The 496,831-nt window shown below is 38.9% G+C and overlaps 2 protein-coding genes and 1 pseudogene across 9 annotated transcripts; 2 read left to right on the forward strand and 1 right to left on the reverse strand.

Annotated features, from left to right (window-relative positions):
- Positions 1-9,855: 9,855 nt before the first annotated feature.
- Positions 9,856-178,436, forward strand: LOC136875948 (uncharacterized). Its single transcript, XM_067149567.2, has 8 exons — positions 9,856-10,020; positions 15,195-15,300; positions 31,697-31,767; positions 55,073-55,154; positions 55,243-55,343; positions 85,125-85,236; positions 124,297-124,373; positions 175,144-178,436. Exons 1-8 carry the CDS (start codon positions 9,856-9,858, stop codon positions 176,509-176,511), a joined length of 2,082 nt encoding a protein of 693 aa, XP_067005668.2. The 3' UTR covers positions 176,512-178,436.
- Positions 178,437-236,434: 57,998 nt separating this feature from the next.
- LOC136875949 (microtubule-associated protein RP/EB family member 1 pseudogene) lies at positions 236,435-237,313 on the reverse strand (annotated as a pseudogene).
- Positions 237,314-242,849: 5,536 nt separating this feature from the next.
- On the forward strand, positions 242,850-482,429 carry LOC136876377 (transmembrane protein 98). 8 transcript variants are annotated; one of them, XM_067150274.2, is made up of 6 exons: positions 242,850-242,874; positions 243,133-243,203; positions 243,487-243,636; positions 278,522-278,753; positions 327,915-328,127; positions 388,726-390,980. In XM_067150274.2, the coding sequence occupies exons 2-6, from the start codon at positions 243,178-243,180 to the stop codon at positions 388,804-388,806; spliced, it is 702 nt and encodes a 233-aa protein (XP_067006375.2). In that variant the 5' UTR covers positions 242,850-242,874; positions 243,133-243,177; the 3' UTR covers positions 388,807-390,980. The 8 variants fall into 8 exon arrangements, with proteins under 8 accessions (XP_067006375.2, XP_068084514.1, XP_068084515.1 ...); XM_068228413.1 differs by lacking the exons at positions 242,850-242,874; positions 388,726-390,980 and adding exons at positions 242,928-243,053; positions 480,909-482,429 and having other exon boundaries at positions 243,445-243,636; XM_068228414.1 differs by lacking the exons at positions 242,850-242,874; positions 388,726-390,980 and adding exons at positions 242,928-243,053; positions 401,570-402,113 and having other exon boundaries at positions 243,445-243,636.
- Positions 482,430-496,831: the final 14,402 nt, after the last annotated feature.

Below are 496,831 nucleotides of genomic sequence, written 5' to 3' on the forward strand. Positions count from 1 at the left end.
CTGGGCTGTTGTATGATTGTTATAGATGAAGCATCTTTCACATCTGATTGACTGTGAAGGTGGACCACGAGAAGGTTCGACTTTGTGATGGTGGCGATGTATCGATACACCGCTGGTGTTGGCAGAAGAATCCGCACCATGAATGTTGGACCCGCCGCATTCCAAATACAAAAGGCCTTCCGAGCTGGCACTCCCTCCGCATTGAGCTCGGCAAGAATCGTCTCTTCTGAGAGTGAAGGATCCACACCACAGATGATGCAACTTAGTAGATTATAACATGGTGGTGGAGGTGGTGGTGAGAAGGGTTGAAGAGGGATAGCTGATCCGAACGGATTTGCTCTGATTGTGGTGGCAAGTTGATTTGCTGCTGTTTCCCCGTTGATTTGAATGATGATTCCTTCTGAAGTCTCCCTGATATCAGTGGTGTCTTCTCGGTGCATGTTGCAGCGAAGAAGAATGGAGAAGATTGCCTGAGGTGTCTGAAATTCTGGGGAAGGGTTAAGGAGGAGAGATGCATGTGTGCCGGAGGGGGTTTGCTGGAGAAATCAGATATGGTTTATGGGGCATCTAGTGCCAGAAGTGGAGGAATATTCAAGCAGAGAGAGATGGTGGTGGTGGTGGTGGTGGTGGTGGTGGTAGATGGGGAAATTTGCTGTACGGTGGTGTCCATTAGAAGAGATGTTGCAGCTGCTGTGGGTGTCTGCGGTGGTGGTGCCGCGTCCACTGCCAGGCAATGCGGATCACATGCCTCCTCGAGGGCCGATTGATGCGTCATCCTCTGGTACTGAGTTATCGGGTTGTCCGGATGCGAAGCTGGATTTGCTGGCAGAAAGCATGCTTCATAATTCAGGGCAACATAGCTGGACGTGAGAAACATGTGGAAGGCTACGGCGCCGGTGTCTACGGCGAATTGTGCGAAGCTGGATGTGGTGGTGCAGGTGGTAGCTGTAGTAGTAACAGGAGAATGTGGCGTGTAGGGGTACATGATTGTCATTTACTTCAGACCCCGGAGTAATGTAAGTAAGAAAGAAAGATTTGGTAGAAACGGATCAAGGCTAAGCTGTTGACTAATCCCCTGTAGTGCAGTGCTGCCAATGGGCACATCCTGAGGTGAGACCTCACCGGTTTGTGTTCGTCCTCCTGGCTAGTCCACAATTTTCAAGAGGCAATAAACCTCCGTGGCTGCTTTCAGTGTTGCAAACAGTCAGATGGCAAAGGATGAACTTGAACTCTTTTTCCTTTCTTTATCTAATATCATGTTCATTCTTCTATTGCGAGAACTTAATTTCAGTCATTTAAAATTTATTTCTATGGAAGTTATAGTGCAAAGACATGTGGACAAGGACTTGTTTTCTATATTGTTACACCAAATCCTAAACATTGAACTGTGTTCCATTGCTTCTTTTTGCTTTAGTTTAATAAATACTGATGCAGGATTCGACCTCCCTCCCCTCCGCTTGCACTTTCCCTGTTCTCTACTTGTTGTTTTTAGGTAATTCTTCTTTGTGTGAATCCTTGCTGGTGGGAAATGCATTAATTAACACGCCTGCATTTTATTCAGTTGTAATTCTCTGTGGCCGATTTGATCAATTGTGTAACCTCATTTATGAGCATCCAGTTCTCTCTTTGATACATATTGTTCTTTTGATTTCAGTGCTATTGTTTTTGTTACTGCCTGTTGTCTTTTAAATACATGTTATATAATCTCAGATGATCTTCTGAAGTTAACTTTACTTCTTAAATTCCACCGTACGTAATAGTGGGTAAGAAATTTAACAGAACTGAATGTCATATTGGTGATACGAAGCTGGAACAAGTAGATAATTTCAAGTATTTAAGATGTATGTTCTCTCAAGATGGTAACATTGTAAGTGAGATTAAATCAAGGTGCAGTAAAGTTATTGCAGTGAGCTCGCATTTGCTATCAGCAGTATTCTGTAAGAAGGAAGTCAGCTCCCAGAAAAAACTCTCTTTACATTGGTCTGTTTTCAGACCAACTTTGCTTTAGAGAGCGAAAGCTGGGTGGACTCCGGATACCTTATTCATAAGTTAGAAGTAACAGACATGAAAGTAACGAGAATGATTGCTGGTACAAACAGGTGGAAACAATGACAGAAGGGTATTTGGAATGAGAAGATGAAGGCTAAGTTAGGAATAAACTCAATGGATGAAGCTGTACGCATAAACGGGCTTCGGTGGTGGGCCATGTGAGGCGAATGGAGGAGGACAGCTTACCTAGGAGAATAATGAACTCTGTTACGGAGGGTAAGAGAAGTGGAGGAAGACCAAAACGACGATGGTTAGACTCAGTTTCTAATAATTTAAAGATTAGAGGTATAGAACTAAATGAGGCCACAGCACTAGTTTCAAATAGAGGATTTTGGTGACATTTAGTAAATTCACAGAGGCTTCCAGACTGAACACTGAAAGGCATAACGGTCTATAATGATGATGTATGTATGTATTTTTGTAGCCAATTAAAATTGGGGGTGTGTACAGTCATTCTGCCTAGAGAGTGCTGGAACTTTCTCCTGTGCTGTATAAGCCTGGGCGCTTTTGGGCCATTTTGTCTTCTTCATCGCTCCAGTCTTAGAGTGCATACAGTGTAAGTGGAGGCAGGGATAATGGCAGACATCTTTTCAAAACGTGATAGCTCCAGAAAGTGAATTTGAGCAGAAGGTTTCAAAATTATTTCTTATGTAAATTTCTAAAGTTTAAAATCACCTTTTAAATGTAAATTTTCAGGCAATTCTAAGGACTCTATTCAAATTTCTGCTGGAAATATGTAACTTATGGAATAAAGAGTGTTCACCCCCTTTTAATTCCCATTCAACTTCATATGGTGGTGACTATGATTTTCTAAAACTCTAAATTCTTCAAAACAATTTTGGAACTTAATATTTTTGCCATCTAATCACCCTCTGTAGTATAGGCTTAGCCTCTGTGACTTCGTACCATAAGCCCATATAGGATTTTAGGTGTTTTTCAAAGTGTATGTCAGAAGGAGTGCAAGTGTTTCGCCTCCTAGTATTTTGTTCATGGCCGATTTCTTAAACCTCTTCTTTTGTACACTAACACCATTTAGAATGGGCACTTATTGCCTCTGTTGAAGGTGTCATTATTTATAGATAAGACTGCCTTCGAGTGTTGAGAAGAAATGACAGTAAACACTGTTTGGAAAGTTATGTATTATAAAATTTGGATAAGAAACTTGTGCCTTTGAGGGGCCGGATTGTAGTCAATTTTGAAGCTAATCTCCTGAAGTGTAATTGAGTTTAGCAATTATGCTCTTTGATATATGATTAGGACTTACAGTGCTACCTTGTTATATGAGCTGACAAGCTCCTGAACTGTTATTGTTGTTACTTATTAGATTAGCTATCAATTTTTGAAGTCAGAAAAAATAAAGGAAAGAAATAAAATTTCAGAATTTAGGCTTTAAATTATGCCCTCATCTTTTCTCTGGCCACCCATTCATGCCAGCACCATCTTACACCTCTGCAAACCATCAAAACATGCTAATAATAATAATAATAATAATAATAATAATAATAATAATAATAATAATAATAATAATAATAATAATAAATACACTTTAAGTTTATACCTGTAGCATAACACTCCTCCCCATCCTTGGATTAAATTCCAAAATTTAAATCGAGCCTGGTCAAGATACAGTTAGTTCTCTTGGTTCATGGAATGGGTTCTTTTTCTGCCCCAAACATTGCTGCTATTCACACACCATAGATTTTCAACACTACCCACCACCATAACAACACGCAATAGCCCATTAACGGCAAATGCTGCCCACTGTAGTCGGGGGATGCTGTCTTATTTGGACTGCACCAGACTTGTAATAGCTGTACAAAATTATAACTACAGAAATGTGACCTTTTGTTTCAAAAACTCAAGTGCATTTTTCAGGATTCGAATCACAGTTACCTTAGCATCAATTCATTGACAATATCACTCAGCCATCATGCCTCTAAATGTGATAATATGTATAATGTCATAACATTCTGTGCAGTAATAAATGAAAATGAAAATCCACAGCCTGTTTCCAGTCATTTAACCGGGTCAGCAGCAAGGTTAGGAATTGTGCCGACTGCCGAAGCCTGCCGCACCCCTCTGGGACAATGATTAATGAAATGAAATGATACTGGAGAGTGTTGCTGGAATGAAAAATGACAGGGAAAACCAGAGTATCTGGAGAAAAACCTGTCCCACCTCTGGTTTGCCCAGCACAAATCTTACATGGAGTGACCAGGATTTGTACCACGGAACCCAGTGGTGAGAGGCCGGCGCACTACTGTCCAGCAATAAGTAAAATTTAAAATTATATATATGGTATATTTAAAAAAATATTGTTTATTTACATGCCTCCCCTCTGAACCATGTGGGCTTGCGATGGTGGAGAAGGTTGTGCACCCCAATGAAGCAGTAGCTAATCCTTAGGTGCAACCAGATCAGATGGATATCCATCGAGAGACCAGATTAATTAATGTTTCATGGGGTAGCAGCAACCTTCTAGAAGTTGCAAGGGCTGGAGTCAGGATGATTGACTGATGTGGCCTTGTAATGGATTATGTATGTTGATACTGCTACTCAGCTGAAAGCAACGGGAAACTACAGCTCTAACTAACTCACCTGAATGAATTAATGATGTAATGATGATGACTTCCCCTGGGTAAAATATTCCAGAGGTAAAATAGTCCCCCATTCGGATCTCCGGGTGGGGACTACACGAGAGGGGGCAATAATCAGGAAAATGAATACTGACATTCTGTGAGTCAGAGCATGGATTGTTAGAAGTTTGAATCATTAGAGAACCTGAAAAGGGAAATGGATAGATTAAACTTAGATGTATGTGATGTAAATGAAGTATGTTGGCAGGAAGAACACGATTTTTGGTCAGGCGACTACAGAATTCATCATCATCATCTTCCTAAACCATCTCCAGTTTCCCGGGTGTGGTATATGAGCCTCCTCCATCTCATCCTGTCCTCGTATCATTTTTCTTCTACCAAATTGTCCCAATCATGACCTCTCAGCAGTACATCGTTCTTAACTAAATCTATCCATTACCTTTGTGGTCTTCCCATGGGTTGTCTTCTTTCTACTTTTCTGTCAAATTGCTTCCTTGCAGTTCTGTTTACTGGCATCCTCTTCATGCAACCAAACCACTTCATTCTTGATATCTGAATCTTATTGAGGAGAGAATCATCTATTCCTACTTCTTCTCTAAATTTCTCATTCCTAATCTTGTCTCTCCTGGTTTGCTGGATCATAGTGTGTAGGAATTTCATTTCAGCTGCCTGAAGTTTCGAATTATCTCTATTGGTCAGTGTTGTGGTTTCGAGACTGTGGCTTGGCAGAGTGATATGTAATAGCAACTTCTGGCTCGGTGAGGAAAGCAACGGGAAACTACCTCACTCCTCATTTCCCTAGTACGCCTCTTCAGTGATCGCCTTGGCCATCTATGACAGCTGATGGCAGAGCTGTTGAGGATCCAACCAGCATTAGGGCTGAAGACTGAACATACACATGTAAGAATTGGTGTATAATAGGACTTGTACAACGTCATTTTTGTTTTCATGAGTATTTGCTCATCCCACAGCAGGTGTCTTACCTTGTGGTAAAATTGCGTTGCCTTATTGATTCGATTGTTCACCTCATGTTTTGCTAGGTTGTCATTTGATAGAATGCTACCCAAGAATTTGAAAACTGGAATGCTGTCGAGTTGGGCTTCATTTAACATGACTATTGTTCTACTCTTTCCCAGTACATTTTCATCATCACCGTCTTGGTCTTGCTGATGTTTAAACCATATTTCTTAAACTCCTCATTCCAGCTTTGCATTCTCTCTCCCAGTTCCTCTTCTGAGTCACTCCAGATCGCAATATAATCTGCAAATGTGAAGGCTTTGATATCTCGATGTTCTTTCCTTTTAATAGATTTCATTACTATATCCATCACAATAATAAATAAAAGTGGTGACAATGAGCTGCCCTGCTGCACTCCTCTCTTTGTTTCAAACCAGTCCGACAAACCACATCCCACTTGAATATAACTTCTACTCCCACTATACAATATTTTCACTTTGTCTATGAAGCTGTCTGACACTTGAAGTTCTTTCATGCATTGCCAAATTCTTTCCCTTGGTACACTGTTGTATGCTTTCTCAGTATCCAAAAATATTAGAAATAAAGGCTTGTTCTTCTCCCAGTATTTTTCCATTAGCATGCTAATTCCAAATATAAGGTCTGTAGTTGACCTTCCTGGTCTGAAACCATACTGCTCTTCTTCCAAAATTGGTTCAACAGTATCTCTGATTCTGGTCTCTATTATTTTTTTCATTATTTTCAGGACATGAGACAGTAGTGTGATACCACAATAATTAGTATATTTTCGTCAGCTTCCTTTCTTGAACAGGGGTACAATGATGCCCATCTTCCAGTCCTCAGGAATAATATTTTCCTCCCATATCTTGTTAAGCAGTTCGTAGCAGTGGCGTATACTGAGGGCTACCAAGGCTATCAATGAAGCCCAAACCTCAAATGGGAATGATAGAAATCTAAAGCACATTATAATGTAAGCATCTGACACACTGTATCATTTACAAACCTTGAAAGCAATGAGAAAAAAAACGTCGCACGTATTTCTGAGAACAAGGCTTCGGAGACTGATATGGCAACCCAGACTCTCGTCCCTCACCGCTTGACTCACCTCAGGCTGCTCGCTGCTGTATTCCTGACAGGCGCGGGGACCGGGGAGGATAGGTGTGCTAGGCTTCGGACCGTCAGATCGCCACTACTAACTGTCAACCATGCGTTACTCATCGTATATACTTCCTCACCTCATCCTTCTAACTTAATTATATAGATAACAGAGCACTGGTATTTCGCTCCCATTTACTTCTACATCCTTGTAGCATACTGTGCTTGTAGAAAGATACTGCAATGCTGTGTTATAGGAGCAATATAGTTTCATTTTTATAGGTAGATCTGCTAAAATAAAATGCAAATTTTCAGGTTTAGTGTTCTGTTTTATTGGTTGGAATCAAATCCGTGATCATGGGTGAGACACCACCACTGATCCCCTGAGGAAGCTAATTAACCAGTGAACAATGCGTATGACCGCTGTAAAATTCAATATTTGTAATTAATAATAATAATAATAATAATAATAATAATAATAATAATAATAATAATAATAATAATGCATGGCATCTGTATAAGCTTGGTGGTGACCTAGTGAGGATAAAATGAATTGGCGAAGACGTCGTAAACCCCAGTCCCCAAGCCAGAGGAATTAACAGTATGAGGTGGTTGATTCTGAAAATTGAACCCGGGCCCTCAGACCAAAGGCAAGCATTTTATCCATTTAGCCACAAAGCTGGCCTTCAATTTTGCTAAACCTATCTTGACTGATCAGGTGTTGAGTATTGGCAGTGGCAGAGACCAGGGCAGTAGCTTGTGAAGCAGCCTTGACAGCACAGCAGGCTTCTCCGTTGGCTATTGGCTGCAGATAAAAACGCTTAAGGCTTGACTTTCACTAAACCAACTATCGAACGGAGGTAACCTAAGTCCAGTGGTAGCCGACGTCTTGTTCCCAGCATATGCCACTGGTCTGTAGACTTATTGAATTCCTGGAATTCCCACTGCTTTCAGCATATCTGCACTTAGTTCATCTATGCCCACTGCCTTTCTTTTCTTCATGCTCTTGAGTGCATTTTCAACCTCAAGCCATGTAATTGGTGGTTAAGTTGTCGTTCCTCAACTTAGGTCTCCTCTATCCATTGTAATGTTTTCTGTATCTCCATTCAGCAGCTTTTCAAAATGGATCTTGAGTTCTTGTTTAATTTCTTCCTCTTCTTGTGCCAGAGTTCCATCTTCACGTTCTATTGCTTTTATGGTCTCTTGATCCCTTCGCTTCTTTTTCGCTACTCTGGATAGCAATTACAGGTAGCAGGTAGAGACCCTCCTTGGAGGCAGCTCTACCCAGGGAGTGGCGCCCCTGCCTATGTGAGTCCCAGAGCACACTGACCCATGTGTAGTATTTGGTAAGGGTCCCGGCTCAGGGTTACAAGTGAAGACCTCAGCGACATCAATGGCGTAGAAGGTGACCTTCGGTACGGCGGAGATGTTGGAAGAGGCCCTGTACTTAGGGATTAATACGAGTACAACACACAAAGGGCACGATGGTTCCACATGTTAGTGGTGGTACCCCGACAGCGTCTGTTCCCCATGTTAGGGGCGGCTGAATCACAATTCACCAACACGTCTGGCAAGCGTGGTGTTTTATTGCCGAACATCTTCCGTAAACTCCTATGACTTCGAATTTTCAAACGAAATTACCCCAGGTAAGTAGAGTGAGAGACTCAGAATCTCACACTGACAATACGTCAGTCTGCCTCAAGGATTCTGGGGGAGGCAAAAATTCGAAAAAATGACTAGAAAAGTAAGAATGGCCACATACAACATAAGAACTATGAGACTAGCTGAAGACCTGGAAACACTAGAACAAGAACTGCATGACATAAAATGGGATATTCTGGGTATTTTTGAGACTCTCCTTCAAGGAGAAAAAGCTGAGACCCTTCCATCAGGTCATGTCATCTTACGTAATAATGGGGATGCTTCTACACATTGGGTTGCTATTCTTGTCAATGAAAATATCAAATAATTCATACACAAGATGATTTGTCTCTCTCTCAGAGTGATATATATCATCCTCAAATTGAATAGTAAATTCTCCATACAAGTCATACACATTTATGCTCTAACCAGTACTTCTGACGAAGAGGAAGTGGAACAGCTGTATGAAGATATCACCAAAGCGAAAAATTCAGAAAAGACACAACTCTGTATCATCATTGGAGACTTCAATGCAAAAGTGGGTCAAAAGGAAATCGGAGACCCAGAGAACATTGGTACATATGGACTAGGTGATCGAAACGAAAGAGGGGAAAGATTGCTAGAATATCTCACAGCCAAAAATCTCTATTGCATGAATACTTTCTTTAAAAAGCCCATTCAATGAAAATGGACATGGAAGAGCCCCGATGGACAAACCAAGAATGAGATAGATTTTATCCTGACCAACAAGAAGAAATATTGTACAGATGTTACTGTTCTCAATAGATTTGGTACAGGAAGCGACCATAGGCTAGTTCGAGCAACCTTCATATTTGATTTCAAACTTGAACGGTCCAAAATGACAAGGGGGTACACTTTTCCAAGAGTAGAGGACTTAGAAAAACATCAATCATCATTTCAACAAGCTCTTACCAAAAAACTTAACCCAACAGAAGATTTGAAATACTTGGACATGAACGAACTTAATGAGAAAATTACAGTCAGTATTCAAAATGCAGCAAAGGAGATCCAATTGAAGAAAACTAATAAGAGGAGTCGACTTTCACTTAATACCATACAGCTCATTAAGGACAGGAAGACAATGGACAGGAATACAGCAGAATACAAAAATCTTAACAAGACCATTCACAAGGAAATAAGAAAAGATCTAAGGAAATTTAATAATAACATGATCATGCAGACAATTGAAGAAAATAAAGACATGAAGATTTTAAAGAACAACATGTCTACAGGAAGACCAAAAACTGCAAAACTTAAGAACCAAAATGGAAAAATAGTCACAGATAGGCAAAACATTACTGAAGTTGTTAGAAATTTCTACTACAAGCTGTATACATCAACCCTTAATAAACCACCCAGTGATGAACAACTAGCCCAGAATTATACACATGAAGTAACACGGGAAGTAACCACTGCTGAGATTGAAAATGCACTTAAACAACTAAGGAATAAAAAATCCCCTGGGGAGGATAAAATAATGAATGAAATGCTGAAATTAGGTGGAAAAGATCTGCTAGAAGCCGTGAGAATACTCGTCAACAAGTGTATTAATTCTGGAAGAATACCAGAATATTGGAACAATGCTGAAGTGAGACTTCTCTTCAAGAAAGGTGATAAGGAAAATTTAGAGAACTATCATCCTGTGAGTTTGTTATCACATGTTTACAAGCTCCTGACTAAAATTGTAACCAACCGCCTCATAAGACAACTGGATTTTTATCAATCTGCCGAGCAAGCGGGATTTCGTAAAGATTTCTTAACTGTTGAACACATCCAGACTATTCGTCTTCTTCTTGAGAAAACCACTGAGTACAACATCAAGATTCATCTGGCCTTCATTGATTATAAAAAGGCTTTTGACTCAATGGAGATTTGGGCTATCATGAAGGCACTTCAAAATGCCATAATAAACTCAAGATATATAAAGCTCCTGGAAAACATTTATGATCAAGCAACAATGGTGGACGAAGACCTCATCACCAATAAAATCCCAGTTGGCAAAGGAGTTCGACAAGGTGACACAGTCTCTCCAAAGCTGTTTACCCCTTGCCTTGGAAGATGTATTCAAAACCCTTCATTAGGATAATGAAGAAATAAAAATCAACGGGTTATATTTGAACTACCTGCATTTTGCCGATGACATTGTGCTCATAAGTAAAAATCTAGATGAGCTAGAAAGCATGATCCAAGAATTAAAAACTGCATCTGCTAAGATTGGTTTGGAAATGAATATTAATAAAACAAAAATACTAAGTCCTGACAGTCAACCACTTAAAATGGGAAACCAATATATAGAAGCTGTCGATGAGTACATCTATCTTGGACACAAGATAAAACTTGGAATAGATAATCAATGTGCAGAAATTCCTCGCAGAATAGGTATGAGTTGGACAGCATTCCAAAAACTTTCATCCTCACCAACAAGGATGTTCCAATTAACCTGAAGACCAAGGTTTATAATACGTGCGTGCTGCCAGTTGCTACTTACGGTCTGGAAACGATGACTCTGACGAAGGAAAGTGCTCGCAAGCTTCAGTGAACACAACGAGCCATGGAGCGACAGATGCTAGGGATCAGCCTTAGGGATAAGATCCATTCAGAGGACATCAGGAGAAGAACTAATTTAACAGACATCCTAGAGAGAGTAGCAAGACTAAAATGGCAATGGGTAGGACACATAGCTCGACAAGACTGCAACAGGTGGACCTCTAGGATTGTTTACTGGAGACCATGGGACCATAAGAGAGGCATTGGAAGATCCCAGAAGAGATGGCTTGACGACATAAAGCTGTTGGCTGGAACACGCTGGTTCCAAGTGGCTGAAGACCGAAGACGATGGAAGCATATGGAAGAGGCCTGTATCCAGCAGTGGATTGAAATAGGCTAGAAAAGGTAAAGAAGAAAGTATAGCAATTTCATATTTCCTCTGCTGTCCTCTTCCAGCTTGTCTGCAAACTCATTCCATTTCTTCTCTTTTTCTTCCCTTACAATGTTCTTTACAGCAAGTTTCTTGTTCCTCTATACTCCTTGAAGTCTTTGTATTTCTTGTCCCTGTTTTTGTTTTTCCTTGTCCAATGCTTTCTTTATTTGGTTTCTTTCTTTCACCACTGTTTTCGCTCTATCATTCCACCATGGTGTCTCCTTTTTTCTTTTGATAGAACTTGTAACTCCACATAGGTTTTTGGCTTCTCCCACAAAAGTGTCTTTTAAGGCCTTCCACTCTTCATTAACGTTGGTTACTTCACCCTTCGGCAAACTCTGTTGAATCCTTAGTTTGTATTCTTCCTTTATTTGGACTTCTTGCAACTTCCAAGATTTTACCCTTGGTTTTTTCATAATAATTTTCTGCGTTTCATTGGTCTTATGTTTCAAGTCTACTACCAACAATCTGTGGTCACTGTCCATGCTTTCATTAGGGATGACCTTTACATCTGTAATGTATCTGCCACCATCTTTATTCGTGATTACAGCGTTCTATACTGGCCATCCCAACTGTACCTTGTTACTCTGTGACTGTCTCTTTTTTTGAAGAATATATTTATTATAAGATCATTTCTTCTGCACAGATCTAATAGTTGTTCTCCTTCTGGGTTCCTTTGTCCAAATCCATGTGAATCAATGATGTTCTCGTACCCAAGTCTGTCTACCCCAACTTGCGCATTTAGATCTTCAGTAATAATATTTTCCTCATTAGATGTATCTTCCAGGTCTTGCCGAAATTTCTCTTTGTCTTCCTCACTGCAGCCTGTCTGTGGGGCATACACTTGTATGACGATGTACTTAGTGTTCTCTGGTTTCATGAACATTTTAATGATTCTATCACTTTTGCAGATAACTTCAGCTGTAGCATCAGTCCCTTCATTAATTAAGAATCCAACACCATTTTTCGCTACATTCTCCTGTCCACTCCAGTATAATTTATATCTTACACGAAGTGTCTTACTTCCAATCTCTTTCCATTTGGTCTCACTTAATCCCAGTATTGATATTTTTCTTCTATCCATCATGTCTAGGAGTTCTTCTACCTTTCCAGTTAATGACAGAATGTTCATAGTTCCAATTCGGTATTTGGATTTCTTTTTTATTTTGAGTTTCCTTTCAGAATATTTTATATCATCAGCCTTATGGTCATCGTACTTTACAATTGTCTGAGAGGACGTGTCAGTCCGGTCTATAATCTTCTTTCCGAGGCTCTTTTTCTTATTGAAAGCAACTGTACTCAATACTCTCCTGCTGACTTGCTAGGCCTAATGCATAAGAGGATTTTCTTTCAGGGCTTACTCCCTTAGCCTTTGAGGATGCCTTCCTTGTCCTACAAGGCAGTAGGTTCCATCTGTACACCCCAGAAGGATGGGTTGCCTCTTCCGCCATCTCCGCCGTACCAAAGTCCATCTTCTCTGCCGTAGATGCTGTTGAGGCCTTCACCCTTGATGCAGGGCAAGGGCCCTCCATATTTATGACCCCTGGAGAGAGGGGTCCCAGTATTTTAAAACCCCCAGGAATTGGGCTACCTGTTGGTCCGCAGGTTGTATTCGTTATTTCAACCAGCCCTACATACTGTAGGGGCCCCCTATCCGTCACCTGGGGACACGCTCTGTAGGGGGTCAGGTTCCTCTGGTTACTTATTGGAAGGAGTGAGGTTATTTGCAGAATTCTCAACCCAAAATCAAACAGCAGAAATGCAGGAGTTGGTTTAATAACGAATAATTTCGACTGGCATCTGGAAGTGATGTCAGTACTTGCACCATTTGTTGAGAGGTGTTTGAACTTGCAAACTGTTGCACATAAACCAAGGATCACTAAACTGAACACTCACTGCCAATTACAGTAGTGCAAAATATACTTACATCACCTGTAGAACAATGGAAGAGCATTATGTTGAGTAATGAATCTTACTACATGTAATGGAAGTCCAATGGACAAATGTCAGGTGAATATTACTTACAAGAATGGATTGTAAAATTTGTTACCCACCCTGTGACAACATTTTAGAGCAGGCCTTTTTCATTTTCAACATGACAATGCAGCTGTTCATAAAGCGAAGGCTATAACTAAGTAGTCTGTCAAAATGGGAGTAAATGAAATTGAATATCTGGTTCCAAGGAATGATCTAAACCCAATTGTGTGCCTCTGGTAAGAGTTACAGCACCAATTGACAGTTAGATCAGACCGCCTCAAAACAGCTACAGAATGGTTCACCATATGGCAAGGGGAATGGAAGAAAGTACCTAGAGACATCTACCAAAATTTTTGCGGGGAAAACTTCATAGAGGCTGTGACTGCAGCAAAGGGTGGGCCTGCATCATACTCATTCCATAGCAGTGCGAGTTGTCAGTACGTTAGGGTGTCCAATCATTAATGGCAATTAGTGTACTGTATATCAAAAGACAAGAACATAAAAAGGAATACATAGGAGGATGAACACATTGATGGGTCAGTATGGGAATAGAGGCCAAAAGAAAGAGGAGACAAGAACAGTCATGTAAACACAAAAAAAAAAAGGACAGTCTGCACTTCTTTATATACTGTTGTCTTCAGATAGATGGCATCTCTTCTTTTCAGTCCCAGTTCTTCTACATTCATTTCATCTCAGCCTCCTATGAGCTCATTTCTGCTTCCCAACTGTGCATCAGCACTCACTGGGGCCACCTTGACAGACGTTCCGTCTTGATGTGGGAAGAGATACAAGACAAAGAAGATGAATGCTGGTGATAAAAGACTAAGAACACAGGAAAAAATGGATCCCTACAGGTTAATATAACTTCCATCCTTGTCAACAAGTTCTCCTTGCTGTTCCTGTGAGATTCACAAACTTCATATTAACATAAACATGGCTTTCACAGTGCGAGCAACATCACGGCATCCATCTACATTAATATGCTTCCCCATTAAGTTGATTGAGCAAGTTGGCTACACAGTTTTGGTCACATAGCTGTAAGCTTGCGTTTGGGAGATAACGGGTTCAAACCCTACTGTTGGCAGCCTTGAAAAATGAAATGGCGTATGGCTTTTAGTGCCGGGAGTGTCCAAGGACATGTTTGGCTCGCCAGGTGCAGGTCTTTTGATTTGACTCCCGTAAGCGACCTGCGCGTCAGGATGAGGACGAAATGATGATGAAGACGACACATACACACAGCCCCCGTATCAGTGAAATTAACCAATGATGGTTAAAAATCCTGACCCTGCCAGGAATCGAACCCAGGACCCCTGTAACCAAAGGCCAGCATGCTAACCATTTAGCCATGGAGCCACATGGCAGCCTTGAAAATGGTTTTCTGTAGTTTACCATTTTCACACCAGGCAAATTCTTGTGTTGTGTATTAGTTAAGGCCACAGTCTCTTCCTTCCCAATCCTAAAGTGAAGGCCATAGTCGAGTGGTTTGTTGAAATGGGAGTGAATAAAATTGAATGGCCTGCTTAACGCCATAATTTAAACCCAATTGTGCATCTGTGGTATGAGTTACAGCATACAGCATGAGTTATAGTCCTATCCCATGTAACGTAACACAGATAGTAAACCATTAACTTGTTCAGTCAGAAATTATGTATACTCAGTTTCTTCATGCTACCAACAAAGAATTTTTTTGAATTTCTCATGATATAAATAATTTTACTTTTGTTTGATTCTGGCATGAGAGTGCAGTGATTTCTAGTTTCATCTAATCAAAGAACACAAAGTAAAATACAACACTGATTAGAATTGTATTACATGTCTTTAAAGAAATATTGATCTGCTGTGTGTAATTTTGCTAGTAAATACCTCAGTCCAAATACAACAAGGTATTTTATAAACTGGTATTTTTCTCTGTTTTTCAGTTTAGATCAATGGAAGAAACTACTAAGGCTATGTCATTAGATGGTATTTCTTTCAATAACCAAATGTTACACATCAAACGACCCAGCAATTATAAACCTCCTCAAGGTATGTACTTTTGATTAATTGAAACCTTTGTGTTCAGCATGGAGATATGAAGGTATATGATAATATTATCTTCATAAACTAATTCCCATATGAAAGTGAGTTGCCTCGGAGATCAGTGGTAGAGTGTCCGACTCATGATCCGAAGTTTGCAAGCTTGGTTGTGGATGAGGCAGTCGAGTTTTGAAAGGCTGTCAAAATGTTTGGCATGTTAATGATCTCTGGTGGCACACTCAGCATAAAAAAACCAAACCAAACCCCATGATGCAACAGCCCTGAAGGACCTTGGCCTACCAAGCGACCTTTGCTCAGCCCAAAGGCCTACAGATTGAGGTGTCATGTGGTCAGCACAACAAATCCTCTCAGCCGTTATTCTTGGTTTTCTAGACTGAAGCCGCCATCTCACAATCAGAGGGCTCCTCAATTGTAATCACATAGGCTGAGTGGACCTCAGATCCAGGTAAAAATCCCTGATCTGCCCGGGAATCGAACCTGGGGCCTCCAGGCATGCTACCCCTACACCACGGGGCTGGCCACACTCAGCATCACTCAACAAAATTAAATTTACTGGACCATAGTATCTGTCCAAAAGAATTCTATTTTTGTTGGTACATAGGAATACAATCAGATATCAAATTAGTTGGCAGGCCACCTAGATAGCACCATCACAGAACAACTAAGTAGCTAAAGCCGTAAGATTATTATTACAACCTGTGACAATAAAGTTCAGTGAATGAAGTCAGAATGGTCGATCTGGCAACACTGGCAACACACAAAGCTGCACCTGCGTAGCAGCAGGTTTTGATCACCTGCTCCCAACATTGTTGAGTTGAGCATTGTGTGTGTGCCGTGTAAGACCTGTTTGACACAGTGCATGTTTAATGCGTTGGTTCTGAAATGCGAACAGGAACATACACGACCAAAAGATCAATGTACAGTTTTGTTTTAAGCTTGGCAAGACACCAGAAGAAATGCATGCAATGCTGGTACGTGTTTATGAAGATCAAGCACTGTCCTTGAAGTGTGTAAATGAGTGGTGCACCCGTTTTCAAGGAGGCCGGAAAAGTGTTTCTGACAACCCCTGTAGTGGAAGACCGACGACCGCTGTCTGTGATGAAAACACTGAGAAGGTGAGGACATTAATCACAAATGATCAGCAATTATCTGTGCACATGATAGCGGATGAACTGCAGATTAACCATGAATCCGTGTGACAAATTGTTACCCAGAAGTTAGGGAAGAAGAAAACGTGTTCTCGTCTTGTGCCACATCACTTGACTGACGATCAGAAGCAGGCACGTTTAGAGGCTTCACAGGATTTTGTTGAAACGGCGGATGCGACACCAAATTTCTTGAACTGTATTGTCGCTGAGGATGAAACCTGGTGTCTCAGGTACAATCCTGAAACGAAACGGCAAAGCATGGAATGGTGTTCTCCAGGATCCCCTCGTCGGTAAAAGGTCAGAGCCTATTCCCACGACTCAAACTCGCTTTGAAAGAAAAGAGATTTGACAATATTCCTGACATCCAACGAGACGTGACGAGGCTTTTGAACACCATCCCAAAGGAAACCTTCTTGCAAAGATTCCAGGACATGTATCGCCGATCTCAGCAGTGCATAGTTATGGGAGGGGACTATTTCGAAAGACAGTAAGGTCACTGTCATGCATTGTTCATCTACGTTGTTAGTACAGGACTATTCACCGAACTTTATTGTCACAAGTTGTATTATTATTATTATTATTATTATTATTATTATTATTATTATTATTATTATTATTATTATTATTATTATTGTTATTGTTATTATTATTCCTATGTGAGAATTGGTATGTACAGTAAAATTATTTTAAAATTTTTTTGAAATGCTAGTACAGTATGTGCATAGGAAGTTTTATGTAAACTTCCATTTTTCCTACATATTCTGGGGTAGCTTCTGGCCAGATGCCCTTCCTGACACAATGTGATTGTGATCAAGTGTAAAATCAAACCCAGGATCAATGGGGAATGAAGCCTCCCTTGGCCTTCTGGGTAGCAAGCCCACCCAACACAGAAAGTTCTATATTCTGATAAATATTGATTCCTTCCCTGAAAACCATGTGACAGTGTCAAGGCGGGGAAATTCGCATGTTCCACGGAAAGTAGATTGCTGATAATGAGAAATACACCCATATCACCCGAAGCTATACAGCTCTCTTTGTATGATTTTATTTGATATACTGATGATGGTTTCCTACACCACCAGAAGTGTGAAAACCACCCAATTGCTTTATGACCAGTTGGGATCAAATTGATAGTTTGTGTTATGAGTTGGATATGGCTATCAGCGGTTGTCTTCAGTGGTACCACCTTGGCTAGTTCCATGACTGGATATATGGCTAGATGTGTCCGGACAGACGGTTCTAAAATTGGAGAGAATGTTGAATGCGCTCATTCACTCTGATATCAGCATTAGGGTCTCATTTCATAGTGTCTGCAGCATATACACTGCGGAGCTCCTCACCCTCTTGATGCAAGTGTAATGGACTAGTATAACTTGGAAACAATTCTCTAACCCATGGGTAAATAATGAAAATATTGAGCTCGATTATTATTATTGTGGTTATTATTATTTACGTAGTTATGTACAGACTTTATTTGGTATAGATTGTGGTCTTATTATTTGTGTGTTGTATGTGATGTCATGTTATGAGATGTCTGATATATGTATGTTAATAACAGTTTATTTAACGTAAGAATACGTAATTAATAGTAATTTATTTACCTGTATATATGATGTATAAATCCAATGCAATGTTGTGCAATACATGGTAATAGCCCAGAACAACGTGGAACTAGAGAGTTACAGAAAATTCCATTCATTGTAAATATGTTATTGGAGACTCAAAATTACGTGAAAACATGTTTTGTCACATTCTTCTAGAAGCCTGGCCAGGCAATGTATATAAATAGGCAGTCTTGAGGGTTGAATGGAGTGGTTTAACAAGACTTGTATGGAAGTCGTGTTAGCCGAGTGTTTGAAGTTAAGTATGTGAACTCTGTTGGGTTGGTACTTGGATGACATGCAAGTATTGCAGTCTTCTCCTTATCCTTCATAGTAGTGTTTTGTTCAAGAGGACAGTTATTAGTGTGTGTGTATATAATTAGTAAATAAAAATAAAACTGTACACAATTTACAGCATTTCGTGTGTGCATCTTTGTAGCTACAACATTGGCGACCGTGACAAGGACATGAGAATAATATTCGGTAGTGAATACAAGTGTTAGTGGGAATCAGAACAAAATGCAAGTGATACTGGAAGATATGTCTGTACAACAGCTTAAAGACAAACTTGCAAAGAGAAATCTTCTGACGAATGGCAAGAAGAAATCATTGAAGGCACGATTATGGGAAAATCTCATTGAAAACTGTGAAGTTTTTTATTGAGGTGGACAAACATCCAGACTCGTCATCGGAAGAGGAGGTAAATATAACTACATTGTGTTCCAACTTAATGACCATGATGCAGGCACTCAATGACAAAATATCAGATGTTGATTCATGAGTTAATTCCACCTTAATGAAACATAATGACAAACTTTGAGACGAAATTTATCAAGCTAATTCAGTTTTAACCGGACAAATATCACAAGTGTACACGCAGGTTTACAAAGTAGAACAGTGCCCAGAATCAAAAATTTCAACCATAGATGATAAAATTTCGCAGATGTACTCCCAGATTAGTGACGTCACCAATCAATTAACACAGCAGATATTGGACATCAGGTCAAAACTGGGACAGGTGGAACAGATTGATGGTAGGGTAAACCAGCTGGAAGGGAACATCTCAAACCTCAAGGAGGAGGTGGAAACCCAGGTTTCCGGCATAAAACAACAGGTTGTAGGGAGAATTTTGACCATCAAGGGAGATGTGTCGAATACGAGAGAAAGCATCCTTCACGCAGAAGAAGATAGATTAACTCGAACAGGACCTATTGCCATGCCTCCAACCCTTCAAACCTAACTGGCAATACAGGACACCTAGACCCGAAGGTGGTTATAGAGAGCATTCTGGAATTCCACAGATGACTGGAAGAGAACCCGACTAGCTTCATCGAGGGATCGGGTCAGTCTACTTGGAAGGAGTAATCTACCGTAGGACATCTTCGTTCAACTCATCACACCGCAGCTAAAGGGGCAAGCCACTACTTGGTGGAATAACTCGAAGGGCTTAAATTTATACTGGGTGGACTTCAAGAGAGAATTCCATGCTAGGTTCAATTCTGAAGGGGTGAAGTGTTGTGTGAAAAGGAAGCTACTGACTGAAACACAACCCACCGGCATGAGAGCTAGCATGTTCGTCCTCCAGAAGTACCAGCTCTTCAAGCAGCTGCACCCAGAAGGAAGCAAGAACGAGATCATACCAGACATTGTCGAGCTACTCCACGAAATGATTAGACCCCTAGTGAAGAGCACCGGTAGTCGACTCGTCCCGAGGGAATTCAAGATATGCTATAAGAACATCCAGGTTGACGCAGGACTCTTACTGTACAGATCACACCTCTCCGACATGCCTGTAGCAGTGGTGATCCCTAGACGGCACACAATGGACATCCTCGAAAAGTTCCACGGCAGCACTGAAGCTGGACATCCAGGAGGTGAAGAGACATATCAGTCTATCCGATGAAGATTCTTCTGGGTCAACATGCGGAAAGAAATCCTTGATTGTGTAAAGGGTGCTACATCTGTGCCTGGACCAAGGCGAGCAACAGGAAGGCACATTCCAGTCAGCGAGGAAGACGGCCACAACGCCCTTGGGAGGTCATAGCCTTGGACTTGGTGGGTCCTTACCCTGGGGTAAAACGGAACTACTAGTAATCACCAACCTATTCACAAGATGGATTGAGGCCTTTCTGACACCAGAAGCCACGACGGGACGCATCACCAGTCTTCTACAAGATGAGGTATAAATTGTAGTCTTATTATTTGTGTGTTGTATGTGAGATTATGTTATATGTCTGCTGTATGTATATTAATAAGAGTTTATTTAATGTAACAATAAATAATGAATAGTATATAATTTATTTACCTGTATATTTGATGTACAAATCCAATGCAGTGTTGTGCAACACACGGTAATAGTCCAGAACAACGTATCTTAGGAACTAGAGAGTTACAAAAAATTCCATTCGTTGTAAATAGGTTATTGGAGACTCTCAAAAGGACGAGGAAACATGTTGTGTCATATTCTTCTAGAAGCCTGGCCAGGCAATGTATATAAAAAGGCAGTCTTGAGGGTGGAGTGGAGTTGTTAACAAGACTTGTGTGGAAGTCGTGTTAGCAGAGTATTTGAAGTCAAGTATGTGAACTTTGTTGGGTTGGAAGTTGCTTGACATGCAAAGCAGGACAGGCATTCTCTACCACAGAGTAACATAATGCCATTTTTTGGATTGTCACTGTCTTCCAGTTTAACCTCTGACCGTACTATCTTTAACCTATGAGTGGCTTCTCTGTTTCTCAAATTGAAAGCACACACTTGTGTCTTTGATGGATTTGGTTAAGCTGGTTTGTGTTGTAGTATCATGACAGAACATCAAGTGCATTTGTTAGAATGTTCTCAACTGTTTCAAAGTCTATATTATGAGTGGCGAGAGCGAGATCATCAGCACACAAAAAACTCCTGCTGTTGGGGGTGATAGGTTGATCATTGGGAGAGGCCATTCTTCTGTAATCCTTGGAAGTCAACAAAGAACCTGCAGTTCTGCAGGAGACTGGCTATAAACGTAGTAAGGTTAAAATTCTTGGTCAAGTTGTAGATCTTAACTGACAGTATTCGGGAGATAGTAGGTTCGAACCCCACTGTCGGCAGCCCTGAAAATGGTTTTCCATGGTTTCCCATTTTCACACCAGGCAAATGCGGGGGCTGTACCTTAATTAAGGCCACAGCCGCTTCCTTCCCACTCCTAGCCCTTTCCTGTCCCATCGTCGCCGTACGACCTATCTGTGTCGGTACGACATAAAACAATTAGCAAAAAAAAATATATATCTTAACTGAAAGCTGATGATTGATGATGTCGTACACTGCTTTAAATTAACAAATACCACTTCTGTCATCTTACAAGCTTCAAAACCATCTTCTATAAACTGGGTAAGAAGCAGTTGTCCATTACATCTTTTACCAGGATGAAATCCAACATGCTGAGGGATAAGCAGGGGATCAATTATAGGCAATAAATGTTTAAGATCATTCCTTCCAGCAATTTATAAATCCGACACAACAGTGCAACTGGTCTGAAAATTTTTGGATTGTTTCCTTTTAATAGAGCAATCACTTGGTTCTTCCACCTTACCTTTGGAATTTGACAACTGTTCATGCAGTTGTTGAAGAGCTGGAGAAGTCATTCCTTTATTGTTAAGCCGAAGTGGTTAATTTGCTCAATTCATAAATCGTTGACGCTGGCTGATTCCAATTTTACTCTGTTTGATAGCCTTCTCTAATTCTTCCATGCTGAATAAAGATGCAAGGTGGTTATTTTCCTCTTGCTCACTTCTTTGGAGTTTTGGTGTTTTGGATTTGTGAGTTGCCTCCCTGTGCAGTAACTAATGTGCTATTTGATTGACAGTGATGTTATGATATAAAGTGGTATTTTAATTTTTTTCAGATCACATATTTTCTATTTCAATCCATTGATCCCTTTTTGTCTCTCTTACACAGTAGCAGAGATGAGTTTGTTTCCTGCTTCTAAAGTTGTTGCACTGAAAGGATTTTCTGCAAATAAGTTGTTGTATTCTGTGATAAAAGTGACTTGATCAGAAATGAGCCCAGGGATATGAGATGATAGACAGCCATGAGGAATAGATAATTGGAACATCCCTTTGCAGCAATGGTGAAGGCATCATAGTATTCTGATACTGATTCTATAGATGACACCTCGGCCAGTTTGCTTTTCTAAAATTAAATCTCCTCTGAAAAGGTACCTTCTGAGATGTAACAGCAACAAATATTTGACAGGTTATTGATCTGTGCTGAGAATTTGGTATTGGAGAACAGACAGATTTTACACATTGTTTGCTGATATTACTGGAACTGAATATGAGGTCAGGATTGTAGCCCCATCTCTACCTGCCACTGTTAAATGATGCAGGTAGTTTTGCATCATCTACTGTATTAGAGTAAGTTGATTCTTTTCTGTCCATTGTTGAACCACTGCCCCTTTTTCATCTTCATGATCATAACCCCAAACATTACTGTGGCTCTGAAGTTGCCAATCACAATCTGCACATATTTATTTGGGAAATTGGATGGTTTAGGTGCAATTAGCTGCTTTTATAGTGAGAATTTACATGAACCCACTACGCTGAGATCCCAGGTGGCAGATAGGAAGGTCCTAACCAGTTTGCCAGCTGACTTCTGCAAAATAAAATAGCTCTCGTGGACCAAACTACAATCTCCTGTGGGTGGGGAACGCAGGCGAAGAATACACCCATGGTATCCCCTGCCTGTTGTAAGAATCGACTAAAAGGAGCGACTAAGGGATGATTGAATTAGAGACATGAGACTACTTGTAATTAGTAATACCATCACGTGAGGAACACCATGAGTCGCCTTTACTTGCGAGTAGCACCACTATGTTAGGTATACAATAGGTTTGTTATTAGTAGCAACAGAGGGCGAATCAGCATGGGTTTTACAGTACCCATGATTAGTACCACGGTATGTGGAACTCCACGGGCTTAAGTTGCCTGGGATTAGTAACATTGTGAGAAACATCACAGGTCTGGGCGTTGCCTGTGATTAGTACTGCTGTATGAGCAACACTATGAGTTTGTTGCCTGTGGTTAGTACCCAATATGTGAGAAACACCATGGGTTTGTGTTGCCTATGAGTGGCACCGTAACTTGAGAAACACCATAGGTCTGCGTTAATTGTACATATTACATTACCTGTGAGTAGTAACACAATGTAAGTCTACGTTACTCATGATTAGTACCGCTACATGAGAAATACCCTGTATCTTACTTTCCTAGTGATAAATACCATTATGAGGGACCGTTGACCTGGATTTTGGACCCCTTTAGACAACAAGCATCATCGATTCAGGATTGTGCTTTTGAAGCAGCCCCTTGGTCGGTATATACTATTGTTATAAGATAGTTTCTGGCAAGGTGGGACATTGTGGTTTGAATCCACTGATTGCTTTAAGTTCATAATCATTGTTCATCATCTCGTTGTTTTTTAAATTCTAGTAATTGGAATAATCTTGGTATTATTTTTAACTTTCAATATTATGAGTTGGATCCGCTGATTATTTTAAATACATATTCATCCATTTATTTTATTCTTCATTCACATTTTGAATTCTGGTCAGTGGATGAGTTTTGGACTTTTAAATTGTCATTACATTTCATCTCATTTCGTACCACTAAGGGCCGATGACCTAGATGTTAGGCCCCTTTAAACAACAAGCATCATCATCATCTATAATGAGAATTTCAATGTTCCTTTCCTCTCCAAGTGCTGTAGGGAGAATCTGTACATCTGGATGAAAGAAGATTCAATTTTTCGATGGTAAGACACCTTCCATTTATTTTGGGTCTATGCATGTTACATCTCCTGTGTCTCTCCTGTATGCACAATATATGGCACTGATGCTGACTACATAGTTCTTATAGTATTGTTTATTTGACTGATGTTATGCCTTCTTTGTTGACAGATATAATAGTTAACTGCAGCCCTGGATAGGGCTCATATGTAAATGTTTCTGGAGTAAAATGATCAGCCGTCAGATTATTCCGAGTCATTCTCTGACGTTGGCCAGAACTCGCTCGATTGATTCTCTTATTCTGAGTACTAATCATTGTAATCTTCAGGGAGGCTCCTTTCGCGTACTCCACATTATTTATGAAAAAAATTGAGAGAGACCCACCTAGTACTATACCTAGGTCAGACATGCCGCACTTGAAACTTTCGCCAGTACAACATTAAATTTTGAAGTTGATATCCACATTGAAGACATCAACAATGATTTAATATATATAGAGTTTTGTTTTCTGTAAGAGGAACTCTGACTAGTTAACTGCAGTGATGCAAGAGGTGAAAACAGAACATATAAATTGACACACAAGTCACTCAGCTATGTAATGAAATGTATATTAAAAAATTAGGAAATCAAAGGTTTTATATCTCATGAAAAAGCAATGATTAATTTATAATCCTCAGAACTCAGTGGAGACTGTGCTGCCATATCCTAAAAATAGGAAATATAGTAAGAGAGAGACTAAACATGGTATGAACACTATGGCTTTGTACAAATTATTTGATAAAAGCATGTAATATATAGATAATAGCTGAACTATTTGCATTACTTGTGAATTGTAATGGTCATGAAAATGTTTACACATAAGCCTTGGTAAGTGTGTCAGACTACTGCCCTGGTGGTCTTGGGACTGATTCCCAGTACTACCGTAGCAATTTCCTGTCATTCGAGTCTGGATTGAGGTCCATTCCCCCTTATGACATGAAAGATTAACATACCTCTGAAACAGACACTGAAAATGGTGGGATCCGACTTATAATTGTTCCCATAAGAAGACTGCTGGTAATTCTAGAGAATTATAATGTTCTGAGTAGAGACGAGAATTATAGGCACTAAAAATAGTTAAAATAGACAGGTATATAGGCTCTTAAATTAGCCAAAATAGGCAGTTAAATAGGCACTAACGTGTAAAATAGGCATGAAAAATTTCTTATAATTTAATAACACACTCAGTTACTATAAAAGGAAAGGAAAAACAATCTTGTTCTCCTCTCATGCATAATGTTTTTGTACTGAGAGAAATCTCTCAACATCACATGAAGTGATTGGACAAAACTTCAGTGAAGTCACTTCATCTGGTTTTATTTCGCTAACAGCGGCTGCCTTCCCAGAGGTTCGGTCAAAACTTCCCCTAACTTCTTCTGAAATTATAAATGACTCCACCAGCGGCATGCCACTCTTCTCCAACTTGATGATTGCTCTCGGCAGCTTGTTGAAATTTGAAGATGCTCCGGTTTATGCAAGGGCATATTAGCTCCCAACATTGCAGTGCATAGGTCTGAAGAAAATGGTTGTTGGTCGCTGCCCAAGGTGGACTGGTAGAAAGGCTGCGCTGATACAGATTTCTGTACTTGTATCAGATACATCGCAGTATTTCTCAGTTGATTTATGTGGTATTTTTCTCACATTTGTTCTGAAAAATAATAAAATTGACATAAATTGCATTGTCCCTACATCTTAAATTTCTACAGTCGGGCTAATTGACAATAATCTATATATATAAAATAAGAGTTTTGTCTGTACATTGCTCCAAATTTGAAAATAATGGTATTTCTGTATCGGTCATATCCATAGTAACAAGAAAATGCACTGTTTACTTTTCCATAATTTCTGTCTGTCTGTCTGTCTGTATGTATGTATGTACAAGCATCACGAGAAAATGGTTGAAGAGAATTTAATGAAAATCGGTATGTGAAGTCGGGGGATGAGCCTCTACAATCTAGGCTATAAATTATTTTACTCACGCTGAGAGAAATGGTAGTTTAGGGGAAGGCCTAAAATTGAATTCTCAACTATTTATATTATTAGTGGTCTAATGAAAATCGGTATGTGAAGTCGGGGGATGAGCCGCTACAATCTAGGCTATAAATCATTTTACTCACGCTGAGTGAAATGGTAGTTTAGGGGAAGGCCTAAAATTGAATTCTCAACTATTTATGTTATTAGTGGTCGTATTTTAAAGAACATGGGTATGCAAAGTTGGGGAATAAGTTGCTAGAATCTAGGCTATCAATAATTGTATTCACGCTGAGAAAAATGGTAGTTTAGGGGAAGGCCTAAAATATATTTCTCAAATATTGTTGTTATTAGTAGTCCTATCTTGATGAAAATCGGTATGCAAAGTCAGGAAATAAGTCACTATAGTCTAGGCTGTAAAATATTTTATTCACGCTGAGTGAAATGGTAGTTTAGGGGAAGGCCTAAAATGTAATTCTCAAATATTTCTTATTAGAGGTGTAATCAATGAATGCTACATAACTAGGGTTATATAGTATTAAATTTCCTATTATTCATGTCTTATACATTGTTACCGTACTGGCTATGATCACAAAGATACTCATGATTTTGGATTTTTGTTACTAAGTCCATATCAGCGCCGAGTAACCAGAAAATGGGTAAACAGTATTTAATGAAAATCGATATGTAAAGTCGGAGAATAAGTTTATGGTATAAAATATTTTACAAATCACAGAGTCGAAAGAAAACTAAATGTGTAGGCCTACAATATAGAAAGATCATAACATTGATCAACGATAACATTACATTGACCATTGTTTGTCGTGATGTGCTTTGTGCCTTCTGTTGCCCCTCATCTCCGGTAGATAGGATTACTGCTGCGTACAGAGTATTTATTATTTTATTTCCGTCGCACCGACATAGATAGGTTTTTGGCGACGATGGGATAGGAAAGGGCTAGGAGTGCCTTAGGCCTTAATTAAGGTACAGGCCCAGCATTTGACTGGTGTGAAAGTGGGAAACCACGGAATACCATCTTCAGCGCTGCCGACAATGGAGTTTGAATCCACTATCTCTCGGATGCAAGCTCACAGCTGCGCACCACTAACCACACGGTCAACTCGCCTAGTCGGACAGAGTGTAACAGCCTGCCTGAATAATGATGGGAAGTAGCTGGGGAGTTAGATAACTTTCTTCTTTAGCATGCCATTCCCCTGGTTTATAAATTTTCTGATACTACTGGTACGTAACACACTGGATCATCATAGCATTGGGGCTATTCAGTCCCTACTCTGAGGCACTGATTCGAATGAACAGTGTGCATATTTAGCGGAATAATGACAGATGAGTATTCATGGCAATCTGCGGCCTGGTCATCCCAGCTCTGGAACTTTGGACTATTAGATTGTCACCGCAATCTAACCGCAGCACTGTTCATTAAAAGTGATAAGACGTGCGGCTTTCCATTTCATCGAGTATTTTATATGATAGCATTTCTTTCAATCGCTATATTCATACTTACGTTTTTGTAATGACCTATGTTGATTTCAGTTAGGAAAACCACAAAGTCAGTCTTTCTGAGAATCCCGTAGCGAAGCACGGGTACATCAGCTAGTGCTTAGTATATATCATGCATTTGTTTCATAAAAAAAGAAGACTATTAGAGATGATGTTTCTAGAAGAACAAAACTTTAAAGTAGGAACAAGGGAATTAGTAATTTATATGGAAATATATCCTCAAGGATATTCAGTTATTATTTGGCAACATCTTGTCGAGTTCACCGGGTGAAAAATATAATAAAACGGCGTGAAACGATATCAGAGTAGCGTAGAGGAGAGATTCGTTCTTTATGCTTGCCAAGGACCCACCAAGCTGGCCCTAGCACTATTCTTACTTGTATATAAGAATGAAAACGGAGGCACTATAAATCTCAGATTTGTGAACATTTTATTTGTTTCTATTCGCCGGCTTTGGTCAGCCGGGTCAGCTGTCATGAAGACTACTTTCTGTTGCCTGCAATAGATCCTGCTATTGTGTGCCCAAAAGGCCACCACACTCGTTGAAAATTAAAATCCACGTAATTTGAAATTGTCGTGACATGCGCCCATAACCTTATTTTACCTGGCGAGTTGGCCATGTGGTTAGGGGCGCACAGCTGTGAGCTTGCATCCAGGAGATAGTGGGTTGGAATCCCACTGTCGGCAGGCCTGAAGATGGTTTTCCGTGGTTTCCCATTTTCGCACCAGACAAATGCTGAGGCTGTACCGTAATTAAGGCCACGGCTGCTTCCTTCCCACTCCTAGCCCTTTCCTATCCTATCGTCGCCATAAGACCTATCTGTGTCCGTGCGACGTAAAGCCACTAGCAGAAAACATTATTTTTGTCACAATTTAGCTAGACTCTATAGGGGATGTTAGAGGCTTGTTAACCTAGGATACTTACGCCCCTCAGACCCCCCAAGCACAACGGTTAATAACCGGACCTCACCAATATGACCAACGGTCTTTTTGCTGGCCTTTTCTTGTAAAGATAGTCTTGGCAACCTTGTAAAACACGCTGTGGCATCGTCGTAGCTGGGCTACATTGGATCTGCAACCTGTGTTTCGTGAAGGCTTAGCGGAAGTGTAATAAAATTCCTGATTTTTTAAAGGGAGTTTCAAAAATTGCATTTCAATTGTAAATCTCTATTTATACAGGAAATGAATCACAGTTCAAAATACCGATTTAATTTTCATCCATTCTGTGACAATAGACCACCCGCGTTCTAACTCCTCGTTCAGTAATTTAATGATTATTTGCATTTTAGCAATATAAATTATTGAAAGTTCACGACTAATACAGCATTGCAACAAAACAACTTGCCACAATACATAAATGAATAGGCCTATATATGCCACAATGAAATGCAATCATAGTTCTCAATCACAAAAAAGATAAAACAAAGAAACAAACTTACCTCCTTACATGAAGCTTGACAGACTACCCTTCCATCCGTAGTGAAATTGGGATCACCTGTAATCGACTGGTTCAGCTAGTAGGACCTCGACGATTTTTCTTTGGGCATTGCCGCAAACACACTTTCTTTTTTTTTTTTTTCCTCTTCCACTTCCCAATAAATCACAACACGTTCTGAACGTAAAGTGTACGCGTACAATAGTTCGCATCGAAATGAAGGTACAGGGCATATGGGTTGTGCAACATAGTTCGAAGTTGACTGGTTCTTGCATATCTCTTAGGAGGTTGGAGGGGTTGAAGGCTTCGAGGTCAAATTGTTCCTTGTTTTTCCTGCTGGAAATTTCCCTAGAACTATTTCTGGTGACTTCTGAGAATTCCCATTTTTTGTTCATGGAGTAAACAGATATTGAGAAAAGAGAAGATAATTCTGTCGAGCACACTAGGTGCAATATAATGCACTGGAAGAAAAATGACTTTTTTTAAATACAGTCAAAAGGCATCAAATAGGCAATTATACTCCAAATAGGCACAAACCCCTGAAATAGGCATTTATAGGCACAATAAAACCAACGAAAAATAGCTAAAAAGACCCTAAAACGGATTTATATCACAAAAGCCTACGTTTCTGAACACAGGAATAAAATAGGCAAATTCCCGTCTCTAGTTATGAGACTAGTTTATACATCTCCTCTTCATATAAGTTTGGAGCATAACTTTTAGTTTCTGTGAACCATGTTTACTCAGTGGATAAGATGTTATCTATACCAGTGGGTATACCAAAGTTCAATCACTAGTAATGGCAGAGATTTAGAACCAACCCTCAATCTTCCAAGTAACTCCGAGACAACTGGTTACACTGCCTTCATTCTATCACTGTCAATTAAGTCGCATTTTCCTTATACCAAAAGGGGCTTTTTACCTTAACCATGTTTATTAATTCAATATTTTAGTACAGAAATTTACTGTAATGATGTCTTTCACAGAGTTAAAAATGTTGACTTATCATTCCTTTTAAATCGTTCATTTTAAGGGGTGAGACATCATGACCAACAACCCATGCACTTGTTGGTTATATGTATTTCTATTAGTAAGGCTAGACTTGGAAAGGAAGTAGTTGTGGGGATCATAATAGCTGACTGACTTCTTACCTAGGCGGGCCACGAGTTGAATTCCAACCAATGCTTGCGGCATTTTGGAAATGAAAAGTCGCATCTCTTTGGTTTGGATTCCAGATAACACTGGAAGTCCCATGTAGTGATAACGAGTCAAATATTTCAACTCATTTAACTTGAGTTGAATATAGATAAGTCAACTTAAGTGCTGAAGCATGAGATCAGAGATAGGAAATGGCCTGAATAGCCCCAGGTGTGGCTGAATGCTTTCTATTGACTGATTGATTCTTAACCTAAACAAGAAACCAGTTATTAAATTTATTTTTGATGATGATGATTGTTGTTTAAAGGGGCCTAACAGCTAGGTCATTGGCCCCAACTTTTATTTTTAACAAATTACTGAAACTTTTTTCCTCAGTTTGTTGTAAAATTAATTTTCTTTAGAAAGAATTGAGACTATTATTTGGTTTACATTTGAGAATAATTCAGAATGTTTGTTTTCTTCTTTATTAAATGTTTTTTTCTTTTAACTGACAGCAAGTGTTAATCTAACATATAAATGATTTCTGAAAGAAAAGAAAAAAAACCATTACACTAAACTCTCGCTAATCCAACCTTTCATTGTACATGGGGGGTGCCCAAATAGAGAGAGTATCAGGTTATTGAGAGTGTCTTGGAAATTTTGAATGCCTTCTTTGTTAAATCCAATATTATGAGTATAGCTTTCATACATTTAAGAAAAATCTAACAGAAAAATGAAACCCTTGAGTCTTCTACACAAAGTATCACTCGCCATGAAATTTTTAAGAATCAAAGAATTATTTAGCCACCTAATCAATACCTTTATTTGACTTTGGCAATTTTATAAAATCATTAATAGTACATGTTTTGACTGCTTTGCAGTCATCATCAGCTACATTCACTTAGGTATAAAAAAGGTGAAAGTATGCACAATATATGTTCTCATGTTAGCCTTGATATCTTCTTGTAGGAAACTTAAAACTTTGTCTATTGAAAAGGATGAGAGTGGCGAGGGGGGGTGGGGTAGGGGTTTGCAGGGGTGGGGAAAAATGCTTAAAAAGTTATTAAAAACTTCTCCTTAACTAAAATATTGTTAATTTTTTCCAATTGAGAAGATAAAAACATCTTTTAAATCTCCTTTTTTAGCTTCTACGCAGAACCGTATTATTGAAAAAACACTAATTAACTTTTTTTAAACTAATTACTTGTGATGTAATTAAAGTATAATTAAAACTTATTCTTAATTAAAATACTAATAAAAATATATGTCAGCTTCCAGTTCAGGAGATAAAATCTTCTTTTTTAAGTCCCATTCATGCTTGGTGGAAAAAGCTGGTTAACTTGTTATTCTATTGCTAAGGGTGGATTCTTCTAATGTTCTTGCAGCTCAATGTTGGGACATGCTTAGATGTTATTTGTCCATGAACTTGATAATTGGGCAACTTGTAACACAATCCCTGTCTGTGGATTTCCATCTTTACTTCCCGCTATCCTGGGTGTGGGTCTGTGCCAGTGTTCTCCGTCCTCGATCTGATCAGACACCAGATTATGTTGATAAGGTTTCTAAATACCAGTTACTCAAGCTGATGACATATTTGACTTGTAACATCACTAGTCCATGATTTTGGTCACGATATCAACAGTCCCCTAAAACTACAAGCTTGTTTGCTTGAAGTAGCTGTAACTTAATGTTAGGTAACATTGTTGTATTTGAATGGAGTTTAAAAATCTATTATGTACTGTATTGGGTTATAATAGTTATTTGGCTCACTTCCAGGTACTAAAGAAGTTGTCTCCTCAAGGTCTGACTGCCCACTACGCATCCCTTGTAACAGCTATGATAATGAGGTAAAAATATTTTTAAAGATAGTACTCTTTGATCTCAGCAAGCTAATGCATGTTATGTAGGACAGTATGGAACACTGACCTAGAGCTAACTAGAAGGTAACGTCTTCTCTCTGGCCAGAAGATTCAGCAGGTTTGGAGATTTGAAAGAGTTAGGAAGTGGGTAGGCAGGTTCATATTGGTGAAGGAGCTGGGTTGGAGTTTCGGCCTCTTGGCTAAGTGCTTTATTGATTTTTCAAATTGTACAATTTGTTATTACATGGTTTGACAATTTTCAGTTAGATTTGCTCTTTAGCATTTTCTAGGTCACAATTTTCCAGTTTATGATTTGCTTTTCCATTTGTTTTACAATATAGTTACAATTGTAGTTTTACAATTTTGCTCAGTTACAATCTATGGTTACATTTTCCAATTTACATTTTTCCATATGTTACAATATGAGGATATAGCTTTACAATTTTTATTTTACAATTTACTCTGTTTCCATTTGTTAAGATTTGATGTGGGTTAGAGGATTTTTTTTATTATTTTTAATTCAGGAAACTGGATGTTAAGGTTATATTTACAGCAAAAAATTACATGAATAATGATGTTTTATGGATTACATGAAATATTTACAATATTGATTATGTTTTACAGATTATATGGAATATTTACAATGTGTACAATGGTTTCTGAATTGAATTTTTACCAATTCTTATGATTACAGAAGATATTTACAGTGCATATTATGGGTAGCGTATGGATAGTATTTGTACATGGATATTTATGATGGGTTATTACTTATTTATTTATGAATCAGGTTGGATATATTTACAAGTTTGTTGCAGTAAATACCTTCAGGGTAGTATGTATTGAGCTGGTGTTTGCTGGCTGTCTGAAACAGAGTGAACTATTTTATTATTTTATTCTCAATATGACACTTGGTTTGATTAGAGGGGAGGGAGGAGGTCGACGAGAGCTTGCTTAGTTTTTATGTTTTATAATTGATTGCCTTGCTGTGGGGGGGGGGGGGGATTTTGGGGGTTATCAGGGAATTATGGGAGTTGGAGTGGTGGGTTTAGTGTCACAATTTTCTTGTGTTATGAAACACTGAACTGGCAGGTCAACATGATTTTGCAGTAAAATAAAAAATATGACTTTTTAAAATGGAAATCGATGCCCTGAGTCCGAAAATGATCATTTTTTTCATATCACATCTAGTTTTGATGCATTTCTGTTTTGTAGTATCTGCTTTCATAAGATATAACAATGAGAGATGTTCTCACACCACTCACTTTGGATTAATAGTACATTATGCAGCGAGGGAGAGAAACACATGATTATTCCCATGTATGAAGATGGTAGATCAAGACATAAGCAAGGGCTGAAGTTCTTAGCTCTGTTTTCTAGAAATACACAATATTAATAGTGTGAGGGAAGTTGGTCCACAGATAAGACATAGTATTAATATTCGTGTTATTTATTTATCACAATTCTGTTCAGAAATATGGAAGGTCTAGAGAAAAAGAGTGAGCCCCCATGTACTTATAAAATATTCCCTAGACCTATCCTAAGTTGAGATATCATTTACATAGTTTACAAAATTCGTAAATGGTACTGTGCAAGATATACTGTGTATATATAATTTCCTACTGCTCATTCATTCTGTCTATCGATAGTTAGCTAATCATTTATTCAATCATTCCTGTGCTCGCATACTTCCTTTCACTCTGCCAATCATTCAGTCATTCACCCACACACTCACAGACATATAAAATTGTTCCATTAAATTACATTTTTCTTTATGTACATTTGAAATTTTGGAAGAGGCAAGTTCTTGACATCCTCTGACAGAGCCTTTCATAGCTTTGTGGAATGCTAATAGAAACCACCCTTCTGAAAGGCAGAGGTTCATGCAAAAGGCGGAAAAAGGGTAGCTCCTTCGCCTCTCTGAGCTGAGCAATAAACAAGTGATAGATGTTGGAAGGGATCAATTTCTATAGAGGTAGAGAGGGATTTCTAGGGAAAGATCATGTCAGTTTGTTTGGCTATTGTCTCATTGGAAGACAGCCTTATTCGATGGAAGGGGGAATGACAGTTAATTGGCCTTTCGGTGCAGCATTGTACTCCCTGCAGCTTTCTCATACCTCCATTGTTGTGGGATGCCAAGCAGGTAGACCACACATAAGTATGGGCCGAACCATGCAAATGTAAGCTGATCTTATTGCTCATAGACTGAACCCTCTTAAATTCCTATTGCACCGTTCCTGCGTCCAGGTGAGGATACATGAGATCCAGACTAGCTCTTAAATGATTCTATCTGATTAATGTTGCTCGGTTGTGGGTTCCGTTTGAGAAAGTATGCCGATGGCCTATGGTAAATCTCAACCTACGCAGAAGGACGTCTCCAACACGCTATCAGTCGGATACCATACTCGCATGTCGCCGAAATTAATCGCAAATTTCAGGTTAATACGATATTTCAACTGATTCGCATGTGTCGCCAACAAAATCGCAATCAAAAAATGAGTTATTACAGTCTTACATCTAGTTCTTATACTAAGTAGGCATTAAAAGAATTATGGAGTTTTACTACTCAACTTTTATTGACTATTCAGTCCAAATATTAAGGAAATGTTACCTAAGATATCGTTAAAAATGCCTCATACAACGTAGATAGCTTCGTAATACTATAAATATCTCCATCAGTTACAATTAAGTTGAAATAAAGAAAAATAGGTTTGGAAAAACTCGAAATAAGTAGTTGAAATCTAGGCCCTAACTATCGATTCATTAACCCTGGCCTGTTGAAAATCTAAGTCAGATATAAATAATGTTCGAAGAATCAATTGAAAAATTAAAATATATTAATCAAATAAAACATACTAAATAGAGTTGTAAGAATTAGATGCATTCAATTGTTTAAAAGTGAAAAGAAAATTACACTCATTTCTATATACATCATTTCAGATTATAGTTTTAAAACAGAATGTAGAACACAGTGAAAATAGCCAAATAAATAATTCATTAAGACTTGGAATCTCTTTTCTCTGAGCTGAATTGCTCCTCAAAGTCACTTAAAGTTCTGTCATTTAACCTTTAACTCAAATATGACTAGTGAAACGAATGTCATTTTGTACTAAACCTAATATCTGTGTCCATACACAGTAGAAAATCATATGGGAAAGCAATGTCTGTTTTCTGAGGACTTCAGTTAACTAATATGCTTGAAAGTTCACTTTGTTTTTCATGTTTCATAAGATCTGATCTCCATATAAGCAAATTCGGTCCGCTCTAAGTCGTGATTGATTTCAAATTAATACTATCATATGGCTTATGTGGTTAATTCACATAATTATTATCTTAATCCATGGTTAAAATTCAATTTAAGTGCGTGTCTGGCTGAATGTAGCATTGCCAAGTGTATTTAATTAACTTTCTAACAAATTATACCACAAGTGGAGAAACTGGCATGTTAGAAGACTCTACCTTCATCTAAAAATCCGTACATGAATGACTAAGTCACCAGTGATGTGTCAACGTACTCACATAAAAATCAGGAATTAGGTTACCATGTGTGAGAGTACTTGAAAATGGTCATAAATAACTCAGTGAAGGCCTAAATATTATCGTTATTAGCCTCTTGGCTCATCTGATGATCCTACATACTCAAACAACACTGTATTGATGGCATTGAGATCGTATCCTAACCTACTTTGTGTATCTGGGAATAAAAACAGCAATTGAAAGCAGTACGTTTCAATATATATCTTAGAATGCATAATTTGCACGTACTATCATCTCACAGAAGACTACTATGACCAACCTCTCAAATAAAAATAAATATCACCATCACAACTTAACATCCGCTTATATTATTATTTCATTCACCATTTACCATTCCAAATATCACATAATATCCATATCAATGCATTTCAAGCACCCATCTCATTAAATACGATGCATATGTGCCATAACCTTCACATATAAAAACATTATCCTTACCGTCATAGTGTCAAAGAAACGTGTATCATAATACTAAGCTTACTACTATATTTCGTCATAAACATTCCCTAAATACGATCTCTTAGCTTGCTATTCCGATAAAGCCATCACACATGTATATTGACACTCATATTACACTTTAACACTTCACTGTTAATGATTAAAAATATCTATTACTTTCTCTCACACCACATTGATAAATTTGCGAACGGCTTTCACTGGTATTTTACGCCTACATATGGGATTGACAGTAACATCAGATGAATACCTACATCCGTGTAATTACACTTCAATATTATATACGCACGCACAATGTCACAAAATATATCAACACATAGCCAAAAATAAAGGTTTCTACTTACGAAAAAACGACTCATAGGGGACTTAACTTTGCTTATTGGGCCCTGTTTGCCATCTCGCTGTTGGTCATTGGGAATGGTAGGCCTCGCTCCATGGTTCTGCTTTAGGTAATCGGGTCCATCTCGTCTTCTCAGCTGACTTTCAATCCTCCTGGGTCATCAACCTCGTAAAGCGCCACCATAGTCGGAGTAGTCTCTGCCTTGGTCTTTTACAACATCATAGTGGTCTCTGGTACGTTAGGAACAGAATAATACAATGTATTAGTTAATATTGTCATCCTGCAATTTATCTTCATTTCATAATGCCTATGATATCAGAATAAAATATGCTCTGGGACGATTAGTTTCGATATAGTAGTTCTAACTGTGCTACTATTTGTAAAAACTCTTTCGCTTGCCGAGCGAATGCGATTTCTCCGTGCTTATTAGAAATGCACTTGACAGCTAGTTGGACTCTGCTGTTTACGATGTGCAGTATCAGACAAATATAAAACTCTAAGTCCAGCCATGACGTATTTGTTGTACCAGACTTGCTAACTCCTTTTTGCTGGTCTTTAAATTTCGCGCAGTTATTCAATCTATGAAGTTGACGTTGAGCGGGCTGCCACGGATTTTTATTCTCCGTCAATATCTGATCTTAAAATCTGATAAGCTGGCTTCTTTCTTTGCTCGACTCCGTCTTACTTGCCGTAGTGCTAAATTGTGTAGAATGTTCTAATGGAAGTCTCTTTTTCCTTAATAATTGGTTTAAATAATCCGCTTCTGTCATTCTTTTCTCACAGCCTTCTAAGTATGGTTCTTTCGGTGACTACCGGTTGAAAGGATTATCATTTCGGTTTGTACCGATGTTAGTTGCTTTCACATTGACCTTTTAATGGCTTGAACACCATTTTTGTTCCTACTGATGCAAATATAGAACGGTGGAATGGCACACTATATAGGAACCCCAGGATTTTTGTTGGCTTGCACCTTGCCTCTTCACACTGTAAATTCCACTTTAAATTGACACAGACAGTTATTCCAAGTAGTTTCAAAGCAATGCACTGTGGAATGATATGTTTCCCTAGTTTATAACTATTCGCGATGGGATTTCTTGACCTACTCATTCTTATATATGTACACTTATTTACATTTATATTCAGGCTATTTACACTGCACAACATTGACAGATTCTCCATATCATATTGTAGAGCAAGGGCATCTTTCTTATTTCTTATACACCTGCACAGCACAGTCTCGTTGGCATATTGGGTTATTGAAGATAAGACACAACCTGGGAGTTCGAAAACAAAGACAGTAAAGAGGAGAGCCCTGATCACAGAATCTTGTATTATTTCCAGATGTTACTGGAACAGCCGGTGATCAAGCACCTCCGTACACCACACACTGGGTCCTATTCCCCAGGAAGGATCTTATCCATGCCAATATATTGCCTCCTATGCTGAGCTGTTGTAGTTTCCAATCAATCAATCAATCAATCAATCAATCAATCAATCAATCAATCAATCAATCAATCAATCAATCAATCAATCAATCACTACTTATCTGCATTTAGGGCAGTCGCCCAGGTGGTAGATTTCCTATCTGTTGTTTTCCTAGCCTTTTCAACAGAAGCTGCTGATGTGTCATTTAGTTGAAGGCTTTGGACCAATCTAGTGTGATACAGTCAATTTGTATCACATCAGGTTGATCCAAGTTAAACTGCCAGTCATCAGCGACCTTTGTCAATAACGTTGTGCAGGAATGCCCTGGGAGAAAACCATGCTGATTAGAGTTAAGCAAGTTATTCTCCCTTAAGAATTCCAGCATGCTGTTTACTATCAACCACTCCATGCATTTACAGGCAATAGATATTAAGAACACTGGCCCGTGATTTTTAAAAACTTTCCTTATCACTCTTTTTGTATACAGTCACCACATTAGCACTTTTCCACTCACATGGCATGGCTCCTTTAATGATAGAGTAGTTGAATAGTGCGCACAGGGAGGGAGGTACAGCTTCCACACACTGCAGTAAAATCTGCCAGGTATGTTGTTCAGGCCTGTCGCAGTATGGGGTCATATTTTCCATAAGCTGGTGGTCATTAGGGTATGGAGAAGAACAAGTTGCAGAGGGGGAGCGGTGGAGGTGATGACCTGGCTACATGCAAGTTAACGGCTGTATTTGGCTTAACATAGTTCTCTCTAAAACTGTCATTGACAGCCTCACAGATGTCTTGTGGGTTATTTACAACTTTACCATTAGCATAGAAAGAGCTATGTGATGAGTTGCCATGTCTCCTTATTATTTCTGCTTATTTTAAGGATGTAATTGTTGTAAGATTCATGAATGAGCTGCTTCATGTCATTTATCACTCTCTTGTACCTCTCCCATGTAAGGTCAGTGGTGCAACTTCTCCACTTTTTATACAATGAATTTATTTTTCTGATCATTTTAAGAATATTTCTAGTGATCCATGGAGAATATCTCTTACTCGAAATGGTTACTTTCAGTATAGCCTGGTCTATACATCAAAAGAAGGTGTCACACCATTCGTTCAACGCTAAGTCCATGTCCCTGGTGTTCAGTGAGCTTGGAGTGGAAGGTATTGAAGGAACAATGATGATAACAAGTTCCAGTCAGACTTCTTGTAATTGTAGACTGCCCTCATCGTGCTTTTTGAGTTACAGTGTGGCTATATTAGCTGAGTGACCACTGAAACCTGGGATAACTTTGGTTTTATGCACTGAAGATGACTGATTGGTGAGGAATAGGTGTATTGTAGAGCATGAGGTTAGTCTGATATGGGTAGGTTCTTTGGTCAGTTAATAAAGAAATAGGTCATAGAATACAGTAAGGAAGTTGCTCACGAGATGATTTTTTTGGAATAGGGATTGAACTATATCTTAATTGAAGTCACCTATTACATGAATAGCTTTGTATTTATACTGGATGGGTAGCACAATACTGAGTGACTGTAACAGTTGATCTCTGATATGCTGTACTGATTTCGGAGCTCGATGAACTGATCCTATGAGAAACTTTGCACCATTGCTTGTAAATTCCACCCACGCAGCCTCGGCATCAGTCTCAAGATGCTTCAAGCAAACAGGATACAGTTCCGGTTTCATGGCAATGAGCACTCCACCCCCTGATGTCCAGATCCTTCCAGAACAGGATATACGAGTCCAGGAACACTTCTCCATCATGAATAGATGGTTCCAGCCATGTTTCTCCAACACACACTATAGCTGGATTTAGTGCCCTGAGACTCGACCTCAGGAACTGCTGTCTGGAAGCTTTCTTTAAACTGCACGCTTTGAAAGATAGTATGGTGAACATGTCATTTTCCTCGGTAGTTACATAACTATTTACACTATATACACTCTGTGATGATGTGTTAAAAAAACAATTCGGAGAACTGCAGTAATGAGCAATTCCAACAGTGCCAAAATTCTTAACCTGAGGGAATTTTCTTTAGTTTTGAGAGACTTAACTTTCCACTATGTGCGCGTTTAGTGTGTCTTTTACATTCATTTGTATCCATGCGTGTGTGCATTAATTATGTGTTTGATTCCAAAGGTTGTCAAAAGAACTCATTTGAGAAGCAACTTTACTTTTCTTACTTCCAATTGAAAGTTGGAGATTAAGACAAATCTTTTGCGCCTCATATTGCATGCAATACCTGTGTCAAGGGATTTCATTACTGGTATGAGGGCAAACAAAATGCAATGCCGATTGCCATACCCATCCAAAACGATCATTATGACGACTGTTATTTTTGTATGACAACATTGTTGGTTACAATAAGAAAAACAAAAACAAAATTAAATATCCAAATCTTTTGTCAGGTATTTGGCCTGTTCCTCTTGGGCCTGACTCACCTGTACTGGTACCTACTCCACCTGGTAACTTGAGTGATGAAACTGATAGCAGTTCCTTGCAATCAGATGTTGAAGAAATGGATTTCGAGCCCCCATCAGTATGACACACCAAGAAACAAATTTACACAATCCAAATTGAATGATTTGACAAGAGATTTAGAGTTAACCAAAGAAAAGAGTGAATTACTTGGCTCAAAACTGTGTGAAAAGAATATGCTGGCATTCACAATTACATTTTCCTGGTATGGAAATCTTGAAAAAGAAATTCAAAAATATTATACACAAGAAGATCAACTTGTATTTTGTATCTATGTTCAAAATCTTCTGCATCAATTGGGAGGGAAAGAATGTGATCCTAGCAAATGGCATTTTTTTTTTCTCCAAAAGAAGTCTTAAAGCTGTTTTGCTTCATAACAGCAATGTTATGGCTTCAATATCACTTGCACATTCCACAAAGCTGTCCAAAACATAGGCGAGATTAAAGTTGGTGCTTGAAAGAATTAGATATCATGAGCATGAGAGACAAATTTGCAGTGATTTGAAGGTCATTGGATTGCTGCTGGGACAACAGAACTGCTACACAAAATTTACCTGTTTCCTATGTGAATGGGATAGCAGGGCACAGAATAAAAACTAGGATACTGTACATTGCCCTGAAAGGGAGCAACTTCAATCTGGTTCCAAAAATGTCTTGAATGTAAGTTTGTTGACTGTGAAAACATTTTACTTCCATCCTTGCACATCAGTTTGGGAATGATGAAACTGTATGTTAAGGCATTAGACAAAATTTGTCCATGCTTCAAATATTTATGCACAAAAGTTTCCACATTATCAGATGCAAAAATCAAAGATGAAGTATTTAATGGACCATAAATTTGTAAGCTGATGATGGACAAAAATTTCACAGAAATGAGCACCAAAATTGAGGAAGATGCATCGAACACATTCGAAGAAGTAGTGACAAAGTTCCTTGGCAACATCAGGGAACCTCTATACAAAGAATTTGTAAGGAACATGTTGTACAAATTTAACCAACTCAGTTGTAATATGAGCCTAAAGCTTTATTTCTTAGCATCACATCTGGACTACTTCCATCCAAATTTAGGAGCTGTAAGTGAAGATCAAAATGAAAGGTTCCACCAGGATCTCAAAGATGCAGAACAGCTCAACCAGGGATGTTGGACTGTAAATATGTTAGTTGATTACTATTGGTTGATTGCATGTTATGACCCTTCCCGAGAGCACTCACGAACTTCAAAAACATGCAAATTCTACAGGAAACAGAAAGCTTTAAATCCTGGATCCAGGAACTGCTAAGATCGGTCAAAAACAAGTGCCATCCTCTCTCTCCACAGAAGGGTGTCTACAAGATCCTGTGCAACTGTGGCCAAGTATACATAGGAAGTACAAAACACAGAACTGAACATGTGCTGCTAGCAGGCCATGACATACAGTACAGTCACACCAAAGTACTGTCATCTACTGTGTCTTGTCACACCCCGCTACAAAGGAAAGCCATTGAAATTCTGAAGCATACTATCAGCTTCAACTGTAAGAAGGAATCTGAACAGGTCACCAAAGCCTGATTTCCAGTCCTGAAAGCTTTAAATCCTGGAAGACACGATGGTAGCGGCAGACCAGGAAAAGCAAAGGGTGATCAGTTGCCTGTCTCCGCCAAGGTAGGTTGACCTACGTCGGGCTCCTTAATGCTTCAATCATTGGCCAAAGAGCAGCCAATCAGTGACTGCCCCACCAGCATGGCAGAGCAATAGGTGAGCAGCACACTGTAGCCTGCACTATACAATAAGGTGGAATTAAAACACCTTTCCATTCCAGTGTGAGCTTCGCAGCCATCGAAGTCAGTGGGAACCCGTGAAAATGCTGCATGCAGTCTTCGGTGAAACATCGGGACCATCATATGCTCCTGGCCCAGGGCCTACAAGCCTTGAAAGCCTCAACTGCTATATTGCCAATCATTTCTCTCTTACAGAGAACAGACAAAATATACAAAAACGGAATAAGAACACATTAAAAAATATGTTAAAAGACACTGGTTCTAATGAGCGTTCTGTCCAATGCTGATTAAAAACATTAACCGTTGTCAAATTGCTATGCAAGTTTTTGTAATATATCCTTGTTCTATTTTTGTATATTTTGTCTGTTAACTATGGTGAAAATGTCCCCATGGGGAAAAAATATGTCCCATTTTATTATTATTGGTATTCTGAAAAGAATGAAAGGAATTTTATTGTAAAGGTGGAACACTATAGTACTATAACACTGGTGTATTGTATGTATAGCAGAAGCCATCCCTTCTGAATAAAGCCATGCTAGCCCATCAGCTGATAGCTAGCAAATGTTACAAGTTGTACATCTGAAAGTAATGCATAGTGACTGGAAGCATTCTTTGGATAACTGCAACCGTTGAAAGCCAGGCCTGTATTTTTAAGTATATTTCATGCTTGTCTCATACTACATGTGCCGCGGTGAAAGGCTCTGAAATCATAATGTGTGGGCCTCCTCCCTCCAAGTTGAGGTCCACCTTAAAGTCATGCTTGTGGCATTTTCTCCTGCTACTCCTACAAAGTCCAACGGTGATGGGATAAGGACGATTGAAGCAGATTTAGAGTGAAATCGGAAGCTTCTAGTCTGGACCTGCAAGTTGGCGGCAGATGTGTGATGGTCACCTTTCCTAAGACTTAGTGGCTACTCAGAGATTCAGTCCTGCATCTGTGTCTGGATAGGCCTATTTAGGATCACCACTGCCCATTACAAACCACCACTCTCATTTTTGTTCCGTATTGAAAACAGGGATCTCACTTAGTTTACAAAAGGAGTATATATAGTACCCCACCTATTCAATACAATTAGTACCACGTTATGTTGTTAATTAAACATAGAAAATCTAAATATTATGGGGACATGTTTCACCCTTCTTATATTGGGCATCATCAGCAATATTAATTTAATCTTAAAACAAACATTGTTTTGAGGACAATGGCATATATAATTTGTAAAAATTGAACTGTGATTTCTTATGATATTAATATTACAGAATAATAGTTATAAAATATGATGTTGGAACTTGACATATGCAATACATGTTAAAATCATTGTAAACAAATATAAAATTTTGTCTAAAAGAAAGTTTGTGCCATTTAAAATCGGCACAGTCTGGTAAGAAAATTCAGCATATACTTGCTGGGGCAGTTGTCAACATAAGTTTTCAATAGACTAGAATGGTTGAAAACTTGAGGTGAATTTTGTTTATATTTTGCATTCCGGCGCTAAAATTGGCCAAGAGAAAAGGCGCATGTTATAAAATTAATCTTCATTTAGTTGATTGATCTAAAATATTATCTTGATATAACCAATGCAAACAGACGTGATGTGTTGTTGGAAGCTGCTTTTGAGACGAGTATTTCCAAGTATTTGGCAGGTAATGTTCGATAATCACGTGGAAATGTAGTCCTTTTAGAAGATGTGAAACACCGGGGAAAAGAATGTGGTTATATCATTTTCCGTATTTATGTCTATCTTACTGTATTAGCAGCATTGGTCCAAACAGGAAGTATTTATATCAAGTTTGGTTGACAGCTATGCTGGAACATCCACCCATACATACAACAATACATCCATACATACATAATCTTGGTTACTTAGGACGTTTTCTTTTTCAACTCTTCTTACCCCCTACATGGCTATGGTGGCTGAACTTGGGACTTCAATGTCATCCTGACCCCAAAAACTATGGTTCGACACTATATTCGATTATTTTTTATATCTCACTCCCCACATCTCAGCAACCCCGAAAAGTATGGATTCGACTCCATTTTCAATTATTTTTAAATCTCATTCCCCCATCGCCCTCCTGCGCTTTCTCCACCCCAAAGGTGGCTGAACTTGGACTTCAAAAAAATCCAGATCGTCAACATTCAACTTTGTGACCCCAAAAGCTCTGGATTTGACACTATTTTTGATTATTCTTATATCTCACTCCCTGCTTGCCCCTAACTCCTCCTGGCACCCCACCCCAAAGAGGGCTGACCTTGGACTTAAAAAAGAACACTCTTTTTGTTTATTTTTATATCTCATTCTCCCCTCACCCCCACCCCAAAGGGGGCTGAACTTGGACTTTTAAAAAACTCCAGAGTGTCACTATTCATCTCAGTGACCCCGAAAAGTATGGATTCGACACTATTTTCGATTATTTTTATATCTCAGCCCCCTCGCCCCCTGCCTCTAAGGGTGTTTGGTGTGTCTTAGCCCCACACAGTTTGTCAGTGTACCAAATTTGGTTGAAATTGCTTCTGTGGATTAGAAGGAGATATAATACATACACACACATATACAATGACATTTATATATAGATAGATTATTTCAGTTTTTGTAGGGATCTCTAATTGTTTTGAAAATAAAATAAGCACATGTTACTCACTGGTAATGTAGCTTTCTATAGGAAAGAATTTTTAAAATCGGTTCAGTAGTTTTTGAGTTTATCCATTACAAACAAATATACAAACATGCAAATCTTGTTCTCTTTATAATATTTATCCATGGCAAAATCCATCAATGGAAAACCCACGAACTGTGACTTGGTCGAAGATCAATGCAATGTCCCTCTGGACATCCAACTACAGCATACATGAAATGCCCTGACTTCTAACCAAATTTATGTTATGATGACGTCAATTAATTCAATAAACTTGTGATGTGGTCCTACTTAATCATTGAAATGAAATGGCGTATGGCTTTTAGTGCCAGGAGTGCCCAAGGACAAGTTCGGCTCGCCAGATGCAGGTCTTTTGATTTGGCGCCCGTAGGCGACCCACGCATCATGATGAGGATGAAATGTTGATGAAGACGGCACATACACCCAGCCCCAGTGCCAGCGGAATTAACCAATTATGGTTAAAATTCCCAACCCTGCCGGGAATCAAACCCGAGACTCCTGTGGCCAAAGGCCAGCACGCTAACCATTTAGCCATGGAGCCGGACACTTAATCATTCAAAACCATTTATGAAATTTATGTATTTAATATTCTTCAATGACTCTATTTCAATGTGGAAGTAATCTCTGTCAGACACGGTCATGAGAGAGCAAAACTTCTCGAGAGTAACATATATCTTTTAACACTCATTCGTCACTTAAACATATTGGGCTGCTCATTCTGGCTAGCTCCATAACACAGCAAGTACATATTTTTTCTTTCTTCAAACTAATTATGCCTATGTTGGGCACTCTGTATAATTCCACTGGTTCCATATCTCACCTGGATTAACAATGTATTCATCACATAACCATAATCTGGAATATGCCATTTCTTGTCTCTATTATATGTACCCTATACTGTCTTATCTCTTATCTCTCCTTATTCATTCTGCCCTTCACTACCATTCTGAGGTTTAAAGAATCACAATCCTACCTTACACGTCCCTAAATAAATTCAGAATGAAAAGTCACAACTTATAAATTTATTCACAGCACAGCTATTAATTCACATTATGAAGACTCTAAATATAAGCTGTAATCGTTACTGTTGGTCATGAGTTCAGGTCTGTATCACTGCACTCCATATGGGTTTTCTTGAAGACAATTTTCACATGTAACATGCTACTAATCTAACATGCCCCATGCAAACTACTGTGAATGTATTTAATGCCATCTATGTTCAATGTTACCCACTACAATAAAACACACGCTGCACTTCAAAAGTACCGCAGACTATATTTAACACACAGTGCTAAAAAATATTAAGATAAACTAACATCATATATTCAGAAACTATATACACAAGTTAACACCCCCATAGGCATTAGTAAAGCAAAACTAATCCTAACCCTAACTGGTCCTTGCTACTCAAAATGACTTAAATAAAATTCAAACATTACATGCATTAATTTACTATTTACAAATTTACGAGACAACTAGCTATCACATGTTTACAGATTTTAAAAAAAATCAAGGGGTTCTCATCCTGCTCCTGACCACTTCATGATTCTGCATGCCGCTTTGGCTATCGGGTGAGCCCAAACGATTTGATGTTCACACCATCACACCCATGGCATTCACACTGGTAAAGCTATTCTCCTTGAAGTAAATAAAACTACAGCTATTTTTATGCACTGAACTACTAAACCTGTATTGTACTAACTTATGCTATCTATACCTGTAAACTACAGCATAATTCACACGTTCAACCAGTACCTGCAATCCACAATTTCATCAGTATCTTAACTTAACTCTGTGTCCGTCTTCCTTAATTCTACTAACTCAGCTCTGCAAATATTTCCAGTTTAAATTTTAACTTTGTCGCTTATTTAATAGCACTTAATTCAAACAGCAAATCACTTCCTCTATCAGACACATATTTCATCACCAAACTCGACAAAAATCAATAACTATTTTCCTATTTCCATTTAAGGATAATCCCAGTGGATTAAGTCCATAGTCCAATTCAATATAGTTCTTATAGATTCATGTACAGAAATGCTGAGCACTTTAAAGTCCACATCTTACGGACGATCGCTAGAACACGACCTTCTAATCATCTTCTACCATCTGAGTGTACTCCTAGCTTGGTGTGGTGTGCCTTCTGCCTCTCACGTCAGGATTTCCCCCTAGACATTGCGCCACACTTCTGAATCTCTTACTATCTCACATATTTAAATAGGCCAAGTATCCATTAAATTTTCATTTATTATTTACATCATTATGAGTGGTTCAAGTACATTATATAAGCCTTTCTTCTGGAATTTAACCATCTTTTACCATGTTACAAATTTGTTACAACTACTATTTTCCCTGTTTGATATATTCATGCTGGGCTGTGATTCACTCGTTCAAAACTTCCACCAGTATCTCACTCTAGCTCTGTCTTTGTGTGTTCCCAGGTTTCACTTTCTTTGGTTTGGAACTTTCCGATGATCCATATTGTGCAATATCCGATGATTAGCTACATGAAATGTAGATGAAGATGAAATGTTCCTTTACCATATATTAAATCTGTAACTTTTATTACTTTTTCAATGACAGTGAATCCAATTGGGTTCACTATATTGGCCTCAGTTACGAGATATTAAATGATCACTTTGTTTATGACCTCGCCTGTCATATTAATAGCAACAACTGTGAATATTTCTTAATGAAAATAAACTTGTGTCCTCATTCCGAGATGGTGCAGCTCTTTATAGGCACGCCCCCAATGGAGGTGAGTTGCTTGTACCATTTTACCGCGTATCAACATTCTGTCATTTTTAAATCTCTGACATTACTGGGAATTGAACTTGGGCCCCCAAGAACGGCAGCTAATTGTGCTAACTGTTATGCTGGTAGACATTCTTAACTACAAAATATAAGACATATTGCATGACTGATCCATGCTTGCAGTGCATGGATCGGTCATACGAAACTGTTTGGAAGCAATTGCACAAATTTCAGTTTCAGTTTTTTTTTTAAAGCTTGATTACTTTACTCAACAAATGACCTTAGGTCCTTGTAATGATGTGTTAGCGTAAGGCATTACAATTTTATTAAACTGATCCTCAAAGTTCGTCACTTCAAACCACCCACTTACGTTTTAATTGTAACTATTTCCGGTGATCCGTCTGTCTTTCCGTGCCCCCTCTAGGGACACCATGACCTTGACATCGGTGTGGGAGCTTGTGTGCTTGTTGATCCCGAGGGCTGTGCCAGCTTAGGGTTACCCATGCTGGATTGGCCTTAGTGTAGGGCCAGACTAATAAGGTGTCCCCCGAGTTGCTTGAGAGGTGTCTGTGCTTTTTATTCTTCATCACTATTTCTACCCTTCTATTCTCACCTTCTTAAATTTCATTCTTCTTCCTGTCTGGCCACCCTCTCTGCCTCGGGTAGATTAGGTTAGTACGGAGGTTTTATCCTCCCCCAATCACAAGTTTCGGGTCATGGCGAGGTGATGCATGACTACTGTGAGAGTAGTTCCAAGCGACCCCCTCCAGATACCGGGCGCCCTCTGGAGTAAATAGCCTTACCTTCGGTACATCTCCTTGACTCTGCCGAAGGTCGAACTCATATTTCCGGAGTACTCGTGGGACCAAAAATGGAAACTCTCTCTTCTAATTCTTCTGTTCAAAAGGGTGGCACCCTTCAAAAAACAGCGTCTAAGATTGCTAAGAAACGAAAGTGGTATACTCCAGTTTCAGTGGATTATGTAAGTGATGAACGTCTTCCTCGATTCCTGGTTGCTTCCAGGGTCGATGGTAAGACTTTTCTTGATGAATGTCCTTTCATGATTAGCAATTCCATCGAAGAAATTGTTGCTGGTGAAGTCGACGAGATGCGCAAGCTCCGCGATGGATCCGTACTTATCAAGACATCTACGGCTGAACAGTCCAGACGGCTACTTAAAGCCAAGTTATTCGGAAAGGTAGAGGTGAAAATCGAGAAGCACCAAACCCTTAACTCCTGCAAGGGAGTTATATTCCACAGGGATTTGGTTAAGTCTTCCGATGATACGATGATCCGGTACCTAGCGCGTCGGGGTGTAACCGACGTGAAGAGGTTGAAGAGGTGTGTGGGTGATAAGCTACTCGATACAGGTGCTTTCATCCTTACCTTCGACGCCGAGACCGTTTCTGAATGGATAAAAGTGGCAATGTATCGTCTGACTGTTCGTCCATATATTCCGGCACCAATGAGGTGCTATAACTGTCAAAAGTTTGACCACACCTCATTGTGATGTACAGGTTCGACACCCTGCAAAATGTATGGGAAGTGCGAGCATGTTGGGGTTGAATGCACACCACCACCTGTGTGCGTCAACTGCCCGGGTACACTTGCTCCAATCTCCAAGCAGTGCCCCACATTCAAGAGGGAGAAGAAGATCCAGGAGAAAAAAACGCTGGATAAGCTATCTTATCCAGATGCCCGAAGGAAGTTCAAGTTCATGGCTGCTCCAGAGTTCTCCATCTCCTTCGCTGAAAAAGTTGCAAACGTGCGGATCACTCCACAGAGTTTTGTGTAGAACACCAGTACTGAAAATGCATCGAAAAGTCAAAGCCAGCAATAAAATTCAATAATTAATGAAACTGGAGATTCAAATCATGAAGCACCGAAAAGAGCGTTACTGTCGACGTTGCCTGGGAAGGGCCCTACCCAGGAATGTTCGACTGGGAAGTCCTCCCCAACAGGGTGGGGGGAAAGACTTCCCCAAATAGGGCTGGAAAGTCCAGCCCTCCTTCCAACGCCCAGATCATAAAGGAGGAGAAGGTGAAACCACAGAGCTCCCTTAAGAAATTGGAGAAGAAGCCTTCTCCAGCTCAGTCGGGGTCCACTGGATCTCCGAAGAAATCCGGCAAGCCATCTGCCAGCTCTCCTCCAAAAAAGAAAGAAAGAAACAGTGGGCAAGAGCGAGAGGCCCCGACGCCCTCTTGTTCGATCACTTTCTGAAGAAACTAGTTCTCCCAGGAAGAAGGCCCGCTGTTCCCGAACAATGAGATCGCTGCCCGCGGAGGGTCCAGACACCGTGCCTCCTTCTTCTGAGGAGACAATGGAGACTGAACCACTCATTGTCGTGGATGGTGATTGTGACAATAACGATACCGACAAAGACGGCGGAACCTGGCAGATAATGGACCGAACGAAGGGCAAGAAATTGCTCTGAATTCGAGGCTTTACCTATCCACACAATGGCACTATTGCAGTGGAACTGCAGTAGTTATCACTGTCGCCTAGTTGAGTTACGTCAATTGATATCCGTCTATGCGGCCTCCATAGTTTCTCTACAGGAATCTTGTTTGAGACCTGGACACGACACGACTATGAGAGGATATCGTCTTTATTCCAAAGACAGATTAGCCGTGGATGGCGCGGCAACTGGGAGTGTTTGTACCCTAGTTCGCTCCGATATCTTCAGCGAAGAAGTACCACTCCGTACTCAGCTAGATGCAGTTGCAGTTTGCATTCCCTTGCCAGTAATGACAACAGTTTGCAATGTGTACATTCCACCGGATTACAACCTTGAAATTCGTGCACTACAAGATTTGATCACTCAGTTGCCGCCCCCTTTCCTCATGCTGGGAGATGTGAACGCTCGTTACATACTACGGGGTTCTCCATCTTCCTGTGCTAGGGGGAGGATGCTCGAGCGAATGATAAACCTGTTTGATCTTTGCGTGCTTAATACAGGGGAACCGACACATTTCAGCAGCGCACATGGCACATTCTCACACCTAGATGTCGCTTTGTGCAGGCGTGCCCTAGTTCCCCTGCTACGATGGCAAGTACACGACGACCTCTGTGATAGTGACCACTTCCCGATAATTATTTCTCTCTTGACTCAAAGACAGTCCGAAGTACCCAAGCGCTGGTTACTTCGGCGGGCAAATTGGCCAGAATTTTCGAAATGCGCAGTGATGGCTGATGATATGCTGGAGTCTGTTGACGACCATGTTTCTTCCATTACTACTGGGATTTTGGCTGCTGCGGAGGAAACAATTCCTTCCTCATCCGGTATTTGTCACCGGAAACAGGTCCCATAGTGGACGGACAAAATTGCAGTGGCCATACGTGATTGCCGGCGGGCTTTTAAGCATTATCGTCAGAATCCTACAGTGGCCAATCATATCACTTTTAAGCGTCTATGTGCGAAGGCCCGTTTTTTGATTTGAGAAAGTAAGAAAGCTACGTGGGAAAAGTATGTGTCATCCATCATGGCATCGCTCTCCAGTCTGACCAGATGATCAGTGGCAGACTGATGAGAGTGAAAGCCACACTGGTAGTTAGACAAGAGACCCTCTTTTTCCATGGCCCACACAAGACGCCGGTTAACTATGCTTTCAAATAGCTTACAGAAGCCATTTGTAAGGCATATTGGCCTATAACTATCCAGAAGTTTTGGATCTTTACCTGGCTTGGGAATTGGTATCACAATTCCCTCACGCCATTGAGATGGAAGCACTCCCTCACTCCATATTCTGTTGAATAGCGACATTCAGGAGGCCTTTCTCCGGAAGGAACACCTTGTCGCCGTGTTTTTGACCTGGAGAAAGCTTATGACACTACCTGGCGATATGGGATTGTCTCCACACTACACCAGAGGGGATTTCGGGGAAATTTGCCAACGTTTATTGAGAATTTCATGTCCCTCCATCTCTTTCGAGTCCGAGTAGGGAATGCATTTCCTCAATGTTACGTTCAGGAAAATGGAGTACCTCAGGAATCGGTAATGAGTGTCACGCTGTTCGCAATCGCCATCAACGGCCGCTGCTGGGCCCGCAGTCGTGCCTTCACTGTATGTAGACGACTTAGCTGTACATTACAGCTCCGGAAGGGTGGCGTTTGCTGAGAGACAGCTACAGCAAGCTATTAACCGAGTCGACAGATGGGCCCTGCAACACGGTTTTCGATTTTCAGCAGCGAAAACCTCTGTTGTACACTTCTGTCGACGTCGGCCTGTGCATTCCGAACCAGAGCTCCGCTTGCGAAACAGTGTCTTACCAGTGGTTGACACCTGCAGATTCCTGGGTCTCCATTTTGATAAAAGACTTACATGGCAGCCCCACATCTGTCAGTTGAAGGTTGCCTGCATGAAGAGACTTAACATGCTTAAGTTTCTCAGCGGCACTTGGTGGGGGGATGACCGGCGGTACTGCTACGATTTTACACGGCTACGGTCCTCTCCTGGATTGACTATGGAAGTGCAGCTTATGGCTCAGCATCAAAATCTACGCTGAGGCTTTTAGACAGTATTCACCATAGTGGAGTAAGGTGGCAACGGGTGCTTTCCGTACTAGCCCCATTCCCAGCCTACTCGCTGAAGCGGGAATTCCACCTTTACGGATAAGGAGGCAGCAGTTACTCCTCACGTACACTGCCAAAATTCATGAAATGCTGCTATATCCAAGCTATCAATGCATCTATCGTACCCAATACCACCAGCGGTGCCAAGACCGGCCGAATGCCACACGGCCGGTTGGGTTTCGGATTGATAGCTTGTCATGATTTGAATATTGATATCGGTGGTTGTCTTGAACAAACTCTTAGCGAGGTACCTCCATGGTTGGTTCTGCGACCAGATATACGTCTAGATCTGCTGCGTGGACCCAAGGTGAACACGGATTCCTCCGTTTATCGGAGACTTTTCCAGGACTTCGTTCACCAATATCCGGCTGCAAGACTTATCTTCACGGATGGTTCTAAAATCGGAAATAATGTTGGTTGCTCTTTCGTCATTGATGATATGAGTACGAAGATCTCGCTCCCTAAACTATGTAGCGTGTACACTGCAGAGCTTTACGCCATCTTAGAGGCTCTGCAGTTTGCTCTGCGTGACGAAAGAAGCCACTTTCTTATGTGTACCGATTCGTTAAGCTCTCTGCAGTATATTGAAACCTGTTTCTCACAACACCCACTTGTGCAGCAGATACATGACCTTCTAGCCAGGTTAAGGGATGCTAGCACCAGAATCACTTTCGCGTGGCTTCCAAGCCACGTTGGGATTGCAGGAAACGAACTTGCGGATGAAGCTGCAAAGGAAGCTGTACATTTACCTCCAAGACCAGTCAATGTACCTGCTAAGGATATTTGTTCTCAGCTACGTCAAACCATCTTGGTGTCTCCTGGGAATCGGAGTGGCTAGATATCCGAACTCCCAACAAGCTGAGAGCAATTAAGAAGACAACTACCATGTGGCAGTCCTCTTTCTGACCTTCACGGAGAGAGGCCATAGTACTGTGCAGGCTGAGGATAGGTCGTTTACGATCCACGCACTCTTATCTCCTAAAGAGGGAAGACCCCCCAGTGTGTTCTTGTGGTGCCGACTTCACCGTGGCCCACATCCTCACAGAGTACGCCGATCTCTCTGGCCTAAGACGGAGCCTCGGCCTGCAGGAAACACTCGAACGCATACTAGCTGATGACGCGACTACTGCTAATCTCGTTATCTGCTTTATGTGCGACAGTGGACTTATCAAGGGTATATAAATTACAAGTGTACTGTTACTCAGGGAACGTACGTTCCCTTTTGATACGTTAGTAATCTTTTCGGCCTAATTCTATAATTGTTTTTTGTTTTATTTTGTACTGCATTTCCAAATTCCTTTGTTGAATAAATATTTTTGTTTTATATTTTAAATTTCTTTTCCACTTATTTGTTCAGAGAGGATGATTACCTCGTTGTACTTCCTCTTAAAACAAAAATTACCACCACCACCACCACCACCACCACCACCACTGTCTTTCCGTGCCTTCCCATTTTCAAACCAGGCAAATGCTGAAGCTGTACCTTAAATAAGGCCATGACCGCTTCCTTCCCACTCCTAGGCCTTTCCTGACCCATCGTCGCCATAAGACCTATCTGTGTTGGTGCAACGCAAAGCAAATTGTAAAAAAGAAATAATTAAAAAGAGGTCCCTCTGTGTGCACAAATAACATACAGGTGTTTGCTTTCATAGTCAGTGAATGACAGTAACACTGCTCTATTTGCTGCTGCTATCATTAAAACTCTGATGCTTGTTTTTGATAAGCCTAAAACCCAATCAGAATAAGTAACATTTCGTCCACTACAACGTTCACTAGGTTTGGTAATCATAGAAGTTTGTTTTATTGTAGTTGGTAATATTTCACATAGGAATTCCTGACAAGGTTTTCTGTTGGTTCTAAAAATATTCAAGCGGGCGAGTTGGCCATGCGGTTAGGGGCACGCAGCTGTGAGCTAGCATCCAGGAGATAATGGATTCGAACCCCACTGTCGGCAGCCCTGAAGATGGTTTTCTGTGGTTTCCCATTTTCACACAAGGCAAATGCTGAGGCTGTACCTTAATTAAGGCCACGGCCACTTCCTTCCCATTTCTAGGCCTTTCCTATCCCATTGTCGCCAGAAGACCTATCTGTGTTGATGCGGTGAAAGAAAATAGCAAAAAAAATATCCATCAGGATATGCAAAGTAACAATTGCCCTGACTGTCATAGTTTTCTCCCTCAATTCTCACTCTGAGAAGTGTGATACCCAAAGAAAGCACTGTCACTTGCTCCCGACCAGGTCAGCCGTGGTTTAAATCCCAGCCAATGCATGTGGAATTTTTTAATAAAAAGTCATGTTTCTGTAGTTTGGATTCAACAAAAATCGGAAGTCCCATTGTTATCAACAATCGCCAAAAATGCAAGCTTTGTTTCTTCACATGATAATGTGATTTCTCCCCAAAAAACCACAAATCCATTCTAATCTAGGGTGGTTATGGTTAAATCTATTCTCAACCTTCCTAGCATGGTTTAGGTAACCTCTCATTGGAAAAGTTCACATGGCACATGTTTTTTCCTCCCTAGTTAGTGATGTCGGCACACACGCATGCACTCACCTCCATGTTGATATAAATTTTCTAATTTGTCATTAAAGACTGTATAGGACTGCCTACTTTCCAGATGTCTTCCAGATGCTCATTTTCCCCTATCAGAGAGATTGTACCATATTTTCTATAACAAAACAACTTTGTTTATAAAGAGTTGTGTCATTAAAAACTGTACAACACAAACAATATGTCATATCTGATGAAGAAATGGCAGCCAGGTCAGCCAGAATGAAGAGGTTTTGGGAAAGGAAGAAGATGATGCAAGCTAAATCTTCAGTTAATTCTTTGTTAACGTAAATGTATTTGGGTTTGATTTAAGTGCTCCAATGTGGGCGTAAACTATGTAAATAAATAAATAATAAAGAGTTGTAACTTAGGTATAGTATATATGGTACCACATACAAGGGCGAACATCCACTTACCATATATGTGTAGGCCTACTCTGTAGTGTTCTATAACGAACAATTCTTCATTATCAACAATTTCTTAAATTCCTCACTTTGATACTACCTCGCCTGATGAATTATAGACAACAACTCCATCTTAGTGTTCAGGTTACTAGTCTAGCCTTTGTTTATATGCCATGAAACTGCTTACATTATTGTCACAGATTCACAGGAGCGCTCAGTTTCCTCAAAGAATATGGATGTTCAATACTATCCTACTATTTCTATATTGTTTCATGTTAAAGTAATTATTGAAATATACAGTATGTATGGATAAAGCAGGAGAATGAATAAGACTCATAATAACCTACTTTATTCCTGGTTTCAGTTTCAATCTAAAGAAGAAGCTACAAGTGCTTTGTTCCTTGGTGGAATGAACCACGGCCATCATTCTCCGAACTACACTATATGTATGTATCTTGATCAACTCTTTTTAGTTATAGGTGACCTTATCAATAAATTGTGCTTGAAGTGATGCAATATGTTCTTTATCTGCAGCTGATTTTTCCTCTGGAGCAGTGAGAGAATTATCCAATGGGTCAGCAGGAAGGTCAGATTGCAAGCTGAGTGTCGGGAATTTACCATATGGAATCGCAGAGGTTTGTATGCAAGATTGCTGCTCTACAGCATTCGTTATATATAGGTCAGATAACATACATTGATATGAAATTGCTCCAGGTGCTGCCCAGGCATTTCTTTACATTGTTTACTTTTAGGATTTGTATTGCCTGTTAATTATGTGTGAAGTGATTTGTTTTTGTTTTTTGTAGATTTCTTTATTCTGACGTTGACTGATTTACAAACTTATTTTTTTTTACAATTTGTTTTGCGTCGTACTGACACAGGTAGGTCTTATGTCGATGATGGGATAGAAAACGGTTAGGAGTGGGAAGGAACAGACAGTGGTCTCAAGGTACTATATTATTATTTATAAATTTCATTTTCCATATTGACAGATTCAAAGTATAGATAACAAAAAAGCAAAGAATCTACACAGAAGATAGAAGAATGGAACCTATGTAACATGAACTAAAAATTTTTAACAAGTGTCTACCTATACCAAATTTTAATGTGTTAAAACTTTTTAAGTGTTTTATATTATGACCCATATGTTTTAATATGTCCTACATACTCATGTTCTAAGTTATTGTAACTTTTTACCGTGACTACTGATATTTTAATTACATGCTACTGTATACATTTCCATCCCCCATTAGACATCCGGATATCTAATACAATAACAACTTGTGAATTATCTAATGGCTCGAAACAATTCATGTACTAGCTGATGATGGCCGTTAAAGAGCTGAAACCGGTACTAGTTTAATCTATTTAAAATAAATTGTGTATTGATTGGTGGAAAAACACTTTTCTTATCTATACTTCAAGGTACTATACGCGAACCTTTTCTTGATACATGAGCTCCGTAGTGCTGAATCAGTAGACCTCGGTTATCTTCGAGATGCGTACCGTCAACCTTTGAAACACAAACTATGAATCACTTACACATTGCCGTGAGACATCTGGCGTACACTTTGCGTACTAGTATTGTTGTTGTTTACAGAGCAAAGCCAAACTATAGAATTCATGCTAGGAACAAGATTTGCATCGAGAATGTGTATGCGACACAGTTGTCTGCTTAAGATGATAAAAGTTTAGAAAATTCATATTGATCGATCATATTATTGATTCAATTCAGATTCCATTTCCATTCAGTTGGCAGTGTAACCGGAACCGGGAAAGCTCCCTCCTTACTCCTCACCCCCATAAAACTTGGTATCAAGAAAAAGTTCACGTATAATACAGCCCCAGCATTTGCGTGGTATGAAAATAGGAATCTACGGAAAACCACATTCAGAGCTGCCGACAGTGTGGTTCGAACCCACTATCTCCCAAATGCAAGTTGACCCCTACCTGATCCAAACTGCGCAGCCACTCACTCGGTTTTTATGAACTATTTTGTAGCATTAGAGTTATTATTGTGTGTTTAATTTAAAGTTTTAATTTTAGATTATTTTGTTTTGTGTGGAACTTTGTCCTTGTGGCTGCCCAGAATGTCTGGAAGTAATTGATCCTTTCAAATAATAATAAGAAGTGCTAACGGTGTATTTACACATTGGGGCTGTCACCAATCAGCCTAGAGAACCCCAAAACTGTGAATTCAGTCATTTTGGACATTTTCTTTCTCATCCCTTATAAGCTGTATGCCAATGGAGGCTGAAGTTGGACTTAAACAGCAGTGTTACAGTTTATCTCAATGAACCTGGGAAGTATGCATTCGACACTAATATCGGTCGTTTACATGTTATTCCCGTCCAGCCCCCAACCATAGGGGGTGGTAGGGGTATCTTGCCCCCCACAGTATTTTGCTCCAAACAGTAAGTATTTGTATCAAGTTTGGTTGACAGCTGTGCTGGAACATTCACCCATACATACAACAGTACATACATACATAATCTTGATCATTTAGGACATTTCCATTTTCACCTCTTCTTACCCCTTACATGCCTATGGTGGCTGAACTTAGACTTCAGTGTCATCCTGAGTGTGACTATTCATCTCAGCGACAACGAAGACTATGAATTCAACACTAATATACAAAAGTCATTCAAATACAAACAGGATTTTTGTTCCTGAATATCAACAGTTGGTAGAACTGGCCCTGCACTTCTGCTATGCTTAGATGGGACCGTTAGGAGTGGAGAGAGCATGCTGTTAGATATTTCCCGCCATTTTGTCAGTAATGCTCACGATGTCAGAGCAACAGGTGCACCCCTCCACTACGGAACGCATAATTATAAAATTTCTTGCTCATGAAGGAGTTACAGTGGTGGAACTTTGCCAGAGAATGACTACACAGTTAGGTGATCAAACGTTGTCAAGGACGCGTGTGTATGAGGAGTATTATAAATTTATCATTTCTGACAAATATTTCAGGTTTCCTATGGGAATCAAGATCTATATCATGTATGAGGAGTGGCGGTCGAAACGGGATGCAGCACCAGTGAAAGCTAAGACTCGACTGTCAACTGGCAAGGTTCTTGCAACCATTTTTTTCGATCGGCAAGGCATTTTGCTGATTGATTTTTTGCATGAGCAACGCACAGTCAATGCTACTTACTACTGTGAACTGTTGAACAAGGCAAGGGTTGTTTATCGCCACAAAAGACAAAACCAACCAATTGACGATGCACGGCCCCTTACTGCAGTTCTAACTGTCTCCAAGCAACAGGAAATGCACTGTACTACATTTGATCATTCTCCTTACAGCCTGGACTTATCGCCCTGCGATTTCCATTTGTTCGGACCGCTAAAAGAAGCTCTAGGAGGGCAATGATTTGAAAATAACAAGAGTGTGGAAGACTTTGTGCGCAACTGGTTGGTGACACGACTCTGTTCTTTTTATGATGAGGGCATAAAAAGCTGCCCATATGCTGGGACAAATGCATTTACAAAGCAGGAAACTATGTGGAAAAATAAATTGTAATTGCCTTGTGTGTTTTAATAAATGAATTTAAATAAAGAATAAAATCCCGTTTATATTTGATACCTCCTCGTAGGTCATTTTTTATTATTTTTACATGTTACTCCCTCCCCACTCCACCCCTACAGGTGGTAGATGTGTCTTCCTCCCATGGTAAAATAGTATTAAGTCAAATGTGTACCAAGTTTAGTTGAAATTGCAGGTTTGCCCATAGTTTTAATCGTTTAGATTTGCAAATAACTCTACGTTAAAGTATTACTCTTTAACTGTGTGCAACCCACTAAGTACAGAATGTATTGCTGGCTAGGGTAAGCCTTTTCCTGCAATTACTGGAGTGATAATTTAATGATTTTATTGTAGGATTACTCAAAGTTGACTGGATTTAGAGAACTATCAATGCCTGATGATTCATTGGCATATAATTCTGGAGGGAATAGAACATTTGGCACTATGTTTCCTGCCATTTTTTATAAGTAGAGAATCTGGACACTCGAAAACTATTAATATCTGACTTATTCAATCTTTTCATAAGTCTCTGCATTGGACTATGGAAGGCATAATTGGTTCTATGCCAGTTAGTTTCTAAAGACTCATCGAGTCTTGTACATTTAAGAGAAACAATGTTGACTTTCTCCAGTACTTCAGAGCATTTTCTTTGTGAGAAAATAGTTTATGAATTAAGCTACCATCGAAGTTTGCATGTCACTCTTGAAAAAGCATTCTAATTCCATATAATCTATGCAGTCCTATGGAATAACAATTCTGTAAGAATTTCTAAATAAAAATTAATGTTGGACAGACTGTACCTTAAAAATGGAAACACTATAGTTAGGATTCCATAAATAAGTACAATATTCCAGTAATGGACATACATGTGTTTATAGGTGAGCAAATTGGTAAAATCTCTGGAATACCTTGTTATGAAATCAAGTCTCAGCAAGGATTTTTTTTTAACTTGTTATATGATCACTGAAGTTCAAGGTGCTTGTAATTAATACACCTGTCATTTATGTATTCCACAGTATGTATACGAATTTAGGAATTTAATTTATCTCTCTTATTGTTCCCACAATTCTGGAGACTATTGTTCAGTTTTCTCCACCTCTTGCAGTCCTTGACTAGATGTGCAGCATCAGAGATGCAACCCAGTTACATTCTTGTTAATGTTTTACCATTGAGTGGGAACTTGTCTGTGATCTCTCATTCCCATGTTACACAGTGTGTCTGAAGAATTGTGGAAATCTTTATTTACATATTGATGATAATCAAATTCTGAGGTTGAGCTGGTTAACAATGGAGTTGTTGGTGCAAAATGCTGAAATTCATTTAATAATTGAAGATAATTTTAAATTTCCATTTAGAAAAATGGATCAACTTGCAATTTTCCTAATTGAGTTGTAAGCATTTATTAGGGAAAGAAAACAGTGAGTTTATCTAAGTATTCTTGCAATCTGAAACAGTCACTAGATACATCAGTTCATGTAAGAATTTCATAAGTTGCAAACATTAGAAATTTTGAATTTGCAAAATAATATCTTTGTATCATTAATTCATTCACCGTTGCCCATTTAAATCTCCCGGTGGCCCTAGCACATTGCCCAATAGGCATTGCGGTTTCACTCTGTGCGTTTAATTGGAAAACAATTTGTATCTTCTGTCATTTTAAAGATTTTCTTATGAAACTAAAACTACATTGTTCGTAAATCTTTCCTCTATGTACTCAGAAAGTTACAGGCTTATTACATTAATATTTGAGGTATTCTGTTATAGTTTTATATTAGAAGTATATATTTTTAGGTTAGTTACAAGAAAATGCCAACAGAAGTTAAAAAGTTGTGTTTGGACTGTACAATCTCTGCAGCCAGGCACTTCCACTTCCTTGACGAAAGAAACCTACATACGTAGAGTTTAATGTCAGCAATATCATTTCCTCATTCTGAATTAGACATGCTGGCTAGCTTTTGCTACAAATTACAACTGCAGACAGATGCTCTCTGACACATTTGCTTATCTTGTAATATAGCACATGAGATTACAAGAAATAAACATACATACTTACAAATAGCTCTTGATATTATATAAATAATATGCTTTGAATGTGTAGGTCGGATCACTATCACTCTTAACTATGGTTTCAACAAGTCAAGACGAGTCAAGTAATTCACAACATTTAGTTAGTGTTAGAATCTTAATGCAGCAGGGAAGGTGGTTTCGTAACTTGGACTGTGCAGAGACAGGAGTATAAAATGCGGGGATGCCAAGTTGTCCCCTCACAACAGCACACACAGCAAAAGCATAAGTATGAAGTGTAAGCATTTCTTCATCCACTCATATCTATATTATGAAAGTGATGACCTGTACTTTTCAGGGGCTGAAAGTTGAAATTATATTTGACATCAATCTCCGAAAAAGTGTTGAGGGAAATTCTTGAGTTGTTAAGGAGGATAGATGGAAGGCAAAGTGCAGCGATGTATAAAGATGCATTACTGAGGCACTTCCAAGCACCCTAGAAATTAAAATCTTGGTACCAGAGAAGCTAATATGCTCACAATCTCTAGAACAATCAAAAATTTCAAAATATCCCCAAGGAGGCCGAATTGGTGTTCAAATTTTGGGCTCGGAAGCAAAATATCGTAAGTACGCAAGCCATGTAAAACTTAATGAATGTCTGTCATATTCAAATGACAATCCTGATTTTATAAAATGACCAAAAAGAAACAAACGCCTAGCACAGAATGAAAACATAAACAGTAAATAATAAAACAACAAAATTAAAAATATAACAAATTAAATAGATAATTAGAAAATTACCTGAACATTAATTATGATCAGAGAATCCATCGTCTGAATACTGCATTATCCATATTTCCATACTTGTTATTCTCTGTGCTGTTTGCAGACCGATACTACATGCACGTGCTGTCTTGTAACATCGCGTTCATCACCCACCATACCTCTCATTGCTTGCTGCTGCATGCTTGCAAAGTGGAAATACACTCTAGATAGTATTTCCCTCACTTGTTTATGCAATACTTTTCGTTATTCTCTTCCTGAATCCATCTTTCTGTAGCATACACACGAAAATAATTGCCTAAATTCCTGATTGTAATATTTATAAGTAAAACTCTCAAAACATCCATTTGTGTCCCCACACAAACAAGTACCTTTAACTGATAGAATTCTATTGGCTCAGTGGAAGACACTTCATTCTACAAAACATGTGAATATTAATGCGCAACACTCTCCGAACTGCCTTCCCGAATACGTATCGCTCTAGTGGCGAGGAAATACAACATATTTTGTTGAAGATGTACTGTACTAGACAATGACAATGATATTGATATCAGCTTAAGTGATAGGCTAAAAGAGATACAGTTCATCTCCAAGATTTCATCCACAGACAAGAAAAATATGCTAGTTGGCAATTTGTGTTGTGTAAGAAAATAGGTTGTTAAGAAAGATGTAAGTACAATGTACGCTGCCTGTGGAAATGTGCCCTTGTGCTTCAATCCCTGTCTTGAGTCATACTCAACATGTAAAGGTAAGATACAAATACGCTTTGTTAGTATTTCAAGAAAAGTAGTTTCTCCAAAATATTCAGTAAAATACAATGAACATTTGGTCAAAATAATTTGTGACAAATCTACGTCCATAACATGTGGCGGGCATTTTCTGCTCAACAACAATTTATCATCCATAATGGTGAATGGGTTAATATCTAGCAGAAACATCATTGCGGTGAGGTGATTGCCTTGTGAGACCCCACTTGCTTCATTACAAAGCCTAGAAAGGTGATAGTGGGTCTAAACTCTATGTGTACAATCATGGAGATATGATCAAAACCCAAATAGGAGTTTTTTAAAATAACTATTAGGTTCTTTAGTCTACCACAACTAATTTGGAGTAATGAATTTATAAACTGGCTGAAAAGGAAAACATATAGTAACAGTATTATACTTGAAAAAGAAACAAATTAACTAATATAGAATGACACATTTCATTCTTGAAAGAAAACATCAGATTCTATCAAATCACACTCGAATATTTAGAAATGTATGAACATTTATGTTTATTTCTGTTTAAATACTTAGGAAATGAAAATCTGGAACTTATCTTAATTAAGTCCTCTTTTCTCTCCATTCAAGCATAGAATGTGATGTGTTGAAAAACTGTAGCTCTGTTATTGACGCAAGTCCAGCTGGCTAGCCAATTTGTTAACCTTTTGTTACGCCACATCCCCCGCCTGGCTAAGTCAATGGCATGCTGTATTTTTACTTTTAAGTGTTTCATTTTTAGTGCTCCCCCTATTATTATTATTATTTTTATTGTTATTATCATTATTATTATTATTATTATTATTATTACTATCGTTATCATCATCTTTCTATTACAGTTCTTTTGTAGACTATGCAAGGGTTCTTAGACATGTAATGGGCTGCCTATTATACTGGTAATTTTCATTATGTCATTTCTCCTTACTTCAACTCTTTTGGAAGAGTATTTGCAGTTTATTATTCTCCTTTTTTAAAACTTTTAAAAAATAATTTGGCTAGAAAATTTAGTTTTGCTTGGCCTATATATGTGGCATTGCAATTTGTTACTTGACATTTGAGTTCATTCAAATTAAGCTACCATTTCCATTGTTATTATTGTTATGTTATTAACATAATTTGGGTTTAGCCGAGCTGATTGGCTCAGATGGTTGAGGTGCTGGCCTTCTGACCCCAACTTGGCAGGTTCGATCCTGGCTCTGTCCGGTGGTATTTGAAGGGGCTCAAATACGTCATATGTCAGCCTAGTGTCAGTAGATATACTGACACATATAAGACTAAATTCCAGCACCTCGGCGTCTCCGAAAACCATCAAAGTAGTTAGTGGGATGTAAAGCAAATAACATTTTAGAAAATCTATTTAGTTGTTGTCTAATGAGCTTTGAATGGGCTTGCAAGTTTTCATTTAATTTTCCATTATGTAATTTGCATACATGTGAATTAGTGTTGGCTACTGAATGTATGATTCGAAGCAGTGTATCGATTCATTCAAGTGTCCGAGTGAATTGATTCACAGGAACGGCAAGCTCACGGCACACAATTCAGCTTACTCCCAGCGGACAGTGCTGAGTGGCGCACTCACTGGACGTTGACGGGGAGCCGAGCTTCCGCTGCAGCGAGACATACAGTGAATCATGGCACATCGAAAGAATCGTGAACGAGCGCGGCTCAGTGAGACACATGATACACACGGCTCCTTATCGGCTCACTGGACACGCGGAGAGCCGAGCTTCCGCTGCAGCGAGACATACAGCGAGCCATGGCACATCGAAAGAATCGTGAACGAGCGCGGCTCAGTGAGACACAAGATACACACGGCTCCTTATCGGCTCACTGCAGCGAAACATACAGTGAGCCATGCTACACTGAAAGAATCGCATGCTATAATGGACTCTCGAGCTCAGCTCATTTGAAAATAATACCCATTTGCACTCACTGTCCTCTTCTTACAGGGAAGTTTAAATAATAGATGGATTTACTTGCAGTGTTATAAAGGTAGTCACAACATAATTCTGAAGTAGCTAGTAAGTAGGTAGGCTATTAGGTTATACTATTTATTAGTTTAATGAATCTTAGTATTATAACTTAGTTGACATTTGACAATTATACTCGACTCTAGCCTGCCCTATGACTGAGTCATGCTCATGACCACTCAAAAGTATCTGTTTTATATTGGGAAGAACGGCTCAGTATTCTCTCAGTTCATATGTCACATCGTTGCACAAGACTTCAATCATATGTGGACAGACGCAATAACAGTATGTTGAATCAGAAAACCAGCAGGCTACTGTACATCTCGGGTAGCCTATACAAAATATGACTATTAAAAAATCCTCAGCTGATAGAAAAATATTGCAGTTAATATCGTGTGGCTATGCGCTTGCATTCGGGGTATGGTGGGTTCGAATCCCACCGTCGGCAGCTGTTAAGATGGTTTTTCCGTAGTTTCCCCATTTTCACACCAGGAAATGCTGGGACTGTATCTTAATTCAGGTCATGGCTGCTACCTTCCTAATCCTAACCTTTCCCACCCTGCATCACCGGACACCTTCGATGTATTAGAGTAACTAGCATTTTTTCTAAGAAAGGAGTTCATAGTATGAAGACCAGATGGCAGCTGCGAGCACTGAATGCTGTTGCTGCTGTCTTACCAGCACATACTACACAGATGCAGTAGGAGCGGTGACCAATGAGCCGTGAATCGGATCACTGTATCGATTCAGTAACGTGAACGGAATCAAATGAATCGATTCAGTAAAATGAATCGAATGTCCCATCACTAATGTGAATGGCTTTCATGGAACAGTATTCATATTATTATTATTATTATTTTGTTGTTATTATTAATGTTGTTGTTGTGTACTGGGGATTAAATTTATGTTAATGATTTGATTGAGCAATGTATGAATTGAATTAAAATGTACCTTGTAAGATTCATTCATTTATTTAGCTTCCATAGACTGTACACTTACATATTTTGAAATATGCCAACAGTATTTGAGTTGTCAAGTGATTTTCTAATGCTAAAAATAATATATACACAATAATGAACATTTTAAAAAAGAAGAAAAAGAAAAAACAGAAACACTAAATACCACAATGTTAGGACAACACATCTTAATTTTTTACATAGTAAATAATATTAATAACCAATATTTACAAGACAAAATAAAAATCTATTGGTGTGGTGTTAATAATATGTACATAATCAATATGACATTAACATATTTTTAAGGCTATATACTAGATATAAAGTACGTTTACAAGTTAATAAGTAATAGCATCATTACCAGCTCTTCATCATGTATTCCTCTGTACTTTTATTGATAAATGATAACCTACTAATTATTGATGTTGTTGTTGTTGTTGTTGTTGTTGTTGTTGTTGTTGTTGTTGTTGTTGTTGTTGTTGTTGTTGTTGTTGTTGTTGTTGTTGTTGTTGTTGTTGTTGTTGTTGTTGTTGTTGTTGTTGTTGTTGTTGTTGTTGTTGTTGTTGTTGTTGTTGTTGTTGTTGTTGTTGTTGTTGTTGTTGTTGTTGTTGTTGTTGTTGTTGTTGTTGTTGTTGTTGTTGTTGTTGTTGTTGTTGTTGTTGTTGTTGTTGTTGTGTATTTGGAATGAAATTTTTGTTAATAATTTGACTGAGCAATGTATGAATTGAATTAAAGTGTATCTTGTAAGATATTATTTTTATTGATAAATTATAACCTACTAAAACGTCTGGATTAGCCAAGATGCTGTGTAAATTCAGAGAATTTGCTACACCAGGTACAAAGAATACAAAAATGTGGTTGGATACAACAGACACTCAGCATTTAAAAGCAAAGTCACCTCCGTACAGGCCATGAAGGCCCTTGGAGGAGTGAAAGGTTAAGGCTTCCACCATTGTTAACCTCGGCACGTGATGGGGTAGTGTGGTTAGCTCTACGCCCGGCCGCCTTTGCTCCCAGGAATTTACCTGGTACTCATTTTTGGTGTAGGCTGAGTGAACCTCAGGGCCATATGCACCTCCGGAAGTGGAAATCTTGTTTCTTAAATTTTATGACTTCCTGACGGGGATTCAAACCCACGTCCTTCCAGGCAAACCGAGCATGCCTTTACCGCCTCGGCCAGGCAGCCCCTACACTCAACATTTGGCAAACTTATATATGACAACTCACCATTTCACAGTTATCAACACAGATCAAAAAATTTCACACATCGAATACTAATCAATCAATCAATACTGATTTGCATTTAGGGCAGTCGCCCAGGTGGCAGATTTCCTATCTGTTATTTTCCTAGCCTTTTCTTAAATGATTTCAAAGAAATCAGAAAATTTTTGAACATCTCCCTTGGCAAGTTATTCCAATCCCTAACTCCCCTTCCTATAAATGAATATTTGTCCCAATTTGTCCTCTTGAATTCCAACTTTACCTTCATATTGTGATCTTTCCTACTTTTAAAGACGCCACTCAGACTTATTCGTCTACTAATGTCATTCCACGCCATCTGTCCGCTGACAGCTCGGAACATACCATTCATAATTTGCATACAAATTTGTATTTTTTTAAATTTTTCTATTCCATCTTTTCAATACAGTTGATTTTGTGTTGTGAAATTCATATTGCTACAACACTACATTAAAAGGGACGTGTTTCGCTCGGTTTCGAGCATCCTCAGCCTTTGGAATTTATCTCAAGGTTAAGACCTGTTGTTGTTAATCTGCTTATAACTAATTTGTACTTAATTATGATTCCAAAAACTAAGTGGTAAAATATGTGAACATAGGCATTTGAAAATACAATGGACAGTTTAAAAATTCAAAATGACAGGGCTAAAATTGGGATATACAGTACGTTAATTCTAATAACATTGACATCCAAAACACAGTAATATCTTCACAATAATGAGATTTGGCTAATACTAAAGCAGAACAAAGAAAAGTACATCAAGAATCTGTCAAACCTGGACATGAATAACTGGGAAGAAATGAAAGTATCCTTGATCAAAGCATCTGAAGGTTTGGGGAACCCTCCATGAAAATGTAAGCACAGGTGGTGGACTGAAAAATGTGATGAAGCACTTGAAAAAATATTAAAATCCTGGAAGAGGTGGAATTCCAACAAGACAGAGGAAAAGTGGGAAGAGTTCAGGAATCAAAGGAAGGAATCAGCCAAAATCATACGAGGTGAAAAGAGAAAATATGACAGAGATAGGGTGAAAAGACAGAAGAAGAATTTAGAAAAAACAACACCAGAAATATTTACAGAATATTCAAAGAGGAACTACAAGGTTATCAACCACCAAGTCTCTGCTTCCAGCGAACAGGTGGCAGCATTGCTACCAATAACAAAGAAAACTCCCAACTCCTAGCAGACTATTTCAAAGAGCTGCTAAACTGTGAAGAACCTCTGGACAGACTAGAGACCCAGCAACCAATCCATGAGAACCCAGATTCTAAACCTCCAAATCTAGATGAAATCAAACAGGTAATCAAAGAGCTTAAGGATAACAAAGCACCAGGTGAAGATGGCATAGTGGCAGAAATGTGGAAGATTGGAGGAGAAATCACAGCAGAAGCAATTCATCGCTGTATAGAAGATATATGGAAAACTGGGAAGATCCCTGCAGACTGGAAATGTGCGCTTATACATCCGCTTCACAAGAAAGGTAACCGAACAGACCCGAACAACTACAGAGGGATCTCTTTACTGTCAATTGCTTATAAGATATTCTCTAAAGTTCTACTAAACAGAGTTCAGGAACAGACTGACCACCTCAATGGAGAATACCAAGCTGGTTTCCGGAAAGGAAGGTCGTGCGCAGAACAAATTTTCAACCTCAAAAGTATACTGCGAACAAGAGCAATAAGGAGTCAGAACACCGTAGTCATCTTTATTGATTTCACAAAAGCATATGACTCAATAGACAGACAAACATTATTTAAAGTCCTAGAGGAGTTTGGAATAGCCAAGAAAACTAGAGAACTCATTAAACAAACCCTGACGGATACCATCTCGAAAGTCAAGTTCCTCGGTGAAATATCTGACCCGTTCGAAATCAAGACAGGGGTCAGACAAGGACATGGACTGTCACTGATCCTCTTCAATCTAGTTTTGGAGAAAATAATGAAAACTTGGGAAGAAGCTCTGAAATCGGAAGGGATAAGAGGAATACACCTTGGAAGAGAAGGCCAGAACTTGGAAATTAAATGCCTAGCTTTTGCCGATGACCTCGCCGTCTTAGCTAAAAATCGAGAAGACGCTATAAAGATGATAGAGAAACTGCAAGAAATAGCCGGAAAAGCAGGTGTTAAAGTTTCTTACAGAAAGATGGAGTATATGGAGTATAAGCACCGAAATGAGAAGTACATGGAGATAAAGTATGGGAAGATTAAAAGGGCAGAGAAGTTCAGATACTTGGGAGAATGGATCAAACCCAATGGGCTAGACAAAGAGGCTATCAAAGGAAGAATCAGAAAATTAGAATTGGACTACAAACTAACCCAGAGTATGTACAACAAACGGGCAAGATCCTACATGGCCAAAATCTGACACTATCATTCAGTAATCAAACCAGAAGGATTGTATGCCTCAGAATGTCTTATTTTGAATAAAAAAGGGAAGCTACAAGAACTCGAAAAGAAAGAAAGGAAGATCCTAAGGAAGATTCTGGGACCCCAGAAAACTACTGATGGAACCTGGGAAAAAAGGAAAAACAAGAATCTTTATAAACATACGGAAAAGATCTCAGACACAATGAGGAAGTGAAGGTTGAACTTCTACGGACATCTAGTAAGAATGGATGAAAGTAGACTGACCAAAAAGATCTTTAAGTACATTGTAGGATTGAAGGCCACCACTAAGTGGGTAGAAGAGGTCAAAAGAGATGCAGAAGAAGTTGGAATTACACTAGAGGTGATCAATAAAAGGAAAGAGTTTAGAAACATAATCAACAAAATCAAATTTTTTGAGGACAAACCACCTAAAAAGAAGCCCAACCGGATAATCTCTGAGGAGGAGAAAAATATACGAAGCGAGAGAATGAAAAGGTTCTGGGAAGAGAAGAGAAGAAAGGCCAACAAGCCTTAAGTTCTATGCGGTCCACAGTTAGCCAAATTCGGAAGAAGAAGGAGAAGAAGAAGAAGAGATTGGGCTAAAATTCTCAAGTTCTTTGTTTTTTTAAAAACAATTATTGGTTGACGTATTGTATTAAAATTTGAGTTGTAAATTTTGCTAAAACTCAATAGTGTCTAAAGCTTAAAGTCTTAAATACATTGGAAATATTCTGCATCATGTATTGGTTTGAGGCATGCTTCTGTAATTTTTTAGTTGTAACTAGTAAAATGCAACTTATTGGTAGTTTCCTCGAACTGGTCTTAATTTGACTAACAGGTTTACATTGGAAGTAATTCATGTTTATAAGAGCTTAGTCAAAAGGGGCGCCATACCGAGAATCTTGAGGTGTTGGTAAGTTTCTTTTTTCCACAACATTTAGATGAGGGTGCGTCCCTTTGACTGCTGCTACAATGCCTCACTGTACCTGTTACATTACGGTGACTGCTTGCTTTCGTGTTTCTACTTCTTGTGTTATACGAATGAAGAAGCTCAAAACCGAGTGAAACATGTCCCTTTTTAATGTAGTGTTGTAGCAATATGAATTTCTAACAACACAAAATCAATTGCATTGAAAAGGTTGAATAGAAAAATTAAAAAAATACAAATTTGTATGCAAAACATAGCAAATTTCAATACGGGTCTAACATGAGAATCGTTACATGTAACATACCACTTAGTCGAGCAGCTCGTCTTCTTTCTCTCAGTTCTTCCCAGCCCAAACTTTGCAACATTTTTGTAACATTACTCTTTTGTCGGAAATCACCCAGAACATATGAAGCTGCTTTTCTTTGGATTTCTTCCCGTTCTTGAATCAGGTAATCCTGGTGAGGGTCCCATACACTGGAACCATACTCTAGTTGGGGTCTTACCAGAGACTTATGTGCCCTCTCCTTTACATCCTTACTACAACCCCTAAACACCCTCATAACCATGTGCACAGATCTGTACCCTTTATTTACAATCCCATTGATATGATTACCCCAATGAAGATCTTTCCTTATATTAATACCTAGATACTTATAATGATCCCCAAAAGGAACTTTCACCCCATCAACGCAGTAATAAAAACTGAGAGGACTTTTCCTATTTGTAAAACTCACAACCTGACTTTTAACCCTGTTTATCAACATACCATTGCCTGCTGTCCATCTAACAACATTATCGAGGTCACGTTGCAGTTGCTCACAATCTTGAAACTTATTTATTACTCTGTACAGAATAACATCATCTGCAAAATCCTTACCTCTGATTCCACTTGTTTACTCATATCATTTCTTTTATATAAGAAAACATAAAGGTCCAATAATACTGCCTTGAGGAATTCCCCTCTTAATTATTACAGGGTCTGATTAAGCTTCGCCTACTTTAATTCTCTGAGATCTATTTTCTAGAAATATAGCAACCCATTCAGTCACTCTTTCGTCTAGTCCAGTTGCACACATTTTTGCTAGTAGTCTCCCATGATCCACCTTATCAAATGCTTTACACAGGTTATCGTGATACAGTCCATTTGACCTCCTAAATCCAAGATATCTCCTATATCTTGCTGGAATCCTACAAGTTGAGCTTCAGTGGAATAACCTTTCCTAAAACCGAACTGCCTTCTATCGAACCTGTACCTGTACCTCTACACCGCACATTTGAATTTTCCGCCTTAAAGTACTCCTCTACAGGAGAAACTCTGAACTTTAACAACTGTATCAACTCATAAGTTTGCTCAGAAGATGTCACTACCATAAATTTTGTGATTACAAAGTTGTCAGTACTGTGTGGAGTTCAACTTGTTTTGTCTTCTATTGATCAAGAAGTGTGGACATTCTCTGATAGATGTCTCTACAAAAACTATGACCGTGCACCCTGGTGCGAAGTGGAAGAACTTTATTTGAAGAAATTTTGTATTCATAAGTTTGTTCTTTACTAAATTTCGTTTTTTCATTTGTGGGTTGGCAATATAAATCTTTTCTTTCTGCCAGTTTTGAACTTAGCCAATCCAGAATTTCTGTAATTAATTTTTGACCAATCGTGTCTTTCTTCTTCAGTTTGGATGTGTAACTGTAAGCTACCCAATAAACGCCTGTGGGTGTGTCTTAATTATTCATGAAAGGTCTTGAATCTTCCCTGAGAGTATAAAAACTGCTGATTTTCCTGTCTCTGGGCCACTCGAACAACGTCTAGCCTAGTGTATGGAAGTGTAGCAGGGGGCGGGTAGCGCCTCTTCCTTCGGGCAGCAGCGCTTCACAAAGGTAATGGCCGTTTAACATCTTTATTTTCTTGCTAGCTCAGCAGTTTAACCCTCGGAGAAGGTCCGAAACCTTTTTATTATGTAACCTATCTCTTAAACATGTAAAATTTTGTAAATCTTCATATAACTTTAACTGAAAATCGGGGATAGAGAGTGCTTTACCCTCTCCAGCTCCCCTTCATTTTGAATTCGAGGTGACCTTCGTTTTCTTAACTGTTCTTCTACTATTCCGTAATGTATTAAATTTATTCTGTATACGAGTCACCTCCATAGTTTGGGAATAGCCTCTGCTTCATCGGCCTAGTGCCTCTTAGGTTTTAAGAAGTTTCATGTAGGAGTGCAAATTTATGCCTCCATTCAGTTTTGCATTTTGGGCCAATTACTTAACCTATTCTTTTTCGATGAAGGCCCAACAGATTGGGTACAAGATACCCCTGTTTTATTGTAAGTTGTGCCTTGATGGCAATCATGTGTAAAAGTCTGGTATTACCTTTATAAGCCTGAAAAATTGAGAGCGGGTTAGCTCTTTTATTTGTGGTAAAAGTGCCTCAGAGAGGCTTGATATTCAAAGGTGGGAGCAAGTGCTCCATGTTATTAGGGGTTTTCTGCCCTTTGGTAAATATGTGTTTGGGAGCTGAGAGCTCAGAAAATGTAAAGTGAAGGCTTGAAGCCTAAGTTCTGTTATACCACCAAATCTTGTTGTTCCTAGACTTAAATTTTGTTACTGGTACCTTATTACTTGTTGTTATTGGTTAAAGTTGGAAATTCTATATCAAAACTGTTAAGTTTGGCTGTTTTGAAAATATAACCTTTAATGAAATTTTAATTCATTTCTTGGCTTTGTAGTTAGACCCATTCCAGCCTGCACCTTCTTTCACCTCTGCATTCCACGGGTAACCCCGTAACAGAACCAATTATTAATTTTGCAAACATGACTAATATAAGCAGAAAGAATGCCTTTCCAAAGCTTACATGCAACGCATGTCGAACTTACTGGCCTGTAATTTTCAGCTTTATGTTTATCACCCTTTCCTTTATGCACAGGGGCAACTGTAGCAACTCTCCATTCATTTGGTATAGCTCCTTCAACCAAACAATAATCAAATAAGTACTTTAGGTATGGTACTATATCCCAACCCATTATCTTTAGTATATCCCTAGAAATATAAATTCCAGCCGCTTTTCTAGTTTTCAACTTTTGTATCTTATTGTAAATGTCATTGTTATCGAATGTAAATTTTAATACTTCTTTAGCATTAGTCTCCTCCCCTGTCTGGACATTATCCTTGTAACCAACAATCTTTACATACTGCTGACTGAATACTTCTGCCTTTTGAATATCCTCACATACACACTCCCCTTGTTTATTAATTATTCCTGGAATGTCCTTCCTGGAACCTGTTTCTGCCTTAAAATACCTATACATACCCTTCTATTTTTCACTAATATTTGTATGACTGCCAATTATGCTTGCCATCATGTTATCCTTAGCTGACTTCTTTGCTAGATTCAATTTCGTAGTAAGTTCCTTCAATTTCTCCTTACTTCCACAGCCATTTCTAACTCTATTTCTTTCCAAAATGCACCTCCTTCTTAGTCTCTTTGTTTCTCTATTATAATAAGGTGGGTCTTTACCATTCCTTACCACCTTTAAAGGTACAAACCTGTTTCCACATTCCTCAACAATCGCTTTATACCCATCCCAGAGTCTGTTTACATTTTTATTTAACGTTTTCCACCGATCATAGTTACGTTTTAGAAATTGCCTCATGCCTGCTTTATCAGCCATATGGTACTGCCTAATAGTCCTACTTTTAAGACCTTCCTTTCTATCACATTTATTTTTAACTACGACCAAAACAGCTTCATGATCATTAATGCCATCTATTACTTCGGTTTCTCTATAGAGCTCATCTGGTTTTACCAGCACCACTTGCAGGATATTTGTCCTTCTAGTTGGTTCCATCATTTTCTGAATCAGCTGTCCTTCCCATATTCATTTATTTGCCATTTGTTGGTCATGCTACCTGTCGTTCGCGTTTCCTTCCCAATTGATATTTGGTAAGTTCAGATCTCCTGCTACAATCTCGTTTCTTTCCATGTCGTTTCCCACATAGCTGATTATCTTATCAAATAATTCTGAATTCACGTCAGCGCTACTCTTTCCCACTCTGTACACTCCACAGACATCAGGTTGCCTATTCTCTTTAGAAATGAGCCTTACACCTAGAATTTCATGTTTCTCATCTTTAACTTTTTCGTAGCATACAAATTCTTCTTTCACCAGAATTAATATTCTCTCTCTCACCATTCATATCCTATCTCTACGATACACTCTCCAGTAAAAAAAATAAAACCACACCAGATGTAAGGCTTTTCAGGCGTTTGCTCTATTAACCAGCGTTTTGTCTTAGGTCTGACACTAGACTCATCAGAGTGGTATGTATCCGACCCTACCCACTGATGCTGCGGCGTATGCAGGTGAACTTATCAGAAGCCCTATATAAGAGGCACAGTCTGATAACTGCATACAGGAGGTAAAACTCCACAATGGAATTATTGCCCGCCTAGCAATTCCGAATGGAATTCAAGGTCATGCGCTGCGGTCGAACGCCAAAGTAGAGTGGAGAATGTTTTGAAGGTCCAGAAATTGTCACAGTTGCGGAAGTACTTCCTTGAATGTGCCGCGCTGATCACCAGGAGCTGGCAGCTTTCTACTACAAATCTATTCGTCTGCGACTTCAAGTTATTTTTGATCTTCGTATATTAGTTGATAGTGTTGTGACTTTGTGCATGACAGAATGTGGTGTCGTGTCTTTGTGCCTATCAGAGTGTGAAACTGACCTCCAATATTCATAAACATTGTACATGTTTTTACGGCTGATGATGACCTGGACTAAGGTCGAAACCGGTCCCATTTAAATAAGAATGTGATTACTGCATTTCTTTCTTTTAAGTATTGAATAGGTTGAACCTCCTTTTCAATTATTTAATTTTTAACATCAATAATTTCAATACGGAACAATGAAATTTTTATCTTTAAATAGATAAATGGTGTTGTCAAAGGTAAAATAATTATTGTTGAGAACCAATTTTATGATTGACATGAAGTCTTGAATTTCTAGTTTACTCAGATTACTGAATTTGTTTAAGTTGTTGTTTATTATGGGGAATAATTTGGAAATTGGAATACTAGGGTACATGTTTATGATGTCAAAAGAATGGAGAGGAAAGTTTGGTTGGATGTCAAAGTTCTTTAATTTGTCAATTAATTCAGAAGTGCTTTTGATAGATTTGTTGGATAAAAATCGAAAGTTTTTTAGTAAAAATGTTTGGATGAATTTAGAAGTATTGTATAAGGGACTGGGTCTGTAATTGATTATTGGACGGATGGGAATGTTGGTTTTATGAATTTTTGGGAGGGCTTTGGCAGTGGGTAGGCCTGGGTTCATGTTAATTAATTTAGTTTTTTCTTGATCAGTGAGGAGAAAGGAAGTGTTTTTAAGGTTTGTTTCAGTAGGCATTGGATTTTATTGGTTGGGTCTTTTTTTCTATAGAAAAAGAAGTCATTGAAGAAATTTTTAGTTTTAGCTATGTAGTCAGTTTTTTCCATTATGACGGTGGTGTTGCCTTTATCATATTTGGTAATAATGAGGTTATTGTCATTGATTTTCTTTTTAAGATCTAAAATGAGTTTATTGTCATTAATTAATTTATTAAAATTATTATTATTATTAATATTATAATTTTTAGGAGAAGTGTTTTTGTTATTATTGATGAAGATTTTTTCAAGTTTTCTTTTTACTTCATGGATGGACAGAGGGAGAGAGGGAGGGAGGGACGGACGGACGGTCTTCCTGCTTCTTTAATCAATGTTTGCTCCTTCATTGTGCTGATATGAGACTCACATGAAGGCTGACAGAAGGAAAGTGGTTGTTACATGCCAGAATGTATTTAGGATTCGTCAGCACAATCATTCTTGGACCAGTTGGGTTCAATATGGTTATTTTGTATTATGTTAGCCATTAGAAAGTTATGTTCAAATTGATTCCGTAATTCAGACGTCGTATGTTACTAATTAACAAATAATATTTCTCTCTGTCAAAAATAGTTACTTAATGAAAAGTAGGTTCTCTGAAGTGTAATTTTGCCACTTGCTCTCTTAGTTTGTGGTCACCTCAAGCTGTACATACTGCATACCAATATTTGGATGTAGTTATGCATTCGTAGACCAAGTGACAATTTGCTCATTTCAGGCTTTTCCTGCATTCTGGTGGCCAAGACTTCAAACTTCAATATAAAAATAAGAAATGCCAACTTTCTTCAGTAAATTTTCCCGTAAAATAGAAAAACCTAAGCGACACACGATCTAAGTCCATTACTGTGTTTTGCATATGAAGACCAAGTATCATCTTAAAAGGCAATAGTAGACCAACCTACTAAACATTCTGCAATTATAGACTAAAGCTGTCACTTGGTCTATAAATGCATTGGTTCTTGATGTTGATGCTTAATTCTGGCGGGCTTTTGATTTAAGAATGAAGATTCTTTTACTTAATATTGTATTCGGCATCGGAATTGTTTAGCAGCTGCAGTATATTTGGGCGGGTTTGTGTGTCTAAGAATGAGTATTTCCTTCTTTATAATCAAACTTCTGTATGGTTTAACAACTGCTGCAGTATTTACAAATCTCCTAGTAAGCTCTAAACATGCATCCTTCAAGATGAAAGATGATGATAGAAGCATTAGAAATAACTGTTATGAAAACGGTGAGTTAGATGTTTCATATTCCTATTAAAACGGATGGAGTACAATGGTTTATAATCGGATATTTAATGCTTTTCAATATCTGTTTTAGGCATCTCTACAAGATGCACCTTCTGACAAAGAGTATGCTAATCACGCACAACAATTTCAAACCAATTTTCTTATACCTACTGAACACGGCGGAGGTGGTTCTGATTTACACGATCAATTTGATCGACCTAAAATGGACATGATTCACTGTGAAAGTAATACATTTAATACATTTTCACCTTCAGTCAACCAGGACCTTCTTCCTCGTTATATTTCACTTCCAGTTGGAAAACAATGCACAAATTGTTCGACTGAAGTCGTCACATTTGATGATTTAATGTCACATTTGAGTGCCGGTAATAGTTCCGACAGAACAGCTCAGGAATCTGTTGAAATCAAAGTGTCCACCCTTGAGTTGCGTGAATTAATAGAAACAAAATTAGGGAATATTGGGGAAATAAGCCACTATGGGGAAGATGTATGTGTTAAAAGAAATGAAATACTTCCTGGCACATCAGGAAATATGTAATGCCAAAATTGTGTCGAAATGCTGGAAACCGGCACCTGCAATAATTTTGCCTCACAAGGAGGCACTGGGACATCAGATGTGGAGATGGAATTGGACACTAGCGGTGCTATTTCTGATGGCCGACCAAGAAAAGGAAGAAACCCCTGACCCGTCCGGGAATCGAACCCGGGACCGCCGGGTGACAACAAATATAGTCTTTTATAAATGCCAACCTTGGTTGTATAATTGCGGTATTCATGATTCTAAGGACAAAGGATTTTGTTATGTGTGGGTGAAAGGAGATGCTGGAAGAGGAGCCCAAGAAATTGGATCTTGTTTAAGAAAACACATACTGGCTCATGTATCTCCAGACACAACACATTTGATTCTCTGGTCAGATTCATTTGGGGGCCAGAATCGAAATATAAAAATTGCTTTTTTTCTGGAAACTATTCTAGAACATCCTAGCCTACTGACTATCACTCGACGCTTTCTCCTTCCTGGGCACAGTTTTCTGAAAAATCACTCGGACTTTGGTGATACTGAGTCTGCATTAAAGTTCCAGCAACGTCTCTATGTGCCAGAAGATTACATTAAAATAATTAACTCTTGCAGAAAGAGAAATCCTTTACAAGTCCCCCAAATGGTAAAGGAAGATTTTGTAGGTACATCGGCAATAGAAGGCGCGATCACCAACAGGAAGAAAAGCATTGAGGGTGAAAAGGTAAACTGGTTACTGTTCAAGGAAATCCAGCACAGGAAATCAGAGCCTCTGTCAGTTTTTGTGAAAAGTGATCTAAGACAGGAAACCTACACGGAAATAAACATTGGAAAAAGGACTGATTGAAAATCTGTTGGTGACAGCCTACATTTCTCTAGAAAACTGCTTAAACTGTGGCCTGAAAGAAAACCAATAAGCTCAGAAAAATTACATGTTCGGATGTCCACGTTTAACTTGATCCCTAAAGATTGTTTGGAGTTTTATCAAAAGTTAGTTCATTCTTCTGCCATTATCGAAGGCGTTTTTAGGAAAGCCTGATTTCAAAATAACTTGTGAAGTCGTTTGAGAAGGTGAAATTGACTCCTTTCCTTACGTTTATTTTAATTTTTTAATTTGCATCATTTAGTTGTGAAGTTCATACACTATAATGAATATGGCAATGGATGTTTATAAAATATTATTATTAACTATACAATGTAAAATATTAACAATTTTGTACTGTGATATTGTGCTTGATAGTTTTTTCATGTAGAAATGTCGTTCTAGTTCTGTATTAATCTGTTTCATATTTGTGGACTGAATGCCACCTGGCGCTTGGACTCTGATTGTATTATAGAAATTCTCAAATCACCTGCAGACTATAAGACGCATTTTTGTCAAAATAAAATACCCAAATCAGGTATTTGCTCATAGTATTTTGGAAAAATAAAATATGGTGCTATGTGAATATAATAAGATTTGATTCATAGAAAAATGCACGAGGTAGATAATTTTTCTTTAAGCATTCGCAAAAACGCCGTTTTCTCAAAATATTAATTTTGTCACTTGGTCTATCATTGCATAACACTGTCCACTTAATGCATGGACACATTATCGTTTGTGTGTATTATATGAGGTCATTAAGTCTTTGCGCCACAAGACGGGAACGTTTTTCGCTGGTTACATTTCCCGAGCAGCTGAAGACTCTCTCGCTGGAGGCACTCGTAGCAGGTATGTTAAACACATTTTCTGCTACACAGGCAAGTCGGGGCAGCCTGTGTGAATTATTTTTCCACCACCGGGCTACCACCATACAGGATCATACGCCATGGTGATCGATGGTATGGGACCTTTACAGTCTAGAGTCAAATGCCACCTCATCTGGAAAGTGAAGGAAAAGTAAAATCCAAACTGATGGGTGAACAAAAGCTCTTCTGACCATGCAAGAATCAACTGTACTCCCTCCATTCCAAAATACACAATCCGGCTTCCTAGGGCCACAGAGCGTTCATGGCATTATATGAAAAATACAACACTAAACTAACTTAAAGGCATAAGTGAAGAGAGGAAAACTAGGATACATTTAACTATGGCAAATGATAAGCAGACAAACTTTAAAACCCCATTTAATATACCTTGATAAAATATAAAAATAAATTCAATGTAACCCTGAATAGCACTACAGTCAATAAAACTGTACAATGTTAAGTGGACTAAATACATAGATTCAGAGATATGACTCCGTTCATTGAAAAATAAACTTAAATCAAATTGAACGTTCTTTTCTTTTTACGACATGACGACGAATACACCTAGATCATTAAACACACACTAATTCGAAATATTCTTAGGTACAGGAATATCCTTGTAAATGCGACAGTACTCATCAAAGACTTTCTTCACTGTTAGAAGAAACTCACCATCTATGCAAAAATCGGAGACAACTTTAAGTGGTTGCCTAACTAATTAACTACACTCCTAATTAGTAAACAAAAATAATAAGTTAGCACTGGTAGACAATATTGAAACCAACAACAAAATTAAACAGATGTCGGGTCCGGAATCGAACCCACATTGCAGTGAACCCGATGACCAAATCACGAGGCAGAACCCGTTCTCGAATTCAGACATCAAACCTGAAATAAATCTCAAAGAACACATTCAAAAATTATGTATACACATTACAAACAGAAGTGTAAACAATAAACACATACGACTGGCTGTATTTCATGGAACAAAAAAGAAAACTTTGTGTGTGACGGAAAATCCAGGGTTTGCCTTGGACTTCGAACCAGCGGTCTCCAGGATGCCACTGACAAATGGGTCTCAGAAAATCCCTGTCTAAATTATTCAAAAGGTCAACAAACAATACTATTCTGGCATTCCCATTGCTCAATTTCTTTATAGAAATAATCATGAAAGAATGAAAAGGAAATCTTCTAAATGCGATCGTATTTTTGCGAACCCCTAAGTTTCTCCATAATGGTGCACAGGCTTGAACAATACTCTTGGCAGAATTCTTTCTTACGAGAGCGGCCAGGTTTACCCTCTCAACAGATCATAAATCATAACATCGCAGAGCCGTGCTTGTAAATGCTGGCTGAAGACCCTTCATTTTAAACATTCTCAAAGCGAGGCAGTCAGTCTCCCTGAGAAAACATCATGGTAAATATATATAATTTCACCCAATATCCTCTTATCACATTCAAAAGCTTCATTCGCTTATTCATTCTCTGCCCATTTACTACTCTTAACTCATATCAAGCCACTGTTAATCTTATCACTGTTACATCCACATACATGGAATACCCAGTTTCACAACTAGTTGATCGCACAGAAAAATCAGCCTATGGTTTTCCTACAAATCTGAATGCAAATAAAAAATCTCACATGGATCTGAACGTAGCCATAACGTTATTCTAATTTAAAAGAAAAGTATATATTTCTTGACATAGAAGGAAAACCCTATCTAAAATGGAAGGACGTCCGTTCGAGTCCCGGGTTGTCACATATCACACAAATTGATACAGCCATCTCTATCTTCTATTCATGCAAATTTAGTTTAAAATCAGAGTGCATTGCTACCCCCATGATTATCATACCAATACTGGCATTTTGAAGACACTACCGTCATGCGTTACCAATATAGATTGAATATTCCATATAAAGAAAGGTACTAATTTTACAGTTTGAAATCTTCAATAAAACAAGTCTGTATTTTACCCTGTGTTAGTACATATATCACACCCTCGCACTCTATGTAGAAGTGAGAGATATTATGTCAGTATTTGATTTATTATTATTATTATTATTATTATTATTATTATTATTATTATTATTATTATTATTGTCAGTTATTGTCAGTATTCCATTTGTATATTTTGTCATTAATATTTGTAAGCTTGGAGGTCTCCATATGTGGTATGAGTAATTTGTTTGTACAATGGCTGGGAAAACATTGCTATAATGAACTTGGAAAATTTGGATGAGTCATGTGTATATCCCTGTGTTTGATGAGATGGACTTCTTGTTGTGGTCGGAAATCTCCGATGAGTCATGTGAGACACCCTAGAGTTTGTTGATCTTGTGATTGCCTTATGACACTGGAAGAGATTCAGGGCATGGTCTTGACATGTGGATCTACTCATGATTGGATGGCCAGGATGAATCCAGATGGAATATGTGCGAGGAAGGGGAATGCTGATGTCTGTTTAGCATGTGATCAAACGGCGGGAAGGACACACTGTACGGGAATGAAGTAGGGAAGACATGGATACGTGAGTGAAACTGGATATACGGTACTGGAGTGACACGGCTACAATATACTGGACTGGACTTCAAAAGTTTGTAGAACGTAGTCTTATTATGTTTGTGGAACGTGAATGACCTACAACTGTGGAGTGCGTACACACTTGGTATTGTATCACTTGTGATGGTCTGGTATTACATGTTTCTGAAAGCTGGGAGGTGCTATATCTCAGAATTCCCATAATTTATGTGTTGGAATGATAAGCGTGTGTTGCTCAAATGTATATATCTTTACAACAAGTGTTAAAGTCAGTGAACACAGTATTACGAGGTACAGTATCTGTGTGATATTATAAGTGCCGATTATGAAAATCGGCAAGTCGTGTTGATAGAGACAGTGAAGAGTTCTTATCTACTGTACCGGAAACGCCGCTATGTAAAAGAAGTTCAAAGTATGTGTGTTGAACTTCGCGCGAGGTGGAAGATAGGAAGCCCGCCGAACTCGCTGATGTACTCAGCCGTGACGTAGCCGCTTTGAATGAGCTCCACACAGCCAAGCATGACCATATACGGTAATGTCCTGGCCCATGTGCAAAAGTCTATTTAGCGTTAAAATGTTGTTTTGACAGCGCCAACTTGGAGGCCATCATAATAGATGCACTCTGTCAAATTCTCGAAGATCCTCCGTATACTTTGGGAGTTATATAGGTGGATAATACCCGCGTTCTAGGCGCTTCGTCACAATATCTGGTATAAAAGGAGGGCGATCCGGACTACAGATTCAGTGTGTGTTACTCCACCGTCTCTGAGACACTGGTGACGGGTGGAGCTCTACAAGTGCGGACCGAACCTATGGTCGGACGAGTCTTTGCAATTTGAGTGTCCGGTTCCAGCGGAGTTGGAACTTTAATTTTCTTCAAGTGCCATGTTAGGACTTCTGTTTCAGTGACTAACTGAAGGTACTTAGAATTTCTCCCGTGAGTGCCGTAACTTTTCCAAGTGCTACATTTGAACTTTTATTTCGTAGACAGACTTTGGGGACATAGAAATTTTCCGAGTGTGTCATGTGAACTTGTGTTTTGCGACAAGCTGTGGAACATAAAACTTGTCTTATAAGTGTTGTAATTTTCCAAGTACCACATTGAACTTGTGTTTCGTGACGAACTGTGGAAACTTAGAGTATTTCAGAGTATTATGTTCAAACTTATGTTTCATAACAAATTGTGGGAACATGAAATATTTTTCGAGTGCCGCATCTGGACTTGTGTTTAAACTCATGTCGACGTAATAGACTGTGGAAACATAGAGTACCCATGCCATATCCGAGTTTGTGTTTTACTCTCGTGAAGTTCCGAGGGAACATAGAACTTTTCAGTGTCATAATTGAACTTATAATTTATACTTTTTTCATGGACGGTGTTAGACCCTTTCCAAGTGCAATTTTACTTCAATGATCACTTAATGAAATTGCTTAACAGTTTTCAGGTGCACGTAATTTTGTTTATCGATAGAATAAGACATTTCCGAGTACCATTTAAGTTGCTTAATTTATTACGAATGTACTGATGTGTCCTGAACTTGCATAAACTGTGCATCTTGTGCTTAATATTGTGTTCTAATCATAAACTGACACGATCAGTGAGTTAGGAACTGTGATGACAATGATTAGTGACCCAGTAGAACATTCTAGTCTGCCATGCTAATGTTAACAAACTCATGTCATGAACTTGACATTATAAATTACACATTATTTCCTCAAGTATTAATTCGGCTGACATCTAACACATGGTCAGATATTCAGTTCAATCGATTTACTTTCAAGTGATAATTTATGAACATTTGTGATTCAGTGAGGTGTTTGAATCAAGATTCTAGTGTCAATTTCATTAACATTTGACATACTCCATTTGCAATGAGTGAACCCAATATTTAAAGGTTAATTTATTTAACAGTGCTATAAGTAAGTTGAATGCCATACGAGGGACTTGTGTGTGAATCACACTTCACCTTTCATCAACATTGTCGTGTGAGATCGAACCCCGCAACGTGTGCACCTATGGATTCAAGAACTCCCAGATCCTCGAGAACTTCGAGAAATTCCAGAACGCCGAGAACTTCACATCCAGGACGGCCGTGATTCCTGTCCAGGCCATGCCCAGCAACCATCCCAGAGTCCGGAGATTCCAGCCTGCTACAACGCTTCAACTCAACTTGTACAAAAGGTGATATGAATTTGTTTTCAATGAACAATAAAATCAGATTCCCAAAAAAATCTAAGTTCAATGAACTAATACCCCTCTCTGTACCAACTCCAATGTTTTCATGCCACACCTTAAGAAATAGTCCATGCTCTTCAAGCTAGTGTCAGCACCACAAAGACAGACATTTTTTCCCGGTACACTACATATACAGTATGTACATTGTTCAACGGACTAATCACAAATGGTGGCTTATTTCGCTTCTGTTTTCCCACCGTTTTCTTTATTGTTGTTGTAAATATGGAGTCTTCCAGTAATATTTTGTTTGTGTATTATTAAGTGTATTTTGGTGTGTTGATGAGGTGCTCATACATGGATTTTATTGAGAATATAGTTATTTTAGAATCAGTGGAGTTATTTATGAACCTAGGTGCAGTCCCTACCTATTTAGTCATTTTCAGAAGGTTAGGTAAGGCCTGAAGCAGATGTACCAGTGCGCATCTTTTATGTACCCGCCCTGGGAGATAAAGAATTATCATGCTCTGTGTAAATTTGAGGGATCCATTCTGGTGAACTCTGGCACCCATACTACTAAGTGTTTGAGTAATTTTATTTATTCAGATATTTTTATTTATTTTATTATTAACAGTAAAGTTACAAATTGTACCCAAGCATGGAGCAATGATTATAGATGATGATTATTACTATTATTTATTGGTATTCACAAACTATTTCAACCCTCTCAATCTAAAGCACTCTCAACCTTTTGGATATTTCATCTATAAATCCATGCACATGCTTTACTTTAAATTAACATTTTATAGGCTCGAAAATTTATCCCATATTCCGGAATTTCCGTTCCCATCTAGATAAACATTATTTAATACAATATGAAGGCCACTCACAAGCCTCTCCCTAATTCAAAAACACATGCATTTCACATTTACTATCCTATCTTACGTGATCTACATATTTACGTAAAATAACCCCACATTTACAAGGCTAGTATTTCATATTTAATGTACTTATCGTCATGTCGAGAAATCCATGGCTCAGGCCTTGGGAATGCCCCTGGCAACACTTAACCCATCATGGTGCTGGCATGGATCACTGGTTCTAATCCTCTTCTGGTCCTCTTGAGCACCTTTATAATCTAGGGATCATCTTCACTGGAACAAGTCTAATGTTAATGACGTTCAGTTAAATTGCGTCTTTCACCAACACAGTTTATGAAACTCTAATACAGTTCCTGCAGTCGCCTTTACACCAATACAATCGTCCTGTTCACCAATACAATCGTCCTGTTAGTCAAATTTTCACAAACTTTCAATAATTTAATTTTATCTGTAACTTGAACATAGTCCTCCATACAGCGTGTCGACAAAATGTACAGTAGCACTCCCGAATACAGGCAAGGCTAGGGCACACAGCAGACTGGGTGTCTGCCTTCAATATTTCATGTCAAGTCATCCCTTCTGCATCAGTGCAGGCTCTTTTATAATTTTACCACAACACGAACAAGAGATGACGAACGGCTCCAACCAAATTTTGCATATCATCCGTTCTACGAGTTTTGTGACACTGGCGATGCGGTCAAACGTGTAACTCAGAATTCTAAGTAATTTGGTTAAGTGCAGAAAACAAATCGATCGGCGGTTTATCTGATATTTACCATCAAATACAATGCCTTTTCGGGGATCCTCCATCCGGAGTCTACATTCTCAGCTAGCGTGGGTATGCTACTGGTACTTATATAATATTCTGGTGGCGTAATCTTCAACATATTGAAATTTTACAAACAATTATAATTTTGGCAGAGGTGTACTATACAAACAAATGACATGCCGAGGTTTCCTTTACTAATGAATGCACTTATCTCGAAATCTTACAATACAAATCAAGCTTGCATGTTGGCATTACCGTGTTTCGACCATTTTTAGTGGACGAAGTTATTGCTATGTGTTTTCCTTCATTGGCATTTTCATAGCTCGCTCTCTTTCTGGGGATCTCTCCAGCTATGATGGACTTATGTTTGCACCACTAAGTCGGAAGTGTTGTGCAATCTGATGCAACTTGACTTTGTCATGGACAAAGGAGCTTGACAAAAGTTTCCACTGCCTAAACCAATTTTCAATTAATTATATGTCTGACCAATACGGTTACAATATATATAAAACATATGATTAATGAAAATATGAGTAAACAGTGATAGTATTAGTTTTATTTTACTACATCATTGTGCTATATTAATCAAATCTGGTCAATTGTTTTTTTAGTTCCGATCTCCCAGTGAAGCAACGAAAGCATTAATTTTGGATGACATAAACTTTAGAGGAGAGAAAATGAAAATAAAACGCCCTTTTGACTCTCAGAGTTTGGATGCTGATGGTGAGTACTGTCATTTATGGTAATGTAGCAGGTAAAGGTGGACTGTATCAATACTCGATAGCCAAAGAAAAACTTTCTTTTCCTGCTGTATTCTTTGTAAAATGATTTGTCCATGTTTAAGTGAGATGTTCCTACATTTGACCCTTGTGAGTGGGGACAGTAGAATACAAGTCCGACCTGTAATAAGAGGCGCCTGGTAAGGGACCCCAAAGTCTCTCGACTTTGGAGTGTGGATTGTTGATCACAGAGCCATAGCTGAGTCTGGTATTGTTTCCACTTACTTGTGCCATGTTCCTCACTTTGTTCTTTCTGTCTGACCTCCATTGATCAACTCTTGTTTATTTACAACCCCGACGGTATTAATTTGGCAAGGGCTAGGATCTCTTTTATTGTAACGCTCTCCATGGCCCTTACCTTTCTTTTGCCGATACCTTCATTCTACAAAGTGTTAGGCCTCTTCTTTTTTCCCTTCTCTGGTGAGCATTAATAGAAGATGGTAGCCCAGGTGTACTTCCTTTTAAACAATGATCACTACCACCACCATTTTCATTATAGTGTATTATATGTCCTTGAGCATTTGAGTTAACACTGTGGCCCCTCTTACATTTCTTACTCTGACTAACAAGAGATGGATGAAGACTGTCACCTGCTCCCCCCCCCCCCCCCTTTAGCAGGTAAAATTAATTTAAAGAACACATTAAATCAAAGTAATAAACTGGAAGGATCATATGTCAACCAATAAGACACCAATTGTAATATCACAAGTTTCAAAAACACACACATGGCGAGAAGAAAAGGTAAGCAGAATTACCAACATGACAACTAGAGAAAGGATGTGGGAAGAGCGGGCTGGGATCCCTAAGAGGATGTAATCTTACATGACGTTGTAGGGAAAAAGACGTGGAAGCAGTTACCCTTCAGTCTGCATTTACTAACACGATAAGGAAAGCTTAACATAATTGAACAACAGCAATCTATATATATATATATAATAAGAGTTTTGTCTGTACATTGCTCAGAATTTGAAAAGAATTGTATTTCTGTATCGGTCATGTCCACAGTAACAAGGAAATGTATTTTTTACTTTTCTGTAATGTCTGTCTGTCTGTAAGTATGTACGTATGTATGTATGTATGTATGAAAACAGCTGAAGAGAATTTAATGAAAATTGGAATGTAAAGTCGGGTGATGAACCACTACAATCTAGGCTATAAATTATTGTATTCACGCTGAGTGAAATGGTAGTTTAGGGGAAGGTCTCAAATTTAATTCTCAAATATTTATGTTATTAGTGGTCGTCTTAATGAAAATTGGTATGCAAAGTTGGGGTAATAAGTCGATATAATCTAGGCCATAAATAATTGTATTCACGCTGAGTGAAATGGCAGTTTAGGGGAATGCCTAAAATTTAATTTTAGAATATTTATGTTATAAGTGGTCGTATCTTAATAGAAATCGGTAGACAAAGATGGGAAATAAGTCGCTACAATATAGGCTATACATAATTGTATTCACGCTGAGAAAAATAGTAGTTTAGGGGAGGCCTAAAATATAATTCTGAAATATTTATTATATTAGTGGTCATATCTTCATAAAAATTGGTATGCAAAGTTGTGGAATAAGTCGCTATAATCTAGGCCATCAATAATTTTATTCACTCTGAGTGAAATGGTAGTTTAGGGGGAGGCCTGATATGTTATCTATATATATAAAATAAGAGTTTTGTCTGTACATTGCTCAGAATTTGAAAAGAATGGTATTTCTGTATTGGTCATGTCCACAGTAACAAGAAGATGCATTTTTTACTTTTCCGTAATTTCTGTCTGTCTGTCTGTCTGTCTGTATGTATACCTATCACGAGAAAACGGTTGAAGAGAATTTAATGAAAATCGGTATGTGAAGTCAGGGGATGAGCCTCTACAATCTAGGCTATAAATCATGTTACGCTGAGTGAAATGGTAGTTTAGGGGAAGGCCTAAAATTGAATTCTCAACTATTTATGTTATTAGTGGTCTAATGAAAATCGGGGGATGAGCCTCTACAATCTAGGCTATAAATCATTTTACTCACGCTGAGTGAAATGGTAGTTTAGGGGAAGGCCTAAAATTGAATTCTCAACTATTTATGTTATTAGTGGTCGTATTTTAAAGAACATGGGTATGCAAAGTTGGGGAATAACTTGCTACAATCTAGGCTATCAATAATTGTATTCACGCTGAGAAAAATGGTAGTTTAGGGGAAGGCCTAAAATATATTTCTCAAATATTGTTGTTATTAGTAGTCCTATCTTGATGAAAATCGGTATGCAAAGTCAGGAAATAAGTCGCTATAGTCTAGGCTGTAAATTATTTTATTCACGCTGAGTGAAATGGTAGTTCAGGGGAAGGCCTAAAATGTAATTCTGAAATATTTCTTATTAGAGGTGTAATCGATGAATGCTACATAACTAGGGTTATATAGTATTAAATTTCCTATTATTCATGTCTTATACATTGTTACCGTACTGGCTATGATCACAAAGATATTCATGATTTTGGATTTTTGTTACTAAGTCCATATCAGCGCCGAGTAACCAGAAAATGGGTAAACAGTATTTAATGAAAATCGATATGTAAAGTCGGAGAATAAGTTTATGGTATAAAATATTTTACAAATCACAGAGTCGAAAGAAAACTAAATGTGAAGGCCTACAATATAGAAAGCTCATAACATTGATCAACAATAACATTACATTGACCATTGTTTGTTGTGATGTGCTTTGTATCATCTGTTGCCCCTCATCTCCGGTAGATAGGATTACTGCTGCGTACAGAGTATTTTTTATTTGATTTACGTCGCACCGACATAGATAGGTTTTATGGCGGCGATGGGATAGGAAAGGGCTAGGAGTGCCTTAGGCCTTAATTAAGGTACAGGCCCAGCATTTGACTGGTGTGAAAGTGGGAAACCACGGAATACCATCTTCAGCGCTGCCGACAATGGAGTTTGAATCCACTATCTCTCAGATGCAAGCTCACAGCTGCGCACCACTAACCACACGCTCAACTCGCCCAGTCGTACAGAGTGTAACAGCCTGCCTGAATATTGATGGGAAGTAGCTGGGGAGTTAGATAACTTTCTTCTTTAGCATGCCATTCCCCTGGTTTATAAATTTTCTGATACTACTGGTACGTAACACACTGGATCATCATAGCATTCGGGCTATTCAATCCCTACTCTGAGGCGCTGATTGGAGTGAACAGTGCGCATATTTAGCGGAATAATGGCAGATGAGTGTTCATGGCAATCTGCGGCCTGGTCATCCCAGCTCTGGAACTTTGGACTATTAGATTGGCACCGCAATCTAACCGCAGCACTGTTCGTTAAAAGTGATAAAACGTGCGTTAGACACGTGGGGAAAGTGTGTGGAGGAAAGGGAACCAGGGTAGAATGTTATCCAGGAATTAGGTTGAGGCAGATGTTGAGGAAAGTAGAAGAGAGGGTGGAGGGGAAGGAGAAGGTGGTAGTGTTTCACGTTGGTACCAACAACGTAAGGCAAGCTGATATAAGTACCAACATAGTTGGAGATGTGTGGGATCTGGTAAATGCAGCACGGGTGAAGTTTAAGAAAGCGGAGATTGTTATTAGTGGAATACTGTGTAGGAGGGATTGATTGGGGATTTAAATGAGACTATGGAGTGGGTATGTGGGAAACTGGGAGTGAAATTTCTAGATCCTAATGGGTGGGTAGGAGAAAGGGATCTGCGCTCGGATGGCCTTCATTTAAACCGCAGTGGTACGTATAAGTTAGGAAATTTGTTTGGAAGGGTAATAGGGAGGTACATTCAGGGAAACGGGATGGCCTAGGGAGCAGTGATAAGGGAACAGGGAACTGGAAATCAAGTAGGGATGACATAAAATTGTTAGTGTTGAACTGTAGAAGTATTGTAAAGAAAGGAATAGAATTAAGTAATTTAATAGATATATATTTACCAGATATTGTAATAGGAGTTGAATCATGGCTGAGAAATGATATAATGGATGCAGAAATTTTCTCACGGCACTGGAGTGTGTATCGTAGAGATAGGATAGGAAAGGTGGGAGGGGGAGTTTTCATTCTGGTGAAAGAAGAATTTGTAAGCTACGAAAAAGTTAAAGATGAGACACATGAAATTCTAGGTGTAAGGCTCATTTCTAAAGATAATAGGCAACTTGATATATTTGGAGTGTACAGATCGGGAAAGGGTAGCACTGATGCGGATTCGGAATTATTTGATAGGATAGTCAGCTATGTGGGAAACGACATGGAAAGAAATGTGATTGTAGCGGGAGATCTGAATTTGCCAGATGTCAATTGGGAAGGAAATGCGAACGACAGGAAGCATGACCAACAAATGGCAAATAAGTTAATATGGGAAGGACAGCTGATTCAGAAAGTGATGGAACCAACCAGAGGGAAAAATATTTTGGATGTGGTGCTGATAAAACCAGATGAGCTCTGTAGGGAAACTGAAGTAATAGATGGTATTAGTGATCATGAAGCTGTTTTTGTGGTAGTTAAAAATAAATGTGATAGAAAGGAAGGTCTTAAACGTAGGACTGTTAGGCAGTACCATATGGCTGATAAAGCAGGTATGAGGCAGTTTCTAAAAAGTAACTATGATCGGTGGAAAACGGTAAATACAAATGTAAACAGACTCTGGGATGGGTTTAAAGAAATTGTTGAGGAATGCGAAAATAGGTTTGTACCTTTAAGGGTGGTAAGGAATGGTAAAGACCCACCTTATTATAATAGAGAAATAAAGAGACTAAGAAGGAGGTGCAGGTTCGGAAGAAATAGAGTTAGAAATGGCTGTGGAAGTAAGGAGAAATTGAAGGAACTTACTAGAAAATTGAATCTAGCAAAGAAGGCAGCTAAGGATAACATGATGGCAAGCATAATTGGCAGTCATACAAAATTTAGTGAAAAATGGAAGGGTATGTACAGGTATTTTAAGGCAGAAACAGGTTCCAAGAAGGACATTCCAGGAATAATTAATGAACAAGGGGAGTGTGTATGTGAGGATCTTCAAAAGGCAGAAGTATTCAGTCAGCAGTATGTAAAGATTGTTGGTTACAAGGATAATGTCGAGATAGAGGAAGAGACTAAGGCCAAAGAAGTAATAAAATTTGCGTATGATAACAATGACATTTACAATAAGATACAAAAGTTGAAAATTAGAAAAGCGGCTGGAATTGATCAGATTTCTGGGGATATACTAAAGACAATGGGTTGGGATATAGTACCATATCTGAAGTACTTATTTGATTATTGTTTGGCCGAAGGAGCTATACCAGATGAATGGAGAGTTGCTATAGTAGCCCCTGTGTATAAAGGAAAGGGTGATAGACATAAAGCTGAAAATTACAGGCCAGTAAGTTTGACATGCATTGTATGTAAGCTTTGGGAAGGCATTCTTTCTGATTATATTAGACATGTTTGTGAAATTAATAACTGGTTCGATAGAAGGCAATTCGGTTTTAGGAAAGGTTATTCCACTGAAGCTCAACTTGTAGGATTCCAGCAAGATATAGCAGATATCTTGGATTCTGGAGATCAAATGGACTGTATCGCGATTGACATGTCTAAAGCATTTGATAGGGTGGATCATGGGAGACTACTGGCAAAAATGAGTGCAATTGGACTAGACAAAAGAGTGACAGAATGGGTTGCTATATTTCTAGAAAATAGATCTCAGAGAGTTAGAGTAGGTGAAGTTTTGTCTGACCCTGTAATAGTTGAGAGGGGAGTTCCTCAGGGCAGTGTTATCGGACCTTTATGTTTTCTTATATATATAAATGATATGAGTAAAGGAGTGGAATCGGAGGTAAGGCTTTTTGCGGATGATGTTATTCTCCATAGAGTGATAAATAAGTTACAAGATTGTGAGCAACTGCAACGTGACCTCAAAAATATTGTGAGATGGACAGCAGGCAATGGTATGTTGATAAACGGGGCTAAAAGTCAGGTTGCGAGTTTTACAAATAGGAAAAGTCCTCTCAGTTTTAATTACTGCGTTGATGGGGTGAAAGTTCCTTTTGGGGATCATTGTAAGTATCTAGGTGTTAATATAAGGAAAGATCTTCACTGGGGTAATCACATAAATGGGATTGTAAATAAAGGGTACCGATCTCTGCACATGGTTATGAGGGTGTTTAGGGGTTGTAGTAAGGATGTAAAGGAGAGTGCATATAAGTCTCTGGTAAGACCCCAACTAGAGTATGGTTCCAGTGTATGGGACCCTCACCAGGATTACCTGATTCAAGAACTGGAAAAAATCCAAAGAAAAGCAGCTCGATTTGTTCTGGGTGATTTCCAACAAAAGAGTAGCGTTACAAAAATATTGCAATGTTTGGGTTGGGAAGAATTGAGAGAAAGAAGAAGAGCTGCTCGACTAAGTGGTATGTTCCGAGCTGTCAGCGGAGAGATGGCGTGGAATGACATTAGTAGACGAATAGGTTTGAATGGCGTCTATAAAAGTAGGAAAGATCACAATATGAAGATAAAGTTGGAATTCAAGAGGACAAACTGGGGCAAATATTCATTTATAGGAAGGGGAGTTAGGGATTGGAATAACTTACCAAGGGAGATGTTCAATAAATTTCCAATTTCTTTGAAATCATTTCGGAAAAGGCTAGGAAAGCAACAGATAGGGAATCTGCCACCTGGGCGACTGCCCTAAATGCAGATCAGTATTGATTGATTGATTGATTTGATCGAGTATTTTATGATAGCATTGCTGTTAATCGCTACATTCATACTTACGTTTTTGTAATGACCTATGTTGATTTCAGGTTAAGAAAACCACAAAGTCAGTCTTTCTGAGAATCCCGTATCGAAGCACGGGTACATCAGCTAGTCTATATATATAAAATAAGAGTTACGTCTGTACATTGCTCAGAATTTGGAGAGAATGGTACTTCTGTATCGGTCATGTCCAAAGTAACAACGAAATATATTTTTTTACTTTTCTATAATGTCTGTCTGTCTGTCTGTCTGTCTGTGTCTGTCTGTCTGTCTGTCTGTCTGAACACGCATCATGAGAAAACGGCTGAAGAGAATTTAATGAAAATCGGAATGTAAAGTCGGGTGATGAACCACTACAATCTAGGCTATAAATTATTTTATTCACGCTGAGTAAAATGGTAGTTTAGGGGAAGGCCTCAAATTTAATTCTCAAATTTTTAAGTTACTAGTGGTCGTGTCTTAATGAAAATCATTATGCAAAGATGGGGTAATAAGTCGATATAATCTAGGCCATAAATAATTGTATTCACACTGAGTGAAATGGCAGTTTAGGGGAATGCCTAAAATTTAATTTTCAAATATTCATGTTATTAGTGGTCATATCTTAATAGAAATCGGTAGACAAAGACGGGAAATAAGTCGCTACAATATAGGCTATACATAATTGTATTCACGCTGAGAGAAGTAGTAGTTTAGGGGAAGGCCTAAAATTTAATTCTCAAATATTTATTATATTAGTGGTTGTATCTTCACGAAAATTGGTATGCAAATTGCTAAAATCTAGGCTATCAATAATTTTATTCACACTGAGTGAAATGGTAGTTTAGGGGAAGGCCTGAAATGTAATCTATATATATAAAATAAGAGTTTTGTCTGTACATTGCTCAGAATTTGAAAATAATGGTATTTCTGTATCGGTCATGTCCAAAATGCATTTTTTACTTTTCCATAATTTCTGTATGTATGTATGTATGTATGTATGTACACGCATCACGAGAAAACGGCTGAAGAGAATTTAATGAAAATCGGTATGTACAGTCGGGTGATGAACCACTACAATCTAGGCTATAAATTATTTTATTCACACTGAGTGAAATGACGGTTTAGGGGAAGACCTGAAATGTAATTTTCAAAGAAGTTATTTATGTTATTAGTGGTCGTATCGATAAATACTACATAACTAACATAACTTTAGTTATGTCGTAAGTTAGTAATAGTTATGTAAGAAGTTATTAAATTTCCGATCACTTATGTCTTGTACATTGTTACCATACCGCATATAATCACAGAGATATTCATGAATTTGGATTTTTGTTACTAAGTCCATATCAGCGCCGAGTCACGAGAAAATGGGTAAACAGAATTTAGTGAAAATCGGTATGTAAAGTCTGAGAATAAGGAACTACAGTCTATGATATAAATAATTTTGTAAGACGCCCTAATATCACAGAGTCGAAAGAAAACTAATGTGAAGGCCTGCAATACAGAAAGCTCATAAACTTTATCAACAATAACATTACATTGACCATTGTTTGTTGTGATGTGCTTTTTGTCTTCTGTTTCCACTCATCCCCGATAGATAGGATTACTGCAGCATACCAAGGTTTTTTATAATTTGCTTTACGTCGCACCGACACAGGTAGGTCTTATGGCGACGATGGGATAGGAAAGGAATAGGGGTGTGAAGGAAGCGGCCTTGGCTTTAATTAAGGTACAGCCTGGTGTGACTGGTGTGAAAATGGGAAACCAAGGAATACCATCTTTAGGGATGCTGGCAGTGGGGTTCAAATCCACTATCTCCTGGATGCAAGCTCACAGCTACGCGCCCCTAACCACACTGCCAACTCGCCTGGTCGTACCGAGTGTAACAACCTGCCTGTATATCGGCGGGAAGTAGCTGGTGAGTTAGATAAATTTCTTCTTTAGCATGCTATTCCTCTGGTTAATATATTTTCTGATATTACTGGTACGTTACACACTGGTTCATCATAGCATTCGAGCTATTCAATCCCTATTCTGAGGCACTGATTGGAATGAGTAGTGTGCATATTCAAGAGAATAATGACAGAGGAGTGTTCACGGCAGTCTGGGACCTGGTTATTCCAGCTCTGGAACTTTGGACTGTTACATCAGCACCGTAGTACTGTTCGCTGAAAGTAAGAAAGTGTGCGGTCTTTCATTTGATCGAGTATTTTATATGATAACATTGCTTTCAATCGCTACATTCCTGCTGACGTTTTTGTAATGACCTATGTTGAATTCAGTTAGGAAAACCACCAAGTCAGTCTTTCTGAGAATCCCATAGCGAAGCATAGGTACATCAGCTAGTTTAAAATAAAGTAACATGATCAATAAAGAATAACATAGGAAAAATGAACCACAAGGTTCCTATTTATGGGTTCTTCAGAAAACCAAAATCTTATATTACAAGTTCATCTTTACAAGAATCTGTCCAGCGACAAATGATAAAATATTAAGGTTACATTTAAGAAAATAAGATTAACTTCTGCAATTAAAATTTACAAGAAAAATTTAACTGGTATTATAAAATCTGTTACAACCATTTTACAAGGAAAATAGAAAAGGAGATTTAAAATCTATTACATTTAATTTACAAGGAAAATTGACAAAGGAATTTAAAATCTAATGCAGTGGCCTTTAGAGTTTCTGCCTTCCTAATACGCATCAGTAAGAGATGCATAGCTCCAAACAGTGTATATTAAATCGAAGCAGGCAGCCCCGGATGGGAAATTAATTTTTACATGACACAATCAAAAATGTTAATGAACGAGAATTGTCTCCAAAATGAAAAGGGTATGCCTGCTGACGAGTTAAGGCATTACAAATCAAAATGGCAAAAACCAGGGTCTAAGGTAAACTCCAAAGCAAAGAAATTGACATGTTAATTTAAAGTTTGAGAAAAGGAAACGTGCTTACCCTGAGGTGGCTGGATCCCGTGATGGGACCACACCCAAAGTGCGTCCAACTGTGTGAACGTGCGAAAACCAAAGACGCAGACAAGGGCCCTGTTCCTACCGAGGAGCCAAAGGCCAGAAATTGAGAAACACGCAAACAGCCAATCAGGGAAGCTTATTACAATTTGACGCAAAATTTTCGCCAATGAAGAAGGTCGTTATTCCAACCAATTAAAACAGATTACCATATATAGACACATTCTACAGGATTCGATTATGAAACGCAGTAATTTCGTTATCGAAATGTCCACGTGGTAAATACAGGATTTTGAACAGATTGCAAGTTACAGCAAGCACAACTACAGGAAATTTAAAATACCAAAATAATAATTCTTTCTGCCAACAGTCATAACGATTAAATAAATATAACTTAATTTGTGAGTACTGAAAACCTTATTAACATTTTTACATAAATTCACAAAACAAAAATGTTTCATTGACTTCTTCGAAAGTGTCTTTGAATGTTCCTTTGTTTTTGCAATGGCAATTTTCAAAATTTTAGAATAATGACAAGACAAGAATTAAATGATCACATCTTGATAAATTGGCACGTTCCACGTTATTAATGTTTCACCACCGGCGACAAAGACATAAATAGGAAGATATCAACTTGAATAGGAACATACATTAGGATAAACACAGTGACAGGTCAGCATGGTAAGAGTCTGTCTGGCAAGTCATCAGCCCCAATTGAGTCCTCAAATACCACCACTGAAGGTTATGAACTTATAAGGAATCCACAAAAACTGATAGCAGTGCCATAATATGGCATACTATGCAAGATGAGGGATGGGGTTGGTTGCCATTGCTTTCCTCATTGAGCTATACTTGACTAACTCTACGTGCAGCACCATTCACAACATCAAGATGCAGTAGTCATGTTCTGAATGTCATTACTCAGCACCACCCATACTTCAGCAGCTTCAGGACTATCACAGCCAAAAATGAGACAGATTTCAGTGAAAGCCACATTTTGCTCTGTCTTATGCCTAGAGACATATGCAAAAATACTGCAGACCAGTGGCGGTGGGCTCTCAGGAGCACATGAACACCCAGTTTTAGTACATCTTTACGCATTCATGGATAATTTAAAACTTTCCTTTCTTCCACAAGATTTTGATAATCGATCGAAAGCATTCGACTTATATCGAAGCTCCGTTACACCAGCAGTTGTCCGATTTGACTGACAGTGCAGCGAGCACACTGGATAATGCGCTATTGTGCTGAAGACTATACGCATGCGCAAAGCAGATGACATGTTTTATGCACTGATATTCCCATTAGCGAGGAGCACTGTAAGGTTCGTGCCTTGCTGTTAGTATTACAGTTGACCACAAGGGTTCGCCACCTCCCCTATTATGGTTAGCCACAGCCTCCTAGGAACTACTATTGCATTACATTACCGGCAGATTTCGGTAGTAATTCTGAATAGGCATTTTCTAGCTCATTGTGAACAGGTGTTCGTAATCACGAGAAGAAGTTTGCTGTACCTTGTGATTGGAAAATCTTTTCAATTGAAATTTATTTGAGTGTTGTGTTTTGCTTCTCTGTTTGTATGGTTTGTAACCATGGTATTCTTTGTGTAAGAGGAAATGAATTCAGTTCACGTAATTTGAACCAGCGAAATATTAACCTATCAGGATAACTTAGGAATTACAAGGCTTTTACCGGACAGACCAGATTTGATTATTTAAAGAGTTACAAAAATTGACAAACATGAGTATAGGTGTAAGTTTAAGAGAGAAGTGTACGAAACATGCAAGTAGCTCTGTGGGTGTAGATCTAGGAAAGCGCTTTTTCTGTTTGCCCTGTTTATTGTTCAACAAAGAAAGAAATGTATGGAATTCAGCTGGGTGCACAGACCTTGCTCATTTGAGTGCAAAAATAAATAAACATGAAAATTCTCATGCACACAAAAACGCGAGTATTGAATTCCCTATGCTTGTGTTGTCTATAATTTCCAAGATGAGAATAATTAACATATGATACAGTAGAACCCTGATTAACTGAGATATGTGGAGACTATTGGGGTCAATTTGGAAACAGTTATTTAAAAAATTGACCGGTAAATATGGTACACATTATTTCTATGCTTCTTGTCATACCCAGGTGAAATTTGTGCTATTTAAAAACCAAGAATAGCATCCTTTAATATTTGCAGTGCAGTAAAGTTATTATTAGGGCTCTGATGTTTAGGAAAAGTTATATTTTTTTCTATGTGTCTATTTTCTTGTCTGACTGGATTTTGGTGCAAATCATGTGATTATTGTCACAATTAAGTAATTTTCATTTGTCATATAAATGCATATTTTGGCTATTTTTGTCATAAGGTCATATTTTGGGCTATTTTTGTAGAAACGTCATATTTCGGTCATATTTCGGCAGTTTGATGACAGCTGTAGGTGTGCAAAATCATCTTCAACTTAACCGAATACGAAGTAGTGTTCACACAACTGCTTCTTGGTATCACGCTGTTGATACAAGTGGAATAACCTTTGTATACAATGAAAGTCATAGACCTCACCCCAACCAACCCACTGTACTCTGCAACCCGGTCTCCCAGGTAGAGATAGAAATAATCTGGAAAATCCTGTCTCAGCAGTGAGCTAATTACTTCTGGTAATAGCTCACTTGTCTTTGTTCAGATATTAGAACCTCAACCTCCTTTCACTTACACAAGCGTCAGTTTGCAGTAAATCGTATCCCAGCACACATTCCAGTATACCTAAGGAAAAGTCTTCTACTAGTGTTAAGTTACGAAGCTTTGTTAAGTAATCTGGAGACGAATATTTGTGTACAGATGTTTTAGTTCTATTTTTCAAGTTGTGTGAAGTGAAAATCATGGCTGAAAAAAAAAGGTTTTAATGTGCAACAACATTGTAAAATGGAAAAACACAGCAGCAATTTCAAACGACAACATGTCGATAAGAAGAGGCAGCAATTGATATTTGAAAAGGCTGTTACATCTTCAGCGATGGACAGATGTTTGGATATTTCAAAGGAACTTTGTGAGATTATGGTGTCTGCAAACATTCCTCTAAACAAGGTGAACAATCCCCATTTCAAGAATTTCCTGGAGAAATACACTAAAAAATCTGTCCCTACAGAATCAACACTGCGAAAAACCTATTTATCGCGTTGCTATGAAGATACTCTAAATCGAATACGACAAAGTGTAGCAGACAATAAGATTTGGATATCTATTGATGAGACGACAGACACTGCAGGTAGATATATATGGAATGTAATTATTGGAACACTCCGTGCTGATCGCCCTGAGGATATTTTTCTACTAACCTCAGAAGTTTTAGAGGGAGCAAATCATTCAATGATTGTAATTCTTTTTGATAATGCACTGAAAATGTTGTGGAAGGATGAAATTAAGCGCAAAAACATTCTTCTCTTTGTTACTGATGCTGCTCCTTACATGGTGAAAACTGCTGAAGGCCTCAAGCTGTTTTATCCAAGAATGATTCACATCACTTGCCTTGCGCATCCTCTGCATAGGATGGCAGAAGAAATTAGTGGAGATTTTCCTGAAGTCAATAAATTAATATCTAACGTCAAAAATATTTTTTTGAAAGCACCACTGCGGGTTGCAACTTTCAAGGAATTAGCTCCTTCGACACCACTCCCTCCACAGCCAGTTCTTACTAGGTGGGGGACTGGGGGACGTGGCTCGATGTGGCCATGTCTTATTATGAAAACTACTTTATTATCAAAAACATTGTTAACGGCTTGTCATTGATGCTTTTATGGCCCGTACTTATAGGCCTGATAAAGGTTTTTGGGCTTATGCCGTGTCAAGAAAATAAGGTGAAATTATTTATGTTTTGCAGAGAATTTCGCTCTGCATCATCAGAAGAAAATCTAGACTGCCCACGGGAAAGGCTTCTTAAACAATGAGCTTTGAATTTAGACGTTAAGAAGCCTTTCCCATGGATAGTCGAGATTTTCTTCTGATGACTCAGAACGAAATTCTTTGCAAAACATAAAGAATTTCACCTTACTTTCATGACACAGCATAAGCCCAAAAGCCTGTATCATGTCTGTTGTTAACGGGTTTCAACAAAGATGATGCCTCTTCTGTCAAGATTGCATAGGAATTGTTTTTCAACAGTTTGTGAGAAAGCCTGGCATATATTAAGTCAAACTTTGGAATTATATCGAGTGCAATTACTTGTTTAGAATCAGCTGGCTTAGAAATTCATGAAACTATTGACATTGTGACAAATGTTGAACTTTCAGTACACCAATCACATGGAATAAATAGTTGGTGACAGTATAAAACAGAAACTTCATAATGTGCTTAATCGAAATGATGGTTTTTCACAGTGTGTGCAAGATAAATTATGTTCTTAGAAGAGAAGGTACCAGTACACTTCAAGATGACTGCATACTCGACAGCAGTGATTTAACATTATTTAAATATGCACCAATAACGTCTTGTGACATAGAAAGCAGTTCTCTTCTTACAAGAATGTGTTAAGTGATAATCGGATGTCTTTTGCGCCTGATGCTTTGAAGATGAATCTTGTCATACATTTCAAATCCACCCGTGGAGAAGAAAGGAAAAGGTATGGGAGTTTACACTATAGGGTCTGACGCCCTACCATAATGTATTGAAAGACACCTACTTAATTCGTTTCTTGGTGCTCAATTTAAACCTTAACGCATTTGAATAATGTTAATGAAATCTGGGCTTAAACGTTCCAAAATATATTTTTTAAATAGATTGATTTCTCGTTTTTTTTGTATTTCAAACCACCAATACAGGGTGTAAACATGTCTTGACTTTTAAAATGTTGTGTGATTTCTCGTATTTCAAACTATCAATACAGGGTGCAAACATGTTTTGACTTTTAAAATGTTGTGTGATCTGATAATCTTAGCGAACTTAGTACTCTATAGGACTAGGTATGTATTCACAAAAGTTTGATAAGTTAATCAAGGATAATAGACTGTAAATAACTGCTGCACATGTATATTCAGAAAACTAATATTCAAGTAAGAATAAAGAATTTAGTTAACAAATATGTATCAGAGGAATTGCCATTTTGATTTATAACTTATTTTAAAATGGCCATACTTTGATTAATCATTTTCGGGTCATATTTTGTAAATTTTACGTCATATTTCGTCACTTTTGAGGTCATATTTAATCATTTTTGAGGTCATATTGGCTTGCTTATTTGGGCTATTTTTAGGTCTTAAACATCCGAGTCCTAGTTATTATGAATTTTACTTTTGTTCTACACTAACACAGACGGCTCCGGGTTCGATTCCCGGCCAGGTCAGGGATTTTTACCTGGATTTGAGGGCTGGTTCGAGGTCCACTCAGCCTACGTGATTACAATTCAGAAACTATCTGACTGTGAGATGGCGGCCCCGATCCAGAAAGCCAAGAATAACAGCCGAAAGAATTTTTCGCGCTGACCACACGACACCTCATAATCTGCAGGCCACCGAGCTGACCAGTGGTCGCTTGGTAGACCATGGGGTTTGGTTTTGTTCTACACTAACACCCAGGTGAACTTCGGGCTATTTAAAAACCAAGAATAGTGCTCGAATACTTCAATATTCACAGTGTAGTAAAGTTATTATGAATTTTACTTTTATTCTACACTAACATATTAGTCTAGTCCGGCTCCATAGCTAAGTGTCCTGGCCTTTGGTCACAGGGGTCCCAGGTTCGATTCCCGGCAGGGTCGGAAATTTTAACCTTAATTGGTTAATTTCACTAACACGGGGGCTGGGTGTATGTGTAGTCTTCATCATCATCTCATCCTCATCACGACGCACAGGTCACCTACGGGCGTCAAATCAAAAGACCTGCATCTGGTGAGCCAAACTTGTCTTTGGACGCTCCCTGCACTAAAAGCCATACGCCATTTCATCTTAGTCTAGTATAAAATTTATCCTCGGTTACAGGGCTTCTACCATATTTGTGAAAAAGGAACTGTACAAGGAACTTTTAGTTAAGTGATATATACCTCTGTTACTTTTTTGCTGATTTGAGACATGAATGAAAATGTTGTTGTGAGCCCCCTAAAATTTTTGTCATGAGCCACCACTGCTGCAAACATCAAGAAATAGCAATGGAGCCACAAGAGATCACAGCAAACATAATAACACAAAAGGATGACTTCATACACTGCTAGCTTCACATTAATCATCTCTCTCTTCATCAATCTACATCCATTTACTCTTAGCCCCCAACAAGCTCAATTCTGCTTTCCAGCTTCTTCAGGAGGGCAGGTATTAATACACACTAAGGGGACTTGACACGTGATACAACCATTTCTTATTGCCTACTGCATGTTTGAAATTATCAACCAAACAGATTTATTGCTGCCATTTACCCTAAATATGTCTGGAAAAAAATGTTAAACTTAAGAGGCACAAGAAGATCAAATTGACAGACTGACATTAATTAAAACACTATGCTCCACACAAACCTCTTCAAGAACAAGTTATATGCAAATTTATGTTTTAGATGAATAAATCTCCCTTCCTCAGAAAGTATTTCCTTTCATAGACGGGGCATGATAAACCAAGTGATTTCATAACTGATTTCTCTCCAAGGTGACTTAAGTTCAAATCCCAGTCTCTGCAAGTGGAATTTTTGAAAAGTCATTTTTCTGTTGTTTGAATTCCACACAAGAAAGGTCTGGTGTCCATGTTCACAATATGAATAGTTGTGTAAAACTACAGGCTTGCTTGTGTTTCTTCGATAGTTTAAATTTTAAGTCTTTCTTGGTTCTTCCATATGTACATACATACAAAATCCTGCCATAAGTTCTGTCCCTAGTTTTTGGAGGTCACCAGTACGTGTTAGATTGACACACCTGCAGTTTGGTGCAGAACAGAGTAACATTATACTCCCAGCTCCTGCATACCTGCAGTTGAAGGTCACCTGCTATTTATTAAACATGGAATGGGGAGTCAACGAGAACTGCATCATAATGATTGTGTTACACAAGTGTAATAAGACTCCAGTGGAGATTTTTTACTTGTTGCGGCTACTGCAGATAAAAAGGAAATTTGTGTATCGAACTATTAAACGATACACAGAGACTTCCTCTGTCAATGATAGAGCTAAATTATAGAAGTGATTTGCTACGCAAGAAAAAGACACCAACAGCTATCAAATATATCGCAAAAAAAATTTGAAGAAATTCACTCTGCAAGAAAAGAATAATGGCACAGGAAATGAAAATCTCTCCACGAATGATGCTGTACATCATTAAACATGACCTTAGGTTTGGAACATATCAAAGAAGCATGGGACAGCGATTAACAGTGATTAAGGCAAATAAGAGCCTTAAGAGCCAAGAGACTACTGGAGAAACATGTGAATGACAGTCACCACCAAAGGGGAAGTATCATTTGAAGGCGTCACATTACTGCATTTCTGCAAAAGGTGAGTTGGGTGGAGACATGCAAACAACTACCAAACCAACATTCTGGAAAACCGAGCTCGATAGCTGCAGTCGCTTAAGTGCGGCCAGTATCCAGTATTCGGGAGATCGTGGGTTTGAACCCCACTGTCGGCAGCCCTGAAAATGGTTTTCCGTGGTTTCCCATTTTCACACCAGGCAAATGCTGGGGCTGTACCTTAATTAAGGCCATGGCCGGTTCCTTCCCACTCCTAATCCTTTCCTGTCCCATCGTCGCCATAAGACCTATCTGTGTCGGTGCGACGTAAAGCAACTAGCAAAAAAAACATTCTGGAAAAGGCTGTGAAGCCCTTGAACACCACATTGTTTGTGGGTAAGCACTGGATATTATAGGATGACTCAGCACCCTCCCTAAAGGCAAAATCCACACAACATTGATGGAGAGCATTGTGCCTGAGCTTATCATTGCTGTTGAATGGCATTCAGGAAGACCTGAGCCTAACCCACTGGACTATCACTTGTGGGACATTTTGAAAGAGAGGGTCTGCTCTGAACCCTCTTCACAGTGTCAAGTCCAAAAAGGCAGATTTGGTGAAGGAAGCAGTCCCAATACCCCTAGGTGTAGTACATGCAGCAATAGATGAGTGGCTGGAGCCTTTGAAAAGGTGAGTTACAGCAAAGGGTGGAATACGCATGATCACGAAAGTCGTATTTTTCCAGAATAGACAGAACACACTTTCTAGAACTCATACCAACAAAGTAACACACCCTGTACAAAAGTTATGTAACTTTCTAGATCTTTCCAGGAACTATAGACAGAATTCTACTATTTACAAATGCCTATGTTACAACATTATACAGTACAGGTTAGGTCAATAAAAATAAAACATCATATTGTATTTTACAAACAAAGACTTCAAAAAAAAAAAAAACATTCCACTCGCATTACATATTTCACTTGTAACAAAAAGAAAACACATTTCAACAATTTCTGAACACATATCATCCATATACAGCTTTTCCTCTGAACCTAGTGTCTCCACCAACTTTAAAAACTTGCTGAACTGAAGTGAGTTTTCTAGATAATGCAATTCAACAATTCAAAAACATTAGAATCACTAAGAGCAAACCATTTACATAGATACTTAACATCAACCTCATAGACATGTTTAAAATCATGGCTGGCATCTTGGTGAATATAGACATTATTTTTTGGGCTTGTAAGCCGTGGTTGAATTGGGTTAGTAGCTCCCAGCATTTCATATTTGGTCAAGGAGTTAAGTTATTCCTAGCCTCAGCAGTGATGATCATTGTGCAAGTGTATATGTTTCTGTTCCAGTGTGATGACTGCATGTTATGTATTAAGTGGTGGTGGTGGTGGTGGTGTAAGGAGAGGGTGAAACCCAGTGTTAGCATATAGCCTACTCCTGTTGAATAACACCTCGGGGTCTGCTCAAGGCTTGAACACCTCCATCTGACGGATGAAATCACCATCAGCAGTGTCATATACCATCACTTCTTATGAACAGTGTAGAGAGGATTGGAACTGAACCAAGGCTTTTGACATGGAATCTAGTGATTAGGAATTGTACACCACTACTTCTCTTACCTTGTCAGCCACATTCTGATGGTGAAAAAGTTTTCTGTCAACAGAACTCATGCTGTCAGTACTTAAAGACTTGACGCCTTAACAATCCTGGCCATCACGTGGGCTAATATAATTTAATTTTGTAATATGATCCATTCCATTGCTAATATGCCTTTATTGTTGAGTTAATTGTGATTTGCCCATGTGTACTGCTACTACTATCCTGATGGGAGAAATTTTAGTTTTGTTTAAGATGCTATTAAAGTCTTGATTGAAATTCTAAAATAATGAATAAATTATCAAATTCACCATTGTTTTAACAGAATACAGCAAATACCAGTAATAGTAAATATTTTTCTTTGCTACCTTTTCTTGCCTATTTCAGTTGTTTTCCATGCCTTTAAGGTTGCCTCCTTTAAGATTTTATAATGCCTTTGGGTACCTTATAATGTCTATTAGAGCATCCTTAATGGTAGTATAACTACACTCTAGAAGTAAGAATAATAATCATTCTATTGTCTCAGCTATAAGGTTGCTGGCCTTCTGAAGGGATGCCATTTAGGCAGAGTGCTTATCAGTTTCGGCGATCAATTTGATGCCTTCTTGTTGTGAACCAGATCTCTACTGGATAGTTCTTAAGGCTGCGGAAATTTTATTGTATGGTCACAGAAAATATATCTTTAACGTAACAATTATGACATGGAGAGTCTAGATACTTGTCCACTTTTCAAAAATTCTGTTATCTCGGTTGGGTTTATATGTACAATCTTGGAATTCTGAATCAAACCTTTACATCTGATCCATCAAGGCAGCTACTTAAACTCTTTCACTGCAGAATTTTCTGATACACAGTGTGCCCTGGCTGTGTAATTAAATTTGATTTTTTTTTTATAAACCATCATTTTTCACATTGCGTAATATGTGAGAGAAAACTTACAAAATTGATTCCTTGCACTGGCAAACTATTCTGTAGTCCCTAACAGTATCATATTTCTATGATATTTTGAAAAATTTTGAAGGGAATCCTGGCGTTAGTTATAAAATGCCTTTGGGTATGGCGAGGCCATCATTCTAATAGCCTATAAAATTATTGAGAGTGAGTCAAGGCCTCAGAAATGGTTAGGGCATCCCTCAAAAGTGGTGCACAGTTCATGGTGTCCTCATCCTGGAGGAACTGTGAAAAGTGGGCAATCAGCAACAAAGATTGCAACCATAAATATCTTAACCCTTAACGGCAAGACAGAAGAACTAATAGAATGAATGAAAAAGGAGAAGATTGCATTGTTGGGATTGAATGAAAGCAAGTGGAAAGAAAGGGACAGATGAGATTGAGGAATGGGCTCCTTTTGTTTTGGAGTGAAGGCGCAAGCTGCAATAATGGAGTAGGTTTTATTGCTAAGGAAGTCCTTGTAACGTGTAGGTCATTACTAGAGACGAGAATTATAGGCACTAAAAAGAGTTAAAATAGGCAGGCATATAGGCTCTTAAATTAGCCAAAATAGGCATTTAAATAGGCACTATTGTGTAAAATAGGCAACAAAATAGGCATGAAAAAATTACTTATAATTGAATAACACACTCAATTACTAGAAAAGGAATTTACAAGCAATGTTTCAATGTTTTCCGGTAACAATCTTGTTCTCCTCACATGTATAATGTTTTTGTACTGAGAGAAAGATCTCTCAATATCACATGAACTGATTGTACAAAACTCCAATGAAGTCACTTCGTCTGGTTTTATTTCTCTGACAATGGCTGCCTTCGCAGAGGTTTGGTCAAAACTTCCCCTGACTTCTTCCACAATCCTAAATGACTCCACCGGATGCATGGCACTCTCCTTCAACTTGGTGATTGCTCCCGGCAGCTTGTTGAAATTTGAAGATGCTCCGGTTTATGCAGGGGCATATTAGCTCCCAACATTGCAGTGCATAGGTCTGAAGAAAATGGTTGTTGGTCACTGCCCAAAGTTTGGTAGAAAGGCTGCATTGATACAGATTTCTGTACTCGTATCAGATGGATCGCAGTATTTCTAAGTTGATCTCTGTGGTATTTTTCTCACTTTTGATCTGAAAAATAAAAAAATTGACACAAATTACATTGTCCCTATATCTTAAATTTCTACAGTTGGGCTAATTAGCAATAATGCTTAGTATATATCATGCATTTGTTTCATAAATAATTTACATGGAAATACGGTATGTCCTCAATGATTTTCAGTTATAATTTGGCAGTATCGTGTCGAGTTCACCGGGTGAAAAGTATTAAAAAAAATTATGTGTGAAACGATACCAGAGTAGCATAGAGGAGAGATCCGTCACGTTTGCTCACCAAGGACCCACCAACCTGGCCCTAGCAGTATTCATACTTATAGAAGAATGAAAACTGAGGCACTATAAATATCAGATTTGTGAACATTTTGTTTCTATTCATCGGCTTTGGTCAGCCGGGTCAGCTGTCATGAAGACTATTTTCTGTTGCCTGCAATAGATCCTGCATCATGTGTGCCCACTAGGCCACCTCCCTCGCTGAAAATTAAAAACCGCGTTGTTTGAAATTGTTGTGACATGCGCCCATAACTTTATTCTTGTCACAATTTAGCAAGAGGGGATGCTAGGGGCTTGATAAACTGGGAGCTTACGCCCCTCAGACTCTCCTTGCTTCTCTCTCTCCCCCCACCCAAGCACAACGGTTACTAACCGGACCTCACCAATCCAGACCAACGGTCTTTTCACTGGCCTGGTCGTGTAAAGATAGTCTTGGCAACTTTGTAAAACATGCTGTGGCATCATCCTAGCCGGGCTACATTGGATCTGCAGCCTGTGTTTCGCGAAGGCTTAGCGGAAGTGTAATAGAATTCACGATTTTTAAAGGGAGTTTTAAAAATTGCATTTCAGTTGTAAATCTCTATTTTCATAGGAAATGAATCACAGTTCAAAATACCGATTTAATTTTCATCCATTCTGTGATAAGAGACCACTGGCGTTCTAACTCCTCGTTCAGTAATTTAATGATTATTTACATTTTAGCAATATAAATTATTGAAAGTTCACGACTAATACAGCATTCAACAAAACAACTTGCCACAATACATAAATTAATATGCCTACATATGCTACGATGAAACGCAGTCATAGTTCTAAATCACAAAGAAGATAAAAGGAACAAACGAACGTACCTCCTTACAGCAAGCTTGACAGATCCATAGTGAAACTGGAATCCCCTATGATCCACTGCTTTAGCCAGTAGGACTTCGATGATTTTTCTTTGGGCATTGCTGCAAACACACTTCTTCTTCTTCCCCCACTTCACAATAAATCACAACACGTTCTGAACATAAAGCGTATGCATACAACAGTTCGCATCATCGAAAAGGAGTTAGAGGGCACTATGGGTTGTGCAACGTAGTTTGCCGTTGACTAATTCTCGCATATGTCATACGAGGTTGGAGGGGTTCAAGGCTTCGAGGTCAAATTGTTCCTTGTTTCTCCTGATGGAAATTTCCCTAGAATTATTTCTGGTGACTTCTGAGAATTCCAATTTTTGTTCGTGGGGTAAACAGATATTGAAAAAAGAGATCATTCTGTCGAGCACACTAGCTACAATATATTGCACTGGAAGAAAATCGGCTGTTTTAAAGTACAGTAAAAAGACATCAAATAGGTAATTATACCGCAAATAGGTACAAACCCCTGAAATAGGCATTCATAGGCACAATAAAATCAACAAAATATAGATAAAAAGACCCTAAAATGGATTTATATCTCAAAAGCCTACATTTCTGAACACAGGAATAAAATAGGCAAATAGGCAAATTCCCATCTCTAGTCATTACAGACAACTCAACTATAGTACCAAGTGTAATTAATTGAATTTGTCTATATTCTCGCTATTTTATATCATTTACGGGTATGTATTTATATATTTACAGGGTTTTTTCTTTCATATAGGTTTTTCATAATCATTCCATTATATCTTATTACGGTAGATGATAACAAGAGCTGAATGATCCTTCGTAAAAGGTAGAATCTTGCGACACAAAGTCTATATTTGACTTGCAGCTATTTCCTCAAATGGTTATTTCATCAGGCTGAAGGATACAGGCGAGAACAAGGAAAAATTCTCTGAAATCTATGTCAGGTGACCCTGTACCTCAACGGCAATTTCTAAATTTTATTTATTAATAAGAAGTCATATCCATCAATGTGGGCCTTAGAATTAAGTTTATTGCTTATAAAATTTCTAAATTCAAGCTTGGGTATTTGAATATGTCACCTCCCATCTACTGTAATAAGCATCATAATGCACCTGTGCGGTGGGAGATGTCATCCTATCAGAAGGCTGATCTCTGAAACTTTTCCATGAGGCAAAGAAGAAAGAAGAAGAGGGCACAGATCTACAATGTGATTGGAACATGTGACAGACTACCAAGTGGGAGTGATTTTGACTTGTATATATGATGTACACATTCTATGAAGCCTCACTTTGCAATTATACTCATTACTTCTCAGTTATTCTCAACATTTTGCTCTTGTCAATTCTCAGTCACTTAGCACTTATCATGCTGATTAACTTTCTGCGACTGTTTGAGTCAGTATTTCTAGTCTGGAATGGACCAACCTTTAAATCAAGACTTGTTAAGTCTTGTTCCACGTATAGTTAGACTTTGATATGCATTTGTATGATTTCCATAACTTAGAAGAATTCCTATCAGATATTCTCTTCATAAAACTGAACCCATGGTGGTTTACATGATATCAGGGCTTATATTCTAGCTATGAATATTGGCATAACAGGAAGTGATAAGATTAGCCAAGACATCATTCAATTATTTATTGATGGACGCATGAGGCAGGTTTGGTACCAAACTGGCATGATGACACACTCTACTACAGATGACCATGAGGAATCCAGGATCACGGAAGGAGCCCAGATTAGAGAATCTACAATTGGTGAGTGTTTGAGTAAATTGATGCAAGTCTCCACGTGATTTAATTTCTTAATAATATTTCATCTTCAATCTGTAGTTAAAGTTGAATTTCAGTTCTTGGTACTACTTAATCATTCCATTTTTAATTTCAGTAAACTGTTGTTTCTTCTTCTCTTAAAAAATTAAATCAGATCACATTAATTCTCTTTCTTTCCTCTCAAGAAATTACCTAATGATTAGTGTCCCATCACTCCACCCCTGGGAAATTCAATATTCTGTCTTTCTTTTTATAAATTTTGTCTCTGAGCCTTCTGCTCTGGACTGGTGCCAGTTCTGTCTAGAAAGATGAGTTCATGCAAAATCAGACTGGGAAACTACAGATATTGCATTAATTAAAACCTATTTTATTATCCATCACAATTGGCGTCCAAGTGAGTGGCGAGTCTTTTGGGCATGTCACAGTCTGGTACAATACATAGAGAAGGTCTATCAGGTAAATGACAGAATCATGAAAATCAGAAATTTGGGCCTGTTTTTTGTTTAGATGAAGAGACACAGGCTGGTGATTCACCTGAACCATGAAAAGAAAGTAGATCATTGTGCAAGGAGTGCAAGGTTGGACTGTGCATAGCCCAATGTTTTCAGGGCTACTATTCAGTACCAAAACAAACCATTCCTAAATAGATAAACTGTGTTTTTTAAATGTGTTCATTTGTGGCTTAAGTAGCCACATTAAATGATTCATTTTTATTGTTTGAGCAGGCTTATTGGCATTACTTGATGGTAAAGTAGTTTACCATATTTTAAAAAAGAATGTTTTTCACAAGACTAGCATAATTAAATTACTTTAGATATGGACTTCTTGATTAACATCTTCAATTTGGATGGCTGATACCTTCATATGGTACAAAAATCAGGTATGTACTATGTTTTGCTCTTGTGTAATAATGTATTAAAATTCAAGGAAAAGACTCAGTTCACTGCCAGGTTCCATGTTAAAATATGGTAGTGTTGAAAGTGTTAATACCAAATTCAAAGAAGAGAAAGAAAAGGGACATGAAGAATAAATATTGGAAGGAAACCAAAATGAAAATATAACCATGTTGGAAATAAAAGGAGCTATAAAGATGAAAAGTGGTGAAGTATCAGGTGAGAAGGAGGTGCCTACAGAGATGATAAAGACAGGAGGACCAGTATGGTTACATTGGATATATAGATTATTTTGAGTGATACAGAAGAATAAAAAGTACCAGAAGATTGGAGGAAGGGTCTGATAATCCCACTGTTCAAGAAAGATAAGAAAGAACGTAGCAACTATAGAGGAATCACCCTGATTTCACATGTAGCAAAGATCTTTGAGAGGATATTAGAGGGAAGACTGAGGATGAAAGTAGAAAAGGAATTGTAGGAAGAGCAATATGGATTTAGAAGAGATGGATCAACTTTTGATCTAATTTTTGCATTAAGGAACAAAGAACAGATGATAGTTCAGGAAGGATTTAGTGATGACATTTATAGATATTGAGAAGGTACATGGCATTGTACCGCGGCAACTGGTCTGGTATGCATAGATAAAAGAGAAGGAAGGCAGAGTAGAAGTACAAATGATAAAGCCATGTATGAAAAGTGTGTAAGTAGTGTGAAGACTGAGATAGGAAAAACAAACTGGTTTAATGAAGAAACAGGGCTTTGACAAGGAAGTGTATTATCCCCTCTACTCTTCATTACAGTCATGGACATTATTTGCAGATGATACAGTAATAGGGGAAGAAGATGAAATGGAAGAACAAGAACAAGTTACTGGATGGAATTGGGAGATAGAGGAATATGGAATGAAAATTAATGTCTTGAATAGTAAGACAGTAGTGATGACGAGAAGTAATAGAGAAGGAAGAGGGAATATTGAAATACATGGAAGACCATTAGAAGTTGTGAAAAGCTTCAAATATTTGGGGAGTATACTTGAAGAAGATGGGAAAATAAACAAAGAAATTGCAAAGAGAATCCAACAAGCCAATGTGTAAGAGGTATAGTTTGGAACTAGGACATGCCAGAGAAATACAAGATAATTCTGTACTCAATGTATTATACATCAATTTTAACATACGCGGAAGGCACATGGACAGCAACAAAATATGATAAAGCAGAATCCAAGCAGCTGGGATAAAATTCCTTAGACGAATAATTGGGAAGACATGAAGGGATAAAATAAATAAACATAGAGAGAGAATTGGATTCCCTAAACTGCAAAACAAGATAGAGACCAGCAAGCTCAAATGGTATAGACACATGATGAGAACGGAAGAGGATAGACTTACAGAGTGAATATATACAGATAATATAATAGGAGCCAGACAATGGGGAAGGCCCAAAAAGAATTGGATGGATACAGGAAAGGAGAGTATAGAAAAGAGAGGAGTAAAATTAGGAGAAATATTGGAGGGAGTCGCGTGGAGAAATAGAAAACTGTGGAGGTCATTGATTCACAACCCAACCCAGAAGACTGGAAACAGGAAATGAGGAAGAAGAAGAATTTTTCAAAATTATTTTGCATAATGTGTTAGAGAAGACTTACAAAAGTCATTCATAGCACTGGCAAACACCATTGTTTAGTGCCTGGTGGTATGATATTTTGAAGAAGAAAAAACTTCCTTTATATATTTTTTAGTGGCTTTACATATCAGATGTAAGGCTTTTCAGGTGTTTGCTCCATAAACCAGCGTTTCGTCTTAGGTCTGACACTAGACTCATCAGGGTGGGATGTGTCAGACCCTACCTACTAACGCTGGGGTGGCTTTACATCGCACCGACACAGATAGGTCTTATGGCGATGATGGGATAGGAAAGGCCTAGGAGTTGGAAGGAGGTGACCATGGCCTTAATTAAGGTACAGCCCCAGCATTTGCCTGGTGTGAAAATGGAAAACCATGGAAAACCATCTTCAGGACTGCCGACAGTGGGATTCGAACCCACTATCTCCCAGGTGCAAGCTCACAGCCGCGCACCCCTAACTGCACGGCCAACTCGCCCGGTGATGATAATCTTACACAATTACTAGTTCGAATAGTTTCAAATACTATCAGGAAATGTCAGAAGGCTACTAGAAGCGATGTACTGCAGAAAAGTGACACCACAGCGAGTGGAAGTATGAACTTGCAATAATGCAAGTTCTGCAAAGCAGGTACCTGGCATGCTGTGCATAAATCCGACCACAGAAGCAAAAGAGTTAAAGGTCATATTGCTGTCATCTGATCAGTACTTAAACCATAATCCTGGTGTGCTATGCCTTGTACATATAGAATCCTAATGACTGCAGCCATCATGTTTGCCCAAGTGGAAGTGTGTTTCAGTAGAAAACACAAATTGGGCATTCCTCCTTCCAGTTACATCCCCAAATGCAGTGTTGAAGCCTGTGGGTTGTATAATGGTTGTTTTGTTTGTTGTTAACTGGGATGAAAAACACTGGACTAAATTGAATAAACTTTATTCTGTCTTGCTTGTAAATTGGCTTGCATAATTCTGAGTGATGAACTTGAAATGTCTAAGATAAAATTCTAAAAGAATTTAATTTTATAAAGTCCACCTGTTCAATACACGTTTGCCATTTGATAAGTAGTTCTGTCTAAAAAGCTACATAGGACGTGTTTCAAAATAGCCTAGTGGTCATCATCATCTAAAATAACACAAAGTTGAAAGACATATACAAAAACATTGATACATAAAAAACTTGAGATAAAATACAGTCAACAAATACCTACAATGAAAATCTATATTTAAAATGTACACAGCTTCAGTCTTGGACAAATTTAGTTGTAACAGGTGTGGGTTCAATTGTAATTCAATACAACTATTGGTTGGCTGGAGGAAATATGGTACTTAAAATTGTGAAGACTATTAAATGTTGTTCTATTTGTCATGCTTCTGGAAATGGAGTGAAGTTTTAAAAATCCATTACATTTCTTCATGGAGAGAATGAGTATATCACTGGGAACTTGAAATGTAACGTGCACAATAATCATCATGAATACAGAACTATTGACTAATGAGAAATTGATTCTGTAACCTCCAACTTCAAATATTGAAATAAGTTTACAAAGAAGTCTCCTTAATAACATTTTTCCCCCTCAAAAGGAATTCTTTTAACTAACTAATGTAATCTTCTACCCAAAAGCTTAAATGCATTAATACAAAGCTCTCTAGATCTGTACTGAGTATAAAATAAAGTCCTCGATCCTGCCTGCCTGCCTGCCTGCCTGTCTGTCTGTCTGTGAGAACTAATTTCAAGAACCACTGGATTGATTTTGATGCGGTTTTCACCATTCTATAGCATTTCTCGAGAAAGATTTATGTATAGAAATATTCATCTATGACCAAAAGAAGCCCTGCAGTAATGATTTCAGTGAAGCAAGTCAAATAAAAAACAGCCATTTATGCACCTTTTTAGCTTACGCTGACTAAACCATTAAAGATACATCTAATCTATGAGTTTAAGAATTATTCAGCATGAAAAGTTCTACAAAAAAGTCCATGACAGCATATATCTACCTTTAACACATAGCCTACTATGTGTTTTTGTTACAGTAATGATTAACGATTTAAATGAAGCAAGTTGAAGAAAAAGCAGTTGTCTGAGCACCTTTTTAGCTTATGCTGGCTAAACCATTAAAGATACGTCTATACTACGAGGGTAAGAATTGTTCAGCATAATAAGTTCTATAAAAACTTCCACTACAGCATGTATCTATCATTAACATGTAACATAACTATTTTTATTTTACAGTTAGCAGTAAAAATAAGTTTTTGAATAATTAGTCAACACTTATCAAAATAAATTGTTTATTCCCATCAAGTAACTAATGTAGAATAAACTGTAATTTACAGAATGTTATTTTCATTTATACTTTTGTAAATATCACAGTTTTCTTTTTTTGTTCAATCTCCATTCTGAAATATGGAAATGTAAATGAGCAGCTTCAGAGCAACCGAGTATGCAGGCCAGCACATGAGTTATTAACAACTTCGGCCATCATTCGTTCAACATGCTATGATTCAATAATTAATAGTTATCCAGGAATTTTTGGTTGTATACATAAAATCTATGATAACCCATCCTGCCGAGATGGTAAGTGAATATAGGTCATAGTACAATGCATTTGAAAATGTGCATTATCATGTAACAATGAACCTGACCAATGAAGGAATTCTCAAATGTCACAGAACAGAGAAAGAATGATTTCACAAAGACAAAGGGAGTCATCTTTCTTCAAATTCACTGCCCAGGTTCAAGTATATCACTCAGTATACACAGCAGTCAATAGCGAAGAAGCTGTTCATTACCCTACAGAATTTCTAAATTCTTTACATCCTTCCAGCTTGTCACCACACAAGCTACTAATTTAACTAGCTGTAGCACAGGAAAAGCGGTCTTAATATAGACAATCCCTATAATTTTTTCAGATTTGCCTTTTGATTTCAAACAAGTCGTGTTCCCAGTCGGACACTAAGCGTGGCATGTTCATTACTGGAGGAAAAATTAAGAATGTTGTATACAAGGAAAGGTTATAAGTCTTCAGTTAAAAGTAACCTATCACCTTAAATTCACAACTGCTCCTGTACGAAGCTGGGGGGGGGGGGTGCTAGTATGTAGATAATTCATGATTTTTTTTTTTAAATACTGAATTTATATCTTTGGTGACAAATATAACAAAATTAAAGAAATCACAGGTCGTCTTTAATTTAGGTCTCCTTGTCATTATCCTTTTCAATGGGAAGAGCCTTGATGCTTCGGATGAAAGTTCCACTAGCTATCCAAACGGTGACAAACCTCACCTCATCATCTATCCTACATCTAGGCCACTCTAGAGATGGGATGTTATCACTCGATCAATAGCACCAAAGTCCGACTCGTTGGCTGAACGGTCAGCGTACTGGCCTTCGGTTCAGAGGGTCCCGGGTTCGATTCCTGGCCGGGTTGGGGATTTTAACCTTAATTGGTTAATTCCAATGGCACAGGGGCTGGGTGTATGTGTTGTCTTCATCATCATTTCATCCTCATCACAACGCGCAGGTCGCCTACGGCGTCAAATAGAAAGACCTGCACCTGGCGAGCCGAACCCGTCCTAGGATATCCCGGCACTAAAAGCCATACGACATTTCATTTTCAATAGCACCAAAGAAATGACATCAATATGTTACTTGAAGTGTTTTTGCCATCTCTGCCACAACTGCTGCCAGATTTTCTGCATATGTTGCCAATGTTACAAGTGGTTATCTGATTCTCTCAACACATCCCTCTGCACAGGTTGCATGAGCAAGTTGCTCAAAAGGAAATGTGCAGGTGTTGGGACTTCTAAATCATTTGGATAGTATGGGAAGGGAGTGAGGGGGCATGAATTTAGTTACAGTCTCAATATCACAAAGAATAGTGTTTATTTCTTCAAAGGTTAGCATGCATCCTTGTGTTTCAGTTAACATCAACATGAATCCTAGTCTTCCCACTCCTAAAGCCTTTCCCAAGATTCATAAAAAAGATATACCTATCAGACCAGTCATCAACTTCAGAAAAAGCCCAACTTATACATTTTCTCAGTTTACTCATAAATTTATAATGAAACATTACAAGTTTTCCAACAGAATATCAGTGAAAAAAATCCCATAGAATTTTGCAATAATACCAAAAAAATCTTTTACAAAACACATACCTCACAATGCATTCATATGACATAACCAATATGCAGTCCGGCTCCATGGCTAAATGGTTAGCGTGCTGGGCTTTGGTCACAGGGGTCCTGGGTTTGATTCCCGGCAGGATCTGGAATTTTAACCATAATTGGTTAATTTCACTGGCGCGGGGGCTGGGTGTATGTGTCATCTTCATCATCATTTCATCCTCAACACAACACGCAGGTCCCCTACAGGCATCAAATCACAAGACCTGCATCTAGCGAGCCGAACATGTTTTCAGACACTCCTGGCACTAAAAGCCATATGCCATTTCATTTCATTTACCAATATGCACTCTAGCATTCCAGTAATAGAAATGATAAACCTATAAAAAATTTAATTTCAGCAAACAGAATGATTTAAGTATTTATGAAACAGATTTGTTAAGAAGAAAGCCATACTTTTCAGTGTCAACTTAGTCAGATGATGAATTTAACTATAATACTTTACAAAGGTGAAAAAATGAGTGTTATCTCCTAATTCAGTACTTCATATATTATATCAATAGAGTAATGATTTTTTTCACCTTTGTAAAGTGAAAGCCATCAATATGGAATGATTCTAATATCTTATAATTAACCATAATAGGTATTTTATTTGATCCTGTATTGACTTGTCTAAATCTATTACAGAAACTATTTAAAATAGTTTAAGTTGTGTCCACCTTGTCAATACACTTTTAATGATTGATAATTATTTATTCTATCATACATGTTTCAGGAACAATATGCATTCCCTTCATCAGTGAAGTCAAATCAAGGAATAAAAAATAATATAATACTGTCGTTTGTTTAGCCCAGAATTTAAAGAAGTATTGTATCCTAATTCACCATATCAATGAATAGACAAACTACTAAAATATACTATGTGATCAAAACTATCCGGACACCTGGCTGAACATGACGTACAAGTTCGTGGCACCCTCCATCGGTAATACTGGAATTCAAAATATGGTGTTGGCCCACCCTTGGCCTTGATGACAACTTCCACTCTCACAGGCATACGTTCAGTCAGGTGCTAGAAGGTTGCTTGAGGAATGGCAGCCCATTCTTCACGGAGTGCTGCACTTAGGAGAGGTAGCGATGTCGTTTGGTGAGGTCTGGCACGAAGTCAGTGTTCCAAAACATCCCAAAGGTGTTCTATAGGATTCAGGTCAGGACTGTGCAGGCCAGTCCGTTACAGGGATGTTATTGTAGTGTAACCACTCTGCCACAGGCCGTGCATGATGAACAGATGCTCAATCGTGTTGAAAGATGCAATCGCCATCCCCGAAGTGCTCTTCAACAGCGGGAAGCAAGAAGGTGCTTAAAACATCAATGTAGGCCTGTGCTGTGATACTGCCACGCAAAACAACAAGGGTTGCACGAGCACACCATAACACCACCGCCTCCGAATTTTACTTTTGGCACTATACACGCTGGCAGATGACGTTCACCAGCATTCGCCATACCCACACCTTGCCATCGGATCGCCACATTGTGTACCGTGATTTGTCACTGCACACAACGTTTTTCCACTGTTCAATCGTCCAATGTTTACGCTCCTTACAGAAAGCGAGGCATCGTTTGGCATTGACCTGCATGATGTGTGGCTTATGGGCAGCCGCTCGACCATGAAATCCAAGTTTTCTCACCTCCCGCCGAACTGTCATAGTACTTGGAGTGGATCCTGATGCAGTTTGTAATTCCTGTGTGATGGTCTGGATAGATGCCTGCCTATTGCACTTGATGACCCTCTTCAACTGTCAGCGGTCTCTGTCAGTCAGCGGACGAGATCGGCCTGTACGCTTTCGTGCTGTACATGTCCCTTCATATTTCCACTTCACTACCACATCAGAAACAATGGACCTAGGGATGTTTAGGAGTATGGAAATCTCGCATACAGACTTCTGACACAAGTGACACCCAATCACCTGACCACATTTGAAGTCCGTGAGTTCCACGGAGTGCCCCATTCTGCTGTCTCACGATGTCTAATGACTACTGTGGTTGCTGCTATGGAGTACCTGGCAGTAGGTGGCAGCACAATGCACCTAAGATAAAAAACGCATGTTTTGGGGGGTGTCCGGATACTTTTGATCTCATAGTGCATTTTAAAAGTTATCTTTACATATAATTTAATATTTTGATGAATTAAAAGAGAATACCTAAATAAATTGAAGATCTTCAAGTTATCTTCTTTTTCTTCTTTAAATGATCAAGTGCTAGTTTATACAATGGGTTCTCTTCTGTACTTCATTTAAACTTGATTCAAAGTCATTTTTTAAACAAGATAAATTTCTAAACTTTCTAAAACATTTTTAAGAAACAGAATTTCAAAATTGCTTTTAAAACCAACAATACTAATTCTAAAATATTTTATTTATAACACCCACATTTTCAATAATAAGAGCAAACATACCGATCGAGTTGGCTACATGGTTAGGGGCGTGCAGTTGTGAGCTTGCATTTGGGAGATAATGGGTTCAAACCCCACTGTTGGCAGCCCTTAAGTTGGTTTTCCTTAGATTCCCATTTTCATACCAGGCAAATGCTGGGGTTGTACTTTAACTAACTCCATGGATGCTTCCTTGCTACTCCCAGCCTTTTCCTCTCCCATCATTGCCATAAGACCTATCTATGTTGGTGCGACATAAAGCCAATTGTCCAGCTCCATGGCTAATTCGTTAGCGTGCTGGCCTTTGGTCACAGAGGTCCCTGGTTTGATTCCCGGCAGGGTCTGGAGTTTTAACCATCATTGATTAATTTCACTGGCACGGAGGCTGGGTGTATGTGTCATCTTAATCATAATTTCATCCTCATCACTATGCGCAGGTGGCCTACGGGCGTCAAATCATAAGACCTGCACCTGGTGAGCCGAACATATCCTCAGACACTCCCGGTGCTAAAATCCATACGCCATTTCATTTCAAAAAGCCAATTGTGTGTAAAATAGGAAATACATGCAATCTGGCGGCTATAAATTAAAATATGCCCAACGTGAAGCCTCTTGCATGAGACAAACCAGAGGAAATTTTAATATACGTTTATAAAAAAAACATACCTATAAATGCTGGTAGACACAAAAGATTTTCAGCAATGGTTGAGTTGGCCATGTGGTTAGGGGCGCGCAGCTGTGAGCTTGCATTCAGGAGATAATGGGTTCAAACCCCACTGTCGGCAGACCTCAAGTTGGTTCTCTGTAGTTTCTCATTTTCATACCAGGCAAATGCTGGGGCTGTACTTAAATTAACGCCACAGCTGCTTCCTTCCTACTCATAGCCCTTTCCTCTCCCATCATTACCATAAGACCTACCTATGTCAGTACGATAAGTTTTCCACTATTAGTCAAGACATGCAAATTATCCAAACAGCTAATAAGGGTAAATACCTCAACATCCTTGAAAGTTTACACATACATCTAGATCAGAGACACTACCCTAATCACAACCTCAATGAAATAACTGGAAGAAACAACGTATTATTTATTGAAATAATAAAAATCAACACCCGTTTACAAACAAATAAACAGTGTTGCCAACTTATATTTTCAAGTTCCGCTAAATACTACTGAAAATCCGCTAAAATTCCGCCAAAAAATCTGATCTCAAATAATGAGCAATAAAATGAGCAGTAATAATAATAATAATAATAATAATAATAATAATAATAATAATAATAATAATAATAATAAATGTCTGCACTCACCTTATCTGTGAGTTTCACTGTGATTAACCCCCTGCCTGCAAGCTGGCGAGGTAAAACGTATATGCGTTTTAGTTCCGGGTGCAAACTAGGTGAATTCCCTACCCCAAGGGCCACACACAGAACAGGCCAGTTCATTAAACGGTCTTCCTTAACAGCATGAATATAAATGCTGCTCTCTCACAGTTTCATTATCTGTCATTCGTCAACTAAGATATAAGTAACCTTTCCCCATCCATTACAGATTTATGATACTATGATCTCATAACTTCAGATCCAAATAACATGTTTTCTTCATGTGACTGCTAGCTCCTGACAAGAAATACGGAATAGCTGGGAGACAGACTGGAGTACACATTAAAAAGAAAGTAAAATGGGTAAAACACCAAATTCCGCTATAATAAATATAGAATTCCGCCCAAAAATCCGCTGTCCACTAAATGATATATTTCTCCGCCGACTGTCTTCTAATTCCGCCAGATTTAGCAGAAAATCCGCTAAGCTGGCAACACTGCAGATAAATTCTCAACAACACGATCTATACAAGCTACTTCAGTTCCTCTTGCCACTTCCCCCTCCCACCTTCCCCTTCGTTGCCGCTTCACTTTATCAACAATAGATTAAAGCACACATGAGGTCTCACTCAATCAGTCAGTCAGAGTCAGACGATCACTTCACTTTGCAGTGTTAACATCCGGGACTGGTTGATGGAACATGAGACTGTTTTTATTTATTCACTCAATTCAGTTTACTTATTTTGATCTTTCATCTTCCGTTTTCTTTCTTAGAACAAACTTTTTTCCACAAGAGCTAATATATTCAATTCCTACATTTCAAACATCAGGTTCCATACTGACATCAGAGATAAATGCTTCACATTTTATAAGAAAGTAAGACAGTAGAGATCACATCTTCAACTGCCAGTCACCCTAGAATTTGTTTATTACAAGTGCTCATCTCTTCAACAAAATTTTTGATGGAGTTCATGCATCCAAAAGTTTTTCTGAACAAGTAAAAAACAACTACACCTTTCTTATGGATAAAGGCACCTGTTTTTTGCAAAGTGTGAAATAGCAACATTTTTGTGAATTTTACAAATTTGGCTCAAAATGTGAAACTTAAAGCAAAATCACAAAATAATTGATGAAATTATGTGGGATCACTCTTTGATCTTAGAGGCATAATGATAGGTGAATTAGAAAATGATGAAGTCTTTTATCCGATAAAGCAAATTCCCATCCTACGAGAACTTCCAACAGTTTTCAATTGGTGTAGTGTAGGTAAAGATATTGATGTGATTGCCATTCTTCTTTCCCTGAAATTAGAACATGGGCATTTTGTGGAAGCTGCAATGAAGACTTTATGGATCCCAGTTAGTAATGTTGATAGTGAGAGGTTCAACATATTGTAATACAGAGTGGGCAAAAGAAAACTGGTCCAGAAAATATTTATAAGGCTGGCACTGAATTGACCTTCGTTAATGAACAGGAGAACTGCCTATCACAGGAAATGCTGGAAACCATTATTTTGATGCACCAATTGGTGGTTGTCACATGTCTGCATGTGCGTATCTCCTGCATCCCCTTTCCCAAGTACATACTTGTGTAATTACACTTGTGAATGAATGAAAGAAACAGATACGTTTAGTGACCTGTTGAATGCAACACAAAATGGTGCTCACGATAAAACAGCGCATGTTCATTGTTGAATATTATGTGAAGCATGATTCATGGAATACCTGTGTGGAACTCTTTGCGCAAGAGTTTAAGGCTGGAAGTGTTTTGGCAAAACCTCCAGCAAAGTCGGCAATGCAAAGCTTAGTGGCTAAACAGGCTCTGTAGCGAATAAAAGCTGTAACTGTCCAAAACGAGTTTGACCACCAGAAAACATTGCTTAAGTGAAGGAAAGCCTAGAACAAAATCTGACAAAATCTCAATGCTGTTTATCTGTGCAAGTGGGAATTACGAAATTGTTGTGTCAAAACATTATCAAAAATGACCTGCACCTGTATCCTTACAAATTTACTGTTGTGCATGCTTTAAAGCATCCAGATGAACCTTTGCATGTTGAGTTCCACTGGTGGTTTCTGAGTGAAGTGGAGTTAGGAATTTTGGATCCTCAGTTTTTCATTTCTTCAGATGAGTCCATTTCCAGCATTTTCTGTGATGTTCATTAACAAGAGTCATTCCTGCATCAGTCATATTGGAAATATTTTCCAGGCCAGTTTTATTTTGCCCACCCAGTATAATGTCTGACAAGAGAACATCTCTGACTCCCAGAAATATGGAACTTGTGGTAACTCTGCCTTTTTCAGATTGATGTGTCTATTGTGGACATAGGCTAGGTCTTACCTGTTAAAGTGGCAGGATACAATTCTTTCAAACATCCTTGTTTTGATATACAGTGTAATATGTGTTTTCAACAGAAGCATAACACTTTTGTTTCTTGTATATATATATATATATATAAAACGTGTTATTTTACTGCAAATATGCTGTCAACTACCTTCTGGTTTAGCTTTTATTGCTGTAAAGTGGAAATAAAATTTAGCAAAATTATTCTCTCTCTTTCCTGGTGTTTATCTCAAAGTGTGGGGTCCGCTATTTTGCTACATCTCCTATCTCCTCCATTTCATCCTATTGCTGACATCTTCAGGTTTTAAACTAACGTTGTGCATATCGGCTTTGATATTGTCCAGTCCACCACTTTAAAGGCCTTCCACATGGTCGTATTCCTCCCAGATCAACTTGGAGAGCTGTTTCAGCAACTGAGCCGTCCTGCCTTCTCATAACGTGACCGTACCAGCGGAGACATGCTTCCCTCACTTTCTCCATGATTGGAGCGATGCCAAGCCTTTGTTGAACATCTTCATTTCTTACGTGGTCACATCGAGTCAGTCCAAGAGTCCATCGAAGCATCTTCATTTCCATTGTATGAAGAGTCTGCTCTTTCTTTTTGTCATTGGGTGACATTCTGTCCTGTAAATACCTGCTGGGTGTACCACGGTCTTGTAAATTTTTGCTTTTAGATGGTGAGGCTTTTTTTTTTTTTTTTTAAATCGCAGAGGACTCCGATGACTTGTCTCCACTTGGGGCAAACTGCATTTACCCATGCTCAGGTATCAAAAGTGGCATCACAGTTCGAAGTGACAACTGACCCTATGTATTTAAATTGCATGGTTTTCTGCAAGTCTTGATTATTGATCCTTATGGTCCCACTAGTTTGGGGGCCACATTCCAGATATTTGGTTTTCTGGGTGTTGAGGCGCAGACCATTCTCAGCTAATTTGTCGTTCCAAGTTTGTGTCTGGCATCGGAGTCCAAGGCGTGTTTGTTGGGCAAATACCACATCATCTGCATAAAAAAGGGTCCAGGGATGCATTGTCTGTATGTCAGCCATTGCTGTATCCAAGCAGAGAATAAATAATAATGGTGATAGAGCTGAGCCCTGATGTACACCCACGGTGATATCAAAAGGCGGGGAGATTCCAGCTGGGCTCCGGACCACACTAGTTGTATTGTGATATATAAGTTGTACCCAGCGTACATAGGCTTCCGGGACTTCATGACTACAAAGAGCTCGCCAGATGAGGTCATGTGAGACTTGGTCAAATGTTTTTTCTAGGTCCAGAAATGCCATGTGTACACTCCCTATGTTTACACCTCCCTATGTCTACACTTCCCTATGTTTTTCCATCAATAGATGTGTGGCATGGATTGCATCGATGGTGCTGCAGCCCTTAACAAATCCACACTGGTTGGATGTTACTGTGACAATGTTTCTGAGCCTGTTGTCCAGCACTTATTTGAATATCTTCAGTGTATGGCAGAGGAGTCGAATAGGGTGGTATGTTGAGCAGTTGCTCATGTCTCCTTTACCCCTCCAGATTGGGACTGTTGTGCTAGTTGTCCATGCATGGGGAAGTTTGTTCTCAATGATGATCTGGTTGAAGAGTGTGGTGGGCCGATGACCTTAGATGTTAGGCCCCTTAAAAACAACAAGCATCATCAAGCATCATTGAAGAGTGTGATAAGGAATTCTGCAGCAGGCTTGCCAGTCAGCTTTCTGCTGGTACGTCATCTGGGCCAAGTTGCCTTTCCATTCTTCATCTTCTTTATGGCAATCATTACTTCCTCTGCCATAATCAAAGACATGGGCCCATAGACGGGATCAGAGCTTGCAATCGGTGAATGATTGAATTATTTGTTGCTGATATCTGAAAAATAGTCTGACCATCATTGAAGGATAGCTTGTTCGTCTCATAATATTTTGTTGTCGGCTCCCTTGATATGCATAACATACCAAAAAATACACCAAAATAACTTTATAAAAATGACGAAAGTAGGCAAAATGTTTCACCACAAACAGGAGCCTCTACTTATGGAACAATGAGCCATTGTATTTTAATTTATTTAAAAAATGTTTAATATGTATATCCTGAGAACCTAGAATATATGCATTATATGTGTTAATCAAATGATTATCGACTAAGTTTTAATCATCCAAGAACTTTTTAAGTAAGCAAGCAACAATCACACATTTTTATAGTATAATGAGCCTAATTATTTTAATTTGTGCAATTTTTTAATTATATATCATGTTTTTAACATGTCACTGTATTTGATTAAAATATTTAATAGAATCTAGTTGAGGATGGCCATAAGAAGGCCTCTAGTTTTAGGTGTGAGTTTTTAGTTGTAAAAGGTTGATTTTGAATATTGAATAGGTGAAACCTTTATAATAAATTATTTTTAAGAATTAATTTATACATATTGTTAATGTCAATACAGAATCAACTTTGAAATTCTAAGTTATAATTTGGAAATTAAGTTGACCAAGACATGAAAAGAAGATAGATAATTGTTTTGTCCAATTCTTTTAATTTACATTCTGCTATTTGCTATCATGTTCTGTAAACACTTCTTTGAAATATTTATTTTCATGTTTGTGTGTATATTTCCCCTTTCATTGATTTACAATGTAATCTGTGTGTTTCAGTTAGATTTCAGAATGTTAGAATTCAGGACGATTCTTCATCTGTAAGTGGTATACACCGACTTACAAACAGAAATGAGGTAAGCTCCATATATTTTATTTCCCAGTGTTTAGTACTCCAAGGAAAAAGCTGAAGATAGCTAGGATATGCAACACAAATTGAACAGGATCACAGTGAGATGTAAATAACAATAATAAAATAATATTCTTGCTTTTACGTCCCACTAACTACTATTGACGGAGATGCCAAGGTGCCAGAATGTTGTCCCACGTGAGTTCTTTAACGTGCCAGTAAATCTACAGTACCTACACAAGGCTGACGTATTTGAGCACCTTCAAATATCACTGGATTGAGCCAGGATCGAACCTGCCAAGTTGGAGTCAGAAGGCCAGCGCCAACCGTCTGAGCCACTCAACCCGGCACTTCGAGATGTATACATCTCACCATCATATTAAAACCTCAAATGAGACGAATTGCTGAGGATTTGGCCAATTAGAGAATTGGACTGTTGAATATGAAGAACATTTTCTTCAGGGGTGCCTAAATCATGACTTGTGTTTAAGAACTGCCTCCTCACTATAGCAGAATTTGAATAGTGGTGGCCATTCTCACAGGGTGTTTGATTAGAGAAAAAACACAGGTAGACCTCATTATAGACGATAGTTACATTCTGCGGGATTGCCGTGCATACCAAATTCACGTAAATCACGAATCATTGTATACGTAAAATATAGGGTTAGGTTTCCGTTTACTCACATATTAAGTTTCTTAGTATTTTTACAAAAAATAACCGTTATCATGTTTCTGAAATGCATTTTAAGGCATACTTTATACACTTAAAAATTTAACACTGAAACACACGATAATAAACAAAACTCTGTGTACAAGCTCTTGGCTTTAGCTTGAAGAACAGCTCCAGAGAGAGGCATGTGTTGTTGGTTGTGATGCTCAATCCAGTCCATTCTTTACATCGCTTCCGAGCGAAATTTTGTCATACTAGGCACACTTAAGTTAGTAGAAGTTTGAGCAGTTTATCAAATTGATTCCGCTTTGTCACAAATAGCTCTCACAGTGTATTCACTAAGTCCTAAAACAAGCTGAATGTCAACAATATGCTCACCTTTCTCATAGTGATCCAAAACTTCTTTGTTTCTAATGAATACGACTTTGGTACATGCTTCTTTCCTTCAACAGGCACACTTTCTCTCCTTTTATATACAAAAGCCTTTGGGTGTGGCAAACACATTGTAATAATAAGCTATAGTTATGATGATACAATGAAACCAACCTCAGAAAACATTAGGGCATACCCTACAATCAATGCGAAGCTCTTAGGATGCTGAAGGAACTGTGAAAAGTGGGCGACCAGTAATTAACACCATGAAGGTGGGAATTATGGAATTATGAATGTGGTGACCGTGATAGGGAAAGCTGAATACTTCATTGATTTTATGGAGAAAGATGATTTAGTAATGATGGGACTGAGTAAAGTGGGAGGGGTAAAGAAGAAAGAAAATGAAGGAATACATGTATTGCAGCAGTGTACAAGAGACAAGAAATGGAGTGGAGATGATAAATAAGAGAACCCTTGAAAATTGTGTGGAAACAGTAGATTGCATAAGCAATAGGATAATAAGGGTTTGAATGAAAATGAAAAAAATGGACTGATGGACTTCAGTGAAGTGTATACACGCCAGACTGGAAACAAAGAAGAGGATAATAAGGAATTCCTTGAAAAACTGGAAAAAGAAATTATTGATAGCAATGGCTGAATTAACCCTCATGGATTCGCTCACTCATTTGCAATGTTAGGAGTTAAATATAATTATTAAATGAATGTAGTAACGGTCCACCTTTCGATACTATAATATGCAACGTTCTAAATTTAATTAGGGATTAGTTTCAGCCGGGGCTGGCCATCTTCGGCCTTAATGTAAAACATCTAATAAATAAACAAATGTACATGCACTCAATTGACATAAAACAAATGAAACAAATATATACAAATTGACATTAAAAACTAGGATGAAATTATGAGTAAATTTGAAAATAACTCTTGAGTATGCTCATCATCGAGACTCTTTCATGTATTAATATACACAAAACTGTTGGTTCTAATACTGCTAATCATTAATAATTCAATTGTAAACGGGAACTGGTAAATGTTGATCCCGTAGTTCATCACCATTTGGTGATTTGGATGGCCGGGTAACTGTAAGTCCATTCTAATTACTGTACCGACTGATAGGCCTACTACTGAGTCTACTGGACGAATGAAGTACAGTCTACTCACCCTGGCCATACAAATGAAGAATACGATAGGACCTGTGCATTGTTCGACGATGGCTGTTCCTTTATTTAAACACAAATTCCATTCTTCTATGCCGTAAATCCAAACTTAGAAATGACTTTATCGTTAAAGTAAGGCATATCGTAAATGAGGTCTTTCAAAATAGGAATCATTGCTAGAGCAGTCATTCTTCAGTCATTGTATTGCATAGAAATGTCTTAACACGAGCCAGTATTGAGAAACAGTGCTCTGCTTCGGCTATGGACATGGGTATTGTCACAATTATTCTGAGGAGCTTTAGCATTCCTTTGAACGTTGATTTGATATTATTTTCTAAAATAAAAGCGAGGAATGGTAAAGCTCCTTCGACTTGCCAGAAATCTGTCCATTTATAAATCACTTCTAATTCCATCTTTAATACCGTATTTCACGGCATAATCGTCGCCACCGCGTAATCGTCGCATCCTTGATTTTCAATACAAAAATCGGACTTTAAACCTTTAATTACATAATCGTCGCACGTCCAAATTTTGTTCACTAATCTGGTTAAAAGGTAAATGGAACTGCAACGTAAGTTGCACATGAATGCGCAATTTAAATACGTGTATGGTTTATGGGCAATTTGACAACACAGTCACGTTTGCGACATGTTGCACAACGTATAAATAAATAATACCGGTATATGTACGACGCATGGCTTACCGGTAGACTATCGGCAGTTTGACAACGTGGTCGCGAGACAGTGTACTATTTATTCACCACCTACATATTATGCTTACCGGTAGGCTATCGGCAGTTTGACAACGTGGTCGCGAGACAGTGTACTATTTATTCACCACCTACATATTATGAGTTCCCATTTGAAATACGTAAGGCTGTAAGTTATCGCTTATCGGCAACGTCGCCAGGAAATACCGGCTAGGTAGGTTGAATGGACCTCGAACCAGCCCTCAGATACAGGTAAAATTCCCTGACCCGGCCGTGAATTGAACCCGATGCCTCCGTGTAAGAGGCAAGCACGCTACCCCTACACCATGGGGCCGGCTCCTGTGTTATTGCGCACGAAGTGAAATCCAAGACGATAACGCAGATTTCCACGGAATTATTCAGCCGAATTATTTACGATGTCTCAGTTGTCATCGCTAGACTCTTATCTTACTACTACGTCATAAGTGTCCGGGCATGGGATGAAAACTTTTATCCAAGCAGTCAAGATAATTATTATCCAATGCTATTAAAGTTTTATTTTATAAACTCGTCAGTAATGTAATGTAAAATCATCAATAACTGGGACGAAATATTAACCTAATTACCGTATGTTTAAAAGAAATTGAAAAAAATGAATGTTCGTTACTGACGTCTCGGAATACAGTCAACTATACAGTAGATCTACACCGTGCTAGCTAGAGCTCCGGTTTGCGAGCTTTGCGCAAGCGCAGTAGTGTGTCGCAACCAACGAGCTAAACTGATAAATTGTTGCATGCTTCCTTGCTGCCTAACAGTATTGGCTGCTCTGGAATGGACAGATCACAGATGCATTTATTTGTTTTAGATTTACGTGATTACTGTAGACATGTGTGCGTGAGAATTTAAGTTTTTTATTTGTGTTTTGGGTGTTTGCAGAAATAATTTATTTTAATAGTGAACAATTACGGAAAGTCATTTATATCGCAAAACATTAACGTGTGAAGCATTTATAAGCGATTATGGGTAAATATAGAAACTATTCTGCGGGCTTCAAGCTAAGTGTAATTGCCTTCACTGAACAGCACGGGAACAGAGCTGCAGAAAGAAAATTTTCTGTGAGTGAAAATTTGGTGCGTGACTGGCGGAAAGTAAAAAACAAGCTAAAAAGCACAAACCCTTCTAGACGCACGTTTAGAGGTCCTAAAACAGGGAAGTTTCCTATAATTGACGAAGAAGTGTTTAGGTACGTCAGTGAAATACGTAACAATGGCTGCAGTGTATCATATGAAATGTTACAAATTAAGGGACAGGAGGTAGCGCGCAAACACAACATACCGGTAACTCAGTTTAAGGCGATTCGTGGGTGGATTAAGGGGTTCATGCGACGACACAATCTGTCAGTGCGAAGGAGAACAACACTAAGCCAAAAGTTGCCTGCTGATTACACGGACAAGATTGTAAATTTTCACCGATTTGTCATACGTTTGCGCAAGGAAACTTCGTACTTGCTTTCTCAAATCGGTAATGCCGATCAGACTCCAATCTTTTTTGATATGCCTCCCAACAGCACTATTGTGCTAAAAGGATCACGGAGTGTATTAATGAAAACCAGCGGTAGTGAGAAGTTGCGATGCACGGCAATGCTAGCCATTACAGCTGACGGGAGAAAGTTGCCGACTTACATCATTTTCAAGAGGAAAACGATGCCTAAGAATATACAGTTTCCCCGTGGAATTCATGTACGAGTGCAACCAAAGGGTTGGATGGACGTAGAACTCATGCTGGACTGGATTAAAACTGTGTGGAATAGAAGACCTGGTGCACTACTAAAACAACCAGCTCTGCTTGTTTTAGATAGTTTCCGAGGTCACCTCGTGAACGAAGTGAAGCAAATTCTCACTACAAATAAGACACGACAGATAGTCATTCCTGGTGGCCTAACATCTGCTTTGCAGCCACTAGACGTATGTGTTAATAAACCCTTTAAAGACCACTTACGTCGATTTTACAACGAGTGGATGATGAGCGGCGATCAGCAATTGACGCCCGCCGGAAATATCAGACGTCCACCCTTGGACTTGTTATGCTCGTGGGTGAAGAAGAGTTGGGATCTTATACCACCTGAACTAGTCTCCAAGAGCTTCAAAAGGACTGGGATTTCGAATGCACTAGACGGTTCCGAAGATGACGCAGTGTGGCAGGGAGACGAAGAATCTGATACTGGTATTAACAGAGGCGAGGACGGCGCATCAGATAGCGAAACCTGCGATAGCAACACCGAAGATTTGGAATAAATTGCGTACCGGTAAGTCCGCATTTCACAACAAAGCGATAATTTTTTACAAGTGTAATATTTTAACTTTAATACTCAAATTAATGACAAATTAACTTAATACGTTCATTTTTATTTTCAGGTTGGAAAAACGTTCGCCGAATTGTTGCGAAAAATTATGAATTTTGTTTTAGACTATTTTAATTATTTTGATGTATAAACGCGAGTATTACGTGCATCTTAAATTTGTATCAAATACAATTTAGTTATAAATACATTTTTTGAGTAATGCAAATACTGGTATTAAATATTCATCATATAATGGTCGCACCCTACAATTTTTTTCGAAAATTTTGGTATAAAAAGTGCGACAATTATGCCGTGAAATACGGTATTTTTTCTGGAAAGTTTGTAGAGAATTTTTCAAATGAATCGGAGTACAGTAGTGTTGCAGTTTCAGTATAACCAGTAAATACAAAGCTATCATGCACCTGCATCATTACAACGTCACAGACTTCTTTCGCTGCAATGGTCCTTGTGTCACTTACTCTACGTCCTTTATCAGAATGATTGTAGTCTGTGGCATTACATGCAATTGTATCTATTTTTTCACGTCGTTGTGTTACATACTTTGCAAAGTCAGAAATAGCCTTTTTTATTTGGACTGAATCTGTATCATGTTTTTATATTTATTTTTAACAAATATATTACAAATGAAGACCCCACGGGAAAAACGGGGTAAGTCACATTTTGTAAATTTTTCAGGAGAGCAAATTTAAACTTTCAACATTAAAAAGAAATACTTACAACACCCCAATTAAGTTTAAGCAATATAGTTATTTTGACAAATTTATTTCTTATAATGGAAGTACATTTAAAAAAAATAACTACCAAAGTTAAATTATGAAAAAAAGTAAAAATTCAAAGGAAGTACACCTCTGCCACTGAAAGAACGTGATAAGTCCATCAATGTCCGACTATTAATGTATCTTAATACAATAAGCCTTGAGCGATGAGTACTAAAAATAAGGTATTCACAACAAATCAGGATTACAAATAATAATAATAATAATAATAATAATAATAATGTATTAAATCAACTTTTGAACATAAACGTTCAATATGTTCACATTGTTTTGTTCAGGGTATTCCACTTTTTGGTAGGTTTTCTTTTCTGTCTTCATGCTTTTTCGTTTTTGTAATTTGGTTTGGTTGGTTTTGGGTTCCTTATGAGGTAGATTGGAATAGAAATCCTTTGCTTCCTTGCCACAAAACTGTTGAAGTACTTGAAGGTCTGCATATTTCTCATAAGATATTGGCAGGAGCTCTGAAAATATACCACTAGACTTAGTTATTTGCCTAACATTAATTTTGGTTTGCCCTTTAAAATTTGGTCTCATATTAGAGAATACTTACCATTATATGCTCGCTGAGGCCATAAGAATTCTTCAGGTCCATGTGGTTGATACTCAGGTTCCATGTCCACTTGTAAATCACCAGAACGTTCCAAATCTACATATTCAAAGGCTCCGTTGAAAGTAGTCCTGTATTTGAAGAAATTATCTTCCTTCTCAACCAGAGTTTCTCTGAGTGGTCGTGTCTTGAAAGACACTTTGGTTTGTAATGGCATTTCAAAAAGGTCGTCCAATCGCATATAATCTCCTGTTCAACAGGAATTACTTTAAAAGGCCTTGGATTGACTCTTGCTGTTTGGAATGTATTAACCCAGTCATCTGGTACCTCTGCAACAGTCTTCTTTTTTATCAAACCGAAGTTCTTATCGCATTCCATATACGAGTGTCCTCTTATTGGAAATACAATTTTGACACTATCTGATCTCTTAATGGTTTGAAGATATAAAAACATTGCGTAGTTCTTATTCTGTCCCGAGCAGGAATCACAGAATATTACAAGAACCCTGACTTTTGGATCAAGGACCTCAGGCATATAATTATGCAGAAAACTATTAACTTCATTCGCTCCTTTATTCCCTACATCTTCAGTATAAGTATAAAACACTGCATCACGGTCGGACAGTCGATGAATGTTGAAACTGTAGAAAGACAGTTGACGCTTGTAATAGACATCATTAGTTCTGATGTTAGGCAGGGGTAAGTTCTTTTGATAGTCCATGCAAACTGCTTCTATTCCAGCTGTCTTTTTACTTTGTTTCCTTGCTATTCGCTTTCTCGTATAAAACGTAATAGCTCTTAACTGGTGAACCTGATTTTCCGTAGTAAGTAATTTAATTGTATCTGTAATCTCTTTTTTTTCTTGTTCAGGGACATTTTGTGAAAGTTTTGCATTCAAAGTCTTCAATTCTGCTTGAAATTTATCACATGTTGAACAGGTATTGGTACATGGGTACCCAAATGACAAGTTAAATTTGCTGTTAAATACCTTTCTGTAGGTCTCATATGAAACTAAAAGTTCAGGGTATGCTTCTTTATATAATTCATAGCATTTTTTAATTGATAGTTCTTCTGGAAGGTAAATTTTTTCTGTCTTTCCCTTGCCATAGTGGCTCTTCCTTCCCTTAAATGAACCTATGTGGTTTATAACAGCTTCCTCCTTTTCTTTGGATATTTTCCATGGCCGATTACCATGTGTGCCTCTTTTATCCTTAGGAGATTTTCCTGTTTCCTTCATACTCGACTGTATTGTCGCCAATCTGCGCTTTGTTATTCCGTGCAAAACAATGAAGGCCTTTTGACAAACAGGAATTTCCTTCATATAGCCATTTCGTTTCATTCTTACTATGTAACGGAAAGAGCAATCTCTTGCATTGGAATCATCATGCCTAGGCCTTCTACGAGCAGTTAATGCCATAGAAAATAAGCTGGTTAAGTAAGACGATTGATCGTTCCAGTTACATAGCAAATTAAAGTTCCTGATAAGTTCTGCTCTTTCTGTGGGGTTCGATTATTTTAAAACACTCAAACAAATAACATTTGCAGTCACTGCCTAACACATGAGACATTACCCTCAGGTCCCTACAAACTGTACTCATTCTACCATAACTTTTTCTCTTTTTAGCTGCTTGCTGAACAGATGGCTTCTCATCATCTTCCAAAGATCTACTCATTTTAGAGATCCCACACAAACCGCACTATTCTCAAATTTAACAGTAAACACTATCATAAGAAAGAAGAACACAGAATAACTTTAACCACAACTTATCACGTGCGCGCTCACAACTCAACTGACCAAACTGCTGTAAGCAGCTGTGGAACAAAATGCGCTTGGACTTGCCCCGTTCTTTCCGTGAGGAGGAGGACTTGGGATGTTCTTCCCGTTTCCACTAAAATTATAAACCTCTGTATCTCGGAGACTTGCCGCGTTATTTGAAATTAATTTCAACAGATCTGTAGTCATGATGGCTGGCCACCAGAATGCGCCATAAACTCATTTTCGAGAAAAATGGACTTACCCCGTTCTTTCCGTGTGGTCTTCAAATGGGAAATATCCTGGTAGCAATGGTCACTTACAGTAGTGTAATAATAAAGTAAAGTTAACATAATTACCCAACAACAAACAAACAAAACAACAACAGTACAACAAGCAATTTCATGGAAAGAAAATATTACAAGAAATACTACTAGTTTAACATTCTAAATCCAGCATCATCACATACAAGATTGAGTTTGCTACTGCTTAACATTACAATGATAATGAAGTAAAGTTAAAAACATAATTACTCTACAAGAACAGCAACAATACAAGCAGCAAATCCCTGGAAAGAAAATATTACAATAAATACTACTAGTTTAAGTTTAAAATTCTAAATCCCTCATCATCATATACAAATTCACACAAAACTTAAGAATTTCTCAGTGCTTAACACTACAGCTTACAATACTAAAGGTTGAACTTACTACTAGCTTAACATTTCAAGTGATAATAAAGTAAAGTTGAAAACATTGGTAATTACCCAGCAGCAACAACAACTAGAACAACATGAGCACAACAACCAATTCCCTGGAAAGGGAATACCACAAGAAAAACTACCAATTTCACAATCTAAACCAAGCAGAAAATCACAAATTCAATGTCCATAATTTACAATTTTTACTTTTCACTTTACACTAATGGTCTTCTTAAATGACTTGATACCAGAAGGAAATCTTAAAGACTGCTGCAGGTAATTTATTCCAATCTCTTATGGTCCTGTTTATGAAGGAAAACTTGCCCACGTCCGTATGCTGGTTTCTGGTCCTAATTTTATGCTTATCATTTTAATTTGGTTTAATCAAAGTTCAATATGGACCCATAAAATGAAATTCATTTCTCTATATGATTATTTCTCCAACATATTTCTAATACTACTCCAAGCAGCCCTTCCCGTATAGCTCTTATAAAGACCACACAGGTGAGCTCTAGTTCTTCTAGATTCAAGACTTTCCCAATTAATAGTATTCCTCCTATTCCCAGTTACGAAACGCATCGCTCTTCTTTGAACTTTTTCTAGGTAATTTATTAAACCCACCCTGTATGGATCCCAGCACGCAGATCCATATTCGAGATTCAATCTTACCAAGCATTTATAAGCTTTACTTTTGGCACCAGAATTAGCTTTCTTGAGAATCTGCATAATAAAATGTAACGATCCCCAGGATTTCTTACCTACATTTTCCATTTGCTCTGACCAGTTTAAGTCTTTTCTAATAGTAACACCTAACTAAGTACTTACAACCATCAACTTCGACAACACTTTCTCCTCTAATTTCATAATTCCCTCTTTCCTGTCATTTTCTTTTTACTGAAACACAATTTTTTGCCTTTTCCGTTGTGGATTTTCATTTGATTTTCACATGCCCATTTTTCAATCATATCTAAATCCTGCTGAAGCAATAGTTTGTCCTCCTATGTCTCTATCTCCTGGTATATGATGCAATCATCGGCAAAGAGGCGCACTTTCGATTTTATCGAATCAGGCGTATCATTCATTGAAAGTATGAAAAGAATTGGCCTAATAACACTACCCTGAGCCACACTAGATGTAACGCTTATTGGAGAAGATAGCGTTTCTCCCACGCGCACCCTCTGAGTTCTTCCAATGAGGAGTTCTCGTATCCATTTCACTACTCTGATGTCAAAGCCCATATGCGCTAACTTTTTAAGGAGGATGTCATGTGGCACAAGATCGAATGACTTAGCAAAATCAATTCTATTGCATCAATCCTTGACCTACTGTCGAGCTTACCCGATATATCTTCACGTACGGAACAGAGCTGACTTTCGCAGGAGAAGCCTTCCCTAAAACCATGCTGCCCCTTAAATATCATTCCAGAAGAGTCCCATTTTAACCTCAAATAATTTACTATTAATTGCTCTATTTGTTTGCATATGATTGACGTCAAACTTACAGGTGTGTGGTTATTCGAGTTGCTCTTATCACCACCCCCTTTGTGAATAGGAACTACAATGGCCAGATTCCAATCTCCTGGAACATTTGTGTTGTTCAGTGATATATTAAAGATTCTTATTAAATATGGTAGGATCGGCTTCACCCCCGAGTTTAAGTGCCTCTCCAGAAATAGAATCTGGCCCACAAGATTTACTTCTTCTGAGTTTAGAAAAACTTTTATGCAATAATGAAGCTTTAATTTGAAAATCATTATTTGTTTTTGGAAAATTGTCCATGAATAACTGTGCCGCCGGGTTGAAAACCTTTCTGTAGTGCTTATTTAATGCTTCCGCTTTATCTATATCTGTTGTCACAATAAATCCCCTCCTATACAAAGAGAAGGAACCGACTTGTTTTCTCCCTTCAGTCTTCATATATATTTTAAAAAAGGGTTTCAGGAATTTTGATTTTTATTCAGGATATTGTCAAGATATTCCTCATCAGAGACTTTATTTTCTGCTAGCAAAAGCTTCACCAAACTTCTATACTTTATTTAAAATTAAAAACTTCATAATTGTTCTGTATCAAACTGAGAATCACATTTAATTCCTGTTGCTGTTCGTCAAATTTTGCTTTGTCACTAGTTGCATTCCCATTCATGAAACACTTGCTATATATCATCCTTTCCTTATCACTGTGGGGCCGATAACCTTAGATGTTAGGCCCCTTTAACCCATTCCAGTCTGGGTGTTAATATCCCTTACAAACGTTCTGGACTGGGCATTTTTAAGGATATTTAAAACATTATTTCTCTGTACCTGTAAGAGATTTTTGCATGATTCTTTTGTCTTTGTGCTTGTTTGAGCATCTAGTTTTGAAAAACACTGTTTGTATCATGTGAAGTATCACATGAGATTTTGAAATTGTTTATATATTATACCATGTTAGGCGAATGGAGAAAAGGTCTGACTAATAATAATATTATTAAGGTCTGACTGATAACTAAGCAAGAACAGTTTTCTGAAATATATTTATCCTATTTTGCTAATATAAAATGTGCATTGCAATTATAAAACAACAGCAATAATGAGTACGATATAAAAATAATAATTTTTCAACAATAATAGTAATAATTACAATAACAAAAAATGGGAGCTCTTATGAAGTTTTATTTTAATTGATAAATTTTGTCAAAAGTTACTCAAATGTAAAATTATTGTTCCATTTACCACAAAAAACTTCTGAGGAAAGAGAAAATACAGTCTTCTAAACAGACAACTTTACTAATACATAGACAATCTTACGTATTCACGCAAATATGAAATACGCGGGAACATGCGCTAGGCCGTAAAACGAACTCCAGTCATAATGACATGTAAGAAGTTTTTTCGAATTCATATGTCAGTAATATGTTCATTTGCACATAAACTTATAATATATCATAAAATATCGAAAATATCACTTTCGTCAAGCACATGTTTACCGTGAGAAGCCATGTCTTAGAGCCACTGAGTGACAACATCTACTGATGCATGTTGATTGAAAATATCGTAAATTCTCTGACTTAGACATATAACACTGCCATATGCTTAAATACTCTCTTAACTAATACATGAAGAAACATGATGTAACCACCAGAATGTGTGCATAGCTCATTCTCGATTTTTAGTGAATTGTCAAACCTTACTACGGGCTATGCACGCAGCGCGGCCTGAACGTAATTTCGGCCGCTGCGAGCTATGCTTGCAGTTAGACCGGAAAGAGTTAAACAACAAGCATCATCAACTTTATCACTGTCCAGGACCAGTAGCTTACCACACTTGAAATGAAACCACATTCCACACATATCACACTTAGCACCAGATCTTAAGTTACTCTTACACCCCATACACTTCACGTTCACAAACACTATCTCTTCTGAAGCTGGTTGAACAGGGCGCAGGTTTAACTCAAAGCCTCCTATAACGTATAATGTGGTAATGAGTGCCAAGGATACAACATTTCCCAGGCAACTGCCTGCTGCAGGTCCGCATTCCAGCACACACTCTGCAGCCCCTGCCTGCTTGCCCATGTCCCGATTGCTGCTCGCCAAGCTGATTAGGAAATACCCATCACTGCACAAACACATCTGCTCCCTTCAACAATCAACCAGCAACTGTAGTTGATTGTACAGTATGTCTACATGCGGCATTAATTTTGTGAAAAGCAGACAACCAGAATATGAATATAGTATCCTCGAGAGCACGGTACAGTCCACTGGCTTCATTTCCGCTAATAGACATTTTACCTTCCTCTTCTAATCTACAAAGGGCCGATGACCTTATATGTTAGGCCCCTTTAAACAACAAACAAGCATCTATTCTACAAAAGCACTCAATCAGTTTCTCTCTATTCTCGTAAAGTACATTCACCATATGAATGTTGTATTTCCAGCGAGTAGTGATTGTACGAGGGAGTCTAGTCTTCATTATTTCATTCAAGAGGTCACTTCTGTGAGGCGAGTTGGAAATAAAAGTTGGGACTGCGGACAGGTTACAGAAAAATAATTTGACTTGGGGATTTTACGAACAAGCATTCTGCAGTGTCAAATTTAGTTGGTGTCCATAGCAATGAATATAATGTACATTAGGACACTGTACTTTCAGTTTTGCCTGCACACCTCCTGTCCTTCTGCTTATCAGGCTGGCTCAGTCATAACTCTGACAAGTAAGTTCATGTGGTATGTCCCATAATAGGGATTAATTTTCTGTAACAGACATTACTCAATCCATCTGCTGTCTTGTCATTTGGACTGATGAACCCCCAAAACCTTTCATGGACATGGTCCCCTAATGCATATCGAAAAACAAGTACCAGTTGACATTTGTTTGAAACTTCCATTGTTTCACCTGCTTCTATTGCAACGAACTGAGATTCCCCAATTTCTGAATCATTTATTTCCTACACACATTCAGCACACAGACGAGAAGCTCGTTCTGAATGGTCTTTGATGTACCTTTAAATACAGAAGCTTTGGCCAGGTCCTCTTTCGTAGCTACATCTATTTCAGCTGTAAAATTAATGAGACCTTTGAAAATTTCACGATTTAAAGAATTTTCTCTCTGATGATGACCACGTAGTGCTGCTTCAAATACACCACATAATCTTATGCACTGAATAATTCTGCATAATATGTGCCTATTTTTCCTAACCTGATCATTGTGTTCGTTAACGGATTGGGGATATGCAGAATCCAGTTGACTCACTACCTAGATATATTAACTTTCCCTAGCACATCTAATTTCATGCATGAATTGCTATGTTGGGAGGAACTTTTGTGCTTTTTAATTTTTCTTTCAATTGTTTGAGATCTGTTACTCCTGTTTTCGTCCAAGTCATGTCATGTCCCAATAACATGCATGGAAAACAGAAAAATGCATTCCTTGAATCACAGCCACACAACCACTCATTCTCTGAATACACTCCTGACTGGAATCTTTGTCGATATTCGCGCCTTTTATTTTCTGCAAATTCTTCTAGTTGTCAACGAGGTGTTGGGCGACCGAGTGTCTTTTTCTCGATATATTCAGTTAGCGACAGTTGCAAAAAAAGGTTTACTTAAAATATTACTCACAGAATTCACAGGTTAATTATACCTATGTGATATACCATACGCGACTCTTCATAGGAATTCTATATATCAGCACATAACACATAACAGCTGCATTTTTAACAACACCACACTAAATATTACAAAATAGGATACTGACCAATTTCATTAGCCACTACAGCACGTTTATCAGGCTGCAGACAACAGACTTGAACACGAATTTGAAATGGATGTTTTGCTCAGTGCGATAAGCCTTCGTGTATTTTCAGAATTGTAGCGGGCTGGCTTCAGTAATGACCCAATTCTCTCATTCTGTGCATGTTAGAAAATAGTTTGTTCTAAACAGACGCGAATGAAATTTACCTAAGAAAGGGTCAACAGCAAAGGGCAACAAAGAGCCCACCAGAGGAAGCAAAGTACGTGTCTGATGAAAACTGACACACTAGCTGCATGCGGCACCTGATATCAAAACTGAATGCATCATCATTTAAATTGTCAGTACTTATAAAACCATGCCTTAACAGTTATGTACTTAGCTGGAGGGGCATGTGCCCCTCTGCCCTTTAGAGCGAGACACTACTGAAGGAGACACGCTGTTGGAATGAGAAGATAAAGGAAGTAGTGGAAAAAAGGAAGAAAGCATGGCAAGCATGGAACAGAGACAAAAAAGAAAGAAGAAGGCAAAAGGAAATGTCAGGAAAAATAAAAGGAGATGTAGAAAAGCAGCAATCATCATCATCATCATCATCATCATCATCATTTCTTCACCCCAGCAAGCTGGGTGCAGTTGTGTATCAGCCTCCTCCAGTTTTTCTTATCCATCCACAGATAATGCTAATATATGTGACGCCAGTTCACATCTCTAATTTCAAGATCCTTCAATATCTGTTTTTCCCAATATTACGATCGCCGTATCTACAGCACATTTCCATACCTTACATACTGCTGTTCGCCTCGAGCTCGTCCTCGCCGCATCAAGCCCTCCGCTCACCTGTGCTCTACCAGTGTGATTACGTCATCCTCGCTGCACTTCGCCGTTGTCTGTGCGCTGTGTGTACACGTGACCTCATGTTTCTCGAACTCAATGGCTTGTAGCCTTCTCTACTTATCTGGAATATTCTATTCCACTATATATTGCCCGCTCCGCTTCTCCACATTTGAGTCGGGTTTCATAGCGGAGTGGTGGAGTGCCAAACTACTGTGCCTCTTGTAATCATGTCTATTCCATCTGGACTCTGTCTTCAAGCTATTTGGTGAGCAAGACTTATTGTAATTTATCTTCATTTGGACTTTAATTTTCTTCTGGTCTCTTGCCAGTTCAAATTTTCTTCCGTCGAGTTGGTATGCTACATTTTAAAGCTCATAGACTGCATCACTATACGAACATGCGCTACGGACAATTATGAATTATTTATAATCATTTCAGATGTCTTCTTGGACTTATGAAAAAATTGGTAAATCTTGGAATAACCCGGTAAAGAAAATCCTTTCTTCGCCCAAATCCTTATGTCACTTCCCTTCCCCCTTTCTTTTGTCCTTCTTTTCTCTCTGATCTTTACTCCTGCTGTCCTATTTAGTTGTTATATTTATTGTACGTTGGTAAATTATTTATTAGTCTTTGCCCTTATGCATTTTTGGATATTCAATTTGTAAATGTGGCACACTTTTCGGATTTTTCTCTACTCTGGTATATTCATCTTTCACCATTTGTTATAAATTTATCTTCGATTGTATTTATCTTGTTATGTTTTATTGTTAAATATATATTCTATTCACATCATTATCTGTTTGGTCTTTCTATTGGCCTAGCTCCTTCTCACTGTGCGTTTCCTTGGTTTAAATCATTCATTATTATTATTATTATTATTATTATTATTATTATTATTATTATTATTATTATTATTATTATTATTATTATTGTACCGGGCGGTACACCTCCAAGCCGTTAATTTAAAAGTTGCGCCTGTTGAAACTCCTCTGCTGGAGGAAGTCTGAACTTTATTGACGGTATTAATTTTCAAGTTTCTCAGAAGATGTCACTACCTGTAAATTTTGGAGTTTTAGAACTGTGTCATTTTGATGTGTTTTTGTTTTGCTTGAAGTAAGAAGTGTGAACTTTCTCTTCTAGAGGACACTTCTGAAGAACTACAATAGTGCACCCTAGTGCGAAGAAAAAGAACTGTTCTTTGGAGAAAATTTTATTTCAAAAGTTTGTTCTTTGTTAAATTTCTTTCAGTCATTGGTTAAGTTGGCAATATTACCCCTTTCTTTCCCCTTGTTTTAAATCTAGCCAATCCCGAATTTCTGAAATTAATTTTCCACCAATAATGTGTTTCTTCTTCATCTTGTGTAGGGGTTTCTCTTTTTTCTCCAATAAAGTGATTGTGGGCGGGTGTTCTCATTCCCCTAACGCCTAGAACCTTCCGCGAGAGTATATAAACTGCTGATTTTAGGGTCTCTGCGCCACTTCTGTTCCATCTTTCAGTGTGTATAGTACATAGCAGGGGGCGGGAAGCGCCTCATTCTCCGGCAGCGGTCAACAACCAGGTAATGGCCAATTAATAACTTCTTTCTTTGCTAGCTCAGCAGTTTAACTCTCGGGGCGGGTCCGAAGTTTTTCCGTTATGTAACCTTCCTTAAAAATGTAAAGAAACTGGTATCTATTCTATCTTTTAAACTACGTATTGGGATAGAGAGTGCTTTACCCTCTCGAGCTCCCACTCATATTGTTTTGAGGTGAACTTATTTTCTCAACCTATTCTTCCTTAACATTATGTAAATTTGTTTCTTTTCTTAAGTCACCTCCGTAGTATGGGATTAGCCCTTGCATCAGTGGCCTAGAGCCAAATTAGGTTTTAAAAACAAAGTGTATTAGGAGAGCAGATCGCCTCCTCTCAAATTGTTATTTTGGAGGTCATGTAATTACCCCTTTTCATTTAATAGACCTCAGTAGGTTGGGTATTTTACCCCTGTGTCTATGTCCAGTGAGGACAACTTGAAGGTGGAGTTTGGTGTGGCCTTTGAGAGGCTTAGAGTTGAGAGCGAGTGGCTCTCTTTTTTTTGAAAATTGAGTGTTGTATGCCTCGTGGAGGCTTTTCAGTGTAATTTGGAGCAAATGTTCCTGAACATGAATGGGGTTTTCTGCCCCTCTGGTAAAACTTATTTTGAAGTAAGGTTGGGCTGATTGCCCACGAATGGTGAAGCAAGGGCGCTGAGCCCAAATTCTGTAAATATTGTAACTACCCTTTTGACTTGCTACTCTGTACCTGCCATGTTTGTTATTTCTTTATTTTAAAAAGAAAATATAACCTTGTTAAATTTTACATTTAACTTTAATTCCATAGTTGGAGACCTATTCACACCCGCACCTTCTTTCACCTCTACCTACCACGGAAAGCTCCGTAACAATTATTATTATTATTATTATTATTATTATTATTATTATTATTATTATTATTATTATTATTATTAGTATTATTATTATTATTATTATTATTATTATTATTATTATTATTATTATTATTATTATTATTATTATTATTCACATTATCTATTTCACTACTATACTTTGGTACACTGAGCTTTCTACGGTACTGCTAATATCTTATTATACTCCGCTCTACGAATTTCAGATTACCTATCACTATTGTATAATAGTACATCACCCACTATAGTATGATAGCAGTACCCACCCACTACACCAAACATCACGAGGTCTTCCTCTTGGTCTCTTCCCAGGAACATTGTGGTCAGAGTATGTTCAAGGAGTCCTGTGAGGGTCCATTCTTTTCATGTGACCATACCATTGCAATCTCTTCACTTCTAGAGTCACCAGCAAGCTTCTTTCCAATCCAAGCTGTTGCAATATCCACATTCCTAATTTATCCATTTTTGTTTTTTGTAGACAAGAACGGAAGAACTTTATTGCTGTTGCCTGAAGATGACTCTGTGTTGGTCCAGTAAGTGTTGCTGCTTCTAGGCCATACGTCAATATAGGTACTAGATATGAAATATTTTGTACAAACTGATCTTGGAAACTAACAAAAAATGTTTCATCCCAAAGTATTTGAACACAGCGTAATAGAATTTGGAAGCTTTCTGTATTCTGTTGCTAATCTCTTGATGTATGGTATTGTCTGATGACAGAACACTACCTAAATACTGGAAGTTGTCTACAATATCCATCTCCTCATCTCCAATTCTTACATGAACAGTTGGAGAGTTTCTACTCATCACCAAGCCAACAAGCAGTACGGTAGCTGAAGAAAAGTTGGGAAGGACTCTCACGAGAGGTGGAAAGTAAATGGATGCTGTATGGACTTATAAGAAGTAAGAGGAAAGAAAAAGTATACATCAAGTTGGTGAAAGAGGAGGGTGGAAAGTTATTAACACAGCGAGAAAAGGCACGAAAAAATTGTAAAGAATATTTTTATAAACTATTAAATTTGGAAATGGAGCAGAAAAGATGCTGGAAGTACAGGGTGTGGACTTAAGAAGAACAAAGAGACATTACAATGCTAGAGGTGGAACTAGCAGTTGGGAGAATGAAAATTGAAAAAGCGTTGATGGGGTGAATGTTCCTTATGGGGATCACTGTAAGTACTTAGGTGATAATATAAGGAAAAATCTTCATTGGGGTAATCACATAAATGGGATTCTAAATAAAGGGAAGGGTGTATAGGAGAGAGCATATAAGTCCCTGGTAAGACCCAAACTAGAGTATGGTTCCATTGTATCGGACCCTCACCAGGATTACTTGATTACTGAGATCAGTAGCTGCAGTCGCTTAAGTGCAGCCAGTATCCAGTATTCCGAAGGTAGTGGGTTCGAACCCCACTGTCGGCAGCCCTGAAGATGGTTTTCTATGGTTTCCCATTTTCACACAAGGCAAAGGTTGGGGCTGTACCTCAATTAAGGCCACGGCTGCTTCCTTCCCACTCCTAGCCTTCTTCTGTCCCATCATCACCATAAGACCTGTCTGTAGCACCTTAGGAGCACATATACCAATAATAATAATAAAATGCACAATGTTGCTGCGCTCGGTTGCGTACACATAAATAATAATAATAAACACAGAAAATAATATTATGAATGAAATACGAATTAAAAAAATAATAATAGTATGAGTTAGAATAAGAAAACATGAATTAGGCCATGAGCATGAACACAACAATAATAATAATAATAATAATTAGGGAAAATAGAAAAATATCAATGTAGCAGGGGTTTCACATCTAAGCTTGGAAACATAACAGTTAACTTATAAACATAACTTACAGGTCTAATAAACGACATCTAAGGAAGGATTGTGGAACGTGTTGGAGCTCTATTGAGGTCCGCGGGAAGGTATGACATTATGGGGAAGAAAAGGTTCACAATCATCCACCTCGAACTCATAATATTGACAGATTAAAAGATACAATTACAAATAAAAGGAACAACTAGATGGCAGAGTAGTTAACAATTAATTTTTAAAATAAATGCAATACACTTTCATCATAGATTCACAGAGGGAATGGAGGCATCTTGAAAGAATCAAAATTAATACAATATGTTATTCAAGAGAGAATGTTACATTTACCTGTAATAACAAAATATTAAGCCAGAAAAAGGTTTGCCTTCGAAGACAACATGTAATGGATTACCCTAACAGCTAAGTCCTACTAAAACTCAGTTATGGTGAATATGGTAATCTAGAGGAAACTCCGGCACACAAAATAAAAATTTTACATTATCACGGAAAGTTATATTAAAGGTGACAAAGGCTGAAACATAAGAATGAATTTAAATTAAAGAAAATACAAATGAATTAGAAAAATAGTGCTTACCGTGAGAGGCTGTAGCCCCGACAGAGCTAGACCTCGAACACACCTGCTCGCGAGGACGGTCAAATGGTAAAGACGCCAATAACAAGCATCACACATGCAAAGCCGGCAGAAGGCCAGAAATGGACAAATCACAATTAACCAATAGGACACCGAATTTCTCTAGATTCCCATTTTTTGCCAATTGGAAAGATTATTAGGACCAATCCAATTGCATGACCATATATGGTCATTTCCTAACCTGCTGATGGAAGAGGAATTGCATCACATATCTCTCCCCGTGCAGTATCTACGGATCCGAAAGTTATGTACCGCACGCGTTTCACCAATGCACAATATTACAGTTTTTTTCCAATTACATTAAAAATCTACAATCTTTAAATGTTTTTCTCTTGAGTCTTCTTGAAATCAATTTAACTGATACACAACACAATTAAATGAAATTTAAATACAAGGTCACTTAATAGCTCTTGCAATGTTCATTTACAGTTCCAGATATATAAATAATTTCTTGATCTGTCCAGAAAAATATTAAAAAGCTCATAAGTCCCAAATTCTTTTCTTGAGGTTTCCCTAAATTGCATAAAAGAAATATTACAATAATATTCAAAACACATTCAAATTAACATTTTCTTCTGGTGATCCTAAAAAATTCCTGCAGAGTTCAGAGTCCATATTTCTTCATTTTCCACAATAAGAAAAATATACTAATTTTTTAAAGACCAAAATGAAATTCTGCTGTCCTTTCTTGATGAAACCCAGGTCACACCCCCCCCCCCCCCCATTAACCTCGAGCTAGGCTCGAGGAAAAAAAAAAAACGTTTATTTTACTGTGGGGGTTGTGACTACACCATCTACCGTAACACTTTATAGCACATAAATCTTGATGTCGTTTCACGACAGGAATGTCTATACAAATCTATGACTCACAAATTGATGACCAGTATCACTGTCTAATGTAGGCACTGGCCCCGGCTGCACCAAGGACCTCCATGTGTATTGCAGTCCAACATTTACCATCCTGCAGCCACATCACAGCCCACACACAGTGAACTGGCTTATTAAAAGTGGAGCAGGGTGCAGTACTGCCAACTGCCACTCCAGCATCGGATAGTAGTGGCCCTATATACTTTGTACCCTCCAAATAGGTACCACATTTTGGAGATCCACCAGTGCAGCCACTGGAACATAAATACACACCCAGCAGAAGCAGAAGAAATAAGGCCACTGGCCTGAACTGTCGCAGAACTAAAAGTTTATAGGTGAGTTTCAAGGGTGTTTTTTTATTATTTTTGTGTAACAAATAACAAATTTAGAGGCACCAAACTAGTGGCTTCACAAAGCTCCTCAGAGAGGTCCCTTCCCATAGACCTGGCATACCCCAGCCCCCCACTGGCAAGTGCTATTTCAAAATTTTTAAAGGAAAACTTTGAAAGACTAAAAGAAAATCTGCCGGAGTTTACCCTAATACCAGAAAATTTACAGAAAATCATTAGTTATGCACATTAGTGAAAATCAAAATCTTGCTCCAAAATACATTATATTAAAGTATACCTAGCATGGTCACAAACGACCATTCTTATTACAACTAAAATAACTCCTAATTAAACTATAAAATCCAGGAGACAACCGGCCAGCCTTTTACCCAAAAGAAGGTTTTCTTACAACTAAAATTCCTAATGACTACCCCAGTTCAAATAAAGAAAATTCACTAGGAAAATAAATTTTAAAATACATGTTACTGAGGATACAGCAGGACATATTACCATTCATTCAATTTCATCTCACTTCAAGTACTACAGATACGACAGGTCAGCATAAAAGAGAAAGCATCCTCCAAGCAATAAATCACCAAAACTAGACCTTCATAGACTGAAGTACTACATACCTAAAATCTTACCCTTTAGGCACATCATGCACTACCATATCTTCTTTAAAATTATCCACTAAATTAAATTACTGTGTGCATTCTTAATTGCCCAACCTTTAAAGAAAATAAAAGAAAATAATTAGAAGGAAACATTTAGGATGTTGCAAGGGAACTCAAAACAGGGAAATAACTACTTAATTACTTTACCTTTCAACTTTACTACAATATTCAATTATATGAGCAGGGGTCGCAAAATACCGGGCGCCCAGTCGCCATGGCGCCTGAAAATTTTAACCTGGTGCCTAAATTTTTAAATTCGGTTTTGAAAATTATTTTTTGAAATCCGGAGTTCCCTTACATGTACTTTTCCATTACTTTACAAAGTAACAAGTCGTGTGGTGTTTTACGTTTTTTTTTTTCTGTAGCTCACATTTATTCTAATATGTGCAATAAACATTTTCTGTGCTTTTGGCAGAGTCTTGAATTCTGTAATTGCTCTTCGTACCTTGGAACTGGACGTTTCAGTTCTGCGCGGGAGCTGCCTAGCGGTCATGGGAGATATCATTGTAACCCGCCAAACAAGTATCCTTTCATGTGGACCAATGAGCTAGAATAACATAAAGGGGCTGTAAACCTGACATCAGCGCTCCCTGCTTGAAGCAAGTTGATAAGGGGCAGCCATGTTAACGGTTGTCAAAACAAAGCGAATTGGCGCGAGATCATATGTTGAGGTGACAGGGAGATCGTACATGCCAATTTAATTCCCTAAGTTTTAAGAAGTGAAAACATAGATTCTCGCTTTCAAGAATGCCAGCCGTAAGCTCAGCGTATAGTTGTACTAATTGGAGTAATAAAACCAAGGATATATCGTACTTTAAGTAAGTATTACTGAATTATAGCCGAGATTCCTTTTTGTAATTTCTGTTTGTAATTAAATCCATTTTATTGTTTTTTAGCGAAAGTACGGATAGCAACGGTAATTATTTGTCGAATTTTGTTTCAGATTTCGTTTAAAGAACAAGGAATTAACAGAACAATGCGTTGTGAGGGCGAAAAGAGATAAATGGTATCCCACTCAATTCAGTTGCTTATGCTCTGTACATTTCCAGCCCTATTTAATTTTCATTCACATTTACAAATAAAAGAAATGGAGTGCCCACCACCAAGAAAACGTAACCACAAACAAACACTTATTTCGTTCAAACGTACACCAACTATGATAAATACAGCATTTTACTGGTATTTTTGAAATGTATACAGCCTTTATTGTAGATGTCTGTTGGCTTGGTTTTTAAAACTATGCCACACTTCATAATGGACAACTTTCAAGCTTACCTTTCAGCTAGTAATCCCAGTATGATATGGTAATGGGAGAAACATGATATCCCCCCTACATTATAATAAATAATTACACTAAATCATTATTGTGGTAAAGTGTTCATGGGCCGCCTCTGTGGTGCACTGGTTAGCGTGAGCAGCTGCCACCCCTGGAAGCCCGGGTTCGATTCCCAGCTCCGCCACGAAATTTGAAAAGGGGCACGAGGGCTGTAACGGGATTCTATCAGCCTGGGGAGGTCAACTGAGTAGAAGTGGGTTCGACTCCCACCTCAGCCATCCTCGAAGTATTTTCCGTGGTTTTCCACTTCTCCTCCAGGCAAATGCCGGGATGGTACCTAACTTAAGGCCACGGCCGCATCCTTCTCCCCCCCACAAGGCCCCTGTTTAGCATAGCAGGTGCAGCCCTCCCTCACAGTTGTATCCCCCGACCCAATGTCTCACGCTCCAGAACACTGTCCTTGAGGTGGTAGAGGTGGGATCCGTCACTGAGTCCGTGGGAAAAACCAACCCGGGAGGGTAAACAGATTAAGAAAGGAACACAGTACTCATGAGGATGCAATAATTTTAAAAATATGAACAGAATGAGGTTGTAACCTATTGTAGGTCCCTATGATTTTAAGGTTTCCTATCATAAATATTTATGTCCATCGTTTTTATTCTAATTTACGCTTAACCACAACAGCCAAGCAGGGTAACGCTCTTGTTCCGATTTCGAGGCCTATTCGTATGTCACTGCGATGATTTCGAACTACCCTACAATCAACTGATCGTGATGTTGGCCTCGTGCCGCAATATGATGAAGTGGCGGTATTCGCTTTCATGCTTCAAACTTTCGGCAACGGTCTTTAATTCTCCCCCAGCGATTCTAAAAGGCGCATTTTCTACACTTTTCGTCATTTAAAGGCCATGCCCCCTTGCTTGTGTGACCACAGGAAACATGGCGGACGTTCGTTCTATTAGGTTCACCCAGGCAGCGCTTCCGCTTCTCTATGTTATTCTAGCTCGTTGATGTGGACATATCGTAACACGAGTTCTATTACAAATGATCAGCTATCGGTAGCCGAGTACAAAGATCAGACCAGAGTTGTGGAGAAATGCAGAGAACTACTACGTTAAATAATTCCACAAACACTACATTACCGCCATCCATCCCGTGACTAACCGCAAATCACTGCCTGCTCGATCTGCATCCGATGGCTGCTTGTACTGCCTGCTCATTACAACATTTTAACATGGCACAAAATGAAACACTCTGTTTACAACTACCTACAGCAGGTAGCAGCACCAACCGGCTCCTGAACTGTCGGAATGAAATAGCGGGAAATAGGGTAGTACTGTACTTATTTTAAGTGAAAATGGTGTACTGCTGCATGCCTTTCTGCAAATCAAAGAAAGGGAAACCAGAATGCCGTGGTATTTCATTCCATGACACGGGCCTTTTCAGGAGATCCAGCTGAAGCCATGTTTAGTTTTATAAGAATGGGAGGAGGGTGCAATGACATGACTGACTCCCGGGCTGCTCAGAATTCCATAAAGAGAATTCTGAAATCCGGTATTTTAATGTCCACCGATGGTGCTAACGTTATCCACAAGCAAAATTCAAAATTTTCTGCCTCAGTATCCTCTCCCGGACTTGACGAAACAGAACCAGTGATGCCTGCTGAGTACCGGTATGTACTTTTTTTTGCTATTGCTTTACGTCGCTTCGACACAGATAGGTCTTATGGCGACGATGGGGCAGGAAGGGCCTAGGAGTGAGAAGGAAGCAACCGTGGCACTGATTATGATACAGCCCCAGCATTTGCCTGGTGTGAAAATGGAAAACCACGGAAAACCATCTTCAGGCCTGCCGACAGTGGGACTCGAACCCACTATCTCCCGAATACTGGATACTGGCCGCACTTAATCGACTGCAGCTATCGAGCTCGGTGAGTATATACTTGATTTACTGGAAGATGTTCGTGAGCCCCCTGAGTCAGTGTGTGTCACTTTGAAAACTGCTTCCTAGGCATTAGTGTGTGGTTATTTAGTGTGTGTAATCGAAAAAAAACAGAATGCAGCACGTGCTTGAATAACGTTTCCACCTCAATTATGAACTTAATTATGAACTTAATCAGACAGTCTGATAGAGGAGACGTTTGCTATCCCCAGCAACGATTTATTGGCCTAATTATGGGGCTACAGAAATTTGTTGAGGTGGTTCTACCGTACTGCAAGAAATCTGCAAGTCTACTCCAGAATATAAAAAGCTATGTTCTACCTTCTCTGTACCAATGTAAGATATTAACATGTTTTAGTAACAATAAGCACCAGGAACTTGTGTCAGAAACTGTGGTGGTGAAACCTCTACTTAGTAATGTAGGGAAGTACCATACAGACAAATTTTCCAGGTTTCTTTGTTCGTCGAAACCTCTTTTTCGAAAAGTCCTCAAGCTATTACTCTCTAGAGCACCACTTTATGCGTACAATTCTTTAATTTTTCTGTTACTTTCAGATTTTAAATTTCGCTTGTATGCTTATCTAGCTGTATTTACGCGATAACTGGGTACGTCTGGTGCTGCCATCTAGCGGCAGATTGTTTGTAATTCATATTACACGTTTGAATATGGAATGAGCAGGCAGTATAAGCAGCCATTGGATGCAGATCGAGCAGGCAGTGCCGCAAATACAGTAGTTGCTAACCGTTCCTCAACCATTGCTGCCAAAGCAGTGCTGATAAATTCCCGTGGAATTCATTCTTTGCATTTAGAACATACGGAATGACGTGTTTATCAATTCTTGCATTTTCACCGAACAATATTTATACTTTTAATTTAGTTACAGCATTTTGGTATTGAGCAGTTCGCACTTTATAAATACGGTTGTTTTTATTCCTGCGCGTTTATGGAAAATTGGCAACGTAGCATCAGACATCGAAGCCCGCGAAATCGGAAGCCATTTTACGTTTCTGTGCTATACTTGAGAAAACCGGCAAAATGAAACGTACAACAATTGACTGATGCGAGTAACAGTGTACTCTTTCAGATTTCTTCGTAAGTAGGGCCCGTAAATGTAACACAAAGTGATACAGAAGGGACTGAATGTGAGAAAACACTTGATGGAAGTGCCGACTGTAGAGTTCAGGATGACGAAGACCAGCTTGAAATCAAAAATACGTGGAAATTTCAATTTTCAGGCAAACGGAAATTTCAGCGAAGTGCGTAAAGAAAATTAATGCTAATGTCACAGCATATGAATGCATTGTACATGGCAACTTATCATATTGCAAAAAATAACAGACCCTAGACTGATTTTGAAGGTTTGGTTACATTGTTACGCAAGCTGAATGTTACTGATTCAGAGAAGTATGAGAATGATACACAATGCAGAGAATCGTAGCTTGAATTACAGCCGTGGCTGTGCTATGAAGAAGGAATTGCGAAGTGTAAATTATGCAGTAACTTTCGTAGTATTGCCGATAAACATTCTAAAGGTGTATCCGAATTTTCAGGACCATTTAAATTGGAAAAGTTTAAAACATACGAAAAATCCTATCCTGACTCGAAGTGTCAGGAGGCTGAAAAATGGTGTAACAGCTCCAAAGGGCCTTGGCCTACCAAGCGATCGCTGCTCAGCCCGGAGGCCTGCAGATTTTGAGGTGTCTTGCGGTCAGCACGGCGAATCCTCTCGGCCGTTATCCTTGGCTTTCTTGGCGGAGGCCGCCATCTCACCGTCAGATAGCTCCTCAATTGTAATCATGTAGGCTGAGTGGACCTCAAACCAGCCCTCAGATCCACGTCAACATCCGTAACCTGGCCGGGAATCGAATCCGGGGCTTCCGGGTAAGAGGCAGGCACGCTACCACTATACCGCTGGGCCGGCAGGAGGCTGAAAGTTTCATGAAAAATCCCGAATGTGTACTTTAAGCGAGGTGCGTCAAGAAAATGAATGCTAATATGTTACAGCATAAGAATGCATTGTTCATGTCATCTTATCATATTGCAAAAAAAAAAAAAAAAAAAAAAAAAAAAAAAAAAAAAAAAAACCGAACCCTATACCGATTTCGAAGGTTTGTTTGCATTGTAAAGCAAGTTGAATGTTACTGGTGGGAGATCAAACAGGCACATGTAGTGTAATTTTAAAAGACACTGACCTTGAAGGTGACCGGTGATTTTTTGGGTTAGTATCTCTTAAAATATAAATTTCCATTCTTATATGAACTGAGGCTATATTACTTAAGGCCACATTTCAAAAATAATACGTAGCTTGATCCTAGTCTAACCTGTGGTGTTCATAATGTATATTTGCAAAAAATGTGCTGGCTCCTGATAAAAAGGGGCTGGCTACTGAATTATTTCTATTTTCTTCTACCCCTGTATGAGGTTAGTAAGTCACTATTCATTTACCATGTCATGTAACCATTATTAAAATTTTAATACAAATAAAACTCACATTATGTATCATGTGTCACAACAGTCAAATTAAAATGGAATTCAGCCAGGAAAACAAAAACAAAATCACATTACCTTACCGATGAACAGAAAATTCCAATAAAGCAATAAAAGTAATTCAAAAGTGTACATGCAGAAATCCAACTCACTGGTATAAGAAGTAAAAAGGCACAAATGTAACCTTCTAACCAGGGAATATCACATTGCAGCATGACACACAAAAATCACCGAGCCTATCTGTCATCCGACACATGACACTGCCAAAACACACACAATACACAAGTGCGATGACCTCTGAATCAGCAGTGCCAACCAATGGCAAAAGGCACAAACAATCTCAATACAGATTGCATCACACATCATCACAAGAAAAACACACACACACGTGCGATGACCCATACATCTAGTAGTACCCACAAAACTAAAAGGACCGAACATGACCTCAAGTACCCTTGAATCCATCATGCAACAATGAGACTCTTAGGACCTGAAGCCCTAGGTCTCAGTACACACACCAGTGCCTTCCCAAGGCACCCAAGACAAACACAAATGACATTTATAATATTTACAAAAGTGGAAGGACAGATGCAGCAGGCTACAAAATTTTGAAAACTTACTCAGTTCATAGGATCCCATACTCAAGCAAACTGGGTAAATATATTTAGAAGACAAGAAATCAGAAATGGATGAAAATTTAACTCTGAGAATATTGAACAAAACAAATATAATGGACAATTAATTGGCGGAGCTTTGTTGAATCGTAACACCTTCAAAATTTCACTAGTAACAAATTTAAAATAACAGAACATGAAAATCTTGGTGACCTGCAGGGCAACCATGAATTTAACCAAAATTAATGGCTCAGCATAATGACACCGAAATGAACATTGGAAGAAAATCTTCCTAGTAATAATTTACAAAACAAAGGACATCATTTTCCATCCAAAGCCACCCTATACTAAGAAAAATATTATGAGGACTCTCATATCAGATACACCATGCCATGAGCACGAGTGCAGATCCGTAACCTGTCAAAATTTGCCAAAATGACCTCAGCAGACGCTGGTCTATTAATATGGTGAGCACGTTTCACCCTACAAGATCATCCCAGTCCTCGTAGAACCCTCCCTAAAATTATAGGAATACACGGGTAAATAAAAATAACGTGACAAGGAAACAAGACACTTTACATGATGGAAATGCTCAATAAGAAACTAGGAAGTTTTCACTCAGATTACGAGATCCCACACTCTCTAATCTGATTGGCAAATTTAGTAACTGGCTGGGAACCATCCCAAATAGTCCCATACCTACTCGGAAACGAACACAGATACAGCAGAAGACCGAAAACAAGAACACATGTCCAGAAATTTAGATATTCACAGAGCCAAAACACGATGTAAAAGATAATTTGAAAAAATCACACACGAAAAATAATGCCAAATAGAACACAACAGGCAACAAGAAACAAAATTTTGAAAATACTTTGCTGACACCAAAATTTACGAACAGAAAAACACTCAACATTTTGACGAAAAATTACGAACTTTAACCTCAAAATTTTTGCAGAAAATTAACAAAAACAGAAATTTCAGAAAAATTAATGAGACTCCATGCTAAAATTAACCATAACACAATGATTAGTACAACAATCAACACTAAATTTTTGTCATCTGAAAGAAGCACAAGAAGATTATGACACAAGTAACTTTTAAAAATGTGCGCACATAAACACAGGGTAGTTCTAGTAATCAGCTGTCTCCAACAGATAAGCACACCAGCCGTTCAAAGATAACATTAAGTCAGAAAAGAAAGGGCAGTACTTGGCATAATTTCATGGCATGCCGGAAGTTCAAAGCAACAGGTGATCACCGAGATATTATGATCGGAACACGGCTCGAAGAAAGGAAGTTAATGAACACGTGTTGAAATTTATAACCGAAGACTTAAATTGGCACACGCAATGTGATGATATCACTTTACCCAAAAACATGTGGTCAGCAGAAGGCTTGCCACCAAAGAAAATTTAATGAAAATTAACCATGAAACAGAAAAAATTTGTTACAAATAGTGTCTTACCATTTCCTCCAGCCGTTAATTACAAGGTGAAATATAGCAGTACAAACTGCACATCGCGGAATGAAAAACACTTCCGACTGCCTCATCCGGAAATAATAGGCAGCTCCCTCGTGATGTACAGAACTCGAGCAAGAATCATGAAAAGCAAATAAACAGGAATTAAGAATGCACACGTAACAGTTACAATCTATAAAAGAAACATGAGGAACATATTCAAAATTAAGATTTAAAGATAATTTTACAAAGGTTAGCCGAGAATGATTATCGTCGACCTCCCCTTCTTCCATAACACACACTTCAGCTACCAATGTAGCCGCATTCAGAGAGCTTGTCTACCAAATAATTATAATAATAATAAAAATGAACTCAGAAAATAATACGATGAATCAAATATGAATTAGAAAAATAATAATAGTATGAATTAGAATAAGAAAACATGAATTATGCCATGAGCATGAACACAACAATAATAATAATAATAATAATTAGGGAAAATAGAAAAATATCAATGTAGCAGGGGTTTCACATCTAAGCTTGGAAACATAACAGTTAACTTATAAACATAACTTACAGGTCTAATAAACGACAATGAAGGAAGAATTGTGGAACATGTTGGAGCCCTATTGAAGTCTGCGGGAAGGTATGACATTATGGGGAAGAAAAGGTTTACGATCATCCACCTCGAACTCATAATATTGACAAATTAAAAGATACAATTACAAATAAAAGGAACAACTAGATGGGAGAGTAGTTGACAATGTTTAAAATAAATGCAATACACTTTCATCATAGATTCACAGAGGGAATGGAGGCATCCTCGATAGAATCAAAATTAATACAATATGTTATTCAGGAGAGAATGTTACATTTACCTGTAATAACAAAATATTAAGCCAGAAAACGGTTTGCCTCCGAAGACAACATGTAACAGATTAACCTAACAGCTAAGTCCTACTAAAACTCAATTATGGTGAATATGGTAATCTAGAGGAAACTTCGGCACACAAAATAAAATTTTACATTATCACAGAAAGTTACGTTGAAGATGACAAAGGCCGAAACAATGAGTGAATTTAAATTATTCAAAAGAATTAGAAAAATAGCGCTTACGTGAGAGGCTGTAGGCCCCGACGGAGCTAGACCTCGAGCACATCTGCTCGCGAGGACAGTCAAATGGTAAAGACACCGACAACACACATCACACACGCAAAGCCGGCAGAAGGCCGGAAATGGACAAATCACAATTAACCAATAGGACACCGAATTTATCTAGATTCCCATTTTTTCACCAGTTGGAAAGATCGTTATTAGGACCAATCCAATTGCATGACCATATATGGTGATTTCCTAACCTGCTGATAGAAGAGGAATTGCATCACCTATCTCTCCACATGCAGTACCTATGGATCAACACCACCTAGATATCTAGGTGGTGTTGCTATGGATCCAAAAGTTATGTACCGCATGCATTTCGCCAAAGCACAATATTACAATTTTTTCCAATTACATTAAAAATCTACAATCTTTAAATGTTTTTCTCTTGAGTCGTCTTGAAATCAATTTAAGTGATACACAACACAACTAAATGAAATTTAAATACAAGGTCACTTAATAGCTCTTGAAACGTTCATTTACAATTCCAAATATATAAATAATTATTTTCCACAATAAGAAAAATACACTAATTTTTTAAAGACCAAAATGAAGTTCTGCTGTCCTTTCTTGATGACACCCAGGTCACACTATCTTTGTTAGTGCAACATAAAGCAACTTGCAAAAAAAGATTATTTGATTTGAGAACTGGGAAAAATCCAAATAAAAGTAGCTCAGTTTATTCTGGGTGATTTCCAACAAAAGATTAGCAATACAAAAATGTTGCAAAATTTGGGCTGGGAAGACTAGGGAGAAAGGAGACATGCCACTCGACTAAGTAGTATGTTAGGAAAAACTTAAAACGGTCCACCTTTTCAATACAAAAAGTTATATTTTATTTATAACATGTATTTGTACTTGGAACTAGTTTCGACGCTGTGTTTTGCGTCATCATCAGCCAAAATGGGAAACAGGCAAGCATGTAGGCATTTATGTTACACAAGGCGTTACATTAAACAATACACATCTTAATTAATACACATCTTACGAGGAGATAAAAACAGGGACGAATGTGGAAACACATGCATCGTTGAGAAAGCAAAGTTATACATATTAAAAATAAGCTTAACCACACAACTTGCAGTGCGAAAATATTTGCCTTGAATGATTCCTGAATACAAAACGCACGCGCACACACTTCTAAAGAGCCAGCAGGCAGGAAAAAGTAAGGTGAAACCTTGAGAGTTCTTCTGAGAAGAGTTCATCATTCTTTCTATGATCTGACTAACTAATGAAGTCTCCCTTGAGTTCCTGATAAACATACACAACAGGAAAATTAAACAATACACATCTTACAAGGAGATAAAAAACAGGGAAAGTTATACATATTAAAAATAACCTTAACCACATATCTTGTAGTGCGAAAATATTCGTCTTGAATGATTCCTGAATACAAAACACACGCACATACATTTCTGAAGAGCCAGGAGGCAGGAAAAAGTAAAGTGAAACCTTAAGAGTTCTTCTGAGAAGAGTTCATCATTTTTTCTATGTTCCGACTAACTAATGAAGTCTCCCTTGAGTTCCTGATAAACATACACAACAGGAAATTCTTCTTCACTCTCAACAATAGCTATAAAGATCAACGGTAAATTTCATTTTAAATATTGTGTAGAGACGTGAAAGCATGATCTTGAATATAATATAACTCCTTCATTTAACCCAATTTTTTACACAAGGTGTTATATTAAACAATACACATCTTACGAGGAGATAAAAACAGGGACGAATGTAGAAACAAATGCATTTTTGAGAAAGCAAAAATTATACATATTAAAAATAAGCTTAACCACACAACTTGCAGTGCGAAAATATTTGCCTTGAATGAATCCTGAATACAAGATGCACACACACACTTTCTAAAGAGCCAGCAGGCAGGAAAAGGTAAGATGAAACCTTAAGAGTTCTTCTGAGAAGAGTTCATCATTCTTTCTATGTTCCAACTAACTAAAGAAGTCTCCCTTGAGTTCCTGATAAACATACACAACAGGAAATTCTCTTTAACTCTCAACAATAGCTATAAAAGAGCAACGGTAAATTGTATTTTAAATACTGTGCAGAGATGTGGAAGCATGATCTTGAACATGATATAACTTCTTCATTTAACCACCTTTGAAAGTTTCTCTCTATATTACATAGCTTCATTAACAACCATTCTGTAGATGCACAAATTAATATTGTAATCTTCATAGGTCCGGTATTCAGCTTGACAAGAATATAAAATAGGTATTAAGGAATACATTGTTGAGAGTTTGGAGGTTGACTGTGCCAGTATTGGTGGTGTATTGTTGCAGCGTTACGTGTAGGGTGGGGGCAGGTTTCTATGATGTTTATTGCGGGACATAAGGCGGTAAAGCTATGGCGCGAGATGAAGAGGAACAGAGCGTGTTGGATAGTTTAGGTCTGGGCAGCGGCCGTTGTTGGATTAGGAGGGGAGAGGGGAGGAGCGGTAGGGGAGGAGGGGTGGAAGGGGGGGAAGTATGGAGGGTGATGTGGTGAAAGTGTGTGGCGTGACAAAGTATTATGCATGATTTGAAAGACAGATCTGTTTTTCGGGATATTCATGTTTTTGAAAAATTCAATGAGAAAGTCGAATAGGATCTTTGGTTTCTCTGAGATATCATTTAAGTTTAGGTTGGGATTGAAATATTGGTCTAAATGAATATAGAGGTTTTCAGTGACGTCTAGGAAAGAACCTTTGTTTAGAATATCTAATACTTCAAGATCTTGATTTATTTCAGTAAAGTTGTGCTTAAATTCTTTTATATGTAGGCCGACCGTGGAAAAACGGTTGTGTTTTATGGCATTGACATGTTCTGCATATCTGATTTTAAAGCTGCGTCCTGTTTGCCCTAGGTAAGAACTTTTGCAGTCTTGGCAAGAAAACCTATATACACCTGATTTAGAAAAAGGACTACTTTTATTTATTGATGAAGAGTTGTGTAGGATCTCTGTGCTTCTATTGTTAGTACGAAAGGCTATTTTAACGTTGTGTTTTTTAAAAACGTTAGTGACGTTGTAAATTTCTTTATTGAAGGTAAATGTGGAAAGCGTGGCAGTGCTAGTATTGTCTTTTATTAGGGTGGTTTTTGGGCGGTGTCTGAATTTATTGATTATTCTTTCAATAAAGGATTCATTATATCCATTGAATTTTGCTATAGAGCGAATGGTGTTCAATTCTTTATTTAAGTTTTTTCTTGACATTGGAATTTTGAATGCTCGGTCTACTAAGCTATTATATGTAGCCGCTTTGTGTGTTTGGGGGTGTAGTGAGTCATTTCTTATAGTAGTGGCCGTTTGAGTGGGCTTTCTATAGATACTATATGTGAACGAAGAGGGGTGCCTGTTGATTGTTAGGTCTAGGAAGTTGATGGAGTTGTTTGTCTCTGATTCTAAGGTAAATTTAATGTCATGATCAATATTATTAAGGTTTTTGAGGGTGGAAGGCGCGTCTATGGAGCGTTCATCTAGGATTATAAATGTGTCATCGACGTACCTAGCCCAAAATTGGATATTAGCAAATTTGATGTTATTGTCGATGGCGGTGTGCTCTAGGAAATCAAGGTAGATCTCTGCTAAAATTCCTGAGGCTGGTGAACCCATAGCCAAACCATCTTGTTTGTAAATGATCTTATCGAATGTGAAGTAGTTATTGTTAATTAGTAATCTTAATATGGTCATAAAGTCTTGAACTTCTAGTTTACTTAGTTGATTGTTAGCAAGTAAGTTCTTTTCGATGATCGGGAATAGTGAGTTGGTGTTTATACTGGGATACATGTTGACTATATCAAAGGAGTGCATTGAATGATATGGTTGAAGCTTGAAACTGTTTAGTTTGTTCACTAATTCTACAGTGTTCCTGATGGATTTATTTGATGAGAATTTATAATGTTTATTAAGAAATTGTTGGATAAATTGAGATAATTTATACAAGGGGCTTGGTCTGTAGTTTATTATGGGTCGAATAGGGACACCGGTTTTGTGGATTTTGGGTAGTGCTTTAGCTGTTGGTAGGCCTGGGTTCATAGTAATTAACTTTTGTTTTTCTTGTTCAGTGAGGAGAAAAGATGTGCTCCTCCCCTCTCCCCTCCTAATCCAACAACGGCCGCTGCCCAGACCTAAACTATCCAACACGCTCTGTTCCTCTTCATCTCGCGCCATAGCTTTACCGCCTTATGTCCCGCAATAAACATCATAGAAACCTGCCCCCACCCTACACGTAACGCTGCAACAATACACCACCAATACTGGCACAGTCAACCTCCAAACTCTCAACAATGTATTCCTTAATACCTATTTTATATTCTTGTCAAGCTGAATACCGGACCTATGAAGATTACAATATTAATTTGTGCATCTACAGAATGGTTGTTAATGAAGCTATGTAATATAGAGAGAAACTTTCAAAGGTGGTTAAATGAAGAAGTTATATCATGTTCAAGATCATGCTTCCACATCTCTGCACAGTATTTAAAATACAATTTACCGTTGCTCTTTTATAGCTATTGTTGAGAGTTAAAGAGAATTTCCTGTTGTGTATGTTTATCAGGAACTCAAGGGAGACTTCTTTAGTTAGTTGGAACATAGAAAGAATGATGAACTCTTCTCAGAAGAACTCTTAAGGTTTCATCTTACCTTTTCCTGCCTGCTGGCTCTTTAGAAAGTGTGTGTGTGCATCTTGTATTCAGGATTCATTCAAGGCAAATATTTTCGCACTGCAAGTTGTGTGGTTAAGCTTATTTTTAATATGTATAATTTTTGCTTTCTCAAAAATGCATTTGTTTCTACATTCGTCCCTGTTTTTATCTCCTCGTAAGATGTGTATTGTTTAATATAACACCTTGTGTAAAAAATTGGGTTAAATGAAGGAGTTATATTATATTCAAGATCATGCTTTCACGTCTCTACACAATATTTAAAATGAAATTTACCGTTGATCTTTATAGCTATTGTTGAGAGTGAAGAAGAATTTCCTGTTGTGTATGTTTATCAGGAACTCAAGGGAGACTTCATTAGTTAGTCGGAACATAGAAAAAATGATGAACTCTTCTCAGAAGAACTCTTAAGGTTTCACTTTACTTTTTCCTGCCTCCTGGCTCTTCAGAAATGTATGTGCGTATGTTTTGTATTCAGGAATCATTCAAGACGAATATTTTCGCACTACAAGATATGTGGTTAAGGTTATTTTTAATATGTATAACTTTCCCTGTTTTTTATCTCCTTGTAAGATGTGTATTGTTTAATTTTCCTGTTGTGTATGTTTATCAGGAACTCAAGGGAGACTTCATTAGTTAGTCAGATCATAGAAAGAATGATGAACTCTTCTCAGAAGAACTCTCAAGGTTTCACCTTACTTTTTCCTGCCTGCTGGCTCTTTAGAAGTGTGTGCGCGTGCGTTTTGTATTCAGGAATCATTCAAGGCAAATATTTTCGCACTGCAAGTTGTGTGGTTAAGCTTATTTTTAATATGTATAACTTTGCTTTCTCAACGATGCATGTGTTTCCACATTCGTCCCTGTTTTTATCTCCTCGTAAGATGTGTATTAATTAAGATGTGTATTGTTTAATGTAACGCCTTGTGTAACATAAATGCCTACATGCTTGCCTGTTTCCCATTTTGGCTGATGATGACGCAAAACACAGCGTCGAAACTAGTTCCAAGTACAAATACATGTTATAAATAAAATATAACTTTTTGTATTGAAAAGGTGGACCGTTTTAAGTTTTTCCTATCATCCTTCTCAGTTCAATACGGACAAAAAATGAAATTCTTAGGTTTAAATAAGTAGTATGTTGCACAAGACTATTTTCATATTTTTGCCCTATTGAACTTACTAATAACTGTTACAATTTTTGTTTTATTTTCCAACTAATTCAATACATAAAAATGTTTATTGTCTCTAGAAGGACATTTCATTACAATACAACACTAACAGGGACATGTTTCGCACGTTATCTTCAGCCTCATTTGAACAAATATCTCAAGGTTAAATCTGTGTAACACATACAGATTTAGGATTTGGTTTTCAGACATACTGAAAACCGACACACACCCCAATTACAATTACAATAAAATATTATTCCCTTCATCCGAAATCCCATAAAGAGACATTATTTTTCAGCCTGGTCTATAAGCCTTCAAAATACCTTTATTACCTGTTAACATAAGGAAAGAACTTAGAATTATAAAAGCACTAACTCAATGGTTACAAAACAGAGACGATAAATTGTATCATGGACAAAGTAAAACTTAAGTTGGCCAATAATCTTATTCCAGAAAAAACTAAAAAAATCAAAATACACAACTTTCACCTACACCAATCCTGCGATTCACCAAATGACAAATTCCTTGAAAAAGAAACATTTACAAGTAGCCTTCAAGACATGTAACACTAATAAAATAATTTTCTTACACCATAATACAGTTCATTTAAATAACGAATATCAGGGATCAGGAATATATAGGTTGACATGCACACAGTCTAATTTCTCATGTGTTGTTGTTTGAGTCATCAGTTCATAGACTGGTTTGATTGCGCCCTCCATGCCACCCTATCCTGTGCTAAACTTTTCATTTCTATATAACTACAGCATCCTACATCTGCTCTAATCTGCTTGTCAAATTCATACCTTGGTCTACCCCTACCGTACTTACCACCTACACTTCCTTTAAAAACCAACTGAACAAGTCCTGGGTGTCTTAAGATTTGTCCTATCATTCTATCTCTTCTTCTCGTCAAATTTAGCCAAATTGATCTCCTATCACCGATTCAGTATCTCTTCATTTGTAATTCAATTTATCCATCTCACCCTCAGCATTCTTCTGTATTACCACATTTCAAAAGCTTCTATTCTCTTTCTTTCTGAGCTACTTATTGTCCATGTTTCACTCCCATACAATGCCACGCTCCACACAAAAGTTTTCAAAAACATTTTTCTACTTCCTATATCAATGTTTGAAGTGAGCAAATTTCTTTTCTTAAGAAACCTCTTCCTTGCCTGTGCTAATCTGCATTTTATGTCCTCCTTACTCCTGCCATTTTTAATTATTTTACCACCCAAGTAACAATATTCATCCACTTCCTTTAAAACTTCATTTCCTAATCTAATATTTCCTGCATCACCTGCCTTCATTCAACTGCACTCATTACTTCTGTTTTGGACTTATTTATTTTCATCTTGTACTCCTTACCCAAGACTTCGGCCATACCATTCAGCAGCTTCTCGAGATCTTCTGCAGTCTCAGATAAAATAACAATATCATCGGCAAATTTCAAGGTTTTGATTTCCTCTCCATGGATTGTGATTCCCTTTCCAAATTTCTCTTTGATTTCCTTTTTCTGCCTGTTCTGTGTAAACAGTGAAGAGGAGGGAGGAGACAAACTGCAACCTTGCCTCACTCCTTTTTGGATTGTTGCTTCTGTTTCAAAGCCCTCGATTCTTATCACTGCAGACTGATTTTTATATAGATTGTAGATAATTCTTCGTTCTGGGTATCTGATCCCAATCTCCTTCAGAATCCTAAATAGCTTGGTCCAGTCAACATTATCGAACGCCTTTTCTAGATCTATGAATGCCATGTACGAAGACTTGTCTTTCTTGATTCGATCCTCTAAGATCAGATGTAAAGTCAGGATTGCTTCACGTGTTCCTACATTTTTTCTGAAGCCAAACTGATCTTCTCCCAACTTAGCTTCAACTTGTTTTTCCATACTTCTGTAAACAATACATGTCATAATTTTGCAGGCATGAGGTACTAAACCAATGGTGCGATAGTTTTCACACCTGTCAGCACCGGCTTTCTTGGGAATAAGTATAACAACATTCTGCCGAAAATCGGATAGGACTTCTCCAGTCTCATACATCTTACACACTAAATGGAATAACCTTGCCATGCTGGTTTCTCCTAAGGCAGTCAGTAATTCAGAGGGAATGTCATCAATTCCAGGTGCCTTGTTCCTATGTAGGTCGCTCACAGCTCGCTCTCTAATTGATATCCAACTTCGCCAGCCTATGCGTATTGTATCCGGCACACTGTACTCAACTCCAGTGCAATGGTTACCTGTCCTTTGCAATTTCTTTCCTCCTCGTATAAGGAGACAACAAGCACTTACTAGCTTATGGTACAGAATAGTGAAGAATGAGGCCCTTCCTATGCATCAAGATATAAAGCAGCACACTACAACTATGCTGAAATCAAGAAAACCAGCATGGAAGACAGCTTTGGACCTGCCATGTCCTCAGTTCAATCCCAGGAATGCTTGGAGAGAAGAGTGGAGGATGTCGTCTCCCAGTGACTTATGTGATATCTCCGACCCCGGCATGAAACTGGCTGGCTTCACTTTGCCCCGTGCTGCTTGGTCAACCCTGAACAGGATCTGATGTTGTGTTGGGAGGACTGGCACAGCCGTACGTCTATGGGGATGGGTAGATTCTCACTGCTATGACTGTAGTGCTGAAGCACAGTCTATCAAGCACATTGTTCAAGAGTGCCCTCTACGTGCATTTCCTGGTTCTCTGGAGGAATTTTTTGAAATAAACCAGAAGTGATTTACATGGATTAAAAATTTGGATATCAAAATATGAAAGTGAAGTCCTGATGCTGTCATCAACCTGTATATTTGTATATTTTATATTATGTTTGTATATTTTGATTGTCATGTACACATCATACGCTAATAATAATAACATCTCTGTCAAACTCTCACCCCAAAATTGGGTCTCCCATTTCATCAGCATCAACAGCCTCTTCTTGTTCCAGAACCAAATTATCTATATCTTCACCTTGATACAACTGTTGAATATGTACCTGCCATCTTTCTGCTTTGTCTTCTTTCCCTAGAAGTGGCTTTCCATCTGAGTTCTTAATATTCATACACCTATATTTCCTTTCTCCAAAGGTTTCCTTGATTTCCTGTATGAAGCATCTATCTTTCCTAGGACCATACAACCTCCGACATTCATGCACTACTCCTTCAGCCATTCTTCCTTAACTACCTTGCACTTTCTATCCACTTCATTCTTTAATCACCTGTGTTCTTTTCTGTCCTCTTAATTTCTAGCATTCTTGTATTTTCGTCGTTCATCAATCAGGTCTAGTATCTCCTGAGTTATCCACTGATTCTTAGTTGATCGTTTCTTCCTTCCTAACATTTCTTCAGCAGCCCTACTGACTTCATTTTTCATGACTATCCAGTCTTCTTCTATTGTGTTTCCTTCAGCCTTTTCATTTAGTTCTTCTGCAACATGTTCTTTGAAACAATCCCTCACACTCTTTTCTTTCAACTTGTCTAGATCCCATCTTTTTTCATTCTTTCCTTTCTTCATTTTATTCAGCATCATATGGCATTTCATGACCAACAAGTTGTGGTCAGAGTCCACGTCTGCTCGTGGAAAGTATTGCAATCCAACACTTGCTTTCTGAATCTCTGCCTAATCATAATGAAGTCTATTTGATACCTTACAATGTCTCCAGGTCTCTATCACGTATAACGCTGTCGTTTGTGGTGTTTGAACCAAGTATTGGCAAGGACTAAACTATGATCGGTGCAGAATTCAACCAGCCGACTTCCTCTTTTGTTCCTTTGTCCCAATCCCAATTCTCCTACTGTATTACCTTCTCTTCCTTGGCCTACCACTGCATTCCAGTCACCCATACAATTAGGTTCTCGTCACCTTTTACATATTGTATTAAATCTTCTATCTCTTCATATGTTCTTTCGATTTCCTCCTCATCTGCTGAGCTAGTAGGCATATAGACCTGCACTGTTGTGGTGGGCATTGGTTTGGTGTCTATCTTGACAACAATAATTCTTTCACTATGCTGGTCATAGTAGCTTACCCGCTGTTCTATTTTCTTATTCATTATTAAAACAACTCCTACATTTCCTCTGTTTGATTTTGTGTTTATAATTCGGTAGTCGCCTGACCAAAAATCCTGTTCTTCCTGCCAACTACATCTAACTTTAGCCTATCCATCTCCCTTTTTAAATTCTCTAATCTACCACAACGATTCAAACATCTAACATCCCACGCTCCGACTCTGCAGAATGTCAGTATCCATCTTCCTGATTATTGCCCCCTCTCGTGTAGTCCCCACCCAGAGATCCGAATGGAGACTAGTTTACCTCCGGAATATTTTACCCGGGAGGAAGCCATCATGAGTGCATCATTCATACAGAGAGAGCTGCATGTCCTTGGGAGTTAGTTACGGCTGTAGATTCCCGTTGCTTTCAGCCGTGTAGCAGTATCAACACAGCTAAGCCATGTTGAGTATTATTACAAGGCCATATCAGTCAGTCATCTAGACTGCCACCCTTGCAACTTCCGAAAGGCTGCTACCCCCCTTTCGATGAACCATTCCTTAGTCTGGTCTCTCAACAGATATCCATCCGATATGGTTGCGCTTGTGGCTCGGCTATCTGCTTCACTGGGACACCCAAGCCTCCCCACTGCGGCAAGGTCATATGGTTTGCAGGGGAGGAATTTCTCAAATGTTGGCTAAACTGGGCGCAGCTTTATTATAAGGTACATGGAACACGATAACGCATTAACCCTCTTGGAGCCAAGAGCCGATCTGGTCGGCCACTCTCCATCAGCTGGAAGAGGCCAGAGCTCCACCTCCACTCTACTACTGTAAAGTGCCAGGCCGTTTTCAGTGGAAATACATGTATTTTAAAATTCGCGTATATCTACCGATGTATAGCAAATACCGGCATGAAACTTTCTACATATCGACTACGTAGAATAAGTAACTGGTTTGGAGTGATATAAAGAGTCAAAGACGTTTTATTGTTGATTTATAGTTGTCGATAACGTTTACAGATAGGAAGAGAAAAATATTTTCGCATTTTCTCTCTCAATATCTACTTTGAAAAAATAATTTACGATACAAAAGAATATACGTAATTATGTATAATGTATTTCTAAATACAATTCTATAGAATAACTAATTTGAACGAGAAAAATAAAAACGTAAAAAATAAAAATTCAAACATATGTCACTAGTAAAAACAAGACAATTTTACTCACCGATAAAATTCGCGCGTATGTATCGATGTTTAGCAAATACTGACAAGATTCTACGTGCGGACAACACAGTATTAAAATAATTCTGAATTATTAAATAAGTAAAAATAGTAGTTGATATTATAGTTTTTGTTTTCAGAAAAAGTTTCTCGTGTTCGGTTGTAGTATATATTAGAATAATTTTACAATACAACAGAATTTACGAAATTAAGAAATGTATGGGACTAAAGCCGTGATTTGCTTTGATCTACTAAGCGACTGCTGCTCAGTTCGGTACCTGCAGTTTACGAGGTGAATCATGGTCAGTGATACGGATCCTCTCAGTAATTATTCTTGGTTTTCCAGAGCAGGGTCGCCCTCTCACCTTCATCCCCAATTGCAATAACTTAGGGTCACTTAGATTGAGTGAACCTCGAACCAACCCTCAGGACCAGGCGAAAATTCTTGACCTGGGCGGGAATCGAACCCATGACCTCCGGGTGAGAGGCAGGCACGCTACACTTGGCCCGCGGAGACCGGCATTAAGGTAATGATAGGGGACTATATGTGACGACTATAAGGTTTAGCAGAGAGTAAGTGAAAAGTAAACTGAAGTATGATATGGGCGGAGAATCACACGGTAGGGCATGTTTAGGTCCAAGAACTTCCTTGAGGGAGACAGGAGGTTGAGGAATGTTGTCGGGTTCATTGGGACAAATTTCCACAAAATGTTCTTCACAGACATCATCATCATATTCGTTATCACTAGTCTCATCTACCACCATATTCAGAGTAGCTTTAGTGCTGTTAGACACAATTAAACGTCTCTTCTTTTGCTACGGTGATTCCGCGGACGTGTCCGGTATAATTTCGTCGCTACTCTCTGAACTAAATTCCCTATCACAATCCGATAAATTATCCATGTTAACTTCGCACCGTTCCAAACACTGCATTAATTTATTGTCATCAATACCTGCTGAAAAATATCACGTGAACAACATGTCATTTTCCTGTAACAAATCCACTCACTGCAAGTAGCAATCTCTTACTGACCGGTTAGCGGTATTTGTAAACACAGGAAACGACTCTTGTGAAAAGTATAACACCCTCTTAGAACTGCCAAAGCAAGGCCAGGCACACAATAACGTGTACCCCCTTTACTACAGGTTGTAACAAAAGTATGCACGTCACTATAGGTTGCCTCAAAATTATGTATATCACAGAACTTTAAGCCGGCCGATGTAATCAGCTCTGGCAACTTCCGACTGGATAGTTAAAGGCCGACCAGATCGGCTCTGGCATTTTAAAGGGAGGGTGCTCGCACTACCGCCTGGCACCAAGAGAGTTAAAACATAACAAATATATAAGAAATAACAAAGGTGTTTTTAATGTTCCACTTTTTCAATACAACACACTGTTCTGTGGTTACATTTATAAAATAGCTATATACATAGATTAACGGTACATATTTTGCCCTTACTAGAGAACATCCTCAGCCTTTTGTCAAACCTAAAATGCTAAACTTGAATATACAATAAAAAGTGAGAAAAGACAATTAACATTGTAAGGCTCAAATTAGAATACAAAGTCATTTGTCATGTGGACAATATTAAATTAAAACATGTGATAATAAAATGGATTAAAAATCCATGTCAGTCTAAAACTGTGCTTCTGAGGATAAAACACAATCTTTATCTTTCCATGACATGTGGTACTTGCATATTTTCGAGCGTGTAGTTCCAATAGTCACCAAAGAATCTTGCCCATAGTTAAAATTTGTGTCCAAATTGAATAAAAATGAGCATCTGTACAAAATATAATTTTGTGAGAGTCGCGAAATCCGTATTTGTAGTGTCGTAAATAATAACGGTTGAGAATTCAAAAATTTAATAGCTCTGATGCATAAAGCTCCACCTACCTCCTCTTCCCCCCTGCATTCCCTCACCCCTCCCCCTACAAGTTTCACACCGCCACTGCCACATAGATATAACACTAGAAGCAGGACCAACAGACAAGCTAGCACAGCTATAACTGGAGGACATATATAACATCTACAAATAGATGTAAGTAATTGTTCTAATCTGGTTAAAATGGAGGATTGTTCAACTTTTCCAGGAGTTTAAAATTTCTTTCCATTTCATTTCATTCCAGAGAAACGACGTCCCATTCAACTAACAAATATTCTCTACGAAGGGCCTTACGTCCAATGCATCTATGTTGTCATCTACATTTCACCTTTTAGATAATTTTTAACAACAACTTCAGCTAATGTCTTATTCTATATATATCTCTAATGACAAACTTTGAATAAATAATAGATCACTTTTATAGCAAATTGCAGCTTGGGTATTCTAGGTGTGCCACCCTTCAAGTAAACTTTTGCATGTATATGCCATTGGCGATCATGTACACATGGGGTAAATTAAACAAAGTGACTTAATCTAATGAAACAAAAAAATCTACATTACAGATTAACTGAACACAAAGGAAAGCCTGGAATTCCCTGCACAAAATTTAAAATAATTAGTTTAATATGCTTATGCTTAAGTCCACACAGACTCCACCCATCCAAGTGTAACTGTAATCGATATAATTATGCCTACACATACTAATAATAATAATAATAATAATAATAATAATCATAATCATAATAATAATAACGCAAAAATAATAATCATTAAAAACAGAAAAATATTGACATAAAAGGTAAATAAAGAAGTAGTAAAATGACACAGAAGCAGTGAATTCACATCAGAGCATGGAAACGTGATGGATAACTATCAATACGCAATATTAGCTCATACTCTAGGGCACTTACAGGCCTAAAAATGACAACTAAGAAAGGATATGGAAGCTGCAGGAACCCTATGAGGTCCATGGGAAGGTATGGCGTTATGGGAGAGAAAAGACTTTCAGTCGTCACCTCGAAAATCATCATATTACGATAATCAAAACAAATATTACAAGAAACAAGTCATGACATAGCAACGGATACTTAATTCACAAATCAAGGGTGTTTCAAAGACTTCAACAAATACAGTTCCACAGCACAGAATCAAGACATACCGGTACTTAAGTAACTTAGAGAAAAACTCGATTTAACCTGGAAAGGTGATGCTACATTACAATGTATAGTTTAAAATGAAAGTAAGTGAAAGAACTGAAATAACGGCAACGGGAACTTAGGGCAAACTCGGACACGTTAAATTTAAAACTTTGAAAATGACATTAAGCAATGAAATACTGAAATACCGAAGTATTTAAATTAAATCAAACGAAACCAGAAAACATTGAGGATAACATTGAAATAACACTTACCAATGAAGTTCCTGAGGGAAGCCCTCGAGCGCGAGCGCTCACTAGGGCGGTCGGATGTAAATGGCGCTGATCACACGCATCATTTTTCTGAAGCCGGCAGAAGACTGGAAATGGCTCGATCACAATTAACCACTAAGATCAAATTTTCGCTAGATTCCTGTTTGCCAATACAATTGCATGACCATACACAGTCATTTCCTGGCCTACTGACACAAAAGGAATTACACCACCTGTTTCAATATCGGTAACCATGCATGTGGTATAGCATGCTTCAAAATCAAGCACCTTACAAAATTTTACATCAGATTATAATTTTGACGTACAGAATTGCATAAAACTTGCCTACAAAAAAATCACTGTTTGCATCTTGCTATGTTCATACTGTTCAATATCTTGCCTATTCTCTAAAAAAAAATTGTTACACACATATTTAAATTCCAGCAGAGTCCAGAGTTCGTATTTCTTCATCTTTCACAATACAAAAATATTACTGACAAAAAATGAAATCCTGCTGTCTTTTCTTGATGACCAAATTGCAATTCTGCTGTTCTTTCTTGATAATACACCTGCCACACCAAGTACTGAAGCCAGGAGAAGTTGCATTATGCACGAACTTGCTAATGCAAGGTGGAAAAGCTTTGAATTAACAGCTTCGGATGAAGGCCAGTCAACATGCAGAGATAGAATCCAGGTGCCCTTTCTCTCCCAGTCAGATTTAAATACATTCTTCTGTTGGTGGTCTAAGTTCTGGTTTGATCAGAGAAGATCAGCTTCCTCGCTAACATACAATGAAGATTCACACAAAGGAACAGTGGTGTCCCAAAAGTTATTATCCAATTGCACAATATTGTGCAACACTCAGACAACGCAGTACAATGACCATATATGGTCATATTTCCTTTCTTCACAAGATATATTTAAAATCAGTTACACTTCATGCAAAATTCACATGTGACAAGTACAGTCTGACCCACAATTTTGTATGCTATTACACAACATTACTTATCTTTTTTCCACCTGTAACAGAACTGTGATATTGTGCAGCACACTGCAATGGTCTTATCTGTCGTGCATATCAGCAAGTTCTACCTATTTGTTTTTTGGCCCATTTGCCATTTTGTCTCCTTGACTTATTATATCAATCTACATTCATTCTTCCTCTGTTGCTTCATTTCTTGTGCCTTACTTTATATGCTTTTTGTCATCTGCATATCGCAATTCTGTGACCCGGGTGGAATAGATTAATCTTCTGGCCTGGTTGAAACCCCCCCGTCATACCAGTATTTATTTTCCACACCTGTGTTGGTTGCAGGCATTGTCTCATGAAGTATAGCTGCCAGGTTCAGGGCAAAAAGTGTAGGCGTAAGTACCCATCGTTGCTTGAGTTCATTTGTGATCAAAATTTTTTTTGCGATATCATTCTGATACTGTATCTGACCAACCATACCATCGTGGACAGCTTGGAACAGGCCAACAAAATGGTTGGGACACCCATAGCGCCTCAAATCCATCCACATACCGTTTTGAGAAACCATATCAAAGGCCTTTACAAGTCCTGGAACACTAAAAACAGAGGTGTCATTTGTTCTCTGCACTTCTCCTGGAGTTGTCTTGCACAGAAAATCATGTCAATTGTTACCACGAGAGGCAAGAAACCCACACTGAGATTCAGGTAGTAACCTCTCAGGAACAACCTGAAGTCAATTCAGTACGATTATAGGAAATATTTTTCCAGCTGTGGAGAGCAGGGATATACCGTGGCAGTTTCCACAGATACTACGATCACCTTTCTTGAAGATTGTAACTATTCTATTAAAGTATATCATTTTTAAAAGAAAAGTGATGCCAAAAGGAAAAATCCTGTTGGAGTACACATAGGAGTCCAGCAAAAGTGCTGAAGGGACTTAGTTCTTATCCAGTCCAACATTAATTCTATTCGGAATAGGAGACTAGGATCACTGCTGAGAAAACCACCAATACTTGTTATGGTCAGTTCGTAAGACTACATCATGAGCAAAGTGAAAGAACTTCTGCAATATTGTAATAATCAGCAAGCTGTCATTCCTGGAGGTCTAACATCAGTTTTGCAACCACTTGATGTTTCCATAATGAAACCACTTGAGAGTAATTCACAGTTTGTACAATGATTAAATGAGGAAAGGTGATCCTAAACTTGAGTTCTGGAGGGGAAGTTAACTGTCTGTCACTGGAACTGATTTGTTCATGGGTGCTTCAGACTTCATATATCTTACTAGAGAATCATTAAGAGTTTCAAGAAGACAGGAATTTCCAATGCATCAGACGGTACCATGGATGATGAACTGCGGAATGGCAAGAATGCTGATACAAGTGGAGGTGAGGTGGAGATCACATCAGACATGGCAGCAGTGAAAGCAGCTGAGAATCATCCGACGCAGATGAATAGAACAGTTTTTCTGTAAGTTATTTCATAATATGCATGTAATTTTCACAGAGGGGCATGCATTTTACAATGAGTTACACTTCTGAGGTGTTTAAAATTTTTTTTTTAGGCCTAGACCAGTCATCTTTTTGCAGACCGGTTCAGTAGTCTGATATTATTGACTCCAGTGTATCAGCTGTACTCATACACGTAATTCAACAATACTGTGAATATTTTCAGCCAGTATAGTGTTCTAACTCAATAACATCACAGTGAGACATTTTCCATACTACCCATATGAACGGCCACAGCTATTGGCTTAAATATAGCATCATTCCCAGGATTCATAAGTAATAAACTTTGTTAAAAATTCCTCTACCTGTTTGCAATTCTTAGCATAGTATCAATTGCAATATTCCTTGCACAGCACATATAGATGTCATTATTAACTATCACATAATAAACAATCCTGAGCAAAAGAACTCTAACCTTTTGCAAATAAAGGAAATGAAACACACACAACTGTCCACTCACAATATATATTGTTTCATAAACAGTAGCATTGTGTGACCAACTGAATAAGGTGTTAGCAAGAACAGAGTATCCTCCTCTGTAACATGCCACTGCAATGCTCTTCAGCAGGGTAGATTGGGGGACCTATTCTGCACTTGTACCTTAATTTAATCTTCACATAATGGTTGCATAATATATTTTCATTTTAAAATAATGTTGATGATTATACAATGAAATATGGTAATATTGAAGGTAGGTTTTACAATTCAAAAGATGTATTCTGGTGATAAACTGTTAATTGTGTATTTATGCAATTCCTGTTATAACAGCGTGTGTTTTCAGAAGCCTGTTTTAATCAACACTTGAACAGAAGAGAGTCAACAGGAAATTAGGTTCACAGACTAATTGTAGAGATGTACTGCTCAGAGAAACTCTTGTTTTGTCCCTTTCTTATCACTTATATTGACCTGTTGGGTTCCTTTGTCCTGTGTTACTAATTGTTTATGAACTGAATTCGTTATCTTTTTGTCTTATTCCTTTTCTTGTATTTATCTTGCTTTCTTATTCTACACTTCTGAAGATCTGTCAAGATGGCCCCTTAGTTAGTGCTGAAGTCTCCCCTACCCCTTCTGCTGCTGATGAAGCCGATAATCAGAAATGAGCTCGTTGGGTGCCAAAGAGAAACAGATAAAAAGGAAGAGAGGTTGATGAGCCTAGCTACTGAAAGACGGTAGTGTATGAAGATTTTGAAATTTTCCTTGTCCTTTCGTGTTATTATGTAAAGTATGGCTTCCTTCTTAGCAAGGGCCGATGACCTCGATGTTAGGCCCCTTTAAACAACAAGCATCATCATCAGCAAGCCTTCTTAGCAAAGATCTGTCAAGATGGTCCCTCAATTGATGTTGATGACTGGCCTCCTGATGATGCATGGAAACTAACTCAAGCTCATTGGGGTTAAGCAGAAATGGACATAGAAGCGTGATTGATACGAGATAGCCAGTCTGTTTGAAGACAACAGTATATGATAAAGTAGAGATAGTCCTCATTTCCTCTTTCCGTTGCTCCTTCTTCCCTCACTGACTGGTCAGATGTGTATCCTGTTATATGTTCCTGTGAATTGATTTGTGTCAGTTGTTTGTCTCCATTTTTTCATTTACTTTTTTCTTCCATGTTTCTAGTCTTTTGTTATTTGTATTCATCCTTTTCTTTTTCTTGTCTTTATCCGACTTATCCTGTACTTCCCACATCAAGACTGTCAAAATGGCCCCTCAGCAACTACGGAAGCGTGCCCTCCTGATGAAGCTGGGAAGCAGAAATAAGCTCATTGCGGGCTGAGAAGAATTGGAATGGATGAGGAGGGAGCTCACCTACCTATAGACAGCCCTTTAGTATTTTCATGTTTGGCCTGGCCTCCTCTTTCTGTTGCTCCCTCCTCCCGCACTGACCTGTCTTGTTATCCTATTCATGTTTGTATCTTTCTATATATGGATTGATTTGTTATGTATTTGTTCTTCACCATTACTTATATTGACCCAATTGGATAATTTTGTCCTTCTGTGCCTTTCCTGTGTTCATAGTATTTTGCCACCTATATTCATCTATATTTATTTGCTCCTTTTCCTGTCTTTATCTTTCTTTCTTCTCCTACACTGCCCACATCAAGGCAAGATCTGTCAAAATGTGCCCTCAATTGATGTTGATGACTGCCCTCCTGACGGAGCTTGGAAGCTAACTCAAGCTAATTGGGGTTAAGAAGAAATGGACATAGAAGTGTTTAACATTGCAGTGTTTCAGTGACATCCAAGCGTTCACTAATTAAATGACAAGAATTGATAGGAGATAGCTTATCGATTTGAAGATAACAGTGTATGATAAAGTGGAGATAGTCCTTATCCTTTTGTTTTTTCATATTTGTTCTTAACTCCTGTTTCTGTTGCTCCCTCTTCTCACACTTTCTCACACTGGTCTGTTCAGTGTTTATCCTATTTAAGTGTTCATATTCATATTCCTTCACCAGTTGGTGTTTGAAGGAGAATGGTTGTTGGACGTCTTGAAGGGCCACAAAATGTTGATAAAAGACTCTGCTTGATAACAAGGATATCTTCTTCTTGGCTGTTAACCATATTACAGGTGCTAGAAGTTACAAAAGCTACATATATATTGTCCTAAGACTGGATGTTCTATGAAGTAAGGTAAAGTAAAATACTTGTTATCTGACCTAGTTACAACAGTAGGTGTGTATATTAGCTCTACATTTTTTGGACCTCTGTTTTTGTAGGTGGTCATCACTGGGCTTTGACTGTCTTATTTCAAGATAGAATTTTCCAAAATTCCTCCAGTATTCATTTGACAGCTGGTTGAATTGATGAGGAATTTGAGGGGAGACAAGGGAAAAAAAAAACCTTTGTTACTCTCAAGTCATTCAATATTAACATTCAAAATGTCCATAAATGTTAATAGATCCATTGATTGAAGTTACCCAAATCAAATGATAAATTATATTGAAAATATAGTTTGATTAAAAAACATAGGAATTACAAGTATCTCCTCCCAGACCTTGTGTTTGTTGGAGTCCAGTTACAAGACTTGTGTTTACTATTGCTTCTGGCATGTTCTTTCCAGTAAAATTTGATATCATATGAGCTGATTACTATAAAATATTTTATCTGTGGGTTTCTATAACATGGTTACATACTACCTCTTCCATGGCTTGTTCTCTTATTGCTTTCAGATGTTACCTGTAAATGACAATGGATTATATCCAGCACAACAGAAAACCAAGGCTGTGGGATTCACTCCTGGGAATTCCGAAATTTCAGACCCTATTCCTGCCATTGATTCTATAATAAGTCGCAGTGAAGTTACAACTAGCCAGGTTCTCAAACATGTGGCTGACTTCCAACAAAGGGGATATTTTGGAGGTACTGAATTTACTGCTGTTGCAAACTTGCTGTCTGTGAACATCTCTGTATGCTGCGCTAATGGTACCAAAATGACATACCATCCTAATGCTGGTCCTGCCTCTGCCACAGTGGAGATCCAGAGCCCCAAAATGTCTTCCCCTCCCATTGTCCATGGTACGAATCAACACAATGGCCTTCAGGGACTTGCAACATCTGCTTCGTGGGACATTTCCTACCCCTCTGTAGATGTTCAAATACAGGGCCACCAAGCCGACAACCTGAAACAGTCGTCATCTTACCCCAGCTTGGGTTCGAATAGCCCTTCTCATTGCTGGGAAAGCTCATGCAGTTCATTGCTAACTACGGGAGTACCTTTGAAAGCTCTAGAAACTATCAGGGGAACACCCACACATGGTGAAACCAATTGGCTAATTGCAACATGGAATGTTAGAGGAGCTAATTCCGTGGAGAAGCAATGTGCTATTGATGAAATTATGTACTCTAAAGCAGTAGCAGTAGCAGCTTTGCAGGAATCTTATTTACCTTCCTCATGTTTTGATACTTCTCACTATAAATGGCTTCTAAGTGCTAATAGCAGACAGTCTTCACAAAGTGGGGTTGGATTCCTAGTCAGAAGAGATCTTGCCTCCATGATCAACCGCTGGACTTCCATATCTGACTATCTGGCATGTCTTCATCTCCGAATTAATGGTCAAAGTATTGCTGTAGTGACGGTGTGCATTCCCTCTGATGACACTATTGCAGCTGCCACTCTGAAGAATTTGCTGTCAATAGTTTCAGTTCTCCCTTCTACCAGTCATATATTTGTTGTTGGTGATTTCAATGCCCAGATTGGTTCAGATGATTTGAAGGAAATTTCAAAAACATATATAGGGCATTGCCTGGGGCATTTGCACTCAAACAAGAATGGTGTTTGCCTGGTAAACATCCTACGTGAATGCCGCCTTTACCTCCTTTCATCTCTCTTTGGTAATAGTAGTACCATAGTCACATGGTCCAAAGGTTCAATGTCTGCTCAGGTTGACCACATTCTTGGCAATTGTCCTTCCTCAGTGAGTCAAGTTGGAGCTTGCTTTGTCCCCATGGTAGATACTGATCATAAGTTGATATGGGCTATTACATCAGTATTATCTTGCTCAGAGCATTCCATTACTGTAAGGGACTTTTCAAAATGACCAGGGGATTGTTGCTGTCTACCTGTCTGTAGAGACTGAATCAAGCTATCTTTGTTGTGCCATCCTTTGGCTTCTATTTAGAAACAGTAATGTTTTGCTTTTATGTTTCTCGAAATCCTGTTTGTGTAGTGCTGTATCTTTATCCACAGCATGAAATTATACAACTCACAAGATTACATAATTCATCTGCAAGTTTTTGGCATGTAATAATTGCTCATGAGTTTGATACAACAGTAGTTTTGTAAGTTTTTTATTGTAAGCTACTTTAGTGTTCAGTCCAAGTTATTTCTTCATTTATGTTGTTACTTTACATAAATGTATGCATAAAATAAATATAATTCAGTGTATTCTGTCTTTCATTACTTATTTATTACTCAGTGAAGGATCTTAATGTGCTCAAACCTTTCAAAATGAACAAGTAGATTTCTGATAGTATTTTGTTTAAGCAGTGACACTTAGAGTTGTAATTTTAAGTTATTTTTTTAAAATCCAGGCACCATTTGCCTTATCCACAGAACATTTTTAACATTTTTCTTTATAATTTAGGAACTAGTATTAGTCTGTTATCAATGGGCCATTATGAAATATTTTTAAATTGTAGTGAAAAATGCTAAGCTTTCTTGCAAGTTGAACCAAAGCCCCTTTAATTAATGAACCGATATGCTTGTCAGAACAGGTACGAAATAGCATTAGTCAGTTGCATAATGTCATTGGTTAGACATTTGCCTCCTAAGCTCAAAATTGTAGGATTTGCAGTTAAGAGTGCTTAAATATGAAACAACATTGTGAAAGCACATTTACTAGTACATTAATGAACTCCTTTTCCAAGCATAATTTCAAGCACTCCCTTTAAACATATACACTACCTGTACACACATCTGTAAATGTAAACTAATGCCTAGATATCTCTATGACTGCTGTTGGTGCTACAAAAGGTGGCTGAGAGCTCGAGGTTATTCAGTGTTACAAGATATCTGCAAAATCGGTGGAGGACTTAGAGCATGGAATGGTATTGTTTGCCACAGCAGTGAGCAACCAGTCTGGGCCACTCCCACCCGTCTCAAGTTACCCAAGCCTACTATCAGGGATGTGATTGTGAAGTGGAAAGGGGAATACATAACAAAACCATGGCCAGGTCGGCCACAGACCATTGAGCATTGTTTGGGGAAAATCGTGTAATACCATCATCATGGTTCTGCAGTGACATTAACTCTACTGTGCACCATTGGCGAAGCTATTATTTAATTAATGGGTAGGCAGGAAATATCACCTTAAAGTTTCTTGTAGAGTACTTCCAAACATCGAGTTTTCTTGGTTCCAAATGGTCAGTCACACGGTCCTTCAATACTTGATCGCTCATCAATTCCTTCACAAGCATTTTCTCGATAGAAATGGTACTAAGACTGCCGAGTCTTTCATTGTTCATTGAATTATGCAAGTATGTTTTTATCCTCTTCAGAGTGCTCATACTCCTTTCAGAGGAAGCTGTGGTCACAGGAAATGTTAATATTAAACGTGTCACCGGTTGGTGGGACGGAGAACTGAAACTACAGTGTGTTTGGAAATGTAAATTTTAATTTTTTTTTATTTGTCTGAAGGATTTAATTTTTTTTGCAACTCTGGACTCTACTGGAATTTCATGTAACCGCAAGAAATATTGAACTGTATGAACATTTCAACATGCAAAAGTGTTTTGAAGTGATTTTTTTAAATGTAGTTTTTATGTAATCTGATGTAAAATTTGTAAGGTGATTTATTTTGGAGCATCCTGTACCTGTACCACACGTGTGGTTTCCTATGATGAAATTTTGGTGTTGTAATCGTAATGTTCCAGAACTTGTGCAATTGCTAAAGTACTTAAGTATGTCTTGTTTCCGTGTCGTGGAACTGTATTTTGTAAAAATTTCTTGTCATTTTTAATATAGTTGAGCTAGAGGGTGTTTCTTGTAAGTCTTTTCTCCCCCATAACGTCATACGTTCCATGTACCTCGATAAGGGTTTCCCGCACGTTCCACTATCCTGTCTTAGTTGTCATTTTTAGGCCTGTAAGTGTTCCCTGTATTTGGTTTATATGAATTCTCCGCCACTGTGTCATATTTCTACCTCCTTATTCATATTATTAAGTATTATCTTATTTACTACAAGTATTATTATATTATTTACTATGGGTATAATTTTCCTATCTCATTATTATTTATTACTGGTTATTTCTATATTAGTGTTATTATTATTATTATGGTAACCGTAAATTGTCCCAAAATAGCGGTTACAAAACGCATCAATTTTGACACTTCCACATACACTGGCTCGAGGTCGTTGAGGATGTCGTGTGTCCTTCACGCTCCTTGCTCTGCGCCGCCTGCTCCGCGCACGCAACAGCCTGGATTGTTCTCGACTCTACGAGATGTCTGCACTGCGCTTGCCTGTTACATCAGCCAGCTATATAAAGGCGCTGCCTTCCAGCCACAGGCGAGGACTTGCCAATGCCCAGCACCAGATTACGCCGAATGTCGAACACGGAGGCTATCCCTCTTAAAAAGGTGTCTCGAATAGGTGGACTGATTCTGAGTGTTTGAGGTTTCACCTCGGGTTACTGCCTCCGCTCCCGTTTCCCGCAGCCCCGTCGAGCCCGATGACAGTATTCCCTCAGTCCCACCTGGTTCAAACACATCAATTAGTATTCTATTAATTATGCATTTTAATGTCAGTTCCTGACAAGTTACAGAAACAACTAATATTCTATTAGTGCAAGCTTTCGCTACTGATTACACTTGTGACGATATAGAGCAGATAGTTTTCAACTATCAAGAACTCTAGCTTTTCAATGGACTTTCGCATCAAGATAGATTCATGTATATATGTATATAAAGTGTACATTCTTTTGAACTTCAGTCTACAAGCAACGTTAACTGTTTATAATTTTCATACTGCTTCGAGGAAAGTTTTATTTGAATGTATGTATATATGTTGTTAAGACTATCTGAAGCAATAAAATATAGTTGTGTTCCTGTATACCTGTTCTTGTATACAACAGAGGACAATATAATGTCAAAGTTTTCGAGGGGACAAATCTTTTTCTATATCGGAATAAATGTTAATCAATTCATTGTCCAATCTTTCCATATTAAAAAGGGGTAAATGTTCAAAGACTGTTCAGTTTAATAGCAGGGAAGCTCTCTTTGTAAACTATGAACTGAGTTGGATCCAACAACTCAACAAACTGTATGCTTTCAAAATTGCCAAACCGTATTTCCATATGCATAATTAAGGTGCCAGAACTTCATATATTAACATTTTGAGCATTTGGAATATCCTGTCATCTACATTTATCTCGTTATTTGTTTTGCGACATTTTACAACGCAAGAGGATACTATATTTTCTGATTGCATGTCCTCGAGGATACCTGTGGTTTTTCTCATTTCAGTATTGCACAGAATTACATCAGATGTGCTTTTATGTTGCAGTAGAGCAAACAGATGGTCTGCATAAGTAAAAAATTTCTTTATAGAGACAGAGCAAATAAATGAATTGGGCCTTCTTGAGTATGGCAACCAACCCAAGAGCTGAATTGTATGATTCACCGTCCCAACCCTCATCATTCTCTGCAGTGTCTTCAAAAACCTGTCCTAGATCATCTGTGTGAAAATATTGTGTGGATTGCTCTGGAATGAAAGCTCCAATGGGCAGTGCATGCTTGTGGAAGTCTGAATCCTTTGGATTCCAGAAAATGAGCTCTTTTTGAGGATCTACTAAAAATGAATGAAACGCTGTCAGATTGAGAATGAAGAGCCTGACTGATTTTATTGTTTTGGAGCAGTGGAGAAGAACAAGGTTTAACTTGTGGGCATAACAGTGTAGAAACATTGCCCTTGTGCAAACTTGCTTAGCGTAATGCTGAACACCTCCATGTCTTCCTGCCATTGTGGAGCACCAGTCATATGTTCGACATACGACTTTATCAATCACTCCCCTCTTTCGCAGAATATCGTCAGTTAATTCTGATAAGCCTGATGCAGTGTTATCAATTGAAACATCATAAAAGCCTATGAATCTTTCTGTGGGACACTGTTTTGAGCAGAACCAGAATATTACACTAACTTGAGATCTGTTTGATACATCTAAGTTCTCATCTGCCTGAATACCAATGAAATCACAAGAATCTAACTCTGCTTCAATTGTCTCTTGAATTATTGTAGTTACAGACTCAATCAATTCATTGTGTATTTTGCCTGATGTGCCTTTAAATCCCGATGTTGACTGGAGATGTTCTTGAATGTACTGTTCCTGTTTTGAAAGAAGATCTAGCAACTCTAGGTATTTGCCCTTGTTGATCTAGTCTTCCCCTTCAAAATGACCTCAAAATCCAAGCTCCTGTTTCCCAAGAAAGGACACAATGTCAACAAGTCTCTCAACAACAAGCCTATTCTGTTTCATGGCTTCATTATGTTTAACAGTTTGAAATCTTGCACCTTCAGATAAAGAATGTTCTATCCTCCCATGCTTCAGTAAATGGAATCTCTCATTATTCTGAATATGTTTATTTGAACTTTGATGCTTCTCTGCTTTTCTAAGAAAGTTTTTTTTATAATAATTACCCCATTTAAAGTCCATTCCTTTTCACCACCAAACAAAACACACATATAACCAAAAAAAAACTTCTTGCCTTTGGAACAGGCTGTTAACCACGAATATCGTGTATGGTATGCCAAGAAAATTTAAATTTTCTCGCTACTTTACAGTCAAAATACTTTATATCCAAATTAGGCATACATCTTTTGTTTTTGGCTTCACACTTCTCTTCGTAAGTCCAGGATGAGAATGGCCTACATTTTAAAGAGTTCAGAAGACTCGTCGTGTTCCCGAACGGGTCTACTTCACACATTATTTCAACGCGATTTTCAACCGGATGATATCAGTCTCGGTTTACACAACTAACAGTCCATGTCTGAATTGTCACAAATAAAGCCAGTAATGCATGGATTGCCTACTAATTCAAAAGAAAAATATACACTTAAAAATAGGGTACCAGTACTCCATTGTCACCTTCACTCTGGGAGTTATTATGCTCTCAAATAGCACAGGCGGCTTGCCTCTCTGGAGTCTAGACCTTGCGGAGAGAGGAGTGCGGGCAGTAAACCTATCTTTCCTCCACCAACCCGCGCCAGTCACCAAGCTGACTGAAGGGAAACAAAACAAAAAGTCCTGGATGAGACAAGTTACAGACTGCCTCCCTGTCAGAACAAGTAGTCTGCTGTCGCCATCTAGCGGGGCAATCAGCGAAGCACATCATCTGCTGTCATCATGTAGCACATATCAAAAAGAGATTATTGTTGATTTAACACAACAACAACAGCAGATAAATTTGTTATGATATTTATGTTTAACCGTATTTCTTAGGGTAGGCATTGCCTCAAATGACTCCAAGTAGTTTCACCACTGCTGCACATCAGGCAGATTTGATGGTGAATATTAAATGCCATGTTCAGTGCCGCCATTATTCCGTGGACAACTTGAGACACATGATTTGAATTGAAAAATTATGCTTTTCCATGTAGTAATCAGATGAGAGTGTTTGATGGCCGGTTCCTAGAATGACAGTTATCTGTAGATGTGTGGTTATCAGTGACTTACCATGGTGATATGTTTAAAATAAGTTTCCAAAACAACAGTTATAGACTTCTTCACAGTTATCTTCCCAATGATTGGTAACTGCAGCTAGTGCTATAGTTACTTCTATGTTAGATAGATTCCAACAAACACCAATATGTGGTGCCATTTCATTACTGTTTCGTACAAGGTCTTATAGTAGTTTCATAGACATTAGTAAGTAATAATGAATTGACTATAATATAACTATAGTAATTCATTGTAGTTTTAACATACTTGTATGTGCTGGAGTAGACAATATTTCGTTCAGTGCGTTTACTGCCATGTTATCACTGTCTTCAGTCACTGATTCCATTAGTATGATGGCATGTGTCCCAGCTGTTTCAGTTACAATCTCCTCAGAGCATGGTGCGTCTACTGTAGGTATATCTTCCAATACAGGAACTGAATCATCAAATAAAATAGAACTCAAATCAAACAAATTTTCATCGGGCTCAAATTGATCTTTCAGTGCAGCTATAACATTAAGATTTCATCAGATTTTGAATCATGAGTCCCACCACCAGTTAGTGAATACCCAATCAGAAATGATGGAATATTTACCATTAATATTTACATTTTTACTAAATAATACCTCCCCTGCAAACCATGTGACCTTGCCGTGGTGGGGAGGTATGCATGTCCCAGTGAAGCAGATAGCCGAGCCACAAGCGCAACCATATCGGATGGATATATGCTGAGAAACCAGACTAAGGAATGGTTCATCGAAAGGGGGGTAGCAGCCTTTCGGAAGTTGCAAGGGTGGCAGTCTAGATGATTGACTGATATGGCCTTGTAATAATACTCAATATGGCTTAGCTGTGTTGATACTGCTACACAGCTGAAAGCAATGGGAAACTACAGCCGTAACTAACTCCCGAGGACATGCAGCTCTCTCTATATGAATGATGTACTGATGATGACTTTCTCCTGGGTAAAATATTCCAGAGGTAAAATAGTTCCCCATTCGGCTCTGCAGGTTGGGACTACATGAGAGGGGGTGATCATCAGGAAGATGGATACTGACATTCTGCGAGTTGGAGCGTGGAATGTTAGAAGTTGAATCATTGTGGTAGGTTAGAGAATCTGAAAAGCGGGATGGATAGACTAAAGTTAGATTTAGTTGGTATAAGTGAAGTACATTGGCAGGAAGAACAGGATTTTTGGTCAGGCAACAACCAAATTATCAACATAAAATCAAACAGTGGAAATGCAGGAGTTAGTTTAATAATGAATAAGAAAATAGGGCAGCAGATAAGCTACTGTGACCAGCATAGTGAAAGAATTATTGTTGTCAAGATAGACACCAAACCAATGCCCACCACAGTAGTGCAGGTCTATATGCCTACTAGTTCAGCAGGTGATGAGAAAATCAAAAAAATATATGAAGATATAGAAGAGTTAATACAATATGTAAAAGGTGACAAGAATCTAATTGTGATGTGAGACTGGAATGCAGTGGTAGGCCAAGGAAGAGAAGGTAATACAGTAGGAGAATTTGGATTGGGACAGAGGAATGAAAGAGTAAGTCGTCTAGTTGAATTCTGCACTGATCATAATTTAGTCCTTGCCAATACTTGGTTCAAACATCACAAACGACGGTGTTATACGTGGACGAGATCTGGAGACACCAGAAGGTATCGAATAGACTTCATTATATTAGGCAGAGATTCAGAAACCAGGTGTTGGATTGCAAAACTTTCCCAGGAGCAGGCGTGGACTCTGACCACAACTTGTTGGTCATAAAATGCCGTCTGAAGTTGAAGAAATTGAAGAAAGGAAGGAATGGAAATTCTAAGTTCCCATGGAGGGAATTAGATTCTTTTTCACCAATAGAGCATATCAAAAATTAGATGGATGGCTTTTCCGGCGTTTGCTCTATTAACCAGCGTTTCGTCTTAGGTCTGACACTAGACTCTTCAGAGTGGGATGTGTCAGACCCTACCCACTGACGCTGGGGTGTATGCAGGTGAACTTATCAGAAGCTTATTTATGAAGCACAGTCTGATAACTGCATACGGGAGATAAAACTCCACAATGGAATTAATGCCCGCCTAGCAATTCCAAATGGAAATTCTAAGTTCCCATGGAGGGAATTAGATTCTGTTCCACCAATAGAGCATATCAAAAATTAGATGGATGGCTTTTCCGGCGTTTGCTCTATTAACCAGCGTTTCGTCTTAGGTCTGACACTAGACTCTTCAGAGTGGGATGTGTCAGACCCTACCCACTGACGCTGGGGTGTATGCAGGTGAACTTATCAGAAGCTTATTTATGAAGCACAGTCTGATAACTGCATACGGGAGATAAAACTCCACAATGGAATTAATGCCCGCCTAGCAATTCCAAATGGAAATTCTAAGTTCCCATGGAGGGAATTAGATTCTTTTCCACCAATAGAGCATATCAAAAATCAGATCAAAAATTAGATGGATGGCTTTTCCGGCGTTTGCTCTATTAACCAGCGTTCCGTCTTAGGTCTGACACTAGACTCTATAGAGTGGGATGTGTCAGACCCTACCCACTGACGCTAATTCCCTCCATGGGAACTTAGAATTTCCATTTGGAATTGCTAGGCGGGCATTAATTCCATTGTGGAGTTTTATCTCCCGTATGCAGTTATCAGACTGTGCTTCATAAATAAGCTTCTGATAAGTTCACCTGCATACACCCCAGCGTCAGTGGGTAGGGTCTGACACATCCCACTCTGAAGAGTCTAGTGTCAGACCTAAGACGGAACGCTGGTTAATAGAGCAAACGCCGGAAAAGCCATCCATCTAATTTTTGATCTGATTTTTGATATGCTCTATTGGTGGAAAAGAATCTAATTCCCTCCATGGGAACTTAGAATTTCCATTTGGAATTGCTAGGCGGGCATTAATTCCATTGTGGAGTTTTATCTCCCGTATGCACTTATCAGACTGTGCTTCATAAATAAGCTTCTGATAAGTTCACCTGCATACTCCAGCACTACGCATGTCCACATATTTTTTCGGCTGGGTGGCGCTCTTTCTTGCTGTGGCTCAGTCGGCCCAAGAATAATCACATGGGCAGACGCCTCGTTGGCTGTCGCCTTCCCTCACCATGCTGTCTAACTCCTGTCTAGTTAAAAATGTGGACACTCATTATACTCCGGCTCAACTTCGCCAATGGCTGTGTGATAACAATACTCCCACTTCTGTGGTCTTGCGCCTTCAAGATGCCTCTTCGGGACAACCTTCACCGGACATCGTGGTGTTCTTCAGTTCATCCGCCTGTGCGCATAGCGCTCTCCGCTCCGGCTATTTATACCTCCTCTATTCTGATCATACCGTTCTTCCTACTCCGGCCCATATTCTTGAGCAACTCGCCTCCGATCCTGATTTCTTAACTAAGTTTCCCTCCCTAGCGCAGCCTCCCACAACCACCGTTTGTTCTCCCGTGTCCACCACTCCTCCCGTCACTACTGTCGTCACTACCACCATAACTTCCGTTTCTTCTTCCCCTTCTTTTGTCCCTTCTTGTGTTCCGTCTACTTCTCCCTCTACCGTCACATACAGTCACTCCTCCCCTATCATGTCCACCGCCCCGACCTCCTGCACTCCGTCCTTTCCTACATTTCACTCGTCACCTGCAACTCACATGGATGATACTCTCGCAGCTTCGTCTGTCTCTCAAGGCCCTGCCGCCCATTCTACATCGACTTCTCCGCCATCTGTCCCACCGAGCTGTGTCGTCCGTGGGATTGCACCTGACGTTTTGGACCAGGATATTCTTCAAGAACTGCAACAGGAGGGACTCCCTGTCCGCCGGGTATTTCGCATCCTCAACACCGATGGCCCGACGTTTATGGTACGCCTTCGCCTCGCCTCCACTGCTGATGTCGACCGACTTCTCACCACCGGCGTCCGTTTTCGGGGACGTCTCCATCGGGTGGAGCGTTCTCGCTCCCCCCCGCGGCTTGCTGGATTTACTCGTTCCACGTCTCCTCCTTCTCCCTCTCCAACCGTCCCCCCGCCGCCACCCATCCCCCCGCCAACACCCATCCCTCCCCCAATTCCCCAGTCTCCATTCCGCCTTCCGCCACTCTCCATCTTAGAACTTCTTCGTCTCCTGGCCACTTCCGTTACGAATCTCACGACTAATCTGTACTACCTCCTTCTTCAATACTAGCCCTGTCCTTCTCCTTATGCCTCCTTTTCGAACCCCCTCCCTATTCCTCCGCAATACTTGTGAATATTTGTCTCTTTTCTGTAACACTTTTATGTTCTGCTATTGCGCGCCCGAGATATACCACCTCCTCCCTCAATAAATATGTACCCAGTTGGGGTCCGCCCCGGTGTGTGTGGTGTGGGTCTGCCCTGTGGGCCCCTTTGCGGTTCACGGCCCCCTGCGCCACAGCTATAACCCGGTCCTTTACGTATGTACGATACATACTCTCTTATTATGTCTTACAGTTACATTTTCTTCTTTCTCATGGCCGAAGAGCTGCTTTGTTCAGCTGATGGCCCGCCTCCCCTTCGGGAGGAATGAAATGACCTCATGGACGACGGACGGACGACGTTCACCTGCATACACCCCAGCGTCAGTGGGTAGGGTCTGACACATCCCACTCTGAAGAGTCTAGTGTCAGACCTAAGACGAAACGCTGGTTAATAGAGCAAACGCCGGAAAAGCCATCCATCTAATTTTTGATCTGAAAGGAAGGAATGCAAGGAGATGGGATCTAGACAAGTTGAAAGAAAAGAGTGTGAGGGATTGTTTCAAGGAATATGTGGCATAAGAACTAAATGAAAAGGCTGAAGGAAACACAATAGAGGAAGACTGGATAGTCATGGAAAATGAAGTCAGTAGGGCTGCTGAAGAAATGTTAGGAAGGAAGAAAAGATCAACTAAGAATCAGTGGATAACTCAGGAGATACTAGACCTGATTGATGAATGAAAATAATACAAGAATGCTAGAAATGTAGAGGGCAGAAAAGAATACAAGCAATTAAAGAATGAAGTGGATAGAACGTGCAAGGTAGCTAAGGAAGAATGGCTGATGGAGAAGTGGGAGGATGTCAACGGTTGTATGGTCCTAGAAAAGGTAGATGCTGCATACAGGAAAATCAAGGAAACCTTTGGGTGTATGAATATTAAGAGCTCAGATGGAAAGCCACTTCTATGAACAATTTGTTTTCTTTGTGTTACACATTTGTTTTGGTCTTGTAAAATATCGGCTGTTGAGAAAGATTTAGGTTGTCAGCAGAGCAGTGGATTTAGTCTATGATGTTGCAAGTTTATGAAGCCAAGATTTCTGGTGTGAAATATGAAATCCATGTAGGCTAGCGGGTCGAGATATTTAGTACCTCATTGAATTGAGTATGTATTTGATTAAATATGTGTTACCTCATTGAATGGAGTGACTTAATTGTGTTACATGAGTGATAGCCCATAGGAAGGGTAATATGAGATTTAAAGAGATATTTGTTAAGAAAACACGCTATGGATTTCCCCTAGAGAGCAGTGAGTTATGCGGTTTTGGAATACCCCTTTAGGCTGCAGAGAGAGGCCCATGTTTTTTTCTTTAGGAGGGATGAGTGTTTTTGTAAAGTGAGGTACAGCAAGGGACCACAGTTTCTTTGACAGAAAGGCAGCATGTAGAACTGATTCATTGTGGAATATAAATGGGTAATTTTTCTCAGCCGAATTTAATTAAAGACAGCATGGCAAGACAAAGGTAGTTCACCACTTTTGAATATTATTAGTAGGGTATTTCAGCCCCATATTCACTCACTGGAGACAGCGTGTTCGAACCTCAACAACAAATGCATTTGGAGGGATCACCTGCAAGGAATGCACTGCAACCAGCTGTATTCATTGTATATAAGCTCACTGGACAAAAAATTAGTAACCCTCTGCATATGGGTCGTTAAGCCTGTACAGACAGCACAGCAAATGAGTTCCGTATGCAAACGCACAAGCACAGTCTCTATATGACCATAAGGTAGTAGCAATCAGTGAGACACTGATGTTTCAAGCAGACAATATACATCAGCATGAGTAGATGTAAGGATGTGACAGAGTGTCAGGAAGGGGCAAACATGTCTGACTGTGCCCATCGCAATACAGTGCGTGAAGTTGCTGGATTTGTTGGTGTTTTGCAGTGGATTGTTCAATGTGTCTACAAGCAGTGGTGTTCTACACTTGGCCACGAAACATAACGTCAGAAGTGTGGTCAGAAAAAGATCGTGACTGAGAGGGACCGGAGAAACATTTCACGGCTTGTGAATCAAAATTGCTTTCAAACCCGACAGGAATTGCTGCATTCAGTGAATGAAGGTCCATCCCAACCTGTTAGTGAGAGTACATTGGGAACTGCATGCATTGAACATTCAGAGTTGGTCACCTTGCAAGAGGCCATTGCTCACACAGGCACATCTTCAATGAGCCAGAAATCATTGAAAATTGACAGTAGCTGACTGGCAGAATGTAATGTGGTCTGACAAATCACGTTTTTGCCTGTATTCCAATGATGCACGTCGGTGAGTGCACCGAGGAACAAATTAAGCATTTCATCCTGGATGTGTGCAAGGTCAGGTTCAAGCCGGAAGTGGGTCTGTGATGGCCCCACTCACTGAGGTGACCACTAATATGAATCAGCATGTTTATTTAAACATTCTGAATGATCAGGTGTTGCCTTTCAGTCAACATTTGCATGATAAGTATGTTATTGATAACCCGATTTTTCAAGATGACAGCAGCAATGTTCATCGGGCTGGACGCATATATGACTGGTTTTATGAACACTCCCCCGTCTTATTACATCTCGATTGGCCTGAAAAATCACCCAACTTGAATCCCATTGAAAATCTGTGGGACATGTTGGAAGAGTGGATAAAATGCCAACATCAGCATCCCCGCAATTTGGTGGAATTGCACAATCAAATCCTTGTGAGTGGCTTAACCTGGATGCAATGTACCTGCACAATCTTGTGGACACATTTCCTAAGAGAATCCAGGCGGTTATCAAGTCCAAAGGCAGAGTTAGGTGGTATTAAATGATGCTCATAATGATTTCTCCAAGGGTGACTATCTTTTTGTCTGGCAAGCTTTTTTCCCATGTGTGTGACTAGCAGTTACACGCGGCTTCACTCGTGTGGATTTCGTAATTTAATAAAAGGAATCATTCCTTGGTACTGTACTAAGACATTATCAGAAAATCCCAAAGTATAAAAACTCATCGCAAAATTGAGTTTCATTTACCCCAGAAACTCTGTGTAAACCATGTTTGCAGTATTGCCTTTTCGGGCTAAGATGACCATGCAACATAGAACTGTACATGTGAGAAACAGTCTTCTCTCAAGTTGAAAACAAAAAAGTACATGTTTCTTTATTTTTAAAGGAGATTACAAATACCTCATTCCACATCTGTAACATCTTCAGCTTTTTGAGATATAAGTACCCTCATAAAAATTTATTTCAAACTCTTTTTTCACCCCCATTAAGTGTCTTTATTTTTAAAGGAGATTCCAAATACCAGTATTTGTGTCTGTAACATCTTTAGTTTTTGAGATATAAGTAACTGTCATACAAAGAATTCAACTAATTTTTCAATTCATTCAACCCCCTTAAGTGGACTTTCCAAAAACAAAAGAATACATGTTTCTTTACTTTGAAAGAAGGTTCCAAATATAAATTTTCATGTCTGTAACATCTTCAGTTTTTGAGATACAAGTATCCACATTAAAAGAATTAAACGCCTTTTTCAATCCTTTTTACACCCTCTCCCCCACTGAAGTGCTTTTCCCAAAAACAAACAAATACGTGACACTTTTTTTTTTTTTTTTTTTTTTAAAGATTGAAATACAAATTTTCATGTCTGTAACATGTTACTGTATATATGCTCATTTTAAAAATTTACCCCCTTTAACACTTCCCCTTAAGTGGGTTTTCAGAAAACAAATTATGCATGTTCCTTTACTTTTACAGGAGATTCCAAATACCAATTTTCACTTCTGTAATATGTTACGTTTTTGAGATATACTCATTTTAAGAATTCACCCCATTTGTCATTCCTGTTCACCACCCCATAAGTACATTTTTCAAAAACAAAAAAGTATATGTTTCTTTATTTTTAAAGGAGATTCCAAATACCAATTTTCATGACCTTAACATCTTCATATTTTGAGATATAAATATCCACGTAAAAGGTATTCAACAACTTTTTCACTTTTTTTCACCCCCATTAACAGGATTTTCCTGAAACAAAGAAAGTGTTTCTTTATTTTTAAAGCAGATTCCAAATACCAATTTTCATATCTTTAAACTATTCAGTTTTGAGATATAGATACACTCATTTTAAAAATTCATCCCTCCTTTCACCCCCTTAGCGATGGAATATCCAAAAATCCTCCCTTAGTAAGCACCTACATTGTAATAGGAATGTATCCCCAAAATTTCATTTCTTTATTCCAGTAGTTTTGGCTCGGCAATGATGAATCAGTCAGTCAGTCAGTCAGTCAGTCAGTCAGTCAGTCAGTCAGGACAAGTGATTATATATATATAGGGATTAATGTGCTCTTGGATGGCACTAGTTTTGCCTAGTGGTCATTTGTTTTGTTTGTTCATGTATCTTGGTTTCATTTCTGACCTATGGCATTTGGCAATTTATGTTGTTTATTTATGAATTGTGTAGTATATTCCAGAGGGAAACCTGTTAGATATAATAGTCTCCACTCAGAGTTGTGTATTTAATTATTTGTAATATCATCCCAGTGAAAAAGGGATTTGACTGATTTGTTTCTGCATGTTCACATTTGCTTTATAGTTGTACTCCATCTTGTCTTCGACCAATACAATTCACAAACTTTATTCTGCGTCTTGACTGTTATTCATTTGTATTCATTCAGGGTTTAATTATGTATCATTTTCTGTAATCGCCAAAAGGTAATAAACCTTTATTTTTAGCCAATATTGATTCTCATTCGCCATATTTAGCTGCAATCCTTCTCCTGCCCTTATAGGCCCATATGTATGTACGTTGGGTTTGATCCTCCACAGCTCCGCCAAAAGCTGTCATAAATAGCTTAGACGTCACTAAAGAGGCGTATACAAGTTTTATAATACCATCCAGCCCATGAGCCAATATGATCCTGAGTAAAATGCTGGTCCACTTTGAGAGGCAGGTTGAAGGGTGTAATATATACACTGATTGGCCAAAAGTCATGGGAAGGTGTGTCCCATTAGAAAATGTGTCTTATATGACCCCGGAGTGTTGTGGCTAGCTGCAGCATAGCTGAGCAGTCTGTTACAGACACCAGTGTTGTGAAGATGGCAACACATCACGAGTTAACCGACTTTGAACGTGGAATGATCATCGGCACACTGCATATGGGCCATAGCATTGTGGAGATTACACGCGAATTTGGATTTCTGAGGCCAACGGTGTCGAGGAGGGATCTTCAATATTGCAGAGAGACTGTTACCACCCGTGTAAACCACCACATGGGAAGACCACAGGTGTTTAATGAACAGACATCACGTTGCCTCCGCAGAACCTTACTGGGCGCTCGACAGGCTACTGTGAGTAGAATGCTAAAAGGTTTCTTTTTTCCACCTATTCAATACATATAAATTTTATAAATTAGGAATTTATTATTGATTCCACTTGAGACATGTTTCGCCCTTCATTGAGGGCATCATCAGTCAAAATATCACCTCAAGGTAAAAAATCAGGTAACTGGTTAGTAGTTGACATGTACAAATGAATACATATTATTAATACACATACAAAAATTAAGTATGGGAAATAGTTGTACAAAAGTGATGGTTGAACATATAGGTTTATAGATGAAAAGTCCGACCAATGCCTAAAATTAACATAGTAGAGTTCGGCAGTGGTGCTCTGGAGAAACAGTTTACGCAATCATAGGAAAATAAAAAGTTTAAAAATATTTACATATAACAATTAAGGGAGAAAAGGTGTAGTGTTCGGCGTCAATGTTTGTAACCAAACATTAATGTCAAAGGTTGGTAACTATACAGTATTTACATTGTTCAATTGAACAGTTGAGATAAAGTTTTAAAAATATTTACATTATAACATTCAGCGTAAATGTTTGTAATAAAAACTAATGTCAATGGTTGGTAACTATATAGTAATTACATTATCTAATTGAATAGTTGAGAATTTACAATTATATACATAATTACACAAGAGCAGCTGGTGCAAAGGCTACTGTGAGTCAGATCACGACCCAGTTGAATGTTGGGAGTCAGGAATCCATTTCTGCCAGGACTGTAAAGAGGCAACTGCACCGCGTAGACTTCACCAGCCGACTACCAACTCGTTTTCCTTTGCTGACACCTCGACACAGAGCTTAACGACGTTCATGGGTCCACGAGCGTTAGCAATGGACTATGGAACAGTGGTGGCATTTGGTATGGTCCGATGAATCCTGCTTCCAGTTGTATCGAGCTGATGGGTGCGTGAGAGTGTGGCATATACCCCATGAAGCTATGGATCCTGCATGTCAACAAGGTTATGTCCAGGTAGAAGGTAGCTCAGTTCTGGTCTGGGTGGCATTCTCATGGTCACAATTGGGCCGCATTGTCCACCTGCAGGGAGCGCTGACAGGTGCACATTATGTGGACATTCTTTTAGACCATCTGCATCCCTTTCTTCTCTAGAATACCCTGACAGAGATGCCATGTTTCAACAGGAAAATGCGCCATGTCATCGCTCTGTGGTGGCACGTAGGTGGTTGGAGGAGCACTCCAGAAAAGTTACGACCATGGATTGGCTTTCCAGATCCCCCAACCTTAATCCAGTCGAGCATTTATGAGATGCTGTCAATGCTGATGTATGCTCCATGAACCCCACACCAACTACACAAGACCAATTTTGGGTAGCAGTGCAAGATGTGTGGGCCTAGATTCCTCCAGGACAATACCAACACCTTGTAGAGTCGATGCCATGCCATATTGCTGCCGTTTTTAGGGTTTGTGTAGAAACAACTCATTATTAACATCACATTCAGTGTCTTCCCATGACTTTTGACCAGTCACTGTATATACATACACACACTGTTGTGCAAAACTTAAGGACAAGATGTGCTCAGATAGCTGGCTCGAGGTCAGCACGGCTATAGCTCCAAATGGGTCTGGCCCTGCAACACGAAGTAATTGAGGGAACGGGACAAGACAGTGTGTGTCAATCAGCGAGCTGTTATGGTGCACTATTGTGGTGTTCTTCATTACAACCTGGCCTGGAGACAACATTTGGATGACTTCACATGGTGAAGAATATCAGGAAACTCGAAGGACGAAGCGTGACGAGTGTAGCCCAGGAGTTTGGCATTACTCACAGCATTGTTTCACGTGCAGGGGGAGTGTTCCGAACCACAAGCACTGCTGCCCGAAGGAGAGGAGGTGTTCGACCATGGTCAACTACAGTAGCCAGTGACCACTACATTATGCAACAGGCAAGAAGGTACCCACGGCAAACAACAGGTGCAATTGCAACCACATTTAACAGGACTGCAAGGCATGCAATATCACACTCCACAGTGGTACAGCAACTTCATGGTGATAGTCTGTTTTCCTGATGACCATTATGTTGTAGTCTGTTGACACCCGCACATCAGGGGTGCTGTTTGCAATGGTGCCAAGAGCATCAGGACTGGACTGACAAGAAGTGGGGTCATGTGCTCTTCTCAGATGAGAGCAAATTTAGTCTAAATAGTGATTCTAGATGTACCCTCATCTGGCAAGAGGTGGGAACACGTAATGCACCAAGGAGCATTGTCGGACATGATCATTTTGGTGGTCCAAGTGTTATGGTGTGGGGTGGCATAATGTTGCGTGGGCATATCAACCAACAAATCTTTGAATGCAGTACACTTGCTGGTCAGTGTTATTGTGACAGTGGTACTTCTTCCCCCATGTGCATCTTTTCAGGGGTGCATTCAGCCCTGACTTTATCTTTATGGATGACAATGTATGACTGCATCAAACAGCGCAGGTGGAGGATATTCGGCGAATTATTGTCCTGGCCGTTCCCCCATCGAACACATGAGGGATGAGTTGGGGAGACATATTGCAGCACGTCCACATACACCAACGACCATCCACCAGTTGTCAACCGTGCTGGTGGAGGAATGGAACGCCCTACCACAAGAACTCCTTACCATCCTTGTGGCCAGTATGGAAGCACATTGCAGACCATGCATTGCTGTCCGTTGTGATCACACACTCTTTTAGGAACCATGTCCCTCCTTTTGTAATGTTCAGGGGGACCATCATGAGTCACGGTGACTTCTGTGTAAGTTATTGTCTTTGTATAAAAGAGTAATTTCTGTTCATCTCATCACGTATTTCTTTCAGTTGCCTACTGTACCATACTGTAGCAGTTCCTCCTATGTAAGGTTAAAGTTTCAGTGAGCTATGTAACTTGGCAGCAAGTGAACACAGCATATGAACGTTACTTTTATCCTTAAGTTTTGCAAGGCAGCATATATTTTTTATTTATTTTACATTTTATGGCCTACATTGGACCACTCTAGTCAATTATACGAAGGATTTCTTGATTTCCTATCATTCTGTTTCATTGTTTCATTCTGGGAGATGCTGCCTTCCTTTGTTCTGTTGTAAATACCCTCTCGTAAGACCTTTATTTGATCTTGATCTGTAGCCTGGTGTGTGTGTGTTGAATTATCTTTATTTTTTTGTTTTGTTTCTGAGATTGTCTATTGTTATTTTTAGTTCTTTAATGTCCTCCTTAATTTCTGTGATCCATTTAATCTTGGTCTTGCTATTCCATAATTTTTCAATTATCCTTCTGCTAATTCTGGTGTCATGTGTTCTGATAAGACGTCCTAAGAATGATATACGTTTTTTTTCCTATTCATGCTCAATACTAGTTCAATTTCCTTATAAACTGTTTTATTTGATGCTATTCTCCATTGTCCATTAACTTGATACTGTTTATTTATGCATGTTCTAATCATTATTCTTCTGTCATAAGTATTTTGTCTCTTTCAGCTGTATTAGTAGTTTTAAAAATGGTTTCACTAGCATAAGTTATTTCTGGCTGTGTGACTGTTTTATAATCTCTTAATTTTGCAGTTGTCGATAAGTGTTTTTTATTGTATGTAGTCTTGGTAATATAATTTGCTTTGTTTAATTTATTTATTCTGTTATGCCAAGCTGGTATCTCATTAAGATTATAAGTTATGTTTCTCCTAAATACTTAAATTTATCAACAAAAATGATTTCTTGCCCATCAGTTGTTTTTTTTTTTACCAGTGGGGGATGAGTAGACATGATCTCAGTTTTTTTCAAAGGATATTGTAAGACCTATATTTTTGTGCTATTTTCTGTAGAGATTTAATTTGGTGTCGAATTTCCTGCATATTGAATATTGAATTTTCACGACCGCATTGTGATCGAAACAGACTTTCAACGTATTAGGTCGTGTTACGTACATGTAGTACGTGTTGAAGAGATGTTAAGTACAGAACAAAACTGGCCAGCTGGACACCAGTGGGATCCGAACCCACAACCTCCCGATTTCGCGTTGGTTGCTCTACCAATTGAGCTATGGTGGCCTAGGCCATCTTTGTTCTGTTTGAAAGGATCTGAGCTACAGGTCTGGCACTGCAGCTAGCACACTGTAGAGTGCGTTTAAGTCGCCCGTTGTGGGGCATGTCAATGAATATTGAATTTTTCATGACCGCATTGTAATCGAAACAGACTTTCAACGTATTAGGTCGTGTTACGTACATGTAGTACGTGTTGAAGAGATGTTAAGTACAGAACAAAACTGGCCAGCTGGACACCAGTGGGATCCGAACCCACAACCTCCCGATTTCGCGTTGGTTGCTCTACCAATTGAGCTATGGTGGCCTAGGCCATCTTTGTTCTGTTTGAAAGGATCTGAGCTACAGGTCTGGCACTGCTGCTAGCACACTGTAGAGTGCGTTTAAGTCGCCCGTTGTGGGGCATGTCAATGAATATTGAATTTTCACGACCGCATTGTAATCGAAACAGACTTTCAACGTATTAGGTTGTGTTACGAACATGTAGTACGTGTTGAAGAGATGTTAAGTACAGAACAAAAATGGCCAGCTGGACACCAGTGGGATCCAAACCCGCAACCTCCCGATTTCTCTTCAACACATACTACATGTACGTAACACGACCTAATACGTTGAAAGTCTGTTTCGATTACAATGCGGTCGTGAAAATTCAATATTCATTGACATGCCCCACAACGGGCGACTTAAACGCACTCTACAGTGTGCTAGCAGCAGTGCCAGACCTGTAGCTCAGATCCTTTCAAACAGAACAAAGATGGCCTAGGCCACCATAGCTCAACTGGTAGAGCTACCGACGCGAAATCGGGAGGTTGTGGGTTCGGATCCCACTGGTGTCCAGCTGGCCATTTTTGTTCTGTACTTAATATCTCTTCAACACGTACTACATGTATGTAACACGACCTAATACGTTGAAAGTCTGTTTCGATTCCTGCATATTGTTGGACAATAGAGCAGGTCATCAGCAAATCCTAAAGAGTTTAAACTTACACTGACTGACAGTGACAATGCAACACCAAGGAGGAGTGGTTCGAAAGGGATGAAAGGTGGGGAAAAAACAGAGTCGGCACGGAAGAATAATTGATGTTTATTTCAAACCGATATGCAGGTTACACAATGCACACGGCATCGACTCAGTAGGATGTAGGACCATCGCGAGCGGCGATGCACGCAGAAACACGTCGAGGTACAGAGTCAATAAGAGTGCGGATGGTGTCCTGAGGGATGGTTCTCTATTCTCTGTCAACCATTTGCCACAGTTGGTCGTCCGTACGAGGCTGGGGCAGAGTTTGCAAACGGCGTCCAATGAGATCCCACACGTGTTCGATTGGTGAGAGATCTGGAGAGTACGCTGGCCACGGAAGCATCTGTACACCTCGTAGAGCCTGTTGGGAGATGCGAGCAGTGTGTGGGCGGGCATTATCCTGCTGAAACAGAGCATTGGGCAGCCCCTGAAGGTACGGGAGTGCCACTGGCCACAGCACATGCTGCACGTAGCGGTGGGCATTTAACGTGCCTTGAATACGCACTAGAGGTGACGTGGAATCATATGCAATAGCGCCCCAAACCATGATGCCGCGTTATCTAGCGGTAGGGCGCTCCACAGTTACTGCCGGATTTGACCTTTCTCCACGCCGACGCCACACGCGTCTGCGGTGACTATCACTGACAGAACAGAAGCGTGACTCATCGGAGAACACGACGTTCCGCCATTCCCTCATCCAAGTCGCTCTAGCCCGGCACCATGCCAGGCTTGCACGTCTATGCTGTGGAGTCAATGGTTGTCTTCTGAGCGGACGCCGGGAGTGCAGGCCTCCTTCAACCAATCGACGGGAAATTGTTCTGGTCGATATTGGAACAGCCAGGGTGTCTTGCACATGCTGAAGAATGGCGGTTGACGTGGCGTGCGGGGCTGCCACCGCTTGGCGGCGGATGCGCCGATCCTCGCGTGCTGACGTCACTCGGGCTACGCCTGGACCCCTCGCACGTGCCACATGTCCCTGCGCCAACCATCTTCGCCACAGGCGTTGCACCGTGGACACATCCCTATGGGTATCGGCTGCGATTTGACGAAGCGACCAACCTGCCCTTCTCAGCCCGATCACCATACCCCTCGTAAAGTCGTCTGTCTGCTGGAAATGCCTCCGTTGACGGCGGCCTGGCATTCTTAACTATACACGTATCCTGTGGCACACGACAACACGTTCTACAATGACTGTCGGCTGAGAAATCACGGTACGAAGTGGGCCATTCGCCAACGCCGTGTCCCATTTATCGTTCGCTACGTGCGCAGCACAGCGGCGCATTTCACATCATGAGCATACCTCAGTGACGTCAGTCTACCCTGCAATTGGCATAAAGTTCTGACCACTCCTTCTTGGTGTTGCATTTGCTCTGTCAGTCAGTGTAAATTTTGTTTGCAGCTTCTAACTTTTATGTTCTTTGGGTTGACCTTGTACCATTCCCTTATTATAAATTCTAATGCACAATTAAATAGTAATGGTGATAGGTCTCCTTGTCTTAAACCTGTTTTAATCAAAAATGGTTCAGAAACCTCTCCTCTAAACTTTACATTTGAATGGTATTAGTTAAAGTAAGTTCTATCAGTTTAATTAATTTAGGATGGAGTCCAAAATTCTGTATAATTTTTAACATTGAAGGTCTATGTATACGATCATATGCCTTTTTAAAGTCAACAAATGTATTACTATAGACGTGCTGTTTTGTTTTCTGTAGTATGCCATTATTCATTTTTGAGTGATGATCTGTTCAACACAACTTCTCCAGGGTCTAAAGCCTCCTTGGTGTTCTCCTAACTCTTTTTCTAGTTGTTCTTTAATCCTTCCATACAAGATCTTGGAAAAAATCTTGTATATGCAGTCCCCAAGATAGACAATCCTCTATAACTATCCAGATTACTCTTATCTCCTTTTTTATGAAGAAGGTGTATTAAGGCTGTTATCCAATGTTCTGGAAACTGTTCAGTGATCCAAATGTTTGTTAAAGCCATGTGTAAGCAAATCCAAACCGTATTACATGAATATTTCCACATCTCTACAAAAACTTGGTCTTCTCTGCATACCTTATAATTTATTTATTTTTTTGGTGCTTTTTCTAATTCTTGAATTGTTGGAGGGTCTGTGTTATTAAATTTGGTTTTTATTTGTATTAATTTGTAATAGTTCCTTAGGTTCTTCACAGTTCAAAAGTTTTGCCATAATCTCAGCATTTTCACTACTGCTATGTGCCATTTTTCCATTTTCATCTTTTAGCATTAATGTGGGAGGAGCATATTTCTGTAGTTGTCTTCCAAAAATGTATTATGATAATTAACTTCAATGGAGTTTATTATATCCTTATGAAATCCTCTCTTAATTTTTTGAATATTTTGCGAGAATTTCTTCCTGATATTTTTTAGGTTGGTAGCATTTTCTTGTGATTCATGGGCTTGGAACTTTAACCATGCCTGATGTGTCTCTTTATGAGGGTTCAGGGGAGCTAAATTTTCAGCTTGTTTTTTGAGAACTGGGATCAATTCTTCAAGATCATCTGTCAATTTTATTGTTTGCATGACTTCTATATATTTTTTTTAACTGATGTGGGTCATAATTCCTCTTTACTTTATTAGTTTCGATATTCTTCTTCTTTAGTGGCGTGAATTTAAGTTTAATTTTGACAATGTAGTGATCAGAACCAGTATCTATTCCTCTTAATACTTTTATATTATGAATTTCCTTATAGAAAAATTTATCCATACAAACATGGTCTAGCTGCCATTCCCCTTCCCTCCAATCAGGATGCTTCCAAGTTTCAAGCTTGTTTGGTTTCCTTTTGAAATATGTTGATTTAGATATGCAGAGTTTAACAAGTCGTCGTCCATTCCTGTTTGCATTTCAGTTATATCTCTAAACATTTTTCCCTTTCTAATTAGGCATTTAAGTCCCCTAATAAAATTTTAACATTACTTTTATTTACTTTGTTTATTATGTGTTCAAGGAGATCCCAAAATTTACCCACTTCTTTCTTTGTTCATGTTAGAACTCTTTTTTCATTAGTATGGGCATGGGCATTTATTATTGTATAAATTTTGTTTGTTGTTTTAAAAGTGAAAGTTGTAATTCTTGGTGATATTGCTTGAAAATCAATTATAGAATCTATTATTTTTAAATTCACCATAAATCCTGTTCCAAAGTGGGGACACTGATTCTTAACTCCTCGGTCAGGTATCCCATTATAAATTCTATAACCTTGTGATTCAAAAGGTTCTTCCATCGTGTTTCTCATTTCTTGAAGGCCCACTATTAAATTTTTTGTTTATCTAATTCATCTGTAAAAGTCTTAAGTCTTCCAATTTTACAGAGAGAGTTAATATTGTGTGTTGCAATGTAGTTAATTTGTTGATGCTTAATCCTCTTAAGTTTAGTTGGTTGCAAATGCTCCAACTCATTGCTGTCTCTCAGTTGGCTACCCACTGAATCCGAAGTAGCCTTCTCCTGAACCCTGACTGGACAGGATGGTGGAATTATTTGCCTAAAAGGCTTAGCCATATTGTCTATCAAAGGTAATGAACCTTAAGTGGAGCAAGCTCCGATTTACAGCTATGGTTGTTAACCACAGACGCTGTTGTGTGTTTGGACCGCAAGAGTTATTTTATTTCGCTCAAGTCCGCTGGCAAGCTGATGAGGATTCCCTCTATCCGCCACCTGGGAGGCGCCACGTCGGAGTATCACCTCTCCGCCTGCTACAACACTGTAGTAGGTTCGTGGATATAGATACATGAAAACACGGAGGTCCAATAATGGTGGCTTGCGGGAACCCCCCTCTTAATCATTACTGGATCAGGTGGGAATCTAAAATATCTGCTAATTGCTAGAATCCTACTAGCTGAACCTGATGGAATAAATTTTCCTAAACCCAAACTGCCTTTTATCAGATGGGTTAGTATCCAACTATCTTTACATACTGCTGATTAAATAATTCTGTCCTCAATAAATCTTCACATAATATACACTCCCTTTGATCACTCATAATTCCCAGAATGTCTTTCCTGGAACCAGTTTCTGCCTTAAAGTTTCTCAACCTTTCCTTTGTACACTGCGGCTACTACTGTAGCAACTCTGCATTCGATATAGTTCCTTCGTACAAACAGTAATCAAATATGTAATTCAGATATGGTACTATTGCCACTCCATTGCTTTTGAGCATATCCCTAAAAGTCCGTTCAATTCCAGCAAATTTTCTAGTTTACAAGTTGTGTATTTTTTTATTAATAATAAAAATAAAACATAAACCTGAAACAACTGATTATAAAACTTAACACGATAAACTGACTCTCTTGCTGTAATCATCAAAGCACAAATTCAAAAACTTAATCCATAAGATAAAATATCACAGCCAAAATAATAACTCAAATTATTAAAATCCCCTGTTAAAGTACATCTAAAAAAAAAAAAAAGCTGTAAAATACATTAAAGATTGTGATCATAGGTAAATTTCAGTACCAGTACTACATTAGAATTACCGAGCTCGATAGCTGCAGTCACTTAAGTGTGGCCAGTATCCAGTAATCGGGAGATAGTGAGTTCAAGCCCCACTGTCGGCAGCCCTGAAGATGGTTTTCCATGGTTTCCCATGTTCACACCAGGCAAATGCCGGGACTGTACCTTAATTAAGGCCACAGCCGCTTCCTTCCACTTCCTAGGCCTTTCCTATCCCATCATTGCCATAAGACATATCTGTGTCAGTGCGACGTAAAGCAAAAGAGCATTTTGTTTTTCTGTACTTCATTAGAATTAGTCACCTTCTCTACCAGAACATTATCTTTGTATCAAACTATCTTTACATACTGCTGATTAAATACTTCTGCCCTCTAAATCCTCAAATATACACTCCTGTTGGTCATTTGTAATTCCCAGAATGTCCTTCCTGGCACCTGTTTCTGCCTTAAAGTACCTATACAGTCCCTCTTATTTTTCACTAAAACTTTACAATTTGGTTTACGTTTCACTGACACATATTGGTCTTCTGATGGTGATGGGATAGGAAAGGGCTAAGAATGGGAGGAAGTGGCTGTGGCCTTAATTAAGGTACGGTACAGCCCCAGTGTCTGTCTGGCATAAAAATGGGAAACGACAGAAAAACCATCTTCAGAAACACTGAAACTCTTGAGCGCCAATTATGCTTGGCATCATGTTATCCTTAGCTGACGTGTTCACTAGATATACATAATTTCCTGATAGGGTCCTTCATTTTCTCCTTACTTCCACAACCCTTCCTAACTATATCTTTTCAACCTCCACTTCCTCATTAATCTCTTTATTTTTCTGTTATAATGGATTTCTCCCATTCCATACCACCTTTAAAGGTACATATCTGTTTTCATACTCGGCAACAGTTGCCTTTTTTATTTACCATTTAATAATATGGAAGAGCGCACAAACATGCAAAGCTCACAGAAATGTTCGCTGTCAATACAGTACTCATTCACTGACTTTGTTCTTCTTCTGCACAGTTGCATATGATATCTTTTACACTTACTGCAACACAGTTCACAGACAGTCTTCATCTGGTCTGTGAAATACTTTTCTCATACACATTTTGAGATGAAATCCATGGACTGCTAGCCTAGTCATAATATATCTCAGTTCACTCCCATCCATTCTTTGCTTGTCACGGCATCTGTTGTAAAGAAGTCAGGTAACATAACACTTTCCTCCTCCTTTCTCTTTATGCAGTTTCCCAGGCAGATGTTGATGGTAGATTACTGCTGTAATCAGATGCTATAGGAAGAAAGTCTCTCTGACTAATATATACACAAGCCTCATTGGAGTGTTTTTTGAAAGACATAGAACTTTCTTTAGAATTGTGGCCTTCACTTTTTCCAGTGTCTTCATGTCTCATACAGCGAAGTGTTACCAGATTATCTCAAGTCTGTATGCAATTATGGGGCTGATTTTGATTGTAAAGTGTTTCTTTTGTCTTGAGGTATAGAGTATAGACATCATGTGGTTTTATCAGCACCACATCTTCAGAATTCTTCCCTCTAGTTGGTTCCATCACTTTCTGATTCAGTTGTCCTTCCCAGACTTATTTCCAATTTGTTAGTCATGGTTTCTGTATTTCACATTACCATCCCAGTTAATATTTGGTAAGTTTAGATCTGCTGCTACAATCACATTCCTTTCAGTGACATTTCCCACATAGCATCCTCCTATGAGTCGGAGCAGAAGAATAACACCTGTGGTATCCCGTGCCTGCTGTAAGAGGTGACTAACAGGGGCTCCAGGGTTTCTAAACTTGGGAGCATGGGTTGGCAACCACGGAACCCATAGTCGAGTTCTGACATTGCTTCCACTTACTTGTGCCAGGCTCCTCACTTTCGTCTACCGTATCCAACCTCCCTTGGTCAACTCTTGTCCTTTTCCGACTCCGACGGTATTAGAACACACAAGGCCTAAGGAGTCTTTCATTTTCATGTCCTTTGTGGTCCTTGTCTATCTTTGGCTATATCTTCATTTTTTGAAGTGTCATATCCCTTCCACTTTCTTCCTCTGATTAGTGTTATATAGAGAATGGTTGCCTAGTTGTACTTCCTTTCAAAACAATAATCACCACCACCACCACTCACCCTTTCCAGGTATGTATACCCTAGATCATCAAGATGCCTATTACATACCTGCCAACCCTTCTGATTTACCTGGAAACTTTCCATTTTTTAACTCGTCTTCTGATTTTCCGATTTATTCAAATTTCTTATTTTTGACCAATATAACCTCCAGTACGGTCAATAATCTTCCCCTAGGATAACAGATAAATTCTTATGTGTTTGTGTAATTTATGCAACCTTATTTTGAAGCGTATTTATTTGATGCTTTATTTCGCGAGTGTATCATCTTTGCCTTCGTGTATCGTGTTTCCCCGCTCACCACAGAAGCTTGTGTGCCTTACAGCTGAGGATTTGAGACAGAAATTGTCCTACAAGCAAGAGAGACTAGCGCACGCTAGCGACTCAGTTAATCGAGTTGAATGAATGAGTTTTTTTGTGTGGTTTGCGCACTGTTAACATCGTTTCTGCGCGTAGTTTCGTTGGAGTTGTAGGTCGTGTGTTTTTCTCAAGGTTATGTGCTTTTTCCCCCTGTCAATATCATATGATAATAATGTATGAGACACATTGATCTGTTTTGTATGTGGTAGTTTCACGTATTTTTGTGCATTTATGTTCATTCTTCATAATTTTAATGAATTGCATGTGTTTCAAGGAGTTGTGTCGGTGACAGTTTCTAGTATTCTCTCTTTACGTTATGGCCAACAAACATAACAAATGTTACCTCCAAGTGTTCAGAGATACCTATAAAGTTCATTAATTTTACAGTCTAACAAAGGGAACTATTATGCATTTTGTTGCTTGTGTTGGTATGACATAAATATTATTATTCATGTGTATGTGTCATAAATGAGAATCTAATCACACAATAACATACGGAGCATATTTGTTACATACTGATAATTTTACCTTTAGAAGGTACATTTTCTTGTAACCATTTTTATGGTTTTTTTAGTTTAAGATTTTAAATTTTATGGTCAATTCGCATTGTAACTGTAGATACGTATGCCTTCTGTCCTGTCCTTTTGTCACCTAGACCGCGGTGCAATATATGTGATGAAATGCAAGAATTAAAATTCTTCCTATTTTTGATTTCTAAAAGTTGGCAGGTATGCTATTTAAACCTAAGAATTGCATGTTTTGTCCGTATTGAACTGAGAATGGATGATAGGAAAACTTTACTATTATCATTAGAGATGAGCCTTACACCTAGAATTTCAAAATGGAGAGGTAACAAGAAATGAAAATGAAATATTACAGTAGCTCATTAGATTCTTTAATAACTTACTGAACTGAAATACAAAGAATGACCCTTCAAACTCTAAAAACATGAATGCAGGAACTCTGACCTGGCTAGAAGTGGAAACATCAATAATTAAAATAAAAAATCAACAAGTCTGCTGGACTGGATGAGTACTAGCTAGAAGAGTACTTTAATAACTGTATATATGTTCAACCTTTGTCCCGTTTCATCAGTACTCTGTGCCTCTGTGGATCAGTGGTAGAGTGTCGGCCTCCGGATCCCAAGATAGCGGGTTCAAATCCGGCAGAGGTAGTCGGATTTTTGAAGGGCGGAAAAAAGTCCATTCGACACTCCATGTCGTACGATGTCAGCATGTAAAAGATCTCTGGTGACACATTTGGTGTTTACCCGACAAAATTCATTAAATCTCAGCCATAGACGCCCAAGAGAGTTTCGGTTTACTCGGTCTGCCATCTAGCGGGCCTAGAGTAAAACGGAACGTCGAAATTGACAAGCAGACAGCCAGACGGCGTCAAATTGAAATGTCTGCACACGGTAGCTGAGGCCATACGATTATTATTATTATTATTATTATTATTATTATTATTATTATTATTATTATTATTATTATTATTACCATGTTTTTGTGGTAGTTATGCGTGAAAGAAGGTGCGGGGTGGTGAACAGGTCTCAAGCTACGAAAGTAAAATTAATTTAAAATTTAACAAGGTTATATTTTCTTTTAAAAATAAAGAAATAACAAGCATGGCAGGTACAGAGTAGCAAGTCAAAAGGGTAGTTACAATATTTACAGGATTTGGGCTTCGAGCCCTGACTTCACAATGCTTGGGCAATCAGCCCAACCTTACTTCAAAATAAGTATTAACAGAGGGGCAGAAAACCCCATTCATGCTCAGGAGCACTTGCTCCAAATTACACCGAAAAGCCTCCACGAGGCATACAACACTCAATTTTCGAAAAAGAGCCACTCGCTCTCAACTTTAAGCCTCTCAAAGGCCACACCAAACTCCACCTTCAAGTTGTCCTCACTGGACATAGACACAGGGGTAAAATACCCAACCTACTGAGGTCTATTAAATGAAAAGGGGTAATTACATGACCTCTAAAATAACAATTTGAGAGGAGGCGATCTGCACTCCTAATACACTTGTTTTTAAAACCTAATCTGGTTCTAGGCCACTAATGCAAGGGCTAATCCCATACTACAGAGGTGACTTTAGAAAAGAACAATTTGTTTTACGTTAACTAAGAATAGGTTGAGAAAAATAAGTTCACCTCAAAACAATATGATTGGGAGCTCGAGAGGGTAAAGCACTCTCTATCCCGATATGCAGTTTAAAAGATGGAATAGATACAAGTTCCTTTACATTTTAAGGAAGGTTACATAATGGAAAAACTTCGGACCCGCCCCGAGAGTTAAACTGCTGAGCAAGCAAGAAAAGAAGTAATTAATCGGCCATTACCTGGTTGTTGACCGCTGCCGGAGAAAGAGGCGCTTCCCGCCCCCTGCTATGTACTTTACACACTGAAAGATGGAACAGAAGTGGCTCGGAGACCCTAAAATCAGCAGTTTATATACTCTCGCGGAAGGTTCGAGGCGTTAGGGGAATGAGAACACCCTCCCACAAACTCTTTATTGGGTAGGATACAGCAACATATTCAAGTTGGGGGAAGATACATCCGATTGGTCAGAAATTAATAAAAGAAATTCGGGATTGGCTAAATACAAAACAAGGGGAAAGAGAGGGGTATACAGCCAACTTAAACAATAACAGAAGGAAATTTAACAAGAAACAAACTTTTGAAATAAAAATTTCTCCAAAAAATAGTTCTTTCACTCCGCACTAGGGTGCACTATTGTTGATCTTCAATAGTGTCCTCTAGAAGAGAAAGTTCACACTTCTTACTACAAGCAAAACAAAAATACGTCGAAAATGACACAGTTCAAAAACTCTAAAATTTCCAGGTAGTGACATCTTCTGAGAAACTTGAAAATTAATACCGTCAATAAAGTTCAGACTTCCTCCAGCAGAGGAGTTTCAACTGGCGCACATTTTAAATTAGCGGCGTGGAAGTGTACCGCCCGGTACAATTATTATTATTATTATTACTTTGAAGACTATAATAATAAAATCTAGTATCTGATTTGACACTTGGTTGTTCCTTTCAAATACTTAAACCTAGTACAAGCTTATGTTTTGGAATAGACTGTGGAAACATGTTTTATACATCATTAACATTATTCGTATGTGTGTTGTAAATATAAGGGGCGTTCAAAATGTTTCCATTCGATGGTTGTACAGTCCTGAATCAGGATGCCAATCAGGCAAAATTGCCATGAGCATTGAAGCACTCATCCCACCGACGCACCAGGTTGAAGATCCCCATGTGGCAAAACACCGTGTCCTGCTGCATGAGAAAATCCATAACCACCTGCTGCACATCCTCGTCTGACAGGAAGCGTCAACTCTTCATCGCCTTTTTGAGAGTACCGCACGAATGGTTGTGCATCGGTCCGCCGTAATCACCTCATCCATCACCCACTTATCGATGTCCGTAATGGATGAGGCTGGCCTCCCAGATCGACCGGCGTCTTGTGTTGAAACGCATCCTGCACAGAACTTGGTGCACCATCCCACAATGGTGGTTTTTAACAAACAGACATACACAGCCTTCGTCCTCCAATGAATGTCCACAGGTGTTCGTCTCTTCGGCAGCCAAGAACAGAATAACAGCTCTTTGGTCCTGTTCGGATGCATTTGGTAATAATGTTGCCATAGTTCACATGTTACCAATATAGTTAGTTCGTTATTGGACATTATACTCGTAAATATTCACCTAACTCATTCCTGGTTGCCAGTGTTTCGCCCCTGTTTGCTAAGTTGGTCTTATCAGTTGGTAAATAGCACACCTACCAAGACACATGGCTAGTGCATACCATGGAGGCATTATCATAATCATCAAACGCTTTCATTCCCCACCCTGAAGGGGTGGGGCTGGCCACCTACAGGGTTATGCGCTCTCTCTGGCCAAGAGATGCAGGCAGGTTGGGAAGATGTGAGGGAAGAAGGAGGTGAGTAAAGGATGTGAAGAAGTAGGAGATTAGAGGGATTTCTAGCCTCTTGGCTAAGTGTTGTATAGTTTTATTTATTTTGTTAGTTACAGTTTGGTCTGTTTATATATATAAATGAGGTGCCTAGTATCAAACATGGACAAAAGCCTTTTTTTTTAATTTTTCAGTAGAGCCACATTTTTGTTTCTCTGTGTTAACCTCCCGATACGAAGGTGGAAATTTTTGTGTGCCATATTGCCAACCCTATGAACAAAAAAACCATGTTTGACACTTAAGAATTTCATTCTAAGGCAATGTAAAACACGCTCAAATATGATGATGTCATTTTTTGAAACTAAGATAGGCTTTTGTCCATTTTTTAATACAAACATCCATGTAAGTGTCCACCTTTGAAACCATCTATCTCAATATTTGGAATCAAAGTTGTGGGATGACATGAAAGTAAACTGTTTTAAAAGAAATGTAATGAAAACATGAAAGAAATAAGGTTATTCTTATACTTTGTTAATAATTTTGTCATTCATTTCAGGTCTTTCTTCACTGTATTTCTGGGGAAATAACCTCTAGTTCATCACACGGGTCTTCAAAACAATCACATTCATAATCATTAACAGCTTGTTCATTTTCACTACAACTGTTCTTATTAATGACTTCGACATGCCACTTAAGAGAGGTATTTAATTTCCACTCTTTTCCGAAGCCCTTACCTCATAGCTTATCAACATCTTTTAAGTTTCTGTGGGTTTACATTCACACCAATGTCAATAGGTAAAGGATTCATTAACATTAGACTCGCCTGCCCTATCTTTGTGATCTTGCGCTCAATACCTGTGTCCAAATAGCAGCCTACCTCACTTTTAACTACAAAAATTGCCTCTTTTCATGAAACTGAGCACAGTTTTTTTTTTACACTGTGAAATCTTGAAATGAAGTTGACTTGCAAATTTCAGATAAATCTCTGCTTGTTCTTTCCAATTCAGTCGTTCCCAGGTTTGTCCAATCAGTTTCACTGTGCCGTACCTTTTAAACACCTCATGATATTCATCTGGACTTATTATGGTCGTCATCTTCTTCAGGCCTTTCTCGAAAAATCCTATCCGAGGGCAAAATTAGTGTCAAATAGGTGGGAATACCAGTTCTAATTTCTTTGCCTCATTCTCCAGCCACGTATAAACAGACACATAGTCAGTTCTCAGTTTGCTTTGAGATGTGCCTATTACAACAGACTGATTGTAACAGTAGAGTTGTCTGGAATAATAAGCTGACTGTTCACTCAACCCTCGAAGTGCTATAGTCTCATTACGAGACGATTTGGATCCCGGCTGAAGTGCTATCATCTTGCAGTGAGACAATTCGTAAAATCGATATAACAACTCCTAAAATCGGTATAACAATCGAGTTTAGGAATATTCTCGCTGCAAAAAGAAATTCTCCATCTGGTAGGAAGTGCAAGTTGGTCTTTGGTTGGGGAAATAAAGCAGTAAGCGGCGATCTTGTCAGCTGTGAACTGGTCTTTGTTTACGTCTGCTCAAACTTCGCTGTTGCTTCATGCGTTTGAAGGTTATTGTTTGCTAGCCAATTTGTGATTATTGAGTGGCTGATTCACTCTATTTTAATTGGTTTATTTTATTTAGTGGTTATTATAATATAAACATGAGTGAACTAAGTGGTTTCAGTACAATTAGAGCAGCATTGGAGGAGCTTGGGAATGATGAAAGTGAAGACGACATTGGTAATGTAGAAGATTTTCCTGATGATTTATCATTAGACGACTTTTATTCTGGAAGTGGGGAAGAATATGACCCCAATTTGGATACCCATGACTATAGTGATGCGTCAAGTAGTGATGTAGACAATCCAAACGTGTGAACCCTACCAGACACATCTAGACCTAATGGCCCACCACAACAGACTCTCTCCGAGTCTTTTTACCTGTGACTTTTTTATTATTCATTGAAGTTTCTATTATTATATATCATTGAGCGTGTAATGACATTTGGAACATTTTGTATATCTTGGAATTTAATTTCACATAATGTAGTGCTTGTTACCATTCTCAAAAATTGGAATATTTTTAAATTTGTTTCTAAAAGTATGACTAATCATCCATTATACTTGTACTGGATTCTTGTAAGTGAAACACTCTACTATTATCTTATTCTCTAATTCTTCCTGAACAAATTGATATATAATATGCCATATGTAGTTATGAATTTGCATTTATTATATATTTTTTTAAATGTATCTGCACGCTGCCTTAAGAATGCTCAGCACTTAAGAGTGAAACGACCAGCACTTGGAGGGTTAATTTTGGCAAAACAAGGTTCATTTGGCAATCATAGGACATTAAAAAACAGTCCTCCTCTTTTTCCTTCAGATGTCGATAAAAATTCTCTGCTTATTTTTTGTGGATAGTTCCCTTCAAAATTAAGGTTGATCTTTCCTCTTCATTCTTTTCAAACTTAATACATTGCTCTAGTTCCAAGCATGTAGTGCACTCATCTGGGCCTGGAGAAGAAAACCCTAAATTGAACCTGGTATTAAAAAGCCGAATGTAAGCTTCCTTTTCTTGCAATTCCACTTCTCTACCTTCATTATACATACACAAGTTCAGGTGGACACTCCGAAACATTGTCTTTCATATTAAATGAAAATATTTTCCCAAACACTTGTATTATAAGCTAAACATTGAAAAAATCATGAACATTAAACTTCCAAGCACGCTCTGACAAGAGAATGTAAACAAATGGTCGCCGTGACAGTTTGATGTCACTTGTAGCAGTCTGATTGGCTGAAATGGTCATGTCCATTTTTGATAGAAACTACGTTTGGAGGTGTCTGATTATGAAAGAAACTGCATATTTCTATGTTAAAAATGAAGTACCAATGTTCATTTATGAAAGACACGGGCCACTAATTCAGAGAAAGCATTAAAAATTCTATATTGATCGATCCTTAACTCAATTTTGATATAGGTGGCACATGTCCCTGTTTGATATTAGGCCCAAGTGCTGCTCTGCATTTTTAACAAGGAACTGATTGGTAGTTTTTCATTGAATCCTATGCCTGGCAGTACTAATACAGAAAGATACAGTTGAATGTGTAAATATTAATCATCATCATCTTCCTTCCAAGTATTGGGCCATGTGTCCCGTCGTGGTCTTGCAATTTCCCTCCATCTCTTCATCGTATGTCCTACAGATCTTTTTTCTCTGGGTTGATATCGAAGAATCTCTTTTGACAATCTACTAGGTTACATCCTTTGTATATATGACATTTCCAGCTTTCCTGATAACTGAAGATGTAATCATTTATCAGCTGTACTTTCAGTTCTTTTAGCACCTTTTCATTCCTTTTATGGTCCCATTTTGTATACCCTGCTGTACAACACATGAATGTCATTCCTTGTGCTGTAATTCGAGACAAGTCTTGAGATCTTAACGTCCATGCCTCACATCCATAGCAAAGTGTTGGTTTAGCTAGGGTATTTAAAGGCACAATCGAGTATGTTTCATGATGTTGTTTAATATTCCTGTAGTTTTTGTGAATTTATTCATTTTCTTGGTATATCTAATTCTGTTTGGTATGATAGGTTGTACCCGAGATGATTGAACAAAGGTGGTCTAGGCCATCATAGCTCAATTGGTAGAGCAACCAACGCGAAATTGGGAGGTTGTGGGTTCGGATCCCACTGGTATCCAGTTGGCTATTTTTGTTCTGTACTTAACAGCTCTTCAGTACATATTAAGTGTATGTAACATGACCTAATAGGTTGAAAGTTGGTTTTGATTACAATGCGGTCATAAAAATTCAATATTCATTAATTGAACACGTTTATTCTTTTCAGTGTTGCATTATCTAAACATATTTTACTAAGAATCGATTCTCTTCCCTTGAAGGCCATTATTTTTGTCTTTTCTGTTGAAATATTCAATCTGAGGAAACATTTCTTAGATTGAAAACTGATCTTTGTAGGTCATCTTCCGTCGTAGCCAGCAATGCAACATCATCAACATATAATATGGCATCTAGGTGTTCGAGGTGTCTATTTATTGATATTGATCCATGGTGTCTTTGTTTCCAAGTTTCCATTTTTGCATTCATATGTATTATAAAAAGTAGAGGGAAGAGTCCACAGCCTAGTCTTACTCTACAATTTATTGATTTCCACTTGGACTGGTTCTTGTTCAGTTTTACAGCAAATGAGATTGGATTTATAGATGTGGTAGATATTGTTAATAATCTGTTGAGAAACATTGTCTTGTTTAAGAATTTCAAGAAATTTGTTTCTGCTTACTCGGTCAAAGGCCTTTTTAAAGTCCACAAATGCAATGTGTGCTTCCAAATTGAATTCACTGTGTTTTTCTATTAATATCTTAATAGTGAAATATGCATCATTGTAGGACTGCCCTTTACAGAAACCTTGTTGTTCATTCCCCAATTTATCTTCATAATGTTGCTGCAACTTATCTATAATGATATTTGCATATACCTGTATTTTATAACCTGAGCTAACAATGCTAATTCCTCTGCAATTTTCACAGTTTTTTTATGTCACCTTTTTTATGAAGAGGGATAACTATTGCTTTCTGCCAACTTTCTGGTGGATTGTCTCCATTCCAAATTTGATTTTACCGAGCTCGATAGCTGCAGTCACTTAAGTGCGGCCAGTATCCAGTATTCGGGAGATAGTAGGTTCGAACCCCACTGTCAGCAGCCCTGAAAATGGTTTTCCGTGGTTTCCCATTTTCACACCAGGCAAATGCTGGAGCTGTACCTTAATTAAGGCCTCGGCCGCTTCCTTCCCACTCCTAGCCCGTCCCTGTCCCATCGTTGCCATAAGACCTATCTGTGTTGGTGCGACGTAAAGCAATTAGCAAAAAAAAAAAAAAAAAAAAAGTTATTTAAAAAGCTGAGGAATCTTTGCTTGAAAGTTTTATTGCATGTATTGCATGTATTGCATCCTCTCCAGGTGCTTTACCATTCCTTAGTTTCTTCAAAGTTTGGTCTAGCTCTTCTAATGTATAGATTCCAATGTACAGTAGAAATCCGATAGTCTGGCGCGTTCGGGACCAGCCTGGTGCCGGTTTTCTGAAAATGCCGGACTATCGGGCGGTACCTCTTACTACGATATAGGTTAAGGCGTACAGCAAAAACAGCTGTAATACGGCGTTTTGCAGTAAAATCTTTTTGTTTTTTATGTCGTAAATTTTTGATGAGTCAATATTAAATTCGTTCAACAAAATATTTCTATTCTCACCTTTCTCCAGGCGTTCGATGATTTCCAGTTTCTGGTTGATGGTCAGAGTTACGTGCTTACATTTCCCTCCTGATTTGAAACTTAAACAAGGTTTTGGTTTCGAGAACATTGTCACTGCTTAAATACCAAGAAAACTTCCACAGGGCACTTTGGTATGTATGTTCACTACACTACTGCGCTACTGTAATACGGATCATAGATCGCAAGAAAAAAAGTACTGTAGTGAAAAGTGCTTGCAATCAAAACAATAAACTGAACCTGTGTGTGGTGACAGCCAACAATGCAGATTGTGTCTAACAATAGCAGACGCGTAGTGGACACTTCTGTGTGGTCTCGAACTGCGCCGTGCGCTTTAACTGTCACAAACGTTTTAAAAAAATTTTTTAAATAAAAAATTCTGGATTGGTGCCGAACCATCAGGCGTTCCGGGCTATTGGATGCTGGACTAATGGAATTCTACTGTACTTGTTAGATATTGGCAAAGTTAACACTTTATTTTTTGAACTTGTCCAGAGTATTTGAAAATAATTCAGCCAGTCATTTGGTGGTAATTTTTCACATTTTACCTCTTCCTTAACTTCCCTGTATAATTTCTACAAAATTTTATAAGTTTATGGTTGTGGTTTCCAATGTAGATACAAAATTTTCCCAACTTTCTCTATATTTTCGTCTAACTTCTCGTTTATGTTCTCCTCTCTTATAATTGTACTTTATTTTGTCCTCTATTTCACCAGTTGACAGAAATATTTTGTAAGCATCTCTTTTCTCTGATATGACCATTTTTATCTCTTCATTCCAGATTCTCAGGCCCTTTTTTTCTCTTCCACTTTCTTTTTTATTCCTAAACTTTCAAAAGATGCCTGTTTCAAAGCTAAGCTAATATTTGACCATTCTTCCTCTACATTGGTACTTACTGGTTTTGCTTGAAATAGATTATTAAGTCTATTTTGTTATAGCCATTTTATGCTTGGATCTCTTAAATGATCAATTTTTGTTGCATGCAGGGTGCATTTTCCTTCATCCATCTTGGCTTTATGCAGACTGGTGAAACTACTAAAAAAATGATCTGTTTCCATTTCAGGACCTCGATATACTCTAACAACTAAAATTAATTCTGCTAGCTTTTGGTTGCAGATGACATAGATCGCTGATTCCTAGCTGACCATGCAAACTTATGGCTGTCTTTATGTGGAAACATGGTGTTCATAATTTTTAACTGATTGAAGAGAACAAAGTCAGTAAGTTTCCTTCCGTTACTATTGCAAGTTTTCTCCCCATTTGTTCCTATTTTGTTCTGAATTTTGCGATTTCCTACTCTGGCATTAAAATCTCCCAGTAAAAGTATCATATCTTGTTTATTAATTTTGTTAATTACTTTTTGTAAATTGTTATAGAAACTATCATTGTCTTCTAATCGTTCCTCTACGGGGGTATAAACACCTATGACCGTCAGACAGCCTCTGGATAGCTTTAGTCTTATCGAAATAATTCTTTCATTCCAGAAAGTGTAGTTATCTGTTCTCAATCTTAGTCTTTTATGTATCATGATCATGACTCCCGCTTGGACTCTATCCTCTTGTTTGACTCCACTATAGAATTGTAGGTGATTTACCGTTTCTTTTGAGTCTTCTATTTACGTTTGGTTTCAGAGATTGAAGCAATCGAGATGTCCTTTTTTTGAGAGAATGTCATGTAGTTGATTGTCTTTGTGTGCAGTTCCTTGTACATTCCATGTAGCACACTTAAATATCTTCTTTTTCTTCCACTTATTAACCTTATGATTAACATTATCCTTCCAATTTATTTTCCTTTTGCAAGACTTGAAAGCAATCAAATGTCCTTCCGATGGGTTGCTAGCCTGAAGAAAGTGAGACCATTGGTGGGACTGCCACCTCTCAGCTAATGGGCTAGCTGAAATTACAGCATTTCTTCCATAATTGATGTAATGGTTATACTGCCGTGATTCATTTGTCAGAGCCTCATCTGTGGAAACAGGTTTGTTCACCCCGGGAAGGTGAGGTTGGCATTTGGATAGGAGAAGTTATGTATTGCACATCACTGTCCCTTGAACAACCCTGTAAATAATAATACTTTATTAACAGTAATACCATTTTACACAAAATAGAGAAAAATAAACAAAACAAAACACACTAAAAGGAAAGGTCAGTGGAGTATAAGAATAAAAAGATGTACAAATATATACCCAGGTAAGCGCAGGAAAGTAGTCACTTCTGGAGATTGTGTAAGTGATTTCTAAATTTTGACAATGAGCAGTTAAATATATCAGTATCCACTTTGTTTAGAAATCTTGACATTCGTTCAATTGGCTCATTGAATGCATAGTTAGTTCTATGCCAATTTGTAGGCAATATATTCTTAAACCTCGTGTGTCTGTCTGGTACGCGTAAGTTAATTTTTTCAAGGAGTTGTGGGCAGTTCACCAAGGAAAGGAGCAATTTCAAAATGAAAAGTGTATCCAGGAATTCACAGCTTTGTGACAGACTATACAGATTTAAAGAGTGTTGTAGGGCTGTATAATCAACATTTTCATACAGGAATCCTGCTCTAAATGAATGTAAACAAAGAAATTTATGTTGTACTGAATCTAATCTATAGATAGAGGTCTGCTGAGAAGAGTTCCATACAGGTGTACAGTATTCAAGTCTAGGGCATACCATAGGTACATACAGCAGTAGATAGGTAGCTAAATTTGAAAATTCTCTGGAATATCTAGTAATGCAACCCAGTCTTTGTAATGATTTCTTACAAATATTCTCAATATGTTCTTTAAATGATAGGTTATAACTGAATAAAACACCGAGGTCATTAACTTGTGAAGCAGGAGATAGAATGTAGTTATTATTAAATTTGTATTGAAATGATATTTTCTTCTTGTTTTTAAAAACGATATTATTTTACATTTTACATGATTACGTTTCAACCCATTTTGAATACAGTACTTTTCCAGATGATGTAAATCTTCTTGAAGGTTTAAACAATCAAGTGGACAATTAATTTGCATAAATTTTTTTGCATCATCAGCAAACAAAGGTAATTCTGAATTCTTAAGTATATTTTAATGTAATTTATGTAGAGAGTAAAAAGTAAGGGGGCAAGGTGAGACCCTTGAGGAACTCCACTGGTGACAATAATAGGTGCAGAAAAATGATTCCTTATTTTAATAATCCGTGGGCGATTTTTAAGATACGATTCAAACCAGGAGAGGAGAGGCCCATTAATTCACAGTGCCGAAAGCTTTTGAGAAGTCTGTATTAATGCAGTCCATCTGAGAGTGGTTCTCTGTTGCATCTAAGAGGAACAGATAGAATAAAAGAAGATAGCTACAGGTTGACCATCCTGAAAAGATCCATGTTGCTCATCAATGATGATGTTTCTAAAGAGAGGTGTGTTCCTGTCAAGAATAGAGTCAAAAATTTTGGAAATTTGAGAAGAAATTGTAACTGGTCTATATTGTTTTATGTCAGTTTTATCACCATTTTTGAAAACTGGACTAACAAGTCCTTTCTTTCATTCCTCTGGGAAAACACCTGGTTTAGTGATAAGTTGAACAGATAAAAGAGTTCTTCACATAAAATAAATGAGCAGTACTTGAGCAGGTAAGTTGAAACGCCATCAGGTCCTACAGTTTTCTTTCATTCCAGAGATATCAGTTTGTTGTAAACTTCTGCCTTACTAATGTTGATATCTGACAGATTGACAGAAAAGGATAATCATATGCCATACTATTAATATTCTGATAAGAAGAATAAAGAGATAAAAAGTGTTTAGCACAAACATTGACAATGTTTTCTCCAGTATCTGCTGTAACTTTAATAAGATGCATTGTTGAAGGAATATTATTACATGACCTTTTAGAATTTAGGTATTCCAGAATTTCTGTGGATTGGAACTGATACTTTGTTCACAGTTGGAGACATAATTTATATAGCAAGATTTGGATTCAGACTTGCATTCATTTCTTATTTTCAAGAAATGCTGATAATCACTATTGAGACCTGATATTTTGTACCACTTGTGTGCTTTCTTCTTTTCAATAATCAGTGACTTCAATTTATGATTATACCACTTTGGATATTTGAGAGTCTTAAAAGTCCTTATAGCGATGTAAAATTCCATGCCATAATGTAATACTGAATAGAAGGTTTCTACTGCTTTATCAATTGGTACATTCTGAAACATCACCATCCAGCTGAACTGTGACAGGTAATAATTTAGTCCATAAAATCTCATTTCCTCATCCTGAGATGGTGCAGCTCTTTTCAGGCACACTCCCAATGGAGGTGAACTGCATGTACCATTTCAACCACATATTAGCCCTCCTGCCATTCTTAAATTCCTGGCACTACCGGGAATCGATCCCGGGCCCCCAAGGACGGCAGCTAATAACACTAACCATTACACTACTGAAGATTTAGTCCATTATAGTCACCAATTAAAAAGTCAAAATAAAAACTATCAGCAGGTAAGGAATTGTATACCTCATTTATAGGTAAAGAAATCTCTAATGTTGGGTGGTGTCTATCGAGGGGGACAATACTTTCTTTACTAGATTTTACTTCAATGGAACTGGAGTTACTGAAAACCAAATCAAGAGAGTGATTCGGAAAATTTGGGATTTCATTAAACTGATTTAAACAGAGATAAGAAAATGTGTCTATAACTAAACTGGACTGCACCGTATGGTTACCTCCTGACACAAGGCCAGAAAATGTTTCTTCATGTACTATCCAGTTAGGATGTGGTCATTTGCAGTCACTAACAAAAAGCAGTGAATAGTTGTCGAGATTTGACATAATTATTTCAACAGCAATGCAATGATCAAAATATTTTTGGACAGGAGACCTGGGTGGAATCTATACAGCACCAATGATTGATTTTGTAATGTTAAAAGTCAGGAATACAAACAACTGTTCAACTGTGTTAATGCACAGTATCAGAGTAGTTTTAAGCCTCTTGCTAATACAGATCATTACACCCACATGGGATGCATTCATACTCGTTAAAGAAGACCTATCACATCTGAAAGTTGAATATACCTCGAGTCCAAGTTCCTCATCACTAATTTAATCATTTAAGATTATTTTGGATAATATCATGAAGTCTTGGTCAGCTAAACATGAAGAAATTCTAAGTTCAGTTAGTTTGCTTTGAAGTCCATGTACATTTTGATAGTATCATCTGTAGTGTTCAACTAACCTTCTTATTGATGACTGGTGCTTTCTTAGGATTGTGTATTTGACTTCTGTGAACTGATTCCCTATCTACATGTTGTATTTCATTCCTGATATAGGTTATATTTTCTAAATCATTTATTGTATCACTTAAGTTTTGGCCGTTAGGATTTGCAGTCCTCCTCATTTTCTTAATTAGTTTCCCGAGAGATTCTTCTGGATATTCTATTGAGAAGTTTACCAAACTTAAAGAATCCTTTTCCATTAAGGTGTAACCCATCTTTTCCAAAATCACTGCCTCTAAGCCAACTATTAGCATTGACAAAAAGGACATCTCTATTACGGAATAACCAGTCAAGAGTGGAGTTTATAGCATCTATATAACAATAATTAGCATCGTGTCGATATAAAACACCACTGAGACAATGCTTTGCCACTGGAAACCTCATTTTTATCACAGTAATAAATGTATCAGCCTCGGCCATTATGTCACTGGGTGTTGACAAATTTTAAAGGTCTTTTGTGTCAATATAAATATGCTAGTATGTGGTACATTTGTTCTATTAGTAAACTTACATCCAAGGATGAACATAATATAAGTGGCAGCATTGGTGACTGTACACTACGTGGAAGGTGGAACTTATTCGTTAAGCTGAGATACCTGTTGGTGGGTTTAGATAAGCGTTTCCAGAAGTGTGAAACTAAAATGAGAATTTAATGCAGAATAAGTGGTTGAGAAGTGAAGGCTGAAAGCTTGATCTCCCATGGCTTGTAAGTGATGAAGGACTCAAGATCTGTTATGGGGACAAATACGGAGTAATGAAATGGTTAAGAAACGGATGTGATCTTTGATTGTAAGTAGCGAGAAAAGAGAACAGGTGGGCGGTGTGGGCTTGTCAGTGGTTCTAAAGGGCACTGTACCAGTGGGTACAACTTCCCTTCCTGATTGAATTGGGTAACATAAGTTTATGAATGCCATTTGGAGGATCAGGCCCAATATAAGATTGAGGAAAAGTCTCTATTTTGAAGTTGGCAAAACCTGTTGTTGTGCCATCATTTCTTTTGCATTACAAAGTTGTCTATTATATACCTGCCTCCTCCACCTTTTTTTTCCAGCCTATCGCAAGACAGTACATAAAATTATGAACCAATTGGGGACTTGCCTTCTAATATGTGCTGTCCAATCAGTACCTAGGGATTGTGAATGTCTAGAAGTTTCTCCCTCCATCCCTTTGTAACGAAAGTGTTCTGGGAACTCTGTGTCTACTCTGTTGATAGTGCGGGGCAGTGGGCATTGTTGAGGAGGATTAAGAGTGGCTCCTGTAGGAGCCCGAAAAGGAGGTGGGGTATCACGGCCTGAAAACTGTCCCAAAACATCAGGTATGATAGAATACCTTTAAATAAGTGATTGTTCAGTGTTGAAGTGCAGGGAAGACTTCAGCAACCTTCCTTTTAGAATGGAAAAGTTTGACTTTTCTTTTTTGTTCTGTCTTCGGACTTAACTTGTATTCCTCCTATGATGTAAGGGAGCATGAGTGATTACCCTCAGAACACTTCCCTTCTAATTGTATTTGGGTGACTAAATTTTCTTAATGTCTAAATCTTGGATCTCACTTTCGGCATTTAATATTGTAATGGTTATAGCGTCCGCCATGCCAACTGGCAGTGGGCCCGGCCCGGCACCGTATAGGTCCACCCCTTACGCTTCAACTGCACCAGTCACGAGCAGCACTTAAGTGCTAAGCCAGCCCCACTCGCTTCCGCCTGCGGTCCCGTAACAGAGGAGTATGGAAATGACTCCACGATTAATCTGAAGTGTTCCATCTCACGAGATTCCTGGATCCATCAAGCATCCGGACTATTCTCGAAGGGCCAGCGCAGATATATAAGAGAGGAACGACCTGCCTGGAGTTAGTGAGAGTTTTTTTTTTTTTTTTTTTTTTGCTAGGGGCTTTACGTCGCACCGACACAGATAGGTCTTATGGCGACGATGGGATAGGATAGGCCTAGGAGTTGGAAGGAAGCGGCCGTGGCCTTAATTAAGGTACAGCCCCAGCATTTGCCTGGTGTGAAAATGGGAAACCACGGAAAACCATTTTCAGGGCTGTCGATAGTGGGGTTCGAACCTACTATCTCCCGGATGCAAGCTCACAGCCGCGCGCCTCTATGCGCATGGCCAACTCGCCCGGTGTTAGTGAGAGTTAGACTGAGTTAAAAGTTGGTGTGGTTCAATCGTGAGCGACTGCCAGTGTAGTGAAGTATGTGAACTGCCGTGATTTTCGGACTAGTGTGCTACAGTGCAGACTGTCGGCGAAGGAGAGAACATGTAGCCGTGCGACGCGGGACCTTGTGTGTGAGTGTAAAACTGTGTAGTGTGAGAATAAGTGAGAAACGAAGGGAGAGAGAGTGTGCGAACTGCGTAAGTGTGTGTTATGAGCAAAAAATGTGTGTAGTCTTGTGTAATTTAGTGCCTAGCTAATAAATCTTAGTATTGAAGCTACCAGTCTAGTGTTAATTGATCCTACTACCCCGCCAACTCGTTACAATATTTTCTCTCTTTAGTCACCCCTGCATATTTTAGCCTTAAGCTCACTTAGATTTTATCTTTGAAATTTTCTGCCTCCATTCTTTCTCTTGTGTCCAGGCTTTAATTAATGTTCCATTTTTCCCTTTCTGTGGCCGAGTAGTACAGGCCACAGGCCTCTGTATAGGTTTGTTATTGAGGGTAACCTTTGAGTGTAGAAGCTGTTCTCTGCAAGCCTGCCTCAGGCTGTTATATTGCCCAAAAGGGGCATGCTTGAGTAATATGTGTCACCCACATGGTGATTGGTAATTTAGAAGCATATTGAGATAATTGTTCTTTTTTCCCTTTTTGATCAGTATCACCGTATGGGGCAAATAAATCTTTAAAATGAATTGTAACAGCTGGTTGGGAAGCTAGTGAACTACTGTACTTCACTTGTAGATTGGAGAAGATAGGGGATCCCTCCCATTATTACATGTAACTTCTCATAATTGTACCTGATTGAAGCAAAGTCACTTATTTCATACCTGTTCAGAGCTTTCAAGCTCCTTTGTAAAATTCCTGAGCTTCCAAGCTCCCTTGTAATTGTTAAGAGCTGATGAGCTCCAGTTGAATTACTTTGTTGATTGAAAAAAAATATAAGGAAAGAAATAAAATTTCTAAAATTTTGTTGGTTTAAATTATATTTTGATTTATTGCTTGTCTGCCCATTCAACTCAGGTGCTTCTTTTTCCTCTGTGAGCCACGGAAACATGATAACGGGTGCTATGACCTAAGGTTGGTTTGTGGGAGGTGCAGGGTGACATCGGCAGCGACACGAGGACACGAGTATACTGGGTGAGTACCCCCACAGTTGTGATACGGAATGGGGGGGAGTTGATGTGTGTTGCGACATTGGGGAGCAGAACGTTGTTGGCTGCAGTGGCCGCAGATGGGGATTTTAGCTGTGCAGTAAATGGTGAGGTGATTGTTATAGACGAGGCATCGCTCACACCGGATGGATTGTGGTGGAAGGGCTCGGTATGGTTCCACTTTGTGGTTATGTCAGGAGATGGAGACTTTGCTGGCCAATAAGTGGTTGAATTCTTCGGGTGATGGTAAAAGAATCTGCATCATGTAGGTGGGATCTGTTGTGTTCTTGATCTGGATCCTTCTTAGCAGGGATGCCTTCTGTGTTGAGCTCTGCAATGACAGTGTCTTTAGTAATGGAGGGTTCTAGACCTCATATAACACAGCTGAGAAGTCTATAGCATTGAAGAGGAGATGGAGTTTGGGGATGGAAGGGGGTGCTTGATCCTAGGAGGTGAAATCCTATTACAGTGGTGAGCAGATGGGCAGCAGCATATCCATTGACTTGGATGATGATTCCTGTAGCAGTTCTTTGTATATCTGCGATGTCCTCCAGGTGCATGATGAATCTGAGTAGAGTGGAAAATATGGCGTGGGGAGACTGGAAGTCGGAAGAGGGGTGGGAGAGTAAAAAAGAATGTCTGCATGATGGAGTAGATTAGAGGAAATAGAAGTGGTTTATAGAGCATCTAGTGCCAGATATAGCAGAAAATGAGAGCTGGGAAGGAGTGCTGGTGCTGGTGGTGGTAACAGTTGGAGGGTCATTCTGCATGGTGATATCCAAGGACAGTGGCGGGTGACTTATCAGGGCTGTTGGAAGTGCTGGTTCCGAGTGAGCTACCTGGCACTCGGAAGAAGATCATGGGGCCAGCCTTGTGAATTGAAACTTAAGTCTCGAGTTATCCCCTCGAGGAGCTGGTGTCGTTGGAAGGAATCTGGCTTGGTAATTAGGCGCCGCATAGCTGGACATCACAGCTGAGTGGCATGCAGCTGCGGCTGATTGGCGGAATTCGGTGTTGGTGGTGATAGTGGTGGTGCTAGTCGTGGCTGTTGCGATGGCCATACAATAAGGCGGATAAGGAATTATGGTGGCTATTTATGTCCCTGTAGAATGGATGGAGATCACAGCAGATTAATCCACCTTTGCTGGGGTAGTCATTGGCACGTCCTGAGGTCTCCCAAATTTTCTTTCATCTACCTGTGCAGATCACCTTTTCACTAGGGAATATCCTATGTGACCGACTTTTGGAGTTGAAAATCGTTGGACAGCAAAGGATGACCATGGAGCCATACATATCCCTACATCAAAAGTTTTCATTCCCCACCCTGATGTGAGATGTGTTGGAGAAGGGAGGTAGGTAAAAGGAAGTAACAAATGAAGGAGATGGAAGGGGGATTGTGCCTGTTGGTTGGAGGGTTTTTACAACATATTTTTGGTCTGCTTTGTTTTGAGAGTAAATGATGAATGCAAATATATACAATTAATGTTGTAGAAATGGCTGAGGAGGCTTTTAGCCTAGATCAGAAGAATGAATAGCTGTACTGCACTATTGGATGAATATTCAAGCCCAAGGGTGAAACCCCATGAAACCACTCAGTCTACCTGTCCTATATACCTCTTTAAGCGTCGATAAGACGTCATGCTGGACTGCGGTATGTGGGGACTAGATATGTACTACTTGCTTTGAGAATATGCCACTAGAAGTGCAGTGTCGACGAAGGATATGATGACCCCATGGAGGGTTTTTTTTATCAGGGGGGCGCCCGAAGCCCGCTCCACCTACGTGGCAATCATCACTATTCTACATTACCTCTGACATGCTATTAGTTCTAAGAAGAAAAAGATAGCAAGGAGGAGTGGGAGTGCGATACTGCAGGAGTATCTGCCTGTCCCCATGCTCAGCATGTTACCAGGCCAGATATGGTGATGGGTATCAGTAGCGGTGTAATCGGGTAATAAGGGTCAGGACAAAACCACATAAGGCAAAATAGAAAGATGCCTACATGTAACCTGACATTTTGTAAATAGCACATGCAAGGATGTGGTTCTTGATAGGTCCAGATAATTGCGTTAGTTGGGAATAGGTATCATGCACAAGTCATAAGCCTATTCCTCACCAGTCCAGTTATTCAGGAGATCAGTCCTTCTGGGCACTGCTGTGGCTAGCACAGGCCTTGCTGGTTGCCAAGCCATGCGGCAATAGCCACTAGGGCCTGTCACATCGCCCAACTCCCTTGGGGTCCTGTATAGTTATGAATTTCATTGTGTTCCATATTGAAGTGGGATTACAGTAAATTAAAATTCTTTCAAGGTCCACCTATTCAACACAATAACATTTTATTGTGATTCAATCACATGTCAAATGGTACTAGTTTTGGCCTTAAGTGCAAATTAAACAATTATATACATATGCCTAATACATCTCAAACACATTTTTAATGATACATGAAATAAGTTAAAATTATGTTACAATTGAATGCTGTGTTATAAAATTCTTAAAATCCCGGCAATTCGTTTTTGGATATATAGTCCAACCTGTGTACATCCGGGTTAAGTGAATTTGTGCTGTTTTATGCTATCTATATGGGTGACACTTACATTCACCACAGACAGATACAGATCATAAATATTGGTCAATGGTGTAACATGTTTTTATCAATATCGGTAACCAAATATAAACCTTCAATGTTCAAATTACGTTCAGTGTTTTAGATTTACCAGCAATTTTAACTGGGGCTAATAGCTTAACACTCGTATATGATATGGATTGCCATAACGGGGTATGTATTCGATTTTTCACGATTTTACGCTAAACTTTTAACTTCAAAGACTGAACCTTATTGCCTACAGGTCATGGGTACGTATTGCAGGGCACAAGTATACTTGCATGACCGTAGGTCGGTAATGTCTTTGAGGTTGAGCCAGAGGTACTCCTGAAGCCTGTGGTAATGTGATGGGGAGAGCCCACGTAAAATAAACGGTGGTTGATACTTGTGAATGTTGACAGGGTGGAAGGAGTACCTTCGGTTGCAGGGCTGTTTTGTCATGTGTTATGTAAAAAACAAGGCATCACTGGTATATGTGTTTAATTGACTGTACAGTTGAAGGTGTGCCGTAAAACTACCTCTGTCCACAATCTGTATCCATTTATACAGGTGAAAAGTTATATGTTGCCTGAGGGCAACAGTATGCAGTAAAAGTTTAAAAGAGGCAAAGAACGTGATGTTAAATCTGCCCAGCATCCTAAATTGGTAACTCTGCTCCTTAACTACACAAAATATACTCTCAAGGTAAACAAAATGAACTTCTCATATTTAACCACACGTTAGACAATGTCAAGTAATTTAAGAAGATTCCAGTTATTGTACCATGAAATATTTTGCTGTAATTACATTCACCACAGACAGATACAGATCATAAATATTGGTCAAAGGTGTAACATGTTTTTATCAATATCGGTAACCAAATGAAAATCGATGTAAAGCGATCTTGTCAATTTAATCAAATACAGTAGAGACAATATGCGACACTCAGTGAGATATCGAGGGACAGCTATTACAGCTCTCTCTAGTGGATTGACCTGAGAACTACTGATTCTGTCATAAGACCCCGTGTATTTGTGTGTGAAGGTTTTGGTGTTATTTATGTGTTATCAGTGAGTTGACATAATTAAATAGTAGCGTGTGTCATTCCTTGATATCCCCTCTCAACATGGGGGAAAGGTATGTGCTGTGTTTGGCTGCAGTAACTATGAAGTAGAGAAGAATGCGCGGTCTTCCTTCTGTATCCGTTGTGACAAGAAAATGTAGGTAAGTAATATTGTGTTTGCATATATATTTTTCTGGTGACAGAGATTTTTATAGTACTTTATAATCTTCTGACCTGCTTGACCCATATTTTAACTGGCTTAAAATATAATACGCATAATTATTTTATTGTATAGTGCAGCAATTAACCTTCAATACCGATGTGTTGTTGTACGAGTGATCTGTGGGTTTGTTTTAATTCAGGAAAATACATATGCATATGAGTGTGGCTGGTTGTATTCCAAGTTAACCCATTTGGAATGCTGTAATACGTTGTCAAGCAATGAAGAAAATATGGGTGATTTAAGAAATGTAATAACGATATCTTGTTGAAACAATATGATGATGCAAATTTGCTTTACCCGAATGGCATTATGGCAAGTATTGCTTATAGGGAAAGTTTGAAAGTTTTTGAGGCTAAATTTATAGATTTTCATTCTGTTAATAGGCTTCAAGTTAAAAGGAAAATTGTCCAGCTTTTAAATGTAAATTCATTGAATCATGTGTTATAAGGAATGTGGTGATATTTTTGTTGACAAGTGTTTTAATATGATGATGCAATGCTTTTAAATGAGAAAAAATAAAAATCTAGCCGTGAACGTTCAGGCAGGAATTCTAAAGCTAAAAATGTAATGTATAAATGAAAGATCAAGCCCTTTCACAGCAGTCCATTTCACATGTTGATTATATGTCTAATTTCAGTCTTTAAATAATAACCTGTTAAATAATTCTTCATTCATTTATCCAGAATTGCTGCAGCAATTTTGAAGTTAATATCTTAGTAACACTTTCTTTCTAGACGTAATTTATTTATCCATTTCCGTATATACATTTCCATTGATATTTGAATTTAGTGCAAAATTTCAGGTCAAGCCACTAGGAGCGCCACTTGTGACTTGTCTCCCATTTTAACAAGGCAAAATCCGGAAGTGTCGCGTACCGGTATTGTCTCTACTGTATTTTCTGTAAAGTAGCGAGAAAATTCCAATTTTCTTGGTATAACGTACACGATATTCGTGGTTAACAGTCTGTTCCGAAGGCAAGAAGAATTTTTGTCATACATGTGTTTTGTTTGGTGGTGAAAAGGAATGGAATTTAAATGGGATAATTGCTACAAAAAATTTTCTTAGAAAAGCAGAGAAGCATCAAAATTCAAATGAAGATATTCAGAATAAGGAGAGATTCCGTTTACTGCAGCAAGGGAGGATAGAACATTCTTTATCTGAAGGTGCAAGATTTCAAGCCGTTAAACATAACGAAGCCATGAAACAAAATAGGATTGTTTTTAAGAGACTTGTTGACATTGTATGTTTTCTTGGGAAACAGGAGCTTGGATTTCGAGGTCATTTTGAAGGGGAAGACTCGATCAACATGGGCAAGGGCAATTACCACACAGTTGCTAGATCTTCTTTCAAAATAGGAACAGTACATTCGAGATCATCTCCAGTCAACATCGGGATTTAAAGGCACATGAAGCGAAATGCAGAACGAATTGATTGAGTCTGTAACTACCATAATTCAAGAGACAATCGAAGCAGAGTTAGATTCTCGTGATTTCATTTGTATTCAGGCAGATCTCAAGTTAGTTAAATATTCCGGTTCTGCTCAAAACAGTGACCCACAGAAAGATCATAGGCTTTTACGATGTTTCGATTGATAAGACAGCATCAGGCTTATCAGAATTAACTGTCGATATTCTGCGAAAGCGGGGAGTGATTGATAAAGTCGTATGTCAGACATATGACTGGTACTCCACGATGGTAGAAAGGCATGGGGGTGTTCAGCATTACGTTAAACAAGTTTGCCCAAGGGCAATGTTTCTACACTGTTATGCCCACAAGTTAAACCTCGTTCTCCTCCATTGCTCCAAAACAATAAAATCAGTCAGGCTCTTCATTCTCAATCTGACTGCGTTTCATTCACTTTAGTAGATCCTAAAAAAGAGCTCATCTTCTGGAATCCAAAGGATTCAGACTTCCACGAGCATGCGCTACCCGTTGGAGCTTTCATTCCAGAGCAATCCACACAATATTTTCACACTGATGATCTAGGACAGGTTTTTGAAGACACTGCAGAGAATGATGAGGGTTGGGACGGTGAATCATACAATTCAGCTCTTGGGTTGGTTGCCATACTCAAGAAGGCCCAATTCATTTATTTGCTCTGTCTCTATAAAGAAATGTTTTACTTATGCAGACCATCTGTTTGCTCTACTGCAACATAAAAGCACATCTGATGTAATTCTGTGCAATACTGAAATGAGAAAAACCACAGGTATCCTCGAGGACATGCAATCAGAAAATAGGCCTACAGTATCCTCTTGCGTTGTAAAATGTCGCAAAACAAATAACGAGATAATTGTAGATGACAGGACATTCCAAATGCTCAAAATGTTAATATATGAAGTTCTGGCACCTTTATTATGCAAATGGAAGTACGGTTTGGCGATTTTGAATGCATCCAGATTGTTGAGTTGTTGGATCCAACTTAGTTCATAGTTTACAAAGAGCTTCCCTGCTATTAAACCGAATAGTCATATGAACATTTACCCCTTTTTAATATGGAAAGATTGGAAAATGAATTGATTAACATTTATTCCGATATAGAAAAAAATTTGTCCCCTCGAAAACTTTGACATTATATTGTCCTCAACGACCTCGAACCAGTGTATGTGGAAGTGTCAAAATTCATTCGTTTAATATCAACATCTCCTGTGACCTTGCCTTCCTCTGAAAGGAGTATGAGCACTCTGAAGATGATAAAAACATACTTGCATATTTCGATGAACAATGAAAGACTCAGCAGTCTTAGTACCATTTCTAACGAGAAAGTGCTTGTGAAGGAATTGATGAGTGATCAAGTATTGAAGGACCGTGCGAGTGACCATATAGAACCAAGAAAACTCGACGTTTGGAGCTATTCTACAAGAAACTTTTAAGGTAAGATTTCCTGCCTACCCATTATTTAACTAATAGCTTCGCCACTGGTGGTTGGTCGGCATTATCAAGGGCTAACTCATCAAGGGGAGTGAAACCATCCCTTGTTGCATACAACATCTCCAAAATTTTCTGAGCAATGAGATTGTGCCCATTGTTACTTTCCTGGCACATCCTTTCTATGTCAAGAAGCTTTCCAAAATAAAAATTATTTTTTCAATCAATCAATGGTACTTACTAAATCCATAACCTGCGCACTTAAAACATATGATTCATTTTGGTTGATGGGAGAGCTTGTAGCAATTCTGCCGCCAGTTGGAGGGGCAGCATTTTTCGGAAAACCAGCTTCCGCGGCTGACGCACCTAAAATTCTTGGAACTGGTTGCGATCTGGAAACCGATTTTGTTGGTGGTCGTTGTGCAGAAATTGAGACAGCTGTTTGAGTGAGTATTGCGCGTTTGGCTACCCCTGACATATAGGGGTGTAAATTACATCCAGTTAGTGATGGGCAACGCTTTCACTCGAGACTCTTGAGACCGATTCTCCTGTAGTACAAGCTGTGCGACGTACCATAACGACGACTGTAAACTTGATAGTATATCATTGGCAGTTATTGCGTGAAATAACGTTCTCATATGAAAACGTGTGAGCCAATACATTTTGTCAAAAGTCTGGTAAAATACTGCATGTTCAACTGTGAACCCGCTAATACCATTTACAAAAGTGAAAACACAATGTCACTAACTTAAACTGTTCACGACTTATTTGGGGTGGACATCTTAGCTGAATAACCATGCATAATTTGTGAATAACTGTAGATAGGATGTACATCTACTTCGATACTAGAGGCGTGCATTATTCGAACCTGAGACGGGGAAGATGAGCTTTGCTACATACGCAACCCCCATTACACATGAGTGGAACGTGTAATCTAAAATGCCCTACTTTGCTCCATTTCTTTCAGCAGGCGGTGATGGGCAACGCTCTCGAGATAGATTGTCGTGTGCTGCGAGCTGTGCGACGTCCCAGTAACTACGAGTGTAAGCTTGATAGTTACCATCAGCAGTTCTCATATGGAAACGCGTGGGACTATAAATTTTGCCAAAATCCTAGGAAGACACTGCATGTTGAACTATGAGCTCCTTAACCCTCTACTGCATGAATTATTTTTCGCTTTCGTTTGGTGAAGAAAATTTCAGGCTTTAATGTTCAACATACGTTCAGTGTTTTAGTTGTACCAGCAATTATTAACTGGGGCTAATAGCTTAACACTCGTATGTAATGTGGATTGCAATAGTGGAATATACACTGACTGACAGAGCAAATGCAACACCAAGAAGGAGTGGTCAGAACTTTATGCCAATCGCAGGGTAGACTGACGTCACTGAGGTATGATCATGATTTGAAATGCGCCGCTGTGCTGCGCACGTAGCGAACGATAAATGGGACACGGCGTTGGCGAATGACCCACTTCGTACCGTGATTTCTCAGCCGACAGTCATTGTACAACGTGTTGTGTGCCACAGGACACGTGTATAGCTAAGAATGCCAGGCCGCCGTCAACGGAGGCATTTCCAGCAGACAGACGACTTTACGAGGGGTATGGTGATCGGGCTGAGAAGGGCAGGTTGGTCGCTTCGTCAAATCGCAGCCGATACCCATAGGGATGTGTCCACGGTGCAGCGCCTGTGGCGAAGATGATTGGCGCAGGGACATGTGGCACGTGCGAGGGGTCCAGGCGCAGCCCGAGTGACGTCAGCACGCGAGGATCGGCGCATCCGCCGCCAAGCGGTGGCAGCCCCGCACGCCACGTCAACCGTCATTCTTCAGCATGTGCAAGACACCCTGGCTGTTCCAATATCGACCAGAACGATTGCCCGTCGATTGGTTGAAGGAGGCCTGCACTTCCGGCGTCCGCTCAGAAGACTACCATTGACTCCACAGCATAGACGTGCACGCCTGGCATGGTGCCGGGCTAGAGCGACTTGGATGAGGGAATGGCGGAACGTCGTGTTCTCCGATGAGTCACGCTTCTGTTCTGTCAGTGATATTCACCGCAGACGCGTGTGGCGTCGGCGTGGAGAAATGTCAAATCCGGCAGTAACTGTGGAGCGCCCTACCGCTAGACAACGCGGCATCATGGTTTGGGGCGCTATTGCGTATGATTCCACGTCACCTCTAGTGCGTATTCAAGGCACGTTAAATGCCCACCGCTACATGTAGCATGTGCTGCGGCCGGTGGCACTCCCGTACCTTCAGGGGCTGCCCAGTGCTCTGTTTCAGCAGGATAATGCCCGCCCACACACTGCTCGCATCTCCCAACAGGCTCTACGAGGCGTACAGATGCTTCCGTGGCCAGCGTACTCTCCGGATCTCTCACCAATCGAACACGTGTGGGATCTCATTGGACGCCGTTTGCAAACTCTGCCCCAGCCTCGTACGGACGACCAACTGTGGCAAATGGTTGACAGAGAATGGAGAACCATCCCTCAGGACACCATCCGCACTCTTATTGACTCTGTACCTCGACGTATTTCTGCGTGCATCGCCGCTCGCGGTGGTCCTACATCCTACTGAGTCGATGCCGTGCGCATTGTGTAACCTGCATATCGGTTTGAAATAAACATCAATTATTCGTCCGTGCCGTCTCTGTTTTTTCCCCAACTTTCATCCCTTTCGAACCACTCCTTCTTGGTGTTGCATTTGCTCTGTCAGTCAGTGTATATACGATTTTTCACTATTTTATGCTAAGCTTTTAACATTCAAAGACCGAACATTACTACCTACTGACCATGGATACGAACTGCAAGGCGCAAGTACAGCTTGCACGACCGTATGTCGGTAATGTCTTTGAGGTTGAGCCAGTGCTGAAGCCTGTGGTAATGTGATGGGGTGGGTCCACGTAATAAACGGTGGATGGTACACGTGGATGTTGAATGGGTGGAAGGAGTACCTTTGGTTGTAGGGCTGTTTTGTCTTATGTTGTGTAAAATACCAATTAATTGACTGTACAGTTGAAGGTGTGCCGTAAAACTACCTCTGTCTACAATATTTATCACCAGCAGTTCTCATATGGATACGTGTGTGACGATAAATTTTGTCAAACGCATAGGAAATTACTGCATGTTGAACTATGGGCTCCTTAATACATTAACGAAATTGAAGACAGAATGCCAGTATCTTAAATTGTTCACGAGTTATTTCAGGTGGACTTCTTAGCTGAATAACCAGTCTAATTTGTTAATAAGTGTTATTAGGATATAAACCTACCTGATTGCCTCACAATTATTGTCGGCGGGATAGCTTCTTGTGATTCAGACCGGGCCGGAGGTGTTCTGTGACTATTCCTCTTCATTTATATTATGCGTTTTTAAGTGTCGGATCATCCTAGAAGTATTTCTTCCGACGTATTTTACTTCTTTTGAATAAACAACACAGCGGGCTGTGCTATGTGGCATCTCCTCAAAATAACCGACATCCACGACTTAAGTTGCATTTCGGACATCGTCTTCAAGTTTTTGCGTACAACTAGTCACAATTACACATTGCACTGTCATATACCGAAGTAGGTAATTATTATTATTATTATTATTATTAACAAATACATCGCAAATGGGAAATATCCCGGTGACAATGCTCACTGACCGTAGTGTAATAATAACCAGCATACTGATGTGGGCAAGTTTTCCTTCATAAACAGGACCATAAGGAATTGGAATAAAGTACCTGCAGCAATCTTTGATAGATCCTCTTCCGGTATCAAATTGTTTAAGATGATGATTAGTGCTAGTGTAAAGTGAAAAGTAAAAGCTGTAAACAGCGGACACTGAATTTGTGATTTTCTTCTGTATTTAGAATGTTAAACTAGTAGTATTATTTCTAATATTTTCTCTCCATGGAATTGCTTGTTGTAGTAGTTGTTGGGTAGTTATATTTTAACTTTAGTATCACTTGTAGTGTTAAGCTAGTAGCAAGCTCACCCTATAGTATTGTAAGCCATAGTGTTAAGTAATGAAAATACTTAAGCTGTGTGTGAATTTGTGTATAATGATGCTGGATTTAGAAAGTTAAACTAGAAGTATTTCTTGTCATTTTTTTCTTTTGTTGTTGTTGTTGTCGTTGGTTTAACTTCACTTTTTTATCACTTGTAATGTTAAGCTTTTTTTTGCTAGGGGCTTTACGTCGCACCGACACAGATAGGTCTTACGGCGACGATGGGATAGGAATGGCCTAGGAGTTGGAAGGAAGCGGCCGTGGCCTTAACTAAGGTACAGCCCCAGCATTTGCCTGGTGTGAAAATGGGAACCCACGGAAAACCATCTTCAGGGCTGCCGACAGTGGGATTCGAACCCCCTATCTCCCGGATGCAAGCTCACAGCCGCGCACCTCTACGCGTACGGCCAACTCGCCCGGTAATGTTAAGCTAGTAGAAAGCTCAACCTATAGTTTTGTAAGCGGCAGTATTAAGCACTGGAAATACTGAATTTCTTTATGATGATGCCGGATTTAGAATGTTAAATTAGTAGTACTTGTAATATTTCCTTTCCATGGAATTGCTTGTTGTACTCTTCTTGTTGTTGTTGTGTAATTATGCTAACTTTACATATGATGCGAATGCTCTATAACATTGTAAGAAATTATTTCCTTCATCACCAAAATATCGGTAAACACAAGCAGTGGTCATAATGTGATATTGAATGTGGGGTCTGATAACGATATACACCTATCTGTCGAAAGAATTGGAGCAAACTGAAGCATTTTAGATTACACATTCCACTCATGCGTAATGGTGGTTGCATATGCGGCAAGGCGCACGTTGCCTCGTCTCAAGTTTGAATAATGCACACCTCTAGTATCCACGTACGTGTACCTACATAAGCCGTCAGGTTCTGTACTTAAACCACTCTTTCGTGTACCTACCAGTACACACAATACCAAAATGCGTATCCTTTACAATTATGATATACTGCGTAAAAATAGACTTCTGTAGAAATGAACGCCCTAGTCGCTTGTTGACGCGTATTTACGAAATGGAGAAGGCCCGTGGTTGGCTATTAGCATAGTCGGCACAGACAACATTCAGCTCTGACTACCTGTAGGCCTACGACACGCTGCTCGCCGCACAATGCGGGGACAACGCTCTCGAAATTTCTCACGAGAAATAGTGCCTGCGCTAGTCTCGAGACATAGTCTCAGACTGCCCATCACTACATCCAGTTCCTACCTGCTCCAGTCCACGCATGGTTAATGCATCATAATCTTAGCCATTATGGTTGGCGTCGAAAACCCTTTTGAACCACTGTAGGAATTCAAAATTTTCTTGGAATCTCCCTTTAGTTAACATCTGTGGGGACTATTTTTCAAACGCCAGTCTGTTTGAATGCATGTTGCAAGTGCTTGAAATTATGGATGTATTCATGTTCCAGGTTGGTTTTGAACTTCACCCTTTTAATGGCAATGCTCCAAGAGGAAAGAATTTCCATAAACCGGCAATATGCAATGCCAGTGCATAGTTCCTCAATTTTGGTGAAACTTGAACTCAAACAATCATTTACCCAATCCAGCATATAATGTCAGCTTAGATTTTCTGTTGTCGCGTTTGTTGAATACATTTACAGCCATAATAAAGCTACGGTTCCAGTTAAGAAGGAAGTACGCTGAGAATATTGTGCCCTAATACAGGCCGGACCTGTTCCAAAAACGATCAAGGAATAAATAGTTTAGATGACGTAGTTTCAAGTAACACGTTCAACGTCACTGGCCATAATATCTTTGTTTATATACACCCTTTTCATTCAGAAAGAGTAACTAAAGACTTTCTTCATTAAATGCCCAGATCTTATGCACGATATAACAATCGGCTAGTAATAACAGAAAAAAGAGCGAAGTGTGTAATTCTGCCTCTATCCTCTAGGAAAACAACAGATTGGGAATCTGCCACCTGGGCGACTGCCCTAAATGCAGATCAGTAGTGATTGATCCAAATGCTTTCACAATTCTGTGCAGATGTGCTTCATCGTGTATAGGATATTACCTTTTCTTTCCTAATTATCAGTTTTGTACGAGTTTTCATATGGAAAGGTTCCTAGATATATACAAGAAGGCCGCATTAGAAAAGACGCATATTACGTCATGTACTGTCTGTCGTATGTAATAATTCAAGTGGTGTCATCCTCTGGGGGTGGGGGCGGTAGAATAACACCCACTTTATCCTCTTCCTGTCATAAATGCTTGACAACAATGTATTTTAGTGTACCATTTGTCACCGAGGTAGACACCTCATTTGCAAATAAAGAGATTTTGATTTGAACTAGAAGGGGCCCCGTGGGCTCTGAACTTTGAAGCGAGGGTTGACGGCCACGGGGCCCTTAGCTGAGTCCCAGCCCTGTTTTCACTTACTTGTGCCAGGCTGCTCATTTTCATCTATTCTATCCGACCTCCCTTGGTCAACTTCTCCAACTCCGACGGTACTAGAGCACTCCAGGTCTCTGGATGCTTTTATTTTCAAGCCCTTCGTGGCCCTTGTCTTCCTTTGGCCTATATGTTCATTTTTCGAATTGTCCGATCCCTTCCATTTTCTCTCTGATTAGTGTTATACAGATGATGATTCCCTACCTGTACTTCCTCTTAAAACAATAACAAATCCACCACCACTTCAAAAGGTGTCAAAACTCGTTTACAAGCACAACATCCTAATTTGGTAACTCTGCTCCTTAATTACACAAAATATTGCCTCAAGGACTTGTCGCATTTAACCATACGTTAGACAATGTCAAGTAATTTTACAAGATTAACATTATTATAGCATGAAAATTAATGTTTTGCTGTAATTACATTCACCAAGGACAGATACTGATCATAAATATTGGTCAATTGTATCCCCTTACAATTGCTACTTTTTAAAATATAACGGAGAGCTATGGTCACCTGGTATGTCTACGACTACACGATGGTAAAAATCACATATTCATTGGGGAAACATACATTAAAATAAAAATTGAAGACGGTGCTCAAATATCTAGTCGAATATCTCGCAGATGAACAACGAAAAAGAGAAATAAATCCTTAAAATTCCTTATCAATAAGCAAATAGCAAAAGGATATCGATACGGAAATAACTATGTGCATGCATCCTTGCGTGTATTTATTATTTCATTTTCTAATGAGCACATTTCATTCAATAACTTTTTATAGCAAATTTGGAAGGAAACCTGCATCACTAGTAAAGTGTGTTCCAACTTGAAATTAACAAGAGCAGTCTATAAGAATAGTGTCTTGGACACTACGGAACAGAAAGGATTTGATAAGGTTCAACATAGAAGAGGCAGTAGTACCTATGTCCTCCATCAACCTGTGGCAGATAAACGAACAGGAAATGTACATTTATGGCTTTTCTACAAACACACGAGATTAATATACACATTATTAGAGCATTTTAACACACTCAAATTAGGATGAGACATTCGAAGGTTAATTCTACAGAGAAGATAACGAAAATTTCACACAGACGACCCTAATTGGTATTATTTCCTCATACAGATCTACTGCTATGTCAAGTAGCTAACTGTCATCTCTTCATATCCTCACATACGTTCTCGGTTTTCCTGATAAGGCATGGTACAAAGGAAAATCTCTTTTCCAAAGTTGTTAACAGAAAGTTTATGAAAATTTGTTTGAACGACTCGCTTTATATTTGTGTATATAGTATTGCACCTCTCTATTAGCCATAATGTTAACCACAATCCCTCTAAAAATGACTGCAGTTATATTTACTGCCCCTGAAGTTTAACTACCTTATCCAATAAAAGTTATTACCGTACTTATACATGGCGGTTAAAAGATGTACTACAGAAGTACATGAGAAATGTTCACTGTAATTGATAATACCGTCATGAAATGACTCAACCCCTATTAATTTAGGAGCACACAAAAATTCCCAACTATTATGGCATGATTGTTGAAGGTAGTCAATTTTAGATGGATTGTATTTGACATTAAGGTATCAAATAGTGAAACGGTTAACATTTGTTACAATAAATATATGTGCTATTGTGTTCACTGAAGAAATGACATTTTCTAGCATTCAGCGCCCAGGTAATTGGTACCTAACCTCAAACGTCGGAACAAATGCCTCTCTTTCTCTCATTTTTCTTTAAGTGTTCGCTTCCACCACAGATTTTAACAAATGTTAATCTTCGATCTTTTCAATTTAATGTTCTTCTTCACGTGGAGGTGGCTGTTCGGCTTTGTCAACGACCAATTCATCAGGAAGAGTGAAACCATCCTCTGTTGAATACAATAACTTCAAAATTTTCTGAGCAGTGAGGTTCTGCCCATTGTTACCTTCCTGGCACATCATTTCTATATCATGAAGCTTTCCACAATAAAAGTTTCGTTCTTTCTCCAAGCCATCAATAGTACGTTTCAAATCCATAACCTGCGCACTTAAAACGTCTGATTTATCTTGGTTGATGGGAATGCTTGTAGCAATTCTACTGCCAATTGGAGGGGCAGCTTTTGTCGAAGCACCAGTCCCCACGACTGACGCATCTGTAGTCTTTAGAACCTGTTTCGATCTGGAAACCGATCTTGCAGGTGGTCGTTGTGCAGCAATTAAGCCATCTGTTCGAGTGAGTATTGCGCGTTTGACTACCCCACAGGAATGTAAATTACCACCAGATCCTAGCTGCTCCTGTCCGCGCATGGTTAATGCATCATAATATTGGCCATTATAGTTGGCGTCGAAAAACTTTTTGAACCACTGTAAGAATTCAAAATTATCTTGGAATCTCCCTTTAGTTAGCTTATCTATGGGGACAATCTTATCAACGCCAATCTTCTTGAATGAATCCTGTAATAGCTTAAAATTATGGATGTATTCATGTTCCAGGTTGGTTTTGAACTTCACCCTTTTAACGGTAATGCTTCCAGGGAAGAGCATGTCCATGAACTGGCAATATGCAGCGCCAGTACATAGTTCCTCAATTTTTGTAAAACTTGAACTCAAACAATCATTTACCCAAGTCAGCATATCATGCCGGCTTAGGTTTTCTGTTGTCACGTTTGTTGAATATACATTTACAGCCATAATTAAGGTACGGTACCTATTAAGAAGGAAATACACTGAGAATATCGTGCCCTAATACAGGACGGACACGTTCCAAAAACGATCAAGGAATAAATAGTGTAGCGTAGATTCAAGTAACACGTTCAAAGTCTCTGGTCAAGGCATCTTTGCTTTATATACACTCTCTTCATTCAGAAAGAGTAATGGTAGCCGAGTAATTAAGCACTTCTAATTAACTGTCTAGATCTTATGTACGATATAACATACAATCAGCGAGAAATAACAAAAAAGAGCACCAAGTGTGTAATTCTGTCCAAATGCGTTCACAATTCTGTGGGGATGTGCTTCATCGTGTATAGGACATTACCTCTTCTTTCCTAAGTAACAGTTTTGTACGTCTTTACACATGAAGAGGTTGTTGAATGTCTATAAGACAGGTCGCATTTAAAAAAAAATAGAGACAAATGACGCGATGTAGTATCTGACGTATGTAATAATTCTAGAGGTGTCAAAACTGGTTTCCAAGCACAACATCCTAATTTGGTAACTCTCCTCCTTAACTACACACAATATTGTCTCAAGTTAAACAAAATGGTCACATTTAACCACACGTTAGGCAATATCTAGTAATTTAACAAGATTAACATTAGATATTCAATAATGAATTCCAACTAGCCAATGGCTCATACAGAGGAATTGTACAATGAATAATATATTCAATGGCGGATCTACAAACTCTGATACTTACAATGATATAATCAGGTGGCAAACAGTAAAAGTAGAAACATCAATGCAGAAAGTGTTAAAATAACATTGTATAGTTCCCTTCATTATACTAAGATACTTAAACTATTTAGTACTAAAAGTGAGTAACAATACAACAGGATGATTGACAAAGCAGGGTGGGTGGTTGTTTTAATATTACCTATTTATATACGTTGATCTATGATGTAACTATTCCATATACAGTACGCGAACTTTTTCTTGAGCCCTAGTTCCCATTCAGCACTATGGAGCTCGGGGCTCAAGAAAAGGTTCGCGTACTATATATTCCTTAGCCTTTCGTTGGAAAATTATTAAAATAGGGGCAATTTTTCGTCAGCGGGAAATTTGTTGTATGCTTGAATTGCTGAGAATTTACAACTATTCTTCTCATATTTTGACGAATGGATGTGATACAAGCCCAAATCATCTGCATGTCTAGTTTGATACCTGTGGTTTTTGAATTGGTTATTGAAGAAGTGTTGTGAAAACTATGTTTCTTTTTATTTTATAATAATAATAATAATAATAATAATAATAATAATAATAATAATAATAATAATAATAATAATAATAATAATAATTGTTCCGTAAATATTCTTCCAATAGCAGCGTTATAAGAAGCGGTAGGCCTAGGGGCTGGATATTAAGGAGCCATGAATAAAATTTGCTCAAATTTTTATTTTGCAAATAAATTAATTGACTTCCTCCGTTTTCACAGAATTGACGTTATTTAACATCATTAAACCACTCACATTTAAGTAATGCTATAACACGATAATACATAATAACCACCTTAAAACCACGAGGGAACCAGCCCTCATGAACAGGTATCAATAAACGAGGGAAAGGTTTCTTTCTGTGAACAATTAGGGCATACTCTGGCTATCTGACCACATTACAACAGAACTTACAAGGCGCTCCAAACTAAGCGGAGAACACTAAACAAATTGCATACCAAAGTGGAACCAGGGTTTCCACTGAACTAGTTAATAGCCTCCGTTTTTTGACCTTCAATTATCCAAGGCATAAGTTTACAGTAAATAACATTCTACACTAAAAGGGACGTTCAAAGTTACACGACCTAGCAGAGGGTTACTCCTCTACATACGGAGGTTATAGATTGCCCATAGCGCAGACACTTCCCTGAAGGGGAAAACCTTAAAAATACCAGTTGTTTCTAAACACCAATGAGTTTATCCCCTTAGAGCACTGAAAGAATAGCTAAAAACGTTACCAGTTTACAATAGATACACGTTAATAAAAGGCGTTTTCTAATACCTCAGGTCTATCCAATACGTAAACATTACCAGGAAGGAAACGAAGTCCCAGAGAAAAGAGCCCGTCAAGGGAGCTCACAGCTCAAGTGCCAGCAAGCAATTGCACGAGGCAGAGGCTACACCACAAGTCGCCGCCAAGGTCAAGTCTGACGCCACTCCTCATGGGGCGAGGAGAGAAGGGAAGAGCCGTAAGGCACAGAGAGGGGGACCTCGATCCAAGGGCGGCGCTTCAGAGCGAGAACTTTCTCGATTACTCTGAAGCCATGCGGGGGGGGGGGGGGAGGGAGGACAAAATGTATTATTTCAAAGGTAACCCCATAGCTGAATAACAAATACATTTAAAATACATACAACAAGTACACAATACACAAGGCAGCTTGCAAGCATTATAAGGCACATAGAACAACCAAACGATGGGAGGGGAGAGTAAAAGTTTGTCATGGCATCATAATAATAATATTAATAATCGTATGGCCTCAGCTACCGTGTGCAGACATTTCAATTTGACGCCATCTGGCTGTCTGCTCGCCAATTTCGACATTCCATTTTACTCTAGGACCACTAGATGGCAGGCCGATTAAACCGAAGCTCTCTTGGGCGTCTATGGTGGAGATTTAATGAATGTTGTCGGGTAAACACCAAATGGGTCATCAGAGATCTTTCACATGCCGAAATTGTACGACATGGAGTGTCGAATGGACCTTTTTTCCGCCCTTCAAAAATTCGACTACCTCTGTCGTGTTTGAACCCGCTAAGTATGACAGAATTAAGCTCTGTAATTATGCTGAGAGGCAGAATTTTGGTCTGAATGTACAGTTCTTTTACTGGGGTGTATAATGGTAAGTTTAATATGTTCCTTATTGCCCTGTTTCGTATCACCATTAGTTCATTCAAGGAAGGCTTTTGTACCACGTGACCTTATTACACATAAGTACTGCAGGTGGCTATGTACTAATGAATATTAAATTTGTAGGAAGAGGTGTGTAGGGATTAAATATTTAAGTATTTTTCGTAACCCAGCAACTGGCGCGATTTTCCTATTTATGTATTCAACCTGATCATTCCAGGGCAGGTTCTGATCAATAATTAATCAAAGATATTTCACCTTATTTACTTTGTCTATTTCCCTATCGTTTATGAGTAATTTGTCACTATTTGTGTGAAGTATTTTCTGTTTTAAAATAATTATGTATTTAGTTTTCTGCAGATTCATTGTCAATTTGTTACACTGGTACTAGTGTAAGAGAGTGAGTTCGTTCTGCTGCAGGTTTTCTAAAACTGTGTCCTTACTTTTTCCCGTATAGAAGATATTGGTGTGGGACATCATTGGTTACATAATTGGCAGAGCTCGAGTAATTATTCACGGTAACAAGTTGCTTTCGTCCTGTTTCAGGGCAGGCAATCAATCAATCAATCAATCAATCAATCAATCAATCAATCAATCAATCAATCAATCAATCAATCAATCAATCAATCAATCAATCAATACTGATCTGCATTTAGGGCAGTCGGCCAGGTGGCAGATTCCCTATCTGTTGCTTTCCTAGCCTTTTTCTAAATGATTTCAAAGAAATTGGAAATTTATTGAACATCTCCCTTGGTAAATTATTCCAATCACTAACTCCCCTTCCTATAAATGAATATTTGCCCCAGTTTGTCCTCTTGAATTACAACTTTATCTTCATATTGTGATCCTTCCTACTTTTATAAACGCCATTCAAACTTATTCGTCTACTAATGTCATTCCACGCCATTTCTCCGCTGACAGCTCGGAAAATACCACTTAGTCGAGCAGCTCTTCTTCTTTCTCTCAATTCTTCCCAACCCAAGGCCACGAATTCAAGCCTTTTCTAATTTTCTTAAAAGAATACTATGATCAACAGTATCAAAAGTTTTGGTGAGATTAATAAATAAGCCTGCTGTAATGTTGTTGTTATCTACGGTGGATTGTAACATTGTAATGAGATAAGTAGTAGCTACCTTGATACTAGACCTCTCCCTGAACCCATATTGGCCTTTATAGAATAAATTATTTTACTTTTATTTTTAGAAAAACCAAAATTCTTTTCTTCACAACTGATTCCATAATTTTGGAAACAATTGATAAATCGAGATTTGACTATAATCATTTGGATTTAGTCTATTCTCTCCCTTAAACACAGGGATCACTTTAGCTATCTTTAGCTTATTGGGTATTATACCGGTAGTTAGGGACTCATTACTGATCTCTACCAGTAATTCTATAATAGGGTCTTTACCTTTAAAAAAAAAAAATTGTCAGCTGCATGCAGCGAATTTCTTCTCCAGCCGTAGCAAGTCCCTCTTTGATCTTAATTTGCTTCCAGGACCGAAGATGCCTTCGATACCTACAGTCATATTTTGTGGCATTCCTGAAAACTGTTTCCGATTTTGTGTCAGCCGCAGCCCGCTTTCTCCCTAGAAAGAAACTATTAACAAAACTCATGGTCATTTTAAGAGTAAGATTTGAAAGCTTCTTAAAAAAGAAATACGGTACTTGAAAGCAATATTAAATAATATTATGGAAAATCATTCCAAGAAGTGTGAGAGTGCAAAGCCACTGTGTAACAAACTTCTCAGTTGAAAAGTTAAGAAACGGGTAGTTCTCCAGTTTCATAGTATGTCTACATTTAAATACTATGTTGGCTCCATGGCTAAATGGTTATCGTGCTGGCCTTTGGTCACAGGGGGCACGGGTTTGGGAATTTTAAACTTCGCCGGCACGGGGGCTGGGTGCATGTGTCGTCTTCATCATCATTTCCTCCTCATCACGACGCGCAGATTGCCTACGGGATTCAAATCAAAAGATTTGTACCTGGCGAGCCGAATTTGTCCTTGGATACTCCCGGTACCTACTAAAAGCCATACGCCATTTCATTTCATTTAAATACGACCATTTTGTATTATTAGAGGCGAGTATTGTTTAGCACAGTGCAGGCTACATAATGTTTGAAAAAGTTATGTTGTCATATCTTTATTGTTGTTTATTACGGTATGTAGATGGTTATATGCATTGTTTATTTCCGCACGAGTAAACAACTTTTTCGTTTGTTTTCGCACAAGTAGCGTATTTACTTATTATGCGATGGAAACCTAGCATATTCGCGATTTTACATCTACTATTTGTAACTTTGTGTGCAATGCATTTTTATTTAATTTAATTTTTTCATTACTTTGTGCAAATGGAGTCTGTACGTTACATGTATTTAATATTGTAATTATGGGGTGTCATAAGTACCTCAGGAGAAGTTTTTGAGAGGAGGCTAGAATTTATGTTTACTCTCGTTATATTTCGGAAGAGCGTGCTAAATACTTTTTAATAACCTAATTAGTTTGCATTGTAACGTGTTACTACCTAAAAATCCGGAATTTAGTGTGTAAATGACGTTAGGAAACCTTAAGACTTCGGACTCCCACGTCAATGAGTATAAAACGGATACATTATATAGTACAATATAGCTAAAGTTCACATGAAACATCTGCGTCTAACACGCAAAATTTCCGTGGTCTCTGCGCGGTTGGGTAGGTGGTCTTTAACCTTGATAATTTTTATGATTCTTCTTTAATTGTTATTATTTATGCATTCCCTGTTCATCCCATAAAACTGAAGTAGTTTATGTCCAAGGGTATCGTTGATCCTTGGCAAGTATTGTTGGCCGTAATTCCTGAAATTAGCATTCCCGCTACTGTCACCAGTCCAAGTACTGTCATTTTGAAGATCTGTCACTTACGATTGTTTGTTTACTTTGTGCTAAATTATCCATTATTTTCGATTTCTAGGTGATGATTCCATACATCAGCTCAGTGACACCGATGGCTTAACTAATGTTTAACGACTCGGTTTCTATAAGGTTTGTAATTGTATATTCATTTTTAACAGAGTTGAAACATTACAAACTAGGGATCAGTCTCCTTCGTTATATGAAATGCGATTTAGATTCTGTCGGCATTATTTAATCGGTAAGTCAATTATAATTAAGTAATGGCATGTGAATAGCTGTTGCCGTTGTTCCTGTTTGATTGATGAAGCCAGTGACTTTTGCTTAATAAAAATGGTAATAGGCCTACTACGGTTTTGTTTAAATCTACCAGGGAGGGCGCACCTTCTGTTCACATGCATATGACATCTTCCAGAATGAATATGGAAACTATGGAGACGGTCGTTGCAGTGGCGATTGGTGTTTTGGCTGCTGTGTTTGTTGGGGCATTGGTTGTATTGGTGTTGATTTGCCGTCGTCACAAGGGAAATGAAGAGTATTTGAATAAACACATTACTGATGCACGGTACGTAAGTTTGTTCTAATTTCTATTAGCACATGATAAGATGTTGAAACTGATGTTCATGTTAAAGAAAAGAATATCTCTCTCTCTCTCTCTCTTATATTATGTTTCTACATACTAGGAAGTTTAATGTAGGCCTAGCAACTTCAACAAAAGTCATCATCATCATTTTCATCATCATGATGTAACCCTTCCAGCTTGTTCTACTCTACTCTCGATGCCTGTCTTCACTTGGTTCAGCCATCATTTCCTTGGCCATCCGACAGGTCTCCTTCCTCTGACTGTTCCATGTATGCATGTGGCGTTTGAATGCCTGGCATTCTCTTTACATGCCCTAACTATTTAGGCTTAAGACTTGCAGACCTTAGTCTTTCTTCCAGAGGGTGCTCCACTCCCAAAGATGATCTGACATCCTCATTTCTCACATCATCATGCTTTGTTTGCTGCATGGCATTTCCAAAAAAATTCATTTCTCAGGTGTGCAGTTTTGCAAGATGCAACCTGCCGTATGTGTGGGAATATGATACCATGTTCCCAATGTACCTGAATTCTTGTACTGTTGTAGTGTATTGTCCAACAAGTTGCATTTAGCAACCAGTATTATCTCACTCATTGCAACAGTTTTTATTTTGCTCACTTTCATCATAAAATCATTGATCTTGGCTATCCAATTGTTGAGTAGGTCATGTACCTTCTTTTTATCTCCCCCAAATAGCAACATCATAGCAAGGCATTTAACTTCTTTCTTAAAGCCCTTCATTAGGGCATAAGTGAATGCTACAAATAGCAAAGGTTAAAGGGCACTCCTCTGTTGTACTCCCTCCCCCTCTGGCTACGGGCATCAGAATAACACCCACGGTATCCCCTGCCTGTTGTAAGAGGTGACTAAAAGGGGCTCTCAACTTTGGACCGTCGTTTGGCGACCACGGGGCCTTTAACTGAGTCTTTGCATTGCTTCCACTTCTACCAGGCTCCTCACTTTCGTTTATCCTATCTGACCTACCTTGGTCAACTCTTGTTCTTTTCCGACATTGACAGTATTACGTATGGAGGCCTGGGGGAGTCTTTCATTTTCATGCCCTTGGTGGCCCTTATCTGTCTTTGGTCAATACCTTCATTTTTCAAAGTGTTGGACCCTCTGTGGGTGGGGGACGCAGATGAATACACCCATCGTATTCCCTGTCAATCGTAAGAGGTGACTAAAAGGGGTGGTGAGGTACTTTGAACCATGAGATTACCTGTGATTAGTACAGCATGCAAGGAAAACCATGATTTGACTTTTGATTAGTACCACTCTGTGAGGAACACCATGGGTCTGTGATTAGTATCATCGTGGGTGGATCGTTATGGGTTTACAGTACCCGTGATTAGTACCACTATATGCGGAACACTATAAATTTATGTTGCCTGTGATTAGTACCACTATGTGAGGAACACCACAAGTCTGTGAGAAGTCTGTGATTATATTCCACATGGCTCTACTTCTAAATTGACGTTTTGGCAGATTTTGGCTCTGTCTGGTGGATATGTGCTGGAGCATAGACATCCAACCAATCCCAATCTGCCATTCATATCGATTTATATCGGCAGAGGACGATCTCGCAACCCAGTTCCAACTCTTTTGCCACATGGTTAACCTATCTTGCTCAGCGTGTAGGGTATTCGGTAGGCCCTGCGCTTCGCGATCTTTTGCATTTTCCTTCAGTAATTAGTGTGTTTTTCATACTGTTGGAGGGTTCTAGTGACTGAGATCAGTGGAGTGTTCCCTTTGTAGGCCATAACCTCCTTCCTGTGTCAGCCATTAGCGTTGAGTGATGTTTTATTTTCTGGGTGTATACCGATATTCATGGTTGCCAGCAGCCATCCAGTCGATACATTTCCGCAAATTGTCTTTAAATTGTTTGTTCACTGACACGTCCAAAGGTGCAAGATCAATATTAGACCACCTGGAATTACAGCAAGGTCGGTTTTATTAGGTTCGAGCTATTGCTTTGCAGCATCAGCAAGATGATGATCTGTAAAGCTGTTCGGCACAAGTAAGGCTTGCATTCAGAGTAGCACGCCGAGTCTCCCCTGCCACACGGAAGCATCCAGATGCACATAATTCTCTCATTCATCAAACCTTTTACTCTAGCAAGTGTGTGGATACCATTTGGAAATGTGATGTTCTTCGGTAATGTCTTGCTGTTATATATAGCGTGCGGAGGTAGTGTGTCACACCTAATTACCTTCATATTTTACTTTCAGATATCGCATTCTTTATGATGTGATAGATCAGTCGGTTGTGACTGGTTAATGTTCTCACCGGGCTGAGTGACTCAGACGGTTGAGGCGCTGGCCTTCTGACCCCAACATGGCAGGTTCTATCCTGGCTCAGTCCGTTGGTATTTGAAGGTGCTCAAATACGCCAGCCTCGTGTCAGTAGATTTACTGGCACGTAAAAGAACTCCTGCGGGACTAAATTCCGGCACCTCGGCGTCTCCGAAAACCGTAAAAGAGTAGTTAGTGGGACGTAAAGCAAATAGCATTATTATTATTAATGTTCTCTGACTTGACGTGTAGTTCATCCCGATTAGACACATGGCACCTCATGTAATGAAGGATTGCCGAAGCATTTCTTTCTAACTTATCTTTGATTCGTTTGCTCTCTGCTCGGGAGACAAGAATGGTTTGTGTTAAAAAGATGGAGGCACTGAGCTACGAGATAATTCTCATCTCTTTTAACTGGTATTTTAAAAAGATTCATAATTTACCCTGTATGACTCTCTGTTTTGAGTCAATTTATATGATATCTTAGAATTTATGGATTCTGTTCCTTCAAGCTTCAGGTATTTATCTTATTTTCCTTTCATTGGCTTGCTGTAGTTATGCTGGTTTAGTGTTCTGTGAAATCCCTGTTCTGTATATTATTCTTTTATTTATTTGCTGCAGGCTTATTTAAGTGTCTTTCCTTTTCTTCATGTCTGCTTGTTATGTATTCATTCCTACATAGGGACAGAAGGTAAGACTGATCTATTGGATCCATGTGTGTGATGAGTTTGCTTGTAGTTTTTGAATTAGAGACCTTTTATATTCTCTTCGGCTTCGACATCTGGCCTGAGCTTATGTTCTGTAATATGGTTTGACGCTGATGCTATACGATTCATGTTCGCCTTTATGTGCGATGATGGTGATGATTATTGCTTTTAAGAGGAAGAGTCGGGGACGTAGCCAGCTTTATAGTTCAGTTGTAGTGTTGGTGGGGATAGGACATCCAGTTTTTCAGAAGCTACATCAACATACCTACCAAAATCATAATAAGAGATATAGCCTCAAAAGCGAGTATGTTCATGACAAGGTTCTAGCAATCAAATTTAAGATGCTTACATTTTTATGTGAAATGGATACTATTTTTAAATAAAGGTGAGTTGTTTGTTAGTAAGTGTAGTTTTTGTGAATTTGTTTTCAATCCATATTCATTAGTTTTTCTGAGTACGGTATTACATTTTACAAGGGCTGTTTACCGCGGTCGTTTTGCATCAGCTGTTCTCGCGGGTGTAGCGCGCTGGCAATGCTCATTTGATTGCGAAACTTCAATTTAGAAGTAAGGCCGTGCGGTCTATAGTACCAGTATGTGAGGAACGCCATGGGTCTGCGTTACCTTTGATTCATACCATTATGTGAGAAACACCGCGGGTCTGGGCTGTGTCTGTGATTAGTACCACTGTGTGAGGAACACCATGGGCCTGCGTTGCCTATGAGTTACATGTTATAAATTTCATTCCGTATTGACATTCTCACTTTCACAAAGAAAGGTTTACTAAATCCTCCTGTTCTTCTTCTTCCTTTGTTTCACCCTCTTTGGAGTATGTTGAATCAATCACTTCTTTGTGTGTTGTTCTTTTCTTAGTGCCCGGTATTTCTTCATTCTTTCTGATCGTCTTTTCCTCTCGTCTTCCGAGATAATACTGTAGGTTTGGCTTTTAATGTAGATTTGTCTTGGAACCTTATATTTTCATCTTTAGTTATTACTTTAGCTGTTCGATCAATGATATAGATGTTGATTCCCATAGGAAACCTGAAATATTTGTCCCGAATAGCCTATGTCATGTAGCGTGTGTTATTTAGTTATGATGGTGATTGGGTGAGCCTGGCCTATATTGCGGCAACCCAGATATATGATCTATGCTCTCAGATCAAGCTCATAAGCCATCGACTGACTCTTGTCATGCTGTTACGGTTCTCATTGTAACGTGTTTTGATACTATATTTTTTATTCTACTTTGCATTTTTGGTCTCTGCGTGTGTGTGTGTGTGTGTGTGTGTGTGTCTGGGGGGGGGGGGTGTAGGCATTTTGTGATTGGCAGATCAGTTTTATTTTTCAGTGCCTTATGGATGTTGCTTTTATCGTTATTATCATCATTTTATCTTACTATTGTTCGCGGCTTGCTCAGCCAATTTATTTGCCTGTTTGGGGATCTTACTCTCAATTGTATTTGTTTCATTTGACTCATGTTTATTTGCTTCCGTAACTATGGCAACTCCTTTTAAACTCCTTGTGTTCCATATTTCCTCTTTTTTTGCCAGCTATGCTTCTCTGGCATTTTGATTTCTGGGGGATAGAGTCTCTTTGGAGATTGTTGGAAGCTTTGTTCCTTTTTAAAGATAATTGATTTAAGCCTTGTTATCTGGGGGTTGTGATAATTTTTTTTAGTGTGTGTGTGTGTGTGTGTGTGTGCGCGCGCGCGCGCGTGCGTGTGTGTGAGAGAGAGAGAGAGAGAGAGAGAGAGAGAGCTGCTACTTTCACTTCTTATTATTGACGTCTTGCCCTTGAGAAAGAAATGCTTTGCATCGAATTGAATATAACTGTGTCGCTTTTCATCATACCTCTGTTGCGACAGTGTATAATTTCATGAGATTGAGTTTGAGTCAGACTACTCTATTGTGATTAAGATACTCTCACGGACTATGTATGCGAGTATCCGTCTCCCTGTATCTCCCCATTTTGCTTGTTTTGTCCCCACATTTTAATTCTTTTGCCTATCTTATGTTAATAAACCTTATTCATTTTTAATTGATCTCTGCTTTGGGCACATGCCTTTTATACTTTATTTCTCTAGACTGAGAGGCCCGGATTCAGCTCCTGGCGTTTTCTAGCCAGTTTCAATCGGTTCACAGTAGATAGGTAATTGGGTGCGTGGTGTAAATGGTAGCAGAGCATACCACGGTTTCGGTGAAGCAGGGCTGAATTCATTCATGACCCAGATTTCCCTCACGTAGTGTTTGTACGTCACTGTCATCGTATTTCAAACCAGCAGAGTTTCTCTGTATGTGTTTCGTTATGTCCTGCACATAATCTTCGTGCTTTTATTTTGGTTTTCATTATTGTTTTGTGATATTCCCATTGTGCTGCCCCGCCCACTTTATCAGTGAACTATGAAGAATGAAAGTGGAACAATAGCGAATAGTCCTCGCAGTGTTGATCCACATAAGAATAATGATATCTCGAATGATTATGCCTCCCCTCAATCCAGTGCAGATCACATCAATGCTGATGTCGTGGTTAACGATTGCTGCAATGAACTTATCTCTGAAAGAATTCTTGGAAATGTCCCTAGATCTATTTGTTCCCATCATTCTTGATATGTTAGAAGGGTGTGCTTATAAATGGTTTTGGTTGCACAGCTACAAAATTTGATGCTGGGCTGATTTTGCAAAAGAACTTAAGGTTGAGTTTGCCCTATCTGATATGGACTTCATCCTTAAACAAGAGATACTTAGGAGAACGCAAGGTCAAGAAGAACCCATTGACAAATACGCCACTGGTATTCTAACTGTATTCAATCGCCTTGATGTTAGCGTCCACAAAGCAGAAATTTTCAACACTTTCTATTGTAATTTAGCCCCCCCGGTACAAGCTCTTTCATAAAGAGGTCTGAGTAAATTGTGTAGACGACATAATCAGTCTTGGGCGTGAATTAGAGTCAAATCTTCACTTGAACAATCTATATCAACCTCCTCCTGCCAGTTGCTCTTTTCCTGTCACTGCTTGCCTTACCGTGTCAAAATCTGTCTCCTTCATTAGGTCTCCTACCCGTGTGCAATATGCTGATAGGTCTGTTGATGCCTTTGAATCACCTCGTTCCTCTGATCACATAGCCGGTGCCCTCCTGAATCAGAATGTATCCCGTAAGATGGCGAATTTGGTCAAGTGTTGGAACTGTGAGAAGGATGGACATGTTTTTAGGCATTGTAACTCTGAAGTCTTCTGTAAAATGCAGTCAGTGCAGCTTGACTGGTGTGTTCCACAACGTCTGTCTGTGGTGTAATGAAAATCAGGGAAAACTGACTTCACACCAATGTAATGGCCCACCGTTGGTGCCCAAAAACTGTTCAAATCGTAGAATTTGTGGGCATCTTTCAGCCTCACCCTGGGCCAAAGTTCTTTCTGGTTCACGCTCAGTATACGCTCTACTTGACACTGGGTCTTGTAGTTCTTTTGTAAATCAGTCTTTGGTAAAGGGGATGATCTTAAAGCACCTTCGAGATTGTGATTGCTCTGAAACTTACTTGTCTGATGATGGTCATCGCGTACATCCTATAAAGCGTGTCAGAATTCATATGAAAATTCATAATTTCTCGTGGGACTGGAAATTAACCGTCCCAGAGTTGACTGTTCCTCTCATTCTGATTTTATGTTAGCCACCGGATTATCTATTGATTTCATTAGTCAGTCCTTTTCCTTTCGTTTCAGATCCAGTGAAAATTTCCCGTTTGAAAATCCTTCTGGGAACAAACCTTTATGCTTTCTATCGAACTGCAGTCCCCTTATCGATCAATCTGATCTATCTAAAAACCAAGCCCTTGTGCTGAGCAATCTTTTTGTAGAATTTCCTGATGTGCTTACTGCAAAACTAGGATGTGCTAAAGAGTTCTATTATTGCTTCAAATTGAAAGACCGTATGCCGGTCTGACATTCCCCTTTCAGTTGTTCAGCAGCCCCGCTTTCTTAATCCCCAAGAAAGGCAGCCAACCTCATCTTGTGGTAGATTATAGATCTTTTAATCGCCATGTTGTGTTCGATAGTTTTCTTCTACCCACTATCGAGTTTACTTTACAGTCCTTCGGAAAAGCGCAGTTCTATTCCATTTTTGACTTGAATTCGGTGTATTTTCAGATACCTCTTGATCCTAGTTGCCGTAAATTTACGGCCTTTGCCACTCCTTTCGGCTTGTATCAATTTTACAAGGTACCCATGAGCATTTCTATAGGTGGTCAGGCGCTGAGATGCATACTCGATTCAGTCTTTGGAGATCTAAAGTTCTCCTATCTGCTCGCCTATATGGACGACGACGTAATTTTTTCTAATACGTTTGAGAAACGCGTCACGCATTTTTGCGAGTTTTTCACTAGATTGAAGAGACATAGGTTCACTGTCTACCCTGAGAAAGTATCCTTGTGTTCTAGGCAGATCAAGGTTTTAGGGCACTTTGTCTCCAGCTCTGGCATCTCCCTAAATCCTGAGAGGGTAAAAAATATTCGCGAGTTTCCCAGGTGTAAAAGTCTCCGAGGTGTCTGCAGATTTCTTCGCATGGTGGGATTCTACAGTAGATTCATCCCCAGTATTTCCGATATTTCGGCTCCTTTAAATCTGTTATAAAAGAAAAACACTAGTTTCAATTGATTGGAGTGACGCTCAGAAACGTGCCTTGTGTAGACTTAAAGATGCTTTCTGTCAAGCTCCTGTGTTGCACAGTCCTGATTTTAACAGTGACATTGTTCTTCAATGCGATGCCAGTGACATTGCTCTCTTTGCTGTGCTAAATCAGAGGATAACAGTCTGGTGGCCCCTATTGCATATTTCAGCAAGAGATTGCTCGACTCTGAAGTCAAGTATTCTATATACGAAAAGGAATGTTTAGCTGTTGTCCTAGGACTTGAAAAATTCCACTCGTATCTTGAGCATCGGCAGTTTTGTGTTCACACAGATAACCAAGCACTATCCTGGATGTGCGCACATGTCAAAATATTAGGGAGGACAGCTCGTTGGATTCTTCGATTATCATCCTATAAGTTTATTGTGGTGCATGTAAGAGGTAAAGACATTATTAATGCCGATTGCTTATCATGCATGTTTGAAGGTGTAGAAACACCTGATTGTGTCGTTGGATGTGATGATGATGATGATTATGATGATGATGCTTGGAGTTTAAAGGGGCCTAACATTGAGGTCATCGGCCCGACATCGGATGTAGTCCAGACTCTCACCTTCCCATGTGTATTCTTCAAAATTACCCCTTTAGCTTTACTGATCTGGCTGAATTTCAAAAGAAGGATGATGGATGTGTTCGTTTAATGGACAGAATATCTAGGAATGAACAAGACTTGGAATCTTTAGAGATGAAGAAAGATCTGTTATGTCAAAAGAGTCCTCGTAACAAAACTTCAAAAATATTCGTTCCCTATGCCTTAAGGCCTATGCTTTTAATTTACCATCACAGATTCTCATTTGGGTGCTCATCTTGGGTAACTAAAAACCTTCCATAAAATTGCACGGGTCTATTATTGGCCAAATTTAAATAAGGATGTTTTCGAATATGTTAAAACTTGTGATGTTTTTCAAAAATGTAAGCCTGTTCAAAATGGTCAAGTCGGCTTTCGCTCCACCGATGTTGCTAATTCTCCTGGGAGGAAGTTGTTCATCGATTTTTTTTGGCTGTTAACAAAATCTCAAAATGGTAATATAGGTATATTATCTGTTATTGATGGTTTCTCCAAGATCATTTGGTTGTTTCCTGTTCATAAGATTAATTCCAATGTCACCATAAATATGGTAGCTAAACATGTGTTCGGCATCTTTGGGCCACCCAAGATTTTAATATCAGACAATTCTTCTGTTATTACTAGTGCCAATTTCCAAAATATGTTTTTTCGTGGGGAATTAAACACGCCCGTCTCAGCACTCACCACCCCAACCAAATCTCGTCGAGAGATTTCATCGTAATCTTAAAACATGTTTGTCTGCCTTTCACCATAATAATCAATCCCGTTGGGATTCCTATCTGTCTTTTTTTAGTCTAGGGTTCAACACAGCCATCCACGAGTCCAGCCGATTCACTCCTGCTGAACTGGTCTTGGGCAGCGTCCTCAACAATCCGCTCGTACTAAAATGGAATATTGGATATCTCTCTGGACCTTCCCATCACAAGGATGTTAGAGAAATGTAAAATAGCTTCCGAACACCTGATCAAAGCCAGAGATAGAGTTGCCCAAAGATACGAGAAAGGAAGAAGACATGTTCCTTTCCAAGTTGGAGACCTGGTCCTAACCAAAAGATTTTCCGTTCTGCTATGGACCACGTCAGTGAAAAACTATGCTAAAAATGGTCTGATCTTAAGATCGTTGAATTTCTGGGGCCTGTCATGGTCAAATTAGAAGATGTTGCTAGCCATGTTTTGTCCAAGGCACATGTGTCCTTGTTGAAACCATACCATTCGAGGAGCTCGTAATATTTAATTAGTCTATTTCTTCTAAATTATTATACCATTTTGATTCTATTGAATGAAAGTAGAATAAGTCTGTAGTAGAAAACAATGTGCTCAGACCTTTTCTGTTTCAGGTATATAAATTATTTCTTCAAAGAAGCGCTACGATAGAACGAGACACAATCTAAATACTACGCCAAATCAGTAAATGAAGATGAAAAGGAGGAAAAGAAAATCGGAGTAAGACCGAATTTGACTTGTTCGAGTTTTGTGATTTATTGAACTACAACAATATATTTAACTGGAGATACCATCAGTCTTTATGGCATTATATTGGCCTTAGTGAACGGACACTTGTACCTGCATATTCCTTCGAGACGCATGCATATTTGTATAATCACTTGTATATTCGCCTTCCTGAATGTCTAGATTACTCTTCATTGTAAGCTTAGTTATAGTTGCACGTGTGCATTTCCCTTTAAGTTTCGACCCTTATGTAAAATGAGTCATCCTTGCTTGATCACCAAGAAAAGGACTCATTTTCTAATTGGTAGTGGGAAAGTTGTGCCACACCTAATTACCTTCATATTTTACTTTCTGATATTGCATTTTTTACGATGTGATAGATTAGTTGGTTGTGACTGCTTAATGTTCTCTGACTTGACGCGTAGTTCTAACTTATATCTTTGATTCGTTTGCTCTCATCTCGGGAGACAAGAATGGCTTGAGTTGAAAAGATGGAGGCGGTGGGCACGAGATGATTCTCATCTCTTTTAACTGGTATTTTAAAAAGATTCATAATTTACCCAGTATGACTCTCTTTTGAGTCGGTGTATATGATTACTGTACTTAGAATTTATATATTCTATTCCTTCAGACTTCAGGCATTTATCTTATTTTCCTTTCCTTGGCTTGCCATAGTTATGCTGGTTTAGTGTTCTGAGAAACCCCTGTTCTGTACATTATCCATTTATTTATTTATTTATTTATTTATTTATTTATTTATTTATTTATTTATTTATTTATTTATTTCCTGCAGACTTATTTCAATGTCTTTCCTTTTCTTCATGTCTGCTTGTTATGTATTCGTTCCTACGTAGGTGCGGAAAGTAACACTGATCCATTTGATCCGTGTGTGTGTGATGAGTTTTCTTGTGGTTTTTGAATTAGAGACTTTTTATATTTTCTTCGGCTTTGACATCTGGCTTGAGCTTATGTTCTGTAATATGGTTTGACGCTGTTGCTATATGATTCATGTTTACCTTTATGTGCCATTAGGATTGCATTGTTGGATGCGCTTGAGAACGGTTGGCTGTTGAGAGAGCTCTTGCATTATTGTAGTGATAAAGTAGTGAAAACCTATTGAAATAGCTTAATTTTGTGTATATCTGATTCATTTAGTGCTGTTTATATAGTGGTGTTTAGTGCTTGTTGGTAGAAATTGGGAGTAGTAATAATTATTTAAATTTTGTAACAAGTAATTCAGTTGGTCTTCAGTAAATTACGTTTTCTAGGTTAAGTAGGCTAGCTAGGTGCACCTTGTTTCGAATTTAGGTTTAAGTAATACTTTAGGTAACAATATTAACTTTAAAAATATTTGTAAATATCTGTAGATTCGTTGGTTGTACCTACAAAGGCAGATTATCATAAGGAATAGTACCGTAACTTCTGCAGCAACTTCTCCGGTATTTCGTATACGTTCAAACTATCGAGAAGGTAATAATTTACTACATTAAAAAACACGATACGCCTGTAAACTTCCATTTAAAAAGAAGTTAAAAAGATTACACGGTAATAGTTAACAGTCGTATTGTTATTGATTATTGTCGCTCCTCATATTCAAATATTGCATTGTTGGCTACAGTCGTGAACAAAGGGTGTAGTCAAGTAAATATAAATAAAAATCAGCTGACCTTGTATTCCATTCATTTGTACTTCTGAGTAGGTAGTTAGTATCCGTAATTTATATTTCGCTCCCTCGATCTTTCAGTATTTATGAGCGGTTAGCTAATAATAATAAAGTTCATATATCCCAGTAATTGCAGTTCAAGTCCCTGGAGTAGTAGTAGTAGTAGTAGTTGTTTTGATAGAAATATTTGAGAAATTATTGTAGACAACCTCGTATTTTTCAGTAGGCCTAATTAAGGACACTTTTTTTTTCTCCGTCTCGTGGAGTAGGGAAAATAATAGTAATCCACCAGCTGTAATAATCACATAACCACATTTCAGTAGAATTGTAGTGAAGATAAGGTATAATATATTAGATAGTATCTTGCCAGTTATATTCGTGTTTTTCTTCGTGTACGGCAATCCTTTTGATACTTAAGCATTTAACCAAACGCAGTGTAGTGTAGTGTAGATACATTGTAGTATAGATACAGTACATTTAGATAGTGCCGTATGTTGCGTGCTATATTCGTGTGTTATCTTTCGTGTATATCTATTAGACCGTAATACTAATAATAATTTGTCTAAGCATTTAGCTTCGTTGGTAATCTTTGAGTACAGTAGTTCTTGCAAATTTCATTTCTGTTGTGCTTAGTAGTGACATACGGTACGGTACCGGTATCGTAATTAGGATACTTCTGAAAGTAGTTTAAAAATTACTGTAGTGTACTGTACAGTAGTATACGAGTAATATCCTATTAGAATTTAGTGTGCTTATTTATTACTGTAAAATATTTCTGTAGTACTGGTGTGGTAGAGGTATCCGTAGAAACTCTTACTAAAATACTGTTGTTGTAATTAGGATAGGCTTAATTGCAGTTTGGAATTGTGTAGTTCTTGTGTATTACTTTCGATATTCAGTAATTAACAGCAGCTTTTATCCTGTTAGGGGTTGTAGGATAAAAAAATTTTAAAAAATAATAATAGAGCACGACTAAGTAGTATTGTAGTGTAGTCGTATATTAATTACCTTATTGGTGTGTACTATCCCAGACAATATATCCCTCCGTTCATTTATTTTTTTTGCAAATAAGTTTTTTTTTAATTTAAAATTTTCCCCCCGTAAAGAATGGCTAAGGAGCGCGAGTGTACTTATTGTGGGTGTGGTGAGGCATTGAGGGGTATGAGGGAGGAGTTGGAAAGTTTGAGGGAGATAATTAGGATTCTCACAGAAGACGGGAAGGAAGATAGGACTCCCTCAAACAATGTACAGGTTACAGTAGGTGTACAAGAGGGAGGGGAAGGAAAGGGAGGAGTTGTAGAAGACAGGTGGTCTAATGTTCTATGGGGAAGGAGATTGCAGGCCAAGGGCTCTATTCAGGATCAGAATTCAGGACAGGTGTCTGTGCGAAATCGGTACGAGTCACTCCAGGTAGAACAACAGAGGGAAGATGAGGGACAGGGAACTGTTGCTGAGATGCGTGGAAGTAGGAGGAAGGGAAAAGGTAGGAAAGGGAAATGTAGAGTAGAGGATAGGAAAAGACAGGTGGAACAGGGTCATGGGAAGGAGAAAAGGGAGGAGGAAGTAGCTTCTGCAGCTATCAGGAGAGATAGGGCTGACCAGGAGGGGAGGGGATCAAATGAGGTGGGTAGGGTTGAGGCTCTGGTCATGGGGGATTCCATCGTTAGACACGTGGGGAAAGTGTGTGGAGGAAAGGGAACCAGGGTAGAATGTTATCCAGGAATTAGGTTGAGGAAAGTAGAAGAGAGGGAGGAGGGGAAGGAGAAGGTGGTAGTGTTTCACGTTGGTACCAACAACGTAAGGCAAGCTGATATAAGTACCAACATAGTTGGAGATGTGTGGGATCTGGTAAATGCAGCACGGGTGAAGTTTAAGAAAGCGGAGATTGTTATTAGTGGAATACTGTGTAGGAGGGATACTGACGGGAGGGTGATTGGGGATTTAAATGAGACTATGGAGTGGGTATGTGGGGAAACTGGGAGTGAAATTTCTAGATCCTAATGGGTGGGTAGGAGAAAGGGATCTGCGTTCGGATGGCCTTCATTTAAACCGCAGTGGTACGTATAAGTTAGGAAATTTGTTTGGAAGGGTAATAGGGAGGTACATTCAGGGAAACGGGATGGCCTAGGGAGCGGTGATAAGGGAACAGGGAACTGGAAATCAAGTAGGGATGACATAAAATTGTTAGTGTTGAACTGTAGAAGTATTGTAAAGAAAGGAATAGAATTAAGTAATTTAATAGATATATATTTACCAGATATTGTAATAGGAGTTGAATCATGGCTGAGAAATGATATAATGGATGCAGAAATTTTCTCACGGCACTGGAGTGTGTATCGTAGAGATAGGATAGGAAAGGTGGGAGGGGGAGTTTTCATTCTGGTGAAAGAAGAATTTGTAAGCTACGAAAAAGTTAAAGATGAGACCCATGAAATTCTAGGTGTAAGGCTCATTTCTAAAGATAACAGGCAACTTGATATATTTGGAGTGTACAGATCGGGAAAGGGTAGCACTGATGCGGATTCGGAATTATTTGATAGGATAGTCAGCTATGTGGGAAACGACATGGAAAGAAATGTGATTGTAGCGGGAGATCTGAATTTGCCAGATGTCAATTGGGAAGGAAATGCGAACGACAGGAAGCATGACCAACAAATGGCAAATAAGTTAATATGGGAAGGACAGCTGATTCAGAAAGTGATGGAACCAACCAGAGGGAAAAATATTTTGGATGTGGTGCTGATAAAACCAGATGAGCTCTATAGGGAAACTGAAGTAATAAATGGTATTAGTGATCATGAAGCTGTTTTTGTGGTAGTTAAAAATAAATGTGATAGAAAGGAAGGTCTTAAAAGTAGGACTGTTAAGCAGTACCATATGGCTGATAAAGCAGGTATGAGGCAGTTTCTAAAAAGTAACTATGATCAGTGGAAAACGGTAAATAAAAATGTAAACAGACTCTGGGATGGGTTTAAAGAAATTGTTGAGGAATGCGAAAACAGGTTTGTACCTTTAAGGGTGGTAAGGAATAGTAAAGACCCACCTTATTATAATAGAGAAATAAAGAGACTAAGAAGGAGGTGCAGACTGGAAAGAAATAGAGTTAGAAATGGCTGTGGAAGTAAGGAGAAATTGAAGGAACTTACTAGAAAATTGAATCTAGCAAAGAAGGCAGCTAAGGATAACATGATGGCAAGCATAATTGGCAGTCATACAAATTTTAGTGAAAAATGGAAGGGTATGTATAGGTATTTTAAGGCAGAAACAGGTTCCAAAAGGACATTCCAGGAATAATAATTAATGAACAAGGGGAGTGTGTATGTGAGGATCTTCAAAAGGCAGAAGTATTCAGTCAGCAGTATGTAAAGATTGTTGGTTACAAGGATAATGTCGAGATAGAGGAAGAGACTAAGGCCAAAGAAGTAATAAAATTTACGTATGATAACAATGACATTTACAATAAGATACAAAAGTTGAAAACTAGAAAAGCGGCTGGAATTGATCAGATTTCTGGGGATATACTAAAGACAATGGGTTGGGATATAGTACCATATCTGAAGTACTTATTTGATTATTGTTTGGCCGAAGGAGCTATACCAGATGAATGGAGAGTTGCTATAGTAGCCCCTGTGTATAAAGGAAAGGGTGATAGACATAAAGCTGAAAATTACAGGCCAGTAAGTTTGACATGCATTGTATGTAAGCTTTGGGAAGGCATTCTTTCTGATTATATTAGACATGTTTGTGAAATTAATAACTGGTTCGATAGAAGGCAATTCGGTTTTAGGAAAGGTTATTCCACTGAAGCTCAACTTGTAGGATTCCAGCAAGATATAGCAGATATCTTGGATTCTGGAGGTCAAATGGACTGTATCACGATTGACATGTCTAAAGCATTTGATAGGGTGGATCATGGGAGACTACTGGCAAAAATGAGTGCAATTGGACTAGACAAAAGAGTGACAGAATGGGTTGCTATATTTCTAGAAAATAGATCTCAGAGAGTTAGAGTAGGTGAAGCTTTGTCTGACCCTGTAATAGTTGAGAGGGGAGTTCCTCAGGGCAGTGTTATCGGACCTTTATGTTTTCTTATATATATAAATGATATGAGTAAAGGAGTGGAATCGGAGGTAAGGCTTTTTGCGGATGATGTTATTCTCTATAGAGTGATAAATAAGTTACAAGATTGTGAGCAACTGCAACGTGACCTCGAAAATATTGTGAGATGGACAGCAGGCAATGGTATGTTGATAAACGGGGCTAAAAGTCAGGTTGTGAGTTTTACAAATAGGAAAAGTCCTCTCAGTTTTAATTACTGCGTTGATGGGGTGAAAGTTCCTTTTGGGGATCATTGTAAGTATCTAGGTGTTAATATAAGGGAAGATCTTCACTGTTGTAATCACATAAATGGGATTGTAAATAAAGGGTACCGATCTCTGCACATGATTATGAGGGTGTTTAGGGGTTGTAGTAAGGATGTAAAGGCGAGTGCATATAAGTCTCTGGTAAGACCCCAACTAGAGTATGGTTCCAGTGTATGGGACCCTCACCAGGATTACCTGATTCAAGAACTGGAAAAAATCCAAAGAAAAGCAGCTCGATTTGTTCTGGGTGATTTCCGACAAAAGAGTAGCGTTACAAAAATGTTGCAATGTTTGGGTTGGGAAGAATTGAGAGAAAGAAGAAGAGCTGCTCGACTAAGTGGTATGTTATTTGTTTGTTTTAGTCTTGTCAATCTTATGTTAATTTTAAGGACACTTCCTCTAAAGCATTACTTTGTCAATTTTATATATTTTTCATCTAAACAGTATTATGTGGCTGAAGATGTTGATAATATACGAAACATGTACCACTTTTGACCATTAAAAATTGCCTTAAGCAATCATTGTATCGACTAGGTGGAAAATAAATAAATACTTAATTGTGAATCTAAGTGGTATGTTCCGAGCTGTCAGCGGAGAGATGGTGTGGAATGACATTAGTAGACGAATAGGTTTGAATGGCGTCTATAAAAGTCTGAAAGATCACAATATGAAGATAAAGTTGGAATTCAAGAGGACAAACTGGGGCAAATATTCATTTATAGGAAGGGGAGTTAGGGATTGGAATAACTTACCAAGGGAGATGTTCAATAAATTTCCAATTTCTTTGAAATCATTTCGGAAAAGGCTAGGAAAGCAACAGATAGGGAATCTGCCACCTGGGCGACTGCCCTAAATGCAGAACAGTATTGATTGATTGATGTAGCATATGTTGTTATTTGGTTATGATGTTGTCTGGGTGAGCCTGGCCTATATTGCGTTGACCCAGATATCTGATCTGTATTCTCAGATAAAGCTCATAAGCCATCGACTGACTCTTGTCATGCTGTTACGGTTCTCATCGTAACGTGTCTTGATACTATATTTTTTATTCTACTTTGCATTTTTGGTCTCTGCGCGTGCGTGCGTGTGTGGGTGGGTGGGTGGGTGGGTGGGTGAAGGCGTTGTGTGATTGGCAGATCTGTGTTATTTTTCAGTGCCTTATAGATGTTGCTTTTATCATTATTATTATCATTTCATCTTACTATTGTTCGCAGCTTGCTCAGCCAATTTATTTGCCTATTTCGGGATCTTACTCTCAGTTCTACTTGGGTTTCATTTGACTCATGTTTATTTGCTTCCATAACTATGGCAACTCCTTTTAACCTCCTTGTGTTCAATATTTGTTCTTTTGCTGCCAGCCCTGCTTGTCTGGCATTTTGATTTCTGGGGGATAGGGTCTCTTTGGAGATTGTTGGGAGCCTTGTTCCTTTTTAAAAATAATTGATTTAAGCCTTGTATTATCTGGGGGCTGTGATAATTTTGTGTGTGTGTGCGTGCGTGCGTGCGTGCGTGCGTGCGTGCGTGTGTGTGTGTGTGTGTGTGTGTGTGTGTGTAAAAGCTGCTACTTTCACTTCTTATTATTGACGTCTTGCCCTTGAGAAAGAAATGCTTTGCATCAAATTGAATATAACTGTGTCGCTTTTCATCATACCTCTGTTGCAACAGTGCAAAATTTCATGAGCTTGAGTTTGAGTCAAATGACTCGATTGTGATTAAGATACCCTCATGGACTATGTATGTGAGTATCCGTCTCCCTGTATCTCCCTGTTTTGCTTGTTTTGTGCCCACATTTTATTTCTTTTGCCTATCTTATGTTAATAAACCTTATTAATTTTTAATTGATCTCTGCTTTGGGTACATGCCTTTTATACTTTATTTCTCTAGTTTAAGAGGCCCAGATTCAGCTTCTGGCAGATAGGTCTTATGGCGATGATGGGACAAGGAAGGGCTAGGAGTGGGAAGGAAGTGGCCCTGGCCTTAATGAAGGTACAGCCCCAGGATTTGCCTGAAAATGGGAAACCACGGAAAACCATTTTCAGGGCTGCGGACAGTGGGGTTCGAACCTACTATCTCCCGAATACTGGTTACTGTTACTTGTACTGGATATTGGCCGCACTTAAGCGACTGAAGCTATCAAGCTCGGTAACAAATATTTACTAACAAACTGGACGTAGGTAGAGTTCAGCTGTGCGTGGCAGTAGCTTTTTCCTTTTGTTTCTGCAGATGTTGCATTCCTGCTCCAGCTTGCAAATTGGATGTGTGGCTCTTAATTGGAGCGAAAATTAGGGATTGACTAATATTCAAATAAATACAGTAATTAATAGGGAGTTGAAAAAATTAGCATCTGTTGGTTTTAAAATTAGCATCTATTTTTTTCTTTCCAATATTAACACTTTCAGTACCTGCTTCTGAGCGGGACACTTGAATGCCTGGACTAGCCACATTCATGCCCGGCCCTCTTAATGTGCATCGCTTAATACAATTTACAATTACTCCTAAACGATAAATGTTAGAAAAATGATACTTTGTGCTTACCTGTAGTAAATATTTGGGGTGTGATTTCTGGTGTCACAGGTTTCAAAATACGTCTAATTTTATACAGCCTATCTGTATTTTCGGCATAATGATTACTGTCACCGAAGTGAAGAAATGAAAGAATATGAAGGAAGCATATTCGGAACATTGTATTAGAAAATATCGGAGTATGGAAAACAGGGTCTTCGGTCCAGTACATTTTTATATCAGGATTTTGGACTAATCGATTTCCACGACTGCATGATCGAATTCTTTGTGAAAGGCCGGAGCATCGCACTTATCACTTGACTCGCGTATAGATTGGTCTGCTCACACACATACTGATAAAATTCATCATTCATGAAAATACTCACGTTACTCAAAATAACCTGCTTATTTTCTATTTGAACGTTTATACCTGAATTCTCTGTAAATGATGGAACGGGTGTACAATAACTAGGATGATATGTATCTGGCACTTCACTTTTCTCTATAGGCCTATCGGATTCGGGAATCGGAATTTCCTCGTCACTCTCACTTTCACTGTCTGAGTCTATTTCAGGAATAAGTTCATCACCAGAATAATCATTGTGAACAATATCTAATAATTAATCTTCCATAAGAAACTTTGTTTTATAAGCCATTATACTACACTCGGTAAGAAAAATGCACTGCATTGGAATCTCGAGTACCATCTTGACGCGCGAGAAAGTGCTGAGATATTCCCGCTAAAACAGCTAAGATAAACATGAGCTCACTCAATGCAAGGATTATTTCAAAAAGGTCAGCCAACTTCCTGCTACAACCAGTAACGCTGACTGAGGTGTAAGAATGCATAGATTACTAATATAAACAGCATTGCTTCGTGCAGAATATTAAACGTCTTATGCCATCCACGGCCCACAGCATAGGAGCAAGCTTAAACGTCTTACGCCGTCCACGGTCCGCAATGAGTTAACATTTTTTTTTTTCTTCTTTCCAAAATTAGCATCTATTAACACAGTTAAAATAATTGCATGTTATTATTAATTTTAACTATTCCAAGTTTATGAAGTGCAATTATTGTCCTTGGTTCACACACAATGCAAATTCACTGTTCAAACAAAAGCAATGTCAGTACTTCGGCATTGATTTTTTTTTTTTTTTCAAATTGTACCGTCTGTCTGTAACCACTGTGTTGTAATGAGACAACACGTGCTTGCTATCCACATTGTTCATTGGAGTCCACAACAACTCAAGACAGTATTTAGCAAATATGCTGAACTCTGTCTGAAATGCAGTTAATGCAAGCATGACATGACATTCTTTCACTTTCTTTCATCTGGGTTTGAATTGCACGTTTCAGAGAACAGTAACCAGACCAGTTATCATTTTGTGAAAGATCTGTTACTCCAAACAATTTCTCAAGCTCATCTAATTTATCAGTGTTATTCAAAATTATATTTTTTGGATACAAAGCTTGAGAAATTGACACCAAATGCTTATGGTTGCGGTCTTTAGCTTTCAATGTGGTTGCTTGCACTGTGAAGAAGGAGCAGTTTGACAAATGTGTCTCTTTTTTTTTTTTGTTTTTTTTTTTTTGTTAGTTGCTTTACGTCGCACTGACACAGATAGGTCTTATGGCGACGATGGGACAGGGAAGGGCTAGGAGTGGGAAGGAAGCGGCCGTGGCCTTAATTAAGGTACAGCCCCAGCATTTGCCTGGTGTGAAAATGGGAAACCACGGAAAACCATCTTCAGGGCTGCCGACAGTGGGGTTCGAACCCACGATCTCCCGAATACTGGATACTTGCCGCAATTAAGCGACTGCAGCTATCGAGTTCGGTAAATGTGTCTCTACATGCAGCCTGCTGTAGAGGAGTGAGCTTAATCAAAGCATCATTAGTTGCCGCAGAAAAATTCCCCTCACAAATTAAGGTAAAACTGGCGTCAAGGTTATGCAGTTTGGGGTAAAGGGGATGAGAGGTAGGATACAGAGACCCTTCAAGTTCAGTAAGGAGGTCAACCAATCCATCTGCATGATCTGTGACAAAAAATTTGTGGGAGTGAAGCCTATTCACTTCTCGCTCATTCAGATCAGTTGTTGATGTCTTTCATGTCAGACATCTTGAAAAATGTAACAACATCATAGTAAGTACTCAAATAGAAGGCAGCCTGAAGCTTTGGATGCATTTCTTGAAGCAGATACAGTTCTTCAAATATTGAAATATACCGTTGGTTATGCATCTCTTCTCGGCATACTTTCTCTGAGTGGATATGCCAGGTGTTTTGTAAATTACCATGAGTGAGTCTCAGTTCCACTGTCAGTTATGGAATCTGAAGTTACGTGTTTTGGGTACTAAACATTATTATAATTAAACAGAACAATGACAATTATTCCTTTTTGTGTCATTATAATACTCATTTTTAAAGTTAGTGAACTGTAAGTCTGTAGAAATAAATTGTTGCTGATGTTGATGTTCAGAATATCATCTCTCCCTGTTTCCCGAGCAAGTGCTTAGCGGGTCGTTAACAACCCACATATTTATATGGGTTCTAAACAAATAAATATGGTTTTGTTCATTTCTACATGAATAGTGGGTCATACTAAGTGTTTATATATACAAGTTATCAGTATTGCAAGAAAAAAAATTGGGCATAAATGGGTTAATACTCTACCTCTAGGTACTTATTCTGCCTCTCCTTCCACCTATCCTTCAGAAACCTATTATGTAGACTTGGTAGGCCCGATTACCCATTCTGCGCGGGGTAATATTTATATCTTTACCCTATTGGATGGCTTTTCAAAATTTTTAATTCCTCGTTCCTTAAAACATCTAACCTCTACTTCACTTATTACTGTTTTGCAAGAGCAATTATTCCCCATAACTGGCATTCCAAAATATTTGGTCTCGGATAATGCTACTGTCTTCACCTCTACAATCTTCGATGATATGTCTAATGTGTTTTTCCCTTGGGATAAAGAAAGATTTTACTACTCCTTACCATCCTCAGAGTAATGTCGTGGAGCGTTATTACCTTAACTTGAAAGTTGTATTATCTATTTTTCATTCCGACCAGCAAAAATATTGGGATACAGAACTATCATCCTTTGCTCTTGCCTTTAATTCCAGTATTAATTCTGCTACGGGGCATCCCCCTGCTGAATATCTTTTAGGCCGTGCATCGCAAACCCCTCTTTCTCTCTCATGGGATCTTCCTTCATTGCATTTTGACCCCCCCAGTAATAATACTAAACATTTATGGAACTCTGCTTTACAACAGTGGTATCGTGCACGGCAGGCATATAATAAAAAGCATACGTCCATTAAAGTCTCTGATTTGGTTCTTTAACGTAATCATCCTGCCTGTTCCTCTTTGCAACAGATCTCTGCTAAACTATGCCATTCATGGATTTGGCCCTACAGGATTATCTCCTTTTCATCTCCACTTCTTCAAGGAGTCTCTGATCCTTATGATATCAGACGCTCCCATGTGGATCAGTTAAAGAAATTTCATAAATCGCTTTGAATCTCTCCCCTTCCCAATTTCTTATCTTGCTTATTAACATGGTTGCAGTCTCTTACTGACGCCTTACCACTGACCCTCCCATTAATTTGTAAGGGAGTCTTAGGTTGTTTCCTTCTTCAAATGATTATATAAATAATTGTACACCGGGCGAGTTGGCCGTGCGCGTAAAGGCGCGCGGCTGTGAGCTTGCATTACATGTTATAATTCTCATGTTAGGTCCGTATTGAAATGTACGTAAATACAAAGTATGTTACAAGTGTTTATTTATATATCCACCTATTCAATACAAAGAGATCTTTTTAGAAATTAAATATTATTATAAAATGTTAAGGGACATGTTTTGCCCATATTAAGGGCATCATCAGCCTCAAATTCAAACCTGTATGGTGAAAAATCAGGATCCTGATTGCTCTTACAAGCCATAAAAAGAGGATATCATTATAGGTGTCAGTCTAAACATACAAAATATTAGAATGTCCTTGGCTAAAATTGCAGTATCAAGCTGCATGTCATAAGTTCACATGAATATAATTTCCGGAGCGTTGAAAAACTTGTTGGGGTAGGGCAGTAAACAGCTCAGTCTTTATAATGAAACAGAAATGTGCCTCCTTGAAGATAAGGAAAAGCAAAGCTGATACACTGTTACAGATGTCAATATCGTATGTTGTGATAAGACATAACCTTTCCATAACTGATTTACATCTTCACAGACGAAAGGGTAAGTGTTTTTATACATTTTCCATGTTTTACCTTTCTTTAAACCCACATTCTCTTCAAAAATACCTTCCTAAGCATTCACTCTCCTCTTGTTACAGACTTCACACCAAAGAGCTCTATCAACGTCGATAAACCTTCGACTTTCGTCCTTCAAATAAGATAAATATATCTATAGACAACCGAATGCTTTTTCCTTGCTCCCACAATTACGTAAGGAAGACTGTTATCTTATAACACATTCGACTTTCACTCCTTCAGCTAAATAGACTATAGGCAGCTGAACAGCCATTTAAGAGATCTGTTGTCTTATCACAACATATGATATTGACATCTGTAACAGTGTATCAGCTTTGCTTTTTCTTATCTTCAAGGAGGCACATTTCTGTTTCATTATAAAGACTGAGCTGTTTACTGCCCTACCCCAGCAAGTTTTTCAACGCTCCGGAAATTATATTCATGTGAACTTATGACATGCAGCTTGATACGGCAATTTTAGCCAAGGACATTCTAATATTTTGTATGTTTAGACTGACACCTATAATGATATCCTCTTTTTATGGCTTGTAAGAGCAATCAGGATCCTGATTTTTCATCATACAGGTTTGAATTTGAGGCTGATGATGCCCTTAATATGGGCGAAACATGTCCCTTAACATTTTATAATAATATTTAATTTCTAAAAAGATCTCTTTGTATTGAAAAGGTGGATATATAAATAAACACTTGTAACATACTTTGTGAGCTTGCATCCGGGAGATAGTAGGTTCGAATCCCACTATCGGCAGCCCTGAAGATGGTTTTCCGTGGTTTCCCATTTTCACACCAGGCAAATGCTGGGGCTGTACCTTAATTAAGGCCACGGCCGCTTCCTTCCAACTCCTAGGCCTTTCCTATCCCATCGTCGCCATAAGACCTATCTGTGTCGGTGCGACGTAAAGCCCCTAGCAAAAAAAAAAAAAATAATAATTGTACCGTATCCTTTTTATTTTTGGAGTACTCCAAACCCTTTGCTTCCCCCCCCCCCCCTTTTTTTCCCTACTTTCTTTCCTCGCTTCTCTTGTGTATTATCTTCTTGTTGCACAAATTCTGCGCTAGTTTATTTATGTTATAGCCATGCCACACACTGACGACTTCTGTCTACTTGTGGGAGCTTCATCGACTCTGGATATTTCATCTTCTGCAACATGTTCTCCTGCTTAAGGCGTCAACTTGGGACTACCTACTGCTGCATACCTCCAGACTTCATCTCTCCACCATACGGTCTTCTACCCTGGAAAAAAGACGTTTTGCAAGATATACTTGTCTGTAATCTGTGCAAAACAAAAACAAACATTTTTTTCCTCTCTACGGGTGGCGGATATTGTAATGTTCTTTTACCGTCCGGCACCAATATACCATTGCACATGTTTCTAACCTCCTTACTTCCTTTCCCGGATCTCTACACTTCTACTTACGCTACACATGTCTTCAACTTCTTCTGTATTCTGAAACTTTCCAGTCTCTTGCCCCCTCTCGCCCCTACCATTACGTCTGTTCACGTCACACTCTGCCGACTATAAAGTCTCAGCTGTCATTTCACTCTTCGTCAGTGTGCTTCGGATCAGCTCGGGACTGGAACCTATTTCGACTATGTCTGCATGACGGCTCTTTACTTCATTCCACCTGAAGATTCATCTATGACCCAGGTAGGGGGAGAGACCTTTCAACTTTCTGGGTAAGCTGGTTCTTCTCAGTTCAGTTTTTTCTTATGAAGTTATATCTATATTGTGGCCTTCTCCGAACTGCTAGATGATCCTAGGGACCTAATCCATGGAGTACTAAAATTTTCTGCTCTTCTTTATTTGTCATTATACCACCCCCCACCCCCGCTTTTTTTCCCCCCTTTCTTTCTTATCTTTGATTTGTGCCTTTGACCAAAAAGCATTGTATAGAACTCTGGATTTGGCCTGTCATGCCGATGCACTGAATCTAGTGAGCTCCGTTCTTCTTCTTCTTTTTTTGAACTGTTTGAAGATCTGTATTTCGTGTGGTTTCTCTTTTGAATATGTTCAGATCTGACTGTAATTTTCCTAATTCTGCATTGTCTATACACTGTGAGTAGTTAAATTGTCAGTTCTATCATATTTTCAGGTTCCTAGCCTTGTTAAAGTTTTAAATTGTAATTTTCTTTAAGGAAGTGCTAGCCTTTTGATCATTACTTTTTATAAGCCATTGTTTGATTACATTTATCCTCCCGGTGAGGTCAATTTTTCAATCGTTTATGTATCACAGTTCTTAATATTATCTTTAAAAATAAAATCTTGTTCCATTTCAAATACACTCTAATCATTGTCATTAATTAAATTTAATATTCCTTGAAATATTTCGTTTATTCTTTTGTACATCCACGGATCCTCCTCTGGTGAAGGCCTAGAAATAATGATATGCTTAACCCCTCCTGATGAATATTGCTGGAATTAAGCATTTATTCTATTGTATACTTTTCTGTAGATGACATATCAACTATCACCGTAGTGCGTCAGTTTAGAAGTATCAAATTTATTTCTAGGCAGGTTGTGGATGGATCTTTTTGGTTTGTAACAGATTGAGATTTTCAACTGGCAAAAAAGGAGCTTATGATCTGTCCAGCAGTTATCGACATTTCTTGTAGTCCTTGTAACAAAGATATCTTTTCCATCACATTGCCTGGTGATGATATAATCAAGGATGTGCCAGTGCTTTGACCGAGGATGCATCCAAGTGGTGTTGTAGCGTTTAGGCAGGCGGAACTTAGTGTTAGTAACAAAGAGTTCAAGTTCAGCACATAAACCAAGGAGCAGTAGACCATTGGCATTACAGTTGCCAAGTCCATGATTTTCCATCACATTCCCCCATAATTGATAATCTTTACCAACTCTGGCGTTGAAATCGCCAAGTAGTAAGAGTTTGTCTCTTAGTGGTACTTTGGTGATGGTAGTGCTCAGCAGGTTGTAGAATTGGTCTGTAGCTTCTACATCAGCATCCAAGGTGGGAGCATATGCAGAGATGAGTGTCATAGATTTGGCTCCAGAGAGTGGGATTCGGAGAGTCATAATTCTTTCGCTGACAGCGGTTGGAGTTAGCTGATAATCATTCACCAATGTGGTCTTTACAGCAAATCCAACACCATGAATGCGGTGTTCTCCCTCATCTTTTCTCTTCCAGAAGATTATGTAGCCTGAGCAGAACTCTGTAAGTTTACCTTCGCTAGACAGGGTGGTAAGGCAGCAATATCAATGTTCATTTGTCCAAGCTCATGGGTGACAAGTGCTGTTCTCTCTCAGGTCTCTTATTGTCTTTCAAATCAAGTAGAATTCGAACATTCCAGATTCCTATAATCAAAGTTTTGTTAATCTTTGTTTCTCGACTGCACAAGGGGTGACCCGCTGGGTGTGGCCTACCAGCCGGCTGAAAGTATGACTCGTATTCTATAATCATTTCCGTATTGACGAATTGCACAATTAGAAATAGGAAAGGATTTCCATCTATCAATACTTGTTTATTGCACTTATTATGCTACAGGACCAGTTTCAACCCCTTACATAAGATCATCTTCAGCTGAACCATACATTCATATTAATGTGATGAAACTATGATTAAGATTGTATTGTCTAAGGAATGCCATATGATAATAAACATTTGGTCACATCCAAATGGGGCATGTCGTAACGTGAACTGGCGTATATGTTACTATGTGCAACAATGCAATTGTATGTCTAAAATAATATGTTTAAGGTCTTAAAAATTAGTTTATAAAACACATCTCTACTTAAAACTAACTTATGTATATATATATAAGATGAATACAATATATAGGAACACTTCATGCACATGAATGTTCATGTCTTGCATGTTGTTCAATTCATCTGTTGACTTCTGTGTTCAAGTCTTATTTACATAGTTGTAAAGTTGGTTGCTGTTCCTGGAGTTTAAATGGTATGATTTGCTTGTAAAATTGTATGAGTAAAAGATTTTGTCTTCACGTATATACACAGAATAAAACACTTTCCAATTTTAAAAGGGTCCCAGACGTATGGATAGAATTAGGCTAAAATATGTTCAGTTCTGCTGTGTGTTGAATCTTTTGCCTTATGTTAAAATGTTTGATGTTTTTCTGTCGCGTGTTGTGTTCTGTTTATTAATTATCTTAAGGTAAGAGTTTTTTAGAGTGGGAATAACTGTATTGAAGATGATGTTAGTTTTTTTTGTGATTTCACGTATGTTGTAATTTGGATTGGTATACTGATCTAGAGTGATGTAAAATTCTTCTGTTATGTTGAGCAGGGGGCCTTCGGGGTTTATGTTCAGGATTTGCATGTCGTTCTCGATGTTTGTGAAACTGTGTTTATAGTCTACGACATGTTGGCCTATTGAGGAAAAATGGTTGTGTTTTACCGTGTTTGTGTGTTCATTATATCGGGAAGTTAGTTATGGGGTATATATGTACATTTACATGTCAGGTCAGGGTCACCCTGCTACCGTATGTGACAGTAGACGGTACTACCTGCGACTGTCTGGCCGAGGGTCAGGCGGCCAGTACCAAACCTGGCAAACTAAGGGAGAACCAACGGCTACGGGCGGATGAGCTCTCCCTTAGTAGGTTTGATGAAGCCTTTGTGTAGGAAATGACACATAAATTCATCAAGTTCAGGGCACTCTCTTGCCCTTGGGGTGGAAAACTTCCCCTAAAGGCGGATGAACCATATTTGGTCAACGGCATAGAAAGTCCTCAACGGCGGACCAGGCGTAAGGACAGGAAGTCCCTCCTCGGCTGGAATGGCGGACGAAGGCTGCAGTGACTAGGAACCCTTCAATCGTCTTGCATCGGCTTGCCATTGAAAACAGTTCTTAAGTCATCAAGTACAGTGCGTTTGTTGAAGTGCACCAACACTCTCACTCTAAAGGAATCTCACGCACAGCAGTCTTCCAACAACAGATTGACTCTTCCAAAAGTCCTGCGGCGATCAGGAAGTTGCGACGGGGGCAGGATTGTGATGTCTGGAAGCCTCTAGTGATAACTTGGCACGTAGGCGGTAGATGTGTGATCGGTCGTCTTGCTTAGGATTGTGGCTGTAGAGCAATTCGGTTGCTGCATCTACGACTGAGCAGTCCTATTTAGGGTCCACTCTGCTCACCTCACATGGGGAAGGCTAGAAAAGGTGCCCTAAACATAGTCAGCCACTTCTAGTACCGATTGGATAGCTGCGTCCAATGGTATCGCCTCAATGCGGTCGAACAAGAAAGAAATTATATTTTGCTACATGGAATGTAAGAACGCTTAATGATGACCCTTCAAATGAGAGACCCGAAAGGAGAACAGCCCTTGTGGGTAGAGAGTTACGAAGATACAATATCGACATAGCAGCACTCCTTGCTGAAGAAGGTCAGTTGAATGAAAACGGAGCAGGATACACTTTCTTCTGGAAGGGTAAACCTACCAGTGAACACCGAACACATGGAGTAGGCTTTGCTATCAAGAATAAGCTTCTCAGAGACCTGCAGGAGCTTCCAACTGGACGTAATGAACGCATCATGACATTAAGACTTCGATTAAATGGCGACCAGCATGCCACAGTAATTTGCGCATATGCCCCCACATTAGACTCTGATGATGACATCAAAGAAACATTCTATTCAGATCTGGATGACATCCTATCAAACATCAATCGACTAGATAAAATCATCTTGCTTGGTGATTTTAATGCCAGAGTGGGAAAGGACCATAAAGTATGGAATGGTGTCATTGGCAAGGAGGGAGTTGGCAGTGAAAACTCCAATGGTATTAGACTCCTCTCAAAATGTGCTGAGTATGGGTTGATAATCACCAACACCATCTTTCGCCAAAGGGATCGCTTCAAAACATCGTGGCAGCATCCTAGATCGAAACACTGGCACCTCATTGACTATGTGATTGTCCGCAAGCAAGATCTATGCGATATTCTCATCACCAAAGCAATGACAGGGGCTGATGACTGTTGGACAGATCACCGACTTATTAGATGAGTGATGCATTTGTCACTGTCCACCCAGAGGAGGAAACAACGGAAGAGCTTCAGACATACTTTTGACACCGAGAAGTTTGGCAATGCAGAAATTACTTCAAAATACAGAGAGCTCCTTCATCGGACTTTGCCGAAGGAATATCAACCTGATGTAACGCAACACTGGGAGAGTCTGAAGACCACTATTCAAGATGCTTGCAAAGAAACAGTAGGATGTAAGACCAGAAAAAATCAGGACTGGTTTGATGAAAATGATGAAGAAATTGAAGCATTGATCTCACAGAAGGAAAAGCCTTGCAAGCATGGCGAAGGGACATGAACTCCCACTCCAAGAAACAAGCCGTAAATATTGCCAAAGCAAATGTCCAAAGAAAAACCCGTGAGCTCAAGAATGGATGGTGGACAGCAAAGGCAAAAGAGTTGGAATATCTAGCAGATAAAGATTCACGACAGTTCTTCCAAGCAACAAAAGCAGTTTATGGTCCCACCACCTTTGGGAGGAATCCTCTTTGGTCCAGCGATAAAAGTATACTTTTAAAAGATCAGCACTCCATCATGAATAGGTGGAAAGAGCATTTTGAAGACCTCTTGAACCAGGATTCGATTATTGATGAACAGGTGTATGATATATTAAAACAAGCTCCCATCAATGATGAACTTGGCTCCTCACCAACATTAGATGAAGTTAAGCATGCTGTCAATCAAGCAAAGCGTCACAAAGCCTCTGGTCCTGATGGTATACCAGTGGAAGCTCTCAAAGAAGGTGGTGAGGTACTAGTAAGACATATACATGAACTGATTGTCAAAATTTGGAGCACAGAAGAAATGCCTCCTGATTTCAGAGACAGTCTGGTAGTTCCCATATTTAAGAAAGGGGATCGAACAAATTGCAGTAACTATCGGGGAATATCCTTACTGTCATGCCTGGGAAAGCTTATTGCTCGAATCTTGGCAAATCGTATTGTACCCCTGATGGAGAAAATACTTCCAGAGAGTCAGTGTGGCTTCAGGCCTTCTAGAGGAACCACAGATATGATATTCACAGCTCGTCAACTCCAGGAAAAATGTAGAGAACAAAATAGACCTCTTTATATTGCCTTTATTGATCTTACTAAGGCATTTGACTCTGTGAACTGAGAAGCTTTGTGGAAAATTTTAGCTCTATATGGCTTTCCGCAGAAATTTATTGCCATCTTGAAATTGCTCTACAATGATATGATGGCAGCTGTCATTGGCAACGGCTCTATTGGAGAGCCATTCCATATCAATACTGGTGTTAAGCAAGGCTGTGTGATAGCCCCCACTTTGTTTTCCTTGTATGTTGCCACTGTCATGGAACTTGTCAGAGATGATCTCCCTCCAGGAATTCATATAACTTACAGGATGGATGGTAAACTTTTTAATTTGAGCCGTTTAAATGCAGGAACTCGGACATCGTCTGCAGCATTAGTTGAGTTACAGTACGCTGATGATAATGCCGTCGTAGCTCAGACACAAGAAGAGCTTGTGAGAATCCTGAATGCTTTCTCTGATGCGTACAACAAGATCGGACTGAAACTGAATACCAGCAAAACACAGATCCTATACTAACCAGCCCCTGGGGAAGGTCAAAGAGATATCAATGTCACAATTGATGGAGTGAGCCTTCAAGTTGTAAACACCTTCCCATACTTTGGCAGCACCCTCTCATCAAGCGCAAATATAGATTCAGAAATCCAACACAGAATTAACCGTGCAGGAGGATCCTTTGCTAAGTTAAGATCTCGAGTTTTTGACAATCACGATGTCAATATCACAACAAAGATTCTTGTGTACAATTCTGTTGTAGTTCCAACCTTACTCTACGGATCTGAATCCTGGACATGCTACAGTCGACACCTAAGAAGCTGGAACAGTATCATCAACGTTGCTTGAGGAGAATACTGCAAATAACTTGGCAAGACAGGCGCACAAATATCAGCGTTCTTGAAGAGGCACACACCACCAGTATAGAATTGATGGTTTTAAGACGCCAGCTACGATGGACAGGCCACGTAGTTCGCATGCCCAATAATCGCATTCCCAAACAAGTGTTTTACTCTGAGCTATCAGTAGGTAAACGCTGTGTAGGCGGTCAGAGGAAGTGATTTAAAGATTTAATCAAGGCTAACTTGAAGAGATGTAACATTGATTTTGACAACTGGGAGAGCTTAGCGCTTGACCGTTCATCCTGGAGATCACTAGTCCATTACGGCACACTGTCTTTTGAAGAAAACCGCCGACGTACAGCGAATGACAAGAGGCAACGTAGGAAAGAAAAAGAAATGCTGAGAAGACATAGAAATAACATGACTGCTCCACCTGGGACTACCTGTCATCACTGTGGCAAATTGTGTAACTCCCGCATTGGACTGTATAGTCACCTCCGAACACATAGATGAAGAGACATCCTACCTGGAAGACAAACCTACTCGATTGCGAGTGTTTGCTATCATCATGTACATTGTTGAAGGTGAATAGTGCGTAATCTTTCTTGGATTTGTCTGCTTTTGTTAATTCAGTTTTGGGTTGGGATTTTATTTTGTGAATGATTTTGTTGACCATTTCCTTCTTGTATCAATTGTTTTTAGCTATGTCATGAATTAGTTGTAATTCTTTGTTTAAATCTTCTTTTGTTAACGGTGTATTGAATGCTCTGTGTATCATGCAGTAGTAAGCTGCTCTTGTGTGTGTGTGTGTTGGGGTGAACGGAATCTATTTTGATTGTATTTGAAGTATGCGTGGGTTTTCTGAATATTTTGTAAGAAAGGTGGTCTTCATGTCTGGTTATCGTTATGTCCAAGTAGTTCAAGTAGTTCAGAATGTTTTCGGTTTCCATGGTAAATTTTATATGGGGGTCTATTGTGTTGAGTTTATCTAATATGTCAGTTTGATTTGTGGATCAATTGTCGATGATGACGAAAATGTCATCAACAAATCTATTTATTTATTTTATTTATTTTTTTTTTTTTTTGCAAGTTGCTTTACGTCGCACCGACACAGATAGGTCTTATGATGACGATGGGACAGGGAAGGGCTAGGAGTGGAAAGGAAGCGGCCATGGCCTTAATTAAGGTACAGCCCCAGCATTTGCCTGGTGTGAAAATGGAAAACCATGGAAAACCATTTTCAGGGCTGCCGACTGTGGGGTTCGAACCCACGATCTCCCGAATACTGGATACTGGCCGCACTTAAGCGACCAACAACAAATCTACACCAAAAAAATTTATTGTCTATTTTGCTAATTGATGTGTGCTCTAAATGGTCTATGTAAATTTCGGCGAGTATACCAAAGGCGGGAGATCCCATCGGTAAGCCTTGTCTTTCAAATCAAGTAGAATTCGAACATTCCAGATTCCTATAATCAGAGTTTTGGTAATCTTTGTTTTTCGACTCCACAAGGGGTGACCCGCTGGGTGCGGCCTCCCAGCCGGCTGAAAGTGTGACTCGTAATCTATAATCTTCATTTTGCCAACAAGGCTTACCGATGAGATCTCCCGCCTCTGGTATACTCGCTGAAATTTACACAGACCATTTAGAGCACACATCAATTAGCAAAATAGACAATATATTTTTTGGGTGTAGATTTGTTGATGACATTTTCGTCATCATCGACAATAGATCCACAAATGAAACGGACATATTAGATAAACTCAACACAATAGACCCCCGTATAAAATTTACCATGGAAACCGAAAACAATCACAATCTGAACTACTTGAACTACTTGGACATAACAATAACCAGACATGAAGACCACTTTTCTTACAAAATATTCAGAAAACCCACGCATACCTCAAATACAATCAAAATAGATTCCGTTCACCCCAACACACACACACAAGAGCAGCTTACTACAGCATGATACACAGAGCATTCAATACACCGTTAACAAAAGAAGATTTGAACAAAGAATTACAACTAATTCATGACATAGCTAAAAACAATGGATACAAGAAAGAAATGGTCAACAAAATCATTCACAAAATAAAATCTCAACCCAAAACTGAATGAACAAAAGCAGCCAAATCCAAGAAAGATTATGCACTATTCACCTTCAACAATGTATATATATTCCCCATAACTAACGTTTTTAAAAAACATAACCTAGTAATAGCATTTAGAACTACACACAACAGTACCAACATCATACACAACGTCAGGACAATCAACAGCAACAACGAATACAACCACTCAGGGGTATACTGTATCAAATACAATAACTGTGAGACAAGCTATGTCGGATGCACTGGTAGAAACTTCCTAACCCGATATAAACATAAACGCGGTAAAACACGATAATTTTTCCTCAATAGGCCAACATGTTGTAGACTATAAACACAGTTTCACAAACATCGAGAACGACATGCAAATCCTGAACATAAACCCCGAAGGCCCCCTGCTCAACCTAACAGAAGAATTTTACATCACTCTAGATCAGTATACCAATCCAAATTACAACATACGTGAAATCACAAAAAAAACTAACATCATCTTCAATACAGTTATTCCCACTCTAAAAAACTCTTACCTTAAGATAATTAATAAACAGAACACAACACGCGACAGAAAAACATCAAACATTTTAACATAAGGCAAAAGATTCAACACACAGCAGAACTGAACATATTTTAGCCTAATTCTATCCATACGTCTGGCACCCTTTTAAAATTGGAAAGTGTTTTATTCTGTGTATATACGTGAAGACAAAATCTTTTACTCATACAATTTTACAAGCAAATCATACCATTTAAACTCCAGGAACAGCAACCAACTTTACAACTATGTAAATAAGACTTGAACACAGAAGTCAACAGATGAATTGAACAACATGCAAGACATGAACATTCATGTGCATGAAGTGTTCCTATATATTGTATTCATCTTATATATATATAAGTTAGTTTTAAGTAGAGATGTGTTTTATAAACTAATTTTTAAGACCTTAAACATATTATTTTAGACATACAATTGCATTGTTGCACATAGTAACATATACGCCATTTCACGTTACGACATGCCCCATTTGGATGTGACCAAATGTTTATTATCATATGGCATTCCTTAGACAATACAATCTTAATCATAGCTTCATCACATAGATATGAATGTATGGTTCAGCTGAAGATGACTTTATGTAAGGGGTCAAAACCGGTCCTGTAGCATAATAAGTGCAATAAACAAGTATTGATAGGTAGAAATCCTTTCCTATTTCTAATTGTGAAAGTGTGACTACCGATGTTTAGCCCGCATTTTCTAGAGCCTTCCCCATTCAGGGTGGGCAGCGGTGATCCTAAATAGGCCTGCCCAAACACAGACAGATGCAGGACCAAATTCCTGAGTAGTCACGGGGTCTCAGAAACACAACCATCACACGTCTGCTGCCAACGTGCAGGTCCGAACTAGAGGCTTCGAGTTTCACCCGAAAACATGCCTCCACCATCCTAATCCCATCGCTGTTGGACTTGAAATGAAGGGCGCGACTGCAGGAAAAAGTGCCACAAGCGAAATTTTGTTTAAGGTGGATCGCAGCTTGCAAGGAAGTTACCCACACACTATGATCTCTGAACTATACCTGCAGCACAAATGAAATGTGACATGCAGGTTCTAGTACCACGACTGCAACGGACAGCCGCAGACTCAAAATACTATTGAGTTGCTCCTTCACAGCCAGTTCGTCTGGCTTGACCTCATCCGCCTCCACGACCGATGAGAACCACAAAAAAGAAGGTTCCTCCCTCCGTTTTGCCATTGAGCCAAAGGCACAGACGATGGGTTCCAGGTAATTTCCTACACTGAGGGGAACATCACCCCACCCATAGGGGATCATCCGTCCGAAGCCGTTGACCCCTGTGGGGAGCAGAGTTATTTACCGTCGCTCGACACTCAACGTTAGCAGTTTTTACAGCTGGTTACCAAGCCAGGTATCCCTCCTCCTTTACCATTGCGGACTTGGGACTGGACAATGGTGGAGTTCTATGTAACTCTGCTTTAAACAGTATGTATAACTCACTAGCTTGTGAACGTTGTATCTGACTATTGTAAGTTAAATGTTAAATGACTGAGTCAGATGTGTGCCTTCCAGAGAATTCCAGCTGATCTCAAATTTGATTAATAAATTTTGTATTCACTTTAAAGCAAATTATCAAATTACATCCATAGCGAGAATTCAAGTAATATCTTACACACGTTAGCATTTTATATATATAAAATTGTGATATCAAATGTCACTTATTTCATAATCTTCGATTGATGAGAATGTATGTTCCTTTCTTGTAAAATTTCATAATTGATACCTCTAATAGTTAGCTCTCCAAGAATGATAAGATCGGTCTATTGAAACCCTATTGAGTAAATTTTGTTTCCTTATAGACCTGATGTTCATTTAATTGAATCTGACCGGCCTGACCTGGAGTTGGGAGAAGTACGTCTTCATCCTGACATAGAGCAGATTCTGGATGATGAACAGTGGATTGGAGATGCAACTGGTTTGGTACCGCATGGACTTGCTGTTTTAAAGACATGTCATATGCTCACTGAGAGGTTGGCAGCCTTGGCAATGGGACCACTGAACAACAGTAAAACTGGACATGAAATTATAGAGGTAAATGTTAGGACAGCCTGATACATGTTATAATTTTTATTCCATGTGTGTATCCATATCCAATTATAATCTTGTTGCTCTTGTGTTTACCTTCCAATCTCTTCTGTCACTGGCACCATTTCTAGCCTACCAACAATATGTTTTCACTATAACACATTGAATTACATCTGATTTAATATGTTATTGGTTAAATTTTAGCAATTGGTCTGTAACAGATTAGGTTATTGATTATTAGTTATTGTAATTAGTAGGGCTAGGATTATGATGACCTAAAAAACTGCCAAAAATGCAAAATGAAAAATGCACTTATCACCTAAAAATATGCAGAAAATGACCTAAATTTTTTTTAAAAAAGACCTTTGATTTTCTATGATTTCTGTATTGTTTTATTCTTGTGTGGTAACAAAATGAACTGAGGCTATTAATGTTGGCAAAATAGACATTTTGTAATACATTTCCGAGTTATGAATTTTGAAAATAATAATTGTTCATTCCAAAATATGTGAGTTGCAAATGAACAACAAATGCATGGTGTAGATTTTCAAATGAAAACGATTGTCTGTTGTAAGCCAACAAAGGTTTATACGTAGAAAAGCTCCTTTCTACCTCCACCAACACAACAGGAGCATACTTAAAGGAAACAATGTCACTTGAATTTAATTCACTATCGTCAGCATCACAAAGAGAAAATGTTTCACCTGACCTAATTTTAGCAATTGAACACATTGTCTGATATCCTTTATTTTTCTCCAAAACCTTCTTCATCTTCTCAGACACAGCTTGTCCCACTTTGCCACACGCGCGATCCACATCATTCACCAGTTTCAACACAAGTAATTGCTGCACTAGCAGCACTTCCAACTTTTCCAGACCAGTTATGGCAGTAGGTAGAAATCCAAAATTTGCTTTTATGTAAGCAAGTTTCCCTGAAATTTCACTATCTGCCATAATTTTTTGCTCTGCTTTGATTGATGCGACTTTAGTGCTGTCGAATGAATCCACGATTTGTTTCACCACTTGTAAGTTCTCGATATAATACGTGCAGGCTTCTATCCAGGTTCCCCATCTTGTCAAAACGGGAAAAGGTGGAAGTGAAATGTCTGCAGCTTCTGACTTGAAAGTTGAAACTTGAAAGGGTGCCTTCAAGAATATCTTTTTCACAATTCCTATCAATTGGTCAACTTCGGAAAAATTACTGCGAAACTCCTCTGTGACTCGGTGTAATGCGTGAGCCAGACAAGTTAAATGCACCATTTAAAGTAGACAGTATGAAGCAAATTATCAGCCTTGACCATGTAGGGGGCTGCATTCGTTACTAAAAACAATACATTGTCATGCTGAATACCATCAGGCCACAACAATGTCAACGATTTATCAAGAACTCTGCTGATTGTTGAGTAGTTCATTTTTTGTAAATGCTCACAATAGAGTAGAAAGTGTTCACCAGGAACATCCTCGTCCAGTGTTCCTACCACCACGTTAGCTACATATCGTCCTGAAGAGTCTGTCATCTCGTCCATCGATATCCATATTTTTTTTATTTCCAACTCTTTACCTGATTTCTTCCAAAGTTTTTTCATAGCATTATCTAACATAGATTTTCCTTCATGTAGAAGAATCCGGTATGGATTTGCCCGTGTGCTTCTCTAAGAAATTGTGCAGTTTAGGGTGGTTTAACTTACTCAATGGGATATCAGCACAAAGAAACACTCTACAGAGTTCTTCAAAGAATGATGAAAGGGATGAATGGGTTTCTCCAAGAAGCTTCTCTTGTAGTAATGTTCCTTCATCCTGAAGTCGTTGCAGATCACATTTGTGTTTCTCACGCGATACATGTTGTTCCACCGTTAACCTTTTTACAGCGGCAACTCTCACGTCACAAAGTTTTGAGTAAGATATCATCCCATCAGTGGTGAAGACCCTTTCTCGATATTGAGAAACAAATTGTTTTAGTTTAACACACTTTGCTTCACTTTTGGCATATCGCAACTTTACATCTAGAACAGCACTTCCGACTCGAAGAAATACCACGAACTCAGTGACTCATTGCTAGCTCCAGCTATGCGAGAGATAAATGTACTTCCTTGTATGGGCGAGTTCATTATACCCATACTTTTGGGAATAGGGAAAGAAGGTATCTCTTTCCTGGAAAATATGTTATGCTTGTATGAAATCAAACAAAATATTCAACACGGAAATTTAGTAAAATACAGAATTAAAATAGTTAAATGTAACAGAATTATCCTTCTTCCTTGAAAATAGTAGAAAAATGACCAAATTGACCTAAAATTTCCCCAAAAAATGCCCTATCCTTGAAAAATGGCAAAGAATACAATAAAAAAAAGACCTAACAAATAAACTTCATCAAACTCATTCTTTCATGAAACACATATATATATTTAAGCAACATGTCAGTCTTACAAAATAATAATGCAAAATCATCAGAATCCTAGCCGTAGTAATTATTGTTATTATTTATAATTGGTTTTACATCCAACTAACTACTGTACATTTATAGCTTTTGGGGATGATGGGATGTCAGAAATTTGTCCCATATGACTTCTTTTAGAATTTGAAAACCTTAAAATAACACTGGACTGAGTCGGTATTGAACCTGCCGATTTGGGCATATTCAATCAATCAGTCACTACTGATCTACATTTAGGACAGTCGCCCAGGTGGCCGATTCCCTATCTGTTATTTTCCTAGCCTTTTCTTAAATGATTGCAAAGAAATTGGAAATTTATTGAACATCTCCCTTGGTTATTCCAATCCGTAACTCCCCTTCCTATAAATGAATATTTGCCCCAATTTGTCCTCTTGAATTTCAATTTTGTCTTCATATTGTGATCTTCCCTACTTTTAAAGACACCACTCAAACTTATTCGTCTACTAATGTCATACCATGCCATCTCTTCACTGACAGCTCAGAACATACCACTTAGTTGAGCAGCTTGTCTCCTTTCTCTCAAGTCTTCCCAGCCCAAACATAGCAGTATTTTTGTAATGCTACTCTTTTGTCAGAAATCACCCAGAACAAATCGAGCTGCTTTTCTTTGGATTTTTTCCAGTTCTTAAATCAAATAAACCTGGTGAAGGTCCCATACACTGGAACCATACTCTAGTTGGGGTCTTACCAGAGACTGATATGCCCTCTCCTTTACATCCTTACTACAACCCCCAAATACCCTCATAACCATGTGCAAAGGTCTGTATCCTTTATTTACAATCATATTTATGTGATTACCCCAATGAAGATCTTTCCTGATATTGAGACCTAGGTACTTAAAATGATGCCCAAAGGGAACTTTCACCCCATCAACGCAGTAATTAAAACTGAGAGGACTTTCCCTATTTGTGAAACTCACAACCTGACTTTTAACCCCGTTTATCCTCATACCATTGCCTACTGTCCATCTCAAAACATTATTGAGGTCATTTTGCAGTTACTCACAATCTTGTAACTTATTTATTACTCTGTACAGAATAACATCATCTGCAAAAAGCCTTATCTCTGATTCCACTTCTTTACACATATCATTGATATATATATAAGAAGACATAAAGGTCCAATAATACTGCCTTGAGGAATTCCCCTCTTAATTATTACAGGGACAGATAAAGCTTCACCTACTCTAATTCTCTGAGTTCTGTTTCCTAGAAACATAGCCACCCATTCAGTCACTCTATTGTCAAGTCCAATTGCATTCATTTTTGTCAGTAGTCTCCCATGATCTATCCTATCAAATGCCTTAGATAGGTCAATCGCGATACAGTCCAATTGACCTCCTGAATCCAGGATATCTGCTATATCTTGTTGGAATCCTACAAGTTGAGTTTCAGTGGAATAACCTTTCCTAAACCCAAACTTCCTTCTATCAAACCAGTTATTAATTTTGCAAACATGTCTAATATAATCAGAAAGAATGCTTTCCCAAAGCTTACATGCAATGCATGTCAAACTGACTGGCCTATAATTTTCAGCTTTATGTCTATCACCCTTTCCTTTATAAAGAGGGGCTACTAAAGCAACTCTCCATTCATTTGGTATAGCTCATTCATGCAAACAATAATGAAATAAGTACTTCAGATATGGTACTATATTCCAACCTATTGTCTTCAGTATATCCCCCGAAACCTTATCAATTCCAGCTGCTTTTCTAGTTTTCAACTTTTGTATCCGACTAAATGTCATTGTTGTCATGGGTAAATTTTAATACTTCTTTAGTATTAGTCACCACCTCTTTTCTGGACATTATCCTTGTAACCAACAATCTTTACATACTGCTGACTGAATACTTCTGCATTTTTGAAGATCCTGGCATACACACTCCCCTTAGTCATTAATTATTCCTGGAATATCCATACCTGCCAACCCTTCCGATTTACCCGGAAACCTTCCGGTTTTTAACTCTTCTTCCGATTTTCCAATTTATTTTTACTTCTTCCTATTTTTGACCAATATAACCTCTAGTACAGCCGGTACTCTTCCCCTTAAATCAAGGATAAATTCTTATGTGCTTGTATAATTCACGAAAACTCATTTTCAAACGTATTTATTTGATGCTTTATTTTGTGAGTGTTTTGTCCGTCACCTTTGTGTATCGTTCCAATCGTCGTGCAAGCAAGACAGGCTAGCGCGCGCTAGCAACTCAGTTAATCGAAATGAAAGAATAAGTTTGTTATTGTATTGTTCTCGCCCTGTTAACATCGTTTCTGTGTGTAGTTTCGTCGGAGTTGTAGGCCACGTGTTTTTTCTTGCATTTCTATGCTTTCCTCCTCTGACAAAGTCGTATGTTAATAATGCATGGGGAATTGTTGTGAAAGTGGTAGTTTCGCGTATTTAAATGCATAATTTTAATTAGCTGAATGCTTTTAGGGGTGTTGTGTCGGTGACAGTTTCTGGTATTTTCTTTTCTCATTATGGCCAAAAAATATAACAAAGTTTGTTGTAGCTGGAAAAAAGGAGAAAGGGAGGAAAATAAATCCATTTATACAGTACCTTAAACCCTAGATACGCAATAAACATCCGATGAACTGCGCCAAATACACATCAACAAATGTCAGGTTAAACAACTTGACGACTATGAACAAGGAATGTGGAACGGGGACTGGGATCCTACCAAGGGCCATGGAAATGTGAAGGTTGCGGGTTTACAGACAAATCAACGGTGATGTCTCATTTTCAAAATATTATTCCCGAATGGACATTACAAGTGAGTTTCAAACAAAATGCATCTATCCACACAATTCAGATACACAATTTACAGATACAAGATTAGATGTTGTTTTGACAAGAGCATTGCTATTAAGTCAAGAAGTTAACCAAAAACATCTTAGCATCACCTGAGTTCTACAACACGATACAGAAGGTAACAAGGCACACAAAATACAAATAGAAAGAAGTTAAATGTGCTTTCTAACATCTGAGCAATAGGGTGATGACTAGGGCAACCTCCTATGTGATAACACCAACGAAATGTTAAATGTGAATTAAAACGGGACTGAAATCAAGCGTACTTACCCCAAGGCAGCCCATCCCGGGAGCAAGGAGTCGCCGATGTGCATGAAAACTTTACACTTACGAGAGAACGAAAGACCACGAAATGCTTCCTTGCTCACTTAAAAAGGGAAGACTGGCCTTGGTCCAATTATCGAGTGACCAATCAGAGCGCAGGAGTTTGCCTGTCGCCACCCAGATTCACCAATCACAACTCTTTATCCAGTCGCAATGTTTATACAATGTTCCCGAACATATACAGACACTGATTGCGAACTTTCCATTTTCCAGAATTAGTAAGGACGTATTTCTAGAATCCGCAACTGACAGGGGCTAACACACCCTGTTCCAAAAGTTGGCATCACAACCTTTTCTGGACTGTTCCAGCTATTGTAGAATAACAACAATTCACAATCTAGTAGTTACATAAGTGGGTAATGAGGATAAAAATAAAACATACTACAAAATATTTTACACCATACAGGTTAGGTAGCTAAATGGAATATGAATAAAATATTCTACCACAATACTCCGCATTACACAGTAAGTTTTCCTTAAAAGATTTACAAATAAAATATTCTACAACAACTTTCCACATCATAGAGATACTACACAGGTTTCAGTTATCTCCAAGTGTTCAGAGATACCTATAAATTTCCGTTTATTTTACCGTCTGATAAAGGAAACTACCGTATTTTCTCACGTAATTAATGCCCTTGCATAATTTACGCATTAATATTTTTGGGTCCAAAGTGGAGAAAAAGAAATGCTGACGCATTTGATGCACCCACAACTTCGAACATCCATCACGCGGATCCGGATGCGTTTTGAAATAAAGATATCAACTACTCAGGTAGCAGGTTTCCTATTGCGAAAGTGGGCATTCCAAATATAGGGCAACATGCTGTTATTAACCGGCAGGAAATCCCACTGCACTAGTTTTGCGAGTGTTTCGGGTACGGAACATTCTGTGATCTCAAAATTGTTTGTCAGTCCACAGTATTCGAGTAATACTGCATCATACAAACTCGCAGTGATAAGTTACACCGAAACATAGGGGAATAGGGCAGCGGGCAGCAAGTATTCAGTGTCCAAATGAAACGTGCACCACCGCGGTAACAGAAGTGCACTTCAAGCGACCAACAAGTCTCGCAAAGCATTTCACAGCCCAAAATGCGGCAAGTTTCCGCAAGTAGAGGAGAATCTGCTTAAATATATGATTTTGTTATGCCATGCTGGATAAGCCGTTTCTCATGAAAATCTGTATTTTAAAGAATGAGAAATAGATGCTGCACATGGAATCAGTGTCTCGAATTTGAAGGTTAGCTGAGGCTTGATTAATTTTATAAAGAGAAATGGACTTTATCTTCAACAAAGAACAACATCATGCCAAAAAATGACTAATGATTTCAACCATTTTCATTGTTTTGTGATTGAGATGCATAAAGTGAAGGAATATTTGCTTTCCCTTATAGGAACCGCAGGTCAGACGCCAGTCAGTTTCCATATGCCACAAGGTCGAACAGTCGATAAGAAAGGAACATACAGTATTATCGTACGCGCTACCTGAAGCAAAAAACAACGATGTACTGCAATTCTCGCTGTAACAGCTGATGGTAGAAAGCTTGCACCTTACATTGCTCTAAAACAAAAAACAATGCCAAAAGCAAAATTTCCGTGCGTGATCCACATTCGTATTCAAGAAAAAGGGTTGGATGGACACGTCACTTGTACAAGATTGGATACAAACGGTTTGGGGTAATGTATCAGGGTCCCTCCTTCGATGCCTGGCCCTTCTCGTGTTGGATAGTTTTAGTTTTTTACCGGTATGTCATTGTTATGACATTACATGAATTGTACTATTATTAGTTCATGTTTATTTCAGTTCAGGTCGTATTGTCAGCTCGTAATGAGAAGAATATTTTCCTGTGTCGGTACTTCAAATCCATGTGTCTAACTTAACTGATGTATCCTATTTGACTTTATAGAAAAAAATCTCACGCTGGAATTTTACGCCAATTGACGATAACCGCAAATGAGTTGAATCAGTTTTGTTTATATTACATTTGATGTATCTTTTAAATGTAAATGAATTGTAAATAATTTGTCAATATCTGAATTCCTTGAGTAATTTATGCATCCAAAATTTTCACCTGTATTTTTCCTCAAAAAGTGTGTTAATTATGCGAGAAAATACGGTATAATGCATTTTGTTGCGTGTGTCGGTGTGACATAAATATATTAATTACAAGTAACTAATATCATTTAGTAGTGATTACAATCTACGTGAAATATATATATTTCCAGTGTATCTTTCTATTTTTGGTTTCTAAAAGCTGGCAGGTATGAATATCCTTCTTGGAACCTGCTTCTGCCTTAAAGTACCTATACATACTCTTCTGTTTTTCACTAAAATTTGTATTACCGCCAGTTATGCTTGCCATCATGTTATACTTTTATTATTATTATTATTATTATTATTATTATTATTATTATTATTATTATTATTATTATTATTATTATTATTATTATTATTATTATTATTATATATAATTCGCTGGGGCCATCAAGGACCACGTTAAGTCTTGTTGCATTTGACACTGAACTTGGCCCTCTTTAGAGCCCAAATTTCCCTCATTCTTTGTGAGTGGGCCTGCTTACGCTGCTCTGTCCAAGGGGCACCGTGTCTTCTCTTCGGTTGCTCATCTCGGTTTAGCCCGTTCGTCAATATTTTCTTGTGGAAGAGATCTCTGTTAAGGGCGTCTTCAGCTGAGATGTAGCATTTGCAGTTCTTCTTTGGTATTTCTAAACCAGGGAATTGTGGTTTTGGGGTATGAATCAAAAAAGTGAAAGATTTCTTTAGTTAACTTTCTTCCATCCATTCTTTTCAGATGACCGTAAAATCGTGCCCGTCTTTTTCTGATTGTGTTGGTAATTGTCTCTATTTTGCGGTAGACTTCCTTGTTGGATCTCTTTTGATGGATTCCATTTCTGTACTTTGATCCCAAGATTCCTCTCACAATTTTGCGTTCTCTTTTCTCCAGTTCTTCAAGGAGTCCTTTGTTGGCATTTAGAGACAGGGTTTCGGCTGCATATAGAACTACTGGCTTCAGAACTGTTTCGTAGTGACGTATCTTGGTGTTTTGGGAAAGGCATTTTTTGTTGTAGATTGTGCGGGATGTTTGGTAGGCTATTTCCAGTTTGCGTACTCGCTCCTGAAGTGCTTCTTTGTCCAGTCCATTTTTCATGATGATCTCACCCAGGTATTTGAATTCGTCTACTCGGTTGATGTCCCCGTATTTTGTATGGAGTTTTGGTGGAGCCTCTTTGATGTTAGTCATTACTTCTGTTTTCTCAAATGATATCTGCAAACCAGTTTGTTCGGCAATTTCCTTTAAAATTTCAACTTGAGCTCTAGAGGTTTCTATGTCGTTTGAGAGAACAGCAATATCATCGGCAAATGCTAAGCAGTCTGTTGCGATCCCCTTGGATTTAGTTCCTATTCTCAATGGACTGTAGTTGGTTTCCTGTAATCTCACCCGCCAGGTTCTGATGATCTTTTCAAGAACACAGTTGAAGAGTATCGGGGATAGCCCATCACCTTGTCGGACTCCTGTTTTGATGTCAAAAGAATGCGAGAGACATCCGTGGAACTTCACCTTGGATTTTGTATCTGTCAGGGTGGCTCTAATTAATGCCAGCAGTTTCAAATCAACTCCAAATTCATTTAAGATGTTTAGCAGGACTTCCCGGTCGATGGAGTCGTACACTTTCTTGAAGTCCACAAAGACAGACTCATACTGCTTGGACCTTAGTGTACAATATCTGATGATTGTTTTGAGATTTTGGATCTGTTCAGCTGTTGAGCGACCTTTTCTGAATCCTCCTTGGTATTCACCTATTTGATGTTCGACTAGTGCTTCCAAACGCTCCAGGATGGCAAGTGATAGTATTTTGTAAGTCACGGGTAGCAAAGATATTCCTCTGTAGTTGTTGATGTTCTTCATGCTGCCTTTTTTGTGTAATGGATGGATCAAAGCTATTTTCCAATCTTCGGGTAGGGTCTCCTTGTTCCAAATTTCTTCTATTTGCTTTTGCAAGATATCAAGTGATTCCTTTGGGGCATATTTCCATAGTTCTGCTACTACTGAGTCTTCCCCCGGTGCTTTGTTATTTTTGAGACGGGCAATATGGCGCTTTATTTCATCTCTGTCGGGTGGTCTGGAATCTGGGTACCTGAGTAAGGGTTCCTTGGTCTCAATGGCGCTGTGTGGTTTAGAGCAATTAAGTAAATTCTTGAAGTAATCTGCCAGAATGCTGCAATTTTCTTCATTTGACGTCGCCAGTGTGCCGTCCTTTCGCTCGAAGCATAGAGATGGTGGTTTATAGCCAGTGAGTTTGCGTTTGAAGGCTCTGTAGTACTCTCTGCTTTCGTTCTTCCTAAAGTTTTGTTCTATCTTTTCAATGAGAGATTTTTCGTATTTATGTTTCTCAGTTCTGAACAACTTAGCTGCTTGGGCACGTTGGGTTTTGTAGGTTTCCCAATCATTTTCTGATTTTGTAGAGTAGTACTGTTTCCATGCATTGAGTCTTTCTTGGAGGACTGATTCGCAGGTACTATTCCACAAGGCATGCTTTTTGCTTCTCTTGATTTCTGCAACGTCTTTGGCAGCCTCAACATGGAGACTTTTGGCGTTGTTAAAGTCACAGTCATTTGGTCTAGCCTTCTCCTGGAACTCCTCGACCCTTTGCCGAAGTTTATCATTGTCGAAGCGTGTGATCTGTTTGGTTGTCTTCCTTGTTTTTGCGGAAATTGGTTTGAATTTGATAAGAAACATATAATGGTCTGAGGCCACATTGATGCCTTTCTTTACCTTGACATTCATAATCTCAGGGCTGTTTCTCCTGGAGATTGCAACATGATCAATTTGGAACTCTCCGAGAGCTTGAACGGGAGAACGCCAAGTCATTTGCTTTCTGGGTAGATGGCGAAAGTGGGTCGACATGACCTGCAGTTTGTGATTTTCGCAAATGTACACCAGTCTTTTGCCGTTGGGATTGGTTCTTTTGTGAGCAGGGTAATTTCCTATAACTTTCTTGTACTTCTGTTCACGACCTAGTTGAGCATTGAAGTCACCCAAAAGAAGCTTGACATGGTGTTTGGGGGATTTTGTTTAATTTTTCATCCAGTAGGTCCCAGAAATTATCAACTTCGTCTGGATCAGACTTGTTCTTATAGTTTGTAGGAGCATGTGCGTTAACTAGGGTGTAGGTTTTGTTTGCGCATTTAATTGTGAGTATAGACAATCTATCATTCACAGGTTCGAAATTTGCAACCGATTTATGGATCTTGGTTCTAACAGCAAACGTGGTTCCAAGCATCACAGCTCCATTGAGGATTCCTCTTTGCGCTTTGCTCTTGAAAAATCGGTAGCCTTCGGATTCAAAAATCTCTTCATCTGGGTACCTTGTTTCCTGTAGGGCCATTATGGATATCTGATTTTAGTGAAGAGCTTTGGTGAGGGTTTTCAGCTTGCCAGTTTGTGTAAGTGAATTTATGTTGAAAGTTACTAGAATGGTTTTAGATTTTGGCCTGAGTTTTTGACTCTTCGGGGTACACCGAGACGCTGTTGGTCATCTTAGGGGTTTGTTACCCCCGCTTAACACTCGTCATTGAGTACTGGCTGTATGGCCTACTCATTGTCACAGCGGGGTAACCAGCCAGACAGTAGCTTTTATTATTATAGAGCAATAATAATAATTACTATGGCAGGTGTTGGACATTGTGTTTTGTGTTCTGTTTTATTATGTTGATGTTTAACACATCAACATTTCTTCCTTGGTTAATTTCTAGATCCATTTCTGGTGGGATATAGTGTTTACAGTGCTTTATGTGTTTTAGTATGAGCTCGAACACTAATGTTACTTTCATTGATCTCAGTGGCGGCTTTTGGCTGTAAAGTATGGTGAAGAGCTATTACCCGTTCGTTTTTGAGTTACAGATTTAGAAACTTCTTTCTTTCTTTCTTTCTTTCTTAATCCGCTTACCCTCCAGGGTTGGTTTTTCCCTCGGACTCAGTGAGGAATTCCACCTCTACCGCCTCAAGGACAGTGTCCTGGAGCTTCAGACTCTGGGTCGGGGGATACAACTGGGGAGGATGATCAGTACCTCGCCCAGGCGGCCTCACCTGCTATGCTGAACAGGGGCCTTGGTGGGGGATGGGAAGATTGGAAGGGATAGACAAGGAAGAGGGAAGGAAGCGGCCGTGGCCTTAAGTTAGGTACCATCCCAGCATTTGCCTGGAGGAGAAGTGGGAAACCACGGAAAACCACTTCCAGGATGGCTGAGGTGGGAATCGAGCCTACCTTTACTTATTTGATCTCCCGAGGCTGAGTGAACCCCGTTCCAGCCCTCGTACCACTTTTTAAATTTCGTGGCAGAGCCGGGAATCAAACCTGGGCCTCCGGGGTGGCAGCTAATCACACTAACCACTACACCACAGAGGAGGACAAGATTTAGGAACTACGTGTTGTTTTTGGTTGTTTTGTACTCGTACCTATGACTGGCGGAGGGTCCAGCACGTGACCATGATTTATTGAATTTAATGTTTCGTCATGACCACGTACATTTAAATGTACATTTTCACTGAACTGTACATTTCCAATATACAGTCTGGCATTTTCCTTCAGGACATCAGAGATCGTATTTTGGTTTGTTTCCAATGTCTTGAAATCTAGCTGCCGTATTTTATGTTCTGCAGAGTCTGAGTGCTTATGTAAAGAACGTGTTATGTTCAAAAGGGCTGAAAATCCTTCTTTATTCCAAACGTTATTTTTATTGATAAAAGGCAAGCAGGCTCAGCAAAACAACTTCTGTAGAGCTGGAGAGGAGCACAACCATGGAAATTCCTTAAACGACGATCGTTTGAAACTAAGATTGTAAGATTTACCGGAATGTTTCACTTCTTTTGTAGCACAAATTTGCAGTGATTCAGTAGGGCGATCAAAACGTAGAACTTCATTCTGATCTTCGTTTCTTCAACGTGAAAATGGTGTTTATAATAAAATGCACACTATGTCATAATTAGGATACATATTTAAATAAAACAGCACAACACTACGAATGAACCACGATGCGTAAGTACTCGTACTTCACAGAGGATGACGCAGGGAAGACGAAACATTCCGCTCTTCCGACAACTTCACTAGCACATTCCGCTATGTGGGAAATACGTGGGTGACGTAACGGTTGTCATGGCAACTGCCAAGGCCAAGCTCTAGGAAGGAGCACTTGGGAGGTAGAGGCAGCTGCGGAATCTCTCGTTTTCACTCAGTTTCACGCACCATACTGTGGCCGACAGCCGGCGCTTTCATGAGTTCCCCTGGTTCTCATCAGGTGATTAGGTGCTCCAAATGCCGTACAATAAAACATTTTCTTTCCGCAAAAAACCAACAATTATCATAAGAAAAATAAATTCAATTAATTCATTATGGTAAAAATAAGTGGTGAAGTGGCACTTCACCTACTTCACCTGAAAAGCTGCCCCTGATTGATCTATCTGAGTATTATGAAATTGACTGAGATATGAACAATGCTAATAGCATTCTTCGTGCAGCTCATTCCTGTAATGTCTGACTCGTTGGCTGAATGGCCAGCGTACTGGCCTTCGGTTCAGAGGGTCCCGGGTTCGATTCCCAGCCGGGTCGGGGATTTTAACCTTCATTGGTTAATTCCAATGGCCCGGGGGCTGAGTGTTTGTTCTGTCCCCAACATCCCTGCAACTTACACACCACACATAACATTATCCTCCACCACAATAACACGCAGTTACCTTCACATGGCAGATGCCGCCCACCCTCATCGGAGGGTCTGCCTTTCATGGGCTGCACTCGGCTAGAAATAGCCACACAAAATTATATATTCCTGTAATAAATGGTGGGAAGGTGGGGCTTGTAGGGTCAACTGGCGTACAGGTGTTGGTGAGTTTGGAAGACTAATATGGAATAGTATCTTCCCTTTTAAAATATTCTTCCCGTCTTTCCACTATTTCCCTAGGATCTCAATATGTGCACTTATTGACTCAAAACACTGCTGATTTACTTTTTTTTTCTTTCTGCAAGACAGATAAGTCATATGGCGACAAGGGGAAAAGAAAGTTGTAAGAGTAGGAAAAAGCGGCCACCAATGCCTTAATTAAGGCATTTGCCTGGTGTGAAAATGGGAAACCACGGAAAACCATCTTCAGAGCTGTACTATCTAATGTACTATCCCCCGAATTCAAGCGACTGCTACTTGATCCAAGCCATGCAGCCATTCGCTCGGTATTCCCTTTTTCCTCCCTATTTAAAATTAGGTTTGTTCCAATACAAACAGTTTGCAAACTGTCTGATGTATGCACGGTAAGGAAAGAGCGCTTCAGCAAACTTCAAACTGAGACGCGGACTCGGAGTCAGTTGTTCCAACAGACTGTGGACCATTCATGAACCAGTTTGCTGACTGGCAAAGCAGTTCGTGGTCCAGAACAAGCTGATCGGTTATCATCATCTGGCGGGAGCAGATGACACGTTACACATACTATTACAGTTAAACAAAAGTAGGAGTTATTATACAATTAAAAAGTCATATTTGACTACTCACTAACAAAGTAACAGACACTAGAATGATACATGACAATATTGAAGGCGATTCTGATGATTTTATGAACTCAGGCTCCAGTGAAGATGATCTGGAGATACATTACAATATCCCAAAAGGGAAAAATGAGTATTATTTAGGCAAGTATTTTTTTTACTTATTTGCAATTATGTTTAAATGATTACATGCAGTGAAATAAACCAAACAAACCCCATGGCACTACAGCCCTTGAAGGGCCTTGGCCTACCAAGCGACCGTTGCTCAGCCTGAAGGCCTGCAGATTACGAGGTGTCGTGTGGTCAGCACGACGAATCCTCTCAGTCGTTATTCATGGCTTTCTAGACTGGGGCCGCTATCTCACTGTCAGATAGCTCCTCAATTCTAATCACGTAGGCTGAGTGGACCTCGAGCCAGCCCTCAGGACCGGGTAAAAATCGCTGACCTGGCTGGGAATCGAACCCGGGGCCTCCAGGTAAGAGGCAGTCATGCTACCCCTACACTACGGGGCCGGCATATGCAGTGAAATAAATATATATATATTTTTTACTATTTGCTTTACGTCGCACGGACACGGATAGGTCTTATGGTGACGATGGGATAGGAAAAGCCTAGGAATGGGAAGGAAGCGGCCGTGGCCTTAATTAAGGTACAGCCTGGTGTGAATATGGGAAACCACGGAAAACCATCTTCAGGGCTGCCAACAGTGGGGTTCGAACCCACTATCTCCTGGGTTCAAGCTCATAGCTGCTCGCTCCTAACCGCACGGCCAACTTGCCCGGTAATAAATAATTTAGTAACAAAATATATATATTTAAAACAGTGCCTCGCTATGGTAACGAAATGTTCAAGGAGCGTTAACAAGCAGAGCAGAACAAGAACTGTTTATTTATCCTTAAACGTTCTGACCATGAATCTCCCGCGTAATCGTGAATGCATGCGTATTGTAGTTTTGGTTGGCCATTCGCCAACCGTTCCAACAGACTGCTGTTTTTCGATGGTTCCCAGTGAGTACGTAGCTCGCTCGTGCTTACATCAGTCCATGAATCGGTACAAAACCGCACGCAAACTGCTTGTTGGAACAAACCTATTATTTTTTACAGTCCAGAAATATTTCCCTGTTAGCTAACCTAGCTTTTTGCAAGTTATTTCCAAAATCTTCCCTTCATTTATTTTTGGACTGAACAGTTAGTTGGTTTGCTCAATGTCTCTCCTGAACGTATTATTCAGATCTTGTTTGGAGCCTTATTTCTACATTTACAAGCTGCTCTGTCTTTATCATTCCACCAAGATGTGCCCTTTTTCCCAACTTTACACTGAAATGTTCCTAGACATTTCTATTACAGCATCTCTGTATGCTATAAAATCTCTTTCAACACTCACCGGCGAAAAGAGTGAAACATACATATTTGCGACAAAATATAAAGTCTATTCGAAACCTGGGAAAAATAGAATATTATGACATAACAATGTGACAGTGTATTTTAAATTAAATAGCCCATAAGTTTCAGCCCAATAATTGAGAAACATTATTGATTGTGACAGTCACAACAGTCCACCAACACGAATTTGGAAAACCTGGAGCTCTGCACCACTTTGTATGCAGTACATTTGTCCACATGTTTTCAACATATTTCTATTGCCTCACTAATGGGTATTACCACGTCTAGCCACAGTTACAGCTGTAATTCGAACAGTCATCCTCAGGAAGCAATCTCAAATATTCTTGTGTGGTATGAGCTCCAATTTGCCGGGAGCGCAGCCCCAAGTTAAGCCATTGTCATGTCTCCCAAGCATATCTCATATGTGCTCTATCAGGTTTACGTCTGGACTAAGATCAGGCCACGCCATGCGCTCAATTTTGACTTTATGCAGGTACTCACGTACACAAAGGGCAGCATGTGGGCAAGCATTGTCATGCATCAAGATGAAGTTCTCGTCAATGACAGGTACAAAAGGCACCATGTGATCCACTAAAATCTTCTCTATGTATCGGTGGGCTGTCAGACTTTCATTCTCAACAAACACAAACTCCGTGCCTGCATCAATGTTAATCCCAGCCCAGACCATCACCGAGCCTCCATTGAATGGTGTCCTTGCAGAGAAAGTACAGGTTGAAAAACGTTCCTCAGACCTCCATATTCTCCCCTTTCCATCTGGTGCCCTGAAACAGAATCTGGATTCATCTGTAAACAGCACAGAGTTCCACTGCTGCACAATTTGGTTTTGATGGCTGTTACAGCATCCAAGGGGCATGGTGCTCTCATGTAAACATAGGTCCTCTGGCTGGCCTCTTGGACTTTAAATCCACTTCATACAACCTCACTCTTAACTGTCCTATCACTGACATTCATGCCCTGTACTTGCTGCAAACGATTTCTGGCCTCCACAGCTGTTGTGTGTCTATCATGAAGAACATGAAAAAGTGATCGTTGCTCTCAGTAGTCCTTCTCCTACGACCAGTACCAGGCCTCCTGCACTATTATGCTCCTGTATGGCTAACACATGAATTGTGAGGCTCCCGGAGAAAGTAAAAATAGAAGGGGTAAAACAGTGAAGTGTGCATTGAAACTGTGCTTGTGTTCCGTGTGTGATGTGTGTTTAACTGGTAGCTAAGTAGCATGTAAGAGAAAGCTGCGGTTTCATCATTATCATTAAATTACAGTACCCAACATGATTTTTGCAGCTAAGCATCTGATACATGATTTTAACTAAATAAGGTCTCCTGATTTCAGAAATGTCATTGGTTTTATTGTATCATGTCTAGTTCTCATGTTGTTTGCCATTTACTGTCTGAAAATGTGTCATTGGGCCACAGGGCTGCTTTGTGATAACAGCGAATCAGCTGTTGTTAGAGTGGCCATGGTTTGCTTTGTCAATCCAAACCTCCTCCACCTACTATGTCTCCTACATTGAATTAGTCCGATAACAGAGTCTATTTTTAGCTCATGGTAGCGGCAGTGTGGTGAAGCCAGTCAGTTGCGTCGTGAGTATGGCAGAAGTCTGACCTTTTTATACTGTTTTGTGTTGCAAAAATGGCAAGTGTGTCAGGAATTAGAAGGTGTGTGAATAAGCCAGACTCATTTTGTTACATGTGTGGGTGTTATATTATGAAAGGACAGAGCAGGCCAATAACTGCATCAGTGAAACGTTTATATTATGCATATTTTAAGGTAAAATTAGGAGACTTGGACAAGTCGTGGGCTCCCCACGTATTTTGTAAAGCGTGCCTTGAAAACCTACGAAAGTGGAGCATTGGGAAATGTAAGGCCCTTCCATTTGGGGTAGGAATAGTTTGGCGCTAGCCCATACCAGGGACTGTTACTTTTGCCTGTGTAAAGTAGCGGGATTCAATAAGAGAAACAAGGACAGTATTGTGTACACGAATTTAAAGTCAGCGATGAGACCTGTTCCTCATGGACCAGAAATTCCAATACCTTCTCCTCCTACTAGTTTACCTGACTCTGACGGTTCCTCAAATTCTGATGACTAGCGAGTTGATATGGATTTTTCACCTGCCGCAGTTGCAGTAGATCCACAATTATTTAAACAGTTGGAGTTGAGTAATTTGATACAAGACCTTGGTCTCACGAAGGAAAAAAGTGAACTGCAGGGTCACAATTGAAAGAAAAAACCTTCTTGTGCATGGAACTACCTTTTCTTGGTATAGACATAGAGATAAGGAGTTCAGAAAGTATTTCAAGAAGGAAGATGATCTGACCTACTGCTGTGACATTCCAGGATTGATAGAACAGCAAGAGAGGGATTACAATCCTGTGGCACATTCCGTTTCACTAAAAGAAAATTATATCACAATGCAAACTGGTTTAGATAAAATCAAATATCATGAGCACCGGTGGGATGTGTGTAGTGAGTTGAAAGTGTGTGGTATTCTATTAGGACAACAAGCATGCTACACTAAATTCCCTTGTTATTTATGTGAATAGGACAGCAGAGCTAGGGACAAACACTGGTCTACACCTTCCTGGCCCAAGAGACAAGTTTTGACACCTGGTGTGAAAAATATTACAAATGCTGCCTTAGTTGACCCACAAAAAATTACTTCACCACTGCTACAAATCAAACTGAGAATCATGAAGCAGTTTTTTAAGGCCTTGGACAAAAGTAGCCCCTGTTTCAAGTACATGGCAAGCAAATTTCCACATTTATCTGATCCAAAATTCAAGGAAGGCATTTTTAATGGACCACAAATTAGAAAGCTTCTGAAAGACAGAAACTTTGAATAGACGGTGAATGCCGTGGAACTTGCTGCATGGAATTCAATAAGAGATGTCATAACGAAGTTCCTAGGAAATGTAAAGGATGAACACTACGAAACAATAGTGAAAACGATGTTGGATGATATGAAAGAGTTGGGGTGTAGAATGAGTCTGAAACTGCACTTCCTTCATTCTCATCTCAATCACTTTCTGGAAAATCTTGGGGCTGTTAGTGAAGAGAAGGGAGAGAGGTTCCACCAGGACATCAAGGAGGCAGAAAGAAGATACCAGGAGAGGTGGGATGAACCAGTGATGGCCGACTACTGTTGGTGTTTGAAAAGAGAAGACTAACTTGATGCAATCAGACACTGGGCAGCCAAGCATTCATTCCAAGGAGACATCTAGGACTGTTAAAGTTTATTTTTTCACATTTATGAATTCATAAAGATACTGAATTAAAGTTACATTGTTTGCTTGTAAATCACGTTTAATTGTCAACATAAATTGCTTTCATTGCCTCAGTGTTGTTTGTGTTTTTGTGTAAATCAGTATTAAATTACAATACGTGCTAAATATTTCATTGTAATTTTATACTCAATAATTATTCATTGTATATAATAATTCAAGACAATATTCAACTATTTCGAAATATATATAATACAAAAAGTTATAAATATTTCCAAAATTATCAAAATTTTTCAGTATTCTTATATGCAATATTCAGATCTATCTCCTATTTTGATATACCTATTGTGAGAAAACATGACGTGATATGTAGGAACAGACAACGGATTTGTGTTCAGCCACCCAAAATTAGATCAGATCACCTATTACACCTCTTATCGCAAAAAAAAGTTTGAAAATGCTGGGTTGTGTTATTGATTGCTTTGTGAAGTACGTCATGTCTGCATCCACGCCCAGAGGAAGTGATGCCAACCGTGGCGTGGAGGACACCATTCGGCGCGTACTTCAGGAGCCAGACATAGCGAGGGCGTTGGCTGATGCGGTCGCAGCCAGCATAGAAACTAAAATTTTAAATAGAGTGGGGGAGGCACTGTCCGACTTCAAGTCTTTGAACGAGGAACTCGGGGAAAAATCTTAGTTTAAAGGATGGTGAAATTGAACAATTGCGGCAAAGCTTGGAAGAGCTAAGGACATCCTCTAAAGAAGAAATTATCTCTCAAACTGATGACTTCAAGCAATACCAGGGGAGAGACAATCTGTGCGTGCTTGGTGTGCCTGAGACTGAAGGGGAAGACATTGACCAACTTGTACTGGATGTTACACAAAAAATAGGAGTTGACATCAGTTAGCCGATGTTTCGTGCGGCCACCGTGTTGGTCCAATGTCGGGGCAGAAACCTTGCCCGATAATAGTTGGATTTGTTTCATACAGAGACCGCAACAGACTGTTTCATAACAAGAGGAAGCTTAAAGGGAGTGGGGTCACCATCCGGGAAGATCTGACGACCTGCCGATTAGCATCCTTTGCGCTGCAGTGGAGCTCTATGGCCTGCATAACGTGTGGACGAAGGACTGCACAGTCATCATTCGCAAACCAGATGGCATCAAAATACGACCAACACGAATGGAACACATCACGTTGTAAATATTATTTTAACATTATTTTCCATAGTTATGAAACTCTGTTGCCCACTATTCTGAACTGCAACTTCGATATTTCAATATTACTATATTTGTATACCTTTCCTATTCATAACATTTCATTTTAAATTTGAATTGTGTTGAATTTAATTTAATTTAATTAAATACATGTATTTGTGTTCTTATTATTTTTTATGATTTATTTAATGCAACAACTTTTATTTTAAATAGTTTTGATACTTTACCAATAATTTTTAATTTTAAACATGACACCCCTAATTTAGTTGTACTTTGAAAATATTAACAGACCAGACCAGCTATCCTCTCTCTTCCTTCCGCTGTCCCCACTCCCCCACCCTCTAGCACCAACCCTGACAAAAGTACCGCTAGCATTCTTAAGAATTATGTGTCGCAACATTCCAGAGCCCTTCATGTCTGTCATATAAACGGACAAAGCTTATTAGCAGTCAATCAAATGGATGGGCTTACAGAAATATTCAGCCTAATTGTTGTCCATGTCCTGCTAGTGTCTGAGTCATGGTTAACAGATAAGAGACCGTCTTCTTTGTCATCTTGAGAAATGAGAAATGATCGCACCCACAAATGAGGTGGAGGGGCATATGGCTATTTCTTAACCAGCCTCAGACCCAAGTTGTTAGGTCATTCACCAGGCAGGTATGTAGAGATAACAGCTAACGGGATTAAAGTCCTTGTAATAGTTTACAAACCTCCGAATACAGGCCAGTTAGAAGATTTTGAAGCTGACTTAACTGAACTACTGCCAGACTACCCTCACACAATAATTGTAGGAGACTTGAATACGGACTTAATTGACCTAACTTCTTCCGAAACCACGCGACTTATAACATTGTATCAAGCCTATAATATGAACATCTTGCCTCTCTCTCTCTCCAACTCGCCACACATCTCATTCGCACACACTATTAGATCTTATAGTTACCAGCAATTCAGTTCTTAATGTTGGTCAAACCTTTGTACTTGGTATTTCTGCACATGACGCAATATATATCTCGTATAACCTCCGGCCACCGAAACCCTCCCTGGAATTTATTACCTATTGATCATTGAATAATATAAATAAAGATAGACTCTTCGAGGACACAGGCAAAATACCCTGGCATGAGATAACGAACTATGACAAACTAGATGACATAGTCACCTTATTCAACAGCAAAGTAACAGAACTATTTACAAGCCTGCCCCAAAGCAGCGAGGGAGAATATCCAAAGGACCCTCCCCGTAGTTAAATGTCACCATTAGACAACTAATGTCGAACAGACAATTAAAAAAAATGACCCTACTGTACAAAAGTTTGATTAATATAGGAAGTTACGAGACAAGACAACACAACAAATACAGAATGCTAAACTGCGACACGCTTGCAGTTTAATTACGCATAATGGTAGAACTGCGACAACATTGTGGAAATCTGTTAATAACCTTGGACTTACGAAGAGCAAAAACAGTGACGAAATTACAGTACCTCTCGAGACTCTTAACGAGTACTTTATTTTGCTACGAAGGTCGGTCAAATATAAACGGGATTTTTGTTCCTGAACATCAACAGTAGGTAGGACTGGCCCTGCGCTTCTGCTATGCTTAGGCAGGACCATTAGGAGTGGGGAGAACACGCTGTTAGATATTTCCTGCCATTTCGTCAATAATGCTCACGATGTCGGAGCAACAGGTGCACCCCTCCACTGCGCAGTGGATAATTATAAAATTTCTTGCTCGTGAAGGTGTTACAGCAATGGATATTTGACAGAGATTGACTGCACAGTTCGATGATCAAGCATTGTCAAGGACACGTGTGTTTGCCTGGCATAAAAAGTTCAAGGAAGAATGAGAACGTGTGGAAAATCAGCAACACGATCGCCGTCCTCGAACCAGCATTACAAGCGAAAAGCATTCGTGCAGATAAAGACATTATTGACGACGATCGATGGGTGACAGTATCAGAAATTTCAGAACAAGTCGGAATCGGTTATGGGAGCTGTCAAGCAATCATCACAAACAACCTACAGTTCCTTAAAGTGTGTTCCAAATGGGTCCCTCGCCTTTTGACTGAAAATCTGAAGTTGAGACGTTTGGAGGTCTGTCAGAGGCTTGCAGCAAGGTTTGCAGAAGAAGGTGATCGGATTGTCACCTGCAATGAAACATGGGTCCACCACTACACTCCCGAATCCATACAAGCCAGTTAGGAGTGGCGGAGGAAAGGGGAGGCAGCACCAATGAAAACCAAGACTCGACTGTCAGCTGGCAAGGTTCTTGCAACCGTTTTTTAAATTTTTTCTCCAAGCTACAGAAAATGCACTAGACTACACTTAATCATCCTCCTTACAGCCCGGACTTATTGCCCTGCGATTTCCATTTGTTCGGACCACTTAAAGAAGCTCTAGGAGGGCAACGATTTGAAGATTATGAGAGTGTGGAAGACTTTGTGTGCAACTGGCTGGTGACATGACCCTGTTCTTTTTACGATGAGGGCATCAAAAAGCTGCCCATACGCTGGGACAGATGCATTTCCAAAGCAGGAAACTATGTGGAGAAAAAACTTGTAATTGCCTTGTGTTTTTCAATAAATGAATTTAAATAAAAAAATAAAATCCCGTTTATATTTGATCCCCCCTTGTAGTTCCTCCACAGTACGACCTGATGACAAACGGAAACATATGAAATACCCCACCCCTGACAGAGATTCAGTCACGTGACATCCCTCCAAATCAGAAAAGCATTCCTTAGGATAAGCACGAAAGCAAAAGGAATTGATGACATTGGGACTGACATGTTCAAACTAATTCTTGATTTTATATTACCAACCTTAACTCATATAATCAATTTCTCTCTCCTGTACTCCACATATCCAACTCTCTGGCAGAAGGCTACCTCTTTCGATAAGTCAAACTTCTTCGGACAAGGGAGACTATAGTCCAGTCTGCATTTTATCAGTTTTATCTAAAATCTTAGAATATATAGTCCATACACAAATGTCAGGGTACCTTCAAACACACAATCTGCTTAATCCTTTCCAGTCCAACTACAGTCTTACTCAAAGTGACTGAGGACGTTCGACAATCAATAGATAGAGGACAAGTCACAGTTCTGGTACTACCCGATTATGGCAAAGCTTGTGACAGTGTAGACGTCATATTACCTGTAAAACTGAAGGCTCTACATTTTTTTCTCAGACTACAATTGCTTGTATGCATTCCTATCTTCACAGACATCAACAATGTGTGAAAGGTAATAATGGAATTGTTTCCTCATGGCATCACGTGAATAGAGGAGTCCCTGAAGGCTCTATACTTGGACTACTTCTTTTCGCACTCTTTGTGAATGACATATCATCGAATTTAAGACATTGCAAATACCACATGTGCGCTGACAATTTTCAACTCTACACAGACTCGACAGCACAAGACCTTCAGGAAAATATAGACTTACTAAACCTTGACTTAAAGGCTGTTGGTGGCTGGTTTGCTGTTCACGGCCTGCAATTGGAACCTACAAAGTCACAAGTAATCCTTCTTAGCCATCAAAGTCAAATGAAAAGTATTAGTAAACGTCCGTTGCCCAGGGTAATCGTTCAGAATGTTCCAATTCCTTTTGTATCACAAGTGAAGAACCTCGGCGTTATCTTGGACGAACGCATGACTTGGTCTGGACATACCTTAAATATCTACCAAAAGGTTTTCTCAGCTCTTCGTTCTTTATATAAATATATATTTCCAATATTACGTGAACATAAATTAATGGAAGCTCTTGTAATGCCACATTTTGACTATTGCGATGTTATTTTCAATGATGTGAGGCCACTATTATCCCTAAGGCTACAACACGCTCAAAATGCATGTGTGAAGTATATAAGCAATCTAAGAAAATATGACCACGTGTCATCATCTTTCCTAGAACTAGAGTGGTCGCGAACTCTATGTTCATCATAATCATCATACTTTGTCTCTCCTCCACTGAGTCCTTACTACATCTTCCCCATCTTATCTTTCTTTGCTTTTCCATTACTTCTCAAATGTGCATAACAGAGATACAAGGGCTCAAACATTAAACCTGCTCGTCATCCCTCACCATCGAACTGCTGCATATAAAAACTCATTTTCTGTGTTTGCCACATGAGAATGGAACCGTTTACTGGATGACGTCAGAGGAATACGTTGTTGTTGTTGTTATTATTATTGCAAGTATGTATATCTCACTGGGGTGGAATTTTATTTTTTTTATAAAATATTGTGAGTGTGTTTAACTGTGCTATATTTAGTATTAATTACAGTAGTGCTAACTTCGATCCTACGTACAATAATTAGTTTTGTGTAAGAGAAGGCCTGACGGCCTTAACTACGCTAATAAAGACATTTATTTATCAATGTACTTCTAATTTCCTCATCCAGGAGAATTTTCGCCCTTATCTCTCTGCAGATAGACTTCACATTTTTTATCCTTGGCTGAGTGATACAGTAGTTCAGTGCAAATCAGATAGTGGTCTGTATCATCCAGAATTATCTGAAATACCCATACATTCATTATATATAAGTTTCCTGAATTCAGTGCTAGTTCCGACATAAGCTATTCTCTACTTTCTAATAAAACACCTGCCTAATCGCTTCAGGACCACATGTATGCAGCCTCGCTCTAAGCATTGGCACATCCTTGATTACATCATCACTTGACTATGTGATAAGAAGGTTGTCCTTATCACCAGGGCAGCTAGAAATGTTGCCGAGTGCTGGACGCATCACAAGCTATTATTCTCTCGACTTAGGATCAGTCTTTGCTGTAAACCATCCAGGCATTTTCAACCCTTGTCCAGGCAGAAGTTTCATACATCTGAACTTCGGGATGGTCCCGCTTCCATGAATTTCCACAACATGATCTCTGACATGCTGGCAAATGCTTCAGTCAGCAATAAAAAGTAGAGCGGAAATGGGCTACATTGTGGAAGGTAATCACAGAATCAGCTGAGAAAATAATTGGTTTTAAGAAAAACAGTAACAGAAGACTGGTTTGATGACGACAAGAAAGAAATTTTTTGTGTCATCAATGCTAAATGAGAAGCCATTCTGTCCCTACTTCGAGATCCACCTTCAGACTAAAAAAAACTTTCAAGCATAAATGTCAGGGGTAAATAAGAGGGATAAAGAACTGGTGGCAGCAGAAAGCTCAGGAACTGTAAAGTACACCTGATACCCAAGACCTGAGTATCTTCTTTGCAGGAATAAGAGTTATATGGCCCAACTCGCTCCTCCTCCAGGACACTGAGAGCTGCTGATAATGCTACCACTATTAATGATAGTCAAGAAATCCTAGAGCGTTGGAAAGAACATTACTCCATTCTTCTCAATCGGAGTTCAATTACAACTGAATATTTTCTCAATGATGTGCCACTACATCCCCAACAACCATGGATGGCTCTCCCACCAACATTCAAGGAATTCAATGTTGCTCTCAGTAAACTGAAACCTGGCAAAGCTCCTGGCCCAGTTAACATTCCTCTGGAATTGATTCAAAGCGGAGGCCTACCTCTAAAGACCAGACTTCATACGCTTATCCTCTTAATGCGGGAAACCTGCGAAATACCTGGTGACTAAAAATCCCACTGTAGTTACTTTTTTCAAAAAAGTGATCGTAGTGTTTGTGGCAACTATCAGGTTATATCATTGCTATCTATAGCAGGTAAAATTCTTGCTAGAATTTTGCTTAATTACCTGCAGATTATTTCAGAGAGGATCCTACCCGAGTCGCAATGCGGCTTTCGAACGTCCAGAGGCACAACAGATATGTTCTTCTATGCAAGGCAAATCCAGGAAAAATGCAGAGAGTAACAGACTCCTTTATACCTAGTGTTCTATGACCTGAAACAGGCTTTCGACTCAGTCTAGAGACCAACTATGTGCACAGTACTGAAACATTTTGGCTGTCCACAGCATTTTGTAGATTAGGTCAGGGCTCTTCATGATAACACATCTGGGCAAATCATTCATCAAAATATTATCTCGGATCCATTCCCAATCACTAATGGATTGAAACAGGGATGTATGCTTGCTCTAACACTTCACTCTTTATCTAGCTGCCAGACTATATGGAATATCTACAGACAACCAAGGTGTAAAAGTCAGATATAGCTTCAATGGGACTAGACTTCACTTCCAAAAGCTTATTAAGATTTCCTCCATTACAGAATTGCATTATGCAGATGACGCTGCCACACCTGCTCTCACACCTGGTTAATTAACAACAGTCTGTCAGTTGTTTCAAGAGTGTTTGCGATAATTTTTGTCTCTCCATTAATGTTTAGAAAAACCAAACTACTCGCACAGCCTGCACCTGAGTGGATCCCCCCCAGCTTGCAATATCTCCATTGCTGATACTCCACTGGTGCAGGTCGACTTTTTATATCTAGAGAGTATCCTCTCAACAAATGCTATTTGCTCACAAGATGCGGATAGGAGAATTGGTGCTGCCCACTCAGCATTTGGACGTTTATCCTGCTGTGTCTTCACGAATAAGGACCTTACAATGCATACCAAGATCATGGTTTACCGTGCTGTTGACATATCAACACTGCTTTATGATTGTGAAACTTGGACCCTTTACCATCAGGATATCAAAAAGCTAGAGTGCTGTCATCTGCAAAATCTTAGATCCATCTTGAACATCAAATGGGAGGTCCATGTCACCAACCTTGCAGTTCTTGAGAAAGCACATGCTATAAGCATTGAGGCTAGCATCATTGGCCACTGTCTCGGATGGATAGGGCACATCCGTCATATGAATGAAACCAGGCTTCCTTGACAACTCCTGTATGGTGAACTCTGCTCTGGCACAAGACTTCATGAAGCCCCTCTGAGGCCTTTGAAAGATAGCTAAAGCATACTTTGAAAAGAGGTGGAATTAACACTCAATCCTGGGATACGCTTTCTGAGAATTGTACACTTTGGCGCCACACTGTTTGTACATCAGTTATGGTGTTTGAAGAGAGTAAATGACAAGCACAGAAGCTCCATCAAGCTTAGCACTGTCCTCCCCCAGCCATTCCATGTGATCTGTATGGACGTATGTTTCAGGCCAAGATTAGGCTACTAAGTCATACGAAACATACCTCCATACAAGGAAGGCAGATAGATCTTCACCTTCAAAGATATACCATTTCTATATCAACAACTTTAAAACTTTACAAACCAAACCAAACCCCGTGGTGCAACAGCCCCAAAGGGCATACTCCCACCTTTATACGTCATATAGACCTTTTCTTCACACACTACCGACCTCCATGCATGGTATAGACCCGTGCAGGCCTGAATTAATTTTGTTCTAGCTTGTAAAGTTTTAAAGCTAGCCCCGCGGTATAGGGGTAGCATGCCTACCTCTTACCTGGAGGCCCCGGGTTTGATTCCCGGCCAGGTCAGAGATTTTTACCTGGGTCTGTGGGCTGCTTCGAGGTCCACTCAGCCTACGTGATTACATTCGAGGAGCTATCTGACGGTGAGATGGCGGCCCCTGTCTAGGAAGCCAAGAATAACGGCTGAGAGGATTCATCATGCCAATCACATGACAGCTCAGAATGTGCAGGCCTTCGAGCTGAGCAGCGATCGCTTGGTAGGCCATATCCCTTCAGGGCTGTTGCGCCATGGGTTTTAGTTTGTAAAGTTTTAAAGTTGTCGATATGGAAATGGTATGTCTTTGAAGGTGAAGATCTTTCTGCCTTCCTTGTATGTGTGAATCAGCCCAAATCAGTGTTTCTTCTTTCTTTTTTAAAGTGTTCGAAATAGTCTGACCTCTTTCCAGTTGAGAGCATGGAGGTTTAAATTTCTGGTGCATTCCAGCGGATATATGATTCAGTACAGGATGTTTCCTTATGTAGATTGATAATATAAATTGCCAACTCTTCACTGATATGAATGCTGACATCATCTGGTGAGAATTCCTGTAATACTTTCAATGCCTTGAAACCTCTTACGAATCAAATTTACTTAACTTGCTGTCACTTTGAAATATGATGTTGCATGGTGCAGAAGGATGGTACGGTGCAGTTTGAGTGAAAGCGAAGTGATTAAATTTAATAAATCATACGGTAACAACCCTACATCAGACTGATCTGAACAGAGCGAGAGTGAATGCATAACATAAGGAATGGGAGGGCATGGTTCGCGCATTCAAGTTATGGACGACAAAACACGCCTAGGTATCTGCCCTCTTTCTCATGAACTAATCGTCCCATTAACCTATTGAACTATTGTTCCTGGTTCTTCTGCTCGAATTTCCCGAAGCAATGATTACCCTAGTTTTCATTGCATTGTGAATCAACCCAGGCAAATACAATAATGTTACTTCCATTCCGTACAAAATGTGGAAGATCTCTTCTCTATTAATGCACTATAAGGTAAATATAAAGTTAATGAATGTAAACTACATTCTTTTGAATCTTTGCTGTAAACATTGGAAAATAATCTGAGCTAAACTGTTGTAACAGTGAATTTTTAGAGATTGCTGCATTCTCTTAGTGCTCACATCTGAATCACCTATGTCCGCTGGGTTTAGTGGCACTAAAATGTTCGCCGTCGCTGAGGGGTTAAACCCGTATTAAGAACACCTTAATCTCCTATCTCTTCCTTGTAATCTCCCCTACCTGAACATCATTAGCTCGTAACACATCGAGGCGCTTCTCCTTTGCTGACTTAGCAAGTTCTACTTTATTTCTTCCATATTACCCATGAATATCAGTAGCACCCCATTGAATTCCATTATGTTTACCAAGTTGCTTCCAAGTAGTCCCTAACCCGTCAAATGGAAGTAGGACGTCATATCTCTCATAGGGAGGCTTGCTTAAAATATTCTGTCGTCATAAGCAATAAGTTTCATAGTGATCCATATTGAAATACAATTACAAATTAAAAGCTAAAAATGGTTCCACTTATTTAATACTTTATTAGAAATATAAGAGCTAAATTATTTCGGGACTAGGTTTCAACGTCACGTGGTCATCTTCAGCCAAACATGTTTTAAAAACTGACAAGTCACAACATGAAGACATACAATGGATGGATGTTAAAATAAAGTTCTGTTATACAACAAAAATATTATATTCAGTCTTGCTTGCTAAACATCGTCGAATTAAAGTTACATCACAGTTCTGCTAAAAATACTGGATAAAATTTCACTATTTTAGGCTTGTGATTTACAACATTTGGTACAGGATCACACGAATGAAAGTTATGCATCATATTACATAACTTGTGGTATTTGACTGTTAATTCATTTAGAGTAAAGTGAAACCATGTAAAATTCCATTAGGGACGTCTTGGTATGTTTGATGGAAGTACAAAAGAAGAGTAAGAGTTGTTTAAAGCAATCACGCTTCACCTTGCCCTTCATCTGTTCCCTCCTTCCCTTCACTCATGTCCATACAACGACATGTTATTGTGGTTTTTGTGACGACATCAGTAACATACCTTGGATTTCCCAATAAAGGGTGAGTCTCATATCAACATGGCCATATTTTCCATCTTTTCAACTATATGGCTAATTTTATTATTTAATTGTCTTTTTCATACAATTTGTGAATTTGATCTGAATTGGAAAACAAATCTTACTCTTCTTTTGAAATGCCATCAAACACACCAAAGATGTCCCTAATGGAATTTTACATGGTTTCCCTTTACTCTACGTCAAATACCACAAGCTATGTAATATGATGCAAACTTTCATTCATCCAGTGTTTTAGCAGAACTGTGATGTAATTTTCATTCGATTATGTTTAGAAAGCTGGACTGTGAATTTAATCTTTTGTGTTATATAATTGAACTTCATTTTATGTTTACATAGAACAGGCAGTAAAGGAAATCAAAGAGAAATTTGGAAAGGGAATCACAGTCCAAGGAGAGGAAATCAAAACCTTGAGATTTGCCGATGATATTGTTATTTTATCTGAGACTGCAGAAGATCTTGAGAAGTTGCTGAATGGTATGGATGAAGTCTTAGGTAAGGAGTACAAGATGAAAATAAATAAGTCCAAAACAAAAGTAATGGAGTGCAGTCGAACGAAGGCAGGTGATGTAGGAAATATTAGATTAGGAAACGAAGTCTTAAAGGAAGTAGATGAATATTGTTACTTGGGTAGTAAAATAACCAACGATGGCAGAAGTAAGGCGGACATAAAATGCAGACTAGCACAAGCAAGGAAGAGCTTTCTTAAGAAAAGAAATTTGCTCACTTCAAACATTGATATCGGAATTAGAAAGATGTTTTTGAAGACTTTTGTGTGGAGCGTGGCATTGTATGGAAGTGAAACATGGACGATAACTAGCTCAGAAAGAAAGAGAATAGAAGCTTTTGAAATGTGGTGTTACAGAAGAATGCTGAAGGTGAGATGGATAGATCGAATCACGAATGAAGAGATACTGAATCGAATTGGTGAGAGGAGATCGATTTGGCTACATTTGACGAGAAGAAGAGATAGAATGATAGGACACATCTTAAGACACCCAGGACTTGTTCAGTTGGTTTTTGAAGGAAGTGTAGGTGGCAAGAACGGTAGGGGTAGACCAAGGTATGAATATGACAAACAGATTAGAGCAGATGTAGGATGCAATAGTTACGTAGAAATGAAAAGGTTAGCACAAGATAGGGTGGCATGGAGAGCTGCATCTAACCAGTCTATGGACTGATGACTCAACAACTATTGTATGTTTTCATGTCATGACTTTATCAGTTTTATAAAATCTTTGGCTGAAGATGACCACATGAGGTCAAAACTAGTTCCAAAATAATTTAGCTCTTATATTACTAATAAGGTATTGAATAGGTGGAACCATTTTTAGCTTTTTAGCTTTTCATTTGTAAAATATTCTGATCATGCTTAGTAAATTTCTGTGAAGTAGGATGCTAGACTTATACATACTCCTTGTGGGAATGTTTCACATGTAATAGTTTTGAAACCACAGTGCTTCGGATCGCATAGCTACCTGAGCACTAGGAGTGCCACTACTCAAAATATGCCTGAGATGCCTACTCCTATTCCATAGCAACTGATTTCCTGACTTCCAGGACTACTTACTAGGACCACTTGGCCATTGTCCATGGCTCACAAACTAGTGCGTGACTACAGTAATTCACACCACAATGATCAGAGTACATCATTCTGAGGGGAATATCATCATCAGTATGCATTATACTGTGTATAATAGGAGAAGGAAGCAATGTATTAGCATAGAAACATATTCAGAGAACAAACACATTGATAGGGTGGTGTGGATAAAGGAGGCAACAGTAAAAGGGACAAGAACTAATGTGGAAACACTAAAGAACAAGGGCAAACTCCTCTTCCCAGTACCACTACTCTTTCATAGATATGCTTTCTCCCACTCAATTCAATTTTTTTTTTTTTTTTTATTTTTTTATTTTTTTTTTGCAAGTTGCTTTACGTCGCACCGACACAGATAGGTCTCATGGCGACAATGGCACAGGAAAGGGCTAGGAGTGGGAAGGAAGCAGCCGTGGCCTTAATTAAGGTACAGCCCCAGCATTTGCCTGGTGTGAAAATGGAAAACCACGGAAAACCATCTTCAGGGCTGCCGACAGTGGGCCACTCAGTTCCTGATCCTTCGGATCCCACCTTCATCAGGAGGATTGGCATCCACACCTGTAGTTGAGAGATCATCAGTTTTGATGTGGAAAGTAAATTACTAGGGGAAAGTCAATAAAACACAAGTACATTGAGGCTGAAGAGGAAAAGAAGTCTATATGGGTGGTTGAAGATTAGTAATGCAGAAGGAAGAAAGAGGTAGAGAAACTGAAACAGGAAAGGAACTGATTCATAGTAGTATTAATATATATTATGTAACTGCCTTGAGCGCATTACATACAAAATTTAAAGAAAGAAATTTGAAACATGAAAATATATTTAAAATAGTTCAAACATATTGTAACATCAAATTTTAAAAATAAATTTAAAATACACTACAACTACTGGTAGGTTGTGGAAAGGTAGTGGAACGTAGCCTTTTGTGGCTAAAAATTCAAAGCGATAATTTTCTAGGAGCTAACATTTTATTTCAATTAGGATATTCAAAACTCAAAAGACTAAACAAGACTGTAGTAGTAACATGATTGGGAATAGGAGGTAAATATAAGTTGAGCATACCTAAACACGCATGCAGCGCGCTAAAACAAATTATTTACAGTAAGTTACATGTGCCTTGACACCTGAATGAAAACATATCAAAACCTATTATGATGATTCATGTCTATGAAACAGAGGGCTAATCCATTCCACACAAAAAAAGAGTAACTAGGTAAAAATTGACATAAACATGTTAAAGAAAACATTACATCATCACCCAAATAACTACAGGAGATGAACATTAACATATTGTAATATTTTCCGCAATTTGCTTTATGTCGCACTGACACAGATGAGCCTTATGGCGATGATAGGATAGAAAAGGGCTAGGAGTGGGAAGAAAGCGTCCATGGCCTTAATTAAGGTACAGTCATAGCATTTGCCTGGTGTGAAAATGGGAAACCCCTGGAAAACCATCTTTAGGGCTGCCGACATTTCCACTATCTCCTGGATGGAAGCTCGCAGCTGCGAGCCCCTAACCATACGGCCAACTCCCCCCTCGTTAAAATTAATTTACATACGTAAGTTGAGTGGCTCATGGTATGGGTTGCTGTAGTCACGTCCTAGTTCGGGATAGATAGATAGATAGATAGATAGATAGATAGATAATGCCTTTATTGGTGGTGAAGTTAGGGCTCAAGGCCCTCTCTTACACTTAACCACTAGATGAGTATACATATACATAACTTATAATTTGGAATACAAATAAAACAAATAATACTAATAGCAATAATAATAATAATAATAATAATAATAATAATAATAATGAAAGAATCCTTAATTTTAAAATACACAAAATAACGTACACTTAAATTATGTAACTGCAGTAATCCATTCATTCATCCCATTCATTCCTTCATTCACTCAACAATTATCCAGCAAGTCAGCGGGATCTACCCAGCAAATGCTCCCGGCAAGCCACTTTAAACTTGCGATGAGAAGGATTTTCTCTAATGTTCGCAGGTAGCGAATTCCATGATCTAGACACAGAGATTATGAAGGAGCGGTTGTACACAGCAGTACGGTTTATAGGTATGGCAAGAGAGGAACCAGATCTTGTATTGTGTTCATGATAGGACGAGAGGTAAGAAAAAGATGAAGACAGATAGTCGGGAGTATTAGTGGAAAGAACTTTGTGCAGAAGCGATAGCATGTGAAGTTCACGGCGCTGGTGCACTCGAAGCCACGACAGCTCCTTATAATAAGGTGATACATGAGCATCATATCGCAGATTAAAGATATATCTTATGCAGCTGTTCAGACTCCGGTCCAGTTTCTTGTTACTGTCCCAGGTTATTCCAGTCAACACAGTGTCACAGTAGTCAAATATAGGTAGTATAAGAGAGCGAATTATTTGTACTTTAAGTCGAACAGAGAATATATTAGCGAACCGTTTCAGGGGATATAAGCTTTTATGTACTTTATTGCATGTGCTTATCACCTGTTGAGTCCAGTTTAGAGTCTCAGTCATGATAATTCCTAAGTTGGTCACTGAAGTAGAGTAGGGTATGATTTTATTGTTTAAAATTATTGGGGGGATGTTCTGTTGCTTGAGGGAATAAAGGTTTTTACTGGTACCGATAATAATAACTTGAGTCTTATTTGGATTCATTAATAAACTGTTTTTATTTGCATAGTCAGTAAGATGTTGAAGGTCAGAATTTATTTTAGTAATTGCAGTATCAATATCACTCGGTTTTGAATGATAGTAAACCTGTAAATCATCCGCGTACACTTGCAATTTGCAGAATTTAAGAGCTTTTGATATATCATTAATTTGGATGATAAATAGCAGTGGTCCAAGAACCGACCCCTGAGGGACGCCGAGGGTCTTCCTTTGCCATCCTGAACTCAAATTTCCAACTGTTACACGTTGCCGGCGATTTTCAAGATAAGATAAAAAGAAACGAAGTGATACACTGTTAAAATTTAGCTCTCGAAGTTTCTGCAGTAGTAACTGAGGATTAACAGTGTCGAAGGCACTACTGAGATCTAATAATGTCAATACAGTCACGTCCCGTTGGTCCATTGCACGTCTGATATCATCTGTCACTCGTAGTAAAGCTGTCGCAGTGCTATGTCCTTTCCTGAAGCCGGATTGAAAGGGATTCAAGAGGGAATGCTTGGTAAGGTATTCAGTAACTTGTGTATGAACTAGACGTTCAAGCACCTTGGATAAGGGTGGTAGAATGGATACTGGATGATAATCTGAAGGAGAATCCAACTTGGAGCTCTTCGGGATGGGTCTAATTAGTGCATCTTTCCAAACATCTGGGAAAACTCCGTTTGTCAGGCAGTAGTTAAATATATGAGTTAGTATTGGCAGAACAGCTCCTAAGACATCCTTAATAAGCGATATAGGAATGTCATTACCTGTGGCATTAGATGTTATAGCGTATATCACACGTTTAACTTCATTCGAACTGACATTTCTGAAAGAGAATTGCTCATACACAGGCTGCTCTTGTAACGAGGGTAGTGAATTTTCTGGGAAGGAGGTAGAGGCTATTCTTGGCCGTGCGAAATGATCATTTAAAACATCTAGCAATATGCTTGGCACATGTTGCTCTACGGCTTTACCTATACCTAACGTGCGTAATTTATTCCATTTTTGTCTCGGGCTGTTATTGTTCATCAGTTCCTGAAAGTTTATATTTAGCATTCCTAATTAACTGCTTTGTTCTGTTTCTCAGAATCTTGTATTGCTGGAAATCATCTGTGTCATGCGTCTGTCTGTATTGTCTGTACAGTTTGTCACGACTGGCCATAGCAGATCTTATCTCGGCCGTTAGCCAAGCGGAAGAATGGCGGGTGATTCTTACATGTTTCTTTGGTGCGTGCTTGTCAAATATTTCCAGTACCAGTGAATTGAATTTGTTTACTTTAGAGTTAATGTTCTGAAAATTACGTATACTATCCCAAGGCAAGTTATATGCATCATAGCGTAGTTTATTCCGGTCCATATGTCGTAAGTCCCGTATTGTAATGTAGCGTGGTTTGTACTTAGGTATTCGAGTAGAATAACACACGTACAGTAGGTCATGTGAAGAGATGCCAGGAGCAGGGATCTGTCCGTGCTTAATTACTTTTTGAGGTTGATTTGTCACAAGAAGATCAATTAAGGTATGACTTGTGCGGTCAGAGTAATGAACATGATTAGTAGCGTTGAGGGGTAAAATTGTCATGTTTGTAGCGATAAATAAATTCAGTAGATTGTTCGCGTCACTAGTCTGCTTCAAAAGGTCAGTGTTAAAGTCGCCCATGATTGTAATGTCATCGTATGCCGAGATAAGATTTGCTAATGCCTCTTCAAAATCATCAGTCTGTCTTATTTTAGGCGGCTTGTATACAATCCCTATCAATATCTTTTTATGGCAGTCTAATTCTACAAACATAAATTCCGGTCGCAGTGTAAGTCGTGGGTCAGAAGTGGAAATTATCTTACATTTCAGGTCATTTCTGTAATAAAGTAGAAGTCCACCGCCTATTTTGTCAATGCAGTCATGGCGTAATATTGAGTATCTGTCAAGGTTAGCTGTCGATGACGGCATGTCTGTACGCATCCAGCTTTCACTGATTCCAATAATATGTACATTGTTCACTTCAAAAATAGCCTGAACCTCTTCTATATGAGCTAATAATGACTGGCCATTTAGGTGACAACAATGTAACGATCGCGGGTGGCTACTGAGCTGCTCTTGCAACACAAGTCCTGTTGAAGGTGGTAGGGACGAAAGAGAAGGGGAGGGTGAGGGCTGTGGAGAGGAATGCAGGTCAATAGTATTACCGTTATACTGGTCAACAATCATATGAAAGTAAGCAGTATGAAAAACAAAAGTTAAGTAAGATGTAAAATAAGCTTACCCCAGCAACCTGGTGAGTAGATTCACTGACTTTCACAAGCACACACATACACACACACAAATATAAATTAATTATCGGTACTACACACATAATTTCTTTCTCTTAATTTCACGAGTTCATCCTACTACCTGCAATGTTTTTTAACTGTGCCATCGTGGATATCTGAGATTTGGTTCCATCTTCTCTTAATACACAAATGCGTCCATCTTGAGTCCAGCATTTCTGCAGTCCCCATAAATCCCTTGCCTGATTAAGTATATGTTTTCTCGCACTTGTGAGGGACTCAGTTAGCATGAGCCCACTGCCCTTCAAAGCTCGCTTTGCACGCCACACTCGATCACGATCATGGTATCGTAGGAACTTTATAATGATAGGCCGATTTCCCTGTGAGACCACTTCAGCAGACGTTCTATTTCGGCGGCCTAGCCTGTGGCAGCGATCCACATCAAGAATTGAAAGTTCAACCGAAAGTTTATTTTTCAGTGTGTCCAGCATTTTAATGTAGACGTCCTCGGACGGCTGTTCCGGGACACCATGCAATAATAGGCAGTTCCGGCGACTGTACTGTTCGGCCTCGTCCAACGCGTCGTCTTGTTTCTGGAGCCGATCTTCAAGAGCCTTCAACTCCCCTTTAAGCATGGAGATGTCTTCGCTGGCCTGTTTCTTGAATTCCTGGAACTCGGCACCAAGCGCTTGAAGCACGTTCGGTGGGTTAGCGACACTGACTGCTGAGTCTAGGCGAGCATGAAAGTCTTTCATGCTATCTTCGAAAGCCGATATCTTCTTAGCTACTTCCTTTACCGACATGATGATTATTTTTTAAAGAAGAAGGCACTTAAATATATCACTTTTTTAACACAGATTAGCACTTTCAGCTGATTAACTTGCAATTTAAACAGGGTATAGCAAGAGCAACTTTACTCTACCGTCTCATTCGGCGCCATCTTGCAGCTATGGTTGCTATGGAATGGGAGTGGGCATTTCAGACATATTCCGAGTCATGGCCCTCCTTGTGCTCAGGTGGCTAAGACTATACAATCCACCAGTGGTCTATAACCTGTTAGAGGAAAGATCCTCACTTGAACTACGTGTAAGTAGGGTAGCATCCTGCTTCATGAATTTACCGAGCTCAGAACATTTTAAGCAAGCCTCGGACCTATGGGAGTAACGGAGTCCCACTCCCATTTGACAGGCGAGGGACTCCTTGGAGACAACTTGGCAAACAAAATGGAATTCGATGGGGAACTATCAATATTAATGGGGTTTATGGAAGGAAAAAAGTAGAACTGGCGGAGGCAGCAAAGAGGATGCATCTGGATGTGCTAGGAGTAAGTGATATTCAGGTAAGGGGAGATAACGAGTAAGAGATAGGAGACTATAAAGTGTACTTTATGGGTGATAGAAAGGGAAGGGCTGTTTATCCGTGTTGGGAGAAAGGTAAAACACTTATAACTGTTTTTCTAGACTTCGGGAAAGCATATGACCATGTACCACGCAGGCATATATGGGAATGTTTGAGACATAAGAAAGTGCACAATGACATCATAGCATGATTACAACGATTATATGATGAAACCAACTGTTGTGTCCAGGTCCAGGATGGAAGGTCAGGTTGGTTTGAAACGAAGAGTGGAGTCCAGCAAGGAAGTTGTCTTTCACCACTTCTCTTCATAATCATAACGGATGAAGTTTTAAAAGCAGTTAAGAGAAAGGATCCAACAACTAATGCCCTGGTTTTTGCTGATGAATGGTATAGGGTGAGACAGAAGTGGAAGTACAAACTAGACTAGATCTCTGGCATGAAACTTTTACAACCTTAGGTCTCAAAATCAGCAAAACGAAGACAGTTGGCTTGGTGATGAGTAGAAACTCTCCAACTGTTCATCTAAGAATTGGATATGAGGAGATGGATATTGTAAGCAACTTCCAGTATATAGGTAGTGTTCTGTCATCAGACATTATCATACATCAAGAGATTAGTAACAGAATACAGAAAGCTTCCAAATTCTATCACGCTGTACGTCAAATACTTTGGGATGAAACATTTCCGTTAGTTTCCAAGATCAGCTTGTACAAAATATATCTAGTACGTATATTGATGTATGGCCTGGAAGCAGCAACACTTAATGGACCAACAAAGAGTCGCCTTCAGGCAACAGAAATGAAGTTCCTCCGTTCTTGTCTACAAAAAGGAAAAATGGATAAAATAAGGAATGTGGACATCCGACAACAGCTTGGATTGGAAAGAAGCTTGCTGGAGACTAGAAGTGAAGAGATTGCAATGGTATGGTCACACGAAAAGAATGAACCCTCACAGGACTCCTCAAACATACATTGACCACAATGTTCCTGGGAAGAGACCATGACCCAATTTGGGAAAAACAGGTAATGAAGGACCTTAAAATTAGAGATGTGAACTGGTGTCGCATATATGAGCAGCATCTGTGGATGGATAGAATAAACTGGAGGAGGCTCATACACAACCGCACCCGGCTTGCTGGAGCGAAGAAATGATGATGATGATGATGATGATGATGATGATGATGATGATGATGATGATGATGATGACCATTGCACGCAAAGTAGTTTCTATTAGGCACGTAAATGAGCGAAGGATGTGGGTAGATTTGGCAGTTGGAGGAATTAGGACAAGAATTGTCTCAGTGTATTCACCATGTGAGGGTGCAGATGAGGATGAAGTTGACAAGTTTTATGAAGCATTGAGTGATATCATGGTCAGGGTTAACAGCAAGGATAGAATAGTGCTAATGGGTGATTTCAGTGTGAGAGTTGGAAATAGAACTGAAGGATATAAAAGGGTGATTGGTAAATGTGGGGAAGATATGGAAGCTAATGGGAATGGGACTTCTGTGCTAGTATGGGTTTAGCTGTTACGAATGCATTCTTCAAGCATAAGGCTATTCACCGCTACACATGGGAAGCTAGGGGTACCAGATCCATAATAGACTATATCTTAACCGACTTCGAATTCAGGAAATCTGTTAGGAATGTTCAAGTTTTCCGGGAATATTTTGATGATACAGACCACTATCTGATCTGTAGTGAACTAAGTATCTCTAGATCTAGGGTAGAGAAAGTGAAATCTGTTCGCAAACGAATAAGGGTAGAGAATATCCAGGACGTGAAATTAGAGAGAAATACATGGATATGATTAGTGAGAAGTTTCGAGCAGTAGACAGTAAGCAGGTTCAGGATATAGAAAGAGAATGGGTGACATACAGGGATGCTGTAGTAGAAACTGCAAGGGAATGCCTAGGAACACCTGTGTATAAAGATGGGGAAAGGCAAACATCTGGGTGGAATGATGAAGCGAGAACAGCTTGTAAACAAAAAAAGAAGGCTTATCAGAAATGGCTCCAAACAAGGGCCGAGGCAGACAGGGATTTGTACTTAAATGAAAGAAACAGCGAAACAAATAGTTGTTGAATCCAAAAAGAAGTCGTGGGAAGATTTTGGTAATAACCTGGAAAGGCTAGGTCAAGCATCAGGGAAACCTTTCTGGACAGTAATAAAGAATCCTAGGAAGGGAGGGGAAAAAGGATCGTAATCTATGATCTTCATATACGTATTGACGAACTACACAATTACAAATAGGAAAGGACTTCCACCTATCAATACTTATTTATTGCACTTGTTATGCTACAGTACTGGTTTCGATCCCCTACATAGGGTCATCTTCAGCTGAACAATACATTCACATATAGATCATGAAGCTATGATTAAGATTACATTGTCTGGGGAATGCCATATGATAACAGATATTTGGTCACGTCCGAATGGGGCATGTCAAAACGGGAACTGGTGTGTATGTCACTATGTGTGACAATGCAATTGTATGTCTTTAATGATATGCTTGAGGTCTTAAAATTAGTTTATAAAACACTATCTCCACTTAAAACTAACTTATAAGTATATAAGATAAAAACAATATATGTAGGAACACTTCAGGCATATGAACGTACGTGTCTTGCATGTTATTCAGTTCATTGGTTGACGTCTTTGTTCAAGTCTTATTTTCATATTTGTACACTTGGTTGATGTTTTTGGAGCTTGAGTGATATGATTTGCTTGTAAAATTATAACATTATATGTACAAAAGTTTTTTTTCTGCAAGTATATACATAGAATAAAACACTTTCCAAGTTTAAAAAGAGTGTCGGGCATATGGATACAATTAGGAAATATGTATATTCAGCTCTGCTGTATGTTGAACCTTGTTGTTTTATGTTAAAATTGAATCATTGTCCTGTGACATCCGTAAAATTTGAGTGGCATTGGATTCAAAGTGGTGGCTCCTTTCCCATCTGTAGCTGTGCAGTGATGTTATAATTATCTGTGGAAGATAAGATTGAGCTGTGAGAGATATTTTATGTTGGAGGAATGTCTAAGGATTGTGTATGTTAATTTGAATAATGTACTTACTGTTATTGGTGTGGTTGAGTTGCGTTTGATATGTGAGCCTGTTATGTACTGCTTCATGTTCATCTTGGGCTCATACTAGTTGCTGTGTGGAGAAGGGAAGGAGGGGTAGGGAGAGTTGCTGTTGTGTGGGTAGGGGTGGAGCTAGGTGTGTCGTTTGATGTTTCTCTGTCGCGTGTCATGTTTTGTTTATTGATTATCCTATGGTAACTGTTTTTAGGGTGGGGATGACTGTATTGAAGATTATGTTCGTTTTTTCTGTAATTTCATTTATGTTGAAATTTCTTATTGTGATCCCAGGGAATTGCTGGAGAGGTGGAGAAAATATTTTGAATATCTTCCTAACGTAAAAAGAAATCTTCCTGGTGGTGTTGCGAACAGCCAAGCTCATGGGGAGGAGGAAAATTATTTTGGTGAAATTAAGCTTGAGGAAGTGGAAAGGATGGTAAATAAATTCCATATCATAAAGCAGCAGGAATAGATGAAATTAGACTTGAAATGGTGAAGTATAGTGGGAAGGCAGGGATGAAGTGGCTTCATAGAGTAGTAAGAGTAGCATGGAGTGTTGGTAAGGTACCTTCAGATTGGACAAAATCAGTAATTGCACCTATCTATAAGCAAGGGAACAGGAAGGATTGCAACAATTGTCGAGGTATCTCATCGATTAGTATACCAGGCAAAATATTCACTGGCATCTTGGAAGGGAGGGAGCGATCAGTAGTTGAGAGGAAGTTGGATGAAAACCATTGTGGTTTCAGACTACAGAGGGGCTGTCAGGATCAAATTTTCAGTATGCACCAGGTATTGAAAAATTCTACGTGAGGAATAGGCAGTTGTGTTTATGTTTCGTAGATCTAGAGAAAGCCTATGACAGGGTACCGAGGGAAAAGATGTTCGCCATACTGGGGGACTATGGAATTAAATGTAGATTATTAAAATCAATCAAAGGCATTTATGTTGACAATTGGGCTTCAGTGATAATTGATGGTAGAATGAGTTCTTGGTTCAGGGTACTTACAGGGGTTAGACAAGGCTATAATCTTTCACCTTTAGTGTTCATAGTTTACATGGATCATCTGCTGAAAGGTATAAAATGGCAGGGTGGGATTCAGTTAGGTGTAAATGTAGTAAGCAGTCTGGCCTATGCTGACGACTTGGTCTTAATGGCAGATTGTGCCGAAACCCTGCAGTTTAATATCTTGGAACTTGAAAATAGGTGCAATGAGTATGGTATGAAAATTAGCCTTTCAAAGACTAAATTGATGTCAGTAGGTAACAAATTCAACAGAATTGTATGTTTGATTGGTGGTACAAAGCTAGAACAGGTCGATAATTTCAAGTTTTTAGGTTGTGTGTTTGATTGGTGGTACAAAGCTAGAACAGGTCGATAATTTCAAGTATTTAGGTTGTGTGTTCTCCTAGGATGGTAATATATTGAGATTGAATTAAGGTGTAGTAAAGCTAATGCAGTGAACTCGCAGTTGCGATCAACAGTATTCTGTAAGAAGGAAGTCAGCTCCTAGACGAAACTATCTTTACATCGGTCTGTTTGCAGACCAACTTTGCTTTACGGGAGCGAAAGTGTGTGTGGACTCAGGATATCCTATTCATAAATTAGAAGTAACAGACATGAAAGTAGCGAGAATGACTGCTGGTACAAAAGGTGGGAACAATGGCAGGAGGGGGCTGGGAATGAGGAGAATGAACTGGATGGACGAAGCTGTACTCATAAACCGGCTTCAGTGTTGGGGTCATGTGAGGCGAATGGAGGGGGATAGGTTACAAGGTTACCTAGGAAAGTAATGGACTCTGTTATGGAGGGTAAGAGAAGTAGAGGGAGACCAAGACGACGATGGTTAGGCTCGGTTTCTAACGATTTAAAGATAAGAGGTGTAGAACTAAATGAGGCCACAGCACTAGTTGCAAATAGAGGATTATGGCGACATTTAGTAAATTCACAGAGGCTTGCAGACTGAACGCTAAAAGGCATGACAGTCTTTGATGATAACATATGTATGTATTGCCCCCTTTATTCCCGGCATGCTCATCTGGAGAGCGAGAGTCTCAAGGGTGGACCGTTCGCTGTCTGGCTTCGCTTATTTTTGAAGGCAGGGAAAGAGACAAGGACTAGCAACAATAATACAAAAAGATTTAAACAACAGGTTGTTGACATTTATTAACACTAGCACTCAACAGCAGTTATCAAATTAACATTAAATAAATTGTGATGGTAATTCAAAATTAATTTCTTCTCAGCCAGTTCCCTTAGATACAGCATTTAATTCCTCCGACCCCTTGGAAGTCGAAATATGCTGCAAATATACATATTTATATTAGCCTACTTCTGGCTCAACGAAACAACAGAAGATAAATTTTTTTATATGGGGAGGACCACCTCTTAGTAATGCGTAATTATTTACAAGTTGAAAACAAACAAATCTCAATGAGCTATCTGACTCATAACTGGTCTTAAGCATTTAAATTATCAGACCCATTCATGTCAACATCCATTACTTCAAATGAAAATTTAAATTCCTTGAGTATCTGAAATTATTCATGGCATCAAGATTTTACAACAAAATAAAATATTAATCACTTTGTTCTACTTCTGGATAATCTTACATTACATCGTTTCATTCATCAAACGTGAGATCCATTAAACTGGACTTCAACAATTTTTTATTCGGGAACATTACTTAAGATGTCTCTATCAGACTTATTTCCATCAAATTGTACTCGTACAATAATTATTTCCATGAAACTTCCTTTAATATTTGACTGAACAACACGTGACTTTAATCTTTAACATCTGATGCCTTGAGAAAAATTAACATTACAAGCCTTACAGTAACAGAGTACTCTGTCCAGACGCATGAAATAATCCCTTCTTATTCATTGGTGTCTGATACGTTGAACTCATCTCAACTTAAATTTAAAATAAAATTTATTAAAGATTTAACTTTTGAAAAGTCAGATCAACTCAAACAACGGTGCTGATAACCTGGGTCCAACATGATGAACATATGGCCGGGTGAGAACCGCATTTCAAAAAAAATATCACAAGTCACTGAAATTGCTACAACACACATACACACAGCATTCACACAAAGACACACGAGAATTATTTGCGTTATTTACAATGAATTCTAGACTTTGAATTTTATATTTGATTTTCACCCTAGGCACATGAAATATCACGATGACGATATCGGCTAAAAAAAATCCATTACGACTCTCAGAAATGTGATGAAATCTGAGTGATCACTTGGTCAAAGATGATGAAAATTTCACAACGTTGGTCATAATAACATCAGCGGTTGATATCTGGAAGAATTGTCGTCTACAGATACGCACATATTACAGGTCAAACATTAATATTCGCATTCATGGTTCAGGAGTCACGACATTATTATTACTTAACTCTACATTTATCAATTAACATGTGCTCCACACTTGAAGAAATTACGTTTAAATGAATTCAATAAGTCATTAAATACAGTAAATGATCCATCAGGATTCTACCATATTCCAGGCTCATATTCATCCTAATTGATACACATTAACATCTTGCAACAAGATCAAGCAATATTTAAACTCATGACCCTTACTCATTCATTTAACCTGAGGTGAAATTTTTATTATTATTAGATGTGCTAGGTTTTAAATTTTCGTAAGCCAGAGTTCGACAATAAGCCAGATGACACTAACACGCATTAAATCCAACAAGAAGAAAATTTACGTTGAAATCTGGCATAACAAACATGCCGTAAATCTGTACCATATGATTTCCACATTGAAAATATTTTCAAAAATAAATTGTTACTTATCGATGAGGACAATGGTTTTTAAATAACACTAGACTACTAATTGGGTCATTTGGAGTAATCATAGACGACACGCGCACATCCTAGCTACTCTAATAGAATCCAATAATCACTCACATACAACGTGACAACACTACCATTCCCCATGTGAAAGAAGGATGAAAATAGCAACTAGTACTGCAAATGTAGAAGAAATACTACCACTAATGAATAAGTAAGCATTATCTCTACAAAGATGAACAGATAAAACATTAGAAAAGGGTACTTAAATGTATGATGAAACCGGATCTCTACCGAAGATCTGGAATTACTGGATCACATGTTGTTCGTTACCTGCTTCCATCGCTATCTCCCCATGTTAGACATTGCCTACATTTTAATGCACAATTGCAGCAGTGAAGTCCAATGCAGAAATACTGTAGGTCTCCTCTTCAGATCGTTGAAACATCTTGACGAACTCCAATAACCACGTGGCGATCCTCTTCTTTCTTCTAGTACGGTGAAGGCTGAAACTGACACAAATTTTTAGAAGATATTCCACACACAATTACGTCGAGTTTTAGAGAGGAATAACACACAACTTAGTCTGCGAAAATATGCCAGACTTGTTGACTAATGTACTATAAGAAGGTAGTTGATTTGTACTGCCGTCGAGTAGAAATATTGCCGAGTCCAGTGACAGAGTGTCTGCATCGTAAAATCCCAGTAGAACAAATACGTAGAGCGTGAATAATTAAGAGTAAGAGAGCGTTTCTTCTGAAAACTTCGGTATTTAAGCATTTCTCAAGGAGGGGTGTCTCCACATTGACTCGTAATTGGCCATTATCTTACACCTAATAGGTCATTACAATTTTTGAAAGTACTCTCACTCGAAGATTCTGTCATGCGTCCTTCACCTTGCAGTGGCCTTGGACGTTCCCACTGGGTCATGTGACACAGCTGACCGGTTGATTGAAAATCAATACTTTGATCCCGGCTGGTGAGAACCGGTTCCGTACATGCGGACACGTCTCTATAACTCAGGACTGGAAATATATCACCCATAATAATGAAATAATAGCTTTTTCCTTGAATGCACAATAAAATATTTATTGTAGGCCAAATTTGAAGGGGACAGTATGTATGTATGTATGTATGTATGTATGTATGTATGTATGTATGTATGTATGTAAGTTGAAACTAGAGTCTCCGTGGCTCAGGTGGCGGTGCGCCGGCTTCTCAATGCTGGGTTCCGTGGTTCAAATCTCGGTCACTCCGTGTGAAATTTGTGCCTGGCAAAATGGAGGCAGGACAAGTTTTTCTCCAGGTACTCTGGTTTTCCCTGTCATATTTCATTCCAGCAACACACTCCAATATCATTTCATCAGTCATTCAATAATCATTGCCCCAGAGGAGTGCGACAGGCTTCGACAGCTGGCACAATTCCTATCCTTGCTGCTAGATGGGGGCTTCATCGTTCATTCCATTTCTTACCTGATCAAATAACTGGAAACAGGACTTAATTTTTTTTTTCATGCAAGGTGAAACAGAACTAATGGATGGCAAACCCGATGGACAGATTAAAATTAATACAAACGAAAAGTTTTAAAAGGGTTTGTCTCCGACAAAGTTCAGAGTGAGGTTAGCTGAAAAACTAGCTCATCGCAAAATTAAAAGTTAGCAATAAACGTAGGATCTGAGGGCGAACTCCTGCATAATTAAGGAAAGTTTTACATTTAAAAGTTAAGTGAAATTACAACCAAACCTGAAAGAAACAAGAATGCTTACAGTAGGATAGGCAGATTCTCATGAAATGGGAGCTCGGCGCAGGCACGGCCACTCGCTAAGACGGTCAACCATGAAAGACAGCAGACGCTCCCTTGCTCCCACTGAAAAACGGTGGAGTTCGAGAAACAGGAAATGGTGTAAGCACAAAGGGAGACCAATAAGAATACAGAGTTAACCTGCTGGACCTTACATTAACCAATAGAAAACTAGTTTATTTCATCTAATTAAATTTCTCTTCTTTCTTGCTGACACTGTCAGTTGTACAAGTTGTAGAAAAGTCCAAGCTTGTGAGGGAATAATGCTTCCTGCTACAGTGTGTTTCAGAAGCCCACAAGTTCAGACCAACAAATTTCTGCAACTCCAAATTAAATAATAAATTTTATACAGCTAAATAAATGAGCATTCCAATTACAGTAGAAGTCCGTTATAGCAAGAATTCATAACGGTGAAAAATTTACTCGTTGTAGCGGATTGTCATTATATCCGGTTTTTTCATAAATTGGTATGGAACGGCAATCTGTTTGTTTAAAACTTGCGTTTGCTGATTTTCATACTGCGGCCTACTTGTAAGTTATTTTTCTAATTCTGTGACAACGTGAACGAGGATGTTCAATTTCATTCTGTAGAATTGGAGTAGTATCACTCCAGTGGCTTCTGTGGAAAACTTTTCAGTTTTCTTATTCAAACAGAGTCACCTAACCTAACCTCATATGTATCATGAAAACATATTTTAAGCACCAAATTACTTGGGAATATCCTTTCCGAAATTTAACCAGACGCGAGAAAATACAGTTTAACCTCTTATTGGGCATTCCTCATTAAGGCAATTTCTCACTTAGCACATCGTAAATTCGAAGTCCTGATGTTGTATTAAATCTATTTAAAAATACCTCATTTATCGCGTCACATAATTATTTTCGCTCAGTACGATCACATTTTTCCCAGCCCTGAAATTGTTCTTTATCATCCCTTCTGAAAGGAACAGGATACCCAACACAGGTTAGAGCCCTCACCACAGGAGGCAGTTTGGGGAAACTTAGATGAAAACTGGAAATGGCCTTGATTTCCGGAACTTGAGAGAGTAAATTATAGCTTCGGAAAAATTCAGTTTTGGTCTCCGGTTATCGTTGATATTATTGAATCATCCAGTAAACCTGTTTGTGCTTATATTTCGCATTCCATTCATAAATTAGAAATATATTCTGTGTTGAGTGATGCAGTGAAGGGTAGCAAATATTTGTTGCATGATACACTATGTAAGGATTAGGAACATAATTGTGTGAAGTTGACTAGCGAGGTGCGTATTTGTCTTGCGGTAGCCCCATTATAGATAATGAAAAAGTCATGAAATCGTTTATTAATGACGACAAATCCAGGAAATGGACAGGCATCTGCATCTTTCAGTGGTGGTGCATATGTTGAAACTCGCACCGTCGAGTTTCGACTCGAGTCAATCAAAGTGTTGTTACATTCAAGATGACAGTCAGTCATTTCTCTCGCATATGGCGGAGTTTAATCGCCAAATAATTCATGGTCGAAGAGTGTGATCTGCAATAATATGCTGATATTTTACGGCGCCCCACTGGAAATGTTTTTATAATTGTTGTCAGTTTTTTTTAATAAGCCCCAATGGGAAAGGTTTCCATATTATCTCTCTCTTTTTTACACCTTTTAATAGTCTCATTGCATCTTCAGAAACATTAGATGGCCTACATCTTTCTCTGTTCCCTTATAAACACGATGTAAAATGCATGCATGTTTGAAGAAAAACATGTCAAGTGTTTATACATTCGTGTTAGATAGTGTTTATTCGTGCATTCAATAGTACGTTTTGTCGCTTAACGCATTATATTTGCTTGTCTCTTGCAGAAATGTCTGAGGTTTTACTGAATAAACTAACCTCGGAAATCACTCATCCACTCTGTGCTGTATCTTGAGGTTTATCACATTCATGCTTAATTTCAGTACATAGCTTTAAAATTAAGCAATCATTTTTCGAATTGTGCTTATAGAACACCAGTCAACGAGTATTACTAATCGACTCCGATATTGCCTTTCTAGTTCAAATGTGATCGAGAGAGCACATAGCGAAAAATTTGTAATATAATAATCTATAATCTATAATAATCCATAATATAATAATCTATAATATAATCGCTGGAGTTCATAAATATTGATAATGGCAAAAATGACGCACGCTTAATCACTTGTAATAATGGATGCGTCAATGATTGGGTTCTTGCTGTTACTGAAGGATAATACTCAGTTTAATATAGGGATTTTCATGGGACAGGAAAAAGCTGCCGTTATAACGGAGTTCTCGCTATATGCCGTACTCGCTATAGCGGACTTCTACTGTACTTTCGAATACTGTCTTCCCACCGGTATGTGTTATGATGAAATTTCTATCATAGAATTATTTTCATGGTGCATATTTTATATCCCTTCTTTGAAAGACTTGAGGAACACTGGGGTGTCAGAAATTTTTCTCTTCTAGTGATGGTGATTATTGTTCCAAGCTTAAAGGATGGATTAAATTATTTGTAGAATTTCTCTCTGGAAAGAGGGTCTTCAAAATTGCAGTAAATTAACATGGAGTTCTCACCATGGACATTGATAGACTGCCAGGGGACACATGCTATCAGACAAATTTCAGCTCTGTTGACTATATTGTGCCAAGATCCCTTGTATGAAGCAACTAGTATGATAAACATTTCTAACACTGGTGTCATCATTGTCTCATAGAGAGTACAACCATGAATGTGGGCTAGTTCTGCTGCTGTTTCTTATTCTTGATGCTATTAAATTACCCCACAGATTTTTTATTCTGTTTCAGACAAGCTTGATTAGTTCTGGTACAAAGTAAGTATTGGCCTGTAAACTGAGGCTGGGAAAGTGAAAATTGGACACTGAATTCCATGATCAATTAGTGGACATTGTTTCATTTAGGGGCATCTTGGGCTGTCTGCATTTTTTTTTTTCATTTGACCATTAATGAAGAGTAAGGAAGCTAGACATTCCACTCCTGTTTAATTTGGGTCAGGATGCCCCTCTAGTGTTCCATGGGCTTGATTGAGGAAAAGAATGCTTTTTTTAACATTAGTGACCTGTAGATTCTGGTTTTAGGTATAAGCTAAGTTTGTAACTGTTTATATTAAGGTTGCACGCCGTATCTCGCCCCGTGTGGACGACATGGTTCGCAGCATGTACCCACCACTGGATGCCCGTTTGCTCGAAGCCCGCACTGCAGCTCTCGCTTTGGCTGTCACCCACCTAGCACTAGTCACTCGTCTGGGATGTAGTGTCAGTTATGGCTCTAGACGTTTGCGATGGATAGATGAGGCACTTTCTGATATGGATAAACATCTTTTGGTGAGTCACCTGATTTTTTTTTTTTTCCTACTGTGTTGTCAATTAAGTTTTGTGCTCTTTTCAAGCACCTGTAAAGATGATGAAATACCATCAGTGTTAGTAGTTTCTTGCTTTTGAGGTTTCTCCCCCATGGACTGTCATTGATGATGGTGATTTGTTTAGGCCCTACTTTATAATTGAGGAGTTCTCTGCAATTACTGTCTGACTCGAAAAAATATGAGAAAGAGATGTCTGTTGAGTGTTCATCCCAGAGGCTGGTTGGATCCTTAAATAGCACCAAGGTTATGTAGCTGCAGGGAAACTGATTGAGGCGCCATAATGAGGCATACATGGCATGTTAAGGAGTGAAGTAGTTTGTTATTGCTTTCCTTACTGGTCTACAAAGTGATCACCAACCCTATGAGTAGTACTTTTCACATCATCCAGATGCACAATTTGTGCTCCATTCTTTAGTGCTCTGGCGTGTGCCAGATGCAAAAATTCGACATCCATCAAGAAATGGCAACAGGCAGCAAAATACAGATATTGACATTTAAAGTGTATACAGTCACAAATTAGTAATAAATGCAGACAGAAATTAACTAAAACAAATTTTAATGTAGGATAAATAGTTCTTACATTTAATTTAATGTTAACAAGAAGTGAAATAAAATTGTTCCATGCTAATTCAATTAATGACTTACAAATCAAATTCAATTTAATGTTTAAAAGAAATTAAATAAAATGCTTCCAAGCTTATTTAATCAAATTAATTAATTCATTTTAATGTTTAAAATAAATTAAATTTAGCTACTCTAGCTAATATTTTTCTAACGTACTGTTTACTCACATTGTACCCTTGTTTTGCTAACCACTGAACATACTGCATCCTGCTGGCTCCATATTCCATTCCGTGATCTATATCAGTTTTTCTAGTTTTTTACCCATGTAGTAAAAGAGCCCAAATTGGGATTATGGGGTTCTTGCAATGAACTCTTCAGTTTCAGTTCACTCACAGGGACTGTAATCGTTAATGTAAATAAATCATTTGTTACTACACATGAAGAGCAAGTGAAAATGTGATAATCTCTTTTTTCTTGTATGATATTTACAGCATTCATGAATGACTGAAGGAGTTTGAGACTTTACTCCAGGTAGTCATTCTTCAGGTAGTAGGCTATATTGCTACTTATGTTCATGGTATACAACCGTGGGGAAAAAAAAGGAGAAAGAGAGAGAGACAGTAAAAGCTCCTCAGTAATGCATACTACAAAACTATAAAATGTATGTTTATCGCTGTGTCATCGTTACTTCCGACTTTACAGGTCACCTGTTGGCGGGATGCTGTTGCCAGCCCACTTAGGTTTATATGCTGACATACAGGACACATACTTCTCAAGATATAAAACACTTATAACATGAACAGGAATGCGTACACACATCATTATACTTGGGAAAAAGTACATAGTAGCAGAAATTGCACATATAGCAGTCAAAGGTGCAAATAATAAGGGACTTAACCTTGGGAAGTAACTTCTGAAAATAGTAGAATCTAGAGTACACATGGTTAAATATAATAGAGGATAGTATGCTATACATACAGAAATCTATACTATGTTTCAGGATGAACCAAGTCTCATCTCTCATGCCTCGGCCAGTATAAGTTGGAAAAGAGAGACTCTAATATTGATCATTTACCTGTACAGTAAATAAAAAGTTAAACATTGGCCATATTTGAGTTGAAAAGAAATATATGAAAAATATAAATTTCTGAAGTATCATGCCTGTATGGGGAAATAAAAACAAGGTTTCGTGACCATGCATATACAGAGCACAAAATTATGACTCAAAAGTATGGAGCAGTATAGAGTCTAATTGGAAAAAGTGCACACAAAATGCATTTAATGAAATATTTCTGATAATGAAGCAGAAAAGAAAATATAACAAATGAAATTACTTGCCGTTACCACTTTGAATAACACAGATGAAGTTCTCCTTATCTCCATAGGACAAAATTCTGCTTTAAAGAGAACAGAACACTCATATCAGAGTCACTGCTGTCACTGTTACTGTCTATTGAACCCTCACTTGACCTCAAAGAAAAAAGAAAGTTTTCCAGGAACTCATCATCTGTACCTTCCTTCTTCCAACTTTTGTGTGTCTCACGACTCGTTTTTCTGGTCTTCCGCATTTACATGGTCCACAGTTACTCAAAATCCTTCCCACCTCTGAAGCCATGAACTATGTTCTTAGCAGTGGTATAAATTTTCACCTGGGCCCAAATTAGCTCGATTGCATTGAAATGGCAGTGGTAAGTTGGAAGTCAAATTACTTTATGTCCATATTGGAACATTGGCTTATTCTCTTTCACAATATTCATGAACTCTCCTGTCCTCATATCATTGCATACAGGAATGTTGTGGCTCTTCAATCACTCAGTTAGCTGTTCTTTTTTTGTTGCCACTGTTGAAGCTTTGTTGTGGATGAGAGGGGGCATTGTCCATAATTATTGTGCTCTTATTGTAAAGTTGCTCAATAATCTTTCCTTAAACCATTTCTGTAATGTAATACTATTATTTTCCTGGTGAAAATCATTGTTTAAAAAAATTAAATTATAAACTACACAGCAGCACACTATATAAATTCCATCATGCAACCAGGGAAACTCAAAATATTAGCAGACAAAATGGTTTGCAAAGGGGTTCTAATAACCAGAGTTCAAGAATGAGAAACACTGATCAGGAACCAATGGAATCGCAAGGAAATAGAATTTACAAGGGAATACCAGGGGGAAAAAAAAAAAAAAAAAGTAATGAAGCATTGTTCACAATTCACAGGAGTCATGATTAACCCCAAAATAATTGAGTCTATAACGAATTCAAAGGACAATTTCACAGGCTCTCAACACTAACTGTAAAAACTGCAAATAGAATATACACAACAATAAATACCCATGCACCAACGAATTATAAAAGTAATAAGAACACAGAGAAGAAAGAGGTGGATGGATTTTGGGAGCTTCTAAATCAGGTGACATAAATAAAAATTACACAAAATTTTAATTAGAGACTTTAATGCCCAGTTAGGAAGGGAAAAGAGATATAGAGATGTAATAATGAAGTGGCCAGCACAAAGAAGAACAAACAGGAATGGCATAACACTGATGGAATTCTGCAGAAACCATGACATGGTCTCAAAGTCAACATACTTCAAGAGAAGACAAAATAAGCTCAAAACTTGGAAACATCCAGGCTGGAAAGAAAGGAGAATGGCAACTGGATCATGTTTATATGGATAAGAATTACCGTAGGGAAATCTACAACGTGAAAGTCCTGAGAGGGACAGATAAAAATAAAATTCACCCTATTCACACAGAAAAATGTCCCTCCCAAAAAAGAAGAGAACCTACAACCCTCATAAACTGATAAATAACATGGAATACAAAGAACAAGCTAGGAATATAAAAATAATGGATGATCTAGAGGAAATAATTCCCCAATTGAAACAAATAGCTGAACAAGTAGACCCAATAAATCTAAGGAAAAAATACCACTGGTCGAATGATGAATGTGATAAAACAGTGGAAGATGGACACGAAGCCTAGTTAAGGTATCAGAGTCAAAAACGGAAGAATCACACTTGGAACTCACAAGACAAAGAAAGATAACCCAAAAAATAATGAGATTTAAACACCAGTACCAAAACAGATAGCAAGAAAACAAACTCAAGAGGTGACTATAAAACATTTAAGAGACAGCTACAAAGATATGATCCTCCAACATTAATGTTAAAATATAAAAATAATTAGATGGTCCATAGCAACAAAAAAATACAGAAATTTTAGCAGAAACATTTGACAAATTGCTAAATTGCAAAGATCCCCTAGATCTTCAAATAAACACAGAAATTCAAATGAAAACACCAGCAGAAAATATAAACCCACCCACAATCCATGAAGTCTACAAAGCTCTGAAAGAGCTAAAAAACTGCAAAAGAAGATCAAATGTTTGCAGAACTTAGGAAATATGCAGCAGAACCAGTGAATATATCATTACATCAATGCATAGTGAAAATTTAGAACAAAGAAGAACTACCAGGACATTGGACTACAGCTATGGCCCTGGAGAAGCTGCCCAGAACAGATAATTACCTTAAAATCAGTAATGGATGTCTACAAAAGAAGGCAAATATAACAAGTCGTAATCTTTGAAGACTTCAGAAAAAACTTATGATTGTATCCACAGATCTTCAGTGATGAAGATTCTAAGGCATTTCAGACTTCATCCCAAATTAATAAAAATGATAAAATTAACCTGAACAAACACCAAATCCACAGTAAAATCCAGAGGAGAAATATCTGAGCCATTTACGATTAAAACAGGGTTAAGACAGGGAGATGGTTTGTCACTGTTACTTTTCAACTGTGCTCTAGAATATGTGATGAGGGAATGGTACAAGGATAATCCAAGGAACATAAAAATTAGAACCTAGAAAAATCAAATAACTTAAATTGCTTGGGATTCGCAGATGACTTAGCGTTACTAGCTAATAACACTCAAGAAGCCAGAAATCAAATAAGTCTATGAAATGTAGCACAAAAAATAGGATTCCAGATATCATTCGAAAAGACTGAGGTAATGGTAGCAGATCCACTTATACAGGGTGATTAATTTGAAAGTTCAGAGCGGAGTGCCGAGGATTAGGCGCGCTGGGAAGCGGAGACACCGAGCGCAGTGACCGCCATGACAAGCAGGCATAGTCGGCTCAAAGAAGCGGCATGATTACGCCTATAGAAACTAAACGAAACTGAACTCACCGACTACATAGATGCTCTGGACAAATAAGTAAATGAATAAACAAATAAATAAATCTACTAGGAAATTAAACTGAACTCACCAGTATTTACAGACGATGCTGAAGGTGATTTCCTTTGGCTGCAATGCAAGCTTCACATCTTGTAATGAGATTTCGAAACACCCTTTGTAGTTCATGGACACCGATAGAACGCACAATGTTCCTAATTTCAATTTTTAATTCTTCTGCTGTTCAAGAATTATTCCTGTAAACTTTTCCTTTAAGATATCCCCATAGATAAAAATCGCATGTGCTTAAATCAGGTGAATGAGGGGGCCATAAGCCTTACTAATGATCTGATCATCATCGATGGATCAGATGCACTGATTGTTTTAAGTTTATAATCATTGTTTATTGTCATCTTTTCGAATTCTGGTCAGTGGATGTATTTTGGAATTATTTTAACTTTCAGTATTGATAGTTGGATTTGCTGGTTATTTTAAATTCATATTCATTCATTCATTCATTCATTCATTCATTCTTCATCATCATGGTTTGAACTCTGGTTAGTGGATGAATTTTGGAATTTTAATTGCCATTGTGTTTCATCTCATCTCGTACCATTAGGGTCCGGTGGTTTAGATTTTAGGCTCCTTTAAACAAGCATCATCATCATCATCATCATCATCATCATCATCTTTATTGTTATATTTTCTTTTTTAGTTACATTATGAGGACATCAAAAGTCAGATTACCAAGAAAAATTATAGAGAAACTCTGGAATCTGAAGCAACAAGTAGGATGGATTAAGGAAATTAGGGAGCGTGTGGAAGAACTAGAAATAACTACGGACGATGCCGCTGTGTAACTGTTAAGTTTCCCCATGACAAATATTTGCTAACAAACTCCACAATGATTGAGTTCAGACAGCGTGGCAGTGCCCTTTCTTGTTTGTTACTGCAGTCATGCATTCTTGCAACAAGCCTTTAATTTGGATGTGCGGCTCTTAATCGGTGCAAAACGTTTTGCAGATATTCGGTCGATCAGATTATTAACTCTTTCACTCTGGTTGACTGCTGTAGCAACCGGGAAAGAGCTGTGTCATGCACCCGGTGGACTGCTGTAGCTGTTGTGCTGGAGCCGTGCTACATAGCCGGTTGACTGCTGTAGAAGTCGCGTATCTTTCGGCTCTTTTCTGTTTCACTACGATAGACTGCTGTGGAAAGTTCGGCCTTGGAAGTCTCTCATGGCTGTCTTGGGAGTCTGTAGTTCAGCTATGATCACCAGATGACAGGAGTTATCAGTTTGAAGACAAAAGCAATGTGTCCGGTATGCTACTCACTTCACGCCTAGTTGCTCCCCTGTGCTGAAGTTCTTGTGCTTCTTGACTTAGCTTTCAATCGCTTTGAAATTGTGAAAGGCCTGATGATGTAGGAAAGATATATTGCAGAAGAAGCTCTTAATTTCATTGGGTAGTGACTTTGAAGAAGGTGAGGATGTTAGTGATTTATCATCTGATTCTGGTGACGGAGCGACTTCAATTACACCTTATAATTCAGGCACGTTTACTACTCCAGTTAAAGCTTCGTTGTCTAAAAGGTTGGCCTACTTCGATGATTTGACTGAAGATGAAGATAGTGGGGATGAAGATCAGGTGCCTGAACCACTGAGCAGAAAACTAAATTGGAAAAAGTAGAAAATAAATCCGAAGAAACAAGTTCGATGCAGCTAATTCCAGATTGAAAACTTTAGTGAACAATGCTAGCATGTTAAATTTCTTTCAGCTGTTTTTAATACGAGCATCATAACTCTTCTGTGCAAGGAGGATGAAAAGTGCTAAAAATATAGTTATAATGATTTCACCGAATGTGCATTACAGATAAAATAGTTTTAAACTCTGCCTGTCCTCTCCTCACGTCACGAGTCGACTGCGGACCGGAGAGCGGAGCAACACGAGTATCCCATACAGCGGGCTCGGTGAACCACCCGTTGCTTGTATCCAGAAAGTTACGCCACCATACTCGCTACGCCAGAGTGAAAGGGTTGTCTGGACAATTACCACCATCAGAAGCTTCCAGAAAATGGCAGGACCATTGAACAGCTAAAGGATGGACAGCATACTCTGGAAGAAAATCATACAGGGATTAAGTTTAGTCTATCGACTTTGGCAACTGGTCGGATGCAGAATCTGATCGGCCAATGTTGTGATTGGGGAACCCACAACATTTTGAACTACAATGACAAAGACACGAGTCAGATAAAAGATATTGTAGAAAAGAAGAGAAAATCCGAGCAGAAATGGCCACCAGTGTCTGTAACAACAAGGAGCCTTAATGGATTTAATGTGCCAGCACTGCAGCAGAGTTTGTACGGTGTGCGGCAAAACATACGACACTGAAATTATTGTTCATCTGCTGTCCACATTTCCCCAGCAATGTAGTATTTATTGTATATAATAGTTTGACATATTGTGACGTCAGTGTTCTGTTGATTTCTGCAATTATGGTTCTCGCAAGGGAGGAGGTGTTTATCGTTGAATATTATTTTCAATTGAATGGGGTGGGATATCAGAATGGGCCTCATTTGCTTCACGTTAAAGAACAGTATGGAAGATTGAGAAACTGTTACTTCCTTGACTGTCTCCTTATTGTTTGTGTTAGTGTGATATCTTTATGTACAAAGTTATGAATGAATTAACATAACAGTGAGTGAATGTTATGACTTGTACTTGCTTTAATACCTCAACTTTTGGTGCCAGAACCCCGGAAAAATAGCTAGGAAAATCACACAAAAGTAATCTCTAAGAAAACAGATGTAAGAATGATCTTACTAAAACATACTGTTAAGTAATTACGACATGCTATGAAGGAAACACAACACACGAATTTCATCCAGGTAGGTGAACCAACCGTGAAGTCACTTTATTGTAATTTTCATCATCACCTGTATGTGCTTGCCTTGCTATAGACTGTCGCAATATTTTTCAATTATTTGGCTTGGAAGGTCAACTGAAAATTGTGTAGAACTTAATTCAGTTAGAAAAGGACTCAGTTATAACACGTCAGTGCAGCCATAGTGGAATTTTTACACATCGTAATAGGCAGTCAAAGAGCAAATGTGAAACGCAAGAGCTAAAAAGCTTTCACGTTTGTAATTTCTCATTAATATGGATCATTATGAAGTTTATTGCTTATGAGTCAAAGAGCTTTGCAAGATTAGACAGAACATCTTTCATATTAGGAATACTTTCACTCCTCAAGGAATAATTATTTCTTAGCACTGAATAAATACTTCTGAGCAGCGTAATAATACACATCTGGCTAATCATATACATCCATCATGACAGATACTGTTGCTGATAAACTACACCATTTAAAAAGAAAGCGCACTAGAGAGAGAACTAGAGCTATACGATTTATCACAACAATGAATAGCTTCACGGTTATGCTCCATTAGATGATCTTAAACACTATCGACTGTGTCTTCAAGACATGTTAGATCAACTTGTACCAAGCTCGATAGCTGCAGTCGCTTAAGTGTGGCCAGTATCCAGTATTCGGGAGATAGTTGGTTCGAACCCCACTGTTGACAGTCCTGAAGATGGTTTTCCATGGTTTCCTATTATCACACCAGGCAAATGCTGGGGCTGTACCTTAATTAAGTCCACGGCTGCTTCCTTCCAACTCTTACACATTTCCTGTCCCATCGTCGCCATAAGACCTATCTGTGTCAGTGCGACGTAAAGCAACTTATTAAAAAATATTAACTTGTTGCACGAGTTGATGCAGTTCCAACAAGGAATTCGAGTCAGGCGTGGAAAAATGTGAAGAGTATATTGACTCAGCCAAACGTGCTATACAGAGAGCCACAGGCATTATTGATGAACAGTTAAGAACTTCAGTGCCTGCTCTCAACGTCACATCGTCGGTACCCGATAATACGACAACCTCTGCACACTGCATTAAACTACCTACCATTAAAATGCATACCTTTACAGGAGACATAAAAGAATGGTCATGAAATGGATGAAAAGGAATAAGGAATAATAATCATCTTCTTTCGGCCAACTACACAATGCTAATAAACTACACAGTTAAAAAAAATGAGGGAACATGTTTTGTAACGTCTGGTATGTGAACGTTAATTGTCAGAGCCTGTTTACATACTGAGCTCACATGACCCCACCAAGCGTGTGTCCAACGCCACCATGAAGCTCTTAAAGCAATCTTCAATTCCAAAAGAGGAGGCAAAACATTTGTCCCCGGGGTATGCAGTGCTACCTAGATTATATGGACTGCCTAAGATCCATAAAAAAGATGTTCCCCTCATACCTACTGTTAGTGCGATAGGTTCTCCTACGTATGCTCTGGCTAAATACTTAAGCAAATTGCTTCAGCCACACATACGATGTACTGAATCATACGTCAGGGACTCTCGGTATTTCGTCAACAAGCTGTCAACCATAACCCTTGAACCTAATGCACTTTTGGCAAGTTTCGATGTGGAGTCCTTGTGGAGTCCTTGTTCACTAAAGTGGCGATTGACTCGGTCATGGCTCTCATTGAACACCTGTTCTCTGAGGACATTACTAAGCTATTCTACCACTGCATGACTTCCAGCTATTTCTTGTGGGGTGGAAGTTTTTACGAACAGACGGAGTGGCTATGGGAAGTCCACTTTCGCCCGTAGCGGCTAATTTCTTTATGGAGCATTTTGAGGAGGAGGCTGTTGCTTCAGCGCCCATGAAACTTATAATATGGTGGAGGTATGTTGATGATGGATTTGTGGTCTGGACAGAAGGTCCTGAGAAACTTCATCTATTTCTAAACCACCTAAATCAGAAACAACCTTCAACAAAATTCACTATGGAGATGGAGTCGGACGGATGCCTTCCATTCTTGGATGTTCTAGTAAGAAAGAAACCAGACGGCTCCTTAGGTGATATCATCTATCATAAGCCTACCCACACAAATTGCTATCTTCATGCAGATTCTCACCACCATCCAGCACAAAAAAAAGGCATTCTCACGACACTCGCCAAGAGGGCAAGACGAATTTGTGAGCCATCACATACCCAGGTGGAGATGGACACGCTCAAAGTCGCGTTCAAGGGTAATGGTTACAGCGATTTGCAGATTCATCGAGCCCTGCATCCCAGAGAAACGACCAAGCAAAGCTCACAGAAGGAAGAAGAGAAGGGAACTGCCTACTTGCCTTACATTCACAACACCACAGATCGAATTGCCAAGATCCTCCGCAAACACAATGTAGAAACTGTGTTTGGCACCGCCACTAAAACTGGTCACAGCCTGAGTAAAACCAAGGACAAATTGTCCCCACTTTTACAACCTGGGGTATACAAAATTCCCTGTACTTGTGGTAAGGTATACATCGGCCAAACATGCCGGTCCATTAGTACACGTATCAACCAACCAGACAAATCGGCAATAGCTGAGCATGCTCTATCGTCGGGTCATGATGTCATGTTCCAAGATGCTCGAGCTCTTACCCACACTAGACACTACAGGTGCAGGATTATACGGAAAGCTGTGGAAATACGTAGAAATCTTAACAATTTCAACAGGGACACGGCTATCAATTACGTAATACCTGGTTGCCAGCCATTAAGAATTTAAGTAGATAGTTCCCTTCCCTATTCTTTCACTACTGTTATTTCGTCTCGGTGTTTTCCAAATTCGTATGTTCCTCGTCGCCAGATGTTTCATTCCAGGCTTGTGTCTATATCACACACCTGTCAATGTCATATGTTACGTACACACATTTATGTGAACCGCTTAGACTGATTCTATGGTTCAGTCAGCTTCCGCTTTGAACACTAACGTTGTGCCATGTCCTGGGAGCCATCTCGTGGCGAATGAGCGTACCATTTCCACTTCTATTATAACATCTAAATTTTAAAGAGCCATTGTTTAAGAAGCCTTTCTCGTGGACAGTAGAGATTTCTTCTGAGGACGCAGAGCACAGTTCTCTGTGAAACATAAAGAATTTCACCTTATTTTCTTGACACAACATAAGCCCAAAAGCCTATACAGTATCATGTCTGAACAAAATGATCTTTGATTCTGCAACTTCCTAATCCTGGCCATCTCATTTGGCTTATTCCCAAGATGTTTATTTGGAGTCTTTCCATTGGGTCTTCCATAGCTAAGCCTTCTTGCTTATATATTTTGTTGTTGAAAGTAAATTAATTATTGTGTAAAACAAAACTTAGTAACTTTATGAATTCGTCTATTTCAATTTTGCTTAATGCACTGTGTTTGGAGAGGTTGGTTTTTATTATGGCGATAGTTTCGTTGACAGGTATATTTGAGTACATATTCGTGATATCAAAGGAACATAAGACGTGATTTGGTTGTAAATTGAATTTGTTTAAAGTTTTGCAAAGTTTGATAGAATTTTTTATGGCACCAAATCAGTAAACACGCCCACCAATCCAACACACACACCACCCTCCTCCCCTCCTCCCACTGCCGACAACTCCTTCTCACGGGCAGCGAATGGGCCCTCAGCCATGCCTTCTCAAGCTCAGCCCCCTCCACCAAGACTTCACAAATACAACACGCGTAGTAAGAGCTCGGCGACTGCCAGTTACTCTAAAACTCTCAACATAAGCTAACATCTAGGGTAAGTGTCAACACTCTTCATTTAACTTCCACTATTCAGCCCCTTAATTCCAATTATGGTTATTCATAAAATTTTCAAATTAACTCTTTAATTACAGAACTTATATCTTTGGCTAACCACCGAATGACAACAACGTTCCCTTCCAACTAATACGCTCGCCTCAACACGCCCAACAGCAAAGAGCCATACCCATTACAAACTCTTACCACATCAAAGAAGATGGTCTAATGACGCCTACAAAGACTTCAGTATAGCCTACGGCACCAACATTTCCAACTATTATTATCTCAAAAGGAACCAGGCCATTTGGAAATTCTTCAAAATTTATAAGCAAATAAATGAAAATCAATATTTATTAACTTCAAGAACCAACGACCATTACCATTGCTCAACTTTCCGTAAGTTTTTAACAATACGCCATCTGACAACTAAATGGAATGTGTTTTCTGATTTTTATCTTTATTGTAATATCTTTTAATATGTCATAATCCTCAAATAATTATCATGTTTTAGACTCCAATATTATCACAAATATTGTCAAGTAACAGCATACTACATTTTATATTGTAATAGTTGTTTAACAATCTCCAATACATTTTAATCAACATAGTTTTTAACACCACTCATAATTAATTTCCAATCAGGTACCTGATCTATCCTAAGGTGAAAAATATGGTTGATGGTGCCTACTATTGATAGGCAAAACATGTACCATCTAATATATTAATTTCATGTCAACAATTTTGATAAGGACAATGTCCTAATTTTTAAAATTGTATTGTATTGAATAGGTGGATGAATAATAAAACATACAAGTGTTATTTGCCAAGGTCCTCTGCAAACACAATATAAAAACTGTGTTTGGCACCGCCACTAAAATTGCTCACAGTCTGAGTAAAACCAAGAACAAATTGTCCCCACTTTTACATCCTGGGGTATGCAAAATTCCCTGTACTTGCGGTAAGGTATACATCGGCCAAACATGCCGGTCCATTGGTACCCGTATCAAAGAACACGAATGCAATATTCGTCTCAACCAACCAGACAAATCGGCAATAACAGAGCACGCTCTTGCCCACACTAGACACTACAGGTCCAGGATTATATGGGAAGCTGTGGAAATATGTAGAAATCCTAATAATTTCAACAGGGACACTGGCTATCAATTAAGTAATACCTGGTTGCCAGCCATTAAGAATTTACGTAGGTAGTTCCCTTCCCTGTCCTTTCACTATTGTTATTTTGTCTCGGTGTTTTCCAAATTCGTACGTTCCTCATCACCATATGTTTCATTCCAGGCTTGTGTCTATGTCATATGTTACGTACACACGTTTATGTGAACCGCTTAGACTGATTCTATGGTTCGATCAGATTCTGCTCCGAACGCCAGCATTGTGCCACGTCTTGGAAGCCATCTGGTGGCGAATGAACGTACCATTTCCACTTCTATTATAACGTCTAAATTTTAGAGACTCATTGTTTAAGAAGCCTTTCTCGTGGACAGTCGAGATTTCTTCTGAGGACGCGGAGCACTGTTCTCTGCAAAACGTAAAGGATTTCACCTTATTTTCTTGAAACGGTATAAGCCCAAAAGCCTATACAGTATCATGTCTATAAGTACGAGCCGTGAAAGCATCAATGGCAACATCATTTTGTTTATTACTCAGGAACAACTAACCAAATCATTTAAATGGAGTTGGTATCATATTGGGTAAGCAAGAAAATAATGCAGTCAAGGCCATCATTCTATTATTGGAAAGAGTTTTATTGATCAAGTTTAACTCAAAATTTTTTGAGATAAACATCATACAAGCATCTATTTATTTCACCTTAACTTCACATAAACATACACATAACCTAATCAACTGATGTCACAAACAAAATACACACATCAACAAATTGCCATTTTAACACTTGCCAATCACTATGCACATGCCACGTAGAGATTACAACCTTAAAACACAGTTGAAACAGTTGATTGCTGTCTGCCACAGCATGTCAGTTCAACACAACATGAGGTCACAAATTCTAGAGTGCTTAAGGCCCAGATATAATGTACAGAATATTCTACAGAGTTCTCGTCTACCTATTACTATTCTGGATATTACAATGTGTTACACAATACTGTAGTGGTTAAACATCATATACAGGTAATAACAAACTATATAATATTAATTACAGGTTCTTACATTAGCTAAACTCATATATATGTACAGCACATGTTTCATGACATAATAATACTAAGTGTAGTAGTAGTAGTAGTAGTAGTAGTTTTTTTTTTTTTTTTTGTTATGGCAGGGGAAAATCTTTTAAAGACACCACTCTGTGTGGGAGTTGGATTTCCATCAACTAAAAACCCCTGCCCTCTTCACTCAGACCATTCTGGAACTGCTTGTCGGCATGACATCAGAATGGAGTGATGTATATTATTAAGTTCTTCCTTTCTCTTCTTTCTCCTTCATCCCCATAATGCTTGTCGCCATTGCCTTTACTGTGTTCCAGGCAGACAGGCTCTCGAAAAAAATAACATAATCTGAACCAGATTCCCTGGCATGAGTTGTCGGCCAAGTTGTTGGCAGGCTTTCCTTCGTTCTTCTTCCCATCGAACACAGTAGAAAAAAGTGTGTTCTACTGTATCCCTTTCAGAACAGTACCGATAACCATCTCCCTGCGTCTTTCCCATCTTCATGGCGTATACGCCGAATCTTCCATGTCCTGTCAGGATCTGCGACAGATAGTAATCTACCTGCCGATGTCTACATTTAAGCCAGTCTCCTATGTTGGGTATTAGCTTTTTTGTCCATTGGCCAACATCGGTTGTGCCATCCCATCGGTCTTGCCAATCTAGTAAGAGTTGATTCCTCGAGGCTTTCTTTTCTTCAGCAGATATAGTTGCACCCCTTTCATGCCAAAGTTTTCTCTGTACAACGAGGAGGTCAATGGGAATACTGGCAGCTACAACTTGTAAAGCTGCTGTCGAAACAGTTCGATATGCACAGGTAACTCTGAGCAGCATTTTCCTCTGTACTCTTTCCATAGCTCTTTGGTGAATTTTCCTCCTGAGTGCATTGTGCCAGATAGGTGCAGCATAAAGTAAAATGGAATATACTGCAGAGAACATAATCTGTCTCTTAACTGTTCTTGGTCCCCCGATGTTAGGCATAAGTCTGGCCAATGCCGATGCCTTCTTCTTTGCCTTTTGGGTTACTGCCTTCACATGTGCACCAAATGTGCAATTCCTGTCAATAAGAACCCCAAGGTATCGTACAGACTTTCCTGGGATAATCACTGTATCATTTAATAAGAAACGGACATTTTTCCAATTCCTGGAACCTTTCAAAATTACAGCCTCAGTCTTATGTGGAGCCAATCTCAACTTATTATTTACCATCCAAAGGTTAACTCGTCTCAGTGATTCATTTACTCGGAAGGTCAGTTCTTCTACATTCTCTGCTATTACCACTATTGCAAGGTCATCTGCATAACCAATAGATGTTGTCCCTTTTGTCAGCTGCAGGCGTAATACACCATCATATAGAATGTTCCACAAGGTGGGTCCTAGGACAGATCCCTGTGGAACGCCAGCACTCATTTCAAGATCTTCTAAATCATGAAATCGTATTCTTCGTCCTTTGAAGTACTTAACGATTATTTGTTGTAGATACTGAGAAATGTTCATCCTACGAAGTTCTCTCAAAATAATGCTCCAAGAAGCAGTGTTAAAAGCATTTTTGACATCTAGCGTTATCAAGGCAGCCCATTTCTCACTGCTTTCTGCCTGTATTTGAATCACTCTCTCAACAGCTTGGGTTGTGCTTCTACCCTTTCTAAATCCAAACTGGTTCGAAGAAAGTCCTCCCTGTTGTTCAAGTTCTTTCTCCAGTCTAGTTTTAATCAATCCTTCGTAAAGTTTGCTCAAGGTGTTTAATAAGCAAAGTGGCCTGTATGCTGATGGATCTAATGATAGTTTCCCTGCCTTCAATAACAGCACTAGCTTGGCTACTTTCCACTCATCGGGGAATTCACGCTTTTTTAATAAATCATTGAAGACTGATAAGATCCAACCAGGTGCCACCTCAACTGCATACTTGATGGCTTCTGGTGGGATTCCATCTACACCTGGTGCCTTACCAGTCTTCATATTGCATGCTACCTCTTGTAACTCAACCACAGTGAACGGTTCTGCAACACAAAAATCTGATTCCGTTTCAAGTCTGTCATTAGTACAAGGGAACAACTCCATTGCTATGGCTTTCCTTCTATCAGCTGGGAGCTGAACTGGTACCCTGTTGATTATTCGACCGGTCACTATCTTATATCCCGCTCCCCAGATATCACTGTCTAGATCTTCGCATACCTTTTGCCAGAGATTTCTCTTAGAATCCTTTATTAGCTTCATTAGTTGCCTCTTTGATGCCTTATATTCAGCTTCTAATTGTATTAAGTTGACCTGGCTGATTTTTTTCCTAGATCTTGTAAGAATTCGTCTCTTGCGATTGCAGTCTTTCCTTTGCATGTCTACTTCATTGTTCCACCAGTAAGGGACTCGTGTTTTATATTTTGTTGATCCCCTCAATCGGCTGGTCCTACAAGCATCTTTAAGAACAGCAGTTACATCTTTTAGAGTATGTTGCACTGTATCTACAGTTTGTGACATCCACTCGATTGCAATTTTAAAAGTTTCCCAATTATAGTTCCACACCGTTTTCGTGATATCATTAAGCTTCTTCGATCCCTTAACAGGAAACAAGATGGCTGTGCGGATGAAGTGCCCTGTCATTGCGCTGTAAGAAATATGTGTCTGGTCGGTTTTTAAGGCGTCATCGCTAATTTGTGCTGTTCATTCGCGGGTTTTATTAGTGCACTGACGTTATCCGGCGGAATCGTGGCTCTTTTTTTGAGTTATTATACTTGGTTTTAATAGATTTTGGTACCAACGATAGTAGACATTTTAATCGATCGTGTTATGTCAATCATAGATTGCATGTTATCAAGCAAACCATCCGTTGAAAATAGCGCACGCATTATAATAGTACGTTTAACTCAAATAACTGCCAATAGAGGCTGGTGAAGGGGGCCGCGATAATATGGTCCTTAGTTAACTCTCTTTGCAAGAGTCCAGTCTGACTTCTCCGTTAATTGATAATACTTCCGCCGCGATCGCTAGGCGCTAGATTTTAGTTAAGATGTTACCTGGTCGCTATGGTACTCTGCCATGAATTGTTATACCATTAAACTTTGGCACTTCGCTTAACCACCGTCCTCATTCAGAATGGAGATCGATTTAGAAACAAGAAATAAATGCCTTATCTGTGATAACACCTTTTCTCATAAAGGCTTGGTTGTCCACATGGGAAAGAAGCATAAAGATAGGTTACGCCAGAATGAGAATCAGTACTACGCCCTGATGGAACGACCTACTACTTCTAAGGGCTCCACGGGAATATTGTCTTCGTTAGGAAGAAATTTTAGACCACAATATAAATATTCGGACTCCGAGACAGAAAGTGAAGATGTACAAGATGAACAAAACGAGGATACTGTGAACAGACCGGAAGATAATTCCGATACACGAAGAACCCAATGCCCTCACTGTGGTGGATATTTTCAAGGAGCGAGAGGTGTAAACATTCACATTAGTCGCTCTCATCCACAAATACATCGAACTATCTTGTTAACCAACTTCAGTCAACGCGTATCTCAGTCAGAAGATGATATTATTCCCATTGAGCAGCAATATCCTGTTCAAGAGGAGACTACTTTCCAGTCAGAATTAAAGGAATGGAAGAACAAATTCATTCAGTTCTCCAGTGAAAACGATTCTGAGTTCGACACACTCGTGTGGGAGTTGTCGGAATTTCTGAGTAACTCTATCCATCTCTTACCTGGTCCAAAACACCCCGCTACGAAATATTACGAAGCCAGGAGAAAACAACGTCTCGGACATCAAGGTAAAACATATAGCAAGTCCTCGAATCCACAACGTGCGACCAAGAGAGAACGCCAAGAAAGAAAACGTAAATATGACTATCAGCTCACTCAGTTTCAGTTCTACAATCAGCGAAGGAAAGCCGTGCGGAGGGTACTTAATCCAAAATCCGAATCTTGCAACGTCGATATTTCCAAAATATCTGCCACTTACTCCGATTTATTTTCCATTGAAAATTCCAATATAAGGCATGATTACTGCTCCAAAATCAGCGACGTAGACCGTGTAGAGCTAGATGAAACGTACAGCCCCAGAATCACAAAAGAAGAAATCTCCGCCGCAACACGTCGAATTGCAGTAGATACCGCTCCTGGTCCTGACCGTGTCTTAGTTCGTGTCATCAGGGACGACACGGTATGCGAAATCATAGCAATCATTGCGACTAGAATGCTTTCAACAGGCAAAATACCCCAGTGTCTAAAGAGTGCTAGAACCGTGTTGATACATAAGAAAGGCGATGTCGAATGTCTGTCAAACTGGAGACCGGTAATGATCTGTTCGGTAATTAGACGTGTTATTGAAAGGGTATTAGATCGGCATTTGCGCTCCTTTGTAACTTTCAGCGAACACCAAAGAGGCTTTAACGACCATCCAGGATGCCTTATAAATACTTCCATTCTCAGAGGACTCCTCAAGACAGCAAAGACAGATAAGCAAGATGTTACCGTGATCTTTCTAGACATATCAAAAGCCTTTGACAACATCGGACACGAGCACTTAAATCTAACACTAGCTGGCGAGCCACTTCCATCTAAACTGAAGGAACTAATCATCAATCTACAGACTGACAATACAACACAGATCGAAACCACTAAGGGTAAAACGAAGCCAATTCGCTTGTTGAGAGGACTTATGCAGGGATCACCATTATCGCCAGCATTGTATAACTTGGCCACAGATTTCATTTTTGATGAGATAACAGAAGAAAACCTACTGCAAGCATATGGCAAATCAGTTTCTGCAGAATTGTCCCCCTCTTAGTATTATAGGTTTCGCCGATGACACAGTTATTGTTGGCAAAAATAAGGAAGCGGCTCTTGAGTTGACACGCATCGCTATCACGTTGTTCCAGGAAATCGGTCTACAGATAAATGCCAACAAATGTGTGGGCATATGTATTGAAAAGGGGAAACTCGTGGACGGAGTGCTCGATATTCATGACAATTTTAAGGTCAGTACTGTTAAAGAAAGAGAAGAAATTCGATATCTTGGTGTCACTTTTAACGAAACACTCACCTTTGATGCAAACACTTCTTTAAAAACCTTGCACAAGAAGTTAGATGCTCTTACAGCCTCACCTTTGTTAAAAGCAGATCAAAAGTTCACTGTTTTGAACAAAGCAGTCAGTCCCACTCTCGTGTATGCTTTTCAGACCACTGAAATTAGACAAGTACCGCTTAGCTTCCTGAAAACCGCCGACAAAATGGTAAAGAGCTCCCTAAAGGAAATTTTGCAATTACCCACGGATACACCCGATAGTTCTCTGTATTCTGATTTAAGATTCAAAGGCCTCGGACTTTTCAAAGCAACCTGGGAAGTACACCTGCAACAAATAAGCGCATGCAACGCTCTTCGCCGAGCCAGCAATAGGTACGTTTTAAAGATGCGTGATCTGACATCCGAAACGACGCATTGTCTACAGGCCCTCAACATCACAGATATTAACCGATTCTCCAATAAAGGCAGTGACCTTCCAAATCCAAGAAAAATCCGCCAAGAACTAAGAATTACAAGTAACAACTCTCATTATTGTTCCGTATTGAAGATGACGTTAGGCATAGATATCAAGGATAATTAAATAAAAAACCACCTATTCAATACTTTCCACGTTTAATGTGGTTATTATCTACATGATTTTATGTAGACTTATTTGGTCAGGTACATGTTTCACCCATTATTTTGGGCATCTTCAGCCTGTAAACAACCTTTAGGTCAAGGTTTGGGACCTTTTTAACTAATATAAACATACTAATATATACACTATATACAACATATACATTATATACAATATATACAAACATAAGTCAATACAGTAAAGTTTTTTGGTCCTAATCTATCTATCCATTTTAGTTTTGGACATTTTCCATATTAGATAGATTAGGACCAAAAAACTTTACTGTATTGACTTATGTTTGTATATATTGTATATAATGTATATGTTGTATATAGTGTATATATTAGTATGTTTATATTAGTTAAAAAGGTCCCAAACCTTGACCTAAAGGTTGTTTACAGGCTGAAGATGCCCAAAATAATGGGTGAAACATGTACCTGACCAAATAAGTCTACATAAAATCATGTAGATAATAACCACATTAAACGTGGAAAGTATTGAATAGGTGGTTTTTTATTTAATTATCCTTGATATCTATGCCTAAGAACTAAGAAGTCGTGAAATGGCAACTTGGTGCTCTTTGCCTCAGAAGGGGATCGGTGTAGAGTTGTATAAAGAGTACACACCGGCCAATAATTGGATTAGGCATCACCAGGGACTTTCTTGTAGCGAATGGCGAGAGGCAATCAAGATGACATCGAATGTTTCTGCAGTACGAACTATCCCGGGCAGAACTCAGGACGGAAACCTCTGTCGCAGATGCGTCAGAGAGAAAGAAACACTGGCTCACGTCCTGGGTTCTTGCCCCTACGGCGAAGTACTGAGAAACTCACGTCACCACAAGATAAGATCACTGATTGCAGAAGAACTCCGTAGCAAAAACTTCCATGTATATGAAGAAGTCCACGGTTTGTCTACGACAGGGAGCACAAGACGAATTGACATAATTGCCTTTAAAGATAACGACACGAAAGGCTTCATTATCGATCCGACTATCCGATTCGAGCACCATGTCGGCCAGTCTACTGAAGTTCATCTTGAAAAACAGAACATCTACGCGCCCACCATTCCGTTCTACAAAAATAAATACCAGCTGAATGAAGTAGAGATTATCGGCCTAATGATTGGTGCTCGTGGCACAATACCTGCCTTGTTCGTAGAATTCTGGAAAAAGTTCGACCTGCCCATCAACAGCATTGAAAGAATAGTTACCACCACCATACGTGGATCAGTACAAATCCTGAAATCTCACCTGTTCGGACCTCCATAATCTAAGAAATCCTTATTATCACTATATTTCTATATGATAAAAACTTTCTCTATCCTGATATGCTTTACTTTGTCCATTGTGGCAACCCGTAATTGCGGGAAGTCGTTGATTCGTTCAATAAATATATAAATAAAACGATGGTCGCTGAGAGATTCATCTTCCATAACTTCCCAGTCAACAATGAATGATGCTATACCCTGCGTTGAGCAGGTGACGTCTATGAAAGACTCTGAGTTCCCTCTGGAAAAAGTTGGTAAGATTCCAGTGTTATGAACCACCAAGTCTAGGGTCGCTATCCATTCTGCCCAATATTCTCCCCTACGATCTGCAGTTGGTGCCCCCCACAGAGGCGACTTGACATTTAGGTCTCCAAGAATGATAGATTCAATACCTTACGCCATGCAGTCCTGAACTATTGCATCTACTTCAGCTTTGAAAACATCAAAAGGGATGTTAGGAGAGATATAACAACAATAAATCTGATATTGCTGGAGTTGAATACACAAATATCCTTCTTCTGCCCTTATGCTTAGCACCTCCAACTTATCATTTAAAAAATATGCAGCTACATCACATCTTTTGTCCGTGAACCAACCACCTTCGGCTACTCGCCTTCTGTTTGGCTCGCTAACAAGCACTAAGTCTACTTTCTTATCCAAGGCTGTCGCATACATGATGTCATGACTGTCGGATTTCCTCATGAGATTCGCCTGCAGTATGTCCATTATTGGTCGTTTAAATTCAACTTCCTTGCCTCTAATATTAGCTTCCTGGAAGTAGGGCATTTCATTTGATCTGAGCGGTGGCCCTCCACTTGGCACATGTTGCAAAACGAAATGTTCCCACAATCCTTCGCCAAATGGCCTTCTTGTCCACAATTTAGACAACTCCGTGACCGGTCATCCTTAACGTCGCAGTGTGGCGCTTTATGTCCAAATCCAAGACATTTAAAACACCTTGCAACTGTAACTTTTTCCTTCACCATACAGGTTGCCCATCCCACATTTATTTTCTTTTTCTTTAACAGTAATTTCGATGGTTCCGTTGGCAATATTACGGTAGCATTCAGATTTCCGAACCTCCCCGGTCTTACGGACGTTATATTGATCTGAGATTCTTCGACAGCAGCTTCTAAGGAGAGTGCTGCTCTGAGATAGTTTTCATTTAAATCCGGATCCATACCGTACACTAGAATTGTTGTCTCCTTCCTTTTTGTTGAAACCTCTATTTCCTTGACGTTTTTAATTATCTCACGTTGTAATACGTCAGCCTTTCCTTTGCCTTCTACAGTAAGTATAAGGTCATCCTTTGCTGTTTTCCTTATTCGTTTTATTTTAACGCCAATTTTTTCGATGTTTATTCCTTCCTTTACTGTTTTAAGCAATTCGGCGTACATTTTTCCCGCAGCTTTGCACGTAACTGTTTCCTGAGTATTATCATTTAAGGATTTCTTTTTCGATGTTAATCCCACAGAAACAGCCTGTTTTACCTGCGTTTTACCCGATTCCAAGCACCCTATTTCAATATCACTTTTACGAAACATCCATTCCAAGATTTTCCTTATATAATTCCGATCAAGGGTATCCAGGATAGTTATCAGCACCTTCTTTCTTGCATGAGTCTCAATTATCTCTCTCCAGTGGGTGAGACATCAATACAGGCTCTGCAGGTCATTTACTCCATCCTGATTAAATGAATATGGTATTACATATACATATCGCAGCTTCTCCTGCTCTCCTTCTCGACTCGTGTAGGTTTGCGTAACAGTGCGCAGGAATTCCGTCTTACCTTCCTCCAGATTAGAGTTCAGCAAGTCAGAGATTTCTGTATGCATATTCTTCATGCTTCTCATAATTCCATCCTCCTCTGTAAGATGTTTGGGATTTACAACCATTGATATATCCCAATCAGTCAATTTCCCTATATTTCCGGAGATGACGTGCGTGTTACTGTAAACACAGTCAGGCCATTCCTTATCCAATAGCTTCGCAAACTCGTCAATGCACGTAGCTTCCAAGAGGGTCTGCTCTATATCTAGCACTCTGTTACTGAATTGCGCCTGTGTCCCAACATCACGGGTTATTTTCTTACTGGAGGTAGTGCCCTGTTCCAAATCACTCCTAGCCTTTGGATCTTCATTCACATCAAATTGTTCCCATTCCCACGAACGACTACGGATTATTTCTGCCATTTGTCCCATTTCTTTAATACCTTTCTTTATCTCCGCTTTGGTATTGGGAGTCATCTTAACTAATGCTAATAAGTCTTCACTATGCTTGACTAACTTATCAATTTCTAGTCGCATCTCTTCTAATCCTACTCTTTGGTTTATAGTCTTCGTACTCTGTAGTTCCATGGTTACGTCCAGCTCCTCATCCGATATAGTATCTCTTTGGTTTTCTACGTCTATTTCAACCTGTCATAGTATCTCTTTGGTTTTCTACGTCTATTTCAACCTCTTTGGATTTGACATTTCTATTCTCAGTACCTCTACTCTCTTTTCTCTTTGATAACATAACCCTAAATCATTTAAAGCAATATAAATGGCCTATTTACCTTGTCAGAAAAGGGATGCCTCTTTAGCTCATCAAAGAGAGATAATACCGCGTTCTGAAGGGCAGCACTTCCACTTATAATCGCAATATATTTTATCCATACACAGCCTTTAAAACACCACTTAATTAAGCAAATATGCGGAGCACTAAACAACACCAGCCATTCAATAGCAGCACGCGAGTAGTAGTAGTAGTAGTAGTAGTAGTAGTAGTAGTAGTAGTAGTAGTAGTAGTAGTTCCCTTTACTTGAATGATCAGCATTGAATCCCTTGGTTCAGAGGGACCCGGGTTAGATTCCCGGCTGGGTTGGGGATTTCAATCGCGCCAAGTTAATTCCTTTGTCTCGGGGACTGGGTCTTTGGGTTTGTCCCAACAGGCTCCTATGCATATGCACACGCCACACCATACTAGGTTCTAGCAACAACCAAAGGAACTCGCAATAGTGACTACATCCCTCTACATAGGTTTGGCGTCAGGAAGGGCATCCAACCGTAAAAGAGATCAGAGTCCAAATGTGCAACACAGTTCACACACGCGACTCCACCATGGCATGCGAAAAGCCGTATAATAATGATGATAATAATAATAATAATAATAATAATAATAATAATAATAATTTGAGCTTAATACTTGCATTATTTATCCATGGGTGAGAGAATATTGTTTTCAAGTTGTATCAGTTTATCACACTTGCGTGATGTTGTATTGAGTCATCTGGCCTCCTACTCCTGGTTTGTGTGCCTCGGCACACCATGCGGATGTCTCACAACTGGCACATCCTCTCGACATCGTTCCTCACGTGTACCCAGTAGTAATGCTGTCAGGCATGGTTTAGCGTCTTATTCACTCCCAAGTGGCTGTCGGTAATTTCCGCATGCAACTCGAAGAGTACTTCTTTTCTCAAGCTCTTGGTTATTACCTGCTGGGCAATTTGTTTCTTTCTGTCAGTCAGTTCCCACACGCAGGTAAGCACCCGTCGCTAACCGTGAGAGGCGACCACTGGTCACACTATGCCTTGTAGGTTGGACTGCATTCGGCAATGCCCTTCCATTCTGGCCTCTGTCCCGACTTGACTTCCCGTAGGAATTGTCTGAAGTCGTCATCCTTCAGCTGCTCCCTCCTCAAGGCGGCTCGATCTCATTCTTCAACGGTCGTGGCCCTCATGGCCCGGACATCCATGGTGCCCTCCTGTCTTTCCACTTTCTGGCAGTGTGCACAGTTCTCTGAGTGTGGTCTTCTGGATAGAGCATTGGCATTGCAGTGCTTCCTTCCTTCTTGGTGCTCCACGGTGAAATCGTACCCCTGGAGACATTGTACCCAGCGAGCTGTCTGTCCTTACAAGTTTCTGAAGCTTAAGAACTAGGTCAATGCGGAGTGGTCGGTGCGTAGATGGAAAGGCTGCCCATACAGATAATTGTGGAAGTGCTCCAAGGTCTTCACAATGGCCAGCAGTTCCTGTCGCGTTATGCAGCAATTTCACTCTGCTTTTGACAATGTCTTGCTGGAGTAGACAAACACCTTCACCTGGCCATCTTGCCTTTGCGACAGCACCCCACCAATTCCCACGTCGCTGGCGTCTGTGTCTATGATGAACTTCTCCCCAGGATGGGTGCTGTACACAAGGACTCCTTCAGCATCCAGAAGACAGACTCTGCCTCACTTAACCATTGGAAATGTCTTCTCTCTTCAGTGAGTCGTGTAAGAGGCTTTGAGAGATCCGCATAGTCATAAATCTGCGGTAGTACGTGCAAAGGCCAAGGTAACTCCTGAACTCTTGCTTATCCTTCAGTACAGGCCAGTCTCTTATGGCTCTTAACTTCTCTGGATCTGTGGCTACCCATTCCGATAACACGATGTGGCCCAGGTAGCGCACCTCCTTCTGGAATAGCTGGCATTTTCCAGGATTTAACTTCAGATGAGTGCTGCGTAGTGTCTGGAACACTCTCCATAGGTTCTCAACGTGCTCCCTGAACGTGCATCCCACAATAATGATGTCTTCCAGATATACGAGGCAGGCATCGTGAGTTAGTCCCCTCAGTACAGACTCTGTCAGCTGTTCGAAGGTCGCCGGCATGTTGCAGAGACCGGAGGGCATTGTGGTGAACTGGTGCAGCCCTTGGCCGTCTTCTTCTCTTTGTATTCCAGATTGAGCTCCACTTGCCAGTATCCAGACTTCAGGTCCAAAGTTGAAAACCAGTAAGCTCCAGATAACATGTCCAGGATGTCATCTATCCGATGTAATGGGAAGCAGTCCTTCTTCGTGACGTCGTTCATCTTGCAGTAATCTAAGCAAAAATGGAGCTTGCCATTCTTTTTCTTCACCAGGACAACCAGTGATGACCATGGGCAGTTCGACTCCTCAATGACTCCGCGCTGCTTCATGTCATCTAGCATCTAGTCAATTTCTGCCTTCTTTGCCAGGAGTACCCTACGAGGTGGCTGCCAGATTGGGGTGGCGTCGCCGGTGTTTATGCAGTGGTACCCTCTATCTGTCCTTCTGTAGTCGCCTCCAGTAGCAGTGAATGGTCATATGGATAGTGCTTTGTTGCAAGTTAAGGATCTTTCTCTTTCGTTTTAGAATGGATTCTTATGAGAAGCTCAAAGACTGCAGAAACCGATAAACGATGTTCTTTTTTTTTTTTTGCTAGTTGCTTTACGTCGCACCGACACAGATAGGTCTTACGGCGACGATGGGAGAGGAAAGGCCTAGGAGTTGGAAGGAAGCGGCCGTGGCCTTAATTAAGGTACAGCCCCAGCATTTGCCTGGTGTGAAAATGGGAAACCACGGAAAACCCTCTTCAGGGCTGCCGACAGTGGGGCTCGAACCCACGGTCTCCCGGATGCAAGCTCATAGCCGCGCGCCTCAACGCGCACGGCCAACTAGCCCAGTAAACGATGTTCTAGCAGAAACTGGTTTAGATAGTGATCATGTTGATGAGAGTGAAGAAGACGTCGATGAAGTGGAAGTTCAGTGTGAGAACTCAAGACATAGAATAAGATATTTCTCACAGTGATGAGAGCGGAGACAGGAGTGATTGTTTACCACATGGTCCAGTGTATATAGGTAAAGATCAAATCACAAAATGAAACAAACACGCACCATGCAGAAACGTATGAACGAGGTCAGAAAATATAATAACACTTCCCTGGCATAAAGGCTGCAGCAATGGAACTGAAAACTCCTGTTCATTTAGGAAGTACTTTTTTTACTGCTGAAATAATTAATACACTAGTACATAACACTATCCTAATTATTCAGTGTCAGAAAGGTAAATTTGTAGGGAAAGGGTTTGCAGGGACACGGCTGTATCCAAAATTCAAGCTTTAATTGGCTTGCTGTACATGGCAGGAATTCTCAAAGTATCACCCTAATCTGAAAAATTCGCGGAAGGCTGATGGCACAAGGGAAGAAATATTCAGGCTTATGTCATTGTGTAGATTTTGATTCCTTCTCAGGTTATTGTGTTTTGACAAGTCAACGCGAGAGGAGAGGCTGAACTATGATAAATTAGCCACCGTATGGAACATACTTGAACTATTTGTCACCAATTGCAAATCTGCCTACACTCCATTTGAATACATAACAACAGTTGAAAAATTGGAGGCTTTCTGAGGAAATTGCCAATTTAGGTAATATATATAGAGTAAGCCCAACAAATATGGGATCAAAATATTTGTTTTATCTGATGCCAGGATGTATTACACCTTGGATATAGAAGTGTTTGTTGGTACGCAACCTGATTGACCATATTCTACAAGTAATACTCCAGCTGCTGTAGTACAAACACTGTGCAGTTCAATCGAAGGCAGCAGTAGACAACTGATTTACCAGTCTACTGTTGATTGAAACTCTCAAACGTGAGTTCAGACTAACTTTAATAGAAAATATAAGAAAGAACAAAAGGGAGTTGCTATCATAGCTCACACAGCCAAAACGTCCAGAGATGTCTAATATATTTGCTTTCTGGAAATCGTGTACACTGGTTTTGTATATTCTGAAGAGGGAAAGAATGTGTTGGTTGTATGTAGCCTCCATGATGATGATGATGCTATTGACCAAAAAAACTGGCAAGACAGAAATTATAGTTACAAACAATAAAACCAAAGATAGTGTAGACTTGGTGGACAATTATAATTTATTTATCATATGGCTTTTATTGCCGGGGGTGTCTGATGACATGTTTGGCTCAACTGGTGCAGGTCTTTTTATTTGACGCCCATAGGTGACCTACACATCTGGATGAGGGATGATGATGAAGTAGGGGGAGAGGGTGAAACCCGGTATTGGCATGTAACCTACTCCTGTCAAATAACACCAAGGGGGTCTGCTCAAAACTTTGTCGCCATCCGATGGGCGAATCACCATCAGCAGCATCATCTCTCCATATGAGCACTGCTTTGGAATTTAATCCAGGCTTTTGGTATGCAGTCTAGTGATCAAAAATTGTATAGCACTGCCTCTCCTACTCTGCTGCTCTATAACTGTGTACAACACACACGCTGATGTCCTATGGTAATTTTTTACTCCATGCTGAATGTTGGGGGAATTAATTGTTCGGTAATTCATACAGCAAATAATATTGACAACCCCATGCCATTCAGGGAGTTCCTTCATCACTTGTCCCACAAAATTGTTGCAAAACTTGTGCAAAACAGAGCTGCATTAAATAATCTGCATAGTAATATTCTGTCAAGGATCTGTAAAATTTTCAAAATTGAATCTAGAGGACACCCTCTGAGAATTCCAGCCACCACAGGGTTCGCTGTGCGTACCATGGTAGGAAAAAAGGATCAGACCTGTCAGGTACAGGTATTGGAAGTGCGATAAATACTTGTGTCTTGAACATGTGACTATTGTGTGCTCCGAATGCTTGGAGAACGCAGACAGTGACTAAAATGTGTTGAGAGATGTTAATTCTATATTATGTATGAAGTATTACATATTTATCTGTGATTGATGATCTATTTTGTGACAATAATTACATTAACATTGTTTTATAACAATTAGACATTTGTGATTGTTGTATATACTTCTAGAATGAATAAACATATTTTAAATTAGTTACTGTACCTTGAAAATGCATTTTCAAGGTTAACAAAGACCGTAAGCTTCAACTATCTAGGATCTCGCCTACAGACTGATGTTGGGATAGGTGATGAAGTGCGAAGTAGGACAAAGGCAGCATGGATGGGATGGAGATAAGTCACAGGCATACTCTGCGACAGAAGGATGCCACTACATCTGAAGTCAAAAATATACCACATGGTGTACATCCTGTTGCTTTATATGATAATGTTGACCAGCTCACAAAGATACAGAGCGCCAATTACCCAGTACAAAAATGTGTAGGCTCCATTAGTCAATGGGCATCACACTTCTGCATCATGTCAAAAACAAGACTGTTCACCGGCAAATGGGCATCACACCCATCACTGAGAAGGCACAGAAAAACGTCTCCAATGGTATGGTCACGTCCTGCATGCTGCACCTGGAAGAGTTGCCTATTTCATCTACTCCTTTGAAATTAATGGACATTGTTCATGTGGACATCCAAAGCAGTGCTGGCATGACACAGTAAATGCTGATATGAAGACTCCCAACGTAAGAATACACGATGCCCAAGATCATGCAAAATGGTGAGCCAAGATTAAAACAGCAGACCCTTCATCAGCGGTAATACATTTGGAAGAGGGGGCGGAGGAGGAGGAGAAGAAGAATTACGAGCACAGCTGCAAGATTACGTTGAGTAGAATAGGCAATACTAGAAAGATCCAAAGGACACTCACAGACAATAGCACATTTTATGTGGACCCAAGCATCACCCTTAACCACAGATTTCAGAAATAGAATGAAAACATGCTCTTAGCCTTAGTTTTGTGACTCATCTGCTAATGCAAAAGAAAAAAGTAGAATAAAAGTGTACTGTAATATCACCAGTGGTGAGAAGTTATACAGAATGTTGAGTTATCGTGTGGCGAGTTTCTTTGAATCTATGGTTTGGATTCTGAATAAAACTAGAGATCTTATGATTGTGATCACAAAATTATTGATCATTACAAGTCTGTCTGCTTACTTGGTTATTATTTACAAAAGTAATGAACCTTTCAGACATGGCTGACCATATCTTGATTTAACCCTTTTGGGTCCCGTGGGGGTTTTCTTGCCTGTTCCCCTATCGGGTGCGTCCCAGGTGGCGAATCGTGTGGCCCTCTGGAACTGTCTGGAGGGGGTGAGGGAAATAAAATAAAATGTTTTGTATGTGGCTCTGCCAAGCATCTCAAGAATTCATGTCCTTCTAATGGTCGTAAACATGATATTTGTTGTTACCAATGTGGCTCCAAACAACATACTAAAAATTTCTGCCCTAATTCATTTCAAATGAACAGTGTTTTGAGTAATTCAGGTGAACTCATAATAGATCCCAGGGAATCACTGGAGAGGTGGAGGGAATATTTTGAACATCTTCTCAATGTAAAAGGAAATCATCCTGGTGGTGTTGCAAACAGCCAAGCTCATGGGGAGGAGGAAAATGATGTTGATGAAATTATGCTTGAGGAAGTGGAAAGGATGGTAAATAAACTCCATTGTCATAAGGCAGCAGGAATAGATGAAATTAGACCTGAAATGGTGAAGTATAGTGGGAAGGCAGGGATGAAATGGCTTCATAGAGTAGTAAAATTAGCGTGGAGTGTTGGAAAGGTACCTTGAGATTGGACGAAAGCAGTAATTGCACCTATCTATAAGCAAGGGAACAGGAAGAATTGCAACAACTATCGAGGTATCTCATTGATTAGTATACCAGGCAAAGTATTCACTGGCATCTTGGAAGGGAGGGTGCGATCACTCGTTGAGAGGAAGTTGGATGAAAACCAGTGTGGTTTCAGACCACAGAGAGGCTGTCAGGATCAGATTTTCAGTATGCGCCAGGTAATTGAAAAATGCTATGAGAGGAATAAGCAGTTGTGTTTATGTTTCATAGATCTGGAGAAAGCATATGACAGGGTACCGAGGGCAAAGATGTTTGCCATACTGGGGGACTATGGAATTAAAGGTAGATTATTAAAATCCATCAAAGGCATTTATGTTGACAATTGGGCTTCAGTGATAATTGATGGTAGAATGAGTTCTTGGTTCAGAGTACTTAACAGGGGTTAGACATGGCTGTAATCTTTCACCTTTGCTGTTCGTAGTTTACATGGATCATCTGCTGAAAGGTATAAAATGGCAGGGAGGGATTCAGTTAGGTGGAAATGTAGTAAGCAGTTTGGCCTATGCTGACGACTTGGTCTTAATGGCAGACTGTGCCGAAAGCCTGCAGTCTAATATCTTGGAACTTGAAACTAGGTGCAATGAGTATGGTATGAAAATTAGCCTTTCGAAGACTAAATTGATGTTAGTAGGTAAGAAATTCAACAGAATTGAATGTCAGGTTGGTGATACAAAGCTAGAACAGGTCGATAATTTCAAGTATTTAGGTTGTGTGTTCTCCCAGGATGGTAATATAGTAAGTGAGATTGAATCAAGGTGTAGTAAAGCTAATGCAGTGAGCTCGCAGTTGCGATCAGCAGTATTCTGTAAGAAGGAAGTCAGCTCCCAGACGAAACTATCTTTACATCGGTCTGTTTTCAGACCAACCTTGCTTTACGGGAGCGAAAGCTGGGTGGACTCAGGATATCTTATTCATAAGTTAGAAGTAACAGACATGAAAGTAGCAAGAATGATTGCTGGTACAAACAGGTGGGAACAATGGCAGAAGGGTACTCGGAATGAGGAGATAAAGGCTAATTTAGGAATGAACTCGATGGATGAAGCTGTACGCATAAACCGGCTTCAGTGGTCGGGTCGTGTGAGGTGAATGAATGAGGATAGGTTACCTAGGAGAATAATGGACTCTGCTGTGGAGGGTAAGAGAAGTAGAGGGAGACCAAGACGACGATGGTTAGACTCGGTTTCTAATGATTTAAAGATAAGAGGTATAGAACTAAATGAGGCCACAACACTAGTTGCAAATCAAGGATTGTGGCGACATTTAGTAAATTCTCAGAGGTTTGCAGACTGAACGCTGAAAGGCATAACAGTCTATAATGATAATGTATGTATGTATGTAATTCATTTCAAAGAAGGCGTAAATGACTAAAAACTAATAATAGGTCTTGTAAATTTCAACATTCTGGGAATGTAGGGAATTTTGAATAGGTTATTTGCCCTCTTAACTGCAACAAAATATGTGGTAATGTTGTTTCTCAAGGTACCTTCACTAGTGTTGAATTGAACAATGAACCATTAATTGCATTAATAGATTGTGGAAGCGTGCTGGGCCCATAACCCACAGGTCCGTGGATTGAAACCACGCTCTGCCCAATTACTGAACCAGCTCGTACTGGCAATTACTGGCACAAGTAAACAAAGGCAAGAAATAGCACAAACAAGAAAAATATTAAAACAGGAAACGTGATACTCACCCAGAGCAGAAACTGGGCCATAAAACAGCAGCTTTTGGGACCGTAACCTTGCGGTTTTTTGCGGTGGTAAATGATTGTAGAATGAAAGAAAAACACTGCTTAATTTCCTTTAAAAAAAATATATATATATTGTTCAATTCCCAAGATTAAAAAAAACAAACATTAACACAAGACAATAGTACATAACCTACAATGACTAGGGAGGTGCACCTCTAAAAATCTATAGAATGAATTGCTTAAAGGTCGGTTAATTAAGAAAACAAACTCTGAACTCAATTGAAGTAACAAATTGTTTAACAAATAGATTGGATTTGAAAAATTAGGAACAGAGTGACGTCATTGGATTTCAAAACAAATAAAGGGTAAAATGGAAAGAAAATCAAAACAAGGTAGGTAAAAGTCAAGAATGTCCATGGTCACATCTATACTGACCGTCAGAAGGGCACAAGAAGTTACCTTAAATTTACACAGATTTACATGAAAATTAATAATAATTTACTTTTTTTTTAACTCCTTCTCCGGGAATAATTTGTTCATTAGGCAAAGCGAGACTGCTAGATTCTTCTCTGAAATCAGTTCACAACGGATACAATGGATACACGCCCAGAAAGCATATCAAAATCGGAAGGCGCACGTCAAACATTAATTAACCGGGAAAGCAGCACAAATCAGAACTGAGTGAGCACACAATAATTCAAATGCGCATAATACGCCAGGCAGCTCAATCCACAGGAAAAGCTCCCGGAAATAAATTACAGAACACAAGGAAGAAGAATAAATAGCCCACAGCACTCAACATAAAACACGCACGTCCCCAATTTATTTTCAAGAACCACGTCCACTTTTCAGTAACCAGGAACAGACGTTCGTATGGGCGACGGTAACCACAGAAACGTAAACAAGACTGAGCATGACTCCAGCAATAAGGAAAAATCAACAGCAAGAGAAAACAAGAACAGAGAGAAAAATAATTAAGCAGAAAACAGATTCCGATCCACAGAGATAATCTCGCGATCTCATACAATTTGATAGCATTACATTATTCCCCTTGTTTTTAAAATTAAATTTACATTACTCCAAACTTCTTCTACACCATTGAAACAGAAAGGTCTTCTAGCTTATAAACTCTTAGTCGAAAGGTATTACTCCCACAGAGATGCTGATTAAACTGAGTAGTCCGCAAGCCGAAAGTTTTTTATGCATTAAATTTCCAAGTAGGCAAAAATGAAGGATTACCAGAATAGGAGATCGTAGAGCGTAGTAATGTCCACAAATTAAGTTTGGGTTTGAGATGATTCAAACCAGTTCCAGTAGAAAATTTAAATAAGATATGTTTGAAACTGCTACACGGCTGAAAGCAACGGGAAACTACAGCCGTAACTACCTCCCGAGGACATGCAGCTCTCTCTGTATGAAGGATGTACTGATGATGGCTTCCTCCCGAGTAAAATATTCCGGAGGTAAACTAGTCCCCCATTCGGATCTCCGGGTGGGGACTACACGAGAGGGGGCGATCATCAGGAAGATAGATACTGACATTCTGCGAGTCGGAGCGTGGAATGTTAGAAGTTTGAATCGTTGTGGTAGGTTAGAGAATGTGAAAAGGGGGATGGATAGGCTAAAGTTAGATGTAGTTGGTATAAGTGAAGTACGTTGGCAGGAAGAACAGGATTTTTGGTCAGGCGACTACCGAATTATCAACACGAAATCAAACAGGGGAAATGCAGGAGTTGGTTTAATAATGAATAAGAAAATAGGGCAGCGGATACGCTACTACGACCAGCATAGTGAAAGAATTATTGTCGCCAAGATAGACACCAAACCAATGCCCACCACAATAGTGCAGGTCTATATGCCTACTAGTTCAGCGGATGATGAAGAAATTGAAAGAATATATGAGGAGATAGAAGATTTAATACAATATGTCAAAGGTGACGAGAATCTAATTGTGATGGGAGACTGGAATGCAATGGTAGGCCAAGGAAGAGAAGGTAGCACAGTAGGAGAATTTGGATTGGGACAAAGGAACGAAAGAGGAACTCGGCTGGTTGAATTCTGCACTGATCATAATTTAGTCCTCGCCAATACTTGGTTCAAACACCACAAACGACGGCTGTATACGTGGACGAGACCTGGAGACACTGGAAGGTATCAAATAGACTTCATTATGATTAGGCAGAGATTCAGAAACCAGGTGTTGGATTGCAAAACTTTCCCAGGAGCAGACGTGGACTCTGACCACAACTTGTTGGTCATGAAATGCCACCTGAAGTTGAAGAAATTGAAGAAAGGAAAGAATGCAAAAAGGTGGGATCTAGACAAGTTGAAAGAAAAGAGTGTGAGGGATTGTTTCAAGGAACATGTTGCACAAGGACTAAATGAAAAGGCCGAAGGAAACACAGTAGAGGAAGAGTGGAGAGTCATGAAAAATGAAGTCAGTAGGGCTGCTGAAGAAATGTTAGGAAGGAAGAAAAGATCAACTAAGAATCAGTGGATAACTCAGGAGATACTAGACCTGATTGATGAACGATGAAAATACAAGAATGCTAGAAATGAAGAGGGCAGAAAAGAATACAGGCGATTAAAGAATGAAGTGAATAGTAAGTGCAAGGTAGCTAAGGAAGAATTGCTGAAGGAGAAGTGCAAGGATGTCGAAGGCTGTATGGTCCTAGGAAAGGTAGATGCTGCAATACAGGAAAATCAAGGAAGCCTTTGGAGAAAGGAAATGTAGGTGCATGAATATTAAGAGCTCAGGTGGAAAGCCACTTCTAGGAAAAGAAGACAAAGCAGAAAGATGGCAGGAGCATATCCAACAGTTGTATCAAGGTAACGATGTAGATAATTTGGTTCTGGAACATTAAGAGGCTGTTGATGCTGATGAAATGGGAGACCCAATTTTGAGGTCAGAGTTTGACAGAGCTGTGAGTGACCTCAATAGGAACAAGGCACCTGGAATTGATGATATTCCCTCTGAATTACTGACTGCCTTAGGAGAAACCAGCATGGTAAGGTTATTTCATTTAGTGTGCAAGATGTATGAGACAGGAGTAGTCCCATCCGATTTTCGGCAGAATGTTGTTATACCTATTCCCAAGAAAGCCGGTGCTGACAGGTGTGAAAACTACCGCACCATTAGTTTAGTATCTCATGCCTGCAAAATTTTAACACGTATTATTTACAGAAGAATGGAAAAACAAGTTGAAGCTGAGTTGGGAGAAGATCAATTTGGCTTCAGAAGAAATGTAGGAACACGTGAAGCAATCCTGACTTTACGTCTGATCTTAGAGGATCGAATCAAGAAGGACAAGCCCACGTACATGGCATTCGTAGATCTAGAAAAGGCATTCGATAATGTTGATTGGACCAAGCTATTTATGATTCTGAAGATGATAGGGATCAGATACCGAGAACAAAGAATTATCTACAATCTGTATAAAAATCAGTCTGCAGTGATAAGAATCGAGGGCTTTGAAAAAGAAGCAGCAATCCAGAAAGGAGTGAGGCAAGGCTGCAGTTTGTCCCCTCTCCTTTTCAATGTTTACATAGAACAGACAGTAAAGAAAATCAAAGAGAAATTTGGAAAGGGAATCACAGTCCAAGGAGAGGAAATCAAAACCTTGAGATTTGCCGATGATATTGTTATGTTATCTGAGACTGCAGAAGATCTCGAAGTTGCTGAATGGTATGGATGAAGTCTTGGGTAAGGAGTACAAGATGAAAATAAATAAGTCCAAAACAAAAGTAATGGAATGCAGTTGAACGAAGGCAGGTGATGTAGGAAATATTAGATTAGGAAACGAAGTCTTAAAGGAAGTAGATGAATATTGTTACTTGGGTAGTAAAATAACTAACGATGGCAGAAGTAAGGAGGACATAAAATGCAGACTGGCACAAGCAAGGAAGAGCTTTCTTAGGAAAAGAAATTTGCTCACTTCAAACATTGATACCGGAATTAGAAAGATTTTTTTGAAGACTTTTGTGTGGAGCGTGGCATTGTATGGAAGTGAAACATGGACGATAACTAGCTCAGAAAGAAAGAGAATAGAAGCTTTTGAAATGTGGTGTTACAGAAGAATGCTGAAGGTTAGATGGATAGATCGAATCACGAATGAAGAGATACTGAATCGAATTGGTGAGAGGAGATCGATTTGGCTAAATTTGACTAGAAGAAGAGATAGAATGATAGAACACATCTTAAGACACCCAGGACTTGTTCAGTTGGTTTTTGAAGGAAGTGTAGGTGGCAGGAACGGTAGGGGTAGACCAAGGTATGAATATGACAAACAGATTAGAGCAGATGTAGGATGCAATAGTTACGTAGAAATGAAAAGGTTAGCACAGGATAGTGTGGCATGGAGTGCTGCATCAAACCAGTCTATGGACTGATGACTCAAACAACAAACATGTTTGAAAAATAGATCTTACATTTCGTCCATGAAGCCCAGCTAACACATGGTATCAGGTAGATAAACAGCTACTTACATTCTTGAAGAGCTCAAAACAAGCTAAATAAATAATCCACGTCCACTCATTTGAAGAAAGAAAATTTTAAATTAGAAGAATAAATCACTTCAGGGCTGTAGCCCCGTATTCTTTACACGTTACCCAGGCATATAGCGGTGGGTAAAAACTCCTGTGTAGAGCAAACTCGCAAAGCTTGCATACAGCAAGGCTTCCAACAACGCACTCACCCACGCCAGTAAAGCGAGGTACACCCACAAAGCATAGGCTCGCAACGGGACCAAATCAAACTCGTTCCAAGGCTGGCCCGAGATCAGACCAGTAGATAAAAGGGTAATGGTGACGTACAACAAATTAAACATTTAAAGTACCCCGTGGACAGACGGACTGAATACAGATACAGTTAGCTACATTAGTCGCACAGTACACAAAATAAAAGAGAATAGGAAAAAGATTTCCAAGTGACATACATTTCAATGGCAAATTGCCCCGGTCTAATATGTTGAAGGGAAAGGCTTAAATCGTGTGCCAACTGGCACAACGTCTTGAGGCAGTGTGATTGTTACTAGTCCAAACCAAGGATTGGAAGTGGGAATCTCGCCCACACATGCTAGAGAGGCATCCATGTTAGCTCCGCATGGGTGATACGGTGGTTCAGGTGAAGTGGGTGCTGGTGATCAAGGTGAAAGCTCACTGCGCTGTGCTGGAACCAACACATCACTTTGTTCTACATAGCCTGAATGAGCCACGGGTTGTGAACGGGGCGAACCCAACCTAGGGGGTATCCATGGCTGTGAACTCAGTCATGGGAATGCTAAGTGGGAACCACGTGAGTAGGTCTACTGAAGGTCGAACAAATCTGGTCGGGTTTGGGCCAGGGGCGGACTGCTGGATGGACGGCTGAGGGGTGTGGCGCCTGCTGCGGAGAGCATGCGTTGCGGGAGGACAATGTCTGTTCAACAATGATAAAGGTGTTTTAATTTATTCCACCTATTCAATACTTATATTTTCACGTATAGTTGTTACATAATTAAATTCTTAGTTACATGCGACATGTTTCACCCTCAATTAAGGGCATCTTCAGCCTAAATACAATAATCAAAAATACAACTAAATTAAAAGTGGAAGTTAATACAATCATCAAAAATACAACTAAAATAAAAAGTGGAAGTTAAAAGTTTAGTCTGTTATTAAAATTAGGAACAATAAAATTGTGAAAAATGATAAAATAAAAAGATGCTAATGGAAAACTGTCTTATGATTAAACTATAATCTTGTCGGAGACTAAAACTTCTATTAAAATTCTAATTAAAACAGTTCATATAAAATATTGGAAAATCAAAGTGGTAGTAATAAAAAGCCAACGACATGAGGGCGTGTACACAAGCATAAACTTGATTGTCATGAATACAATCTTTTCAAGGCCGCTGATGAAATTCGTAGTAAGTAAGGCAGAAGCGTCTATTGAAAAATTGTAAGAGGCCGTTAGCACCGGTAGGTAATAAAATGGCTGAATCCTTGCCAGAAAATGTCAACAGATGCAGAAATAAGTTTTCTGTAAGAGAAGGAAAAGAAGAAATAAGAAATTGAACGTAAGGAGAGAATTCAGTCTTACATAATTTTGAAACAGATGAGGACTTACATGTAAGTGGAAGTTGTTATTTGTTAACTACTGTTGAGTTGGTTGCTGCCCGTCTGTTGGCTCTAAGTCTGGTGTTATAACTGTGCTGCAGAGGCGGTAGCGAACTCGGAGGGGAAGGAATAGGGGAGTGCGGAAGGGAGGAGAGGATGGGTGGAGTCAAATGTGACGAGGCTGACAAAGGGGCGGAGTCAACTGCATTGCTGGAAGTAGGCCTAATATCTGTAGGTATGGGAGGAGTATTAGGGTTTGAAGAATTAAATATATTAGGTATCCTAAATTTATTCAAACCAACTGACTTTAATAATTTCGGCATTAATTCATGTAACATACTTTTATTGTCCGTGGTTTCATTGAGATTCTTTTGCTTATTGTACGTCTGATCTAAATAGATGTATAAACTTTCTAATTCATTCAGCATTCTTCCTTTTTGTATGTTTCTAATTATCGTTAAGTCTTTCTCAATGGATTCAAATCTGTGGCCAGTCTCCCTCATATGCAAACTCATCGCTGAGTATTTCCTATGTTTTTCCGCGTTAACATGTTCCATGTATCTTGTCATAAAATTTCTCCCAGTCTGTCCAACATATGAAAAATTACACTGAGTACATTTAAGTCTGTATACTCCCGATCCTAAATAACGATTCTTATCATAATTAACTTTTTTATGATTAAAGAATATGGACTGGTTAGTATTAGTAGTTTTAAAAGCTATATTAAAATTATGTTTCTTGAATACGCTAGTAATCTGGTGTATAGCTGGATTATTAAAAGTGAATGTAGCATACTCAGTTTTTTTGGTCTTTTCTGGTATCAGATTCGTAGATAACCACGGACAATAAAAGTATGTTACATGAATTAATGCCGAAATTATTAAAGTCAGTTGGTTCGAATAAATTTAGGATACCTAATATATTTAATTCTTCAAACCCTAATACTCCTCCCATACCTACAGATATTAGGCCTACTTCCAGCAATGCAGTTGACTCCGCCCCTTTGTCAGCCTCGTCACATTTGACTCCACCCATCCTCTCCTCCCTTCCGCACTCCCCTATTCCTTCCCCTCCGAGTTCGCTACCGCCTCTGCAGCACAGTTATAACACCAGACTTAGAGCCAACAGACGGGCAGCAACCAACTCAACAGTAGTTAACAAATAACAACTTCCACTTACATGTAAGTCCTCATCTGTTTCAAAATTATGTAAGACTGAATTCTCTCCTTACGTTCAATTTCTTATTTCTTCTTTTCCTTCTCTTACAGAAAACTTATTTCTGCATCTGTTGACATTTTCTGGCAAGGATTCAGCCATTTTATTACCTACCGGTGCTAACGGCCTCTTACAATTTTTCAATAGACGCTTCTGCCTTACTTACTACGAATTTCATCAGCGGCCTTGAAAAGATTGTATTCATGACAATCAAGTTTATGCTTGTGTACACGCCCTCATGTCGTTGGCTTTTTATTACTACCACTTTGATTTTCCAGTATTTTATATGAACTGTTTTAATTAGAATTTTAATAGAAGTTTTAGTCTCCGACAAGATTATAGTTTAATCATAAGACAGTTTTCCATTAGCATCTTTTTATTTTATCATTTTTCACAATTTTATTGTTCCTAATTTTAATAACAGACTAAACTTTTAACTTCCACTTTTTATTTTAGTTGTATTTTTGATGATTGTATTAACTTCCACTTTTAATTTAGTTGTATTTTTGATTATTGTATTTAGGCTGAAGATGCCCTTAATTGAGGGTGAAACATGTCCCATGTAACTAAGAATTTAATTATGTAACAACTATACGTGAAAATATAAGTATTGAATAGGTGGAATAAATTAAAACACCTTTATCATTGTTGAACTGTTAAATTTTCAATACGGACCTAAAATGAGGTTTATAACATGTAATAAGGACAATGTCTGGCGGAATGCCTCATCAGGTATGGTGAGAACGCCGCTCAGGACCCTAGAAGGGGAAAAAACCCTACGTCATATGGAACCATGGACATTACAAATGAACCACTTAAACAAATACCAAGGGAAGCTATAAACAAATACCTAGGGAAGCTATGGAAGCTCCAAAAGAGCAGGTCCAGCTGCAGGCCCAAGAGGAGAATATGGACACAGAAGTCCCAGTAGGGCAGGCTGAATCCAAATTTGAAGAAGAAACAGAAGAAGCAACAGGAAAGCAGACTTCTAAACAAAACGAAACAGGAGATTTCACTGAGAAAGACCTGAAGATATCGGCATCGAAACTAAATAGGATGCATATAGATAGACCACCTCGCAGAAGTGCTAACTACAAAAAAACGAAGAAGGCGAGGAAAGAAGCCAAGATAGTGGCTGGGACTTGGGTGGAGAAGAAACCAAGGAACAGGGATCGGCGAGGCGTTATGCCAATGAATACGCCCAAAGGGCCAAAATTTAAAGATAAAAATTTCGTGTTGTTCTGTATTGAACTGTATCACAATTAAATTGAAATAACAAATAACATGGTTCAACCTATTCAATACAAGTAAATAAGAAATGTAGTTTTACATTCTTATTTAATGATAAGCGGTACCGGTTTCGACCACCAATCTGGGTCATCATCAGCCGAATAAAAATACAAAAACAATGCATAGGAAAACAAGAAATTAAAGGATGAGTCTTTCACAAAAACAGTTGAAGAAGCAATATAAGATAATGGGGAATAGCACTGCGCGATTTTAAATTGTAAAATCTAGAAGAAGTAGAAGGTCAGTCACTTATATGAAGCAAGGCGGAATCTTCTGAAGAGTAGCACAACACACGCAATATTCGGTACTGTGCCTCAAAATGTTTAGGAGAAGAGGTGAACAGTTAAGTGAGCCAGCCTGCATGTACTATCAGGCGCGAAGTCACAACACAATTTAATAAATATGAAGTCCCAAAATTGTGTAGAAGTCGAAGACGAGTCGCTTGATTGAAGCAAGATGCTAACTCCTGTAGATAAGCGCAACATACTCAATGTCCGGCGCTGTGCTTTCAAATGACGACAAAACTCGGTGAATAGCTTAATGATCAAGCCTGTAATTGTTTCGATTGCGAAAATATATATAATACAGTTTAATATAATTGAAGTATGAAACTAGGATCTTGTAGATTCTTTAGAACAGTTGACGTAAAAAACAATTGTGAAGAGAAAAATGGTAAAAAGTGCAATACCGGAAACAAATGAAAAACACATATGTACAGCGCGCTACTTCTTGAAGATAAGAATTCATGTCGTAATTGAGGTAGTCCAAGGCAGCGCAAGGCATGAGTTTAAATTTGAATGTTGCAAAGATCCCAAATGCGGGTGGCATTATAGTATACAGTTCAATTCGGAAAGGAGGGGGTTTTTTTAATCAAGAGGAGAGGTGAAAAGAAAAGATAGGATAAGTTAATAAAGGAGAAGGATTAGTAGATAAGAGATTAAAAGGATTGGAAGTTAAAAGATGATGGGAAAAGATAGGATAGGAAAATAAAGGAGGGGTAGTTTAGGGTGGGTTAGGGGGGGTGGGTTATTGGAGGTAGAAAACGTGGGTACAATATAATCATTAAATTAATGTAGTAATGGTCCACCTTTCAATACTATAATATTCTATTAATTAGGGACTAGTTTCGGCCGTGGCTGGCCATCTTCAGCCTTAATGTAAAACACCTAATAACTAAACAAATGTACATGCACACAATTGACATAAAACAAATTAAAACAAATATATACAAAGTTACGTTAAAAACTGGGATGGAATTATGAATAAATTTGAAAATGAACTAGGTTGTAACATCTTGAGTCATTGAGAATAAATTCAAGTATTAGTTTATATACACAGAACTGTTAGTTCTAATACTGCTGATCATTAATATTTCAATAGTAAATGGGTACTGGTAAATGTTGATCCTGTAGTTTGTCATCAAATCTATTTGTGTGGTGTTAGCTATATGTAATCCATTGGACACTGCTCTAAATAACCACTAACTGACGGGGAACTGTTAGATGTTGTTTCATCCTCAATGAGATGCTCTCATGGTGCTTGTTAAATCTTGCTGAAATGTTGTTGGACATTGTCAGGACAGCACATGAAGATGTGGTTAACACAGATGCATTGTGTCTGGTATAAAATTTTTGCAATTCATTGCGGTGCCCATGAAGTTAACCTGATAAATTAGATAAAATTAAATTAATGAATTGAATGAGAGAATATGTTAGTTAGATGGCATAGGTTATACGAGACTTACCTCTTAATACAGCATGAGGTGTGTGGTCTATTGTTGAGTGTGCTTCAGACTAACTGTTGTGAGATTCAAATGAAAAGGAAGGAGAGGGGAGAGGAAGGTCCTGAAGGAGAGGGGGTGGGGGGAGGGGGATGGGGATTAAGATGGGGCAAGCATAAAAAGAATAAACGTGGGTAGGAACTGTGTAAGGCATGGAAAATTTAATTCAGGTTTAGAAATTTAGTATTTTTGAGAAGAAGAATTAGGAAGTTAAATAGAATATTGAAAAAGAGATAAAAATACTTAAAATCATTAACAAAGATCCCCTTCTAAACACTACTGAAAATTGTTTTATTCACCTTGACCAATACTTCAACCCTAGTTTCAATTTAAACAACATTTCTGTGAGAAAGTGGAATCACACACTGAAACAGTATGGCTCCAGAAGGTTCTGAAAGCAACCCATATAAATCAAGTAGGGACACTGGAGAAACCAGATGGGTAATTTACTCGGGCTGGGAGGAAATACTATTGCATGTCACTTTCCTGAGGCTGAGGAGATGACAGAAGAAGAAATGGTTGGAACAGAGACCGGAGCTCGAAGAGCAGACTGAAACTGTGCCAACAGAATAATAAAACATAACAATGTAAAATTGACTATCGACACGTTTCATCCCATAAAGGCTCCGGGGCCAGATGAGGTACTTCTGATGCTCCTACAGGAAGGACGGGAGATACTCGTCTGTGCCCTGACGGACCTCTTCAGAGCTAGTCTAGCTTTAGGGTATGTGCCAAAATCATGGTCTGAAGCTAAAGCAGTATTCATACCTAAGCCTGGAAGTTTACATTCAAAATTGTTAGATATGGGGATCCACCTACAAAGTCATCACATATTCATTTTTATTTGGGACCAGTTTTGGGAATAGGGTATGCCATCATCAGCCTAGGAATTAAGACAAAAGACATTGGACATAGAGTAAATTACATTTCTTAAAATTATTAACAATACTTTTTAAATGTATGTGCTTAAACTGAATTACTTTACATATATACAAGGGTTTCTATCATTAAAATTGAATATAGAAAGGTGTACACCAAAATGTTTGTACAGTAAAAATTACAAAAGTGGAATAAGCTTTCTTCACATTGTAAGAACAATATGAATCGTAGCTACTATGTAGTCTAAATGATATATATGAAATTGAGTTTCTTACTTCAGTAATAACATTAGCAGTCATTATAGATAGGCTGATGGACTAGTAACAACCACCAGTTGTTTACTTAAATTTCCTTGTAGATGTTCAATAATTATTCAACTTAGATATGCCGGTAAGAATGTGTGAAGTTTAAATAAATGTCATACGGCTAAAATGAAGTAAGGCTTCAGTGATGCCTATGCTATTTATGACAGCTGTTGGCACAGCTGCAGAGGATCAAACCAGCCTTCGGGCTGAATACCCAACATACATATCTTTGTCACAGGTTATATCTACAGGGGTTCAGTAAACAAAAAGAATAAGTCTACTGTATAGCTTGGTCTCTGTGTCTGCAGGTGTTAACTACTTTCCAGTTCTTGTGGTATAGGTAAGTTTTGGTTTATTTATTTGAACATCTTAATGTCAATTTTTAAACATTTGTAATCAATATAGATATGCTGATGAGCTAATTGCTACAGCCTGTTATTCAAGTGAAAGAATTTCCTCAAACATGTGTACTAATTAAAATTTCTGAAACATTCAACTTGGACTTGACATTGTATGGATTTTGTATTAAAATCTCTTATATAACTAAAATCTGATAATATGACACAGTATCACAGGTTATTATATCCCTAAAAGTTCATTAAGTAAAATGGATAAGTTCATTGTCTTACTTGGTTTTTTCGTGACCGTGAATTGCGACTTAAAAATTGCAAGTTAATATAAAAGAGCAGACGAGGTTTTGAGAGAGTAGTACATTGAAACTCGGTTAAGAAGTTCCCGCATAAGAAGTTTTCCCGCCTAAGAAGTGTGATATTCTTGGTCCCTTGATCGGTTGCATAAGATATATGTGTATTTATCCCGCTTAAAGTGTTCTGTTGTAAATATATTTCCCGGTTAAACAGTTCAAATTTTAGAGTCCCGTGAGATAGAAAATGTCCACTCAAAGCAGCTCGTGGTTAGAACCCTCCAGTGCCCGTGCAAGTTGAACCCTGTGTTAGACCGTTTGCGCCTGTCATGGAGCCTCTCCGGGCTTGCCAAGGCCATATGACGTCACACTATGCCATGACAACACCAAAACCAGATGCTCACTCTCGCCTTGTGGAATCGAATCAAACCCATCAGTTGTAATTTCCACTCCACCGTTTACATCAAGCAGAATAGAATCGAATGGCATTCTACGCGGGAAACACAAAGCACGCAATGGATGGTTTGATAAAACATTAATGCAGTAAGTTGCATGCCACAACAGGGTGAAATCATTAATCGAGGTGGCATCAACATTAATTATAAACCGAAAAATGTATTTGTCCACAACACAGCAGCTTCTTATGCATTACTGTACTGCTTGTTAGGAATACATGAACGACAACCATAGGGAATCCCACTTACAAAATTGTTCACGGTAAATACTGTACATTCCAAGCCATGTCAATTATCGTACTGACATACCGTACTGTATATGGACTCCAAAATGATAATATGATTCTAAAATAAGGTCAACAATAATTGCGAAATAAAGTACCGTATAGGCCTAATCTACGACGAAATTGAATATTCCAACCTGTTTGATTTTTCATTCCCTTGCTTATTTCCTTCCAGACATTCTCTCTTACGTTGTTGTTGCAATAATGCTTACGAGTCTTGTAGAGGAAATTACGTTTTGGAACTAAAGATTTTCTGTGTCCATTATTAGTTAGGTGAATAAACTATTACAAAACAAAGAAACATCCCGACTCTATGCAGGAAACAGCCGAGTTGCCAGCTGATACATATTATGCCGCCAAACAGCCGGCCGAAAGATCCCGATCGCCTACGAAGTTGAACGAATGTTGATAACCAGCTGGGTGTTGGTGAGAGGGGGCCTGATACACGCAGTCAGAGGCATTGCGATACCACGTGTTGGCATAAAATTGAAAGTTATTTTTATTTTTACCTTTATACGAGCTAAACATTGTATTATTGTGTCACTCGTAATTATTACATCTCATTATTAGAATGTAGCACAAGGATGAGGAGACATGAAATAAAATTCTCACGGGGAAAGAAATTGTTTACGTTTAGATGTGCTAGTCTTGCTACTGCGCCTCGCACGTAATACCCCAATACTTTCCCATGCACTCATTTCTGCAACTTTGAACGTGCTTTTCTTTTCTTCATTACCTTTAGCATGAAGAGGATTAAAGCAGGAAAATAATCTCAATATCGGCTTGTCCATGCCGTACTTGCAAAACAGCCAGAATCTACGCCCGTGGCCGTGACAACTAGTAGGAATGCAGGGGCGATATAGGCCTATGAATCGGTTCTAAGAATCTTTAAGAATAAGTTGCCGATGTCCCTTCTGCTGCTGTTAACTTGGAGCAGATGTCGCGGGGTGTGAAAAACTGAGGCGGTTTATGGAAGGTTCAGTCAGTGTGCCTCAGAACATATGGAAGGCAATGTGAGAAATGGAGAGATTTATAGGTTTTTTTTTTTTTTACAAGTTGCTTTACGTCGCACCGACACAGCTAGATCTTACGGCGACGATAGGACAGGAAAGGGCTAGGAATGGGAAGTGGCCTTGACCTTAATTAAGGTACAGCCCCAGCATTTGCCTTGTGTGAAAATGGGAAACCACGGAAAGCCATCTTCAGGGCTGCCGACAGTGGGGTTCGAACCTACTATCTCCCGAATACTGAATACTAGCCGCACTTAAGTGACTGCAGCTATCCAGCTTGGTGGTTTCAAGAAAGCAGTAAAAACCTAAAAACAGTCAACCCTGGACAATTTCTTTTCCAAGTAGGAGCCTAGACTTTTGTGTTTGGAAATGTATTTAATATCTAATGCAGTATGGAATTTACATAATGTACGGTCACCATCTACTGTTTTAATGTTCTTAGTATTTCTTTTATCTCTTGTGCAAAGTTTTATATAATATGTTCCCTTCTCTTATCAAGAATTTTTATAATACAGTATGTTCAATTACAGTATTACTTTATCTCTAAAAATACATGTCATGATAATCTAATACTGTATTTATATTGTGGCTTTCTTTTAGCAGCTCTCATATATTAGCCTATTTCGGTATTGTTCACAAACAAGGAAATGTGTTGGCTGTGTGTTTCACATGTATGTCAAAGTACAGAATAAGTTTTCGGGCATTATCCCTTTTAAGAAGTTTCCTGCTTAAGAAGCTTTTTTTTTTGGTCCCTTGAAAAACTTCTTAACAGAGTTTCACTATTATCGAGTGGATCTTGTAAAAACTCTGGAAGTATCTCAAACCAAAGACGGAAACTAAAAGAAGAAATTGAGCCGCGTGTTAGAACGATGAATGAGACAAATGCCTGGGAAGAATTGTATGTAAATAGAAATTCATCTCGAGCGCCAAGTTGGACGTTAAAGAGTAAAAGAGGAACTGATATGCTAAGTAGCAGACAGCAGGCCATCAGAGCGAACAGGGGGAGGCAGAGTGCATTAGGTCGGGGAAGGGGAGGTCACAGTAGAGGAGGGACATAGATCTGGAGGGCGGGGACTATGGTGGAGGTAATAAGCAAGCGTGTTGTGAATTATTTTGTGAATTGATTGATTTTTTTTGTAATTTCAGATTATTAATTACTGAGATAAGTGTGTCAAACAGAATTGTGGGTTTTTCGGATATGTCATTAGTATTGAGGTTTGGATTATAGTATTGATGGAGAAGGATGAAACATTGTTCAGTTAGATCAAGCATTAGGCCCTTATTGATTATTTCGATAATATCTATATCATTATTGATGCCTTGGAATTGATGTTTATAGTCATTTACATGTTGCCCTACTGCAGAAAATCTTCTATATTTAATTGTGTTTACATGTTCGGTGTATCTGATCTTAAAGGATCTACCTGTCTGTCCAGTATAGGTGCTGGCACAGTTGTTACAGTGGAATTTATATACATCTGTCGTGTCGAAAGGGTTAGACATATTAATTGAGTTAGAATTATGCAGTATGTTGAGATTTCTGTTATTGGTTCTGAAAGAAATGTTAGCGTTACGTTTCTTAAAAATGTTTGTGACCCTGTAAATGTTGAGATTAAAGGTGAACGATGAGAAGGTTTTGGTTTTATCTATTTCTTTCTTTAAAGTGGATTGCAGTCGGTGCCTGAATTTATTTATTATGAATTCTATGAAGTTATGGTTGTAGCCATTGTGGAGTGCAATATTGCATATAGTATTTAGCTCTTTGTTTAAATCTGATTTGGACACAGGTATATTAAAAGCGTGGTGTACTAGATTGTTGTAGGTAGTACGCTTGTGATTGGCGAGGTGTACAGAATCCTGTCGGATAGTTGTGGCAGTGTGTGTAGGCTTTCTGAAAAAAATTTATTTGAAAGAAAATGGCAATCTAGTGATAGGTCTAAAACGTTGATGGCGTTATTAACTTCTGATTCTATTGTAATTTTGATATCTGTGTCAGTGTTATTGAGATTTGCTAAAGTAGTGGATGCATCAGTGGTGCGTTGGTCCATGATAACGAATGTATCATCCACATATCTGGACCAGAAATATATATTATCAATTTTGCAGGAAGCCAAGTGGTTCCATTAAGAACCCAGCTGGAGGCAGTAGTGGTATGTGTTTCATTGCCTGTCATAGCTATAGTTTGCAGTGTTTATTTCTCACCTGGTCAGCTCCTTAATATCAAGGATTTAATTGCTCTTATAGATCAGCTTCCACCTCCTTTCGTCTTACTGGGTGATTTTAATACCCATCATCCATTATGAGGCTCTGAAATGCTTTGTCCCAGAGGAAGGAAGTTGGAGCAGTTAATAGGAGAACTGTATTTATGCATTTTTAATACGGGGGAACCAACTCATTATTCTTACTTTGTTGGAACAGAAATCCATCGAGGTTTCTTCCCAATGAATTTTTAAACGTGCTGTTTGGCCAAAGTTCACATCACTAGTTGTCTCTAACAATGCGAATAGATGACGATATAACTTATATCATACAAATTATTCTTGCTGCTGAGGAGTCCATTCCATCTTTTTCTGGGGCTTCTCAACAACAACTCTTTCCTTGGGGGAATGAAGAAATTGCTGCAGCTATAGAAGAACGTCACACTCATAAACACTATCATGAGAAGCCTACTCTGGCCAACTCAGTAACATTAAAAAAAATTCATGCTAAGGTGTGAGTTCTTAATTCAGCAGAGTAAGAAAGCTTCATGGGACAGATATGTCATCCGTGACGTTACATACACCGTCATCTCAAGTGTGGACTAAACTTAAGACACATTTCGGGTGTACAAGGACCATCGTCAGTACCGGGAATTTCCATTGCATGCAGTATCGTCACTGATCCACCCCTGGTTGCTGACCATCTAGCAAGTCATTTTGCAGATGTCTGGTTCCAGGAATTACCATCCTGATTTCCTCGTTCTAAAGCGGGAGGCAGAATGTCATCATTTTAGTTTTGCCATTCAAGTTTCAGAAGACTATAACATGCCCTTTATGGAGTTGGCACTCCGCAGCACCTTGGCGCTTTGTAACGACATGGCTCACGGACCACATAATGTCCTTAAGCAGATGTTGAAACACCTCAGCAAGGATAGCCTCATATATCTTCTTGGGGTGTTCAACCGAATCTGGATAGAGGGTGAATTTCCATCACAGTGGCGAGAGGGAATAGTAATTCATCTCCTCAGGCCTGACAAAGATCCTAAGTATGCAGGAAGTTACAGACCTATTTGTCTGTGTAAACTGTTTGAGAGGATGGTTGATTACTGACTTGTGTGGTGTTTGAAGAAAAAAAGGACGTGTTTCCGAGTACCACATTGGTACTCCACTCCAACAGTGACCATTTGATATGCCTGAAGAGTTCTATGCAGGACACATTTCCCCAAAGCAGCATTTGGTGGCTGTTTTCTTTGATTTAGACAAGGCTTATGATACCACATGGAGATATGGCATCCTCTTAGTCCTGCATCACTGCAAATTCCGTGGTCTTGCCAGTTTTTATTGCAAATTTTTTGTCTGTCTGTCTATTCCGTGTCCGAGTTGGAGTTATTCAATTAATGAACTTCATTCCGGTTCCGTATTTGACTTTAAATATCTAAGACGAAATTCTGAAAGAATTCAATTATATTAGGTCCACCTATTCAATACATTTCTGCCATTTATTAAATGGTCTATTTAAAAGTTACATAGTTACCTTGGACATGTTTCAATCTGGCTTAGAGGTCATCATCAGCAAAACAACAAAGTAGGAGGACATACAACAATAAAACAGTGATACATAAAAATGCGAGATAAAACACAGTCAACAAATGCAATGGGAGTTTATGTTGAAATGTACATAGCTTCACTATTAAAAATATAATCAACAAGTACAGTGGAAAACTGTTAAAAACGTGGTTTCCCATTTTCACACCAGGCAAATGCTGGGGCTGTACCTTAATTAAGGCCACGGCCGCTTCCTTCCAACTCCTAGGCCTTTCCTATCCCATCGTCGCCATAAGACCTATCTGTGTCGGCGCGACGTAAAGCCCATAGCAAAAAAAAAAAAAGTAAAAATGTACATGGATTCAAACTTGGACAAAATAAAATTGATAGTGTGGGTTTAAGCGTATTTAGTACAATGTTACATAGCTGGAGGAAATGTATAAGAAAACTAGTGGAGACAGTTAGATGTTGTTCTAATCTGTCATATTTCTGGAAAACTGAGTGAAGTTTATAAAAGATCCGTTGTAATGCATCACAGAGAACACTAGTATGGCCAGGATGTCCTCCTTCCTCCAGCTCTATGCTTGTGTAGATCAGGTTGGGTCGGTGTTGACCTCCACACTCTGGTGTAGTCTGAAACTTCCGAGTACCATCTCCTTCATTCCCCGAGATGACAAGAAGTCATCAGACCTCATCATCAATTATATGAGAGATCGTGGCTTGTTTTATCATGTTTAAAAGTGAATTTTCTATTTTTCTTATTTTATTGTCACCTATGTTTTTATTCTATTGACTCTGTTTTAGTCTGTGTATTTTTAATGTTTTTAAAAAATTTCAATTTGATGAAATATATGAATGCATACAAAGACAATGCCTCCATTTTAATCTAATTTAAAATAATTTTATGAGGAAAATACGGCATTGCATATTAGATCCACTGATTATTTTAACTTCATAATCATTACTTCATCTTTTAAATTCTAGTCAATGGGTAAATTTCAATTTTAATTCCATTTCGGTTCATCTTGTACCATTTGCGGCTGAAGACCTATATGTTAGGCCCCTCCCCCTCTAGGGACACCAAGACCTTGACGTTAGTGTGGGGGCTTGTATGCTTGTTGATCCCGATGGCTGTGCCTTCTCTGGGTTACCCATGCTGGATTGGCCTCGGTGTAGAGCCTAACTAACAAGGTGTCCTCCAAGTTGGCTGAGAGGTGTTTGTGCTCTTTATTCTTCATTGCTATTTCTACTTGTTATTCTTACCTTCTTAAATTTCATTTCTCTTTCTGTCTAGCCAACCTCTCTGCATTGGGTAGAATAAGTTTGTTTGAAGGTTTTGCCCAATCACAAGTTTTGGGTCATGGCTAGGTGATGGCTACTGGGAGAGTAGTTCTAAGCCACCTCCGGATACTGGCGCCCTTTGGAGTATATAACCTTGCCTTTGGAACTACTCAGGGCTCTGCCGAAGGTCATTTGACTTCGTATTTCCCAGGTACTTGTTGGACCAAAAAACGGAACTCTCTTCATCTTTCAACTCCAATTTAAAGGGTGGCACCCTTAAGAAACAGCATCTTTGAAAAGAACAAAAAGAAGGCAGTATACTCCAGTACTTGTCGATTATATACGCGACGAACGTCTACTTCGATTTCTGATTGCTTCAGGATTGATGGTAAAAGTTTCTCAGACGAATGTCCTTTTATGATTAGCAAATTCAGTCGAAGAAATTGTTCCTGGTGAAGTCGATGAGATGCGCTGAACAGTCCAGGCGGCTACTTAAAGCCAAATTATTCAGAAAGGTAGGGGTCAGAATTGAGTAGCACCGATCCCTGAACTCCTGCAAGAGAGTTATATTCCACAGGGATTCGGTCAAGTCTTCTGATGATACTTGATCCAATACCTAGCACGTTGGATGTAACCAATGTGAAGAGGTTAAAGGGGCATATGGGTGACAAGCTGCTCGATGCGGGCGCTTTCATCCTTACCTTGACACCGAGACTGTGCCTGAAATGATAAAATTAGCAATGTACCGACTGACTGTTCATCCACATATTCAGCACCAATGAGGTGCTATAACTGCCAAACGTTTGGCCACACCTCACTGCGATGTCAAGGTTCCACAAACTGCAAAATGTGTGGGAAGTGCAAGCATGCTGCGCTTGACTGCATACCACCACCTATATGCGTCAACTGTTCAGATGTGTATGCTCCTATCTCCGAGAAGTGTCCCATATTCAAACAGCAGAAGGAGATCCAGGAGATTAAAACTCTGGATTCAAATCAGTGGCTTCTCTGGAGTTCTCCATCTCTTTTGCTGAAAAGGTGGCGAACGTGCAGATCACCTCGCAGAGTTTTGTTCCATTTACCTCTACAGAGCTAGCATCAACAAGTCACAGCCACCAACAGAAACAAGTACTGAAGGGAACTGAAGATCCCAGGAAGGTATTGTCACCTGACAGAAAGTGCGTTACTACTGACGTTGTCTGGGAAGAGCCATTCCCAGGAACGTTCGGCTGGGAAGTCTAGCCCTCCTTTCAGTGCTCGGACAAAAAAGGAGGAGAAGGGGAAGCCCCAGAGCTCCCCTAAGAAGTTGGAGAAGAAGTCTTCTCCAACTCGATCCGGGGTCACAGGTTTCCCGAAGAAGACCGGCAAGCCATCTGCTGGTTCTCCTCCTAAGAAGACAGAAACAGAGGGCAAGAATGAGAGGCCCTGATGCCCTCTTGCTCAGTCACGTTCTGGGGAACCCAGTTCTCTCAGGAAGAAGGCTTATCATTCCCATTCCGAAAGATCACCATCCACAGAGTACTTGGCCACCATGTGTCCCTCTGCTGAGGAGACAATAGCGACTGAACCACTCTTGGCGTGGATGATGATGATGATGATGATGATGACACAAAGGACACCAACAAGGACTGCAGAAAATGGATGATGGTAGTTCGAAAAAGGGCAAGCAGTTGCCCTAATTTTGTAGCGTTACAATCCACTCAATGGCACTATTGCTATGGAACTGTTGCCTAACTGAGTTACATCAGTTGATATCTATCTCTAGGGCCTCCATAGTCTGTGTACAGGAATCTCGTTTGAGACCTGGACACTACACGACTATGAGAGAATATTGCCTTTATTCTAAAAACAGAGTAGCTCTCGATGGCGCTGCAACTTGGGGCGTTTGTACCCTAGTCCGCTCAGCGACGAAGTACTGCTCCGTACTCAGCTAGATGCAGTTGCAGTTTGCACTCGGTTGCCAGTAATAACAACAGTGTGCAACGTATACATTCCACCAGACTGCGATCTTGAAATGCATAACTTCCAAGATTTGATCACTCAGTCACCTCCTCCTATTCTCTTGCCAGAAGACATGAACGCCCGTAACACGCTCTGGGGTTCTCCATCTTCCTGTGCTAGGGGGAGGATTCTTGAGCGATTATCAGTCAGTTCTATGTTGCGTGTTTGACACAGGGGAATCAACACATTTCGGCAGCGCATATGGCACATTCTCACACCTGGATGTCACCTTGTGCAGTCTTGCGCTAGTTCCCCTGTTATGGTGGCAAGTACATGATGACCTCTGTAATCGTGACCACTTCCGTATACTTCTATCTCTCTTAAATCAAAGACAGTGCAAGTTACCCAAGCACTGGTTACTTCAGCGGGCAAATTGGCCCGAGTTTTCTGTTGACGACCGCGTTTCTTCCATTACTACTGACATTCTGGCTGGTGCAGAGGAAACAGTTCCTTCCTTGTCCGATATCTCTCACCAGAAACAGGTTCCATGGTGTACCAACTAAAGCTCTGTGAGATACGACTGTGCATTTCTACCAATTAAGCGCGAAGCAGAAGCACATCATCTCTCATTCGCCTCTAATGCTTTGCGTTCATATAAGTCCCTTTCACAGAGTGGGAATTGTGAAGTGCACTCGTGCTATGCAGGGACACGGCTCCTGGATCGGACAAAATCCACAATCAAATGCTTAAACATTTGAGTGACCAATGTCTCAAGAATATCCTCTTTCTGTGCAACAGAATATGGAGTGAGGGAGTGTTTCCATCTCAATGGCATGAGGGAATTACAGTTCCCAAGCCAGATAATCCAAAATTTCTGGATAGTTACAGGCCAATATGTCTTACAAATGGCCTTTTTAAGCTGTTTGAAGGGATAGTTAACCGGCATCTTTTGTGGGCCATGGAAAAGGAAAGTATTTTGACTTCCTACCAGTGTAGTTTTCGCTCTCGTTGGTCTGCCATTGATCATCTGGTCAGACTGGAGAGCGCCATTCAGGAGGCCTTTTTGAGGAAGGAACACCTAGTCGCCATGTTTTTGATCCAGGGAAAGCTTACGTTACTACCTGGTGATATTGGATTCTCTCCATACTATACCAAGTGGGGATTTTGGGTAAATTTGCCAACGTTTATTGAGAACTTTATGTAACTCCGGTTCTTTCGAGTCCTCAAGAATGGAATGCATTTTCTCAATATTACGTTCAGGAAAATGGAGTACCACAGGAATCTGTACCGAGTGTCACGCTGTTCGCAATTGTCATCAACGGCATAGTCATTCATCGCTGTATGTAGACGATTTAGCTCTGCATTACAGCACTGAAAGGATGGCATTTGCTGAGAGACAGCTATAGCAAGCTATTAAATGAGTCGGCAGTTGGGCCCTGCAACATGATTTTCGATTTTCAGCAGTGAAAACCTCAGCTGCACAGTTCTGTCAATGTTGGCTTGTGCATCCTGAATCAGAACTCCGCCTGTGAAACAGTGCCTTACCAGTGGTAGACACCTGCAGATTCCTTGGTCGCCATTTTTATTCGAGACTAACATGGCAGCCCCACATCCATTGGCTGAAGGTTGCTTGCATGAAGAGACTTAACATGCTTAAGTTTTCTCAGCGGCACTTCGCGCTGGACTGACCGTGCGGTGCTGCTACATCTTAAAATGGTAACGGCCCTCTGCCGAATAGACTATGGTAGTGTGGCATATTGTTTTTTATCAAGATCTACGCTGAACCTTTTAGACAGTGTTCACCATAGTGGAGTTAGCCTGGCAACGGGAGCTTTCCGTACTAGCCTACTTGCTGAAGCGGGAGTTCCATCTTTACAAATAAGGAGGCAGTAGTTACTCCTCATGTATGCTGCCAAAATTCATGAAATTCTGCTACATCCAAGCTATTAATGCATCTTTAGTACCCAATACCACCAAGACCCGCCGAATGCCACACGGCCATTAGGGATTCGAATTGATAGCTTGTGTAGTGAATTAGATGTGGCTATCTGTGGTTGTCTTGAGCGGACGTCTAGTGAGGTACCCCCATGGTTAGTTCAGCAACTGGATATATGACTAGATCTACTATGTGCACCCAAGGTGAACACGGAAGTCTCTGTTCATCGGAGGTATTTCCAGGATTTTGTTCTCCAGAATCCAGCCGCAAGACAAGTTTTCACGGATGGTTTTAAGATCGGAGAAAATGTGGGTTGCTCTTTCATCACCGATAATATACGCATGAAGATCTCGCTTTCTAATGTATGTAGCATGTATACTACAAGCTTTACGCCATTTTAGAAGCTCTGTAGTTTGCACTGGGTGATGAAAAAAACCATTTTCTCATGTGTACCAACTTGTTAAGTTCTCTGCAATCTATTGACACCTGTTTCTCGCACCACCCACTGGTACAACAGATTCATGACCTAGCCAGGTTGTGTGATGTTGGCACCAAAATCACTTTCGCATGGCTTCCACGCCATGTAGGAATTGCGGGAAATGAATTCGCCGATGAGGGTGCAAAGGAAGCAGTACTTTTACATCCAAGGCCTATGAATGTACCTGCTAAAGATATTTGTTCTCAGCTACGTCAGGCAAACTATCTTGGCATCCTAGGAATTGGAGTGGCTAGCTATCCGAACTCCCCAACAAACTGAGAGCAATTAAAAACACAACAACCATGTGGCGGTCCTCTTTCTGGCTTACACAGAGAGAGGCCGTAGTTTTGTGTAGGTTGAGGATAGGTCATGGATGATTTACGCACTCTTTATCTCCCCAAGCATGTTCTTGTGGTGCTAACTTCACCGTGGCCCACATCCTCACAGACTGCGCTGGTCTCTCTGGCTTAAAATGGAACCTTGGCCTGCAGGACACACGGAACATATATTGTCATTAATTAATCAAGGGTATGTAAATTTCAAGTGTTCTGTTACTCAGGGAACTTACGTTCCCTTTTGATTCGTTAGTGACCTTTTCACCTTGATACAATATTTTGTACCATTTCATTGCCCTGATTATATTTAAATGAGATGTTACGACACCAACGTTTGCCATGCATCGTAATAAAATGACAAAGGTTATATAGTGGAGAAATACATTAGAAGAAAGTACAGACATACAGAATTAAATAGGCCGTGATTATGTTATAATAAAAGTACATACATATAGAATTAAAGAAGCCGTGAATGTGTCGGAAAGAATACAGATCTAACGAATCAAGTAAGCCATGGTCAGAAAGTAAGACATTCAGACCTATAAAACTCACGCGGCCGTGATTTAAAAAAATGCAGAATATTTTAAATTGTTAAAATGGCAAAGTGAACAATCACATTTACATTGAGCATTAGAACGAAGTTTTTCACACGAGAATTGTCACGTAAAGAAGGAGGAAGCTGTTTTACGGAAGAAGATTTGAAGGATAATTGGAAGAACGAGTAATATTATAAAGATATTATGCCAATCTACAAATAAATATCAAGGTTAACGAGGAGGAAAACTTTAAAAAGAGAAGAAGAATTAAGTTATCGGACACCAAAGCTCGAATTGAAAATTAACACGAGTGGAAAATAAAATATCGCCAACTCAAAATATATTTACGACAAACTAGAAGTTATCTAGAGTACTTTACAAGTCTTATAACTGGAGATTTTCCTTGAATTTTGATGGAATAACCTGTTTAAAAAAAAATAGAAATTAGACACAGGAGGATTTGTTGTGAGACTGAATTGTGGAACAAATGACGATGTTAAATATGTTTTTATCACATGGAAACGACAGCATCGAGATGAGTAACTAAGTCGGGGATGGGGCTGACAACTGATGGACGCCGGCCAGCTGATTCTATAAGCCCGAAACTCGTAGCCACTGCCCAGATATGACGCAGCCATCACCTCGAGCCAGGGAACCAAAGATGATCGAGTTGGAATCCAGTCCAGTAACGCCAGCAGATAAAAGTTAAGTTCCATGTAGTTTTATCTAATCAAAGTAACCATACTTATTTAACTTGAAGAAGTAGTGCGTTGATGTTAGTAATGTGATTTTATAAGGTCGACATTTATATCTTCGAGAACTGAATTCAATGTGCAGTGTCTTCGCAAAGAAATTATTATAATTGTCATAAAAACGTGGATGTAGGTAGTCCTCGATTACGTATATCAACATTCAAATGTAGGGATGCTTTTAGTCAATTGTGGAGAGTTTTGAAAACGATACTTCGACCATTGCCAAAGAAAAGTGCTATACAGAATATGATTTAATTCAGCTGTAATGTGGAATGGAAATAGATGGTTTCATAGGATATTAAGACTTGGTTATTGCCGGATCGTCATTGCATGTAAGTAAATACGAGCCTGCTACATTCATACATGTATTTCTTTTACAGGAAAATAGTGATTATGTGTATTTGAATAGGATTTAAACCCATTTATGCATCATTGTCATATGATAATGGAATATCAGAATAATATGCCGCTATAGGAGAAATGATTAATATTTATATGTGTAATTAAGAGTACATACGACGTAATGATGAGATTATAAGTATGAAAATTCTGAGGGACATGTTTGTTGATATAAATAATGTGGAGTTATAATGTTTACGATTGGAATATGAAGAGAGATATGTATTTGTGATTTATTGGTAGTGATTACGCGATGTGATACTAACCATAGGTTATAATTGACATGATTGCGGCATGATTTTAGTAGTGGTATAGGATATTTTGGGTTGATATGTTATTCATATGGTGAAATACGTTACAGAATCCGTAGGCTGATAACCATATACAGTCATCAAAATAAAATTTCCAAATAATAAATATTAAGGTGTAAACCCGATCGATATCTTCTAGGAGAATTTCACATGTTGTACTAAGTCCTGGTTGATTGATGTCGAAGCCACGATTTGATGGGAGAAAGCATCTTCATGATTTAAGTCTCTACCATTGACAAGTAGATAATTATCACCAACAATATTCTCTAGAATTCCATGATCTAGTGATTGAATTTAGATGCGATTGTGAATCTTGATAGATGTAAGACCTGATAGGATAATGATTAGAATTTATTAGACGATACCTACATTTTCTTTTTAGGAAAGTTATTTATCCAGTAACAGGTGAAAGTGATTGATTTTTTTTTTTTTAAATGTATCACAATATATTAAGAATAGCCATTTGAAGCTATGACATTTGGAACTTTAGTTTTTCTGCTAACGTTACAATTGAAAATCAAGCAAGGATATAAGAGAAGATTAATGACTTGATGAGAAGATAAATAAGCATATTTGATTTAATTCAGTTTTGATTTTAACCACACTTTTGACTTAATTCATACTTTTGATTTAATTTAATTTTGATTTTAACCACACTTTTGACTTAATTCACTTTTGACTTTATTCATTTTTGATTTTCTTCACTTGTGATTTTATTCACATTTTTAATTTTCTTGACACTTTGATTTCATTAATATTCAGCAAGATTCTTACTTAATGAGATTGATAGTTACGACATATGATACTTCGTAAATTTTTCTTTGCTTTTATTTAGTGAGAACCATATTTCTTTAACGAGATAATGATTTGATCTCAGTCAAAGACTTTGTTGATTTATCCTTTGAATGAAGATACGATGAATGTAATTAGATATTTTAATAATTGAATAATTCATCCCAAGGCAATTCATGATCATGGATAAAAGAAGAACTTAAACATTTAAATGATTATTATTGCAATTTGTTTCATTATTATAGCAGATTAGTTTAAGTTGAATTCTTGCAGGATTATTTTTGGTTGGATGAGTTTGAGTGATGATTTTTTATTTATATTTAAGGAAAAATGGAATTGCTGGTAAACTATAAGAGAGGATATGCGGGTCCCCAGTTGATCTCACATAAAAAATATATTTTATTGATTCATATTAGTTACCCCTGAGAGGTATCGCGTAGCAAATCAGAAAATAATTTGACGCCTACAGTGAAACGTGGAAAGGAGATAACCTTAATAGAAAATTATGAAGGCGCAAAGAATTTATTATTGACGGATTAATGGAGATAGATGTAGCTGCCGATACTTAGCATCATATTTAATGCGCGATCCATAAAATTGATTCCAATAAGTGGAGTAGTCTGAAGAGGAGGAGTAGCTGGTGCAATAAATTGGTCGCCCATCGTGGCACAATTAGAACTGTTGGACGGTGCAATTGTTTGTTCGTTTTGTAATTCAGTTTGAAATTCCTTTGTTTTATTTTAAACTAGCTGATGTACCCGTGCTTGCTACGGGATTCTCAGGAAGACTTACTTGTGGTTTCCCTAACTGAAGTCAACATAGGTCATTACAAAAATGTCAGTAGGAATGTAGCGATTAAAAGTAATGTTACACAATAAAATAAACGATCAAATGAAAAACTGCACATTTTCTCACTTACAATGAACAGTAGCCGATATGGTAACAATGTATAAGACATAAATGATCGGAAATATAATACTACATAACTAATGTAGTATTTAAAAGTTATCTAGTATTTATCGATACAACCACTAATAATATAATTATTTGGGAATTAAATTTTAGGCCTTCCCCTAAACTAGTATTTCTTTCAGTGTGAATAAAATTATTTATAGCCTAGATTATAGCGACTTACTCCCTGACTTTGTGTATCGATTTTCATTAAGATAGGACCATTAATAACATAAATATTTGAGAATTCCATTGTAGGCCTTCCCCTAAACTATCATTTTTCTCAGCATGAATACAATTATTTATGGCCTAGATTGTAGCGACTAATTCCTTGACTTTCCCTACCGATTTTCGTTAAGATATGACCATTGTAGGCCTTCCCCATAACTATCATTTTTCTCAGCATGAATACAATAAATTGTTTATGGCCTAGATTCTAGCGACTAATTCCTTGACTTTCCCTACCGATTTTCGTTAAGATACGACCATTAATAACAAATATTTGAGATCTAAATTTTAGGCCTTCCCCTGAACTACCATTTCATTCAGCGTGAGTAAAATTATTTATTGCCTTGATTATAGTGACTTATTCCCCGACTTTGTATACAGATTTTCATTAAGATACGACCACTAATAACATAAATATTTGAGAATTAAGTTTTAGGCCTTTCCCTAAACTACTATTTCAGTCAGCATGAATAAAATTATTTTTGGCCTAGATTGTAGCGACGTATTCCCCAACTTTGCATACCGATTTTGATTAAATTCTCTTCAGCCGTTTTCTCTTGATGCGTGTACATACATTCAGACAGATAGACAGACAGACAGACAGACAGACAGAAATTCCGGAAAAGTGGGCATGACATATAGAAATACCATCCTTTTTAAATTCTGAGCAATGTACAGGCAAAATTCTTACTTTATATATGTATAGATTTCTTTTCCTTTTTATTTGTTCAGAGAGGATTACCAGTTGTACTTCCTCTTAAAATAGAAATCACCATTACCACTGTTAGGCCTCTTTAAACAACAACCATCATCATCTTTATTCATCACCTTCCACATCACCGTTTTCACCACTGTCTTCCACTTTAATTTTCTCCTTCTCACTCGAAAAATTGTTCTCAGATTCAGGAACACTAATTTTACTGTCAGAATCAGTCAACAAATCAACGTCATTATGGGTACTGTCACACAGCTGTCCATAAATATCATCAGGTTCCATGCTGCAACTGGTGGACGCCATGTGGCAACAAATATCAACGTAGCAGCGACGAACTATCAAAGAAAAAGCAGCTTGGTTAAAACAAATTAACAGTAGATATCAGCACAGAACAGAGAAGTATCCAGGTTAAATACTGGGTAAAGTACGGCACATTGTATTTGTTTGGACAAGAATGTTACTTTAACTTCTTCTACTTAAGGAAAGTGTATCTTTCACTGACAGCATTCTGAGCTGTTACATCAAACATCAAACCATGCATAGTTGCCTTGCTGGCTGTCCTGTCACTTATTATGAGTGTTGCCTGCTCTTTCAATTGAACAACCCATACACATTGTCGGACATAGTATCGGACTTCACCATGAAAAATATGGATTGAAATTTCATTACATTTGTTTTGATAGTCGTAAATAGAATATTTCTTTATTGTGTACACAGGTGTTACGAGAAGCAGCCCTGGCTCAAGAAGCATCATGTCGAATTCAGAATGCAATTGCTTCAACAACGACGCCTTTCTAGTGTCGTCAGCACATAACAGAACTTACTACAAGAGGCCTTACAAGCAAATAATTCAGGATTCCTTTGTCATAGTAGCCTATACGGCATTATTTTTGCAGAAGAGTATTTAGAGACAGTATTGTTGTATGAAAGTATTTTAAGATCAACTAGAACAACATTGAAGTTCAGGAATTTTAGGATATTTTCATATATTACTGAGACACGTCTAGTTTGATAACATTCTATGGGGGGGAGTTGATGGACTGTTCACTGTATTATTTCCAGAATCAATAACAAAACTAGTCGTGGGTCTTCATCAATGGGCCTGGATGATAGCATGACAAGCATGCTAATGTTCTCTTCCTTTTGATATATTGTAATGGTGACTTAATAGAACTAGAGAATGAAAACAAAGACTCAGAAGAGCTACTTTCTGAAAGGATGTGTTACTCAACTGGAATCTTTCCCGTGAGGTATTTCTCTCCTGTTTTTTTTTCTTTTCCTTCTCTAGTATATTATGTTATTTTTGATATTACAGTGCCTTGTCTTCCATTTGCTGTAAAAATATGTACTTAAATGTTTATGTGGTAGAAGGGAAGATGGTATGGTATGTTGGTAGATATACTTGCATATACTAGAATCCTGTTGTGTCTCTGTTCAGTTTTTTCGATGCTCATTTCATTCATCACAAGTTGCATCTATGTACGTTATTTTCAACATACAGACTGTGTGTAACTTTCTGATTCTTTATATGGCAGCTACAATTGTGGAGAAAGAATGTGATGGCATGAGAGAGTGGGGCTGTAAACAGAGAGTGGAAGAGATATTTCCATAAGAAATTATGCTGTGCAAGTCTGAACATGAATAAGTTCACAAACTCAGGAACACAGTAATTTTAAGACAGAAAAGTTAAGATTATTCCTCATTTTGGAGCAGATTACCTGATTTACAAGAAGTGTTAGCTTTATCCTCACATCAAGGACTGTCATATTCAGTAACATTTCATTAAGACATTTATCTAGGGAACAAGGAAAGAAAACGTGTTGAATGAGAAAACATACAATTGAATAACCAATCACAATTAACTAGCAGGGATATGGAACCACTTTACCCTTCTTTTTTTTTTTCCTACATGCGTGCATTTTCCATTGTGTGTTTGTGTGTGTATATATATTGTACATTGAAAGTTGTATCTACCATTTCTGAAGATGAGAGGAGAGTATTAAAAGGTGTAAACAAACACCTTTTGCACTGGGACCCAGAAAATTGACATAATATTGTTGTTGTAGGTCACTATCTTTCTGAAGCAAATATATAATATTGAACTGTAAATTGTAGCCTTATGTTTTGGACCAGTGTATTATTAAACATTAATTTGTGGTCACACTCTTTGACTGAATTACTTGTAGGTTTCACTTGTCCATGTTAGAGAGAATGAATTTGGCTGGCAACTTGAATGCAACAACATTTCAGCAATACTCGGCATTGGTTTGAACCGAGTGTTCAGAGTCGAAGATGTGAGTTTTAACATTCACGTCAACTGTATGTACTTAAGATGTAGATCCTATCCACTTCGTGAATGGATTTTAATTTTTACTTCATTAGCAAGCGATTTCATGACTCTTTTCTTATCCATAACTAGTCTATCACAAGACAAATATGGATCGCGCTACTGAACTTTTCACAATTATATTCCTAGTCTGTAAGCAGGCTATCACATGACAAATATTCACTATCCTTTGCTGTACAGCTCATTGCTGAGTGAATTTCTAAATTCTGACTGGAATGCAAAATACAAGCACAAACAGTCTTGCTGGGTTATTCAGCATCCTCACTGCTGACTAGTAAACAAAACTGAACTTTGCCAAAGCTAACAGCTTGCTCCCCGAAGGGGCAATTTATTTATCCTGTGTAGTTCAGGAATTCACTACCCTTTCCTGTTACACTAGCCTGCAAAATAAAACTTTTTTTTGTGCGGTAAAAACTAAACTACGTGGGTTTTATGAATTTCTTAACGCAGAATTAGAGAAAAAAAATTAGTTTTGGCGAATCACGTCTGGTTTGGTAGCAATTTTACAAAATATTATTTTGTCCTTACGTAAAATTGTTGATACTTAGTATTGGTTAAATTTGATGTATTAATGTAAATTTCAGCTTGCAAAACGTAATCATATTTTTCATGCATTGAATATACATAAATGCTGCTTTGTAAACAAGTAGATAGTATGTATTATATTATTAATGTATATTGAAATTCGTGAAACTGAAGCATAATGCGCCTATTTAGTATCGACTGTACAGTTGCTTTTAAATTAATATAACCGTACCTTGAATAAAAATTACATGGTTAAACATACATAGTTTTGTTACTTACATTATGTGCAGGTTAGATTCACATCTCCGTCTTTTCCTGTTTTCCGTGGAATTTCCGGGTTTTTGAAGTTCTTGAATGATCTCTAGAAGGGTCGTCTCATGCAATCGACCAACAGTAATCGGCCATCATATTCACATCCCAACGTCCCTGATAGCGTCGTTCTGAATCTTTGAGATCCTGGTGAAATCTTTCACCTGACAGCTCCTAAATTTAGAGGGAATAATCCAGATGCGAAGCTAAGAAATGAAGCTTAAGGCTCATATTACAACCAAGTTCCTTAAACTTTACCTACATTTTCCTTACAATTTCTTTGTATTGAGGGTCCTTAATGTTGCCAAGGAATTTAGTCACTACATCTTTGAATGCGTTCCATGCCTCTTTCTCAATTTTGGTCATCGTGTCTGTAAAAATTTTATCCTTCATCTGTTTATGAATCTGTGGTCCATCAAATACGCCTTCTTTGATTTTTGCATCTAATAATGAGGGAAATTTAGTAGATGATTATTGGAAGCATAGGCTACTTTTATCTAATGCTTCGACATACAGTTTCATCAATCCAAATTTGATGTGCAAGGGTGGAAGTAGAATTTTTTCACGGTCAATAAGACTTACATTCAAAACATTTTTGGATTCTGGTTGTAGTTGTTTCCTTTCTGTCCAATTCACTGTATCCCAATGTTTATCCCGTGTCCTGCTATCCCATTCGCATAGGAAACAGGGAAATTTTGTATAGCCTTTTTGTTGTCCCAGCAACAATCCAATGATCTTCAAATCACTGCAAATTTGCCACCCATGCTCATGATATTTAATTTTTTCAAGCACCAACTTTAAGGTCTCGTATGTTTCAGACATTTTTGTGGAGTGTGCAAGTGGACGGATGCCAGAACATTTGTATTATGAAGCAAAACAGCCTTTAAACTTATTTTGGAAGTCAATAAAAACACTCCAGTTACTAGGATCATACTCTTTCTCTCCCAATCGATGTAGAAGATTTGAAACATCCGTACAAAATACAAGTTCATCTTCTTGAGTATAATACTTTCAGACTATTATCTTTGAAAGGAAACTGCTTTATCAGTCCATAATAAACATTGCATAAGGGCTGGGCTTTTAACATGTCTGATTATTCAAGTGGTCTAAGATGAAAGACAAACTCTCAACTGTCTTATCTTCAATCCTACATACCTCGCGGTCTATTGCTTATCTGGGGGAGTTTGTTATGAATTTACCAGGAAATCCCCAACTACAAAATGAAAATTTAGACAGCAATAAACCTATAATAAAATGCAAACAATAACAAATCAAATCACATAATTGTATTCTAAAAAACGTGCGAGAACATCTCTCAACATTACATCTTACGAATTTTCATGCAGATACTAAAACACCGAACTGCGTCAAAACTAGACGTGATAGGAAAAAAAAATAGCATCATTTTCAGAATCAGAGCAGCGATTTCCATAAGAATTACATATTTTCTATTTTACCGCAAAATCATGTTGGCTAGTGTTATCATGCAACTTTCCCTGAGGTAACTGAATTTTCTGAAGCTAACAGGTTACTCCCCGAATGAGCAATTTATTTACCCGTGAAGTTCAGGAATTCAGTACCCTTTCCTGTTATCGTGCAACTTTCCCTGACGTAACTGAACTTTCTGAAGCTAACAGCTTGCTCCCTGAAGGAGCAATATATTTACCCTTTGAAGTTCAGGAATTCAAGATCTTATTCTGTTATTGTGCAACTTTCCCTGACCTACTTCCAGTGGCGAGGGCTTTTATCTTTGTTGGAAATCACATTCCATATACAAAGGATGACAAAGAACATTTTCTAGAATGGAAAAAGAGGTTTCTTACTAAGTGGTAATAGCGAAAAATCGTGGCGTGATAAGTGAGGTATTTTTACGTAGGTTTAGTATGATGTGAATTGGGACTCAAGCGAGAAAGCGTCTTAATGAGGATTGCACTAATTAGGTTTCACTGTACTGGAAAACAGTATAAATGGGGCCTCCAGTTATTGAGTATTAACAACAAAACTTTTATGAAATTATATAACTGTAAAAAAAAAAAAAAAAAAAAAAATGTAGTTAGACGTATTGATAGCTTAATCTCGGTTCTTATGTTGTCATCCTTTCATGCTTGTGTTAGTTCTTTTTTGTAACCCTGCTTTCTTTTCTGATCAAATGCTTTGTAATTCACTTTCCAACACTGCTGTTGTAAGTCTTCTTTTTCCCTGGTAGTGTGATGTCAATAACTTCATCATTTTATCTCCTATTCCTTGGAAGCTATTGACATCCTGATTTGTTATATTTTATGTATAACTAGTATTCTTGTGTAGTCCAACTAGATAACCATGGAGCATATTTAAGAACTTGATCACTGCTCTGCCTTGAACAATGACAAGAGTTCTTCTTCCTGTGGAGGTGTGATAGCCAAAGTACAGTGCCATTGTCTTCTAACTAAGGTGGTTGCAGATCGAATCCCAGCCAATGCATGCAAGATGTTCGAAATGGAAAGTCATATCCCATTGGGTCAGATTGCATGTAAAACTGGTAGTCCTGTGGCTGTAATTACAATATCTATTGTGACATTAAAACTACATCCTTGCATGTTAAATCAGGTGTAAGATGTATTTCAGTCCGGCCCCGCGGTGTAGGGGGCAACGCGTCCGCCTGTCACTCGGCGGCCCCGGGTTCGATTCCCGGCCAGGTCAGGGGTTTTTAATTCAAAATCATTAATATCCCTGGCTTGGGTGTTTGTGTCGTCCATAACATTCCTTTCCTCACATTCAACACTTTACACTTCCTCCATTTACAAAATACACGCAGGTTCCTCACATATGGTGCAGGTAGGGACAATAGATCTTTCTAGGTCGATGCCCCAAACAAGTGGCATTTAAAAAAAAGATGAATTTCATGTTTGAGACATTCCAGATGCTATTTTAAATTCAGATTTGATAAGAGTTGAAAACACTATACAGTAAAACTCCCATTTAGTGTGCCTCAGTTTCCAAAGCTGCAAAGAAAATCTCTTTCTGGTGAGTATATTATCCAAGATAAAACTCCACTGTAAGGATTACTTGGTCTTTAAGTGCACATAAATACTATTTTTATTAGAGAGTCTATTATCATCATTATCATTATTATTATTATTATTATTATTATTATTATTATTATTATTATTATTATTATTATTATTATTATTATTATTATTTCCTTGCCATGTATGTACCCATAAAACAGGCACTCCCAAGCTCACTCAGGATCAGCTCATCAGACTTCGAGAGATTATGTCCGATGTTCTTGCATTAGAACTAATGGCACTTCACTTTCCCTTAAAGCAGCCTCAGCAGTTCGTTTCCATATTGCCTTAGGGCGCTCCCTGCCTCTCTTGATCTCTTCAATGGCAAGAGCTACCTGTACTAGATGGTGTTAAACAGGACTTCTGGCATGGCCATACCAGCAAAGCTGTTTTTCCTCATCTTGTCGCTGATGGGCACAATTTTAAAAGTTCCTTGCACAAGCTTGTTTCACACTGTCATGTAGAGTGATGGCTACAGACCATTGCAGTCTCTTTAATGCATGTCTGTGCAATGTATGATACCAGTCAGCTGACAACAAGAGTTTGTGATTAAATCTGTGACATTAAAGAGACTGCAATGGTCTGTGCAAGAAGTAACAAGATGCCTAACATCTGCCCAGTTTGGCCTATGCATATGCTCAGTTTTCTCCATGATGACAGGCAAGTTTCTAGCAAGATGGATTATAGCTGAACATTTGCTTTAAAAAAATCATGGTTCAACTAAATGCACTCACTATATGTACATAAAAAGAAATATGTTGGTTGTTACCGATAATGGTCAAATCACATTTTTAGTAGTGCTGAAAATGCATCCAGTGCAATGTCATGTCAGATGTTAGGCAGTGCAAGTGGTTGCTGGATTACAGGAGGAAATAAGACATCAAACATAGCACAGCCTCAATTCTTAACAGACATATTAGCCCAATATCTAATGAGGTTGTAGGAAGCTACTCAAAGCGAAAAATCCAGAGAGTCAGAGAAGGTAATCTTTCACCAAATCCAAGAACTTCAACATACATCACTAATATTCCTGACAGTTATAAAGTGTACACATAAATATGGTTGACAAATAAATTTAAAAAATAAATTCATCCATAGGATAACTCACATCATTGAATTTGATGAACTGTCGCAGCTTCATATTTTATGGAAAAACTACAGGGTGAGCAACATAAAGCAGAACCAGTACCGTAGCCCGGCAGCGCAGCCTGCACATGGGAGATGCGTGCGTGACAGTCTGCAGTAAATACATTGTCGCGTAAGCTGTTTCTAACAAACAAACACATTAAATTAGGGTAAATTTCTCCATCATGTATCGCATTCAAAACCCATTCACAAAATCACATTCGTAATGCAGGGTCACCCGGTTTAAGTTCTTGCACTGCAGTAATTTTATACGACTTCAACTTCAGTAACTTTGTACCCGTTCCACAGAACCATAGGAAATTTCAATTTCGTGAGCTAGTCATCAAAGACCTTTCCAGAGCGTTACCAATGTTACCTACAGTTTCTTGTGTGAGTACTGTACGTGGTTTATTACGTTTCTTATCATGAAGACTTCCCATCTTATGTAATTTATTTACTGATCTATGAATCGAAGTCCGACCTCCTGGAACTTTAACATCAGGAAACTTCTCTTGAAATAATCTCCTTACGGCCCTCGCACTTTCTGAATGGACATATGAATCGTCAAAGAATACTCTTTGGGAAACAGAATACCGATTCCTATTCCTGTCATGGAATGTAACTTATAAGTGTGATTTGACACTTAACCTAGTCTCTGAATCGTATTTATAAAAAAAAAAAAACTTTACACTGCATTAAATTGGACTTTCATTCATCTTCAACCCATTGCTGTCAGTTTATTTTAGATAAATTGTCAGCAACAGTGATCATAATCTCTCTTTATGCACTTTGAGGAAAGTAACAAGGACTTCTAACCCATTGTGTGCTGAGTTACAAATTTACTGTTTCCTACCCAGTGCTGAGTTTTTCATTTGCATGTAAAAGAAAAAGGAAATAATAGTAATTAGAAGCCATAATTTTTAACTTAGGCTTAAAATGTCAGAAATATTGGATCTTTATTAATCTAAATGCAGTTGCAAAAATCTTATACTTTAGTTAAATTTATTTCTGAGATATTGAAATGTAATTTTTTATGCCCTTGCCTACGTAATCTTTATACAAGTTAAGGGGTCCTAAGTAAAATTATTTCCTAAAATCTTTAAACCAGTACATGTTGCCCCTCCCTTTCAAGTAGAAAAGCTAAAATCTTAACAAATTTGATGAAGGAATTAAAATTTCAGAAATCACAACACAGCTTTATATAACAGACATATACAGAAATTTACTCAGCCCTTGGAAGCGAACAGCTAAAATAAAAGAAAGAAAAAAAGTTCTCGCACATTATCTGCAGACCAATCATAGTACTAACAGAGTTAAAAGAAAATGTTTGGATTTTAAAAAATTGCATATTAGAGTGAGTTTCCCTTTGATATATTGTACAAAATGTTTGGTTCCTAGGCAGAAACAAAATGTGAGTTTCACTGTACTTCTGTACTTCTCTGAGGGATCACTCTCATGTAAAGTCTTCCAGTCATTCTTATAATAGGTACATCCTAATTATGATACGGGATGATATGTTACATAGATAATTCGCTGGCTTTGGACCAGGATAGCAGTACTTTTCAGGTAGCAAGAAAATCTGACAAGTTTAGTATTGTTTTGTAAATAACTTAAGTTGAATTTGAAAGTCTCTGTTCTTTTTTTTGTACCTAGGTATGTCAACAACATATTCCTAAAGAATGTTATATACTTACACGCAGCATTATATCTGTGTGTGTTTTTTTACCAGTAACAAAGATGCTGAAGTTAGTTACTTATCTCGAAAAGCTTTCAAATAACTTACTGTTTTTTGTAGTAAATGTGTTTCATAGGGATGGGCGATTTCTTGAGACAAATTCTTCCATGCTGTTTAAAACTGCCAACTAAATGTTTACAAAGCATATAATATATACTATACCCTTGCTGGCGAGATGTAGTGTTTACGGTGCACTATGGCTTCTGGTATGGGCTAGAATAAATTTTTTACTTTCAATGACCTGTCTGAGTCTGATCCTTGACTTTGACAGTATGAAAGTGACCGAGGTATGAGTGATGTTAGTAATACCATTCCTTACACAGCCAGGCCCTGTTATGAATGGTGTGAAAATATCGCTCATAGGTTCGGTTGGTGCATGTATGTCAGTGGGCTTGGCAGAATGATATGTAACAGCAACTTCTACCTCAGTGAGGAAAGCAACAGGAAACTACCTCACACCTCAGTTCCCTAGTATGCCTCTTCAGTGACGCCTGGGCTATCTATGACAGCTGTTAGCGGAACTATGGAGGACCCAACACGCATGCATACATAATATATGGTGCCAATACAAAGCATCTAATTCAAACAAATTCTGTAACTTCTATTTCTGTAAAGGCTTCATTAAAAACAAAACCAACAAAACATTTGACATTAGCTTTCTTCCCTGCCAATATACTAATATTGTTCTGTACTTGATGAAATCTGTTTTTATGTCCTATTTCACTATGGATATCTCATTTCATGGCATTAGAGAACCCAAAAGTTATGCACCATACACGAAGAACTGAGGTTAAACTAAGTACCATGCATGGTTCAAAATAAATCACAATTATCATGAATATTACCAAACATGGCCTCCAATCAGAAGGTACGACATGTATAGCCCAGAGTTTTGCGACACAATTTGCTGGTTTACTGAGTAACTTTGAATAAGAGAACAGTATTACACTGAATACACTCCACAATGTGTATCCTGTACAAATTACCTGATACCGCATCAATGACGCACGCTAGAACTGAGTGGTTTAATTGCTCATCAACACATATTTACAGTATGGAGAAAGCCTGTGGTTGACTACTCGCATACTTGGCACAAACAACATTCAGCTGTGCTTAGTTGTAAGGTCTACAACACTCACAGATTCTCTCCACACCTCTTGCAAGTGACAGGTCATTACGCTAGTCTCGAGAAACCATTGTCTATTTTTTTTAGATACACTATTCTGATCCTAACTCGGCAAATTGTAATTGTAAGTTGTTATCCTGGTAAAAGAATGTCAAGTTATAGTAGTCAAAGTTGGAAAAGAAACGGGAAGAGCGCTTTGCTTAAGGCGACACTTGGGAGATAAAAAACATATTTTTACCTAATGCATGGATTTTCACAAAAGTTTATGGGAATGTCACCTGCATAAAAGTAGAGATATTACACAAAATTTCATTCATATACAATTAATAGTTTTTCCAAAAAAAAAAAAATTGAAGTTTTTTGACATTTTTAATTTCATTTTTTATGAAATTTAATTAACACATAAATTTGTAATTAGGTAGATGAGGCGTCTTTTAAAAGCACTTATGTATCGATTTTTCTGTACATAATTTACGAAGGTAATCCCAAAAATAAGGTCTATTTTTTTTATAAATACATAGTCCTTTTTATTTCTACATTGGTTTACTTCATTTTACAGCTTGAACATTTAGCTATTTTTCTACATAATCACCATTTCTGTCGATGCATTTTTCTAGATGCTGTAACAGTTTTTGTATGCCCATGTCATACCAACTCACCGCCATGCTGTTCAGGAAGTTGTGAACCTCATCTTTCACCTCGTCATCGGTGTTGAATCGCTTTCCAGCCAAATGTTCTTTCAACTTAGGGAACAAGTGATAGTCACTGGGCGCCAAGTCGGAACTACAGGGTGGATGGGTGGGTGGGTAATGATGTTCCACTGAAACTGTTGCAGGAGAGCAACGGTTTGCCGGGCAACATGCGGGCGAGCGTTGTCATGGAGAATGTTTACACCCTTGCTCAACATTCCTCTTCTCTGGTTCTGAATTGCCTGTCTGAGTTTTTTCAGGGTCTCACGGTACCTGTCAGCATTAATTGTGGTCCCAGCATGCATAAAGTCGATTAACAATACCCCTTTTCGATCCCAAAACACAGTTGTCATGACTTTACTGGCAGACTGTGTTTGCTTGAATTTCCGCGGCTTTGGTGAAGAGAGATGCCGCCACTGGCGTGATTCTTGCTTGGTCTCAGGTGTAAAGTGGAACGCCCAGGTTTCATCACCCGTGACAATTGAGTCCAAAAAGTTGGACTGTTCGGCTGCAAAGCATTGAAGAAATGCGCGGGAAGAATCAACTCGTTGCCGCATGTGGTCTTCAGTCAGCATGCGTGGCACCCATCTTGTGCACACCTTCCGGTATTTCAACTTTTCTGTTAAAATTCTGTGAGTGGCGCTTCGGGAAACCTCAGGAACCAAAGTGCAGAGATCACCCAGGGAGTTCCGCTGATCTTCACGCATGATTTGCTCAATCTTCACGGCTGTCTTGACGGAAATTGACGGTCTCCCGCTCGTTTGTTCGTCGTAAATTTCAGTCCGACCAGCTGCAAACTCTCTACACCACTTACGAATATTTTTGACATCCATGCATGACTCACCATACACTTCCATCAATTGACGATGTATTTCAATCCCTTCAGTACCTTTTGTGTTCAAAAACCGAATAACTGCGCGCACTTCGCACTTGGCAGTAACATCCAACGGGAGCTCCATTCTCAACGGCTGCCAAGCCAATACTGAGTGCCTCAGCGCAGCGTGCGCATGTTTATATGCGAGCGTGGGAGACACTCTTCACAATATTGTGACCAACAGCCACACAAAAAGAGTCTGCATAAAAAAAATAGGAGCCCTTATTTTTTAGATTACCCTCATATATAAGGAGGTAAATCGTACTAAAGTTTGTGTAATTTTTACGCTCTAAAATTTTGGACTTAAAAAATCTCTACTACTTGAAAAAATTCTGCAATCAAAAATTCCATGTGCAGGTTTCTTAATATAACTGTGATACATACACTATGCAAATTTTGTTACAATTGGCTGAATATTATGGGGGGAAAATGGGATTTAAGTGTAAAAATTACAATTGGCGGGAAAATTAAAGCAAAGTTCAAGTGACGTTTTCTTCCTGATTCATGACCTAAAAGTCGCCAGAACCATATGTTTTCCTTCCCTTCATTTCTTAGCAGCTTCTGTACGAATACTGGTAACTCTGAAAGCTTGTTTCTTCTTCTTCTCCTTCTCCAAAGAACGGTAAAAAATTCACCTGCATTTTGTTTTTCAAAATGCTACCTTTCCTGAGTCAAAGTTATGGGGATTATAGTTTCTGTCATGTCATGATTGTTGGGTATAGGTGCAGAACTTACATGGCTTGAAGTTGATACGACACTTTCCTGATCAGAACAGTCTGATTCTGATAACATTTCATGACCCTTTGCCCCTGATTTCTTCAATGGAGACTCTTGTCTGTAATAGCTGATCCCCATCTCTTTCCTATGAAAAGTTCAGCAATTCGTCGCTTAGTTAAGGCTAATTTATGTTTATGCATATTGTTTATTCCCTTGAATACAAGCTATCAATTATTACAGCACACTGTCTTTCAATAATAACAGTATCTTGATACGCAACTACAAGACTTTACTTGTGCACGTACTTCACAAAAGTAAACAGACTGGCTACCACCACAGAACCCACAAAAAAAGATTAAACATACAAGAATAACAAATATTATAGTTGTCGACACTGTTGTAGTACCATCAGGAATACCAATACAAGCATAAAAATGTTGTTGCAAAGAACAGGCATATTTGATTGAATGGAAACATGACAATGACATCATTACCCAACAAAGCAGTTCAGCAGATGCCATGCCCATTTCTGCTCTGTGCAGACTGGTAAATAAAGCATTGTTAAAGTGATAAATTGTTAGAAATGAACGAAATAACTTTGTGACAAGAAAGAAGAAACTCAATCCTTTTAATTTCAGTCATAAAACAAAATGTTGCCAAAATGACCAAAATATTGATTTTTATCTCCGGAGTGTCGCCTTAAGGAAGAACATGACAGACACGCTAAGTTGACATTCCATCAGACTCTTATGGTGTGTGTATCTAGTGCTTCCATCTGTAAGTAAGTTGCTCCTCCTCCATGTTAGAAATGATAAATTGTATTATTGACTGCCCCCTTTCTTTTTACATATGTATTATAGTTGTATTTTAAGTACTTAATTGCTACCATAGAGTAATTTTGTATGTTTCATAAGAATCTCATTCATTCTTCTCATGATTCCAGGGGAAGGTTATAAATGAGTTGGTAGTGGTATTGACAGAATTTATGTTCCTGTAGGGTAGTCTTATATTCTTATATTTTCAGTCATTATTCCGTATGATATTGGTCATCTGTTTCTGTTTTTCAGCTGTTACGAAGTTAGTACACAATTCACAATTCAGGTCCACTCTTTAGTTCTCACTGTTATAAAGAGGGGCTTTTGGGAAGAGGAAATAGAAAATAATCCTTCCCACATATCTGAAATATTGTCCAGAGGCGTGTAAGCAGAGTACTGTCTTCACTGAGTTCTCACCAAGGCAGAGAAATAAGAAGGCCGGTGTAGTTTGAATCCAGGGATTTTCAAAATGTAAAGTCATGTCCCTATGGTTTGAATACTAAGTAAAAACTGAGGATTCGTGACTGTGATCACAGTACTAGCAGTCATGTAAAGCTGTGAACCTGATAGCTTTAAAAAAAATATATTGTATGATTTATATCTTTTTTTAAATTGCGAGACATTTATACCAAATTTTTGAGGCGAAACCATTTAGTGGCTCTCCAATAGGCTTGCAATCTCCAGTTCTCTCTTTTTCCATGCAAGTGTAATAATATTATGGAACAAATATTGTTTCAGAAAACATGGTATCATGATTCACTAACATTACGAGAGAGAGAGAGAGAGAGAGAGAGAGAGAGAGAGAGAGAGAGAGAGATATTGATTTTATGGTAGGTTCATTTTTGGGATTTATGCTGTGTCAAGGAAATAAGGTGAAATTCTTTACGTTTTACAGAGAATTTTGCTCTGTGTCTTCAGAAGAAAATCCTGAATGTTTGCGAGGCAGACTTCTCCAAGATTTATATCTTTTTCTTAATATGAGACATTTATACCAAATTTTTGAGATGAAACCATTTAATGGCTCTCCAATAGCCTTGCAATCTCCAGTTCTCTCTTTATCCCTGAAAGTGTAATAATATTATGGAATAAATATTGTTTCAGAAAACATGGTATCATGATTCACTAACATTACGAGAGAAAGAGGGAGAGTGAGTTATTTTATGATAAGTTCATTTTATCGATATTTTTCAATGAAAGTTGTCCAGGTTAGAGAGAGTTATTTTATAATAAGTTTGTTTCATCAATAGACATGATATAGGCCTTTTGGACTTATGCCATGTCAAGAAAATAAGGTGAAATTCTTTACGTTTCGCAGAGAATTATGCGCTGTGTCTTCAGAAGAAAATCCCGATTGTTTACGAAGCAGACTTCTCCAAGATTTATATCTTTTTTTGTATTATGGGACATTTACATCAAATTTTTTAGATGAAACCATTTATTTAGTGGCTCTCCAATAGGCTTGCAATCTCCAGTTCTCTTTTTTTCTGTACAAGTGTAATAATATTATGGAATAAGGTTTGTTTTAGAAAACATGGTCTCTATTATGATTCACTAATATTATGAGAGAGAGAGAAAGAAAGAAAGAAAGAAAGAAAGAAAGAAAGAAAGAAAGAGAGAAGTCTTGGAGAAGTCTTCCTCGTGAACAGTCAAGATTTTCTTCTGAAGATGCAGATCAAACTTCTCTGTGAAACGTAAATAATTTCCCCTTATTTTCTTGACACAGCATAAGCCCAAAAAAGCCTATATCATATCCATAAGTATGGGACGTGAAAGCATCAATGATATCATTTTATCAATATTTTTCAATGAAAATTGTCTATTTTATATTAACATTTTTTGCTATACATGTGCAAACCTGAGTTCCAAAAAGTAAAAAAAAAAAAAAAATATTATACGAGAGGAAAATGGTCTGAATTGATAGTGTGTTTCAGGTCACTTTTTGATGTACTTAAAAAAAGGAATGTTCTTGTACATATCATCATTTTGACATGTAGCTCATTCTAGGCCTGTTTCACAATTTATCTTACAGCTATGGTTAAAATACTCTATAGAATGATTGTAACCTCACTGTCCAAGACACCTGGATCAACTCATGGTCATGTAGCATAGAAACAAACTAGGTCTACTTGAAATGTGCTGTCCTCTGAATCAGTATATAGACCATACATACAATATCCTCTTTTCTTTTAATTATACAGTATATAGACTTACGATGATACTGATGAAGTCTCCCACTTCTCCCTCCAGATCTGGGTCCTATACTAAAATTCTGTTTAATGGGACAATATTTCAGACAAATAAATGTTACATATTTCATCAGTAAGCTCTCGGATACTGAATATGTGAAAAACTTGTATAAATACCCTATTTCTTGTCTGTTCTTTCTGTTCCTTCTGTTACTTATGAAAAATATACTTAAATTTGTTGGTCGTGGTGACTTCATTGCATTATCTTCCAGGCAGTTAAGGTAGCTATAAGTTTGTGAATTCATTGGTGTGGTATATCACCATGTGAGTGCAGTGCTGTTAAAACTATTTCAGATTTTTAAAGAATGTGTAGTTTCTTTAAGAACCTGATGTAAACATTTATAAAATTTAGCATTGTTAAAACATGTGTACAAAAAATGATCAGTTGTGCCTATAATACTCTGTATGTGATACTACTTACTGCAAAAGAAAGTAATAATAATAATAATGAAAAATATTATTATGAATTGTTTTCAGTGTTCTGTTTTGATCTACTCTGCTTTCTTATTATGTTTTGGAGTTTTCCTTCCTGACTGCCAGACTTTGGTTCTTGACTTGATAGTGAATCACTGCCAGCTGATATAAGTACATTTTTGTCCAGCTCTGTAGTGTAATTGTTGCAGTATTAGCTGTCATCCTTGGAGGCCTGGATTTGATTTCTGGTACAGATTTAAGACTAGTAGGAGGGCTGGTACATACAAATCAACTGAAAAGATTTGCACCATTTCGACTCTGCACCACTTCGAGGAATACAAGGACACAGGACACCCGTCCCTTGGGAAGAAGAGGGTGTGAAAAGAGAAGTACAATTCACGTTTGCTTTGTGAAAACAACAATTTGTTCTACGTCAGAATAATGTGAAAAATGAAATAGAAATGCATGTAAACAGACAGGAAGGGGGATCATTTGTGGAAAGCTTGCTAGAACAAAGAATGTGATTGAACAGAGGATTCTTTTCCATTTTACCACATTTCTTCTGCTTGCAGGAAGGCATACACTGCAATCAACCACATAATTAACATCAGAATAATGGAACACCCCTATTACTGTTGTCTGAATCAGTTTGAGAAATATATCTTAGCTGAACATGCATTGAAAACACAGACCGGGTGAGTTGGCCGTGCGGTTAGGAGCGTGCAGCTGTGAACTTGCATCCGGGAGATAGTGGGTTCGAATCCCACTGTCGGCAGCCCTGAAGATGGTTTTCTGTGGTTTCCCATTTTCACACCAGGCAAATGCTGGGGCTGTACCTTAATTAAGACCACGGCTGCTTCCTTCCCACTCCTAGCCCTTTCCTATCCCGTCGTCGTCATAAGACCTGTCCGTGTTGGTGCGATGTAAAGCAAATTGTAAAACTTAACAAAAAATTGAGGAAACTAACATGCTGGCTACTAGGACTATGCTTGTTTACTGTTTAACCAGCAGCAATTGACATAGAAAAATGGCCCACCAACTTCACACAAACAAGAAAAGGTCAGTTCCATTTGACTGTCTTTAAAAGATCTCCTTTGGAGTAGGTGAAACATCAGCATTAATCAAAATGCAACAGTGTCTCAATAGCCTGTAGATCAACACCCTTCTTTTAGATGTCAGCCATAACAGTATACGCTGTTTGTGAACAATTTTTTAGTTTGACGGCAAAGCTTCTGATTTCTTTTTCATGTTTATTTTCCATTACCATATTTAGTGTTGTTAACTTTGCTAAGACTGGTTGTGAAAAATATCTATCAATCAATTGCCCACCTGTTAGCCATGTATACGGTTCAAGTCCCGTTGTTAAAAATAAAAAATCACCATCAGAATGTTGGGCAGCAGGGTAGGAGAGGTGGCGGTACACAATTTCTAATCATGCCAAAAGCCAGGATTCAGTTCCAAACCTCTGCAGTGCTCACATAGAGTGAGTGCGTATGATGCTGCTGATGGTGATTTGTCCGTTGGATGGGGATGTTGTGCTTTGAGCAGACCCCTTGGTGCTATTTGACATGAGCAAGGTATGTGCCAACACTGGGAAGGGAATCAACTGGATTATCTGTCCCAGTTCCAGTTATCTGGTTTAGGAATTACAGATTCAATACAAAATGAAGTAGGCAAAAAGCAGGAGTTGGTTTAACAATGAACAAGAAAATAGAGCAACAGGTAAGTTACTATGACTGGCAAAGCAAACACATTAGTGTTGCCAATGTGTCCAGTGTAGGTCTACATGCCTACCAGTTCGCAAGATGGTGAAGAAATCAAAATATATTAATAGAAGGTTTAAAACAGCGTATAAAAGAGATGTGGGTATTTACATGATGTGTCTACATACGTGTGTGATAACCATACTACCGAACACGCAATTTTCTACATCCAATTCTCCATCCAATCGCATGAACCACCGATCTCCAACTACAGCACTTACCTATTTGTTGTCGTTTGTTTTCATAAGAGGCGAGCATTGCAAGCTTGAGTTTGTGACGCTCCTGTAACCTCATTCATTCTGCAGATCTACTTTTTGGTCTTATTTACTCCCATAATGAGTCTAGTTTCCTTCTGCATACCCTTTTTATAAATTTCTACCAGCTTAATAGTCTCACATTTAGACATTTTTTGTAAAGCATACCAAAATTGCTGGGCTGAGTGGCTCAGACAGTTGAGGTGCTGGCCTTCTGACCCCAACTTGGCAAATTCGATCCTGGTTCAGGCTGGTGGTACTTGAAGGTGCTCTAATACATCAGCCTCATATCAGTAGATTTAATGGAACATAAAAAACTCCTGCAGGACTAAATTCTGGCACCTCAGTGTCTCTGAAAACTGTAAAAGTAGTTAGTGGGACGTAAAGCCAATAACATTATTATAATTTTAAAATTCATCGATTTTCAGTCACAAAACCTTCAATATAATTTTTCATAGTCACATTTTTATTCTTCAGGTGTTTTCTGATAGATCAAATTAAACCTCAGTTGTCTGCACAACATCTATATACCATGGTATAGGTATTGGTTCCTTTAGGAAACCTGAAATATTTGTCCTGAATGAGTAAATTCATAATTCCAATATAAATGGTCCATTATTGGAAATTATAAATTTTCCTGCTAACTCATTCTTGGTTGCCAGCGTTTTGCCCCATTGTGCCAATTTGGGCTCATCAGTTAGTAATTAGCACATCTACCAAGACACATGGCTAGTGCATATAGTGGAAGCCACTGCATAGGCTAACAGACCATTTATTGGAATTATGAATTTCCCTATTGGAACCAATATCTATATGCATCTTGGTAAGTGTGCTAGTTACCAACTGATGAGCCCAAATTAGCATTCTGAGGCAAAAACGCTGGCAACTAAGAATGAGTTACCTGGAACACTTACTATTTCCAATAACGGACCATTTATATTGGAATTATCTATACACCAGGCTACACTGTACAGTTACCAACTTTCAAATGCCGAAAACCCACCTAACTGGGTGGCCATTTTGGGATGACACGTGCATCATGTCAGCTATTGCAGTTATGACTTGTACGATCATCCTTCTACTTTAACATGGTATATAAACCATTCCCATATATGCAATACTTTTTGAGTTACAATTATTTTTCGTGTTACATGCATCATTTATCCTAGCACCAAGATAGATTTTGTTAGATTATTGCTCCATGTGGTAGCTAAAAGTGTAAACTTTATATAGTTTATTGTTCAGACTTTTGTTCTCAACACAGTCTCACAGAAATAAATTTGGACCAAACATCAACCCCTCAATCATTAAATTAAAGTTTTGCATCAAGTGTCTGTCATTTCCGAGTTTGAATTACGCATCTGCTGTTTCTTTATTTACCGAGATCCCTCAGTCATTTCCAAGTTTGAATTACGCATCTGCTCTTTCTTTATTTACTGAGATCCCTCAGTGTGATAATGTGTGTTTAAGCCAAGAACAGAGCAATGGACTGTTATACAAGTATATCTCGGTGTGAGTGAATTCTCTTGTTAGCAAAGAACCAAATGCTTAAGGTGAGTAAAGCTCCGTACTCTTCTCTTAATTTGTAAATCAGTGCTTAAAGGTACTGTTTAATGGCTTTAAAAAGCATTCCTGCCTTAGGACACTGAAGATATAACACGGCCTGCTTACTCTGTTATGGCCCAATGGATAACCCGTTTCACAAGCGAAGCTGAACAACTTGCTCTCCCTCGTAAAGCTTATTTCAAACGATCCTAAGCCCTTCTATAAGGGTTTGTTTAGCGATCTTGGAATAGATTATATAGATGGCTTTGATTGTTTGATTGTGGAAATAAGATTTTGAACTAGAAAATTCTTAAGATCCTGAATTAAATTGCATTTGGAGAAACTGTGCTTTTATGTTACCTAAATTTTGTTGAAAACCTTCTGTTCTAGTAGACTGCAAAATTGTACGCATTTGTGAAAAAGATCTGTAGACGAATATGATCAGTGTTGTATGTTCGGCGCTCCCTTTCTCGCTCCACCAGCCAGCTGCACGCGCGCCTGTGTATCATTCTGCTAGCTTCGACGCGCAGCCCTCAGTGCGCGTGCCTGACCATCGAGTGTACTATAAATAGGAGCTCCCTGCCTGCTCAATTGCCCACTCGCCCCGGTGTCCAGCTCCAGAATACACCCTACGTCGAGCACGGAGGCTACTCCTCTTGAAAATGTGCTTCGACCAGGTGGACTGAATTTCTGGCAGTACGAGGTTTCACCTCTGGTCACCGCTCCCTTACCTGTTTCCACTGCCTATGTTCCGTAATTCTTTTACAAGCCATTTTCATTCCCTAATTTATGCAAGCTCCCTTAGTTTCGCTAGGTGGAATTTCTTCAATCAATTGAACTTGCTTTTTAGGAATTCAGGCACTTCAACAAACAAGGACTCTCAAAGACATTCATGTTAGTGTGCCAGATAGTTTTCGACTATCAACGTGTCAATTCACAAAGACTATCTTTTCAAGATAGAAGTGTATATAAAGACTGTAAACCTGTACATATTGTATAAAGACAGACTTTTCTCAAGATTCAATATTCCTTTTTGCTTCAAAATAAATTTCAGTTATTTGTGTAAATATCATAAAGTGAAGCAATAAAAGTTGTGTTTTGTAAACTTCAACCTTGGTTACAACAATCAGTATAACACACACACTATGGGGTATTAGGTAGAATATAATCCTGTACTTAAATGAGCAATAATGTTTGTTAAGTGCCATAGTCTATATTGCACTGAATTTTTAAAAGTCGGTTCAAATAACTAAATGACTATTTTTTAGTCAAGTGATGTAAATAAAAAACTTATGATACCGCAATAAAGTATCAAATAACCAAGCGCCATTATCACAGATGATCATATATTTAAAATATCTCCAATTTTGATATATTAACAAGAAAATTCATGTTTTTATCTTTACTTTGGTATATAATACTTCACATTCCACAGGAAAGATGAATTAATACAAAGGATTTTGCATTTGTATAAATATAAAAAATATATATTTTGGTGCTTGGTCAAGTAGTGCATAACACCATCCAGTTGTACTTCGTAAAACGATAATCATCACCACCACAAAAGCATCACATTGATTTTTCGCCGGAGACCAGCGACCTCAGTTAGAATTAAGTTTCATGTCAGAAAGAAAATATTGTAAAGGGAGACTGGAATACAGTAGTAGGTATAAAAAAAAAAAAAAAAAAAAAAAAAAAAAAAAAAGACAGCACATGTCTCAAGAGCTTCTCAATATTTTGCTGACGAAACATTCTCGAGAACAGTAAGTGCACTTCTGACATCACAGCCAACCAGACGAGTCAAGAGTTAGTTTGGCCTTACATTCCCAGCAAATGGCAAAGACTTATGTGCAGGGGAAGGTGGCAGCCGATAACACAGACATTTCATTTGAGCCTGAGCCTTCGATTTATGGTGGATGGGAAGACACAGCACTCGGAATGGACTTGATTATAAAAGCAAAGTGAGAGTTGGAACCTAAAGGTGATTGCCAACAAAAGGGATAGCCAATATGATGGAATGGAAGAGGTTAGATATATTTGGTCTGAGAGAGACAAACTCTAGCGAGTAGAAAGGAGGTTGCAAGTTGTAATGGAAGGGAGTGGATTTGGTACTGCACAAAGGTACTGAGGTCATTACAGATGTCTCTTCTGTAAATGAAAGAATCACCAAAGCCAGAGTACTGGGAAAAAAATCTGTTTCACAATAATTCAAGTATATGTTTCACAGCAAGTTAATAAGCATCCTTTTGGATATGGAGTAAAGTATACTGAGGGGGGAACAAATCCTAGATAGACTCCGATTGGAAAAACGGAATAGTTTAGAAATGAAACTGGACTAAGACAGGCGAATGTGCTGTCATCTCTTTTGTTTCTAATGGTTATGGACAAAATTGTAGGAAAGGAGACAAAGGAAGCATATGGGAATAGGGAGATGAGTTTATTACTATTTGCAGATGATATTGTAGTCTGGGAAACGAACAATAAGGAAGTTCAAGAACAACTTGATGCACTGAATGAGAAAATTGAAAAGTATGGTATAAAAATCAGTGTAGTGAAAAGCAAGGCCATGGTGAAATCAAGAGGGGAAATGCAAAGTGAAAATTGATGGTCAAAGCCTTGCAATTGTTGACAGTTTCAATACCTAGAGAGTGAATTAATGCAGAATACAAGGTTGGACATGGAAATTAGCAAGAGGGTGCAACAGAGCAATGCATTCTACCAGAGTGTAAGAAACCTGGTCTGGAAAAAGGAGGTGTAAAGAGATAGTGAACAAAATGTATTATGCACTCATATTGACTTATGCAACTGAGACGTGGACAATGACAAGTAGGGAAGAGAGCAGAATTCAAGCCAGCAAAATGAAATATCTAAGAAGTATGACAGGAAAGACAGACTGAGAAACGAAGATGTGAGAAAGGAGGTTTGTCGTGACCTACCTGTCCAGTGAGACGATCTCGTAGGTTGGTCACCAGGCCGTTGGATGTTGAAGTATTACCTGACCTGCCGAGCGGAATGTAGGGAGGTAATTTGTAGGTATGACTCGTCCCGCAACTCACGAAATAAAAGATGATGTTATTTCCCTGTCTTTTATTACTGAGGACAACTACAACTACTATGTACAGTATATTTACAAGTCTGAATGTGATGATCTATAGAGAGAGCGAGCTTGTTCCACGCGCCTACTGTTCTACTACGCGTCTATCTGAATCTTGCCCTGCGGCACTTGGGCTATGCCCGAAAAGAATCTCGTTCTGACAAGTATGAACTACTGGCTGGAAGAAGGCCCCGCGCCATCTTGGCCAGGGATTATATCTCCGCTCCTGAACTCAAAGTTCTATCCCTACGTCCTACCAAGGGGTTGGGTCTTACGGGCATTACCAAACTGATCACCCTGTTGCTAGCGCCCTCAAGTGACCATTCTCAATAGTTGTCATAGTAAGTGCTGCCACCTAGGCACTACTGTCTTCTGTCTCACTTTGTACTCATCCTTCCTTGTTTTCCTAGAGTGCATCTGTACTGGCCCAGAGTGGCCTTGTACTCTGCTTTGTTCCTTTGTCGGGCACCAGGCAGGCCGCCTGGCCCGCATACTAACTTTGTTTGTTGATACATAGTAAATATCTTGTTGTGATCAACAAGTCTCCGCTCTTGGTCAACAACTTTTGTAAGCGAGCGTGTTTCGCAAACTGCTCTCCAATACTTAGCTGAAGGCTTCCTTCGGCTTTCCAATTATTAAATCTAACTATTATTATTATACTTATTATACAATTACTCAATTACTACAAGGTGTCTCCTGTCATTGATCATCATTCTAACACTAATTAATCTCCTCTGACATTTTGAGCTCGAGACTCGGCTGTGAACCCCGGCTGCCTTCCACCTGGCAGTCCGCCGGTTTGAGCCCCTGGGAGGTTGGTACACGACATCTCCCCCCTTAGGGAAGAAATGGATGCAACCATACGTTGCGTCCATTTCTGTCCCAAACTATTTACACTCTGATGTTGCCGGTATGTAAGGATCGGCGACCCTGTGGTGAAGGGGAAGGTTGTTCTCTACCCTGATTAACACTTGTATCCATTTCTATTGCTTCTATAGATCTCACAGGCGTACTAGGGCGTCCCCCAGCAGGCCTGGAGTGTAATTCCATGATCTCAGACATCTCCGGGCGTCCCCGGATCCGCCTGGGATGTTGGAATATAGTTAAATTCTCATCTGAAGTCTTAACCTTATCACCCTTCGTAATTACCATTTGTTTTATACATATATTAGGGCAGTGAGCCCGTGCGTCGTCAAACCATCTTTTTGTTGGAAACCCTAGTTTCAGACAGCAACAATTACAACAGTAACAAATTAAAATTAAACTTATGATACCAACAACTATCCACACAATATATCTGTACACATTAATATGCTGATAGACCATTTGTCTTTGCAGTTCTTCTTCTTTTTGTCTCACCATATCTTCCACTTCTTGTGTCTTATGGGTAGCCCATTGTAAATCATTAATGTGATTTAGCAAATTATTTAATGACAACTTATTCATTTCGGGTATCTGTTCTAACTTGATTTCACTACCTATCTGTTCACAACAGTCATAATCAAGTGTAACTTCTGGTACAAAGTCTTTACTTTGTGTAGTGTTCACTTCACCTACACCTTGTATTTTACTATGTAGCCCATATACTGCGCAACCTGCACTTAAAACAAGAATACCAGTGCCTGTTAACCTGATATCACTGGTGGTATCCTTACACATGCATGTTACCTCAGTTTCTTCTGGGGATATGTATATATATCTGTTAGCTCTGATAGGTATCCACATGAGCTGTTGAACGGGAAGTACTCTTTTATCACAATTATCTGGAATTTGACTAACTCCAATAATTAACTGGATCGACTCTTTTGAGTGTACACTGCATTAATAGGGAATTTAACATGACATAGTTTCCAACTGGGTGTTACTACCTTACATTGATTTATCTGATCTTTATCTAACTGAACAGAAGTTTGTTTCTCTTTGTCCATAAGGATATAGTCCTTGGTCTCTTGAAGATAAACAAAATGGTGTGGATTACTCTTCATATATGTGGGGAATGGAATCATGTGATACAATGTATAAGTTACCCTATCTGTAAGGGGTGTCTTGATGACGTACACTAGATAATTTTTGTTAGCGAACACTTCCACTGTGGCTACTTTGTAAATCAAGTAGCCGTAAGCTGATTTTAAATCAAATGGCAAGGACAATCCTTTAGGAAGTCTCCCTGAGCTTTCTTATAACCTTTAATGACATCATCTGGTGAGATTATTTGCACCTGAATGACTCCTACCTGAGCATTCATTATACCTGATAGTACAACACTGTAATGCTCATACAGTTGTATGAGAAGGCCTTCAATCTCAATTAAATGCCTGTTCACTGAGTTTTCTAATTCTACTTGCTTAAGTGCTTCTGTAATCTGAAGCGTGCTATTGGCAAGATAAGATCTAATTTCTGCAATGTTTTGAGTTAATCTCTGCTCATTGGCTGTGACATCGTAAATGGTGCTGTTCATAGATTGCAATGTTGATTTTACTACTATCATCTGGTCTTTTGCAATTTTCATATTGAAAGCTGTTCCTGCTCTAACTCACTAATTTTTTACTCATATTTATCGGCATCATCTTGACTTAATGTTCCAAATAATGCCTTTGCGATGGAACCTACTGCATTAATTAGGCCTCGTTTTCGCCTAATGTTATCCGTTTCCCCTATTGGTTTAGTAATCCTCGTAATTAATTCCTTCGATTCCTTAATTCTCTCTAATTGTGCACTTAGCATTCTAACATCCTGTTGACATGTTAGGTTAGTACTTCTTTCTAACTGTGTACATATTAATTGAGTCCAGTGTATGTGTCTCTTGACATTTGAAAATACATCACTTAATTTATTCAGGTTTACATAGGTAACTAGTGTCCATTCCGTATGGTATAACTGTATCTCACCCTGATTGTCGAAGTATGCCCCTGGAGTACTCTCATATGGTGTCACCTTGACATCCAGTACTTCTCCGGCTATTCTGTAACAATTGCAAGTAATGAAAATCATTTTATTTTCCGTATTGAAAGATTCTCAATAATAATAATATAAAAGAATTTATTGGACTCCAACCTATTCAATACATTACTGGATGTTAACATTTTTAGTTAAACATCGTTAAAATGGAGACATGTTTCGCCCTCCATGTGGGGCATCATCAGTCATATCAAAGCACCTCAAAATTAAACCAGACGTCTGGTTGGAAATTATGAGCAATATTTATAAGAAAGAATACATTAAAAACACGTACAAAGTCCTATCCAAAACGAAATAACAACAGACTAGTTAGGTACACATAGTAAAATACGCTAGTGGTTTCTTAATATTAAAATGCACAGTATAAAAATGGAAATAATCAAAGTCCGTATGATATTGAGTTCGATGGTGGTTCTGCGTTAGTATATACAAATGTTGGCAAAATAAAACATAATTTATAATTACTGTACACTTATTTCTAATTGTTAAAAATGATAAGGTAAAACATTCCAATTTGACTATTTATAATTTGGCTACAACCAAAATAATTCGCCCTAGAATTCATGAGGTAGTCAAACTCCGTTGGTCACTCTCTATTTGAATGGAGTGCACAGTGCGAGTGAACAGCTTTTGTTGATTATAACTGAGACTTGTTAACATCCTCAAAACAAGCTCTCCAAGCACCCCCACTAAGCCGCTCAACTCATCACGCCCCTATTCTCCCTCCAATACACACAACTCCTCCCCAAGCGCCAATCACATACCCACGGCGCCGCCTTCTCAAATCCACTCCCCTCCTCTAAGACGTCACACGTACAACACGAGGAGCAGGACATTAGCGACAGCCAGTGCTCCACAAACCTCCTAACAATTAGGCAACAGCTCAACAGCTTTCAAGGTAAATTTTTAATTTTCACATTTTTCATCTCTCAATGATTTCCCGTTTCTTTTCTTTTTCAGTCATTTCACTTAACTAATTAAGACAAATCCTCCATTTTCAGATTTCCCTCACATGTAGGACAGCTCAAACACCGATTGCACTGCACAACATTTTCGACCGTTGCCCATTTAACCAACAACTGACTTTCCCACACTTCAACAACAAAATATACGCAAATTTTTAGTCAACTAGGAAGAACCTAATGATGTTTTCAACTATCTTCATTTGAAGCTGGTGTTGTTTTAACTCTGTCTTAGCACAGCCTCAGTTATAATCAACAAAAGCTGTTCACTCGCACTGTGCACTCCATTCAAATAGAGAGTGACCAACGGAGTTTGACTACCTCATGAATTCTAGGGCGAATTATTTTGGTTGTAGCCAAATTATAAATAGTCAAATTGGAATGTTTTACCTTATCATTTTTAACAATTAGAAATAAGTGTACAGTAATTATAAATTATGTTTTATTTTGCCAACATTTGTATATACTAACGCAGAACCACCATCGAACTCAATATCATACGGACTTTGATTATTTCCATTTTTATACTGTGCATTTTAATATTAAGAAACCACTAGCGTATTTTACTATGTGTACCTAACTAGTCTGTTGTTATTTCGTTTTGGATAGGACTTTGTACGTGTTTTTAATGTATTCTTTCTTATAAATATTGCTCATAATTTCCAACCAGACGTCTGGTTTAATTTTGAGGTGCTTTGATATGACTGATGATGCCCCACATGGAGGGCGAAACATGTCTCCATTTTAACGATGTTTAACTAAAAATGTTAACATCCAGTAATGTATTGAATAGGTTGGAGTCCAATAAATTCTTTTATATTATTATTATTGAGAATCTTTCAATACGGAAAATAAAATGATTTTCATTACTTGCAATGATAAAGCCAACCAGGCTAATAAAAATAAAAATAGATATCAAAACCTCAAAATCAAAATCGGTAAAATCTCAAAAGATATCTTATTCTTAAAAGAATGTTTAAGATTAGGTCTGGTGCCGAATTTCTTAAAATCAACTCAAAGGAAAAACATTCCAACACTCAAATCTAAAGACGTCCAAAATAAAGTCAACACCATCTGGCTTAGAAATGAAATTAAACTAATGTATAGAAAAAAATCTCTATTAAACCTGCAGCTTTACCGGGAACATTTGATTACTGCTCAATCATTATCACCTCTCGAATGGAGCTCATACCAAAGACACATTGCACGTAAATTGCAGAACATATTAGACAAAAAACAAAAAACCTTAGACCACAAGTTGACATGTCTATTAGAAAAGAAACCTAAATCCATAAACCAAAACAAAACTAGAGAAACTTTCACCCCCTCATGGAAAAACACTCCAACCACCATCAATTTATCTAACACCACATTTTCGGATAATGAAATTAATTTCTTTGACCAAGGCCTAAAATATAATTGGCCTAGTCCAAATAAAGCCGAGGATATAATTACCACAATAGCCGAAGTTGAATCCAATATAAATAAACAAATTCCCTTCGACAGACAAAATGACGTGAGATATGAGATAAAAAAGAAATTACCCACCCTTATAAAAGAAGTTTCCGACATCAATAATTTCACCGTTCTCAAACAAACCCACGAATTAAGAAAAAAGGTAGACACCAATAATGTTATAGTAACGAAAGCCGACAAAGGCAATGCCGTAGTCCTAATGAATAAACACGACTACGTCAAAAAAACGGAGGATTTCTTTTCCGATAATTCTTACTCAATAATTTCAAAAGATCCTATCTTAAAAACTCAGCGTAATTTAAAAACAATCCTAAAAAATTCACCTTTCTTATTTAATGAACACGAACATCAAAAACTCATCAATATGAATCCCAAATTACCCACCGTCAGATCACTGCCAAAAATACATAAAAATGATGTTCCCATTCGACCCATCATAAATAGCCGAAATAGCCCAACGTACAAAACTTCTCAGTTCCTCCAAAAATTCCTTAAGAAACACTTCACATTTCACAATAAACACCCTATTAAAAACTCAATAGAATTATGCGAAACTTTAAATAAATTTAATTTGCAGCCTAACCACATAATGTGCTCATTTGACATTACCAATATGTTCTCGAACATTCCCGCTAAAAAAACTATCGAAATCATACGAACTAATCTTTCTAAACACAGCACCTTAAGTCAGTTAGAAATAGAAGAATGCTTACAGTTACTAACTTTCGTCCTTCATAACAATTATTTTACGTTCAATAATAAGATATACAAACAAGAAGGTCTAGCCATGGGTGATCCCATTTCGGGAATACTCGCCGAAATTTATATGGACAACCTCGAAAATAGTAAAATAACAAACAGCATTAACGGTTTGTGTCTTTGGCTACGCTATGTCGATGACACACTAGCAATAATAGACAAAAGCTGCAATAATAGTGAAGACATACTAACTTACTTAAACAGCCTTGACAATTGCATCAAGTTTACTAAAGAAGATGAGGACAATAATATCATCAATTTTTTAGACATTACAATCACCAGGACCTTAAACAATTTCGATTTCCAGATTCACAGAAAACCTTCATTCACTCCCACAACCATAAAACAAAATTCTCTTCACCCACAATCGCACAAACAAGCCTCATTTTACAGTTTAGTGTACAGAGCGTTAAAAATTCCCATGTCAACCGTCAATTTAAAAAAAGAAATAAGTACCATAAAAGAAATAGCTGTTTTCAATGGATACAATCCCTCAATCATACAGAAAATAATCAATAAAGTGAAATTGAAATTGGCCACAAACCTCTCCCCAATTAAAATTAATAAGCCTAAATATGCATCATTCACCTACATTAACCCCATTATACATCAAATCGCTACCCCTTTAAAAAAACATGATATTAGGGTAGCCTATAAGACCCATAATTCTAATCAAAAGCTATTTTTCAACCACAATAAGATAAACTCGGACAACAATAAATTTTCGGGCTCTGGCATTTATAGACTGAAATGTGCTGAATGTAACAGTTCATATATCGGTCAAACTGGTAGGAGCTTTGCAATTAGATATGCAGAACATTTCAATGCCCAAAAGCACAATAAACACTCAGCCATGAGCATCCATATGAAAGACACCGGACATAGCTTTACCACAATCGAACAGGATCTCCAAATTTTAAAAAGACTAGATAAAGGCAGGCTCATGACCGAGTTCGAAAATTTATACATTTTTTTGGACCAAAAATATAATAAGAATAAGAATTTAAATGATCCAATAGACAACCGAAGCCCTCTTTACGAACAATTAATATTTTCGCTTAATAGTTTAGATCTGAAAGACAAAAGACTTGTTAACATCCTCAAAACAAGCTCTCCAAGCACCCCCACTAAGCCGCTCAACTCATCACGCCCCTATTCTCCCTCCAATACACACAACTCCTCCCCAAGCGCCAATCACATACCCACGGCGCCGCCTTCTCAAATCCACTCCCCTCCTCTAAGACGTCACACGTACAACACGAGGAGCAGGACATTAGCGACAGCCAGTGCTCCACAAACCTCCTAACAATTAGGCAACAGCTCAACAGCTTTCAAGGTAAATTTTTAATTTTCACATTTTTCATCTCTCAATGATTTCCCGTTTCTTTTCTTTTTCAGTCATTTCACTTAACTAATTAAGACAAATCCTCCATTTTCAGATTTCCCTCACATGTAGGACAGCTCAAACACCGATTGCACTGCACAACATTTTCGACCGTTGCCCATTTAACCAACAACTGACTTTCCCACACTTCAACAACAAAATATACGCAAATTTTTAGTCAACTAGGAAGAACCTAATGATGTTTTCAACTATCTTCATTTGAAGCTGGTGTTGTTTTAACTCTGTCTTAGCACAGCCTCAGTTATAATCAACAAAAGCTGTTCACTCGCACTGTGCACTCCATTCAAATAGAGAGTGACCAACGGAGTTTGACTACCTCATGAATTCTAGGGCGAATTATTTTGGTTGTAGCCAAATTATAAATAGTCAAATTGGAATGTTTTACCTTATCATTTTTAACAATTAGAAATAAGTGTACAGTAATTATAAATTATGTTTTATTTTGCCAACATTTGTATATACTAACGCAGAACCACCATCGAACTCAATATCATACGGACTTTGATTATTTCCATTTTTATACTGTGCATTTTAATATTAAGAAACCACTAGCGTATTTTACTATGTGTACCTAACTAGTCTGTTGTTATTTCGTTTTGGATAGGACTTTGTACGTGTTTTTAATGTATTCTTTCTTATAAATATTGCTCATAATTTCCAACCAGACGTCTGGTTTAATTTTGAGGTGCTTTGATATGACTGATGATGCCCCACATGGAGGACGAAACATGTCTCCATTTTAACGATGTTTAACTAAAAATGTTAACATCCAGTAATGTATTGAATAGGTTGGAGTCCAATAAATTCTTTTATATTATTATTATATTCTGTAACAATGTGACGTCATGACAATCACTGCTACTACGATGGACAACAATCCTAGCATTCGCGCCATATCTGCTGTCTACCTGCAAGGTAAAGACAGGATATGTGTTACCCTTCTATCTATGGATACATTCGCTTCCCAGTTCTCATTTCACTCATCTACAAGTACAATTTCAAACAGTTCTTATGTACCTTAACCCTTTTCCCTTTCTTGTTCATCTGTAGGGTGCAGTTCACCCCTGAAACATCTACTATCTCGTACGGACCTTTGAATGGTGGGCTTAGCTTTCTGGATTTTCCTCTTCGCAATGCGTCATTGCGTAAGAGAACCTTATCACCTACCTGAAAGGTGACCTCATTTTGCTTTTTGTCGTAGTGTTCTTTCTCTAATTCTTTTCGCTCTATTAAAGTTTTTCTGGCGGCCTCGTGATTTCGCCTAAGCTTTCCCGATAGGTCCTTGTGACAATACTGCCCCAACCGCTTCGTTGCTCGCATCAGTGATAACAACGAATGGTTTTTCAAAATCCGGATACTGCAATATAGGTTCCTCAATTAGCTTTTGCTTTAGTATCTGGAACGCTTGTTCTGGTGTTCGTTCAATTTTCTAAAATCGATCACGACCCGCCATTTTTGTTTCCCTGAGGCGTCTAATTTCTTGGGGATTAAAAGTAATGGGGCGTTCCAGCTTGATGTGCTAGGTGTGATAATTTCATCACTCAGCATCTTATCTATCTGAGCTTGTATTTCCCCTTTCTGTGCTTCAGGAAGTCTATATGGTCGTACGTTAATTGGAGGTTGATCTTGGGGTGTAGGGATCTCATGCTGTAGTACATCAGTGTGAGTTAGTTTGTCTCCCTCAAGATGGAAGATATCATTGTACTCAGCACAGATGGCGTATATCCCTTCCTCATCTACCTGCGTGAGGTGATCAACTCGCAAACAGTCTATCACCCGCTGTGATCGGGGCTTCTGGGTGGCCGGTTCTCTGTTTGCCACTCTACTGTTCTGCTCTACCTTTCGCACTTGTGCTAGGCAGGTCTTATCTACCTCCTGTATGTGCACTCGTGGACTGTGTAAAGTCACCTCCTTTTCAGTGGTATTCATCATGCTAACCACTGCTTCATGGTGCTCTGATTTGGTTAGACACCCTGCGAGGTACACCCCTGGTATCACCTCTTCCTTCTCAATAATTCCTAAGGGTAGATTCCGATCTACTTCTATAACAACGACCTTCTGGGTCCTTGGTTCGAGACGGATCACCTTCGTCTCTCGCGCCCCCATAGGGTATTGTAGCCCTCTTATAGTGACATGACCTTCCTTATAGTTAATCACGCTATCTGTCAGGATGTCTCGCCCAACTATACCATCCTGTGTTAATTGGAAATCACTCCCTACCACGTGAAATGTGTGACTAGTGTTTCCAATAGCAAAACGTACAGTACCTTGAGTGTAAATTATTCCTTTACTTACACCCGCTAATTCAATTGATTTGCTCCCGTCAATCAGGCATTCCTTGGGTACCGATTGCCTCTTTACTAGGCTGACATCGGACCCAGTATCTATCAAAAATCTCAACGGTCTTCCTTGGTTCGCAACCTGGATCAGCATCGTGCCTTCTACGTCAGAATTCGTGGGACCTTCTGGTCTGCGGGCCTCCGTAACTGTCCCCTTGCTACGGGCCCGTTCTAGTTTGCCGCCTGACCCACGGAGGCTTTTGTGGCGTGCGTACTGCCGTTCCTCTTTTTGAACCAACAGTCTTGGGTTCGGTGTGACCATCTATCACAATGTTCGCATTGGGCTCGGTATCTTACGGCCTTGCCCCCTATGCGCTCACCCTGAGTTTGGCCTTTCACGGCCCTGTTGCCCGTGGACTTGCCTTGGGCTTTTCGACAATTTCTCTGAATGTGGCCCTGTTGGCCACATGAACAGCACTTACGGCTATCCGCATCACCGGAGTGTGTGCACCTTGTGTGCGTGCACCTTGAATGTGTGCACGTTGTATGCATATACCTTGTCGACAATTCACTTGTATGTGCCCTTTTTGGCTGCAACGATAACAAGTTCTGTTTTCCTTTGTCACTGGGTTTGGTTGTATACGTACTATGCGCACTGTTTCTCGTACCTCTGTTTCCTTATCCCTTTGTTTCCTTCTACATTCACGTTCAATGTGCCCTGTCTTCCCACAATAGCGACATTTAATTTACTGAATGTGCCCCCTGTAGCTGTGTTGGAACTAGCGGCTTGTGTAGCATAAGCCCCTTGCGTTCCTGTGTCCGTACAGTTCTTTGCTATGTGGCCTTCCTGGTTACAATTGTAACAGACCACTCTAACACTAGCATGTGTTGGCTTAGTATGCCACTTTGGTGCTGCACTGCGCTCCTGTTCTGGTTTGCGCTTGCTAAACCCTGAACTATGTTTGTGTTGTAGGCCCTCTCGTGCCTTCTTTGACAATATTACGGTTTCTTCCTGCTGTGCAAGTGCAACGGCCCTCTCAAAAGTGATGCCCTTTTCTGACTGTACCCTAGCTTGTATTCTAGGGTTGGCTAACCCTTGTATGAAAGTAGCAAGACATATTTTTCTCGTTATTTCAACTGCGCGTCACGATCCTCCTCTAATTCATCCTCAAGTATTGCCTCTCTAAAAGAAGCTGACAATGTTTCTATTTTGTGTGCCCAAAGTGCGACTGATTCTCACGGGTCCTGCGCTGTTTGGAACATTTGACAAATGTACAAATCTAATGTGCCTTGCTGGCCATAATATTCTGTAAATGCCCGCTTGGCTTTCTCCCAATTATGTATATCACGTCTGTACAATAATTTATCTCGGGCTCTGCCCGTAACCTTAGTTAAAATGTACTTGAAAAACAACTCTTGATCCTCATCCTTAATCATACGAACAGCAGCATCTACGTTAGCTATGAACTCATGCAATCTATCTGGTTGACTGCCATCAAACTCTCGTCCAATGAGACGATGTCCTTCTACTACTGTCACAAAAGGCCCACTCATACTTACTGATTCCACCTCGTCAAGCATCTCAGTGCCTTGGTCTGCTGGTACTGAACTATTCTGTCGTGCCATTTGAAATAATATTCAGCTTACCTTAATCTTCAATGGTGCTTCACTGCTGGGCTGGATGAGTAGTTGGCTGTAGTGCTGCATCTCCACCGGATGGCGTTGTCTGCTACTGGACTGCTACCCCTCTGCTGGGCTGGCTTAGTAGGCTGTGGTAGTGATGCTCCTCTTCTGCGATGCGCGGACACTCGAACGGAACTACGCGGTAGTGCGGTTCGGACAATCTTCTGCGAAGTCGCGATTTTCTCACACGGAAATCTTCTGCGAAGTCGCGGTTCTCTTACGGACAATCTTCTACGGAGTCGCGGTTCTCTCACGTTATTTCGGTGAGTTGACACTGTTCAAGGATCGAACTCGGGACCCCACATCTGACACCAAATATTTATACGTGCCTGTCGTGACCTACCTGTCCAGTGAGACGATCTCGTAGGTTGGTCACCAGGCCGTTGGATGTTGAAGTATTACCTGACCTGCCGAGCGGAATGTAGGGAGGTAATTTGTAGGTATGACTCGTCCCGCAACTCACGAAATAAAAGATGATGTTATTTCCCTGTCTTTTATTACTGAGGACAACTACAACTACTATGTACAGTATATTTACAAGTCTGAATGTGATGATCTATAGAGAGAGCGAGCTTGTTCCACGCGCCTACTGTTCTACTACGCGTCTATCTGAATCTTGCCCTGCGGCACTTGGGCTATGCCCGAAAAGAATCTCGTTCTGACAAGTACGAACTACTGGCTGGAAGAAGGCCCCGCGCCATCTTGGCCAGGGATTATATCTCCGCTCCTGAACTCAAAGTTCTATCCCTACCTCCTACCAAGGGGTTGGGTCTTACGGGCATTACCAAACTGATCACCCTGTTGCTAGCGCCCTCAAGTGACCATTCTCAATAGTTGTCATAGTAAGTGCTGCCACCTAGGCACTACTGTCTTCTGTCTCACTTTGTACTCATCCTTCCTTGTTTTCCTAGAGTGCATCTGTACTGGCCCAGAGTGGCCTTGTACTCTGCTTTGTTCCTTTGTCGGGCACCAGGCAGGCCGCCTGGCCCGCATACTAACTTTGTTTGTTGATACATAGTAAATATCTTGTTGTGATCAACAAGTCTCCGCTCTTGGTCAACAACTTTTGTAAGCGAGCGCGTTTCGCAAACTGCTCTCCAATACTTAGCTGAAGGCTTCCTTCGGCTCTCCAATTATTAAATCTAACTATTATTATTATACTTATTATACAATTACTCAATTACTACAAGGTGTCTCTTGTCATTGATCATCATTCTAACACTAATTAATCTCCTCTGACACTTTGAGCTCGAGACTCGGCTGTGAACCCCGGCTGCCTTCCACCTGGCAGTCCGCTGGTTTGAGCCCCTGGGAGGTCGGTACACGACAGGTTGGAATGGAAAACCTAAATGAGAGAATTGATAAGAGTAAACTAAGATGGTTTGAACATGTAAAGAGGATAGAGGAGAAAAGAATACCAAAACAGTTGGAGATGAAGTTCAAGGGAAAGAGACTGAGAGGGAGACCTAGAACAAGGTGGGTTGTTTCAATAAAGAGGAGTTCAAGAAGAAGAAACCTAGACTGAAATAAAATGATGGAAGAGGAAAGGAGAGATGAAGGTTGAGAAGTGCCATGAATGTCCCAACCTGGGAAAGTAGAAGGATAATGATGTCCCACAGCAATAACACCCACGGTATCCCCTGCCTGTTGGAAGAGGCAGCTGAAAGGGGTCCCAGGTGCTCTGAACTTGGGAGTGTGGTTTGGTGATCACGGTGCTCTTAGCTGAGTCCTGGCATTGCTTCCACTTACTTGTGCCAGGCTCCTCACTTTCATCTATCCTATCTGACTTCTTTTAGTCAACTCTTGTTCTTTTCTGACCCCAACAGTATTAGAGTACTCGAGGCCTAGGGAGTCATTCATTTTCATGCCCTTCATGGTCCTTGGCTTCCTATGGCTGATACCTTCATTTTTCAACAATCAGAGAGAAAAAACGAAAGAGATCCGACACTTCAAGAAATGAAGATATCGGCCAAAGATAGACAAGGGCCACTGAGGCGTGAAAATGAAAGACACCCTAGCTCTCGAATGCTCTAATAGCGTGGTGGTGGTGGTGGTGGTTGGGGTGGTGGTGGTGGTGGTGGTTGGGGTGGAAAAATAACAAGAGATGACCAAGGAGGGTCAGATAGGATAGAGAAAGTGATCACTCTCTGATCTCTCTGATTAGTGTTATATAGAGAATGGTTGCCTAGTTGTACTTCCTCTTGAAACAATAATTACTACCACCACCACCTCCAACAGCAAGGATGCAATGTCAATGACAAGGAAGATCTCCTTACGTGGAAGAGTTTTAAGAAGATATCATCATGCTAATTGGGCATTTGAATGATCAAACTGGAGAAATTAGATCTGGCCATGGGCCCTTCTGGATATGGAGTAAGGAATACTGAGGATGAACATGCACTAGACTTCTGTGTGTGATGATAACCTTCTAATAAAGAATACTTTCTTCAAAAAACAAGACAATCATAAGATAACTAGATAGAGCTGGGATGGAACATTTGAAACAATAATTGATTATGTGATAATCAGGGCCTGGGTTTTGATGACTTGTCATGTTTTAACTTGTGTATCATACACATTGCTAACTTGGTACATAAATCGTTATTCATTATATTAATTATTAGTTTTTAAGTCATTTTTCTTTATTTTGCATTGATTATTTAGATATTTTTATACAATTACATTGGGTAATCAACATATCTGAATACTCATCCAAGCTTTCAATAAACAAAAATACGGAAACATCAAATGGTGCAGTACTCAGTTCGAAAATTGTGAAATAAAGTAACCTCCTACAGCTCTTATCTATGCTCTTTGGAAATCCACATCCGTAGAGTGCGATGAGACATTGCTTCTAATCTGGATGGGCTTGCGATGAGATGGGGAGGTATTATCACTGTAGTAGGTACAAATTCACATTTCAGTCTGGTTGTTGAGGTGCCTGAGTACTGAGATACCTATACATTCTTGTTAGGTTCATTTTACACAGTGCAAGGTTTGATTATTGTATGTGTTTCACCTCAAATGTTAAAATGCCAAAGATAATGACGTCTAAAGCTGTCCACTGAAGAGGGCCAATGACTTAGACGTTAGGGCACTTTAAATAATAATCATCATCATCATTGTCATCTTGTCCATTGAAGGGAAACTATTTTACAATTCAGAAAGGATATTTTTTTCTGCAGATGATCAGGCATTTTTCTGATAAATATGCAAAGTGAAAAGGTCAGCAGATAAAAGATTACCATTCAGCAACATGCCACTCATGACAAACATGTGGTATCCATGGGTGGACTGCATAATATTCTAATAATGACGATATATAGATGCTCATTTATTTTGCTTGTAAGAAATGCATTTTAAAAATGACTGAAATATTATTCTCTCAAGTGTTTCTGTACAATAACTAACCACAGGGACCTGCACTATCCCGTGGTGTTCCTCATATAGAGGGTACTAATCATCGTTAGTTAGTTATTGTTATTTGATGATGCTTATTAATTGTACACACTGTATTATGACTTAAAGGTAATGTGAACAATGCATATATTTATTATTGTGGATAAATATTTATTTTCCTTCATATTTTTGGGTCATTTTCTTGCTCATTTTAAGTTACTTTTTGAGGATTTTTAGGTCTTTTTCAGCATTTAATAGGTTATTAAAATTTGAGCGCTGGTGATGATAGATAAAGTAATTAGAGGAGTGAGAGATACAAGCAAGTGTTTCAACAGTGATCACAGGCTCCTAGTGACAGACTTAAATCAGAAGGTTGCACATACATAAAGTACAATGAAAATACCCAGAATAAAGGAGTGGGAATTAAATCAAGAAGAAAGTAAGAAAACGTTTCAAAACGTAGCAACACAAAAGTTACCAAAAAGAGGAATGGAAGTTGTTCAAAACAACTTTAGTTAACTGTGCAGTAGAAGTTGTGGTAAAACTGGAGGAAGTGTAAAGCAGAAGCAAATTAGCTGATGGAATGACAGAGAGTAAAAGACTATTAAAGATCAAGGATGTTGAAATACAAGAACAAATACATTCCACAGGATGTTGAAAAAAGTAGCAAACCTTGAACAAGAATACAAAAGACAGAAACTACTGGTAAAGGAAACTGTGGGGGAAAAGAAGGTCAAGAGATGGGAGACATTTACAGTAGAACCAGGGTCTCTTTTTTTAGCTCGTTCCATGTGTCAGGGGAACGCATGGAAGGCGATAGCACGGCCGGGGGACTCATTTGCTGAGAGATACATTGCTTCATGACTGGCTAAGATGACCTAATGCAGTACGGCAGCGTGTTCAATGTGTTCGCTTTAAAATAGTGTAGTTTCTGTAGGAATACTAATCATGTATTTAACGAGTGATGTATACAGTAGAACAGCGTGTATTCATGTAAAGCATTCTTCTTATACAGAACGCCGTTTTCGATTCATTCGCACCCCTTGTGGGTGGGGGACGCAGACGAAGAATACACCCACGGTATCTCCTGCCTGTCGTAAGAGGCGACTAAAAGGGGCGACCAAGGGATGATTGTCTTAGAACCATGAAACTACTTGTGATTAGTACCACCACGTGGAGAACATCATGGGTCGCTTTACCTTGTGCGTAGTACTATTATATTAGCTACCAACTAGGTTTGTGATTAGTAGCACACAGGAGCACCGTGCGGTCAGCTTTTGCAGTACCTGTGATTAGTACCACCATATGAGCAAGACCATGGGATGATAGCTACCATGGTTCTGCCTTGCCTATGATTAGTACCCACTATATAAGGAACACCATGGGATAGTGCAGATCCCTGTGGTTAGTACTCTTATGTGATGAACGCCATAGGTTTGCGTTGCCTGTAAATGGCGCCACAAAGTGAGAAAAACCATAGGTCTGTATTATATGTCGCATTTCATAACCTGTGAGTAGTACCATAATTTGTGGAATACTGCGAGTCTCTGCTACTTTTGATTCGTACCGCAACGTGACAAATACCATGGTTCTACTTTCCTAGTGATAGGTACCGTTATGAGGGGCCGATAACTTAGATTTTGGACCCCCTTTAGACTGCACGCATCATCGATTCTGTGTTATGCTCTAGCAGCAGTCCCTTGGTCAGTAATCCTATTGTTTTACGTCAGTTTCTGTGAATGTAAGGCATTGCGGGTTGCATCCACTGATTGTTTTAAATTCATGTCCATCCATTCATTCTTCATCCTCACGTTTTGAATTCTGGTCAGTGGAGAATTTTGGACTTTTAATTAATTTGTCATTCCATTTCGTACCATTAGGGGCCGATGACCTCGATGTTAGGCCCCTTTAAACAACAAGCATCATCATCATCATCATCGATTCATTCGCAAATTTCCTGGCATTCTCTCTCCCCATAGGAGTACGGTTACGTAAATTAGTAAAAAAAAGTTCCGCACCACTGGGTCCGTTCTTAACAAGAAATCACGCAGGAGATGAACCGTTTTAACAGAGGAATAGCTTGACGAAATAGGAGCTCTCTTGGAAAGAACTCCAACAAAATCCTTGTCGCGTCCCACCGTACAAGCTAATGTGTCATTATCTTCTGCCCACAAAACTGTTAAAAGCAAAACCGTACAAACCCACCCCTGCCCAATATTTAAGAGGACCTGACAGTTTCGCTAGGGTTCGGTATTTTAACTGGTTGCTTCAGTCAGTTCATGATGGGCATATTGACCCAGAACTTTTATTTTATAAGTAACGAAGCATGTCTACACTTAAGTGGCTATGGAAATAGTCAAAACAGTTGCTACTGGTGTGCAGAAAATCCCCACCAGCTGCATGTCCGTCCACTTCATGATGTAAAGATAGGAGTTTGGTGCACGCAGTAAGTGCTCGCAGAATTATAGGGCCTATATATTTTTACGTGAAACAATAAATGCTGATTGATATATAGACCTCATTCTCAGACCATTCTTTCAAGAGCTGATGGAAGAAGAAAGGAGTAATGGTTACTTTATGAAAGATAATGCGACAGCACACACTGCTAATTGATCTATGGAAATAATATGGGAAATTTTCAAAAATTGTGTGGTTTATTACCCCCCTAGATCTCCTGATTTAAATCCCTGTGATTATTACCTGTGGTGGATGCTGAAGGGAAAAGTGTATGTGAACAACCCTCACACAAGAGAACATTATACAAGTTATTTCGAACATAACACGGGCTGAGATTTGCCGAGTGTCTGCAAACCTATTTATGAGGTGTCAGTCAGGCATGTTTGACAGCTGAGGGACAACATTTTGAACATGAAATGTAATGCCAGGTAGGTTTTAGACTAATAGTTTCACTAGAAATGGATTTCTATAAGTATGAATTGCCGTGAGTAGTGGGGAGGAAAAGCGTGCATTATACTGGCTAGCGACAGAGTGTCATTGCGCCATACTTTGAGTGGTGCTGCAGAGCGTGACCAAAATAAAAGACCCTGCAGAAGAGGATTGTAAAGAAAACCAAAAAAATATATTGAATACTAAAAAGTAGATTAGACAGAGAGGATATTAAAGCCATTGAAACCAAAGATGGGACAATCAGTCACCACTGATCTGTATTTAGCATTGTTGCTCAGATGGCAGATTCCCTATCAGTTGTTTACCTAGATTTTTCTTAAATGATTTCAAAGAACTTGGAAATTTATAGAATATTTCCCTTGTTCAATTATTCCAACTCCGCCATAGTTGGTTCCAAGCCCATGTTAAGAAAGGAGGAGGGTTCTGGATGCACCTGAGGGTGCCATAGAATAATGCACTATCTCAGGAAGTAACTGCGAATTACAACGAAGCAGTGAATTATCCAGGTGGCAGGTCTGGAGGCTGTGGGGAAGCAGCCCTTCCATCACACTTAAGAAGCAGCGGGCCAGTTCCCTGCTATTTCAAAACCTCACTACTAAAAGCAAGCAAAGAGAGACAACCAGACTGCTAAAGAAGATGACAAACTGATGAGGATTACAGACCATGGTTATAGGAACTTGGAATGTAAAAGGTATAAATGGGAAGGAAACAGAACTTGTAAAGGAGATACAGAAGTAACCACTACATTATTCGGCTATGACAGAAACAAAAAGGAAAGGACAAGGTTGTGATCAGTTAGAGGACAGATTTCTTCTCTTCTATAGTGGTGTACCTAGACAAGAAAGAGCTAGAGCAGGGCCCTATTTTATAAAACAGGTGCAACAATGTTGACAATTGTCAGATTTGACAAATTTGTAAATATATCATTACAAATTTCTGTTTCATCGTCGCCATAAGACGTATCTGTGTCGGTGCGACGTAAAGCCCCTAGCAAAAAAAAAAAAAAAAAAAAAAATCTGTTTCATAAATGTTACAGGTTTCCCTTACTTGACAAGCAAAATATAGTAACTTGTCAAACTTGGTAGAGCAACCGATGCAAAATCTGGAGGTTGTGGGTTCGGTGTCCGATTGACCATTTTTGTTCTGTACTTAACATCTCTTCAGCGACCTAATAGGCTGAAAGTCAATTTCAACTAAAGAACTTGTTTCATAAATGCGACAGTTTTATGTCAGACCTAGTAAGTCTACTGTATTACACTCTAAAAGGTCTGAAGAGCGATATTGATCATTGGATGCTATGCATAGACTAGACTTATGTAAAAAGTAGGTGTAAAATACAAGAATAATTTCTTTGTGTTTGTGACTGCAGATGCTGTCCTATTTAACTTATAATGTATTCAGCTGATGTCTTGCTAATAGAAAATTTCTCTTTGAATACGAAGTTACTGAAATTGAAGGTTATGTTAATTCTGTGTCTAAAAAGCTGGTGTGATTATCATTTCAATTTCTTAATTGCTCTCGCTACTGCTGTTAATGAAGTTCATTATCCACAAGAGAATTTAAATCACAAAACATTCACAAAAATAAACTCCCGAAGTTATATATATATTACAGACTACATATAAAGGATTACCTGTCATTTCTACAATGACAGTTCTACAAACTTGTAAATATGTCAAAAAGTAATGACATATATCTGTTTCATAACACAATATGTAGCCTACAATTTAACATATTTGTCAGATTTTTACCTGTCAGATCTGAATGGAAGAGAAAGCAACGATCCAAGCAGATGGCCAGGTAATAATAGAGAGAGAAGGAGAATATAAGATCAATAGCAATGATCACAGGTTATTGCAGTTCTCTTTTAATAACAGATTAACCATAGCAAACACCAAATTCCGACATAAAGTATACAAGGTTCGAACCTGCAAGAGGTGAAAAATCGATTATTGACTGTATAGTCATGAAAGAACACCTCATAGGAAGTCATCACAGGCTTCTTGTTGCAAAATGTGTAACAGAGAGGATACAAGGGTACAGAACACTAAGAAAGGCCCCAAAGAAAGATAATTCCAGGATAGTCTTATAAATTAATGGAAACAGCCATACAGGAACAATATAACATTACTGTTCATGCAGAAATACAAAAACTGGGCCTAGAAGTTGAATCTAATCTTCAGACAACTTGGGTAGCATACATGGAGTTACACAAGGGCAAACCACAAACAGAAGGAAAACATCATGGTGGAATCAGCAAGTAAAGGAGAAGATATTATTATGAAAAAAATATCTTGCCACCAAAATACCTGAGGATTATCAAAAGTATAAGAACCAAAGGGCTATAGTGAAGGAGGTCATAGGAATTACAAAGATCCAGAGCTGTGAAAAGTTTGGAGAATTGATCGAAGAAGCCTCTACAGAGAATCAAAAACACCTCTACAAAATCCTCAAGAGTTTTAAGGAGAGAGAAGGAATGTCCCCTAAAATTTATCAAGGATGGGAATGGTAAACTCTTTGCAATTGTAGAAAGCATTATGAAAAGATGGAAATAATATTTTGAAGAACTTCTTGAATCTAGGAGAAGGAACAGAAAAAAAAATTAGAACTGTTAGAACCTGCAGAAGAAGTACAGTGTGAGGGAACTGAGATCTCAGTGGAAGAATTGAGAGCAGCAGTCAAAAAGAACAAACTTATGGGTACTGATGGGGAGCAGCTATTACTTATAGTGATAAGGCTGGTCTCGGAAAAAAAGGAATTCCTCAAGATAGGGAATTTGCCACAATCATTCCGATATTCAATAAAGGGAGACAATAGGCTGTGTAAAAATCATCGGGGCATATCACTGCTTAGTATTCCAGGGAAACTCTATTTGGGAATCCTGGAAATCAGACTGAGAAGTCAAATGGAGGAACACTTGAAGGAAGAGCTATGTGGGTTCAGAGGAGGAAGAAGCACCCAGGATTTGATCTTCACTATGTGAAAAGAACTTAGAGCACAACTGGGACACTTATGTTTGCTTCCTAGATCTGGTCAAAACATTTGATAAGGTACCATGGAAGCTAATTGTAGGAAATTTTGAGGAAATGAAAAGTGGATCCTTCCCTGTTGCAAGCAATTAAAAGTTTTTACTGAAAATACACAAACCAGGTACAGACTTCAAACTGTACGTCTGAAGAGTTCATCACAACAGCTGGAGATGTATTGCCACAATACTTGTTCATAATCTTCCTAGATGATATGAAAAGCTGTAAAGAACAGGTTAAGAAATTTAAAGTGGGAGACTACAAATTGAAACCTGTATACATAACACAGCTGGCATTCGCAGATAATACTGTGATTTTTAGCAAAATCCCCCAGGGATCTTCAATACAATCTAGATATTTGGAATCCAGAAATGAAAAACAGGGGCATGGTCATAAGCCCAGGCAAGACAAAAGTGATGGCTGTCAGAAGAAAGAAAAGAGAGATAAAAATTAAGGTCAATGACACGGAATTGGAACAGATAAGAATGTTCAAGTACCCGGGGGCCATCGTGAGTGAAGGTGGGAAGATTATGATCAACTTAACAATCAAATTGGCTCTGCTGGATGCCATATTTCTCTCCCACAGCTTTGTCAATGAGAAAGAAATGAGTAAGAGGACCAAACTTAGAGTAACTTATACAAGTCAGTATACTTACCACTACTCACCTACAGCTGTGAATCATGGGCACTTGGCACGAAACACCTAAGCAGGATGCAGGCAGTTGAAATGAGATATCTGAGAACAGAATATAAAACAAGGAGAGACTGTATTAGGAACAGCACTATCAGGAAGACATTGGGAGTAACACCATTGAAAGTCACCATAGAAGGAGCTCAATTACGTTGGTTTGGACACGTGATGAGGATGTCGGAAACACAATTGCCACGCATAGTGTGGGTAGCCCAGAGTGAAGGACCTTGAGGGGAGGATGATCCTCTGTTAAGTGGAAAGATAACATCAAGTGCAGCATACAAACCAGAGGTATCCAGTGGAGAGAAGCTCATCAGATGACACAAGCCAAGAAAGCCTGACGGTCTCTCTGCCAAACCCCGACACCACAAGGTACAAGAGGAACGACTAAGTAAGTAAGTAAGTAAGTAAGTAAGTAATTCCTTGTCCTGTAAATTAATATTTTCCCCTGTTTGTGCTCCTGAATTCCAACTTTATCATAATATTATGATCTTTCCTACCTTTAAAACCTCCACCCAAGCTTATTTGTCTAATAATGTCATTCCATGTCATCTCTCCACTGATAGGTTCGAAATTACGGATTTGACAGTTTTTGGTCCTATGTGGTCTGTATTGACTGTGACAACTGAATAACACAATGGGTTCTTCGTGGGTCTACCTTGTCAATATTTATTACATACACAAAAACAAAGTTAATCTACATTTCTGGACATGTTTTGTGAAAAATTAGATCATTTTCTTCATCAGCGATCAAAAATCACACAAATATCTGTACATTCCAGGACCCAAAACAAAATTACAAATTGTCAGCATATGGTGTAGATACGTAGAAATGAAAAGGTTAGCACAGGATAGGGTGGCATGGAGACCTGCATCAAACCAGTCTATGGACTGATGACTCAAACACATGGTGTAGATCTAAAAATTTAGCATTAGTGGATATAATTTCCCAAGTTGCTGCGATGTCCCTTCTTGAAAATTAAGATAAGAGACACAAATACACCAAAGAGTTTGAAGTTGTGAAGTGTAATACAACACCAATAAAATAAAGTAGTGGGAAATTCAGACGATTGTTGATATGTTAAAACAACATTGTGACAAATGCTTGTGGCATTAAAATGAATAAATCTTATAGGCCAGCTATGTAAATTTAAAATGACACTTTCAAAAAGTTCAGTGCCTGTGTTAGGCTTTCAGGTCTTGTGATACTATAAAATTTAATTATTCAAAATGACCATTTGACAAAATTAGAAATGAGTAATGGAGTGACGTGGCTTACAATATTATTAGCAAAACATTAAAGAGTGTGGATCCATTTATGTCCCCTTACGACATTGGTTTTCATAAACCTGCCTGGTTGTGCGACCTTCTTATTTATGCATAGCATGGCAGCATAATGTGTGTCACTTTGTGGCTAGACAAGTGGATCCACACAGTTTAAGTTTAAGTTTCGGCTAATAATTATAAGTTGCTGTCTCTTCATTACTGGAATCTGAACAATTTTGTGACAATTCTGTATAATTTTGTCTCTTATTTACAGGGTTCATATCTCAAATGCATAAACTCAAGGTTTTAACACGTTTTGCACATATTGTTAATGCCATTGAGACAATTCAAGGAATCAAGCATCAGCTAGTAGCTGTTCTGTGTTGCAAGCTGCATTTGTAGTTTAAACTATATTCTGTTTTTCACTTCTTTTTTGTGACTATCTATCTGTATCTATAAAATCTCTTTTCTGTCTTTCACGGTTACACTGAGGAAATGAAGATATCCCAACAGTTAAAACTGGCCAATGATATAGTTTACAGCCTCTTCTTTACAAAAAATACAATGAAATTCCAATAACTATGAATTTTGGAGTTTTTAAACAGTATGTTTCTATGAGTGAAGTGATTGTGTTATATTCACCATACTGATGTGCACATCTTCAACTATTGGCATAAGCTCCATCCTTATGTTCTGTCACCCTCCATCATGATACGGAAGAAACAAGAATGTTTGGAAGGCTGAAATTGGCACCAGATGTAGATTACAAAAATAATACAATGGTGACCATCATATTTGAACTGCTTAGTAAAAAATACCTTCTTTCAGTGAAGTGAATGAACTATCTCCACTATTTTGGTGTATGCAACTGTACTACCTCCATCAATAAGCACGAGATAGAACACTTACCACTGAGAAAGGTGAGCGACATCTAGTAGATTTTGATAGTGGATGCATCATTTTAGGTATTTCTATGGTAGAAATATGATAAAGGCTTTCTTGGCATGCTTGGTTCTTTCTCAATGGAATGTGTCTCATTCAGTGAGGAAAATTTCTCATTTTGTTACACACAGCAATATTAAGATCATCTAATGACTTAAGGCAGCCATATGCACTATTTTTCAGAAATTTTACTTTTTTAAGAAAGAATCCATTTTGTAGGAAATTTCTTCTAGTTTTAGAAAATGTATGGTTCATAAATATACCATTAAACTTTCATGTTGAAATAAATTATTTACTGTAAGAGGGTGCAACCATTCTGACAGACAGCTGTCATGTCTGGCGTATCAGCAGATCTATACAATTCCTTTCGAGCCTAAACTGACTTTCGCTTTCTCTTTCCCACTGGTTTCCGTCAAGTAGCATATTGTTCTTCATTTGTTGCAAGTTAGCGCGTGTGCATTCCACCAGAATGCAACACCTGTCTGTGTTTTGTGAAAGAAAAAAACATTCCAAACTTCTTGTGTGTTAGTGTGTATTCATTGATATAATGGGTTCCAGTTCAAGAAATAGTGCTAAAAGAAAAGGAAATTCCGTGGTAATCAGTATTCCTCTAATGCAAATAATAACACTGATAATGTGAGTGCTATGGGTGAAAATACAAATGAACAAGAATAACATAACCTAGGTGCTTCATATAGAAAATTACCAACTGATGAACTTAGCGAGAAATTTAGTGGTGATGAAAACTGTAATTTTATACTATTTCATTTACACTCTCTACAAATGTTACTGGCTATGGTAGCCTGTTCTGAGTGCTGCAATTCTAATGTTATTTTTATAGTGCAGGGCGAGTCATTGCGAAAGGGTTGGGCTTCAAAACTGGCCTTGTGTTGTAAATTTTGCGGTCACATGACAGATTACATGTACACATCTCCTAAACAAGGCCAAGCTTATGAAGTGAACAGAAGAATGGTATATGGTATGAGGCAAATTGAATGTGGTTATGCTGAAGCAAAAAAGTTTTCATCAGTGATGAATATGCCACCACCTCCAAATCCCAATGCTTATCATAACCATACTAAGGAACTATGCAGAGTAGTTACTGAACTTGGCAATGAGACAATGAAAGAAGCAGCAGATGAGGTCAGAGAACTTATTGGGGAGAATGAACGTGGTGTAAGTGTGGGTGGTACCTGGATGAAGCGTGGTTTTTCTTCCCTTTTGGGTGTCGTCACTGCTATCTCAGTGGATACAGGCAAAGTGTTGGATACAGAAGTTTTATCCAAGGACTGCTTGGATTGTAGGAAACATCCCAAATATGATAAAAATGACCCAGCACATCTCTCCTGGAAAGTAGACCATGCTACTTACTGTGATATTAATTATAAAGGCAGTTCTCCCAACATGGAACCTGTTGGTGCAGTTAGAATCTTCATGTGTTCCAAGGATACAAGGCAACTCTAATATACTCACTACTATGGTGATGGTGACTCAAAAAGTTATACATCTGTTATTGAGGCTGACCCATATAATGGTAAAACTATTACTAAAATGGAATGCATTGGGCATTACCAGAAACGTTTAGGCACTGCTTTGAGAAAACTCGGTACAGATAAAAAACTTGGTGGCAAAGGCAAACTTACTAAAATTAAAAAAACTGCAAAATTATTTTGGTATAGCTCTTAGAGAAAATACAGAAAGTGTAGCCAAAATGAAAAATGCTATATGGGCCACTTTCTATCATTTTGCAGCAAGGAAAGGTTTTCCTACCCACCACAGATGTCCTCCAGGAGAGAACAGTTGGTGTAGTTACCAGAGGTCAAAGGCTAAGGGAGAACTAAATGCTTACAAAGTCAAAGAAGGCATCCCTTTTGATATTGTGCAGGAAGTGAAACCTATGTATGAACGGCTCACTGCTCCTGATATGCTTGTTAAGTGTCTGCATGGCAAGACACAAAATAATGAGTCGTTCAATGGCACCATTTGGTTGCGGTGTCCGAAAACCTCCTATGTTGGTCTCACCACATTAAGACAAGAAGGAGGTACCTCAGAGGCCGGAAAAAGATGAAGGAAGACCATAAAGCTTCCAAGGAAGGACCTGTGTATGTCCCAGGAGGTTTCTGATGTCATCAAAACAGAATGTGAGTGAAAACATACTAAGTAAACTTTAAATGTGATTTACTCAATTTGTTTTTTGACATTTGAAGTCATTCAAAGTGCTTTAACTTTTGTCAAAGAAATGGTATCTGCTTGATTTTTATTTGAACCATGTGACCTTGCCGCGGTGGGGAGGCTTGCGTGTCCCAATGATGCAGATAGCCGAGCCGCAGGTGCAACCATATCGGATGGGTATCTGTTGAGAGACCAGACTAACGAATGGTTCATCGAAAGGGGGGTAGCAGCCTTTCGGTAGTTGCAAGGGCGGCAGTCTAGATGATTGACTGATACGGCCTTGTAATAATACTCAACATGGCTTAGCTGTGTTGATACTGCTACACGGCAACGGGAAACTACAGCCGTAACTAACTCCCGAGGACATGCATCTCTCTCTGTATGAATGATGTACTGATGATGGCTTCCTCCCAGGTAAAATATTCCGGAGGTAAACTAGTCCCCCATTCGGATCTCCGGGTGGGGACTACACGAGAGGGGGCGATCATCAGGAAGGTGGATACTGACATTCTGCGAGTCGGAGCGTGGAATGTTAGAAGTTTGAATCGTTGTGGTAGGTTAGAGAATCTGAAAAGGGAGATGGATAGGCTAAAGTTAGATGTAGTTGGTATAAGTGAAGTATGTTGGCAGGAAGAACAAGATTTTTGGTCAGGCGACTACCGAATTATCAACACAAAATCAAACAGGGGAAATGCAGGAGTTGGTTTAATAATGAATAAGAAGATAGGGCAGCGGGTAAGCTACTACGACCAGCATAGTGAAAGAATTATTGTCGTCAAGATAGACACCAAACCAATGCCCACCACAATAGTGCAGGTCTATATGCCTACTAGTTCAGTGGATGATGAAGAAATCGAAGGAATATATGAGGAGATAGAAGATATAATACAGTATGTAAAAGGTGACGAGAATCTAATTGTGATGGGAGACTGGAATGCAGTGGTAGGCCAAGGAAGAGAAGGTAGTACAGTAGGAGAATTTGGATTGGGACAAAGGAACGAAAGAGGAACTCGGCTGGTTGAATTCTGCACTGATCATAATTTAGTCCTTGCCAATACTTGGTTCAAACACCACAAACGACGGCTGTATACGTGGACGAGACCTGGAGACACTGGAAGGTATCAAATAGACTTCATTATGATTAGGCAGACATTCAGAAACCAGGTGTTGGATTGCAAAACTTTCCCCGGAGCAGACGTGGACTCTGACCACAACTTGTTGGTCATGAAATGCCATCTGAAGATGAAGAAATTGAAGAAAGGAAAGAATGCAAAAAGATGGGATCTAGACAAGTTGAAAGAAAAGAGTGTGAGGGATTGTTTCAAGGAATATGTTGCACAAGGATTAAATGAAAAGGCTGAAGGAAACACTACAGAGGAAGAGTGGAGAGCCATGAAAAATGAAGTCAGTAGGGCTGCTGAAGAAATGTTAGGAAGGAAGAAAAGATCAACTAAGAATCAGTGGATAACTCAGGAGATACTAGACCTGATTGATGAACGACGAAAATACAAGAATGCTAGAAATGAAGAGGGCAGAAAAGAATACAGGCGATTAAAGAATCAAGTGGATAGAAAGTGCAAGGTAGCTAAGGAAGAATGGCTGAAGGAGAAGTGCAAGGATGTTGAAGGCTGTATGGTCCTGGGAAAGGTAGATGCTGCATACAGGAAAATCAAGGAAAGCTTTGGAGAAAGGAAATCTAGGTGTATGAATATTAAGAGCTCAGATGGAAAGCCACTTCTAGGAAAAGAAGACAAAGCAGAAAGATGGCAGGAGCATATCCAACAGTTGTATGAAGGTAAATATGTAGATAATTTGGTTCTGGAACATGAAGAGGCTGCTGATGCTGATGAAATGGGAGACCCAATTTTGAGGTCAGAGTTTGACAGAGCTGTGAGTGACCTCAATAGGAACAAGGCACCTGGAATTGATGACATTCCCTGTGAATTACTGACTGCCTTAGGAGAAACCAGCATGGCAAGGTTATTTCATTTAGTGTGCAAGATGTATGAGACAGGAGAAGTCCCATCCGATTTTTGGAAGAATGTTGTTATGCCTATTCCCAAGAAAGTCGGTGCTGACAGGTTTGAAAACTACCGCACCATTAGTTTAGTATCTCATGCCTGCAAAATTTTAACACGTATTATTTACAGAAGAATGGAAAAACAAGTTGAAGCTGAGTTGGGAGAAGATCAATTTGGCTTCAGAAGAAATGTAGGAACACGTGAAGCAATCCTGACTTTACGTCTGATCTTAGAGGATCGAATCAAGAAGGACAAGCCCACATATATGGCATTCGTAGATCTAGAAAAGGCATTCGATAATGTTGATTGGACCAAGCTATTTATGATTCTGAAGATGATAGGGATCAGATACCGAGAACGAAAATTATCTACAATCTGTATAAATATCAGTCTGCAGTGATAAGAATCGAGGGCTTTGAAAAAGAAGCAGCAATCCAGAAAGGAGTGAGGCAAGGCTGCAGTTTGTCCCCTCTCCTTTTCAATGTTTACATAGAACAGGCAGTAAAGGAAATCAAGGAGAAATTTGGAAAGGCGAGGAAATCAAAACCTTGAGATTTGCCGATGATATTGTTATTTTATCTGAGACTCCAGAAGATCTCGAGAAGTTGCTGAATGGTATGGATGAAGTCTTGGGTAAGGAGTACAAGATGAAAATAAATAAGTCCAAAACAAAAGTAATGGAGTGCAGTCGAACGAAGGCAGGTGATGCAGCAAATATTAGATTAGGAAATGAAGTCTTAAAGGAAGTAGATGAATATTGTTACTTGGGTAGTAAAATAACTAACGATGGCAGAAGTAAGGAGGACATAAAATGCAGACTAGCACAAGCAAGGAAGAGCTTTCTTAAGAAAAGAAATTTGCTCACTTCAAACATTGATATCGGAATTAGAAAGATGTTTTTGAAGACTTTTGTGTGGAGCGTGGCATTGTATGGAAGTGAAACATGGACGATAACTAGCTCAGAAAGAAAGAGAATAGAAGCTTTTGAAATGTGGTGTTACAGAAGAATGCTGAAGGTGAGATGGATAGATCGAATCACGAATGAAGAGATACTGAATCGAATTGGTGAGAGGAGATCGATTTGGCTAAATTTGACGAGAAGAAGAGATAGAATGATAGGACACATCTTAAGACACCCAGGACTTGTTCAGTTGGTTTTGGAAGGAAGTGTAGGTGGTAAGAACGGTAGGGGTAGACCAAGGTATGAATATGACAAGCAGATTAGAGCAGATGTAGGATGCAATAGTTACGTAGAAATGAAAAGGTTAGCACAAGATAGGGTGGCATGGAGGGCTGCATCAAACCAGTCTATGGACTGATGACTCAAACAACAACAACAACAACAACATGTATCTATATTCCCTAGCACTGAGAAGATGATATTCATAAAAATGTAATTTTAACAACATTTTAAACAATTCTGTTAAGCAAAATTTCAAGAAACTTAAATTGTAATATAATTTTAAAACCCTGTGACTAATTCAAACAAAAGTGGTAGGGAACATTTCCCATGTAAGTTAGATTGTTTTCGTTCAAGTTTCATGGATTTTGGTTAAGAAATGTGAGAGATAGAAAACTTTAAGTACCCCAGTGTAAATAGCAACAAATATTTTTTTTTAATAAACAATTAACATAACATTTGTGTAAAATGAACTTCAAATTTTCTTAGTTTGATCATGATAAAACAACAGAAAAATTTAACATTGCTAAAGATTATTCTTTAAAAAATTATTCCTAGTGTATAGCCACCCAGACTGAAACTAAACTACTGTAAGTCCTACCAACTGCATTGAGGTTATCGCGCAGAGTGCAGTACGTAAGGAAAAAAAAAAAAAAAAGGATTGAAGTTTGTTATAAGCGACTGTCAATGAGCGGCATACACTGGAATGCATTCACCCGCTGAAGCCGAGTTCTGTGCTCATTGTCATATTAATAAAACCGCCAGTGTCAGTCAATGAGTACAGAATATGATAGAATACATCACCAATGTGCTGCTGGAGCTGAAGCAAGCAAACGTGAATGGTTGTCATATTGTCTGGGCCAAAACATTAGAGACTGGTTGCTGTCTGTTATTGATCAATATACATCGTTTTATGTAAACATAATAAATCTGTTTATGATTTGAGTTTATTGAAATGTAGAACCGAGTTTTAACAGGAGAGATATATGCTCAGGAAAGAAAATCAGATATAAATGACAGGAAAATGAAAATGACAGTCATAAGTCATATTAGCTTCAGAAGTTTGAACCACTTCAAAGGACTTTAAATGTCAGTGAGAGCAGGATTTTACATCTAGCAGTTCCTGACCCTTTTTTTTTTAAACACTTCTTAGATACGTTCAGAAGAATGGAAGGACAATTTGTAGCTGAGTTGGAAGAAGACAGTTTAGCTTCAAAAGAAATGTAGGAGCACATGAAGCAATCCTGACTTTACGTCTGATCTTAGAGGGGCTTGTTAAATTACAGGAAAATCCCTCCTTTATAATATAAGTTTACAATGTTTATTTTATATATTATAAGTACATGTTTTATTCTTTGTAGAGAACATCATCAGCTTAAAGCTCAATTACTGTTAAAATTGAAATCACGGTACCATTATTGGCAAAATGTATAAAAAAATAAAATATTCTAAAAGTTGTTCTTATATTGGTAGATTAAATACATAAAATACATTCACAGATTTGTATTGTATAACATTATATTTCAAAGGTGGTATTTGTCGTGATGTGTGATGTATCCACAAAGATGCACACAAAATGCTGTCAATTGTGTACACTATTTATTTACTAATTGTATTTACATCTTCCACATGCACGCACTAATGAACTGCCATCTTGATAAACAAAACACTATTACGAAGAATTAGGAGAGACTGCAACAGTTGCATGTCAACTACCAACTCAACTAAACCAATTCACATACTTGACTTCAAACACCCAGTTAACACGACTTCCACACAAGTCTCATTAAAACAACTCCACTCTACCATCAAGACTGCCTCTTTACTTGCCTGGCCAGGCTTCTAGAAAAATATGACACTACATATTTTCTTGTAAATTCAAGAGTTTCCAATAGCCTAGTTACAAAGAATTTTCTATAACTGTATAGTGCCAAAGATATGTTATTCTGGATGTTACATTGTGTTGCACAATGTTACATTGGATTATACATCATATATACAGGTAATAATAAATTATACACTATTAATTACGTGTTCTTACACTAAATAGACTCATATTAATATATAATTATACAGGAGATGTTTCATGACATAACCTCACAAATAATACAATCATGATTATACCAAATATGGTTCGTACACAACTATGTACTAAATGGTTGTAAACACTTCATAGCCATACAGTCTGAAAAAGAACTAGTGTTAATCCTGAATGCCTTTTCAACTGCATACAGAAAGATTGGTCTCAAACTAAATACCAGTAAGACACAGATTCTCTATCAATCAGCCCGTGGAGATAGACATAGAGAGATCACTGTCTCCATCGACGGAGTGAGCCTTCAAGTAATAAACTTCTTCCCTTACCTTGGCAGCATCCTCTCATCAAGCGGAAATATAGATTCGGAAATCCATTTTAGAATCAACCGTGCTGGAGCATCCTTTGCCAAACTATGATCCCGAGTATTTGACAATCATGATGTCAATGCTGCAATGGAGATCTTCGTATACAATTCAGTTATAGTTCACAGCTTACTATATTGAACTGAATCGTGGACATGCTACAGGCAGCATATTAAAAAATTGGAACAATATCACCAGCGATGTTTAAGGAGAATTTTGCATATAACCTGGCAAGATAAACGTACAAATGTCAGCGTACTTGAAGAGGCATATACCACCAGTATAGAAGCCATGGTTTTAAAATGTCAGCTACGATGGGCAGGGCATGTAATACGCAAGCCTGACAATCGCATTCCCAAGCAAGTGTTTTACTTTGAGTTAACAGTGGGGAAACGTTGCTTGGGAGGTCAGAGGAAGCGGCTTAAGGATGTAATTAAGGCTAACATGAAGATGTGCCACATTGATGTCCACAATTAGGAGACCTTAGCCCTCAACCGCTCATCCTGGATATCTTTAGTTCATCGCGGCACGCTACTTTTCGAAGAAAACTATAGGTGAATAGCAAACGATAAGAGGCAACGAAGGAAGGAAAAAGAATAAAAAAGGAGAACAATGGCTACTCCACCTGGGACTATCTACCATCTCTGCAGAAAATTATGTGCCTCACATATTGGGATGTTCAGTCACCTACGGACTCACAGATGAAGAGGAATTCTCATTGGAAGACCAACCTACTCATTTTCGAGTGTTTGTTATTGATTGATTTGAAGTTGAGGCCTTTGAATTTTCACCACTATTATGTATGAGATGCCAACGTTATCGCCATGCGGCTAGAAATTGCAGAGCTCGTGAACCATCTTGTGCAAAATGTGCATTACCTCATGATACAATTGATTGTATATACATACATACATTATCATTATAGACTGTTATGCCTTTCAGCGTTCAGTCTGCAAGCCTCTGAGAATTTACTAAACGTCGCCACAATCCTCGATTTGTAACTAGTGTTGTGGCCTCATTTAGTTCTATACCTCTTATCTTTAAATCGTTAGAAACAGAGTCTAACCATCGTCGCCTTGGTCTCCCTCTACTTCTCTTACCCTCCATAGCAGAGTCCATTATTCTCCTAGGTAACCTATCCTCCTCTATTCGCCTCACATGACCCCACCACCGAAGCCAGTTTATGCGTACAGCTTCATCCATAGAGTTCATTCCTAAATTAGCCTTTATCTCCTCATTCTGAGTACCCTCCTGCCATTTTTCCCACCTGTTTGTACCAGTAATCATTCTTGCTACTTTCATATCTGTTACTTCTAACTTATGAATAAGATATCCTGAGTCCACCCAGCTTTCGCTCTCATAAAGCAAAGTTGGTCTGAAAACAGACCGATGTAAAGATAGTTTTGTCTGGGAGCTGACTTCCTTCTTACAGAATACTGTTGATAGCAACTGCGAGCTCACTGCATTGGCTTTACTGCACCTTGATTCAATCTCACTTCTTATATTGCCATCATGGGAGGACACACATCCAAAATACTTGAAATTATCAACCTGTTCCAGTTTTTTATCACCAATCTGACATTCAATTCTCTTGGATTTCTTACCTACTGACATCAGTTCAGTCTTGGAAAGGTTAATTTTCATACCATACTCATTGCACCTATTTTCAAGTTCCAAGATATTAGATTGCAGGCTTTCGGCACAGTTTGCCATTAAGACCAAGTCGTCAGCATAGGCCAAACTGCTTACTACATTTCCACCTAACTGAATCCCTCCCTGCCATTTTATACCTTTCAGCAGATGATCCATGTAAACTACGAACAGCAAAGGTGAAAGATTACAACCCTGTCTAACCCCTGTAAGTACCCTGAACCAAGAACTCATTCTACCATCAATTATCACTGAAGCCCAATTGTCAACATAAATGCTTTTGATGGATTTTAATAATCTACCTTTAATTCCATAGTCCCCCAGTATGGCAAACATCTTTGCCCTCGGTACCCTGTCATATGCTTTCTCTAGATCTACGAAACATAAACACAACTGTCTATTCCTCTCGTAGCATTTTTCAATTACCTGGCGCATACTGAAAATCTGATCCTGACAGTCTCTCTGTGGTCTGAAACCACACTGGTTTTCATCCAACTTCCTCTCAACGACTGATCGCACCCTCCCTTCCAAGATGCCAGTGAATACTTTGCCTGGTATACTAATCAATGAGATACCTGGATAGTTGTTGCAATCCTTCCTGTTCCCTTGCTTATAGATAGGTGCAATTACTGCTTTTGTCCAATCTGAAGGTACCTTACCAACACACCACGCTAATTTTACTACTCTATGAAGCCATTTCATCCCAGCCTTCCCACTATACTTCACCATTTCAGGTCTAATTTCATCTATTCCTGCTGCCTTATGACAATGGAGTTTATTTACCATCCTTTCCACTTCCTCAAGCATAATTTCACCAACATCCCTCCTCCTCCCCATGAGCTTGACTGTTTGCACCACCACCAGGATGATTTCCTTTTACATTGAGAAGATGTTCAAAATATTCCCTCCACCTCTCCAGTGATTCCCTGGGATCTATTATGAGTTCACCTGAATTACTCAAAACACTGTTCATTTCCTTTTTCCCTCCCTTCCTAAGATTCTTTATTACTGTCCAGAAAGGTTTCCAGGTTATTACCAAAATCTTCCCATGACTTCTTTTTGGATTCAACAACTATTTGTTTCGCTCTGTTTCTTTCATCTACGTTCAAATCCCTGTCTGCCTCGGCCCTTGCTTGCAGCCATTTTTGATAAGCCTTCTTTTTCTGCTCTCACTTCATAATTCCACCAAGATGTTCGCCTTCTCCCATCTTTACACACAGTTGTTCCTAAGCATTCCCTTGCTGTTTCCAATACAGCATCCCTGTATGCCACCCATTCACTTTCTATATCCTGAACCTGCTTACTGTCTACTGTTCGAAACTTCTCACTAATCATATCCATGTACTTCTATCTAATTTCCTCGTCCTGGAGATTTTGTACCCTTATTCGTTTGCAGACAGATTTCACTTTCTCTACCCTAGGCCTAGAGATACTTAGTTCACTACAGATCAGATCACCGGGCGAGTTGGCCGTGCGCGTAGAGGCGCGCGGCTGTGAGCTTGCATCCGGGAGATAGTAAGTTCGAATCCCACTATCGGCAGCCCTGAAAATGGTTTTCCGTGGTTTCCCATTTTCACACCAGGCAAATGCTGGGGCTGTACCTTAATTAAGGCCACGGCCGCTTCCTTCCAACTCCTAGGCCTTTCCTATCCCATTGTCGCCATAAGACCTATCTGTGTCGGTGCGACGTAAAGCCCCTAGCAAAAAAAAAAAAAAAAAAAAAAAACAGATCAGATGTGGTCTGTATCATTGAAAAATCCGCGAAAAACTCGTACATTCCTAACAGATTTCCTGAATTCAAAGTCCATAGGTTTAACCTCTAATTGCCCTACACGTGCCTCCTGGGTGGTGCTAACTGAGCAACAGCGAAAACAGGTAGCCAGACTATCCACAGGATCTCCAGGCAATGACATATTTTCGACGAATTAATAGAAACAGTTCTTCTCAGACCTCTTTAACGAGAAACATTGGTCCATCTATCAGACTCCTACAACTGAATGTCGAGAGCATTAGCAAGGCAAAGTGTGACTATCTGTCGAAATTCCTGTTGGACAATAACAACGACATTGTCGCCATTCAGGAAACTCATGTTTCCAACGAAGAAACATTCCAAAGCAGAGGTCGAATTCCTGGATATACTGCTCTCAGTGCAACTTATCACGAGGTATGTGGTATTGCTACGTATGTTCGGAGCAACCTAAACGAGGCATCACTAATTTCTGTTAATGTGAAGGAAGATATACATATGGTTGTCATACAAGTGCATGATATCACTATAACAAATGTTTATAAGCCACCTAAGACACCCTGGCCTGATTTTGTCTTACAAACTGCAGAAAATCCTGCAATTTATATAGGGGATTTCAATAGTCACCATGAATTTTGGAAATACTCTGACAATGATGAAAATAGAAGTATGCTTGCAGAATGGGCTGAAGTGAACAATCTTCATCTAGTGTTCGATGCCAAAGATCAAGGTACTTTCAGGTCAACAGCTTGGGGCAAGGATTCTAATCCTGACTTATGTTTTGTTACCTGCAATGAAAGAGGTTTCCCGATCAATGCCACAAGAAAAGTGATAGATGCCTTCCCCCACAGCCAGCACAGACCTGTAATAATACAAATTGGTTGCACAGTCCCTGTCATACGATTAACTCCATATGCTCGATGGAACTTCCAGAAAGCTGACTGGGCAGAGTTTTCAAGGGAACTGGATAAGTGCATTCGCTGGATCCCTCCATCTCATAAGAACTACCATTGGTTCATCGGTGCAGTAAGTACAACAGCTAAAAAGTGTATGCCAAGAGGATATCGAAAAGAATATATCCCAGGATGGAGTGATGAAAGTGAAACACTGTACCAACAATTCCAGCAAAGTAGCGACCAAGAGATAGCTACAGAATTTTTGACCAGCTTAGACTTATCTCGAAGGCAGAAATGGACAGACACAGTTGAAAGTATGGACTTTACCCACTCAAGCAGGGAAGCATGGAGCCTTCTGAGGAGATTGGGAGGAAGTGGATCTGTATGCAGAAAACCTTCAGGAGTAACACGTGACCAAATTGCTTCCCACATCATTACCACATCAAGAGTGCCTCCCGACAAGAAATATACCAAACATATTAGACGACAGCTTCGTGATTTGAAAAAGACAACATCTCCCTCCTCTGAATATACATGTCCCTTCACAGTTTTAGACATTGACATGGGACTAAAGGACCTCAAACCTTTTAAGTCACCTGGTTTCGATGGCATCCATCCAGAATTTCTGATTCATTTGGGAGGATATGCTAAGAAATGGTTGGCAGCGTTCTTTACTGACATCCTGCTGACTGGTCAACTTCCATCGGAGTTCAAGAAGGCTAAGATAATTCCTACTCTGAAACCTGGCAAACCCAGCAACAAGGTAGAAAGCTATCAACCCATCGCCCTTCTTAGCTGCTGCTACAAACATTTTGAAAGGTTGATATATAACAGAATAAGTAGCGCAATCCTAGAGCATATTCCAGTTGAACAGGCAGGCTTCAGACCAGGATGTAGCTGCTGTGACCAAGTATTGTCTCTTACATCCTTCATTGAGGCAGGATATCAAATGAAGCTGAAAACATCTGTAGCATTTGCTGATCTTACTGCTGCCTTTGACACTGTATGGAGGGAAGGCCTTACCTACAAATTTCTTCATATCATACCATGCAGAACGATGGCTCAACTGATTAACAACATGTTAAGTGATCGGAAGTTCCAAGTAATCACTGGAGGCAAGATAAGCAAGGAGAGGAAGCTAAACAACGGATTGCCCCAAGGATCAGTTCTCTCACCATTATTGTTCAACTTATATCTCTCCGACCTTCCTGACACTTCATCCAGAAAATTCTGCTATGCCAACGACTTGGCTCTAGCTGTACAAGATCAGGTAATGGAGACGACTGAAGAGATTCTGACCAAAGACGTGTCTTTACTGGAAAATTACTTCAAAATCTGGAGACTTCAACCCAGTGTGAGTAAAACAGAAGTGTCTTGCTTCCATTTAAATAATCGTTTGGCGAACGTGAAACTGAAAGTTTCAGAGGGAGAATTCTTCATCATAACTGGAACCCAAAATACCTTGGTGTCATCTTGGACCGTACACTATCCTTCAAACAACACCTCCTGAACTTAGCACAAAAGTTGAAGTCTCAAAATAACATCCTTCATAAACTGTGTGGAACTACCTGGGGATCTTCAGCAACCACTTTGCGATCTTCAGCCCTGGGTTTGGTGTATTCAAGTGCTGAGTATTGTGCACCTGTTTGGATGAACAGTCATCATACAAGGCTTGTTGACACCCAGCTTAATACCACAATGCGCATCATATCTGGCGCAATCACATCTACTCCAGTTCATTGGCTTCCAGTGCTAACTGGTATAATGCCACCTGATCTACGCCGATCTAATGCCCTTATTAAGGAATTCCACAAGATCTCAAGAAATCCTTGTCTACCCGTGAATAGTGACCTGCCACTTCTGAATCTTAATAGACTGAAATCATGCCATCCAACTCTGCGTGATGCTGCTAACATGGATGCTAAGGATTTTAAATCTCTTGATGAGTGGAAAAGTAGATGGGAAGCAGTAACAGATGTGCGCCTTCATAACTTCTTCTCAGGTCCCGAACTTCCAAGTGGATCCCACCTACCACGCAAGACCTGGACTGCTCTGAATAGAATCAAAACAGGACATGGCCGGTGCAGAGCCGCTCTCCATAAGTGGAAAAGGCTACCTAATCCAGACTGTGACTGCGGAGCTCCGCACCAGACTGTTCATCATATCGTCAGAGAATGTAAGATTCGAGCGTATCACAGTGATGAAGATGACTTCCTGTTGGTATCTCCAGAAGCTGTACGTTGGATTGAAAAACTTGATATTCAATTGTGAAGCACAAATTAATTTGTTTCTCAGCTGTAAATATGTATATACTGATATTGTCTGTATAAGCCATACGCTAAATAATAATATTATGGATCTGGTACCCCTAGCCTCCCATGTGTAGCGGTGAATAGCCTTATGCTTGAAGAATGTATTTGTAACAGCTAAACCCATACAAGCACAGAAGTCCAGCAAATGCTTCCCATTCCCATTAGCTTCCATATCTTCCCCACATTTACCAATCACCCTTTCATATCCTTCAGTTCTATTCCCAACTCTCGCATTGAAATCGCCCATTAGCACTATTCTATCCTTGCTGTTGACCCTGACCACGATGTCATTCAATGCTTCATAAAACTTGTCAACTTCATCCTCATCTGCACCCTCACATGGTGAATACACGGACACAATTCTTGTCCTAATTCCTCCAACTGACAAATCTACCCACATCATTCGCTCATTTACGTGCCTAACATAAACTATGTTGCGTGCAATGGTATTCCTGATAAAGAGCCCTACACCAGACTCTGCCCTTCGTTTTCTAACACCCATCAAGCACACTTTATAATCTCCTATCTCTTCCTCATTATCTCCCCTTACCCGAATATCACTTACTCCTAGCATATCCAGATGCATCCTCTTTGCTGACTCAGCCAGTTCTACCTTCTTTCTTCCATAAGCCCCATTAATATTGATAGCTCCATATCGAATTCCATTTCATTCATTTGTTTCCAAGGAGTCCCTCGCCTGCCAAATGGGAGTGGGACTCCATTACTCCCATAGGTCCGAGGTTTGCTTAAAATGTTCTGAGCTCGGTAAATTCATGAAGCAGGATGCTACCCTACTTGCACATAGTCCAAGTGAGGATCTCTCCTCTAACGGGTTATGGACCACCAGTGAATTGTATAGTCCTAGCCGTCTGAGCGCAAGGAGGGCCATGACTCAGAATATGTCCAAGATGCCCACTCCCATTCCATAGCAACTGGTATCCCAACTCTCAGGGTCACTTACTAGGCCACTCAGCCGTTGCCCATGGTTCACGAACTAGGACGTGACTACAGTAACCCACAAACATGAATCTGATTGTTCTCAACAATTTTTCGCATGCATACATTTTGCGGGTAATCAATCCATCTGGGGCAGAAAGATGTTTGGAACACCAAAAGAAAAAAGAGATCCAAAAAAAGTATGAGTATTGAAAACAAATCATTCTCTGAGATACTTCAGTCCAATGTAATTATAAATCAGGTTTATCATCCGTTAAATGTTCCGCAACAATTTCCTCCCCTACCTTGTAGTTCTTCTAGCCAAGCGGAAGAAATATCTAGTAGGAAAAGGAAATGTACAGCAGTCATAACCAGTCCTCCACGTCAACCAACAAAACCAGGGTATGACAGACAGGCGTATCAGAAAATCTCAGCAACATCCGAAATACATAGGACCATTTTAACAGCTCAGTGGTTAATAAACATATCCATTCTACTATGGAATTGACTGCATCACCTTTTGTAGGAGCAAAAGAGCAGGAAGCTCAGGGGAGGGGTGATCGTACTCTAGACGTAGCACCATGTATCAATCTTGCACACTCTGTTAGTCAACATTTACTTAAGACTCTACACAATGATAATATTCAATTATTAGGTCACTCATTTGAGGTAGAAGCATGAGAATTCTACAGTGGAACTGTAGGAGTATCTTAGGTAAGAGGCACAAATTAATAGCTAATAAAACTGTTTGATCCACAGATAATTCTCTAAGTGAAACATGGTTGAAATCACATTTTATATTTCCTTTAAAAGATTTTTTAAACATACGGGCAGATGGGACTTGTGCAGGTGGTACATGCATTTTGATTCATAATTCCCTAACTTACCACATTATACAATTCATGCACATTAATCCAGGCACTCAGATGACGGCTGTACAAATTAATGGATTAACTATAGTAGGCCCTATCTATATATTGTCCACAATTCCCTAACTTACCACCCTATACAATTCGTGCACATTAAACCAGGCACTCAGATGATGGCTGTACAAATTAATGGATTAACTATAGTAGGCCCTATCTATATAGTGTCCGCCTTGCATAAAAGGTAACTATCAACAATGGGATTCTTTTCTTGCCCAGTTTTCTCAGTTAGCATATATAGGCGTAGCTTACAACGCCCATAACACTGGGGTAGTGAAGTATGTTGTCCGAAAGGTAATAATATCGGAAAGATAATTTTTTAACATAATCTGTCTTTACTCAATGGTGGGTTACAGACAAGACTCGCTACCCCTAATGTTAAATAAGTGCAATTAATCTAATTGTTTATACAGTAGATATTATGCATAAATTTACACGGAGGGTCACTACTGATCCATGCCAAAGTGTCCACTTTCCTATTATCATCGATAGGAACAGAACAGGATCAAGATTAGTTCAGGCAGTAAGAAATACACAATCATTAGATTATGACTTTTTCCAACTATTTATCAGTGAACAAATTTCTGTTTCTAAAAAGAATAATTTTGCATATGAGGATGTAATACAGGTGATACATATGTATCTAAACAGGTATCATCTCATTGAACAAAAAATTATAAAACCCAGGACAAACAAAATTCATTGGTGGGATAACGAATGTGATGCCCTAGTTAGGAATAGAAAACAAGCTTTTAAAAATTACAAACAAGAGGGGACGTTGACCACATACTTAACATATAAAGCTACAGTAGCAAAAATCCAAAGTATTTTAAATCAAAAACGTAGAAATTCCTGGAAACGGTACGTATCATCCTTAAATAGGCAAACACCTACAAGAGAAACTTAGGGGAGCAATTAGAAATCTGCGTAATAATCTCCTGCATTCAATAGCCCTATATTACTTCAGTTTTATCGAAACATCACACTGGATTTCATCGAACCCTCCTTCCAATATTGTGTGTCCATTTTTTCTGACAGATTTTCCACATTATTAATTCCCATAACTGAGAGTGAATTTAATTTGGCATTGAATTCTGGAAAGAATTCTTGCCCTGGCCCAGACAACATTTCCTACAATATGTTACAAGCCCTGCCTCAGAAAACAAGACATTCCATAATTGAGACATTTAATGACATCCTCGAATATTAAATCATTCCTCCTTCATGGAATGAATTTATAGTTATCCCCATTCTTAAGAAAGGTAAAAACTATCAGGATCCTCTCAACTATAGAAGCATCTGTTTAAGCTCTTGTATGCGGAAAATATTTCAACAAATTTTATTACGACGACTCCTATGCTGTCTCAAATATCGTAATCTTATTCCCAAATATCAATTTGCATTTGTTAAAGGAATAAGTGTGCCCGATGCTATTAACATTCTAATTACTAATATTCTGCTTACAAAAGTGAGGTCAGAGACAATAACAGAAGCCTTTCTAGACATAAAAGGAGCATATGATAATGATTTAAACATACTGTTTAACAAGTTATTAATATGGAAGTTCCCATTAGAGTTTATTACTCTCTTATGAAACCTATTTACCAAGTGTAAGGTTTGCTTAAAAAATAGTAATGACATACCAGAACAAAAGATTCGTATCTCATGGTTTGCCACAGGGAGATATTTTAAGCCCTATTTTATATTTATTATATACTTCCCAGTTAATACTTAGTTATCAAATCTGCCAGGATGGGTAATTCATTATGCAGATGATATTGTAATCTACATTCCACATAAATCAGTAGATGAGTCATGTCATACATTAATACAGGCATTAAAGAGAGCACAAATTTGGTTTTTGAATCATGGTTTGGAAATTGAATGCAAAAAATCAGTTGCAGTCATTTTCACTAACAAGCGTAATTATGACAAATCTCCATTGCGATATGGCAGAACTGAGATTCCAGTTAAGAATTCAACTGAATATTTAGGAATCTTCCTAGATACTAAATTATTATGGAGACACCAAATAGATCATCTTTGTTTAAAAATTAATCTAAAATGTAGTATATTTAAATCGCTACCCAAAATAAACTGGGGTGCTGATCCTCTTATACTATTACTACTGTTGCACAAAAATATCATTAGGTCTGTCTTTGATTATGACAGTAGTTTCTTAGACACCGCTACAGAGTTTACTAAAAAGAAATTAGATTCTTTTTTTCTTTCTTGCGAACCGGCCAAACTTAGAACCACACCAATACCACTTCACTTCCTTCTTATCATTCCTTCTTCCTTCCTCTTTCTCCACAGTGCCTTCATTCTTTCAGAATGTTGCGCTCTTCTCTCTCCAGTCCATCTTCCCCCTCTGCACTCTTTCTTTTCTTCCACAAGAACTTTTATGTTGGAAAATCTTTTCCTGAATTGGTCTCTGTCACAACATTCATCTGCAATTCCGAACCTCTTGAGTTCTTCCTTCATCTGCTTGGCATATACCCCCTGGCTCTTCAAGTAGTATATTTTATTAAAAATTTGTTTATTTAACCGTGCTGGATCCATTCTGACCATGTGTCCATAGAATTGCAGCCGTCTTTTCCTTATTGTTGTTTCCAGGTCTTCTGTTCTTTTGTATATCTCCTTATTTGAGCGTAATCTGTAGTTTCCCTCTACCACCCTTGGGCCATAAATCCTCCTTAATATTCTCCTTTCAATCTTTACTAGATTTTCCAGGTTTGTTAGTGTTGCTGTTTCCACCCCATACAGAATTAATTGTTTTTACCACAGCATCATAATGTCTTAGTTTGACATTAATGGAAAGATTCTTTTTGTTGTAAATGGCTTTGGTGGCAGTGTTTAGCCTTTCCAACTTAAGTCTCCTATTTTCCATGGCCACTTTATCCATCCGATTGCTGCTGATAATCTTTCCCAGGTATTTAAACTGCTTTGTGACCTTTACTTCGCCATATTTCGTCTTCATTGTTCTCTTCACATAATTCCTGTCCGTGCTCATCATCTCGGTTTTTGTGAAGGAGATTTTTAAGCCTGTTTTCTCAGCTATCTCCTGTAGTTCATTTACAGATAAAAATTATCAGAATAATTATTGGGGCTATGCCATCTTCTCCAAATAATGCAGTCTTAGCTGAAACGTCAGAACCACCTCTAAAATTTTGAAGGAAAATTATTGCTACTATATATTTACTACAAAAAATGTCAAACACTCATTACCCCATCATTCTGAAACTAAATTTGTTAAGAGTATATTATCAAAATAAAAAATTAAAGAAGAGAAATACCCAGTAATTCTTTGGGCTTATAAACAGTATGGTGGCCTCAGAAATAATATTATCCAAACTAACTTTCATTTGAAATATTTGTCCTATCAAGCGAGTATTTACAAGCCAGAAAAACATCAATATTCACTGAAACTAGCCGTTCTGAACCGCACTATAATACGAAGAATCATAACAAGCACTCTCCAGAAGTACACTACTTTCGTCCCATTCTATACAGATGGATCAAAACATAGAGAACCTCCAGGTGTAGGGGCAGCTTTATATTCCCCAGATTTACAAGTAGCTAAACAATTTTCCTTACCACTCCAAGCATAATCTTATACTGCGGAGATTTTTGCTATAAGGCAAGCATTATTATTCATAAAATATTCAAGGATAAAAGAAGCAGTTATTTGTATGGATTCGCTTAGTACGCTTTCCTCTGTACTTCACGTTGAAAACCCTACCAATTTGTATATTCAAAACTTTTGAAAAATGAGTTACGATGTAGAAGTGAGTAATGTCAAAGTAATATTTTTGCAGGTTCCAGGTCGTAGCATATTATTATATATTATATAATATAATATATTATAATATATATATATATAATATATAATATATATATATAATATATATATATAATATATATATATATATATATATATATATAATATATAATATATATATAATATATTATAATATATTATTATATTATTTAAGAGTACCTTATTTAGATTTATGGGGAGAAGTGGTGGAACAGTTATGGAAGCTATGGATTGAAAACTGGAAACGTGAGTATCAGTAAAAAGGCAAACATTTATTTGATATTTTGCAGACTATCCACAAACATCCATGGTTTTCTACAGGTTCCTACACAAGATGACATATAATCACGATAATAATATTAAGACTCAATCATGCCTGTACCCCTGAACATTTATTTAGAATAAAGGTGATCGATTCAAACATCTGCGAATGTGGTAAAGATGTCAGTACTCCAAATCATATTTTGTTCCAATGTGAGAAATTCAAGCATCAATGGAACAATTTTCTTCAGAAAATAATGAAATTGTGTTTTCAACTGCCCTTGAATGTCTCTTGCCTGTTATATAGCCCTACAGTTCAACTGGCTTTCCTTCAGGAAAGCAAACTCACAGTATAATTTTACTAATATGACTAACACCCTCCTTTATATATGATTCAGTCTTGTCTGTTTGCTAGTTAAATGCCATGATGAATCACACTGGCAAAAAGAGATAGTACCCTGTATCCCTGTGCATTGTGATCCTACTGTTATTTTTATACTATTTAGGCAGTCATCTAGACCCAACTTTGATGGTTATGTCCTTTCCTAGTTAAATAATTTATTCCGTAAGGCCTTTAATTTAAGCACTGTATTAATTAAGATGTTCAGTGGCTGGACGGAGAATATTTATGCCGACGTCAATCAATCACTACTAATCTGCATTTAGGGCAGTCGCACAGGTGACAGATTCCCTATTTCTTGTTTTCCTAGCCTTTTCTTAAATGATTGCAAAGAAATTGGAAATTTATTGAACATCTCCCTTGGTAAGTTATTCCAATCCCTAACTCCCCTTCCTATAAACAAATATCTGCCCCAATTTGTCCTCTTGAATGCGGAGTCCAGTAATGATCAAGAAGAAAAAGAACCTCTGAGAAGATTCAAAAACTTGTGATATCTTGTAAAAGTTCCACCTGTTTGTTGCTTTCAGTTGGCGAGTTTCAAGCGAAAACCTTGTTACTCGGCTTCAAACAGATGCTGTGAGGATCTTTACTGGCAATTAAACTAAGGTCTCCTATCGGGAAGTTTTATCATCTCAAAAATGACCATCATCAGGAAACTAACTGAAGAAGACAGCAAAGACATCCTCTACATCTTCTCATTGTGAGAACCAAGAGACCTGCAACTGGTCAAACATAAGGAAAATTAGCCAGTTAAGGTAGTTTACAAGAGCAGGGATTTTCTAAACAAGGACCCTAAAGTCCTTTTATAAAAGAATGACCTATTCAATCCAGAACTCAAAACAAAATACTGGAAAGTGATAGACGAGTAAGTCAATTCTGAGGGACAAAACAATTAAAAGAAAAGAAGTTGCCTGCTTATACTGGCATAGACAAGGGCCTATTTAAGACCTTATCTGCTTCTTCCAGGAAAACAGAGAGGATGCACTCTGGCGGTGACGCATTCGGGGACTTGGGAGTCTTTCATTTTCACACCCTTTGTTGGCCCTTGTCTTTCTTTGGCTGAAACCTTCATTTTTCGAAGTGTCAGATCCCTTCCTTTTTTTTTTTTTTTCCCCCTCTCTGATTAGTGTTGTATAGAGGATGGTTGCCTAGTTGTACTTGCTCTTAAAACAATAATCACAACCACCACCACCACCGCCACCACCACCACCACCACCACCACCACCACTGATACTAATGATGGACCGAGCTCGATAGCTGCAGTCGCTTAAGTGCGGCCAGTATCCAGTATTCGGGAGATAGTAGGTTCGAACCCCACTGTCGGCAGCCATGAAAATGGTTTTCCGTGGTTTCCCATTTTCACACCAGGCAAATGCTGGGGCTGTACCTTAATTAAGGCCACGGCCGATTCCTTCCCACTCCTAGACCTTTCCTGTCCCATCGTCGCCATAAGACCTATCTGTGTCGGTGCGACGTAAAGCAACTAGCCAAAAAAAAAAACTAATGATGGAGAGACTCAAGAACCTTTGAAGCAGAGGAGGATACATCCTACAACAGAAAAAGTAATAGGTAATCCATCACGAATTAAAATAAAATAATTCAGATTAATTTACAACATAAGAAGACAGATTCAGTTCGTTTTAGTAGCAAGCTTGCCAGGCTGAGTAGTTCAGACGGTAGAGTGCTTGTCTTCTGAACTCAAGTTGGCAGGTTCGATCCTGGCTCAGTCTGGTGGTATTTGAAGGTGCTCAAATACGTCAGCCTTGTGTCAGTAGATTTAAAGGTACATTAAAAAACTCCTGCAGGACAAAATTCTGCCACCTCAACATCTCTGAAAACCATAAGAGAGTAGTAAGCGGACGTAAAACCAATAACTTTATTATTATCAGCAAGCATGCTTTAGACAACACAGACAGAGCCCTCTTTTGAGAATGTTAGGTGTATAAGGGGAGGACTAAGTTGTGCTGGAGGAACATCAGCGACCATAATCACGCTCCAAGATCTGGTGCATATTTCAGAAATTGGATATATGCATTTCTCATTGTGAGGTTCTGTTCTAGAGATGTTACAACATTTTTTGTGTGGTACAAACTAAAATAGATGGGTGTTATTAATTTCATAATGCTGAATTCAGAAATGAATTTTGTTTTGCCGTATCACGTCTGGTTAAATGGCAATTGTACAAAACGTTATTTTGTCATTACATAAAATTTTCAATACTTAGTATTGATTGAATTATGCATGCAGAATAGAGAACCAGTTAACAAGCAAAGTAAATGATACATAAATTCAAAGCTTACTCATATTTACTCGGGTGTATTTTTCTGTTTCCCGTAGAATTTACGTGTTTTTGAAGTTCGTGAGTGCTTGATGAATATTAAATTTTCACGACCGTATTGTAATCGAAACCAACTTTCAACCTATTAGGTCGTGTTACGTACATTTAGTACGTGTTGGCCACTGGTGTCTGGTTGGCCATTTTTGTTCTGTTATTTAACATCTCTTCAACACGTACTAAATGTACGTAACACGACCTAATAGGTTGAAAGTCGGTTTCGATTCATGAGTGCTCTCTGGAAGGGTTGTCAACAGAAGAGTATTTTCCTTGCATGCAAGGCATTCATTGCATGAGTTATGATAGGGCGAAGAACTGTCTGAAGTATGATTTGAGGCTGGTTCAAGTCAAGTATTGACTATTTCATCTCTCAGAAATTCAAAATTTCTGCTCAACTGCACTAGTTCCGTTGCTTGACTACGTGTGGTGTTCGTGAAGTCTCAACATCTAATCCAGTGTAGATAGAAAGAGAAAGCAAATGGAGAAGTTAAGGACGTAACGCATTCAATCTTTAAATTGCATTCTGTAGCAAACATAGCTATGAAACCCTCCGTAAGATGTCGCTACAATTGAAATTTGGTCACCATCCATGTGCTACCCTCTGCCATCTGTTAACAACTTGGAGAAAGTCGGTATATACAAGCTTACAGCGAGCGGGAACCACTGATCACCCCCTAGCGAGAATCTAACATGACAAAAATGATCACTGTCACTGGGGTGATTTACTTCCAGTGTTTGAGTAGTGGCTGACTAGGGAGTTCATTCATTGTGCGTTTTGTCGATTAGTGAATTCATTAATTGTATGTTGTTTCTGTGCAATTCCTCGTGTTTGATGTTTTATATATTAACAATGGATGAGTCTAAAACAGCCTGCCTCTGTGGTGTAGTGGTTAATATGATTAGATGCCACCCCCGGAGGCCCAGGTGGTTCGATCCCAGCTCTGCCACAAAATGTGAAAATTGGTACAAGGACTAGAACGGGGTCCACTCAGCCTCAGGAGATCAACTGAGTCTGATTCCTATCTAAACCAACCTCAAAGTAGTTTACTGTGTTTTCCCACTTCTCCTCCAGACAAATGCCAGGATGGAACCTAACTTAAGGCCATGACCACTTCCTTCTCCCCACAAGGTCCCTGTTCAGCATACCAGGTGAGGTACTAGTCCTCCTTCCCAGTTGTATCCCCGGCTGAATGTTTCACGCTCCAGGGCACTGCCCTTGAGGCGGTAGAGGTGGGATCCGTCGCTGAGTCCGAAGGAAACGCCAACCCCGGAGGTTAAACGGATTAAGAAAGAAAGAAAGAAAGAGTCTCTGAAAAGCCTTTTGTAACCCGTTTCTTTGATTAAACTTTCACATTTAAATTTAAAAAGCAGAAAAAAATCATTATGTTCGCACAGTCAATCCAGAAACTTATTGTAAAACTGCGTGGCTCTCAGATACGTTCATGTTGTTGAAAGATTGCTTGGTTCCTATAATGTGAGTTCTGATAGGACTGCAAAAGCATTGGTGAGACTTGCAATTGGGTGTCTGGATAACTTTGACTGCTGTGAAAAATTAGTTGCGCAGACTTTCGATGGAGCAGTGGTGCTTGCAGGTCAGCTGAATGGTGTGCAAGCTAAATTAAAAGAAGTGGTTCCTGAAGCTGTATTCACCCACTGCTGCTGTATGTGCACAAACTTAATTTTTTCTCAAGCTGTGTCATATGTGAAATAATGTTGTATGTTCTTCACAACGATGAGTGGTTTTGCAACATTCTTTAGCAGTTCATCAAGAAAAGGTTTCCTAAGCTAGCTCCAACAAGGTGGAACTATTCCAGTCGATTAGTACAGACCATCGCGGAATATCGTGCTCTTCTCCAAGAGCATTATGAAAGTATTTTGGAGGAACCTGGGAATGCAGACATAATAAAGGCAGCACACATCCAGGGCATGGCTGCAAAGAGTACTAAATGCCATATGGACAGGCAACAAAATACCTGCAGATTGGAGCAAGGGAGTTATAATTCCCCTGTTTAAGAAAGGCAGCAGAAGGAAACCCACCAACTATAGAGGAAAAAACCCTGCTGTCTCATGGGCTAAAAATTCTAGAGAAGATCATAGAAAGGAGATTGAGAACCATCACTGAACCACAGTTAGAGGATAAGCAATATGCATTCAGAAGTAACAGATCAAAAATGGATCTAATTTTTAGCACCTGCATTCATGGAAAAGTATTGGGAGAAAGGCAAGAACCTGGTCATTGTCTTCCTAGATATAGAAAAGGCCTATGATGGTGTTATAAGAGATAAGATCTGGAGTGCCTGAGCAAAAGAAATGTGCCTGAAGGACTGGTAAGGAAAATTCAGATGCTGTTCATGGACTGTACTAGCTGTGTACAAATTAGGGAAGGTCGATCATTATGGTTTGAGACCAAGAATTGAGTTCAGCAATGAAGCGCACTGTCCTCACTACTGTTCATCACTGTTATGTACAATATAATGAAGAATGTCACAGAAAGTTAGGTGAACTGAATGCAGTGGCCTTTGCTGATGATATCATGATCTGGGGTGAAACAGAAAAGGAATAACGAACCAGGCTCAACGTATGGAAATCCCAGTTCCAGGAATATAACCTCGTCGGCGGCGGCTGTAACTCGATCCGAGTATATATAACTTCTTCCTGTATACACTGGCCAGTTCACCTCAGTTTATGGATCTGTTTACGATGACAAAACAGACCAATCCTGGCTTAAAACATACGCCCACACAAATCACACTGAATGGATGGAGGAGGGCGGGGTTGTAATTGATGGAGTTTTCTTGCCTGTCGCTTGGCCTCTTGATGTCTGCGGCATTCTCTTTCAAACAAGTTGACAGCGGTTGATGTAGTGTTCCGCCACAGTGAGCGGTCCACTGCACATTCTTGCCATGTCTGTATATCTATACCAGTTGTCTTCATGATGTGTTTCAGCTGGTCCTTAAAACGCTTAAGAGGGGCTCCATGAGGTCTTCTGCCAGAGCAAAGTTCACCATAAAGAATTTGGCGGGGAAGCCTGGTATCACCCATGCGGTGAACATGGCCTAACCATCTCAGTTGATGAGCGATGATTGTTGCCTCAATGCTATTTAGCTGCGCTTTGTCGAGAACTGCAGTGTTGGTCGTCCTCCCACTTAATATTCAAGATGAATCTCATTTTCTGTTGGTGGAAGCACTCAAGTTTTTTGATATCACGGTGATAGAGTCCAAGTTTCACAGCCATACAGCAGCGTGGAAATGACAACAGCTTTGTACACCATGATTTTGGTATGCAGTTTTAGGTCATTATTCATGAAGACTCTGTGCATTAGCCGTCTGAATGCTGCATAAGCAGCCCCAATTCTTTTATCAACATCTTGTTCACAGGTACACTGTTTAGAAAAGATGTTTCCAAGATATGAAAAGTGATCATCCTGTTCCAGTGTTGTGTCTAAGATGTAAATATTGAACTCGGGAAGTGTTAATCCTTGGGCAGGTTGTGCAAGTACCTTAATTTTTTTTTTGCATTAATGGCAAGACCAAAGCGATTACATGAATTTTTAAAGCAGTTGACTGACTGTTATAGTTCTGCAGGTGTTAGAATAGAAGGTGCGGTGTCATTGGCATACTGCAGATCTGTCACCCGGGTAACCAGAGTATGTCTTTGTGAGCAAAGTCTTGCCAGATTGAAACGGCCTCCATCAAAACAAAATTTAATCTCCATGCCTAAGTTGTTTGCAGATGATTCATTCAGCATGGCAGCCATGTACAGTGCAAAGAGTGTAGGAGAAAGCACACAGCCTTGTTTCAATCCATGAGTGATTGGGAACGAATCTGATACTGAGTCACCATGAAGAACCTGTACAGACATGCCATCATGAGAAGCGTAAACCAATTCCACATAACATTCAGGACATCCTAAATGTCTCAATACTTTCCCCATAGCAGATCTTGGTACTGAATTAAAGGCTTTCTCCAGATCATAGAAAACTAAATACAGAGGCTGCTGCATTTTTCCTGGAGTTGTCTAGCACAGAGGATCATATCTGTTGTGCCTCTGGAGGTTTGGAAACCACATTGAGATTCAGGCAAAATCCTCTCGGAGATAACTCGGAGCTGGTTTAATAGAATTCTTGAGAGAATTTTACCTGCAGTTGACAAAAGCAATATGCCATGGTAGTCCCCACATACACTACGATCGCCTTTCTTGAAGATAGTGATGATGGTAGCATTCTTCAAGTTGTCAGGTACTTGTCGAGTTTCCCAAATCAAGAGGATGAGCGTGAAAAGTCTAGTCTTCAAGGGTATACCTCCATTTGTATCAGTTCCAGAGGGATGTTATCAGGACCAGGAGCCTTTCTTGGTTTTAGTTGATTGAATGCTTTGGTGAAGTTTCTATATGTAGGAGGAACTGCCATCCATGGTTGTTGGGGCTGCTGAGGGACATTATGAAGAAAGTCCTCAGCAACACTGGAGACACAATTTAGAAATAAAGAGAAATGTTCCTTCCAATGTTCTATTATCAGTTAAAATGATGGAGTTGCCAGCAGTCTTCAATGACCCCGATGAAGATTGAATTGGACCATTAATCTCCTTTATGCCAGCGTAGTAGTTTTGCAGGTCACGGGAATCAGATAGTCTTTGCAGTTCTTCCACCTTTTGTTGCCACCAGTTATTCTTAATTTCCCTAATTTGTGCCTGACATTTTTCTTTAAGTTCCAAGAAATGTGATTTCTTCACATTGGAAGATGGATCTTGAGGATGGGATAGGTGGGCTTCCCGTTTGGCATTGATCAGACATTTAATTTCATTATTTTCATCAAACCAATCCTGTCTTTTTTTTCCTCACGAAACCAATTGTTTCCTGAGCTGACTCAGTGATGATCTTCTGAAGTGTGGCCCATTCTTAATTTGTACTATCACTGCTGACTGGATGACTAGCCAGTTTGTTTGAGGTTGTATTTGTGTAATCTGTAGCAGTGGATTCAATTTGAAGTTTAGAAGTATTGAATTTCTTTCTGGGCAGGTTGTGGATGGATCTTTTTGGTTTGCGACAGATAGAGATTCTCAACTGGCAAAAAAAGGAGCTACCGAGCTCGATAGCTGCAGTCGCTTAAGTGCGGCCAGTATCCAGTAATCGGGAGATAGTAGGTTCGAGCCCCACTGTCGGCAGCCCTGAAGATGGTTTTCCGTGGTTTCCCATTTTCACACCAGGCAAATGCTGGGACTGTACCTTAATTAAGGCCACGGCCGCTTCCTTCCAATTCCTAGGCCTTCCCTACCCCATCATCACCATAAGACATACCTGTGTCGGTGCAACGTAAAGCAAATAGCAAAAAAAAAAAAGAAAAAGGAGCTTATGATCTGTCCAGCAGTCATCTACGTTTCTTGCAGTTCTTATAACAAGGGGCATCTTTTTTATCATATTGCCTGGTGATGATATAATCAAGGATGTGCCAGTGCTTTGAGTGAGGATGTATCCAAGTGGTCTTGCAGCGATTAGGCAGGCGGAACTGAGTATTAGTAATGTGACATCAACATCAGCGAGATGAAGACAGTGTTGATGGCAGTCAACAGAGATGGGCGACCAGCAAGTGTAAAACTAGGAGACCACCATCTAGAGTGTGTGAATAGTTTTCCTTACCTTGGAAGTGTAATCTCCAGTGATAATTTGGTCAGAAAGGAAATTACAGAGTGCAAAAGGGATCAGAATTCTACCAACAAGTAAGAGCACTTTTATGGGATGATATGATTCCAAAACTGGCCAAACTGATGATGTTTAACAGCTATTTCATAACAATAGTAACGTATGGTATTGATTTTACAAGTAACTGTTCTCATTTTGTTCCATATTGAAGATACAATAAGTAAATTCTTTCTTGAATAACATTACTGTGTCCACCTATTCAATACAATTATATTTTGTTAAATTCTACATGAAATATAAACACTAGTTAGGGACATGTTTTGCCCTACTTTTGGGCATCCTCAGCCTAATACTAATCTTAAGGTCAAGTCTTAAATCTATTGACATTAGAACTTAATACTAAACTTAAATTAATATCAAATACTAAATACAATGGTCTTATGCTTATTACATATTTACATAGTTTACAATATGTACATTAACTAAATTCCAGAATTTGTGAACAATAAAGCCCTAAAATAATTATTTTACAATGACTAGAAGACGTTTGAGATGTCTGGATGAAAGTTTATGCAAATGTGTACGTATTGGCCAGAGATTGATCACAGCGTGAATATGTACATTAACTAAATGCCAGAATTTGTGAACAAGGAAGCAACAAAATATTTAAATTATACAATGACTAGAAAATGTTTGCGATGTCTGGATGAAAGTTTATGCAAATGTGTACGTATTGGCTAGAAATTGATCACAGCGTGAATTGGGGCTTCTTAAACTTTATGGATGAACATTAGGTTGAAGGTTTTTTCAAAGGTGGTTATGGTTATTATCATAAGTATATTGTTGCAAAACCAGAACCGTGGTTAAATTCGATCATGTTGGATTTGAATATTCCTTTAGAAAGAAGCATGGTTGGTCGGTAATGTTTAATTTAACTAAACTAGTTGCTTTTACGTCGCACCAACACAGATAGGTCATATGGCAACGATGGGACAGGAAACGGCTAGGAGCGGGAAGGAAGCGGCCGTGGCCTTAATTAACCCATGAACGCCTAGTGTTGCATATGTGCAATGGCGTGCCAGTGCTCTTTTCTTTCAATGTATGAAGTTGTTTTCCAGTAAAAGAATGAAAATTGCACGCTTATTCGGTAAAGGGAAGTGTTGTGCTTTGTTACGAGTCGGTTAATCAATAGTCACCGCTTGATTGTTGACGAGGTGTGTGTTTGAAGTTTGCCGCGTGTTCCAGCTATCACAATAGCATACCGTAAGAAGTAAGATTCGCCATATAATTTTATGATTTAGAAATAATTAACCTCTTTTAGGAAATCCAGGAAGTAATTCATCAGAGTTTGAATGTAGCACGATTCCTTTTACAATTAATAACTCGTGGCCGAGTGAGATCCACATATTCCCGGCATTGCATATTCGCAACGCTAGGTGGATCCGTTGTCAAATCACTTCCGTATGTACCAATTTGGTATTGACGGGTTTGTTATTGACGTAACAACCCTTCGTTGCTGTGCATGCAATTCAAACTCATATACCAGTTTTGTGATGTATATTATCTGGTCAAGAGGTTTTCCAGGGCAGAAAAGAAGGTCATCATGGTAGAACGCCCTGCACTATTAGGAATTTATAATACATGTATGGGAGGAACAGATCTCATGGACGAGAGCATCAACAGATTCCGCGTGGCAGTTAGAAGCAAAAAATGGTGGTGGGCAATTTTTTCCTGGATTTTAGACATTAGTCTGTAAAATGTTTGGTACCTCAGCAACATGTCATGGCCTAAAATGATGCAGCTTCAGTTCAAGTGGGAAGTGGCGCAATACTACGTCAAATCCTACGGCACAGAGCCTAGGAGAGCGGGGCGCCCATTGCTCTCGCACGTGGGGGAAGGTCGCGTACATGAAGTTGTATGGTACGACGAGTGAGACCACCTTGTGATGTATATCCCAGACAATAAAAGAAGACGGTGTGCATATGAGAAATGCTCTAGCATAATCCGTACAGGGTGTGTAACGTGTTACGTTGGGCTCTGCATAAGTTGCTTCATTCCGTTCCACATAAAGGGACATACAGATCACGGAGTCTTAAGAGAAACCCACAGCAAACTCTGTCAGTTTTCAATATCATTTTCCAATAAATATATTTATTTTTATTACCATATATATATAATAGGTACTGTAAATAATGTCTTATTGTATATAAACTAAAACTATTTTATTTTATCTCTTAGTAAATAATCAACTCAACAATAACATATCTTCTTCTCCACACTCACTGTCCTCTTATTTTCATTATTTTCTCGAAGAAAACAACATATGTGTTGGTACCTTGCAGACTATTACTTAAATGCCTAGCGTTGCATATATGCGACACCCTCTATTTCCGCCTAGCGTTGCATATATGCGACACCCTCTATTTCCGAAACTAAACATGTTTGCTTCAAAATAACGGATATTCCTTGAATAACACCCTTTCCTAAGAATGTTTATTAAGAAAAATGGAACATTTCAAAAAAATAAAAAAATTTGGGCGTTCAAGGGTTAAAATGGTGTGAAAATGGGAAACCACAGAAAACCATTTTCAGGGCTGCCGACAGTGGGGTTCGAACCTACTATCTCCCGAATACTGGCCGCACTACAGCTATCGAGCTCGGTGGTAATGTTTAATAGGCTAAAGCATGGATGTTGGAAACATATTGTTTCGCCCGCTCGGTGTCTTCAGTGTCAAAAAAAAAAAAAACAGATCAGATGTAAGGCTTTTCAGGAGTTTGCTCTATTAACCAGCGTTTCGTCTTAGGTCTGACACTAGACGCATCAGAGTGGGATGTGTCAGACCCTACCCACTGACGCTGGGGTGTATGCAGGTGAACTTATCAGAAGCCAATTATAAGAGACACAGTCTGATAACTGTATACGGGAGATAAATCTCCACAATGGAATTATTGCCCGCCTAGTAATTCCGAATGGAATTTTTCCACCAATAGAGCATCTCAAAAAACAGATCAGATGTAAGGCTTTTCAGGCATTTGCTCTATTAACCAGTTTTTTGTCTTAGGTCTGACACTAGACTCATCAGAGTGGGATGTATCAGACCCTACCCACTGACGCTGAGGTGTATGCAGGTGAACTTATCAGAAGCCCATCATAAGAAGCACAGTCTGATAACTGCATATGGGAGATAAATCTCCACAATGGAATTGTTGCCCGCCTAGCAATTCCGAATGGAAATTCTTAGTTCCCAAGGAGGGAATTAGATATTTTTCCACCAATAGAGCATATCAAAAAACAGATTAGATGTAAGGCTTTTCAGGCGTTTGCTCTATTAACCAACGTTTCGTCTTAGGTCTGACACTAGACCCTTCAGAGTGGGATGTATCAGACCCTACACACTGATGCTGAGGTGTATGCAGGTGAACTTATCAGAAGCCCGTCATAAGAGGCACAGTCTGATAACTGCATATGGGAGATAAATCTCCACAATGGAATTCTTGCCCACCTAGCAATTCCGAATGGAAATTCTAAGTTCCCAAGGAGGGAATTAGATATTTTTCCACCAATAGAGCATGTCAAAAAACAGATCAGATGTAAGGCTTTTCAGGTGTTTGCTCTATTAACCAGCATTTCATCTTAGGTCCGACACTAGACTCATCGGAGTGGGATGTGTCACACCCTACCCACTGACGCTGGGGTGTATGCAGGTGAACTTATCAGAAGCCCATTATAAGAGGCACAGTCTGATAACTGTATACTGTACCGGTTACGACCTGTACATAAGTATTTTTTGAGCATAAGTTACGTTTATTTACCACGCGTAATGTTCCAAGCGCGCCTGATTTGTTTACCAGCAGCGAGGACCAGCTAGCGAGTGTATGACGACTGTGAGCTGTGACGTAGCCACAGGGGCTAGCTAGACCGCCCGCTCGTCTCAACACGTGTTACCAGCCTTGACTGGTATTTTCTGGATTCCACGTCACTTGTTCTAGAGAGTTCGATGGAGAAAATTTTGAAATTTCTATAATAATGATGCCAGCGAATCAAGCGATATGTTATCTTGTTTGGGATCACCTAAACGTCCCAATGCTCGAGTTTCAAGCAAATCCATCAAGGGATTCGGGAGATATTCAATCAAACCATATTATGATGTAGACGTCCCGAATCGAATAAAAGGAGGACCTACTGTAGCCTATTCACACAGTCTCAGCTGAATAGTCAGCGGGGACACTCTTGCTGCTACTATCATCGTGGAATTCTGTCTTTCTACAAGTGTGGGAAGACGATTCTTCCAAGTACTATAAAGTGGACTCATAAGACTTCGAGTGTTGTAGAAAATTTTCTAAGTCTTCGTAATTGAACTTAGAATATTTACAAGTGTTAATTAAATGGACTTGTATTATTTATGTGCCTTCGAGACTGAAACTTTTCTAAGTGTTTGGACTTGTATTATTTACGTGTCTTCGAAGCTGGAATTTTTCTAAGTGTTCACTAAATGGACCTGTATTATTTACGTGTCTTCGAAGCTAGAATTTTTCTAAGTGTTCACTGAATGGACTTGTATTATTTTCATGTGTTCGAGACCAGAACTTTTCTACGTGATCATTGAATGGACTTGTATTATTTACGAGTATTCGAGATTGGAATTTTTCTAAGTGTTCGTGAAATGGACTTGTATTATTTACGTGGAATATTTGCGACTGTTGAGGAACTCATCCTTCTAATAGACAGTGATTGATTAACATTGCTAGTGATGAACTTTAACTTTCCAACGGCTTTAAACGAAGTTAGGATTTCACTTACATTTACTCAAAGACTTGTACATTTGCCAGTGTTGGTTTAAAAGACTTATAAATTTCGTCAGTGAATTTATTTATTTATGTGGAAGGACTTGTGTTTTCGTCAGTGGTCACTCAAAGACTTTATGAATTTCACCAGTGATATTCAAACTTCCAAGTGAATGGACTTGTGTTTTCATTCGAGTTTAGGCAAAGACTTGCACCTTCGCCAGTAATGAACTTTGAGTTTAACTATAATTTCACAAGAAGGGACTTGTATTTTTCGTTGCCAAAAGTTATTCAGGGACGAGGATTTTCCTAGTGATGAACTCTAAATTATTAATACCACTCATATCGTTTTAGGAGTGTTGGAAGTCTTGATGTACAATTATCAAGAACTCTGCTTATCAGTTGATCATCCAAGGTTTTCATGGACTCAGTGCTACTAGTGACCTTGGGAACATCAATCCTCTCAGTCTCATTGGGCTGAGGTTGTACATGACTATCTACAACATCACCTGGATCACCGGGGTTCAACCCGGGCCTCAGAGTTCGAGACATCTCTACTTGCCTCCAATCCAGACAGTCCAGCTGCCTCTGTCTAGAGTACCTGGAGTCCCTGGAATCCCTGGAGTCTTCTGGAACGTGCTTCAACCAGCTTGGCTTGGTGAGCTGGAGAACCCGAGCCATTCTACTGGAATACGAGGAAGACAATCCATTTCTACTTAGAGGTGATGTGCAAATTCATGACTTATTTGAATAAACTCTTGTGCAATCAGAGTCAAAGTTTTCTGTAGATAGGACCCTACCTCCTGTACCGAGCCCTAGCTACAATTAATCCAGTTTTTCGCCCTGAGAACTATAGTCATGCTACTTTAAAATTTAATCTGAGAGTCGGGCTCTTTTGCTGGTACAATACGGTGAGATAAATCTCCACTGCATACACCCCAGCATCAGTGGGTAGGGTCTGACACATCCCACTCTGATGAGTCTAGTGTCAGACATAAGACGAAACGCTGGTTAATAGAGCAAACGCCTGAAAAGCCTTACATCTGATCTGTTTTTTGACATGCTCTATTGGTGGAAAAATATCTAATTCCCTCCATGGGAACTTAGAATTGTCTTCAGTGTCACTCACCTCTATTACGGCTCTGTTCCTGCACTGGAGATTCTTCTTTATTTCCATTCTGCCAGTACCAGCCATTGCGTCCGAGCTACCGGCATGGTTATCCAGCGCAGACGTCATCGTGTATCATCTACACCAGCACACATCAACGCTCAAGCACCTGCACCGCCCGCTGCTCACCCGCCTCCACCATATGCACCACCCCCTCTTCTATCGTATTCTTGTTGCACCACTAATGCCATCGCAACTACTTCCATTTCTGTTCCTATCTCTCCCAACATTTTGCCTACTGTACCTGTCCCTACCACGACTACTCCCACTACCACCACTACTTCTACGCAACTTTCTCCCATGACTTCTATTACTACTACCACCTCGTCCCATCCATCTCCTCTCCTGACCTCTCTCCCTCCCAACCCTTAGCAGACATGTCGCCAGGAAATGTCTCAACTACCATCTATCGAGGGAACTTCTACTGATCCTCCTGACAATGCGTCACGTCCATCTTCGCCACCACCGCCATCTGATCATACTTCAATTTACAGCTGTGTTCTGCGTGGTATGGACCACAATGTAGCGCCTGCTGCCATCACACGTGACCTTCGCCAGGCCGGCGTACCTGTCAAGAGAGCATCCCGCATCTATAACTCCGACGGTCCCACATTTCTGGTGAGACTCCAGCTGCCGACACACACCGACGTCCAACGCCTTACAGACCAAGGCATCCACATCTATGGCTGCTATCATAGGGTTGAACCCTCTCATTTTTCTCCACTTCCATCGCACCTTATTCCCACACTATGCAGCCGTCCCCGGCCGGTCCCATCTCCCCAATCTCCTCGTCCTCATCTCACCACTCCACCACCTCCTAACTACTTTCTGCCTCCCTCACCTCACCCGGACCTTTTCCACCTCATCCTCACCTCCCTTGTTAACTTCTCCTCATTTTACATCTCCTAGCCCTCCATCTTTTCCGTCTCACCGCCATGTAAAGCTCTGTATTTAACATATCGTATTGTATCTCTGTTCAATAAAGACTCCTCTTTTGTATTAAAAAAAAACCACTTAGCCAAGAGGCCCCTATTCTCCCCACTCCTTCATCACCATCTTCTTTCCCCTCTCCTTCTTTTATCAAATCTCTTCAACTCCGAGGGCGTAACCTTTAGGTGGCCCGCCTCACCCCTTCAGGGTGGGGAATGAAAACTTTCTCAGACAGACAGTTCACCTGCATACACCCCAGCATCAGTGGGTAGGGTTTGACACATCCTACTCTGATGAGTCTAGTGTCAGACCTAAGACAAAACGCTGGTTAATAGAGCAAACGCCTGAAAAGCCTTACATCTGATCAGGTCTTACGGTGACGATGGGATAGGAAAAGGGAAGGAAGCAACCGTGGCCTTAATTATGGTACAGCTCCAGTATTTGCCTGGTGTGAAAATGGGAAAATACAGAAAAACACCTTCACGGCTGCCGACAGTGGGGTTCAAATCCACTATCCCCGAATACGTGGGGTTGTAGTAAGGATGTAAAGGAGAGGGCATATGTCACTCATAAGACCCCAATTAGAGCATGGTTCCTGTATGGGACCGCCTACAAGATTACTTGATTTGAGAACTTAAAGAAGATCTAAAGGAAAGCAGCACGATGTGTTCTGGGTGATTTCTGACAAAATAGTGGTGTTATGAAAATAATGCAAACCTTTGGGCTTGGAAGCAAAGAGACAAGCTGCTTAACTGAGCAGTATTTTCTGAGTTGTCACGGGAGAGTTGGCATGGAATGACATTAGCAGATGAATAAGCATGAATGTAGTTTTTAAAAGTAGGGTAGGTCATAATATGAAGATAAAGATGGAATTCTTGGGGACAGTTTGGGACAACATTAGTTTATGAGACAAGGAATTGGGCATTGGTATAAATTTCCAATTTCACTGAAATCATTTTGGAAAAGACTAGGTAAATAATAGATAGGGAATCTTCCACTGGGTAAGTCCTAAATGCAGATCAGTGGCGATTGATAATGACTGGAGAAGCTGTTTGTCAGACTGTTCCTTCAAAATAGCCATTCAATCTCGCACTGTAGCAAGCTAGCACATTTATGACAATTCTAACCTAAGAGGTAGCAACAATTCTCCATCCCAACAACAGCTGTGTTAAAAAACTAAAAAACTTAGAAGTCAACAAAGTTAGTCTACAGGATTCCCTTAAGCCTTTGTAAACTACTGTGCATTAGTTACCTTTTGTCTAGTATCTAGCTTATTTTTAGGACCTAGCATCGAGGACTTCATGGTCATGCTGTTGCCAACGAGTTGCTTGACCCTCTAATGTATCCCTTCAACTGACACAGTACTGAACACATCTAACTTTATTCTTTCACAGTCCAGAATAACAGACATGATTAAGTACAGGGAAAATATAAGCATTACCGGGTGAGCTGGCCATGCGGTCAGGGGTGCGCAACTGTGAGTTTGCATCTGGGAGATAGTGGGTTCGAACCCCATTGTCAGCAGCCCTGAAGATGGTTTTGTGTGGTTTCCCATTTTCACACCTTCCCACTCCTATTTAAAAAATATATATTTAAGTATTGGAAAGGAACTAAGGGTAGGCCAAACAAGTTAGGTCGAAGTGAAGATAGGACTGAGACAAGGAAGTGTATTGTTACCCAATTATGGAAAGAATCAAGAATGGAATGGAGAAGACAATGACAGGTAAAATGAAAACTATGCTATTTGCAGATTGCATTGTTAAATGGCGTGATTAGGAAGAGGAAGTTCAGCTGCAAGGTGTGGAATCAGGAAATTGAGAATTTTGAAATGAAGATAAGCATAGCTAAAAACAAGACAGTTGTAGTGGCAAGGGTAAATACTGTCCAGCAGCATAGCAAAGGCCAAGCTGGTGTGTTCCCTTCACTTGCCCAGCTATTGCTCATGATCACGCCTACTGCCAGTTGTAAAAATATCAATTTACCCATTTAACAAGCTGAATCACCTGCTGCTGCATCTTCCTCTCCTTCTTCTGATTTATCATCATCATCACTTGTGTTTACACTGCACGTTCAGTAGTTCAGTCCTCCTGTGTGATTTGATTTATGTCACCTAAGACTATCTCATGAAGTTTGTAACAAAATTTGAGTGTCCTTAGTGAATTTGGAACTGTACAGCTGTTTGTGTACATGGAAGTTCTGTATCGGTTCTGCACCTCGACATGTGATATTTTATCTGTGCTATTGCAACCTTGTCTTGCTCAAGCATTTACTTTACTGGGCTTGAATGCTTCTAGGTATTATACTTTCAGAAACCTTCGGTTATGCTCGGAGCTTTTGGGGCTTCACAGGCTCAAAAGAGACTGGCTTCATTGTAGCCAGCGCACAAGCAGTAAGTTGGCTTGGACTCATTGAAAGACATACTTATGTTCCTGTACTCGCTGGTGATGAAGGTGAACTTTTCTTCTGATACTGGGTGAATCCCTGTAACCCAAGAACTATTTTATCCAAATGTTTTTTTGTTGGAGCAACATGGATTACCTAATTATGACCTTCATGGCTTCATCGAGATAGTAACTATATTACCAGTCTACAAGTCAAGTAAAGTAATTATCTATTAAATAAATTATCATGGAACTCGTCTATTTGTCTTCACATTAGAAAATACTTAAAAGGAAAAATACTTGAAATTTCTGGGGTAGCGTCGTATGAACCTCTTGAGAGTATGTCATGGCTATATCTATTATACCTATTATATCTGAAATTATAATTTTAGTGACTTCAAACTATTATTATTAAAGAAATGCATAACAACTTACTATAGAAGACAATCACTAACAAAATTAAATTTACATTACGATTGCTATGATGTTTATGAAATGTGTAATTTTGTAATTTGAGATTGTAATAACTGCTAAGTTGTCTCAAATCATGTAAGGTTTGGTTCTAACCTCCTAATGACTAATTATTATTTTGTCTACTCTTTTTATTTTTGACCATGTTGCATTTATCCAGTTTTCATTTAAAATTTTATATCCTTTCTGTCTATCTTTCCTCTGTTCTTTTGGTTGTTTAATAGCACTTAGTTCAATAATTTTTACGTTCTGGGTATTTTATTATTTTAATTAAACATGTCAAGTTTGTGTCTCCTTTAAATTTCACCTGGCATCACATATAATCAAGAGCTAAAGGTATATTGAATCCTAAATCTCCCCTCCTTTTTTACATTTTTTTTAACTTACTCGAGGCTTTGCTGTAAGTTTTGATCAATCAACTGTTTCTCCCACCCTTTGTTCTGAAGGTGTGTTTGTTTTTCAGTGATTATTAGGGGGTTGTTATGGGCCTTGCGTTATGTTGGTGGCTGTTAATTGACTCTTTGACGAGTTTAATGTTTTAACTTAATTTTAATTATTATATTTATCCTCATGGTGTGTAGTGTAATTGATCTGAGGAAGTACCTTCAAGTTATTCCCTCACTTATTTCTTTAATTTTGGGGTATTTTATAGAGATTTAGGAATTAATTTCCTTGCTGTATCAGATATCAAACTGAACCGTACGTTAACTCCCATTTCAACTCTGCTAAAAACGTCTTAGTGTGAATCACATTAAATAATTAATGGTAGTACAAAGGAAGCTTAGCAACTGTTATCTTGTCTTGTCTTGTCTTGATAATTTAATGGGCTTCGCTTGGGAGCGGTATACCCAGCCACGTTCCCTTAAGAAGTATAATAAAAACAGGATGGCAAAGTACAAAGTAAGAAACGAATGGAGAGCAAAAGGGAATGTAACGAAACTTACAACACAGGAGAAACACAAGGACACAAGGTACTAAACTTCACGCCATAGCGACCAAAACTTGGCGACTTTCTACTAAATGCACACAAGACCGGGTCAACACATAAGAGGAAGAGAAGGAAACTAACCTACCGGAAAGATAGGGGAAACGAAAGAAACTTCGAGAAGGCAGAAAACTAGTGTCTTGGTAAACAGAGTCGACATTTCACTGAAATTATAACCCGAATTCTTTAAGCTAAAGGATATCCAGATAGAGAAAACAAATGATGTCGAGTGATTGGGTAATGATATTATTGACCAACTGTAGATGGTTTATCCTTTACTGAAAGGGAAGCTGCTGTTTTTTGTAGGATTGCCAAAAATTCGTCATGCACCTTGGTGAAGAATTTTAACCCCTCTGGGTCGTCTGAAACCGCCTGTACATATGCATCAAGTTTGTCAGCAAAGATAGAAACGGCCTCTTTAAACGATGGCGGAGCCAGTGACTTGGCCTGCTGCGATGACCCAGCCGACTCGACTGGTTTGGGAGAAATCAAAACTGTCTGCGCTGATACGGAGACTTTAGGAGCTGTTTTAGGTGGGAGCATGGGAGGTGTTTGTATAAGTTCCCAATAGCCCTGAACATCATAACCGGGCGTCCTCTCCGGACGTGGTAAGGAAGATGAAACTACCGCCGTAAATTTGCGTTTTCTGGGTAATTGAGGTTGAACAACCGGAGGAGCACTCGGGAGAGGAGGGAATTGTTGTAGAGATAAAAGTGGACTGAATCTGTTGGTATTCGGAGTAAAAAAGGAATCAGAAGAGACTGACACGCCCTCCAACGCCTGCTTTTTCCTCAGTTCCTGTTGTCTCTTATGTTCCGGACATTGCAACGATCCTACTGAATGTTCCTCTGCGCAATTGAGACATAATTTAGTCGAGGTCTGACAGTCGGTTGATTCATGATCCTGGGCGCAATTAGCGCATCTCGGGTGTTGAGCCCTACAGTTTTTTTTCGTGTGGCCATATCTTTGGCAACACCGGCAGATCATTGGGGGGAAAACAAAAGGTTCCACGGGAGTACGCACATGATAAATGGAAATAAAAGCCGGTACAGTCTGACTTTGGAAAGTTAGTTTAATGGTACCCGTTGGAAGATAGAGTACCTTGCCCTCCTGAACTGCACGGCGTTTCATACGCTGAGCTCCTACAAGGGGGGGTGGTCGATTCAGCTACCTTACATATTTCCTCCATGGACAAATCCTTATCAACCCCACAGATCACGACGATCTTAAATAAGGCCGCGGAAGGGATAAATGCCTTCATATGTTTTTCCTTTAGCACCGGGTTGGTGAGGAATTGGTTAGCTTTCTGTCTATTCTGGAATTCAATCTGTATCCTCTGGCGACCTCGCCGAGCAACTTGAGTGATACCTTCAAATTTACGATCATAGAAAATTTTTCCTAATGCCATGGGATGTATACAACCCAAGTTCTTACTGGCATCTATGGCCTCCACGAATACAAAATATGGACCTATATGGTTATCATCATAGAGCTGAGTTGCCAGTTTTACAGAAAAATATATCCACATTGAGCGATGGATCATGTGTACTATTATTAGGAGGGGGTGAGGGAGCACCAACGTATTGTCCATCAAGAACTCATGACTATCTACTTCAATTACTTCCTCCTCCATTCCTAGACCCCCACTCGCCTCCGCCATGAGGTCGGAAAGGAATTGTGGAGTTAACTCATAGAATATTCACAATGGCTCACCGCTTCCAAGGAAGCTTTGAGAACAACACAAATGAAAATACACACCAAACTTAACCTACGCACGCCCGGCACTGAGTATAACACTAGAGCTGCTTGTCACACATCCACTCACCACGAGAACGTACGTGAGACTGCGAACTGATATCTGAATGTTTGTTTGTAAATGACTTTATATGCATAACATGGTACCAATTACCCCAATCTATTTTCTGATAATGGTTCATTATATCAAGCTTAAGTTATATAGTTAAAAAGAGGATATTTTATTATTGTGTTTTATTCTTTGATCTGATTAAGTTTAATTTTACTGACTCAGTTCAATTTATTAAATAAATTATGTATTTACTCAATCTTGTGGTGTTCATTGAGTGGGTTACTTATTGAGTGAGTGCAGGTCTACTTTCCTTATCAGTAAGCAATGTTTCCAGGCCTTTTCTATTCAATTTTGCCCAGCTCCATAGTTTCTATTCATTTTAATTTTGGTTACTGAGAGAAGATAAGTATCTTTTCAAGTTATTAATTTTGTTGATGTTATTACCTTGTACATTTCAAGTAAGTCATTAATATCACCTGCTACATTCCTCCATCTGATGAATATTTTCAATTTATCCCAAACCAACTCTGTGGTGGCGAGTCCACACATGTATGTTGGTTGGTTGTCTATGTCGAGCAACTGGTCGATTTTGAACAGTTTTTCCCTAGGTCTCCACGGTTCAATATTGTTGAAAAGGATGGTTTTACACATGAATGTACCAGCAGGGAAACCATTTAACTTTAGCCATTCTATCATGATTTCTTTGTTAGCACTTCTTTCTGGAGCTTTGTTGTGTTCCTTGCAATGGCAGGGTTTGTTGTCAATTACGATTACACTGGCTGGTGGTGAATTAGGAATTACTTGGTGAGTGGCTCATTTGAAAAATCTGTGTAGTTTATCTGGCCGTAGTAATCGTCAGTCACATTCCTTGTGTGTGGTGGGTAAAAACCTGTCCACTGATCCAATGTGAACTGTGACTAGTATATTATTTCCACTTATGATATCCAATATACCATTATGCCAACATTTACAAAACATGAGGTTTCATCGAGGAAAATCACAGGCTTCCCACCTGCCCTGAACTGTTACATTTTCATTAAACAGTACCATCTCCAATCTATAATGTCGCATCTCTCTACTGATACCTTCCTCTTCCTCTAGTGTTGGGCAAAGCTCTCGCTCGAGACTCTCGAGACTGACGTCATAGATCTCAAGACTCTTGAGAGTGATCCTCCTGTAGTGTTAGTTGCAACGATGTACCAGTAACTATGACTCTAAACTTGATAGTATATCAGTGGTGGTGATGGTGGTGATTATTGTTTTAAGAGGAAGTACAACTAGGCAACCATCCTCTATATAACACTAATCAGAGTGAAATAATGGAAGGGGTCCGACACTTCGAAAAATGAAGATATCGGCCAAAGGAAGACAAGGGCCACGAAGGGCATGAAAATGAAAGACTCCCTAGCCCTCGCAAACCTAATAGCGTCGGGGTCTGAAAAGAACAAGAGTTGACCAAGGGAGGTCGGATAGGATAGATAAAAGTGAGGAGCTTGGCACAAGTAAGTGGAAGCAATGCCAGGATTCAGCTGAGGGCCCCGTGGTCGCCAACCCACGCTCCAAAGTTTAGAGCCCCTGGGGCCTGATAGTATATCATTGGCAGTTATTGTGTGAAATGACGTTCTTATATGAAAACGTGAGCCAATACTGGTACATTTTGTCAAAAGCCTGGAAAAATACTGCATATTCATCTCCCTTAATACCATTAACGAAAGTGAAAATAGAATGTCAGTATCTTAAACTGATCGCGACTTTTTTTGGGCGGATATCTTAGCTGAATAACCCTGCATAATTTGTGAATAGCTGTAGATAGGATGTACACGTACTTAGATACTAGGGGCATGCATTATTCGAACTTGAGATGGGGAAAGGTGTGCGTTGGTACATATGCGACCACCATTACACGTGAGTGGAACGTGTAATCTAAAATGCCCGAGTTTTATCCAATTCTTTCCACAGGGGTGATGGGCAATGATCTCGAGACCAATTCTCGTGTGATGCAAGCTGTGCGACATTCCAGTAACTACGAGTTTAAGCTTGATAGTTATCACCAGCAGTTCTCATATACAAACGTGTGTGACGATAAATTTTGTCAAAAGCGTAGGAAAGCACTGCACTGCATGTTGAATTAGGAGCTCCTTAATACCATTAACGAAAGTGAAGACAGAATCCCAGTATCTTAAACCATTCACAAGTTATTTCAGGTGGACTGAATAACCCATATAATTTGTTAATAACTGTTATTAGGATGTAAACCTACCTGGACGCCTAACAATTGCTGTCGGCAGGGTAGCTTCTTGTGATTAAGACCGGGCCGGAGGTTTTCTATGACTATTCTTCCTCATTTATATTACATGTTTTTAATTGTCAGATCATCCCAGAAGTATTTCTTCTGACATATTTTACTTCTGTTGAATAAACAACACAGCGGGCTGTCCTATGTGGCATCTCTTCAAATAACTGACATCTGCGACTTACGTTGCATTTCGGACATCGTCTTCAAGTTGTTGCATACAACTAGACACAATTACACATTGCACTGGCATATACCAAAGTAACTAATTATTAACAAATATATCGCAAATGGGAAATATTCCGGTGGCAATGGTCACTTACAGTAGTGTAATAATAACCAGCATACTGATGTGGGCAATTTTTCCTTTGTGAACAGGACCATAAGGGATTGAAATAAATTACCTGCAGCAGTCTTTGATATATTCTCTTCTGGTATCAAATCATTTAAGAAGATGATTAGTGCTAGTGTAAAGTAAAAACTGTAAACGACGGACACTGAATTTGTGATTTTCTGCTGGATTTAGAATGTTAAACTAGTAGTTTTTCTTCCAATATTTTCTCTCCATGGAATTGCTTGTTGTACTCTTGTTGTTGTTGTTGGGTAATTATGCTAAATTTACATATGATGCAAATACTCTATAACATTGTAAGGAATTATTTCCTTCATCACCATAATATCGGTAATCATAGGCAGTGGTCATAATACGATACTGAATGTGGGGTCTGATATCGATGTACACCTACCTGACGAAAGAACTGGAGCAAACTCAAGCTTTTTAGATTACACATTCCACTCATATATAATGGTGGTTGCACATGCAGTAGGGCGCATCTTGCCTCATCTTGAGTTCAAATAATGCACGCCTCTAGTATCCAGGTACGTGTACCTACAGTAGCCGTCAGGTTCTGTACTTAAACGACTCATTCGTGTACCTACCAGTGCACACAATGCCAGAATGGGTATCCTTTATAATTATGTTATACTGCTTCAAAATAGACCTCGGTAGAAATGAACGCCCTAGTCCCTTGTTGACACGTATTTACGAAATGGAGAAGGCCCGTGGTTGGCTATTCGCATACTCGGTACAAACAACATTCAGCTCCAACTACCTGTAGGACTACGACACGCTGCTCGCCGTACAATGCAGGGACAACACCCTAGAGATCTCTCGAAATTTCTTTTGAGAAATCTCAAGACCTTGTCTCAGACTGCCCATCACTACCTTCCTCTTGCTCTTTGAATGCTTCCAAACTTGTTTCCTTGATTGCAGACAGTACCTTTCTAACACTTGGTACTACTATTCTTTGATGCAAAAGACCTCCACAGTCCAGCGAATTACATCTCTATCAAACCTGTCTACTTCTGTTTCCCTTTTTCTTGGTTGCTTCTACACGGCAGATGGTTAAGTACCTTCAGACTTGTCCAGTCAATGCTTTTGTATTCGTCCAATTATTCTTGAGACTTGCACCTGTGTAAAAGAATTAAAAATATGCTCTTTTATTAGTGCGTGCTAACAGAATGCCTCCATTGTACTCAGGCACACACCTCAGTATCACATTGTTAATAACTTTTCTTTCCCTTCTCCGAATTAAATGGTGTAATGATACCCCTTCAGAAATTCCAGTAACGTCATCCATTGTGACAATGTAAAGCTAACCCAGATAGCTGGATAATGGCAAATACATATTGAACACTAAATTAAACACCACTTTATAAAAATGACTACACCTCATACTATAGCTATACTCGCAAATGACACGACTGCACAGAATATGTGGTTATTAGCTCACTTTATAATTATCTTCCCCCACCAACTTGGCCTTTGTTACACTGCCTCACAGTAGAATGGGAAGAGGTGACATAAGAATCAGGAATGAACTCCTGGACATAATCAACAGCTTTGGATATTTAGATAGTACATTGTCGAAGGATAGAAAACTGGACAAAGATTAAGTAAATGAATGGAACAGGCCACAAAGTTACACCAGTGTCTGATGCAAGTGTGATAAACTGATATAACTTGAAAACAATATTCTCTTACCCACGGCTAAATAATGCAAGTATCAAGCTCGAATTATTATTATGATTATTATGACTTGATGTACACCCACTTCTTAGTATAATTATTAGTTTATGATTGCATTATTTGTGAGGTTATGTCATGAAACATTTGCTGTATATAGATATTTGTATGAGTTAGTTAATCTAATGTACCCGTCCAAATGGTATTTTATTGGTCTTAGAGAAGTTGGTTCAATTCTCGTAATGTAACACGGGGCTGAGTGCGAGCGAGCACCAGCTGATTACCATGCCGTTCCGCTGCGGACGAGAGGAAACTGTGTCAGGCGGTGAAGGTCACCGTACGTCACAGGGTTTGTATCACATAGCGAGCTGGAGGCAAAGGGGAGTGAGATTCCAGAAAGATCTGCTCCAAATTTGGAATAACGAATCACGTCGCAGAATAGCTGACGACCAATGAGAATTAGTGAAGCTGTTCGATAGTCAGAGAATCATTCTGGAAAGAAAACAAACAGTGTGGTTTTAGTTAGGCTGAGGAACAGTGTGGTTTTAGGAAGGCTGACGAACAGTGTGGTTTTAGCTGACTACAAGATAGTACTGCACGACGATTATGGTATTCGAGTGTGCTCATTTAATTGTCTGTTTAGACGGATCAGCCTAGTGCAATATATTATTTCCGCACATTTTCCTGGGTGGAAGTTTCCAAACCATGGACAGTCAGTACACGACGTTACGTCAACATTTGCCGCAGAAATTTATGAAATGTTCTATTTGGAATGATGAGGGAAGATTATCATTCGTTGAGTTGTCAGAATCTCGAATAGTCTACTATATTACTGTTGAAACGATATTCCTTGGCCAGGTTTATTCTCGAAGTGCTGTAAACTAATAAATGAGGTCAAGATTTGAAGCTTTCTGTAGGGTTGAACCACAGTGTACATCATTGCGTCTACGAGTGTGGATCAAATTTTAGTAATAATTTTTAGTTTCAGCAACATCAACGAAGGTGAGCCGTCATCATGGACCAATCAAGAAGGAAATCCTGGGGAACTCTAAAACACCGCTGGAGTGATTCTACGCTATTTGACTGCAAAGGAATCCTGATGTGTTAAGCCGACGTGTGTGAGCCAGCACAATGAATTTGTTCATCTACAATCCGCCATAATCTGGAGGAGGAACCGACATCTACACCTATATTCAAGACGCCGGAGATTTACATCGGAATAATAAGTACTCTTGTCACATTTTCTTCTCTTTCAGTAGATTGCTAGTTAGATTGTATTCTTATATAATGAAACGTAGATTAGTTAGAGATGTAGTATTTAAGTCGTGGTGATGGTAGAGTAGTCATTGATTTATTGGTTTCATTTCGTGCATTTCTTGGGATATTGCTGTGTTGATCCAGTGATTGATAACCCCAGTTGTTAGTGAATTTCGCGAGGTTACATGTAATTAAGGTCTTCGAAATGAATTACGGGGGCTAATAAAAATTATAATAATAATAAGGATGATATGTGACTTCATTAAAAATCATGACGATAATAATGAATTAAAGCAATAATTAAATCAAAGCTTTGGAAGAAATGATATGTGAAGCAAGTCTAATCTTAGAAGGGAAGGTGATAGCTGTGGACAGTAGGCAGCTCATCGAGGTGATGTGGTTAGGAATAATAATCAGGGATATAAAAATGATGAGTCGGAACAATATAAACTTGTTGAGAGTTAAATGTGAGCGACAATTGCAATGATAAAATTTGATGATATTAGACAACAGGATGAGCGCTAGGGTACATGTTAGTCGTAAGGATATTGTGATTTATGGCGATGTGGTTAATTATTCAGGGAATAATAATAAGCTTTCGCTCAACAACTTATATTGTGTAAAATAATGACTCAATAATTTGTGTTTTTTTTTCCTTTCCCTGAGGTTATGAGAGCATTCCTCGATGTATCCCTAACTGATGGTGGTGATGATTGTTCCTTCTATTTTTTTATTCACCCTATTTTGGTCATTCATCACAGGTCATGGTGATTCATTGCTATTATCTGCAAATAATGTAAGGGTCTTCAACCTAATTCTGAAGGGAGATATAATAATAATAATAAAATAATGATAACCTTGATACTATGATATAATCTGCTGATAAATAACTGGGGGAGATGGTGTATTTGTGTGACAGCTTATCCATGTATTTCAACAAGTGTTATTCCTTTGGTGATTTTTCATGTGGTTTATTGTCAAATGGAGTTTTAGTTTACGTTGGTTGCGCGTTTCGTTACGTGATACTCTGCTATCTATCCACAGTAAATTAGTAAGTGAATAATCGTTTAAAATTGTCAATAAAAGAATACAGTCAAACGTAATCTGTGAAGAAGGGGAAACTTGCCAAAGAATTTTCAAATTAAATTTCCGAATTAAATGTTAAATGAATTTTCGAATGAAATTGTAAGAATTTTCCATGTACTGTAATGTTGAAAGGATTTTTTTACGATTTTCCAAGTATTTTGTAAGTGGATTTTCTGAGTATTGTGAAATAATTCTTGAAATAAAAATATTTCTGAATTCTACAAAACAAGGTAAAGGAAATTTCTAGAAGGTTAAAAAAAATGATTTTCCAAAAAAAGACGTGATAATGTAGTGAGAATTAATTGGTGGGGATTTACCCAGAACTTATATGAAGGGGAAGTAAAATGGGAAAATATAGAAAATGCAGATATAGAGGGGTCGATGAGACCATGCCTTTCCATCTCTTGAATCTTCTGGATGACGAAGTTGCGCTTATCTGGGTTGATTGGATATGGACGTTGCTTGATTGGTGAGTAAGCGCTGCACTCAGTGGTGTGCGTTACCTTGGTAGTCCATCGTATTTTATGGGTGATGACTTCCGGGAAGTCCTTTAAGGTGGGTCTGAGCTCCTCTTCTTCATTCGGACGAAGATCCGTTAACTGGATATCTCCCAGGTCTACGCCGACTTCCGTATCCTTGCAAGTCTGGAGATTTCCATCGTGCCAGGCAACCCTCAGATATCTGTCTTTTCCCAGAAAGACTTCATGAGCTGCACAGTCTAGGATCACTGGGTTCCGCTAGAAAGTCATGACCTAACATGAAGTCAGGTATCAGGTTCTGAATCACTGCAACATCAATTACAATAGGCATGTTCATGCAGTTGGTGGTTAGGTTAGTCTGTCCTTGAATGGACTAGGTTACCCTGTCTGCTGCTCTCACTACCCTTCCGAGGTGGTGAGACTTCATAGGCGGTAGTAATCTAGCAACATTCCTGTTGACAAATGATTGGCTTGCTTGGCTGTTGAGTATGGCTGAACAATTCTCGTTGCCAATACTTAAGATGATACAGAGATGCCACCTTTCAAGAAAGGTAATTCATAATGCAGCGGTTAGGGCAGGAAGGTGGGGGGGGGGGGGGTCCGTGGATTTTTTCTTTTTTTTTTTTCTTCGTGATCTTACTAACTTACATATCATTTAAAGCTTGTAGTTCCTGTTTGGTAAACGTACACTGGTGACGTGCTTTTTCTTTTCATATCATGTGCATCCTCTGCACTAACAGAGCACTTAACAGTTCGGAGTTCATATTAGCACGAAATTCAGTCTTGGTTCTTCTTCATCACGCGCATCCGAAACATTGCGGCTACACACACTACAAAACACGTGTGAATGAGATTTTGAGGAACGCATTAAACAGGGCCATTCTTCCGAGTATACCTCCCTAAGGTTTTCAAATATATTTATTACTAGTGTCACTAGTCACGGTAACGTAATCACACGTATTTTCCTGCACAAGAAATCGCTTCATTATTTCAAACCTTTCACATTTTGTAACACACGATTAGCATATATCCTAGAAGAGCAATATATGTAAATTTGGCAACCAAAATCGCAATAAATACTTCAATAGTCACGCGCACAGTATTCACAATTAAACGAAGTTTGTCACCACTTTACTGCCAAAACAAAGACAAAAGAACTCGCATACTTGCATGGAAGTCTGATCATGCGACGAACAAAGACAACAACTCCGCAAGATATACCACTTCACAGGTGCCTATATTTGTGGTACTGGAAGCACACACTGCGTTTGGCACGTGAAAACTTGAAATATTCTTAAACGAGGGACAGGGAAGGGGTATAAATTATTACTGAGAAATCTGAAAATAATATTGAGAGAATTCAAGCCGCCTTGTGTATCATTTTGAACACTTCATGCACTTAAGATTTAAAAATCAACAAAGAATCGTAATTTGTTGTGTGTGATTCTTAAAGGTGTAATTATGATGGGTAATTCGTAATTATTACAATTGAATCATAATAGTTGGCATCTCTGATTCAAGGACAAACCTAACCACCAACTGCATGAACATGCCTATTGTAATTGATGTTGCAGTGATTCAGAACGTGATACCTGACATCATATTAGGTCATGACTTTCTGGTGGAACACAGTGATCCTAGGCTATGCAGCTCATGAAGTCTTTCTGGGAAAAGACAGATATATGAGGGTTGCCTAGCACGATGGAAATCTCCAGATTCGCAAGGATACGGAAGTAGGCGTAGACCTGGGAGATATCCATTTAACAGATCTTCGTCCGAGTGAAGAAGAGGAACTCAGACCCACCTTAAAGGACTTCCCGGAAGTCATCACCAATAAAATACAATGGACTACCAAGGTAACGCACACCACTGAGTGCAGCGCTTCTTCACCAATCAAGCAACGTCCATATCCAATCAACCCGGATAAGCACAACTTCGTCATCCAGAAGATTCAAGAGATGGAAAGGCAGGGTCTCATCGACCCCTCAATATCCTGTTGGGCTTCACCTATCGTCCTACCGAAGAAGAAGAAGAACGGGGAGTGTCAACTATGTGTGAACTTCCGCAGGTTGAACGAGAAGACAGTCATGCCTACCCCATGCCTGACCTAAAAGACTCCCTGAAACAAGTGGGTCTAGGGTTTTCAGCACGCTGGATCTCAACTCCGGATACTGGCAAGTGGAGGTCGAGGAAAGTTCTAGACCACTGACCGCCTTCATGACATTGAGAGGATTGTACCCGTTTACAGTAATGTCTTTTGGATTGAAGAATGCTCCTGCCACCTTGATGCAACTGATGGATAAGGTATTATCAGGATTTGTTGAAGATTTTTATCAAATGTATCTCGACGACATTTTAATTCACAGCAAGAATTTTCAAGAACACCTTGTACAACCGAGGAAAGTACTGGAACGACTGAAGATCCAAGGACTGACTTGTCACTTTGTCCAGTCCCGCATTGAATATCTTGGCCATGTCCTAACATCTGAAGGCTTAGATAGGCAACCAGAGAAGAATCGAGATATCGAAGAAGCTCAACGCCCGCGGACCAAGCGACAAGCATGTCAGTTCCTTGGCTTGTGTGAGTGATATAGCAGCTTCATGCCACACTTTGAAGAGAAGGCAATACCACTCACCGATTTACTCCATAACAGCCACCCATTCCGATGAGCCAGCAAGGAAGAGGCAGCATTCCAAGACAATAAGGCTACAATATGCAACGCTCCCGGTCTATCCCATCCCGACGGAAGATGTGCCTGCATATGGACGCTAGCAACTCTGGCTTAGGAGCAGTGTTATTCCAGGAGAGGAGTGACAGCGGAAGGGACATCATCGAGTATGCCAGCAGGAAGATCTCCCACAGAACAACGCTACTGCACTGCTGAGAAGGAAGCCTTACCCGTTGTGTGGGCCATGGGCAAATTCAGTGGCTACTTGGAGGAAAGGAAGTTCCAGCTCTGCACAGATAACGTCACTCTCAAATGGTTGAACTCTGTCTCTGGCTCAAAATCTAAATTGATGTGGCGAGCTCTGTTAATCGCAGAATTTGATTTCGATGTGTCTCATGTCCCAGGACCGATGAACATAGGAGCAGACAGCTTATCTAGGCACCCGGCGATGGAACCAGAAGCTAGGAGCACCACTGTCGAGAGGGAGTTCCCACGAAAGCACTAGAGTGAGCCCAACGAACCTGTCCTTATGACCATCAAGAAGGAACTTGAGCTGGGAGTGATCAAACAGTGGTAAGAACAAGACAAGCCCTGTAGAACCATGACACAGTGGATTAGGAGACAAAACACCGATAGTCGACTCGTCTTGACGGAATTCAAGATGTGCTACAAGAAGTTCCAGGTTGATGGAGGACTCTTGATGTACAGATCTCACCTCTCCGACACACCTGCATTAGTGGTGATGCCCAAACAGCACACAACAGACATCCTCGAGAAGTTCCACGAGAGTACTGAAGCCGGACATCCAGGAGATGAAGAGACATATCAGTGTATCCGACGAAGATTCTTCTGGGTCAACATACTGAAAGACATCCTGGACTATGTACAGGGGTGCTGCATCTGCGCCTGTACCAAGGTGAGCAACAGGAAGGCAGGAAGTCAGCAAGAAAGATGGCCGCAACGCACTTGGGAGGTCATAGCCCTGGACTTGATGGGTCCTTACCCTAGAACACCACGGGGTAAAACAGGACTCCTAGTAATCACCGACCTGTTCACAAGATGGATTGAGGCCTTTCCAATACCTGAAGCCACGACGGGACGCATCACCAGCCTGCTACAAGATGAGGTATTCAGCCGCCACGTGAGTCAGTTTATGTCAGGAAGCGGGAGCAAATGGTGACAGTATTGGGTGTGGAGCACCAGACCACCCCTATCTACAACCCAAGGGCCAATCCAACGGAACGATGGGACGAGGAGCTGAGAAGGATGCTACAAGTCCACCTGATAGACAAAGAACTTCGACTGTGGGACCGTCAGATACAGGTCACTCTTTGCCCTGCAACAACGCATCAACCGTGTTGCCAGCTACTCCCCAGCGGAGCTGTTCCTTGGTCGACAGCTATACGGCACTGGGAATTGGGAGATTCGTCCACCACCCACTTCTGGTCAAGATGATGCAGCCATTTCCCTGGCAGAGTTGCAGCAGCAACAGCAGCAGAAAACATAAAGGAGAAGCAAGCTTTGGCCGAGAAGAGATCCCTTACTCAGGCCAAGGCTCAGGATGTCGAAGAGACCCAGATCTTCCTACCAGGCCAACAAGTACTGCGACGCCACCACCCAGTCAGTAACAACATTGGAAGGTTTCACGCAGGACTCGCACTTAAGTGGGTTGGTCCCATCAAGGTGGATAAGCAGCTGGACCATGGGGTCTACTTTCTAAAGATCAACCCTCCTATCAAGGTCCACGCATCGGAGTTGCAGCGAGTCACCCAAACGCTGCGCATTCAGAGTAAGCCTGGAGGAGAGGCTACTAATGACACAGCACAATCTGGTCATCATGAGAACACATCGACAATCATCGAGGAAGAGGCTGGTAGTGAGGCAACCCTGATCCCCTACAAGGCACACGCTGGTCAAGAGGAGGAGAGCACATCCAGCAACATCGAGGAAGAAAGAAGATACAAGCTATGTCCAAGGCAAAGTTGACGAGTGTGATAGACTGTAGAAATTGTTTCAAGTTACAGGGGGGATATTGACACAAATGTGTTAAACTGATATATCTTGAAAACTATATTCTCTCACCGTGGGTAAATAATGAAGTATCGAGCTCGAATGACTACTATTATTATTATTATTATTATTATTATTATTATTATTATGACATGTGAGGTTATGTCATGAAACATTTGCTGTATATAGATATTTATATGAGTTAATGCAAGAACCTGTAATTAATATTATATAATTTATTATTACCTGTATATATGATTTGTAATCCGCTACAGAATTGTGAAACACACTAACATCCAGAATGGTACTATGTAGATGTGAACGCTGTAGAATATTTTCTACATTATATCTGGGCCTTAAGCACTCTAGGATTTAAGAGAAAATGTATCTTTCTAGAAGCCTGGCCAGGCACATATATAAAGAGTGGTCTTGTTTTATTTTATTTTCAAAATCTTCCTCCACTCGGAGTCTGCCAAAGACAAAGAATCCACAAACAATTTCATTCAAAAATTAAAAAAATAATTTACTTATGTCTCATTCTGGCATCCAAGTATCAGAAGATAACCCCTGAGCGCTTTCAGCCCCCAGTCGAACTCCTTGATACTGATGTTTTATTTATTTTTGCTAATTGCTTGACGTCGTACCTACGTAGATACAGACATGCTAACTTTCAAATGTGAAAAATCAGGAGAAATTTTGCAGCGAATCGCGACGTATTACGACACATCACTGATGGCAAAACATGTACAAATTCATTATAATTCAATACATTAACAATTCTATTTGCCCATATATATTTTTTTCATCATTTACATGTGAATACTAAATACTGGACATACCTGAACTGTAACATGTGACTTCTCATCCTTCAACATGGTGATCACTCACATTATGACTAATTGTTGTTCAACACACCAGTAGCTGACTTAACCCTCTTCAGAAACTCGGAACTACATTTTTGCTCAAAGCACTTGCCTTGCTGAACTGATTTCAAGGTTAAAAGTTTCTCCAAAGTTTGTTCAGACAGCAAGGATCTGAACTGTGTTTTTGTCTTTGTGACTCTGCTAAAAATCCTTTCACATTCTGCATTGCTATGTGGAATTGATAAAATAGCAAGCATCACCTTAGAGAGTCTGTCATATTTAAGTACACCATCAGCTGATTTCATCTGACCTACCAATGCCCATTGAGCATCAATTCTTCCTTTTGCCAGGTCTGTTTCTTCGAGCTGAAAGTTACAGAACTGGGAGTGCAGAATATCAGTTTCTTGATCCAAGTGTTCCGTTTCACTAGTCAAAATGTTCGGACACTTGTTAATGAAAAATCTAAGGCTAGAAAATGATGCCTTACTTATAGCAGAAATATTTGCAACTTCTGCATTAATTAAAACTTCATCTTTGAATGGAAATCTGTGAACCATGTAGTCACACGATGAAGAGAAACACTTTCTAACAGACTTAAAGAATACGCACTTTTCCTCAGACTTCAAGGTGTTCACTAAAACAAACGCAGAGTTCCCTATCATCAAATCGCAATCATCCTTTTGATTTGCTGGAGTATGATAATCTACATCAAGGAGAGAGGAGGATCTTTTAATAACGTCTGGTTTCACAAACCTTGCCATCACATTCTTCAATAGTTCCTCCAAAACTGACCTCAATAAGTGGATGTGCGGCATACTTGACTGAAGAGCTACGTTTGGATTCTCAAAGATATCCGTAAAACTTGAGAGAAAATGGCAAAAAGATTTATGTAAATTTGATGAAAGGAACATGAAAAGTCGTTCTTCACGTGACAATGCATGGCTTTTAGTGTGATCAGTAGTTTCATTTTTTTTTTAGTGAAACTGATGACTGGGTTTTCCTTTTAACTGAGGAGTGAGGTGAAATGTTATGACATTCCTTAATGTTTTCAGACAAACAAGACACATCTGCACTTAAACTGCGCTTAGGAATTTTGTAAGTCTTCAAAGTTCCCATCTGAGAATCCTTACTCACAATTTCGCTCCTGAATAATGTAACCAAAGGGTCCCACTGAAGCAAAATCCTATCTAAACACCTTCTTAGTGATAACCATCGAGTAGGCACATGCTTCAGAATTTTCCTGATCTCAGTGTTGTGTAAAGCCTGAAATTCTCTGAACTTTTCTTTCCTCTTTGCACTCCTTTCCAGATAATAAAATATATCAATTATACTTTCATCTACATTTACGGGCAAGCACGCTGCACCCTTCTTGGCAGCAAGATTAATTAGGTGACAAGAGCAGCCTACGATGATTATGTTACTATTTTCCCGCTTCAAACATCCTGCCACACCATTCTTTAATCCTACCATTACTGGAGCATTATCAGCACCAAGAGCTAGGCAGTTTTTTAATGGAATGCAGAATTCCCGAAAAGTTGAGAGCAAAAGATTGGCAATGTTAGCTCCAGTAGCATCCCCTTCTAAATTAGGCACAGAGAGTAGACAACACTGAATTTCATTGAGTTCAGGCCTAAAAAATGTTACAACAATGGGATATATCTTCAAGTCGCTTTTATTGCTACCATCAGTAGCAACAGAAAATGCATTCACCTGCAAATGTGATACAATTTTCTTCCTTTCTTCCATGCACATTTCTGTAATGATAGCCGCTGTTTTCGTTCTGGCACACCCATATCGTTTAGTGATTTCCGAATCAGGAAACATTTTGCGAAACAAAGGCCCGGCGTGATCGGCACAATTTACAGGCAGGTTATGTTCTACTATAAATGACGTAAATAACGCCTCGGGATTCGTCACAGGATTTACATCTTGGTTTTTACATGAAAACTTCAGTTTCTGGTTTCTTTCTACACACTGGACACTCTCCTCATGTTTTTTCGTTTGCATATGCTTGAGTATATCGCATTTCCCGCCATGTGCAACTGAAAATTCACACCTACATATAGTACAGAATGTGAACGTTGGTCCCTTTCTGGATTCACTCAAACACGGAAACTCTTCCCTATAAGCACTTTTAAACACTGCATCATATTTCTTGTTTGACATTTTGGCCAAAACAAATATTAAGGCACAACACGAGCACTTTACGGGTAAAACAACTATGGTGTGCTACTTCTGAGGTTAGGTTACTCCAAAGAGAATGTTACTCGCTTGCAAAGAGAATGACTGTATTATAGATCAAAGAGCAGCACATGACTAGCCACCGTGCCCCGTACTGCCATCTGGTAACATTATTAGAACTACTGTCGACCAGCCACACTCAGCCATATATCGATAGAACGAGGAAATACGCGGGAGTTTAAAATAATACGAAAATTACGGATATTGCTGTGAAAATCGGGAGATCGGGAGGAACGATGAAAAATCGGGAGTCTCCCGCTCAAATCGGGAGACTTGGCAAGTCTGCAGATAGGTCTTATGGTGACGATGGGATAGGAAAGGCCTACGAGTGGGAAAGAAGCGGCCGTGGCCTTAAGGTACAGCCCCAGCATTTGCCTGGTGTGAAAATGGGAAACCACGGAAAACCATCATCAGGGCTGCCGACAGTGGGGTTCAAACCTACTATCTCCCGATTACTGGATACTGGCCGCAATTAAGCGACTGCAGCTATCGAGCTCGGTAGGTACTGATGTTAATGGCCTTCATCAGTTCTATCGACTTCTTAGGGACTGTCCCTCTCGCTCTGATCATGAGACCCCTCACTTCTATGTCGTTCAGTTCATATTTATTCTTCTTTCTTGAGGAGATTGGTTGGGATTGATTGTTCTATCTCCCAGTCACAAGCCTTTCTGAATATCGCACTTAATTCACTTTTAAGTTACACACGCATCACTAATAGTCTTTGGCATAATTAAAATACTTGATAGCAGGTAATACTAAGGAAAAGGTATGTGGCGCACGACAACGAGGGACGTTATGCTCGCCCAGGCAACTTATAGAAGTGTCACTTCCAAGCATTTATGAAAAACAACTGAATTACTATCGCGTGATTACAACTTTATTTGAGTGGAATCAAGGTACTCGTTAAGAATAGTGATGATTTGTGGTGAAGGTTGGAATAGCAAGATTGAAATTCTCGTGGGCAAAGGTATGTTAAGACTGATTCATTTCCGCATTAAGAGTCTCTGTTGAGGCGCATATTGGGGGCATTGAAAAAATAAATGATCACTGTCGCCATTATTATATCCACAAGAACAAGAAGGGCTATTTGTTATGTGAAAGCAACATCGATAGACCGGGATGAGTGCATGATTGAAACGTAACCTTATATTATTAATAATATGGCATCGCGTGTACTTACTGTTGGCAAACCATGGTTGTTTCGGAATGGTAGGCTGCAACTGATAATAGTGTTGTCCCTTCGTATCGGCAGAAAATCGCCATATTGTGTTCCATGCTTGATGAGCATCCTGTTTAATACATGAAAAGAAATCAGAAACCGGGATTTTAAGTTGCAATACATGTGTGATATCAGCACTTGCCTTTTTGGCTGCTAAATCGGCTATATCATTACCTACGTGGTTACTATGTCCTTTTATCCAAAGTAACGTTATAGAAAAACCAGACTTCTCGAGTTGAAAAAGAAGGTATTTAACCTCGTATACATACACATTGTAACTGTGTGAACAAGATTGTAAAGCCTGAAGCTCACTTTGGGAATCGCTAAAAATATTTATTTTTCGGGAACTCAGTCTTTGAACATATAAAACAGCTTGGTATATGGCACAGAGTTCTGCTGTAAATATAGTTAAACTATTCGACAATGGATATTTAAAACTTGTGTGTGTTTGTGGATCATAGAATGCTGCTCCTACTCCAGTAGACGATTTTGACCCATCAGTGAACAGATGATAATCTTGGGAATGTAATAAACCTTTAAATCTCTTTTGAGGACAAGTTCGCAAGTTAATCCCACTGGAGGATTGGGTAGGTGGACAAGAGGACGCTATAATTATGGATGGACAGAATATAATATTGTAAATATATGAGTACATGATGAAACGCGGTGTTCGTAGAATGGAATCAGGAATATGTTGCATTTCAACATATGCCGTATATATTGCAGGGTATTGGTGATTCTTTGGGGGACGCTGTTGGTAGTATTCTTATAGTAATTTCAGTTTAGGGAATAGAATAGAGTTCGATCTACTGATGTGCTTGAGCAAAAGTTTTTCGCAATTTTTAATTGTCGAATATGAAAAGGCTCTTCTGAGGCTTCAACTAACAGGGCGTTAGTCGGTGTTGTTTTTAGTGTACCCATACTTATACGTAAAGCGGAAAATTGTAGTCGATCTAATGTTAAAAGATTTTGTTTGGAAGGTAAATCAATGATATATGCACTATAATCTAAGGTGGAGCGAATGGTAGCACGGTATAGCTGTAACGCTGACAAGGGATCAGCACCCCACGTACGTTTCGTTACTGTTCGCAAAATGTTGATATAGCGATCAGACTTTCTAGTTAAATGCTGAATGTGATGATGCCATGTTAACCTTTGGTCTATGTATATAACTAAATATAAATGTTGAGGGACGAAGGGGATGCTGTAATCATCGAAAATAATAGGACTTCTATCAAAAACTCTTTTGTTAGTAAAAATCATAGATGCACACTTAGGCAAGGAAAGATAAAGGCCATGAGACGTTAGCCACCGAAAAACCAGGCTCAGAACATGTGATATTGTGGTTCTGCAATTGTCAACGTTATGATGTGAACAATAAATGACAATCATCTGCATAGGCTAATATTCGGGCATACGGTGTTACAAGAAACTCTAGATCTTTCATATAGAGAGAAAACAAGATTCCACTAAGTATAGATCCCTGTAGTAAACCCTGTGAAGTATGCCGACTGTCAATTCGATGTTGGGTGGATTTAATTGTTAAAATGCAGTTGGTAAATAATTGGTGTAAGATAGAAATGAAATGGTAGGGAAAGCCATAAATAGACAACTTCTCCCATAAGATATGTAATAAAACGGAATTATACGCACCTTTGATGTCCAAAAAAACTGCAATGGTAGATTGCTTCCGCCATTTAGCTAATAAAAGATCAATTATCAAGATAATAAAAGGTTCTTGTGTATTGTGGCCGCGCATGAAAGCAAATCGGTACTTAAGGAACAAGGAATAATATTCTAAAATCCACGCAATTCTTTTCATGAGGATTTTGCAAAATATGTTACGTATACATGATCCTAATACAATTCCGCGAAAATTTTTGGGTTCATTCAGTCGTTTGGTGGGTTTTAACCCATTCCAGTCTGGGCCTTAATATCCCTAACAAATGTTCTGGACTGGATATTTTTAAAGATCTTTAAAACATTATATCTCTGTACCTGTAGGAGATATTGGCATGATTTTTTTTTTTTTTTGTTCTTGTTTGAGAATCTAATTTTCAAAAGCGCTCTTTGTATCATGTCAAATATCACCTGAGATTTTAAAATTGTTTATATATTATACCATGTTTTGCGAATGGAAGAAAATTCTGACGGATAACTAAGCAAGTACAGTTTTCTGAAATACAGTTATATTTACCCTATTTCGCTAATATAAAATGTGCATTGCAATTACAAAACAACAACAATAATGAGTACGATATAAAAACAATTTTTCAATAATAATAATAGTAATAATTATAATACAAAAATGGAAGCCCTTACGAAATTTTATTTTAATTGATAAATTTTGTTAACACTTACTCAAATGTAAAATTATTGTTCCATTTACCACAAAATACTACTGAGAAAGAGAAAATACGTCTTCTAAACAGACAACTTTACGAATATGCAGACAATCTTACGTATTCACGCAAATATGAAATACGTGAGAACATGCGCTAGGCCGTAAAACGATCACCAATCATAATGAAATGCAAGAAGCTGTTTCGAATTCATATGTCAATAATATATTCATTTGCGCATAAACTTATATCATAAAGTATCGAAAATATAACTTTCGTCAAGCACATGTTCGCCGCGAGAAACCATGTCTTAGAGCTCACTGAGTGACATCTACTGATGCACGCAGTTCAAAAATATCGAAAATTCTCCGACTTTGACATATGATACTGCCATCTGCTTAAATGCTCTCATAACTAATACATGAAGAAACACGATGTAACCACCAGAATGCTTGCATAGCTCGTTCTCGATTTTTAGTGAATTGTCAAACCTTACTACGGGCTATGCCCGCAGCGCGTCCTGAACATAATTTAGCTCGCAGTTAGACCGGAAAGAGTTAATATGGGGGTTATAAAAAAGTTGTTCCATTGTTTTGGTACTTGTAGAGATGTAAGAATATCATTACAATATTGTAGTAAATGAACTTGTGCTTGCGAAGGAAGGGATTTCAGCATAAGATACGTGATTGCATCGGGTCCTGGTGAGGAACATTTAACATTGGATAGGACAGCTTGAAGTTCATTATAGGTAATTGGTTGTGACAAAATAGTAAAATGACAAGAATCACCAGATAATAAGGGTAGAAAGGGAGGAATTGCGGAATCTGGGGTGGTTGTATGGAGAAAGTCTTCTAAAACCGTTCGAGGAACGGAATATTGAGATTGATATTGAAACGTTCTAGTTATCATACGAATGGCATTCCAGAATTTCACGGCAGGTAGCTGAGGAGTTAAGGAGGAAATAAAAGATTGCCAAGCCTTACCTTTCTTGGTGTTAAACGTAAGCTTTGTTTTTGCAATATGCTTATGTAATAGTAAGTAATGATGTTGTGTCATGGATTGACGATATTGCTTAAATAACAGTTTCCTTTTATTGATGAGTTCATGACATTCTGCATCTCACCGTTTAGTACTGAGTTAAATAGGTAACCAAAGTTGGAAAAGTGATAGGGGTACCACATTCATGCTGTAGAATATGATGGATATATGCTTGATAAGTTTGGATATTAAAATTTTTGTATGAGCGTACGTTACTGATTATGTGTGAGGCATAGGACTTTGAAACTGATGGGCTATTACCATACGTTATAATAATAGGAAAATGATCACTGGTATATGTGTCTGCTAGGGTATGCCACGTGGTGATAGGAACCATGTTCATACGACATAACGTGAGGTCCACCGCGCTTGGAGGGGATCTGGGAGATGTCAGACATGTTGGTGAGCCATCATTTAAAATAAAAAGGTCGTGCTGTTGTGACATGACTAGTAAATTTGATCCTTTTATGGTATCAGTTGTACACCCCCATTCACTGTGGTGACAATTGAAGTAGCCGATAATGAAGAGATGCTGAAAGTGTGTAAATTGTCCAAAAAATTGTGCCCATTGTCGTTGGGTGATATAAATTTGAGGGGAACAATATATATTCAAGAAACAAATGTTACAATAGACTATCCCTACCGCATAAGTATGTGGAATAAGATATTGTATAGCTAGTGTGTTATAACTTAAGGTCTTCTGTATATAAGTGGCTACACCATCATAACCATTACCATCATGGCGGATGACATGATAGCCTCGCAATCGAAAGGAAAAATGTGGTTGAAACCACATTTCCTGCAGAAAGATAAGATTAGCCTGCGTCACATTTATTAAGAGATGTAATTCGTGTTGCTTGGGAATGACACTTCTACAGTTCCATTGCAATAATCTTATCATGTAGTAATATTCATAATATGATCCCTCGATTTGTAGATTACAGTACTTAGTTGTGGCTCATGACCTATATTGAAGTAACATCACTAGAATACGTTGAATTTCATGTTGAAGGTATTCCTTCGTAGGGATAGAACTTGTGGCTTGGGGAATCAAAGGATTCCGCTGCTCACGTTGTTGTGACAAAGGTGGTGTATGTAATACTGGTTCAGTTATTATCGTTGTACTCTATGATGGAATAGGACGTGCTGAAGCAGCATGCTCATTCCTAAGAATGGCTTAATATCCCTGCTTATCGTATCCAGGCTCGGGTGTGGAGGGTGGAGATTGTAAGATAACTTGGGCAAACTTGCGCTTTCGTGGGTTTGTCGTAGGTGTAGACTGAGAATCTGTTGGTAAGGGGGAAATTGATTTGCCTGTTGTTCAGGGTAATAAACTGGAAGTGCTGTTCTGGCCTTAGCCTCCGGAAAAAAAAAGATATTCTGGACTCATAAGTCGTTTGATTTTGACTTGGTATTTGTGCTCAGGGCAATCCTGAGAGACCGTAATATGGTCTTTCTTACAATATACACATTGCAGGAATTGTTCAGTACAGGTATTGGTTTCATGTTGTTGGGAACATTTGCCACATCGTGAATTTTTTGCCTGACATTGTCTGATAGTGTGTCCATATCGCTGGCATTTTCGGCAGCGGATAGGAGAGAAAATAAAAGGCTCAACCTCCATATAAACTTTATATAAAGCAACCTGTGGAGGGAACATTTGCGCACACAACACAATCTTAATGGAACCTGAAGGGAGAT

The sequence above is a fragment of the Anabrus simplex genome, chromosome 6 (genome assembly GCF_040414725.1).
Source record: "Anabrus simplex isolate iqAnaSimp1 chromosome 6, ASM4041472v1, whole genome shotgun sequence".
NCBI lineage: Eukaryota > Metazoa > Arthropoda > Insecta > Orthoptera > Tettigoniidae > Anabrus > Anabrus simplex.

Excerpts from the sequence above, each read along its gene's own strand:
- LOC136875948 (XM_067149567.2), top strand. The coding sequence starts at position 9,856 with ATGAATGAAATGCTGAAATTAGGTGGAAAAGATCTGCTAGAAGCCGTG. Across the intron at positions 55,155-55,242 it reads TTCTCCGAACTACACTATAT|CTGATTTTTCCTCTGGAGCA; the intron begins GTATGTATCTTG and ends CTTTATCTGCAG. Across the intron at positions 55,344-85,124 it reads TACCATATGGAATCGCAGAG|TTCCGATCTCCCAGTGAAGC; the intron begins GTTTGTATGCAA and ends TTGTTTTTTTAG.
- LOC136876377 (XM_067150269.2), top strand. The coding sequence starts at position 243,178 with ATGTTTAACGACTCGGTTTCTATAAG. Across the intron at positions 278,754-327,914 it reads CTGGACATGAAATTATAGAG|GTTGCACGCCGTATCTCGCC; the intron begins GTAAATGTTAGG and ends GTTTATATTAAG. Across the intron at positions 328,128-388,725 it reads ATATGGATAAACATCTTTTG|GTGTTACGAGAAGCAGCCCT; the intron begins GTGAGTCACCTG and ends TTGTGTACACAG.